Source organism: Triplophysa rosa, linkage group LG18 (genome assembly GCF_024868665.1).
Source record: "Triplophysa rosa linkage group LG18, Trosa_1v2, whole genome shotgun sequence".
Classification (NCBI taxonomy): Eukaryota; Metazoa; Chordata; class Actinopteri; order Cypriniformes; family Nemacheilidae; genus Triplophysa; species Triplophysa rosa.
In genome coordinates, this window is record NC_079907.1 from 22,454,195 (window position 1) to 22,938,100 (window position 483,906).

Genomic DNA, 483,906 nt, shown 5'->3' on the forward strand with positions numbered 1-483,906 from the left:
ACAATGCAGGGCTTTACGCACATGGCAAAATGTACAGTATCTGTCACAACTGTGCTGATGCATATTTGGCATTGATGTGTAGTTTACCCCGATCAGATTTGACTTGTGCACTTACTGTAATGCAAACCACAGACAAGAGGGAAGTCTGCGATGTGATGTTCCAGATTTAGCACGTTGTAAATGAGACCGTTTTCACACATTGTAAAGTGTCTTCCACACAATGTTCAAAATAACATCTTTACAGAGCTCCACGCCGCATGCTGCTGAAGTTTAAATGGTGTACTCAAAGAAATCAGCACTTATATCATTTAAAATTCAGATTTGCACAAAATCAGAATGCCCATCATTCACAAAATTCTACGTATACCTTGGCTTTTGCAAGCTTGCCTCACGTGTTGTATATCTCTCTGCTAGAGTTTTTAAGCATAGCCAGAATTTGCAGACATTTTTATATAATATTTTGCATCTATTTTTTTATTTATTTTAACGAAGAAAAAAGTCACGATGAAGTGAACCCATTGACCTTATTTACATACAGTACTTATTTTAATTTTAAACAATTAATAAACTAATAATTTCAAACAGGAAGTGAATCCTGTTTTTTCCATCTGATCACCTGTTATTATCAGCAGGTGTTTCTAAGAATCCTTGTTAATATCTTCATCTGGTTTCTACCCCAGGCTTGTGCCCAGTGTTATTTTGGGAGTAATATTAGCTCTCCTAATCAACACACACACACGCATCTCAGAGCCAGAGACGTGACCCACCCAAGAGAAACATTTTCGGTATCTTAGCTAACATGTTGGTGCCAAGAAGACAAATAAAGTATGGGTATCATGGATCACACGCAGTCTGAAATCAGAATGGTGTCCAAAAGAAGCCCTGCCCACCTCTCTGTCTACTTCCAAGAATGGAAGCTCTGTAAACCACGCATGAGAAGTCCAGTGGTCAGTCCATCCTTAAAGACATCAAACTAATTTCATTTCATCATTTGTTTATAAAGCACATTTAAAAACAACCCAAGGTTGACCAAAGTGCTGTACAGATCAGGAGGCTCAAATAAAAAACAGAATCTTTAACAATCTATAAGAAAACATAATTGAAAGAAAAGAAAGAAAATAAATAAATAGATAATAGATAAAATAAAAATATATATATAATTAGAATAATACATAAAGACCCGCGCTAAGAAAACAAGTTTTCAGTTTTGATTTAAAAGAGGAGAGTGATGACACCATTCGGATCGATACCGGGAGGCTATTCCAGAGTTTAGGGCCCGCTATCACGAAAGCGCGGTGCCCACGATGTTTGAACCTTGATCTACGAACAGAAAGCACTCTAAGGATTACGACAACGTAAAAGATCAGATAAACAGGTTGGAGCTAGACCGTGTAGTGCTTTAAAAACAAGAACTTAAATTCTCTGTTTGACTGCTAGCCAATGCAGAGAAGTTAAGATGGGAGAAATGTGATCGAATTTGCGACTACCAGTCAGCAGCCTGGCTGCATGACAGTATCAAAGTTCTTTAGAGAAAGAACAGGTTTAACTTTTGCGAGACATCGTAGATGATAAAAACATGACTTGACAACAGAATTGATCTGTTTATCGAACTTGAGAGCTGAATCAAACAACACACCAAGATTTTTCACAAATGCGGCACATAAGAACTTCAGTCGCCAAGGTCGAGATCTCCCAAGTCATAAAAATCACTTGGACCAAACAGTACTGCTTGAGTTTTATTCTCATTTAAGACCTCTTGATGTGCTGAGTTTATTTAAAGTGTTTTTATTTTTTTTTTAAATGCTCAATATGCTGAAACAAAATTTCTTCAGAATTTCTTAAGTACTATATATTTTTTTAAATATGCAATCAAGTGTGTTTTTAAGCACACATCATTTCTTCACAAATGTTTATACTCTGATGCTCACCAAGCACCTATCCATTCACTAACTAACATGCCTGAAAACAAAATCATGTTACATGTCACTGCATTTGCCTAAAGTTGCAAAGTCAGGGCGTTGTACCTTTACAAAATATTTTTGTAGTTTTGTTTAGCATGTGCAAAACTATGTATTTTTTAAGTTATGTCTGTCAAATAAACATGATCTATTATCAGAGCCTCAAGTGTTCTCTGCATGTCAATCATCGTCAGTTCAGGTTAAAACCACAACATACCAGTCAAAAAGTGACTGTAAAAGGGCAGGAGTTGCAAAGTGGACCAGACTTTGCAGGAAAAGAATTTCCAGTCTGTGTGTATATCAAACTTGCTCATTTGTTTCAAGACATGTGGATTTGTATTACATGTATACAGCTTTCCGAGCATTGTGGGAGCATTTTGGCTACTGTCTACTTGAAAATTTGTTTGGTTGCTTAAGGTGAACCTGACTTTGATTACACCCCCGTTTACACACTTGCATCATCACTGTTAGTGCCATTAGGAATACTAGCGGCAGCTGTTTACAATCGTAACTAGGTAACAACTCATTAGGTAAGTCGGCAGTTTCATTGTGTTATGCCAACGTTTGTCCTTTCGGATTTACCAATAAACTTCACAGAGCGGCACCAGCGTCTGTCTACCACAGATGTCCTGCAGAGAATGCAATTTACATTCTGAATGCAATGCAGAGTCATGCGGATGAGAAAGACAATATACTGCCCGTGTGAAGCCATGAGGGAGCGCTGATGCAGGGGCCGTGGTCAGCGGAGGAGCTGAGGTTGTTACACATGGACGCAAATGTCTAAAATCATTGTTGGGCATTCATTCAAGGAGTAATTATTTACCTGTTTGAAAAAGTTGTCGGAGGATTGGTGTGGTGACACTGATATCGAGCTGTTTATAGCATGGTGTTAGCTTTTTACTTCTGCCGATTGTATTTAGGCTTCGAAAATAGCAAATATTGTGTTCATCTGTAAAGATAATGTTGATAGACAAAACGTGTGGACATCATGAACATTTGTTAATCACAGATTTTATTTTTGCGATCTTCCAAAGTCTATGGGAAAAATGCACGGGCTTTCGGTCGAGGGAACCAGTGTGACGCTTGCTTCCGGGTTAGCCTACAAAAATACGTCATCTCTGAGCCACCCCATCCGCGTACAGCAACAACTGTAGCTCCAAAGTGCCTTAAAATACCACATCTCTGTTGGTCATCGAATGAAATCCCACATCATTGTTTGTCTTACCACGTCTTCTCAAGAACAACTTATTTATTCATACATCCGGCTGACAAGTACGTGCCGTTCTGCCTGTCGCTAACCCAACTGGTTTATCTAGAGAGGCTGTACAGGCTAATGACATTAGCCGTTAGCCCGCAGTGATGTTTTGTGCGGTTAGGACCACGGCACAAAGTTCCAGTGTTATCTAATGCAACCACAGCTAGAAAACACAATGAAGAGAGTGTGTTGTATGACATTTCCGCCAGAGGCGTCATTCACAGCGAGAGTAGTTTTTATTTTGTTATTGGGTATTATAATTAAATAGGTAATCCAGAGCTAATTCTTTCCATATTTTGTTGAGCAGCAATGTTTTCTTTATCACACAGCTCTTAAATATGCCATCAATGCAAAATAATGAAACTTACAAAAGAGCTCTCAGATTAAAAGTACTAGAACAATATAGTCTGATCTATGGGTACATGTGAGGATGACATTATAAAAGTATATTACATTTATTTGATCATCAGCTTCGTCACACCTGCATGTCCACCCACATTGACTAGTTCTGGAGCCACCGCCTATGAGACCTTATCATAAAAATGACATTCATTATTATCATGCCTTTCTAGAGAGCTGCATGTAGGACAAAGGCTGTGAAGCAGGACCATGTTGTGCTCCACCCCGTGTTGTGTTTAATTCAGGGGTGAAAGGGGCTGAACGTACAGCAGAGATCTTTATCAGAGCCTGGAGGAGGCTACAGAGCTCAACTAGACTCTTATGAATCAAGCTATAGGAAAACACAGACAGGCTTAAAAATAAGTTTGAGATAACATACCATATACATAGAGTCACGCACACCACCTAATTCCATATCAGTCTCCCATATCTCCCGCCACCCACCTGCGCTGCGGAGAAACCATTATCCGCTTTCAGTTTTCGTTTTTATTTTCCTCCTTCCCATCAACCCTGTGACAGGCGAGTCTTTCGCGGGATCCCGACCATCTGAAAACATGTGGTAAGCCTCGTGGAATGTTTTAAATGGCTCCCAGATGTGAACGTAAGACAGTTTTAACCCTTTACCTTCACGAAGAACCACGCAGAAAGATTTGTCACAACCTCTGCAGGTGACCCAGAATGCAATGGCACACCTGGTTTTCAATCAACCAAAGAGAGCCCACACCCTCCCGGTCTCGCTCCACTGGGTGGCCGCATCAGATCCAAGGGTTTGACACTGGCCTTTGGGACGGTCACTGGAACTGCACCCTCCTTCCTCAAAACACAAGTGTACATTCCCTACTGACATCTACGGTCAGTGAACGAGCGACGCCTGGTTGTTCCTACAAAACGAGGCATGAAATCACTTTCCAAAAGCTAAAATTTACTCTTTATGCTCCTCTTTGGTGGAAGGAGCTCCACCCGAAAACTAGATTTTTTGTTTTACTACTGCTCGAAATTGAGTCTTGCTACTTTGAGCTTAGCATTATGTAGCCTACTATGTTCTTAGTTGGCTGTTACAAAAAAATGCTGAAGATTTGTGTTCATTAGTCACTTTGGATCAAAGCGAATGCTAAATAAATGTTGTACATGTACACTTCCATCTTTCCTTAAAGCATTATTTTAGTTACATGTTTGAAAGCATGGCATTGGCAAGGATAGGTTCAGTTTCCAGAAAACACACACAAATATGAATGCCTTGAATCCATCGCTTTAGAAAAATTGTAAATGTAAACTGTTGATACCAGTGGCCTGCTTGTTTCATTCAGCTCTTGACAGATGCCTTTGGCACGTTCGTGCTACTGAGCAAATGAAGGCAGTAAAGAACTACTCTACATCCCCAGGCACTGATGCTCTGCTGCTAACAACTGGCTTACCCACAATCCCTTTCTACATGAAATGCTTGTCCTTTTTTAATGTGTTTTTTCATAATCCAGCTTTATTTCATGTGTTATTAATTAGCCATCTATGGAGATCTACTGTAAAAATGACAAAGTTGATGTTTTATAATGTAGAAATGTTCAATTTACTTTAGATATTTAGCAGATGCTTTTATCCAAAGCAAGAGTAAAGAAAACAATAAAGCAAATTATTGATCATAGGCAGGCAATAACACGAGAAGTTCTATAACAAGTTACAAGGTTTCAACAATTGTTAGACAATACGTGACATATTTAGTTCAGCAGACTTCATAACATCACCTAAAGTTTGAAAGGCATAAACATACTTCCCAATCGACTAGCTACACTGACCTTGGGTCATCCCTATTGTCGAGCCCTGCTTAGTATTTTCCTCATTTCATAGTTACCAATAGGAGTGTATTCATCTCAGCTCCATTGAATACTTTCATCAGTGTCTGTGTGGGCTGAAAACATGAATGTGCTTTAACTAGCAACAGGTGTATTGTTTTTTGAAGGGAAATACAGATGTTGAGTTCATGGAAAGCATCTGTTTGCTAACTGAGGTTAGGGAAGCTACTTTAAAAGCATAGTTTGTCAAATAGCTAAACTTTAGCCAGCCTACCTCGGATTTTACATGGAAGAGAATTAAATATTACATTTATAAATATAAATTAAAAATAAAATTTATTTATAAATTTACTCAACCTAGAATATTTTAAGGATTCTGTAAATAGTTTTTAACCTAATTTAATTGTTTAATTGTTGTCTCAGCCTGGTCAGTTGACAGTCTAATGTACTGTATGTGCATGTAATTTATTAACAAAACAAAAACAGCAAATATGACAATTTGTAAAAAAGATACTTGGTTCAACTTAAAAAAATAAGTTAAAAAATAACCTGGTTGCCTAGTTTTGAGTTAGTTCAATTTCAAAATATTAGTCAACTCAACGAGACATTCATTGAGTTAACTAATATTTTCAAGTTGAATTAACTCAAAATTTTAAGGCAACCAGGTTAAACAAAAAACAACAAATATTGTTTTCACAGTGCACCAATAATTGCAACAAAAAAAAACATATTTGTCAATTAGTTCCATTGCTCTTGACATGCGTGTTGTCCAGGTGATGGTTGGTCTCTTGTGCAAAGCCTCAGAGCCTCCATATCCTTTCTGTCACTGCTGTGCCACCTTTAGTTTATCTGTCACTTCCCCATTCATGAAAAACTCAAGTTCTAGGCTTAACGATCCTTTGTAAAACAAGTAGCCTATTTGCAAAACAAGAATTTAAAGAGTTGTTGCCATTCACTTTTAGATAAGACATATCTAGACATTATCTTGGTCTCAAGACCAAGAATCTGATGTTAAAAGAAAATGATCTACTGTATTTAAACTTGAGATCACAATATTTATATAGATGGTGTAGTTAGTGTCTCTGAATTTAATTAAAGCACATCGTCTCTGTTCCAAACCATGCGAGCTGGCCAGCTGTCTGCTGTTGAGCAGTTACACTCTACGTCAAATTCTTAAGGCTTGTTTACACCAAAGACAATAACAATAAAACAAAGTTTTAAAAGAAATTCTAAATTTAAGAAAAAACATAATGCACAAGAAAGCTACAAAATAACGATACAGATACAGATATAGTTGAGATCGATTTCAGAGCCATTATTACCAACTGATGGGCAATAAAACATCCAATCCATTTGGCCCACGAATCTAATATGCAAAATACTTTACATATGAGTCTAATTCTTAATACAACGAAAAGTATTTTAAGACAAAGAGAAAATATTCTACTTGATACTTTGCTTGGAATATTTCTTGTGGCAAGGCATTCTGGCATTGTCTCATCAGCAAAAGACAACATACAGTGTTGCTATAGAATTCAACTATTATAGTCTTTATGACTGTATAATTTTGCAACAGCTTTGATATCACAAAAGGTTTTGGTGCATAGCTATTGTTATTGAGCATACTGTATCTCGGGCCACATAAATAGCATTTCTTGTTAGCAGTGAGCTTTGCTGCAAAACCTTAAAATTAATCCCATTATTACAGACTCAACCTGAGTTTTCATTTTCTTTAATAATGTCAAGATTGTAAGAACGTGTTCTTATCAGAAAATTACATGTTGGAGGAAGGGATTTGTCAAATCAGGGCAGAGGGTAATTACCCGCTTCCTCCTTCTGGATTTTCCTTTGCAATATTCTCCAATCTTAAGGGAAACCAGAAGCTTTGGGCAAAGTTCGGAATTTAAGAACTGGCTTCCTATCTGTTCATAGGTTGAAATGTGAATTGAATTGGCCACACCCCACAGGATATTAAAACACAGCACAGTACACAACAGAGGGATTTCCCTAGTCCAACACATGTTTTGTTACAAAATGTAAATAGAACATTGATTCGATTCAATAACTACCAGCCTTATAAATAGGGTCAGTTTTCAGATGCTTTCATGAAAAAATAATTATTCACGTCTTCATCCTGCTTTCTATTTAGTGTTTTCCTTTTCAGTCAGCACAGCAACAGGGCTTAACTCTTTCCAGGAAAGAAAACATAAACGTTTTTTTTCTTTCGGAGGTGCGCTCCAAAGAATTGGGTCAGATGAGAGCTGAGGTTTTCTACTGATGTTTAGTCACAAGATAAAAGGGTTGAGCGCAGAGAAAGAGAGGGAAAGAGCCGGAGAGGTTGAGGAAGGTGACTGTATGGCGTCACAGGCTCGGGGCGGATCGAATGAATCTCACAAGCAACAAACTCGAGTGACCCCGTCTCCTGCTTTCTCTCTCTCTCTCTCTCTCTCTCTCTCTCTCTCTCTCTCGTGTTGGCTCAGTGCGCTGTGAAACAGTCGTCCAACACACTAGCAACCGTGTCAGCCAGTCTGCGCACTAAATTGATGCTTTTTATTGTGAGACACAATCATTTTCTTTCACCAAATCCAGAAAAATAGTTAATATAGACTTTTTTCTTATTCACAGGGTCCTACGCGCTATACTATGCTTAGAAATTCACTAAACTTGACCAAATTCATTCCTGTACAGCATCATCAAACACAGACAACATTGTTGTGCAGATTATAGGTTTTGATTATGACAAAATATACATGTATGACATAATATTTATAAACTTTATAGGCGGCGCTTCTTACATTTTGATGAAGCATTACAGACAAATTTAACTAGCGTTTAGCGAGTCTCATGAAGCCAGACCTTTACTGTATATACTGAAGGTCAGGGAACGTTGGCTGCTTTAATTGGCCAAGCAGGTAAAGCAACCAATCACGTTTCGTTTTGTGCCGTGTCATGTTTAGAGGCGTGGAATTGTCACCACAGTAAAAGACTGGTGTACATGTCGAAAGTTACAATATTTAAGAGTTTATGCTATTAACGCAAGGAATTTAGCGTTTGGTCGATTGTGATGAATTCCTGTCGCAACCGATGTAAACACGACAGTTTACTTCTTCAAGCAAGCGGCTTCGTGTTGTTTCCAGGCAAACCGTTAAAGAACGCGACACGCACGTCTTCCGGAAATCCTGTAGAATTCAAACAATCAGGTGACGACTTCGAACTTGCTAAAGTGTTTCCAAGGAAGTGTGCCTTAAATTTCCGTATGAAGTACCCGCCGGACTGAACAAATACACTCCCTACAATGAGAAATCTCACTTATGATGGTCATTATCTAGGACACTATCGGGCGATTAAAACATAGCCTCATAGATATGCTGCCTGGGGAATGTGCAGTGTCAGAAAGAAATGATGATGATGATGATGATGTGAGAGTGTTTTAGTGTGTGGACGGGTGGATTTGATGGGTGTAACAAGTCAGAGAATGCCAAGAAAGATTAGAACTCTCTCTGTCTCTCTCTCTAAACAACACACACACTCATGCAATTCCCCTTCCACAGATCAATCACAGCACCCTCTGCCAGCCCATAAAGAAGTGCAGTGCTTTATGAGCAGTTGAACAGCTGGTGGTCCTGTAATGCAGTCAGTAGTGTGGTGAAACAGACCCTCTCGCTGGGAGAGACGCTGTCTATTCACATGCTGAAGAGACTGCAGACGGAAAACAGCACAATAGTGAGTGTGGACAAAAGCAGCGGGGCGTTCGGCCAAGAGAAACAAACACCTGTGACCTGTTTCCACTGTTAAAGATTCAGTCCTTTTGTATTAGTCGGTACTAATTGGTTTAGGGCTGAAACAATGAAAAAATCACTATGATTTATGACTATATCAGCAACAGGCTAAACAATATTGAGATATATGTTTGTTAAATCATGCAACACTAGTGTGGAGTTCGTGGATTTCATCTTTCGAATTTGTATTGCACTAAAGTATCTCTGCACTAATGTTAATGATGTGCATCGCAAACAGTTGCTTTGCTTTGACGGACTGTATGTTCAACTCATAATCTATCATTTGGACATAATGAGCTCTTTAATATGTTTTGAAAAGTGCCGTGAGTAGATGTAGGCGCGAGCTGTGAAGATAAAGGATGCCCTGTGGTCCCATCACATTCCTAAATGTGTGATAGCAGCATGTGTGACATCTCATGTACTGTGAAACTGTGAATGGTTTGATCAAAACCGGCGATATCGCCAATACGAGGTGCCGTGTAAGCATTCTGAGACAGCGGGGAAGCGATTAGACGGCCCTCGTGTTGACATTGAAACTTATTGAAACTGTCCTTTCTCCAAAGTGTGAAGAGGCTTGAAAGACCCTTTCCAGAGAGAAAGACCACGTGTCATGAGCACATTACTACTGCACATACTATTCAATAACCTGCTTTTTTTCTGTTTACTGCATAAACATACGGAACTGGAACACCATATATAACAGATTTGGAAATTCTTGAAAGAAATGTGATATTTGTGAGATCTCCTGATGACTTCAGGATTTTTACAGTTTGGAAAATTGGTGGTGAAAATCTGATTAGTTGCTAGAATTTTCCCCCGTTGACTTTCATTCATATGCACGTGAATGCGGCAAACCGGAAACCAATTTCACTTTATTCCAAAGTTTAAGTTTGGTCATCTCTGACCTGCAAATTCGTATCATGCCAGGACGTGACCAGTAGAGGATCAATACTTCTGCCATTTTGGGATTGTTCCAAAAATCATCCATGAGATGCTGTTTTAGATTAAAGATTTACGTAACTCAATAGACAGCATCGCAATCCAGCCTATGAGGCAGCTCACTAGCTAGAGTTTGGTCCCTTTCATTCTTGTTTTTTTTCTCTTCATCGGTCTCAATTGTGTCTTGACAGGTGCGTCCCAAGTCGCGCACTTGTGCACTATTCTACGCCATTTTGTGGTATAAATAGTGCGAGTAGTGCGTTCGCATTTAAAATCCTCAAAAAAGAAGTGCACTTCAAGTACCCGGATGATGCACTTTTTCAACCGAAAATATGAAGTGTGGAACTGTGGACACTTCACGCACTCAACGGTCGCAGTTTCGCTTACGTAGCGGAAGGGGGGCGGGGCTATCTGACGCTGCTCGAGCAAAACTCTCCTGCAGAGTGATAACGCTTCAATCTGATGATGACTGAAGTAATGCTGAGCAAAACACATGAAAACTACATTAATTGTACAATGTGCACGTAGATGTTTATTCACACGCATTGCGATTGACGTCATTTGCGCTCGTCTGGGAAACAGGTATAACGTTACTTCCGGTTAGTATAAAACCGTTTAGTATCCCATTTGGGACGATACTACCCTTCTAAACTTCATAAAATAGCATACATGGTTGAGTGCATAGTGCATAGTTTAAGTGCATAGTATGTCATTTGGGACACAGGGTATGTCTCTCTCTCTCTGGGTTATTTTATAGGAGCACCGCCGCCCTCCACGGGCAGTGTGAATGTGTTTGTGTGTGCCATCAGACAGGCGGGAGAGTTAAGACACATTAATGATGTCTCTGCAGGGGGTACTGAGCAACAGCAGCAAGACCAAATCACTCATCAATCTCAACAAATCTAATTAACTATTAATTAACCTCCAGGGCCCCAGAGGCCTCCAGGGCAGGATGACAGAGAGATGAGTGCATCAGGGAGGGGCAAACACTGGGTGGCACATGAAGAGAGAATTTATTACTGCCATGGTATATTACTGTAGTTTTTTATACAGGGTACATCAGTAACAATTGAGATGGAGATTTGGAGATTTTGGTAACACCATAGTATTATTTACAATAACTTGGAGTACTTTTTAAATACTTCATTGAATGAATTGGAGGAACCATCTGATACCATCTATGCACCATTACACCATCTTAGCAACCACTTACAAGACTTACATAACCATTAAACATTTAAAGCTACTTTTTTTACCTTTAAGACAAGTTTATTTTCAAGAAAGATTCAGATTCCATTTTGCTTGGTAACGGTTTGACTCCACAGTCATGTTGGAGGCATAGTTTCACAGTCAGAGTCTTGTTTTGTGGTTTAAAGTGCTAATTCACTATAAAAACCCTGGCGTAATAACTTACAGTATATGGTGGGAAAACAAAGAGGACTAGGGAACAACATGAAGCCTGGGCCCACAGCCAAACACACAAACACGCACATACCCTGCCTTTGCACATGCATAAATGAGCTACATAAACTGCAATTAAAACCCTGGGCACTAATTTAGAGGAAATGGCCGTCTGTAAAAAGAGAGGAATACGAGAAAGGGGCGAGGCAGAGTAGTGGAGCATAAATGATTGGTTCCTGAAGTAAAAATCCCATTCATGTTCCCTGTGGAGAAATGGATTTTTGTAAATAATGAAGAAAGGTTGAAGACAGACCCATGCAATTCTGTTTGGAGCCACTAGTGGTCTAGAGCAGTGGTTCTCAAACTGGGGGCCGTGGTCCCCTGGGGGGCCCCAAGATGGATCCAGGGGGGCCACAGATTTTGTGGCATTTTATGAAATATAGAAATTTATCATAGATTTTATGCAATCAAACATCAGAAAAATGACACCACCAACCAAAAGAATTGAGGTTCCAGCATTGTATAACTGAATGTTTTTGGTTTAATTAAAATTCTAAGTTTAAGATTATACGTCTTTATATGGGGGGCCGCAAAGCAATGCACTTAACACAAAGGGGGCCTTACAACGAAAACGTTTGAGAACCACTGGTCTAGAGAAAGTGCAACCACTGCAGCTTTAAACAAGTAGCTTTAATGCCCTTTAACCATTTCAAAAACAAAAGCAGCACTGGCACCCATTTACACGAAGTATTGACATGACATGACAGTCTCTAACTTATCTTTTTTATATTAAAATGATGTGCTATTAACTTAAATATCTACAGAAATAGTTGTTTTATATTTTTATAACCAATCGATAGTTTTATATTGTAATTTAATGATTACATGCTATACGGGATGAATATACAGTTGAAAACAATGATATTTTAAGCACACAGCCATGTGCTATTCTTTACTATCAAATATTGTAATGAAAGGATTTTATCATTGAGGAATTTGGTGAAATTCAAAGGCTTACAAATTGAAATATAAATTGAAAAGTTTTGATCATTTTCAAAAATGAGGAGAATGAGAAGAATTTATTTCATTTCATGAGAGATTTTTAATTTTTGGGTGAACTATTCCAATCACATGGCAGGTACATGAGAGGTCCGCATGAGAGGTACAATATCTTGTTTTACTTTCACTGTTTATTGTCCTGTCAGAATCAAAACCATTGATCGAAACTAACCAGCGAATCTCTTGATATGCCTCAGATATCTTTTTTTGATCAACCAATTCAGAATGTGTGGCAGATTTTAAACCTCAGTCAAAAGATCATAAAATCGAGATTGATTCGCGCAGTAGGTGCTGACCTGCATGTCAAATTAGGCGTTAACGTTCCAGAACAGCCTGCAGACCCCAAAAATCCCGACTCAATCCACTCATGAAAGCAGCTTACTCCCTGTCTGATGAAACTCACAGCAAGTGGTGGAAAAAACCCAACAGTCTCTCAAAACGGAGTGTTTCTGAATTCTTGCAGTCATTTTCTTTCTTCATGTGGCATCAGTAAATCGCCAGTTCACAAATGCAACAAAACAAAACTTTTCTTCCATACGATTCAGTCCTTAGAGAAGACATTGCTCAGTGGTCCACTGAGCTTTTTGTAGCTCTTATTTATAAAAGTAAAATGGTTTTGAGTCGTGTGCTTCAATGCACAGCAACTACTGTATGATACTCAAAGCCGAACAAGAATGCTTTTAGTGATGTTACTCACCACACATAAACAGTGAAAGTATGTTCTTTTCAAACACAATGACCTTGTCTGGTGGTTTGGCACTTGAGAGAGCGGATGAGATGACAGATAAAGTAAGCATTGACAAGTGCAGCTGAACTTTCATGTTTGCCGTGAAGGTGTTAGAAAAACAGCAGCGTCGTACGCCTTTGTGGTTTTGGTGTTTTGAATCAAGGGATATATTTTCATATCTGTGTTTCCGGAATGGATATGCCACACCTTGCAATTACAGCAAGGCAAAGAGCTTTTCAACGCAATTTAACTTGAGTCGCGAGATCACAGCCATCTATCGACTTTCAGTTGTGGTGTTGCTGTCTGTAGGCAATATACATGAATACGCACCCCAAAAAATAACTTTAGAATTTACTTAACAAAATCCTCTTAACATTTTGCACAAAATGTTTTTAGGTAAAATATGCTGCTATAATTCAAGTACAACTTACTAACCAGAATAAAGTAAATTCTACTTATTAAATACATTTTGTTTTTTATTAAAATATCGAGTAAACGTTACTTTGTAAAATTACGCTGAACAAAAACATGTGTCTAACTCAAACTTCACGGATCACTTACTTTCATATTGAAATATTCTATTTTTTACAACATAGATGGTCAAGAAAGAAGAGACTGGTGGTCTCTGTACTGCTCAATACGTGAAATTAATTACACACTTCATGACTAATACGGTGCCTCCCTCAGCCGAGGCACAGGCACTGCTCTTCTGAACAACGGTAACAACTTAAACAACCCAAACTTAAAAATAATACTAAAACTCTCCTAAATCTCAAAGATAAATCAACAAAAAACACGAACAAGTCTTTCTTTTTACTGAAAATGAATCTCCTAATGCAGTCAGATACAAAGCGTGCTGGGAACTACAGATCAACCACCTATACAAAATTTCTACAAAAATGATTTATGTAGTCTCAACACAAAATAAAGAAGTAAACTTAATTTGACCAATTTAAATGGGTTTAACATATTAATTGAGTTGGATTTACGTAATAATTTGTTCAATTAAAATTACTCAAACAAAATAACAAACATTTTAACAACCAAAAGGAGTAGATTTTATTCCCAAGATTTTTACGTTATTTTAACAATTGTTTTTTTTGTTAAAAACAGGAACAAAATGATATTAAGTACATTTTAATCATTTCTTTTCATAAAATCTACTAAGGCACATAATCATTGTTTTCAGTGCATATTATAATCCATTTGCATGTTGGGTTACAACTAAACCTGTATGATGTTTATTATAGTGGTCTATATTTGGTGTGGTTTATTAATTTATTTGTTGAAACCTACACAGGACAGCAGCCCTTCAAGACTGGATGCCACTGAAATATGACATGGACATGTTCTTGACAGGTTTAGTGATAATCTGATTGCCCTTCATACATGATATCACAGATCACCTTCTAGTAGAGCTGACAACCGCGCACACTGTCTGGATTAAAGCAAACGCAGGTATGACCCTGGCACTACAACCTGGCGGGCACATGGCCTGGCATGGACGTTGGCATAGATCCGACACAGGCTGAAACAGGAGGATGAAGGAGGTTGGCGCCTCCACGAGTACGGCTGAGGGTGAGATTGAGACACGGGACGGGTGCTGCGTACATGAGCTGGCACTGCGATAGCGGGCAGTGTTCGTTTGCCTGAAGAGATAATCCCTCTATAAAGTCACGTTTCAAGAGCTCAGGAGGCCACCAGACGGCACAGAACGTGCCATATGAATACATGTCTGTCCTTTGTGGCCAAAAATATGGCCTTACCAAAAATTCCAAAAGACAGACTGTAATCCCTGTTAATATAGACTCGTACAAAATATGCATTTAATAATTCAATCCACATATTTTTTCTTTTAAAAGTCATTCATTCCCTTAATTGTCTTCATCTGGTTGAGCTAAAGACATCCATACAATGTCATCTAATACATGCCTTCATTTCTCTAATACGTCAATATTTACAAATGACCTCAACTGATAATGGTCATATCATCCTGACATCAGTATGATGGGATCTGTCCGGCCCTTCCTGAGGTCCCCGGAGCAAATGAGGCATGCTGGGATTGATGTTCAGGGACACAGATCAGAGTTGACAAGTCCTGACCTGTCTAACTGGAATCAAGCCAGGACAGAGGGATGAAAAAGATGAAATGATTGCAGGACAGCAGAAGACATGAAAGTGACTGTTCATGAGTTCATCTCTCTAAATCATCATAGATGGAACAGAGGCAGGATAGGACATTTCTTGTGTTGGATCGGTCTGTGTTGCTGTAACAGTCCACAGATGATGGTGACACGGAACAGATGGTGAGTAAAAAAGGTTTAATAAAAAGGTGCGAACAGGAACAAAACAGGGTAATCCAATAAACAAAACATCCACAGAACAAGAAAACACATAGAGCAAAACACATCCACGGAACAAGTTGTAATCCAAACCACGAACCAAGTAACATTACATTAATAACCAACAATGAACTGAACTCAGGGGAGAACTTAAAAAGAACAGATGGGGATGAACTAGATGATGGGGTGCAGGTGCAAAAGTCAACGAGGGACTCGTGAGGGAGCGTGGGAAAAGGACATCCTTGGGGAAAAACGGGAGTGTCACAGTTGCATTGAAAAGTGAGCTGATTTCCTTCATCCAGTTAAATATCCGTTTTTTAAAGGAGTCATATTGCACGGCTAAAACGAATATTGTGGTTTGTTTTAGATGTAACGCAATGTGTATACACCATTTAAAGTTTAAAAAACGTTGTATTTTCCACATACCGTGCATGTTTTGATTTTTTACAAAGCTCATGGCTCTGAAAAGCGAGGTGCGCTATGATTGGCCAGTTCACCAGTGCGTAGAGATTGGTCAAATACTGCAAGCATTTCACGGAAATGTAACGCCTCTTACCATATTCGGAACATCAGGTTCCAAAGCAATTGTACTGACAGGCGATACAATGAGATTTACAATTACGCCCACCTTAACTAGAACTAGATTTGGGCGGTCTTAGTCAAATCATGTTACGAACGGACGTAGATTCGCCGGGGTGTGGTTACACGAGGCGTTTCAGGCAAGTCTGGTTGAGCATTCGCTTTTAGATAGAATGACTCTTTTGTTCCCACACTTTCATTTGTGCAATTTTTACGTGTCTAATACATGCATGGACAACTTATAACACACCAAAGACACAGAAAAACACGTACTTCCGCCATATGACCCCTTTAAACTGACCGCTGCCCACATTATTGATGACTTGTCTGATGATGCCTAGATATTGAAAATCATGTCACACTTCAATTTGTTTTTACAAACTGAGCATGCTATTTGCTGAGAGTTTTGACTGGCTATTGTTGCTGTACAACTTCCTACTTTTACGATTTTATTTGACATAATTTTTACGTATCTTTGGAACATGGAAAAATGACAATATTTTGCATCAAACATTTCTCTGGCATTTTGAATTTTTGGAAAACCTACTTTTTTAACTCCATCTAGAGCATTTGTCCGATTTGTAGGAAATTTGATATGTAGCAGAGACAGTGATGACAAAAAGTTACTAAAAGACTTTCGATTGGCCAATCGGTTCTTGTATAGCGCATCAACGCATTTGACAGCGATCATGTCAAAATAAATTGGATGCTGTATCTTCTCCAAACTTTCATGTATTGACACGAAACTTGGTATGCGGCATGACCTGAAGTAACATGCACAGTTTTAGCACAGTGCCACCTAGTGGTCCCGATGTGAAAAATGGCTATTTTCACTAATAACTTTGAAAATATTTCTTTGGTCCTAAACCATGCCATTGGTCTCATTTGGTTCCTCGAGTCATGCCGAGTCGATCAATACCCAAAGGCGAATTTTGACGAAGCTTGGTATGGTTCATCAAGGTCAAGTTTTGAGAGGACCTGTAAAGTTTTAGGCCAGCACCCCCTAGTGGTCCAGAGATATAATGACATTTATTCAAATGATTATATAAAAAATCATCATAAAGTTACATTAGTATATTCGTTGGCTCTAGCCAAGCACTTTGATATCCAACTTGTCATATTCCACCATGTCCACCATGTTGAATTATATACAAACATCTTTTTTCGAACTCCTCCTACAAAATTGGTCAGATTTGCCTGAAAGTTGGTATGTAGCATCCAGAGACAGTACTGACAAAAAGTTGTTAAAAGATTTTTGATTAATCAAATGGTTCTCGTATACAGTGTCAACAAATTCTAAGGCAAGCGCGGCAAAGGGTCATGTGGCTCGCAACACTTTTGTGTGTTGACACGAAACTTGGTATGTATCATCACTGACACATCTTGTCTTCCTCATAAAGATCTGGTGGTCAAAAGTTAAAAGCACTTTTGGTTTGTTCTAGGTACTTTTACCTAGGTTTTCACAATCTGGTCATCTGACATGTCCAAAATATTTCCCTTTTGGCCACTGTTGGGGTTGACCCTGTAATTGCTGCTTGCAGCTATATTTATTCTTGTAATGTTATGTGCTTTGCACTGTAATGTTGTCCCAGCGATGAATGAGACATGAGGTCATTTGAAAGCATCTCTTGTGACTCTGCTCTGACTGTGTGCGTTCATATGTTTTGGAGGAGGCGTGGCTTTGGACAAAGCTCTGGGACCTTTTCCTCATTTATGCCCATTTGCTTTTGCTAGCCATTACGAAACAGCGTACCCTAGAATAAATTCACGCCAGCTCTTTTTGACATTCATATGTGGATGTTAGTTAAAAAAGAATTATTTATTGGTATTCCATGAAGAGAAATATACATGACAGTGGACTTGTACAATGAGTATTATGCAAGTCGTCTGACAGCATGAATCTGTAATGAGTGTGTGTACAGATCAAGTTGTCTCTCAGTTCATTGTGTTTCATGACTACAGACAACTGTGTCCCACTTTCACACAGGCTGTGTTACATCATCGCAGCGGGAGGCATTTTAAAGTTTAACATCCCACTCATAGCAGAGCGTGTCACTGCAGAGGAGAAGACACTGAGCCACCCACCCTAACATGGCCCCCTGTTTCTCTTTTATCTAACTGATCACCACCCGTCCCCTCTATCAACAGGTCCCGTTAGCTCACAATCTCTCTCTCTCTCTTCTGAAAAGGTTCGTGCAGTCTGGCTGTTGTCAAATGTAGAAGCTGTCAGGCTGAAAGACATTTGAAGCGGATAAAAAACACCAGGGGAAAAACTAAACAGACAAGAGTACCTGACCGACCGAACCCCCCAGGAGTGTTTTTCTTGTTAATCTACCTGACTAGCATATATACTGAGGGAGTAAAAATAGGGCATTCACATTTCTCTTGTTAAATGAGACTTGCACTTGAGACGAGAGCTGTCTGATAGAAACAGACACACAATCAATTCTCTTCTCTCTCTGCCTGCACTGTTTTCTGTGTACGTGTTAAACATTGCACATTACCAAAGCTAAGATGTTTTTTTCAACAATCTATCAAAATGACAATATGGAATAAAACTGTTCTGTGTGTATGTGTTTACGTTTGTAAGTAGTTTTTGTGTGGCACTGATTTGATAAATTGCAGAGCAAAGAAGATTTTAAGGGCAACAATAAGTGGGTTTTCCTGCGGGTTGGGAAATAAATAAATATATCCAAAATAGCCTGCAATAATTAAATAAATAATACAAAAATAAATAGAACAAAATTGTCGCTTCATGTCACCAAGAAAATACCAGTGCCATCATATGTTTTGTATCATTATATGTAGTTGTTTATATGTCTGTAAACAGAATAAAAATATGCTTCAAGTAAGCATTTTCTTGTTTTTATGCTCTTCACACCTTTGTGTTTCTCCGCCCCACTCCTTATTAACTTCTGTTTATATGCTAAAGAATAGTGTGAACATTCTTCAAACACATCTCCTTGTGTTGATGGTGAATAAATGGTGACCAAATTTCCATTTTCATGTGACTAACTCCTCTGGTATGCTGAATGGTGTGTGTGATGTAAAGTATGGGGTAAAGAGTGAGGATCAGAGTCATATGCTAGAAGAGAAAGGCCGTCTCAGGCCTCAGGCTGAGTTGCCAATCTCTTTCAGGATGAGTCAGGTGTGTTTGACATAGATACTGCGATGGTGGACAATGATGTACTGTGAAGGGAAGAAGAGCTGCAGGGCAAGCATGAATGAATCAATGAATGAATCAATGAAACGTCATGCTGTAAGAAAACACAAATCTGATAAAGAGAGAGAGATGAAACGAATCAACAACACAAAACGCTAGTTTTGATGTTTCATTAACAATGTCTGGCATTCTTGGTCCTGAGCGCAGAAGCAGCAAGCCATTCTACATCCTGTCCTCATGGGATGCTCAAGATGTGGAAACCCACGGAGAAGGTGTCTGCTATGAAAATGGGTCTTTCTGCGAGACAGAGAACATGCTGTGAGTGTCTGTGTGCGCCTGCATTAAGATTTATTTGCTGCTGTCGGAAAACTTTGACCTCAGAGTTGTAAATCTGTCAGGAGGGTCCTAAGGGAAGCGGTGTGTGAGGTAGGGTGCGCAGTCCGCCGGGTCTCCGCTGTTTCAAAGGAGAAACATTTATAGTGCTGCAACTGATCCACCTAAACACACACACACGCACGCACACACTCACACACAAACACACAAGCAGTCACACGCACGCACGCACACACACACACACACACACGCACGCGCACACACACACACACACACACACACACACGCAGACACACGCGCACACACACACACACACACGCAGACACACGCGCACACACACACACACACACACACACACACACGCAGACACACGCGCACACACACACACAGAGCCTGTGGAACTGATGTAAAGCTGAGTCTTGAAAATAAATACAGATGGTGACTTTCCTTAATGTTAAGAAAATGACAATCATCCGATACCAAACATTAACCGCCCATATGTTGGGTCTTTACAATTTTATAGTGTTTTTACTTCCAATATAACTGTAAAGGATTTCATCTTCAAAAAATAACCTGTCACCATCTTCATCAAGTGTTGGCGTTATAGAAAGGTTGCCAGATCTGTGTTATGAATCCAGCTCAATGACCAATCAAAACTCACCCAATGAACCTAGGCCAAATGACAAAACTCAAAATGTGACAAAAACATTTCTAAAATACAATTTACAGTCACTCTTATGCATTCCACGCGGTGTCATCTCTGTATAGTAGTAATCGTAAACACAGTCTGTTTTCATAAATAATGATTGACACACTCTTAAAAATAAAGGAGCTTGAAATGTTCTTCACAGCGATGCCATAGAAGAACCAGTTTTGGTTCCACAAAGACCCTTTTAGTCAAAGGTTCTGTAAAGAACCATCTCTTTCTTACCTTTTTATCATCGGCAGAGCCTTTTTTTGCCACAAAGAACTTCTAGTGAAACAGAAAGGTTCTTTGGATGTTAAAGGTTTTTTATGGAACCATTTAGACAAAAAAGATTCTTCTATGGCATCGAAGAACCTTTTGAGGCACCTCAGAGTTCACTGCAATGCATTTTGGGATTATCTTTGGGACGTTGCTTTATAATCTGGCAAATGGGGTATTTTATAAAGCCTGCTCACCAAAACAGCTTCAGGTAAGAAAGACTTCGAATGCTTCTTGCTAGGTTTTAAAGCAGTCTAATCCATAAACAAGAACGTAATGAAATTTGAATATCTCAAGGTTTCTGTTAAACTTTCAACAAAATTGCACCAGACTGACACAAACATTTAAATTCTTAAAATCATGAATACCTCCCCGCCAACCCAAACCTGCATAAAATACAAATACAAAGAAATATATTTTGAAAAATGTTAGCAACGGACATTTCTGGGACATCATCAAAAATCAAAATGGTGATCAAAGGTGCCCTAGAGCGGTTTGCTTTCCTATATTCTTCAAAATTTCTCATTTTGTGTTCAACAGAATGAAAAAAAAATGATACAGTATTTTTTCTACTATGGTAGTCATTGATGCTAACATTTTTCTAACTATCTTCTTTGTGTTCAACAGAACAAAGAAATGTATACAGGTTTGAAACAACTTAAGGGCGAGTAATTCATGACCAAATATGATATTGTGGCGTTTACATGTTTCTCCTAAGGCACCTGAAAAATGTCTTGGTACTAAGAGAAGTCTGAGATCCTGATCATGAAAAAAACAAAAAAACAAATGTGTAACCACTTCCTGTGCTCTGAATAACATAGACTCTTAGTTAGCTAAAGAGCATGCGCAGGCGCACGTCTGAGTTGACACGACCCTGCTGTGCTCGCAGCGGGTTAAACGGGACACAACACACGAACACTGAATGTCAGAACGCTGTCACACACACACACAAATACCTTTACTGTAGCAAATCTCACGCAGAGCTTCCCCGGGTTTTACAGCTTGTACTTTTGAAAAGATGTTAAGTATGATGAAAACAGCGAGAAAATGATTGTGCACGAATTACTTGAGGAAGGTCACCTAATCCAAAGCAAAATGTTTAGGGCAATTCACAAAAAATATTGCACCCGTTTACAGTGTCATTTATTTGCATGCGCTGTCTGCGTTGATTTAGCACCCGATTAGCTAAAGGAATTATGCAAAGTGACGGCGCTTAACATGGCCACGAAATGAGTCCTGAACACAATTTCCACATGGCAAATGCAGCATTTGCATGAAAATCCACCCAGACAATGGCTGTAACGGACTGAGAACTTGAGGTTCGTACAAACAAGCTGAAAGAAATCCATAAATCTTCACTTAGAGACAATTAGTGCTTCCTCCAGAGAATGTTGCACAATAAAGAAATAACTCCTGCGTTATATTGTAAGTCTTCTGAAGCCATATGATACAATAAAATGTTATTTACGGTTTTGTGCTGAAATACTGTGTAATGAATTTGTTCCCTAGCTTGCGAAAACAATAAAACCTTCATTGGCCACATGGAGAGTCACAGACAAATCCATGCAAGAACATAAACATAGAAAAAAGAATTTGAAAAGTATTTTCATGTTAAAAAGAATTGCCGAAATAACGGCCGTGTGTGAAATAGCCTCCTATACCTTATATAGTGCACTATCTGAGGCAGTCCCCTGGCTTTCCTTAAAACTAGAGAACATAAGACATAAGGTATCACAGACACGCTCCCTGAACCAAAGGCTGTTCTGAAAGATCTGTAACGCAGCCTTATAAGATATTCTGAGACAGCACTGCATCTAGAACTTGAAGAAAGGCAATCCCATGAGGCATTTCAACAAGATTCATTAAAAAGCTTGTGATGGGATAAAGATGTATAAATGAGGATTAGATTATTGCATCATTAGCTACATGCTTTCCATTAGTTCAACAGCAGGGTTTGGGAAGTAAAAAGTGCACGTTCTTCATAGACAAAAATGACATTTTGGGGTTTTAGGAGCTACCACAAGCTTCAACGTTGTTATATGATAGTATATGTATGCTTCTGCAATTTTTCAATGTTTCAATTGTCAAATGACAACTAGCCAGCAGCTGGGGCACCTGTAAAATAACAGTGTTGTCAGGTTTTTCCTGTCATTTTTTTACGCTATTTAAAAAATACAGAAACATTTTGTGAAAACAGTACAATTCTGTAAAATTACAGTTTGTTACATTATATGTGAAAAATCATTAAAAATAACAGTACTATTAATACTAGAGTTTTTTTTACAGTGTCACTACCTTAAAACATTTAAACTGAGTTACGTCTTTTTCAATACACTGTCAACATACCTGTATTTAAGTATTTGTATTATACAATACTTGTAAATATATACATTTTCAATAAGTTTCAGTTCTGTAATTTTATGGGTTATGAAATCAGAGCATTTTTGGGGCTTATTGGTGTTTCATTTTAAAATATATTTTTCAGTAGGCCTGTGTGCATGGAGAAAGTGAAGGGGACAAAATATTTCAAACGCTTTATAGCAGTTGCTCTGAATAAGTGAACTTCTGAAAAGTGACTGAATAAACTGAGCCTTATAGGGACACAGAGCAGTTCAATGCTGTTGTCTTCCTTTGTCTTTCAATTAAAGCAGGAGGCTCAGGGGAGTCTCAGACACTCGAAACGAATTAGGGACCTCAAAACAAATACAAGACTACATGAGAACCTTATTAAATGGATGAAGTTCCTCTAGATCAGTATATATATTTATGTGAGCAATATTGATTTTAATATAAGCCTACCAGAACCGTCACTTGCTGGATGTGCACTAATGAAAAATCGGTAGAGTTAAATAAATGGTTCAGTTTGCACAACATTCTCTCTCTCACACAGTGCACGAGGCCAGTGTGGTTTTATTTCAGGCTGTCAAATGTAAACATCTATTGAGCGTAGCATTGCCAGTTACCCAGAATGCATTGCCTCAGTAAAATGGCACTTTAAGGCTGCCCTGAGAGCTCTTACACCATTTCTAATAGTTTTGTTTGCATCTGTGAAGTCAGTGAGAATAGGTTCAAGTTCAGTGATATTGAGATTAAGACGGAAGACATTTGTATGGTTGGACTGTGGTTGACGTGAGGAGAGAAGTAAACGTTTGATGGCACTTCTGCAAGCAGATCTTTGGTTCTCTTAAGAATTCTTAATTTGTTTCCAAGTAAATATGAATGCCTTTATGAATAAGGTATTAAAGTGATAATCCACCCAAATACTTGACTCGCCCTCATCCTCTTTTACTCATTTCAAACCTGTTTGACTTTCTTTCTTCTGCAGAACACAAGAGAAGATATTTTAAAGAAGCGGTACCCATTCACTTCTATTGTATGGACACGAAACCAAGGCAAGTGAATCGGTACCGCCGTTGTACAGTGACCAACATTCTGATGACAAATGATGACAGAATTTTCATCCCATTAAGGGCAATTGGCTGAAATAAAAAAAATACACAATGATGACAATTTGTTTATGCTTGATGAAGTATTTTAAATATGTTAAAAGGACAACTAATAATACCCCCTATTTCTTTTTAGTGGTCATAGAATGAAATAAAAGATTGTCCCAAAAGAAGTAGGCTTGGTTGACAAATTATGATATTTTGTGTTTTGCTGAGCTATGTGGCACTTTTATTTGCCTCTGACGCATAAGTGATCATTTAAGATTTTATGATCAGGTCACACACTTCCGGTTCTCGGGCAGGATGAAGTCACAGGAAATGTCTTCGGTAAATGTAGACTTTCATTTGTGCATTGTTTCAGCCGGGGTCAAGTAACCTGATGACGCGTGGTGCTTCCTGCATTCTGAGCTGATTTGTCTGGAAATCTACAAAAGATTCCAGTATCTTTACATTTTTAAAGGCTTGTCGGGAGTCAGAAATGGAATGTCTGTTCATCCTATTGAAACTATTCTTGCGTGAATCGAAAAACTATAGCTAGGTGATTCTGGGGAAAAATATAGAACAAACTTGGAAAAGAGCTGATATATTTGAAAAACAGGACAATCGAGTTCAAATCAAGTCACCAGAATGGCCAGAATGAACTGCAATGTGGACTGAAATTCATACGGTCAAAGGCCTGCAATATGACACTAACCACATCTGGAGAAAAATCATTTAACTATAATCAAAGTCATGGGAGTTTAATATTAAAAGCAGAACAGAAAACTGAGGAGAGTAAAAACAGTTCTTAAGAAATGCTTGAAAGTATTTCCAAACTTCCAGGCAGAAATCCTGTTGACTGGACCGAAGTTCTTACAGGCAGAGAATCTGAAAAAAAGGTCATTTTGTTGCACATTAGTTTGAAAAGGATAAAATAATAAATCTAGAAAAGTGTAGGTTTGTCAAACACAGGAGTTGATGTTTAAACTTCCAAGACCATCGCATCTCAAATACAGACCAATACCCCCCCATCTGTTTCTCTGCCATGCGTTCATATACTGTAAATCATCAATCCAGCCAACAGGAAATGAGACGCTGCTTGGAGAGACATCAAGTGTGGGTGGTGGCGAGAAAATACACAGAGAAGTATGAAACGTACACGTACAGATCAAGAATTGATGTTGCACAATTATGTTGTATGCTGTTCCATTGCACAACTGCGAAAAATGCAACAGAGATTGTTTCTTGGTGGTTTGAGTTCTCAGGTATGTTTGAAATATTGAGATGTTTCTTCCATCGTTCACTCACCCTCGTGTCATTCCAAACCTGTAATAGATCACTTTGATAAATGTCCCAGTGGTTTTGTGTCCATACAATGAATAATTGGTCAGCAATGTCCTTCTCAATATCTTTCAAATGTATTTCAGTTTATTTTGTGTTCAGCAGGTTTGCAATAGCAGAATGTTTTTTCTACACTGTAAAAAAAATGTACAGAATTTTTCTGTGATTATTTTTTTACAGATTTTCCACGTAAAATGAAAAAAAACCAGAATTTTGTATGTATTTTTGAAATACGGTCACAACATAAAATTACAGAAAAAGACTGCAAATTTACAAGAAAAACTGGGAAACCATGTAATTTTACAGGGAAAAAATATATTTTACAGTTTATTTCTGGTGGCTGCGCCCAGCTGCCAGAAATTTATATTGTTTAGTTTTTAAATTTTCAGATTTCGATTGAACAGTTTATTTTTGAAATACGGTCAAAAACTGTACAATTACAGAAAAAGACAGGAAATGTATTATATATCCTTATATCAGGACGTTTTTTACAGTGTGGCATTATTCCGGCAAGATTATAGCACAAGCAAGCATGCTGTAATACAAAAAAAAGATTTTTCAGCAAGATTTGTTACGCACCATCCATAATCGTTCACCTGATTCTCTCTTGCTTTAGTTGTCTCATCCTCCTCTTTTTCTATTCTTTCCATGTCACATCACATTTGGCGGCGCTCTGAGGGAAAAGGGCAGCGTGGCTTGAGACGAGTCAAAGCTCCAGGCTGACAGGCAGACCTGCTGTAAAGGTTATCCAGGGAGGGGGCTTCTGGCTGGGCCGTTCACCGGAGAACATGCCGTCACTCCTGTATTCATCACAAACTCACCTGCTCACGCACCTAAAAATTAATACCAGAATGGCTAAACACACACACACACACATACATGCAAAGACACATCAAACATATACACACTATAAGACAACACTGAAAAGGAATAAGAAGAAAAAAAAGAAAAAAGAAAGAAACCTGTTAGTATTTACTCAACGTGTCACAGAAAAATAAGAGTTTTATTTGGATAATTTATTGGCATAATTTATGTATTTTATGCTCATTGAATCAATAAAAGATTAATGGACCGTGAACACGGTATACACATCTCTCTATATCTTTTACACACACTGTGTGTTTTAACACCCACCAACAGTCAACAACCCCATCTAGAGGTCAAGATGCTTCTATTGGTAAACAGTACACACGTCACAAAAACACCTTCACCGTCGTCTTCTGTCCAAACTGTGAATTTACAGGACTATTTTATTGCTCAGATGGTTTTCTTTCATAACTGAGAGAGTCATAATTGAGACGTCTGTTTCATTGAGGGGTCAACTTGGTCTGAGATATTTTTTGCAAATTTCTTCCAGTTGGAGCAACGGGAGAAATCAATCTAAATACAAACTCAGCAATGGCTGGAGTACAGAATGCAGCGAACAGAGTCATAAACTGAAAAGTAATCAACATTGCTCATTTTCCTTCTCATAGGATAACAAAAAAACAAACATTACAAACACAATAAATCATGTAAATCGCACCAAACTGAAACAAACTAACATTAGCTTAGCTTCAGTTTTACACAGCACATCTACACAGAGCCATTACGCTATCATAACATCATGTGTTATTAATGTTTTTGTGAATTCATTTCAAGCTTTTTGATATGCAAATGATGCCAAACATTTCTTTGTTCTGATGAACACAGAGAAAGATATTTGGAAGAATACTTATAACCGGACAGATTTTGCCCCCCATTGACTCCCATAGTAGGAAAAAATACAACGGGAGTCAAAAGTGCCCCAGAACTGTTTGCTGTCCTACATTCTTCAAAATATCTTCTTTTGTGTTCAACAGAACAAAACAATGAAAAAGTATTTTTTCCTACTATGGGAGTCAATGGGGGGCAAGATCTGTGCGGTTACAAGCATTCTTCCAAATATCTTTCTCTGTGTTCATCAGAACAAAGACATTTATACAGATTTGGAACAACTCGATGGTGAGTAAATGATGACAGAATTTTCATTTTTGGGTGAAGTATCCCTGTAAAATAATCTTGAGCTTGTCAAATGTCTTACTTTCATCACTGGTTTTATATTAGTCATTTCCCATTGAAGCAAATCTATGTAGATTGCAGTGTTGTGTGTAATGCCAAGTTAGGTGGCTTATTTGTACAAAAGCATACGATTACTAGCAAAAAAGCCATACTGAAGCAACCCACTGGTCACTGGTGCGAAAGCAACTTCAAATGTATCAATGAGATATTCATAAAAATTCCTATGTTTTTGCCGGGAGATTGTGTTGGTAATGCAGTTGATTTTTCATACCATCCTTGGGTTTCTAGATGACGAAGACAGGTGTACTAATATCAAAGCAATAAACTAACAAACCTTTTTTAACAAAACCGATTTTCCACATGCTGCTTTCTCTTTCTTTTCACTAGCTCACATGACCTAAATAGAGATCTGCACCGCACACACGCCTGCTGGGCTTCAGTGAGGAGAACACAGAGAGAAATAGAGTAGAGTTTGAGACGTTCATCTTCTTTCCTCTTTGGGCAGGAGAACAGTTACGTAACAGCCATCTATAATTCCCTTCATGTGGATGAAAGGAGTACAAGAACCCAATCTGCATATGTGTGGCTACACACCAACGCGTGTGTGTGTGTGTGTGTGTGTGCGTGCGTGCGTGCGTGCGTGTGTGTGTGTGTGTGTGTGCGTGCGTGCGTGTGAGGGATGGAGGATAGCTATTTTCTTTAAAGCAATATAAGAACCCACATCAAACACATTTAGAACATATAGTCCTGTCAAATATGAAAGTAACTATGGCAGTTATGCTGAAAAATTAAGATACAGCTCTCCGGGAATTGCATCAGTTTTATATTGAATGATTGAATGCATGTTTTTACACTTTTACACAATTTTAGGGTGATAATTAATCTTGGGTTAATGTGTTGGTGTAATAAAAGCACTAAGGCACTTTGTCCTTTGTCACAGTCACTCTTATTTCCACTGATATACCTCATTGAATACCTTAGTAGGAAAAAATACAATGGCAGTCAAAAGTCAGGGTATATACAGGAATTATGGAGCTAAATGTAATACTTATTAAGACCTTTTTTAAGACTCTTCCCATACATTTGAAGCCCTCATCACCACTTCAAATTTTAATCGTATACATTGGCGACACTTGAACTCACATTCACTATATATACTGATTGTAAGATAGCGCAACTAAACAGTCTTAGTTTGTGATCACTCCGAATGAATGCAACATAATTCAGAAGGACAAGAGAATGAATTGAGTGACTAACCCAATGCGAAACGAGGCTACGCTAATCGCCTTAACACACACACAACAGAAAGGCCCTCAGCCATGGTTTCAACTCCTTATCCTCCAACCATTTGCATGAAAACTAGCATTACCCCATAAGTCAACGATGTTGTTTAATAACTGGGTGTAAATGGACCTCCCATCCTACGCAATGATTAAATTATATATGATTAAAAAAATTAAAAGGCAAACTTAACATATGACCTCTTTGGACAAATATGAAAAGATGATCAAAAAATTGAATACTTAGAGAAAATGAAGGCCTTTACAAAGTCTTAAATGCCATTTTCCCAAAATTATTTATCAGCTTGTAATACTTTTTAGACCCCGCGGACACCCTGAAAGTGCCCCAGAACTGTTTGCTGTCCTACATTCTTCAAAATGTCGTCTTTTGTGTTCAACAGAACAAAATAAATGATCAAGTATTTTTTCCTACTATGGGAGTCAATAGGGGGCAAAATATGTCTGGTTAAAAGCATTCTTCCAAATATCTTTCTCTGTGTTCATCAGAACAAAGACATTTATACAGATTTGGAACAACTCGAAGGCGAGTAAATGATGACAGAATTTTCATTTTGGGTGAAGTATCCCTTTAAAGGTCTTACACTGCTTATATTTTACACTTGGTGAGTAGGCTACTTTAATTTAGTAATAAATGACTATTACTTTTTTTATTTGATTTGGCAAAATTCAGGGTTAGGTCGTCAAGGATTGACAATTGTACAATGTAAATGTTCAATACTAGATACAAATTTACTGTGTTTACTGATTACTGCTGCTACATTTACACAGTTGAAGTTAAAAACACCTTTTTGAAACTCCCTACGAAGAAACAAAACGAGAGTAAAAACAACGAGACAATTCTGCCATCTTGTGGCAGCAGTGAAGTATTGCGCAAAAAACAAGCAGCAGTGTTTTGATGAAAGATTATTCTGCTCAGCTCAGTCTTGTGTAGAGTGTTATGTAAGATATCCAATAAAACGCTCTTGCCCTGCTTATTATATAATTACATATCAATAAACATTCTCATTTCAAATCAGATGCGTGTCTAAGAAATTATGTGACACAAAACTAAGCCGTGTACTAAAACTTTTGCCTGCTTGAAACCTTGTATATCTAGTTATGTCCCATGCCTAAATGATAATTTTTGTTATCCCTTTAAAGGTCCAATGTGTAATTTTTTGGAGGATCTATTGACAGAAATACGAAATAATATAAATAACTATGTTTACTGTATACTGTGATAGGCTATATGAGACCAGTTCTTTTATTGCTCTTACGCTTTTTGTTGTTCCAATTGTTTCCCTCATCTGTAAGGTGCTTTGGATAAAAGCGTCTGCTAAATGTAAAGGTTTTCAGAGGTGTATAAAGACCTTGCATTATGAATGTTTTTATTACCTTAGAATGAGTTATTTCTATCTACATACACCACGGGACAATTGTTATTTCTACGGTAGCCCTAAATGGACAAACTGCTCTACAGAGCGCGTTTCATAAATGCATGATTTCCATCAGCAAAGCGAAAACGTGACATCTCAGTTCAGTGTCAGCCTCCAAAGTGCTTCGAGCCATTGGTTGCAATTCCCAGCCTCACCACTAGACCACCACACCACATTTCAGTAACTGAGCAAAAACCCAAAACATTACTGATTGTAGATTTATTAATTAGAAACTTTGAAAAAACATAGAAAATATTTACAAGACAAACACCACGTATAAATTGAAACAGTGCAATAAACATCTGCCAATATGCAACTGTTATCAAGTTAAGAAAAAGTCAAGTGGCAAATTCTAGTCAATAGTTTCTTTAAAAAAATTATAAAACAGGCCATGTCCATAAGACAGTGCCTAAACCTGACAGATCAGATTCTACTAAAAATTGTTCTTTTTTGAAAATATGAAACCAACCGCTATTATAACTTTGACTTTTGAGTATCGTGCATACAGAAACGCTTGTGAACAACAACTGAACATGGAGAACATTTAAGAGCTCAAAAGTCCTCATCGGAGTCTGAACTCATTGTGTAGGTCACAGGTTTGGTGGTACGTGCAGCTCGGCTCCGTGGAGCAGCAGATGATGTCACAACCTTCTCGTCCAGTTGAAAGCCGTCATCATCCTCCCAGCTCTTTACTTTCTAAAACAAGGAAATAAGTCGCATGAAGCTTCTCTCCAAAACCTCTATAGCCATGGGACAATGATCAATGACATTTTTTGGTTTTAGTACATTGTTCATGTATAAGTAAGTACCCTATTGATGTTTATTGAAAAATCACAAAATTTAAATCAAGAACGCGTTAGACTACCTTTCCAGCAGTGCTCTTGCCCTTGAGGCGGGCCATGAGATTGCCGCTGTCCGAGTCGCTATCTGATTGGTCGCTGCTCAGAGCGGTCTTCCTCTTCTGAGCAGGTTTCTTCTGAACGACAGCAGTGGGGACACTGTCCGAGTCACTGGAGGTTATTTTTAAAGCCGTAGGCTTCCGTACGGCTTTTGCTTTTTTGGGACTCGCCTTGGAAAGAGGATCCAGGATCGAGGGCTGTTTGGAGTCTAGAAGAATGAAACCACAAATCATTTAGAGAAGAACTGCTGTTCTGGACATCAGTATATAAACATGTCATTATGAACTTCCTACACATATGAGAAAGTTCTATTACCTGCTGCTTTCTTCTTCGGAGCAGCACTTGTCTTCTTTGCGGCAGGTTTCTTGGTGGCTCCTGCTGCTTTCTTCACCTTCTTCTCTACGGCCCTCGGTGGAGGTTTAGTGACCGGCTCGTCGCTGACATCAGATTGAGCTGGTTGAACAGGCAAAGATAAGTTAAACAGCAGAACAAAAACATGCCAGGACAACATTTTATAGATAAAGAAATCATTATAGAGTAGAGAGATGTGCGGCTTACAGCTGGCTTTGCTGAGAGGTTCTGGTTTCTCCGTCTTTGGCTTGCTGGTCTTTACTGATGGTTTTTTCCTGAAAAAGGTATAAGAGTTCCTCAAAAGCCACACAAGCGAGAATTAAAGGAAGTCTCAATTAAAGAACAATTTTTTGTTTATACATTATATTTAGCAGAATGGTCACAGTTTACTTTGTCAATGTATGTTGATTTTGTTTATTTATTCTTAAACAGGAGCAAATGGGTTTGGAAGAGCAAGAGAGAGTAAAAGATCGTTTTGAGGAGGTTGAGGTGGTCTTACGTGGGTGGGCGTGGAGGAGAGTCCATGTCACTGTCCGCTTGAGCGCTGGGCTCTGGATTGAAGGAGTCATCATCATCATCATCATCCTCAATGACAGGCTTCTGTTTACTGCTCTTCATCCGGTCATCAAACTCATCCTCACTGCTCGACAGACTGTACTTCTTTTCAGCCGCAACTGCAAGATTAGCGTTTTACCAGAAAACGTTTAACTATATAAAATAACATCATTCGACTCGGAGTTGTTTAGGATTTGCACAACGCATATGGAATGTAAACTACAGAAAAAGCCTTTGGCGTGCTTAACAGGAGACAGCTGATATTGGGTTTAGAGTTTTTCCTTCAGTTAGTATGTTAAGTACAATAATGTACATTATTGCTAACCTTTTCATGCATTTCACAGAGAAACATAATATTAGTAACTGCGTCTAGAGATTACAGATTTTCCATTACATTTTTTAACAAAGTTACAGATTGCAGTTTTAATTGATGCCAAATCAAAACTGTAAGCTTAGTATAAGGATTTTTAATGTACAATTTTGCTGGAAATGTCTTTGACATCATTTGACTAACTAAACATAAGAACAAAGTAACCTGCAATTTTATCTTTGAAACAGGGATTGCGATAGAGAGGCAAATATTACAGATTACAGCTTTAAAGTGAAATTTAGATTTTTTTCAAAAAGTTTTCAAAAACAACTTTAAAACTATAGCTTGTATAAAATAACGTTAAACATTTAATCAAAGTAAAAACAACCAGTAAAAACAATCCTACAAGAAAAACCCTTTACTACACCGATGTGTAATGTCTTTAAAGGAACAATATGGGGTTTTTAGGAGGATCTATTGACAGAAATGCAATATAATATACATAACTATTTCTTCAGAGGTGTATAAAGACCTTACGTTATGAACCATTATGTTTGTAATACCTTAGAAAAAGCTGTTTATATCTACATACAGAGCGGCCCTACATACATTGAATTCGCCGCCATGTTTTGTACAGCAGCCCTAAACGGACAAACAACGCGCGTTTCCTCTTCCTCTACAGTTTGGAACGCATGTGACCCGCGGACTAACTGAAAGTTTATTCATCTATTCATTATAATGCCCGCAAAATCTCTTCCCTGCGTCAACATGAGAACGACATCTTTTTGTACTGTGGTGGCCACCGTCGTGTTTGGACTGAGCGTTTCGTGGCAAATCTATAATACAACGCTAGTGGGCGCTGTTAATCAAAAACTGTGCCTTTAAGTGAGACCCGCTCACCTCGAAATAGAGGAATGCACTTGATCTTTAAGAAAAACAATGCAGCTTCATTTTAAGTTTCAAAATGTAATTAAAAATGATTGAAAACAAACATGCGGTCATGGTAAACAAACATGTGAAATTCACAAAATACATGAATATATTAAAACCGACCAAAAGAGCTGGACGTCAGTAAATGCATGTGTATATAAAGATCTTCACCTTTACGTTCTCTCTTCTCTCGAGGAGCCACTTCTTCACTGATGACATCCATGTCAGAGTCCGACCCCACATCATCATCATCTGACCAGGGGTTCTTCGTCTGCATCGGTTTAAAGTTGAGGGTGGTCTGCTTGCCCGACTTTGAGCCTGTGACACACAAGATTAAACATTTAGATCAGAGTTTCACGACATGACCCCTGAGAGTCAAAAAGAAAATAATCTGAACAACATAACTGATACAAAAAAAGCTTTTAACTCCATTAAAAAAAGCTCATCACAATTTTGTCTTTATCTTATATAAAAGCAACAGAATATGATCATCTTGTTCAATCGTTTGATGGCTTTGTCTTCTCCGATTTTCATAATTTCTGCTAAAAATCAAAGTCTAACATTGTGACCTTAAAAGTCTTTATTTACGATTAATGGATTAGAACTTTGACAGCAGTTAAACAACTCTACACCTGCTCATGTGTATGTGATCTTACTCTTGTCTTTCACAGGCTCTTTCTTGATTTTCTTGGCGAGTCTTGCGGTCAGTCCCATCTCGGAGCCATCAGCTGCTGCGTCTGCCTCCTCATCAAACTCCATCTTCATCACCACATCCCCCTTCTGAAAATACCCCACCACAAACCTTCAGGACAATGAACTGCATCAGTGTAAACAAAGAAATCATTTCAATCTCAGGCGAAACAAAGTGTGACAACCGACCCCAGACTGATGAATTATTGAAAATGACACACACCTTCGCAGCTTTCCCTCGCTTGGCTCCCTCTTTCTTCACCGCTTGGTCCTTCATGGTGCTGGTGATACGGGGGATGACGCGGCGGCCTTGTGGGGTGGGCATCGTCTCGTTCTTCATCTTCACCACCTTTGATTTGCCTACCTTCCCCTTCACCTGAGTTACCGTGTTCTGAGACTCCATCTCCTTGTGTTCCAAACGCTACACACAAAACAAAGCAATTCAACGCTCGTTTCTGAGCGCCAAACAACACGTGCACCAATCGGTTCAGCCAAATCCATGTTTCATGTACCTCCAGCTCCTCAGTGAAGGCTGCCAGATCCACCCTCCAAAGATCAGCAGGCTCCTTTCTCTTCAGCGTATTCAACTCCGTCAGCTGGAGAACAAGAGAGAGAAGCTTCAACGCCGCCGTCATATCAAACACCACCTCTGTGATTCTATCCTGCGATCACACGTTCAAGTTCACCTTATCATCCCTCTGTTTGCACAGCTCGTCTTTCTTCTCTTTGGTCAGGAACCACATGGGCATGCTGAGCAGATAGTTATAATCAGGACCAGACGTGTCCTCTTTCTCCTCATCGTCCTCCCCGGCATCCTCCTCGGCATCCTGATAAACACACAGCAGAACTTGACTCGTGCACATAGATGGACGTTAGGGGTGTGACGAGATCTCATGGCATTCGCGAGATCACAATATCCTCAAGAAATTGGCATGATGGAGTGCTGGGCTCGACCATTTTAGTCGCACATGCTCCCTACATTTAACCTGTGCGACTTCAAAATATATTTGAAGACGACCTGTTTTCATTTCGGTCCAGAACACGCTAATAACTGCACAAAGTATGTGCGTGCTTGTGAGCTACAGCGATTCCCCAGACATTCATAGACAACGTGATTTTCCATCCCGCAGCACTACTTTCCCACCGTTTTTCTATGTAAACACGCGCTAGACAGACCGGTTTCAAAGTTCGCGCGCATCAACAGTGCCTCGCGCATAAGCACCAGTGTGGCGGTTCGTGCCTTGAGTAGTATAGGCTATATTAGGCCTACTTTTAATTTTATTGTAATCGGCAATAATTCATTAACAGACTTCCATACACAGCCACTAGATGGCGCATCTTAATACGTAATCAAAAATGACACCACTCGCTGTAGAAGCAGTCGCTCTGGATTTATAACAAGAGTGTGCGTGACGTAGAGAGCATAGAAAGCATCCTGTTGGCAGGCTGTATGATGACTTCACGCACATCCCCAAACCCCCACCCCCCTCACGAATGAAAATAAATCACATTTTTGCAATTTACGCGGGTGATCCCAGTGGTTAAAAAAAAAGAAAGAAATCCGTATTTATATGGAAAGATCACATCCCTGAAAAACAGATCATCTGTCTCTTGCATATATGTGCAATGTAAGAATAAAACCATTCTTGTGCAATTACTGCCTGCCGTTTGAGTTTGTGACGAAACGTTTTGCAGTGTTTGCATATTGTTTATTACAGCATAATATAATTCCTTAAAATAGAAGTTTAATTTCTTTCATAAAGTACAAGTTGATTTTATAATGCCTAGATATTTTGCATTTTGTGTTTTTAAGGTGAATAAAAGAAAAAAATTCCCTATATTTTTCATCATTGAGGATGTTCGTCTCGTCTCGTCCTCGTGAACCCAGTCTCGTGGGATAATGTCTCGTCACACCCCTAACGGACGTCACTACAGTTGGCAGCAATTTTCCACGCATTTTATTGGCCGAATGCACATGTATGTAGCATACCTTCTCCTGCGCTTGTTTCCAGGCTTTAACAGGGTCCGAGTCGTAGCCCATCTGCTGCAGCATACGGATGAGCTCCTTCTTGGGTTTATTTTCTGAAATGACACAAAGCTTTATTTAAACGCACCAAAAAACAATAGTGGCATAATAATGTGAAATAAAAACCATTGTAATTGTATATGGCCATAAGCCTCACCAATGACCAGCTTTCCCTGAATCTTCTCCAGAATAAATCGGGCCTGGTTGGAGAGTTTAGCGCTCTCGGCTCCCAGCATTCCCAGCAGCCAGTCCTTCCTGAGGACGTAATACTTCATCCTGAGCTCAAAGAAATCCTTCAGGATGTCCTGAACGGACTCGTACTTCTTCAAACTCCCCACGTGATCAAACAACACCTGATGGAGGATGAGGCCGACAGGAACTTAAGGACAATCTACTGTATTTCAATTCAAAACAACTCAGAATGGGTGATGCGTGGCTTTACCATGGAGTTACAGGTGAGAAGATTCTGGAGCTTAAATACTTTGTGCAGTCCGGAGGCTTCAGCCTCTCTCAGCCGCTCCTCAGTCATCTTGATGACGAAACGCACAGTGGTGTCCGTGTGATACTCTTTATAGTCGGTGATCAGAGCGGGAACCTTCTCCGAGCCGTTCAGCATCACCTCCAGCACGTTCTCTTTATAGGTCTAACACAGATTCAAATCACACGGTTACCATCAAATCTATTCAATCTAAATCTGTACTTTAATGACATCACACACACCTGAGTCCAGGTTTTGACAGGCAGCTCGGTAATCTCAATGGTGGTCGAGTCGATGATGGCCACCTCGCCGTTATTCACGTACTGATTCTTCATCAGTTCTTCAATGGTGCCTTTGAAGCCCTTATAACTGGGCAGCTGGATGTACGGAGCATAACACAATATAATTACTAAACGTTTCACTTTAACCCCTGAGCGACAGGAAAGCTGTTTTAGAGCATGGCGCTAGCAACGCCAAGGTCATGGGTTCGTTCCCAGGGATTGCACATACTCGGAAACAAATGTATAATACAACGCAATGTAAGTCGCTTTGGAGAACTTGGCGAAATGCATGAATGAACGTTAATGTAAAACAATGTTTTATAGCTTCTTGCTCCAAACATGACTCACCATGGGAAGAGGCTCTTCTCCGTTGAGCAGGCGGTGGATATTGTTGATGATCTCACGGAGGTCAAAGTTGGGGAGGCGACTCGCCCATCCTGTGCCGATGCCGTCGGCTCCGTTGGCCAGCACCACAGGGACGATGGGAATGTACCACTCAGGCTCCACTCGCAGATTATCGTCGTAGTTATACTTGAGCAGGTTATCATCCACCGAAGGGAACAGCAGGCGAGCCAGTGAACTGAACGATTCATTGGAAAGGTTTTTTAAAGAACAATTTATGCGACGGGTTATACATGCTATGCTAAATCTGTGCCCAAAAACCTACTCATTTCACTGGCCTTCTTATATTTATTTGTGGCCTGTATGCAGCCAAATCACAACCATTGGCTGTGTGGCTGTACCTGAGCATGGTGAAGATGTATCTGGGGCTGGCCGAGTCTTTGCCTCCGTGCAGACGTGTGCCAAACTGACCCAGAGGTTGAAGCAAGTTCAGATTATTACTCCCCACGAAGTTCTGAGCGAGACCTATGATGGTCATCATCAGAGAGGTCTGCGAGAGATAGAAGCACATTTAATATCATAAACACAGATCATAAGGTTACTGAGTGACGTGACACGAGTGAAGCTCACCTCGCCGTGATGGTACGCCGACATCTCAGCAACTGATCCAGCCAACTGGGCCACCTTCACGTCTCTCTTATCGTTCCTCTTAAAACAGCAGAACATGACCTTCCTCTGACCCGGCTTCAGTCCTGACACACACATCATATATTCATTTGTGTGACAGCAGGTCGGCATTAAAGAATATAAAGGCTGCAGAAGCAGGCGGGTAAGGTTTATGATGGAAATGTGTCTCACCATCCACCAGGCACGGGATGGACCTCTCGTTGTCGGAGTTGGAGAACTGCACAAGTTCCTTATTGATGAAATCGTGGTAGGTGAGTGAGGTGGTCTTCTGTCCATACAGATACTCCTGCACATGGGAGAATAAAAGGACGTTTAGAGGCCCACCTCCGTGCCAAAACAACAACGGTTTACATGGACGGTGTAGACACCTCGGGCAGGTTGTGTTCTCTGCGCTGTCGTCTGTTGATCATAAAGCTGGTCAGCCATTCCTTCCTCTCCTCCACCTTCTTCTTACTAAAGGCCTGCAAGCACACAATGTTTTCAAACAGTGTAGCCCTTTTCTGGAAAACGTTCAATGTTTAAACAAAAGCAAATATCACCAGCAAACCATGATGTGCTTACCAGGGTGATAGCTTCATCGTCGGCAGGCCCGGAGTACTTAAAGGGGATGCGATGTCTCGCCATATCCAAAAAATACTCTTTGGCCTCCTTCGATGTGCTGGTGCCCAAACCTGGAGGTGTGCACACATGAAACTACACATGACAACCTTCACCTCCCACAACGTCACACACATCATCAAATCAAACTTACGTTTGTCAGCTGACTACCACAGGTGTTTGAGACAAACCTTTGTAGTATTTGATCTTCCAGGATTTGATGCTACTCTGTTTCTCCTTCCACTCTGTGAACTCCGGGATACTGTAGAAGGAAAGTTCCTGCTTCTTATTGGACGCCTGTGAAGTGACCGTAGACGATAAGACACCTCCACGAGGGTTGTTCTTGGACTTGACAGCGATGATGCTGGCACGTACCTTAATGATGGGGGTGATGAACTCCTCCAGGAAGTTGTGATGCAGCAGGGAGGGCCAGTTATGATGGATGAAGTTGATCAGAAGACCTTTAATGTGAGATCCGTCCTGATCCTGCGTAAGGCACAAACTCTTAGCATTACAACCCTACACCAGTCATCGGAGCTGTGATGGACACACTGTGATGGAGTCTGACCTGATCTGTCATGATCATCAGTTTGCCATAGCGCAAAGTCTTGAGGGACTCCGGATCGCTGTAGTTCTTCCTGTACTGCAGACCGAGGATTTTTATGATGTTGTTGATCTCAGCATTCTCCATAATCTACAACAGAAACAAGAGAGTGAACAACAAGATCTCTAAAATCTAATTGACATGAACCAAAAGCCTTTCCATCCAAACCAATAAAATGCATTAGTTCAGCAAACCTCAGATTTAAGTTTCATTTGACTACACAGACCTGTTTGTGTGACGCCTCCCGCACGTTGAGCATTTTACCCCTCAGAGGAAAGATCCCGTAGCGGTCTCGTCCCACCACACCCAAACCGGACACGGCCAGAGTTTTGGCCGAGTCTCCTTCCGTAAGGATCAGAGTGCAGCTGGAAGAATTCTTCCCACCTGTAACACGACCAAAGTCAAGTAAACATCCGCGGAAAGATTTACGGCAGAATAAACCCTTGATGCTGTTCTTACCAGCGTCGTTGGCATCATCCAGTTTTGGCACGCCCTTAATCTTCGTGTGCTTGACGGCAGAGCACTTCTTATTGAGCTGAGTCTGAGCTTTAAACTTCACCCAGTTCATAATGCTCTCTACAATTCCACAGTTATTTGCCTGCCAAACACAATGAGATTAATGCACATTTCCTAAAAAAAAACATGCTAGGAGTCTCTAATTATATATGGTTTAGACTTTTGCTTTATAAACGGCATCCTTTCCATCCTCAGCAACCGGCGTTTTTTTAACTGTCGCTGAAAGTTGAAAAATGTTAAAGTCCCAGTGAAATGAAATATTATTTTAAAAAATCATGAAAAATTGCAGTGTTTATTGTAAATAGTTCATCAATGTGAGTCATTCTCTTTTTAAAATTCGGGTGCCCTCAAAATCTTTAGTTAAAATCAGAAAATGCACTTCCTTCCTGTGATGACAATCCATCATAAATGATGCATGTTAGACGTCTTGGGCGGAGCGTCAGTTAACTCCTCCCCTTCAACTGTCAGTCTGCTGCCAGTTCCATTTCGAAATGCAACGGCTGTTTTTATACATCCAATCAAATCTCAGAGAAAGACGAAAGCCACACCTACTATTTTTCACATTCAAAGTCCATTTCAAACTGAAGTTAAAAACGATCGCAACCCCTGGTTCACGGGGACTTTAACTTGGAAGTAAAACGATGCACTCAATGTCACTTTTTACTGTTCAATCACAGCAGAGTTTGAACATCAAAAGGATTTGGTGAACATACAACCTTAACTTTGTATTTTCTTCCATAGCGTTTAAAGAAAGTAAGTCACAGAACACCACCAAAATAAATAATTTGTGAATTTGTGACAATATTCTATTGTGGTTAAACTGTCCCTTTACGTTCACATCCGAGTAGAGGCCTGCAGGTACATCCTGATGTGTGATATCTCACCTGTTTAACAAACTTTTCACTCAGGGAGCAGGCGGAGCCGAAGCTCTTCTGCTGTAGGGTCATGTTCTCTTTGGTTTGAGAGTCAAAGCTGGGATTCTCGATCAGACAGTTCACAAACAACCACATGTGATTCTTCACCTGTAAACACGTTAAAAGAGCACTTAATATAGGGTGACCACACGTGGCATTTTCCCCCGCACACATTCTGGTCAGGATTTCAGGTGCGTCCTCCGGAGGCTGCATTCGTCCACCGCATACGTCATCGAGGTTTATCATTTTAGAAAAGCAACCGTTACATTTCAAGGTAAGAATGATTCTTAAAGGAGCCATTCTTTTGCTGTTTTTGAAGCTTTGATCATGTTTTTTGGGTGTTTAACAATGGATGTTCATGTTTCAAGTTTCAAAAAACACTTTATATTTCAAGACTATTGTTCACCGCTGTCCCTCTTCTAACAAAACGACTGGATTTCTTCCGTCTATATAAATATCCTTCCGAAACTCTGATTGGTACAGCTGACCAGGTCTGTCACTTAGTTTTGCCTTTTTATATTGGACCTAAGTTGGATAATAAAACAAGCAGATTGACTAGGAGACATTTGCAAGCAGGACTTCAAAGGACGTCACACACGCACGCGCACACAATATCAGTGTATTACACAGAACAGCTTTCACAGCCGATGTTAAAGTCATGGAAGCTGTTATTTGACCATTGGTCATCTTAGAATGTGTAGCTGAATTGTAGCTGGGGCAGTACTACAGCACGAGCACACAATCATCACATTGATTCACTATAAGTTTGTGTTGTTAACATTATGCATGTACACGCCGATTGCCAACCAAACACAGACATATGACTTAGTTTGACTTACAGCGTGCGGTTCATGTCCGGCATCTTCTAGAGCTGGGACCGCCCCATCTATCAGTTTCAAACTATATCCAAATCCACCGTTTATATAACATTCATCACCCAAATGCTGTGAGCAAACAAACACAGCTCAACTTCAATCAGCCGAGTGAAGCGGCATTGACGGACGTGCTCTTTCTCTCGTTTTTTGACCATGTTAAGCATGAGAAGCCAGCATGTTTAACAGTGTAAAGAAGTCAGAATGCATGAAATAGCATGTTATCTCCGCTTTAAGAGAAATAAATGTTATATTTTCTAATGTTTTTGGTTCTGAAATTTGAGAACTTCGATGACGTATGCGGTGGACAAATGCGGCCTGTGGAGGATGCACACAAAATACTGGCCAGGACGTAACCGGGAAAAACGGCCCTACTTTATAGCCTGCGAAATAAACATCAAGACGAGAGGAAGTTAAGAAATGATTTGCTGATCATAGACGTACCTGGAAAGGTTTGACTGTCACTCCAGCTTTATTCTTTTTCTTCACCACCTCTATTAGCTTGGACACAATCTGGTCTGCAACATAATCTACGTGTCTGCCACCCTGAAACAAACTCACAGTTAAAACGTTTATTGTCAGAAAGATGTCCGAATTAACCAAAATTGTGAAAATGTTTACCTTGGTCGTGGCGATGCTGTTGACAAAACTGACTTGCTGGAATCCTTTATCACTGAGCGTAAGACACACCTCCCAACGCTCATTCGCATTCTCATGTACTATTGTCAGAGCCGAACCCATCTCATCCACCTTATCCTTCAGATACAGATCCACATAGCTGCGGAAACCAGTCACCTGACACATTGAGAAACACCAGTAAACCCATTACAGAACAGCGACATGAAGATGAGATTACTCCATCAGAACACATTCATGAGACGAAGAAAGACCAGTCATCTACTCACCGGCAGCTTTTTCCCATTAAGAAAGACTTTAACGCCCTTGGAGGAGCCAGCGATGTCATACGCGCGCCGGGTCAACAGCGCCACCGTGTCCTTATCTAAAGCCTGCATTTTAAACTTAGCCAGGTCTGGCTGAAACGTGATGCAGGTGTAGTCTTCTCCATTGAAGGGTTTGATCTTACACTCGCCCGCTCGGCCCATGTTATTAAACCACGACTGTCAGAAAAAAGACAAATTTAAATATTAAAGGAATTGTTAACGAAAAATGAAAATGGTCCCATCAGACAATACTAGACTCCTATAAGCACGCAGTAGTTTTACCTGTTTAAAACAGTTTTTAGACTCTCGACAGGCCGTCTCGACGGTGAACTTGGTGCTGAAGATGTTACAAAGCTTCGCACCGTATCCATTACGACCACCTGATAAAGACAAACCCATTAAACATCCCGCATGAGCCAAACCCCCTTGCCTCATCAAACCATCCACTGCCAGCACAGACTCACCGGTGACCTTCTTCTGTTCATCGTCATAGTTACTGGAGGTCAGGAGTTGGCCAAAGATCAGAGCGGGCACATACACCTTTTCCACTTTGTGCTCGACCACAGGAATACCCTTCCCGTTGTTCCACACGCTGATGGTGTTGTTCTCTCTGTGCACGTGAACACACGTTACGACGACATCGACACCGCTGACCAATCAGAGGTGAGCAATACTTACGGGTCGATGTTGACCTTGATGCAGTTCATGGTCTTGTCTCTCTGTTTGTTATCAGCAGCGTTCACTACGAATCAGAGAATAACAGTTAAATTTGATCTCAGGGGAACTAACATGAAACTTTTAGAGTTAAACCAGAGGAAAACTCACCCAGAATCTCATCAAAGATCTTATAGAGTCCTGGCACAAATGTGACGTCTCTGCAGTTCATCCCAACATCATCATCATCAAACACCCACATTTGCTGGAGTGAGAAACAGAACATTTATATTAATGGTTAGTGTTTTAAAGGTGCCGTTTGTAAAAACCGCCGCTAGAGGGCGCACGATCAAAACAACAACAATGGCGTAGCTTGATGACGCTGTGAAGGAGCGTGGAATGATGAGATCTGTTGTCTTCAACTCCACCGCTGATGGCCATCAATCAGACAGGAACGAGAAATCATGTTAGCGGATGATGTAAAGTTTTATAAACGTTGCGTATAATTGTGGTCCATAGATAAGTGACTGCTCGAAACAAGCTAGTGGCTTGCTAGACGCTAGACAGTAGGAAAAATTACTTCATCTTTTTTTGACATTTTGAAGAATGTAAGACAGCAAACAGTTCTGGGGCACTTTTGACTCCCGTTGTATTTTTCCTACTATGGGAGTCAATGGGGGCAAAATCTGTCTGGTTACAAGCATTCTTCCAAATATCTTTCTCTGTGTTCATCAGAACAAAGACATTTAAACACATTGGGAACAACTCGAAGGTGAGTAAATGATGACAGAATTTTCAATTTTGGGTGAAGTATCCCTTTAAAGGTGCAGTTTGTAACAATTTTGCAGTAAAATGTCGAAAAACCACAAGGCTAATGTTATATATTTTGTGATATAAAAAGGTGAGTAAATGACAGAATTTTCATTTTTGGGTGAAGTATCCCTTTAATACAACCTGTGGGGTAGCATCTTCAATTTATCATTGGATGGCACATAAAAATGAAGATTAAGTGTCACACTGGTTTATTTTGTAACACTGGATTGTTACAATTGACGCAAACATTACAAAACAAACATTCTGAACGAGAGATATGCTAATGTATACTTTCATCATAATTTGAAATTAAGTATTGCAAGTGCATAGTATTTACCATGCTCTACTAAAGTCATTGACAGTATTCGCAAACACAAATGTGAAAAGACTCTTTCCAGTTGTATTCATAAGGTTGTATCAGTATTTATTTATAAGAACCATAATTCCCATACATCTTCATGTATAAGCACAGACAGATCTGTACCTGAGTGACCGGCTCCACAGAGCCGATGTAGGTGTCAGGCCGGAGCAGGATGTGCTCCAGCTGGGTCTTCTTCTGGTAGATCCGCTCCACAGACATACGCTTCTCATCCTTCCTTGGTTTACTGAGAGCCTTGTTCTCAAACAAACTCTGTAAGACAAAAAGAAAAGCATTACACAGATCTAAGGGAAAACTAACCCCATTAGATAGTTTATTATCTAATGACATCTTTCGAAATTTTGACCATAGTTTTAACAAAAGCAAAAATAAAACCAGAACTTAAAAGACCAAATAAAATAGTTTGACGGTTTCACCTTTTTATGCTCTATTGACATTTTCTATATAGTGTTGGGACAGGATTACACTTTCAGCTAATAGATTTGAGTTTATTACACAGCAATGAATCATGGTTAGCGACTTGTTACTGGTGACATATGGTATTTGGGTCCTGGTCGGCACCATTTTGGTCAAGTTTCCATGTGTAAATTTATTATTTAGCATTAGCACATAGATATAGGCATGTGTGGTAACTTTGTAGACCGCGGTTTTTAAACGCGGCTTTTTTACTACAACGGTTTGTAACACAGTGTTAGCACAGTTTTGGTGTAACAATAACATAAATAAAATAAAACACACATTTACCTTGAGGGGTGCCTCAGATCCAGCCATTTTAAATGTTTCTCTCTAGCGAAGTAGAAGTAAAGAAACGTTCTGTGACAAAGAAATAAATACAATGCAAACAGATACGCCTTCGCTGCTAAAACCAATAAACCACTTACTGAAAATACCTTAAATTATTACTGAAATATGAACAATCTAACGCAATAACACACGCGACTGTAACAGCGACCCATCTAACCGCTTTTCAAATTTCAAATCACATAGAGACATCCGCCCGCCAACTTCTCCAGCCAATAGCTGTCAGGAGTGGGCCGATCTTTTAAACTGTGGACCAATAGCGTTTACATATTTTGCGCTTTGACCCGCCTACTTTCGGAGATCCAATCAAACATAAGATGACAAAGCGTAAATCCAATCCGAATTTTGTTCCGGTATTTCACGTTCAAATGGACAAAACGTCGATGTCATTTGCAACATAAACAAACGTGTTTGCAATGTTTTCATTATATTTCTATTAATTTTAACAAAGAATTGATTTTACGTTAGATATTAAAATATTAGGAAATGGATTTGCTCCATTAGATGATAATCGCATCAATACGAATAACAATGACATTGAAGATGTTTTTAAAGTTTTATCTTCTTTTCTATCATGTAAATTATTGCAAGTATTCTAACATAAATTGTAAAATAAAATAAAACTGCAGTTGTTTAATACAGTATTACTGTAAGACCATCATAAATGCATTTTCATGCAACACATATAATACATATCAGTACATTTTATATAAAATACATAAAGTGTAATGGAAGGAGACACATAGACAGATTAGATGTCATGTGTGATGGGGTTGAAAGCTGATTGGCTGTTGGAGTGGTAATAACATTGATTCATTTTGCACATGTGCCTCTACCTCCCTCCCTCTCTCTCTTACCCCCCCTCTCTCTCTCTCTCTCTCTGTTCTTCTCTCTCTCCTAAACCTCCTTCACTTCATCACTGTCCTTGGGCGTGTATAGCAGTGTCTGACATTCTGTTGCTGAGGACTGTGTGTAAGTGTGTGTGTGTGTGTGTGTGTGTGTGTGTGTGTGTGCGCGCGCGCGCGCGCGTGCGTGCGTGCGTGTGTGCGTGTGTGTGTGTGTGCGCGCAGAGCAGCTTTGTGACGTTGTGAAATTTGCGCTCATCCAGGAGCAGGAGCCCTCCAGCATCATCCCGCGAACAGGGCAGAGGAGCAGAATGCCAGCCCACCCCAGCAGCTGAGCTTTGCTGTGGGATACGCAACTATCTAGAGGTGAGTCTGTTTATCTGGCTTTCTATTCCATCATACCCCATCCACTTGCCATAATGAAATATTCATGATTTACAGCTTCCTTTTGTGCTGATTGTCAGCTGCAACTCTCATAGCAGAGGTGAGCTACATTAACCCTTTTTAACAAGTCCACACGTTGTATTGATCAGGTATCAAGTGTACTGCATGTAAGGTTATAGGATGCATACATCCCTACGTAAGTGAGGCGATGTTGATCAGCATGTACCGTTCTTCCTCTTGTTTAGCCCTGCAGTAAAAGTAAGCTTTTATTTGTTGTATATGCATACAGGCCAGATTCGTAACCCTCCCATCTCCATATTGATTTGTTTGCTATTGCCATTCCCTGCCTGTCAGCTACTTAGCAGCCCTGCCCCCCTAATTCTTATAGATAGATAATGTGTGGGGGCCAGTTTCATGGCCATTAGCTTCATATCTTTACCACACTGAGATTGCGAGGCCCTTACGGGCGTATAGACCCTGTCGATACCCTTCAAAGTCGGCGTGCAGTGCTTTCTTAACAAGAACAAGAAGTTTGAATTGTTAGTTTTGTTAGGTGTCCATATTGACATCTGGAATGATTAGCCTATATAATTTTTGCATCAGGAGTTTGAACTTAACCACGGGGCAGGTGAACCCTTCAAACACAACTCCAAAACACAATCAGTCTCTTCTTGCTCATCCATATGGATAAAGATGGATGGATGGGTGGGTGGGTAGATAGATAGATAGATAGATAGATAGATAGATAGATAGATAGATAGATAGATAGATAGATAGATAGATAGATAGATAGATAGATAGATAGATAGATAGATAGATGCCATGAACTCAGGCTGTGTGGGTGGGTGTGAGCATTGCCATTGAAGGTGCTGGGCAGCAGATGGCACAACGTCCTGTTGCCTGGGCACTGTGTGTGTGTGCGTGTGTGTGTGTGTGTGTGGGGGGGGGGGGGCAGCCAAACTGCACCTGACCAAATGGTCAGTGCTGTACATTAGTGTGCGTTATTATGAAACAAGTGGAGTAGCCTACACAAAAACAGAACGAACAAAACAAATGTACGTTACTATAACCCGGTAAAAAGCTCATCGTTCGGACAAGAAGGAACTGTATTTTCAACATACGTGTCTATAGGTCCCTGCCTTATAGAAAATATGTAGTAATTTTCACAGTTTTACTCTTTTAGATTGAAGATGTCCTCCACACCCCTGGCAGAAGCAGAGGAGGATGTGTTTGGTGAGTGACCTCTCCCGTCGGTCCATCCCTCCTTCCCTCCCCCACCATTAATGTCCATATCTTCATTTCCACACTCCCAATACACTGAGTGCATTACAGGCGAGAGCCCGCGTCTAAAAGCACCGGGGGCTGGGCTGCTCTCTGAGCATGTGCAGTGGTGTGCTTCCAGTTCTAAATATTTTATTAAACATTTCTGCGAATTTTTCGATGCCGTATGTAACGGCGGAGCGATAATGGGAGACCTAATGGGCGCATTGAAGCGGCTGGTTTTATCATATTGTGTGTAGCATGTGATTGTACTACACACTTCAGAACGTGCAGTGTGCTGAGTCAGTGTCAACGTCACCACAGGAAAGAATGCTGAGATCCCAAAACAAGTTTGGAGAAGGAAGTGTACGGGTTTGGCTGTGTCATCTACTGAGAGCATTAAAGCACTGTATTTGTAGCTGTTATTAGGGGCCACACACCAAAGATGTGTTTTGTTATTTTGTTATGTGTGTGTATATTATAGGATGTTAAAAAGAGCTGTAAAATTAGCAGTATATCACATTTACAATTGCGTGTGAAACTGATGCTGTGACAGGGCAGATTGGATTCAATAACTCACCATTTCAGCAATACCTTGTGTCCATCCTGCAGTTGGATTTGTATCTTCACACTTTGGTGTATTTGTCTGTGTGTGTTTGTGCATTTCCGGTTTCACTGTCCATTACACACGCCCCGGGGTCTACACGAGGAATGGCCGCTCATCATTTATATAAGTAATCTCGGCTGCTGACAGCTTAATAGAGCTTCAGCCTGCTTTACACTGTCACTGTGCTTTATGGATTGTAACGAGAACGCTAATGCGTGTGTGAGCGGCGCAGCGGTCTTTTAGCACACTTGTGATGTTATTTTCTGTTTCGATATCAAAAGAACTCAAGAAACGAATGTCGGTGTGTTTTCTGCACCATCAGATCTGACCGAGGCGGTTCCTGAGACCGAACGACTTGACAGCAGCCTACAGAAAGCCAAAGCACAACTGTCAATCAAAACCAGAAGGCACCGCCCCTCTCGAACCCGTCTGAGAGACAGCCTGAGCTCGATAGATGGAGAAGACGCCATTGATAGGCTTGTGAGTGTGAATTTTCATTTTACGTCAAATTGCTGTGTGGTAAATTCTGAATTTTGAATTTGAAACAATATAATGCAATATTATACAATTCTCAAATTTAGGCCAAACTGCTCCTTTAAATATAACCACATACATAGACGTTATACTCATTTATGACTTTGTGCGTGTCTGTGGTCAAGAGTTTTGGCGGATCACTGCAGACGTCCTCTTCTCCGCTCCAACCCCCCTTTCGGGGCTCCTCTCCCTCCTCTGACCTCCTCCTCTCCTCCCCTTCCTCACGGAGAGACCGCTCCTTCACCTTTGACCCCAGCACTGCGACTGTAGAAAAGGAGGCGCAAGATGAAAGGAGGAGCTACAAGCACCTTCTGAACATCCCTTCCAAGGAGACGTTGTCCCTCACTTCCTCTAAATCCCCCACCAGACCCTGCATCCATTCAGAGACATCTTCCCCAGCCCATCTTTGCCAGACGGAGCATCTCAAGTCCCGTGAGGGAAGCCAACCTCTTCTACACTATGGAGAGTACTCACAGAGTGAAGGTTTGAACACCACAAGAATGTCTCATTTAAGTGATATTTCAACAAAAAGAACTAATTCTTTCATCATTTACTCACCGACCTGTATGGCTTTTTTATTTTGTTTGCTGCAGAACACAAAAGAAGATATATTGAGAAGAATGTTGGTAACCAAACAGCATTGGTCCCCATTTACTTCCATTATATGGACACAAACCACTGAGACAAATCTCAAAATATCTCGTTTGTGTCATATACTGTACAGGTTTTAAATGACATGAGAATGAATAATTGATGACAGAATGTTTATTTTCAGGGTGACCTGTCCCATTAAATCTCACGTCTCTGTTATGGATTTGATTAAAATTCAGAAACTAATTGTAATTCTGATCCTCAATATAATCTAGACTAGATTCTAATTCTAACACTTTTTCGGATTCTTAATGTGACGATGTTTTCAGACGACAGCCACGACACTGGTCCCGATGAACCGGGCAGTCCAACAGTGCTGCTGGACAAGAAAACCAGGAGGCGATTTCTTGATTTGGGGTCAGTGTTTTAAATTTCCTGAGCTACAAAATGCATTTTTTGGATTACATCGTTTCTGTTTAATTCATTGATTTTATCGTAATGCACTATAATTTCTAACCAACATCAATATGATACCAGGAGTTTTCTAGTTAAATATGTAAACATTTTGGCAAGTGAAGTTTTGTTTCATTATTTTAAAATAAATAAATAATGATTTCCTGAGTGTAAACATTGGGATACTTTAAAATTATTGCCCCATTTGTTTGAGAGATCAACCTGTGGCTCAACCATTAGCAATCATTTGGGGAATAATCTATTTGTCCAACCAATCGAAGACTTGGGTGTGTGGCTAAAGCTGTGCTACTAGCGCAGTGGTTCTCAGACTTTTTTGCTGTAAGGCCCCCTTTGTGTAGGGTGCATCGCTTCGTGACCCCCCAAATAAAGACTTAAAATCTTAAACTTAGAATTTTAATTAAACCAAAAACATCTTTACAATGCTGGAACATCAATTCTTTTGTTTGGTGGTCTTATTTTCTGATGTTTGATTGCATAAAATCTAGGATAAATTTCTATGTTTCATAAAATGCCACAAAACCTGTGGCCTCCCTGGATCCATCTTGGGGCCCCCCAGGGGGCCACGGCCCCCAGTTTGAGAACAACTGCTCTAGCCTACTGTGGAAGCCTCAACATCTTTTGAATGTGGCATTAAAGCAGCTTATTAAAGATGACAAAACAAGCAATATATTTTAGTGTGGTTATAGGTACAGTATATTTTATATTCTCATTATATCATGCTTTGGAATATTTTTTATTATTATTATTTACTTATTTTCTTATTTTCTTAAGTATAAATATAAACTTATTTTCTTAAGTATAAATATAAATCTTGATTAGGGAATGATCAAATATCGTTGTTGACAATGGGGTGGGGGCTTGAAGTGAAAAAGAGATCCTCAGAGCTAAGGTGTGGTAGAAGCATTTGCAAACACATTGGACATGCACAGTATTCTGTTTTTTTGCCACTACTGGCACAAAGAGAACACACAACAGCTAAAGAAGCACGTGCAAAAGCTTGTGTTTTATTTTGTGTTGTACACAGATAACAGCGTACAGTGAATGAGCATCTAGCATGGCTCCAATATTTTCTGCTTGTTTGTTTTGAACAGGGTGACTTTACGCCGCACATATGGAAAGGTCAGGAAAGACAGATCCAATAGACTATCAACAGGAAATCGGTATGTGTCCTGTATTTTCTGCTGTTGTGCAGTACAGTTTTAACTTGTAACCTTCGTATTGTCATTTAAGGAAGTGTTTTTAACACACACTAGTTAAGATCAAGCACTTAAATATAGGCCAATATTACAGTTTATTGAAACAATTGCAAGAAAACAATTGAGAAGCTTAAAGGGACAGTTCACCCAAAAATGAAAATTCTGTCATCATTTACTCATCCAGGTCATTTTAAATCTGTATGACTTTCTTTCTTCTGCAAAACAGAAAAGAAGATATTTTGAAGAAAGTGGGTAACCGAACAGCACTGGACCCCATTCACTTCTATTGTTTGGACACAAAACCAATGCAAGTAAATGGGTGCCAGTTAACAACATTCTTCAAAATATCTTCTTTTCTGTTCTGCAGAAGAAAGAAAGTCATACAGATTTAAAATGACCTGGATGAGTAAATGATGACAGACTTTCATTTTGGGGTGAACTTTCACTTTTTCAGGATGAAAATAACAAGCTAAAGTTGGTGAGGGGGTTGACAGTTTTCTGAGGGTGTCTACGTGATATTCATTTGAATATTTTTACATAATAATCTCATCAAGCATCATAGAATACATAAAATCCAAGTGTATTAATGTTTGCCTTTTTACTTCCACAAAAAAGATTGAGATATATTTGGATATACATTGTTTTAAGCAGTATTTTAGAACATGTGATGTAGGATGATTGTAATTTTAGCATCAGTATGTTTGGATGTGCACATGTGCCTGTATAGAGACAGATGTGTGATGTTATTTGTGTTTGTATGCAGGGATTCAGAGAGAACAGAGAGCCGGTCCTCACGTTCCTCTGGTCCACCGTTCGTGCCTTTCTCCTGGTTCAGTGAAAGGATGAGAGGCTCCGGCTCCCCGAAGAACACACAGTCCCCAACCAAAACTTTCACCCAGGTAACAACATCAAGCCGACTCAATGCTTCGCATTAGTGCAGTGTAATGACATTATTTAGATTGATCTCTCAAAGATGAGAAGAAAACTCAGGAAAACAAGGCAGATTAAAGTACTGCAGTTTTCATAAGATTGTTTTCACAATTCGATTCAGAAGAGATGTAGTTTAGGAGATTGGTGGTGTGTTGCTGCAGCATTCTAACGTTCCGTCCTTTTTCTGCAAGGGCTCTAGTACAGATGAGGACTTGGATTCTTCTGTGGGTTTACTGGAAGACTGCAGACCCTGTAAGACTGAGTCATCACAACCCTATCAGACCCTCCCTGAGCACTCAGATGGGGTGAGATTACTTCTGCGGAACACATTTAAACTGAAGAGAGCGTAACAGTAGTAGTGCTGTGTGTCATTTTTTGGAGGATCTATTGACAGAAATGCAACATAACTATGTCTTCAGAGGTGTATGACGACCTTACATAATGAAGCGTTATGTTTTTATTACCTTAGCATGAACTATTTCTATCTACATACACCGTTGATCCCCTTGCATGGAATTCTCCATGTTGTTTCTACAGCAGCCCTAAACGGACAAACTGCTCTACAGAGCGTGTTTCGTAAATGCGTCGTCTTCTTCGGCAAAGAAGCGAAATACAAATACAAATCGTCACATTGTAATTATAAGGTTATTTCTGTCTTGTCTCCCGTCTTATTTTTTTATTAAAGTGATGTGCTATTAAGAGCCACTTAAGTTCATGGGGACTTTGAAGATGACTTCTGTTAGCAACTTGAAACTTATGTTTAATAATTGACGATTTTTTGATGATAGTCTCTCTCATTCCGTCCTAATGTAAACCTCTTGTAAACTGATTTTCCTGGAACGTGTAAACACTGTGACTCTGCGGCTCTATTAGAATATTGATCTGCTTGAACATCCTGCACAATGCACAGAAATAAAAATATATACCTAAGATACAGTAGGTGTTCCTATTTAATGCTAAGTGCAAAAGGGGTCAGGTCATAGTACAGAGCAATGTGAAATCTTAATATAGAGGTAGAACATTAATTTTGATTTTTTTATACAGTGTAGTTTCAGTCCTTTGAAATACAGAGAGAAACTCTTGGAATCAATGGCATTGACATACAGCGTTTACATAACCATCTTTGACTCGGAAGGACAATCATATAATATTGAAGTTAGACAGTCTGAGTAGTTTGATCTTATTCAAGGTGATTTATGTTGTAAATTCAGTTTGTGTTCAATAATTGAATATTAGGCAGACTCTAAAACTCCAAGTAAAGCATTTTGTACATTAGCTGTTGGTTTGCTTTGTATTCACATACAGCTTATACAGTATATTATATAGCCTTTTGCAATGTTGAAAGATTGTCTTTGCAAACCATTCTGTGACTGTGTTTTTGCAGAATGACTGTGACAATAGTCGTAGCACAGATTTCAGTTTTAAAAAGAAGATGCTTTCTGCGGCTGGCAAAGACAGGACGGAACGACAAAACGGCATCCATGGGAAACGGGACAGTGGGAAAAATGGACACAGTGAAGATGGACAAAAATTACTCACCACTTAAAGTTTCTAAAAGACTGAGTACAGTACGCTGCAGGTGCCATTATTAATGTCAAAGGTTAAGTTGGCTTTCACAATGTATTGCTGATGGATATATTAATAAAGATAACTTGCAAAAACTGTTCGTTAAAATATTTTAGTGAATATCTTTGTAATTCTACATCATTTCAGCCCCGCCACAAGCACAAACCCATCCAAATAGTTCAGCCAATATTGCTGTGCTGGGCTGTTAATAGCAAATTCCATTGTTAAGAAAACAACCTCCCCATGATTTCCTTATAGTTGTCTCTGCATATTGAGCTGGGATAGGAGAAACTATTTGAACATAAATAAAATTACACACATCACCTTTGTTCACTTTGGTTTGTATTTTTGTACAATCATGAGAGCTCCGAAACGTTTTTAAAACAAAAGCGTCACGAAAATAGACCACAAAAGAATATTTCATTTAGACTGAATAAACAAAGGTCATAAGAATGTCAAAGAAATAGTTGATTATGTATTATGAACAACTGGATTTTAGTAGAAAATTATGTTGTGATTCAAAACGAGCATCAGGCAGGCATTGTTAAAATACTTACTTGACCATGCATATTTTATCGTATATTACCTGTATCTTTAATATATTTATACCAAGTCATATTTGGGGACAGCAAATCTATCAGGTAATATATTAATATTTAATAGATAAATTTGGACCATTAGGTTTTCATCTAATTGTGAAACCAAGAAATGTATATGATTTATTGGCTCACAGGGAGAGGATGATTACATCTTGCATCATATTCTGATGCCATTTCAACTAGATCGTTCTTTGTAGAGGGTTCTTTGATATATTTCACTTAATAAATTCCATGTTAGAACACTAAATTAGCCTCCTAACAAGTGCAACAAATTGTAAAGAAAATGATATGCAAATTATACAAACGGGTACAATTATTATTTACTTATTAAATATAAATGTTATTATTTAATTATTATATTGTTAAATTTAAAGTGATTAAATCAAAAATTAAAATTGTTTGGTAAAAGGTGTTCACAAGCTGTGGCTGTGTTCTCGTTGAATTTAAACACTTTGACCTGTGGATGTCGCCAGCGTGCGGAGTTTTTGCAAAAGTAATTTTTTTGACGAAATGGTGGATATATATTGTCATTTGTTACATTTAATTTACATTAACGTGAACGTTTTAATTACCCTATAGTATTCATTTTTAATGTGATTTTAAGTCGTTTTGTCTGTTGATGTTCACTCAGATGTCATTCTCATTGTAAAGTTACTTATTAGATACATAATGCTTATATATGTTTTTAAATATATTTGAAAAAGTAATATAGTCATTTAAAATATTCATTTACGTTTATATTTATTAACCATTTTGAAGTCCCCAAAACAGCTTTTGTTTCGACAATCTCTCGACCAATCAGAGGACGCGAAGTCACACCACCCAATCGGATTGCTCTGTACTACACCGTACAGTAACTCTCGACTAATCAGAGCGTGGAATCTTCCTTCCCAATATGGCGACGCTGTAGAGTTGCGAATTGTAAATGAACAAGACCCTGATGCTTTGACTGCATAAAGTAAACTGTTTTGTGGTAAGCAGCACGCGCAAACATGTATTTTATGCAAGAATTATGCGATACATTTTAAAAGATATCAGCGGCTTCGCTGGATACTTTCATTTCTCATGAACAGAGCGTTTAGTTTAGATGATGGGCTCATATGCCTGTTCAATACAATTGTGTTTAATGTGTAGGTTTATAGACAGACATGATGAAGGTGGTGAATCTGAAGCAGGCGATCCTGCAGGCTTGGAAAGAGCGATGGAGTGATTATCAATGGGCGATTAATATCAAGAAGAACTGCCCTAAAGGAGCTACATGGGACTACCTCAATCTAGCAGGTCATATGTAAACATTGGCATATTCTGACTATTACTGTTCAAACCACATTGCACAAGTCAGAAGTTGAAAGAGTTTACTATTGTGAACATGATTTATTGTAATGTCAAAGATCATACAGACTGGTCTGGATTATTTTGAAAGATTAAAGAAGATCACGTTTTTGCTCTCATACCAAAATGTTATGCCATAATAACAGTAATATCCTTTTCACTTAAGTTATATGACACATTATTTTGGATGTGACACAATGACCGTCATAATTTACACTACCGGTCAAATGTTTTGGACACTCACACACTTATGTGTTCATATTTTTTCCCATATTTTAGAATAATAATGAACTCATCAAAATTATGAAATAAATCAAAGGGAACTATGGGAATTATGTTGTAACTAAAAAAATAAATGAAAAGGTGTTTTATTTAATCATCTTCAGTGTAGTCACCTTTTGACTAGAATTTGAAATGTTTTCTTGTCATTTGATCAAGCAGCTTCTCGAGGTCTCACCCTGAGATGCTTTTTAAACCATATTAAAGGAGTTCCCATCTTTTCTGGGCTCTTATTGGCTGCTCTTTCTTCATTATTCCGTCATAGTCATCCATTTTAAAAACATTTGTTATTACATAAAATGTTAGTTTTGTCATGAAAAAAACATGTTTGTTTGCAATTATATCATATTTTTGTCTACCAAACTTATTTCAGACATTTATGCGTACTGTACACTTTCAGATCGAAATCTTTTTAAAATAATGAGACACATTTCACTCAAGTGTCCTAAAACGTTTGACCGGTAGTGTATATCTTTCGTTAACGCAGAAGCTCTTCTGGAGCAGGCTATGATTGGCCCGTCACCGAACCCTTTGATCCTGTCCTACCTGAAATATGCCATCAGTTCACAGGTGAGAGCTCTGCAGGTCCAGACGATCACACGTTTTAACACGTGAAATGAAATCGCTATGGAATTAACTTCATATCTTTTATACTGTGCTGTATTTCTTTTTAATCTGACCTAAAGAGTAACAAATGTTCTTTGAATACATTTTTAATTTTTTTTGCTTTTTACACAGAATATATAATAACTGTTTCACAACGTATATAAAAATGATGCTGAAAAATACTCTCTTCCACCTGCAGATGGTGTCCTATTCCAGTGTGCTGACTGCCATCAGCAAGGTCTGTCGTTTTAATTTGTTACTTTGTTATTTTCAACGTGTTTAACTGTGTTGTAATTGCTGAGATTGAAGACTTCAACGTTTTTGTTTGTTCGTCCACAGTTTGATGGTTTTTCACAGGAGCTCTGTATCAAAGCATTGCTTGAGATTATGGACATGTTCTCCCATCGGCTCAGGTACTTCCATCCGTCATCCCTCCGTGGATGAGTGAATCCATTCTTCATTCCGACCCACCCAACCATTGTCACAAAGATACAGTCTTTATCATGATTTTTCTCTTTCCACTCTGCAGCTGTCACGGGAAGGCGGAGGAATGTATCGGGCTGTGCCGTGCCATGCTGTGCAGTGTAGTTTGGCTCCTGCAGGGCTGCGCATGGTGCTGTGAACGACTGCGGGATCCCAGCCCTCCGCCTGCAGTGGAGAACAGTCTGAGAGCCTTTCTGGAGCGCATGGCAAATCTACTGCACAGCACCAAAAACAGAGCCCTGGTGCACATCGCCCGCCTGGAGGAACAAGGTGTGTGTGTGTGTGTGTGTGTGTGTGTGTTAATGCGTTGACTAGGGAGCGTGTGAAAGAGCTAGGTAGTAGAATCCAGAACGAATTGAATAGCTTTGTTGCCATCTGGGTGAATCATAATAATAAATTCACATGTCATCTTCTCTTACAAGCGTCCTGGTCCAATGTAGAGCAAGCTTTGCTGAAGCTGTCAGAGAATCTTGGTGCTGTAACAAATCCAACGCTAAAGGAAAAGCTCGAGGAGTGCGTTTTATTGGTTAAGAGGTGAGAATCCAAGAACGCATCATGATTATGTCGCACAGTTTGTGCCAAAACTGCATATTTGTGCCGGCGGTAGAGCATGTCAAAATTCTGCACTGTAAAAAAAATGTATAATAAATGAGAAATGTGTTATGTAAAAATGATGTGATTTGTCTTTCACCGTCAGATGGGTTGGAATGGAAAAAGAACCATCAATTTCTTTATCTACAATATCCTGTATTGCTTTGTTATGTCCTGCCAGTATGTCTTAATGTCTGGGTATCCCCAAAGTGTATGAAACTCTTTTCTTGTATTTTCTCCAACAACTTATTGTTTTTGGCAGTATTCCTCAGATGTTGTCTCTTCAGTGCGATCCACCAGTACACACTTCATTTCCATCTGTCCACGCTTTCATCATGCTGGAGGGAACCATGAACCTCACCGGAGAGACGCAGCCGCTGGTGGAGCAGCTCATGATGATCAAGAGAATGCAGGTGACCTCAGATATGACGGAGAACTGAAGAAAACCTTCTGTGTGGGTGTGCTTGCGCGTGTGCTGACGTGCATCTGTCGTCTCTTTGTAGAGTATACCAGCTCCACTGTTTGTGCTGGAGATCTGGAAGGCCTGTTTCACTGGTCTCATCGAGTCTCCGGAGGGGAATGAGGAGCTCAAATGGACGGCCTTCACTTTCCTCAAGGTCTGCTTCTGTCAGGACAAACCATCAAACTCCATGCTTACTCTTATTGGCCTTTTTAAATGGGAAAAAGTGTCATTTCTGCACCAATGTGAAGTACTTTTCCTGTCTTAGGTCAAATATTCACTTAACTTTAAGTAAGCCATTTTGAAAAGTGCTGTCAAATTTTTGGTTTGTTGAGAAACTCAACATTAACAAATAACTCAAGGATTTTTGGAAATCCTTTTGCTGTTCTGTTTGGTGACGCTAGTGGTGCAGAAATGCCCATTTTTGAATTCAATTTACAGAGTAGAAATATAAAATCTTTGTTCATTTTGTTTCACTTTTGTCTTTCAGATTCCTCAGGTCTTGCTAAGGCTGAAGAAATACCCACAGGGAGAGAAGCCCCAGGTACATGGGCAGGTTTCGCACACATTCATCGTGTTTCTCGCCATTCACGTACACACGTGATCTGACCTGCATTTGCGTGTGTGTGATTGTCAGGATTTCGCGGAGGACGTGAATGTGGCTTTTGAGTATCTCCTGAAGCTTACTCCACTGCTGGACAAAGCAGATCAGAGATGCAAGTATGTCCCTGCCGAATCGCACAATAATGAGTAAGATAAGTGGAAAACTACAATTTCTGTATATATATGGGATTTCTGTTGTCCGAGAACAGTAATTGTGGCTTTGTGGTTCATCCTATAAATCTTTTTGTGTGTTTGTAGCTGTGACTGCTTGAGTCTGTTACTGCAGGAATGTAATAAACTGGGCTTGTTGTCTGAGGCACACGCTGCCAATCTCACGGCAAAACGGTATCGTTGTTTTCTGCTCCATCATGAAAACATGCAGCGAAGCCTGTCGTTAACAGCTTTAGCTGATTGTTGTGTTTTATTTATAGGACTGAAGATAGAGAACATGCGCCCAGGCTGAAGACAGCAGAGAACGCCAATATTCAGCCCAACCCAGGCCTCATACTGAGAGCTGAACCAACGGTCACCAACATCCTGAAGGTCTTCATATTTTTATTATTGAAACCTGTCAAAACATTTCTGGAGTAACCAATCAGACAGATTTTTTTATTGACTTCTTTAAAGCGGGGCTAACATGCTATTTCATGCATTCTGACTTCTTTACACTGTTAAACGTGCTGGCTTCTCATGCTTAAAAAGACGAGTTGTGCGTATGACGTAGTATTTCTGTGCTCAATACACTCCGCCAAGGGTTCGTACAGGTTTTGGAAAGTTTTTTTAGAACATGTATTCTTATTTCGTGACTTAGTCCCTTATTGGACAGTTCTCCAGAAAAGCACGGCCACACGTCGACCAGCGAGAGTGCAAAAGGTAAACAACACAAACGTATAGTGATGTATTGTGTGCTCGTGCTGTAGCTCCGCCCCCCTCTGCACGCCTCCAGGAGCTCGACTGTTTTCAGAAATAATCATACAGCTGTATCTGTCTTTTATAAATGTGATCAAACTAAATCCTCTTCAGAGATATGAAATATGCCATACTACTCTACAGGTACTCACAATTAATATGAGATTGGGCGTGTGTTAACTCCGCTTTAAAGTAAATTAAAACATAATATCACCTACTTAAAAGGAAGAAATAATAAACACGGAAAAAAACTATTTCCTAAGATTGCTCAGTGTGCAGCGCTGTTACAGAGTGTAGGAAATAGGCTTCATTTGTAAGTCGCTTTGGATAAAAGCGTCTGCTAAATGACTAAATGTAAATAGGATATATTTTCTTTATGCACATTGTTTATTTAGACATGTGAATAAATTGCTGACAGTTTGTATCTCCATTTTTTTGGTCTAGACAGTGGATGCAGACCACTCTAAGTCTCCCGAGGGGCTGCTGGGAGTTTTGGGTCACATGCTCTCAGGAAAGAGTCTTGATTTGCTATTGGCTGCTGCTGCAGCCACTGGAAAACTCAAATCTTTTGCTCGCAAGTTTATCAAGTAAGCCATATAAAAGGGATGCATTTAGGGACCATGTCAAGTAAAAGAAGTTGATTTTAATTTAAATCACACAGTGCACCAATTATATTTTCCAGAATATGTAAACAGAGTCGAATGATAAATCTGTTGATCTTTTTCAGACTGAACGAGTTTCCCAAACACATCAGTGGAGAAGGATGTAAGTCATATGCTTTTCTTTGCTTACATGTGTTTTAATATGCCTCTAGTAATGCAATAATAGATCTAAAGCAAAAGCTGCATTCAGACAAAAAAACACCCAATGTATCTGTGAGGATGTGTGAATTTCTGAGAATAGTCAGTTTAATCGCAACTTGCTGGAATCTTCTTTATTTGATTTTTTTTAGCAAAGTCTGCGTCAGTGCGAGCGCTGCTGTTTGATATTTCCTTTCTCATGCTGTGTCACGTCGTGCAGACGTACGGCTCTGAGGTAAAAATCACACATACTGTGCAGGAAACCAGTTTGACCCCAAAATATGATGTTACAAACTGATAATTCACACTTGTATAACATCCTTCCTTTAATAATCATATCCTGCCTGCAGAAGAAAATTGAGAAATGATCCAATACATCAGTGACTACGTTTACATGTGCACCCAATAATGCGATTATTTCCAGTAATCAGAGTAACCGTACGCTCACACCGCCGCCGTCGAGAGCGTCAAAAATCGCTCTGACCGTCCTGCCAACAACGCTGTAGAAAGATTCGTGGACGCTCTGGTGCTGCGTTCTCTGGAATCCTCTCAAGCAGCGGAGTTATTATAGTTTTCAAATATTTTTTTTTAATTAACTTTTATTTTTAGATCTTTAGTTTTTATGTTAATTTTAGTTAAAGTTTTAGCAATTTTGGTATGTGCTTTCGTCATTTTATAATTTATTTGTTTATTTTTTATGTTGCTATATAATATTAATTAATTTCTATTTTAGTTTTATTTCAGTTTGTTTATTATTATAATTTTAGTGCTTTAAACTTCTTTCAATTTATTTTTGAGGCAACATTTAAAATGTTCCTTTAGTTAAGTTTTTCCCCATCATTTTTAGGTCAATATTTTATTTGATTTCAATGAACAGAGACGTTTTCAAAGTTTTAATTTTAGTAAACTAAAATAACCTTGCGGTGGACTTCGACGTTACGATTGGTTGCCGCCGAACCGCGTCATAGCTCATTACCATAAAGTTGACCTGATTTCAACCTTCCTCAACGGCCAAGACGCGCCGCTGCCGGCTCACATTAAAAACGAGCGACTTCCGGCCACTTTGACGCTCTCAACGCATTCTTCACTCCCGTTTACATGCAGTTTTAATGATTCTGATTATTTGCTATCATACACAGTACAAACGATGCTCTCGGGTACAGTAGGCGTGTTACTGGCTGTCGTCTGAATATCGCGTCAAATGCTAAACGCCTTCCTCCGGATGTGTTTCATTGTTATTAGGCGCCGTGATAAATACAGAAATGCAGCGTTTGTGTTCGCTGTCATCGCGTTCGCGCGGTTTCTGTGTTAAGATAAAAAGCAGAGACTGCTGGCAGCGAGTTGTGTTGACAGTAAAACTTTCGACTGTCATGTTTACCAACCAGAAGCGCACGTGCACCTTGGTCAGAGCGGCGTAAATGCGATGAAGGTGTTTACATGCCTTCGTATTGCGATTAAAACATGTTACATAGATTATGCTTACTGCGATTATGAGCTTAATCGCATTATTTAAATCGAATGATTGCGTTTATTATGAGGTGAAGTGTAATCGCAATATTGCCAAAATCCTATTATAGTCGCATTATGAGGGTGCATGTAAACGTAGTCATTGATTCAAGATGTAAATGAAACAAAAGTAATAAAAAAGTTTTGACAAAGTAAAAAAGGTCGAAAAGTAATAAATGAAAAATCTGTGATGTGTTAACCAAATCTTCCACTGCCGAGCAAGTAAAAGTAACAATACTTGTTTTCAATAGAGTTTTAAAAGTGATGTGCAGAGGGGATGGATACAAGTGTACAATAAATGCTTTTTATTTCCTTGTCTGTTCAGGTGATTCTCTCGGAGCCCAGTCCATCCGGTGAGACGCCCTTCTTTGAGACGTGGTTGCAAACGTGCATGCCAGAGGACGGGAAGACCCTGAATCCGGACCACCCGTGCTTCAGACCCGAGTCTGGGAAGGTGGAGAGTCTGGTGGCTCTGCTTAATTCCTCTTCTGAGATGAAGCTTGTGTGAGTGACACGTTGCACATTCAGTTCATTTATTAATACATTTACATAATCTTCACAAAGCAAACAAACATGAAACAATATTGATTTAATTTCTGCTCCTATTGGTTGCTTTTTCATTTTGCAGTCAATGTCATTCATTTTAAAGACATTTTTATTGAATAACATTTTCGTGTGTAACGGGAAAAAGTAATATTTTTGTCTACGAAACTGATTTCAGACATTTAAGCATACACATTCAGATTAAAATAAGTGTTCCAAAACAATTGAACGGTAGTCTACATCAGAGATCATCAAAAGGCTGAAAAATATAGTGATGTTTCTATTACGGGGGTTTATATGACACGAATGATATCTTATTTGACGTCGAAACGGCTTTGTGACACTTTTATTAGGGATAGTTCATGTAAAAGTGAAACTTCTGTCATCATTTACTCACGCACATGTCATTTCATACCTGTATACGTGACTTTGTTCCGATGAACATAGAAAGATATTTGGAAGAATGTTAGCAATTTTCAGTTCCGGGACATCATTGACAACCATAGTAGGAAGAATGAAATGGTAGTCAAAGGTGCCCGAGAATTTGTTTTCCTAAATTCTTCACGATATCTCATGATGTGTTCAACCGAACAAAAAAATACAGTGTTTCTTGTTCCTACTGTGGTAGTGGATGATGTCCCGGAAATGACAATTGCTAACATTCTTCCAAATATCTTTCTCTGGGTTCATTGGAACAAAGACATGCATACAGGTTTGAAACAACCTGAGGGCGAGTACGTGATGAACTCTCCCTTTAAGTAATTCAAATGAGATGAATAACTGTAACCTCAGAAAAGGGATTCATGTGGTTAACAAAGTAGGTTCTTACAAAATCAGCAAATAGAAGTGGGTGATATCACCAAAAATCTGTGTGTGATCAGAGTGATGACATAGATCTTTAATCAATTTGGAAATTCTTGGAAATAAACCAACACTGCTTACTATGGAAGTAGAGATTCTATTAAAAGAGCTGTCTCGATGCTCTCATAAGCACGAGTTACAAGTGAAGGAAAGATTGCAAAACTTTTCCACTTTTATTCTGTGCCAAACGTACTACGAAATCTCTCTCTGCAGTCAGATGAAATGGCATGAGATCTGTCTCAGTACGCCAGCTGCCATACTGGAGGTGTTGAACGCCTGGGAGAACGGAGTGTTATCTGTGGAAGCCGTTCAGGTGAGTGCTTTCGCATCGGATGACGCTCGGTCTGTCCACACTAAAAGCAAAGGACAGATTTATATTAAATACAGTATGCGCACAAGGCCCATGACCCGTAACAGTGGCAAAAGCTAAAAGCATGTCATGCACAACCTCAATGTAATGTGTCATTGAGGTATAAATGACTATAAACTAAAGAACACAAGGAAATGTCTTACCGTTTGCACGAACAGAAGATCACTGACAACATCAAAGGGAAAGTGTGCAGTATGGCCATCTGTGCGGTGGCTTGGCTGGTAGCTCACGTTCGGATGCTGGGATTGGATGAGCGAGAGAAACCTCAGACTATGATTCGCCAGCTGATGACTCCTATGTCTGGAGAAAACAATTTACAGTTCTACCACGAGCGGTAGGCCTCGCGACTCTACACACACCCCCGCATTCACATATTTACATCATGTAATCAAATCTCTCTCGCTCTCTCTCGCCCCAGTGTGGTTATCATGAGCTCTATTCTGGAGCACATGTGTGCAGATGTGTTTCAGCAGACTGGACTGTCCCTGCGGCCGGCGATCGAGGGTCAGGAGCCCATTCCGTACCGGAACCTTCTGCCAGCCCGCCAGCCCATTCGTGAGGCGCTGCAGACTGCGTTCAGAGAAGTTCTGGAGAAGGGCTGGGTGGACTCCCGCGCCTTCCACCTCTTTGAGAATCTGCTGCATATGGGAGGAGTCTTCTGGTTCACCAATAACCTGGTTAAGGTAAATGTGGGTTGGCAGCGCTTAAGATAATGGAGAAGTTCCAGCGGAAATGGTCAAGACCTTTGCGATGGGGTTGTACACTGGCTTTGTGTTTGTATTGTAGGAGCTGCTGAAGGAGACCCGTAAGGAGTGGGCGTCTCGTGTGGTTGAGTTACTGTACAGTATCTTCTGCTTGGACGCCCATCAGATCACCTTGACACTGCTGGGTCACATCCTGCCCCGCCTCCTCACTGACCCCGCCCACTGGCACAGCCTGGCAGACCCGCCCGGGCGAGCCCTTGCCAAGTATTCACTTTTTCTTCTGACATTTTGTATCGAGAACACGTGTACAATACATCCATTTAATAACATACTTTACATCGAAATAAGAACATTCCGTCATTCTATTCATTGTCATTTCAAACCGAAAATGACTTTTAGAATTCTTTTGTATCATTTTCTTCATTTCTATTTATTTTATGGATCCGAATGGAGAAACCACAAACCAGTAAAAAAGCTCACTTATTGAAATTACCACAACAAAATTGGGCCGAAAATATTTTAAAATAGTGCTAAATATATGCCTGATATCATCTATATGACATATCTAGTCAAAAGTGTCCCGTGTTTCACAATTTTCTTTTTAACACCGACGTCTTTCCATAACGTTAACGTCATTGTTGAGTTTAGCGGGAATGCCCACATTATCATGCGTTATTGCTAGTATGGAAAGTATTCTCAAGGTTATGAATTTCCTTCCAAGCTAATGTGTCTTTACCTACATTCAGTTTTCCTTCTATTCCTCTATTTGAATTCATTCGTACGTCAGCACAATGCGGTTCAGCATGCAGCATGAATGAACCTTTCATCCCACTACGTTTCCTCTTTTTTGCTTTCTTTTTTCCGCACACTTCCTCATTATTTTGAACCGGACGTCCGTGCGGAAGAATGTGGAGGCAGCCTTTTTCCTTCTCTGTTTTTTTTCTTTTCAGTTTAACCAAGATGAAGATGTCAAAATGCGATTATGACCTCTGTTATAGTTCACGAACCTGAACTTTTCTGTGTTGTGTTGTGTTTACGGCACAGAATTTAGGACAAGCTAAATCTACATCTGCTTTTGGGGACGTCTTGAAATAAATCCTAAATAAAACAAATGTAAAAGTGCTAAATGCTTTCTTTTAGCGGTTGGATTGGAGTTGTTTGGTTAAGTCTGTGTGTGTTGTAGGTTGTCGGTGTGGTGTGCTCTCAGTTCCTACTCTTCTCATCATAAGGGTCAAGCATCAGCAAGACAGCGCAAGAGGCAACGCGAGGACATAGAGGTCACACACACTCACACCATTGTGACTCTCAAGTTGACCAGAGTGGGAGATAACTTTAAGATAAAGACTTTGAATGATACACAACCGAAATAACAATGTGGGGAGGGACTGTAATGTGGGTCACTTAAATGGTTGTAGTGGTTTAAGAAACAAACTATATTCAGCACTCCATATAAGACTGACAATTGTATTCTGCCACAGTATGTAACGCACACTCTTCTAATTGGCTTTAGGACTACAGCAGCCTGTTCCCATTGGACGATACACAGCCATCTAAGCTGATGCGTCTGCTGAGCTCCAATGAGGATGAGACGGTTGTGCTGTCCAGTCCAGGTCACTTCATGCCTTATTCACAATTCTGCACGAAAACTACAAGTAGGGGTGTGACGAGATCTCGCGGCACGAGATCTCGCAAGATCTGATGTGTCTCGCGAGAACACAATATCCTCACGCAATTGGCATGATGGAGTGCTGGGCTTGAAATTGCAACCATTTTAGTCGCATATGCTCCCTGTATTTAACCTGTGCGACCTCAAAATATATTTGGGAGCATTTGTGCGAGTGCACATTTTGTTGTGGTGCGACCTGTTTTCATTACTGTACAGAACACACTAATAACTGCACGTGCCCGCTTGATCAGCAGTTGATCTGCATAATATAATTCATTAAAATAGAAGCTTAATTTGAAGGTTGATTTTATAATGACAACATTTTTTGCATTTTGTGTTTTTAGGGTGAATAAGAGACTATTTTCCCCTATATATTTCATCATTGAGGATTTCTTTTAAAAAAGTCAACAAATCTTGTCTCGTTCTCGTGAACTCCGTCTCATCACGTCTTGTCAGATTTTTGCAGACGCTTTCTATACTTGTTATAACAACATCTTATCAAATGAGTCATTTTTATCTGTCTGTCATATCTGTATATGTTGCAGTAATTATTTGGCTATATTGCAAGTAAACACCCACAAAAGAGCAACAAGCTTCCTGTGGCAGTATTCTTTAATGTTTCCATTACACAAGCTGTATATAAGACCTTTATAGCATAATTTATGAATAACTAGAAAACATTTCAAACTAGGTTGCACGATATACAAAATGTTTTGAAATATTATGACAATATGCATACCGCAATGGTTTGCGCTGTTTGGAATCATTATTATGAAATTCATTTTTTTGTGTGGTCAAAGTTTTAGGTCGATAGCAGAGAGACTGGCATTCAAATGTTAGTGCTTGTGTGTGTATGCGACGATCAGAAAGAATGTGATACATTACATAATATGTAGTCTTTTTAATATAGTTCACTTTTTTCAGACTTTGCATATTGTATTTAGCAAGTTACCCCATATTTCAGTTTTCTTCAATATTGTGCAGCCCTGATTTCAGTTCATTTCTATTGTGTTTTTCACAATGTGTGTCGTGCAAAGTAGCTGTACTGAACATTTAGTCCAAAATATATCAGATTAAATTCTGTAACAGACAGGAAAAGGAACGATACGCGATACAAAAACTGATAGCAATATATTGTGCATCACACATTTTAACTGAAATTCCTCTTCTGTGCATTAAACTAGTTTTTTATGTGTTCGACCTTGTGTGCGTCTGTTTTGTCAACAATTACAAAACTTATTTTGTTTCTGTTTTCTAGGTGATCGTTCAATGAGCAGTTCACTGTCTGCTTCTCAACTTCACACCGTCAACATGAGAGATCCTCTCAACAGAGTGTTAGGTTTGTGCTTCCAGTTTTAAAGCAGAACCAAAACCATAATATTCTTTGGCCGTTAAAGTATATTTGAGGTACCATCCAGTACATCACTGTACTTTGTAACTCTATTCTTGTATTTCTAGAGAATTGGAACCACGTTGCTTTTATGAAAAGACGGATAGAGTGCTCAAAGTTATGACCTTAGCTTTAAGCTAATGTCACTTTGCCTGCTTTTGTTTTCTAGCAGTGCCAATACCTTGGATTTCAGCACTTTTTTGATGTGGTTATGTTTGAAAAAACCTTTGATCTTCACTGTATTTCCATGTTTTGGCTTTTTTTCTTCCATTTACTTCCTCTTTATTTTAAACCGGACATCCATGCAGTTGGACATGGAGCTGTCAAGCATGTTGTTCTCGGTCGGAAGTTGCTAGGGCATGTTTCTTTGATGTTCTCGTTTCTGGAGAGTACACAAAACAGCATCCGTGGAAAAACTCCATGAGATGTTTTGTCATCATTCCCTAACAATGAGTATAACCAATGCTGGTAGCGAAGCTTGCTAATAATAATTGTTTATTTAATTTTTTTTAGCAAACCTGTTCCTGTTGGTTTCGTCTCTGTTGGGGTCTAAGACAGCAGGTCCTCACACACAGTTTGTTCAGAGCTTCATCGAGGAGTGTGTGGAGTGCTCCGAGCAGGGCAGCCGCGGCAGCATCCTGCAGTTTATGCCCTTTACCATGGTAAGAGAATCTTCTGACGTACAGTATTGGATACTGTCTAGACAGAAAAACAGTTATACTTTAGCATTGTAATAACTCTAACATGAGCCATAAGCCACGAGGCTGTGCATCATACGAGTGAGGGATGTGGTTCACATGCCAGCAACATAGCAATTTGTGTCATACAAAAATAAATGTCTAAGTTTATACTCGTTGACTTTTCCAATCAGGACTAGCTTTATAACCATAAATTTAAAAAGTTCACTTAATGAATTTGTCTCTCTGTCTTCACAGATTTCTGAACTGGTGAAACTTCAAGCGCTGGCAAAACCCAAAACGGTTCTGTCCATCACAGATCTGAGCCTTCCACTGGGACGGAGAGTAGCAGCGAAAGCCATCGCTGCTCTGTAGAGAATTGTGCTTTGCCATCAACAGCAAAACTGTTTTCCTGGTAGAAATCAACGTATTTTCATCACTGCTACTTGCATCATTTAACAAAACTTCTGGTAAGCTCTGGACTTTGATCAGAAGTGGAACAGCTGTCAGATGGGTACTGATGTGGCTTTGACGTCTGTTGTGTGCAGGACAGCTCAGTGTTAGTTCTGATTTCACACACGTGGGCACATCTGTGAAGTGACACAGCTGCTGACTGATGACACTGATGTGCCAAGTATGTCCGAGAAAACATTTGTGATATTGCTTTTTTATACGTTCCATAAGTTCCATTTATTGCAGACTTTCCAGTTTTTTTTTATAATGGGAAAAAGTGAAAAACCCCAGACTGCATTTTTACTAAAATCGCAATAAAATGGTAAATCTGAGTTTGACTAGTCTCTTAAGTGGAACACGCTGCCTACAAAGCAAAACTGTTTGTTCAGCAGAAAGCCCTGGCAGATTTCCAATGAACATTGGGAAACGTTTGGTTTCTGATTTTTGAAAGTAAAAAATGTCATTGAACAAACTGGTAATGTGTGGACATTATGGCACTATTCACACCTTCCTTTTCCGACAAAGTTGCCAAGCCTTTCATGCTCAATTGATTTACCTTTAATCATTACTTGTCCACACATCCAATTCAGTGTTGACTGTGAGACATTTTATAAATGAGACCTCTTTGTTCATTAATAAGATGTTTATTGGCATTCTTATATGGTATCGTATAGTATTCTTTTATTTGCCTGGTGGGCATAATATCCAAAAGATACTTGTAGTGTGACTGTTTTTCATTTAATCGTACACTGGGATTTCCCAATCCCACGCAAAAATACTGGATAAAAATAGGACGGCTGTTGCATCATATCCTGTGTGATGAACATTCTAGAAGACATCAAGGAATTCCCACAGTGTCAGAGGGTGTACCTGGTATTTTCTTTTCTTGACCAATGTGAACAAGTTACAGCGGCTTACAACATAAACAAACGTGTAACAAACGTTTAACAATCTTAACTTCCGGTAGACCTCCACAAAGAATATATAACTGTTGAGTAGTTTTACTTTAATTTATTAAAATAAATATACAATAAAAAAATTATATAAAATAACTTTATTTATTATAATGTATAATTGTTGTGTAATTTCTTTGTTCTGGGGCTCCTTTGACTACCGTTTTCATTTTTCCTTCTATCATGATGTCCCAGAACTGTCAGCTAACATTCAAATCGAAATATATTATTTTGTGTTCAACAGAACGAAGAAATATATACAGGTTTGGAACAACTAGACTTACTAGAGGATGAGTAAATCTTGACAGAATTTGTATTTTTGGGTGAACCATCCCTTTAACTTCGGGACAAGCTCGTGTGTGTCCAAAGAAACAGTCTGTACCATTTTAACGATATTTTTTATTATCATTTAAAGCGGAGAAGTTATTCAGGTCCCTCCATGAGAGTATTTGTATTACAAACTTAAGTACTTCAGTAAGGAAAATTTGAGAATATTAAATAATACCTGTCAAATACAGTAACATAGGAACACATTTTTAGCCTCAAAATTGTTTCGTTTTATCACAGATTGAAGATTAAGAATTCATAGTAATGCACAAACTTTGAAATAGTTTTATTTGTTTTAATAAACCAAATGTGAGGCACCTCAAACATACAAATTAAAAAAAAAATTTTTTTAAATGCTCTTCAATTAAATAAATAAATAGGAAAATAAATTATATAATTTAATCTTACATAAAACCACATGACATCTCATTAATAAGTAAGAAAAAACATGTTACTACATTACATCATGTAAGGAAAAGAGTTCTCACAGAGATTAGGGGATGATACAATGACCAATAACAACTCACGGTCATATGCTCAACAAACAGCACTTCTTTCCTTTACATTTACATTTACCTCAAGCAACTTGCATTGCATTGTACTATTTTTTTTTTTTTTAAGTGCAATCCCTGGGATCGAACCCATGACATTAGCGTTGCTAGCGCCATGCTCACATTTCACATATTTCCTTTTGGAAGAATACCAGTTTCAGGAAGTTCCTAAAGGTTCAAATAAATATACTGATCTTATTGAAATTTTAACCGAAATTGTTCAAATAAATACCTTTATAAATAAATAGATAAAAACTGCCAGCAGTAAACAGCCCTACATACATTTCCAGCGACTAGTAATTTGTTCATCCCAAAAGTGAACACGCCACTGAATGCAACAACATCACGGGCATTGTTCCCAGTCCTCTGAAGTGGACGGGCTGGGGGTCATGTCACGGAAAGAGAGGATACTGCGCAGCACATCACAGCTAAACACCTGAAGCTGTTGTAGGGTCAGGTGTGCGGCCACCTGGGTTATGTATGTAGATTTCAGATTTTTGGCGAGGTCATGCTGGGATGCCTCCACTGAGCGCTCAAATCCAGCTTCAGTCTGCATCTGTGGAAATACACAAACAGGAGTGAAGGTTTAGGTTCACTGTAAAAAATGGGAATTTTCTGTAAACTGGAAAAACAGAAATATACCGTAAAATATTTTTTTTCTGTAAACTTATAGGATACAAGGATATATATTAAATAGTTTTCCCCATTTTTCTTGTAAATGTGTTGTCTTGTTCTGTAATTTTATAGTTTTAGACCGTATTTTAAAAAATACATGAAAAAATGTTTTTAAGATTTACGTGGAAAATCTGTAAAAAAAATAATTTTGATTTCACTTAGAATGATAGAAGACGTCACACGCAAGAGGAATATTATGACAAAGATCTGCATCAAAGCATAAAAGTCTATTCATTAAAAAGGCAATCTTTCATTTCAACTAGTTTATGGTGAACACACTTTGTTTAGATCTAATATTTCTGGAAATATTCCATATGATGAGTGAATGATATGGTATACAAAAATACAACATAACTGAATGAAAAATTAAATGTAGTATTTTAAAGGTACAATCCGTAACCTTTGCATCTGTATTGCCATCTGTGGGTAAAGCCTAAAATGAAGTCAAATGACCTCAAACTTATAAAATTATACACGATAGCTCAAATTATAATAAGCTTATTGTTGCGCATCAGGGTAAGATACTGTAAGGAGACAGTTTTCATCTCTGTTTTTTTGTACTTTAATACTTATTGTGATTTTTGTTCAATGGCAAAAAAGAAACCGAGATTGCAGCATTGCTAAATCAATTAACATTTCAATTCAGTAAATTCAAATTTGAATTCTGCATCCTGTTTAGATTAGATTAAGAAACTAAGTTTATCATTGGTTAATGTACACGGGAGATGCATGAACCAGTCATGTTCCTACACTATGCAAATGGTATTCTTTTGGGGATATAGATTAGATCCTGTAACTGCTAAAAGGGTGAAAAAAACCTCCCAAGCTGACACTGGGGCGGTACCCATTCAAAAAGTACACCTTTGCACCTATACACGTCTGTTCCTACACTGTAAAAAAAATCAGTAAAAAACTTTTCCCGATAATAGTTTTTCCCTGTAAAATTACAGGATATAAGGATATATAATAAATAATTTTCAACCTTTCCATGTAAATTTGCTGTCTTTTTCTGTAATTTTACAGTTTCTGTACTGTATTTAAAAAATAAACTGTAAAAAATAAAATTTTCTGGCAGCTGGGCGCAGCAGTAAGATAACTGTAAAATGTTTTTTCCCCTGTAACATTACATGTTTTTCCAGTTTTTCTTGTAAATTTGCTGTCTTTTTCTGTAATTTTTCCGTTTTTTGGCCATATTTCAACCTGTAAAATACGTGGACATTATGTAAAAAAATAACAGATCGTTTCCACTGAATGGTATGGTATGGTAGGCAACGCAATCGTTTTCATTGTCAGAAGTTCTGAATCGTACCAAAATAGTGAACTGTGCCATAATGGACCCTTCCATTGGGGTACCTAGCACAGTAGTCCAGTACCAAAAGGGTGGAGCTAGACTGACTTTGATTGTTTGACAGAGAATCATCACTTGCGCATGCAACAGGCGCAATTTTGAATGCCGCTGATTGGTACTTTCAGACAAACAACACGCCTCTCAAGTAAGGGTACTGTTAGAAGTGGTAACGCAAGCCGGATCAGGGTTTGCTGTCCCGAACCAAACCGTACCACTCGATGGAAACGAGCCACAAATGATACATAGGACCCTTTAAAAGGGTCCCATCCACGTGACAGCTTAGGACCATTTTTTGAAAATGTCTCAAATAACTGGAGAAAAAAACATTTAAAAGTTCAATGAAACATTGTGAAATAAAAACAGAAGTTGCATCTTCCTCCATTCATTGTGTTAGTGTTTAAACAGGCTCTCGGTCAGCTCTGACAGCCGAAGAAAGCTTGTGCAATATGACACCAACCGCAATTTAAATTTAGCAGAGCGTGAAACTTTTTGGAGTTCATACACCCACAGGCACGCAAAATCCCCAGGGTCGACCAGGGTCAATTTAAGGAACTCAAAAATGGAATACATTTCAATTTCGCCTCCTTAAATCGGTGATATGTGAGACAGGAGTTAAAAGGACAGTCATCAGCAGGTTGACCAAAACTATACCTTGTTAATAAGCGACAGAAGTTCTTCAATGTCAGCTTGAAGTTCGGCCACCTGTTCTGTTTGTTTGAGCTTGGTGCCTTCGCTGATCTCTGTCAGGAGATTGACATGTAGCTTCAGTCCTTTGAATATGCGATCGAGGCAAATCTCCTGTGGCCAAGAGAGATTTTAGATTCCGTGTCTAAATCGTGGCATTAAAAATGAAACGAAGCAATCGGATGGGCTGAACGAACTCACCAGGGTGAAGTTGTCAGAGATGCTCTCAAGAACAGGAGCAGAAGGAATGAGATTTTCCTTCAAGTGCTGCAGCTCTGGATTAACTGAACTTCCCAGCTTTAGGCTCTGGAAAAGACCAGCATTCCACGTGTTTCAACATGTCAGGAAAGAGTATCTGGGTCATGCATCAGTGTGATTTTGCGTGCTAATCCCTCAAACATGCCAGAGCAATAGCAAATTGCATTTACCAGTAGATTTGCATTTAAAAAATGGTCTCTTTCAGGTCATCATCACAGTACAGATCAATAGAACACTTCTATACACAAACAACAGATTTTAACCATTGGACTACACAGCACATGCACATGCACATACAAACATCCAGTACGACTGTATATCAAGAATGTAATATTCAAGATTAGTGGGACGATATGAACAGTGTTCCCAATGTCTGTGTCCGTTATGGCCCTAAAGCACATATTTATACTCACCGGAGAGTTTATCCAGGATGCGTGAGCTGCAGGAATCCCTTTCAGAACTGTGCTGATAAAGCTATGAGCATATCCAATAAAATGACTGTCCATACTATCCCGCTTTTCAGGGAGAGGGGCAGATCCCACAAATCCCAGTAATGCGACTAAGAGAGCAGCTGGGAGAGAGAGAGAGAGAGAGAGAGAGAGACTGACACACACTGCTCACACATAAGGCTGAAACTCTCACATGTGCTTACGCTACGACTGGACATCCTCATTTCACATAAATGCCTATTGACTGGTGCAATAAAAGTTTGCTTCTATAAATCCTCCAAATGAAAATCATATACATAGTACTCAATAGAGTATATTTTACACACATAACACTTTAAAATCATATCATTTAAAATAGTGTTCGCTTTATTTATTTAAACCAAAAATAAAGAAACTTACCCTGGTAGCAGTTCATATTACTACAGCAACTCAAGCGGAAAATGCACCAAGACAACAAACGACAGAAGTAACAAACGCTTCATCACGTATGAGAATTTATATGTCTTCAGGGGAAATTCCTTTTTTTAAACTGACGTCGTCTTGTGGACGCACACATGTGCTTGGTGAAGAAAGACCTTGAGATGATTGAGGTGTGGGATAAGATGGCAGTACTGTACACCTTAAAACATATTTCATTCAAATTCACTAACAAACATGAAATCAAACTTGACAGAGCAAACTTTCATGGACATATAATGAATAAATATGTGAATCCAAGTTTCATTACACTTTTTAACTGTTTATATGAATAAATCTTAAACAATGATTAACCTTATGCCAATACAATAAGGACATAACAATTATCTTATCATTTTTATTTATTCACTACAGCCAGTGGACTTAAATGTAATTGAAGTTTGTCCAAAATTATAACATCACTAACAAACCACAGGACAAAACATGCTATAGTGATGGTAACAGCAGGGAAAATCATTACAATAATATAATCACATGAACAAGCATCTTTCAATAATGTTTTATTTTAATATTAAAGGGCTACTATTATTATTATTGTTTTAATTCAGTCATTTCAGTCAGTATATTATATTACATGATATTACATCACATCACATTATATTATATTCACATATTTTTGAAATACGGTAAAAAATGTGAAATTACAGAAAGAAAACATGAAAAACATGTCATTTTACACCACAAAACTGTTAATTTACTGTTTTCACTGCTTTTTTTAAATGTATATCATATCATATCATATCATATTACACTGTACAAACTGTAATTTTACAGAATTACGGTAAAAGATGTGTATTATATTATATTATATTATATTACATTATATTTTATATGGGAAAGCAGGACACAGTTTTAATATCATTATTGTTCTCACGGATTTCAAAACCGTTTCCTTTTAGCTTCCGCTTCCAGGATGTCAAGATAAAGACATGAATAATGATGATGCAGATCCACTCAGAGACCATATTGCGTCACAGTCTTTAATAATAGGGTTAAATGAAATGACCCCGTGTAGGCATTCCATGTTGCTGTAACCTTGACTCAGATCTCTGTGTTATGTAAGGGCTTGACATCAACTGGAAATGAATCAGTTTCAAAAGTTCAGTTTATTGCTTAACAATAAAATGATTTATTATTAAATTATGTTTTCTGTGTAGAAAAAAAACATAATCTATCTAACCCAGAAAATGTTCATATTTGACCCAACTATGGGTTGAAACTATACAGCATTAAAAGGAACAGTTGACTCAAAATAGCTGTTAATATTAACAATGATAGTTCCCTCCAAAATTCTGTCAACATATAGTCACCCTCAAGTTGTTCCAAACCGGAGTAAATGTAGTTGTTCTGTTGAACACAAAAGAAGATATTTGGAAAATAGCTTGTCACTGAACAGTCCTGGGGCTCTATTGACTAAAAGTCAGTGGTGCCCCATAACTATTTGGTTTAGCACATTCTTCAAAATATCTTCTTTTGTGTTTACAGTAACAGGAGGAAGAAGTTTATACAGGTTTGAAACTATTTAAGGGTGAGTAAAAGACAGAATTTTTATTTTGGGGTGAACTTGAACTATCACTTCAATTTATAACCCAACGGATGAGTTCGTCACAAAGACAGACATACAGATAAATTTACTGTATATAGGATAGATAGATAGATGGATGGATGGATGGATGGATGGATGGATGGATGGATGGATGGATGGATAGATAGATAGATAGATAGATAGATAGATAGATAGATAGATAGATAGATGGATAGATGGATAGATGGATGGATGGATGGATGGATGGATGGATGGATGGATGGATGGATGGATGGATGGATGGATAGATAGATAGATAGATAGATAGATAGATAGATAGATAGATAGATAGATAGATAGATAGATAGATAGATAGATAGATAGATAGAACTGATGGATGGATGGATGGATGGATGGATGGATGGATGGATGGATGGATGGATGGATGGATGGATAGATAGATAGATAGATAGATAGATAGATAGATAGATAGATAGATAGATAGATAGATAGATAGATAGATAGATAGATAGATAGATAAGACAGACAGACAGACAGACAGACAGACAGATAGTATTTCTACAGATCCTACAGGTTTCGGAAAGTTTTTTTCGAACATATAAAACTGTTTCGTAACAATTTTTCTCAGTCCTTTATTGGACAATTCTCCCGAAATAATCGTACAGCTGTATCTATCTTTTATAAATGTGATCAAACTAAATACTCTTCGAAAATACAAAGTATGTACTCAAGATTAATATGAGATTGGCAGAAACCGCGTATGTTAAGGCCGCTTTAAAGATTCTTTAGTTTAAATATACATTAGACCAAACACTGATAACTTGGTCCTGGTTGATAATTCAATGAACTAACTGAACAGTAGCGTACACATAAAAACACGATTTTATGACACCCAAAAATTGTGCTTGACTTGTTTGGTAGCGACGATCCTCAAAATGATGGGACCGATCTACTCACCATAGAGAGAAGAAAGGAATATTTCCTAAATAAAAAAACTAGGGTGTGGTTAAAATCAGTCTCAGCCAAAGGACTATTTTTTGCATAATATTTCATGATTTACAAAGAATATTCAATATATTTCTGAAAATGTATGAAGACAACAATTAAATGCAAACATGATTATTTTTAATATCACAAGTGGAAATAACAATATATAAATCTTATGTTGTTATGTATATATTTTTATATTTTAAGTAATTAAGCAGGTTGCTTATGTATTAATAAAAAATGTGAGAGCTGACGAAGAGAAAAGTGTTTTGACATCTTCCTCCTTCCGTCCTTCTTTAAATTCATGAACAGTTTTTTATTCTTTATGGGTTTATTGTTTGATCATTTCTTGTCTCATGAGGATAAGTGCTCAGCATGAATAAAGGACCTCTGAAGTTCTTTGAAGATTTTAATTGGCTGACTCAAACTGTGTGAATTTCTCTGAGCAGAAAACTGTCCTTCTAATGAGACACCTGAGCATGGTTCACTTCCCCAAGTTTAGCGTGGAAAACACAGCTGTGAAAACCTTCTTCTCCACATCATGTTTGTCAGTCTGCTTGGCTTTGATTTAACACTGCAAAACCATAAAGGTTCATCACCTTGTTTAAAGAGTAAGTAGCATATGATTTTTAAGGTCCTACTTTGGTTTATGGAGTGTCCAACAACAAGTTTATGTACATACAAGGTGTAAAAACACTATTATGTCGTAATAATAGGCAGTTATTCATACCATACTTCTTGTCTGACTCTCAAATGATTCGTTCCGCGATTCATCCATCTAATCCCCTCCTATCCGCTAGCCTAGTGTCATGTGATTGGTCAGATGGTGTAGTCTGTTGTGATTGGTCAAACGCGTTCATCATGTGTCGCAAATGGAACGCCTACCATCATTACTGGATTACGGTTTACAGGTCGTTGGATGTCATATATATTATGTGTAGATAGAGATGGCGGGGATTTTACCTTACCAGTTTGAACCCGAGTCTGACGAAGAAGCATCCGAAGACGCTAATCCACAAGAAACTCCACCACGACTGGAGCAGGATGTTTCTCAGTGGCAAGTGACAACACTTTGTCATCAAAACTTCCAGTGTGACAACATGCATGTTGTGCTTTTGCTCATCAATGAAATAAAATATTATTTTTACTTAAAATACTGTTAATATGTTAGTAATAATTTTGGTGGGGACTATGTGTAGTGACGTAGATACGCGGCGGTTAGAGACTCAGACTAGCTCATGTCTTGTTTGCATGATTCAGAGTCGACTCCCATTTTTACAAGCCAATAACATTGTTATTTATTCACCTTAGGACTTACAACTTGGCAGACAGCTTACTTTCAAACACGGCAACATAACACACGGCATGAAATGTAATTTCCATGATCTCATGCTACTTACTCTTTAAAAAAGACAAGTAGGTTTTTGTTTTATAGGGCTCTTGTGTTATCGACATGGTTCTTTAAAGAAAGTTATTATATTAGAGATATTAGATATATTTCATGGATATTACAAGATATAAATGACAAGCAACTTAGTATACTTGGTTTAACATCGGAACGTTTAGCATACGTGAGATATGCCACTGGTTTTTGAAAGATTGCAACACGCGACATGAGAGCTCTAGTAATGATAAGATGAATCAATAATAGATGAAAGGACCAATCTGTAAAAGCAAAGGTTTATTTTTTTCAATCAAAATTTAAGTTTAGCAAGTGTTTTTCTTTAGATTTTGGTCTTATATTAGCCTATATTGAGGGAAATATATAATCAACATTTTTGATACATTTTCCCAGTTAGAAATATATATATTTGTATTTATGGGGTGGACCGGAGAGTGTTGTAACACACATATGAGTTCTAACAAAATCCTACACAGATTCACAAGTAAAATGTGTCACACATGTTTACCACCATCCTCATGTAACAGCAGCAGTTACAGTACATATCTGTGTAAATTCATTAAAAAAATTCTACATAAAAAAAATCAATGCAAGAGAAGATAATAACTTATATTTTATTGTTTTAATTTACATAAAATGACAAAACTCATCTGAATCAACTGTTGTTTTTCTATATAATTTAATTTTAATTTCAAAGTAGGGGTGGTGATAAAGATGATGCAACAATTACTTTGAACTTTCCATTAACAGAAGAAATGTGTGCATTAAATTGACAACACCCATGTTTTTATTAGTGTTACAGCTATCCCAGTAGTGAGGTAGAACAACACTCTGTTTGGCAGTACAAATGCACACAGTTTTGTAATAAGATTGGGAGTATTTCTTCTTAATTTACATTTTCTTACAATTGCTATGACAATTTTTTCAATTCTCCTAACAATTTCCCTAAACTCTTAACACAGCAACACACCTAAAACACAGAATTGGCAAAACTCTTAATTTCATGCTCAAAATCACACATTGTAAACCATACTCCAACACTGATTTTAAAAATACACTAACACAATACACTGTGTCTATCAAAACACTAACACGTGTTCTCTACTAACAGGAATCTTAATCTATTTGTTCAATCTTATCACAATGTCATAAAAAAACACTAACATCAGATGGAATAACAGAAACTGCATTATTTCATGTGTCAGGTCTGCCCTTATACAATTACCTACCTGTTGGTTTCTCTGGACAATAAATGTCACTGTGTCCCAGATGAGATTTGTCTGTATTCATTCACCAGCTTCTCAGTATGATAACGTGGTTTGACAGGGATTTTCAAACTGGGGTCTGGGGAGCCCCAGGGGCCTATCTGCTTTTTCTGCTACATGCAGAGTTTTCAGGATTATTTATATTTGTATATTTCTAGTGAATATTTCCTTTTTTTTCGCACTCAAAGTGAAAGTTATTACAGTACAAATGGATTTGAATTGAAAAATGTCTTTACAGTATAAATGCTCCAACGAGTGCAGCCAACTATTTGTATGTTTGGAAACAATATGTTGTCTTTAAACACTAATATATCACATTCACTATTTATCTAATAAAATTAAAATGTTTCTTTACACATAGAAAATGATACATGGATACGTATGTATTTTAGGAAGGGGGTTCATCTTACGATAATGTTCTGTCCCTCGCTTTACATGTGTATGACAGCGGGCGTAAATAAATATAGACTATGGCTGTGATTTCTATATTTGCATAACTTCAATTTGCTGTTTCTCATTAGCAATGGAATAAAATACAGGTGATACATTTGTGTTGTAATTCATAATATGAACAGCTGTTCTCTTTGACTTTATAGTCTATAAGTTTATATAATGTTATAGTTTTAGAACGTGATGTTATCTGTTCTGACATACAACGTGAAGGCATTTGTACATTTGGCAGTAAAAATACTTTGTTTTGGTCTTGGTTGAGCTTGAGGATACATCTGACAGAACCGCCCTGCTTGGGGGCGGTTCTGTCATAGGTGTACACCCTACCGGCCGCCGGTCTTGCCTGATACGCTGCAAGACTCGAGCTGATACCGGTTTTACGCGGAGGCTGTAGGACCTCGCGAAGGTGATGGGTGTAGCCCAAGCCGCAGCTCTGCAGATGTCTGCCAGAGAGGCGCCTCGAGCCAGTGCCCACGAGGAGGCTGTACTCTGTGTGGAGAGAGCTCTCACCCAGTGGGCGCGGGCGAGCTTAGGACAGGTACGCCATAGTGACGGCGTCCATGATCCAGTGCGCCAATCTCTGTTTGAGACAGCCCTCCCTGCTGATCTCCAAAACAGACAAAGAGCTGCTCAGAGCTCCTGCGACTCTGCGTGCGGTCCAAGCAGAGGCGTAATGCGCGTACTGGACACAACACGGATGGGGTTGGGTCTTCCTCCCCGGTGGGGAGCGCCTGTAAGTTCACCACCTGGTGTCTGGGGGGAGTGGTGGGAACTTTGGGCATGTAGCCGGGCCGGAGTCTCAGGATAGCGTGAGAATCACCGGGCCCGAGTTCTAGGCAATCTGTGGACACGGAGAATGCTTGTAGGTCCGCTACCCTCTTGAGCGCCATCGGGAGAGCCGTCTTCATCGTGAGGAGAGAAAGAGCGGAATCTCCGCATCAAGGTCGCAAGAGGGTACGGAGCGCGGGTGAGGCGGTAGCCTTCCCGCTAGGGGTGGAGCCGAACCCGAATACGGTATTCGGAAAGGCACAAATAGCGTGTTTTTTACTAATACTTATTTCGAACAAATACTTTAAAAAAAATTGTATTCGGGAACAAGAAAAACTTTATATCAAAAAGCTGCGTTTTCTCATGAGACCGCAGTGCATGCCCGCATGAGTGAGTGAGTGAGTGACATTCAGGAGTCGGGGGGGTGGGGGTAAAAGAGGTGACTGACACAGGCTGCTCCACACAGCAACAGAGAAGGCTCGGCTGAGCAAAAAAAGACTTCACTGCGTGCATCACTATTTTTGTTGAATAGAGTTTTGTACCTTAACTGGGTTCCGGAGGCAGTTTATAACTTTCGGGAAGCGGAGTTTGATCGGGAGATTATTCCATTACGCTGCATTATTGACGTCTGCAGTCGGGTGCTCTCATGTTCGCTCTGTTTACGTACACTATAACGTAAATTAGAAGTGTAACGCAAAAAAACTGGATTTTTACGCCTATTTTGAATTTTACTCGAATACAAATACAAATACAAATACTTTCCCCCCTTAACAAATATAAAAATACTTCCCCCCCTTACTTCCCGCACCCCTTAGGAACCAATTTGTGCTGTCCTAGAGACTTACCAGCAACTGAGTCGTGATGAGCGGCAATAGCGGCTAAATACACGTTCAGTGTGGAAGGGGAGAGATTACTCTCGAGTCTCTGGAAGGACAGCACGTTCCAGATCGAGCAACTCAGCGGGTCTTCTCTTCGAGAAGAGCACCAGGATGAGAAGAGGCACCACTTACAGGCGTATAGCCGCCTAGTGGCCAGGGCCCTAGCCTGAGTGATGGTCTTAACCGCCGCAGGGGGTAGGCCACTCAGGATCTCCTCGTCCCGTCCAGGGGCCAGACATGGAGGTTCCAGAGGTCTGGCCTGAGATGCCATAACGTGCCCTTCCCCTGGGAAAGCAGGTGCTTCGTCAGGGGAATCGGCCAGGGGGAGCTGTCGTCAAGAGCATTAGCTCCGAGAACCAAGTCCGGTTGGGCCAATATGGCGCAACTAGTACCTCCTCTTCCCTGACCTTGCACAGGGTCTGTGCAATGAGGCTCACTGGGGGAAGGCGTACTTCCGCTTGTCCCACGGCCAGCTGTGCGCTAGAGCATCCGTGCCGAGGGGGGCCTCGGACAGGAGTACCCTAGCGGGCAATGGGTGGTGTCCAGGGAGGCGAACAGGTCTACATGAGCCCGCCCGAACTGTACCTAATGAGCTGGACTGCGCGGGGGTGGAGTCGTCACTCTCCGCGAGGCGTCAACTGATGAGAGAGCGCATCGGCTGTCTGGTTCAGGTCGCTTGGGATATGTGTGGCTCGCAGGGATCTACTCACCTGCGGACTCCACAGGAGGAGGCGTCGGGCGAGTCATGTTAGCTGCCGTGAGCGAACGCCACCCTGGCGTTGATATACGCTATGGCAGTTGTGCTGTCCGACCGGACCAGCACGTGCTTGTCCTGCACGAGAGGTTGTAGCCCCTTCAGTGCAAGTAGCACATCCAACAACTCTAGGCAGTTGATATGCCTGCGCAGGCGGGGGCCCGCCCATCGCCCCGACACTGCGTGCCCGTTGCACACGGCACCCCAACCCTGCAGGGACGAATCTGTCGTCACCACGACGCACCTCGTGACCTGCCCGAGAGGGACCCCCGTCCGTAGAAAGGTCATTGAAGACCAAGGGGTTAGGGTGCGTCGGCAGAGAGGCGTAATCACCATCCGCCTGCTGCCGGTGTGCCACGCTCTCCAGGGAACTCGACTCTGTAGCCAGTGTTGGAGCGGTCTCATGTGCATCAACCCGAGGGGTATCACCACCGCCGAGGATGCCATGTGCCCAGGAGCCTCTGAATTTGTTTCAGGGGGAAAGCTGACTGCTTGAAATATTCCAGGCAGTTCAACACTGACTGAGCGCGTTCTGTAGTCAGTAGCGCTGTAATGGAGACAGAGTTGAGTTCCATACCAAGAAAGAGGATGCTCTGCACAGGGGAGAGCTTGCTCTTTTCCCGGTTGACCTGTGGTCCCAATCGATCTAGGTGCCGAAGCACTAGGTCCCTGTGTGTACATAACAGATCTCACGAGTGTGTCAAATGAGCCAGTCGTCGAGATAGTTTAGTACCCGCACACCTCTCTCCCTGAGGGGAGTGAGGGCGGCTTCCACGATCTTCGTGAAGACTCGTGGGGACAGGGACAGACCTAAAGGGAGGACTCTGTACTAATATGCCCGACCCTCGAAAGCGAACCGTAGGAATGGGCGATGACAAGGGAGAATTGAGACATGAAAGTAAGCGTCCTTCAGGTCGATTGCCATGAACCAATCTTGACATCTGATAGATGCCAGGATACGCTTCTGCGTGAACATCCTGAATGGCAGCTTGAGTAGGTGCCTGTTCAGGGTACGCAGATCTAGCAACCCCCTTTTTGGGGACGATGAAGAAAAGCGGCGGGGGAGGATATGCTTGATATCCTCTGTCTGCTTCTTTACTGTCGAGAACTGCGGCTCGACAGTATCACCAAACAGCCCCCCCTTGCGAGATGGGTGAACACGGCACTGGGGGCGAGTGCGGCTTGGAGCCGCTCTCAAACCCGAGGTACCATGTATCCAGCCGCGAGTGTTGGGAGAGGCGGTGCACTGCAACCCAATGCCGGCGGCCCGGGAAAGCATGGCTGACATTTCGACGTCCGCTTCTTCCTGGGCTCGACCCCCCGAGGGAGGGAGTCCGATGCCAGTAAGTCACCCTCCGATGCTGCAATGGATATCTCATCATCAAACACCGTTTCCGAATACGTGTTTGAGGAACAACACGGTGGGACCATCTCATGGGGAAAGGTCAGACGAGCGAGACGAGGTGCGAGCGGTCCGCGAGCCGGTGGCTGATGGATTAGCGCTCACAGTAATCCTCATATCACCCTCGCTGCTCGTCGTAGCGGACGGCAGGGCCGTAGTCCTGCCATCACGGAACGGGAAGCAGACGAGGTGGTGGCTGAGTCCCGTGGGAACACAGCCACCCGTGACGCAACGTCTGAATCGTCAACCGCCCGCAGTGCGGGCAGGACGTATCCACAACATCTGCCCCAGCATACTGGAAGCAGACCTCATGTCCGTCCCCCTCCTCGATGAGTGTGTTGCACCCACGAGAACAGCGGGACATGCCACGCTAAAGAAATTTGCTCTTTTAGAGAAAAAACTCGAACACTTCTGGAACCGCCGAGACGCCCAGGGGAAGTCGCCGCAGGAAGGGACAGTACGCTGCACCATGACGTAGAACCGGCAGTCTGTGTTGCTAAGTAGTAGCGAAGGTCTGCAATTCATGAGCGAAGGCTCCGAAGAACAAAAGGTGAATGAATGAGGCACACCGTCTCCCTTTTATACCCGGATATCCGGGGGCGGAGTCCGGCATGCAAATTTCATTCGCAAATTTCATTGGCCTTTTCTAAGTAGTCGGAAGCGATTGGTTCTCAAGGAAGAACCCCATCTGTCAGCTCGACACAACATCGAGAGACCGACAGAAAGGGAACCATTCACTTCATTTTTCACTGAAAATCATAACACTCTAAATACAATATAGTATACAAACAAAAACATTTGTGGAGACAAAACAAAAGCATAATTACAGTTAAAAAAAAAAAAAACTGCTAAGCCTCATCTCTTCGCCTAGCTGGATCTGGACATAGCACTTCATCCACATCACAGGCGATGTCCTCTCTCGCAAGACAGCGAGGAAAGAATCTTCTTGAATGCCCCAGATGACAATGTATCTCATCTGCTCTGCATCCATTTGTTCTTCTGCTGTGACAATGTTGTGTAGTCTGTCTAAAAATGTGAGAATGTGGGCCGTGTTGTGAGGACCTAACGTGGCATGGCGGTGGAGGACCCCATTCTGTGTGATTGCCGCACACATTGTGATGTTGCCTCCACGTTGGCCTGGGACATTCAAAATAGCTCTATGGCCAATGATGTTTCTTCCTCTTCTTCTTACTTTAGTCAGGTTAAACCCAGCCTCATCTAAGATAAATTCATGTGAGACTGGATCAGCATCAATTAGCAAAACTCTCTGAAAAAAAGACAACATGTAAAAAGGTTCTGTGCGCAGTGCACAGGACTGAAGTGTACATTACAGTTCTTACCTCCACATATTCATGCCATATGTCTTTTACTCTTTCAGAATTTCTTTCAAATGGCACTTGGAAGAGTTGTTTCATCTGTATGTGATGTTTTTTAAGGATTCGTCCCAGTGTTGACAGAGAAGCCTGATGGACATCATTGAAAACTGTGTGGTCATCCAGAATGTTTGTCTGAATTTCTCTGAGACGTATCGCATTATTGGCTAAAACCATGTTTATGATAGCTCTCTCTTGCTCCTCTGTGAATATGGGGCCCCTTCCTCCTATACGTTCTCGACCCTCAATCCTATTTAGATCAGTCAAAATACATTTTATGGTAAATGTCACAGGACAGCAAACAAAACATCGTTGCAAACACAGAACACAGTGAAAGGTACCAAATATTACTGATGGATGTCATATAGTAGGCTATATTGAACTGTAGATTTGTTTTACCTGTGCTATTGTCAAATTGTCAGAATTACTGTAGCAACAGTATATCTGCTGATGTTGGGCTGAACTCTCTGTCCAGCCTCTCTCAGTGTCAACCCACAGTATACAACATGGTCAACCAAGGTCGCTCGAATCGCATCTGATAAATGTGGTCCCCGTATTTGTCCACATCCTCCTCCAGGTCTCCCTCTCTCTACCCCTCTTCCTCCCCCTTTCCTCTCTCTACCCCCCTTCCTCCACTCTTCCTCCCCCCTTCTTCTCTCTACCCCTCTTTCCCCCTTCCTCCCCCCTTCCTCTCTCTACCCCCCTTCCGCCGTGTTTGAACAATTGGTCATATGTGTAGAATTTTGGAAAGCAGTGTCTTAAAATGGCAAAAATGTGACATCATGTTAGATTTCTGTGTCGAATGTAGAGCAGTGTGTTTAGTGTTTTGCAAAACAATGTGTGTAGTGTTTAGCAAAAAGTTTGAGGTTGAGAATGTGGTACAGCACTGTGTTCTTGTCATTTTCATATAATGTATGTGACAGATGGCTTCCAAAGCCCACACGTGTAGCCAAACCTTTACACTACACACACAGGCACTCATGCACCTCAGTGCTCCACCTCCCAAAGTGCAAGGTGAGCTAGTCTGAGAAGTAAATGAACCTGAGGCAACAGGTGTTTGTTTGGTACAGAACTGTAACATTACCTGTTAAAACCCCTCTCCCCTCCACACACACAATTCACTCTTCTATTGAGTTGTCTGTTTCAAATGGCTGTTGGTTACATTTACACAGTGCATGTTTGTGTATAATGAGTAGTCGGTCACATCTTTTATTAGGCCTAACTTACTTGTTTCCACTTTATGTTCTATGATCTTGCTGTATTCGTGTTTTGTACTGTGGAGTGTGTTTGTGTCTTCTGTTTCTGTGTCCTGTGTCCTGTGTGTGTTGTCAGATTTAAGCAAGGGAACGTCTTCTCGTCTATATTTTCAAAGTATTGATCCACCACAGAAGACAGAACATTCTTTTATAATTCACTGCAGGCTTTAATGTTTTATTTTATTTTAAGTGGTTTCTCAATTTACCTGTTTTCTAACAGAATTAGTATAATTCCTGCTAAGATAGGCCCAAATGCGCCCTTTGACCCATCAACAATCCCATCTGTGTGGCCTGTCTGCTATTTAAAACAACACAGTCACAACTGAAGACATATGTTTCCATTAAACTTCTTTTCACTTAAACCACGTGATTCACTCTTCAGTGTGGAAACATGTGAGAGTGTATGGTAAAAGCATGAGGAAGTATGAATAATCTGTCGTTCCATTGCTTTTTGGACAAACAGTTTCTTTAACCATCACAATTATACATTCTGTTCATGTAATCACATTTATTCAGTTAAAATCAGAAAAACACCCACCACCATCTCTTAAATTCATGCATATTTTAATTTGGCAAGGCAATTTCAAAATATTGTCACCTTGGAATTATAAGGTTCTAACTGCATTTTGAGCAGTTTTTAGATACTGCGCTTAAAGGTTTTTGCATGCTACATAAAAAAATGATATAGGGAACAAGTCACTTTCGTACTTAAAAGACAGAGACCATAAATGTATTCTCAATGTACAGTGCATCCGGAAAGTATTCACAGTGCTTCACTTTTTCCACATTTTGTTGTTACATGTGATTTTTTCCTTTTTTGTTTTTAATTTTCAAACAAACTTCTTTCACGTTGTCATTATAGAGTATTGTTTGTAGAATTTTCCATTTTAATGGTTTAATCCATTAATCCATTTGACCAACAGGTCAAATGCAGAACATTCTAATCCTAAAACATAACTTTGTGCTTGGAATTCGAAGGTTCTATTCTTTGACCTTTAAGGCTTAAATTTGAAAACATTTTAAGTATTTAAGACATTTAAAGAATTATTTAAAAAAGAAAAATGTAGAAAAAATAGGGATTGAAGAAACTAAACCTTTTTTATCCTTTTGTGTGCATTCCATGTTCTGATGAACTCACAAATATAGAACCCAGTTAGAGTTTGAGTTGATAGAAGCTTTTATTTTTCTAAAAAAAGTCAATAAGTCAAAGTCAATAAGAATGTGTGAACAACTTAATGACCAATAATGTCAATGATAGAACCTTATAATTCATAGGTGATGAAATATCTGCTCTGCTGTCTATAAAGGGTTTAAAACTGTGACGTCTATGCCTGTTGATCATTTTATCGAAGGCGGCTGTCAGCGGATTTCTGAATTGAAGTAGTGATTGCCTACACCTGCTCATCATTTCCTGTTGTTGTGTTTTTATAGTTTATACTTACTCTCTGCATCACTTTTGTGAAGTCTTGTCTGTAATCACCGCAGTAGTTTCCACAATCATTCCTGTCTGTCGTGGCTCATTTGAGTCATGACTGCATATCTCATAACTGTGTTTTTAGATTGTATGATTTGAATTTTTTCTTTTGAGATTGTCTTGTGATTCAGTATTTTGATTTATTAGCCACCAATTCTGTGTTGCTCATTAAAATGCACATAGATTCCAAACGGAGTGTCTCTGTTAGATATATTACAGAACTACACATAGGCCATCTCACAATATTTTTGTGATTTGTTTAACATTATACAAGGATAGCAATGAGATAACTGGTGTTCAATATGTTTATATCAGGAGGCACAGGTTTTCTTATACATTAATTAAATTGTTAAGGCTCAAAATTATGTTATTTTATCTCTTTGGTGAACCAAAATATAGAATATTACAAAACCAATCATAATCGAAAATGCAGTGTATTGGGGTTGTCATGTCAACACATGATGAAAAAATTGCTTATAGTAAGCTTATGATAAGAACTTTTAATCCTAATACAATGTATTAAGCTTTTGCATACAACTCATTTACACTGGTTTTGCTCAAGAATGATTCTTCAAATCATGTGGCTTGTTGAGGGAAGTTGTACTATCATATGTCATGATCCTGTCCTTCTCGTCTGGTGCTTTCTGGTTTTTTGGACAGGGTCATGACAGTACCATGTCTTCTGTCTTTGTTGCGTTCTGTGTGGAGACATGTGGCCTTTGTTATGAGATTGCGCCACGTGTCCTCCTGTCGCGTGTTTTGGCTTTCAGTCCCGGTCTGGCGGCAGTGCCGGCTTCCAGTTCCTGTCGGGCGGCAGTGCCGGTTCCCAGTTCCTGTCTGGCACTAGCACCAGTGTCCAGTCCCGGTCCATTGGCAACGCCGGCTTCCAGTTCATGTCCGGATGCAGTGCCGGTTTCCGGTCCTGGTCCAGACTTGGCAGCACTCCAGACGGCAGTCCAGTCGGCGGTCCAGCGGGTGATCCAGCTGGCAGTCCAGCCGGTACTCCAGCCGGCTATCCAGCCGGCAGTCCGGTCGGCAGCCCAGCCGGCATTTCCCCTGTTGACATTCCCCTCAGCATCTGTCTCTCTAGGACACTTTCCCCAATCTTCCCCAGCCACCCCTAACCCTGCCCCTACCGCCCCTCCCCGCTTTTCGAAGCGAGCCCCAGTCCCTCCTAAGCCACCTTCTTCATTCCCGCCCATACCTAGTCTCCCCAATTTTGGGCAACCCATTTCCTCTCCCCCCTCCCATTAATATTATTTTTGTTAAATCACCCCAACCCCTTTATAGTTGCCTTCATGTTACCCCTCCTCTGTTGTATTGTTTGTTTGTTTTGTTTGTCTTCATACCTGTCTGTCTTGCCCCGCTAATTTGGGGCAGGGGGTACTGTCATGATCCTGTCCTTCTCGTCTGGTGCTTTCTGTTTTTTTTGGACAGTGTCGTGACAGTGCCGTGCTTGTGTCTTTGTTGCGTTCTGTGTGGAGACACGTGGCCTTTGTTACACACATGGGTTCCTGTCTGAGTTTCACGACAATCACAGATTTGTGTCTGGTGGATGAAATGGGTAAACAAATCCCATGGACCTACATTAAAGGTGGGACCAGATATCATATTTATGGATTGTAGGGTTCATGGAGATTGCACTCATTTGCCAATAAGCAACCATCTAGCAACCAACCGCATACAGTAGCAACACCCTGTAAACTATGTAAAATTCTGAAAGTTATTACCCAATCATATCTTAGGTATAATCTGCTTGGAAAGTTCATATTTACTAGTTATCACCTTTAAAGCAATCACTAACCAGTTATACCAGACTTAACCTTAAGATCCTCATCCTATAACATCCACCCAGAATTCCATTCTCCTAACAGCTCTGAATGAGAGCTCTGATTCCTGTTTAATGGGACTCTATTTCAGGAACTAGAGTAGGTCATGTTTTTCTTCTTCTTCCTTCAGATTTCCAGTCCCATAAGAATTCATTTTTAGGACAGCTCTTACTAGAAGGAGGATTCCTCAAGGTATCCTGGACAACAGTCCAGGATGGGGAAATCTACCCCACAGCAACCCAGGAAGGAAAACACATCTGGGAGAAAGACTGGTTACCTCTGATGCCTTTGGTCCATACAATGTGACATGTCAGAGTGCCCCTCATTGCATTCAATATATATCATATTAATTATACCTTCAAAATGATGTATGGAGAGTAATTGCAGAGGCTGCAATCTCTGGCATATGCCGGGGGTATCATACCCATCTCCTCTCCAGTAACCAAATATCAGTCAAACCGTTGGCATGCCCTGAAGATGAGGTCAAAGAACCGTGATCAGGTTCATGCATGTCCATCTCTCAGCCCAAGTTTAACGTTAAAGGGTCATTCATTCTCATGTGTTATTTCCTGCAGTTGTTTAACTGATCACCTGATTACAATCACATTTACTTTTGGTAGACAAGATATTCAAAGTCCTTTACACAGCACACGTTTATCAGTATATGGTTTCCCTGCGTAACAAATTTTGTGACCTTGGGATAGTTAGGGCTTTACTCTACCATCTGAGCTATAGAAAGAGCCATCTTCATGCTCAGAAACACATTCACTCGCATACATGACGGCCTGCAGATGTGCAGGAAGCTGTGAACTTTTTATTGGATCTCCAGAGTTAATCAGCACTGCTTGTTTAAAAGGCATTAGTATTTGGAAAAGAATACCAGATTTCTGTATATTCACTGTGCCGTATACATTAGATCCTGCATGGATCTTGTAAATTACTCCAAAATAATCATTAATCATTAGTTATGTTTACATGCAACCAAATAATCTGTTTGTATTTGGATTTATGGTTTAGTTGGAATGGAATGTCTTTGGGTAAACATGTCAATCAATGCGACTGAGCTTAATCCCAATTTAAATTGGATTGAAAGGTCCTGAAATAACCTGATCAATAGGAGAAAATTAAGTTTGGAATGTTAGAATCTGAATTTTCTCAATCAAATAAAAAAAATACCTTGCATAGTGCAATGTTTTACACATCTTACACCTTAAATATTGTAAATCACATACAGTACTCACTGTATGTATATACTGTATGTTCATACCATTACCAGAAGCAAAAACAGAATGTTGCACGTCTAAAAACTCCTTAAAGGGATAGTTCACCCCAAATAAAAGTTATTTCATCATTAACTCATTATTCCAAATACCAAACAACAATGACATTACTGAGATGTTTCTCAAAATATATTTGTTTGTTCCTTACATTATGTTGTCCCTTTGTTCCTATATTAACTATATAAACATAATACAAAGATTACGATATATTTAAAATATATAGAATAATACGTTGTTAAAATAGTACAATATTACAATATATTGAATAATACATAAGGAACTGGTTGCATTACATTGTCCAGTATATTCCCATATATTTTGTTTCGTAACGTATATTTTGAGTCGTAAACAGGTTTTAAACCACAGGTTTTAAATAAATGATAAATGATAACGGAATTGTATTTTTGGGGTAAACTATCTCTTTAAGAATAATGCTCTCTCACATCAATCTTAACCTTTAGTCAGAGTTGAATTGAAAGCTGGCCGACAGATGCTGTAAAGTCTTGCATGGAATATACATAAACATGCATATCAATATTTGATTTGGATTGTAATTTTAGGGTACATGAGTACAAAACGCAACTGGATTACACTTATTGACAAAAATGAGTGCATGTAACATAGCTATGGTTACATGCAGGATCACTGCCAGAATTTACAGGACCTGCACAAAATCATAAGGCTTTTGTACAATTCAGTACAATATACAATAGGCCATCCAGATATTCATAAAATCAGCATACTGTGCAGAACATAGCGCTATTCTTTACATCACAAGAAAATAGTTTGGTAGTATGCAATTCCAAATACAACATTTCCAAGTGTGTGTGATGAGAATTTGCTTAAAATGTTATTTTTGCATATTTGTAAATGTGAGATATGCCGCGGATAAATATACATGGAGACAACCATTATAAATAATTGGTTGTGAATTCTGGTGACTGGCTTTCTGCACAGCTGCATGTCATTACGCTTGTGTGTGTGTATTTGTCTAATGGACAGGGATGGTGAACAGTGAACAGTTTGATAAGGTTCAAGGATTTAATTCAGACAAATAAGCAGAATAAAAAAATACATTTGTAAAAAAAATTGTAAAATAAGGATCAGTTTGTCATTCTTTCATAAATTGTCATTGCTGTATATTTTTTGTCCTTTTTTCATTTGGTGAAACCAGGATATGAACCGTTTAAACACATGGGGTATAAAGAAAAATAACCAGACAGAAATGATGCTTACGTCTCAGAGATGGCCTTTTGTTTTCTATAAAGTTTTTGTAAAAACAATATGTGACCCTGGACATCAAACCAGTTTAATGGGTATATTTTTCAAAATTGAGATTTTTACATCATCTGAAAGCTGGATAAATAAGCTTTCCATTGATGTATGGTTTGTTAGGATTCAACAATATTTGGCCAAGATTTAAAACTCTGGAATCTGAGGTTGCAATCGCTTATTACTCCCACAAATAAAAATGTATACCTAATGATTTTTGAAAATGGATAAAAGAAAAAATTGATAATTTTGACCCAAACAATGGGTCTCTTTCACTAATAATTGCGTAGATTTTTCGTATTTATACGCACATTTAAACCTCCCACGAAAACTTTCCACCTAATTCACAACATGTGAGTATGCACATGAATTTGTTCTTAACCTCGTCCTAATGTTAGTGAATTTTGAGTAGGCCTATTCTAAATGAGATATGCTGATATTCCAAAAATGAGATATTCCAAATGAGCGGCCTCTGCACGAGTTTATACATTTGCATAAAACACACCCATATTAGGGCTTTCCGACTAACCTTTCCTTTACCACCTGTCGTCACTTAAGTCAAAGTTACTCCAGGGCTGCGTTCAGCCCCCCACAAAACGTTCCAAAACATTTTTAAACGAAACGGTGGTGCGGTTGAACACCCTGTTGTGATGACGCAAGAGTTGAACTATGGCAGCTGAGAAGGCTTTTTGAAGAATTTTCAGAGCCTGATGAAATCGGAATAAATACGTGTTTAATACTGCAACATACATCTCTTCTAATATCTTCAATTGTTGCGTATACCGGGCTGCAGCGGACACATTTAGACGACTTTACTTGGACCCATTGTGCGAGCTGTCTCTTTAATACCGCGTGGGTTATATACCTGTACATGTTGCTGCTGATTGGGCTGACATTCTTGACACGCCCACCAAACAAGAGAAAACACATCTCAAACCCTGTTGCACACCGTTGTAAACCGTTTCCAGGAAACTTGTCGTTCAAACCGGAAACCGTAGCAAAACGTTGCGCACCGGTTTGAGTTTGAACATGCCCCAGGCAACCCCGTGTGACGCTGTCTACAGACGCGCTCTTGCAAGTAATTCAGAGTGCACAGTTCTCAAAGTCAGTTCATACACAATAAAACACCTTTGATACAGACACGCAGTTTAAAGAGTTCTCGTTAGCCGGCTGTAAAAGCGCTGTTACTCAGAGAAACCTCGCAGCTCCAGCTATAGTCTAACGCAGCTTTTCTTACTCTTTCACTGTATATCATAAATAATTTTAAAAGTAAATATACATCTACGCGTAATTATATATATATATATATATATACACACAATATCTGTACATATAGTATATTATTTAAAGTATGTAACTATTATCCTAAAATGAAACATACATTTTGTCATTTTGTCTTAGAGAGAGAGAGAGAGAGAGAGAGACGTTTTGCGTACATGTGCTTTCAACTGTTCCTATCTTTGCTCTTATATTTAGAATCAATTTTGTGAATCATGATTTGGTCGTGAAAACGTTCGTAAGCAGATTTCACGCACAAATGTGTGCGTAGGCATGCTAAGTGAATGAGACCCAATGTCTTGTTGGCTATTTCCACAAATATTCCCGAGCTACTCAAGACTGGTTTTGTGATGCAGGGTCACATATATCGATGAAATGACTAAAGTCTGCCATCACTAGGAGATGTTGCCATGTTGGCACTCTAAACAGATAACACGTTCAAGCAAACAGAAAAAACCTTCTGGATTCTTTTCAGGACTTCAGGACCGAAGCAGAAGATCCAGCATATGCATGACCAGCAAAGCATTTCTGTCTTTCACTGTTAATATGAACCATTTATGTAATGCAAATAATTTTTGTTGTATTCAAATAAATGCATAAACGCTTCTGAACCATGTGTGTAACTCCTGATGTGAGATGACCACAGCTCTCTTCCAAAACCTAGTGAGCTGTTTACAGTTTACCAATTGAAATTAATTTTATCCTCATATTCCCTGTTCATTCCAATAGGATTTGTTGCTAGCATGCTGTTAAGATAACAACATGACCTTCAACAAACGAACAAAGCACAGTAAAATAAAGCAATCAGTAATAACATTGACTTAAAGGCGGGGTGTCCGATTTCTCTTAGCCGTTGTTGATGTTCAAATCACCAAAACAAACACACCCCTACACCCATCTGTCGCTTTCGTCAGCGCTCGGCTCGACTAATGTCCGTCCTGTGCACTGTGCACCTTACTGCTGATTGGCTACAAGGTTGTTTTGGTACTCGGCCCGACTCAGTTGTCTAAAGCGTAATTCGGATATCGGTTACCCCGCCTTTAACAATGTTTATCAATACTTCATTACCAGACTGATCTTGTAAAAATAACTATTTTATGAGATGCATTGGGAAATCTTAATTTTTGTAAAAAAGCAATATTGAAGAGTGACCCCAAAACCTAACCGTCACTGGCGCAGATAGTACTAAAACATAGCTACTAATGATAGTGTATGAATTTAAACAAATAAGCCACTTCGTATAACGGAAGCCTGTCCACAGATAAATAATTTATAATAAACACTGAAAAATTCTATAAAAAGTAGAATTTTCAGCTTTATGATGACTTTAAAATGATGCCTAGGCAGGTATCTCACTTGGTTTTGGAGTTTCTGTGTAATTTCAAGAAATTGAAAGGGTTAACATGGATATCACTTGTAAGATATTAAATCATAGACAGAACATTTAGATGAGTTTTGACTTTTTAATTTATCTTGGCAGAGTTCTGTATTATTCTTGCTGGCACTCTACATAAGAAACAGCACAATCACACAGTATTTGATGTGACATACTAAGATCACGATTCACTTTAACAGCACAAACCTTTCCTGTGGTGGTCAACATCATCTCATTATTTTTAAACATCAAAAGTCATGAAACATTTCAGCAATAATTGTGAAAGTCAACCGAGTGCCCCTGTGGTATTTTCTCTTGAAACAGCTTTAACAGTGATTTATATTACAGTGATTGGTCACGAAAATAACAAGCCAACCTGCTTATTGCTTCTAGGTCCCGACATCATTGTCGCTGCAGAGCCTCACAAGGAAAACAACTCACTGCTCCCTCAAACCAGGGGATATCGAAGCAAACTAAAATGAGTTTTACTTTTGCAGTCTGTGTACTAAGAGACCTGTAAAATCATTGATGCATGCAAGATCGTGTGGCTCGGTAAAATTTTGAGATCACCTTTAGGGACAACAACAGTACACTTTGTAAATGCCCTGAAGGATGGGTGCTCTACGCTCCGTGCATTGCCTGCCAAATGGGCGTCTGACTAAAAACGAAGCACAACAACTTCTCCTTTTAAAGCGTGCAGAGCAGACAGACCTCTTAGTCAAGATACACTTGAAGCTCGGCCATTTCTGAATCAATTATTTATCTGGATTAGATTAGATGGCCCCTATGATTTTGCTCTGTTTTTCTCCAGCCATCTCTATCTGCAGGTCTCCACAAAAAGACATCTTGTCTGTGGTTGGTCTCTGTCTCAGCATTAAATGTTTCACATGGCCCCATTGTGGATGTTTTCACTTCATTGACCAACAAGCGTCCTGTTACAAATCCATCCTGGTTCTTTGGTCGGGTACTCGCCAGTCCTGAGAAGCGCCTTAAACTACGTGGTTGATGAGCTACAAAGCCTTCTTGGTTTTTCCAGGAGGGAGGGTTAGGAGATTTTAACTTATGCAGCTTTTTTACCCACTATGCCCTTTGCCTTTAGGCAACCTGAGTAGCTTCCTCCACATGAGCACATGGCCTGATGCTATACCACAGTGCTGATGGTGGAAGACTCCTCAGACTTGCCCTGCCTGCTGGGCAGAGACTTGAGATACTCCAGGTGACGCCTGGCATCTTCCTGATTGTGTCTCACATAGTAGACCAGGTAGGAGATGACCATGGTGAACCATCCAAACATGGTCACCAACATGGCCACATCCGTGGTCTTTTTGAGCACCACACACAGGTCCAGGTCTTTGGCCAGCAGGAAGGGCACACCTTGGGCTCCAGAGTCAGCAGGTTCAGAGGTCTGGCAGATGATACCAGTCAAAGACATGGGCTCCAGGTCCAGGTGCGGAAGGGCCGTCTGTAGCCGACAGTCACAGTGCCAGGGGTTTCCAGTGAGGTTGGATCTCGCTTTAACGCCTTCAAAGGCATCCGGGTCCAGTGTTGTGAGCTGGTTGGATGAGAGGTCCAGGAACTGTAGCGAGGCTGCTAGGCCTCGAAAAGCTCCAGGTTCAAGCAGAGCTAATTCATTATGGGAAAGATCCAGTTCCGCCAGCAGTGGAAGATCATGAAAAGCATTGGCGGGGATGCTGGTCAAAAGGTTGTAGTCCAGGTAGAGGTGTCGTGTGTCATTGGGAATGTCCTGAGGGATCTAGGTAAGACCCAGGTTGCTACAACGCATGGTTTTACCACCGTACAAGCCCTCGCTGTCGGAACAGTAACAGCGTTTGGAGCAGGAAGTCGCGGCGTGATGGAAACACAGTGTCATCAGTACCAAGCTGTGGAAGAGCAACCACATAACCACGGAGTGACGAAGCAGCAAACCTGAGGGTAGCGGCATTGTTGGACAGCTGGCATAATCACTTTAGATTGTTGCCTGTGCTGTAAGCATGTAGGGGGCTGTATCCAACATCAAGATCCCCCACAGCCTCTGATTCTGGAAGATTGAAGAACACAGTCAATTAATTGGAAGTATCTAATTGTTTAATGTAAAAGACTTACAATCAGTGCTGGAAATGGCTAAAATTCACTCGGGGGACTCTAGTTGGGGAGATGCAGAAAATGCAACTTTATGTGCGTATGAAATACATTTTGGAGATGTTTGGAGGCTTTTTCACAGATCCCTAGATGGAAATCCCCTACATTTTAAGAGTGAGTTCTGCCTCCCACTCCTTTGACTCCATTAACCGAGTTCCCCCCATTTCCAACCCTGCTTATAATGCCATTGTGCTTAAGGCTTATTTACACCAGGGGTGTCCAATCCTGCTCCTGGAAGACCACTATCCTGAAGACTTTTGCTGGTAGGCGGAAACACCCTTCACACAGGCAATCCTCCGAAGGCTAGACCTTCCCATTTAGGAATTCCATTGAACAGCCTTCAAAGGCTTGGCCTCTGAACACTACAACCTTCAAAAATTCAGCTCTTGAATTGGGGTGCAATCTCCACAGTTTGCTAAGTAAACTTGAATTAGATGGTTCAGGTATGTTTAATTTGGGTTGGAGCTATACTCTGCAGGACAGCGGCCATCCAACAGGATTGGAAACCCCTGATTTACACCATGGAGTATTAAGGCAGGCCAAAAAATTAAATATTTAAATATAAAAAATGTCATTAAAAACAAAACAGTATTGTGTGAATATATCAATGATATAAATGTGCTTTGTGTTTGGCCATTAGGTTCTTAAAGGATTCTGCAAATTGACCCTTCGCCTGGAGTTTGATTGACAGGCGACCGGACCAATCATAGCGCCGATATTGTGCGCCCCCCCCGTTGCTATTCGCCATTTTGTCCGAAAATCAAACCATAGAGTTTAACCGGCCGTGCATTATGCGGTTTTTAAAAGTCCTTCGCGATTGTTGCTGGCCGTCACACTGTGTGAAGATGATTCCAGCTAAAAGTCATGTCACTGTGGAATCTTAGTTGTCATAATGTACAACAAAACAGACTCATACAAGAAGACTTGTCCGGAGTTTTACCTCATAGACTGACTGTCATATGATCCGCGCTGAAGGACTGCACCTCATCAACACTGCCAGAATTGAGTAAAATTTGATCTTTATGGTCATAATCACAGTTTCACCCATTGCCTAAACGTGTCAGAAACCAATGGCGCCATCCAGACGTTATGTTGTTACAGCAAGCAAGTTAGGCTAGAGCTTCGATCTTTATTTTGTTTACTTCATGCCAAGTCACTTTCACATCCTGAACATATACTTTAAATGCATATTACAGACTTTCCTATTGCTTTTGGCTGAAATACACATCATTTTTTCCAGAAATGATTATTTCATGATAAATTCTAGCTGTGTCTCGTTTCGTAAGGCTGCATCCCTGTGTCCTCCAGAGGTATCGTCCTCTAAAGGATGCGGTATATGGAGGATTCTCAACTTAGAATTGAACGAGACGTCCTTCGTAGGACATACTGGCAGAAAAGGAAACAGGAAGTACCACGTTGCTATGACAACATTTTGCACTCGAACACCTGTCAAATTAATTAAAATGATTTCTACATGATTTTAAGAGGTAACACATTGGTTACTTTCTACCCTAAGCAATGCCAAAAAATTTGCCTTACTTTTTTAAAACGTTTAAAAATCACTAAACACTTGTAAACTTATTTACTACAAATGCCTGCTAAGATTCAAAAAACGTGACACAAATTGTAAACTGTTCACATTTAAACTCCACAGATTTGATTGAATGTGCAGCTGCTGCCGTTTATTCAACACACGTTTATTTAACAGACGTTGGCCGAAGCAAAGAATTGTGGGTTATCTCTAGCAACTAAGGATACACCTCATGTGTCCTCCGAATTCTCGTGAAAGAAGGTCGCATTAGAAGGGTGCCTACAGAGTGTCCTACCTGCTTTTATGAAACGAGACAGCCTCGATGACGTAACAAGCTTCAAATGAGACCTCCGGAGGACGCAGCCTTCCCAAACGAGACACAGCCATACTTTAGTGCAGTGGGAGCGCTTGGGCTGGTGTCGGACATAGCAAAAGGGGGCGGGCTTTGCGAAGGGTCAATTGACTTTGACAAAGACTTTGAACATCAAGAACCAAACATATTAATTATATTAATTTCTTCAAAACAGATTAAACAATTAATTTGCATCATCACATATAAATCAAAGAATATACTTTTTCAATTGCTGTTTGGTCAAAGTGCTGTTTAAAAACAAAAAGAAAAGAAAAAAGTTAATATAGAGACATTTAGTAATATTGTCAAAATACTAAATTTACAATATAACTTAATATAATAGTAAGACTATTTCAGAGACTGTTTTTAGATTTTATAATTTACTTTTTATAGGTATGTGTTTAGATAAAATTATCATTTTTGTTTCATTCTGTGAATTACTAACAAAATTTCTACCAAATTTCAAACATAAATATTGTTTCTATTTGCATTTATTTGCAGAAAATGAAAACTGGAGAATCAGATGAAATTAGCAGAAAAGATGCTCTGTATTTTTTAGACCTCAAACACGGCAAAGAAAACAGGTTCATATTCTCTTTTAAGCAATACAACAGTAATATTTCTACATGTATTTAGGAAAAGTAAAAAAATGTATGTGATAACCTCAAATTTTAATCAATTTTAATTTTAAGTCTTTCACGTTGTTGTTGGATGACTTTATACCACTCCTGAGGTTTGCATTTATTGAAAGTCAACAAACAATGGACTGGAATGACCACAATACATCTAGAAAGGCTGATTTGAAATACAAATTTGGAATGGTCTCCTAATTGTTTTCTGCGGCTGTATATTTAATATTTTCACATTTCCCAGTCTTGCTGTATAATATTGTGATTCAATGTTCTTGGTTTTCTTTAAACCTTTTATTGAAGCCAACTAATTGTTTAACCACAAATAAAAGCACTCTTTCACTGATTTTCTTTCTCTTGTAACAAGTTCTCATCAATCTCTAGTGATTTGAAGATCTGTACATAGCCTACTTTGATTGGCCCTAATTAACTTAGAATAAATTACATCCCCTATACCTGCATGTGTCTGAGTATTACACACACGCACACGCAGAACACGCACACACAGCCATTGCACAGAAATGACAATCAGCAGTTAATTGATGCCTGAAAATTATAATGTACTGATGTCAGCGTGCTGTTTCAATTGCACAAAGCAACATTATTGTTTCCCACTATCGTTGTGTTTCTTCTTCTGCAGAGAAAAGATAGTTTCACACAACGAACAAAATCATTCAGTGAACATCCGCTCATTTTGCTAACAGGGGAAACGTTACCTTGAAGTGATTGATTGAAATCCTCAATTCTCAGCACTGCCACAGGCATTAATTGTCCAGCAGTGGCATTAAATGACATGGTGTGGGAACAAAGCTTAGAGAATATCAAAAACATCGAGTTGCCAGAAGTTCTCTTATTCTGAAGTAAATTGTTTCTTGAGAATTTTTCTGTTCTTTGAGGTTCTTCAAATATTGTTATATTCAACAATCCGGACGCAGAAGTCCTGCTAAACCATGTGAAATCTATTTCAGAAGCAGGTAATTCTTTGGCTTTGGCTGGCACTGCGATGACACAACTTACTTGCCCCGTCAGAGTCTGATTGATGTTGGATGATGTAATGAAAAAAGCACTGAGCTGTGATCTGTGGCAGTGGTCTGCCATGGAAATCTTACTTGGGAAATGTTTTCTACTGAGAAACATAAAACCAAGTGGAAAAAAACGATGTACATTGGAATTACCTCAACAGAAACATTAAAACATAGTCACTTTCTTAACAATTGTTTTTTTACTTAAAGTGAGGAACCATTCACTGCTGTAATATTAAATTTACTAAACGAGACATTCATGAAAGGGTTATTAGTTCAGCCGATAATGAAAATTTTCTGCTGACCTACTGATGATGTATTGACGTTGCATGAAGCGAATCGATCAGTCCATGCTGAACATTATTTACAACATTATTACAGACAATCCACAGCCTCAGGAAAACAGTCTGTGTGTGCATTATTAAAGATGGGCTAACACACGCAGTTTCTGCCAATCTTATATTAATCTTGAGTACCTATAGAGTAGTAATGCATACGTCGTAACAAAGAAGAGTATTTAGTTTGATCAAAAATTATAAAAGACAGATACAGCTGTACGATTATTTCTGGAAAAAGATGAGCTGCTGCAGGCGGGCAGGGGGACGGAACTACAGCACGAGCACACAATACATCATCGCATTATCCCTTCTTGTTGTTTATATTATGCACGTACATGCCGATTGCCAACAAAACACACTTACAGCGTGCGGTTCATGTCCGGCATCTTTTAGCGCTGGGACCACTCCATCTATCAGTATCAAACGATCTCTAAATCCAGCGTTATATCCACCGTTTATATAACATCCATCACTGAAATGCCGTGAAAACAAACACACCTCAACTTCTCTTGAAGTAACGAGCTGCAGCTGCAGGCCCACAGCGCAGCCAATCTTGATGCAGCGCAGCCAACCTTGATAAGCGGGTCTTCCTATCGCTCGTCGGTTGGCGGGCTATTTCTTACGCTATTTCTTGTGCTTTTCCCGGGAGAATTGCCCAATAAAAGGAATAGGATCCCTGACTTATAAAAAACTTTCCGAAACAAGTTGGATGCTGGGGGAGTGTATCAAGCACAGAAATACTACGTCATACGTCCAACTCGTTTTTTAAAGGAAAGTTTGTTTTAGATGTAATGCAATGTGTATACACTATTTAAGGTTCAAAAACGCTGTATTTTCCTCTCTGAAACGCAGAGATTTTTAACAAAGCTCATGGCTCTGAAAAGCGAGGTGTGCTATGATTGGCCAGTAGTGATTGGTGGAATACTGCAAGCTTGTAACAGAAATGTTACGCCTCTTACCATATTCGGAACATCATGTTCCCACGCAATTGTGCTGACAGGTGATAACATGTCATCGGTACATTCCTTATATCAATTCGAGCCCGAATCTGATCCGGAAAATGAAGATGATCAAGCCGATACATCAACTTTGCCAGCACGACTTGAGCAGGATGTAAAGAATTGGTAAGGTTTTTAAAAAATATATACTTATAAATAAATATAAATTATGTTAAATAGTTAAAAACTATAGCTAACTGTTTTACCTTTTATATACGACAATATAAAGATTTGCCGTTAGTGATCAACCAGTGTTACGCAATGTCTCGTCGCGCACGTGTCTGTATTTGCAGATCACACAAAGAAACAACATGCGCTACAAACACACGACAAACTCAACTCGAGTTAGTCCGTAACAAAGTCTTTTACAATGAAAAATACTTACAGGCTGCGAATCTGAAGCGCCAGACTGCCCCACTTTTTAACAAAAGCCTTCGTGCACAGCCGGCCTTGATCTCTCCCAGGTTCACGAAGCAATCATCTGTGAAATGTGCCGCACACACTTGAATATTCGGATCGTACTGTTCTGGAACAGTATTGTAAATAAAATGTAACCATTCGTTTTTAGTTGTCTCATCTTTTGGAAGGGCAAACAAAGAGGCTTTCTTTCAAAACGAAACGCACAGCGTCTCCACGACATGGCTGCGGCGGCGACGATACAATGAGATTTACAAGTACGCCCACATCACTTGTGTATACATTTGGGCGGTCTTAGTCCAATCATACCACGAAATGACGTAGATTTGTGGGGGTGTGGCTACACGAGGCGTTTCAGGCAGGTCTGGGTGAGCATCCGCTTTTACATAGAACGCATCTTTTGTTCTGACACTTTCATTTTTGCAATTTTACTTGTCTAATACATGCATGAGCAACTTATAACACACCAAAGACAAAGAAAAACACGTATTCGCGCCATATGACCCCTTTAACAAGTTGACCATGTTAAGCATGAGAAGCCAGCACGTTTAACAGTGTAATGAAGTCAGAATGCATGAAATAGCATGTTACCCCATCTTTAAAATGACAAGAAAGGCTGATTCTAAATGATGTTTTTGCACCTTTGAAAGGCTCTGTGGGAAGGGGACGTCACACGAAGTCTAGTCTCAGATAAAGCAAAAAAAAAATTTCACTCCCTTTGCCAAGTGTCATCCAAACAGCTATATTGTAAAATAGAATTGCCCATCGCCCTTCAGAGTTCCCACTTCAAAGTCTCTGTCCATGTAAATGAATAGGGCACATGGATGCAGATGACAATCACCCAAATTTCATGTGCACTCAAGATAGCTGACAAATGTTATGGATTACCAGTAATAATGTTGTAAATAACATTCAGCTTCTTGCACAGACCGATCGATATGCTTTATAAGACGTCAATATTTCGTCAGAAGCCGTGTTTTGTCTGTATCTCTTTTTTTGGACTTTAAAAGATGTGGCACCTGAGGACTTGCATTCTATGACTACAGTTTCAGCTAAAAAGTTGTATTTACTATTCTACTGAGAAAACAATGTTGCCACATCTTGGATGGCGTGAAAGAGAGTATTAACAGCCATTTTTCATTATACAGCCCACCTTCCCCATGAATAGTTCTTCATAAAAACCCATCAGGGTAAGAGCTCTTTGTTTAAAACTGGTAGAAGCAATCCTGCCAATTGCCGTCAAGTCAAACCACCGAACAGACCTCCTTCCCCATCACATTTAAAGACACGTCCTCTCTCATGACCCACCCTTTGAAGACATGACATCAAACACGTACACACGAAATAATTGACAGGCTGAGAGGCACCTAACACTGGTCACTGTAAAATAAGCGTGATTTCTCCGGATACCATTTAAGTAATGTCAGTCAGGCGGTATTTATTTATACATTCCAAAACATTCCGAAACAGTAGCTTTGAGCAAAGTATAAGTGCATTAACCCCATTATGTTATGTCTCTTTACTACATACTGTAAAAGAAATGAGGTGAGACAGCTTTTCTGGATGTCTGGATTACACACTTTGCATACATACTGCTTCGCCTCAAGAACAATCTGCGTTTCGTAATCCATCATTTTAATGCTTGTACTTAACCTGGCTTTGCCTTAACAAAAATGCAGGTCGTTTAAATATTGTAGATGGAAAAGACAGCAGCTCGAGCTGATGTACAGTACAAGAGAGGCCAAGCAAGAAACACTGCCTGCTATTCGAACTGCGGTGGCCATTTTGGATATTTAATCTCCCCAGCGTCGTGGTCAGTAATCCATAATAATAGTTACACTCAAGACGCAGCTCGTTTTCTTCAAAGTGCAAGTAACGATGAACGACAACTTGTCTTGTAATTCAAACTTTTTTATTTATTTTGTCCAGTAAGCCTCTAAAAATAGCCGTCTTCCCACTTCAGCTCATTAATATATCAACAGCAACATATAAGAAGTGGCTATCCCCTTACAAATCTTCATGCTCCAGAAATAAGCGCCCTTAGTCGGCGAAAGAACTAGTTACTAGTAATCTACGTTTGAATGTTTTCAGACCTTTTAAACAGGACAACGTCATCCACCGATATCAGTAAGAAATCGGATAATAATATTTATTTCAGCTTTCATTTTGAACTTCTTAACTAACTCGTCCAAAAGGAATTCAAGTCAGTGAGATGTAAATGACAAATGGCGGTAAACCTGCCGCTGTCCACTTACGCAGATTAAAAATGAAATCGATCTCTAAGTACCTCTTAGTATCACATAACAAGTGGGAGTCTCCTAAAGGAGGGAGCGTGTGTGGAAGAGAGGGTGGAAATAAGACGTTTTGGAGCGGAATGCCAGGCAAATAGAGCCTAAACAGAAGGTTGAATGAGAGAGAGAGACATTAACCCAGCTTTCATGCTTCGCTAACCAAAGTCTGCTCCTGCCAAAAGACAAACCAGGACCAGTTCTTTAGCCAGTATAAAAGAAACCTAAAATACTGATGGGGATTCTAGCCAGGCTGAAAGCCGCAAAGATTTCTTTCCTGAAGCGGGCAGAGCTGAGCTCAGAGAAAGGCCTGTAAGAGGTGGTGGAGGAGAGGTTAGATAAGAGTCAGGAAAAGCAGTATCGTTCATGAATACACAACAGGGTTCTGTCATGACATTTTCGCAAGTGATAGCGAGGGCCGAACACACGAGGAGAGACAGGCGGACAGGGAGAGATGAGGACAACAAAGTCTTCCAATTGAGACTTGGGGAGACGTTAAACTGAGAGGGCCGACAGAAATCGACGAAAGCTCGATGGCACAAGAGACGGACGGAATCAAAGACGGAAAAAGACGTCCGAGGGAAGCACGTGGGAGGTGAAGAGAAACCACACGGGATGTTTACATGATTCAACAGAGAGAACAAGAGAGGAAACAAGAGAATCTGAGGAGAGAGTCTTACATTACAGAAGAGAAGAAAGAAGAGAAGGATGAAAAATAAGGTTAAAAGGTTCAGGAGGAACATTTGGGGGGAGAGAACCGGTGTGACCCTGCAATGAAAGGCCAATGAACCTGTTCAGAGTGGAGAAGGAAAACATATGAGTGAAATCGGCGATGTTAACAACCATTACTATGGCATAACATGAATGCAAAGTCAACGAAATGAGGTTTAAGCTTGCGAAAACTAGTAAAACTGTGGTAACCACCAAAAACATGGTTATTGAACATTGACTAGAATTGAACCATGGTTCAGTTTCATGAGGGAGGTTGCTGTGTTCCAATACACAGTGGGAAGCTTGTACTGCTCCATGAACTTCCAACATCTGTGAGCAGACTCTCAATCGAGAGTCCTACATAGAGAATATGAGGACGAGAATGAAAAATACATTACACAAGGACCGGGAAAGGGGAATGGTTATCTTGAAGCATAAACCGGTTTGGCAGAGCAGAACTGAACCGAATTGGATTGCATTGAGTGACGTGTCATTGGATAGAACTCGACTGAGATGATGATTGTCCTGATAATGCCACTTTGTCATTTCATTAAACTGTGATTCTTGTTCACTCATGCTGAACGTAAGTATTATGGTACACGGGGTCCGGGAGAGAACGGTGACCCTGGACAGCTCTAACGGTACAGTATGATTATCTGCTGTTACAGCTTGAGAGCATTACAGGCAACTTGTATTTTCGTTTCTTTTTCTTTTATATAAAAGTATCAGCGTTTCATGAATGTTGAACATTTGGACTCTTGATGAAGGCTGGAGCTGCAGTTTAAAAATCACAAGCAAAGGGCTGTAAAAAACCTTTTTAATTCTAAGGTAATAAATATCTTGTCTGGTTTGCACTTTTGTCAGCTTGGCACACGCATTACATCCTTAGCAAATCCCCTGTCTTCTGTTGGGTGAAATTACACTTATTGATAGATTGCTAAGGAAAGTTCATAATCCCAATCATAAACATTCTTTAATTATTTCAGGCAACCTAAACAATGTCCTTTATGTTGAAACATTGAGGTAAACACGAAAAACATTGTGATGCAGTTTTTAGAGTCAGGTCTGAAAGACACTCAAAGATACAGGTAACTGGTGGTCAATCCAACAAGTTTACATATTATGTTGATATATTTCAAATCTGTTTGGAACTACTTTACTGTAAAATAAACGGTGTCAGGTAAACCTCTTCATCATCAGTCTTGAGAAACAGTTCATAGTCCACTGTTGTGTTTCCTCATCTGTAGCCTTCTTCAATAATTCATTTCAAACAATGTCTGAGCGCTCGTGACCGCTGGCAGTGTGTGATAGTTTACGCTGAGCCCTGGGCCAACCCTCTTAATTAGCGCTGTTTTACCAAATCAATAATCTACATGGACAGAAAGTCGACCTAACCATAAAGCAAAGAATATATCACCATGTCACACAGCTCTTTCTCGTATTATCTTCAAGGTCAAAAGGTGAAGAGAAAAATTAAACGATGCATAATTTAAGTGCAGAATTTATGAGCTTCATGTCTTCACAAACATTAGTCAACTGGTAAATAACACGTTGTTATGTAAAAGTAAAGTTATAGTTCAACAAATCGTCGCCTTGGAATTATAAGGTCCTATCTGCGGTCTGAGTAGTTTTGAGATATTGAGCTTTAAAGATTTTGCATTTCATATAGCAAAAGTGATATGAGGAACAGATCTCTTTTATACATGAAAAAGACAGAGAGCCTTAATGTATTCCAAATGTACAATATTAACATTTTCTGAAATTTGTAAATGTTTTTTTTGAAACAGATCAAACGCAGATAGAACCTTCTGATTCTGAAAAATCACTTTCGGTTAAGAATTATAAGGTTCTATCTGCAAAACATTCATTAAAGCAATACATTTTCTGAAAAATACTGTCATTTGAGCTGCTCTCGTTGACATAAAAAGACATAAAAGAATTGATATCTGAGGAAAAGTGTTTAAAAGAAACCAGTCAACCTTTCTTTCTTTCTTTTAAACTTTTTTTGTGTTGCACTGTTTCCTCAGATATTCCCCTGTCACTGAGGAGTCCGGTCACATGACAAAGAAAGCTGATCCTGATTAGTCCTCTTGTGTGCATTCAAAGTGCTGATTGGCTCTTGCAGATAGAACCTTATAGCACCAATTATAATTCGATTTTGTAGATAGAACCTTTTTGTTTTCTTTAAAAAGTCCCAAAATGCACACATTTAAAAAGGCAAACATGGCGTAAATAAATTGTCACAGAATAAGACTGTGTGAATAACTCAATTTTGACAAAAATGTCAGATAGAACCTTAGAGTTCTAAAGCGACGAAATGTGTCGACACATTTACAGCAGAAGCATTGACTTAGACAACTAAAATGTGCACATCTGAATAAAGTTTGAAGTTATAAAATTGAAATCAAGATTTTTTTAATATTCTTTGAATTACCTCATTTTAGGTAGAAGTTTAGGTAGAAATATCTCCTTTGGGTAGCAATGAGGCATTTTCACTTTTTATAGTGTGGCATGTTACTAAAAGTTAAACATTTAAAAATAAGGTGAAGAAAACACTAAAACATTTTGAAAATATAATAAAATATTCAACAATCTCCTAAAATATCATTATAAACAATACAATACATAAAATATGTATCCTTTATGTTTCATAATTCATACTATAAATATATATATAAACATGTAACACCTACATAAAATATCTATATCAATAAATATATCAATAAAATACATAAATATATATTTTCATCTCATAATGGGCCATGAAGTCACATACTCGCGCATTAACTCGGAAAGAGCAATATCTGTATGCATTAAGAAATAAAACTTAAAGTTAGCCATGACAGCTATAATGAGTTATCACCACGCGTACAGTCAGTCTGCATTTATCAGAAAAACTGAAGTATATCAGTATATTATTTACCTGTTTAAACGCGTTGTCATGCGTAAACAGTGCGCTTTCGGTTGCGTTCTCAAACAAACACAAGAGCGACTCACATGCCTGCAGTCCTCTGGGATCTCTTCTGCTCGTCGGCGCATTTGCCTGCATGCGTTTGCTGTAAAGAAGGGAGCTGTTCGCGCAAATATTCCGTCTGGTTTAAGTGCTGGAGATCGGCACGCACGCACGGACGGACGCAGCGCGCCTGGACGCGTGGAGAGAGAGCGAGCGCACTGATCCGTTTCCACGCAACCAGCGGCGCACATACACACAGCATCAGAGCCAACAACCAGTTTATGCTCATGCTCTCCAGTTCACGTTAGTTCAATCATGAGTTCAATGTTCATTTATTTAATTCTAATATATTTAAAAATCCCAACACAATTCCTAAGAATTTATAACTCTTTATTAAACGGATCAGTCTAACAAGTCATAGTCCATAACAGCAATTCTAAGATCATTTATTTTGATCTATACTTAAAAATCAAGCTACCTAAACGTTTTTTTTGTTGGTTAAAGAACCTTTATACCTGTTCTTGTGGTAGTAAATAAATCCACAGATAATAAAGAGGTAAGAAAAAGGGTTCTTATAAAAACCTTTGTCTTTTGTTTTTTGAGGAGACCAAATAATTCCTCTTTGGGATCACTGTGCTGCAATTGTAATAAAAACTATAATAATAAAAAAGCCAATTTATGACACATAGTGGACTATGTGGCTTACATAAACAGTAATGGTCAAGTAACCGATGATCTAAAAGAACTATTATTTAACTGAACCAACCTGAGTTCATAAGGTTAGACCACCGACATTAATCCTCACATAAGCTTTTATACCAAATCATTTTCTCTTTAGTGATAACGTTGAGCCTGTGGTGCCTGTTGTATTTAAAGGTCAATCTGTGCAAGGATCGCTGATGCCACTGTGGATGTAGAAACATGACATGTTTCATATTTCTTACCTTCATATTTCTGTACCTAATGGAACATTGCACAAAGCCCCTCAAATGGCCTTTTCTACCACAGGACAATGTGTGCATTTCACAAGGGTAGTGGCGAGAATAATAGAAATATTTTCTCAATGTGCCAGTAAGCAGCCTACCAAGAAGCCGACAATGCCGGCTGAAATAAACCACTTAGACCTAAGCAACCTCCTGGCAATACAACCACCCAAACATCATATTGATAAGTTACGCATTGGCAAGTATCCCTAACATTTAATAAGTGACAAAAATTGGATCATACATGTTCATGCAGGTAAGAGCCAACGATCAAACGATCTGTTTAAATTCTTCTCTAGAAAACAGCCATGCTCAGTCTGAGAGCAGATCAAAGCAGCCCTTCAAACGGATGTGAAAGTAGATTAAAGTGGAGCATCTTTCTCATCATTCAGATTCAATCTGTTAGGGTAGAAACTCAGGAGTCAGATGCAGGGTTCAAAATGCAAGGTATTTAATTAACAGCTCGAGACAATACAAGAAAACACTAGAGCCCAGACCACAATACCAGGAAAAGGGAGAAAAGTTCATGTTCAACATGTTTGTAATGCAAGAAATTGAATGAGTTACAGTTGCCCGTATCGTTCAAGCTGTTAACGTGCAGCAAACCCCACCTACAGGAATTCAATCTGTAATGTGTATTAAACCAGAACACTAGAATAATATTTACCCATCAAATTTTAAAATCAAATCAATCAATAGATAAATAGAACTTGAACATTTGTTTACTGCTATAAGCTTCATAAAAACGACAGTTTGGTCAATGAGCTCTCTCTTTGCCTCCATCTTTCTCTCATCACTGCTCTGTCCATCCTTTGCTCAATACTCTACCTTCTCCTTCATCACGAAGAACATCAAAGATAGTCTGCCTTTCTGAATTTGGCATTAGGCCAACTTATTTATATTTCTGCCTGCCTCAAGAATTTGTAATCAAAGGGATACAAAAGAACTATGGAGGAGACTTAAGGAAAACAGGAAAGATTTTCTTCACCCAAGGTGACTTTACCGTTCATCTTTTGCCTTCTGCATCTCCACACCGTAAGCTTTAGGTATTTTATGCATTATCTTCTATATTGCAAAATATTTTCATGGTGCATTTTGAAAGACATTCAATAAGATTAGAAACACCAACATTAAAACCTAGAAAATGTAAATATTTGACCCAACCATCTTTTTAATATTAAAGGACATGATAATATATTTGTGGTGACATAAACTGAACTGAAATAAACGAAAAAAAATTAATTTTCTATAAAAACAGTGTATGTGCCAGCCTCAGACAGCAAGCCCATAGACCACAGTCCCTTCATTGGCTTCATATATAGGGGTTCACAAACTTTTCCGTTCGATGACCTACTGTATTTATAGACAGGTATCTGAAGACCCCCAAAATGTAATGGAAATATGGGAAAACCAAACATTCATTGTCTTTTAGTAATCCTTTTTATTTCACATGCATGTCATTGAAGAAATGAAATGGAAATCGCGATATCAAAATACATAACGATGAGATATCAAACAAATTTTCATTACTATTCATGAATTACTCAAAATTGTTTTTTTTTGTGTCATTCAGCACAACATTCGTGTGCCACCTCACGTCATCCCATGTTGAAAAAGTGCACACAAACCTGAAAAGTTTTTCAAATAGCAAGATCTGATCAGATGGCCTGACTGAAACACATCCAAAGAGTACTTTTTTATTTGAGACTTTGAGTGAGTATTTGTGTGTGGATATAAGCTGGTCCATTGGACATACGTTTGATTTAATTAGTTTTATTGGTGATTAGTTTAATAGTCTACTTATTACTTTTGGACATACAAATATGAATCTATAGCCATTATTATATTCGCTATTATTGAGGTATCACCAATTTCAGATTACATGTCCCAGTGCATATGAAGCTATAGATTGGTAACTTTAAAAAGTCTAGTTTGTGCAAACATGAAATCCTCATTATTCATTTATTTAGCTCGTGATAAAGTAAAAACACAGGGGAGTTGAATGTTTTTCTCTGAGCTGAACAATGAGCGCGGTAGCTGATTTAGATGACAGAAACATTGACAGGTGGGTAATTATTTCAGTCATCATCATCTGTCTCTGACAGCTGTCATTCACTTAACCCCGAAAGACCCAAATATATTTAAAAGAAAAAAAATGTTTCACCCTTTAAATGTTGTTGTTGGAGTCCTCTGATGCAGAAATAAAACAGTTTTACATTTTCGACATTTTAGTACGTTTTTATGGACATGTTGTAATATTGCAACGTTGGGCTTTTGGGGAAGCAGAATTTCAATGACGTGACTTACTGTCTGAACAAATGCAGAAAACATGAGATGGGCTTATTCGCAGGGTGTAATGCTTATGTCGACCCAAAACAGTGGCATATATGTCTATACATTAATAATCATTAAATAATGATAATCATAAGTCATAATTGTATAAAAAAAATATTTATTATAAGAATATGCTTACACTGTATATACAAAACTAGATGAACTGTTTACAGGCATCTTCAGTTGTGATAGTCCCAAAAACAGTTCTTATCCTCTGAGAAGCAGAGGCGGACATTGCATTTGCAGCAAAGAGATTCCCGTTCCTACCCACAGCTTGAATCCCCATGGGTTTGGCTTGCCACGCATGTACTGTTTGATGGAGCTGAATTTCCCCTTGAAAGGATTTGTGTTCTTCTGGTACCACCTGCAGGCATTTATCCCTGAATGCATCAAGCCATGGTCTGACTTTCCAAAGTTTGTCATGTTTTTCCATCTCAGGCACAGTAAAATTGTTCACAAAATGTAATGATCTCAACAGATATTGGAACATGTTCCGTGACATCACATCTGCAACAGGGCTGTACCGTGTGTCAGTCTCCCAATACATAAGGACTCCAGCCATTTGAACTATGAAACGATCGTTTCTTCTGAAACCAACTTTCTGAAATATTCCTATTCTAGTCTATAGGAATCTCCAAATTCCTCCTCATTACATCAGAGTCCATCTCAAAGTCACTGTTGCCATTCTGAATAGCATCAATACATCATAAACATTGTATACATGATGGTCTTTCCTGGCTGGTGGCATTCTGAAATAAAAAAACACAATCAATGCAGTTAATACATTCCACAGAATGGACACATTCCACATTATTCACACAATGCTGTCTGGCTATCTTATCGTGCCCTAATTGCCCTGCTAATAGCCCCACATTCCAGAACATTATCACCTGGCCTTCATGCAGCAAGCAGATATTTTGGTCAAACAAGCAAAGGCCAGAAAAATAAGGAAAATAAATCAATAATGATACTGGTAGTTTTTAAAAAATTGCTACACAAATACTTCCAAACTAGTTAATCCCTAATTCAACTTGAAATTATTTAATAATCATTACATTTGAATTGAAACTATAAAAAATAACAAAATTAACTCTCTCCTGCTTTATTTTGCAAATTGCATCATTCATAGCTTTTTATTGATTCTGATAATAAATAAAGCCCACACATTATTAAGAGGGAATATATTTCTTATTTGTTTATTTATTGGTTGATTTTATGTTTTGTTACACACGTCTCTGTAAAGAGATTCTCATTTCTTGTTTCTATCTCTAAGAATGATACAAGATCACAGTTTTTCATATCACGTGTTCCAGACACACTGAGACATGCCTTGGGTAATGATTATATTACATTCTACATCTGTGCTCCCATTGTACGCCCAATCCCTAGGTCTTAAGTGCACAGAGGAGTAAAGACCTGTACCATGCATCCTGTTGACCTTTCTGCATTAGGGTAACACTTTCCCATGATGCTTTCAGTTGGGCATACAACTACAGTTTTTCCTTTTTGCTTACACACAAAATGTTTACTTGTCACACAATTTCTGAAACCTGACACTCAAACACAAGAACCACACACCAAATCGGCAAAACCATACACTAATTTTCTCGACCTTTGACTCAGTTTTCAGTTTCGTAAAACACTTTTTTGTTTCAACGCTCACCAGAGCCGAGATCGGAGGTAACGATTGTTTTGTTGGCTCTCCGGAGCGAAGGGGCCAATTTCCTTTTCTCGACTACTACGTACCTCGGCAACGTGTCAAGCCTGCAACGGGGTGGGGTGTGTGCATGCTGTGTGTGTGAGTATTTGTGTATTGCGACACACAACTGTACAAAAGATCATTTGATCGGTCGTTGGCATTTGTGAATATATTGTTTTGATGTACTAAGTGTTCGGATGGTTTAAACAAGTTAGTAAGAGTTAAAGCAATCAAGTTAAACGTTGTTACTGGAATGTGTACATTTAATACTGAGACTTTTAGGGGCTTATGGGGTTTTGTGTTGGGATAACTCTACCAGGTTAACTGTTAGAGGCAGTCAGACAGGGTTTTCGTTAATAGTACGGTGGAACCCTAAATGGGTTTAAACAGTTTCTGTTAAAGAAAGAAGCTAATACAGAGGATTTACTTTTATTCTTTATTTTCTTTGTGTTTTTTTCCTCTTGCCCTGTAACATACAAGTACATGTAATACGATTTCACTATATTTTCTACCATAAAGTTTCTGTCTACTTCCGCAGTTGAAGACAATATATACAATTGTTTGAACGGACTTTTGTGAGTGGGTGCATTCTTGCAGTGCTAAGAGTAATTTATGGTATAAACACTAATCTATAGTAAGTGTCCAACATTGTAACGTTGTGGAAGTTAAACTGTATTAGAAGACAGGAATAAAAGGATAATTCAGACAAAGAAAAGAACCCAGGTCCTTATCATAAACTCTTGCCTGGTGTAGTTGGTCGGAGGATAGGGGCTACAGTAGTATATTACGTTACAGTTTATGGCACACACTCACGCTGTTCCTAAATCTTCTACAGAGTGGAAAGGCGAAGGTTTCATGGTGGGTGAGGTCACATGTGCACTGAAGAGCAAGCGACGGCTATCGTGAATTTGGTTTTGGCCAATAATGCTATAGAATTTGTGTTATACGCAACCATATCCTTAATGATGCCACAATTTTTGGGAACATAAATGCTGTGAGTCCCTCCAGAAAAAAATAATAACGTTTCGTCCTGTGTACAGTCTTCACAACCACAAATGGCCTCCAGAGACCCCTGCATCAGAAAGGTGCACAGAACCTAAGTGGACAGAACCCTGTAAGCTACTGACTTTCTGCGAAGCGTTGTCAGGGCCTATTGTAAAACACAATGGTGGAAACGGCCAGCAGAAGATGCATTTCCTTAGGCTCCAGTCTCTTCGGAGGCGTGGGTTCAAATCCCACCGCTGCCAGTGGATCTGTGCTGTGCTTGGAGCGTTGTGAGTGCAGTTTCTCATTTACCTCCAGAGCCACATTAGCTGGTTCCAGTGTGCTTGATGAGGGATGAACCTGCACTCACCTGCAGGACTGAACACCCCCGCCTTGAGGGCCTACACCGAGAACTCGGGGCACAACTTCACGAGCCCGGATAGCTCAGTTAGAGCATCAGACTTTTAATCTCAGGGTCCAGGGTTCAAGTCCCTGCTCGGGCGATGGGTGCCCACCTGCAAGTCGCCTTTACCTTATGAGCTGTTCTGACCCCGCCCTTTGTTGAAAAACAAAAAAAGAAAAAGTTTGCTCGCGCGTTGGAGTCGACATATGGGCTTTGAGGAGAGTTTTTATCGAGCTTTGCTTCAGCGCATGCACCAGAAATTCCTTGAGACCTCATCCAAAGCTGCCAATCCCCTCCCTGCAGATGTAGGCCGGAAGTCCTGCTCGCACAACTTCGGCGTAGGGCTGGTGGCTTGCCGTGGTCGTATAGTGGTTAGTACTCTGCGTTGTGGCCGCAGCAACCCCGGTTCGAATCTGGGTCACGGCAAGGGACTGTGTGCTTTTTTGTCCTGCCATTCCCTTTTTGCTGTGCACAGAACGTCGCCCGTCAGTGATGATCCTGAACTTCAAATTGCTAACATTCTCATTGATTTCTCATTTCTCAATCAGATTTCTCATTGGGCCTGGGATGGTACTATTTGAGGGATCCTGAACCCCACGGATGGTTAAAGTGGTCATACATATTCTACATTTATTAAGACCCATTTTATTTTACATTTATTAAGACCCCCCCATACACACAATCTTTGTTGTCTACTACTATTACTACAACAACTACTACTACTATAGCACTTATTATTATACTATGCTAAGGGTACCTTTTTTCTTGGCCGACTTTAAAGCATTTTTTGTTCATTCTTTTGTAATTCTTTTGAAGCTTAAGACAGAATATAATAACAATAACAGGTATATAATAGAAACAATAAATAACAGAAAAAACAGACAGCAACACAAAAAAAACTTCCAGGTGAAATATTTAAATTCAATTCAAGAAAGAGGAAAAAGAAATATCCTCTCAACACATAATCAATTAACCATTATAAAAAAGCATAAATATTATACTTTGAGCACAACGTATATGATTTTATTGCTTTGACATTACTGGAAGAAGAAATAGTTTCCAAATTACATTTCAACTATCTACAAGAAATAATAAATATGGGTTTAACAGACAAAAATTTGCATTTATGTATAAAGAAACTTAGCTAGGAAAATAAATAAATGTATTAGAAAATAATTGTCTTTTTGATTCTTGTTAGAATTATAAAAAACAAATAAGATGTCTTTAAATACCAAAGAAAAACTGTCTAAGATAGATGCACATACAAACAGACCCATTTTTCCAAAGGGTAACTACATGGACACAATCCCAAAAGAGATGACGAACTGACTCATCTTCAGCTCCACAGAAGGAGCAGAAGGGATTCATTTCAGGAACCTTTTTATATGAAGATTGACAGGGTAAACTCATGTGCGTCGATTTACTTTTGACTACCATTGTATTTCTTCCTACTATGGGCGTCTGGTTATAAACATTCTCCAAATATCTTTCTCTGTGTTCATCAGAACAAAGAAATTTATGCAGATTTGGAACAACTCGAAGGTGAGTAAATGATGACAGAATTTTCATTTTAGGGGTTTAGTATCCCTTTAAGAAGGGAAAGCGTTCCTGATGACGTCACGGACCGACGACGACGCATGACGACTTCCTGTTTTGGGGAAGTCCTGAGTTAGTTATCAATCTCTTGGTTTGGAGATTACCACAGGAATATACAACGATTTACCCTTCAAATGTGTATATTTAATCTGGAGTAAAATTTAAAGTGCGGCTATCCTTTTTAATAAATAATGTCGGACAGTCCAGGTGGGTGCGGTTTGTTTACTGAATTGCATGGCTAACTCAGTACAGCCTTAACATGCTAATAGCTAAAGAACACTTCCATATGAACATTTAAACATGTTGTTAGTTCATCTCTGTCAGCAATTGAGCAAGATTTTCATGCCTTGCAGATATATAAATGCTTATTGCAGTCCAGACACTTTTACCCTCGTTTACCTCCTTTTAAGTGTGGTTTTAAATGTTAAAACAAGGTCACCAGAATATTGCACGACATCAACTTAGAACCTTCAACTGCATTTTACAAAGCGTGCAGTCAGTGTTTTAGTGGTGTTTATTAGGTTAAAATAACGCGAGCAATATTTACAGATACTTTTATGTCTGACTATTTTACAGTTAACAGTAACGTTAGTTGTTTCAAATTGAACATATCTTTCTAAAGATTATTTTTAATGAAATATATGGAATATGACACCGTGTTTGTAAATGCCTTTAATGAGAATTCATTCCAGGGCACAGGCATTGCCCAATATTCAAGTCTATTTCTGTCACTGTAGACCAGTGCTTCTAGAAAATTCTTTTCAACCTGCATTTGGTCACCAACAGACCTGCCACCAAGCGATGAACAGAATTTGGAGATACAAGGCTCTGTTACTAACTGCTCAGATGCGGTGACTGAGGGACAAGAAGAAAACATGTTTAATGACCGACAGTACTGTAAGTACATAACGTGACAAATGTTTTGAAATTGACAAAAACCATATCTGTTACATACTATGTCATATGTACACACTCTTTGTTTGATACACCTCGTCATTTTTTTGGCAGATTGTGAGATGTGCCACCAGCACTTCGTAGATCAGTGCGGGGTTCATGGGCCACCGTTATTTACTTATGACTCACCAGCGACTAAGGGGACTCCTCAGAGGGCTCTCTTAACACTCCCTCAAGGTTTGGTGATAGGCAGATCAAGCATTCCCAACGCAGGACTTGGAGTTTTCAACCAAGGCCAGACTGTGCCTTTGGGGATGCATTTTGGACCTTTTGATGGAGAGGTGACCAGTGAGGAAAAGGCATTAGATAGTTCAAATTCTTGGGTAGTAAGTGTCAACCTTCTGTTTTTAGTTTGTTTTGTTACAATTTATTAATAAGCCTCTTTCACATGAGACGGAAACTACGTCACCGCAGGGTAAAGCAACTTCCCCTACAGATTAAATGCCATTGTAATAGAATGCGCTTGTGTCATTTAAATCTTACGTTTATCTGTACTGTCTTTTTTTGCGACTTTAATCTATATTAAACATAAATATTCATATCTGTGCATTTATCTGTTTTGTGCACTCGGACTGCTAATATTGATTTAAGTGTTTTGAGTTTATACACCCTAGCTCGCGTGTTATTTAAACGTGATCGCGTCACTGTATTATAAGAAATGACTTTAAAATGCTGGTACACTGTTAACATAGAGTGTAACTCGTTAATATGTGTTAGTAAATAAGATACCATAAACTGCTAAGGTAAGGTTTCTTTTTTATTGTAACTACCAAATGTAAAATGTTAAAACTTAAATTGTGAAAACGTAATAAATGTAGAACTTAAAAATTAACCAAGCTTAAGAAATGCAAAGTATTACATTGCGCTGTAACCAATATTAATAAATTAGACCGTATTATTAAATGCTTACCATAAACAGCTGTGTTGTCCTTCTCCAGTCTTTTAATGGGTCGCTTTCAATACTGCACATCTAATGTTCCTAAATAATCATGGTCTTACTTTTATTTTAATGTACTGTATACATAAACAATTATTCACTCCCCTATCACAGTAACACAGAGCAGACATAATAAAACATGCATATATAATGCGTGGCAATGATCCAATGCACCCGCGAGTAAAACATCTGATATTATATATTTTACATTATTAGAATATTTTTGATAATGTCAGAAGCACTAGCGAGACCAGACAACAGAAGACATTTTTTAAATTTTCTGAAACAGAAAGTGATGCGAGTCTGACGGGAGGGATTGGGTGATGTCTTTCCAGCACAACGCGCTGCCTTTACTGTAATTACTTTATCGATATAATGCAGGACCAAACCAGACAAACATAAAGAATAAAATGAGACAGAGAACATCGTCACTGGATTTATTATATGCAGTTCAGTAGTTAAAATCAGCAAGTACCATCAGGTTGATATCCCATAAACAGTACAAACCTTATTAAGATCGAAACAGCAGTACTAGAGCCACCTCTTAGCTGAGAGGTGTGTTTAAATTAAGATCTTAACTTTAAGCAGGCGGTAATAAGGTATTAAGCTCGTTTGCATTATTTATATGAAGACATTTAATCCAGACACTCTTGTTAGACTTGGATACTGCTGTAACCGGAACATCGTTTACCCTGCGACAAACAATGCGGAAGTCAAAAACCCGGAAGCGTGAAAAAGGCCTATGCTGTATGATTTGACTAAGCTTAAACATCATTCTTCTCTTATTAACAGATTTGCAGAGGCAATAATCAATGTAGTTACATAGATGTAGAGAGAGATACTCACTCTAACTGGATGAAGTAAGCACTCCTTTTATGCTCCTGAATTTTATTTGAGTTGTGTTTATTTGTTTATTAATTCTTTCTTTTTTGTATTTTGTTTAAGGTATGTGGTGTGCTCAACAAGTGAGATGGAGCAGAATCTTGTTGCATTTCAGCAAAATGGACAGATTCTGTTTCGTTGTTGTCGATCTATTAGCCCAGGGCAGGAGTTACGAGTGTGGTATTCTGATGAATATGCAGAAGGCCTTGGCACAATCTGGGATAAGATCTGGGACAGAAAATGCAACCCTCCTGGTAATTTTGCTTAAAATAACATGATGCGTCCTATGTAGCAAATTGAGCATATCATTTTCTCTCAAGTTTTCGTGGGTGGGAAACAATCGAATGTTCTATCATGATTTTCTAGACATTTTGGTTGATAACAATGTGAAACACAATGAACATTTTTATGAAGAAGGAAATCAAATGCAAATTCATAGTTACTTAAACACTTAAACATCCACCTAAAGCAGCAACATTATGTTTTACAAAAATTTTGAAAGATCACGAGATACCAAATTTTAGGTGTATTGCCCAGGGGTTGTTCTCGCAATAAATATTTTTATATTCATCAAATATTTTTTTAGAACATGAGTTTTGCCATTTAGTTTAAGAGGATTTATAATGCACCTCGCACTCCTCTGTTATTAAAACGGAAACGGAAAACGTATAAAAGCAGCGCATGCAATAGAAATATATCTACTTTTTGTTTAACTTTTAGAAGTCACTTGAGTTCTGAACTCCATTAATGAGAGCATAATATTTAATGTGTGTATGAAAGCGTGAAATGTGTTAGGGTTTACCCGTCAAGTTTGTTTTTATAAATCCCATCTTTTGCGTAGGAAGTGGCGTACGCCTCTTTCAGGGCATGTTTTGTTCGTACGCATCGGTAATAAATGAGGCCTCAGGTCTCCCAGTCCTATAGTGAACTTTGACCGGATAGTTACATACAACAGCTGTAATGTATTGGTTTTACTGTCTATCCCAGTCTATTGATATTTCAGTAATTTGCCCTTTTTCTTACAGGGAAAACCGAAGAACAGTCCTCTCAAGAATGCCCTTGTCCTCATTGCTGTTACTCCTTTCCAACCTCTTTTTATCTGGGTGTTCATGTGAAACGTTCGCACCCAGATCAGTATGCACAATTCTTGCAGACGCAGCCAATTGTGTCCACAGACCACTCACCAGTGATCGACGTAGACCAGTGCCTCCTGGCCTCTGATGCACTTCCTCCAAGCCAGGTGCAGCCAAACACAGGTTACTGTCAGGGTCAAGTTTCAAGCCTAAATGGACAAGCCGTACATGACCTAGAAAAGTCAGACAGCACAGATTTGTCCGATATATGCAAGAAGGGTTCGAACGAGACCACCAACGGGGTAACCGATGTCTCGGGAGAAACAAATAAATGTGGTGAGTGTGACCGCAATTTTCTGAGGTCTTGTCATCTGAAGAGACATCAGCGCACTATCCACTTCAAGGAGAAGCCTTATTGCTGCAGCCAATGTAGGAAGTGCTTCAGTCAGGCAACAGGCCTGAAGAGACACCAACAGACCCACCGGAACGAGGAGAAACAAACGGATGCCACCATACCTTCTGATGTACACCCCTGCACCAAGTGTTCGTTCTCTTTTGTGACCAAAGTCAATTTATTCCAACATCTCAAGCGCCATCATCATGGCGAGTACCTCAGATTAGTGGAGAATGGCTCGCTCACACCACAGAATGAGGCTACAGAGGCTCATTTTGACACGAATGACCCACCCTACGAACCTCCTGTTAGCTCGGGAAAGTCTGCGAAGAGCCGCTTGAGCCGCAGGATTCGTCCTAAAAATGTGCCTAGCGGACGACCCCGTGGCCGACCGCCGAAGAACAAGCATAAAGCCACAGCTGAGGCACAGACGGCTTTAACAGTCTGCACTAAATGTGAACAAAGCTTTTCTGATTCCGAGTTGCTAAAAACTCACCAATGTCCTGGAAAAGCCAACAAAGAACCGGAGGAACCGCAAGAAGCACCGGCTTCCCGTCACGTTTGTGGCGAATGCAAAAGAGTTTTCGGTAATCTTGATCTCCTCAAAGCCCACGAGTGTATTCAGCTGGAAGGTGGGCCACACAGCTGCTTCAGCTGTAACCTTCACTTCAACCGTTTGTGTAACCTTCGCCGCCACGAGCGCACCATCCACTCTAAGGAGAAGCCCTACTGCTGCACGCAGTGCCTTAAGTCTTTCGCCCAATCCTCTGGCTTGAAGCGCCACCAGCAGAGCCACTCGCGCCTGAAAGCCCTCCTTCAGAGCTCGGCGCAGGAGAACGACACCATTTTTCTCTGTACCTACTGCCCTTTCTCCTTCACGGGTGAACACTACCTTCACAAACACATCCGGCGACACCACCCAGAGATGAGCGGCAAATATCTGAGTTTCGATGGTGTTTTCTCAGGTGAAAAGCCGCACAGCTGCACCCAGTGCTCCAAGAGCTTCAGCACAATCAAGGGCTTTAAGAACCACACCTGCTTTAAGCAGGGAGATAAGGTCTACCTGTGCCCCGATTGCGGGAAGGCATTCAGTTGGTTTAACAGCCTCAAGCAACATCAGCGCATCCACACGGGTGAAAAGCCGTACACGTGTCAGCAGTGCGGGAAGAGTTTCGTGCACGCGGGCCAACTGAACGTGCACCTCCGCACGCACACGGGCGAGAAGCCTTTCCTGTGCGCGCAATGCGGGGAGAGTTTCAGGCAGTCGGGAGACCTGAGGCGGCATGAGCAGAAGCATTCGGGAGTTCGGCCATGCCGCTGCCCAGATTGTGGGAAAAGCTTCAGTCGACCGCAGAGTCTCAAGGCTCACCAACAGCTTCACGTCGGCACCAAGCTTTTCCCCTGTGGTCAGTGCGGGAAAAGCTTTACCCGTGGATACCACTTGACCCGACATCTCCAGAAAATGCACTCTGCGCTACAGTAACCATGACGATACGTGGCTAACGAATATACCAATGTCGAAGGAAAGGTTTTGCTACTGTTGTTTGGAGAATATCTGTATTTCCATTGACACAAAATTGTCGATTAAAAAGACCTTTTTGTTGCCGAGACGAGTCTGGACTGGGTACAAGATTATTTTCTTAAAAATAGGATAAGTAGGCACACAAATACTTGATATGTAGTTGGTGCCCAAAACCAGAGAATCGTAGGAGTACAGAGTCAAAACTATATTTTATTAATTCAGTTGTTAGACATTGAAATGTTTCTATGATAGTAAAATAAATGTAAAATTTGCAGAAATGCAGTAGGGTTTCTGTTATGTATTTATAAGGATAAAGCTTTTTTCACATTAAACATCCTCCCATTTTGCCCCCCCTCCCAAATAAATATGCAATTTCCAGTCTTATCGTTCAATAATATCATCAAGGACTTCAGTGGCAAATAAGCCATTAAACCACAGAGGTCATTAAACTTCACTAGATGCATGAACATTTATGCATCTTTTAACACACTGTCCATCTATGCAGCAGAAAGCACAAGTTGATACAGTCTTGTATAAACAGTTTGTTTTAATTTACAAACCTTAAATTTGATGTCACGGTTGAGTTTGTGTACATATATTACAGGGTATCAAGTAATGACGTTTTGATGCTTGTTTTCTGAATCATTTAAAGAAGCTGTAACATGGTAAAAATGTGCATCTGCAGGCCTGTCATTAAATTGGCCTCTCAAAGGAAGGCGTTCTGATGCTCCTTTATGTGTGATAGGATTGCTATAGTCTCTCTCAGGCATAGTAAATGCAATGTTTTTATTACTTTATAATATTCATTATATATATATATATATATACAAACCCAAGCAAAGAATGACCTGCGCAATATATGTGTCAATTCAGAAGTTGACTGTCGTTTTGAACATTTTAGTTTAAAATAACATAGCATGCACACTTAAATTACTTTAAATTTCTTAAAACTTTTTTGACTGTTTAATAAATATGCCACACTTTACACAACAGAGCTGTTTTAATAAAATGATTGCATATGTGATACACATTTTGGTTAATGAAATAACCTTATATTTACCTAATGTAGAATATATTGTATGAGAAACGATGAAAAGGTGCTTGTTCTGCTCCATTTCTAGTTTTTACACATGTAGTTAAACACTGAAGGGTGAGCTGACAGCACAAGGATTAAAATCATCTTCAGTTAGTGTTTTAAGATGCTTTTCAAAAAAGACATTTTTTCATCTTAAATATAACAGCTGATTAAACCATACAGATTAAAGCAAGGCTTGAACAATACATTCAGTCATTCAGTATTTGTGGCGTACGCTTTTTATGTCATAATGTTTAGTAACACAATCAAACTATCCTGAACAACATCCTTGCTTTCTGAAGCCGGATACTCGTGTTTATTAGTAACCGTCTTTACTTTCCAGTCTGGTCGTGATGTGTGTAATGTCAAATATACAAACCAATATTCTACATGCTGCACCTGCTCCTGCTGGCAGGCAATCGCTCCCTCTAGTGGCTGGTAATGCACATGTCCTCTGTCCTGCTGACATTTGTGAAAGTGGTGTGATGTAAAGGGATAATTCACCCAAAAATGAAAATTCTGTCATTAATTACTTAACCTCAAGTTGTTCCAAACCTGTATAAATGTCTTTGTTCTCTTAAACACAAAGAAAGATATTTAGGAAAATGTGAGCAACTGAGATCTCTGAGGCACCATTGGCTACCATAATAGAAAAAAATGGTATTCAAATGTGCCCCAGAACTGTTTGCTTTTCTAAATTCTAAATATCTCATTGTGTAGTCAACAGGACAAACAAATTATACATTATTATATATTATTTCTACTATGGTAGTCAACGATGACCCAGAAATCTCCCTTGTTAACATTCTTCCAAATATCTTTCTTTGTGTTTAACAGAACAACGAACTTTATACAGGTTTGGAACTACGTGAAGGTGAGCACTTCATGACAGAATTTTCATTTTTTCGGTGAACTATACCTTTAAATTATAATTGATCCTATTCATCCCTTCATAGTTTTATATTTACAGTAGTTGAACTTTTATTTTGTACTAGCATGAATCCCTGAGAGTTTCGTCGTTTAATTTAAGAGCTATGAATAAAACACGACAAAATTTGTTACAAATCCACAATTGACTGTTTATTTCATAAAAGCGCATAACAAACCACAAGGTTGTGTGTGCTCCATACAAGGTTTGCACTGAAAAACAAAATCGTTTACATGCCTCATTGATTTATTTCGTCTCTGCTGAAAGGATAATAGTGACATACTACAATCACAATCAACTTGGGTCCTCGTACATTTCACATAAATATGTTCACATGTTGGTTTTCTTTCCTCCAAACTGTTATTGCAGCTAGCGTGAGAATGTTGGGCTTTTTTGGGTTTCATTATACGGAAGAATCATTGAGGCAGGTTCCAGGCAGTAGTATAAAGATCGGTTCCAGGTTTCAAACTATTGTGAGCCTGTCCACACCCTAACTGAATTCAAACATGAACAACACTCATGTAAAAAAAGAAAGTTCAAAATATACACATGTGGGGGCCAATCTCATAGTCCTGGTTTTGTTGATGTTGTTTTAAACACTATATGGTATGGAAGAAATTGTAAGGACCCAAATGAACACTGGGAGTGAGTGAAACACTTAAAGGGATACTTCACCCAAAAATGAAAATTCTGTCATCATTTACTCACCTTCGAGTTGCTCCAAATCTGTATAAATGTCTTTGTTCTGATGAACACAGAGAAAGATATTTGGAAGAATGCTTATAACCAGACAGATTTTGCCCCCCATTGACTCCCATAGTAATGATGACAGAATATTCATTTTTGGCTGAAGTATCCCTAAGTAATACTGAGAAAAAGGCAGCAGTTGGTTTTTAAGGTTCAAGTCACCAAAACCTTGCACGAGAGGTATAGTGTGGACTGCTGGTAGAAGAGAGGCATCTGAAAAGAGGTGTTGAAATAAACGCCCTTAAAATGTGGCTATAAAGTATGGCTAAGCTAAATTATGTTCCGTTTTAAATAACCACACAGTACTTCATCTTCAGCTGCTTCAGACTGTTTATCATTCCCAAAACAATCACAACTTCACCACAAATGTGCTTTCTGTTTACAGTTCATAAAAGAATATTGACAAAGGATGTTTTATCATATAACTTGCTTTCTCGGTGCGATCCTGAAAATACTATATGTAAACAAAAATAAATGAGTAACGAGACGTTTAAGGTAATGCAGAAAGTGGCAGGTCATTACTGGTATTTCTGAATCAGGGGCATTGTTTTTTTCCCACTTATTCTGGACCCTGTGCCCATTTCATCAGCTTCAAGAGCAAAAGTAACAGTTTTATTAACGAAATGTAACACGTTTTGTTACGAAAAACATAATTTGTTTCGATTAGGTTATTACAGCATTGGTAAAACCATCAATGTCATTCGAATTAATATCTATAAGTACATGTAAGGTAAATAAAGGGCTTTCAAAGCAAACACTGCGGGGGGAAATAATTATTCACAATACTAAAAATAAAGAAATGGAAATCTACAGAACCATAAAAATCCTAAAATGGAAGGTGGAGGGTTATAAACCTCCTGTGGGGCTTACTGACAATGACTAAATGGACACCATTATAGATTCTCTAATAACAGATTCTTTCCTCCGTTCCAATACATTTACACTGAAGTAGATATAACATTGATTAACTTTACGACGGATCCAGTGTCTTCAGTTCCTCAACCTGTGACTCAACATCTGTTACCTGTGTAGAGAAACAATAATGGTTTGTATTGTATAACCATTTAAGGCGAGACATGGCAGGCAAAAAAGTCATTTTTGTGCATACTTGTGCAATTTGTGGGTCAGTTTTCAGATTTTATAACATGTCTTCTTTAACAGTGATACTATAAAAATGACAAAGTTCACAATGAAATGTTTATTTTTGGTGTTTTGTTACTCCTATCCATTATCAAAATGAAAAAATGCTACTTGTGTAGCACTCACCTAAGCCATACTTTCCATGTTCATTCTTAGTTATATTCTGAAGGTTATTACAGAAGGATTTATTAACACAATGTTTTGTTAGCTGATTTACATACCATTTTGGGGTAAAAATATGGTGATAATTACATTTTATTTGTGTTCATAAAATTGTTATATTTTTCAATAAAAAAAAGATATATCTGTAGTCTGTTCTGTAAAAATGTGTAATGCTAATATGTTGTTCAAATGAAACAAAGATTACAGGTGTAACTGTTTTCAGTGTCTAGATTTTTGCTTTTTAAATAGATGTGAATATGCGCATATTTAATGAGAGATCGGCTCATTTGCATACCAAAACATGCTTTGTCTGTATTTAATTAATTGGTAAAATTTCAAGTTAATATGTTTAAATTAAAATATACAGTCATATTCACTTGCCTTAATTTGTATATTTGTTAGCTATAGTGTGTATGGTTTATATAGTATTCATTAAGTAAGGCATAATGTACAGGCAGCAGGTTGTTATCACAGAATAATTTACGCTTATTACACGGCTACTTGCCACATGAGAAAAATATTTTAAAAATATTTTATGAGCTCATTTTTACAGAATGCAGACCTTCAGCGAGGAAAAGCCGCTTTCTTTCGGTTTTAAGGTAAGAAACGATGTTCAAATGTCACAAACAGGCAATTTGGTTTAATCATTTGTAAATATAATGTCATATATGTTATTAAAAGACATATTTATATTTAATTTGTCAAAAAAAACTGTCAAAATGATTTGCTGCATCCGCGTTACTGTGTTATTAGTCTCGAGAGGTTATCTGGGAATGACGAACCTGCAAATGTCGCGACTGGCCAATCAGAATCAAGCATTCTAACGAGTGTATTTGACAGATAAAAACACTCTACCTTGTCTTGGAGTTGGTCTGTTTCTTCTTTATGTGAAGCTTCAGTTTCTTCTACAGTTTTCTGCTAACCTGTTTTCTTCTTCAGAAACTCAATCTCCCTACATGCAACAAGACAAACAAAATACACTAATCAGACGTAAACTTGCATTGTTTTTTCTATTTCCGGAACATTTTGGACATCCAAGGGTTCAGAAGGACAGCGACGAATTAATCAATGTTGTTTATTAAATATCAAAGGTGAAATATAGACGGTTTCAAAGCATAAACAAATATCTACACATCCACAAAGAATTGAGTTCCAGCGGATTATTTCTAATAACAAACAAAAGAAACCGAGAAGAACCGTTTCTTGGCTAAACTCGCCTTTCCAATCTTTTGAATTTAGACTGCGATACCAAGTTCAACCGCTAGATGTCAATGCCCCATATACAACGTTGCCCCAACCATTTCACAAATTGTTCCTTCTTATAAAATGAACATACAACAAAATTCAACGAATCGTTTATTTAATACAATTATTATACAATAAAATAATGATATAAATGAATATTAATTCAATAAAATACAAATTGTTATATTATTAGGCCAGATCAATAAACGAACAGAGATCAGACGTTTCCTTCGGGCCAGGTGCATGCATCCGAAGAAACCGTCTATATGAGCATTTAAGCTTTAGAGAAGTGTTGTGGGTTAAAGCTTCAGAAAGCTTGTGTATGTATGCGTTGTGTCTCACTTTAGCTGATATTCTTTAATGAGACGCTTGGCCTTGCTGTATTTGCGCTCCAGAGCCTGATACTGAGCCTGTGTCTCTTTCAGGTGCTCATCCACAGCCTGACACAGACTCTGCGCCTCCATCCAGTATCCCTCCAGCTTCTCCATGCGCTCCCGGTTCTCCTGCATGTTACGCTCCATCAGGGCCTTGTCTGCACGCCAGCGCTGTTTCTCTTGTACTGTATGATTCAGCTTCACATAGATACAAACAGAAAAATATCATTGTCTTTATTTATTTGCCTCCTTTATTTCTTTTCGAAGCTGAGCTTGAGTTAACACTCCAACACACACAACATGCATGCCATTTTTAATACATCTTTAATAATATGTTTGAATAAAAAACAAAAAACGTGGGACATCTACTGTATGTGGGTGAAATTACACAATTTGATTTGGCAAATGGGCGACACGAGGTAATCCTACCTTCCGCTTCAGCTGTTGGATCTCAGCCTGAGTCACAGCGTGTTTAATCTGCAACTGTGCAAAATGTAGTACACAGGTTAGAGAGCACAACAACATGTAATTTTGTGAGGATTATGATGGTTTAACAGTCCAGAAGCAATGTATTGTATATACAAATAGTATGAGTGTGTACAATAAAATACAAAACATGTAAGAAAGGTCTTTCTGGAAAAAAGGCAACTGTTTTTGTCTTACTTCTTTGTATTTGTGGGCGAGCTTCTCAGGGTCCACTTCCACAGGTGACATGTCCTCATTCTCAGCCAAATCAAACACTTCTATGGCACTTGGGTACGTGGGGCTCATCTCATCTTCTTCTTCTTCTTCATCAGTGCCATAATCACCAGCCTAGAAAGAAAGGACAGGATTGAAATCTCTCGACCTTTTGGGGCTGTTTCCAGAATAGTCCCAGAATAACCTGTTAGAGGGGCTTTTGAAAACGTACAGTGAATTCTATCAGTGTGATTGTTTTGTATGGTTTGGAGGGGCAGGCCAAGATTGCAGGCTTGTGAACTAGAAAACGATCCGTTGACACACATCAGCCTGATTCTTTCAATTGCTTCATACATTAAAAATCCACGCTCACGCACCTCTTCCTCATCCCCCATGTAGTTGCTGTAGCGTTGCTCCATCATCTCTCTTTGCCAGCGCTCCTGTTCAAGGGTTTGCTGGATGAGCTGAGCCACCTCACTCTGCTCTCCTGGTTTCTCTCGGCCAATGATAAACCTGCAGACAGCAAGTTTAAGTGTTTAATACGTCATTGCCCAAGTAAAATACAAGGCTTTGAAAAGAATTTCAATTCCATCTTTGAGGGGGAAAATAAAACATTGTTGCCTGAGGTTTAGTTATCATGTTAGTTAAGTTATATCATGTTAGTTCTATAACATGCATAATTTAATTGATCATAATCAGTGTTGGGTGTAACTAGTTACTAAGTAATTAGATACTGTAATTTAATTACTTTTCCCTTGAAAAAGTAAAGAAAGGGATTACTCTTATTTTTTCTGTAATTTAATTACAGTTACTTTTGATGTAATTAAACTAAATACTTTGTGTAATATGTGTGTGTGCAGAAGAGGAATTGACATCAAAAACTTTAAAATCCGTGCTTTAAAGTATAATTCTCACATTTGTAAATAATAATAATACTTTATGTAGTTTTATATAATTTATTTAAATGAATTAAAAGAGCCGTTTCATGTCTATCCTTGAATCACTTAACTCATCAAGGTTGATGTAGGATATAGAAAGTAATTAGTAATAAGTAATTAAATACTTTTCGAAGAGAGTAACTTGTACAGTAATCTAATTACATTATCGAATATGTAATTAGTAACTAGTAATTAATTACTTTTTCAGAGTAACTTACCCAACACTGATCACAATCTCTTTGACCTCTTAGAATCAAATGGTACTTTTTGTAGGAATAGAGATGTCCTGATTATTCATGACTATTACTGCGTATTTAATGACAGTCTCAAGTCTCTAGACAGTGAACATACTTATGCTCTTCGGTGTTCTGTGTCTTTAGGTTCGTCGTTAAAATGCCAGTGCATTTTACTCTAAGCAAACCAGGACTAAATTTATATATTTTTTATAAATAACCAATAGAACAGAACTACAAATAGAACTAAAACTGCTTTTATAAGTTGTCATTTAGTAAAAATCTTATATGGGCAGTTTAAAACAACAACAACAACAACATGACAATATTTGTAATGAGAACACTGTGAAAGGCTACCACAAAATACTGTAGTAAACATAACGCCCCCTGGTGGTGAAAGTAATTGAAAACTAAAAAAGCTTTTGTTAAAGGGATAGTTCACCCAAAAATGAAAATTCTGTCATCATTTACTCACCACCGTGTAATTTCATACCTGTATGAATTACTTTGTTCTGATGAACACAGGGAATAATATTTTTAAGAATGTTTTTCAGGTCTGGGACATCATCAACTACCAAAGTCGGAAAATAAAACGGTACTCAAAGTTGCCCCAGAACTTTTTCTTTTCATAAATTCTTCAAAATATCTAATTTTGTGTTCAACAGAACAAAAAATATATACATATTTCTTTTCTACTATGGTAGTGGATGTTATGCTTTACAGTTTATACAATGCTGCTTTATACAGTGAGTAAATGATGACAGAATTTTCATTTTGGGGTGAACTGTCCCTTTAACACATTTTTTTTCTTTTATTCTTTAATAAATACAAATGTATGATATACGTGCAATTTTAATGAAATTGTATGCATTATTATTTGTTTGCTGTTGGAAGTTCATTACAATACATTACATACAAAAAGTAATACATTCACAAATCAATAACCACAATAAAATATTTTTTTTATAATGATTTTCTATATGGCGTGAGCAGGTGCTAATTTTATTAATGCGGTAATGGATCAACAAATCAACATTTATCATGTTGTTTGCCTTAAATTAGGCTTTTTTCATTTCTCCTTTACATGTTATCCTTCCTCAGCTCCATCCCTCTTGTCTGCTCCTACGCTGTGCGTGTCTGGTTTCCAAATAGCCTCCCCTTGTTCTGCCCTCCCCCATAAACATTCATCTGTCATAATAGGATCTAGTATTCTTCTCCTCTAAATACAAGCTTTGTAACACATCATAATTACATCTGTCACACTGACCCTCATTTTCTAAATGATGAACTCATGAGGGAAAAGACGAGGGAACCCGACCGCTAGGAACAGAACACCAAGTTTCTTTCACTTGTGTGTGCACTTTCTTATGACGGTTTGCATGAATACTTCAACAGATTCGCAATGGTTTTTTACAACTCTCTAAACCTCAAATGTTCCTTTTCATGAAAATGTTTTAGTTTACGTAAAAAGGAGCTGAATATTACAATATGGAGTTTGTGCGAATATTCTTTAAAAATGTCAGGGTAAACTACACCGCTACAATCAAAGTTACAAGTGAAATATGACACAAAAGTAAGTCAGTGTGCAGTCTTAAACGTATTTACACAACATGCAGAGTACAAAGCAACCGAGCTCAAAATAAAGGTGTAAAAATAACGCTATAATTGAGAGAATGAGACTTGTCTCTAATTACAGAAAAGTTCAGAAGTCATAATTACGAGGTGATGTGTGTGTTTAAGTGATTTTGGCTTGGATGGAAATTGCACAATTCTAACAAACACAGGGAAGTATGTTGGGAGTTCATCTTCTATATACAGTATAAGGACACTTTCAGACCGTATGCATTGTTCAGAAACAGGGATTAAATATTACAATGTTGCATTTTCTTGGTTTGGGTCGCCTTCACATCTCAACATTTCTACACCAACCAAAAGTTTTATTTTCACACGTTTGGGACAGCTGCTGTCCGACCATACTTTGCTTCACCCACCATTCATCTGCATAACACTGCTGCTTTTTACCCAACAGACATCATTACGCATTACATACAGCCTGGTATGTTGACTTGTCACATTTATAATTCAGATTTATCACCACTGTATTCATTCACCAGCCTCTCTGTAGGGGGTTTCAAACTGGGGTCCGAGGAGCCACAGTGGGCCTCCAGAAGGTTGCATAAGTGTTTATCTGCTTTTTTTGCTACATGACTAGTGAATATTTCTTTTTTGTGCACTTAAAGTGAAAGTAATAACAGTTCAAATACATGTTGAAAATGTCCCTTCAGGGTTATAAGGCCTATCTCTAATAATATTTGGAAATTTGGAAACAATATGTTGTACTGTAATATCACATTCAATTCGATTTTATTATATAGCGCTTTTCACAATGTGTGTTGTTCCAAAGCAGCTTTACAGGAGCAAATAAGAAAAACTGAAAAACACAAAAAAGGTCAAACACAGCACAGTGCATGCTGTTTATAGAACAAGCCAGATCATTCTAATAAATAATATCTAATAAATGAAGTCTCCGAAGTCTTCTCTTTGGTCCGATAAGTAATATTTCTGTTTTATTAGAATTTAAAAGAAGGGAATTACTAGTCATCCAATGTTTTATATCTTCAATGCACTCTGCCAACCAAGAGCATCCGTTAACTCCTCCCCTTCAACTATCAGTCTGCTGCCAGTTCCATTTCAAAATGCAACGGCTGTTTATATACATCCAATCAAATCACAGAGAAAGACGAAAAGTACGGAAATACGGAAGTAAAAACGATTGCAACTTCCGGTTCACGGGGACTTCAATGCTGCATTTTTGATACAATAAAAGCGAACAGTGACTGTGGATGATTCAACACGTATGATGGGAATGGTTTGAAACTACAGGAGTATGACGTGTATCATTGTGGTTTTCATCCTGTTAGTCTTACCTGACCGTGCCAGATGTGTTCCTTAAAACTGAGGCGGCAAAACATTGAGTTACACCGACCAGACTTGTTCCATCCACCTCCACTATCAAATCATTCACCTGGATCCTGAGAAACACAACAGAAGAAACACTGTGACTGGTCTGGAATGACATTCAGTAAGTCAAGTGTAGAAAATAAGTCTGTGTGTGCATATGTGTTTGCAAGCGTTGTAAGGTTTACCTGCCGTCCCGATGCGCCGCTCCTCCCTCTGTGACAGTCTTGACGAATATGCCAAGCTTCTCCAGTCCCATGTCAGCTCCAGCACCCATCCCAATAATACTGATACCCAACCCCTCATTATCTGTTGAAATACATCACAAGATGTAGAATACAATCTTTAACACATATCGACATGCACCTCTCATCTTTTCTCTCCAGACCTTTTTCCAGTTCAACAGGGAACAGGTCCAGCCTTTCCACACGTTTCTCCAGTTCATACTCAGCAGAAGCAGCCATGGGGTCCACGTCATCATTCCTCCTGTCATAGTCCTCATTGGAATAGGTTGCGAAAACCTGAAATTTGATCGTATACTTTAGAGCACATGTTGAGAACACGAGGACCTTCGTGAACAAACAGTATTGGTTGCAAAATACGTTTAAAGGGGTACTCTACCCAAAAATGAAAATTCTGTCATCACTTAGTCTCATTTTACCCTCATGTTGTTCCAAACCTTTATACATTTCTTTGTTCTGCTGAACACAAAGAAAGATATTTGGAAGAATGTTAGCAACTGACATGGGACATCATTGAGTCCCATAGTAGGAACATTACAATGGTAGTCAAAGGTGCCCCAGAACTGTTTGCTTTCCTAAATTCTTCAAAATATCTCATTTGGTGTCCAACAGAACAAAAAAAGCATTTCTAGTGCCTACATATGGCCAAAGTCTGAACGATTTGTCGACTACATGCTTTGTTTTCACTCAGACAAAAACTATAAGACCTAGAGTACTAAAACTTTATCCGCCCTATAGATATATGAAGATTTCAGATGCAAAAGCCACATCCGTCAAAAATGAATGAAATATACATATATACATTACTCGAATCATTTTGCTTGAAAACCCGCTAAATACCACACTCTGCCCGCTCTGAGATATCTGGTATTACTGAAAGTAAATGTAGGAGCCTGATAAAAAATGCTCATTTAAACTAAACGTGGTCTGATGGATTTAGAGGGTTTGCATATGAACTCTTCATGTTTTCTAATTGTGAAAGATTCATTAGTAAACGCAGCAGATTTTTCTATCTAGTAGATAAACATCTTGCCACCTTTGCAGCCACCACTAGAAATACTGTATATACACGTTTCTCTTTGTTTCTAAGCAAAATAAACCTTTCTTGCAAACAAAAATGCACCAGCTCTTTTTGAAATGTTAGTATCAAACAATAACGCGATTCAAGCAGCCCTCAGGTTACCTGAAGAACTCTCAAATGTATTTCTTTGCTCTTGGTTGTAAATGTGGTCATTTAAGCTCTGATGTACTGAACGTGGAGCTGAAGTGCATCTCTGTTGAAAGGCAAGCTGTGTGGGCAGAGAAGGTGTGCCCACTTTACAGCCGCTCATGTGGCTTCACTGCAAGTTTTATAGCGTATAATCTTTTATAACGTGGGTGCTGCAGAGCGGCCTGTGCCAACATCGCTGTGAGCGGTTATGTCATCTGTCTTGCTGATGCTCTCTTCAAAACCAGACACACACATAAGAGGCACATTGAACGCTTTGGCCCATTGCTGCAATGCATTAAAGCCACCACCATATTGGGAATAGCAAAGTGTCCTGTCAACTACATACATGCACAATAATGTCTACATTACTGAATTGATTTCAATAGTTTATGATCTATGTGGATCAGAAAAAGTTCTCAATCTCAAAACATAAGGAAAATGACTCATTGTCAAGGAATTGTGAACACACTCTACGTTGTGTATCTAGATCAGGGGTTCTCAATCTTTCTGACTCCAAGGCCCCCCATTGTATTCAACAATATTCAAAGGCCCCCCCCCCCCCATTGTATTCAACAATATTCAAAGGCCCCCCCATTGCAAAACTCAAACTTTTTTCCCAATAAAATATTTAAGAGCTTGTCATTAACTGGAAAAATGTTTCTTCATTATAAACATGTCCAAATAATATGAAATTTCTTAGTTTTTAGCTTTTTAAAAATGTATTTCACAATGCTCATTTTGCTCCTTTTTTCTTCAAAAAGTTCATCCATCGATCGAAGAACTGCTCGACACGGCTCTGTGGTCTTAACAAAGGTCTGCTGAAGCGCATCGATGCGTTTGTTTAAGAGAAATATCCATATTGACAACGCTATGAACAGTTCTTTGATCGATAGAAGCACTTTTTGGAGCTTCAAAATTCTACCGCTTGGAAGTAAAATGATACGTTGTCTTATAATTCCGACTGCATTATTCTTCAAGAAGAAAGTCATATTCAGTTAGGGTGCCTTGAGGGGGAGTAAAACACGGGGAAATTTTGATTCATGTCTGACGTATCCCTTTAAGTCCCCTTAGAAGTCAGCTGGGGCCCCCTTATGGGCCACGTCCCTATCTACAGACACCTCGGGTCACCCCGCAAGGAACCCACCACGCCGCCTCCACAGCAGCGCCTCTACAGTGGGAACGGACAAACTGCTCCACAGAGCGCGCCCCACAAACACACTATCTAACCCTAACCCTAACCCTAACCCTAACCGTATTTAAAAAAATACAGGATATATTTGTAAGAAAATCCGTAAAAGTACAGTTTTTGGACATTATACGTGGAAAACTGTAAAAAAAATAACAGAAAAATTATGGGGTTTTTTCAGTGCTGTTTTTAGCCTCAAACAATGCGGTTTACTTTTTTAAAACCACTTAAAACTGGACTATATAATGAAAAGATTATTTGTGAAAACCACTAACTACTGAATATGTTATAAGTGATATAAATAATAAGTTATTTCACAAAAATATTTGACTATTGCATCAGGCCTCATAGTGTTGAGCTAAAGCAGATAGCTTAGAGGATCCTGAACTGTTCAAAACAAGATTGAATCAGAACAGACATTAATAACAGACATTAATAACAGAGCTTGGATCAAATGTTTTAACATTGTAAATTCACAGCAGCTAGGGCACTTCATGGACTGGTGTTCTTTACAGTTTGAGATCCCTGATATGCCTTTTAAAAACAGCTGACAGTGTTTAAGCTGTCCCAAAACAAATATAGTCAAATATTGTGTACTGCCGCTGAAATAGCAATGTATTGTAGAGCTGGGGAGTCATTGCTCAAGATTTCCCAGAATCCTGCTACGCAGGGCCTTTGTTCAATATGGTGTGATGCTGTGTAGTGATTTCATCCTGATGTGCTGGCAGTGAGGAATGAGGCTGTTCAAATACCATTAATATGCATTTTCTATAAATACACACCTCTCTGAGCTAACTGTATATGATGAAAATTGCATACGACTAAAAGCAGTAAGCAGGTTTTTTATGCTCGCATATCTGATTTAGAAGAGCGCAAGTGTAAAAGTAGGACAGAAACACCTTGCTGTGAACACAGCCGACCTTCCCCTCCGGTCTCACAGCAGCTGAGGCGTCTGTCTCGCTCTCAGACAGACCTGAGCTGTCTGTCTGCTCCTGATGTATCTCGCACCTGTCTGCAGAAATAATGAAAGTCTCTGAGCTACATTCTGCCCCCATGTCCTCCAAACTATATTGACAAATACTGACTGACAGACATGGTGAGTGATGGATGAGATACAAGAGACACGTACTTACAAGCCCACTATTATACCAGGGTAAATCTCAAAATGTCATTTCTTCATTTTTCTGTTTTAAATTCTGTATTAAAAAGTCTCACACATCTAGTGATGAAAAAATGGATTATAATAAAGGATCTGGCAACAGATAATTATTGCCTTCATATGTCCAAATATGATATAAGCCATAACAGTGTGTATGTGTGTGAGAAAGAGAGAGAGACAGGAACGCTGGAAGTTTCTACGTTTGGCCTGAACACCGCCTTGCAGGGGAGGACTGTCTGTTACAGTCACAATACTGCTATTTATAAGCACTGCCAAACCACAGAGAGAGACAGGGAGAGAGAAGAAAGAAGAGAGACAGGGAAAGAAAGACAGAGGAAAAGAGGAATGACTTGAAAGTTAATAACGAATGGAAAATCTATAAAAGACAGAAATCAATAAGAAGCCCAGAATTAAATAGAAATGTCAAAAATGAATATAGGTTGATGAAGCGCACCGAGTGGAAGAGCAACTGAAAGAGTTGGTGGTGAGAAAGGAAGAGAAGAAATCGAGAACAAAGCAGTTAGTGTGAGAGAGAGCGAGAGAGACGTTTAATAAAGACCCAACACCCTGACCAACACAACAGGCCTTGTGTTTGACTGAGAGCTGTTCGATTCATTTAGGGAGAAACACTGTCAATTCAATTCAATTTTATTTATGTAGCGTTTTTCACAATCTTCATTGTTGCAAAGCAGCTTTCCATACATCATAATCAAAAAATGATACAAATAATACTAGGGGGGATTTAAGAGAATACGGTATTAAGATACATGATATTATTGCAAGTTTTTCTCTATGCAATGTCAGTGGATTGCCAGAAACCATAAATTATTCAATCGAAGTATTTAGGTATATTATTATTTCAAATATTGCTATCAGGACCGGGAGCCTAAAATGACAATATACCAGAACAATTTGCAATAATACCACAACATGCGGAAAGAATATATTTGTTTAAATGTGTTAACGTGCATGTGTGTTGTTTATATTCATGAATTAAACGAAATCAGCAGTCTCCCAGAGAGTAACGGTGGCAAGGAACCAAAACTCCACTACAGATGTATATGTGTATAAGAGTGGAGAAAAAGAAACCTCGGGAGAGGCCAGACTCTCCTCTGTCCCAAATTCTGTCCACGAATAAGAATGAATGTGAAACAGGGACAGAAGGAGAGAGAGAGAGAGAGAGAGAGAGAGACTATGACACTGCCACTTACTGAGCAACACAACGGCAGCCGTAGCTTGGCAGAGACTGAATGCTGTGTCTGAGCCTCTCTATGATCTCACACACCAGCCAGAAATACACACTTTCATTAGTGCCGTGCTCAAACATCATTTCATGTTCAACAAACACACACAACACAAAACTTTTTACACCAGCTTCACGGGCTTAACTTTAAATTGTAACTACATGTTGTAATAAGCTGCTTGGACAAATCAGCTATGGGGTTGTTGTTCCGGCGACAAACTTTTAGATTTTTGCTCTGAGAACATAAGGAAATGGCCAATCAATATTTCAAAATGATCTGCTACCAGTCAAAAAATGTAAACAATTGGAGGACGCAGTGATGATCGGAGCTGTGTTTTGTTGTCTGTAGTTGGTTTCATATAACAAAGATGGAATGTAGATATATAAGTTGCATATAAAATTAATTTATGGGCTTTTAGGCTTCTTTCCATAGTCTTCTTCTGTGATTGGCTGCAAACATATTAAGGCAGATGTTTTATGCTGGTTAAAATGTATCTGTTCAACTAAAACAAAAGGGGTACTCCACCCAACCCCCCCAATTTGTTCCACATCTGTATACATTTCTTTGCTCTGTTGAACACAAAGAAAGATATTTAGAAAACGGACATGTCTGGGACATCATTGACTACCATAGTAGGAAAAATGAAAATAGTCAAAGGTGCCCTATAACTGTTTGCTTTCCTACATTCTTCAAAATATCTCATTTTGTGTTCAACAGAACAAAAAACGATACAATCATTTTTCCTACTATGGTAGTCAATGATGTCCCAGAAATGTCAGTCGCTAACATTTTTCCAAATATCTTTCTGATAAAGACAACATGGAGAATTCCATGCAACTGTATGTGGATAGAAATAGCTTGTTCTAAGGTAATAAAAACATAACGCTTTATTAGGTCTTTACACACCTCTGAAGACATAGTTACAGTATATACAGTATATTATGTTGCATATCTGTCAATAGATCCTCCAAAAAGAATGATTCTTCGTTGTTAGTTCGTGTAAAATAATGCAGTTATAAGTGTTACCAATACAATCAACAAAATATAGAAATTAAGCTTAAATTCTAAGACATGAAAATATAATGTAGAATAAAAAAATCGGATTAGTATTTGTAAGCAACTCTGTCGTATTGACCATGTTAACTCTTTGTACAGAATGTGAAATTGCCTCCACGGAAGCACACAAGATGCTGTCTGTAACAACATCATTGGGTTTCATCAGGTGCACATTCCCCCTTGTGTGCATTTTCCCAGAACAATAGTGTAATATACCAAAGAAATTCACGAATTTATTGCTGTTTCACTAAAACTCACCGTAATGGGCGCACTACTGAATTGAATCTTCCTGCTCGGGGGTGGATCCTCCTCTACAGGTAATCCAGGAACCTCAGAGCAGCTGGACTCTGGCTCATATACATCCTCTTCATCCTCCTCATCCTCAAGCTGACTACCACCAGAGTCTTCCCCCACTGCGCTGTAGGCACTGATATCCACAGTAGAGTAATCCTCCTTCAGAGTGCTATCATCATCGTCCTTCTTACAGACCCCCACCGATGAACGTACATGTCCTGCCTGGCCGTCCTCTGCCTTTCCAGTGTCAGCGATGCTAGTGTCTCTCTCCGAGGCCCCGTTTTCCAGAGATGTACGGACACCAGCTGTAACAAGAGTACCTTTCGCCTTCGTGGCAGTGACCTCTCCCGATTTATCAAGAGTTTTGGATTCAGTGGCACTCGAGTCTTCTATCTCACCTGTCTGCTTACCTTCTGAGGACTCTTTGTCTACAGCATTAAGACTGTCCTGATCCCCAGAGGCTCCGTTAAAGCTGTTAAGGCTCCTATCTTGGTCCACCAGGTGTCGGTTAACCCCGTCCTCCTTGCTCGCCCCCGCAGGAAACGCGCGCACCCGTTTGGTGATGACTTTGGAGTTGAGCGCACCGACCCGGCCGGTGACCCCGCGCAGAGGTAGCGGGGGCGTGTTGGAGAGCCTGTGCAGGTTGTTTCGCAACTCGGCGGCCCGCTCGAACACGGCGCTGAGCTGGCTGACAGTGGGAGACACGGCCTCGCCGGTCCCCCCAATCGCATCCAGGCTATCCAGCGACTCCGTGCTGCCGTTAAAACGCGCCACCACATCCAAGCGCGACGCATCCGGCAATCCCGCGGCGCGTTCCTTCTTCAGCAACACCCGGTTGGAAGCCGACTGCTTTTCCTGATTCTGCTGCTCGAAGATCTTCCTTGTCTCGTGCAGCTTGGAGAATCGGGGCGACGCGTCCGTTTTGTTATCAAAGCGGTTGACGCGCTCGGAGACGCTGGATCCCAGTTTGAGGAGCGCGCTGTGGTCCACGTTCTCGTTCAGGCTGCCTGCACGCGGGAGGGTGAGGCGCACGGCTTTACCGTCGCCGTTCGCCCTCTGCGGGTCTTCGGCATCAGTGGGCGAGGATGCGCCCATCTGCATGAACATGTTCTTGATGCGGTGCACGTTTGAGCCGTACGCGCGGCCGCGGCTGGTGGGCTTCGGCTTGCCATCTTGAGCTTCGCCGTTATTAAAGACATCGGTCGCCGGCTTCAGCGCTTGAATCCCTGCCGCTTCGTAAGCGTTGCGGTGAGGCGAGGGGCTGCGGAGCGCGGTGGTGCTCGCTGGCTTTGAGGAGGATGAGGATTCGGTCTTCATCATGGTCTGTTAGGCTTTTCCTAGGCGGTGCAATAACAGCATCCCTGTGTCGTTGGTCCCAGAGCCTCCTATTCTATAAACATGCCTTTCTGTGTGAAATAAAGGCACAACGAATAAAAAACGATTAACAATGTGTCCTAAAATGTGATAATAGCGTATTAATGGCCGAGATGAACGCTTGTAGAGTATCCATCAGCATCATGGCAGATGCAGCGCATCATCTGGTATCCTCGCGCGGAGCGGTGTGTGAACACGATTAATCGCGAAAGCATCGAGTATAGACGAGAAACTAGAACAGCGGTGCGCCCTGGATTTTCACGACAGATTGCGCGTCTGTAATCCGCATCATTTTGATCTCTTGCTTTTCTCGGTTGCAGATTTCTGTCGTTCTCACTGATGCTGCAGCAACACGCGCAGCAGAGAAGCAGGGTCATAGAGAGCGTCTCATTTCACACCATCTCCGCACATTGATTTTTATGGGGTCACGCAGTTTATTCGTCATACCAGGGGGCTCTATTAAAGAGACCGAGAAATATTTTAATAAAATTTCCAAGCCATTACAATGCAATAAAAAACATGCACACATAGCCTACTACATTCATATGTCAAACTCTACTGTATGAGTAGTGTCGTGGCAAAATCGATCGCCCAATGTAGAAAGAATTCACGAAGACCAAAACAAGGTTTCAAGAGTTTCAATCTTTATTTGCTCGAGCAAGCAAAGTGAGACACACAAAGTTCATCCGATGATGTCCAAAGAATACATATCTGACTCCATCTTTTATACAGTAACCTCGAGTTGGTTTTCACAGTGTTAACCAATCATGCTTCGCCTGACATCCCCTTCTACCAATCAGGTTTCACATGATATCACCTTTTTTGTTAGTCCGTCCTCTTTCTGAGTCGCCACCGTTATATCTTACTCAGGTCTTAACCTGCCACAGTTATATGTCAGGTTTACTAAGCTAGGACTTAACCGTGGCGAAACCCTTTTGAAGTTCTTAAAAGAAAAGTATACATTTCCTTTTAGCAGGCAAATGTATATCATATTTGTCATTTACTAAACCCTTTCTTGCTTAATGTAGTTTTTATTACAATGAGCTCATGGTTAAATCCATACTGTGCAACCCAAAAAGATTACTGTTCGAACAAGCTAATACTGAACACATCAGTGTTCGTGACTTTGTGCAATAAAGTATAGTAATGCACAGACTACTGTCTACTTTTGTGTTGCGAAACATATACTTGAACTATGCTTGAACTAACTAATGTCAGCAAAGTGTATGTGCTGTATGTGTCTTCAAAGTGTACGTGTATTTGTAATGTTAAGCAGATGCCTAATGGTGCTGCTTGATGCTCAACATGGGCCCATGACCTTTGACCCATGAGACTCATAGCCTTTGCTATATCAGGGAAGTGTATGAAACCTATAACTAACTTAAATGTATTATTTCATATAAGAAACTCAATCCTATAATAGAAAAACCACCATAGTAGTCGACAAATAAACCGTACAGGTGTCCTGTGATGACAGCAAAAAGCAAACTTAATAAAATATAATATTATTAATTAATACATATTAATATATAATATATATATAATATTAAATAATTAATACATATTTATTTATAATATAAAATAACAATGAAGATAAATCTATCTTTTTTTTGCTGTCACAGCTTAGGACACATTTACACATTTATTTTTCAACTAGCCCATATAGCATATACGTATGTCGCCGTTATAAAACTAAAACTTTATACAGTATATTTTTAAAAATCTATAGGCCTACAGCCTAGATAGCTTTACATAATAATGTGCACATTGGTCAGTATTCAATTTAATTTTATGGCACACGAGGAAACATTACAAACAAATGAAACTTTTTTTAACTCTAGTTTCAAACCATTACAATGCAAGTAGCCTACACTGTAATTAAATACTTAAAAAGAGTAATCCCTTCATTTACATTTCTAGGGGCAAAGTAAATTAACTACAGTAATTCGTAATTTAGTAATGAGGCTACGCTAATGAGAGTGGTAAATGTCCATTATCCACACAGCCTTCATTTTGCATGAGGGAAGTGCAGCACACATCCGATGCGCAAGATGGCGGTATAACTGTCATGTAGTCCTCCGCCACCGAAAACAAAACAAAGAGCAAAATCATTCTGCGCTCTAACGCACGTGGAAACTGTGTGATAAATACGTTTAAAGGTAGGAGAATATATTTACTGTTTTGAGCAAATTGATGCAGAGCAGCATGTTTGACCTTTCATGGGGAAAACTTTGTCCTGTGGTGTTACGTCCTGATGGCACACATATGCCATACACTGAAACGCTGTTTTAATAACCCTAAAGAGAAATAATGATTAGTTCGTTTTATTTAACGTCATATGTTATTTATCATCATCGATATATTTATCCTTGTTTTGTTTATATCAGGTTTTTGTGATCTGTCGATAAAACATGATTAAATGTCATTACTCAACAAGTATGGGGTAACCTACTATAGTATTCTGCGGTATTACTATAGCAAGTTAAACGGTGTGCTTTAATATTCAAATCTAGGAAGTCTACGACAGTTTACTGTAGTAAATACTACTATAACATTTTCATATGGGACTCTCATTGCTTTAATAGTAAGAAGGATGTTGACCTGTCATTTACATTGATTCCCAGAAGACATTTATCCAGAGCGAATTACAAATCTCACACAATTCCCCAAATCTTAAGAGCCAACAATGGACATAGTCTGTTGTCGTTCATTTTTTATTTTAAATGATTTTAATATAATGTTTTCTAGATGACATCCTTAGCACATCAGTTGAAGCGACTGGCATTGCCGCAGAATGACCCTAACCTGCTCAGCCGGAGAGAGGTCGCCTCTGTGCTCTTTGACCCTAAAGATGCAGCCAGCATGGACAGAAGCACCTTCCATGCATTGGGTGAGAAGAACAACTGACTAGAGCTTTTCCATTGTCTTATGAACGATATTTCTTTTCAGTTTCACAGATCTTCATTTTTGAATCGTGCCCGTTGATGTGAGGTTACTTCATTCGATAAGATGTATGTTGTGGTCACAGATCTGTAATGCACTGCACAGAAAGCTATGTGCCGAAAAGCCAATATACCCTTCTGAACGTGTATGGTGGTTTGGTGCAGTCATCGTTTCTCTTTAAACTGGTCATTCAGATTTCTTGCGATGTGACCATTGAGAAAGTCACGTTTTGTAAATGTTTACTGTTGCTGGTCATTTGTCACAGGCTGCACAGGACTGGAGGAGATGACTGGAATTGATCCAGCGTTCTGCGAGTTTCACGAAACTCTATTCAGTCAGGCCTCTCTGACTTTAGAGCGCAGCGTCCAGTCCAAAGAGGTCAACAAGAAACTAGACAAGAGCGTCTCGCTCTTTCTCACTCGGCTGTCACCTTACTTTCTGCTCAAGCCTGCTCTGAAGTGCATTGAATGGCTAGTACACAGGTGCTCTTGCTCTTCTTGTATAGATCTCATGTTTTCACACTATTGTTTTAAAGCAATATACTTGTCAATGGCAAAATTGTGCTATATTTTGAAGATTTAATTTAATTGCGGACGTTCCGTTTGACCTCTGAAGGCATGAAAAAATGATCAATAATACAAATGTGTTGATTGCAGATTCCACATTCATCTGTATAACCAGGACAGTCTGATTGCTTGCGTTTTACCGTATCATGAGACTAAAGTGTTTGTACGAGTGATTCAGCTTTTAAAGATAGACGATCCAACCCACAAATGGCATTGGCTGCATGGAATTCAGGTAAACCTTATCGTTCCTAACTTTTTCTTAAATTAGAATTTAAGGAATAGCATGCCAGTTAAAAAGAATTTTCTTCATAAAGCAACACTTTGTAGTTTTTTCAACCTTAAAACAATGTCTTTAAAATAATTTCGGTGGTAGAACAACTCATAACTGGACGAATTCTACTGACGCTAGGGCTTTCCAAAAAGAATCGATTCCAAGGCGTTGAGAATCGAGAGTCAATTCCAAAGGTTGGAAGCGATTCCATTTAAGACTCCTCTTTAAAAGCCTTCATAAGCACAAGCCCCGCCCCTTAGCTGATGTTGTCGGTCACCAACCACATTTACGTTGTCACACTGTTGTCAGATTTGAGTTGATCTTTTATTTGCTTTGTAGAAACCTGGTGTTCCTCTGGCCCGAGGAACTCTGCTCACACACTGTTATAAGGATTTAGGCTTTATGGATTTCATCTGCTCTATGGTCACAAGATCAGTTAAGGTAAGACACCGTTAGCTGGGGTTAAAATCATGATTGGTTGCATTGGTTAATGCTTGATTGAATTTGATTGTAGGCGTACTCTGAATTTTTCCACGATGGGAACTGTCCCCAGCTGAGAGTGATCTTCTCCTTCTATGCCTCTACCATCGTTCCTGCGCTCGACGCTGTAGAAAAGATAACTGATCCTATCATCGCCAAACTGCTTCCACATATACAACTGGTAAGACCGTGATTGTGAATATGGTCATGCTGCACTCAACTCCAACAGTAACATGAACCACGTGAAGCGAGATTAGTTTACACAAATAATAGTAACGTTTCATTATGGTTGACTATGTTATGCAAAATTGACAAAAAAGATGTAAAAATGTACTAGAATTGTTGGTATTTGATATGCTTTTGTACAACTTGATCTAATTCACCACTTGATTAAACTGATTATGGTCTGTCTTAAATGACCAGGGGCTGAAATCGGAGCTTTTGGACTACAGGGCTGCCACTTACATGAACGTGTGTCAGCTGGCCGTGAAGGTGGTGATGGAGGCTCAGTTGGTGGACTCGTTGACTGTGCAGTTGTCCAGGTCTTTGGGTCAAACACCACAACTGGCGAAAGAGGGTCTGAGCTGCATTATCATCCTCCTCCAGAACCAGAAAGAAGGGGTAGTTGGTTTAAAGTAAGTTTTAATGATTTGCTTCTGAATTGGGCGAATCTCACAAAATCTTGGTTTCGAACACGATTTTCTTAAAAACACTTGCGTAAACACGTGTTTCCGTAAACCCGGCGATCCGTGACTCCTCTTCAGGGGAAGCAGTAATGCGAAGCTCGGCAAAACATGTATTTAGCCCGTCATGTGTGTGGCGCATCATGTCAAAGTACGTGCCTGCTGCAGGCGCGTCGAAAGGGTTTTTAATAAAAGAGACGCTCGCGTTTGCTAGATACTCGCTTAGTCTCATGTGTAATCAGAGTTAAGTGTGAACGCGCGCGTCTCTTTTATCATAAACCATTTCGACGCGTCTGCAGCAGGCACGTATTCTGACATGACGCGTGATGCACATAGGTTCACGTGAAGCGCTGAACACGTATTTTGAATTCCTGCTTCCCCTGAAGAGGAGGCACCGATCGCCACTGTTATACATGTAACATTTTTTAAATGAGAAAAACTACCTGTATCAGTAATGAGAATGAAAAAAGTCATGTACACAGCATGACAAGAGAATATGAAGCTTTAAACTAGAAAAATATAAAGTATCTGTTCAAAAAAATTCCTCATTTTTATTATACATGAATATTCTGTCAATGATTGTTTTTGTCATTCAAGGACATCTAGAAGAAGGTCAAATGTCATTTTCAGAATATTTTTAACTTTACTCTGTTTACATTGCAACATATACTGCACTCAGACAAATCGGGACGCGTTACAGAAATGAGAATTTCAGCAGAAAATGAATTAAAATACATAATTAAATAAATATACTACCAGGTTTCGTAAGTATAACCCAATTAATTGATCTACTCATGCTAATGTTTTCTATCATATTACTATTGTAATGAATGTTTTTGTGTGCATTTAAAAACTATGTAACCGTTTTTGTCTTTCTATAAGGCCCTTTGGGTATCTGTGTGCTGTGCCTACCTTGGTGTCCACCCTGCAGAGCATATCTGCAGTCCATGACATCAGTCCCTTACTGCGATACCTGCTGCCCCATCTCATCCAGACTGTCATGACACAAGATGGTTAGTTACTCTTTGTGCTGCTTCTGAACTTAAGTGAAATGAACTTGGTTTTGCTTGTTATTGTAATTGGTAAGAAATGTAACGTGTTAGATAACGTTATCGCATTGCTGGTAAAGTCACTATAACGCATGGCCTCTTGTAGATTATTTCTCGTTGTAGTGTCTCTGTAGGTGAGCAGCAGAATGAAGATTCGTCATACATTGTTGACCACCACGGTCTGTTAGAGTCCGTCGTCCAGAACCTTTACCTGAACAGCCACCTCGAGAACACTGTGGCCAAGTAAGAAGAGCTAAATTCAATTTAAATGAAAAGACTGTATGAAGCGTAAATATTTTCTCTTCTTGTACCTACCTCTTTCAAGGCTTCTTCTGGAGGAATATGTTTCCCGTGGTGACATGCCCTCTGATAAGATTTCAGCTCTGAACCAAAGGATGCAGTCTACTGTACGACTCTTTGAATCCAGGTACCTTTAAAGTCCCCACGAAATCAAAATTGACCCTGTCTACTGTGTTAGCGCTCATTACATCGTCAAGTTAATCCAAGTTTTTTCCTAGTGATTTTTAATCAAAATCTGTAAATAAACTTCCTGAAATGGCGATCCTTCTCAGAGAACGTTCAACTGTTAGTCAACAAGCAAACAGTTACATGTTTAAGATGTCTTCTTAAAAAAATCTGGAGATCCGGAAAACATCTGCTAAACATCTTAGAAAGGGCAGTTTTACATACATTCTAAATCATAAACATCTTACAGACATCTTCTTGATGTCTATATGACATCTGACTGTAGACTTATTGCAGATGAGCAAACAAAAAAAAAATACGTCTTGCACATGTAAATGCAGACATCAAATACAGTTGACATCTTCCAGATGTATATGTGCTTTCTAGATTCAGTCACTTCACAGTTCAATAAAATCGTGCCACAACCTCAATTCTTCTCATTTGATATTCTCTTTTACTTTGGAATATGTCACATAACATCGTCAAGGCTTTAAAAAACTGTGTTGTTTAATTTAACATTGTGATTTAGTTGTAAATATTCTGTTGGTTGTATTTTGTTCTAACATTTGTGTGGTGTAAAAAAACTTAAACAGGAAGTACTTGGGGACCAGTGTTGTTCACATCTTGCTAAATGATCTATAGTAGATTATATTCTGTGTGTTGTTTAAGTTTAACAGCATTAATATTTATAATAATATTTTATTTTGTTTGTTGTTTATCTTGCAGATATCCATGTGAAATGGATGTGGTTTTGGAAAATCAGGTTAAAAGTGTGTCATGTGACCATGAAAAACACCTGCTCCATCAGTTCATCTCTCTTTCTGTGAGCTGTGGGAAATACCAGGTAAGCCACTGTTCTGTGTCCTTTCCATTAGTCGCACTTTGATTTTGGAAACAGTCCATTTTGGCAGCTTTCAAATAAATAATGAATCGGTGAGATATAATAATAATATGCAGTCATTTAGTCCCCCCAATAAATTCAGGAATCGGGAATAAATCAGGATCAGGAGCCTGGCGTGATAGTGATAGTTATTCACCAATGTTGACTAGGCTTGTTGCGAGATTCGGTGTCACCGGTGATCCACGGTGTCCACCCGCCTACCGATTACATCACTTGTCAAATAAAAGTTTTTTGTTTCGTATTCCTTTCTTATTTATTTATTTAGTTATTTAACATAAAAGTTTTTCGTTTCGTATTCCTTTCTTATTTATTTATTTAACATAAACGTTTTTCGTTTCGTATTCCTTTCATATATATTTATTCATCAAAGTTTTTCGTTTCGTATTCCTTTCTTATTTATTTATTTAACATAAACGTTTTTCGTTTCGTATTCCTTTCTTATATATTTATTTATCAAAGTTTTTCGTTTCGTATTCCTTTCTTATTTATTTATTTAACATAAACGTTTTTCGTTTCGTATTCCTTTCTTATATATTTATTTATCAAAGTTTTTCGTTGCGTATTCCTTTCTTATATATTTATTTAACATAAACGTTTTTTGTTTCGTATTCCTTTCTTATATATTTATTTATCAAAGTTTTTCGTTTCGTATTCCTTTCTTATTTATTTATTTATCAAAGTTTTTCGTTTCGTATTCCTTTCTTATTTATTTATTTAACAAAGTTTTTCTTTTCGTATTCCTTTCTTATTTATTTATTTAACATAAACATTTTTCGTTTCGTATTCCCTTCTTATTAGTTTCATATTTATTGATCTATTTGTTGCACAATGTGTGCCGCGATTACTCGTTTTGTTATATAGGCAACTTATCTAACGTAAATGTTTTTTATTTTCGTTTCTTATTTATTTTCTGCTTTATGTGTGCTGTGATTATTCATTTTGTAAGGTCTGTGTTTAATATAAGCAAATGTCATTGTACTTTTTTTAGTTTTGTGTGTTTTAATTAAGAAAGATATTGAACCCACCATAAATTCAAGCAATTGCCGTTTCCGAATTGCCACTATTTTAAAAAGGAAATGTTGACAAATACTCGAAACAGTTTGTGAACTTCATAATATGTAGTTATTATTGTAGCATATTTATTTCAAATCTTCATGCCTAATGTGTTGTGTAAATAATTGTGGCATGTGTATCTGCAGATCCTGGAGGAGTCCGACACGTCTCTTATGCTCAGTCTAAACCATCCGTTACCTTCAGTGAGAAACATGGCTGTCAACTACCTGAAAGAGATCTTCACCTCACAACATGTGTGTATCTGCACCTTCAACGTTCACATCGACACCAAATCAATAGGAGGCCTGTTTATTTTCTTTAGATGCACTACTAGCCACATTGTGAGGGATTCATTAGTGCATTTTACAGAAAATAAACGCTTGCTTGGTTATGTTTCAGCAGAATGTAATAACTTCATGTTCTAATTTAGCCTCAGAAAAGAAACTAGGGAATATTCTAATGCCCGTAATTGCTAATGTAATGAATGTAGTTACAATAATAGCAAATGGTGGTAGATTAAAGATTTTGTCATTAGGCTAGATGAAGATGCTCTGGAGGAAGTGGTTTATGATGGGGTCCTCCTAATACTTCATTACCAAACAATAATTTCCCCATATCTTCCGTTTCATCTAAAAGATGTTAATGAGTGGTCATTCTTATGTTAGGCTGTTTGTTAGTCCGTCTTATGTTTGATATATTTTCTGCTTTAACATGCAGGAGATGCACGTCAATGTAATGAAGTAATAAGATGTTTGTGTCCTGTATGTTGCAGAATGGCTTCGATGAAGTGTTTCTGAAGGATTCGTTGCTGGAGAGAATAAAGGATGACGTGCCGGAGGTTGTGATGTCTGCCATTACAGCACTGGAGGTCAGATAACCAATTGATGCACAAACGTTTGATTTCATTGATTTCTCTTGACGTGGAGATGAAATGCCTGTTGTGGTTTCCAACAGCTTCACTTAGGCTTTGTGGATTCAGAGGAGACGTCCTCAGGTTTGATTGCTCTTCTGCACCGCACCAAACCATCAGCTGATTGGTTAGTTATTCTGGAACAACGCCTTTGTTTCCTTAAAGGAATCGTTTGACTTGACTGGTCTTGTATTCTGCAGGTGTTTGGTGCTGAAGGAGGCTGTGCGTGTTCTCGATGACCCGCGTGTGGTCGAGGGCAGGCCGGATCTGAAGGCGCAGGTTACGTGGGATCTCCTGCCATTCCTGGTGGTGATGGGTGCAGAGCCCGAGTGTTTAGAGCTGCAGCTCGCATCATGTGTCGCTGGAACTACTCTGATCTCCCAGCATCCTCTGACCAAAGGATGGGCCAAAGGTTGCTACCGATGACATTTCAATTCATTTATAGTCCTTAGAATAAATGACATGTTTTCTTCACGTTTAACATCTGACCCAGAATGTTTAGTGAGAGCATTGGGATTTGATTGGGTTTTACATTTTTATGCAAGCACTTGCTTTGTATAAGCATTAGCCAATCAAACCAGGTACATTTCATGTTGTCTTAATTCGTAGTGCTGAAGGAAGTTCAGGCCAAAACCCCTCCATCAGACATGATGGAGATGGCCAACCAAATGCTAACAACAACTCTGATAAAGAACCTGGCCGACATGGATCACACGACCAGACGCAACACTGTAAGACTCGAACCTTAAAAACGGATTCATGTTTTGATATACATATGGAGTATATAAGTCCATGTGTGTGTGTGTTGCAGCTTGAGAATGTGTGTAAGGTCGTGGGCCGTCAGGGCAGCAGCGTGCGGGAGAGAGCAGCGTTTGTCGTCTTGTGCTTCACGCTTCTTCAGAGTCTGGAGTCGATGACTGAGAGTCAACATCTGCACACGGCTCAGAGTGTCTACAAACTCCTGGAGCCTTCCCTGCTTCACATCTCCACGATCCAGGAGGTCGGACCCCCGACAGTTACTGCAAACCCCATCACAGCTTATTACACAGCTACTTGCCACAAGAGTCATTTTTTAGACAAAAATGTAAATGTTTTAGTGGAGCGTTTGTAAAAATGACGTTTTTGCTAGTGGCTTTAAACCAATACACAAAGTCGAAAGAAGACAAACATGCCTTCTCTTATTAGCTAGGCATGTTTATATTATAATAATTATAATAAGTATTAAACTGCACCGCTCAACATGTCCCTTCATGAGCAGTTTTAGGCAGTTGTTATTGATTGTTCATGGTATACATGCGAAACAGTATTACTTCGTAATATTGAATAAAACATTCACAAATACTTCATGCATCCAAATGTATTGCATTTCATTTCTGTCACATTAGGTGTCTGATGTGGGGTCGGGTGTGTGCGTGCCGGTGTGTGTTGGCCTGGGTAAGTTCCTGCAGAAGTCGAACTCTGGTCTCAGTGCAGAGCGAGAACACAGCCTCCTGCTTCTCTCACTCCTGCGGCTGTTCATCACTGCCCTCAAATGCCCCAAATCCACATTTAAAGGTACAGGACTCAATGCGTGTTTTATTAGGGAAAATACTTTTCCGTCTGTCTGTGTAGCACAAGTTCACCAAAAACCCTTAAAAAGCTACCAGAAACCAAAATGACAAGTTACCTGCTAACAAGTACATGCTGTGTATTTCAGGTGAGCCCTGGTGGAACCCTGAGAAGATGGACACTAATACCTGCTGTTACCTGCATCTCCTGTGTCGTCTGTTTGATGTGGTGATATCAGGGGCCAGTCAAGGGCCGCTGACCCCTCGCTTCAGGAGCCTAATGCAGCCCATCCTACAGGTGCTGTTATCTTTTCATTACTGGAAGTATTCAGTGTTTTACTGTCCAAGTTTTAGTACAGTTACCGATACATATTAAAGTCACCATAAAACAGAAGCAGCGATTGTCTTTTCTGTACTGGGACGTATATCTGAGTGAAACGGCTTCTGAAATGAGGAAAAATGTAGGGCGGGACCAGTGTTGGGTGTACTAGTTACGAAGTAATTAGTTACTGTAATTTAATTACTTTTCCCTTGAAAAAGTAAAGTAAGGGATTACTCTTATTTTTTCTGTAATTTAATTACAGTTACTTCTGATGTAATTAAACTAAATACTGTGTGTAATATATGTGTGTGCAATAGTGGAATTGACATCAAAATTCAGAGTCTAACTTTAAAATCTGTTCTTTAATGTATAATTCTCACATTTGATATTTTTTGGTCAGTTAATAAGAGTACTTTATGTAGTTTAATATTATTAATTTGAATGAATTAAAAGAGCCCTTTCATGCCTATCCTTGAATCACTTAACTCATCAAGGTTGATATAGGATATAGAAAGTAATTAGTAATAAGTAATTAAATACTTTTTGGAGAGAGTAATTTGTACAGTAATCTAAATACTCTATTGAATATGTAATTAGTAACTAGTAATTAATTACTTTTTCAGAGTAACTTACCCAACACTGGGCGGGACTAGGGATGGGCGATATGGCCCTAAAACTCGATCACGGTATTTTCTGGTATTTGTTGCGGTAACGGTATAAATGACGATATAACTATAATACCATCCGTCGCTGTTTTTGCTACAGGTGATAGTAGCTGCATGTAGTATACAGCCTCAGAAACACAGACATTCATCAAAAAGTAAAACGTACCCCAAAACGAAACGACTCTCACAGAAACATATACTGTATCTGTCTATGACTCGTGCTACAGAAAGAGAGCAGAAAAAAGAAATCTAATTAAATAATCGACGCTGTCATACGCTCATAAACGTGTTTAAAATAACGTCATACAAACTGGCATTATGTACTGGATGTAAATAGGCAACAGTGTGGTGCGTGCCATGAAAGCACATGTTGGCGCGAGCTGCGCACGGGACGCTCCGTTCATGCATCCTCCTCCATAACAGGCGAGAAATTATATTAAACAACTTGTGCAATGCGCGCGGGCGCAAAACATCTAACAATGTTTATAATAAAGACTTTCAACCAAACTAAATGTTGTTGACTATCAAAAAAATACTTCACAAACGAATGAAATAAAAGGAAAGCGAAACTTAACATTGACTCGGATGCATCTACAGTGCCATCCTTCACGAGAGTTAGAGCTCCTCTTTTAGTGCAAACTCTTTCTCAGCTTCACGTCCGTGATTAAATATTATGAGGGAATACATTTTTTTTTTCAAGTGCACAGGTAAGTCACTACAATATTCCATGAAAACAAAAGATTTTTCAATTTTGATTTCATGCTGTCTTTAATATTACGGGTTGTAACGATACGCTCGGCTCATATTCAATACAATACACAATACTGGGTTCACAATTACAACATCACAAACTCGAATAAAAGATTTATTTCCAAAACATGAACCATTTTCAAGAACTGTGTAACAACCTGTTATAGAATTGACAACATTCCTGGTTTATTTGAACCTTCTATATGAAAATTAATAAAAATTGCAATTTACATTTAATGTAAATTTTAAATTATGGAAACGAACATGAACAATAGAATTAAACACATGTCATACCTAAAACAATATGTATATTATATAATACAAATGAATATTATAAATTAAATATAAAATAAATTGCTACATAATCAGACCTGAAATGAACTTCGGGGCAGGCGTGTGCGTCCAATGAAAACGTCTATTGTTACATACCGTAATTAATGTGGTTTATTTCAATTTCGTTAAAGTTATGCGTTGGATGCCACTTTTACAATTGTAAGGTTTCTGAGAGTGCAGGCAAAGGTGTCTTCATAAAATTTTTCACTGTGTTTCATCAAAAACAACAATGTTGGCTACATGCTCATTTATGTCTGGCTTTTGGTTTTGCAGGTGCACCTGAACGAGCCCTTGACTCTGTTTAAGTTTCTCGCTCTCCTGTGGGGTTACAACAGTAATTTAGGTGACCAGCTGGACTGTCGAGTCAGTGCCATACTGCAAACTCAGGCTCTTTATGTGGGAAAGGCTTTGCTTTGCAAGCAGCCAATGAAAACCCTCAATGTACTGGCATCAGGTGCCTCACCAGGTGCGTCACTCTCTTACATAAATGTGTTCGATATGGTTTTCAAGCAAGAGGACGGATGATAACTGCCGATGGATTTCTTCCTGCAGTGGTGCCGTCTCTGCTGGTGTGTTTGCGATCGGGCGTGTGTGAGGTTCGGAAGGCTTCCATCGCTGTGCTTCACTCTTTCAGGGGGGTCGTATCGTCACCTTACCATCCGCTGGTGGAGCATCTCCTCAAATCATCTGAGGAGATCATCGCTGACCCCTCGTACCTCAGCCAGGTCAGTCACAGCCGCTTTGAGTTGAGTTGATCATTTGGGTTCCATGTGTTTTTGGCGAAGAATGAACACTTCTGCCGCTCCTGCAGGCACTGTCCATGGTTTACGAGGAGGCGATGTTGTTGAAAGGCAAGAGTAAAAAGCTGGCCTCTATCGATCAGCTCCTGCAGTGCGTGCAGTTACCCTGTTGCCCCTTATACACCTCCAAAACTCTGCTGCGGGCCATTCAGGACATCCACGGAGAGGTACGGCAACGACCTTTTCTCATACCTCTTTCAGCGATGGATGCGTATGCGTACGAACGCATCTTTTCCTCTTTACCCAGCATGTTTTGGATGCTCTTCTGCCGGCTGTGGAGCGTCTTCTCGAGCAGTGTGCTCCAGACACATGCACCTTCCTGCCAGATGAGGCTCTCGTCCTGCAGCTGCTGCTGAGCAAATTCAACGAGAAGTCTGCACCTTTACTGGCCAAAGAGCCCCGGTGCCTGGACATCTTCCTCCGGGCTACTGGCACGTCGGCCAAGCCGTACCCCACTATGCCTAGTTTCCAGATCATTGCCCTGGAGCAGGTTGGTGGACAAATAATAACTTTCATTGCAGATATCTTTGACAGACCCTTCTGGCGTTACCTCAAATGAACATTGTTTCATTAAGTAACTTTAGACACCTCGGTTCAGTTTTTCTTTTACATTCGACATTGAACATATATATTAATATTAGGGCTGTCAAGCGATTAATCGCGATTAATCGCATCCAGAATAAAAGTTTGTGTTTACATAATATATGTCTGTGTACTGTGCATAATCATTTTGTAGTTATTAACACATACACATCCATGCATATAATCCAAGAAAAATCTAAATATTAATAAACATTTATATATAATTTCAATTATTGGTAAATATAAATAAATACATGTAAATATTTCCTAAATATGTATACTTGTGTATGTGTTTGTATTTATAAATACAAAATTAATATGCACAGTACACAGATATATATTATGTAAACACAAACTTTTATTCTGGATGCGATTAATCGCGATTAATCGTTTGACAGCCCTAATTAATATCTAAACCAAAAGTAGCATTAAAAAGGTCAAATAACGTAAGGTGATGTTTCCTTAGATCACCAAGCCATTCTTCGCCGCACTTGGAGATGAAAAGATTCAGCAGAGAATTCTTGCCGTTCTTTTTGACTTGCTGGTGGGGAACAAGAACTCTGCCTGTACCCAAGCCGTCAACAGCGTCTTCAAAGTGGTACGGATATTATTCATATTGTTGTGGCTTCACGGATTACATTTACAGTTATCCCTTTAATTCTCTGGCCCACCAATGATAAACATCTGTATTTGTGTCTGTAATGAACGTTTTAAAGCGTCTGTGGTTGTAGATCGCAGTGGATGCAGAGTTAGTGGCCAATGAGCTGATGCCTGCAGAGAAACACCGAGTCGCAGCGAGCGTTCAGCAAGCACGCCGCAGTAAATTGCAGAGGTGAGGGGTGGCCCTTTTTGCGCCAGGCTTCAATACAGGAAGATTAAACTGCGTCCGTTTTCCTGCAGAAAAACACAAGACGCGTCTACGGCAGGACCAGAGGAGGCTGTGGTCTCGTGGCCGAGAGTCACCCTGATTTTAGAGCTGCTGCAGCACAAAAAGAAGCTGAAGAGAGCTCAGTGTCTCGTGCCGGCTCTCTTTCACCTGCTCTCCAGGTGCGTAACGAACATCTGTTCACCGGCTCGACACCTGCGCACACTTTCATTACAAGTCTATTGGAGTGAACTCCTGGTTAGTTTAGGTGGGTTGTGAAAGTTTTGGTTCAGGATCAGGTTTTACAAAATCGTTCCTGTCTGAATATAGATCACACAGACATGTTTCCCAGAAAAAGAACACATTGATTTCATGTACCTTAACTACACTTTAAGTTGCATCGAGTGAAGGCATCTGTCAAATGACGCATGAATGAAAGTTAAGTTGTTGTGAAATGTGTTTTGCAGATGTCTGGAGCGTGCCGCAGCTGAGCAGGAGAATATGGAGTACACCAAACAGCTCATCCTCATCTGCCTGCTCAACATCTGTCACAAACTCTCTCCAGATGGAGGAGCTGTCAGCAAAGGTACGAGAAAGTGCCTCGGCGCGCTTCAAAGACCTCTAAACGTGGTCTGACACACTATGTGACAATTTGCACAGTAATACGAATGCGTGGTTTTACCGCACTCTATGACGTAGGAGCCTTGCAGTACACGTTCTTTTAAAGACCCTCAGATACAACGACCTCTTGAACTGTGCATGCTTTTTGTTTTTAACGGATAGATTTTCTCTGCTGTTGAGGTTTGTTTTTATGTTCTGTGATTAGATGTGCTGGAGGAGGACAAGTTTAACGTGGAGCTGGTGGTGCAGTGTGTCCGAATGTCAGACGTTCCCCAAACTCACCATCACTCCCTGCTGCTGCTCGGAGCTTTAGCTGGAATCTTTCCTGTACGTACATTCACAGAGACATTCACAGACACGGTTTTTGAGAACGGCATTAACCATCTTGTTCGCTCATTTCAGGAGAAAGTTCTTCACAACATCATGCCCATCTTCACTTTCATGGGCGCCAACATCATGCGACTGGACGATGCTTACAGTTTCCAGGTCATCAATAAGACTGTACAGGCGGTCATCCCTGCTCTTATAAAGGTCTGTGACAAATCATCTGAAACCCTTAACCCAGACTAGAGTGATCAACTGAACTTGCCCTGTAGTGCTTGTGCCATGTATGATACGTTTGTACAGAACAACCTACATGCGCTTGATTCTCTCACAGGCCCATAAGGATGGCGGTGTCCAGTCTGACGCCAACATGGAGATGGTGGTGACGCGTATTATGCACGTGTTCGTTGATGCTCTCCCGCATGTGCCCGAGCACAGGCGCTTACCCATCCTCAGTCAGCTGCTGGGCACGCTGGGCCCGTCTCACTTCCTCTGGGTCCTGATGCTGCTCATGTTCAAGCAACACGTCACGCAGACGTCCGTCAACGCCGCCGGGCCTGAAAAGGTTTCATTTGTTGTTTTATGGATATTTCCTGTGTGTTTAGTTATTAGAGGCATGGAGTGCGTTTACATGCACAGTCTTACTCCGATTATGCTTAATAAGCTGATCATTTGTAAGTCATGGAAACGCGGTTTTCTTTTATCGGGGAAAGCTCATAAACGGCGTAAGCAAAACCCGCTCGGCAGGGGTCGTTTTTTGCCCATTCCTCAGATTTCGCGCTGTATGTAAACGCCTTTACCGGCTTTCTCTCAGTTTTGTGCGCATGTCTGACAGCGCTATAGTAAAAGTCCCAAACGGAAGTTATAGTTATATAGGACACGAGAGGAGATCTAAAAATACAGCTTCTGACCGTTTTCCCGCTGCGTTTTTAATGACTAAACAGACTATCGACGACGACGTCACTGCGCGCGAGAAACCCGGCAAGTCTCAAACTTCCATGTAAACGCGTGGTTTATTACCGTGCATGTAAACACGTGAAAACAGGTTTCTTTTGAAGCAGATTTTTGATAGATATCCGTTTATTTCGTGCATGTAAACGCACTCATTGATGGGATGTTGTGTGTTCAGGAGTCTGTTGTGGAGAGAGATCAGGACTTCTGGATCTCAGTGTGCTGCGAGTTTGAAGTGAAGGAGCAGCTCGCCTCCCTCATCCGGGTGCTGCAGTACCTCATGACTCTACCGCAGGACAGCGAGGAAGGTGAGAGAGCAAGTTCAGCAGTATCCTCAACCTCCTTTAGTTTTACATCTGCGGCAAATATACAGAAGATTTTTAATATATTAACGATAATCGGTATGTTTTTAAATCTGTTTTTTTTTGCACTGCATGGTGGGAACAGTCGAACGAAGCTTGTGTCCGATTTCTCTTAGTCGTTGTTGATGTTCAAATCACCAAAACAGACACAGCCCTACCCCCATCTGTCGCTTTCGTTAATGTCCGTCCTGTGCACCTTACTGCTGATTGGCTACAAGGTTGTTTTGGTACTCGGCCCGATTTGTCTAAACAAGCGTAATTCGGAAATCGCTGATCCCGCCTTTAAGTTGAGGTTGTACATTATTAGTAAAGTTCAGTTTGATTGATATTAATTGATTAACATTCAAATGGTTGATCAATTAATCATTAATACAAAAAATGCTTGGGAGAACGCCAAACATCAACTAGCAACTGCAGTTTTGCTCTCTCTTCCGTCAGTTCTCATGGTTACTGAAAGCATTTGTGTTTAAGAGTTTAATAATCATAAGCTTTAATCGGTTAGATTAACGATTAAGCATTTTTTTAATCGCAGTCACAAATATGATTGGTTTAGACATTGATTCATTTAGAGTGAATCAGTTATTTAGAATATTCCACTTGAATGAATTGTATGTTATTGTATATTGTTTTGTTCTGTTGAACACAAAATGAGATATTTTGAAGAATGCACCTTTGACTGCCATTTAATTTTTCCTACTATGGTAGTCAATGATGCCCAAGTACTGAAAAAAGTCGCTGACGTTCTTCTAAATATCTTCCTTTGTGTTCAGCATAACAAAGTCATTTTTTAAACATGTTTGGAAACACTTGAGGGTGAGTAAACAATGACATGTTTTCACTTCTCTTCACAGATTCTGAGAAAAAGCATACTCGAGGAAGAAGTGCAGTGAAGAAGGAAGAGACCGTCTCCGAACTGATTTTCAACGTTCAAGCTCATAGTGGCAAAGAACTCCGTCATTTTAAATTCCTCTCCGTCTCTTTCATGGCTCATCTCCTGGCCTCTGACAAATTTGTTGGAAAGGTAGCTTCATTGATACTGGACCGCAGTTCATTTAAAGGGATATTTCAGCCAAAATTTCCCCATGTTTTACTCTAAATACCCTCAAGGCATCCTATTTGTATATGACTTTGGTGTCCTGGCTCGTCCAAGCTTTAGAATGGGAGTGAATTGTGGATGAGATTTCCAAGGTCCAAAAAGTGCATCCATCGATCAAAAAACTGCTCCACGGGGTTACGAACGAACGCATGGATTCGTGTCAGAAGGCCTTTATTAACCCCATGGAGCAGTTTTTTGATCGATGGATGCACTTTTTGGAGCTTGGAAATCTCATCCACAATTCACTCCCATTCTAAAGCTTGGACGAGCCAGGATACATGGTATCGCAACTCCGACTGCATTATTCTGAAAGAAGAAAGTCGTATGCAAATAGGATGCAATGGGGGCGAGTAAAACATGGGGCTGAAATATCCCTTTAATGTTGATTCATGATGACTTTGGAATAAGAAATGTAATCGTTTGACAGGTCGCGGACTGTGAGGACATTAAAGACGTCGCCTTACAGAATCTTCAGCAGCGGTGAGGATAAGCGTGACAGTGTTTAACTGGTTTGTGGTGAATTGATTTGCTGATTGTGTGTTTTGAGCAGTCTGCTGGAGGAGGTTCTGCGCTATATCCATACAGTTGCACGATGTGTGGAGGATAACTCGGACAAACCCACGGCGAAGTTCTGGAGAGCTCTGCTCAGCAAGTCCTATGACACCCTGGACAAGGTACTGTAGATCTGCATTGAGCCGATGCGTTGAACAACAGCGTTATTGTCGCAGTATCATGTCTAAGCAAGTGACATTTCTTGTTTTACATGGTTTGGGCTAAAACAGATTTGAACGGAAGACATGTTTAGGCTCTTTGTGCTTTTGTCTTAAGGTGGTGCTTACGTGGCCTGTTCTGTGTCTGTCTGTTTTGCTGTGGATATTAAAACGATCAATCAATGAATCATTAATACTAAAGAATTAGGGCTCTCAAACGATTCATCCAGAATAAAAGTTTGTGTTTACATAATATACAGTATGTCTGTGTCCTGTGAATATTAATTTTGTATTTATAACCACATACACTTACATGCCTATATTTAAGGAAAATTTCAATTAAAATACATATCATTTAAATTTGGGCTAAGCGATATTGAGGAAAAATGCGATATGCGATAACATGCTAAATAATGCGATATTTGATATGCAATACGATATTCCTTTTTCTAAAATCGATTTAAATTGTATTAAAGTATATTAAAGAAATTATATAACCAACATATATTTCACATTATTTTAGGAAAAATAACAAATTTAAACAAAAATAAATGAAACAAATTTAGCTTCGCGGCGAGGATTGTTGATTGACTTGCGCCAGAGCATGCGCACACTATCATGCACACGCACGCATATCCCAACTAACATCCGCGTGCCAGATAGATACTATACTATCCGCATCGACCTAAAACTTTCACCATACATAACTTTCCGAAGAATTAAATATGCATATCGCGATGGTTTGCGATAAATGAGCTATTGCGATGTGCAATATTTCGATAGATTGCACAGCCCTAATTTAAATGATTGGTACATACATGTAAATATTTCTAAAATATGTATACCTGTATGTCTTTATAAATACAAAATGAATATGCACAGTGCTCAGACACATAATAGATAACACAAACTTTTATTCTGGATCTCTCTCTGCCATTGGTTTGCATGATACCTGAAATGATCTTAATCAATCACTCGTCAATGATTTATTATCTACTCAAATAAGTAAGCACGTATTCTTGCTTGTATGTACTCTTATTTAAAACATTTAATCACTCTTAGGTGAATGCCCTTCTGCCCATGGACACCTTCATCACAGTCATGAGAGGGCTGATGGGTAATCAGTTGGCTTCGGTGAGGAGGAAGGCCATGGAGTTGCTCAATAACAAACTTCAGCAGAGGACTCAGTGGCAGGATGAGCAGGTACAAAACCTCACACGTACATCATCATTTTCTATTCCTGTCGTTATTCGAATTATTTGCAAGCATTGGCGACCAACTGCACATAATACGTGTCATTAAACATCCCAGTTATCATTTGTTGACATGGTTTGTTTCTGTGCCAGATTACTGTGCTTCTTGAACTCATCGGTGATCTCCTGCATATTGTGGGTCACGGTCAAGTCATGGCACGGGAAGAAGAAGAGCAGGCCATCAATCGACAGACGGCCCTTTACAGCCTCAAGCTTCTGTGCCGCAGTTTTGGCTCAAACCACCAGGAGCTGTTTGTCCCCGTGCTGAACAAAGCGGTGGAGCTGGTGGCTAATAAAGACGAGGAGAAGAACGTCATGGGAAGTGCTCTGCTGTGTGTGGCGGAGGCGGTCGGCACGCTGAAGGCTCACGCTATACCACAGTTACACAGGTACCGGTTGATGATCAATTGAGTTTTATTCTGGATGTAGTTGTCCTATGGACGTTTTTGTACTGATATGGTATGCGTCAGGTTAATGCCTGCTGTGCTGAGCACTCTGAAGAAGAGGAAGGATCTGTTGACCAATGAAGTCTATCTGCTGAGTGCCGTCACGGCCCTACAGCGCGTGTCCGAGACCCTGCCGCACTTCATTAGCCCCTACCTGCAGGACACCATCTCGCAGGTCAGCAGCGGCACACGGCGTGGCGTATGATTTGAAACTCTTTACTGTATATTTTGCCAGTGAGTGACATCATCTCGTTTATTTGTGATGCTGTAGACCACTCGCTTAACTCTGTTAGCGGTGCGACTGACGTCCTGCCCTCAGCTCACCGTGCGTCTCGCGTCTCTCAGCAACACTCTTGCCACAAAAGTGCCATCCAGGGTCCTCATTCCCACCATCACCAAATGCTACTGTGGCATGGTGGATAAGCACCAGGTAAGATTGTGACGTCGCATCGAGTAGTGACCAAAATTAAGGTCTACTTTTGGAAAAGACATATACGCTCTTAATTCAAATATATCATTATTAAAGGGACGGTTCACCCCCAAATAAAGCCGTCATCGTGTAATCACCCTCAAGTTGTTCCAAACCTGTGTAAACTGCTTAGTTCTGCTAAAAACAAAGAAAGGTATTTGGAAGAATGTCATTAACCGAACAGATCTGGGTCACCATTGACTACCATAGTAGGAAAAATTACAATGGGAATCAAAGGCAGAAGAAAGTGTACACATAGTGCAAACATAGATGAAAGAGATGAAATATAACACTAAGATAGAAAATTCAATAATAACAATAATGCTTTATTATAATAAGGCCATGTTTTGTTCATGCTACAGAACTGTCTTAGTCCGCTGATGAACATCTTGAAGGAACACATCGCTCAAATGGACAAGGACCAACTCAACAACCACCAATCAGAGCTCACTTCCTTCTTCCTGTCCGCTCTAGACTTCCGCGCCCAGCATTGCCAGGTACTTAAACAGCCTCGCTTCAATTCTTTATTCATGCGTTTTTCTTCAAACGCAGTGGTTGACAGGATTATCAGTGATTATGTGGTTTTCTAGGGAGATCTGAAGAAGGCCGGTGAGATCGAGGGCAGTGTGATCGACTGTCTGCTGGGGATGGTTATGAAACTTTCAGAAGTCACGTTTAGACCTCTCTTCTTCAAGGTAAACATCAGTAAAACAAAATTTCATTCCATCCCACATTAATGTATTTAATAAAAATATAGGTTAATTGCGTGTTTTCTAATTGCTAAACATAAGCCGAATTCAGAATTTACTTGAATATTAACGGGAGAGGTCACGTGTCATTTTCTCTTGAGTGGTGTGTAGATTTCCCATGAAAGTGTATTCTGATTGGCTCTCTTCTTACTCTTGCAGTTGTTTGATTGGTCAAAGTTAGATGGTGCTTCTAAAGACCGTCTGCTGACCTTCTATAGACTGGCAGACCGGATCGCAGACAAACTCAAAGGACTGTTTGTGCTGTTTGCCGGGCAGCTGGTCAAACCATTTTCTGACCTACTCCGTCAACTCAACACTGCCCACACAGGTACGATATTATAAGAGTGTTTGTGTGAGAACTAAATTGTGTAAACTAAACCATTAAGCCAGCGTTTCTCAAAGTATGGGGGGCGGGGGGCGCACAGGTGGGGCGCACAAACGGGAGGAAATTGGGTCATTTTATTCATTCCTTTATTTATTGACCATGCACTCAAAAAAAGACACTTACATAAAACAACATCAGACTGCGAAGAAAATGTCCCATGGAACTGTAGTAGCTTTCGAAGGAATGTTAATTGAAGCGGCACAAAAACTTGAATGTGGAGAGGCGGTATAAAAGTTACATTTATGCATTTGACAGACGCTTTTATCCAAAGCGACTTGCATTGCATTATAATATACATTTGTTTCCAATTATGTGCAATCCCTGTGAAGGAACCCATGACCTTGGCGTCGTCATGTTTATCGTCATCGTCATGTTTATCAGCCTTGTTTATTACCATTTTATTGGGGCGGTTGGGGACAGGTGGGGCTCGGGACCCACCTCACCAAAAAAAGTTTGAGAAACATTACGATCTGAAAAGCACTGATGTGATTCTACTCGCACCCCTTCTCCCATAGACGAGGCCTTCTTTGATTCCGATGACGAGGATAATGCGACGAAGAGTAGTCTGCTTCTGCAGTATATGTTGGACTGCCTCCATAAGATCTTCCTCTATGATACACAGCGCTTCCTCAGTAAAGAGAGGGCTGATGCACTCTTGAGCCCTCTGGTGGATCAGGTCAGTACAGTATTGACTATGCTTCAAACACTTAAGTATTTCATACCAAGAGGCTTGAAGCTGTGGGTGCACATTCCACCTAATAAGAAAAGTTTTTCATTTTATAAAACAAACAAATCATTGACCATGACCGTCTCAACCTTTGAAATTGTAATGAGTTTGCCTTTTTGCGTTTCTGAAGTTGGAGAATATGCTGGGAGGAGAGGAGGTCTACAAGATCCACATCACCAAACATTTGGTGCCCTGCATCGGCCAGTTTGCCGTTGCCATGGGAGACGACTCGCAGTGGAAAGTTCTCAATTATCAGATTCTCCTCAAGACACGTCACGGCTCACCCAAGGTATGCAGACGCTTCCAGCAGAGGTGGGCCGTATGGTTGGCACACCCAATTTCATTAGAATACTGAGGTGTTCGTGTTTTTCTTCAGGTGCGTTTCTCAGCGCTGGTCATGTTGCTGGAGTTGGCCAGAAAACTAAAGGAGAACTACATGGTTCTTCTGCCGGAGACCATCCCATTCCTGGCTGAACTCATGGAGGGTAAGAACGTCATATCAGTTTTTAATCCAACAGCACAAGCTTATTAAACGACTGTAAGCGGAGGTTTTCATCAGGTCCTGTAGAATTATTTCTCATGCTCCCTCTTCTGTTTTTACAGATGAGTGTGAGGAAGTTGAACACCAGGTGCAGAAGGTCATTCAGGAGATGGAGACTGTTCTCGGTGAACCCCTGCAAAGCTACTTTTAAAATCTCTATTGTTTCAGCCCTGTTAAGATGCTTGAAGTGTTTGTCCAGTGTCTCTTAATGATTTACTTCATGAACTGATTTGCTGACCATGCGTGACTGTGACCGGCAGCTCCAGCAGCACATCTCGTCTTCAGACAGACAGCTCGACTTCTTTTGTGCATGTAAATGCTTTAGATTTTAGCCGCATGTCTTCCCTCAAAACGAATATAATGACATGTGTTGTGTTTAAATGTCTAGTGTTTTTAAAAAGAAACTATTTTATGGCATTGAATGTCATTTTGTAATGCATACCAATGAAAAAGATCTGGAAAACATGCATCTATATTTTGATTTATGAGACATAAATAGGGTATAAAGTAATTATGAAATCTAAATGTGATACAAATTCGTAATCTAAACGTATTCAGTGTTTTCTCTGAAATGACTTGTTTTGGGCCGATGTCACCAATCCCTCAGGCATCCATCGTCCAGCTTCTTTCTGCTATGAAATTCCCATAAATACAATAACACACAAAATAATCTGTGTTGTCTGTTTGTACTCTGCAAAAAAGTTCTTTGAACATCAGTTCATGTTTGTGTTCTTGACTAAATCAATATGCACCCAATAAAACTTTGATATCAAGGACATAATATTAGCCAACACTCCATTTCACCTGCATTGGCCCTTCGGGAGCTCATATTCCTCATGTCTTTTCTTATCACGCAATTTATGAATACTCATATAGAAGTACCTGAGAAAAAAATCATTAATTTTCAGAGATGACGGTTAAGTATAGAAAAGAGAATTTAATCGTTTGTCTTTAGAGTCAACAAGCGTAATCCGTGACAAAATCTTTGAACTTTTTTAACGTTTGTTTTAGGTCACTTTTCGATACACCATTGTTAGGGCACATTTAGCTATTTTGCAGGTCAAAATAATTTACAAAGAAAAATAAAGTATGAAATCATATGTCTATAGTGAACTGTGTATATAAACGAAAATAGAACAATTAACTTTAAGCATACTGTACAATATTGTAGGTGTTCGTAAATTCAAAGATATGCTCAATGAAGCTCTTCATATGCAAAACCGTCAATGTTGTCATCTAAAATTAATTCCTTCCCATAAAACAACAACATCAGCTCAGTCCAGCAGAGACTTTAACACGACACGTGTGTGGACACGCCTCCTGTAATCTGCTTTAATGTCAGAGACGCGCGCGAGTTATTCTGCACTGCCGCGTGAATCATGGCGGTGAATCAGAGTTTCAGCCGATTACGATCCGCTTTTTATATATTCACACGAAATCATCATCATCATCATCACTGTGTGGGAATAATCGGCGCACCTTTCTCTAAAGGACAGGTGAGATATTACGCCTCGTTCGTCGTCTGCTTTACAAAAACCTTCAGGTTTAAAAGAATTGTAATAGTGTATGTAATGATGCTATTATATGCAGTAGTGCTCTGTGTAATGCGCGTGTCATTGACTGCAGAGGAGGGATGGTGTGCAGAGAGGACCAGATCTGATCCGAGCCGCAGGATTGGTGCAGAAGCTTAAAGGGCAAGGTACCGTTACTGCACCACTACACCTCACACTCATTACTACCCTACTGTACATCACTCATCTTAACTAGCTCTCAAATCCATTCAGTGTCCTATGAACATATTGTTTATCCGGGGACAAACCGCAGCAATCTTGAATCTACAATCTCTTACCACATAAAAAATACTGTAGTGTACTAAAGTAGGCTATTTACTGTAATATTGTTCAATTCCACTATAGTGTTATACTATAATAAATATGACAGTATTTACTACAGTTATTAATTCACTATATTACAGAATGCTTCATATACAACAGTGTAGTTACTAAAATATATATTTTATTTTGCATATCATTCGAAACTAATTTAGATGTAATGTATAAGTATTACCAGTGTTGGGTGTAACTAGTTACTTAGTAATTAGTTACTGTAATTTAATTGCTTTCCCTTTAAAAAGTAAAGTAAGGGATTACTCTTGTTTTTTCTGTAATTTAATTAGTTACTTTTGATGTAATTAAACTAAATACTTTGTGTTAATATATGTGTGTGCAATAGTGGAATTGACATCAAAATTCAAAGTCTAACTTTAAAATGCGTGCTTTAATGTATAATTCTCACATTTGTAATACTTTGGTCAGTTAATAAGAGTACTTTATGTAGTTTAATATTATTTATTTGAATGAATTAAAAGAGCCATTTCATGACTATCCTTGAATCACTAAACTAATCAAGGTTGATGTAGGATATAGAAAGTAATAAGTAATAAGTAAATAAATACTTATTGGAGAGAGTAATTTGTACAGTAATCTAATTACACTAATGAATATGTAATTAGTAACTAGTAATTAATTACTTTTTGAGAGTAACTTACCCAACACTGAGTATTACAGAATGTTAACCAGTGGTACACGACACTTTATTTCTAACTATTTTAGACAAAATTAGTTTCATTCTTATCGATAATTATAATTTTTAATTGCTTTAAAGGCTTTATGAGTTTATATTAGTTAAGAAACTACATGGAAGATTTGTTGTTTTACAGTCGTTTGACACACCACATGAATACTCGAACTGGAATTAAACTTGTTATTAAAATATTTGTGAAACATACGCAATACAGACTTATACAGAACTTTGTTGATGCTAAACAGGACTCATTTTATGTACCAACGATCCATTGTTCAGCACTTGCATTAGGATGCTCTGTGGGCCATTCCAGCATTATGGATGTGACATAAACGCTCAGAGAGTGTATTTGTTAACAATATACTGAACCATGTTTATATTTTACTAAACACTTGTTGATAGATTTTAAACATCAGAAGAATATCAGTCTATACGCAAGTTTTCTATTTAAAAAAGGGTGGAAAACGTGTTTTAACATCACAAAAAATGGACATAAGTTCACACTTTCTAGGATTTCTTTGAATTAACATGCACAAACCAAAAGGAATAAAACCCAACAAATGGAGAAGGGATGACTCTTCATAGCACATAAAATAGTTACTTGAATAGTTTAATTTTCATGTGTCCGGACCGTTCATGAGGAATATGTACAGTTATAAATGTCACAATCCTGAAATAGGCTACCTGACTAACTTTGCTTTAAAAACACACAAAAATTGCTTTAAAACCTTTAAGCGAGACCTAAATCTATTGCTTCTTTTGTATCTGTCTGACTGCCAATGTCTTCTTTTATTTATTTACTATTGAAAGCACAATCTAATTGGAGCAACAACACTGACCCAGCCCCACCCCCTCTGTTTGTATTGTACATGAGTAACAGATTTCTGTTACTAAATAAGAGTGAAGCGTGTTTGCATTACAGATGAACAAACCCAGCGATGTTGAATGGTGTTACTACATAACTTCAGTTGATATTGTAAAACAAAAAGAGAACTTGGGTAAATGTCTGAAATGTTCATTGTAAACCTGATCAGGAGTATGTCTTTTAATATTTTATTTTCTGTCTTTAATCTTTGTGTGCAGTGTTCTCTTTCATTTAGTTTCTAAAACTAGGTTATTGTCCTTAACAGTCCCAGTCCACATTCACTTCAATTGTATAAATAAAAAGAGCACCGTCAACATTCCTTAAAGTCCCAGTGAAATAAAAATTTACAATGCTTATTTTTTCATGAAATATTGCAGTGTTTATTGTAAATAGTTCATCAATGTGGGTCATTCTCTTTTTAAAATTCATGTGTCCTCATAATCTTTAGTTAAAATCTGAAAATGCACTTCCTTCCTGTAATGACTATCCATCTTAAATGATGTATGTTAGACTGCTTGGGTGGAGCATCCGTTAACTCCTCCCCTTCAACTGTCAGTCTGCTGCCAGTTCCATTTCGAAATGCAACGGCTGTTTGATACATCCAATCAAATCACAGAAAAAACCACGCCCACTGCTTTTCTAATTCAAAATTCAATTTTACTCGGAAATGCGTCAAAATTCGGAAGTAAAAACAATTGCAACTTCCGGTTCACGGAGACTTTAAAATAGGCTAAAAGGTAATTACATCTTTGTACAATTAACCCTTTCATGTTTTTAGTATGTAGTAGAGATGTAACGGTATTGAAATTTCACGTCACGGTTATAGTGGTTACAATTATCACGGTTATCCGTATTATTGTGATTTTTTTTACAACGTGCTGGAAATATCCAAAAAGTACTGATACCAAGTTTTATATTGATGTGACTTGACATAATCAAATCAAATAAATAACATTGATATTTATTCGGGCACAATGGGGTCATTAGGTAAAGGTTTCTCATGTTCGGGTTGAACACAACCTGAAGTAGGTAAATCAGACATTCATTTAAACGCAACACAAATGCATGTGTCCTGAGTAATGGGTGTACTTTAGGACCCAGGAGACACCTGCAGTCATAAGAGTGAATGCCAAAGAAACAGATGGAGTTGAACGGAGCTTCAAAATCACCATTCTGTCTAAAGAAATATGAAGTAAAAGTGTTTCATTGTACCTAAAGTTCCCCCAATATGCACATTTTGGACTAAAAGCCCTGTGATCGCAATTAAACGGGAGCAGACGAGGATGACTATGTACTGTATGTCTCGTATCAAAACCATTATTTTGCTTGTTTATTTTGCACTCCTGACAAAACCCGCGTTTCATAATGCCTCTGTTACACTGTTGCTAACTTTGGCTGACGCTGGACAGTATTTACCATTAGTAAACCATCGGACGTTTTTATCGTGGTTTATCATAAAACCGGTAATCATTACATCCCTAGTATGTAGTAGATAATTTAGGAAAGCAACACGGCACTAAATGTCCTCTCACAATACAATCGGCTCATACATCTCATCACATAAGTTACAGACTGTCTAAAATAAGTCATGTATTTAGATATTCATTCCAGAGTTTTAGCTGTTTCTTCAGTATATTCTACAGTATTCCTTCATTGGATGACTCATTAAAGGCCATTTGAATCTAGACTTTCACCAGTGGATGTGTTTTTGTCTTTAAAAGTTCACTCATTTCAGGCCCTCCGGCTCTCTCCAGGTTGTATAGTGAAGGATTATGGAAATCTGACATTTGAAGACATTCCCGACGATGAACCTGTCGGCAGGGTGAAGATGCCGAGAGCGGTCGGCCGTGCCAATGAGCTGCTTGCAGGCGCTGTGCATAAAGTCAAGAGTGATGGCAACACATGCGTGATGCTGGGAGGAGATCACAGGTGACACCTCTGTTGTTCCAAACGACTTGAGCTGCCCTCGTCCTTACAAAAACCTCGCGCATATAGTCGCCTTGATGGTTTAGGCTCAAAAAAGACACAAATGAATGATTCAAATATATCCCAGATAGCACAATCCATCTGGTTTACGTCTATTTGAGGTCTGCATTTACATCTGCAAGACATCTACAATACATAGTTTGCTCATCTGCAATATGTCTCGGAGACGTCTGAACGTCTGTAATACGTCTGCTAAAGATCTGGAGATCTGCTGCTTAAAAACATCTGCTAAACATCTTAGAAAGAGCTGTTGTACATCCATTCTAAATCATAAACATCTTACAGACATCTTCTAGATGTCTATATGACGTCTGACAGCAGATATCTCCGAGACGTATTGCAGATGAGCAAACGATGTATTGTAGATGTCTTGCAGATGTAAATGCAGACGTCAAATAGACGTAAACCAGATGTATGTGTGCTATCAGGGATAGTAGTCTAGTCTGTAGGATTCACAGAAAATATAATTCGAGGAACATTTTCATCTGGTTCTTCCAGCTTAGCAATCGGCTCGATCTCTGGTCACGCGGCATGGAGAAATGAGCTGAGTATTTTATGGGTGGACGCACATGCGGACATCAACACACCTTTGACCACACCTACCGGAAACATTCACGGCCAGCCGCTGTCTTACCTCATTCATGAACTGCACTCTAAGGTGACTGAGAATCTTGCGTTATTCAGTGTAATATGTTGTACAGTTGCGGTGAATTTCATCACTGTCAAACTCTTACAGAAGAGCCGTAACGTTCCGACCACAGCTGGTGTTTCAGCATCTGTACTTAACGCAGATGTGATTAAAAACTCATTTCCACCGTTTGTACTCTTTACCGAGGGAAACTGAATTGCGTTTTGAAATGTGTTGCAATATGTGTCAGCACGAGGAGGTGGGCTTTCCCTGATGAGTTTTACTGGCGTCTGTTTAAACCAATTTTTGGAGTTCCATTAACATCTCTGGCTTGCACACTGCAGTAGTCTTTGTAAAGCTTTCTGACTTGTGTAATACATCGAATTAAAAAAAAAAGAAATATTGAAGATGCTTTAGGTTTCAGATTTACTTCCGTATGTTTGAGCATTCTAGAACGAGTAGGCCTATTGACATTGATTAAAATCATACTGTCAAAGTTTTCTTTTAAATTTACCTTTGGAAATCTCTTTAAAAAGGTTTTTGACTATTATTTATTATTATTGTGTCAAACAGTTTTATGCTCACTTTATCTTGTGAAGCACTCCATCATGTATGAAAAGTGCCATACAAATAAATGTCTTATAATTCATTATTATTATAAGTATGTTTGTCTTATGCTTCTCAGATTCCCATACTTCCACATTTCTCATGGATACAGCCCTGTATAGCAGCTAAAGACATTGTGTACATTGGACTTCGGGATGTAGATCCAGAAGAACAGTAAGCATGTGGACTGCATCACTATTAGGATTGTTAAAGGGGTCATATGACACGGCTAAAAGGAATATTATGGTTTGTTTTAGACGTAATGCAATGTGTCTACAGGATTTAAGGTTCATAAACGTTGTATTTTCCACATACCGTGCATGTTTGTATCTCCTCTTTGCTCCGCCTCTCTGAAACGTGCAGGTTTTTTACAAAGATCATGGCTCTGAAAAGCAAAGTGTGCTATGATTGGCCAGTTAACCAGTGCGTAATGATTGGACAGAAATGTAACGCCTCTGACCATATTTGGAACATCAGGTTCCTCTTCAGTTGTACTGACAGGTACGCCCACCTTACTTGCGTATACATTTGGGCGGTCTCAGTCAACTCAGACCACCAACTGACGTAGATTTGTGGGGGTGTGGTTACACGAGGCGTTTCAGACAGGTCTTTTACATAGAATGCATCTTTTGTTCCCACACTTTCATTTGTGTAATTTTACGTGTCTAATACATGCATGGGCAACTTATAACACACCAAAGACACAGAAAAACACGTATTTTCGCCATATGACCCCTTTAAAACAGATGGTTTGATAATGATTGTTAAAAAAGATTATTTCACTGATTCGTAATCTTTTCATCATGTTCATACGCCAGTTATATCCTGCAGTATCTGGGCATCAAAACCTTCTCCATGACAGATGTTGATCGGCTTGGAATAGCGAAAGTCATGGAGCAGACATGCGAGCACATGTTTTCAAAGTAAGACTGCAAAACAGTCAGATTCAAAATATATCCACCAAAAACATGTCAACTCTTTTATGGTTTAGAGTGAAAAAACCCATCCACCTGAGTTTCGACATTGATGCACTGGACCCTTCAGTATCACCTGCAACAGGAACACCTATAGCTGGAGGTCTGACCTATAGAGAGGGGATTTATATCACTGAACACACCTGTCAAACAGGTGAGAATATGTTTTTTAATATTGTGAATATGTTTAGAAAATATTAGGCACTCTTTTCATGTAAGCAACGTCATATTTATAATATATAATACATTGGCCATCAGGTGCTGCATTGCCTGTTGAAAAATCCATATCGTTTATTTTATATTTTTTCGCTCGATCAGCAAGTTTAATTGCAACAATCCTTACTGATAATATTCCATTGCCTTTAGATGGCTGTTCAATACACATCTACCCTTAAAGGGACAGTTCACCCCAAAATGAAAATTCTGTCATTATTTACTCACCCTCATGTCATTTCAAACCAGTATGGCTCTGTTTCTTCTGCAGCACACAAAAGAAGATATTTTGAAGAATGTTGGTAACCAAAAAGCATTGGTCCCCATTGACTTGCATTGGTTTTTTGTCCATACAATAGCAGTCAATACGGACCAATGCTTTTTGGTTACCAACATTCTTCAAAATATCTTCTTTTGTGTTCTCCAGAAGAAACAGAGCCATACTGGTTTGAAATGACATGAGGGCGAGTAAATAATGACAGAATTTTCATTTTGGGGTGAACTGTCCCTTTAAAAATGCCATTTAAAATCTGTCATTTTGCCTCTCTATCGCCCTCTCTTTTGAAAACATAAAATTGCAAGTTACTTTACATCTTTACCTGTGTTAACAAATGATATTCCTGCTAAATCTAACCCAACAGCTCAACTGATAAATCATTATTATAGGCTTGCTGCTGTGAATCAGGTTATGGTAAAGGGAAACAGATTTTTTATTTTATTGCTCGATATCTGCTTTTCTTTTTGACCCAATGTTTCAGATTGCAGCTTTAACTGTAACCGTGTCCTCCGTTCTGTCACTGTTCTCCAGGGCTGCTGTCTGCTGTAGATATGGTGGAGGTGAACCCAAAGCAAGGCAGAACAGAGGATGAGATCAAGTCAACAGTAACGGCTGCTGTCGACCTGCTGCTGGCCTGCTTCGGACGCGTCCGTGAGGGGTCTCATAAACCAGATTACAAAATGCCCAATCCATAAATCAAAAGCTTTGCGTTTTGGTTTATTGTAATTGCTAAAAGCGTTTATACTAAGTGATAAAGTAACATTTTAAATTTTAAGGGCCATACAAAACAAAGGTTCAGCAGAGTAGTCAACATGGCGTCGATTCTTTTTCTGTAGAAAACATTGATTCCAAAGATAAACACAAAATGCAGAAAGCAAAGAGCTGCTTAAAATAATCAGGTTCTTCCTCTGCTATGACACCCGATCGGTTTACAGAAGCATGAAGCTTGTATGGGGTCAGTATCAGGTGGCAATGGTTTATACTTTACGCAATATTTGAGGGCCATGTGATCCTAACATTGACCTTGTGGTGTACTCGGTGGTATATTATTGGATCATTGTCGTGTTTAGATATGGAGGACTCAACAACACATGCTGTACCTTTGGCTTTGAATATCGCTTTATCTGTCCTGACACAAACGTCCCAGTGTAACAGTCCTGTGAGACGGCCAGAACGACAGGACTGAGAGAGAGAGAGGTGAGGTCAGGTGAGGATTTATGGGAAAAAAGCCAAGAGCTCTACGGTCAGCATTCATGCTCTGGTCAGAAGATAATCTCAGCGCTGAGCTGTGGATTTGTCCTGCACACATGCAAATTCACTGTAAACACCCGTCATATCCTGATCGTCTTATATGCCACCTGTGAATCAATACTGTACAGCTGACCGTGACACAAGACAATGCAGGCCATGAGATCTGGGTTTGTATTCAGAAATATTGATTAACATTATCGATCAATTCATCAATAATACCATAAAACGCATATGGAGAACTCCACATGAATATGAATATGACTGTGTACCAGACCACGTGCATTCGTTTTACAGCTCCATACTCCAAATGTATTTTAACAACGGTCTCATTTGTTTCTTCTCTCATTTCATTTTAGCAAAAACATCGAAGACGTATAACTGAAATGAAACATAACTATAAACACCGTCAAATCTCCTGAGCTATCTGTGAGCAATAACGTTTAACCGTAACAACTTCAAAATGTAGTGTCACTTGGCTAAATTGTTGAAATGATTTTATATGCAGTTTTTCCACCGTCTGATGCCAAAAAAATTATAATCAATTATTTATCTTCACTAGATCCGTCTATGCTGGAAACCTCCGATGCTCCTTTTTTGTTTTTGTCAACTACAGCCTTTTGAAATCAAATGAATTTGAAATTGTGTGCATAAATAAGACATTTTATCTATCATATATTTAAATAACTAATGACATTAAAGCCACTGAATTAAATCGCTTTTCAAATCTACTTCATGTGCTACTTTTGTAGGTGTGTAATGTATTAACATTGTCAGTCATTCGATTTATCGGAGTGAAAAGGTTTGTGAGAAAGGATGACGTAAAAAAGTCACTTTGGAAAAATCAGGTTTATTCTGTGAAGCTGTGAACATTCATTCTGTGCGTTTACTTTTCATGTTTCACTTCGGTTTGGCTGTTAGTCGTACTAACAGCTCTTATATGACGGCGTTAATATACAGTGCAACAGCTAAAGAGCTGTTATGGAGTGTTGTCAGGAATAGTGTCATCCTTTGGAGCCCTGCTGCGCTATGACAAAAGGCACTAACAGAGGTAACATAACCCATAGACTGGCACACACATACACATGTACGCTTCTGTAAAAAGAAAAGAAATGTGACGGTCACACGTGGGTTGCTGTGAACAGAAGGGAGGGTGCTGTGTTTTCATAGGCTGTTCATCATGAGGAAGATGGTTATGATTTTTATCTTGTTCCATCAGTCTCTTTCAGGCCACACGGTCTTCTGAATTCCTGCCCTCTCTCGTGGATCCATTTATTAGAAACTAACAGCAATAAAAATATAAGGTCAAGAAGAGTAAATTCCTGTAACATTTTAAAGGTTACTGTACATCACACAAAGAAAGCCAGCGTGTGTAAATGTGCTCATGCTAAATATAGTTTGTAATAGAATTCACAAGCTCTCGATTCCATTCGATTTGAGTCAATGATTATAGATTTAATACAATTCCCATAGATATTTCTAAAAAAGATTAGTAAATATCACATTACAATGGTGAATATAAAATGAAATGAAGAGCCACAAACCTGTATATTAACCTCTAAACACACCGTTTAACTCGTTATCGACTACTAAAGATAGTTTCGCAAAGAGCTAGCCAGATCTGACTCCTTTAATAACCATACCAATAAATACAGAATCGCTCGATGACATGACCAGCAACATGGGCACTATGTTCTCGAACACATTAGAAGCTGTGAAGTCAAAAAAGATGAATGAGAAAAACATAGCACCACTCGAGCCCTTAAAAGAGAAACACGTAAACTGGAGCGCAAATGAAACAAACCCAATTAGAGGTCTTTAAAATTGCGTGGAAAGAGAGTGCAAACTGTTATAAAAAGGCACTAAAAGCAGCAAAGGTTTTTATTTAGTACAGTTGCTAAATTAACAAGTAATCAGACATCACCTGACCTGGTTATTCCGCCGCACCTTGGTAGCAATGAATTCATGACCTTTTTTACAGAGAAAATCGAAACATACGAGACAAAATAGTAAAAACTCAACCTCCAAGTCTGTCCTATGAATTAGTACCAACCATCGCCCCAAAAGAAAAGCACACCCGCTCCGCCATGTTAATTAAGCAAAGAATGAACAATATGCTCCCTGTTGTAACATCCACCCGTTGAAAAAAGAAAAGTGACATCTAGTGGATAGTAGTAGCAATCACATTCACCTTAATGAATATGAAAGAAAATATGAAAGAAAATAAATCGATTCACAGCTTTTGAGAATCTATATTGAATCGACCGCATTTTAAAAAACGATTAATCGATCGAGCCCTAGTTTGTAACCAACGTTATTTCACGTTACTGTTAAAAGTTTAGAAAAGTAATGGTTGATGGTAACAGGGTTGATAGTTGAAGCTGAATTTAGGCCGTCCTGTTTATGACTGGTAAAAACATTAAAAGCAAGAAAATGAAGTCTCATCGATTCAGGACATAAATATAAACGCTGTAATAATCTTCATGACAGAATGCGACTCACCCCATTTATTGCCCACCAGTACTGGGCAAGCTGCGTGTCGTGTACTGTAATCTCCATCTCCGCTGGGAAAGAGATTATACCAGAATACTGCCGTACCCTAAACACAGAAACAAACCAAAATGACTCAAATCTTGAAGCCTCAACTGTCTCATATTCCTATCTAGTAAATGTATAGCAATAATATCTAGATCGTGTTTTCTATAGTAGCAGTTCGATTAGACTTGCTGTATTCCAAGAGCACTGGTTGTACATGTATAACAGCACTTTAGTACGACGTCCCCACAAGGTATAAAACAACCGGAATTCTGTTCTTTGATCCCCACAACCTGGAGTTTCCCAAAACCCACAAACCCACAGCACCTTCATTGGCTTTACTGCGGCTCCAACATCTGAGAAGACGGTGGCGCCCCCTGCTGCTACATCACTCATCTGCAATGAATCCCAGGAGTTTAATATCACGCCAGTTTCATTCATTTATAATACAGTTTTCCAAACATACTCACGTAGAACAGCCAGGTAGCTATTCGATTCCCCGTGCCCAACTCTTTAAAAGCATCTGGTTCATCTTTCTGGAGGACAGAAGCATGTTCAATCCCAACACACTACATCACGCACACTGCTTATCAAGAGGACCATCCAAGAACGTTTCATTTACCCGTCCAAAGTCAAAATGGGGCTCATATTGTCCTCCAACACCGTAATTTGCCACCTAACAAAAAAGAAAAACACAGACCAATGAAAGATAGATGCGCATCATCTTTAATTTTTCTCTTATGTTGGTCTATTGTTCTCTCCCGTGCGTTATTAATTTAACAGAACTCCACACCTGCAGCTCCTCAGCCGTCTTGACATCGAGTCCTGTGATGTCTTCTATGCGTTGATTTATACGATCCACAACCGGATGCTCGTAGGCGGCTAACCAGGCACTGAGAGCACAGACTTCTATTAACCATCACACGGCACTGTATTCATCACTCAAATGTGTTTTCATCACGCTCTTGCTAAAACAAATACAACCTTGGAGGCTGTAAACTGTAAAAGTTGTGAGTTGCTCAGTACAGAAGAATTCATATAGAGCAATGAAATGAAGCGGTAGTTAGTGTGTGATTTTTGTATTATTAGCCGGTAACATGCGCTTCATGAACGAACGAGGACGAAATGGTTCTTCACTACAGCCCTCTGTAGACCCATGTCTATTCCACACATGCAATGTCTTCATCTCTCTGTTAGCTGTGCAGAATGATCTTTCAGACGGGACAGAGAGCTTTCCCTTCAGACTGAAAGACCACGTATCATTTCAGCATCAAACATCATCGCATCACAGCACTGATATGAACCGTAAGCTGCTTTGAAACCACCCGTACTGCACAAAGCACGATATAAATAAAAGTTCCAAATGGAATTTATTGTTCGACTCGATCCAGCCCAACATACTATTTAAAATCAAGATCAATTCCTCAGATAACCCGTTGAGAGGGTATGCGCACTGGGGGGTAATTTTGGGTAATGAGGGGACGAGGAACCGGATGGGTGTGCATGCCTCCTGACCTTTGCTCTTCACCTCTGAGCCCTCACCTCTTGGAGACTCTGTACTGGGCGGTGGTGAGTTTGCCAGTTTGAGGGTCATGCACGGTGGCACGCCTGAGCTAGAGAGCGAGCACAGAGAGAGGAGATAGAACGAGGCAGTTGAAAGGAGGGATCACAGTTTGCTGTTGGCATGTGCAATGTGTGAAATATCATCAAACCCCAGAGACACGGCTTATTCTGAACTACACCAGCAGGTGACCTGAACTGCACGGCTGGCGGGCGGCATGTGCCAGGGCTGAACTGCTGCTGTTAGCTGATAACACCTCTGGACCGACATTTGCAGGCTGAAGTATCTGACCACGGACTTCTGAATAAACCACTCGTACAGGTCACAATGCTACAGTAAGATGTAAACAGCTGTCTGTTTTTAAAGCTGTTATCCGTAACTTTTGCAATCTCTGTTTAAAACATAAAATTGCAGTTTGAACACACGGATTTTATGTCAGGGCTTCTTAAACAGTGGTATAGCCTAGCGCCCCCTGGTGGAATGTGACAGGACATGCTTATACATAAATATGCAAATTCATGCAATTGAAATATTGTTTTACTTTTATGCATGGTGATTAATAATTGAATGATTGTAACTCATGTCTAACAGCAAGTGGGAATAGGCAACTCGCATCATATTCATATCATATCTTAGCTTTAAAGTTGCGATCGTGTTTACTTCTGTATTTTGACGCATTTCCGAGTAAAACGGAATTTCAAAATATTGTGGCCGTGGCTTGTTTTCTCCCTGCGATTTGATTGGACGTATAAAAACAGCTGTTGCATTTTGAAATGGAACTGGCAGCAGACTGACAGTTGAAGGGGAGGAGTTAACAGATGCCCCGCCCAAGCCGTCTAACGCACGTTATTTAAGATAGATAGTCACTACAGGACGGAAGTGCATTTTCTGATTTTAACTGGAGATTATAAGGGCACATGAATTTTAAAAAGAGAAGGACCCACATAGAATAAACGCTGCAATATTTCAAGAAAAATAGGAATTGTCATTTTTTATTTCACTGGGACTTTAAGTCAAGTTTGCGGGGTTAAGTTCGGGTCAGATCTCCAAATTGAGCCCTTCATTAAGGACAGTGAGCTGTTTATAGTGAACTTATGATCGGATCTTCAATGAAGGTAAAAGTCTGGAGATTGTGTTTGTCCGTTCATTTGAATAACAAACCACATTTTGTGACCGATTCCTGTAAATCTGAGGGGTCACAGACGCAACTCTGTTTTGACTGATTCCGTTCCTCTCGTGAAAAAACAAGCGGTGAGAGCAACATTCCCAGGAACGGTAAAACAAACTGGGATATCTCGGATCATCTGCTAAACTTTAAAAGGTCACAAGAGTCAAGCGGTGTATTGCACTGCAACAGCAACATTACGGAAGACTCCGATGTTCAAAAAAGAATTTAGAAATCATTTCCGTCAAGCAACATAGGTCATTCAATGAGAACAATCCGGTTTCGACTGTTATTGTTTGGAGTCATTTGTTGTTAACTCACGTCTTCATGAAGTCAGACTTTAATTCAGTTGCGTCCATATCCCATTTGTCTGCGCTCGTGCTAAAGTTGCTTTCCCAGCATGCAGTAGGGGAAGCTGGTTGGCAGGCATGGCCACAAGCCAATAGGAGCCTTACCTTTTACTGATGCGATACTGGGCGGTCTCTAGAAAGCCGGTAACGGGGTTGGAGATGGTGGCTCGGCGCAGCTGTAGAGCCAACCGGTCAAGAACACACGGTTACAATTAGACTTCCTGTTTACTTTAACATTAATATGAGCTTACAATTGACCTACAAACCCAATGTGAGCCCCTGCTTACACTCGTAGCGAATGTTTATTATCAGGGCAAAAACATACTGTAAATATCAGTTTTCTCAACACAAACGTATGCTTTAAAGTGAGCACATAAATTCAAGAGGAGCGATAACTAGGTTGGTATGTTCACATCGGTGCACGGTACCATTTAACTTGTGTGCACCAGACTTCAAGGTGACGCATACTTGCATGTTTAAAGGTGACCTCACCCTTGGTTTGGCCAGCTCCTTCACCTTCTCCATTTCTTGTTCGGTTATAATGTTGTGGTATCGGACGATGCGCGGACGATCCCATTCATCCTCCTGTTTAACCGGACCGATCACGTAGAGCGGATGTCTGTTATTGTCGTGGTACCGGCAGAACAGGCGCCGTTGTCTGCGAGGGGTCTGTAAAAGCGAGATCGGGAACAGCATTAGCAAACGTTCACAAAGAAAACGATTCCTCCTAATTGGCTGATGGCATGGCTATAAAGCAGTCTGATACTGCTCTTAAAAGATTGAAGCTTTAATAAAGGGGGTCAGATGGTAAAAGAAAATCAACAATACAGACTAAAATAAATGGAACTCTTACAAGAATTACCGGTCTTCTTCACAGATATATTTACCATCCTGAGTCCTTCTCCTCTGCACAGCCGCTCATATTTTCTCTTCTCAGGGAGATACTGCTTCATCCACTCCTTGTCTTGCCCTTTCTCGCTCTCCTCCGCAGAGCTCCGCTGCTCCTCGGTCTTCCTCTGTTTGGCTAACTGGTATGCAAAATATTTCAGGTTCCCAAGGGCTCGCTGGTGCTCAGGGTCTGTGCAGCAGAGATGAATGTGTTATCTAGCAGTTGATTTGGGTGTAAAACTGCATCTCTACTTGGTTAACATGTGACCACCACTCTCAAATGTTATCCCTCCCAAATGTTATTCAATTTAGCATCTACTTTCAATGTTCTTCACAATATAAGGTATCATTTACATCCAAAGTACTAATGCTGTGGGACAGGTTGACTTAGCGTTGGAGCTTTGGTAAACACCTGGAACAGGAGATTTTAGCGAAAGAAACTAACCGATAGTGAGCAGTCTCTCGGTATTATCCAGAGCTCTCTCTAGCTCCCCCTGCTGGTAGACGGAGTAACTGAGATAATCCAGCACAGTCACCACGTCAATGCTGGAATCTTCACCTTCATCCAGCTGCTTGAGCGCCTGAGCCATCCACAACTCCGTATGATAGTAATCTGCTTCGGAGTAGGATATTTTTCCCAGCTCATAACAGTCCTCGACCGACAGCGTGCTCTTATAGGGCAAGTCTGTGGAGACGCCTACAAGAACACACATACACTGAAGAACAAATCTACTTGTTGGCATTTACATTTGCACACTCTTCTGTACGTCACACGCACCAGGCAGATCTCCAGAGGAGATGGTCTGTGTGTCCAGTTGATAAGTGTCCTGCAGTCGGATGAGAGCTCTGCCGGCACCCGTCTGGTCTTCATCGTTAGGAAAATGCTGACGCTGGATGGTCAAGTTTGAAATGAAGCCTAGAAGAGAATTTCTTTCAGAGATGCGTCTTACTAGATATCGGTTCCTAGTTTTTAAAAGAAAGGCGTTTAGAACGGCACTTCAACCGTAAATAATACATCAAATGATTCACAAGGATTAAATAGCAAGTGGTATTGTAATAGAGTCGACTGACCATCAGACATATCCTTGAGCACCAGATCTTCCACTTCACCCCACTCGGTGTTCAGTCTCTTCATCAGTTTAAAGGCATTGACAGGGTGACCCAAAAACCCCTCCGGGTCCTGTGTGGCAGTGGCTGTCAGAGCATCCAGCTTCTCTGCCCACCTGACAACACACACAGAGTACTGCTGAGATCATGAGCGCACACGCATAGTGTCTTCTCTACAGTTATCCTTTCTATATTTGAGCATGTCTGATGGAAGATACTGACGTGTGGTACTCAAGTAATCTTTCATTCAATGCGACTCATTTGCTTCTTTTTCAAATGCGCAACTTTTTAGAGATTTGGGGTTTTGCCCATTCATCTACAATTTGCATGACTTCAAAACAGATTCTCATTTAACATAATGACACACTTCATTTCCTTAGGTCAAATCTAACTAAATATCACTATTTTTGTCCCCTAGGCAAGCATCAAAAAGTGTTCAAATCAAAGAAACTCCACTTTGCAGGTTTTATGCAGAATTCATCTGGTATTCATTTGCATTTCATAGGCATATTTATTATATGCAACATTCATTTTTCGACAACAGTCGAAACCATTACAGAAATTCTATTTATGAACCGTTAGTTTTATGTAGTGTGTTTTGGGCATTATTGCAGTAGGATTTAATGGTTGTATTGGTTCCCACATAACATCCCACCAACAGAATCCATCACATACCAGTAGACACCATTGGATGGTTTCCATTAAAACCATTACAATTCCCATTATAACCATTAAATCCATTACATTTCTTATTGCGTTTTGGGCAGGGTTCCATTGATTTTGTAACTCCAGGTCAACTGACCGCATGCTGACTTCAGTTTCACTTTTCAAGATTTCAGGAAGTCAAAAGTGAAGAACCTCCATGTCATCAGATATCACTCACTGTTTGACCTGCTCCAGTTTGCTCTCCTCTGCTTTAATGTAGTCTTTCAATGACGTCACCAGGTCCTTCTCTGTGAACAGCAGATCTGTCATATGACCTGCAGACACCCAAAAATATCACTTTTTCACACATTTTCATTTGACATTTACGCATTTGGCAGACGCTTTTATCCAAAGCGAATTACATTGCATTATGCTATACATCGTTTCTTAGTATGTGCAATCACTGGGATGGAACCCATGACCTTGGCGTTGTCAGCCCCATTCTTGAACATTTCTAAACATTTATGAATAAGGAACGAGGTCACATACCGATAGAGGTGAAGAAGTCACTGTGAGCGGAGGAAAACTTCAGCAGACAGCTGAGGAGTGAAATACAGCACACACTCCAAACCCCCATCTTCACCAGCATACACCCACTCAAACAGTCTGAAAGACAGAGTAAAGAAGAATCGACACAATTTAACAGCTTCAATAACACATTTCTGGAAAAATACGAACAGTACAGTCTACCTTGCTCTACAGAATTCCATTGTAATTGATTTGTGTTTCATGCTATATTGAATTTGACGGTGTACGTGTTATATATAATGACGTTGTAGATGAAGATGTTGATGATCTGAATAATAAGCCACTAAACATAAATATAGACATTAGGGCTGTCACGATAAACCGACGATAAATATCACGTGATTTACGCACAGCTTTTGAGTAAAGTAAGGGAAAATGATGCTGCATCCGAAAGCCAGAGGGCGCTCTCGTGCGGAAACACCAAATACACACTGCAGAAGAAGACCATGACACCTTCTAGAATCTAGGAAATGCCTATGGACATGTTTTTATCACTGTTACTCAAGCCTCATCAGGTATTTTTATGATAATAAAGTATATTTATAATAATCATGTTTGACGGGTGTTGCTTTTTCAAATGCACGTTATAAGCGACTCAAACTCGCACTGCTTTTAGATCGAGCAGCATTTCCTACTGATCCCAGAGTCGTGCTTCACGGACAAGCTACGCATAAAAAACCCCGACACATTGCATATCGCAGCCAGCTCGATTACAATAGGATTTAGTGGTATCGCGATAAATTACCGTGCAGCCCTAATAGACATATCCAATAACACACAGCAAATACCAAAAAAAGTGTAAATCAGGAACTCAAAAAAGTAACTAAATATTCAGATTACAGCAAGAATGTCACAAAAAGGGAATTTTTAAAGTCAAATTTATGCATCCTACGCATTAATGCAATAGCAGAAAAATGTTAGCTCAGAGGAATATGAGGGGGAGATGTGTCGTTCTGTGCCAGACTGATGTAAACACTGAGAGAGTCCAGTCAAATTAAAGGCCACAGGCTGCGAAAGAGTGTGTCAGCTCGCTGCAGTCAGAAGCATTACATGCGGCGAGACTGTGGTTGCAATTTGTAAACAGAGCAGCACAACTTCAAACCTTCTTCAACAAACTTCTTCCTTCCCATAGTTAGCTACTCATTTTTGTTCATTTTGATAGTTCTGTATCAGGACCGACTTTGTTTGCTGCATCCAAAATTACATTTAATCCTTTAAAGATGGGCCAACAGGCAGTTTCTACCAATATCATAGTAATCTTGAGTACCTATACAGTAGTAATGCATACGTCGTATCTTCGAAGAGTATTTAGTTTGATCAAATGTATAAAAGACAGATACAGCTGTACGATTATTTCCTGAAAACACGAGCTGCTGGAGGCGGGCAGGGGGACGGAACTACAGCACGAGCACACAACACATCATCGCATTATCCCTTATTATGCATGTACGCACAAAACACAGACAGTTGACTTAACGCACATACAGTTCATGTCCGGCATTTTTTAGCGCTGGGACCGCTCCATCTATCAGTTTCAAACGATCTGCAAATCCAGTGTTATATCCACCATTTATATAACATCCATCACTGAAATGAAGTGAACAATCAAACACCTCAACTTCTCTCACTTCTCCCACTGATGTTCAGGGTGTGGGAAAGGTGCCTGACCATAACTGATGGTCTAGGATCTGTTTTCCATAGCTAAATCCAAACTATAGGAAATAAGCAGAAAACTGACTCAGCGACTGGACTTTGAACCACAAAAGACAAAACAGTCACATGGTTTGGCGAACTAAAGAGAGATGCATTGTGGTTACTCAAACAATTACTTCTGTTGGCTTTGAGAAAGTAACTTTGTTGACTCGTTTTACACATATTCAAAAAACAAAGACTAGAAATCAGAAGCTAACATGTAACCCGTGCATAACCAATTGCTTCATTTAAAAGAATGTTAAGGAAGAACTTAACTTTGCTCCTTTTCTTGAACCTCAATGACGAACTGGACAAGACAAATGGCTGTATCTCACCAATATAGCATGTTTCTTTGAAAATACAACAACCAATGCTCAACCCATATTTCACTTAGGCTTTCTAGCGTTCAAGAAGCCAAAATGGGATGTTGCAAATGCAATTCCCAACAGTTTCCAAGACAACAGTTAGCTAACTGTTGATGACAATAACAGCTGCTAAAACAAACACAAATAGCACAGACCACTTTACATTCCTTTTGTTAAAATACATACAAATTTCTGTTAAAAAATAACTGAAACAGGGCTCTTTGTATGTAGTCATCAAGGCTTTTGACCCTTTAAAGCAGGAATGTGAGGAGAACATGATTTGACTAAGGTTCGGAGGAACTAGTATTAACTTGTAGAGACAGCTTGTCTAAAATCCTGCAGTGACAAGCAACAACCTGAGGTTAAGTCATGGAAGGTTACTGGATGTGGTCACTCGATAACAGGCAAAAAATGACCACACCCCTTGTATTGAGGCCTATCCTTACAAGAATGTACCATTGTCCGATATACCAGTAGAAATTCTTGCCACGATAGGAATTAGTCTTCCCGCGATATAAACGATAAATCCTAGTTGATGACGTTTTTCTTTGTGAGACCCATTCACAGCTCATAGGCCTATAGCGGAGGGCGGACGTGAAGCTGAGAAAGAGTTTGCACTAAAAGAGGAGCTCTAAATCTCGTTTAGGTTGGCACTGTAAATGCATCCGAGTTAATGTTTAGTTTCACTTTCGTTTTATTTAATTCGTTTGTTAAGTATTCGTTGATAGTCAACAACATTTAGTTTGGTGAAAGTCTTTATTTAAACATTGGTTAGATGTTATGCACGCGTGCACATTGCACAAATTGTTTAATGCGATTTCTTGCCTGTTATATACAGTATGAACGGAGCGTCCCGTGCGCAGCTCGCGCCCACATGTGCTATCATAGCGACACAGCACGCACCGCACTGCTGCCTGTTTATATACAGTACAAAATGCCAGTTTGTATTACGTTATTTTAAATACGTTTATGAGCGTATGACAGCCTAGATTATTTAATTAGATTTCTTTTATCCGCATTTTTCTGTTCTCTTTCTGTAGCGCGAGTCCTACAGATATGTTTCTGTGAGAAGAGAAGATTCACACGGTTCACCAGTGATTGACAGCGTGATGCGATCGTTTCCACCCAACAATAAGCTATATACTGTTTAGGTATGACATGATGTGTCTATGGAGTTTGAGTTCATTTAATTCTTTCTTTACTACAACCTTTTGAAGTCGAATGTCACCATTATATTTTATATTTACAAAAATATATATATAAGTATATATAAGAGCCTGTTTGATTTGGGGTACGTTTTACTTTTTGATTTTTTACTTAATGTTTGTGTTTCTGAGGCTGTATACTACATGCAGCTACTATCACTTGTAGAAAAAAACAGCAGCGGATGGTATTATAGTTATATCGTAATTTGTATCGTTATCGCAACAAATACCAGAAATTATCGTGATAGAGTTTTAGGGCCATATCGCCTATCCCTAGCATATACATCCATTCACATCAGACAGCTTCTGCATTCAGATAACTGATGTGACAGATATGTTGAAGTTATAACGCTGCGTTCCCACCAGAAGCGAATGAAGCATTAAGCGCGAGTGATTTACATGTTAAGTCAATGTAAAGACGCGATAGACATCCTGCGGCGCGATTCACGCTAATGTGGTGACGCGAATTGAGCGTTTCGGGCGTTTGACGCGCGTAACGCGTGATTCGCGCAAATTGAAAAATTTGACCTTTGGCGAAAATACGCACCGCGTTAACCAATCAGGAGCTTGCTCTAGTAGTGACGTGATTATGATGTGGCGAGCGGAGGCAGAAATCCGAAACAACAATGGAGGACAAAATCATCGTTGCTGTACGTGGATACCCAAAGCTGTACGATGCATCTTACTTTTATCGAAACAGGAATAAAAAGGATCTTGCTTGGAAGAAAGTGAGTGAGGAGGTCAGACAATCTGGTAAGTCTCAATAAATTCCATGTCAGCCATTTCGCAAAAGAGACTGGAGCTGCCTGGAAGAAGCCCTCCCATGGCGCGAATGAAGTGAGTAAACTCAAAATGTTCCAAGCGTCCAACTACGCGCGATTTACCGCGTCTGGTGTGAACGCCCAGTCAGAAAGAGCAGATGCCCCTGGAGACAGGAGGGAACATAACAAGAATGAGGTTTGCGTGACATCACACTGTAAATGAATAGTTGACGAATAAATCGTACATGTGTCCTATGGTGTAACATAGCAAAATTTAGAAAACAAACAGTTAATATTACATTATTTTATATGATTTATTAGTGGTGCTTGCGAAGCAAAGCATCACTATTGATATCCTGCATACTTATTATAATTGTTCAACTTGTATTTATATTTATCACATAAAATAGCATAAAAGAGATTAATCTTCATTGTAAATTTTGTTCTACACTTTTGCTGCCCAAATGCAAATACGGTGACTGACTAGACTGCGTTTTTAGATTATACGATATTCAATCACCACAAACACATTTCAATCACATATGTGACCCTGGATCACAAAACCAGTCTTAAGTAGCACGGGAACATTTTTAGTAAAAGACAAAAATACATTGTGTGGGGCAAAATTATCGATTTTTCTTTTATGCCAAAAATCATTAGGATATTAAGTAAAGATCATGTTCCATGAAGATATTTTGTAAATATCCTACCTTAAATTTATAAAAACTTTATTTTTGTGAGTGGATGGTCTGCCACAGTGCCCGATTAACAATTTCAAAGGCAATTTTCTCAATATTTTGATTTTTTTGCGCTCTCAGATTCCAGAGTTTTAAACGGTTGTATCTCAGCCAGATATTGTCCTATTCTAACAACTCATATATCTATAGAAAGTTTATTTATTCAGCTTTCAGATTATATAAAAATCTCAATTTAGAAAAATTGACCCATAAAACTGGTTTTGTTGTACAGGGTCACATATGCATTTTACCTTGTCCTTTAATAAACACGACATTTAAGACATTACTGTTTGCTCTACTATGTGTTTTTGTAACGCTGCTTTGCAACAATATAAATAGTAAAAAGCGCTATAGAAATAAACTTTTTACGATGAAAAATCAGTGTTCACTAACAAAAATAGCAAAAACCAAAGGTTAGTTGACAAATATAACATACATTTGTCCTATGGTGTGGCAAACATTTAGAAAACAAACGTTTAATAATATATTATCTTATATAATTAACTTTTTATATTTAATATAAAATGGCATAAGAGAGAAATTTTACTTAGTTGTTAGAATTTTCCTAAATTTTTGCCGTCATGCCATTTACACATTTGTCGACCCATATTCCTATTACTATTACGACAGTGTACCATGGCAATACTATTGTCTTTTGGACATGTACCATGGAAAACGTCTCCGCTTACTGTCGTAACCTCGGTTCCCTGAGAGGATGAAACGCAATGTTGAGAGACCTCTCTCGAAAGGGAACCATGGTATTCCTCAAAGTACTATACCTTGAAGTACCATGCAAATTCAACTGTATAAGAACCAGGAAACCTTCATATAACATGAAAATCACTTCTTAATTCACTCATATTTTTTATTTTACTTTTAGTAAAACCATAGTGCCCACAAATCTAGCACTGAGTCACTATAGTAACTACACTTTTACCGTATCTGTACCATACTACAAATAATAATCAATACCGCCAGGTTAGTACACTTTAACTATAATAAAACCATAAAGGATGTTAGAGTACTTTTACACACCGCTCAACTGTAGCTAGTCCACTGTACGAGCGTAACAAATGTATAAACTCAAGTAAACAGTTATGACACAGTTACTGTAGTATTAGTAAAACGCGCTGGATTGAGTGCCACGTCCCTTCCCCTCCCCCAGAGCACACCAACTAACACTCAAACACTTTATTACTACAACTAACTAACCACTTCATTCACACCACACACAACTCTTCACAGCGACAACTGTCTGTTTCTACCCAGTTACATTTTCAGAGGTTAAAAAGTACAACTGTAGCAGGAAAACTCTTGTTATATCGACAATTCAATGAAAACTATATCATCCAATATAGTATTTTAGGACAGCGTGACAGCTTGTAAAGTATGCGTTACTTTATTATTATCATCATCATATATAACACACGTTTAATATAACGTATATAATAAGTAGAAGGATATTATGATCAATCAGCGTCATTCATGAAATCAGGAGGCGAGATCACCAACAAACCGCACTGATGAGATCTTCAAGCATCAACAATAACGCACAAAACATGATTAATTCTGAAAATGTCTCGGCGTTTTGCAACTACACGCAAGCAGCAGGCGATAGCAGCGCACGGGAGGTGAAACTATGGAAATGTTTGGGACATTTCTAGAGGGTCTTACGGCTGCGTGCGTGATATCGCTCGTCTGCAGGCGGGTTCACTGAAAAAGCAGGTCAACTCACCGTAACCTCCTGGGTCTGAGTAACAGCGAAGTAGCTCAATGTTTGGTTATTTCCAATCCTCGTCGAACCTTCGGCAGCTCGTTTGCTTTCACAATGCTGCTAAGATCAGAGCCGCTGAACCGTAGAAAAATCTAAAGGAGACGAATATTTGTGCCGGAGCGCCACCTGCTGGTCACAGCGAGTACACGCGCGGTCAATCCGCATACAGCTTATACAGTTGAATCTACTTATTTGTTGCACTACAATGATTACATTTTGAAATATTTGATTGATGAATTTTACAACTGCGTGACTAAACAAGTTGTTACTGTGTGGGATACAGAAGAATTTTTCAAAAGATGAATACATCCTGACTACAATAAAATGCAAATAATGCAAATTAAACGTATGTTACTGTGTGGGATGAAGAAGGATGTTTCAAAAGTTGAATACATCCTGACTGCAAGAAAAAAATAAAATGCAAAATCACTTATTTTGTGTTCTGCTGGGTTGCACAACACTCGATAAGGGCATCTATAGCGCTAGGAGGCGCTGTTCTTCCACATCCACTCCTCGACCACCACACCGGCAGGAACAACAGAGCTGCTGTTGATCGTTAACGACGGATTTACGTCCAGTTTCTCTCGCATAAAGAAGAATGTGATGCTTTCAAAAAAATACACATCAGTGTTTTATTCTAGCTGCGTGTGTTTAAACGGACAGCTCGCTGGAGTGGAGAAAGACACAATTGCGAAACAGCCTCCATCTTTGAACTCGCCGCATATAGTAACTTTACTGTGTCCTGTTACATAGGCTATTTACAGTATACAGTGGTTCATGTCGTTCTGTGTTTGTTATTCACTGGACCGTGCCTTTACAACAATCAACTGAACATAAACAATCATTAATGAACAAGCTTTGATTGATTGACGAGAAATCAAGTGAGAGTTTGTGTGCACTCACTGTTCATAACAAAGTTTAAGAGACGGCAGACTTACCGGCTGATCGCAGGACTGTTTTGTCAAAAGTTTTCTACTTTTACTTGAATACTGAACATGCGAGGCAGATTCCAGTGGGTTTCTTGGAAAGTGCTGCATTCAATCAAGTCGCCGGAGCTCTCTCGCTCGTGCTCTGGATATGTGTCTCGTGTCAGGTCTGTTATGCTTTTCTGTCGAATACAAACTAGACTATCGTTTCATAATATGCAATGGTAATTCTATGCCTTGTAATAGTAGTCCAAGTGTTGTATAATGGTTTTAAAGGGATAGTTCACCCAAAGATTTTTTCACCCTCATGTTATTCCAAACCATTTATTTAGTTCTTCTGCAGAACACAAAAGAAGATACAGTGAAGAACGTTATTAACCTAACAAGCATTGCACACCTGTCCATTGTATGAACACAAAACCACCGAGACATTTCTCAAAACATCTTTTTTGTGTTCCACAGGAGAAAGAGTCAGAGACAGATTTTGAACCACAATGGTCCCTGTAAACCAGTGGTTCCAAACTGGGGGCCGTGGCCTCCTGGGGGGCCCCAAGATGGTTCCAGGGAGGCCACAGATTTTGTGGCATTTTAGAAATATGGATATTTATCATAAATTTTGTGCAATCAAACATCAGAAAAACAACGCCACCAACCAAAAGAATTGATGATTTAGCAATGTTTAACTGAATATTTTCTTGGTTTAATTAAAATTTTAAGTTTAAGATTATAAGTCTTTATTTGGGGGGCCGCAAAGCAATGCACTCTACACAAAGGGGGCCTTACAACAAAAAAGTTTGAGAACCACTGCTGTAAACATCTAGTTTAAAACACAAGTTTTTTACTGTTAATAATGTCCTCTCGCTTAATATTTCAATATCATATGCATCATATGCTTTTTAATTTTAATCCTAAGGCACATGACACGTAGGTATATATTTGGTTTATCATAATATATATTTTTTGCGGACAAGATATTGTCGTGTTTAATGCCGACAATATAAACACTGACTGAACTACAGTATATATCAAAGTACAATAGTATTACAGTCTCAGAACATCGGAGCATTTAATACTTCTCAAATTATGCACTGAAATGAAAAAAAAAATGTATAGGCTATGGCTCTTTCTTCTGTGGAAAACAAAAAAGATATTCTGAGAAATGTCTCAGTGGTTTTGTGCCCACACAATGGAAGTCATTGGAATGATTCTTCACAATATCTTCCTTTGTGTTCTGCAGAAGAAAGTCATACAGGTTTGGAATGAAGGTGAGTAAATAAATAAGTTTCCTTGTAATAAATAAATGTGTCCTGTTTAGATATTTTTATAGAAAAAAAAATATTTCAAAATATTTTTATTCAGCAATATTCACTCGTTTTGTAAATAATTATATAATCACTAATATTATTTTGTTCATAATTAAATAATATATGTTATTCATGTATTACCTTGTATTAGGTTTTAAATACGTTTGTAGATGCGATTGTGCCCATGCATCTTAAAATATAAGTTCAGCTAAAAATATATTTCAATGTGTAATTTCTGATCTATTAAACATTAACCTTTCATTATACCATGGCGCTGTTGAATGCTTCAATCTGATTGGTTGACAAACGTTCTTTGGGTATGCATTAACTTTCAGTAAATGCACACCTATGAAGGTGTTCCAGGTCTGCCGACCGCATTACAGTTCCATATTCATATCACTTCGCCAAGTTTAAACAACAGAGGTTATAGCGTAGCCTACAGGCCATCACCGCACACTGCACCTGCTCTTGATCTGACCTTTATCAGGTCAAACTTGACTGTTAATGGAAACCTGTGCAGTTTCGTTTCAATAAACAAAGCATTTCAAAAACAATATAGAAATACATATACTGACATCGAATAAATAAAATAACTAAATAGAAAAACAAAATGCATTAATAAACACCGATAGCCTACTGGTTCGTTTTCCTCTTCATGCTGCTTATAACTGATAACAAATATATTTTGATAGACCTACTCTTTCAAACGTTTGCGTGATTTTTTTTACTGCTGTGATAGAAACAATACGAGGAATAAATAATATTATTATAACTGTATTTTCTGTTCAATGTCCTGTGTTGTGGTAACCGTGGTATAAGCGGAATAATTGACTCCGGTCCGTTCAATTATTCGAAAGTTAATGCACACCCGAGGTGTAACTTCAACTCCGCTTCGAGTCGTGGCCGCATTACCACCTCAGGGTGTGCATTAACTTTTGAATAATTGAACGGACCGGAGTCAGTTATTCCTTACATAAAAGCTTTACTCTTCCTGGCCTTGTAAACTAACGGTACTGTTTAACGTATTGACAAAATGTTAAATGCTCTCCTACTTGGAAGTTGCTATGGATAAAAGCATCTGCCAAACGAATAAATGTAACTAGTATGTGGTTGTCATGTTTAGATATCTGATGAGGTTGAAGGAGGATGATGAGGCGTGTCGTGAGGCACTGAAGTCCGGGAGTTTTCTGCTGTATTATAATCTTGCACCACTACTGAAGAGCAACAGCAACGTTTACAAACCAGCTTTTCTGAAAGCTTCAGGTCTGAATACAACAGGATTTGAATGCTTTTATCACACAAACAAAAACCGTCTGAATTTACGTTTGTGCATCTGTCTGTTTCTTTAGATTTGGAGAATATGCTGAAGAAGATTGGTAGGGACAAACACATTGTTAGTGAGTCTGTTCTTCTGGGATGCGATGAAAGTGGAGAAGCACAGTTTTCACTGGAAGTGGGTTAGTACTGTGCTGTACTCGGGAAGACTTTTCTAGTTGGTCATCATAACTCTGGATTTTGAAATGTTTAATGGTGATCAGAACTAGAAAGGTAGACAGAGATCTCTTCGTTTCTCCATCACAGGTGATTTGGACCGCAGTGCTTTGGAGCGGCAGTGTGGGGGTGTGTTTGTGGACCTCACAAAAGCTTTCTTCATGTTATCTGGACCAGAGGCTCCTATTGTGACAAAAGTATACACCTGAAGTTTCCTTCAGATGCTGGCATGACTTGAAGAATCAGTAATGCTAATGCATTCTTCTTACAGCTAGCAAGTGGATTGTTGTACATCAAAATCTAGGCCATTGACACAAACCTGTTTTATGGTACCAATAGTCAACCAAGACTCGCGTCTAAATATATGAATAAAATACATGTCCATATTTCAGGGCCAAGCTCTCATCCGGTGGCACCAGACGAATGGTTTCTGCAGTGCTACAGGGCAGCCCACCGTCAGGAACCAATCCGGAAGTCACCGAATCTGTCACAGCAGTGGGATCACGTACTATCCCAAAGTAAGCAGGAGGTCTTCTGTCAGGCGACAGGACGGCCGTATACCACAGGTCATCTTAAAGGGACAGTAAATGAAGATGCTCTTGTCCGCGTGTGTTGACTTACAGATGTCTCCGGTGGCGATCGTTCTTGTTTCTGATGGGAGCAGATGTCTGCTGGGACGACAGGCCACGTTTCCTCCAGGCCTGTACAGCGCACTCGCCGGCTTCTGCGACATGGGTGAGTCACACTGTTATATAACATCAGCAGCTACTGTCAACAGCATATCGGTCTGTGTGGGTTTCATCAGAAACGTTTGAAAAGCTTTAATGAATCTCCTCCTGTAGGGGAGTCCGTGGATGAAGCCCTACGCAGAGAGGTGGCAGAGGAGGCGGGACTCGAGGTGGAGACCCTACAGTACTCCGGATCGCAGCATTGGCCGTTCCCACAAAGCTCCTTTATGGTAGCCTGCCATGCAACTGTGAACCCGAACAATACGCAGGTGAGACCTAGATGAGCGATTCCCAATCCCGGTCCTGGAGTACCCCCAATACTGCACATTTTCCATATCTCCCTGAACAAACACACCCGTGCTCATCGACTCATCAGCTCATTAGTAAAGAAGATTCCAAGACCTCAGATGAGTGTGTTAGATTATAGTCACATCAAAAAAGTGCAGTGTGAGTACTCCAGAACCAGGACAATAGTAATATTTCTACATGTATTTAGGAAAAGTTCAAATTATTTTTTTGATTTTTAATGTGTATTGTCATGCTGTCAGTCTTTCACAATGCTGTTGCGTGACTCTTTGTCACTCCTGAGGTTTGGTTTTGTTGATGTACAACAGACACAGAACCGGAATTTACGTTTACATTTAGTCATTTATCCAAAGCGACAAAAATGCATAGGTGCAGTAAAAACTGGTCTCGGTCAGCCTATCACAGTATACGAAGCTAAGTATTTTTTTAGGGGGGGGGTAGGAAAGTTGAAAAGAAGTAGACGACTGATCAGTTGTTGACGGAAGAGATATGTTTCTTATGAGGATTCTTATGAGGAATGGCCACAATACATCTAGAAATGCTGATTTGAAATGAGAATTTGTAATGGTCTCTTAATTTTTCCCGCGGCTGTCTTTTGTGTTACCATAATGGTATACTTAGTCTGTTTAGTGATTTTATTGGTATATGTCTGCTAAGGTGAGTGTAGGGCTGTGGCAAGTTACTTGCTCTGGAGGCCAATTATACTCAGATTACAGATCATAATAAACATTTCATTTTCAATTTATTTTTCAAATATTTAGATGTCTTTTAATAAATTGATTTTAAATATACTTAATTTATAAGAAAAATGGTGCAAATATGATGGTACACGGTAGAATTATCAGTAAATGTGTAGGGATAAATAAAGCAGGTAAATGATTATTTACCCCAAAAAATAACAAAAGAAGGATGCATGATGAGGGGAAACTTTATTGCTTAGAGGTTATTCTTTTATAGCTCTGGATGGAGTTAGCTCAAATGCTCCTCTTAAATTTCCTAATTAAGAAATAAATACAGACTATATGTACAATAATCTGGATTTGGGTAAATTTGATGAGAAATGTTTGAGTTCATATTGAAGTCTTAATATTGACTTTTGACTGCGGGCTTGACAAACCTGACCTCAGTTTGTGACACTGTTGAGCTCTCTTCTGAAACTAATGGAGATCATTTTGAGATTTCTGGGTCTTTATCTCAGGACATTGAGGACAAATGTTTTTCATATTTTACCCTAAAGAATAAATTGTGTTGCTTTAAAAACAATGAATCACCGAGATTTTTGTACTTTAATAAAAATCTAAAAAAACTTTAGATATTAAATTAACGCTTTGAATGTTTCAGTATTCATACTGAGTTACATAGAAAAGAATCAAGTTAGATCATGTATAAGAAACACTGAAAAAAGGAGAGATATGTCCAGAGATATGTCAAATTTCAGTATTCAATTACCGTATATCAGAATGTGCTCATTTGAAAATGCAGTCAGAGTAAAGGTACTGCAGATCTGCTACATGTAACCACAATCATTGATGTCTTTAACAGGTGAGCATAGACAAGGCAGAACTTGAGGATGCGCACTGGTTCACTTTTAAGGAAATAACAGAAGCACTACAGATAAAGAAACCGCCACGCATCTCTAAAGGAGAGCCACCCGCGTTCTGGGTGCCGCCTTCTTTTGCCATAGCCAATCAGCTCATTCAGGAATGGGCCAATCAGCAACAACTGACAAGAAAATAACACAAACTCAACCTGGATATTATTTGCACAATATGCAACTACATAATGCATTCAGTTACCACTTTGCCATTTCTTTAGACTTGAAGATGAAATAGACATGAAAACTTGAAGACAAAACTTGGAATTTTAACAGGATTCAATTTTAAATGACGATTTTAGTTAGATTGGATAAAAAGACACTGATTATTGTTGTAATTATGATTCAATAACATTTGTAAAGAGGTGTCACTGCACATCTACCTCATAGTACAAATAAAAGGTTCACTCTAAAATGTTTGAAGAAAATATTTTAGACACTTTCAGAGCAATCAGATATTATTTGAACATATATATTGTAGAACAACATAATTCATGACATGCTACTCTACTGCAGTGCTGAAGGAATAAAGTGGGCGGTTGGTTAGAGTGGGCAGAATGACGAGAAGAATTAATAAACAATAACTACTAAATGATTCATATTTATAAGATGAATTACAGCAGGGTGTATTGTATTTTTCTCATAACTTGAATTAAAAGTACACAAAACAACAAAATGCTGTCATATTTTTCTTGTGATATTTAGAGAATGGTGTCGAAGTCGCCGTGTACTCCAGCTCAGGTGGTGGCGCTGGTGCACTAAAGTTTGTTTACCAGAAGAAGAAGAAAGGTAGTCGACATGGACGCGGAGTTGTTGTTGTTTTTGGTCTCCGAGAACAAGGAATTGTTTGATAAAAACCACAGCGAGTACAAAAACATAAAGCGGAAAGAAATACTCTGGCAAGGAATTGCGGACAAAATTGGAGTTGACGGTAAGTGGTAGTTGCGCAGCGTTACCGGATGTTATGAAGATGATGATAATAGGCGCGCTAAACTCTCTTCAGTGTGTGTCTGCAGTGGAGGATGTGAAAGCTAAATGGAAAAACCTGAGAGACACATACACGAGGAAGAAGCGAATGGAACTGGCCGGCAGTCGCGGTGGACGGGATGCTAAGAAAGCGAAACAGTGGAGATACATGAGGGTGATGGATTTCCTCGATCCGTCTACGGAACACAGAAGGTATAGGAATCTGAGATAATACATGTACCAGACAACGGTGACAACATCGTCATAGCCCGTGATTGGTAGTTTCTTCCGTACATCATATGCGTCCTGAATTGTAATTGGTCGGACTTCGCTGTTCTGCGCCGAGCACACGTACTGATAAAAACGTGTAGGGGTATTCCACAAAGCAGGGTTAACTTACCGTCAGCTAAACCCTGAACTCTGGGTTGGTTAACCCAAACCTTGCTTACTCGGGTTATGCCGGTTTATACTGAAATATTTAAAATATATATACTCATCATGGCTGTCTTTGTTACATAAAGTGTAGATTTGTTGAGATGTTTGTAACTGTTATTCTCACGCGTCTACCATGGTATTTTACCAAAATTGTGTTGTGTATATGTATTTGATCACATTGTTAATTTTGTAGGCAGTATTAAACCTCCTTTTTGTTCCTTCTCTGCATGTTCCTTAAAAAAATACCTTTATTTGGTTTTCTGAAAACTGACTTTGCATTGTATCAGCTTTATTTGCAGCAGTTGCTGATGTAGTCATATTAATGGAGACTCTTTAATTGTAGAAACAGCTACAGTTGTCATAATTTTGTTGTTGTAAACTCATTTAATGCTTTTCAGTACACTACACTATGTATTATAATTAATTTGCAGTAGAGGATGAAGGTCTGCCGTGACAGGGGTAGATGTTTAAAATGTTAGGCCCAGTCACATGTCCAAGATGTTATGTAGCCGAATATAGCCCTTTCAAATACACATACATTTTCTTTTTTTTCTTTTGACTTTGTTTGCTAAAAGGCCATGGCTTTCCAAATGTTAAATGAGGTGTACTAAAGGCCTATCTTGAAAGACCAATAAGTTGTAATTTGGAGAAAGGGCTTTCAAAACCGTAGAGGAGGCTGGGGATCAGAAAACACTTAAAAGTCTTTTGATGTAATTTAATATGTATCTGAATTGAAGTGATAAAGGGAACTTAAAGCTAGGTGATAACCTATAATTAAACTTATCCTGGGAATCAGGCTTGCATGAAATATTAATAAGAGTAATGAGATCCAAATGCGTAATAAAATGTTCTGAAGTTACAAGAATTGTAAGGTGTGCATACTATTCATGCATCTAATTATATGTGGAGATTTAATAATAGGCCTAAACCTAATTAAAAGTATGTACAGTATTCATTGTAAACACATAAAGCCTTAAATTTATTAAGAATTTTATTTAAAGATTATTTTATTTTAAATGGTTACAAATCATAAAATTAGCATAACATCAGTTGTGAATGCTCAATCGCAATGGGTGTGACTGGAAATGTAATCATCGTAATACTGTAAAATTATATTATACGTAATCTGTGCTTCCACGCCCACTTGATGCTCATTAAAAGCGCACACAGACAACCTCTGAAGCGTAGTAACGTTTCCTTAAAATGAACTAACCTTTGACAAAAATATCTTCAGAGAGTGAGTTGCTATGGTAACTTGCATACCCAGAAAGTAACCTGTTTTTGAAACCGAAAGTTGATGTTATCAGCTAACCTACCCTTAAACATACCCGGGTATGTCACATAACCAGCTTTCTGGAATAAACCCCCCCAGTTGTACTTTCATTCCAAAAGCAAGAAAATTTTGCATAAGCAATTAAACATTTATAACAGTAGAAAACTTAATTTCTTCTTTTGTAATATTTGTACACTGACAATACTTTTGTCATTGTGGCTTATCACAGTGCATGGTTGTGATTTGTTTACAGCGTTTCGTTGAACACTGTCCCAAACAAAGTTGAGGAGGATGAGCCAGAAGATGACAGTGAAGCGGAACCAGCCAGCACCAGACCAGGGACGTCCAGTCCAGGAATTCAACCCTGCGCCATGAAGCGAAAGCGGACAGGGACACTAGACATGTTAGAGAGGTATTTGGCTACTAAGGATGCCAGGGAAAAAGAGAAAGACGAACAGCAGCTTGATGAAGTCGATTTATTTCTTCGTAGTTTAGCACCTGCGTTAAGACGCTTGCCTGCTTCAAAACAGTCTTTGGTGAAACTTCAGATCCAAAAAATTATTCACGACGCAGAGTTTGGGCAACCCGGCTTTCCACAGATGGCAGCGGTTTCACAAAGTAATCAGTTGTTACTACAGTGTAGTGTTGTAAAACCCAGTTGAAATGTTTTATATTAAAAATAAAAAAAATTCAAAGTTTTGACTTTTCATTGGTTTGATTGTATTACACACTTGCATGCTGTGTCTTCCTACATGTACATGACCCAGAAAGAAAGCGAGTCTATAAAACATCACAACATACAGATCTCTACAGTTTATTACATTTAAATGATAATGCTTTGTTACCAATAACACATTTAAAGAAATGCTGAAACATGAAAACATACAAAGCGGTCTCTCCCATGGAAAAGTTGCAGTAACACAAAGTACTTCTGTAGTCTGAATAACACACAGCAAAATTCACTGTTTTCTGTTACCTGTTATTAGTCACATGGATCATCAAATGGTGTTTTACAGCTAGAAAATTATCACTATTTTTACAAAAAAGTGCCCTCTTAATAATATTTACAGTTCTGAAATAGCTCAAAGAATGAAATCTATCGTTTGGTGAAAAGAGTCATCGTGGTTCTCCTAAAACATTGTTCACTTTTTCTTGCCCTTCTTTCCTGCCGCTGGCTTCTTGCAGTATTTTGCCTCCAGATCTGAGATGAGGGAGTTAAATCCATTTTCTTTAGACTTCTGTCTTTGCTAAGTGCAACAACATCAAAGAAAAAAATTTATGAGGTTATGAACACTTGATCATCACAAAAACAAATACAAAATGCTATTATGACATTTTCCTAATATGAATAAGCATTGTCGTTTTAAATATTCTAAAGAAACTGTGCATGAAACTGGTCATTTTATTCCATTAAAATAGTAGAGTTGAGATTCCTAGCATTTCTTATTCTAGCACTTCAGGAGTTGTTGCTAATTTTACCTTTATCATAGCGACCAAACTGTCCTCGCTGTTCAAGCCCATCTCCTTCTGCATTTCCTCTGCCTCCTTACATTCTTTCTCCGCCTGCACAAAAACAAGAAAAGTTTTTATTGAACTCAACATTGACTTAAACAAAAACATATGCGATTTTCATTACAAAACACAATACTTTATTGACACGGTACCTTTCTTTTGCGGTTGTTTTTCTTCTTGACACTCTCATGCGTGAAGGCTTTGTAGGCTGGCACCTCTTCAGCATCAATGGCCTTCTGTAGTATGTCTCGAACTCGAGGTTCATCTTCATTGGTACAGCACAAGGCAGACTCCATGATCAGATCCATGTCGCCTTCATGCTGTAGGTACAATCGCTTCAAGTCTTCCACCTCCTCATCGGAGTCTTTATACTGTTTCTCAAAATCCAAGATGTCTTGCAGTGTAATCTATTGCAGAATATTGCAACCGATGATTATTTTAGGGAATAAAAACATGTACAACAGCACACGGTGTAAGATATACCTTGGGAAACAATCGTCTCCAATGTTCCTCCCAATTGCGATCTTGACTGAGCGAGTCTGACTCTTCATCCACGATTCCCTGTTCATCATAGACCGCTCTTTGGTCTTTGTCAGCCAACACCGCATAGACCTTTCCCAGCACCTGCAGAATCAATGGAAAGTTAAAAGAGGATTTGTCACAGACATTTTTCCCTACAAGATACCAGGCAAATTAAGCAGAGATAGTGTGTGAATAAATTCCATATGAAAAGTCCATAAACATTTACACAATCGACAAAATACATGAATGCAAATGTGATGCATGCAAAATTAATGTGCGTTTATTTATGTAAAACAATTATAATTTGATGCCATTTAATTATTACACCTAAACTGGGCTTGGGCTGACGTTACAACCAAAACTGGAGTTTTAAGATCACGTACCTCTAAATGTTACACCAGCACCTGACAGAAGGTGCTTACGGTAAATATTTTATAGATCACAACAGAAAAATCCAGATGTTACCTGAAACTTGGTGGTAGCTAACTCATCATCACGAGCTCTGTCAGGGTGAACCTGCAGAGAAACTTTATAATATCCGCGTCTGATCTCAGCATCTGATGCCTCCTTACAGACACCCAGAACTTTATACAGATCAGAGGTCTTGAAGAGATCCTCGCACTGCTCCAGCAAACCCATCACTCTGCAAACGACATACATATGGGCAACGTTCACATCTTTACTTACCAAACATAAAAAGATGTTACAAACAATACCAGTCCGATTTTAACGGTATAGGGACACAACGGAAGCATGTTTGGCCGGTACAACCGCTTGATGAGTTTGTCAGACGAGTCTACTAACGCAGATAAACACGTCTAACTCATCCAACAAAGCAGCTTCATGGTCACAGTTTATGTACTACTTATTATTCTGGTACTTAAGTGATGTCATGTGTGCACTTACCTCTGAGACAGCTGTTATAAATGACAATAAACAAAACAGCTAAAGCGTCCACACACTTTCAGCGCAGCAGGTCGCGCCAATTTTTTCGGCGCGTTGTGTATACGTCACCGAACGTCATTACGTAGCCTAGGGACGGGAGAAACGAAGCATTTTGAATCTTTGAATCAATTGAACCGATTGCTTCGCAAAATGATTCATTGTTTCGAAGCTTTCGAAACACGGCACGCTGGCTCCACATACTGGTAAAAACGTTGTGACAGCAACGAGATCTCAGATCAAACTCAATGATAGATTTTACAAAAACAATTGCAAATAAGTGGTAGAATGATATGATGACAAGAAGTTAATTAAATAATAATAATAATTATATAGTCATTTAAAAGATGGATCCATTTTTAAGGATTTGCAGCTGTTGTCTTTTCTTTAGCCTATATATAGCGGTGAGTTACATGACTATGTGAATCAGCAGCTTTTTAAATTAAGTTAACATTCAAAAGTGTTTCAAACCGAGCCATAATGGATACATATTGTAATATTTTTGCACATGATGCAAAACTATTTTTGAAACTGCAATTTTTTTACTTTTCCATCTGTGTCGCCATCTCTGTTTGAAATATAAAATTGCAGGTTACTTCATAGGCTGAGATGGATTCGAGTCCATCTGCTTGTAATTTCAGCAAACAATGGCTTGTTTTAGTCCCGGTTTATGTGTTTCTCCTATTCTCCTCAGCCATTTTTCTGGGTGTTTTTCCACCCAGGGGAGCGTGTCCCGACATGTGCACGTGGGAAAGTGACGTCAATGCATACCCTATTGGCTGTTTCAGAGGTCAAGGGCGGCCATTTTGTGTTTAAATCATTGTAGTCCTTATAGTTTCCAACAAAAGTCAGCACTTAAGAATCAGTCTTAAACTTTACTGAAAGATGCTTTTAGCTTCTTTATAAAAGTCTCCTACTTGTCCTGCTTGTAACTAAGACTAAAAGGATATTTCAGAGAAGTTTTATACATACGGGTGCTGGCCAGTTTGACACTCGCTCCGAACCACTGATTCAAAGATTCGTAAAGGTTTCAAAGGTTCATGAAGCATTTTAAAACATTTAAAGAATGTAACATTTTAAATGTGCTTCAGTAGATTCATAAGATGTTGGGCCAGATGCATAAACATAGTCGCTAATAAGACTTTTCGAAGACGTTTCTTAACAACTAGTCTAATTGCAATTAGTTAGGACTAATCAGTATTTTTTAGATTTCAGTTGGACCAATCACCTTTTATGTAACTGATTCAAAGAAGTTATGACCAGCCTTGAAGAAAATAAATAGTTGACTCACTTGTAAGACTAGTTTGGCGGTTTATGCAACTGGCACGTTATCTTTGTGGGATCCGACTGAAACAAGTGTGACTGTGTTTTTTGTTCATATGGATTCTGTTTGCTTAGAACCTGTTTATTTCCCCATTATTGAGAGGACTTTCATTTTCAGAGAAGTGAAAGAAAACGTGTCATTCAGTCAAAGGCACTACAGAAATCCTGTAAACCGCTGGTTTAACTTTCATTTCACAGGAAAGAAAAGTTGACGTTCCTCAATATCGGCGTCTGAAGAATGCTTAAGTATTTACATACTGCAGCTTCTGTCCTGAAAAATGTACTCGCAAGCAGACGTCTGAGCACTGAAAAGATGAATGTGACATGAGACTGCAAGTCCACATAAAGTGTGCCATTTGGGACAGGGCCTGAAGCCCCCTTGGAAGCCCATGACATGTGCACATAAGTTTTTGTCTCAGAATCACTTAAATATTGAACTCTTTTGGAACCCCTGTGAAATTGCTACATATGTTTTGTCATAGTCCCCGTCTGTTTCCTGGTTTGTTTCCACAGTCTCTACTGTGTTTCATTTCCCCGGATCCTCCACGTTCCCGCACCTCTGTCAGTATTCACACATGGCAGCGATCTCTCTCATCATCTCCACTACATTTCATGTTTCTCCTCTCCGGGATATAGTCTCATTTTAGTGAAGTTTCCTAAAAGTTTTGAATCAACTGTTGTTAATATGAATACATTTCTCCATGAATGATGTATGTCCCTCCGAGCCTCCTGGTATATCTGATTATAATAATATAAATGTCTAACATTGACGATAAAGCTCTCTCATGCTATTTGTATAATATAACATTTTTTTCTAAATGTTTGCTGTCACACCATTTCAGAACACATTTCCAGAACAGTTCAGTAAAAACGTGAAAGAATTTATGAAGTTAATTACCCTTTTATGTTTTGTACAAATCATTTTACTGCATATTTGTCAAATATCCACAAATAAAAGGAAATGCATCTCTAAATAATCATCTGCACTCATCAGTTATTTAGTGTGATGAAATATGTTTTACGAGGGATACTGATGTCTGTTTTTCAAACATTAGAATTAGCTTCTAGCAGAATATTGTATATTAATATATAATATATAATTCTCCTATTGTGTCCTAACTTTCATTTTCAGAGAAATGAAATGACCTTTGTGAATATTGCTTGGAATAAACTCTCTTTCCAGTAAATATATTACTATGCTTACATGATTTTCATAGAATTTGCTTAGAACTGTCTTTGATAAATGTATCAACTTGACAAAATGTATTGTTGTCTTAAAGATAAATGGCAATTGATCACACACAAATATGTATTTCTGTTTCTGAGTGTCATCATTTCATAAAAACAAAACTTAATTCAGGTGTAACAGGTTTATGACACAAATGGGTAGGATTCTACAAAATATTTAGCATATAAAAGGTTCAGAGAAACGAGGTTACAACAGTAGCCTATTGTTTGTTGCTTACGAGTACTGGACAACAGCTGACTGTCAGCAGAACGGTAAGACAACTCATGAATTTCACTATAATATAAAAGTGTATTTATGATTCAGCTTCTGACATTGTAGGAATGTGCTTCAAATCAACCCTTTTCACAGCCCGTTGTGACAGCTTTCCTCAGTTATTAACATTGTAAATCTATCAATACATTGCTGATGGGGCAAATGTGAAAGTTTGCAGTCTCCTATTCTCCACTATAGGAGATGGTCCTCACTGCAGAACACGAGGTGTCCAGATCCATCTCCTCCCACTTTGCAGCAAATAGGCGAGTAAGTTGCAACCTGTGGTCGCCAATGTCTGCTTTTATTAATGTAAGTCTATATTTGATTAATAGTCAAGATAGATTCTATCACGAATGGTGTGGAAGGAGCCAAGTGCAGGCAGGCGTGAAGGGGTTAACACAAAAGACTTTTAATAATTAACAAAAACACAAAAGGCAGGGAAGCAATACATGAAACGAGAGGGGCGGGGCCAATGACAAGACACGAGAAAGCACATGAGACGTAAAAAACATAAACAACTCATGGCTTTCTCACATAAAACCTAAGGGCTCCGTCCCGATCGTGCCACACGACTAGAAATTCAGAAACAAGGCAGGACCGTGACAGAGCCCCCCCCCCCTTAATGAACACCCCCAGGTGTTCACCAAGGGGTTGACAAACAAGACATGACAGACTGGGACAAAGACAAAAACCATGACAAGGGGCAGACAGGACAACAAGACCACAGGATTGGGATGAGATAATAAAAATAACAAACAAGGGAGGGGGGGTTGGGAAAAACAAGGGTTCAAAGGGGGCAGTCCAAAGGGGCTGGGGGGAATGGTCCTAGTCCCCGATTGCGCTTGAGGGCGCGGAGTTCTGGGGGACTTAGGGGAGGAAGTCCTGGGGGGACCACCGACTTGAACGTTGGCGGAACAAGGTTGGGTGCCGGCTGGAACGCCGGCTGGAAGGCTGGCCGCACAAGGCTGGGAGCCGGCTGGAAGGCCGGCTGCGCCGGACTGGATGCCGGACTGGACGCCGGCTGCTGCACCGGCTGGGACGCCGGCTGCTTCACCCGCTGGGACGCCGGCTGCTTCACCCGCTGGGATGCCGGCTGCTGCACCGGACTGGATGCTGGCTGCACCGGCTGGGAAGAGGCCCGCGCAGCCCGCCGCTGCCTCTTTTTCTTCAACCGAGCCACCCTCCTGGTGGTCAGCTGAAGAAAGGATGTGACGGGTACGGCTGGCTCCGGCTGGGACTCCTCGGAGGTGGACCCCCAGGACTCTCGTCTTCCCCGCTTGCCCCCAAGGCTAACGGGTGGTGAGGCTGCAGGGGAGGAGGACAGCGGTGGGGCGTTCCCCAAGGTGAGGGTGCCCACAACATAGTCCTCCGGAATGGACAACAGACCGGAACGAGAGGAGTCCTGACGGCAGCTGGGAGAGGAGCCTTGGACCAGTTCCTCTTGAAGCTGCAGCCACTCCACCAACTGGGGAAACAGCTGATAAACCAACTCCTCCCGCTCTGGAAAAGGTGGAGGGTTGTCCATCCCGGCCACCAGGTAGGCACAAACCAGCACCTCTGGGATGGAGGCCCTCCTGGCCTCAACCTCCCGAGCGTGGTCCCGCAGTGGACGATGGCGCTGAGCCGGGAAGGGGCCACCTCCAGCATGCGACTGGGAGGCTATTGACTCCCACCACACCGGGTTGGAGTTGCATGACCACCGGGGAGCTGCGACGTCCATTGCTGCCTACTGGGTTCAGTATTGGCTCTTGCGTTCTGTCACGAATGGTGTGGAAGAACACAAGTGCAGGCAGGCGTGAAGGGGTTAACACAAAAGACTTTTAATAATTAACAAAAACACAAAACAAAAAACCACGAGGGAGTGTCAACACGAGAACAAACTAAAATACAAACTGGAACAAAACACTTCCCTCGGTGGGGCAAAACAAACTAAACAGAACACGACACAACGTCTTAAACAGGGCAAGGTATATAAACTAAGAGACCAGGGAACATGAACATAACACGAGGCACAAAAACCACTGGCATGAAGGACCGAGGTACACGGTACACATACACACACAACGCCAGAGCCCAGGACAATGAAACAAGAGGGCATTAAATAGGGCAAGACAAACGAGGGATAATGACACAGGGCAGGTGGGAAACATTAGACACGGCAGGGAAGCAATACATGAAACGAGAGGGGCGGGGCCAATGACAAGACACGAGAAAGCACATGAGATGTAAAAAACATAAACAACTCATGGCTTTCTCACATAAAACCTAAGGGCTCTGTCCCGATCCTGCCACACGACTAGAAATTCAGAAACAAGGCAGGACCGTGACAGATTCATAATTTAGTGTACGCCTGTTAGTAATGATCACATATATGTTAACCCTCACACAAACCCTAAATCTAATCAAATACGTAATTAAGTCAAATTGGTTTTCAGCAAGTTTGTTTTTCCGTCAAAAGAATAACTTCCTTTTGTTATGACGTAATGGTAGAGCAACAACACAATGACATGTATGACACTCAAAATGAAGTGGGAGGAGACTGGATCTGGATCTAACGTTGCCTGCTGGACCTTGTGTTCTGCAGTGAGGAGCTACTAGCTGATCATCATTCTGTGCATTTATACTTCTGTTTCTTCTGTGCATTGTCAATCGTTTTGTTTTAGCTGGTATGATTTTGTGTTTATTCTTGTTACGCCTGATATGAAACATCTTCTTTCTGTTAAATAAAGACTGCTTGTGATTAGATCCTAAATAAATGCATTTACTTATTGTTATTTATTTGATCAAACGTTATTAATTTCAGGAAGCAAATACTTGCAACGGTGTAGGTTTGGTTCCAAAGTTCATTGGGGAATATTGCAAGGATGCAGGAGACAGATTGTATTATTTAAAGAAAAAAATAAATGTCAAGTGTTTTTTGCTTAACATCTCTGTTAGGTGTCATCTTCATTATTCTTTTATCATTGTTCATTTGTTATATTCTGTTATCTCGTTCTCCCAGGTATATTGATTTCTCCTTGGCACTAGAAAAAAAAGCACAGGAATTATCTTAATTGAACAACAATTTCGAGACCCTTCACACAAACAACTCCACTCTGATAGAAAAACCGACAAACTAAAACAGGACTGAGAATGTACACCGTGCCTTCATCCATAGACAATGAAACTGTCTCAGTTCCAGCCAGTCTTAGAGATACCCTCTCATGCCTTGATGTTGCATGGGCTGACATGTTTGAGACTGAAGACATTAACCCTGACACAGCTAGACAGCATCAGGCTGATTTTCTTAAAGGAGCCCCACCAAAGTGGCAGAATTTTGACACATCAGTGAATCGGCCGACACTAGTACCACTGGTCGAAAGGGACGGCTTTAAGGATTTAATACAGTTAGTTGAGGAAAAAACAAGAAAACGCTCTCTCATCACTGATGTTTCTTTACGATACCAGCCTGGCAGTGGAGGGTCTACTCTTGCCATGCAGGTGCTTTGGCATTTCCGGAAAGATCTCAGATGTGCCAGAGCGATCGATTCAGATCTAAACACTAAGCTGTCAGACCTGTCAGAACATGTGGTGGACCTTTTCCTACTGTCTAATGAAGAACAAGCAAAACAAGATCGGAGAACTGTGATGCTGTTACTGGACACCAAGGAAAAGATGGACAATGATCTGCCAATCAAGAACATTCTCTGTAATAACCTGAATGAAGAAATCCATAAGAGGGGCGTCAAAACGGACTCTCCAGTTGTGATCATTTTAAACTGCATCCCTACAGACTTCACTCTAACCGACACACTGATTCTTCCCCCAAATCTCTCTGAAGAGTCAACAAAACAATTCAAAGAAAAAGTTCTGCAACAGATCCGACTACAGGGGAAAAGCCAAAGGAAAGTTACAACCATCAATCTGCACCACAAAGACAGCGACAGATCAACACTGGCCCTTGGGGTACTGTCAGACTTGAGCGAGGAGTTCACCTGTGAAACCCTGAGAGAACCATTTAATACAGATATCGCAGAAAATAAAAAGGTGTTCACAAGTGAGATTGAAAATATGGCAAACGGATTGCTCAGTACACATAAAACAAATAAAAAAACTGTGCTTCTCCTGTTGGATCATAAAGATGACAAGTCACTACGCTACTTATTAAAGAATCTGCAGTCGAAGCTTAAGCGTGCTGATCGCCCTGCATTCATCATTATCAATGCTGTAAGCAAGAGGGCTGTTCGAGTACCAGGTGACGTGAAACTTAAAATGGAGCTCTTACCAGATGAGAAGAAGAGGTTTGCTCAGAAGTCGCTGGAGGTGAAAAGTGAACACAAGAAAATGTCACAGAAGTTGCATGCCTTTAACATAATGCAGGGAGGTTTCCAGAAAGAGGATGCAGAGAAAGTGATCACAGAAGAAATGGTGAATCATATTGAAAAGAACCCAAAGTCCAAAGAAACAAGACTTCTCAGTTTTCTGGCTTTGATAAATTCATATGTTCCAGGTTCACACTTGTTGAAGCTTTTGTGCAAGCGATTCATTGGCAAATCAGAATGGCCCACTGATGACGGAACACCTTCGCTGGAAATGATACTAAAGCCTTTCAAGGATCTCACAGTCATATTCTCAGAGGGAGAACAGAAAGCCGACTGCATACGTCTGGCACATCCAATGATTGCTGATGCCTGTCTAAAACTGTTCACTGAGCACAATGTGACCAAATCTCTTATTGCTCTTGACTTCTTGAAGAGCATGGTAAAATCCAATGAGATCAGTTATGTACAAATTTGCAAGAGTATGTTAGTCACTAGGCCTAAGGGTCTGATGGATAAAGAAACGTTTTCCAAACTGGTTCTTGACATCTTGGATGAAGGGGAAAATAATACTAAGCAGTGCATTGATTTGTTGAAGTTGGCTTCATTTCTTTTCTCAACAGACCCTGTTTATCCTCAAGCACTTGCACGTTTGTATTACATTAAGGTAAAGGAGGAGAACAAATTTGAAAAGGCAGAACAATGGGCAACTGAGGCAATTAAGAGAGATCAAGAAAAATCTCATATAAAGGACACATTGGGGCAAGTTTGCAAAAACCACCTGCGAAATCATTTTAAGAAAACATTCAGAGACATTAAAGTGTGTTTGGCTATTGCAAAGTCTGCCATTGACGGATTTCATGATGAAGCAAAAGCAGCTGAAGTTGAGTCAGAAAAGGACACCAGATTCAATAATAGGGGCCAGTTTGGTTTTCTCCAGGTTTGCAATATCATTCATGACATGCGTCCTGAACAAGAATACATCAGTAGTCTCAAAGGTCTTATTGAGTCCAGATATAATTTCTTTGAATGGTACCTGGTATACTCAAGACCAAGCATCAAAGAAGAGGAAAAAGACTACATTTGTGAAGATGTTGAAAAGTGCTACAAACACTATTTTAAACAGGGTGAGCAGACTGGTGAAATGACCCTAAATGAGAAGAAAATGAAGTCTTTTGCAGGACTACTTCATTTCTTACAATCTGACATCAATGTGCTTGAACAAAATTGGAATGCAATCGAAAATCCACAGTCCGATAACGAAACCCAAATGGTTCTCTACATTCTTGCCAACATCATCTTGAGTCAGTTTGATAAACCGTGTGAAAATCTTCAGGATCTTCAGGCCTGGTTACAGGAGCTTTGGAAAACAGAAGAAAAACACAGAAGCCCAGAGTTTTACCTCTTGATTCTTTTGCTCTTTTGGCCTGATGAAGCACAGCCAGTAATCGCAGACCTTCCCAACCTTAAAGACTGTGTCCAATATATGAGTCAGTCATATGAGAAAAAGTATCAGAAATACCTTCACGGTCGCTACCTGGTGCCTCTGTTCTTCTTAGGGAAAGGAAGTGGTTTGCAGAGACTGGTTCATGCTTTAAAACCACACAAAAATGATCTGCAGAGAATTGACCTGGAGCTCCTCTCTGAAGAAGATGAAAATGTAGAAGCCAGCTGTCTTCAGCGTATCAACGGGGAGGTGAAAAAACATCAAGTGTTTGCTGTTAGAGATGGGCAACAGATTCAAGTTACCCCTCACAATGAGACTAGTGTGTACAAAGAAGGCCGGGTGTCTTTCTACCTTGGCTTCACGATCAAAGGACCTGTTGCGTGCAACATCAGATATGATGAGAACAATAAGTAAAGTACTTCATATTTCAAACTCATGAAACACTTTCGTCAAACATCTGTCAGTAGTACCCTGTCAACTGTATTTAATTATCAGTGAAACATTCTATTCCATTTTCTCTACAGTTTATATCTGAATTGTGAGATTAAACTGCTTGACTTGGTGACAGCGGGCTGGAATGAATCACTGAACTCAAATGTTCAAAAGAAAGAAAGAAAGAAAGAAAGAAAGAAAGAAAGAAAGAAAGAAAGAAAGAAAGAAAGAAAGAAAGAAAGAAAGAAAGAATTTTAGTAAATGCACAAAGTTCTTTTTGGACGACACACCTCCTGACTTCACACCACCAACGGGCGTTTCAGTCAAGCCCATCTGCCAGTGTCTTTGGGATGACCATGATGAGCAAATTTATCTGTACGCAACTTTATACAGCACATCCTGGAAGATTCCCATCTTCTCTGCCTATGTGTTTCAAAGCCCAAATATTGGGAGATGTGACGCTTGGTACATTGAACCACAGGTAAAAATTCATATTATGGAAATAAGATCAAAGGTGAAGTTTTTGTATATTGAAATATTTGCATATTTCAGTCTGAAAAGTTTGATTATTTTCTTTTTTCCTTTAGCTGGATGGAGATTCTGAGCCATGCATGCGTCCTAAGGGCTATGGTAAAAATATTGGTAAAAATCAGGCTGTAACTAAAGATTACTACAAATCTGGCTATGATAAAGGTCACCTCTATCCAGTACTTCACACCAACAATCATCTGTCAATGCTGGCCACATCCACACTGACCAACGTGGCTCCACAGAATCCAACTTTCAATCAAAATGTTTGGCTGGAACATGAGAAAGCTGTGATTAAAGACCTGAAATCCTGTGAAGTGGCTTATGTGTTGACTGGTGTAGTTCCTGACACAAACATCAAAATGAACAATAAAGTAACTGTGTCAAAGTATTACTGGAGAGCCACCTGCTGCCTAGAGAAGGGTCAGTACATAGGGCAGGGCTACTATGGACCGGACAACAATGGCCTTGTGAAGAAATTAACAATAAAAGATCTTCAGAACCTACTCAAGGGTTTTTACCAAATAATTTTTTTTCCAAACATACCAGCGCAAAATAAAAAACCCACCTATACATGCAACTGAAAAACTGCCACTAATCAACTTTTATTGCAGTTTGCATACCAAAAAAACTATGTTCCTCATCTAATTTTCATGTCTATCTAATCTGATTTTTACAGTATAGGCCTATATTTAAAATCTCTTGTGGGACAACATATAAATATTTGCTTTTTTCAGACAGGTGGCAGAAAGGCTATTTTGTGTGATTCAGATGTTTTTTTTTAATTCAGTAAGCAAAACAGTCAAAGGGGGCATGCAATCTGATTTCACAAACATGAATCTGTGTTCTTTCTGATGATGAATCCAATGTAAATGCTAATAGGTTTTTGTTTGTTTCTCGCATCCTTAGTTTTCTCTGTCAATCACTGAACTAGATATGTGCTAAGTGAATAAAATACTTTCTATTGTACTGTGACTGCTGTGATTCTGCAGAGTTTTTCTTTATGCCAGAAAATAGACGTGTACAAATGTGATATGAATTGTGATTGTAAATATTGAAATAAAATGATCAGGCTACTAACTGACTGTCAGGTTATCAGACCAGAGGCACAGAGGAATATCACAAACTTGATATTTATTTACAGACTTTAAAACATGATAACACCACTGAACACACAAACCAGACCAGACAAACCTTGTAAATGCATTTAAATACATTATATTTTCCTCAACGTTTTCATTTTAAAGCCTAAATCTAATTGACTCAGATTCAGTTGTCCTTGGTCTCGCAGTCTTCATCTGGTGCTACTTTTAAGCTTAAATCAAATGTTCTCAAATGTCACATCCAGGATAACATTTTAAATGTATTCTTAATATTTTTGTTTCTAAGTTCTGAAAGAAAGAAAGAAAGAAAGAAAGAAAGAAAGAAAGAAAGAAAGAAAGAAAGAAAGAAAGAAAGAAAGAAAGAAAGAAAGNGATGGTTTCTGTTTGTTTAGCCAAATAATCCATCAAAATGGATCATTTGGCTAAACAATGAATGAAAGACTTTCGCTTTTACTGTGAATGTTGTGACTCTGGAGAGCTTTTTACTCATGTGAACAAACTGAATGGTCTAGAAAATAGAAATACACAACTCCAATTGTAGATGTTGAATTGAATTAATTAGCTTACTGACTCACTAGAATGTATGAAATATGAGTCACCAATTAGGCAAACTTTAAACCTGTGATTCCTGTCCCTCCCCTAACACTATATAAGGGACAGCATTAACCTCCTCTCTGCAAACTCTCTTCTTGTCCTCAGGTAGACAGCTCATTTTAGAGATTCATCATGAGAAATCTTATTTTCTTTCAGTTACTTTCTTCTGTTTGTTTCTTCACTTTGAGTGAAGTTGTAGATAATCATTTTAGTAAATGCACAAAGTTCTTTTTGGACGACACACCTCCTGACTTCACACCACCAACGGGCGTTTCAGTCAAGCCCATCTGCCAGTGTCTTTGGGATGACCATGATGAGCAAATTTATCTGTACGCAACTTTATACAGCACATCCTGGAAGATTCCCATCTTCTCTGCCTATGTGTTTCAAAGCCCAAATATTGGGAGATGTGACGCTTGGTACATTGAACCACAGGTAAAAATTCATATTATGGAAATAAGATCAAAGGTGAAGTTTTTGTATATTGAAATATTTGCATATTTCAGTCTGAAAAGTCTGATTATTTTCTTTTTTCCTTTAGCTGGATGGAGATTCTGAGCCATGCATGCGTCCTAAGGGCTATGGTAAAAATATTGGTCAAAATCAGGCTGTAACTAAAGATTACTACAACTCTTTCTATGATAAAGGTCACCTCTATCCAGTACTTCACACCAACAATCATCTGTCAATGCTGGCCACATCCACACTGACCAACGTGGCTCCACAGAATCCAACTTTCAATCAAAATGTTTGGCTGGAACATGAGAAAGCTGTGATTAAAGACCTGAAATCCTGTGAAGTGGCTTATGTGTTGACTGGTGTAGTTCCTGACACAAACATCAAAATGAACAATAAAGTAACTGTGTCAAAGTATTACTGGAGAGCCACCTGCTGCCTAGAGAAGGGTCAGTACATAGGGCAGGGCTACTATGGACCGGACAACAATGGCCTTGTGAAGAAATTAACAATAAAAGATCTTCAGAACCTACTCAAGGGTTTTTACCAAATAATTTTTTTTCCAAACATACCAGCGCAAAATAAAAAACCCACCTATACATGCAACTGAAAAACTGCCACTAATCAACTTTTATTGCAGTTTGCATACCAAAAAAACTATGTTCCTCATCTAATTTTCATGTCTATCTAATCTGATTTTTACAGTATAGGCCTATATTTAAAATCTCTTGTGGGACAACATATAAATATTTGCTTTTTTCAGACAGGTGGCAGAAAGGCTATTTTGTGTGATTCAGATGTTTTTTTTTAATTCAGTAAGCAAAACAGTCAAAGGGGGCATGCAATCTGATTTCACAAACATGAATCTGTGTTCTTTCTGATGATGAATCCAATGTAAATGCTAATAGGTTTTTGTTTGTTTCTCGCATCCTTAGTTTTCTCTGTCAATCACTGAACTAGATATGTGCTAAGTGAATAAAATACTTTCTATTGTACTGTGACTGCTGTGATTCTGCAGAGTTTTTCTTTATGCCAGAAAATAGACGTGTACAAATGTGATATGAATTGTGATTGTAAATATTGAAATAAAATGATCAGGCTACTAACTGACTGTCAGGTTATCAGACCAGAGGCACAGAGGAATATCACAAACTTGATATTTATTTACAGACTTTAAAACATGATAACACCACTGAACACACAAACCAGACCAGACAAACCTTGTAAATGCATTTAAATACATTATATTTTCCTCAACGTTTTCATTTTAAAGCCTAAATCTAATTGACTCAGATTCAGTTGTCCTTGGTCTCGCAGTCTTCATCTGGTGCTACTTTTAAGCTTAAATCAAATGTTCTCAAATGTCACATCCAGGATAACATTTTAAATGTATTCTTAATATTTTTGTTTCTAAGTTCTGAAAGAAAGAAAGAAAGAAAGAAAGAAAGAAAGAAAGAAAGAAAGAAAGAAAGAAAGAAAGAAAGAAAGAAAGAAAGAAAGAAAGGCGGGGGGTTGATATAAAAAGTAGAGCTCAGTTACTAGTTTCATGATCATAGATTACATTCTACCAATCACTGAACTCAAATGTTCAAAAGAAAGAAAGAAAGAAAGAAAGAAAGAAAGAAAGAAAGAAAGAAAGAAAGAAAGAAAGAAAGAGAGAAAGAAAGAAAGAAAGAAAGAAAGAAAGAAAGAAAGAAAGAAAGAAAGAAAGAAAGAAAGGCGGGGGGTTGATATAATAAGTAGAGTTCAGTTAGTTTCTTGATCATAGCTTACATTCTACCATTGGTTCTCTTAATTCATTACACCTATCAGCCAGAATGACCCTCTGTGTTTCATGTTAGTCCAGTACATGGGCTTTACAAAATCAGACAGATTATGGACACTTATACTACTAAGCATACAAATTATATAGGGGATTTTGGGGTCATATAAGAAAGAAAGAAAGAAAGAAAGAAAGAAAGAAAGAAAGAAAGAAAGAAAGAAAGAAAGAAAGAAAGAAAGAAAGAAAGGCGGGGGGTTGATATAAAAAGTAGAGCTCAGTTACTAGTTTCATGATCATAGATTACATTCTACCAATCACTGAACTCAAATGTTCAAAAGAAAGAAAGAAAGAAAGAAAGAAAGAAAGAAAGAAAGAAAGAAAGAAAGAAAGAAAGAAAGAGAGAAAGAAAGAAAGAAAGAAAGAAAGAAAGAAAGAAAGAAAGAAAGAAAGAAAGAAAGAAAGGCGGGGGGTTGATATAATAAGTAGAGTTCAGTTAGTTTCTTGATCATAGCTTACATTCTACCATTGGTTCTCTTAATTCATTACACCTATCAGCCAGAATGACCCTCTGTGTTTCATGTTAGTCCAGTACATGGGCTTTACAAAATCAGACAGATTATGGACACTTATACTACTAAGCATACAAATTATATAGGGGATTTTGGGGTCATATGAATACTGTAAAAAGTCTTATATGACAACTGCATGCTATGTTGTATGGTATCAGCAGAAAAAAAAGGAAATGACTTATATTCATGTACAAATCATTTAAAGTTCTTAGATGGAAGCATATGCTAGTCAAATCGAGGTCATATAGGATTTCTTTACATTTTGTGTCAGTTGTGTTTTAAGCAGATTTGATAAGTTTTTAATAGGGAAATGGTGTGCCTACTCTTTAAGCCTTCTATGTTTCTACCTAATCTCTAGTATTTTCTTACAGAATATTATTACTATATCTCTACATAATTATTATAGATGATTTCAGTCAAATGTCCTATATACTGTATCTGCATATAGTTTTCATACTTGATTTCAGTCAATGACTTTGCGATGGAAACACTTTTATTTCAACACAAAGTAACACAATCAAATTATACTGACATGGGAAATATGTAACTGTATTTTGTGAAAAAACACTTTGATAAATATTTTTTGTCTAAGATTGAAAGTCTATGATTATACATGACTCTGACTGACTAGGTATAGGGCTCCTTACAATATTCTTTTGGAACATAAGAATTGCAGGTTTTTAACAAAACTTGTCCATATGGGTATAGCGCTTCTAAAGATAATAAATATTTGTTAACAAATGACAATAACATTATAGTTTTTTTTTTTTAAGTTTCCAAAAATTCTTTCTCATTATGAGGGGGTCAAATAAATTTCTTAAGCACTGTATACTTTTATCGAAACCTGTTTCCAAATCCTGTTCCTGTACATACAGTACAGAAACTTCATTTGAGATGTATTTGTTGATTTGGATGGTTTCTGTTTGTTTAGCCAAATAATCCATCAAAATGGATCATTTGGCTAAACAATGAATGAAAGACTTTCGCTTTTACTGTGAATGTTGTGACTCTGGAGAGCTTTTTACTCATGTGAACAAACTGAATGGTCTAGAAAATAGAAATACACAACTCCAATTGTAGATGTTGAATTGAATTGATTAGCTTACTGACTCACTAGAATGTATGAAATATGAATCACCAATTAGGCAAACTTTAAACCTGTGATTCCTGTCCCTCCCCTAACACTATATAAGGGACAGCATTAACCTCCTCTCTGCAAACTCTCTTCTTGTCCTCAGGTAGACAGCTCATTTTAGAGATTCATCATGAGAAATCTTATTTTCTTTCAGTTACTTTCTTCTGTTTGTTTCTTCACTTTGAGTGAAGTTGTAGATAATCATTTTATGGTAAAAATATTGGTAAAAATCAGGCTGTAACTAAAGATTACTACAAATCTGGCTATGATAAAGGTAACCTCTATCCAGTACTTCACACCAAAAATCATCTGTCAATGCTGGCCATACATACTACAAATCTCTGCCCATAAAACGAGTTTTTGAGGCATCTGTCACACACTATTTTATCTTGTGTTATTTAAGAAATGCCTTTGGTAGATGTACTTTACAGTCTCCCACTCTTTCTATGGGTCCCAAGGTTACTCTGTTTGCTCTGATATTCATGATTCACTGGCTTTTTTATCTAAGCGTTAAAATTCAGCCTTATTGCTTGAGCAGTATACTCTAAGACAGGTGTCAGGGTACGTGGAGGTGAGACACGGACAGAGGACCCAAGTGCAGACAGCGGGTAAGGGGTTACAAGACATTTTAATAACAAAAATACAAAACAAAGACCCACGTGGGGGTAACATACAAAACAGGGGAATCTACAACAGGACAGGACTAAGACTATTAAACCTAACAAGACTAAGATTAACATAAACATGAACTACAAATGACTAGACCAGACAAGACAAGACAAGACAAGACAAGACAAGACAAGACTAGACTAGACTAGACTGACACAGACCAGGCACTCACCATACAAGTGAAGCACACACAATGAACCAGCCTGGGACAGAAAACACAAGGGCATTATAAGGGGGATAAATCAAGAAGTAACAGGTGCGGGGCATTAACTAATAACGAGCACTAAAGAGGGAACAAGAGGGCAGGAACAATGAAGAGACCTGGAGAGAGTATGGCAAGCCAAAAGGGCCAAAACGCCTCTCTCCACAAGAAACAAGAGGTTCTGCCATGGCTCTGCCACAAGATCAAGAAAAGCAAGACAAGATGGGGCAGAACCATGACAGACAGGAATCTCAGTGCAGGAGAGCTGAACATAAATGGGTAAAAGATAATCTGGAAGATTGAGATTTTGAAAGAGTAAAGGAACAAGGCAGCTACAAAACTGCTTTTCCCCCTTGTGAAGATCCAAATCCTGCTTCAATAAAGCTTGCTTAAACCCTTTAGACCCGTTTCTAAATGACCATTTATACTGTATCAGGACTCGGTTTCCTCATTGGTCAACACTGACTACAGAATTGATACCTCCAACAAGGTGAGTTTGCTTTCTGATCATTTCTTATTTATATTAGTTGTGTTTGCAAATGCAAGGGTCACTGTTACTATTGCTCAAACTAGTGTTTTTCTAAACAATAAGATTTAAGAAGTTTTATATGATCATAAGATAACAAGTATCAAACTGCTGCTTGTACTCCTTTTCTAAAGCATCACACCTATGGTTTTGTCAACAAGCTGCAAGATAAGATTGTTGAATAATAGCCTATGAGGGCGATACGTGGTAAACACTCCATCGTTGTTAAAGCAAGTTCACTTCTTTTCAATTTGATTTAAAGTCAGAAAATATCTAAACTCCCAGTATGCATTTTTCAGGTTATTCCGGGGCAGAGAAAACATCACTCCAGCTTCTTAACATGAAAAGGAAATCTTATGCTGACATTATGCGCATTGATCAGAATATCGCAGAGACATTACAGTGTTTCACCCTGTTTACTATGGCTTGTTAGCAACCATTCACAACTCCCAAACAGCTACAAAGAACACCCTAGGAAGTGCTTAACACCCTAGCAGACATAGTGTAATGTTATGTAATTTATTACTCTACGCGTTCTGCACAAGTCTTCCATAAAAAGGTGTTTTGGATTCATTCATTTGTTTCTCAGGATGTGACTCGGGCTCAAACTGCTACAGTAATACCGATACCATACAATGCTGATCTGTGTGCAAAGTCTGAAAAGCTGAAACCTGTTACATGATAAATGCATTCTGGCTCAACCACATAATAGAAGTATGAACGTTACCTGTATGTGCTCTTTAACTCAGCATCTCTTGTAAACTGTTAAGCTTTGGGCTGTAGTTTGGTATTAACAGAGTTGGTTAGAACGTTGGTAACCAAACAACAACTCACACTTCCACTGAACACAAACCCACTGAGGCATTTCTCAAAATATCTTCTAATGTGTTCTACAAAAGAAAGAAAGCCATACAGGTTTTAAATGATATAAAAAAGAATGAATGATGAAAAACAGCATGAATTGCAGCTCGGCTTTGACGATAATAAAAGCTTGGCAAAAAAATTACACAAAGCAAAGCTTTCTGAATCAAGACCCTGAATTGTTGCTGTAAAATCAAAAACAACGGCAGACCAAGGAAATATTAATAACTGACAGTCAACATATTATTTATTTCCTGTGAGCTTTCTGGAATAAAGCCTATTTGCTGATACACTGTTGATCTTTTTGCCAAATAAAATTGTCAAATAAATAAAACATTAACCAAGTAACACCAAGCCAAGTGTGTTATACCATACTTCTCACATGTTGTTCAAAACCTGCATGCATTTCGTTATTATTTTTATCGTTTTAAATATAAATATGTGTTTGGTTTATTTAAATTCATGGCTTTCTTGCTGGTTGTGTTTTTAAATTATTTCAAACGTTTACAAATAAAATTAAACAAATGAATACATGTGGTTAAAAGAAAAATGTATGTATCCTCGAATACACAAAAATACGACTAACAATTTTTTGAACTTTTATTTTGTATTTTGTGACCCCGAATCTAATCGTAGTACGTTTGATGTACTTCCGCTAGCTGCAGTCGCTGTGTCCTAAAGTATCTTTTCTAATGTTTGTTCACTTTTTGGGGTAGCTAATGCTTAACTCTGATTTGTATATAGACAGCAATTAAGCAGAAAGTAAAGGCACGATCCGATAGGCTTTAGGTTTGGCAGAATGTCGAGTTCCGTAGCGTTGCAGACGCACGTCGCTTCTATTATAGAAGCGTTAATTCACGCTGCGATCGCTGAAATGTGCAAACTCATAGGAGAAAAGACGCACGTACTTCCTACTAGTTATGTTGCAAGCGACTTGCGTGAACACGAGGAGATGCATGAAAAAGTAACGACGGAAAAGGAGCACAGAATGGTGAGGTTATAAAGTGATATTGTTTATAGATCTGCGGCCTGTCACATTAAACATGTGACGCGTTCAGAGCGCTGTATGAGCGCGTGTGCAGATAGTATAAAGATCAGCGCGTTGTTTGCGCAGGTCTGAACACCTGTAGATTGATTGACATGCTGTTTTTTATTTATTTACTTGTGTGTGTGTGTGTGTGTGTGTGTGTGTGTGTGTGTGTGTATATATATATATATAAGTCTTTTCAAAAGAACTGTGTTTTGAAACATAATTTGCTTACATTAATATCGTCTTTTGAATACAATACCATAATAATGCTCTGGTAATACTATGATAATCTTTGAAGTTTTGTCGGAGTACCATGCAAATTTCATGGTATATAATAGCAATGATCCAGTGTGATAGTATATTAAGGTAACATCTGATATCACCGTTGTACAATATATTATCTTTAGGTATTTGTACAAAAAATTATACAATAAGTCATATATAATATTTTTATATTACTAGTATTTTCTTAATTGAATCTTTCAGAGGCAGTTTGCATCAGTTATGGAAGTATTGGGCAACGAGGCTCTTGGCAAAATAATCAAACTCGTTGATGAAACCAGATTTCTGTTGGATCTTGAGTGCAAAACATTTTCAGGCAAGCGAGCGAAGCGACCAGGCTGCGTCTTGAACATTCTGTCTGTCGGAGGACTTGGTGAGTGTTCTCAACCTTATTTTAAACAAGTCAAGATCTGCTTTTAATTATTAACTTCATAGCATGCATAACGTCCACTTCCATCCAAACACACAATGTTTGATACAAGATAGATATGTTTTATGACCTATTTTCATATGTACATTATAGAAGAGGAACATTCTTATGATGGAAGTGCAAGAACGCTGAACATGAAAAATGAGGTAGATTGAAAGATATTCTTTTGAAAAATTGTGATGTTGTAAAGAGCTAACAGAAAACTTGAAAACAAAATATGAACTATATTTCAGTTGAGAGCTTTGCAGAGGCTTTTCGCTAAATAAAGTAAACACAGAACGTTCATTTTTTTTGCATCGAATGTCTGGTTTATTACCCTGTGTAATGTTGATTAAAAACAACTTTTGTGCACCCAGTCTGACGAGGCCATGAAAGACGGTTCGGAATCCCCTTTTACACTGGCTGTAACGATCAAAAATGAATTTGGACAAGTTGACTTGCAGTCCATCACTGCAGGTACGCTAGTGGGATTCAACAAATATTTAGCCATTGTTAATATGACTCCATTCATGCTTGTTATTAAAAACGTTTTATCTATTTGATTTCCTTCAAGTTCACTTAAATGCTACTTCAGAAGATGAGGTAACGTCTGCTTTACAAGAAGGAAGTGAATATCCTCAAGACATCATTACTCTCTATGGGAAGACATCGTATATTTGTTCGGAGTGTGGCAAGAGCTTCTCTTCTCAAGGCAACCTCAAATCGCATCAACGCATACACACTGGTGAAAAGCCTTATGGCTGTGTCCTCTGCGGCAAGGCTTTTGCTCACAAACAAAGCCTGACAGACCACCATCGAATCCACTCGGGAGAAAAGCCGTTTGTGTGTGAGGTCTGCGGTAAACGTTTTGGGAAAGCTGCACACCTCAAGACCCACGAAATAATCCACACGGGTGAAAAACCTTTCAGCTGCAATGTCTGCGGAAAAAGATTCAACATTGCGCAAAATCTAGCCAGGCACCAAATGACCCATACTGGAGAAAGAGAGTTTCAGTGTTCAATTTGTCAGAAAAGTTTCACACGGGCCGTAACTCTAAAAACACATCAACTGATCCACACGGGGCATAAACCGTACTCTTGCACGTCATGTGGGAAGGCCTTCCGACACGCCGTCAACCTTAAAAATCACGAGCGCATCCACACGGACCAGCGACCGTTTAGTTGTGATTTGTGCGGCAAGACCTTCCGACAGGCTGTTAATCTGAAGATCCACAAAAGGATCCACACAGGAGAGAAACCGTTTAGCTGTAAGGAGTGCGGGAAGAGCTTCAGTCAGCAGAGTAGTCTCATTTCACAAGGCCGCACACACTCCGGCGAAAAACCCTACGGGTGCAGCTACTGCGATAAGTGGTTTAACAACAACAACAGTCTAAAGCTGCACCAGAGGATCCATACTGGTGAGAAGCCGTACAATTGTGAGTTCTGTGGCAAGTGTTTCAGTCAAGGCAGTCACCTACGTACTCACAAACGGCACGTTCACGGAGGGGGGAAGCAGTACATTTGTGATAAATGTGGAAAAAGATATGCAGATCCCCGCAATCTGAAGCTGCACAAATGCGTTTACGCCTAATCGTCAACATTTTGTGGGCCACATTTATTATTTGGAAACATATCACGGACATTTACTGAAATTTTTACTAATATCCTGATTTCTAAAAGTAATAAGTTGTATTACTTTTAAAAGTACTAGTTATTACTGATAGCAGTATGTTTTTTGTATTTTACCTTAAATTTTAGTTCAAAATCAAATATTACGCTGCGATAGGCTTAGCATTTTATGCCAGTATGCAAGAAAACGACTGTCTAATAATTTGGTTTTGTTGTCCAATGGTATTGTCATATGAACTATTTTCATTCACTAGTTCATCACCCCATACTCCTGTCCTCATTTATTGACCCTCATTTCATTCAAAAACTGTATATGACTTTCTTCTGTGAAACAAAAAAAGATATTTTGAATAATGTCTCAGTGGTTTTGTGTCTATATCATGAAAGTCTATATCATGAGGCGCCAATGTTGTTTGGTTACCAGCGTTCTTCAAAATATCTTTTTTTGTGCTCTGCAGAAGACAGGTTTGTAATGATGTGAGGATGAAAGAAATAAAAAGCATAAGTTATGGATCCTTTCCATAATTGTTCATACATTTTATGTAATTTAGCGTTTCAATAAAATGTTTCTCTTTAGTTGTTATCTGAGTTTTTGTCTTTTAACAATGTAAACTGAAATTCTTAATATCCACTATAAAGTGGGATGTTTAATGTCTATTACTTGACTAAATATTGCATTACACTGCCAAAGATTTGTAAAGTGGTATTCAGTGTTGGGCGTAACTAGTTACTAAGTAATTAGTTACTGTAATTTAATTACTTTTCCCTTGAAAGGGTAAAGTAAGGGATTACTCTTGTTTTTACTGTAATTTAAGTACAGTTACTTCTGATGTAATTAAACTAAATACTGTGTAATATATTCAATAGTGGAAATGACATCAAAATTATAAGACTAAATTTAAAATGTATGCTGTAATGTATTTCACATTTGAATACTTTGGTTGGTTAATAAGAATAATTTATGTCGTTATTTATTTGAATGAATTAAATAAGCCGTTTCAAGTCTATCCTTGAATCAATTCTAATCAAGGTTGATGTAGGATATAGAAAATAAATAGTAATAAGTAATTAAATACTTTTTGGAGAGAGTAATTTGTACAGTAATCTAATTACACTATTGAATATGTAATTAGTAACTAGTAATTAATTCCTTTTTCAGAGTAATTTACCCAACACTGGTGGTATTGTCACTCACACATTTAGATATGCAACGAAAACAGGGACAACAATGTAACAATTGTTTGAAATGACTGATACTGTATTTCAGTAGCCTATGCTATTTCAAGTAGACAATAGTCAAGTTTAAGAGTACTTTTTACATTTACATGTATTCATTTGGCAGACGCTTTCATCCAAAGCGACTTACAAGTAGAAGAGCATGTAAACATTTTGCCAACACGCTAAACAGTACCGTTAGTTTACAAGGCCATGCTACTAGAGGATTAAAGCTGGAGTACGCAAAGGAGAGATTGAACATCAAGAATTCTTTTTTTACAGACAGACAGACAGTTATTGGTTAGTCAAATAAATGTGGAACAGGTATTTTTTAAGCTGTTTTTTGAAACTTATGAAGGATGCTGCAGTTCATTCCACCACAGGGAAACCGAATGCTTGCCATTTTCTTTACCATAATATCAGTCTGTGTGTAATGAATGAATATAATATACAAGTTTCACTTTTTGAATGGAATTAGTGAAATAAATCAACTTTTTTGATGATACTCTAATTATATGAATTATATGTTTTAGCAGGGTATAAAGGAACAATAGTGTTGTTGTTATGCTGTAAATCATATATGTTCTTTGACATTTCAAAGGATTTTCATGGTGGTTGGAAACGACCATCCAGTCGGTGTTTAAAAACCAACTTTTTGCATTATTTTATCAAATCTTTGTCATGTTTCATGACATTCAAAAAATGCTTTAACCCTAATAATTTCACGTCAGCATTTTCTGTAGGTTTATTCGGTGTTTTATTCAAATTGAGCATCTATTTTGTTGTGTGCATGTTTGGCTGAGAGACCGATGCGCATGCGCACTTCATTACACTTCCGGGTTTGTCTAGAAGCGGAATGTAACATCTCGCTAGTGAAGTGAAACTTGTTGCCCGGACAGCGCATAAAGTGCAGCGTTATAAATAAAGTGACACATCGTTTCGAGACAAAGGACACAGTGGTGGCGAACACTGTCGTGTCATGTTAATAAGACTGTCACTTGACTCGCTCTAATGGCCTGATGTCGCTCTGTTGTGCCTTTTGATCTCGATTGACTGACTGACTGCAGCATGACGCGCGTGATGTTTCTGGTGTCCGCGGTGGCTCTTCTCGTGTCGGCTCCGGCGCGCGCCTCTCAGGGGGATAAAGAGCCGGTTTACCGGGACTGCATCAAACTGTGTGTCCGGACGAACTGCACAGGGGCCCGACTGCGCGGGTTCCAGTCCACACAGCCTCCGTACATGGCGCTCACAGGTAACGTTACTAAACTAACATACTGTATTAGTGTTAGGTGTTGGATTATCTGATATGTAATTAAATTACCTTTCCCCTGAAAAACCCCACAGTATTTACAGCTACTTTATGATGTACTTGCATTACTGTATACAATTCTCTATAAAACAAAATTGAATTGTAACATTTTTTGAGAGAAATTGGCATTACAAATTAGTTCATTTTGCTGAAATTCATATCTAAATATATCCATTGAATAGTGCCATGTCATCTTATGTTCAATCTGAGTTGATCTTTTTTCAGAGTGATACTTTTATCAAATTATTACACATGCGTAGTGTTGAAATATGGTTTATTATGTCTTATTGAGTTAGGAGTTGCTTTTGTTTCTTATTGCTATTGCAGTTCACATAATTTGTTTACATTTTTATATAAAGAAGCGTTTAATTTACTAAACACCTTAATTTAACACCTTCATTTACAAAACTGACATGTTTATTTTTATATCCCAGTAATATTGTTAATGTGAATTCTTTTTGCAATGATAATTGCATAGTAAAAATCTGATATTGTGACAGGTAATAGTTGGTTTGACCAGGTTCAGCTTGTCCCCCAGTCTGGTCAAGATTGTGTTTAGCTAGTCGGACAGGTAGCCTACTTCAATACCATGGTGGTTTGTAATTTTTTGTAATTAAACTGTATTAATAATATTAATATTGCAAACATACAGATATTTATATGTATATTATAGTTTAATTAAACTAAGAAAAAAGGTTACAAACCACCATGGCATTGAAGTAGGCAACACGTCCGACCAGCTAAACATTATCTTGACCAGACTGGGGGACAAGCTGAACAAGGTCGATGAATATCAGTGTAACCGCCTAACCACTACATAGACACAACTATTCCACCATGAAATTACACAAATTCAAGCATGGGATTTATGTTAGGGCCCAAAAATATTACACAAATTAAATCTCATCAGGAGTCTAGATTGTCCGAAAGAAAGAACCCTTAAGCTGCGTTCCCACTAAACGCGAATGAAGCATTAAGCGCGAGTGATTTACATGTTAAGTCAACGCAAAGACGCGATAGGACATCCTGCGGAGCGATTCGCAGAAAGTGGGCGTGTCCAGCGACAGAAGTTGAGAAAATTTCAACTTTATGCAAATGATGAGCGACATTCGCGAGCGACTACCAATAGGAGTAAAGCAGTGGAGCTCACGTCATCCGTCTCTCGTCAGTTACTGGAGGGTTTGTTCAAACTTTACTAGGACAAACAGAGCTAGGAACGACTTCAAACGATCTCATAGCAAGAGACAAGCGACACACAGCGACGAAGTCTCTGGCTGTCTGAACGGGGTGTGAGGCGGCGCGAATGACGCGACGCGAATTGAGCGTTTTGGGCGTTTGATGCTCGTAACGCGTGATTCGCGTGAATCGAAAAATATGAACTTTGACGAAAATTCGCGCCGCGTTAACCAATAGGGAGCTTGCTCTAGTAGTGACGTGATTGTGACGTAGCGAGCGGAGGCAGAAATCCGAAACAACAATGGAGGACAAAATCATCGTCGCTGTATGTGAATACCCGGAGCTGTACGATACATTTTCTTACTTTTATCGAAACAGGAATAAAAAGGATCTTGCTTAGAAGAAAGTGAGTGAGCAGGTCGGACAATCTGGTAAATTGTAAAAAACGATCTTTACTCAATTTAAGCTATATATATATATATATATATATATGTATAGCTTAAATTGAGTAAAGATCGTTTTTATATATATATATATATATATATACAGTATATACAGTATATACAAGACTGGAGCCGCCTGGCAGAAGCCCCTCCCATGACGCGAATTCGCGTCTGTTGTGAAGTGAATTTCACGCGCGAATGAAGCGAGTAAACTCAAAATGTTCAAGCGTCCAACTACGCGCGATTTATTCGCGCAAGTCGCGTTTGGTGGGAACGCTCTGTTATGATGAGCTTTAATGAGTTATGTAAATTTAACCGGATTGCTCCCCACTGCCTTGTTTTGATTGTTTACATTCAGTTTGTGATGTTTTTCAGATCGAGATTTGATACCTGTCTGTACGAATAAATGTTGAAGTCTGTTCTGCGCAGTCGCTCATTTGTAGTCTCTGATTTTTCAGGATGGACGTGTCGTGATGACTGCAAGTATCAGTGAATGTGGACCACAGTGGGTCTATACCAAGCCGAGGGTTACAGCATACCACAGTTTCAAGGGAAGGTTAGAGTCTGAATTCTTAAAGCGACAGTTCACACAAAAACAAAAATTCTAATAAAATTATTAAAATATTTGGGTGAACCAGCTCTTTAACTAAACAGGACAGGTTTTCCGGACAAGGATTAGATTAAGCCAGGACTAGTCCTTAGTTAAATTAGGACATTTAAGTAGTTTTTACAAACAAGCATTACAAAAAAACATTACTTGTGTGCATTTTGAAACAAAACAATGGCACTGGAGTGTTTTAAGAAATGTCAGTGCAAGTTGTTTTTAGTTTAGACATCTGTAACATTTAATTTAGTCTAGGACTAGTATTAGGCCTGTCTTGGAAACTGCCCCTAAAAGTTTTAAAATGTTAAATCATGTACATACTGTACTTTTTCCTTCTATCCTCATAGTTATTTCTCAATGTGACTATTTGCAGTGGCCATTTGCCCGATTCCTGTGTTTTGAGGAGCCTGCTTCTGCTCTGGCGTCTCTGCTCAATGGTCTTGCCTGTCTGCTGATGCTGCTGAGATACCGCAGTGCCGTCCCCCGTCAGAGCCCCATGTACCACACCATCACAGCCTTTTCGCTGGTGAGGCAGTACTAGTGTTTGAATAAAGTCATAGCGTTTTAACTGCCAGGCCACTTAACCTGCAAGAATAACAGTGTATTTGGAAATATGAGGAAAATAACATGCTAAAACTTTCCAGAATCTTGCTCCAAATAAATGTGCAGTACATGCCAATGCCATTGCTACTGGAATAAAGGAAAACATTTAAACCGCTTAGTGGAATCGGAATCTCAATTAAACTTTTGATTCCCATATCTAGACCTCTGCAAATGTTGTGACTAGTAAACATGACTAGTCATGTTTGCGTTGTCTTTGTCCGCAGATCTCTCTAAATGCATGGTTCTGGTCTACGGTGTTCCACACGAGAGACACCTATCTAACAGAGGTAAGATACATTTTCAAAATGTTCTTACTCTATATAAATATGCTTTGGATGTGTCCTTGTGTCTGAATTATTCAGTGTCAGTGTCTATTTTTGGACGCTGTTAAAAGAAGTGCAGCTTTTTTAGTCAATTCCATGAACTTGTTCAGTTCGGCATGCTGTTAGTGTTTGGCGAGGACCTCAACAAAACAAAACAAAACACAATCTTAATTTGCGTTCTAAGATAAATGGAGCTCATAGGGTTGACCATCGACTTGAGAGTGAGTAATTCATGACAGAATTTTCATTTTTCGGCAGAGGATCCCTTTAAGTTGACAGCCCTACTATAGCTGCTGTTTTAGAACCATACAAAGTAAATAAATCTTCTTTTGAAGGTCTGGATAATTTAAGTGTGAAGCAAGACACAACACTGATTAAGAAAATGTTTTACTATATTTTTAGTAGGGAAAAAAATGAACAGGTGTCAAGGGTGTTAATAGATTTTCTCTCTATATTTTATAGAAGATGGACTACTTCTGTGCATCAGCTGTCATTCTGTACTCCATCTACTTGTGCTGTGTGAGGTGTGTACTGTGTAAACACGCAGTGCTGTTAAATTGAAGAGCAGAGGCATGGGTTGATAAAGGGATTTGAGGATTATGTTTGTGTTGTAGGACGTTGGGCTTACGGAGGCCTGTGATCTCCAGTATGGTGGGAGTTCTGCTTATTCTGGCCTTCACGTCTCATGTCTCTTATCTGACATTTGTCAGGTTTGACTATGGGTACAACATGGCAGCCAATGCCTCCATAGGTAAGACATGAAGTGGATGCTAAGTTTGTTTACATGCATGATTTTCACAGACTATGCTGATGAAGATGACTAAATGAAAGGCTGTGTGAAATGGGTTTTCATTCAGTTTAAGCAAAGATAATATATGTTAACAAGATGCGCCATTGCCGCTCAATATGGCCGCTCCAGCGAAGAAAGCCCCACCATCCAGTAGAACGATCCAATCGATTCTCTGGGGGGGGCTTATGTGAGGCACTTGCAAGCCTGTCCGCAGTAGCTGAAGGAGGCCCAGCTGCAGGATGAAATGACTGAGGGGGCATGGTAAATTCTTAAGGGGGCATATCTTACCAACAATTATAAAATACACATATTTTTGAAGCGCTGATACACTCCATATGCAAACGGGTAAACGAACTAACAAAATGTAGACATTTTAAAAATAAGTCTTTTAAAAGGATGCCATTGAATCTCTTTATTAATTTGTTATACAAGTCGAAATTTTGCTATAGTTTTGCTAAATAACCAGTTTTTCACAATCTTTGCTAGTATCTAACACTGTGTTATGAATACACATGTTGCATAGGATACACATTTTAATGAAAACGAATTACAAATAACTTAATGGAGCTAGAATCCCTGCACAGCAGCGCACCATGTCATCCTGTTACCTATAAAATACATTGACAATGACAAAAACTATATATTTTTAATTTTAGTTAATTTCTTGTAAACATGCAAGACAGTTATAAATTTGTAAAGCCTCGTTTTTAAAACTGCCTTAAATACTAAAATAAAACTGAGGGGGCACAAATCAGATCCGAGGGTGCACTGCCCCCTTTTGCCCCCTCGTGGTGCGGGGCCTGAGCTGAAGCGACATTGAAAAGGGTGATTTTTAACGCAATTCAAGCTTAGCAAACCAAATTTATGGTACAGTCCATATTAATCATTGATCGGAAATATGCTATTTAATTGTGATTTTTGCTAGTGATTTTAGAAATATCTGCCTTTCACCATTCAAAGAGATAGGACTGTTAACTTGCTATGACGTAAATATCTGCCCAGAGACATTGCATGACTGCCCCCATGACAAACCGATCGCGTATTTACAAACCATACACAATGCTTTCTATAAGGGAAAGTAGCCTACCCAAGAAAGAAGAGTCACATGAAGCGAATGAGAAACTACTGTGTCTTGTCTTTACACCAAACACATTGTTTTCTATAAGCATACCTGTTTCCCCCGCGGCCATTCGCAAAGGCGTTCCAGTCCCCATTGGTCCAGTCACGACCGCTTTCTGGAACCCATGTACCCATGACAAACTCGTGTGTTTACAAACCATGCACACTGTTTTCTGTAAGTAGAAGTGCTCAAGACAAACGTATCACGTTTTCTCTAAGTGAAAGTAACGTTACACAGGACAATCCCGTCGCGTGTTTACAAGCCATACACATTACTTTCTATGAGTGAACGGATAAACGTGTCACAGTGACATTTTATCTACTTTTAAGTTGCCACGGGTGCCTGAGGTCCTGAGTCTGTTACTTACAATGTCTTTGTTTGCAGCTTTGCCTCGTTCAGTCTGGAGGATTTCCATTGAAAACAAAATAAATCCATTGCTCTCTTGTGTCCTGTGAGGCTGGTAACAGTCAGTTAAATTCAATTGTATTATATAGCGCTTTTCACAATGTGCATTGTTCCAAAGCAGCTTTACAGGAGCAAATGAAGAAAACAGAAAAACACAGAAAATGTCAAACACAGCACAGTGCATGGTGTTTATAGAACAAGCAAGATCATTCTAATAAATAATATCTAATAAATAAATAAAAGCAGTCTCCCGGTGAGCAAGCCAACACTGCCCTGCTGTGGCGAGGAACCCAAACTCCAATGAGAAATAAATGGAGAAAAAAAAACCTCGGGAGAAACCAGACTCAGCCGGGAGGGCCAGATCTCCTCTGACGCGTTCACAGCTGCACTCAGTGACTTTGATGAAAAGTTACAGAGTAAATGTTTATGAAGAATAGGGAGAGTTTATTAGATGTAATTTAGGAAATTTCATTTGTGGAAACTGTTTAGGTCTAATTTTGTCTTATTTTATGATCGATATCAGACAACAGAGGAATGTTATAAGCAGGGAAAATAGTAACGGCATAATGTAACTGAGTGCAGCTACAACTTCAAACTGCTGACATGTGACGTAAATTTAGCATTTAATACTAAGGGTGGGTTGCACCAACAAGGATTAGGTTTAAATCTAGATTAAATCAAGGTTTATTTAATAATTCCGTTGCACCAAACTGTAAACCTTGTTCAAAAATAATCAGGTTTATATTTAAGCTATCATTTGATCCAGGTTTTAATTTTGCAGTAAACCTAGATTAACTTTAATTCTGTTGCTCCATTATTTTAAACTCTGATTTATGTCTCAGTTAGGGATTAACTTTAAACCAGCTACTGAGGAGGTTTAAATAAATAAAAAACACATATCTATAATAAAATGTGTGGGAAAATGATCAGAAACAGACACATAAGCGTCATGTCATGCTTCAGTGATGTGTTTATTGTAAATAAGAATGTAAATAAATAAAACACCTCAGCGCGAGTGAGGGCACGGTGGTTTGATAAACTGGGTGGTCGGCTGTGAAGCATCAAGCTCAAGATGCCCTGCTTTCTTATGCAATACATACAAGCACAACGTCTGTGATTAAACGGGAAAAGACCGACATCCTGAGAAGAGTAGTTATATTAGCGGCAACAGGGACACCGGTATTGTGGGCACCCTGTCTAAATCGTGGTCCGGTCCCGAACAGGCGCACCACAAACAGCCCCAGAACACGACCGAGGACGACCCCCAGAAACACAATAGCATACCGGGACCGTTCGCGGCGGAGTCAAAGGCAGAGGTTCACCCGCTCGTAATTCCAATAAAGCGCTCTTCTCTCTTATGTCTGCTCCAGTCGCGAGCTGCAGGATAATGATGCGGCTCAACTGTCATATCCGTACGCTGTCAGGACGCTCAAGACTTGTGAAATGTGTTAATGGATGATCAGACTGATCAACGAATTATCCAGAGAGAGGTTTTAAATAGCAAAATGACATTTCTTTTACATGCACGAGCTGTTTATTTCCTTTTTACATGACAGTGAAACACTGTTGCTGTGTAGTTACACCGGCAAATCCATCATGGCAGACAAAAATGGCGAAAACAAAAATGGTGGCAGCACCATGGGTGGACACGTTCAGAAAAAGGGGTTTGTAATATTATAATAAGAACGGCCACCTATGTCAAAAAGGGAGCGAAATCTGAACGGCTCGTTTTCTCACAGGCTTGCAGAGATAGGCTCACATAAACAAAGTTAATGGTTGTCATTTTTCACGTTTTCTTAGTTGGCAGATGCAACAGAGACCCGATTATAGCACTTCAACATGGAAAAGTCTGATTTTCATGAAATGGCCCCTTTAAAGCAACATTTTAGAACTTCTGCTCACGGGTTCCCCCATCTGGTTGAAAAGCACAATTGTCTGTTACCACCAGTGTTGTAAATAATGTCGCTGTATAAGCTTCTCCGCGGGCCGCACGATACACATGAATTTGTTTACTGATGGAACCGGCGAATGCAGGAACGGTGTTTGGAAACCATATCGCACTCTTCCGCAGGCAGGGGATGGGCGGGGCTGCGTGAACCGACCCGAACACAGAACTTACAGAGTGTGGTGAGGCTGCTCGGGTCGCAGCGGCAGTAGACTTCATCCAGTTAAGAGTTGTTCTACCACTGAAGTCATTTTAGAGACATTATGTGAAGGTCGAAAAACCACAAAGTGTTGCTTTAAGCGATACCATGTCAACACAGCCTTTTTATTGTGACCCTAATGTCACTTTGCTTGTAACCTTTTTTTTCTCCGATTATTGCGTGTTGCGGCGTGCCAGTAGTGACAATAACAGTGATGTCAATGACCATGATTATTGATATTGGAAATAAATCAGCATGAGTATCCAGAGCAAAACAGTGCCTGTTTTACATCCGTTCAGCATTTTGCCTTTAGAGACAAGAAACTCTTCACATTGCATCCCTACACTAGTATTTTAACAGTGATCTATTGGCCAAAAAACACAAAATAAACCAAATTAAAGATTAATTTGAATGATAGCATTATTTGTTTATTTATTTTCCAATATTCTCCAAATTTAATATCCTTATCGTGGTATCTTTTAGAAACGTTCTTTAAACTAGGCATTAAAACAGTTATTTTCCAAATCTCCTGTAAATGCGGACTTGCTTTGTTGGTTTGATTTGCCATGTGGATGTTTTTAACAACAACAAACTGAATTTCGGTATTTAGTATTTCATTGTATGCAAATACACCCAGTGTTATGTAAATATTAGGCAGGTACAAAATGAGATGCTATAACCTTAAAGTTTCTTTAAAATAGTTATTGTCTTATGCACCTACTTACTGTATAACTTTATTAGGTCTGTGAAGTTCTTTGATTTCAATTAAAATTGTGTGAATGTTTGTCAAAAATAGATTAAACCAACAAGGGTACCATTTCTAAGAGCAACGTATGTGTCACTGACCCATATATCCTCATACCACCCAGCACTAGTTTAGAGTGAAAACACTAGCTGTTGTCAACGTGTTCAGTTGTCTTAGAGCTTCTCACCCACCCAACCTCTCCGCTGTGTTCCCCTCTGGTGGCGCTGTGCTTTCTGTCACTTCAGGCATCATAAACCTGTTGTGGTGGCTGTGCTGGTGTTGGCAGAACCGGCGGATCTTGCCATACTGGTGGAAGTGTGGTATGGTGGTGCTTTTACTGCACGCTCTCGCCCTGCTGGAGCTGCTGGATTTCCCTCCACTCTTCTGGGTTCTGGACGCTCATGCTGTCTGGCATCTCAGCACCGTGCCTGTCCATTTTCTCTTCTACAGGTACATGTGCTCACCTGACACTTCTTGAGTAAATACTGTGTGTAGAACGATGTTTTAGCATGATCTTTTGCATTGTTGGCTTTACTGATGTAAAGTCAAACATATGTTTTTTTTTTAAATACATATGATGGAACACTACTTTTTAAAAGAATAAACAAGTTAAAACTTTTTATGGGTTAGATATGCCACATGTGCAAAACCCAAACGACATGCACAATTTTATTAACATTTAAACACATCCTTCTTAGATTTATTGCTAAAAATCTCTAAAAAGCATAAACAGATATCCTGTATTGCTATAGCCCAATTGATATAGCATTGTGTTTAAGTGCAAAGTTCATGTATCGCTTAAATGCACTCTTAAGTCAATAAAAGATGCCAAATGCATCAATGAAAATGTAATCCATTTCATAAAATGACTCCAAGAAACCCTGTTTTTCTTATTCTTCTGTATCTTGATAGTTTTCTCATAGATGACAGCCTTCACCTCCTAAACACAGAGAAGCCTGGAGTGAAACTGGACTAGGAAGAGACAGTCTCGGAACCCCAACCCCTCCTCTGATATCCTCCCCATCAGGACAAGTGGGAGTCGAACTGAGCCAGGTCACAGTGGCTCCCTGCATGTGTCCCAGGACCGAAGTTTTATGGGTTTGGAATTCCTTCGTTTTGTTGTTTACAGTTTTTCACCACGGACCTCTTTACGTTGCATTGTACAGGAAGGTTATCATTTGGTCCAGTTCTAAGGATATGCCACTGTGCTGTTGTTGAAACTTGATTGATGTTTGCATTCACTAAGCTTTGCCTTCTGTAGATTCGATTAATAGAGTAAATTAGCATTTATCAACACATGTCTCTTTAAAAATGGCGCACGAACTAACACCACTTTTGTTGATGAGTATCTTCACTTAAGTTGTTAATGTCCTGCATGTATATCCGTCAGGACCTGAAGTGTGAATATATTTCAGAGATGGAGGCAGATTGGTTTTAGTTTTTAAACATTTGTTCTCCCAAAGCGTGTTGAACATCAGTACTCAGGAGGGGTTGTGATTGAGCAATGTGCGTGCTCCGTTTCTGTGACGTGTGGCTCTGACGTCACTACAGTGCAATAACTGTAGCTACCAGCAGAGAGCGTACTGTTGATACCTTTACAGGTTATGGGAAATAGATTTGCTTTTCTTTTGTGTTCCCAGTGTAGACCTTTAAAGCAATTGGAGGTTTGTTGTTGCCCACAGTACTGCAAGCACTAGATTTTTGTTCTTTTTGGTATTGTTTTACAGTACAATTTGCTAATCATCCCTTTGCTTAAAGTAATAGTTCACCCCAAAATAAAAAAACAAATCTTTAATGTTTGACTTATTCCGTACCTGTATGACTTTCTTTCTTCTGCAGAGCACAAAAGAAGATATTTTGAAGAACGCTGGTAGCCAAACAACATTGACTCATTTTGACTTCCATTGTATGGACATTTCTCCAAATATTTTCCTTTGTATTCCACAGAAGAAACAGTCACAGACTGTACATGTTATGAACAAATGAATAAGCCATGATTTTATTAAATAAGCAATCCCTTTAGAAGCAAAATATTTTTTTTAAGAGTAAATGATGCCAAAACTTTCATTTTTAGTTGAACTATTTCATGAATGGCTTTAGGGTGAATATGTCTACAGTCACTCACAGAGACCGTATTACAGTATCGTGATGACATGCATGATATACAACAAAACGACTTTTGCTTTGACATGTTTGACTGGGAACTTGTTTCCTCTGCTGCTTTTTTCTTATAATTTTCAGACACTTTACATGTTACATCCCATCACTTTGTGCTTTATTTATTGAATTTAATTACATGTTTCAACTTTCTTTCACCAAGAATGCCTTTGCAATGAAAAGATTTCTTGGATCAAAATTAGTTTTACACAGAAGGTCATGAAAAAGGGTTAAAGAAGGATTTAGAAGACGTATCTGTTTGTTGCCGTGCGATTTGATTTAGTAGTTTACAGCTGTATCAATCTGACGGCTAACAGAGATTTTAGCCCCAGCAGCCTCGTGCGTTCTGTCACTTCATGCCTTGCATTTGTTATTTCTAGTTTCGCTCATATAAGGCAGCACTTCATTGCTTGTATGTGTAAGCCGACGCTTCAGATTAATGAGAAATAGAGCTACTTTCATGTCTTTCACCAGTGCCAGACTGTATCTCTGCCATCTCGTGTCATGTTTAAGGAATACTCACCTTTGTGGATTCTACATTTATTGCCACCCGCGCCAATATAATGGTTGGTTGCATGTCTTTGTTGCAGATTGTCACTTGTCCACTTTATGTATGTATGTGTGTGTGTGTTTCAGAGGAAGAGTGCCAGCGTGACAGGCCTGGGGGGTAAATATAGCCATTTAGCAATGCTAAAAGCGGTAGAGGGGGGAGGGGACATCAAGGGTGTCTGGAGCAGTGATGGCAGGGACCGCTGACCCCACTCAACAATGCATCTGTCCTTAGAGAGCCCTATCATACAGTATTTCTACGGCCAACACCAACAGTTTGTTCATTTGCAAGTATCTTCTGGTTTTAATACAGTTCCTTTGTGGCATGCTGTCAATAATCACAGTCGTTTTTACTTGTTATAAAACACACACAAAAACCCAAATGCCTTGACGGTAATCCACACTTAACGGAAATCTTTTGGAAATATGAATTGCATTGTAAACATTGGGACAGGGTGTCAATGGGGCATTATAACTTTTAACACGCATTTGTCTTTACAAGGTTGATAATACTACTTTAAACGAGACAACGGTACATGCAAGATAATATTTAATAAACAGCAGTGATACTGACAGTTGTTTTTTCTACTCTCCCTTGAAACTGTCGTGTTTTGTCTAATGTGAAATGAGCAGAATCCCAGTCTGTTTGGTTGTGCTCCCAGACTGGATTGGGTTGAACTGAAACTTCCTTTCTGTTTGTTGCCAATAGGTGTGCATCAGACATTTAATTATTAATCATTTATTGAATTATGTATCTAAAGCATTTAATTTGTTTTTCTTCTTGAGAATCCATGGAGAAACGTTCCATTTGGTTGATTGTACTGTAAAGTTACCTGCATGCTGAATGTAAACTTTACATTTTCTCACGGTTTTGAAAGAAATGAAGGACATTTGCGAGGCATGTACTTTAGACCAAACGCCCAAGTTGATCTCCCAAAGTTCCTACAAACTCTCTTTTCCATTGGGCAGTTTGACTGCTGCCAATCCAAAACAGTCCTCATCATGCACCGCTTTGTGTATTACTCTTCTTATTCTGTCTATAGCTCTCTTTCTTTATCTTGGCATTGTATTGCACATTTCTCCACCAGTTGTACACGGCTCCAATTGTGTATAAAAAATCTTAAGGAAATGAATAAAATTGTTCTCTATTAATTCTTTTACCTTTTTACCCTCTATTATTGGCCATTAGTGCCTGCATTCAAAATGATTGTTGTCACTCTATGAACAATGTGACAGAGTTATTTTAGTTTACTAAAATTACCATTTTGAAAACGTTTCTGTTCATGAAATTAAAACCATTGACCTAAAAATTATTATAAAAACTAAATTGAAAATTCTAAAAATAAACAAAGACTAAAATAGACCTAAAATAAAAATAATTAATCTTATCTACTGTAGCAACATCAAAAATAAACAAATTATAAAACGTATAAAATGACAAAAGCATACACCAAAATTGCTACAACTTAGACTAAAATGAACATAAAACTGGTTATTTTCTGGGTATTTAAAAAAAATGCATATTGCAAAAAAGCACCAGTAGTCTGCGAACTGTTAAGATGGAGCCTCTTAATTAAAGCTGTTTCTAAAAAACACTTGTGAGGTGACTTTGGATAAGCCCCCTTACATCAGAAAAGCATAGAAATTGTTGCTATTATAGAAATAACCATACAGATGGCATTGCCTAATAAAACACACCTAAATAAATACACATATGGACAGTAAACGTACAGACACATGATAGAGTAAGGTTTACTCACTTGTGGGTTGTATTAAGAGGGGTCTTACAGAAGGTGAGAAGAAGCTGGATAGTTTCAATGAATGAAGTGTATTATTCCTCCTCCTTCCTCTGCCTACTGCTGACAGTCTGGGCCTGGACTACAAACACGCTCACTATCAATGTGACAAAACAAGGGCACTTTTGGTGACACGTGCCATTCTCTGGAATTTCCCCCAAGTCTATTGAGAAAGAGCATGAGCTGCAACTAGATATTCGTACCCCTAAAATCATTTTCAGGCCAGCAATTTAGGAAACAATTGTGTTAAAAAAAAACAGCATTAGACTTTCTGAACAGCTGCACAAAGTTTAAAAAGTAGTAATAAAACTATTAAAGAACAACTATTGGCAATATCTTCAAAACTGATAGATGTTTGTCATTTTAATTAAATTTTAATTTTAAATCTATACCAATAAGCTACTATAATATATTCCAATAGTGAAGCTGAATACGTATTTGGGTATTGAAATGACTTGGAACAAATTATACATTTTTCAGATATTGTTCAGGTAACAGATATTTAACTGATGTTTTAATTAATAGTTTTGCTGTTCATTAGGTACTATTTTTAGCTACTAAACAGTAAGAATGTTTTTTAATAAACAATCCTATTTTTTTACTAACCGTTGTTTTTTCATCATATTAATGGTAAAAATGTGATAGTTTAATTCATAGTTACTTGATAGGTCAATTAAAATGATATTGGTAAGATTTGGATGCTACTCATACGAAAATAATCTGATATCTTAACAATAGTGGCCCATTAAATTAAATTGCAAAATTGCCAGTGGAATACAATGACATCGTTGCTAAGCACTGTTACAATAGAGGTGACTGGGGCTAGAGCACTCAAGCACTGTTTCTAGTGCAAAAGGGTCACACAGCTAGTTCTGTATTAATCTCTCTTAAATTTAAATCATTAAATGACACTAACATTTCAGTACACCTTGTTGGTCAACAAGTAAATAATACACACAAAGAAACAAAGTGGCTTAATTAGTAACATATAATTAGAGAAGATTGTAGATTGTTTAATGTCAGGTCATGGCAGGTAGTCACATTTCTAAAGCGGCAAGTTGTCACATGTTTTTTAAGTGTTATAAATATATAAAATGTACAAATTACAATGTCTGTTGACTTTAACAGTAATTGCATATTTTTCTGTTGCCGTGAAATGTTCACTTGACCTGTGTTTTATTATTGTAACTGTTATATAAACTGTTGCCTTATAAGCTTTTGCCAATAATAATAAACATTATTAAAGAGACTTTTACATACTTTTACTATTTATACACTTTAATGGCAAATGCTTTTTGGTGGCATGTTAAAAGCAAGGGCTGAGTGCGTGTGAGTCGAGCTGCTGGACTCGATCTGTACTGCCACTCCTCCGCGGGAGCGCGCGTATTATAGAACGCACACGCGCACATTCTGTAGAGTTGGGCGCACTCGTTCCTGTCAGGAAGTTGAGGGATTTTGGGAAATAACAAAGAGAAAAAACTCTCGTATTTAACATAGCTCGACTCCACGCGTGGGATCTGTTAAAGTCGAAGCGGATCCATGCAATAACAGCAGGATTATGGACTAATGGACGATTCATCGATGGAGACGCGCAGAAGTTTCGGGCTCGTCCGCGTCCTGCTGCTGTTGGGCATTACAGGCGCTACAGCCAGAGAAGGTGGGTCACATTCCCAAACTCTTCCTCCGTATTACATTATTACACGTATACTACGTGGATTTGAAGTTAGAAAGAAACAACATCAGAAATTCAGTGTTAAAGCTCACATTCCTGTGGAGATTCTGTGACACGCACACACACTGCTATAGTTTCGTCGCGTTCCTAGTGTGAATTTGAGATTTAAGGACAGTTCATACACTAAAGTAAAAGTGCTTTACTCAAATACTGTGTGCTGATTTCATTCATGTGAACTGATTTAATGCGGATGCGTTCAGAAAATTGCCGTCGTTGTTTTCCACACTGTTGACGCATTAGTCGTGCGTGAAGTATGTCACGCAAACTTGATTTGCAACTTCTGCTGGACAATAGCGCGTAAACACGACAACCCGAGAGCATAAATCACTGGTGTTTCATTTTAAAATTAAATAACTGCAGCTTTTCAGATTTAAAATACTGGGATATTACATGTTAAAGGCAAATTCCCTGGGAACCAGCAATGAAACCCATTTTCACTATAGGATCTATACGTTTATAAACACTATTACACACATACAAATGCAGTAATACTTTACTATAGTGAATTGTAGTAAAACTCCCAAACGCCAATGTTTTTTAACCCAATTATTAGAATATACTACAGTACTTGCTTTACTATTTATTTACAGCTTATTAGTTCTACAGTTATACATAGTTGTTTTAAAGTGTAAAAACACTGTTTTACATATTGTGTTAAATTGGTGGTATATAGTGTTTGATACTGTACAGTATATGGTGTTTATAGCACTTTAATATACATAACACGGTATTTAAAGATTTGCATACTCAGACTCAAAGTAAAAATAAATCCATAAATTAAAATAGCCTAACAAATAAGCATGTCCACAACAGTGTGTTAGTACAATGCTTTACTATTTTTGGTTAGTATATTATTGTTTAAATTATTGTAATGAAAAGCCCACAATGTCATGTTTAAGATATAACAGGGCTTTGTAAAACATCAACATGAGACGTGACATATAAGGATTAAACACATCCAATACAAATAGATGGCTCTCTGGAATATGTACATCAATTATGAATTGTGGATTATTATGGTTTGCATAACAAATGTTCACAAGTAACAGAAAACCTATTATGAATTTTACTTTTCAGTGCTCTTTATGAACATAGTGCACTTAAACGTGCAGGTAAAGATCATTTGTTTTCTTAGGAAATCATACACTCCTTCCTGCTTGTTGAATGGAAGTTATTCCAAAGGTCGTCTGTTTAGCACTTCTGTGTAACGGCTGTGATTCAGACATAACAAACAAACATAACTGCATATACCATAGCATGTGCTTTCAGCATTTGTTTATTTGCAAAGATATTTTCAGCATGCAGTCTCTTGTTTTTTCTCAACATCATTGAGGTGCCGAGATTGTCAACAACCTGCAAAAAAACACATTTACTGCTAACAAACACAATCAAATCGGGCAACCAGGACAGATTTGGCATTGGGGGCATGGATCCTTATATAACCTGTGCAGATTTTCATACAAAATACATGCAAAAGCTGTTTCTCTATTGTTGTTTTATCTGATTCTGTGATTTTAGACATATGCAAAGGTTACTGATATCGTGAAGTGTGTCTGTTTTCTTGACATGCTACCAATTATTGTGAGTGTGCAAAGCTGCCTGTGATATGCCTTATCGCTGTTTCTCAGATTCTGCTCTATAAAGGATTCTAATTGGTCTATGAAACGATTGCCTAATGAAAATAGATTTGAATAAAAATATTATTGTATTTTACAAAAAGCGCCAACATCAAATTATTTGAATAAGTAACTATCATAACATTGAATTAACTAATTGTGTTATCATAAATGTTGCAATAAAGTGTTTTCGTGTCTCACTTTTAATACATCCAACAGTTATGCGCTGATTTGCTTAAAGGGATACTTCACCCAAAAATAAAAATTCTGTCATCATTTACTCACCTTTGAGTTTTTCCAAATCTGTATAAATGTCTTTGTTCTGATGAACACAGAGAAAGATATTTGGAAGAATGCTTGTACCCAAACAGTTCTTGGCCACCATTGACTACCATACTAGGAAAAATTACAATGGTGGTGCCCCAGAACTGTTTGCTTTCTTACATTCTTCAAAATATCTTCATAGCAAATTACTGGTGATTGATTGAAGTTCACAGAATTTTGCACAAGGCCCGGCAGATGTCTGCTGAATTGGATCGCTAACATTCACCAAACTCTACGCAACGCATTGCCCTCCACTTTCTGCTTTCAGTTCATAAACATTCTGGTTACGATAAGAGTGCAGTCATTTCAAAGTCATTGACCATCTTTTACCATATTTTCCTGCACAAAAGCAGGAAAAAACTTTACAGACACTATGTATGCCTCATAACACTCAAACGTGCAGGTGTCACACACACCTTTATCAATGGCGTTAAGGCTGTTTTTGTTTTGCTGTATGTTTAGTTACCCGACTGACAGTGCACTGTGTGCAAGGTCATTCATTCTTTAGGAATGCCTGAATGCATTAGTTATGGTTTAGCATATGTATGCACGCGTCCCATCATTATTCTGGTATGCGTGTAGCGGTGTGTCAGAACGGAGTAATACATGCTTCACAAACGCAGAGCCTCACATGGTCTGGTCCCGATCCGGTTCATCCGGTCGGTTGAGTAATTCTTGTTTGTTCTGTGCCTGACTCTGTACGAGAGTAAGAATAGAATGTGTGTGGAAAAAAACGCAGTGAAGTGTTTTTTAAAAGCTGTGTGAAAATGATGGGGTTTTTCTGCACAATAACTGTTATTGGTGAACAGCACTAACACCAACGGTGAATCTTTTGTTTACACCCTGTGTTCAGATATTGAATTAAAAATCATTATGTGTAGTTAACGCTTCTTTTAATTGAATGTTTGGTCACACTTCGGTATAGGGCGTAATTCTCGCTACTAACAAACCATTAACTATGACTTTTCCCCCAATAAACTCTTAATTTGTTGTTTATTAATAGTTAGAAAGGTAGTTGTTAGGTTGAGGTATTGGGTAGGATTAGGGATGTAGAATATGGTCATGCAGAATATGTGCTTTATAAGTACTAATAAACAGCCAATATGCCAATAATAGGCATGCTAATAACAACTAGTTAATAGTGGGAATTGCCCCCTAACTGAAGTGTTACGGAATGTTTTAGTCATTACTGTGTTTTTAAAGTTTTATTGATTTTGATGCATTGGCTTGTTGAGTGTTTAGAATTTAAGGTCAGTGCTCAGGGGACACAACCAAAGTTGAAGCACATTGCAGGGCCTGATGATGAGCGTGGCCAGCTGGCCCGTCTTACATTGCCACTAAATCTCGCCTTCGTTGATGCCTTGCAAAAATAAATATTCATTTTTCTGTGATTTATGAAATCTTGTTGTAATAGATTTAATTGCAACAAGTACATGTAATATGAACATATACAGCAAGTGAGGTATTGTTAAAATTGTGAGAAGGGTTTTGTTATGGTTATGGCTACATGATATTGAGGAAATATGTGATAACTTGCTAAGTAATGCAATTTATAATCAATGCAATAAGATAATGCTTTAAGTTTGCAATATCGATTTAAACTATAAGACAATGTACATAAAACCTAATCTGATAAAGTGATTTTAAACCACTGTGATGCACATTTGCTTTATTTCGATCATTTTGATATATTGTGCAGTGCTATAGTCATCAGTTAGTGTTCAAAATAATAAACAAATCAGTGTTGTTTGGCACAATCTGTCATTTCAAGAACGATGGTGACATGTATAACAATAGTTTTTATCTGTTAAAAGATATAGTATATATTTTCTCTGATAAAAATATTTTTTTATAGTTCATTATTTTTATTATTATTTTTAAATAAAGTTTTATCTGTTAAAATATAACAGTTTTGTCTGTTAAAATATAGAGTATATATTTTCTCTGATAAAAATACATTTCTATTTTTTAATTACTAATTTTATTATTTATGTTGGGGCCAGAAAAACATCCGAACTATTGCCCAGACTGAGCCAACAGAAAGAAAAAAACCATTATTGTTGATCTGGTCTCGCTGTGACGAATGTTGACAGCATGGCGCTGGTAAAAGGTGTGTGACTCGCAGGGTAAAATGGTCAAGTACTTCGTAGTATAACTCAGGTCAGGGTCGGTCAGGCAGCAGATGATCTCTGATGGCTGTGAAAGTTCAGGTTGTACTCTCTTGTTTGTGTTGTTGTTGTCTGAACACTCAGTCTCCGTGACAGCAGCGGTTAACAGAAGTTGGCACATTAGTGAGTACTTCCTGTCTGGCCGCACACCAAGAGAGGTGTGGCAGGTTGCATCACAGCACAGGTAAAGAGCACTCAGTCTGTGCAACCTATTTTTTGAGGGTTTGTTCAAATTGTTCCTTGGTGTCAAATTTTCTTTACAATAAGATTTTTCAAGTGACCACTGACCAATGCAGCTACTGATATCTAGACAGCAGGATGCCTGGTGGCCAATAAACCCAATATAGAGTATATTATACAATTTCAAGGGCATAAACAATAACCTATAAATATAAATAAATATTTTGTTTAATAAACTAAAGTATCTGCTGAAACTTCACCAATAAATATGTAAAGAAAAAAGCAAAACTAAATACAGAGAAACTGTCAGGTGAAACTGGCAAAAACTGATAATGGAGAGACAGGTTGCGAGACAAAGAAGGGGACCACAGATTTCAGAGGGACCATTGCAATTCAGGACTGATAAGATCCAATACAATTTATTTATCTTTATAAAAAAAGAATCAACAAATCATGCTTTGTGTGCGTGACGCCTTGGAGAGAAATAGAGTTCCTCTCCAGAGCCGGAATCGAGTTGTTTTCTATTCAAGGCCACCAGTCGGCTCTCGCCACACACACACACACACACACACACACACACACACACACACACACACACACTCACAAACGAGGGAATGTTATGAGGATGAAAAGAGGAGGAAGGGAACTTGGAAAGGAAGCGTGAACTGGAGAAACACAGTGACTTATTATTCAGTCCCATCAGTTTGTACAATTCTGATTATTGCAATAAAAAACGAACAATGTTTCACACTTTAAAGGGTTAGCTGACCCAAACATTTAAATTCTGTCGTCATTTCATCGAAATCTAAATGATTTTCTCTCTTTCCTGGACAAGGAGATGTTTAGCAGAAGGTTTGCTTTTCCAAACAACAAAAGTATAAAGTTATTAAATTGACATGTTATTTTTTTCTGGAATAAGACAGACCAGTAAGATAGTACATGTGTCTACACACTATTACAATAGAATCTACACACACAAAACACAAGCTTGCCATAAGCCTGAGGCAGAGAGATTAGATGCCAATAAAACTGTCAAGCTCAGCTGTAGTTTGAAGTGCACTGCAATAATGTATTAATAACTACAGACAGTAGTTTGTTCATGCTGTTAAATGCAGAATGTGAGTCTGCGCGATCTCTCTGTCTCTGTATGTTTGTGTCTACTCACTATTTCACCAGGATCAGGATCTGACACTGAAACTTAGCACTGCATTTCTTTTGTTATATGTTTTAAACTCTTTAACTACTGCCAGAAATAGCCATTTGGTTGCATCTATGTTCTCATAACATAACAAAGTCTTTGACATCAGAACATCTTTGGATTTTTTATTGTGTAGGAATTCTGTTTCTTAAGTCCGATATTTACTTCTGCTAAGTGTCGGTTTTCATTTTGTAGCGGTTTTAGCTGCATGTTAAAATAATGATGAGCTTAGCTCACCAAATATGGTTCTCCACCAGAGCATGTGAGCGGTGAGAATTTCCGCTCCACCGCTCAAAGTCGCACCAGACCGCTCCGCTCAATTCCGCTCCGCGCTCACCTACAATTTCATCCCGCTCCGGTGAAATCGCTCAAATTAAAAATTCCTCTGCATGCCTAACACCTGCCGTTTTCAACCGAAGCCTTACCCCTCGTTTACACCGCACGCATCTGCGGCACGTTACGGCTCCGCCGCGGCTACTGGAACTGATCGAGTACATTCTAGTCTATGCTTCAGCTGCGATCGGTGCCTCTTCAGGGGAAGCTGGAATTCCAAATACGTGTTCAGCGCTTCACGTGAACCTATGTGCATCACGCATCATGTCAAAATACGTGCCTGCTGCAGACACGTGGAAAGGGTTTATGATAAAAGAGACGCGCGCGTTCACACTTAACTCTGATTACACATGAGACTAAGCGAGTATCTAGCAAACGCGAGCGTCTCTTTTATTAAAAACCCTTTCGACGCGTCTGCAGCAGGCACGTACTTTGACATGATTCGCCACACACATGACGGGCTAAATACATGTTTTGCCGAGCTTCGCATTACTGCTTCCCCTGAAGAGGAGTCACGGATCGCCACTGCTATGCTTGTGTTTACACCAGACATCGCTCCTTTACAACGAACAGATTTTGAAGTGTAGGCTGACAGTTTTGTTAATTGTTGAAGGCACAGGTGAATTCTGGGTGGATTTGTGCATGCCCTAGACTCCTGGTGTGAGCGGTATCGGAACCGACCGCTCCGGCCTTTGGATAAAAACCCGCTCCGCGCTCCGACTATATTTTGCACGCTCCGCTCACATGCTCTGTTCTCCACCAGATCTATCAAGATCACATCCATGAAATTAGTTATTTAAAACATCAATTTCAGTCAAGGACTTAGTTTAGCTCAAAGGAAAATACGTATAATAATCGTAATAATATTAAATATACATATTTTGCAGTCTCTGATTAGTAATATAAAGTGTAACAATATTTGTATGAATGATATTATACACTTTACATTCTCTCATGGCCATAAGTAACGTGACTTTACCAAACAGGATTTAGTGCAAAGGTAGCTTAAATCAAACACAGTTTAAGGGACCAAGTATATGAGCCGAGCACAGAAAACCCCTCACAGGTGAAAATATATGGTTGTTTATTAAACTCTACTCTACATGGTAAACATAATGACGATCGCATAAACACAAACAATACATGAAACATGAAACACAAACGCGCTAGGGAGCATGGAGAGAGAGTGAGAGAGAGAGAGCATGGGCAGGTAAAACATTTCTGAACACTAATAACAATCATCTTTAACAAAGAGGCACGAATTTAACGCAGCTATTCTATATATAGACTCGGATACTTGCGAGCTCTGTGCTGGACCAATATCCATATGCGCATGGATAGAAATCTTGAATGGTTTTAGAATGCAGTCCTGTTGAAACGCTGAGTTTAGGTGTCTGAAGTTTCAGAATGCAGTCCTGCTGAAAAGTTCCGGACCTCGTGATCGGCCAGTGTTCCTTCTTGACTGAAAAGGCAGTCTCCGAAGAGACGCCACAAACCAGTTTCTGATGAGGGCAGGTATAGAGAAAAAGGCCAAGCTCCATTTTCAGAGCAGGCTCGATATTTAACTTCATGAGAGGGCATGCCCACCTGAGTTTGAATCGACCAATCAGAGTTGAGCAGAGAAGAGGTTCTTTGTCCACTCAACAGCTAATTTGCATCTTTATGACCTCCTAGCAACTTTACAAAATACCAGTCCAAATTATAACATAATGAATATAAAGTGTTCTATGGTCACACAATATATATTAACAAGGAGGTATTGTAGAGACAAACTGTAGCGAGGAAGGTGGGACGAGAGCCGTGGGGCAGGAAGGCGGGGCCGGTGGCGTGAGTGATTATGAGTATCAGCTGTACGCGCACCGGTCCCGCATGCCTCACGGGGAGCTAGGGAGCATAAGAGGACGAGCGACGGGACTGCCGACGAGAGAGGACCGGGCCCGGAAGTTGTTAAGTTTTGTTTATGTTTGTGTTTTAATGCTGTTTATTGTTTATTTATTTTGATTAAATATGTTTAGATGTTTGCCGGTTCCCGCCTCCTTCCTTCCCTACATTGAACTTTGTTACACAAACATTTAGGTATCAATATGCCAGGTTTGAATTGCATCAAGTCATGATTCATTCAGACGTACGAATACAAACAAAAGCTGATTTAAACTTGCCAGTTAGGGTTGTTCCGATTGACGATACTATCGTGTATCGATGATACTCAGACATATCGGCGATAGCTGATTCCTTAGACGATAGTTGGCAGTTTGCCAATATATGTTGCAAATTAATATTACAAACGCGCAGAGCTCATGCTTTTCCTCACACCAGAGAGAGTTTATAATGTGCGGGGTTTGAGTTTTCCGCGCACGAGAGAGCTTGTGATGCGCGCGGCTCGGGCTTTTCCTTGCAGGAATTGCAATGCGCGTGAGGGTTTAAATCCAGCGCACGAGTTGTTCCCGTTTGGCAATCAAGTAAGAACAGCGCACGCGGGCATCAATGACGCATTTGGATGAATGATATTGACTTACAGCAAGTTTACTTTCTCTCATTTAAAAGGTTGCGGTGGGAAGTAACAATGTTGCCAACTGCACTGAACTTACACTCTGATAGAATGCTAATTTCAGTCACACATAAGCATTTTCTATTTAGATTTTTTTGCACCTTCAGATTGCAGATTTTTAAATAGTTGTATCTGCTATCCTAACAAAATTTGCAAGTCAAGTCAATTTTATTTATATAGCGCTTTTTACAATTTTCATTGTTACAAAGCAGCTGTACATAAAACATATTGACTATAAGCAAAACATTTAAAGCGCACATTTAAGATAAAGGAGAGAGAAACACAGGTCAAATATTAAACAGATTATAAATTCCTATATGCAATATTAATTAAGTAAAACTTTAAAATAAAGCAGCCCCCCCCCCGGCTAGGCAAACAGTGCAAAACAGTATGCATATGGTGGCGAGGAACCCAAAACTCCAATGGAGAAAAAAAACCTCAGGAGAACCCAGGCCCAACCTGTCATGGCTCTGCTTCCTTGGTCATGTTTTTCTTGGTCCTGTAGCAGAGCCATGGCAAAGTCTTTGGTTATGTGTGGAGAGAAACATATTATTGTCCGTTTGACAATAATATACGTTCTCTCCAGTGTCTTGTCATTGGCCCCATTCCTCTCGTTTCCTCGTTATCTTTCCCTGAGTGTTTAATGTCCCACACCTGCCCCATGTCGTTATCCCTCGTTTGTCTTCCCTATATATACCCTCTTGTTTCTTTGTCCTGTGCTCTTGTATTGCGTGTACTACGTTGTATGTGCTTGTGGATTTCGTGTTTGGTTTACCCTGATTCCCTTTGTGAGTTTTGTTTTCTACCCTGTCATATAGTATTTGTTTTAAGACGTTTGGTCGTGTCCTTTAGTTTAGTTTATTGTTCTTGTTTTCATTTTGCCCCCTCGTGGGAAGTCTTTTGTTTTATATATATTCCTTAGTTCTGTTTTCCCCCATTGTGGGTGTTTTTTGTTCTGTTTTGGTTGTTTAAATAAATCCCTGTTATCCCCTTACTGCCTGCCTGCGCTTGGGTTCTTCCACCCCACTCTGTTCGTGACACAACCAGGGGATTCCAGTTCCCCTCTGGCAAAAGCTGCTGCCTCTGCACAAGCTCGACAGTGCTTGCACAACAAGGCTAAATAAAAATAAATAAACTTACTAATAAGGTAAATTATAGATTGAAGAGTATCATTAATAATCTAATAGCATTTGAATTTTGTAGTAAAGACGTGTCAAGTAGCCGCGTCCATCTTTATCCAGCTCTATCATCTCAGCTCTTGTCAGGTTGCCGCTTCCCATTCTCCGCTCTACCATCAGGTCTGGCCATGAACTGCATCCTCCTCGCTGTGGTAACCTTGGAACAATGAGACAAGACAAGACTGCACTTTTTGATGCAACAAGTACATCAGTTGTGTTCCTGGTTCCGGTTGATCTAACTAATGCAGCCTAAACCCTCAAAGGATTTATATTATGGAAGTGTAGTGTATTCAAGATTAAAAAGATGCGTCTTTAGTCTAGATTTCAACTGACAGAGTGTGTCTGCCTCCCGGACAGTGCAGGGAAGACTATTCCAAAGTTTAGGCACTAGATAGGAAAAGGATCTACCACCTGCACTTGATTTTGATATTCTAGGTATTACCAACTGACAGGACGCCTGAGAGCGTAATGCACGTGAAGGACTGTAATACAAGAGGAGTTCATTCAAGTACTGAGGAGCTAAACCATGTAAGGCTTTATAGGTAATAAGCAAGATTTTAAAGTTAACGCGATGCTTTATAGGTAACCAGTGCAAGGTTGACAGAACCGGGCTAATATGTTCATACTTTTTTGTACGTGTAAGAACTCGAGCTGCCGCGTTTTGGACCAGTTGGAGTTTTTGTAATAAGCCTGCAGGGCAACCACCTAACAGTGCAGTACAGTAATCTAGTCTCGATGTCATGAATGCATGAATTAACTTCTCTGCATCTGACATTGACAGCATATGACGTAGTTTAGATATATTCTTAAAATGGAAAAACGTAATTTTACAGGTGTTAACGACATGGCTCTCAAATGACAGATTACTATCGAATAGAACGCCAAGATTCTTTGCTGACGACGAGGGTTTTATGGAACATCTGTCAATAGATAAGCAGTATTCTTGGTTGTTACGTATGGCGGTTTTCGGTCCAATAAGTAACACTTCTGTTTTGTCCGAGTTCAGTAATAATACTCATCCAGTTTTTTATATCGCCTATGCATTGCATTATTCGATGGAACTGCTGTTTCATGAGGCTGCGAGGAAATATAAAGTTGAGTATCATCAGCATAACAGTGAAAGCTAACTCCGTGTCACTTTATTATCTCCTAGAGGTAGCATGTATAATGCGAAGAGCATTATACTACATATCAACCCACACACTGGTCTTAGAACAGCTCTCTCTGTTCTATTCTGTGACATGACCCTTGAAAGTGAGTGTCAAATGCATCTATTTACAGTGTCCTGCGTGTGTGATGAAACACAGACAGGAGAGGAGGATTGTAAAGAAACGTTTGACTGCATTATCAGCTATTTTCTCTGGCGTTTTGAGAAGAATTCAGACAAGGCTAATCTTATTTAGGCTATGAAATATCTGTATGTTAAAGCATGACCAGACCCACGGCAAGTATGAGGCTTCACCGAAAACTCCACTGAATGTGTTTTTTTTCTTATCGCAATCCATTCCACAGAAATTGGCAAGTGCAGACCCAAAAACATGACATTCTTTCACCATTTACTCACCCTCAGGTCATTCCAAACCTGTTTGACTTTCTGGTTACATGAGTAGTTGTTGCATGTTCAACCTTTTTTCCAGATTAAAGCTCAAATGCAGGTTCCTAATATCTTATAGATTTGGTTACCTCTGAATTTGTATACGGCCCTGTTGATGCGTTTGTGTGTGTGTTTGTGTTTCTCAGTATGTCTCGGGACAGATATGAAGTTGGCATTACCCTCCAGTCATGAGAATCACTACGAAATGCTCAGACTGCTCTACACTGACTGCCAGGTGGTTCACGGTAACCTGGAGATCACACACCTGCAGGGCACCCCAGACCTCTCCTTCCTGCAGGTATGAGCCTCTGGCTTGCGTCTTTATGTACAGTATGCGTTTGCACAACGCACAAGATGGTAAATTACACTTTCTTGAGAATCATTTTAATGACATCATTTCAATTCACAAAAAAATAATACAGCAATACAATAATCAGTGTTGATATCCTCCGACTGGTGTCAGAATTGAATGCTGACAAAACAAGCACTTATGTTGGGAATGGTTATCGAACAGTGATCAATAAGGATTGTCAATATACCAATCTGAATACACACATCAGATCACTTTTCACAGTCTCAAACTTTAAAAAAACATGCAAAAGAAATGAGACGTGTGTTTTGTTTTGTTGGTGTGTAGGGGATAGTGGAAGTTCAGGGCTATGTGCTGATAGCTCACGTCTCAGTGCGCTCGATCCCTCTGGACAGTCTACGGATCATTCGAGGCAGTCAGCTTTATAACTCCAGCTACGCTCTTGCAGTGCATGACAACTTTCACCGTGGTCAGGCGGGGTCCGGTCTGAGAGAACTCCATCTCAAGCATCTCACAGGTACGACTGCGGTAATTAAAGAGATAGTTCACACACAAATGAAAATGTTTGCATTTTCTATTCACGCTTGTGATGTTCCAAACCTGTATGATTTTCTTGCTTCTGCAGAACACAAAGGAAGATGTTTTGAAGAACGTCTCTGTCGTTTTGTGTCTATACAGTGGAAGTCAATGGGGTCCAATGTTGTTTGGTTATCGACGTTCTTCAAAATATCTTCCTTTGTGTTCTGCAGAAGAAAGAAAGTCAAGTTCAAACGAGACGAACATGCATTTTGGTTTAAACATTAGTAACTAAAATCTCACGTATGACTTTATTTGTAAGGAATTCATTAGTAAGGTCAAGATGACTCGCAATACCCCAATAACCCTGTGGTGTGGGTTTTAGCGGTGGTTATCGGGAAATGAGGTACCCTGGAATGTCGCCACTGGCCAATCAGAATCGATTATTCAACAGATCTATGTAATGTTGTCGTATTGCTGTCTTTCACAGAAATTCTGCTTGGCGGGGTTTATATTTGGGAAAACCCACAACTTTGCTTCCCTCAGAAGATTAACTGGGGAGACACCGTTAATAAAGTCCAGAGCAAACCGTTGCATCTGCAAGATATCCCAAAGAACTGTGAGTTTATTTAGAGCCGAACTGCCGAACTGCATCATAGTTTTGTTATTGGTCTTATTATATTTTCCTTTTTTAGGTCCTCATTGTTCCGCAGCTTGTCCGTCTGGTGGATGCTGGGGGGAAACAGATCAGGACTGCCAAAGTTGTGAGTATGACTGACATGGTTTTTGAGGGGGAGTTGGTAGTAAAAGTATTTCAGGGTCTAACCGCTTTTCATTGCTGTTCAATATGATGCCAAACACTTTTAACCAATATCACTCTCCAGTGACCTCTGTGCACTGTTCATCCGGCTGTTTGCGTTGTAAGGGTCCGAAACCCAATGACTGTTGTCATGTCCAGTGTGCTGCTGGGTGCACAGGGCCGAAAGACTCTGACTGTCTGGTAAAGACACAACCACACATCAGAAACGTCACGTTTCTATCATTGACCTACTTGCTTTGGCCATCTGCTTCCCCTTTAAGGGCATTTTGTTTTTCAATCTGCAGGCCTGTCGTCACTTTAACGACAGTGGGACATGTAGAGACAACTGCCCCCCACCCACCATCTATGACCCAATCACCTTCCAGTCCAAACCAAACAAGGACAAAAAGTTCAGCTTTGGAGCCACCTGTGTGAAACAGTGTCCACGTACGTCTTAACCATTTAACCCTTTAACTAGCATATTCATTCTAGTTGGATGTAATGTAATGGGTTGATGTTTATACAGTATACGTGTTATCTTCTTTTTAGATAACTATTTGGCCATGGAGGTGGCGTGTACCATGGTCTGTCCAAAAGCTAATCAGGAGTATATCACCGTCCAACCAGATGGTCAAGAAACACAGAAATGTGAAAAGTGTGAAGGAGAGTGTCCTAAAGGTCTGTGTGCCTGTATATGTCTCTGAAATTCTTTTCAACGATGTTCGTTTTGTTCTGAAAAGTGTCAGGAATGTGACATTGAGATAACTCTCTTACTCCTGGTGTATTGAGGTTGTTCAGCCTTACGTTTGTACAATGGGAGTGTTGGCCAACTGTAAGCGTCTACATGCTTGCGTGCAGTACGTTTGTGACTTTACAAAGCCGAGTGTTAAGACTGAATTATAAATGTATAAATGATGTGTGTGTGCAGTGTGTTATGGGATTGGCATGGGAAAGCTGCTGGGCGCATCGGTGGTGAACGTCAGCAACATTGCCCTCTTCAATGGCTGTAAGAAGATCTACGGCAGTTTGGCTTTTCTTTCAGATTCCTTTAAAGGGTAAGCATGCCAAGTAATAAGTAACAGCTCCACCAAAAAATGAAAAATTGGGTCATCATTTATTCAGCATCATGGTTTTTTTTTAAGTGCTCTTATGTCCATCTTGTGACTTAGTTGTCGAATTGAATGTTAGGAACATAAGCAAGGCGAGACACTTCACAACATCTTGTAATCCTCTAAGGCAGGGGTCTTCAACTACTTTTCTTTGAGGGTCAGATTCCAAAAGTATAAATAGGATGCGGGCCAGTTTTTAACCATATCATAATTTCTTCTGTTATTTTGTTTTTCTGTTATTTATTGCGTTTTGTTCCTTTTATTCTGTTTTTGTTGCTGTTACTTATAGGTCATATATTAAAACATGCACACAAATATTGCATCCAGTATTTGTGCCTTTTCATTATATTTAATTAAAAGGGATATTGTCTTTTTTATATTTCTTAAAGGGATAGTTCACTCAAAAATAAAAATTCAGTCATCATTTACTCATCCCCAGATTGTTGCAAACCTGTATACATTTCTTTGTTCTGCTAAACACAAAAAACAATCTCATCCCCCATTGACTCCTATAGTACTGTATTTTTATCCCTACTATTGTCAGGAATCGGGGTGAAAATGAACCCACGTGCAGGCAGCTTTGGTGGTGGAAACACAGTGACTTTAATAATAAAACAAAACACCCACAATGGGGAAAACTATAACAAAACAAGAATTCTAACAAAAACTTTCCACGAGGGGGCAAGATAAACAAGGTTCAAGAATAATATCAATAATAAGTCCACAAACTTGACAGATCACAGCAAACAGGAACAAGGCAAGAGACAAGGCGACATTGCAAAACGAACGAGCACAGGACAGCAGACACAAGGGCATTAAATAGGGGAACTAACAAAGGATAATGAACAAGGGACAGGTGTCGGGAATGAAACACTAATGGGAAGCTAAACGAGGAAACGAGAGGGGCAGGGCCAAAGACGAGACCGGAGAGAGTGCATGCTATGTCAGAACCAACACTAACATGCCTCTCTCCACACCAAACATGAGGCTCTGTCATGATCCTGCCACTAGACCAAGAAAAACATGAAATGATGGGGCAGAATCATGACAACTATGGCAGTGAATGGGGGATGAGATCTGTTTGGTTACTGACATTCTTCCAAATATCTTCTTTTGTGTTTAGCAGAACAAAGAAATTTATACAGGTTTAGAACAATCTGAGGGTGAGTAAATGATGACAGAATTTTAATTTTTGGGTGAACTGTCCCTTTAATGCATTAGTTTACCCAAAAATGAAATTGGTGTTAATTTACTCACCCCCGGTACTTCCAAGATGTGGGTGGCATTGTTTATTCAAGAAGATATTTGGTTGAATTAACGATATAAAGTCAAATTAATAAAAGTAAAAAACGCTAATACATTCAGCACAAAAGTAATCCCTGCCCCTTGACGTCAAACTGGCGTCTTATAAAGCGAATCAATTGGTCTGTGCAAGAAACTGAACGCTATTATCATAGATATGGCTAATATCGCATTTTCGGGTGAATTCCAATCGCATTCATGTTCCCCACGCACTTATAAGGGCAGATCCTTTGAAGTGCAAGTTCTGGAGGGAGATGAACAGCTGTTTAAATCATACATAATGAATGCAGTAATAAAAACAACATAGTTTTTCCCTGATGTGAGACAACAGTTCACGTGGTGTAGGAGTCTACCCTCTCTGCAGTTACTTTCAAGGGCACAAGACATGTTTTGGAACCCGACCTATCTCGTGCGCAAACCAACTGCCTGTGGCTGTGGATTGCCGATTGTAACGTTGTAAATAACATTAAGTTTCTTGGACAGACCGATCAAATCTCTTTTTAAGATGTCAATCGTTATGAGCCACGGGAATTACTTTCGTATCGAATGTAGCAGCGCTTTAGACTTTCAAAGATGTGGCGTCTCAGGACGTGCATTTCTTAAAGCACACCGTCCTTCACTTATTTGAAATGTTAAAGCGGGCCTGGTAAAGATGATTGGCGGGCCGCCAGTTGACTAGCCCTGCTCTAAGGCATTCTCTGAGTAAATATATGCACTTATCTGGTGGGTGGGGCTAAAGAGACAATTATGTACTGTAAAAGTAGGCGTTGGTCTTCTGTAGAGGCGGTCTTTCGTTGCATTGTGATGAAACATTTTGGCAACTTTGTTGAAACATGACTCACAGAACGTCTTATTACACGGCTCGTTGGAATGCTTGATTCTGATTGGCCAGTCGCAACACTTGCAGGTTCGTTATTCCCAGATAACAACCTCTCAAAACTAATAACACACAGTAACCCGGATGCAGCAAATCATTTTGACATGTTTTTTTGACAAATTAAATATGAATAGGCCTTTTAATAACATATATGACATTATATTTACAAATGATTAAACCAAATTGCCTGTTTGTGACATTTGAACATCGTTTCTTACATTAGAACCGAAAGTAAAGCTTTTCCTTCGGTAAAAATGAGGTAATTAACTATTTCAAATTCACATTTCATGTCCAGTTTTTTCTCATATGGCAAGTAGCCGTGTAATATGCGGGATAATGTACAAGCAGCCGGCTGTTATCGCAATACAAGACCTGATCACACTGTCGTGGCTTATTTCTGCGATAACAACTGGTTGCCTGTACATTATCCCTTACATATCACACGCGTACCTAAAGCGCTTCTGCTAACGGAGAGAAACAGTTCACAGGCGGCAGAGAGTGCATCCTTTTGGCTTTCTTTATTTTGCAAAAGCACAATGTTTTGTGGTTATCGTTGATCTACGCAAATAAATGTAAACTTTTACAGCTTCGAATGATATCATACGTGTCTGTATGATGACCAGATGATACAGAGTTGAATACGTTTCTGCTGTTAACGTGACATATAACATATACACAAACAAGTTCACATAAGTTCTAGCAAACTCGACCGATAGATAAGGATCGCAGCTTCACTACACAGAGAGGGAGATGATAAGAACAGAAAGAAGACAAGAAAAAAACATGAAAACATTCGATATTGGCATTTTAAAATATCGATTTTACTCCATTATAATGATTAAATCTGTGTGAATTGTCATGTGACGGAGCACGTGAGAAGTGCATTTTCCGGGTTCAGTGGATTACATACTCACAGCTACACCGTGAATTTATGTTTGTCCGAATGTCCGAGTTTTATCACCAAGGAGCCATGCAGATTTATATTTACAGACGTCCTTATGAGAAACAATTACCATCCGAATAGGGCTTTATATGTCAAAATATCATGGAAATTGTGATTTGTTGATTTATGAAACTTTTAAATTTCGCTGCTGTTCTTCTGAAACATCGTATCTCCATATTTTGTGATTTTTATTTTTTGCCATAAATCACTATTATTAGTAACCCTTTATGTTTGTCACTGGGTTTTCATATCTAACCAATAAAAAGTATTAAAAAGTGCTCGTCAACCTTGACATCACAGTATTTAATCATTTAATCAGTACGGTGTTTTTCCTTTTCCTGAAAAACCGAGAATTTGGACATCTGAGGTTTCAGAAGGACAGCGACGATTTGCTTTGTGTCACTCAAGGCTTTGACCGACCCACTTCTTATTTACATTCATTATACAGAGAAAGGGGGCATGGATATTCCCCAAAAATCATCTTGTGTAAAAGAAAGTCATAAAAATTTGGAACGACATGATGACGAGTAAATGATGGCAGAATTTTCATACCGTAGTTGCACGAACTATACTTTTAAAACATTGAATCTACTCTTAAATCATCCATTTTTGATGACATCCATATTTTTGAGACATCTGTTGTCTTTTTAATACAGGGATGCAGCTACCAACTCATCTGGACTACAGCGGAGTGACCTTGAAAGATTGAAGACGATAGAAGAGATTACAGGTTACAATCACAGTTATCATCAGATGAACAAACATCACAGTCCAGGAGTAATGCATTAGAAATGAACATTATATTTGAATTTCAGGTTATCTGTACATTGATGCATGGCCAGATGATTTGCCTGATCTGAGTGTTTTTGAGAACTTGAAGGTGATCAGAGGAAGAATGCTTTACAAGTGAGTATAATCGTGTCTCTATGGCTCAATATCAACCTTTCTGTAATGCTCGACCCTTTTTCGTTTTGCTGTACACATTTCCTATTTCCTCATCGATTCTTGACACACATTTTGTTTGAAAGTCTATTTACCGTCTTTCTGGCAGGTCTGGCTGCTTATCAGACCTGTGGTTTTCTGTTAGTTATAAAGGTTAATGATTATCGTCTACACCTGCTGCGTGATACAAACATTCTTCCCCCTTGCTTTTAAAGGCGGGGTGTCCCATTTCTCTTAGCCGTTGTTGATGTTCAAATCACCAAAACAGACACACCCCTACCTCCATCTTACGCTTTCGTCAGCGCTCGGCTCGACTAATGTCCGTCCTGTGCGCTGTGCACCTTACTGCTGATTGGCTACAAGGTTGTTTTGGTACTCGGCCCGACTTCATCTAAACAAGCGTAATTCGGAAATCGCACCCCCCGCCTTTAACCTTTTAAGTCAGTGCTAACTAATCTGCCTGTGAAAATGATTTGCACATTTATATTTGTGATATAAAGTTACTAATATATGAAAGGTTAGATCATTTTTCACAGTTGAATTGTTAAACTAGAAAATGATAGAACAGGTGAGGTTTGATAGATTAGTTTGTGTTAAACGTCCTACACGTTCAATAGATAAGATATAAATGGTTCCTTTTATATAAGTTTGTTCGTTTTTTTAGCAAAGATGCACAAATCCATTTAACTTGCATTAAACCAGGAAGCTAGGCCAAATCTAGAGACTAGAATTTCAGTTTTGCTGAATCACTGTTTTGCATTAGCAATCCTACCTTTTCAACTACACCTTAGCAACCATCCAGAGCACCCTAGCAACAACCTAGAACACCCTAACAAAACCCTATCAATTAGCAATGCCATAGCAAACAAAACATTACGTTTCATTTCTCTCTCTCTTTCCAGGGGCGTTCTCTCTCTGGGAATTCAATCTTTGCCGATCGAGTCTCTCGGGATGCGTTCCTTGCGCAGTGTCAGCGGAGGTTTAGTTCTCATTCATAATAACTCCAAACTGTGCTACGCCTCCTCCCTGCCCTGGACCTCTCTGCTCCACCCAACACAGGGACCCAACCTCATCAGCAACAACAACCAAGACCCACAAACCTGCGGTAAAACACTAGTTTATCTTTGTGCGTTTGTTTTTGCACGTATCGTTTTGTTGTTAGGAAAGGATCCAACAAGAAATTCTTTTCTCTCTGTCCAGTATCCGAGGGGAAAGTGTGTGACCCCCTGTGTGCAGACGCTGGCTGTTGGGGCCCGGGACCGAGTCAGTGCGTGTCGTGTGTGAACTACAAGCGCGGGATGGAGTGTGTGGAGGAGTGTAATGTCCTACAGGGGTGAGTACAGTAGGAATATGACGCTCTTTCGTTGATTTTGTGCTTTAAGAAAGACTCGTAGATGATTTAAAGGTCATATTTTGCTATCCCTTTTGAAAAAAACAGCGTAGGCTGGTTAGGTAGGTTTTGAAGCATGGTTGTCAGGGGTACAAGGAAGGACCTAAGAACGGATGGTTGCTCACAGTGTTGGGTAAGTTACTCTCAAAAAGTAATTAATTACTAGTTACTAATTACATATTCAATAGTGTAATTAGATTACTGTACAAATTACTAATTTATAAGAGTAATCCCTTACTTTACTTTTTCAAGGGAAAAGTTATTAAATTGCAGTAACTAATTACCTAGTAACTAGTTACACCCAACACTGGTTGCTCAAACAAAAGTATTTATTCAAAAAGGGCAAAAACACGAAAAACCCGCAAGAGGGTCAAAAATAGTTCTTGGGCTGAGGCAGAGGCGAAGTCGGGCAGGCCAGGGAATCCGAGGTGCGTACTTTATCCAGGCGGGCTGAGCAGGTCAAAGTCAGACGGGCAAGGGTCACCAAGGGGCAGATCACATCCGAGTCAAGACGGCCGGTCGGCAGAGAAGGATTTAAGCTTAAACCAGCACACACCAGGCAGCTACCATGCTTCAAAACCTACCTTACCAGCACATGCTGTCTTTTTTCAACAGCGATTATAGATCATAGTTGTGAAAGTTTGTGTGTCATTTCCCACAGGTCGGTGCGGGAGTTTGTGGACGGTACTAACTGTGTCTCTTGCCACCCAGAGTGTCGACCGGTCAATGGCTCTGCCTCCTGTACAGGCCCAGTAAGATATTCATGCAAAACCATATAAACACAATCCATTCACGCTTTAAAGGAATACAAATTTTGTCATCCCATACTTCACAAATCTTCAGCTTTGACGTGTCCAGTTGCAAAAAAATGCTAATACATAATAAGTCCGTTTGTGAATGCCAATAACTACTTGCATTTTCATCTATAGTAATGCCACTTTCATAGCGGTTTTGTCATGAACAGTTTTCTCCAGGAGCACTTCTTGACACTTTTTACATGACTGTAAACTGTATGTGTGTTTTTCCAGGGTGCGCATCAGTGTAGGGAGTGTGTGCATTTTCAGGACGGAGATGTGTGTGTTGAGCGTTGTCCCAGCGGAGTGAAGGAGGACCAGCACACCGTGTGGAAATACTTCAATGACACGGGACACTGTCTTCCCTGCGAAACCAACTGCACCGTCTCGTGAGTCGCTGCCTGAGCTCGTGAAAGAGTCCTACCTCATGTGTTTTCAACAGCTGATGATTTGGTTTCTGTTTCGTGTTTACCGCCAGGTGTCCACTGGATGAACGGGGATGCCCTATCCAACAGAAACCCGGGTAGGTTGATACTTGTTCGTTTCTGACGTGTTTCTTCCACAAACTCTAGTGAGCAGTCATATCTGGTTGTAAGTGCAGACTTTACGACCTTTTTGCTGTAATTGTTATGCAGGCCTGGAACAACAATCGCGATCACCCTCGGCGGAGTGTTTCTCTTTCTCATTCTGCTGGCACTGCTTGTGTTTTACCTGCGTCGACAGAAGCAGCAGAAAAGGAAAGAGACCATGAGGAGAATTCTGCAGGAGCACGAGGTGAGGTGTTTCGCTGTCACATTTAAATCGCATTGTACTATACATTTTGTTTCTGTGTCCAGTCCCCTGGGATCAAACCCATAACCTTGGCGTTGCTAGCGCCATTCTCTAACCACTGAGCCACCGGACATGGGTCATTCCTACTGTTCTGTGCCATTTTAGAGTAGTAACTTTCCATTTTCCTTTTTTATCATTTCAGTTGAATGAGGGCTTATTAAACTGTAAGAAATATATACTGGTCCAGCTCAGGATATAGTCTTTTTTTACCATGTGACACAGGCCAAATGTCCCTCCTGTTACAGGACATTCTCATCTCTTTTTTAATGGTTTAGAATTAATAGTTAATGTAAGTATTACTAAACAAACATGTTATGTTTATGCCACATTGTAATTTTAATGCATTTCATTTAGTATAAAAAAGGGACTTGCAATTTAGTCCCATTTTAAAGTGACCTAATTTTGCCAATTCATTTCTTGCAAGTAACCAGAAAAACATGTGTAATATATGTTGATTTAATCAATATAAAAAACTACAGGGTGGACAGAAGAAAAACAGGGTGGGCACAATGCAACAGGATGGACAATAACAGGAGTAACATGTTATGCTAAACTTAGCCATTTCTACTCATATGGTGAACTAACTCTGCTACATGTACATGATTAACTTCAAATCATATGCTACTTCCTAAGAATTATGTGACTAGAGGAGCAACAAGGGTGGATGGTCGGAGGAATTACAATCAGTAACAGGGAGGACATTCTTCTCAGGCACACAAGTTTATCTTAAAGATTTTAACAATTAAAAATATATTAATATCAAAGCATAACATATGCTGAGGAATAGTATATATCTGGCTATACGTCACCAATGAAAAGTGTAGTATTTGTTTTATTTTCTTAGTTCTATTTTTAACTTAAGTTAAGCATACATGACTGGGGACATGACAATTCAGGCTACCTGCACTAAAACCAGATACGTTTAAGATTTACGAAATTATTATAATCCCAGTTTTAAATAGAATATTCCATATTCCCAATAGTAGGATTGAGCCATACTTGTGCATTGTGGTTTTTAATCATTTAAAAGGGTTTGTATCACAAAAACATTTCTACATAGGCAGCAACTCAACACTCATTTCAGTAGAGTTTGATAATAACATAAAATGCTATAATGTTCGCAAATATTGGGTCAGTTTGTAAATGCAACTATTTTAACCAATCCTTTTTGGCATCTGTTATACCATAATAGATTTTTTCCACTTTTCCACTCATTCTGGGATTGCTACAAAGAATACATGCCGTGCTGCTTTAGAATTTCACCAAAGAAGCTTACTACGAAGGCAACACCATTTGAAAGTCTGTTTGATGTTTGACATCACATGGTGGTTATTGTTGTCTAATGGCGTGTCCATTTTTCCCTGTAGCTGGTGGAGCCACTGACCCCGAGTGGAGCGTTGCCCAATCAGGCTCAAATGCGCATCCTTAAAGAGACAGAGCTGAAAAAACTCCGAGTGTTGGGATCTGGAGCTTTTGGCACGGTCTATAAGGTAATACGCTAAGACAGTACTAATAATTCAACTGAATGATAGCTGCTCCATTATCGCTTCATGTCATGAATGTACACAGCTTGAATGCTGCCATCTGCTAATGGGCGCAAATGTCAACTTTTTAAAGCCAATGAGCTAAGGTGAATATGTCACATAACTGATCACTCTTTAAGCTGCAGAAAAAGGATGTCATTTGGGTCTTTACAGCACATTTGGCAACGCATTCAGGCATTTTATGTGTGTGTGAATTCCCTGGGAACTGAAGCCATGACCTTGGTCTCTATCAGAGAAGCTACAGGAAGCCCGAAACAGAGAATGATTTCCTTTTTTATATGATTTATATTATGACACTGTATGACCACATACGTTCCCTTATTTACAGACACTTTTTATTTGAAAAGTTTTGCAGTTCGTTTATTATTCCCGAGCAAATAATGAATAGAAAATATTTTTTAAACACTTAGCCACAAATGTATTATTTTGAGTTGAACCCCATTCATGTAGAGTCTCTCTTTTTTCAACAGGGTATCTGGGCTCCTGATGGCGAGAATGTGAAGATCCCAGTGGCCATTAAAGTTTTGCGTGAGAACACCTCGCCCAAAGCCAACAAAGAAATCCTGGACGTGAGTGTGCAGGATTTTGCTTTTTAACAATGTCACTGGGAAACGTCAACACTCAAGTATTTTGGTATTTTTGATCGATTAATAACTGAGTTTTGTAAGCTTTGACATCAGCCCTTCTGAAGCGCACCCGGGTTAGTTTAATCGGTTGGATTGGCTTTTCCTGGAGAAATTGACGCTGTCAAGCAGCTTACGTTCCTTCCATCATTTGTAGTTGATACTAGTATCGATAGGTTTAAATCTGTTCTAAGCCTGTGTTAGTGAACCCTAGGTTTATTTATTTGAATTAAGTGCAAAAGTTAGGCATGCGACTCGAGTAGGGCTGTCAAACGATTAATCGCATCCAGAATAAACGTTTGTGTTACATTATACATGTCGGTATTTTTTCATGCCAAACATTTTTTCCAAGCATCCGATATGTATTTTGTACGTGTGCTCACATGTAAGCGGTTTGTGTCCACAGGAAGCGTATGTGATGGCTGGCGTGGCCTCCCCGTACGTGTGCCGTTTGCTGGGTATCTGTCTCACCTCAACGGTTCAGCTGGTCACTCAGCTCATGCCGTACGGATGCTTGTTGGAGTACGTCAGAGAGAACAAGGACCACATCGGCTCTCAGTACCTCCTCAACTGGTGTGTTCAGATCGCTAAGGTAAGACATCTGCGACATGTCACATCACACATCACGATACATAATATCTCAAATAAAGTTCACCCAGTAATGAATATTCTCTCGTCGTTTAGTCCTTCCCATTTGGTAGATTTCAAATCTCACATGTGAACGTTTAATACCTGCCACGTCACGTGTTTGTGTACGTAGGGAATGAGTTACCTTGAAGACGTGAGGCTGGTTCACAGAGACCTTGCAGCTCGAAATGTTCTGGTGAAAAACCCAAACCATGTGAAGATTACGGACTTCGGTTTGGCCAGACTGCTAGACATAGATGAGACAGAATACCACGCTGATGGGGGAAAGGTGTGTGTGTGTGTGTGTGTGTGTGTGTGTGTGTGTGTGTGTGTGTGTGTGTGTGTGTGTGTGTGTGATGTTCTCAGTAAACCTAGTGAGCTGCCTCCCTATCTAGTGTGTACATACTTTCTAAGGCAGAATCCTCATAGAACTCTGACTTCCTACATAAACCAGGCGGTGTCATCCAAAATTGTGCTTCTTTTAGTTTTTTAATATGGTGAGAAATCGTTCACAAATCATAAATCATTTTTAATAACATGGAACTAGTTTTATTAGCATCCTTTAGATTTGGATATAATTCACATTGTATTGTGTATATTTGTGTTTGGTTAAACAGTCAGCAAATCTATCCTGTTTTTATACATGTATTTTGAGATGATGGTTCATGAATAATATACTGTAGGTGCCCATCAAATGGATGGCGCTGGAGTCCATATTACACAGGAAGTTTACCCATCAGAGTGACGTATGGAGCTACGGTCAGTATCCGAATGAGGTCACGGTTTCTCTCCTGCTTTAAACCCTCTGGTTTCAAATAACCTCGCGGCTCTTTTTGTCTCAGGGGTGACCGTATGGGAGCTGATGACCTTTGGCATGAAACCGTATGACCTCATACCGGCACGGGACATTCCAGAACTGCTGGAAGGAGGGCAGAGACTCCCCCAACCCATTATCTGCACCATAGACGTCTACATGATCATGGTCAAATGTGAGTGCTTGTTTCTATGAGGAGAAGAACGTCTAACATAGACCACAATTGTGTTCTTATTTATTTGTTTGTTAAAGAAAAATTGTGTCCATGGAGCTTACCTCAGGGTTCCCACGGGTCATGGAATTTCTGGAATATCATGGATTTTTCAAAGGTCTATTCCAGACATTGAAAGTCATGGAATTCTGTATATAATTTTTGTCGAAGTCATGGAACATCAGGGATTTTTGTTTGTCACTTTAAATTTTAGGTTTCATTTATCAAAATGTAATTTTTCTATACTGTATTTTTCAGCGTGTTTTTTAACACATTTTTGTGTTTCGTTATGGTTATCTTCAGCGCCATTTTATTCCCTTCCTGCTTGTCACCTGCCAATCGCTTAAGTCAAATGCAGTCACCTGTACCTCTTCACTAAGGCAAAATGCCAGGAAAATGTACATTTCAAGAGCTTTGGTTAAAAAACGACCCCTTCAAAGACTGGGTTTCATTCATTAGAGGTCATGGAAATTCAGCTTTTTAGTCAGTGAAAGTCAGGGAATTTGACATTTGGCTAAGAGTGGGAACCCTGTTACCTGTAACTGTGAAGTATTGATTTATGCATTATTTTATTAATTGTTTGATCATCTTCACCAGGTTGGATGATCGATCCAGACAGTCGACCCAGATTCAAGGAGCTTGTGCCCGAATTCACCACTATGGCATGCGATCCTCCACGTTATGTTGTCATTCATGTGGGTTCATTTAGAAATATTCAATTCAATTCATTTATATAGCGCTTTTCACAATGTGCACAGAAAGGTCAAACACAGCACAGTGCATGGTGTTTATAGAACAAGCAAGATCATTCTAATAAATAATATCTAATAAATAAATAAACGCAGTCTCCCGGTGAGCAAGCCAACACTGCCCTGCTGTGGCGAGGAACCCAAACTCCAATGAGAAATAAATGGAGAAAAAAAACCTCGGGAGAAACCAGACTCAGCCGGGAGGGCCAGATCTCCTCTGACGTGTCATAGCTGCACTCAGTGACCCCGACCAAAAGCCACCAAGCAACGTCCACGAAGAACAGGGAGAGCCCACCAGCCGCGACCCAGGAAGCCCCACCCGCCGAAACTGTGCAGGTCCAACCCGGTCCCATTCCGCGATCAACAACAGACAACAGAGGAACAACCAGGGAAAAGTAGTAATGGCATAATTAACTTTATTCCTCTGTTGTCCGACATCGACCACAAAACAAGACCAACCAGACCAGACCCACACAGTCCCAACAAATGAAACGCCCAGAACCACAACCAACAAGCCCCCCCTCCACTCCCTACAACACCCACCCAGCAACCTCCAATCAAAGTCACTGAGTGCAGCTATAACTTCAAACTGCTGTCGTGTGATGTAAGTTTAGCATTAAATACCAAGTATTGTAAATTTAGCATTTATGTGACAGGTAGTCTATCTTTGCTCTCGGCTGGGGATGGAATTGTCTGAGCTGGGCCGGCCAGATGGTCGCCTTTTTCTTGGGTGGTGATGGAATTGCCTTGGATGGAGCTGGGATGGTCAGTCAGTCCGCAGGCTCTCGCAGGAGGATGGCACGGGATTTTCAGATGTAGCTGGCGTAATCTCTAGTTGGGGATGGGCATATGACGGTCATCTGGGCGTGGGCGAGGGCAGAAAGAGAATAATTAGCGTAGCTGCTGTTCATTAGCTATGTATTAGTGAATGCTTGGCTGAAAAGATGTGTCTTTAATCTAGATTTAAATTGGGAGAGTGTGTCTGACCCTCGAATAGTATCGGGGAGGCTATTCCAGAGTTTAGGTGCTACGTATGAGAAAACTCCGCCCCCTTTGGTGGATTGAGTTATTCTAGGTGTTATCAAAAGTCTGGAGTTTTGAGATCTTAGAGAGCGTGATGGGTTGTAGTGTGGTAGAAGCTCTGTTATGTAGGTAGGGGCTAAACCATTTAAGGCTTTATAAGTAATTAAAAGAACTTTAAAGTCAATACGATACTTAATGGGTAACCAGTGAAGGGTTGATAACATTGGGGTTATGTGATCGTATTTTCTGGACCTGGTTAGAACTCTGGCAGCTGCGTTCTGAACTAACTGTAGTTTGTTTATTGATGCTGCAGGACAACCACTAAGCAGTGCATTACAGTAGTCAAGTCTTGAGGTCACACATGCATGAATAAGCTTCTCTGCGTCAGCAACACATAGAATATTTCGCAATTTGGCAACATTTCTAAGGTGGAAGAAGGCTGTTTTTGTGACATTTGAGATGTGATTTCCAAATGACAGGTTGCTGTCTAATATAACGCCGAGGTCTTTAACTGTATTTGTTGGAGTAACAGTGCAGCCTTCAACTTGCAAGTCATAATCCGAAATATTCTGCTCACGTGTCTTTGGTCCGATAAGTAATATTTCTGTTTTATTAGAGTTTAAAAGAAGGGAATTACTAGTCATCTAAAGTTTTATATCTTCAATGCATTCGGTGCACTCGATGCAGAAATATCTCGCGATTGTGTTCTCTCATTGATTTGATACATTGAGATGATACATTTTTGTCAATTTCTTGCAGAACGATGAGCAGATGAGTCTGTCGAGTCCAGTTGACAGCGCGTTCTTCCGCACGTTGATGGAAGAAGAGGGGGGTAACGTGAAGGAGTTACTGGACGCAGAAGAATATCTGGTGCCTCAGACTGGTCTCTTCAACACCCACGGAGAAATCAGGGCGAACGGACCGAGCAGACATCACTCACACCGAGTCAGAGAAGCTTTTATTCTCTTTCTCTCTCTGTTATCATTTACCCACCCTTTTGTTTCTTGCTTTGGGTTTTACATATTACACACAAAAAGGGTCAACCTGTAAACTGAGTTTTCACTTCTCAGTTTTCACATCAGGCATTTTAACATGGCTGTGTTTTTCTCATTCAGAGCACAGATCAGGGCTTGGAGACGGACGGCATGCCGAGCGGCAGAGGTTTTTACTCCTCTGTAAGTACGCTGGGGCAGAGTCAGTACCCAACCCTGCCCAGGGGGGCAACAGCCAATGAGAGTTGGCCAGGAACGCAATACCCCTCCTTAGTACGGAGCATATCATACCGTTCAGCGGATGGCCAATCAGACTCTGTGTTTCTGGATGGGGACGTGGAGGAAAGCGGTCCTCCGTCAAGCCCAGGGCGCTACTCTAAAGACCCAACCATCCCCAATGGCATAGATGGAGAGCTGGAGACCGACGGGCCTCATGGTTTCCTTACACACACGCTTCCACGTGGAGCGCACACACAACCTGGTGAGTGATAAGAGGATTCAACATGAAATTACCCGTTTTAGATGCTGACTCATCTTGCTATATTTTCTTTGATCTTAGAGTACGTGAACCAGGATGTCCCTTCGGGACGTCCAAGCACCCTTCCGCGCAAGGCGGGGGAGAGGCGGTTTATTAACGGTCTGTGTACAGGCCACAGTGTGGAGAACCCAGAGTACTTGGTGCCTATGGGCAACATCACGACTGCTTCGCCCGCCTTCGACAACCCCTACTATCATGATATCGCAGCTAAAGCTAAGGCCGTCGCAGGAGCGCCCATAAATGGCGGTACAACTCACAGGCGGCCCAATGGCTACGTGACCCCCACAGCAGAAAACCCAGAATACCTGGGCTTAGCAGAGACTTGGAGTGGTCAGGTCGAGTACACCTGAGAGGTGTAATACAGAGATGAATGTACTGACGTGTGAATGACGTGTTTCTCAAAGGACGTTCTCGCCAATAGGAAAGATTTCTCACGAAACCCATGTAGCATTCTGTGTTGGATTTTTAAACTTGGACGCACTTCCGGTATTTGCCAAAAAGATGAACTTTGGAAATTTGTCTGAAAATTGATGGTACGAGTTTGTAAGACTACTTGAATGATGAATAACACACTGGATGTTTTTTGGATGTATGTTATAAACTTTTATTAGGATTTCTGTTTGGATTTTAATGTTTGGCATCTCACAAACGCATCACTCCTTTTTCTGGAGGTGCAATTAAATTCGGAGCCAGGACCGTACACACTGTGGTTTCCAGACTGTTGCGTGAGATCTGAGCAGAACAGACGTCCACGCGATGGAAACGGTTCTGTTCATTGTGTAAAGGTCCGGAGTGAGCAGCTAGGCTACAGTGCCGATGAATGAGAGAGACATTATTACCAGCCGAACTGGCGTGTGGTGTTTGACAATGCAACTGGCTATGAAGATTGAACATTTCCCCTCTGTGACATATGCAGGGTTTTACATTTTTAAACTTCTTGTTTGAGTAACGATAATAAATCGTCTTCATGGGCTTGGTAGCAGTTGTACAGCAAAATAAGCCCACATGTATAGCAGGGGTGAACATTTTGTCTTATTTCAACCGAATTCAAAAGAAAGTTTTATTTTGCAAATGAACGAGACAATGAAGTCATTCTTGTGACACCGTTTTTCTACACTTTGAATGGCATTTCATTACAAATTTGAATTCCCGTAATGCATCTAAATTAGGGATGCACTGATGTATCGGCCATTTCTGGATTCATTTAAAACCGCCAGCATATCGGCTATTGCATAAAAAGAACGATACTGTATTACTAACCATTAGTTCATTGATAACTATGTCTGTTGCATAATTCAACGTTTTTTTCTCTGAGTAAGATAATTAAATATCTGACAAAACAAAGTTAAATCTGAACAAAATATAATCTGATATCCTTTGAAAAAAAACATTAGAACATTGCAAGTTGAAACAAGCAGTGGTTTACATGGAATTTAGAACAGCTATAGAGACGTTGATATTTATATATCAGAATTGGCCATAGTTGTTTGTTCAAATCTGTATCGGTGGATCCGTAGTCTTACACTAAACTGGATGTTTTACTTCTAAATTTCTTATGGTTATTTTATTAATGCTGATATCAAGTTCTTAATATTGTACAACAGCTGGTTTTAAGGAGTAAAAATTATTATTATACAATTTTTGTGTCAGAAATGTAATGAAAATTAAAAATAACCCGCTATGGTCCTAAAAATAGACTGCTGCTTATTAGTATTTCTTTTGGTTTGGAGTTGAATCAGGACAGAAATCTGTTTTTTGTATTTCATGAGTAACAGTTTTTATTAGATTCACCTGAGGAGATGCTTATCTTTTGTGTTGTATATTTTCATTATACTTTTCAATGTCAAAACAAGTCTGTCAAGGGAAAATGTATTTTATTTTTTCTTTGCAGTAATGTATACAATGTATTAGTTGATGTAACGGGGTGCTTTCCGAAGGCTGAATCATTTGTAATGTCGCGAAAACGAGAACAGATAATGGGCCTCATTTATAAAACGTGCATACGCACAAATTTGAGTGTAGAATGTTTGTATTCAACAATCGACAGCAACGTTCGTATTTATCAAAACAGTCTTTAATGCGGAAACGTGCTTAGCGCCACGTGGCGTCAGGGTCTGAGCAGACGTGTGCACATTTGCTGCGCACAATTTCAAGATCATTTTCGTTTTATAGATTTCACATCTGTAATCACACGTACTGTATGCACTTTGAGAAATGATCGTAAAATCTCATTTAGGACGGTTTCGGTGCAGCGTTTTATAAATGAGGCCCAATGTTACCTTTAACCCCAGACTTGATCATCCATGTCTATATTGTGTATTCTCATTGAAAAATATACACACATAGTGTGCGTTCCTTTCAGAAGTGATCTTCCCTTCACTCTATCCCCTGTCAACAGGTATGTGGCTTGAAAAGAACACACTTTTTGGTCAAGTGTGTTTGAAACAAACCAGCAACACATCGCCGCCCTGATTGTTGTCCCTTCAGAGTGGCCTGCGAACGCGTCATTTATGCTGTTTGGAAGGCGCTGAGACACTTCTAACACTGAACACAGTGTTGTGGAGTAAATACTTCACAGAATTGAAGAATGTGATCTGATTTCCATATATTAGCAGCTGTGGCCTCTGGGTGGATGAACGGCTCCATTGTTCCAAATGACAAGGTCTGCCCTTTGTTAACTCCAGCGTTCAGTTAATACGTCACTTCTTTAAAGCAAGACGTGTGTATTTATTTGACGTCATTACACATTCAGTGGGGCAATTCATACATTATTCATCATTTTCACTCAACTACGTCAAAACACATCGTAATATCCACAAGTTTTTTATCAATCAGACTTGAATGGTTGATTTTCTTATGGCGTACTTAACTGAATATCATTTTTTCTGTAGGAGTGTGTGAAAAATGAAAGAGTGTAAGAATGATATTATGCGTGCTAATGGTACTTAAGAGTATTTTGATGTTAGCCCAAACAATGACATGATTGTATTTCTGCATAAGGAACGAGGGAAAAATGTCGAATTTCTGCCTGGTCACTATGCATAGCCAACCTTTCAAATGTCAGTGCTGTTAAAATGGACGGAAGATCACGGGTTACCCTTAATACTGTTCTGAATTCAAACTAAATTCAAATCTGCGTGTTTGAATGAAGCTACATGGCAACATTACGGACGGGACGGTGAAAGATGCAAAGCAGTCGTTATTTTAGCAGTTGCGATATATATCCACAATGGGTTTCAGAACCCAGTTTTCATGCCATGAATCAGTGCATCAGTATCCAATGGTGAAAGTCTATGCAATCACATTGAAGGAATTGTTACCATGATTTAACAAATCTGTACACTTTAAATGTTTATATGTACTTTTTATATGCAAATTGTCCAGGCCTTTTTGATTTGTGGTTTTATGGAAATTGTAGACTTGTGATGTAATATTGCTATTCTTCCTGTGAGCCATTAAACTGTAAATGTATGTCATGGACTCGATGCACTCGTACACTGTCTGCTCTATGAATTATACAGTACCAACGTGCATAAAATGGTTTGATATATTTACAGGCTCGTATAAACATTTACTTTTTTGAATACTTTGCTTCTTGAGATCAACGTTTTAGTGTCAAGTGGCTTTGTTTAGACTTTATTACTGAGTTACTTGTGGATATGGGCATGTTGGCACGGTTTGTGATTTGTTTTATCATTACTGTGCTATGAAATCGGGATTAGAATGTGTGAATAAGAGAGATTCGTGGCCTGATGGTGGAAACGTGGCATTTTTGATGCCAAAGGTTGAGACAGACAATCCCTATCCTAATGTATAAATTATCAAATGTATCATGCCAATCTTTACCTTTAAATGTTTATTTTGGACTTTACTCGATAGTGAACATATAGGACAATCATGCAACTAGAGAGTCATTTTATGACACTTCAACTGTGTTTACAAATGCTATAGTAAGACCAGTGAAGTCATGTTATATGCAGCACTGATTTCAATTTCAATTCAGTGCCATAAATCAGGACAGTTAATATTTTATTCTGACACAAGAAAAATTCATAACAGTAGTTGTTTTGTGTTGTTGTGTCACGTTAATCAAAATTAAAACAAGCTACTGGCTCCACTTTTCTAATATGAAAATCGTTTAGGCTTTTCCTGTCCTTCATTTTGCACATTACTTGTCTTATGATGCAACATCCAGCGAGACGTGTGGATTATCGACAAACTTCCTGACACGCAAATCAGTTTTCTTGTCGGCCATATTAGAAAGTATAGCTGTAATTTTGAATGTATCATTGATCATTAAACGTATGCTAATTTGCTAAAGTTACCTCAGATAGCAAAATTATAAAATATCTCTGTTTTTAGATGTGTGTTTTGATAAGGAAGTTCATTCGTTTGACACACCTCTTAATACAGTAAATATTTCTCGGGTTTGTTTATTTTTCCAAGTAAATAAATGAGTATCCTAATACGGAACCTTGGATAGGGAAGACATTTTGAACACATCGATTATTGTAAGTGTAGAAATAAATTGGATTGTTGTAAATACAGTGCATACACCATCTTTATCGCGTACTTGTTGTAGTTTGTGTAATGATACAGGCTCGTGTGCAGAAGTACATGAGTTCATTGAAGTCTTTCGAAAGGTTATTCGTTCTGTGTTTATCTCTCGTTGTTTTCTCTGACTCTCAAGGCGTGACGGAATGATTAGTTGATGACTGAATTTCCAGATCTTAACGTTGAGACGCCTTCCATGCTTTTTGGATTCTGTCCTTTAATGCTTTATATCCAGATGATCTCATGTCAGGCTCCACTATTGCTTCTTTCTGCAGATGACTGTAAATGGTGTGTTGAGGGTTTCAGCTGACCGGTAAGGCAGGGTCAGACGTGTGTTTTTGAATTCCTTTCGGGTGTGAAGTGTCCAGGCTGACAGGCAAAGAAAGAAACCGGAGGGATGCACCGCTTATGTTAGGCTGAAGACTCGGGGCTGCCATGGGTTTGCTTTCTAGTTTGGCAGGTAAACAGTCATCTGATGCAGCTCCCATGTGAATACCACTGGACAGAGAACCCTGAGAGTTTGACCTGAAGATGGAGTCTGGCTGGGCTGGAGTCTGTGAAAACAGTGCATTCAAATGAATTGGGTACCAAGCAAAGAAAATGAATGCATTTATCTTTAAAGGGTCTATAAATCAATCTTTAAAAGGACCATAAAAGAACAATAATAGTCCATAGAACCTCAAAATCTTCTAAAGTCATACAACACTTTTGTCTGAGTGAGTCCGCTGAACCTCTGAAATCCGATTCAGACTAAATAATAGTGTATGACGTGTTTTGTATGACATTTCTTTTTGGGTGAACTGTCCCTTTAAATGTACTTTTCAGAGCTGTTGTCCATTTTGAATCTTGATCTACTGTGATGCTCACCGATGTTTACATCAGAACTATTCCTTCATACCTGGCTCAGTGCTGTAGAAGGTGTTTACCTGTATGGTGGTGGTTCTACAGTCTAGTTGAATGTTTGACATAGGGTACAAAGTGTGAAGTACTGGTGTACTGCTTCCATACAGCGTGGCGGGGTCAGGAGTGTGACTGTACGCTGGACGCACGGAGGGAATTTGTCGCCGAAGGAGCTGGAGGATCACATTGATGTCTGCTGTCATTCTTGTCTCAAGTCTGGAAGAGATGCAACAGAAAGCTGAATTATATTACATGAATAAATACATTTATGAAAACGCTATAAATAAAAATACATTTTGGGGCCTTAAAGGGCCAGTTCTTCACAAAATTATTTTCATCATTTGTTTTTCTTTCTTCTGCGGAACACAAAAGAAGACATTTTGAAGAATGCTGGTAACCCAACAACACTGCCCTTTTGACTTCCATTGTATTAACATGTTTTCTAAATATCTTCTTTTGTGTTCCACAGAGGAATGAGTCATATACAGGTTTTAAATGACGTGAGGGTGAGTAAATGATTTTAGATTTTGGGTGAAGTGTCTCTTCAAGTACCACGTCAAACCTGTTAAGCTGACTCGGAGCTCCAGTCTGGACTCAAGTTCGCTGTGTTGATGATCTGAACAAAGAGGAACACAAGAGATGTGTCGAGACTCTTCAGGATATTGAGCTGACTGATGATCAAGCCAGCAATGATACAACCCGGACGGATGGGCTTGTGTTAGGAAGAAAATCAAACAATAATTCAATTCAAAACAATAATAAGTGCCAGTGTGAGAGATTTTACTTTGATTTGGTGCTACACTCCTAACGGTGGAGTCCCAGCATCTACCAGCAGGGGTCAGCTGACCAGTTTAACCAGTTCGACCATAAGTACATCTAAATATCTAAGCAACTCTATGAGCATCCTCACTGTATATTCTCCTAAATAATTGTTTACCCACCAAAGTGCACCCTGTCCATGCCAGACACTGCGCTGACCCCAGAAGCATCGCATGGTGGTATGAGTCTGACCGCAGGAGAGGGAAAGTCCAGATGTTCGGCTTCAGAGGAGCACAGCTCACTGTTAAGACTGGACCTGGAGCTACCGCAGCTGCACATCTCCTCCCAGTGCGCATGAGTGACTGGTATATGATGATGACCCAGTGTCCAACACATCCCAGAGGGGTCGCTCTGATCCATTCCATCTTAAGAAGCAACATAAACTCATAATATGAGTTAGGGGACAAAAAATATGCACCTTTCTCTGCACGTATCTCTCTGAAAGAACTTGTGACTTGTACGTTTTGTTGTTTTTTTAGCCGCTTCATTCATTTCACCCAAAATTCTTTGCGTATCCAAGGGCCTGTTTGTGTGCTGTATTTCAATTCAATTCACATTTATTTGTATAGTGCTTTTCCCTGTTTACACTATTGCAAAGCAACAATCTAAAACGCACATAAAACACCAACAAATTGGAAAAAGTTCAATTAAAAATGAGGAATCATTTTATAGTCTGGAGCCTGTGTCATCTTTGATGTGTTGGGTCATCTGACGTCTGGGAGGCAGGATCCAGACTGATGAGCCTCCCGAGGTGGAAACAAAGCAAATTTCTGTATTTGGGAGTGCTTTACTCACCTGGCCTGTTGCGCCTGTCCAGCGAGTTTTTGCGGTGTCGTACCCGGTTTGCATGGTAACCGCGAGCTGAGTTTTCACTGGGCAGCATTTGGATCATCTGATCAGCCTGATGACATGACAGTTGAAGACATTCAGTGGCTCAGGTTCACTCATCTGTTCTGTAACCTGTTTTATACTCAAGAATCAAGGGCTGTGTTTGAGGTTTACGCACGTCTCGTAGGTTGAATGTGATTTCTAGGTTCCTCCAGAAGCTCTCGCCAAAGGCTGGATACATGTCCAGCACCTCCAGGAGGTCATCTCTTCGGATACTGTGAAGGTCACAGTAGGTGAGCGCCGTAACATCGGCATTGCAGTGACCAGGGTCCGCCCACAGGTTTATGGGCTCGCCAAATATATCATTCTTTCCTATACAACGAAACATTTGTCTCAATAAATCTTATAAACGTACCTGTGTTTAAGTGTTTCGCGTTTTTCTCACCCAGTATGGCAAGCACTATGTTATGACGTGACACCTGAATGCTTCCACGAGAGATGAAGTGGAGGGCTTTGAGCATATCGCCGTGGTGATAGAGGGTGTCTCCAGGTGGGTAGTGGGTGGTTTTAAAGTGCTTGGCGAGAGCTCTGAGACACGCTTTACTTGCCCCGCGAAACACTCTGCAGTTCTGCAGAAGACTGCGCTTGAGATGCAGGCAAATGTCAGCTTGCAAACATTCTGGAAAACCTCTCAAGACCTGTTAGTACATAAAAACATGTTCGGCTTTCGGGGTACCATACTAATATACTGATATACTGACATTTGAAAAGTGTCTTAAAGCTTACTGCATTCATATCAATGCCGTTTGTGTAGGACCACGCACGCTGGAAATATTCCTCCAGTCTCTGTCTCAGATCTCCAGGTATCCGATGGAAGCGGATGAACTCTTTAACTCGGAGCAACTGCGTATGATAGCGCGCCGTTCCCGAATAAAGCCTCTGAATTATTGCTGAGACATTCCCAAATATGCTGGCATACATGAGGGCTAATGTAAGAAGACAATGAGAGAAATTAAAGAGTGAAACTTTTGTCAGACAATGAGAGAAGTCAGTCTACATGGTTTAGGTAGGGATGGAACGATTCACGGTGCGATGCGGTTCACGGTACTAATCTCACGATACGATTCTTTCCCGGTTTCATTTTACAAAATGAGTTGTGACAAATTAGAAACGAAAAACCATTCTCACGTTAATTTCACTGTTAGTACATCCGACCGTGAGCGTGAAAGCTGGCGTATACGCAAAGTTTTTGTGCGTACGCAGCGTTGATACATGAGGCCCCTGGAATGGTCAAAATGGATGTTTTTGGAGTCTGCTGGCTTTAACCTACTTTGTCGTCATTGGAAGGGTAAGTCAACTGTGTTAGCTAACGTAATCGACCCTAGCTGTCCTTGTTTGTAAGATCACTGATCGTGCAGGTTAAACATGACCAAAAAACTAAATGACCCTCCATTGAAGCCATGGGTGGTGGTCAGACACAATGGGGTTATGTTAGGAGCCCACTGCCATTGCACAGCTGGACTAGGCAAGTGCTGCTCTCATGTGTCTTGTTTAGGTTTTGGCAGCATAACCACAGAGAGGAAGAGATAGCGGGGGGCATGTGTTGGTCAGCACGTTTTATTGCAATTAACCATTTAATCGGGGATCCGGGTTCCTTAGGAATATGATAAAATGATTTGCCCATTGCTTTCCCCCGCCTGTTCTGGCATCCTGGCGCACCGCAGCTGTCCACCATGTTAAAATAGTTCTATTTGTAAGGTCTAAACAGCCTGGTTTTAAATGATTGTTTGACCACTGTGTCAATACCAATGCTACAGCCGCTCTAGCGCTCTCCTGATAGCCTGCCAAAATAGCTCAAGAGTTCAGATTGCTAGACATCAACCTCCGGAGCTCTATGCAAAAGTTTCTTTAAAGAACAAACTAAGACTTTGTCTGTGCTTTTCTTGGACTCTTTTTTACACAGCGGCCCTTGCTATTCAAGACATTTATTGCGATTCAAATAACATCTCAACCGGCTTGAATCGTCTCATATTATAATCGATTTTCCACCGGCTCACGGTGAATCGTTACATCCCTAGTTTTAGAGGTACAATTTTTACACATTGTAGAATCTTTTTAGAATGAAATGCATAGTTTACCCAAAAATGAAAATTCATAATTTACTCATTCTCATGCCATCCCATCCCAGATGTGTGTTAAAAATATATTCAAATGCTGTCATGTTATCTTTTCCTTCTGAAAACTCGTATCTCCATAATCTATTTTGTGTTTGTTTTTTTGCCATAAATCATTATTATTACTGCACCTTTGTTTGTCACTGGGGTTGGTAAATATCTAATCCATATAAAGTACTAAAAAGACAATGTATTTATTTATTCAAAAAGTGTTCCACTTCCATTTCCTGAGAAACAGCGAATTTGGACATACGAGGTTTCAGAATGTTCTCACATCCTCAGGTTATCAAAGTGTCATCCTGTTGGATATTTTTCTGCAAAACATTTTTACGGTCCACAAAAGAAAGTTGTGTGGGATCGGACCAATAAACGGTTTCGGGGAGAACGTTTCCTTTAAGCTACTCTCTTGGTTGTCTTTAGAGTAACTTACAGCCAATGAGCATGACGCAGATAGAGAAAATCTTCTCAGAGTTGGTGTTAGGAGAGAGGTTCCCAAATCCGACACTGGTGAGACTGCTGAAGGTGAAATAGAGCGCGGAGATGTATTTATCCTGAGTGGAGGGTCCGGAGCTGGCATCACTGTCATTATAATGCTTTCCCAGCTGATCGGCCAGATTATCCAACCAACCCGTCTTCATGTAAGGCCTCTCCACGTGGCCAATGGCGTACAAGATACAGGCCAGCCAATGAGCGATAAGCACAAAGGTACACATGAGCAAGAATAAAACTGCAGCTCCATACTCAGAGTATCGATCCAATTTCCGGGCCACACGGACCAATCGCAGCAGCCGGGCTGTCTTCAGCAGGCCAATGATAGTGGCTGTCGTCTGCAGAACGAATGACAAAGGTTTGAATGTCATTCTGACAAACAGATGCCTTTACTCTTTTAGAAAGATAAAAAACATTTAATAATAGATTGTGCCATCTCAAGCTAATATACCTCATCTGACCCAGATCTGAAGATGAGCATGTCAAAAGGAACAGCGGCCACCATGTCGATGAGAAACCAGCCTTTAATATAGTGGACGGCGATGCGTTTGGGATGGGTCACCACTTCATCGTTGCGATTTACGTACGTGGTCCTGAAATTGATCAGGATGTCTATGATGAACAGAACGTCCACTATCACGTCTACTAAATTGAGAGGGTTACAAGCGAAACCACACGGGGGTCTCCTCCCTTCTTCCGGCTCATTGAGGAGGAAGGCGGCTGAGTAGGGTGTGAAGATGGCTGTGTAGAGCACTAGCAGAAGAATGATCCAGTCCCACATGGCTTTGAAGGGACTGTAGTGCAACACGATCCACTTATGAATGTCTGGAGCTTGGAGCTTGTACTCAGGCAAAACATCGGCACCTAGAGACAGTACCTGTGCAAGAATCAAACGCATGAAAATCTGATCAAAACCACCCAAATCAGATGTTAAGTCAATGCTGTATTATTGAAGAGATGTGTCGGAATGGGTTTTATGGATAACATTAATGTTGATATGTTTGCTGTATCTTTACAGTTGTCTTCCATTTTTATGAGGAACCGAGACAAATCTGACACTTATTGGAGTCTTTGAGGTCATTTAAGAGAATTCTCTGAGCAATCATATTTTCCTTCGGTCTTTGCAATGCAGATGTATGGACGGCTCTAGCAAATCTAAGCAGATTTTGATTGGCTGATAAACTTGTCTTATATGTCATTGACACCAGAAGAAAGTGAGAACAAACAGGCCGCCTCAGCGTTTCCCTTAATCCACAAACACAATGATGCTATTTCAACATTTTGGACCAGGGGCCACAGGGGTTATTGATTTTCGCCATGGCAACGGGCCATTTCTCTCGCACTGACGCTTCATTTCGCTCTCCTAATGATCTTTCCACGAACGGGTTTGGCCACATTATTATCCATGTGCCACATTATCCAGACAACAACTAGAAAGTTAAAACAATGATGTAAACATATTGGTGGTCATCTGTAATGTGCCTTTACTCTGATCTTGGCTTTGAAAGCCTCTGTCATCCTACCTGTGTAACTTTTTCTGTGACATTTTGAGTGCATTCTTTGACCTTTGGGGTGACAAGCTCAATGTTGTTGGCCGGTGTGGTGTGGTTGGAGCGTCCAGGACGACGGAGGTTTAGATTGAATGACGGGAAGCGGTTGAAAGCGTTGCACTGTATCTGCTCAGATCTGGAGGTGGAGTTCCACAGACTGGACTTCAAATCTTGACAGAAGGAGATAAGAGATTCATTAGAATGAATTAGAGTAGGTACTAATTATTATTTACAAAATTAAAATAATTTTTTATTATTTTTAAAACGCTTTTACTAAGCGTTTTAAAATGGAATTCTTTATTACACTCTAAAAATGGTTGTGTAAAATCAGTTAAGGTTTCCACTTTCACACAGTGCATTGTTTCTTTAAAGATAATACACCCACACTACACATGGGCAATTGCAGCGTTAGGGATGTGACATAAAAACACTCAGAGAATGTATTTGTCACCAATATACTTAACCATTTCTTTATGTTTTACTAAACCCTTGTTGATAGAGTTTAAACTTAAACATATCAGTCTATGCACAAGTTTTTTTTAAGGGAAATAAACATGCGTTATGGATGTGACAAAAAAGAACACAGTTTTGGGGGGACAACAAACTTTGTGGAATTAAATTGTACAAACCTGAAGCATTTATACCCAACAAAGGGAGAAGGGATGCCTCTTCATAGAACATAAAACAGTTGTTTTATTTAAATAAATTGTTTTATTTAGACATGAATGGCCGTGTGTTGAGTTATTTTGAGGGGACAGCACATTTACACTGTTATACAAGCTGTACACTCACTACTTTACATTGTAGCAAAGTGTCATTTCTTCAGTGTTGTCACATGAAAAGATATAATGAAATATTTACTCAACTGTGTGACCCTGACCCTAATCCTAACCCATATCAAGTAACTATCAGTATTTTGTTGGGTAAGTGCACATAATGTAAAGTACAGCCAAATGGTTTTCTTTGGTAATCAACGGTCTGTATTGCAGGGTTGGGAGTGTTACTTTTAAAATGTATTCCGGTACAGTTACAATAATAAAAATGTTATCAGTTACAGTAATCTAAGTGTCACAATATAAAAGTAATGTAGTCCGATTGCTTTTGGATTACTTTAGGGTCCCATATGTAAAATAAATCATGTGTGATTTAACATATGAAAAAAATGATTTTCTTAGCTTGGTATACTGTGAAAGGCTGACTGAGACCAGTTTTACTGCACCTATGCATTGTTGTTCTTTTGTTGCACATATTGCTTCTATTGTTTCCCCCTACTTTGTAAGTCACTTTGGTCTGCTAAATGACTAAATGTAAATCAGAGAAGGAAAATTATTTAAGTTTTTTCATTTACACAGAAGCAAAGCAGCATCAGAATAGTCGTGAGGTGGCTCAAAGAAGAATATACAGTAAAAAAACAGGAACTTATTAGAGAGGGCTGCAAGAATAAAATGAAATTATTATTGTTGATTATTGACTTTGATATTGTAATCATGACTATTAATGTCGATTAACACAACACATTATAAACGTTATATTATTTATAGGCTATGTAGATTAAACAAATTTAGCAATAGACAGATTTATGCAACAGACAGTGTAATCAGTTACTCCCCAACCCTGCTGTATTGTCTTAAGAGGTAAGAACACAACATGCAAGGTTAAAAAATATATTCTATATATTCTCCAAGCACCATTTGTTGTGACTACATTTTTACATTTTGATTGCATTTGTTCTGGAGCTTGGCTTCCAAATGCAAAATGAAAAGCAATAGTTTATTTGTAACCCAGATAGCGTTACTCTGTCATGCAAAAAAAAGTTGAATAACATATAGACATTCAGGGAATTAGCTTTCATATGAACATCAGAAACATCCAGTCCAGAAAAACCCACTGCTTTGGCTCCAGGCTGGATGTCACTCCAGTGTCCCGAACGGCACACCAGTATATGTTAGATAATTAACCTGCTCTTACCATAGAAGTGCTGCATGGTTCTGTTCTCATGAATTACCCGTGAGGGGAATCTGTTACAAACCCAGCTTCATGCGGTACATGATCCAAATGTCTGCAAATCCAGCTGTCTGCAAACGCACAGAGTTGTCCCCTTGTTACCAAGCCTGGAACATTGACAAACTAACCTCACGTGGCCAAAGCCCTGTGTGACTCTGAAACCAGTCAATAAAAACATCACACCAAACATATTCACAAGTCAAAACAAACTACAGATGAAAATACACTCCTGAATGCAGAGTCCAGTTTTCAGCTTAGAGTTCCGTAAATGAGAAAAGACTCCGTTTTGGTCTCCAAGGAATCAATGTTCACATTAGAAATAATCTGAAGTGAAGGGCCTTGATGGGCTTTACATTGATCCAATGATGATTCATTAGATTTCTATGACAAAAAGAAAAAACAGGAAACGGCCTTGATCATTAAAATTGATCCGACTTCACATAGATGAATGGTCTGTATTAGCCATACAGATGTTCAATCTGACATGTTTAGAGATTGAAGAATTTACAATCTCATACAGTTTATGTTTTTTTTCAGGATTTTACGGTTCTAAGTGTGAGAAATTTACTTTTTTACCCTTTTTTTCTAGCCTCATCAAAACACGATGTATCATTCAATGATGTCAATTAATTCAACTGAATCACTTAAATAAAAATGCAATTGAATTGATAAATCAAAACAATTATGACCGTTAATTATAAATACAAAAGCAGCTGTACATTTTGCGCAAAATTAAAAAAAACTATAAGCTACTGTATAAATTATGTCATTATAAAAACCCATCTAGGGAGGCCTTGATTCAAATATTATAAAAGAATATTAAATGTTAGATAACCTATTCAATCAAATAGATTTAGCCTCCAGAACAAAAGAACATTTCTATCCATTTCTAACATTTCTTTTTTTAATTCTGGTTATGTTTTATAAACTTTATTAACAAGCAGGTTTATTGATTCGACTTTCCTTTGATAACCTGTTATCCACATTTATACAACTTCAAAAAAAAAAATGAATTACAGTGTGGTTGATTTAAAACGTGATTTTATTAAATGTTCACAATCCTGCCTGACATCCACATGCACGAGTAAAACTTCTTTATTCACGCAATGATAAAAGTATATTGTCAGACTGCATTAAGACATCATCCATTCACCATCAAACAATCAAACTGAGCAAGTATATTTCCAATCCATGAAGCATACGGGTCTATCATCAGTCTGTGCATTTTTCTGTACTGTGTGTCAATCACCTCACTTATTGTGAGTGCTAACTCTGTGCCTGAATGTTATCCCACACTCGGACCACATCTGGACAGTCATTGAGAGCCTCCAGCAGAGAAGAGGCCGTCTCCAGCTGAGCCCGATTCAAGAGAGACGGGGTGTGAGAAACAAACTCCAGACCAGCTGAAAGTGTGTGAACCCCCAGAGTGTCTAGAGCGCTCCGCACAGCCTTCATCGACGCCGTATCACAAATAAACTGAAAGGGAGAGGACAATTATTGTCACGTCATTATTATACTCAACATTAGATGGAACAACTCAAAATAACACACACAGAGGTTCTACACCAAGCTTTAATTACTGGCAATAATAATGTCATAAAGCTGGGTTTGATGATGATGTAGGAAACAAGTTAAAGGGAATAATTAAAATTGGACGTATAAAACTGTTTTAAATGTAGTTTTTAAATAATAGCTTTGACTTTGGATGTCTCACCATACACATCAAATTCCGACACATTAACCAAAAGGGAGACGAGGGAATACAATTCTAACATCTGTTTTTCACACCTGTAGTACAGGTCTCTCCTCCTCATCCTCAGTCTCCTGTACATCTTCAGCTCCTGCCTCAATGGCCAGTTCTAGAGCCTTCTCGTCCGTGATTTCATCTCTGGATGCTGCCACAAAGCCTTTCCTGTCAAAGTTACGGCGTGCCCCTTCACACAGAGCCCCACTGTGGACGAGCCGATAAAAGCAGGAGATTGAGTTTGAAACCATGTAGAAGTAACACAGCCTTTGTGTGTACAGATAATACATTTATATAGACCTTTAAGTCAAATGATATATTATGTTTCGTTTCCAGGAGAGGACTCATCAGTACTAACCCATGTTTTGTCATGATCCGTTTTATTTCTTGATGGGATCGTGTGTTATTGTCAGTCAAAACCTCGATAAGTAACGTGCAGCCGCCGGGGCCTGTGGCCTCATAAAGATGCTGCAATCCTGGCTTTGACTTCTGCAAAAGCAAAGGCAGAAAAAGGGGTTATAATACTGGAGAAACTTTTAAAAATTCAAACGCACAACCGTTTATAGTGACCATGGCTCTCAAGCTCCACAAAGTACATAAAACATTATGTAGTAATGTATAATTATGCAACAATGCTGTGTATGAACAAGAACAGGGCATAAAGAATCGCAGTACTTCTCATGCAAAGTGCTGTAAAAAAGGCTTATGGTGACCTGACAGTAAATCATTAGATGCTGAATGTTTTATATTTCATTTCTTATTTATGAAAGGCACAAATCCACGCATGTACATTTGACCGGCAGCAATGTTTAAATAGTAGCAGATGTATTTAACATTTTTCTTACAGCTCCTTTTATTGCTCCGTCTACGGTGGCTTTCGGTAGATTCTTGTTCCGACACTGTTCCAAAAGCTGTGCCAAGGCGACATTAAATTCTGGATTAGATCCTCCCTCTGAAAACATGAAAGCAATCTCATGCACATCATACACACCTTGATGGAGGACTACCAAATTCATATACCACGGTAATAACATGGAACCCTAAGGTACCATGTACAAGTGTATTTCATGCATTGTGTCTAGGTGTATATGCACCTATGTTGTATCGGTGTTCGCATCTACAAAATGGTTTCAATATCGACGTCAGTCTTCTTGATATTTATTGACTGCCGCTTGCATTCACCTCTGACTGCGATCCTGATCATCAGGGTGAATTTGGCAATCATCCGGGCTCGAGCAGCATCTTTAGGTATTTTAATATCCTTTACCTTGGACCATTTGTTGTGTCCTGCCCAGAGCGCAGGGTTCGAGTGCAGCCATCTGCATGTGTGCAGGACTGGACACCGAAAGCGTCGGTGAACCACTAGAGACAATCGCACTGTCTGTGTGACAGCTCTCAGCATCATCTCTCCTAACATTGTCCTTCGCTCACTAAACAGACAACAACACGTGGATGCATATAAGTGACCAACACGGATGACTTTAGTTAAACGTCAAAAAGTCATGCTGTCTTTCCTTTAGCTCCATGCATTCAGTGGTGCGACAAGGTCATTTTAAGGCTTTAAAACAACACTATTTACAACCATAATTTATTATAATCAGTGCGTGTTACTTACGAAATTGTACTATAAGTTAATGTTGAACTTCACCATAATTGTTCGCCGGTTTAGTGGCGGCGATTCACCACCAAAGAGCCTCGCAGTCCGCAACACCACCAGCGTCATTTCCTGTGAACGAACTTATGTCAAAATAAAAGTTCAATGCGCTAGAGCCATTCGATTGTAGCGAGGTTATTTATTTACTTATTTCAGATCAAAATATAAATATAAACAGGGAAAGCATTTGTTCATCATCTTAATTACGATGGAATGTAACATAATAACAATGATACGAAAAAGTCAAACACCAAATTTAAGCGAAGCAAAGCAGAGTTTAACCATTTAAAATCGTAAAATAACAAAAATCTGTTTTTTATTATTATCGTGTACAAAACTAAGGTGCGAAATAATGGAAGACACAAAAATATAACAACAAATAACTATTTTTGTAAATTTTGTAAAAAAGAATACAGTTGTATTAAAAATAATACATATTTAATAGAAAATAATATCTTTGAGAGCTTATGAGTGGAATGAACTTAGATAGCCCAGAAACTTTGAAAAAATGTAGAGACTACATTTCATCCTTCAGTATTGATTTGATGACAGACATTCCGTGGGACCGAACCCATAATAGTTGCGTTGCTATTGCAATGCTCTACCAATTAAAATACTGGAACACACCATGCAGAGAATTTTATTTGGAGAGGAGGTTGATTTTGATTCCATGGTGACTTTAAATGTGACCTTGAATGAACAACTTGTGTGAAAAACGTGTAAAAAAAATAATAATTGCGCTCAAACATAAAGAGAAGCATGCTTGTCTGGCGAACCAGCAGTCGCGATCATCTTTACTTCAGTAATCGGACGTTTTTCCAAGACAGAAGTATGAAACAACAGATGTTAAGTGCTGAAGGAAAAGGTGTTTAGGTGTGGAGATTGTAAGCTAAACCACAGAGCAACAGAGAAAAGCAGCAGTCTGAAAAGTCACTTCATATCTTGTAGTGATGTAACCATCGGGTCGCTCCCTCACTGACCATATGAGCGGTGTGTTGAGGTTGTAATCTGGGCAGCATGGACATCCCTCTTAATACACAGCAAATTTACCAAACAAAGTAGTAGGTTTGCCTGGGAGGCCTGACAAACACAGTATACAGTTTAGCAATCATCACGCTAAATTCCTTTACCTCAACTGACCAATTAAAATATTCGATTTGAGAGAGCCATGCTAGGGATGCTTATGAATGGGATTGGGAGGGGGTTGAAGAATAGACACTGAGGGACAATGAAGGGTTAACCTCTTTAGACCTGAGGGTCTGCCCATCTCACAAGATGAACAGTGGTGACAAGCACATTACTAACCTCGGAGAGCAATCCCGCAGAACACATAGAGAAGACTCTAGCAGATCTCCAGGCGAACTACAAAGTCTCATCTTCAATCACATCTGAGTGTCAACGATGGCAGGAATGGAAGGTTATTGTCTGGGATGGATCTAGTGGTCATCATACCTTTCCAGGGACCATTATTTGTGTCAATCTGTCTATATGGAATCATAAACAAGGTTCTCTATGACCCTAAGCTAAACCGGACCACTGGTGCATACAGCAACACAATATAAGAGCGATGGCTTCACATTTCTCTGCTCTTTGATGAGACCACCGTGTCCTAAGAAGAGCTTTCGAAGGTAAAGCTCTCAGCTGATCTGAAGTTCTGGAGAAGGTCAGAGGTCTTGGGTTAAGCATGGTGTCAGTGGAGGTCTCTGTGGCTTTCATGCTGTGCAGTGTGCTGATGAAAGCCAGGGCTCTGGTGAGTACTTCACAAACATTTTCTTTATTTACACCATATGGCTATTGTGATGACACTTTTCACATATCTGCTTAATCTTTCTAATGCAATTGAAAATCAAGCTGAAGGCAGTATTAGTCTTTTAGAAGTGTTTATTTTGATATGTTTCTGCATCTAATGTCAAACATTATACTATACTCGGTACATTATTGTGCCAAAAAAATAATATATGAATTATTGTGGCAAAGAATATGCAACCATGTGGAGAAGTTTGGTAACGTTTTTGGAAACGCAAACTGTTTTTGGGGAAGATGGCATATTCTGTTGTGTGACAACCAAATAAAAAGAAAAATCAATAGCAAAAGTTGTGATGTGTTCCTGTAGCTAAACTGGTAAAGCATTTTGCCTGCAACACAGAAAATACAGGGTTTTGATACAGGGAACACATACAAAAAGATCAAGAATGTGTAGCTTGAAAGCACTGTCAGTTGCTTTAGAAACGGCAACCGTCTGCCAACTGTAAATGAAAATGAAATAGTCATTACATATCTGTTTTGTTACAGATATCTTTACCAACATTAAAAAAAGGTCAAAACTAGTATTAGTGTGAAAGATGTACACAAATTCATGTGTAAATAAAAGTGACAGAAACATTGATTGAGCTCAAAACAAATGAATGTCTAGATTAATGTGAGTTGAACGTTTTAACAGGAAATGTTAATATCACACAATTCTGTAGGGGTTTTGACAGGTTAAAAACCTCAAGATGACCTGGGAATTGATAAGCTTCAGAACTTTTCTTGTCATTTCAAGCTTGGCTTCGTTTGGTTTAGGTGGTCTGTGAGTAGGACAGTGTATGTGTCCGAGATCGCTAAAATCATCATGTTTACCTTTGAACATTTCTTATTCTTTGTTTGTCACACGTAAGCACGCCCTTCTCTTCAATATCTCACTTTTCTTTTCTGCAAAGTAGCAAACAAACTGGATTTCTCCGGCTTTTCAGATTTCATTTCTGAGAAAGACTAGTTCATGCTAATGTGGAAAGGAAGGCATGCTACGGCTTCTTAATGCTGTCGGACCCACAAGACTTACTGGCCACACACACGCGTGATCACTGAAGCAGAAAATGAGTTTGTCCAACAGGAATGAGCATTTGATGAACAGGCAATAGAGACATAGTTTTAACCCTGAGCGGTCTGGTTGAGTTTCAGGAGCGCAGCAATTTCACTGGAGTAGAAGTTGCCTGGTAAAATGTTTTTTTTACATTTTTATATTAATCTGAAATTTAAAAGGTCACTTCTAGACTGTAAATGCAAATCCCATTGTTTTAAAAATGATTTGGCCTCAAGGATTTTTTTCAAACAATCAACGGCAATAGTGAGTCTGATTGAAATAAAGATGCATGATTCCATACGCGTGCATGTGAATACCACAGATCAAAAGAGGCCGGTAGTCTTTGTCTTATTTTTTATTTGTTTAGGAAGTAAAGGTGATTTTGATTATTTGAACAAATCTGTGAATTTTTAAAGCATTGTAATTTCAGACTGTAATTAAAATATGAATTGAATAGAAGTTGCATTAGAAACATACATCTAACACACATGAGCGCAGCAGCTTTCTTGTACGTGTACCCCACAGCGATTATTTCCACATTTCAAAGTCATTCAGGTCAGGCGTTAAAGACTAGATCGTCAATACAGTAGGTGTGAGTAAGAGTACAGTATTTGTCTGTGTGTCCCTCTCTACATGCTGCATAACTCCCAACATGTTGCGTCCTTTAATCCAGTTCAAAAGAACTGATTTCCCTAATGATTCTGTAGTCTGAAGTTTGATTGGTTAGAAAATTTGGTAAATCTTTGGCATAAAACACGTTATAAAAGTAGTTTTAATGTATTTATCATGCCTTAATGCACCCTATAATGCATTGTAGTGTTTCATAAATATTTGTAACTAATACATTATAACACTTATCGATTCATTGTTACACTCTTAGCAAAGTTCAAGTCTTCAAGTCATTAACCATCAGTTATATTTCGATACGAAGTGTTTAGATGCAAAAGTGAATATACCCTCTCTATGCCATTGAAGTGAAATAACTTACTAAACATAAACATCAGAGCTCGATAAAAATAATCATTTTAGAAGAAAAGTGTCAGACAGCACTTCTGCATCTGAACTCTTTCTGTCTCTCTCACTCTCTCCATATCTTACAGATAGTGGTGTGCTGGTTTTCTTTGGTGGTTGTGAAATGTATTCAGGACACAAACGCTCCTGTGTTTCTGTGAGAAAGCAGCGATCAGGGCTCATAATGTGGGGTGGGTGTAGGGTTCGCAAGGTTGGATGTGCTCTCTGAAGGGTTGAAGAGCTCAACACATACCACAGGACAGTGCAAATATTTCACAACACTAAGAAACGCACATCAGCCTACAACAAGGTGTGGCAGATTTGGTGAAAGATGGATGATTCTTCAGTGAAATAGTGGGAAACAAAAAGAACCCCAACACATACATTACAAACTGAAAGATTTTGTCTACATATAACATAAGAACATAACTTGATTTTAAAACGATCTTTAAAACATTTAGCTATCGGTACTAGAGACATCAAAAGATTTGCTCACACTGGAGGAACTTCAACAGATCACAGCAAAATTCATGACAAAAATTGTTTTATAAAGTCAAGCCCCTTGAAAATAATTTTTTTCAACTTCCCACTAGTGCAAAGCAGGTATACAGAATTATTCACATACATGTAAACACAATTTATTTGTATTTATGTTTGTGTACTGAAGGTCAAAGCATGCTGTTAAGGAGGTATCTACCTAAGACTGTCTAATTTCCAGAAGTGTAATTATATACTTAAAAATATATATATAATGTAAACAGTACATTACACTATTTAAAAATATTAATGAATATTTAACTTATATATGAGTCTTATTCAAAATAATAATTTTGCACATTTCAAAGCAATCTGTTAACTGTATACACAATCTATAATAACAAATAAAATATTTACTTTGTGTTTTGGACATCTACGTTATATTCTATAACGATTAAAGGTATGTTTTGTTTTACAATAATAAGAAAACAACAATTATTTTGCCTTAATAATGCACAATAAAAATTATTATCGTTATTATTATTGTTTGAGTTGGAACTTTCACAATTAAGCCGTTTTCTGTTGCTCTCATAGATTGATTCTGATGACGTCATCACCAGAGACGAACAGATCTTTCTTCTGATTGGTGCACGGGCAAGGTGTGAGAAAAGCGTCCACGCTCAGCAAGATCAGCCAATCGGAGGTAAAGCAAGGGGGCATGATGTGTGTGAGCTTTGGGGGTGATATCAGGCTTATAAAAATAGTTACAAACGAACTTTCTACTCCTACAGATGCAATTTCCTGAAAACAGCAGCATCTGTTGATACAGCAAATTAGACTGCAGGCTCGGTTTATGTCGAGATTTCAGGATAAGGAATATTGATTTGGCCTCAGGTTTCTTTTATATTAATGCTGATGAGTCACTTCATATCAGCACACCGAAATTGGCCATAAACGAAATCCCTTCTTACTCTGTGATGATGAATATAGATGTGTTGCTGTGTCATTTAGGCTTTTTGTCTAGGAGACTGTTTTGTTGGAGAATACGATTGATTGCAATTCATGTATGCCTAATTGAAAATGATCAAACCTATGATGACATTCATCTGTGTGTTGTCAGAGGATTACTGTGTTCCTGAGTGGGACGGGATCATTTGCTGGCCCGAAGGAAAACCCAGTCAGCTTGTTGCAGTTCTGTGTCCCGAGTACATCTACGACTTTAACCACAGAGGTCTGCACAACCCTCCATTCCAGGCACAAAATAGGAATGCCCTTAAATATTCATCTATATACCTTTGCATGTCAAATATAATGTTTTCAACAAAATGGCCTTTTTATGTTGCTACTAATTTAAGCCCGACTGATTTTTATGTCTTGTATACATTCTAGGACATGCGTATCGCCGTTGCGATGCATCAGGCAAATGGGAACAGGTGCCCACTCTAAACCAGACGTGGGCCAACTATACCGAATGTACTACTTACCTTCACACCAACCACAGCGATCAGGAGGTGTGTGTAAACACTCAGCAATAACCCATATAAACATGTTACAGTAATACAAAAACGACCTGCCCACTTTTATGAATCTTCTGTGTTGTTCTGTAGTGCATGGAATGATTCGTGTTGAATACAACTTAAGCCATACGACCTGTATCTATAAATTGCATCTTTGGTAATCGACACATATAACTTTCCTTTAGCACCGCTTATGCTATGTGCTATCCTGTTGTTCTTCAGGTGGTCTTTGAGCGTCTTTACCTGATGTACACTATCGGATATTCCATATCACTGACAGCGTTACTGGTGGCTGTCTTTATTCTCTGCTATTTCAAGTAAGTGCTCGCTCAACATTAACAGAAAGATACGTCTCAAAACAAATCACTCCCTCAGCCGACCTCATCCAGGATGTACGTCAATGTGAGTTGATGTGATTTTCTTTTTGTGCTGTCGTTATTGTGAAAGCTACACGTACAGAAATACGCACAGCAATATTTTATTAAAATGAGCTCTGGTTTGAAGTTGGCCACATAAAATTGAACAAATCTAAGAACAATGTTTACATTTACATTTAGCAGACACTTTTATCCAAAGCGACTTACAAGAGGCGAGGAAACAACGAAGCGCTAGTGATTGTTGGATGAACTGTTTCTTTAATGGAATAGTTCACCTTCGAAATGAAAATGCTGTCATTATTTACACGCCCTGTTGGCATTTCAAACCTGTATGACTTTCTTTCTTCTGCAGAACACAAAATGAGATATTTTGAAGAATGTGGATAACCTGAAACCGTTGGCCCCCATTGACTTGCATTGGTTTTGTGTCCGTGCAATAGAAGTCAACAGGGACCAACGGTTTCTGGTTAACAACATTTTGTCTGTTGCAGAAGAAAGAAAATCACGCAGGTTTAAAATGACAACAGGGTGAGTAAACAATGATCATTTTGAAGGTGAACTGTCCTGTCCTGAATTATTTTCACATGAAACTTTTTACGTTTGCGAAGTATTGAACCTCTATTTTTTTTTAGCAAATATTGATTTCTTCATTTGCATTTGTTAATGGAACTTTTGCTATTATGCTAACAATTTTTCATTGGTGTTTTTCTGCAGGCGTCTCCACTGCACCCGTAACTACATCCACATCCACCTCTTCACCTCATTCATATGCCGAGCAGTCAGTATATTTGTGAAAGATGCTGTTTTGTATACCATAACAGACGATGCCAAACTGGAAGATGGGGCGGTAGGACAACGGCCCTATATGGTGCTTACACACACAAACCGAAATATCGAAAAGAAATTCCTGCCATTCTGCATCTGTTGTTTGTCTTACAACCAGATGTCAATACAATAGAAACATTTTGTACATCACATGCACAATAATGTTCTGATGGCATTGATAGGTTAGTGTTAAAACGATTATTGACAGAAATGTCATCTCATCTCATATCTAATCTCATCATCGCATCTGTTGTGCTATCAGGTGGGCTGCAAGGTTGCCGTGACTTTCTTCCTGTATCTCTTGGCAACCAATCATTATTGGATCCTGGTGGAGGGCCTGTACCTGCACAGCTTAATCTTCATGGCTTTCCTGTCCGATAAGAACTGTCTGTGGGCTTTAACAATCATCGGCTGGGGTGAGTTTACATTCACATCCATTCGTTTAGCAGACTTATATGAGAGAGCGTGTTCCAGCTTGACCCCTCCTTGCCTCCTGACAGGTGGTATAAGCGAATGTAGATGTGACTGATATCAGTGGATAAAGAAGAGTCATCCATTATTCTCTTGGTGGTAGAAAGACGTTCACATGAATTATCTTTTGTTTCTTTGGTAGGGATACCTGCTGTGTTTGTATCCATATGGGTCAGTGCCCGGGCGTCTCTGGCAGACACACAGTAGGTTTATACACGCAAACAGAAAGTACAGATTCATTCGCTGAAACACACCGCCTTCACGAATATTCACCCCACTGCATTCTTCCAGAGAGTTCCCGTTAAATGTTGATGCCTTGGAAAACATTACACATGACCACAAGTGCTACCTGGGTGTTGAACTGTGTTTGACACATTGCGCTTTGCTTGTTGACCGCAGAGCTCAATTTTAGTTCCATCAGACCATAAAAGTTTCTTCCAAAAGGTTTCACGGTTTGTCATGTGCCTTCTAGCAAATTCGAGGCATGACACAGTGAAGTGATGAAGAAATTGCTGATGTCTGAACAATTTCTTCCCTTTCAGCCCTGAAATTGTCAGTTCTCAGTCTGGTCTCTTGGCAAAGGTGCAACTACCCATTTGTGGAGGAAGATGCAACATTGTGTCTTTTGTGTCTGTCAAAGTTCTGCATGGAGAAGCACTTTTTACGATTTAAAACTCAAAAATCAATACTGAATTCATCCAAATGAATGAAATCAACACAGTAAAATAAGAATGCGGTGAATATGTCTGTATTCTTTTGTTACTATCAGGTGCTGGGACATTAGTGCAGGCAACCTGAAGTGGATTTATCAAGTACCAATCCTGGCAGCTATTATAGTAAGATCGTTTTTTTCTTTAGTAAATAAAAATGATGAGCTAAATCTTTATGGCCTGCCTTCATACACAAGACTTAACCTAGTCCCCGACTAAAAAGCATGTCTGGAACTGTAAACAACTTGAGATCTTAAAATATATCAAAGCACTGTTTTGTCTCAAGATGAACATATGTAAATCATTATTCATCAAACTGTGCCTGTGTGTGTGTTTGCCTTGATAATAGTCTTAAAAAATGTGTATTATGGTGTTTTCATCCACTCAACATTTAAATTTCCTTTGTCTTTTTACATTTTATCTGGTGTTTCGAGCATACTATTTGTCACGGAGCATTAAAATGTGTGTTGCGCCTGCTATAAGTCACTTATGTTCCTCAAACTCTTCATCCAGGTAAACTTCTTCCTCTTCCTCAATATCATCAGGGTTTTGGCCTCTAAATTGTGGGAAACAAACACAGGAAAACTGGACCCTCGACAGCAATACAGGTTATAAATAATTACACATACACACGCATACACTCTAAAAATAATTCAGTGGCTTAGTAAATATCACAAAAATAAACAGCTATTAACTTAATAAAATCTTTCAAAAGTGATTTTTGTCAATGAGTATTAAAAACCCAACAGTTCATTTATCTCAAATGTACATATAGTATTTTATTTATTCTGTGAGGTTTATTTAATTAAAATAAATTTTATTGAATTAACAATTTATATTTTTAACACACTTTATATTTTGGGTGAGTCATAATAGAAATATTTGAGTTACTCATATTTACTTTTTTTTACTTGCATTTACAGTAAATTTCATTGATTTCACAGCTTTAATATTCACTCGTGTAAATTGTTTAACCAAAGAATGGAGTAAATCTCTGTTAAACTTAGAGTGAATGCTTGTTTTATAGTGATTTATTTGATGTTAACTGTAGGAAGCTCCTGAAGTCAACCCTGGTGCTGATGCCACTGTTTGGAGTTCATTACATGTTGTTTATGGCTCTTCCATACACTGACGTCACAGGTCTTCTGTGGAAGATTCAGATGCATTACGAGATGCTGTTCAACTCTTCACAGGTAAAGCAACTCCAGTTGTATGACAAAACTACACGCTTGCAAATACGAAGAGATACAAGACTTAGAAATGTATCCCTGAATTCCTTTCAATTTTGTTGTAGTTGTACTAATACTTTGATTTAGCTTTTATTTTCATATTTTTAGTTTTATGTTTATTTAGTTTAAGGGGATAGTTCACCCAAAAATGAAAATTCTGTCATTAATACTCACCCTCAAATTGTTCCAAACCTGTATAAATGTATTTGTTCTGCTAAACACAAAGACAGATATTTGTAAGAACGTCAGATCTCATACCCCATTGACTCCCATGTTTTATTTTCCTTACTATGGCAGTAAATGGGGGATGAGATCTGTTTGGTTACTGACATTCTTCCAAATATCTTCCTTTGTATCCTGCAGAACAATGAAATGTATACAGCTTAGGAGCAACCTGAGGGTAAGTCAATGATTACCGAATTTTCATTTTTGGGTGAACTGTCCGTTTAATTTTGATCAATTGTGTTATGGTCCTTTGTCATTTTATTATTTATTTGTTTATTTTATCGTGCTATACGAGCTATATTTTTTTCAAAGTTATTTATTTAGGCCATTTTCTGGTCCAGAACTGATGAAACAAATATGTTCTGTGACTGTGGTTTCTGGCTACAGTTTATTTATCGTGCCTTGTTTGTGTTGGAAACATGGTAACACGTTCTGTCCTAAAAATTGTCCAACCTTAGGAAGAATGCCATTTTTTACAGGGTTTCTTCGTAGCCTTTATTTACTGCTTCTGCAATGGAGAGGTGAGTGTTCAACTTTTTTATATTGATATGAGTCTGTATTTATTTTCCTGACATGTAGCACTGGTTGGCGTGTCCCATTATGGAAGCGCCACACAGCCACAGTATTTACACTTGTCAAAGAAATGAATCTCACTTACAATTGTCTTTCAAATTTGGCTTGGATAGGAGAAAGTATTATAATACATTTGCGTGTACATCAGTCTAAATAAATGTCATTTCTCTCTCCCTGGACTTCTGTCTACACAAAGGTGCAGGCTGAGGTTAAGAAGGCGTGGCTGAGGCGCAGTCTCACATCCGATCTGAAGCAGAAGGCTCGTGTCACCAGCAGCGCGGGGGGTGGGAGCGGCTACTATGGAGGCATGATGTCACACACCACAACACAAAGTGTTTGCCTTAGTGTCAGCGGTACTAAAAGTCTGCCCCAGGGGACCATGGGGTGTAAAGGACAATCCCGTCCGCACACTTCAGGAAACTTACCCGGCTATGTGCTCAGTGACACTCAGCAGAACGAGCTGCTCCTGAGGCAGGAGGATAGAAATGTGACGTGCGGTCAGACATACAGGAACGTAAGGGAAACTGACAATGATCTTGAGCCATCTTTTGTAGCAGATGAGGAATTTTCTGGGTCTTTATCTTGGAAAGAGGTGGAAACCATGCTTTGACTCTTGGACTTCTGTGTAAATAAGAAAACTGCCTGCTCGGATGCAGAGAAGCTCACCTCAATGTCTGTCCAATTTCTTTAAATACTGTACTGTAGATACAGACATGAAAAATAAAAAGCATGGAAAGAATTTCCCTTTAAGTTGTGTGAAGGTTCTTTAAAATATCTACTTTCGTGTTCTATAAATAAATGTCATATATGTTTATTACATTGTTTTTTTAATGTAATATAGCATAATGTTTTTTTTTTGGTCATTTGTAAAGTCTTAACTATTTCATTTTAACCAAGCTTATAAATGTAGTGTATAAATTCTTTGGAATTGTATGTCTTTGCTGGTTTTCATACTTCACTGCTCTAAGCAGAATTGATCTGATTATTTAATATGCAATTTTCACATTTGAAAAGAAATTGCCCTTTTAAAACTGCAATGATGCCAGTTCATTTTGTGCTTGCTTTTTATAAGTATTGACTAAAATCTGGATTTACTTTTTAACCTATTCTGTACAGTGATGGACATCGTGAACAATTTTGCCAAGACACCACAACCATGAAACGCAAGTGATGCATCACTGAGATCATAGAGAGATGCTTTATCTAAAATGTGAGTCAGTCATTTACAGAGGGATTGATTTGCCTAAAATGAGACGTTATTTTTTTATATACCGCCTAATATACACTTTGTTATAAAAATAGAAACTGAACTGGTTGAGCGTGATAAATGTCTCCTTTGTCTTTGACTATCTGCCCGATGTCCAACCAGCTGATGGATGACAGTCTGCCCTCATCTTATGAAATTTCTTTTTTCTTTTAACACTCTGCCCAGATTCCCTCTCATTGCAGTTAGGAATTTCACAGCAGAGTTTCAAGTGCAAACCCAGACCAATAAATACACACTCTCAGTCTGCCTTACACAAATGTAAAAACACACACAAGCTTAAACTTAGCCATGGCCTGATATGATTTTGGCAACATAATCCAGTGAATACTTTAATTGACAATTGCAATTTACAATACGACAGAAAAGCTGTAATGTATCCGTGCATTACTGTCTCTGTAAAAATCCACCCATGGGGGAATAAATCCCTAGTTAGGCTAACAACTGCAGGAAGTTCGTGGTGCTGTCAAGACAACGCACATTACATTTTTAAAAAAAATATTGTTTCCTTTTTATGTATGTTGTGTGTCCCCTCCTGTAGGTCTATATGTTAATATGTTAAATAAAAAAGCATTGAAAACAATGCACATTAAAGAAACATAGGCCTTTGGCTTCACCCCCCATTTCCATGTGAGTATGTGTCAGTTAACACCATGTGATTTATTAAGTTTATGCTAAGCAACAGCCCAAGAAAAAGTTCACAAATATCTGCCATATCATAAAAGCATTCAGGGAGGTTTCCGGAAACGCGCGCGCAGTAGTCCAAATAGCTAACTAATAATCACAATACATGTTCTTGTTAAGACAGGTTATGTTGTGTGTTCCTGAAACTATTTAAATTAATAGTAGTTTAATGCCATCACATACATCTTTAAAAATTGTTATTTGATGCGACGGTGATTGGTCCGTGATGACAATCGCTTAGCAAAGTAACACGTATCACCTGACCATGCTCTTCTTCGACATTCGTAATAATCATTTATGGATGTAATACAAAAGAACGATTAATTTACCAAATTAACCAAAACGCAAAGTCAGCATTTAAAGTTAGGATTTTAAATCAACCAATTACTTTGTACATCCACCTCCTGCTTATACGCTTTCTAAGTAGATCACAACGAATGCGCCCTCCAGTGGCCAACAGCGGTGTAGACGTCTGTGCGTCCTTGATGAACCTCCGATGAATGACCGTCTTGGAATAACGTTTTCAGCTGACAAATCGTATCAATTTAGCTTCGAGTCTATCGTCGTCCTAAAACCAATAAGTTACGTTTTAAAATGATTTTGCTGATCTGGTAAATGCTGAGATCATGATGAGGTCAGTATAGAGGAGGGGCGCAGACGAGCTCGCCATCGTATCTCTTTAACAGCGATCGAAAGAGAAAGCTCCTAAATAAGTGCAGAATGACATTTTCAGGTCGCATGTTTTTGATGCATCATCTCTGAATGCGGTTGTGTGTGCATTTATGGCGTGAAGGGAGGGGTCCTGTGGGATGGAGCAGAGTTGCATGCAGTCCGCTATGGCTATGGGTGCACAGTCCAAGAAAGGCTTGTCCAGGAGCGTCGCCGTGGAAAGAAAAAACCTAATCACGGTTTGCAGGTGAGTGAAGCTTGTCCTGTTTGTGCTGTAGCAATATTATTTTGATATTAGTTGAACAACGACTTGTAGTCTTTTAGAGTCCATGTATTTCCGGTTCTTTATGTGTCGATATCGTAGAGGTAAAATGTGAATAAGATCATCTAATAGAGGGCCCTGGGTAAATAAAACAGTATATGTTCTAAATATAATTCAAGTTAAGATTTTTTTAAATCAAGAATTAAGTTAGGATGATGTGTCAGTGTGTCAGATACAGCTACCCGAGTGTACACACAAAGCGTTCGATGACAAAGTTCAGTCGACGTCAAATTACGAGTGTACCTGCTTATTCTTATTGAATATGATCAATGTTATAACGAGCAGAGGCATTTATAACAGGACATCTGTTCCCGGATGATGTCGTTGCTATGACGACAACCTTCCTCCAGCAAGGGCAGCAGGGGTGGCGGTACCTCTGGGAATCTGTTGACGATGATCATGGGAGATTTTCAGTTGCAATGATCTAAATTATGACGAAACTCAGCAGGCTGTTAGCAGGCCGTTGCTCTATTGTGCTGTTGTGGAGGGGTGTGTTGGCTTGGCCTGCTGAAAGAGCCCGTTGTTGAATGAACAATTGATGCTGAAGTCACTGCTTTCTTGGGCATTCATGTCATCTGAAGCATTAAAAGAACTGGTCACAAATCAATTTGGTTTTGTGTATTTTGTGAACTTTTCCCTTTTAACCATCGTAGGTTGTCGTGTTCCATGTTTAGCACTGTTCATACTTTACACTTTGGAACTGAAATGCAGTGCTAATCCTGCTCTGGAACGAGGCTTCATAACCCAGGGTTAAAAGCGGTGACATTATTCTAGGTCTTGTGTAGCTGGACTTTTTGACTGTGACTAAAAATTCACAGTCAGTTCTCACTGACATGTGCTCACAGAAGTAGTGAAAAGTCAGTGTGTCAAATCTCACGCAGCCAGACCTTTAGACCGATGACAGAAGAAACCCCTTAGGGTAAGAAAACCCTTAGTAACAATACTGTTACAATTAGAATGAAGGGTTTTCTTACCCTAAGGGGTTTCTTGCAACCAGGCCCTGGTCTCCGTGGCGGCTTTCATTAGTCATGGACCAACCGAGAGGCCATCTGACTGACAGAGCTACCAATCACATTTCAGCTTTCTACATACTGTATGTCTGCAATACTGCCCAGTCGCGGCTACATTAAAGAAATATACGATTTCAAGATTTTATTTCGTTTAACAGTTTTGGTCAATTTGTAATTATGATTGCGCAATGAATAAAAATAACTACATACAGTCAGACCAAAAACTATTCAACCACCTTCAACATTTCTCCCGTTAGTACAGTTTATTTGCTATAGTTTCGAAAATGATAATAACATATGACAAGAACTCAGAGTTGAACTGTGTCAGAACAAATTCATCTTGATAATGCCAGATAACTTTGATAGAAAGGTGTGTTATGGATTAGGTTGAATAGCTGTCAGCTGTAAAATTTAAGTACACAATTGGATAATACCAATTTAGGTCAACCAATTGCAAGCAATGCTTAATTTCGTTCAGTCTGTGGTGTAAAAAGGTCGCATTAGCAGTTAAAGAAAAAAAAATGGTTAGGTTAAAATAATGTCTTAATAATTTTGGTCCGAAATTATGATACATTTTACTGGTAGTCCACTGTATGAAGGATTTTTGGGGTATTAGTGCCCTCCACTATTATTGGCACCCTTGGTAAATATGAGCAAAGAAGGCTGTAAAAATAAATTGTTTCTCATTTTGATCTTTTATTTAAAAAATCTACAAAATTCCAACATTTCATTGAAGGAAAACAATTTGAAGAAGGGGGAATTTCACATTGTACATTTTTTTTCCTCCATACATAATTGTGGCCACAATTATTGGCACCCTTGCATTTAATTCACTCCGCAACCGTAATTTATAAGAAAATCAGCTCAGAGTGTTTTCTTTTCAGTCTGATGAGGTTTGAGAATACATTGCGAGTCACCTGAGTCCATTCATCCATAAAACATTTTTTTTCCAGATTCTTCAAATGTTGGTGCTCCCTCTTCTTCAGGTCATCCCACTCATTTTCTATAGGGTTCAGCTTAGGGAACATGGATGGCTATGGCAGGATGTTGATGTTGTGTTCAGTGACCCATTTTTGTTGATTTGGATGTTTTGAACCAATGTCCTGATGGAAGATCTAACCACGGCCCATTATAATATTTAAGGCTTTGATTTTTATATCTGTTAGTATTTGATATAAAACATGATGCCATGTATCTGAACAAGATGTCCAGAACCTCTGGTATAACAGTAGGTCCACAGCAATGAAGATCTGGTGACATATTTAACTGTGGACATGAGGCACTTTTTTATCCCTGTGTGCACCAAAACTTGCTTGTGTTGTTGCTGCCAAAAAAACTCTTGTTTCATTCCATATGGCCATAGACCCCAGTCCTGGTTGAAGTTCCAGTATGGCAGATTAATATGGTGCAGTTTATTTTTGCATGAGAGCAGAAGATTTGTTTCTTGAACAGTGTCCCAAACAACTTGTGGTGATGGAGGTGCAGTTTTCCCTTATTTTTATTTTATTTTGTTTTTTCTGACACTAAAATTCAATTTATTTCTGCAATTCTCCATCAGTGATGTTTGAAAAGTCTTTTGCTACTCAAAATATTCTCTTTGCTGTGCATAAAGACAATATAGACACACATTCTCTTTCAGGCAGATTTGCAACATCTCCAGTCCATTAAAACTTCTTAATTATTGCCCTGATGTTGGAAATGGGGATTTTTATTGTTTCAACCATTTCCTTTTAAATCCACTTTCTATTTTGTGTAGCTCAACAGTCTTTTCTGCACATCAGAACTATATTCTTTGGTTTTACCCATTGGGATGAATGATTAAGGGGGTTTGGGCTTTGTGTTACTAATATTATTCTCCTGTGCAACAAGAAGTCATGACTGGACAACATCCTTTTTCTAGTCACCTTGGTGTGCTCAGAAGATGTAAATATTAATGGGAATATACTAGGGAGATATTTAACTCATATGAATTTCTAGGGGTGCCAATAATTGTGTGGCCGGGGTGTATTAGAGACAAAGAAAATTCACAATGTAATATTCCCCCCACTTCAAATTGTTTTATTTGAATGAAATGTTGGAATTTTGTAGATTTTTTAAATAAATGATCAAAACGAGAAACAATGCAGATTTATATTTACAGCCTTCTTTGCTCATATTTACCAAGGGGCCAATAATAGTGGAGGGCGCTGTATGCCTGTCACAGTCACCAGCTGCAGTGCCCTCTCAAAGCCACAAGAGGGCACTCTCCACATCACCCAGACTTTCAGTGCACTACAATTCCCATAAGCCTTTGGACTCATTAGTCGGTATTGCATTCACCTCTGCCTATTTAAACCCATGTCATTGTAGTCCCTCATTGCTAGTCTTGTTTGTGTCACACTGCATTTCTGAGCGGGTCTCTGTTGGATTTGTTGATCGGTTTTGAACCTCTGCTGCCTGCCCTGACCGGTGCCTGTTGTATGGTATATGCCTGTTTTCTGCCTGCATCGTTTGTGGAGTAAAGCTGCATTTGGCTCTTCAACCCCTGAGTCTCGGAGCAGTTCACGCCAATGTCACGGTGTACTTGCTGTTGCTATCCCACTTGTAAAAAAATATCAGAAGTTATATCTGGTGTCTGAATCATTTTTGGTTTGACTGTGTGTTATTTTATAGATATGGTGGCTTTACAGTGCATGTCATGTACTTAAATTGAATACAGTTTAAGAGCATGCCATTAGATGATCTTGTGAGACCCTCAGATGATGTGTTTGCGTGGCAGGTTTTCTGTGAAGACACTGCTGGAGAAATACACAGCAGAGCCCATCGATGACTCGTCTGAGGAGTTCATTAACTTTGCTGCCATTCTGGAGCACATCCTCAGTCATCGCTTTAAAGGTAAAGAAAGCACATTCAAATGTTCTTTATAGCCATGTCAAGAATGTTTAGGACATACTTAAGGAGATTAATCTCTCGCAACACATCTGCATCTTGGCAGGTTCTGGCAGCTGGTTTGATGGCCAGCGCAGTTTCTGGGACTTTATTCGTCTCGCCTGCAGTAAAGTTCCCAACAGCTGCATAAGCAGCATTGAGAACATGGAGAACATCAACTCTTCACGGGCAAAAGTGAGAATATGAATCCTTTAAACTCATGATAGGATATTTTATACATGTTTACATACTGTACAGTCGTGGACAAAAGTTTTGAGAATGACACAAATTTTAATTTTCACCAAGTCTACTGCTTCAGTGATTTTTATGTTTTTGTCAGATGTTACTATGGTATACTGAAGTATAATTACAAGCATTTCATAAGTGTCAGAGGCTTTTATTGACATTTACATTAAGTTTACGCAAAGACTCAATATTTGCAGTGTTGGCCCTTCTTTTTCAAGACCTCTGCAGTTTGCCCGGGCATGCCGTCAATCAACTTCTGGGCCACATCCTCACTGATGGCAGCCCATTCTTGCATAATCAATGCTTGGAGTTGGCCAGAATTTGTAGGTTTTTGTTTTGCTTGAGGATTGAGCACAAGTTCTCAATGGGATTAAGGTCTGGGGAGTTTCCTGGCCATGGACCCAAGATGTTGATGTTTTGGTCCCCGAGCCACTTGGTTATTACTTTTGCCTTATGGCAAGGTGCTCCATCATGCTGGAAAAGGCATTGTTCATCAACAAACTGTTCTTGGATGGTTGGGAGAAGTTGCTCTCCGGGGATGTTTTTGTACCATTCTTTGTTCATGGCTGTTCTTAGGCAGAATTGTGAGTGAGCCCACTCCCTTGGCTGAGAAGCAACCCCACACATGAGCGGTCTCAGGATGCTTTACTGTTGGCATGACACAGGACTGATTGTAGCGCTCACCTTTTCTTCTGCGGACAATCTCTTTTCCGGATGCCCCAAACAATGGGAAAGGGGATTCATCAGAGAAAATGACTACCTCAGTCCTCAGCAGTCCAATCCCTGTACCTTTTGCCACAATATTAGTCTGTCCCAGTTGTTTTTCCAAGAGAGAAGTGGCTTCTTTGCTGCCCTTCTTGACACCAGGCCATCCTCAAAGAGTCTTGGCCTCACTGTGCGTGCAGATGCGCTCACACCTGCCTTCTGCCATTCCTGAGCGAGCTCTGCACTGGTGGTGCCCGATCTCACATCTGAATCAACTGTAGAAGACCATCCTGGTGCTTGCTGGACTTTCTTGGGTGCCCTGAAGCCTTCACAACAACTGAACCTCTCTCCTTGAAGTTTCTGATGATCCCATAAATGGTTGACGTAGGTGCAGTCTGACTAGCTGCAATAGCCTTGCCTGTGAATCCCTTTTTGTGCAAAGCAATGATGACTGCACGTGTTTCCTTGCGGTTAACAGAGGAAGAAGAATGATTCCTCCTTTTAAAGCTTCAGTCTGTTATTCTAATTCAATCAGCATCACAGAGTGATCCCCAGCCTTGTCCTCGTCCACTCTCACCTGTGTTAACCAGAGAATCACTCACATGATGTCAGCTGGTCTTTTTTGTGGCAATGTTGAAATGGCATGTACATTTTTTTTGGACAAAGTTCATTTTCATGGCAAAGACGGACTTCACAATAAAATTCAATTCATCTGATTACTCTTCATAACATTCTGGAGTATATGCAATTCGCCATCATAAAACCTGAGGCAGCAGACTTTGTGAAAATTAGTATTCGTGTCATTCTCAAAACGTTTGGCCACGACTGTATATTTGATTGCATGAATTTCTTTATGTCTGTAGGGCAGAGCATGGCTACGGGTTGCACTTATGGAGAAACGTCTATCTGAATACATCGCCACAGCTTTACGAGACAGCCGCACCACCAGGTCAGATGAAAAGAATTACAACTCGATACCAAACAGCTCAATAAATATCATCTCACCACCAATATGCTTTTGCATTTATAAAGTCCTGCCCATGAGTCTGTCATTACCTTGGCATTTCCATTTGAAATGTACCATTTTCAGAACACAAGGGCAGATCTATAAATGGATGTGTGTGCTGTCTGCAGGAGGTTCTATGATGAAGGTGCCATCATGCTGCGAGAGGAGGCCACTGTATTGACTGGGATGCTCATTGGACTGGGAGCCATTGACTTCAGGTAATAGGACAGATAACGGAAAGGATCATCAGTGTTGTTTGTGAATAGACTTATTGACTAGATGGACAAATAGTGTGGACAAATGTGGGGTGAATTTCTTTTTCTCAACTTGTACTGAATGAAATTGTGTGTATATTTATGTATGTATATATTGTTGTTTGTGTATTCGTTGTCAGTTTTTGTTTAAAAGGGGAAGCCCTGGATGGGAAGTCTGAAGCTGTTATTGACTACACTCCTTATCTGAAATTCACACAAAGGTAAAAAATATATGTTCTATAACCCACTTTCACAAATGACATCATATTACTGTTCATGCAGTACGGTATGATATTGTTTTGAGAACATCAATATTCTCTGATTTTGAAACGGATGTACTTAAAATTGTCAAAGCATGTTTGAAACCAAAAAATGTTCAGTGTTTGTTGTACTTTACCGGCAGTTTAGCATCATGGCTCAATAGCACAGCACACAAGCATGCACAGTTTTTTGTTGATCATTCTGGCTGATTGACGAGTCTGATTTGGATTTGGATTCTGTGACTTGCTGCAGCTCTGCTGATATTGTGTTGTGTTATATGTGCTTTAGTTATGATTATCTCAGTGATGATGAGGATTGTCAGAGTGTGGACAGCAGTAACAGTGACGACAGCATTGAGCATCCGTACATCCCCCTGGTCACCGATGAGGAGAGCTGGAGAAACAAGTGCCGCAGGATGGAGCAGAGGTTCAAGATCGTGAATGCGCAAAAGGTAGCCTTTATTAGACGCCGATGTTGAAACTACTTTGAAACTGTCATTTGTCAAGCTATTACAAACCACTGGTAATCAAACATCTCATTTTAGGAAGAGCATTACTGGAAACAGTGAATCTCTGGCCACTGTCTGAGTCACAAATCTTATTTATACAAAACCAGATACCTGTTTATTTTTTCAGATCATGACATTTTGATTTGATGTGCTCTAACAGTTAAATATGTACATTCTTAATGCCAGTAGTCTATAGGGGAGCCTGTGAGGTTCCCAATGGCATTACTAGTCATCCAATGTTTTATATCTTCGATGCACTCTGCTAATTTGGATAGCTGGAAGGAATCATCTGGTCTTGATGAGATATATAGCTGAGTATCATCTGCATAACAGTGGAAGCTAATTCCATGTTTTCTAATAATGTTGCCAAGGGGCAGCATGTATATGGAGAATAGCAAGGGTCCTAAAACTGATCCCTGAGGTAATCCATAATTTACTTGCATTAGATTTGATGATTCCCCATTTAAATAGACAAATTGATGTCTGATAAGTAAGTTCTGAACCATTGTAGTGCCTGTTCCTGAATACTGGTATACTCAGCTCAGCTCAACTTTATTTATATAGCGCTTTTTACAATTTTCATTGTAACAAAGCAGCTGTTCATGAGACATATTGACTAGAAGCAAAACAATTAAAGTTATACCTGTAAAAACAAGAAAAAGGTGAAAACACAGAAGACAGACATACCCACATACAAAACACTCCACACACACAAGATGTACACGTACCAACACACATAGACAACAAACACACGTACGCAGGCACAGTGAAAGCACACATTTAAGATAAATGAGAGAGAAACACAGGTCAAATATTAAACAGACTATAAATTCCTATATGCTATATTAAGTAAAACTTTAAAATTCTAATTCTAAAGCAGCCCCCCTGGCCAGGCGAGGAACCCAAAACTCCAATGGAGAAAAAAAACCTCAGGTGAACCCAGGCCCAACCAGGGGATTTCAGTTCCCCTCTGGCAAAAGCTGCTGCCTCTGCACAAGCTCGACAGTGCTTGCACAACAAGGCTAAATAAAAATAAATAAACTTACTTAACAAAAAGTGCTTTATTAGAGAGAGATCTAATATTTAGCAATCCGAGTTGTAACAGTTGATTATCTGTATTTGTTCATGTTTAATTTGTTTAACGTTTATTAAATTACTTTCAAGAGGTTTACGCATTATTTTATGTTTGCTAATCCGGGAGACAGACACGGTCTCTTATTTTATGATGTTTGGGAGAAGGGATTATTACATGTTGTACATTTTGTGTATTATGCGACGTGAGACGGCACGCAGACAGTTGTTTAAGCCATTCTGTCTGCTCCCTGACCTGGGCCCCAGTGAGTCGAGCTTTAGCATTATTAAGACTTTGTGCCATATTTCTAGACAGGAGGGAAGCCCTAGCCCAGGGGGGATGGAGACCATCTCGTTTCAACAGGTCAGGTCTGCCCTCAAAACTCTTCCAGTTATTTATAAAAACTATATCATTCTGCAGGCACCACTCAGACAACCAGCCATTTAGTGATGATAATCTGCTATAAATCTCATCACCATGATAAGCAGTGATAAGTGGTATAATTGTAAGCGATCTAGAAGTATTTTATGGTCTACAGTATCGAACGCAGCACTAAGGTCGAGCAGGACTAGGAGTGAGATGTTACCTTTATCTGATGCTATAAGCAGGTTGTTTGTAATTTTAACGAGCGCAGTTTCAGTGCTATGATGCGGTCTAAAGCCTGACTGAAATTTTCCGTGTATGTCATTATTTTGTAAGAAAGAGCACAACTGAGTGGACACTACTTTTTCTAGTATTTTAGACAGGTAAGGGAGATTTGAAATCGATCTATAGTTTCCTAGTTCATTGGGGTCTAAGTTTGGTTTCTTGATAAGAGGCTTAATGACAGCCAGTTTAAAGGGTCCTGGGACATGGCCTAGATTCATTGACGAGTTGATAATGTTATAAATTGGCTCAATTGCAACAGGTAGTAACTTTTAATAATTTAGTTGGTATGGAGAAAGGGAGTCAAGGTTGAAGTTAATATCACCGATCTCCATGGGACCAAAAAGTATAATCTCAGGTAATTTTTTAATCTTAATGAAAATAAAACTGTCAACCATAGTTTTAGCTCATCTAAGCACCCCAACCGTGGTTGTAGGAAATATTTGTCATTATGCAGAAATGGGAGGTATATTTGCGTGTCATCGGCATATCAGTGAAAGGATACTCCATATTTCTCAAAGATGGAGGCAATAGGAAGCATATAGAAGGAAAACCGCAGTGGGCCGAGAATTGATCCTTGAGGAACACCACTGCCAAGAGACATGTTGGAAGAGCTGCAATGTCCTAAGCTAACATTAAACCACCTATTAGACAGATAAGATCGAAACCATTGTAAAACTGTGCCACGAAAACCCACACACAGCTCCAGACGAGATAATAGAACTTCATGATCAACCAAATCAAAAGCAGCACTAAGAGCTAAGAGGGCAAGGGGCACATATTTCCCTGAATTGGTTGCATGGAAAATATAGTTGGAAACTCTTAAACCGCTGAGTCGTGGTAGTGGATGTAGGGATGATGGGGAGAAGCCATCGCTGCTGAAGCTTGTAAATACGCCGACCAAGGCAAAGTCCATGGGCCCTTGCTTCTCCCCGCGAATTCGCATCACACTCTTGCAACAGAGCACGATAAAGACGCATGGCTGATATAATATAATACATATATAATATCACACTGTAAACACACCGCTTTCTGACCACTACAGTCTTTAATTCAGACATAAAACCCGCACTGCGATCACCAATAGTCAAACGTTATCCGCCAGAAACTGTCTGACAGTGTTTTATCGTTCATCTGCTAGAAAAAAATAATTCTGAAAGTGATCCCAATGATATCATTCTCTGTATCTTTATCATTATAGATATGGTGTGAACCCCCGCTATTCTCCTGAATTAAAAATAGTTATCGTTATAATGTGAACAGCCCATTATGCTAGTAAAAAATACAATCACATCATCACTACGTTTTGTTAAATATTCCCCCAAATTTCTACACATTCTTATAACAACAGAAGATGGGCAATTCAATGAATGTTTCATGTGTGGGGTAAAATGTATTGGTTCCGTGTTCAAGGGGTATCTTGAGGAGCTGGTGAGGTTGCGGGAATCTCAGCTCAAGAACATGGAGACAGAGAATAAAAGACTAACAGCCGGACTAGAAGAACTTCAGCTACAGAGCCAGAAAGAGAAGAGAGAGCTGGAGAGCATTGTGCTGGAACTGCAAGAACAACTGTGAGACAAACATGCATCGCACTGATTCTTGAGAATTGAGACAAAACAAGTGAAACATTTCACTGGCTTTGTTTTGTATTGCTCGGTTTTAGTTTTTCAATCGCATCACTCTTCTTTGTTTCATATTTCCAAACAAATTATTTTTAGAAAATTTCGAGAAACTGTGACGCGCACACACATGTTGGATTATTGATTCACAAAGTCCGTAATATGTTTGTACTTTTAACTCTATCACAGGACAAGTTTGATTCCAGGTGAACCACATCCACTATCCAAGGATTTGTCAATCCCTCTTGTTAACCAATGGCCATCACTCCAAAACTACAACAACCAGGAGGACAGGAAACTGTACCAAAGGTGATGCATACAATTTATACAAAAACATACAAAAATTGTAACAAACTATGTGTTGCTTAAGATGCCATATTGTGTTGTTCTTTTGTGGCCTTTAGGGGCAGTTTTCCCAGTCCAGAGCCACATATCAGTCTAACTTCAGATTCTCAGATTGAGGGGGTAGAAGGTAATCAGAATGGACGAGCCTGGTGTACGGCAGGTACACATTTAAAAAGAAAATTAAAAGATTTATGTCACCAAGGTTTAAATGTAGTTCATAACCATGCAGGAAAATACAGCTACGAAGAGTTAGTTCACCTAAAGTTTTCATACACATTTTGTTATCATACACTCATGTACAAAATCTGACTTTCTTCTTGGACACAACATTTATGCATTTGGCAGACGCTTTCATCCAAAGCGACTTACATTGCGTTATACTATACATTTGTTTCTGAGTATGTGCAATCCCTGGGATCGAACCCATGACCTTGGCGTTGCTCTAACCACTGAATGCAAAAGGTGAAATTCGTAAGAACATCTGAGAGAATATACTCTTGTGATCAGTGGCTCTTCATCTCCAAAAAGGAATGAACTCCATACAAAAAGAATTCCCTGTACTGTAGACAAATCTTTTTATATACGTGCATGCACTGGATTGATTTCTTGATTTTCTTTCCCGTTATTTTCCTTTCAGAAAAAGACTACACACCCTCCATGTTAGGTCTGTGCGGTTCACTGGCATCTTTACCCAGCTGCAAGTCTCTGCCCAGCCTGAGGTCTACGGAGTGCCTGGTGAACATCAGCACTGAGCCCAGTCCTGCTCTAACCCCCAGCTAGGGCTGACCGGATGACACCAACATCACAAGCAGAGAGCTCGTAGGCCAAGACATTCAGAGATCATTTTAGCCTGTGCACCATCTTAATATTTTATATTTTAGCATCTTGTACCGCTCTGTACCTAGATACAAGAAACCGTTGTGGCTAAACATTGATGCTTTCCCACAGGTCACCCTTAGCTATTAATTATCCCCCTCTTTCTAAAGAAACACTACAGCATCGTCACGGTTGGGTTTTCAATCTATCTTTGCTGTTCAGTGAAGTCTCCGGTCCATGACGATTCTACCAGTGAAGGCACTGTGGACTATGCACTGACTGACCTGAGGTCTGCTTAAGTTAACATTATGACTGTATGTTCATGTCTCAAAGCCCAACAACGCTTCATTTGTTATGTTACCCTTTAAAATCTCCTATGGGAATGCACATTTAAAACAAACAACAGAATCATAAACGGTAAAAAAAAAACATGAACAATGTGTGAAAGAAAGCAACAATATCAAAGTTACACAATAGATTTTAACATCGTCATCAGCATATTATTGTTATTTTGAGTAGTTCATGACAGAATTTTCATTTTGGGGTGGAGTATCCCTTAAAAATGCATATTCTCTGCCAATAAAACATACAAGAACATTTTATGACCTTAACAGTTTACTGCACAGTTACAGTTGTCATTAAACGACTAGAACAGCTGCTTTATTTCTTGTTTTTGCCTCTTAAATTCTCTTTAGGAATGGGATTGCTCTGCACATGACTGCAGTATACTATTGCTAAAATAAAGACAGTGGCTAGTGTTGCCAGCTCCACACTATATCATCTTTATGACACCGTGTAAAAGGTTATAATCTAATGGGTCAGAATACATGTATATAACTTCTTCCATAAGGTTGTATTGTACTGACATTTATTTAACATTTGTTACGTCACTACCATATATTCAATATCTTGAGCACTGCCATCATGGTCATGTCTGCAGCTTAAACGCCACTGAGTTTTATTGTATCTTTATTACATAAAACATATCCATTGTCAATGTAACTGAATGGCCTTTTGTTTGGGAATGTGTGTGTGTTGTTAGATTTTAATTAGGATTTAGATTTAACTTGTAGCACATTATTTAATTTAAAAGCTACTGGAATATATGTTGTTCGTGACCTAAAATCGCAATAAAACTGCCCTTTTGTCCTAATTTTTTGTTAAGAGTCATAATTCTTTGGGTTTTTGTCATGTCCATAATTTTCACCCCAGTCACATTAGACAGGGACCCTCTAAACGTATGTTCTTATGTTAAAAAAAGCTACTTAATTATAGGGCCTACTTGTATATAAGGTGGTCACAGAGCAACCACAGAAATCTTTAAAGTTCCTAATTAAAATCACAACTGGAAACAGTGGGATTCAAACCTATGCCCCCAAAGAGAATGGACACTAAATTCAACACGTTATATGGGATGAATTTCATCTCAAAATGATTAACAAATGCATGCACAGTCATCCGTGAACGTGATATAAATTACACTTGTATTTTAGTATTCACAAAGAAATGCCGTATGATTTGAATCTGTGAAATTTAGATTGTAATAAACATGAGGCGATTTGTACAAATAGAGACAGATTTGTGAATAGAATGTTTTATTTTGTGTTCATGTATAATCATTTTGCGCATACCAATGAGTTGTGCAGTTGTGTATCCTGCAGCGCGCGTCCATTCATCCTGTTCTGTGCATTCGGATTTTGAGACGTTCTTCACGCGGTTTTGCATTGGACAATCCACACACAAACAACCTCAGATCCACGCACAACCGTGCATAAACTACGGCCTACCACTAGATGGCAGTCTGACGGAGCGACGCAGAGGTTGCGCTAGACTTTTTCATTGTCCGTCATTTTGAACAACGTTATCGTTGTGTTAATATAAAAAGTGTAAAAATATTTTCAGTTCAGACGGCATAGTCTAATGACTTGTTATTTTACTTATTTGCTGCTCTGATTGACGTGCGAATACACTGCATGCTACTCTCGCTCAAATCTGAGGTAAATCATCAAGGCTGTGATCTTTAACGTGGTTTTTTTTAAAGTAAAAAACATTGCAATCGACTTAAACACAAGATTACTGTGGCTTGCATCTTTGTTATTTAGAGCAAACCAACAATATTAATAAAAATCCACAGGTATCTTTGGTACATTTTTTAAACACAACCAACGAAGTTGAAAATAATGCATTCAAGAATTTCGTTTGTTTAATAGAATTAAAAATTCAACAAAACGTTGTCTTTGGCTGGATTCGAACCCTCGTCGTGGTGAGTGCCTGCAATAGAAAACAATGTAATTTAAATGTGCGCTTTTTATTACTTCAAAAACTAGCAAATGCATCAACACTCGAACATTAGGGAAGAGAATCAGTTTATCTCTTAACTTGATATTTCACCCTTTCTTTCACTCTCTTTTTCTTTCTTCTCCACCTTTAGTGGCCTATTGGCACCAATGCCGCGTCTAGGTATTTATTATGTCTATGGAGTCGACGCCCTGAAAATGATGTGATGTAAATTTCACATGGGCCCGCCTCTCTCAGCTCCTATTGGTTAACACGCATGCGATCTTACGCTCGATTGGTAGCTTTGCTGCTTTTCAAACACAATACGGAAGAATGCAAGGAAGTAAAATAGTGCATCGTTACGTTGAAGCGTAGAGATGTTTTAAGAGAACAGCAAAGAAATTATACCGCTTCCATTAATTACCAGGTAATAACTACCATTTGTGGTATTTGTTCTGAAATGTAAATAAAGAAACGAGAAAGTATTAAAACGTTAAAGCCGTTATGGGTTAGTGGGTTCTCACGCCTCTACAATAAAAAGCGTTGTGTGTACGTGTATGTGTGTATATATATATATATACGGCAGCTATGACCACTAATATGTTGTTTCCTTGTTACCAGTCCAATGTAATCACAGCTATTATCGTCTTGATTTAGATCATGGATCGACTTTTAGGTCCCGCATCTAGTCCTATTTTTTTCTATGAGTATAACAGTACAATAAATGAATAGGTTATTCTTAACTAATGTCATTAGTGTTGTGACTATTATTTGCTGTTCTGTTACTTTTCTAAATGAAGGATTACTTCGAGTTCAGTATTTAAACGCTATTAGGAACGTCATGTTGTGGGTTACATTTTGAACAAATTAAAACATTGTAAGTTAATAAGACATTTTACAATTTTAATATTCTTTTACACACAAGAATAACAAACCTAGTGTTCAAATAATGTACAGGGCCAGGTTTGAAAGCCCCTTGCATTTAAATTAAATTGTACAGAGAAAAAAAACTTTTTTTTGTTTACATTTACATTTAGGCATTTAGCAGACACTTTTTCAACACAACCTACACAAGTGGGAGGTGCATAAGAAGAAGTGAAGTGATTCATCCCAGGGTTTTGGATGGGATGTAAATGTGTAAGAGAGAGTAAATGTGTGAGAAATGTTTTGTTTCAGAATGTCATCCAGTGAGAGCGAGGAGACCAATGAAGCAGGGCCTCCCCAAAAAGAAACCGAGACAAATGGCAGAAGAGAACGCAGTTCTAACAAGAATCATCACAATGGCATCACAGAAGGTCCCCCTGAGCCCAGTGACAACACCACAGCTAATAACCTCGCTCTGCTTAAAGCCCACTCCATGGATGTGAAGTTTGAAGTTGGGGACGAGTATGACATTATTGAGACCATAGGCACAGGTGCTTATGGTGTGGTTTCTTCTGCCCGGAGACGAGACAATGGTGAGAAACGTGTTGACATTAGTTTTAGATCAACCATGTGTCCAAAATTGCATACTTTGACAGTGCAGACTGTAATACCGAAAAAAGCATACCTGCCAGATCATGCGGACAGCCATGCCAATGAGCGGGGTGCATGATTCGGCACAACACCTGCATATTTGCTAATCTAACATACTAATAACAGTCGCAGGATATATAACAGATACACAGGATAAAATATGGATACGTTTGTGTTCACTTGATGAATAAATCTTTTTTAGTGCAAGATATTGCTTTCAGTACAAAAAGTTCTGTTAAAATAAAAGATTAATCTTTCATACAATAATATTTAACTTTATTTTAAATGACAAAAGCATTTTAATGAAAATATACATCATTAGACGCAAAAAGTCTGGCTGTGCTTAATGGGTAGTACCCTTTAAGTACACCCCTGTTTTTAGTAAAAATTCTTGTTTATTTTAAACAACATTTTAAAGAAATAGTTGAAATGTTTTATTTGAAGGTACAGAGTCACAAAAAACGAACCACTGAAATAATTAATTTGAATACTAATGTTACATTAGGATGTAGAGAACAGTAAATCACAAAGAATGACTTTAGTTGCGGTTTCACAGGCAGTATCACAATTATGTGATACTCTTATTAAATGGATGTGAACGTATTTACATCTTACGGGAACTTTTTTATATTTTCTTGGACAGACTTGCTTCCTCTTTGAACAGATGTCATGCCTCTTTCATCTTTGGGCATGAACTAGTTCCATCTCGATTTTGTCATCTTAATGCTGTGAAAACCATTTATTAATCATTTTATAAAGATGAACTGAGACAACCATCATTGAATATTTAAAGTCTGTATATGAAGTATTTACACATTTCAATGTGGATGAGCTTAAAGGGAGCACACACTGAGCTTAATGGGAGCAGCAAAAAATAATTATTATCTCACCTTACCTTTAATTTAAAGGACAAGATTTTACAAAATAAATAATCTAGGATATGTATAACGTTTTTACATATTTTAATATCAACAACTCATATTAACAATATCTATGAAATTATACTTTTTCATGTTGACGTCACACTGAAGATCTGTGATTTTCATAGATAAAATAATATTAAATCTTGAAAAATGACAGCAGTGTAAAACCACAGACCGTCAATAAACAGTAAATGTATAAGATTCTGGATTGTAATGTACAATCCAGTTACACCTGTGAAGTAATATATTAGTGTAGCACACAATCTTATACAGCTAGTGAGCTGTGTTCTGTCTGCTCTGTTTTGAAAACAAAACAAAACAATCTTTTGATTTAATTGTAATTATTTCCCACATCCATGTTCCAGGTGACAACATGCAAAAGTTTAAACATTAATTTCGCATTAAGCAGTGATTCTTACCCTAATAGAGGTCTTAATGTCTATAAAATGAGCTACTCTTTCAGTCAAAGTTTTCAGACAGCTTTTAGAACGGGCACCAGACAGTGTGAACACAAGGACACTCATATCTCAGTGTGTAAAGGTCGGATTGTTTTCAAACTTGAGAAGGTATATAATAACGTAATAACGAAAGGTATATAATTATAATTTAAGATGGTATTGTGCTTAATAGAGACATTTACCGTATAGGTGCATGCTTAATTTAAATGATATTTATTGTATTATTCTGTTCTGACAACTCCCAAATTCCAAATAAAAACATTTTTTTGTATTTGCATTTATGCATTTCTCTTGAATACCACAAATACGTTTTTATTCATTAAAAAACACACAGTAGTAATGTTTTTAACATGTATTTTAGGATGATTTAAAAAATGAATATTGGAGTGAGCCTGACAACTTTCATTTGTCTTTGCCTTCTTCAGTCTTTCGCATTGCTGTTGGGTGATTTTGTCATTCCTGTTTGTTTTTGCTGAAATTCAATAGACAGTGGACTGAAATGACCGCAATACTTGCAGAGATGCTGATTAAAGGCAAAACTGGAGTGGTTCTTTTTTTTCTGGTTTAGAGCAGTCAAAATACTGCGATTTCAACGGGCACGTGTCTTATTCTTTTACTGCCAGCTCTGCACAGCCAATCACTCTTGATTTGATTTCCGGCTGCAAAGTGACAATGTCGTCATATTCTTCTGATTGTATTGTACAGCTGTTCAGTTCTGGTTCAACATAGTATGATAGGATATCTTTTGTATCTTATGTTTCTCTTCTGTTCAGGCCAGCAGGTAGCAATAAAGAAGATCCCTAATGCCTTTGAGGTTGTGACAAATGCCAAACGCACACTTAGAGAGTTGAAGATTTTGAAGCACTTCAAACATGACAACATCATTGCTATTAAAGATATTCTACAGCCTGTGATCCCTCACTCTGCTTTCAAATCAGTGTAAGAATGATGAGCGGAATAGATAATAATCTCGCTTATTTGACTAGCGTCTCTGAAGTGTCTCTTTGTGTCTTTCCCCGTCTTTAGTTATGTGGTTCTGGATCTCATGGAGAGTGACCTGCATCAGATTATTCACTCCCGCCAACCCTTGACCCCAGAACACACGCGCTACTTCCTTTATCAGCTGTTAAGGGGACTGAAATACATTCATTCAGCTAATGTAATTCACCGTGATCTCAAGCCATCTAACCTACTGGTCAATGAAAACTGCGAGCTGAAGATTGGTGACTTCGGCATGGCTCGTGGATTAAGTGCAGCCCACTCAGACGAGTCGCGCTCCTTTATGACAGAGTATGTGGCCACCCGCTGGTACCGTGCCCCTGAACTCATGCTGTCGCTCCACCACTACAGTCTGGCCATCGACCTTTGGTCTGTAGGCTGCATTTTTGGCGAGATGCTTGGCAGAAGGCAGATGTTTCCAGGGAAAAACTATGTTCATCAACTGCAATTGATTCTTTCTGTTTTGGGAACACCGCCAGAGAGTATAATAGGGACGATAAGATCTGAGCGGGTACGCTCATACGTGCGGAACCTCCCTTCGAAAGCACCAGAACCCTTTTCTGTGTTGTACCCGCAAACTGAGCCTGCTGCATTAGACTTGTTGGGTGCCATGCTTCGCTTTGACCCTCGTGAGAGGATCAGCACGCGTCAGGCCCTAGAGCACCCCTACCTTACCAAGTACCATGACCCTGATGATGAGCCAGTGTGTGTGCCTGCTTTCGATTTTGAGTTTGACCGACAGACTATGGGCAAAGAACAAATTAAAGAGGCTATACTTGCAGAAATCCAGGACTTTCACAAAAAAAAGCAAGTAGTCAGGAAGACCATCCAATTTAAGCCATTGCAAAATTCTGCTCCTGCAGTGGGTGGCATTTCCAATAACAATAAAGAGTCACAGCATCTGACAGATACAGCACACACTCAACTCAACTCCATTCCCAACTACAAGCCAAAGGACACTACACAAATTCTAATTAATGCAGTTCCTTCATTTTGTAACCAGTTTGACTCCCAAGCGCCACACCATGTTGCTCGGATGGTGCCATCCTTGACCCAGTCCATGAGCTGTTCAGATGTGGACATGCTAAGTGCAAACTCTGATGGACAACCAGAAACCATTGATCTGACAACACCCACCTCTAACCAGGGCACACCTTTTACTGAACCAGACTGCGCAACGAAAGAGCTCGTTTCTTCAAACAATATTTCTCCCAAACACATGTCCCACCTCATCTCTAAGGCTCAGTCTGGTTGTTCGCTCTCTCTAACACAGTCCCAAGCTCAGTCACTCTCTCAAACTCTCTCTCGCTCGCTTGAAAAAGGAGGAAAAGCGACAACTGAAGTTACAAAAAAGGAGGGGACAATTTCAGAAGACACAAAGGCAGCTCTCAAAGCTGTCTTGCTCAAATCAGCTCTTAGGCAAAAGGCACGAGGTAAGAAAGTTTCCATATCGCAGACATGTATGTACTGTATGTACTTTCAACAGGGCAAATTTGAGCCATTAACATTTTTACTTTCTGTTATTATGCAAGCCATTAGAGAACATTTCAACACAAAACTTGTTTTTCTCTGATCTACAAATAATCAGAATCAGAATCAGAAGAGCTTTATTGCCAAGTGTGCTTGCACACACAAGGAATTTTCTTTGGTGTTGGAAGCTTCTAGTACAGACATTCAACACAATGACAATACAATATAATAAGATTTACAGTCTAAAAAATTCTAAATTGTGCATATATAAAATAAAGACTATTTTACAGAAAATGGGGGATAATAACATATAAGAGACATTGTACAGGGTAGTATATAGTAGAATAAACATAATGTATGTACACTTGTGCAAATGGATAATTTAGTAAGTAGAGGTAGTGTTATATGCATGTATACATATATAAGCCACATATATACTTTAGTTAAAGGTGCCGTTCCACGTGATCCCATTTTTCAAACTTTAGTTAGTGTGTAATGTTGCTGTTAGAGCATAAATAATACCTGCAAAATTAGAAAGCTCAGAGTTCAATGCCAAGCGAGATATTGTCTTGAACTGAATTCGCTTTTTAAAGTCCCCGTGAACTGGAACTTGCGATCATTTTTACTTCCGTATTCGGACACATTTCCGAGTATAAAGGAATTTCGAAGGAGAAAAATAGTGGGCGTGGCTTGCGTTTTTACCTGCGAATTGATTGGATGTGTAAAAACAGCGGTTGCATTTTGAAATGAAACTGGCAGCAGACTGACAGTTGAAGGGGAGGAGTTAACGGATGCTCCGCCCAAGCCGTCTAGTTTATGTCATTTGAGATGGATCGTCATTTCAGGGCGGAAGCGCATTTTCAGATTTTAACTGAAGATTATGAGGGTACATGAATTTGAAAAAGAAATGACCCACATTGATAAGCTGTTTACTATAAACGCTGCAATATTTCATGAAAAAATAAGAATTGTCATTTTTTATTTCACTGGGACTACAGAGGACGGCTGGAATCGGACTACAGCCCTCTACATCCCGGGTACATGATGTCACTATTCCGAGTTTTTGAATAACCTTCGCCCACATGAATGTAAATTGTCAGTATTTAATTCTAATAAAATATAATAAAACAATACATTCGTATTTACAGTACCATTTACAAAAATCTTGCCGTGCAGACTGTCAATAAAAGCCAAATGCAATGACTTGCAAACTATTCAAATCCCATCCATCCATACATACAGACGTGCTCAAATGTGTTGGTACCCCTCCACAAAAAATGAAGAATGCACAATTTTCTATGAAATAACTTGAAACTGACAAAAGTAATTGGCATCCACCATTGTTTATTCTATATTTAATAGAAATCAGACTTTGCTTTTGATTTTTTATTCAACATAATATTGTAAATAATAAAACAAATGAAAATGTCATGGACAAAAATGATGGGACCCCTAACCTAATATTCTGTTGCACAACCTTTAGAGGCCATCACTGCAAGCAAACATTTTCTGTACGATTCGTTCAATTAAAAGATTCGTTCAAAAAGAACGGTTCGTTCACAACGCCGATCAAAGTCGGACAAATTGTCTAACCAGAATGCATTGCTGTTGGCAGGCGACTGCAAATTCTTGCGGTTCAAGCTCTGCCCACGCGACTTGATTGACACTCCTCATTAACATTTGATTTGTCCTTTACGGTTTCCGTTTGAGCATTTGATTTGTAATTTGATTTTTTTTATTTCATTTTTGATACTTTCATGCTTCCCCGAATGAGGAAATGAAATTGCATTTGAGCATTCAGTCATTTTGAGAGTTTGATTTATTATTTGATAATTTGAGCATTTGATTTATCATTTGAATAGTGGTTTTGAAAGTTTGATTTATAATTAGATCTTTTTAAGCATTTTAATTTTCATTTGAATTTTGTTAGGAAAAAACTTCCATAGGTCGACTCTCTCTCGCGGTGCTGCCGACCGCTCTAAATGACGTCGTATGACGGGTATGTTTGAGTCAGAAATGTGCAGAAGCTGCGCAATATGCTGTATTAAATTTGATTTGATTAACATTTCCTCATTACTTTGTATGGAGTACGCACCCAAGACTTTCACTCACCACACGTGGAGATTGACAATAAAAGTGAGTTGAGTTGAGTTGACATGAACCTTCCCTGCAAAGTGAGTGAACATAATTCATGAACACAAGAAACCATTCAATTTGGCAATTAATTTGACTGCAATAACCGACTGTTGATTTTTATCTGCGTTTGGTGGGTGTTAATGTCTGACCCTGAATGCAAGGTAATAACTCAAAACATTTTAAAAGGGTTCTGCGGACCCCCTGCAATTACGCCATGGACCACTAAGATACCCCCGGTTGAGAAACACTGAGCAGACGATTATATCCAAAGCGACTGACAAATGAGGCAAACAATGGAAGCAATTGGAACAATTAATGAGAGCTTTTGTGATAGCTGTTGAAGAGTTTCTGGTTTGAATAAATTGTCCAGTGGTCTTCTGAGAAATCCTTTCTGAGAAATCTTTGTTTTTCAGCATCTTCTACATATTTGATCTCTGTCCAGTAGTGACTTTATAATGTTGAGATTCATCTATTCACACTGAGGAGAATTGAGAGACTCATGCGCAACTATAACTGAAGATACAAACATTCCCTGACGCTCAAGAAGTCAACACAATATATTAAAGGACAGGTGGGTGTAAATCTCTGAAAATGATCATTTGTGTCAAACGTCTTTTTGTCAAATGAATTTTGTCCTTCTGGAAACATGTATATATTTGTGTAGCTTTTGGAGGGTGTTACTAAATAAAAAAATCCATATAATAATAATATTAAATAATAAAGGTAGAACAATTGAAACTGGTCACCCAATCCAAAGGTTTACATGCACCTGACTTTAAAATGTATAGTGTTGACTTCTTGAGCATCAGGGAATGTTTGTATCTTTTGTAACAGTTGTGTATGAGTCTCTCAATTCTCCTTAGCATAAAAAGATGAATCTCAACATCATACAGTCACTGATGAGCAAGGGTCAATAATACAGAAGATGCTGACAAAGCAAAGATTGTGAAGGATTTACACCATTAAACTATCCACAGGTCTTCAGAAAAATCCTTCAGACAACAGTTTGTTCAACAACTATTACAAAACATAAAATATGTCACTGATTGTTCAGGTTACGTCGTACAGTATTAGGAATCAGTCATGCACGTATGTTAAGTCTTGGCTTGTCTGACTTATTTTCTTATAAATGTAGATAATTCTGTGTTAAAAACTTTATCTAAACGTCTGTTTAAATAAATTAAATAAAAGTAAATAACTTGTTCAGGGCAGTAATAATTCACAAACAAACTTACTTTTACTTTTCTTAAAGCGGCCAATCTCGTATTAATCTTGAGTACCTATAGAGTAGTACTGCATACTTTGTATCTTCGAAGAGTATTTAGTTTGATCACATTTATTAAAGATAGATACAGCTGTAGGATTATTTCCGAAAGCATACGGCGCGTGCGGGGGGGAGGGGTAGACTGAACTAAAGCACGTGCGCACCCATTGCCAACAAAACATAGAGATCAGTTTCACTCACTGCATGCGGTTCATGTCCGGCATCTTTTAGCGCTGGGACGGCTCCATATATCAGTTTCAAACCATCTCCAAATCCAGCGTTACATCCAGCGTTTCTATAACATTCATCATCCAAATGCAGTGAACAAACACACACCTGAACTTCTCTCTCTCTCCTGCACACAAGAGAAAGTGACGTCTGCGCATGCTCCTTCTCCTGCTCTCCTCTCCTGGCAGCAAAAACAGTTTTATATGTTCGAAAAAAACTTTCCGAAACCTGTAGGATCGCTGGGGGAGTGTATCAAGCACAGGAATGCTACATAATACACCTGTTTTTTTGACAAGTTGACCATGTTAAGCATGAGAAGACAGCACGTTTAACAGTGTAAAGAAGTCAGAATGCATGACACACCGTTGCACCACCCCTTTAAATTTTCTAAATTTTCAGATTCTGCAAGGCGTATGTAAACTTTTGACCACAACTCTACGGTATATAGGATTTTAAACTGCAGCAACATAAGAAAAAATATGGATTTATGTTTCACAAAAGGTTCTTTGTTGCGAAAAAAAGTTCTTTAGATTATAAAAAAGTAAGAAAGAGATGGTTCTTCAATGAACCTTTGGCTGAATGGTTCTTTGTGGAACCAAACATAGTTATTCTAAGACATCGCTGTGAAAAACCATTTAAGCACCTTTATTTTTAAGAGTGTACGTGACTAAAAATAAAGAAATCGTTTAAATAAGGGCAATTCTTCATCTTCTGCATGTAAACACAGAGTTGCGCTTCCGCGTTGTGAGTCAGAGCGCCGGCATCCAATAGGGGCAAGCCCCATGCGGCGTTCGGCGCACAAACCTGTCTACTTTTGAAGTGCTCTCGTCCAAGAAGACGAAGAAGAAGGCGCGCCATACACTGACAAGACAGAGGAGAATATGTAGATTAAAGTCGGTATTTTGGTTTGTTTTTCGCACATAACGCATTCTCGTCGCTTCACAAAACTTCAACTGAGCCACTATGCGCGGATGGACCAATTTAACCATGTCTTTAGTACTTTTCTGGACCTTGACAACAACTGACACTGTGGTTTCAATGAGGACGCCTGGAAATCTCTCGGATGTCACCTAAATATCTCTATTTGTGCTCCGAAGACGCCGGAAGTTCTCTAAACATGTTTAACGTCATGTGGGTGAGTAAAAAACCACACAAAGTAGATTTTTGGATGAACTATCCCTTTAACATCCCTAGGACCTCCGTTTTTCCCCAGAACGCAAATTAGACTCCTCCATAGATTGCAACGCAACCAAACTTCAAAGCGCTGAAAGTGCGTAAGACATCGTAAAATCATCCTCGCGACTCCGGTGGTTCAGTATAAATTAATATAATTTGACGAGGATCGTTTTTGTGTGCAAACAAACAAAACTAACGACTGATTTGAGTGTTAGTTTCCAGCGCGCGTTCCCGAGAGCCACACGACCGGTGTCAGCATCGCTCTATGCATGTGTGTTCTGACGTAGAGCCTGTGTGGTCAGAACGATGCTGACACCGTCGTGTGGCTCGTGTGTTTGGTTGCGTTGCAATCTATGGAGGAGTCAGAAAACTTCCAAAACTTCCTTTGCGTTCTGGGGAAAAACGGAGGTCCAAGGGATGTTAAACTACTTGAGGGTGAGTAATTAATGGGCGGAGTTCCCCTTTAATGATGCAATGCATGGCCCCTCCCCTAACACTAGAGTGCTTTATCATCATATATCATGAGCTCAGGGTTGCCAGCTTTCGAACACACGCTTTCTGCAAAACTAAACCAATCTCAGGCCAAATAACAAGTGAACGGTAACGTGAATGGACGGAGGGGAATATTGCAGACGGTGAACAGGAGGAGGATCACTGGGCGGGATCGTGACACGCTTCAGTGATTCTCTATTGATGAATATTGTCCTGTAAAACTCTTCACACATACTGGCGACAGGTTGAGAGACGCGAGGGGGCGTGGCTTTAGCGCCGACAGCGGACACCCCCCAGCGTTTTTTCACGATTTTGATCACTTATTTCATTTACTTGCCAGGTTTTTTATCATTTATATTTTGTTGATTTGGTTAATAACACATTTTTTAATGGTGTGACACACATATTTAATATTGGTGTACACTGACTGCGCTATTATTTCACTTCAGATTACATTTATTAACAACCCATTTGGATTACTGTTATGTAAGTACTGTATGTGATTTTTGTATATTCAAGTCCTGTACACAGACAGTTATAGATGAAATCGTTTTGTGCTCAGCTGAAGATAGGATGTTGTGGTGTATCTGGGAGTAAAAAAACAAGATCTGTCTGGATAAGTAAATACCGGTTCTTTCGTCCCTAGATGGAGTCTCTGCAGTGGTCGGTGTAGATCTAGTCAGAGGATCTGTTGGGGTTTTTTTCCCTTCCTCCAGCACCTCTGGTCCAGAGCAGAGAAAGCCAATCACTGCCCAGGAGAGACAAAGAGAGCGGGAGGAAAAGCGAAGAAAGAGGCAGGAGCGCGCAGTGGAGCGAAAGAGGAAGCAAAAGGACAAGGAGAAAAAGGGAGGAAAACAAGCAGAATCTTTGGGTGGGGTTGTGCTCAGTGATAATGACAAGAAGCTATTAGAACGCTGGGGACGAATGATGGACAGCCGAGTAGACAAATCACAGATTCCTGAAAGCGGTGGTGGCAAAATCAGTCAGAAAAAGACAGCCTCCTGTGAAATCCAGCCAGCAACAGAGAAAACCCTTCACAAGCGGAGCTCAGACAAGGGAGAGTCAGTAACACAGACACAACCCAATGAGGTGCAGGATTTCAAGCAACCCCAAATACTGCCTCAGGTGGGGGGGCAGTGTGTAAAGGCTAGCGCGTTCCATCCACCTACTGCCAGCAATACAGTCTCTTTAGGCCCAACTCCGAATGGAGATGTGAGAATAGTTGGAGGAGGTGTTGGTGTGGTCGGGGGTGAAGTAGGTGTAGTCGATGAAGGGGTGGTAACCACACCATGTGCCTTTCCCAAAAACCACATGCTAAAATCCCACACACCGTTTCTAAGTATTGGAACAATGTTTGCTGGACTAGAGTACTGGATAGGAACGCAGCCAAATGTGGGGACAGTTCAGCACCAGCAACAAATACCACATCAAGCCCAGAAAAATCTCCAACCTCTAGCTGAGCTCAATAACCACACTCACACAGGCTTCCCTCAGCAGACTCAAGCTGTCACACACACCCAGTCCCAGTCGGGTCCACACCTTCAGTTGTTACAGATGGAAAACTTCATCACTAAGCATTTAAACCACAGCGTGACTGCCAAATCACTTCCTAATCCAGACACTGTCAATAGAACGCAAGCCTTTGACAAACTTCCCAGTATAGGAGAACAACAAAATGGCGCTCATTTACAGAGCCCTTCAAAACGGCCTCAAGGGGTTACAGCTCAACCCTGCCTTAGCCTCACGGACACTGGCCAGCCAGCAAACAGCGTCCCTGATATTCATACTGTTACACAGCAGCTCTCGAAATCACAGGTAAAGTGTTTTAGAGAAGTGAAGCATTTAAAAAAGAAAGTCGGCCTGAAACTCCCAATATTTGCAAAGGTCTTCTAAATGTTTGCTAGGCCATTTGTAGCAAGAAGCTACCCAAAATTGCATAGTGTTATTTTCATTTGAAATATATTTAGAAGCAAAACTTCTTTAATAACTTTTTTATGTTCAGCATATAGTTCGTATAAAGTGAAATAGTTTACAGGATCCAGTCCACGTTTCATTCTCTTTGTTCATGCGATGCAAGTTATAAAAAGAAGAAAGGCTATCAAGCTTTATCTGTTGCTTCAGTTGTTATGAAGACGTATGAGGGCTAAGCACAGAAGAGAACGACTGCCACTTGGATTTAGTGGTGTTTTGTCTCTCCCACAACGAATGCTCAGATCAGGATTTAGTTTTTTAAGCCATTTTTAAAAATCTGTCAGTGTAAAGTATAGTGTTATTGTTTTGTCTCAAGATGCACATCAGGGCTTTTTCTACGTTTTTACTAAATGTCCTAATTTAACTACGACCTTAATCAATCTAAACAGTAACAAAAGAAAGTCGTCTGTGCTTTTAAACAGGTATAAATTGCCTGATTTTTGCCAATGAGATTTTACCTGATGGAATATCTTTAGTTCACATTTACGCCCATTTCTGTCCAAAAGTCCCTAGCCTACAATGGCCATGCATTATATTTCTGTTTCACATTAGTTCACACATTGTGTTTGGGTCCCTGTGCTATCATAAATCATTTTAGTGACACAGCAATAACACACCTTCCAATAAATCACCAATAATCATTTGAAATCAGCTGGACTCTCCTTTTTGACTCACTTTCCGGTTTCTTACCTTGTCTTTAATGACCAATTTGCCTTTTTGCCTGACAGGTTGAGGACATTCTGCCCCCAGTTTTTTCAGTCACTCCCAAAGGCAGTGGAGCAGGATATGGTGTAGGCTTTGACCTGGATGAACTTCTCAATCAGTCTTTTACTGAGCTGCAGCCCTCTGATCTCAGAGAAAGGTCTGTCAAAAATCTCACTACTAATAATAATACATTTATTTTATATAGCGCCATTAAAAGTTGCATTCTCAAAGCGCTTCACAGCAGACATCACATCAGGTAAAACAACACAACAAAACAAATGATCCAATCAAGTAAAAGCAATCCTAAAATAAAACGTTTTAAGTCGCTAGTGAATTTGCCTCCCTGATGTCAGCCGGGAGAGAGTTTCAGGCCTTGGGAGCATATGAGGAGAATGGAGCGAAGCCGTGTCACGGGAACAACTAAAAGACCACACTGAGAAGTACGCAGATTTCCACATGCCGTGTAAGGCAATAACAGATCAGACAGGTGCTGAGGAGCCAGGTCACGCAAAGCCTTAAATGTTAACGTAAGGATTTTCAAATCAATACGGTACCTGACAGGGAGCCCGTGTAAAGACTCCAAAATAGGAGAAATATGATCACCATTTTGTTAATGGAGGTTTTAGATACTCCAGCAAGAAGACTGTTACAATAGTCAATACGTGAAAAAACAGAAGAATTGATCAACCTCTCAGCAACTGAATAGGACAACAAAGGACGTAAGCGAGCTATATTTCTCAGATGGAAAAAGGATGACTTTGTCATGAACCGTATTCTGAATAAAAGGCTCAAATGACAGCGAAGCATCAAAAATGACTCCAAGATTTTTTAGTTTGCTTCGAAACTCCAAGGCAGCTCCATCGATAGATAGAATAGAATACAATAGAATGCCTATATAGAGTTATAGAGCCTGCATTTCACAGCAGATGGGCAGTGCCAATGAGTATAACTTCACTTTTGGAGCCATTTAGAGACAGAAAACGATCAGACATCCAGTTCTTGATCACAGCGACACGTCCACATTTAGACCTGGTCTTGAATGAATATAAATCTGTGTGTCATCAGCATAAAAATGATCATTAAGGTTAAGAGATCTTAGTAGTTCACCGAGTGGATATATACAGGTATTTTCACATTACTAGCTGCATACTACAAATGCTCATTCCAGCGTATGTCCTGCAGCTCAACTGGCTGGACACGGCTCTTGAAATTTCAATGGCATGGGTTTGTAATCCCACAAAACACATAAAATAAAATCTATGGTATATTCTGTGTATACAGAATACACTATATATTATATACACTGTTATATACACTGAACAGGTATACACTGTTCAATACAATTTTATTTATTTAGCACTTAGCAAAGTTTTAAATACCTTTATGCAATAGTTACTGTAGTAAACAGATATAATTATGAAAGAGAAGAATACAAGGTATTATAATACAGTACATGGTATTATTGCGATTTTTCTCAAGGCGATGTACACTGAAGTTCGTAATCAGACATTTCTGTTTAAAGTACAAGCGCTGTATACACTCACCTAAAGGATTATTAGGAACACCTGTTCAATTTCTCATTAATGCAATTATCTAATCAACCAATCACATGGCAGTTGCTTCAATGCATTTAGGGGTGTGGTCCTGGTCAAGACAATCTCCTGAACTCCAAACTGAATGTCAGAATGGGAAAGAAAGGTGATTTAAGCAATTTTGAGCGTGGCATGGTTGTTGGTGCCAGACGGGCCGGTCTGAGTATTTCACAATCTGCTCAGTTACTGGGATTTTCACGCACAACCATTTCTAGGGTTTACAAAGAATGGTGTGAAAAGGGAAAAACATCCAGTATGCGGCAGTCCTGTGGGCGAAAATGCCTTGTTGATGCTAGAGGTCAGAGGAGAATGGGCCGACTGATTCAAGCTGATAGAAGAGCAACTTTGACTGAAATAACCACTCGTTACAACCGAGGTATGCAGCAAAGCATTTGTGAAGCCACAACACGCACAACCTTGAGGCAGATGGGCTACAACAGCAGAAGACCCCACCGGGTACCACTCATCTCCACTACAAATAGGAAAAAGAGGCTACAATTTGCACGAGCTCACCAAAATTGGACAGTTGAAGACTGGAAAAATGTTGCCTGGTCTGATGAGTCTCGATTTCTGTTGAGACATTCAAATGGTAGAGTCAGAATTTGGCGTAAACAGAATGAGAACATGGATCCATCATGCCTTGTTACCACTGTGCAGGCTGGTGGTGGTGGTGTAATGGTGTGGGGGATGTTTTCTTGGCACACTTTAGGCCCCTTAGTGCCAATTGGGCATCGTTTAAATGCCACGGCCTACCTGAGCATTGTTTCTGACCATGTCCATCCCTTTATGACCACCATGTACCCATCCTCTAATGGCTACTTCCAGCAGGATAATGCACCATGTCACAAAGCTCGAATCATTTCAAATTGGTTTCTTGAACATGACAATGAGTTCACTGTACTAGAATGGCCCCCACAGTCACCAGATCTCAACCCGATAGAACATCTTTGGGATGTGGTGGAACGGGAGCTTCGTGCCCTGGATGTGCATCCCACAAATCTCCATCAACTGCAAGATGCTATCCTATCAATATGGGCCAACATTTCTAAAGAATGCTTTCAGCACCTTGTTGAATCAATGCCACGTAGAATTAAGGCAGTTCTGAAGGCGAAAGGGGGTCAAACACCGTATTAGTATGGTGTTCCTAATAATCCTTTAGGTGAGTGTATATCAAATTGTGTTACTGGTCCATTTTTTTATTTTTTAAATACTATGTTGAGTTGTCAACCAGCTGTCAAATTGTTTATTTGCAGTATCACAATATACATAGTATTAACACAGCATTAGTAATCATCCTTAATATTATGATCACTTTCACGGAGTTATTGATATTATAATGTGTGTATTATTTACATGATATAAGTAATTACAGTTAATAATATGGCAGATAGTGATGCTGGGTTATTTATGATATTATAATTTGTGAAGTATCAACACAATATTACATCATCACAGTCAATATCAAGGTCACCAGAAACGAATACAGAGTAAATCTTTATTAATGTCACTTCCATGCAATATTCAACAGACAATTTATAGTGTTTCTGCAATCCTGTCTGCTTACTGTTGTGTACCAATTTATTTTGTGTGTTTTGTAGTCACAATGACATGGCCCCCCTCTCTGCATCCCTGCTTTCTGATTGGCTGGAGGTACACAGCATGACGCCTGCTGACATGGAGTCACTTCAACAAGAACTGCAGCTTGGATCACCAATGATCCTTTCTGACAACTCGACACTTACTGATACTTGATTCTTCGTTTGACTTTTTGTGCTTTCCCTATAAAACCTATGTTGGCAAGAACAGAAAGGTGTAATATCAGTTTACTGGTACTGACGCAAAGTGACTCCAAATTAATGCATTTGCCTCTTTAATGGGGTGACAACTACTTGTGCCAATAAAGTATGGAGCACAATGCAGTCCTTGAAGGAAGTCATAATCGATTAGAAATAAACCAAGGAGTTCAGTGTAGTTGTACTGCTGTCCTAGTGTAATCATTACTGACACTGAAGTTTTGATTTTACAGGAATGTTGTAGTTGACTACATTGAAGTACCAACTGTTTTGCATAGATCCCAAAATAGTCTTTATAAAGTGACAAAGTAGTCAACACCAGGCCAGCAGTATTGGGCACAAAATACAACAATGGCAGCATAGCACATTATTGAAAATGTTTTCACATTAGCAATAAAATAGAGAGATGGCAATGTTTGTATTTTTGTGACCTTCTGATTGACAATATACAAGGAGAGGACAAAATGTGATAACCAGGAATGTAGGCGATATCTCCCTGTTTTTAAGGTGTTGAACCGTTTGCCTTTAATACAGCCTCTACAACCTTCTCGCAATAGTTACGTAAACTTGAAAATTGTGGTATTTGTCTATCAGAACATCCTCATATTTCAGAGATTGCAGCATGGAAATGGTTTCTTACCATTCTCATAATTGTGAAGACTGTTGGTCAAAAACGCAACATTTGTTTTTTAACACTAGACTACACAAACAACACTAACCCTATAACAAGGTGTTCATATTATTTGTTCATACTGTATAACTATTGTATATAGGCCACTCAGTCGGTGTTTCCATCTTAAAACGTGCATTCACAATATGAAATACCAAAATAGTTTTTAGGAAAAGGAAAGTTTTATTTACATAAAAAGTGACCAAGAGCTTAAAAAATACAGCTGATTGAAATATAAATGTATTCTAGTAAAAACATTTTAAAAATGTAAAGGTTTGACATGTCCCAAAACAGAGGTATGCCGTTTTTGTAAGTTTTCCAAAAACGGTGTCTGTGTAGTATTTTAGTATGCATTATTATTAAATTCATTACAGGCTTTCGTAGAATTCAGAGAATTAGTGCATTATCATAAGAATCACTTAGAAAACATCAATTTTGTAAACACTGAATGATTAAAAATATTTGTGATTGTTGGTACAAACCAATTATGAAACTACATAAAGTTTAATAAAATGAATAAAAGCTTCAGGCAATCTCTAAATATTTCCAGGTTGTACATTTCAATATTTTTGGGTTGACCTTTTGTTTTAACAAAGGTGTGTCTATCTTGGCAATTGTACCAATACCATCGGAATAACAGTCCAGATAAGCACCATGACTTGGTCAACCCAATTGTGACTCGATGCGCTCTTGAGCTGGACATCACCAACGTGGGACTGGATGTAGTTAGTTAAACTGGACACTTTGGCATAGACTCCTGGTCGATTTGCTTTAGCACAGCCAAGACCGAAGCTCACAATTCCAGCTTGTACCCAGCTACCGTCACTAACCTGGCACACCAGGGGACCACCAGAATCACCCTAAAAAGAACAGATATGTGAGATGTTGGAAATTGAAAGACTTTACATACATTAGTAATAGGGTGAAGTTATCTAAAACGGGCCACTTTTTGGTTAATCATCTGAAAAACTAGATGAGCACAAGATCCAAATAGTGTTTTGTTACATTTGGTCTGCTGCATCACTCTTTACATGTAACATTTTATTTGTTAGTTTGTTTTCTTCATTCTTAACGCCATTCCGGAGTAAACCCATGCTAACACAGGGAGACCATGCAAACTCCACACAGAAAGGCTTTCCCGCCCTAGCCGGGGCTCTAACCGGGGATATTGTTTTTGTCCCATGGCAGTTCATTTGTCAAAAGTTCCCCTTGAAGACAACCATACCATAATCAGGTAAATTGAGCCGGACAAAAATCAACTGAAAAAAAAAATGTCCAGAGCCGATCGTAAAGATTGGGATCGGGGGCCAATCAAGGCATTTTTAACCTGATCGGGATCGGCTATATTTTGCCCGATCACGTGTGCAGTCACTCAAGTTTCATAAACACAGTGTTGGGGACAGTGAAAAGTAACTAAGTAACAATTACTTTATGGAGTCACTCAATATTGTAACTTAGTTACATTTTCAGTTACCTTTTGTGGTACTTTTGCTTTACTTTTACGTAACTTTATCTCACCTAACTGATGATCACACTTTTCCAGACTGTTTTTTAGTGTTTATCAACAATATAGCCTATAGCCTATAACATACCGTACACCTTCATTTTCTTTTTAAAAGACACATTCCTGACCAATAGCTGTGTATGCCATGCAAAAGATTGTCGTTTTTTTAAGCAAAATTATCAGCACAACTAAACACATTTAATAAAGTTATATTTGAGGGAATAGGGCAAAATAAGGTTTTGTAAAAAATTCATAAAGCCTATATCCCTGCAGGAATGTATTCATAGGATTGACCTAAATGGGTGGCACAGATAATATCAATAAACTTGTACAAACAAACAAGGCACTTATCTATCCTATCCCTCTTTTTTATTAAATAGAATGCACATTTATAAAATTGACATTTATCAAATTATTAAAAACTCAACTCGCCCTTCCAAATTCCTTTATGAAGAAGCCACAGAATTTATTACATCCAGTGTATTAGCAACAAAGCATTAGCACTACCCAGAAGTCTAATTTTAAATATAATTATTTTGAAGGCAGGTACTTTATATAACAACACCTAATGTTAAGGGAAAAACATTTTTAAAATTTCTTCTGGCTATTGTATGTAGGCAACCAGGGCACCACACAGACTTTATCAAAGAATTTGGTGACTTTCCATCAGAACTAGTACTGGCTGCAGATAGAGTCCTTGTCGTTGGTAACTTTGAAAGCCATTCCTAAAACATCTGTATCGTTATCTACATGGATGTTAAAGACACTCTCGACTCCATATAGGCGTTAGACAACATGTGTCAGGAGCCACTCGCCTTCGTAATCATCCTTCAGATTTAATACTGTTTACGGTATAAATGTAGACGTTAAAATTCTTCAGCAGAGCGAAGACAGTTCGGATCATTACTGTATCTAGTTTCGTGTGTGCTTCATCTGCCTATGGCTGCAAATCAAACTCCTTGTTACAAATACAGACCTGGACAAAATTGTTGGTACCCTTGGTAAATATGGGCAAAGGCTGTAAAAATAAATCTGCATTGTTTCTCGTTTTGAAATTCTCACATTTCATTCAATTAAAACAATTGGAATTGGGGGGAATATCACATTGTGGAAAAAAAAGGTTTTCTCTAATATACCCTGGCCGCAATTATTGGCACCCCAAAAAATTATTATATCTCCCAAGTATATTCCCATTAATATTTACATCTTCTGAGCACACCAAGGTGACTAGAAAAAGGATGTTGTACAGTCATGACTTCTTGTTGCACAGGAGAATAATATTAGTAACACAAAGCCCAAACCCCCTTAATCATTCATCCCAATGGGTAACACCAAAGAATATAGTTCTGATGTGCAGAAAAGACTGTTGAGCTACACAAAATAGAAAGTGGATTTAAAAGGAAATGGTTGAAACAATAAAAATTCCCATTTCCAACATCAGGGCAATAATTAAGAAGTTTTAATGGACTGGAGATTTACATTTACGCATTTGGCAGACGCTTTTCTCCAAAGCGACTTACATTGCATTGCACTATACATGTTGCAATGTACTGGAGGTGTTGCAAATTTGCCCGAATAAGAATATGTCTATATTGTCTTGATGCACAGCAAAGAGAGTAATTGGAAGGGCCAAAGACTCTTCAAATATCACAGATGGAAAACTGCACAAATCAGTTGAATATTAGCGTCAGAAAAAAACAAAAAAAAAACAAAGGAAAACTGCACCTCCATCACCACAAGTTGTTGGGACACTGTTAAAGAAGACATATTCTGCTCTCGTGCAAAAACAAACTCCACCAAATTAATCTGCAATACTGGAACTTCAACCAGGACTGGGTTCTATGGCCATATGAAATTAAAGGGTTTTTTTGGCAGCAATAATACAAGATTTTACCAGAGGTTCTGGACATCTTGTTCAGATACATGGTATCATGGATTATATCAAATACCAACAGATATAAAAATCAAAACCTGACTTGCTCTGCTAGAAATCTTGTGATGGATTGTGGTTAGATCTTCCATCAGCACATTGGTTCAAAACAAACATCAAAATCAACACAAAAATGACTCGCCGAGCACAAAATCAAGGTCCTGACATAGCCATCCCAGTTCCCTGACCTAAACCCTATAGAAAAAGTGTGGGATGAACTGAAGAAGAGGAAGCACCAACATTTGAAGGATCTGGAGAAATTCGGTGTGGAGGAATGGACTCGGATGACTTTCCATATTCTCAAACCTCATCAGACATTAAAAGACTAAGTGCTGTGTTTCATGGAAATGGAGGTTGCAGAAAGTTCAGAATACAATGGTACCAATAATTGTGGCCAATGTGTATTAGAGACAAACACATTTTTTTTCATAGTGTGATATTCCCCCACTCCCAATAGCTTTATTTTAATGAAATGTTGGAATATTGTAGATTAAAAAAAAATCAAATGAAGAAACAATGCAGATATATTTTCACAGCCTTCTTTGCTCATATTTACCAAGGGTACCAACAATTTTGTCCATGTCTATATGTTAGAACAATAACTTCTACTACCAAAGAATCTCTTCTTGATAATCTGCCTGAATTGTCTCAATTCCCTTGCATGCCTCGAAACGTAAAAGATCTTGACATTTTCACCAAAATATTGACTCCGCCTTCTCCGAAAACGCTTTTGCTCACAGACATATAGCAGTCCAACACCGTGATATAATGAACACACTCATGCTCTAAAGAGTGCAACTCAGGAAATGGAATGCCAAATTACAGGTATTTCACAAAGCATGGAAGGACATTATTCAAACATACAGGAAAGCCCTAAAAACGTCTAGATCGGCCTACTCTTCCTCACTAATAGAAGGAAACTAGCACAACCCTTTTTATTTAACACAGTGGCTAAATTAACAAAAAAACGAAATCGTCTGCGACTTCAAATGTTGGATATCAGCATAGCAGTGATGAATTTATGAACTATTTCACAAATAACATTGATGATATTAGAGAAAAATTACAACTATGAAACCAGAGGCTACATTAGCTGATCAAACAACTAACTACAGCTCCCCTAAGGAGCAATTGCAATGATTTTCTACTGTAGATCATGATGAGCTGTCTAAAAATCATTAAACCATCTAAACCAACAACATGCATGTTAGACCCTATACCTACAAATCTATTGAAAGAGATGCTCCCAGAAATTATAGATCCTCTTCTTAGCATTATTAACTCGTATACCTGGCACATATCCTAGTGTCAGAGATAAGGTGGCTGTTAATAGGCCCCTTGTCAAAAAAACACACTCGACTCTAGGGAATTAGTTACCTACAGACCTATATCGAATCTACATTTAATTTTTAAGGTAGTTTCAACTGAATTATGTTCCTTCCTCCAAAGGAACAACATTAATGAAGAATGTCAATCAGGATTTAGAGCACATCTCAGTACAGAGACTGCTCTGATCAGAGTTACAAATGATCACCTTTTGGCGTCTGATCGTGGCTGCATCTCGTTCCTATGCTGTTAGATCTTAGTGCGGCATTCGACACCATTGACCACAGCACACTCTTACATAGACTTGAAAATTATGTCGGCATTAGTGGAATCATTTTGAAATGGTTTACATCTTACTTATCTGGGTTGCATTTCCTAAAAGTATTGTAACCTTAAGTTGATCTTAGAACCATTGTCACCAATGGAGCTACTATCAACGTAGGCTTATGATGCTTTTTGGGAAATGCAGCCCAGATCATTATTGTAGCAATAAACAATGAGGTGTCATGCAAATAACAAGTCCAGTACGGAGTACCACAGGGCTCAGTGTTAGGGCCTCTGCTCTTCGCAATATACATGCTACCTCTAGGAGATATACAGTAATTAAGAGACACGAGTTCGCTTTCACTGCTATGCTGATGATACTCAACTATATATTTCCTTGAAGCCTCACGAAACACAGCTTTGAGTAACAACTTTTATTGCTGAACTTGGACAAAACATTAAGTGCTACTCATTGGACTGAAAAACGCCATACGTAACAACCAAGAATACTGCTTAACTATTTACGGCTGTTCCTGTTCTGTTACAGTAATTGTCAAGAGTAAATGTTTAGCGGGTAGTTTGTCTCCCCCTACTGGTTGTTTTTGAGAATGCATCACAGTGTTGTCATTATCATGTGACTGATCAGATGACTAATAAGGAAATAAGCACATTCATGTGGCTGTTTCATTCCTGAGCCATGAAGCAGTTAATCAGTACCCATCTGCATTCATCCTTAGCTCTTGGTAGCTTCGTCTGTATGATTTATTGTTATTGTTCATATTACCTATAGCTGTGTTTGAGTATTTGTATTATTTGAATGCATCATAGCTGTATTTCGTCACGGGATCATGTGAGAGTTATGCATATACTCAGTAGTTGCATTTGCTTGACAAATCATTTCATTTGATTTGATTAATACAACACTTAAAGCTATTGTAGGACTATTGTAAATGTACCGATTGTACATACACATTGTGAAAGTGAATTCTCATTTTTCCTTTCCTTTTATTTCATAGTTTTACTCTATCTTGATTAAAGTATGGTAAAGGACAGTTTAGCTTCCTGACTGTTGAAAGTATACATAGGACGTATACGCAGAACACTATAGTTCCATAAATGCCTAATAATCGATCATTTGAGAGCCACGTCACCCTACACCTGTAAAACCGTGTTTTTCCATCTTACGAATACTGTATATCTAAACTACATCATATGCTGTCACCATCAGATGCAGAAAAGCTAATTCATGCATTCATGACATCAAGACTAGATTATTGTAACACACTATTAGGTGGTTGCCCTGTAAGCTTATTACAAAAACTCTAGCTAGTTCAAAACGCAGCAGTTTTTACTAGTTTTTTGTTCAAGTTCTTACTCGATAAAAAAAGTATGAGCATATTAGCCCGGTTCTATCAACATTGCACTGGTTATCTACTAAGCAACGCATTGACTTTAAAATCTTGCTTATTACCTATAAAGCCCTACAGAGTTTAACTCCTCATATCTGAGTGAGCTTCTACAGCATTACAGTCCTTCACGTTCACTATACTCTCAGGGCTCCGGTCAGTTAGTAATACGTAGAATTTAGAAATCAAGTGCAGTTGGGAGATCCTTTCCCTATCTAGCTCCTAAACTTTGGAACAGTCTTCCGAATGGTGTGCAGGAGGCAGACATACATTGTCAGTTTAAATCTAGATTAAAGATGCGTCTCTTCAACCTTGCATACACAACACTACTACGATACAAATCCTCTAAGGGATTGTTGGGCTGCATTAATTAGACCTACGAGATCCAGGAACACTTCCCATAACAACTTATGCACTTGTTGCATCAAAGAGTGTAGACTGGTATTCTGCTCTCAGCTGTCTTTTCTCATTGTCCTGAGGTTACCCTAGCGAGCAGGATGCAGTCTGTAACCAGACTAGATGGTAGAACTGAAAGAGGGAAGTAGCAACCCTACAACCCTTTCTCCGAGCAGTCAGACTCTTAAACTCTTGACTCCCACAATCTACTCATCAGCACTGCACTTTGTCCCCCACTAGCATGCACAACTTTATACACTGTCTGTCTTACTGACTTTATACACTGTCTTACTGTAATACCACAATACGTACCAATCACTGTACACTACGCACATTTGCTGCTGTGTATTTACATGTAAATTATGTGTAATTCGTTGTATTATGGTCTAACACTTGTACAGAAATGTTTACTGTAAAGTATTGTAATTCTTTGTTACTTGTAATCTGTCATACTGCTGTGTTGGTCGGAATTGTCACAAGGTTCAGATTTGCAAAGTCTGCAATCAATTCAAAATCAAGACGTCAACATGAAACCAAAAACTTTCGATGAAATTGCCCAAAATACAGTTTTATAATACAACCTATATTAATTTAACTTATGTATTTTAACAATTGTCATCTTTTACATTTTTATTTCTTTTATAAGCAATTTTAAGGGAAATGTCTGAAACTAAGCTAATATTTAAAGTTTGTTTTTCTGTCAAAAGAATGTTTAAATCATATATAAACACACAGAATAATCAGATCATCGGAGCTATAAAAGAGTCATTTCTGATCAAAAATAAAAAATCTGATTTAAAAACACCTTGTGCACATGCGCTGTGCAGTGCTGCGTATGTCTTAAACATCTTGGGGCAGTTTCCCGGACAAGGATTAGCGTAAACCAGGTACATGCCTTAGTTAAAGTAGGACATTTAAGTAGTTTTTACAAACATGCCTTACAAAACATATCACTGGTGTACGTCTTGAGAGAAAACAACGCATGTCAAGATGTCTCAATGCAAGCTGTTTTCAGTTAAGACAGCTCAAATATGCATTTTCTGGGATGAAGCTGAAGTCCTGTCCTGGAATCTGTCCCCTTATGTGTACGTCAAGTTTTGAAAACCACACGAAACTCACCACAAGAACCTGTTTTATCCACAGTGCATTATTAAGGGAATGGGTACACGCGCTGTACATTGTGCAGGGCTCTTGTGTTCTTTTATAACAAATGTCAATCAATTAATTGCATCCAGAATAAAAGTTTGTGTTTACATAATACATGTCTGTGTACTGTGCATATTCATTTTGCATATATAAACAAACACATACATGTTTACATGTATTTATTTATATTTACCAATAATTGAAATTTTATTTATTTTTCTTAAATATATGCATGTCCATGTTTTCATAATTACAAAATGAATATGCACAGTACACAGGCATGGATTATGTAAGCACAGTCCACAGACATATACAGCCGCGGGAATAATTATGAGACCATTTCAGAGACAGTTTTTCTGATTTTAAAATGTACTGTTTATAGGTACGCATTTAGCTAAAATGATCATTTTTGTTTCATTCTGTGAACTACTAACAACATTTCTCCCAAATTTCGAATAGAAAGATTCTTTCTTTTGGCATTTATTGGCAGAAAATGAACCTTGGAGAAACCGGTCAAAATAACAAAAGATGCTCTGTAATTTTTTCAGACCTCCGTACTAAAAAGAAAACAAGTTCATATTCACTTTTAAACAATACAACAGTAATATTTCTACACGTATTTAGGAAAAGTTCAAAAACTTTTTTTTTTGTGATGTCCTGGATGAAAACTACACACAGCACCATTTCACCCGATGGCCCACTTTAGCTTATATCCAATTAAGATGGTAATTCAAAATGCATGACTGTGAAAAGTATTCAATAGATGCGGTATTTCAATGCACAACATACAAACTAACATGCAACGTTGCCCTCACCTGGCAAGAGTCCTTGCCCCCTTCTTGGAAGCCAGCACACATCATGTCATGGCGAATGTCAATGTTCTCAGTGGGGTTTATTAAGAACATATCCTGGCACATGCGTGAGTCAATGATTGGCACCTGCACTTCCTGCAAAGGGCCAGCCCCCGCTAAAGCAACTGAACAAGAGATCAAGATTTAGATAAAAAAAAAAACGTTATGTTTGTGCGTTTAAAATGGCCATCACTGATGTACTACATTTCGAAAATGAAAAGAAAAACTTTATCAGTCAACTTAAAGAGATTGTCATTTACTTATTACCCTTTTGTCATTTCAAACCTGTATTACTTTCTTTCTTTTGCAGAACACAAGGGATAGATATTTTGAGGAATGTTGTAACAGAGGACCGATGGTTTCCATTGAATTGAATTGGTATTGTGTACATACAATATAAGTCAAAGGGTACCATCGGTTTGGTTACCAACATTTTCTGTGATCTTCAGAAAAAGAAAGTCTTACAGGTTTGAAATGAAAAAAGATGCTGATAGAATTTTGAGTTTTGGGTGAACTATCCCTTTAACTTGATCAAGTTAATCATGTTTAACTAAAGCACATGGGTTACATGACAAATATGTAGTGTCATGCTGTACTGTCACAGTGCATGATTTTGTATGCAAAATGTTTTTTTTACAGGGCTGTAGTTAAGATCTGTTTATTTGGTCTTAGTGTTTAATTCTCGTTAACACAAACTATTATTATTTTAAAATACGTGCATCGTATATGCACCATTTGGATTCAGTTTAAAACAAAAAGCTTTTTAAAAACATGAAACCCAGACAGAGCCAAATTATGTAATACGCGTATTCATAAAAAATATTAGGGAATATGACATGCGTTAAAAGGTAAACAGGGTTTTGATGAATTGATTTGAAAGAAGTGGCAAAATGTCGCAAAGTTTTACCTTAGGTTATAACCCTTGCTCTCACCTCCATCTCTGATGTCGCCCCATCCAGTAATCATACACTTCATGTCACTACTGAACTCAGCATTGGCCTTAGGCAAGCAGACAGGCTGAATGCGGTCGGCCCACACAACAGGTGTTGCTAGCTCCACAAGGGCAATATCCTGGCCCAGCTGAGGGTCTGTGTAACCTAACGGAACCACTACACGAAGAATCCTGTGGCTGGTCATGTCCGGGTTCCAACCCTGCATCTGCTGCCGACCCGCATAAATCAAGTACGAGGAGATGTCATTAGGGCTGGACAGAGAGGAGAAATGGATGAATAATGTATCGTTCTTAAACATATTACTGTTTTAAAGGTGTTGAAGATGTAGGTATTCCAGCTCACTTGGGGAAGCAATGTGCAGCAGACAGAACCCAGTTCCCTGTAATGATTGTTCCTCCACAAACATGTCCTTGACTGTCCGTCTAAAACATTAGTCAGCAATTAGGTAAAGATCATTTGGGACCCTGGACCACAAAACCAGTCATAAGTAGCACAGGTATATTTATAGCAATAGCCAACAATACATTGCATGGGTCAAAAATGATCATATTTGTATGTCAACAATCATTAGGATATTAAGTAAAGATCAGGTTCCATGAAGATATTTAGTCCATTTCCTACCATAAATATATCAAAACTTGGCCGGAGTTTTTGGGAATCTCCTAGATGGTTTGCCAAACTTACTTGCCGACGACCCCTGCTCTAGATGCTGCATACCCAATTTGCACGAAATTTGGCAAACCATCTAGGAGTTCGAAAGAGAAGGTGTTTCGAAAACTTCTAAATGGCGGGAACATTTTCATGACGGAAAATGACGTCATGTAGTGCATTCGAGTCGGCATGAGACAAGGGTTCAGAAGAAAAATGAACGTTGTTTCTAGGATGTAGGGTTCAAACGTTATAGGCAACAACGTATGTGGACGTTTGGACTGTTGGTGGCGCTATGGAGTTTGGGTTAGAGACTCAATATTTGCCATGGTAACAGTTCAGACTGTCCTCTATAGACTTCCATGGCAGAAGCAGCAGCAGAATAATACAAACACAACAAACGGAAGCAATAGGTGTCTATGACCCTTAATAATAGATCATTCACATTTAGTCAGATATATTAAGGTGTAACCCATACGCTTCTACACCTACTGTGTTTCAAAATTCCATTTTCACAAAGTTTCTTCATCCCACCTGTATATCCACCTGCCAAGGCCAAGCACCTTCCGATGAATCAGAACCACCAACTATCCGGTTGAGCATTGGTGTCCGACCACATTCTGAAACAAATCAAATGCGAACGTTATCACTTGCTTATGTTATGTTTCTTGTCCTCTAACAAAACAATACGACACATAAAGTAGTCTTTTACGTTTTTTTGCTTTATCGCAAAAAAAAGTAGGCCTATATTAATATATATATGAACGTATTAAGTAATTAAAGTAAAATTAAGTAATTATTCCTGTTTAACAGCAAAATCTATAACACGCGTACAAAAACGGTGTTTACCTCGAGCCTCGCCCATCCATACTCCTGAAAACACACAAAACGAGGTTACAATACAATATTAATGACTACCTTATTACTTAAAAGCAGTTTATTTTAAATAAATCAATAACGAAGGAAACAAAGCTGAGAACATACCGATCAACACCAGGAAGACAATCCGATTTGAAATGTACAACATCGTAAAAACGGCGTTCTTCCGGTGTCTTCAGAAAAGTTTAAATGTATCGATCTAATAAAACAACAACAAAGGAGGCTCAGGCAATGATCTCCGAAATGATTATGTTGGCGGGAAATCTTTACTGCCTAGCTCGACGCAATCCTGAAAGACTGTCTAGCATTTTCGTTCCTGAAAAAACATCGCCCGAGATATTGTTGGAAGTACCTGTCTACCTACAGCCAATCAGGAGCGTCCGTTGCATTCCCCTCATCCGTGTTCAAAGCAAAGACCCTGCCCGGCTGCTCACGTGAGGCAGTTTAGTTTCGCTCTTCGGTTTCGGGAATGTGTTGAAGTATGTGGTAGGGCAAGCTGTTTTGGTTAACAAATTAAAAACATTAAAATAAAACTAATAATATTTAGGCCTACTAATGATTTACTAGAGTTTTAATGTGTTTTAAATCAAGTGACTCCTAGCGCTATGTGTTGAAGGGACAACCTTTAACCCACAGAGAGTTTAATGACAGGTGTTAACAATTAAACGTCTTTCAATGAGAATTCAGATCTCAGAGAACAGGTTTAGCTGGTTTAGAATAGGCTTGTTCGAGGTGACCCATACTAGCCTGCCACTGACTGGCGAGATCAGGCGGGGGAGGAGTAAAAACACGGCCATCAGGTCGGACACTTCGTGCTTTCCGTAGGGAACTGAACCTACAGCAGACCACAGGATTTTCATTTCTTTATCACGGATTAAGTGAATATGATAGGAATACCTATTTTTTGCATTCAAATCAGTACAATAAACATAAAGTGTGCTACAAAAATGTAATTTGTGAGTATAATCGTAACCGAGTGTGTCAGAATAAACACGCAACACATACAAGTGAACATTCTGGCCAACGAGAATAAAGTGTGTCGTCATCAAGGCTTTCGCAGCCGATTTTGGCCCTGACCCAAATGGCGCACTCCGGTCTTGTGGACCTCCTCCGAGTCCACACTTGGTGACGTCAGGAAGTGCAGACCTATAGGGCACTAGGCACGAGTCCACAAGGGTACATGGGAGCGCATTTTGGGACAGATTTGAGGACATCACGCCGGAAAGAGCAAGCGGTACTTTGTTGTCATTCGCTGATCAGTCTGCGCAGCGCCGCGTGAAAACGACCACACTTGTTGTCCCATTGTTGTTATTTGGGACAGGAACTGCCGGTTTTTATAGTTCTGTATTTCATATGTTGATGTGCCACACGAGCATTATGCAATAGATACTTACGTTTGTAATGCAACTTAAACTTGCATAAACTTAATGTGCATGTGTTCTTAATATGCATATATGTTGTTATTTAATATTTCTCTATAATACAGAAGCTGTGTTGTTCAGCTTTACAGAGCCCAGAGACAACTACATATAAATCTACAACAAAACTTTGCTTATTACCTTCTGTAAGAATCAGAAACAGAAACCGGGTGTTAGGGCCGCTTTAATGGATAAATCTCACATCCATAAATGTAAATATTCAGGAAATAAACAATGTTTTATAGTATTTGAAAATGAAGTAAAACATTATCTTAAATCTATATTTCCCCCTAACGAAACGAAATTTGGACGAGCCTGTACACTTTTTAAAGTATTATTGCTTATAGCGTCATCTATTGTATTTTGTTTGTACTGCATCAAATTCCTAATTCAACCGCAAATATATTGAATAGAAAACTGCCTTGTGGGCCGAATGCAGGCCCGGATTAAGAAACTCCAAGGTCCCTAGGCACAACAAGTGTGTTTGGGATGGCACTACAAGACGTTGTTTGCTAGCAGAGCACAAGGATCTGGAGGGTAGATTAAACAATTAAGTATAAAATTAAATAAAAAAATTTGATTGACCTAATGCGTGGCTCTGGAACCATCTAGCTGTTAAAAATAGATATTACACGCAAACACTGTTTTACTAGCAAATGAGCGATTTACTAACAAAAATAAAGCATGAAAAATACAGTTTTCTCAAAAAAGCTAAGCATACGAGAACACATAATAATTCTCTAAATGTGATGGCACAAACAAAAAATGACATATTAGGGCCTATCATGGGCAAACTAGATATAGTGGACGAATACTGAATTTATAAATCTGTACAGGAGAATTGTTTTGAAACTAATTCATTGCATAGTTTGGCAAAACTAAACAAGACTTTGAAATAGTACAAAATCACATGCATGCATGTCTTCGTTTTTTTTTTGTTTTTTTGCTTTGCGTTGTTGCCATTTTTCTCTCCCAGACGGATAGCTCCGTTTTAAAGCCATGGTCATATATGTGAAGACGCATATCAGCAAGTCATGTACATGTCATTACCTGCCACCCAATGCATGATATCCGAGTATGTAACAGTAATTCAATACAATAATAACTGTAGCGGTTTTAGCTGTTATTAAAATAGTGATGAGCTTAGCTCACCAAATATGATTCTCCACCAGATCTTTTAAGATCATATCCATGAAATGAGTTATTTAAAACACCAATTTCAGTCAGGGAATTATTTTAGCTCAAAGGAAAATACGAATAATAATAGTCATTACCTATACATACTTTACAGTTTTTGATTAGCAGTATAGTGATAAAATCCCTGTAGGTATTCGACGAGGGTAATTCCCAAAGAGCTCAGCGAGTGAAGTTTGTAGGCATGTTTCCAGCCCTTGTTGTTAGCAATTTTGCTGCATCCTCAAAAAAATAAGTTTTTACATATTTACGGTAGGAAATGTACAAAATATCTTCATGGAAAATGATCCTTACTTAATATTGGCATAAAAGAAAAATCGATAATTTTGACACATACTGTATATTGCCACAAATATTTCCGTGCTACTTGACTGGTTTTGTGGTCCAGGGTCACAAATGTTTTCGTGCTACTTCAGACACATATATTGAAGGCAGCAAGGCAAAATAAAAGACAACAAGGAACAGAAGAAAATAAGTAATATAAAGAGACCTCAAATCATAAAAGATCATACTAAAAACTTGAATATTTAAAATCCAAGTTTGCAATTACAATGTTTATGAAATGAAATTTAAAAAAGTAAATTATGAAAATGTTAGCGTAAAATGTAATGATAAATAAACACAACATTCAAATGTAAATATGTACATAAGTGTATAACAATCTCTTTTTTTCTCAAACATGGAACAAAATCTATGTTTTAATGACCTAGGATTAGGCTTATTGCATATACAGTATATACTACTAACATTATTCCATGGACAATTTTAGAATCCCATCGCTGTAGGTCCATACAATGCAAATGACCCAGAAAGTTGGTGCTCCAAAATATGTATTTCACCTTAAATGAAATCATGTAAAAGCTCGCCCATTAACCATGATGACCAATACCCAAATCAAATATGGCAGCATGTTAATAACATCAAATCTCATTGGTTCTTGTTTGTCACATGCTTCATGACGTTTGGTCAAAAGACATACTGAAACTAAGGAGATTTAGGAACAAAACATGAACCAATTGTAAAAAGACAGATTCCCAATGTCAACCCAAATGTAATGCACTTTTTGGCTAAAAAGAGACTCAATGTGTTGCTACTGGCTGTCTTTAGATTCACAAGCATAAGAAAAACATCAGCCTTTGGAAGCACAAAATGTTCCATATTGTACGGCTGAATAAGTGCATCGTCCAGGTACTTGGGAGGCACATATTCTTTTTGGAACTTACAGTGTAAACAAAACATGATCACTTTTCTTGCATTGTGTCTGGTGTAGATACTACAACATGTCATAGAAAAGTGAAGAATTGCACAAACTACTATTAATGAATAGATTTCCCAAAATACATTTAAAATACATTTACTGTAAATAAAAAAAAGATGGCTTCATATATGTGCTTTTTGAAACCCATCCCTTGCATTAAGCCTTTTTTCTAAACATTTTAATTTGTGTTCAGCCTATAAAAAGAAGTCATTTACATCCCTGGCCTTCTGCCATTTCTAAACATTGCTGCTGTATATTTTTTGGAAGCCTTAAATCAAAATAAAGGAAAATTAAGTGTTTTTAACCATTTTGTAAGCATAACACAGAAATTCTCTCCAAACTATAAAAAGAGTTCTACAGCTAACTATGTACTTGATTTATCATTGAATGTTACATGGCATGCTTGACCATATACAATGCAAGTTCGTGAACCGTGAAAAGATGACTTATTTAAAAACGGAAAGCAGAATAATACAAGCATACAAGTCATCAGTCAGTGGTTTTGTTGATTTATGTGTCCGAATCCAGGAAATCAAAATTCGGTTCATTTCTCAAGAGGGGCTGAAACAATGGCTGCATGGAGACACAAAAGATAAATTACAACTGCATCAACTCACATTGAAACGCAATCTTACTGTCAGTGAAATGTCTAGGTAGATTCACTACAGTGCCTGTGTTAAAGTGCTTAAGCCATGCTTCATAGGATTGCCTTGTTGCTCTGAAATAATAAATAACCTATAGTTGCTAAACTACCTGCATGTGATGCATAACACATAATAAGCAGGTGTACCTTTGCGAGTAGGGTGGACTTTGCCGGTCTTTACCAAATTGCTTTGAGACAGAGCTTCCATAATCCATTGAAGAGAAGATGTACAAAACTCCATCTGCGTATTGGGAGATGAGATCTGAGCACCAGATTATTGAGTGTTATGTACATTCATACTGTATGACAACGTGCCCTTACCTCTGTTTCTAGTGCTCTTAATCTACGATCAACATCTCTGATCTCTGTAACCTGTTTAAGAACACCATCCACTCTGCAACAAGCACAAAGAAAACACCAATGTAGTCATGCATTTCTATTATTTTAATGAAACAATTAGGTTTACAATTATTTTTACATGTAGTGTATATTTGTTAAAAGTGTGTCCTGTCCTTTTCCTAACGTACTAGTGCTTATTCAGGTATGGCTTTTTTACAGCAATACTGTCGTAATTTTTTATATTGGATTTCATTGTCCACCTCCTAGTTCACCTTCAAAATGAAAAGTCTGTCATCATTTACCTGCCCTCTTGTCCTTTCAAACCTGTATGACTTTCTTCTGCAGAACACAAAATAATATATTTTGAAAAATGCTGACGACTTTAAAATTCTTCAACAGAGTGAAGACATTTCGGATCATTATCTGGTATTATATTTGCTTCACTGGCCTATGGCTGCAAATAAAACTCCCACGTCTAGATCCCCCTAATTTTCATCATTAATAGAAGAAAACCAGCACAACCCTTGTTTTTTATTTAACACAGTGGCTAAATTAACCAAAGATAAATCGTCAACTACAGATTCTGGATATCAGCATAACAGTGATGAATTTATGAACTACTTTACAAATAAAATCCAAGATATTAGAAAAAATATTATAACATGCAACCAGAAGTGAAACCCGCTGAACAAACAACTAACTACAGTGCCCCTAAGGAGAAATTGCAATTATTTTCTATCGTAGATCACGATGAACTGTCTAAAATCATTAGATCATCTAAATCAACAACATGCATGTTAGACCCTATACCTACAAATCTACTAGATCCTCTTCTTAGCATTATTAACTCATCTCTGACATATGTGCCTAAAGCATATAAGGTGGCTGTTATAAGGCCCATTTGGCATGTGAATTCTTATCTTATCATGACAAACTATATATCGTTGGAAAGGTCTCTATAAAAACATTTTCTTCACTGTTTTATAAAATAAATGATGTAGGAGGAGTAATCTATTTATAAATGACAAGAGTGCGCTTCAAAAAATGTATGTCCTGCTAAATGACATTGTTCCGCCAGCGGAACGCTTATATTTTCTTCAATATTTGGCATGTGAATTCTTATCTTATCATAACAAACTATGTATCGTTGGAAAGGTCTAAGTTTCTAGAATTCATATTTCATCACTGTTTTATAAAATAAATTATGTAGGAGGAGAAATTGAGTCATAAATGACGAGAGTGTGCATAAAAAAACTATCATAATAATAAAAAAAGTGCAGACATAAGATGTTACATTTTATGTTTTTTCATTATGTTTTTCACAGTCCTGTCTATATTTTCATTGTCTCTTCGTGTGAAGAATTACAAAAAACTGAAAAAGAAGAATCTCAATGTCTGTTGTGGTGTTCAATGTCAGACCAAAAAAAGGTGGCCCCTATTGGATTCTTGTGGTACTGCGGCTAAAACACTCACAGAAGACATAATTTGGTCTATCAAGCTCAAACTTCATAAAAATATTGGTGGTACTTGGGACTTTTGACATTTTTTAGGCCGAAACACATAGATTTGATATGTTTTTTTTAATAAAATCTAAACATAATTTATTCATAGTTTGTTAAAGCAATAAACATAAACTACAATAATTTAAAAAAAAATGTTTTCAACCGTAGGTCTGTACTCCAAAGCATTCATGAGTTACAACCATTTTAGTTCCAACAGTGCATTTTCATGTGTAGGCTAAAAAAGGGCTGTGGCAGGTAACAGGTTAAACTGTCAATTCATGTTTAAGGGGATCCTGATGTGATCTATTTATATTTAAGTACAGCACAATTCATACACAAATGAGATTCAGTGCTGTATTATAAATAAATATAACAAGTTATCTGTTTAATACTGTTTAAATATACACCAGTAATTCGCAGTGAGTGCTATGTGTACAGCTGTAGAGTATTATTTGAAAAACAATATGTAATATATAGTGTGGAGGGGCCCAACACATTGCCTTTGCACAGGGCCGGAGATTGTGTGCTACGCCCCTGCTTTTAGATATTTTAATACAACAGCCTTACATATTGTGCCTTAAAGATAGCTTTGGTAATGTACTCACTTAGTATTCAAGCGCTTCAGTCTTTCAGTGTCGGTCCCTCTTAGTTTTTTACTCTCAGCAGACAGGAAGTTCTCCTTCTGCATAGTCTCCCATTTTACCAACTTGTTAGCAGCTTTACCCGTTATGTCCAGAGCTGTTAAAAAGGAAAATAAAAGCACAAACTTTCCATCAGTGTAAACATTTCTTATTATATAATGGAACTACAAAAATAGATTTAAAGATATATGGAGTTATAACCACATCACAATTCGCTATTTCCACAAGATGGCGCCGGTGAGCTTTTGGGATGCCAGAGTCGGCAGACTTATTTCCCGTCCTGCAACACTGAATGGGAAAAGGAGGATTTTGGCCGGCAAATATGGGTTTTTTTAGATAAAAAAGTAGAAAGTAGTATATCAGCGATATGACAGATCCTCTTTACATTGCTAAGCCAAAACAACTCGACGACCGGAAATTAGTTTGCCGAACCTGGCATCGCAAAAGCTCACCGGTGCCATCTTGTGCAACTAGCCCATATGACCAGTTGTAAGTTTGTGCCAAGTGTCTTTCTGTCACAACCTATACTGTCTTTTACCCAAGAAGCATGTGATACAATTTGCTCAACATTAACATCTGGTCAAAGAGATGTCTGCCCTACACCTACAAATTACACCTTTCAGCTCTTGGCCTTCATCAGGGCTCAGGACTGCATAGAGGGAATGGCACAGGTCAAAAATGCTGCTGACATCAATTACCGAGAATCTTTCTTCTTTCTCCATAACATATCTGCTGCCAATCTTACATAAAAAAATCCTCTAAAATTGTCCTATCCAACCATCCCAACACCTGTTCACATACTTCTAACCAGGATGCAAATATCATCTGACTTTTTAAACTTTACCAAAATGGTGGATTTTGATAGAAGGCACTTTGCGGAGGTGTCTCTTGATGAAGAGATTGATGTGGGACAGGATGATAAAGGGTGGAGCGAGAGTTGGACGAGAATGATACTCCACTATAAGATTATAACGCTGAAACTTCCAGTATATGTCACTGCGCTCCTGAACCTTAGAGAAGGTATAGCTGCAGAGACAGATACAAAGGAGAGAAAGACATTACATACTTACAGGCAGACGGACAGAATGAATAGGTCAAAGACTATGGCAAGCCCTTTTAGCATTTAATCATTTAAGTTTACAGGTATCTATTTTTAGTCTACTAGTTCAACTGTTCCATTATATACTAATACCTAAAAATGTGATACTAGGGGATGACTAGTAATTATTTCAGTGTTACTAGTGACAAATGTAATACTTTTGCTATTGACTTCTATGGAATTCTGACATTTAGATAGTCACTAGTACTAATTTATAGGCTATACTAGTAGTTATTCATACGGTACACTGTAACAGATTTTTGTAATTTGAACAGTATTTTACTGTAATATATGTTATAATATGTTAAGTGTGCAAACAGTGTTATAATTTAAATAGCAAAGGATTATGGGAAAACAAATGCTCACTACTGTAATTTCTTTTACTGTAAATCAATTTACAGTAGTGCAAATGCCTGTGAAAACTGACCAATGACAAGGGAGATTTCTTCTCAAGTTTTTTTATCATTTGGTGGGAATGGCAGACAGGGGAGGAAAGACTGAACAAACAAGTTAGTATTAGTTCTTTAATTATTTTATTGTATAAAATTGAGACATTTTCAAGTTTGTTCAAGTATGACACCTGGAAATGGCAAAAATTGCACACAATTTATAACTATATTCCTGTTGGGTTTAGAGCTTCAATCCAATAGACTTTTTTGTAGGTATTGGAGTGATTCACCAACTTCGTGCAAATTTCGTGCATGTATGTCAAACGAAGCGTTAGAAACACTTCATTGAATATTTGTAGGTGGCACTATTGAGCCATTTTGTCACGCCTAATTTTGAAACCCTATTAGACTTCAATTTTCGCCACATCTGATGTGTGTATCTGATGTGTGATGAGTTTTTGAGCATGTTTAGGCCCTCAAAATAGTGATTAAAGAGGAAGAAGAAGAAGAATAAACAGAGCAAAAACAATAGGGCTCCGCACCTACGGCTAATGGCCTGCACCTCGGTGCTCGGGCCCTTATAAATAAAAATTGGTCCAACTTGCATCAGGAGTAGACTTTGAACTTGCAGCCAGCAATACAGGATGTATGTGTCGGGTGTGTCATACCTGTGAGCTGTCCTAGACAGCCAGACTGTCCTAGACTGGTGTGCGACCCCCTTAAAACTATTTGCGGGGCTTTTGAGCAGTGTCCAGAGTTGTAGTGGAGCCCCGACGCCAGACGCTGCATGGCGTAACCGCTGTGTGTACTGTCATAAAAAATATGTTCGAACTGTAGAAATATGACACGATGCGCAACGCAGTGTACGACCCCCTTAAGTGACCATATTGAAATGTTTTTCAACAAGGCTGCATTTTCTCTGAATTCGTTCTAGAACCTCTGACATTCTGCACATTTTTCAGCCTTCTCTTTACACTCTCCTGTTCCATCTCCATTATATATTACATTGTCTCATTAGGGCCCAAGTCAATGGGGCGCAGGGCCTATTGTTCTCCTAAGGATTATTAGGGCCCAAGCCACGAAGGGCCAAAGATCCCATTGTATCCATTAGTTTTCTTTTTCTGCCATTTAAGTCTAGATGGCCATGGCAGCCCATAGAATCGTACATGGAAAAGTTGTGAAATTTGGCACGCAGATAGAGGACAGTCTGAACAGTTACCCATAGGCCCTTATTTAAATCATCTGTGTACTGTTGTTGCCGTTTCTGTGTACTGGATGCTCCTGTCACCAAAACAAATTCCTTGTATGTGCAAAAATACTTTGCAATAAGGCTCTTTCTGATTCTAAATATCAGTTTTAATTTGTACTTACTGTATCAAAAATCACGCACGCACGCAAAAATAACAAAACAATCTGCACATCAGATTCCCAGTAGCAAAAAAGTACTATTGTGAAATTGTATTTATTGTTCAGTTTACATTTACAATTTTGCCTTTTGGTGGATACTTTTATTCAAAATGACTTGTAGTGAACATGGTATACTGCAGTGTATGGGACCCATGACCTTCAACTGAATCACATGAATGTTGTTGAATGCAGTTTTTTGTGTGTGTGTATATATGTGTACGTATGTATAGCCTATATACAGAAGTGTTTCTGCAGCTCAGTTAGTAAAGCATTAGCAGTGCAAAGCTCATTGTTTTACATACAGTATGTGTTTCCTGGCTTTTGAACCAATGTATACGTAGATACAGTAAAAAGTAATGAATAGCTTAAATGCATTTACCCTTTGGAAAAAACTTGCCTCAAATGTAATAAATGTGAATATTTTCCTAAATATTTAATACATTTGTGTTGTGCAAAACGCTGTTTTTCTAGGTAAATGAAACAAGTTAAATGTAGGAAAAAATGTATATAAAAATTCAGAAGTTATGAAAAAGTTATGTTTTGTCTTAATATTTCAAGTAAAATATTAGGTAGGTTTATAACATAATAAAAATAACAAAACATAAAACTTTTAAAAAAAAGCATTTTTTTAAATATTTAAATGTTTGAGGTCAAAACATTTAAAGTGTTGCTAAAAATTGAACATAATAGGAGGGTTAAATCCTAACCCTTAAAACAAACAGATCTCATCCCCCATTGACTCCCGTAGTATTCATTTTCCCTACTATGGCAGTAAATGGGGGATGAGAACTGTTTGGTTACTGATATTCTTCCAAATATATTCCTTTGAACAAAGAAATTTATACAGGTTTGGAACAAAATTATTACAGAATTTTCATTTTTGGGTGAACTATCCCTTTAAAACTAGACTGCCATAGGGTTACTATAAATGCATGTGCCCCTGTGCACTGTTTTCCTGATGCTATCGGGATGGTGGTTACGCCGATGGCTTTGGACAGTCATCGCTGCTTGGAGCTATGTTTAATATTTAACATTTTATTCGCATACTGAGCGTGAACCTAAATTCAAAACGTACTAGTGTCTATTATGTTAAAAAAAAAACACTAGTATCTAAAAATAAGTCTTAGTTATCTTTTTTTAACAAGTATAATGAATTACTAGCATCTCATTAATAAGCACTAGTATCAAATTTTAGGTACTAGTATCTAATGGAATAGTTAATAGTAACTAAAAAAACAAGTACTTGTAGCATAAAAATAGATACCAGTAAACTTACATTTTTAAATGCTAAAATCACTTGCCAATGACTAAAAAGTGATGAAGAATTGCGTACCTAAATGTGGCGATGAGTAGATTGACAAGTAGGATGTTGGTAACGAGTAGAAAGACAACCAGTAAAATAACCACAAGCCAGTTGTGGCTGGTATCTCGACATGGCTCTTCCCCCCCATTGATCAATGTCTGGTTATCAGTGCAGACTCTGTTCCAAGACTTTCCAGCTTAACAAACACAAACAAATATACAATTAAGTCAGCGCATGCCAACAAAAAATACAGAATATTATTTGGTCAGAATATTCATGTGTCATAAGTAAACATACTGTCTATCTCCTCCACAGGAATCTGTCCAAATATATGCAAATATGGTCTGTACAATACTCGTCGGAATACCCTATGAGGGTTTGGGTCAAATGAATAGAGTAGAGCTTGATTGGCCACTCCATATGCAATCAGCCACACTCCCAGAAAGAATAAGAAGAAGAATGCATCCTTTATCTGTGGTTTGTGAAATTGTATCCAAAACAAAGAGCACAAAAATATCAAAACAATGGCTTTAACTACTTTTTGAAATAGGTTGTTTTATTTTGAAAACAAAAAAATAGTCAAGTTTGGGTCAACTAGAAAATAACAATTTAAGTAACTCTTTGGGAGAAAGAAATTGAGTCAACACAACACATTTTTGGTAGTTACTAAAGAGTAATTAGTTGGATCAATATTCAAAATTTCATCAGTGTAGAAAGTAGATAGGTAACACTATTATGGTATGATTAAACAAAAACAACATACCTGAGGTAAAATGGTTCTGAGATAAAATGTTTAGCGCAGATCCACGTTTCAGTAATCCATTGTAAACTACAGTGATGCATTTACTTGGCAACCTATATAAAGAAATCTCTAATTTTGAGCTCTAACTGTTTGTACAATCAATGGAACAACAACTTTTTCCCGTTTTAAATAGAGTACAGATAGCGGTAAACACTGCTGCATTCAGTCTTTTTGCCACTCAGTGGGCCTAACTCACTTGGCTTTCATGTGCAGTGACGTCACGTGCATACCCTCCTCTATAGAGAAACTGTATACGGCTCAGAAATGGTCTTACTCAAACAGCTATCTCTGTAGAACTCGGCTAAAAATGGAAAAATCTTGCTGGAAGACACAGCTTCAGACTCCATCTATAACAAACTGGCTATGTTTTCTCTTTTCAGCTTTTCTGAGCTGGCAGACACATAGAAAAAAATGTAAATGTCCCCTTTAACCATGATCCCAAATCAACTGGTTACCAACTACAGAGCTGAACATGTAATGTAACTCAGAACATTTACATTGTAGTTTAAGACTGACAACACTTTCTCTCACCATTTTGCCCAGTATGATGATTTTAGGGCCGAGCTGTCTGTGAATGGTGAAAATGTGAATGAGTCTGAGCGTGAACACCATGTAGTCCACACACAATATGCCACGTCCCATGTTAATTGACCAATTAGACATCCTGAGAGAGAAAAATGTCACGCACACACAAATAAAACATTTAGTAACATTTTTAACTACTAATTTACTTATGGATGCTAATATTTATTATGGATGCTAAAAAGACTATGCCCCGGTTTATAACTTGCTCTGACATATCTTTAAAATTTGTCAGTGCCATTGTTTTGTCTCAAGATGCACACTAGTAATGTTTTCCTAAAGCATTTTTATAAAGCGACTTAACTATCCTAATTTAACCAAGGCATGGTCCTGGCTTAAGACAAGCCCTGTCTGTGAAACCGGGCCTATGTGTCGGGCAATGCACGATTAATCTCACCCCTTGTAAAACATAAGCTTACTACTCTAGAGGCAGAAATGACTGTGAAGTGATATTACCTGCAGCACAAACCAGCAATAAAGAGGGAGATGGCAAGGACATCAAACTTATTCCACACATCCTGAGCATACAGCATCAGCCTCTGGCCAATTGTCTTGCTTCCAACAATGAGCGTCTAGCAGTGAAGGACAAGAGGAATTAAAATAATAGGTTATGAAATTAAACCTGAATTTATCACAATTTGTATTATTTTAAGAGATGTACACTCATGTACTCTATTACACTTATTATGCATATTTTAATATTTAAGTAGCCTTGTGTTGATCACTTTAGTTATTGTCTAAAGAAAATTAATAGGAAATTCAAAGTTTTAATGAAAGTTTGTGAAAACACAAAGTATGATTTTACCTCTCGAATCTCCTCGCACACGATAGTGAACACCCAGAAATACAGCACATACTCTGACACCGCAGGGCCATCAGGGGGAGGAGGCTTGAAGTCAACCAATAACACATAGGCGTACAGGAACAGAAAGAGGAAGTACATCAGAACATTGCCGACAAAGGAGGTGACAGGGGCGTACCAGAACTGCTTCCAGCGCGTAATCACAAAGGGTTGCTTCTTCCTGTTCCTAGTGACAACAGGTGTACCTGATTACAGATAGGAACAAACAGGAAAACTCTTCATTTCTTGCATCCTGCTCAAGAAAAAAATATTAACCTGTTCTCCAACCCATACGGCAAGAAAGGTTTTTTCTTTCCTCAAATACAATGCATTGGATCGTACGCTGAACCAGCAGCAGGAGAAGCTTTTATCTACTGTCATTATGAAAATGGATTTTGCGCTATAATTCTGCAACGATAACAAAGATTGGAGTGTGATTTTCAGTTTAAACTGCGTTTGATTGCGGCAAAGACCCCTATTGTGTCTGTATCGATTATAATTTCTCCTATGTTCTATGGGTGCTTATATAGATTGGGGCTGACATCACAGAGTGGTTAGAAATACACCAATATAATATGTTAAATATAATACTAAAGTGGTTTATAAATTAATTTAAAGAGAAACTTATGTATTTAAGACGATCGTGGCGAGGAGGCGTGGCTCAGCGAAGTCTGCAACGAGAGAGGGAGGCAGGAGAAGAGCGGTGCCTACCTACGTAGGTCAAGTGCTTAAGATAAACACCCGTGGTGTCTCGTTCCAGTAATTGGTGGGGAGAGGGATAAAGCCACCACAACCGGAGGAATGGTCGAGAGAGAGTCTGGCTGGGAACTCGTGCGAAACGTCGAGAAGCTGTTCGATACAACGACCGTACTGTATATTGTGACTTGTTTGTCATTTTTGATTTGTGAGTGGGATGCGCTGTGAGCGTCCCTATATTTTGAAGTTTAAAATAAAAGCTACGAGTTCCCGCCACGCCGACCCTGTCTCCTTCCTTCACTTCATTGAACCTCGTTACAACGATTTAAGATTTTGTCCCCAGAATGTTCATGGTTAAAATCCGGGTAAAGAGAATTCTGAGAATTGTTTCTAAACACATTATAGATCTTAGAACTGTATTGCTGAAACGCATTACAAAGACTCAGAAGTACGTAGTACTGAATTGTGGAGTTAAATCCTTAAACAGTTTTTCACCAATTCTTTGTTCAGGATTTTTTGACGGGGCTAAAACGGGGGCCCGATGACGCAATGGAGCATCCGAGCATGCATGGCCCCGCCCCTATCACTAGAGCGCCTGGCATCAGGCGTCTGCTCAATCATGAGCTCAGGGTTGTAAGCTCTCACGCACACGCTTACACTGCCCAACTAAACAAATCTCACACCAAATAACAAGCAAACGGTAACGCAGATGGGGAATAACGAATAATGCGAACAGGAGGAGGATCACTGCAGGTGATTGCGACGTGCTTCAGTGATTATCTATTGATGAATATTGCGTGTTTGAATTCAAATCCTCACATAAAAATCTTCACATATAGCCTGGGGACTCAGGTTGAGCGCTGCGAGTGGGCGTGGCTTCAGCGCCAACAGCAGACACACCCCCAGCGTTTGAGAGCAGAGAGTCTTGCTTATTTTTCCAAGTTTTTGATAACTTATTTGATTTACTTGGATGTGTTTTTCTCCATTCAAATTTGTCTGGGTGGTTAACAACACACTTTCTGTTGTGTGACAAATTCAGAACACATATTTTAGCGTCACTTTACCCAGACTTTAAAACTAGAAGGTAAATGCATATTGTAAATATAGCTTTTGAAGAACGATGATATAAACAATCAAAATCAATGTCGAAAACATAATAAAATCTAACCTTTTGTTGGATGTCTGATATTATTTGAGTCCTCTTGCTCAGCATCACTGCAAAATACAGTAAAAGGGTAACACATAAAGGCATGTTTATTTACAAAAACCTTATTTTATATTACATATCAAATGAAAGGTAATGTACTGGTGTTTTATGTCGGAGAAAGAAAAGACAGTCTCTCCATAGTGACAGTCTGCTTCAGAAGTTGGATGTGCCACCAGTGATGGTTTCATCTCTTCTACATTCTCCACTTTCCTGTGGGACATACACGTACAGTTCAATATATATTTCGCAGATGCTTTTATGCAAAGTGACTTTGAGAGCATATAGGAACTTTTAGTAAATGCATACATGGAAAACGCTGACCTGAATTTGATGAAGTTTGTGCAGCAAAGCGGAGGAAAGATCATAGTCAGGGTGACTTTCCATGCCTCAGTGCCTCTTTCCATGTCACCCCACCAGATCTGAGATAGCAGGGACTAAAGACAACACAATTAAAAAATATATACTGACCTTGTACCAAATAGATAAACAAAACAGACCTGCACTCCATCATGGCTGAAGAAAAGTCGGGCATCAGCCACCATGGCCATCTTCAGACAGGTGGCATTACCCCACAGCAGAGACTTCCGGATCAAAAGCTTAAAGGAATTGCTTGCTTTGGTTTGATAGCATATGCTAAACACATCTGTCAATAATGAAAGAACAGAAGAGAGATTCAAACCATTACATGGTTAAATACCTTTAGGCATGTAAGGGTAGTTGACAAACATACTTATCTATATATTTTTATATTATAAAAAAACAATGAAGATAAATCTCTCTAATGCTATTTTTTCTATTTTTGCAGTCACACCATAGGACACATTCACATACTTATTTGTCAAGTATCGGTAAAAATAGATGCACTCAGTGACTTTGATTGGAGGTTGTTGGGTGGGTGTTTGTGGGGGGGGCTTGTTGGTTGTGGTTTGGGGGCATTTCATTTGTTGGGGCTGTGTGGGTCTGGCTTGGTCTTATTTTGTGGTCGATGTCGGACAACAGAGGAATAAAGTTACTATTTTCCCCTGGTTGTTCCTCTGTTGTTCCGCCATTGACGAGTTATCTCATCATTTAAAAATCAACCATTCCCTGCCAAAGATGAGTTATTATGGTAATTGGTGTTTGTACTGTTGTACAGCAGGTGGCGTTGTTATTGTTGGCTAGTGTTACATATACACTCACCTAAAGGATTATTAGGAACACCATACTAATACGGTGTTTGACCCCCTTTCGCCTTCAGAACTGCCTTAATTCTACGTGGCATTGATTCAACAAGGTGCTGAAAGCATTCTTTAGAAATGTTGGCCCATATTGATAGGATAGCATCTTGCAGTTGATGGAGATTTGTGGGATGCACATCCAGGGCACGAAGCTCCCGTTCCACCACATCCCAAAGATGTTCTATCGGGTTGAGATCTGGTGACTGTGGGGGCCATTCTAGTACAGTGAACTCATTGTCATGTTCAAGAAACCAATTTGAAATGATTCGAGCTTTGTGACATGGTGCATTATCCTGCTGGAAGTAGCCATTAGAGGATGGGTACATGGTGGTCATAAAGGGATGGACATGGTCAGAAACAATGCTCAGGTAGGCCGTGGCATTTAAACGATGCCCAATTGGCACTAAGGGGCCTAAAGTGTGCCAAGAAAACATCCCCCACACCATTACACCACCACCACCAGCCTGCACAGTGGTAACAAGGCATGATGGATCCATGTTCTCATTCTGTTTACGCCAAATTCTGACTCTACCATTTGAATGTCTCAACAGAAATCGAGACTCATCAGACCAGGCAACATTTTTCCAGTCTTCAACTGTCCAATTTTGGTGAGCTCGTGCAAATTGTAGCCTCTTTTTCCTATTTGTAGTGGAGATGAGTGGTACCCGGTGGGGTCTTCTGCTGTTGTAGCCCATCTGCCTCAAGGTTGTGCGTGTTGTGGCTTCACAAATGCTTTGCTGCATACCTCGGTTGTAACGAGTGGTTATTTCAGTCAAAGTTGCTCTTCTATCAGCTTGAATCAGTCGGCCCATTCTCCTCTGACCTCTAGCATCAACAAGGCATTTTCGCCCACAGGACTGCCGCATACTGGATGTTTTTCCCTTTTCACACCATTCTTTGTAAACCCTAGAAATGGTTGTGCGTGAAAATCCCAGTAACTGAGCAGATTGTGAAATACTCAGACCGGCCCGTCTGGCACCAACAACCATGCCACGCTCAAAATTGCTTAAATCACCTTTCTTTCCCATTCTGACATTCAGTTTGGAGTTCAGGAGATTGTCTTGACGAGGACCACACCCCTAAATGCATTGAAGCAACTGCCATGTGATTGGTTGATTAGATAATTGCATTAATGAGAAATTGAACAGGTGTTCCTAATAATCCTTTAGGTGAGTGTATACCCGTGCTACTTATGACTGGTTTTGTGGTCCAGGGTCACAAAATATCCTGATATCCATGATATCAGTAAGCAACATAATACACACATGACGACAGGGAGGTGACATAAATCGAGTTACCCCTCCCACCTCTGGTAGTTTTCCTGAGTTTTTTTGTCCCATTCAAACTGGCCATTAATCCACCTGCCCATGTAAAACTAATCCCGTCCGAATAGGGTTTATGACATAATCCATAATGACAGTATTTTGTAGTAACTTTGTATGAGGAACAAACCCAAACTTGAAGTTGTTATTCACAGGTAATGTTTAAATCAGTGTTGAATTAGGTGTTGTCTAGTTTGTTTTAAAATTGGCAGAGTTTGTATTCCTTGTTTTGCATTGACACAATGACAACATGTATGTATAAATCAACAATAATGATCAAATTTTCACTTTAGGGTCAACCATTGTTTTAATTATAGGTTCCATAAAATGTGTCAAAATATTTCTTACCATGAGCCATATACTCAAACTTCAGTGCCAAATCCTTAATGGAAAGCTTGGCTTCTGTCTCGATCTCCAATTTAGACAGCTCTCTCAAGAGTTTGCAACCTCCCAGTGCAGTCAGAACTGACTCTCCACACTAACAGAAGGAGAGAATGTAGATTGTATTGTACTGACAAGCCATGTAATACATTGGTTTAATGACAAATCTTTAGTAGATCACATTACCATTTCCCAGAAAAAGATAGCCATCTCAATGCGGTTTTGCAGCACTGCCCAAATAAACAAACATAACCAGGGGTGCCTGCACTGCCTCGATCGATAAATGCAAGACCCCCGCAAGAACTTGCATGCTTTCTAAATGGTAGTAGTTAAAAACAAGAGGGTACACAATTAAGATAAATGTATAAATGGCATTTGCATGTGGCGAGCTAGAGTGAACATATGAAAGCGTGTGAAAGTATCTATAAACTACAAGTGAGGTCTGGTACCTTGAAAGATTTACTTTTGGAAGATTCTGTGTCCAGATCAAGTACTGATGTATAGAAGGGCAAGCAAACCTCCCCTAACAGATTCTCCAGCAGCTGAGACACCTGGGGAAAGGATTCAGATACAGCAGATTTGTGTTTAAAGGCCTCAGTTTTATTTTCTTATATGTAATTCTTAATTTATTATTATTTTCAACTCCTTTCTTTCGATGTTTTATTGTTATTTGCGTGTGGATTACTGTGGCTTAATATATCCCTATACATAGTGGGGTGGGTGGCCAAAATATACAGTAAGTAGTCATCAGTGAGAGAGACAAAAAAACTTACTGAAGGAGACCCATAGTGTAGGAGAGACGAAAAGCTTTTGTTCTTGTTTTTTATGCTGCACTATTTTTATTTTGCTGTGTTTTCATGATCCATAACCAGATAGCAAACAGCCGTTGAATCAATGTAGAATCAACATCTCTCACGATATCAAAACGATGTTGATCTCTGACATCGATCCGGCATCGTTTTTCTCATCGGGTTAATGTTGAATCAACGTCAGTCACGCCATTCAAAACTAACCGAAAATCGACGCAATTGGTTCACTTATCTAACATTGAATCGATGTTGGTTTCAGTTGGGTGAAACGACGTTAGTGATCAACACGTATTCAACACGAAATCGACGCAAATGGTTTGCTTGCATACCACTGAATCGATGTTGATTTCAGCTCGGTGAAATTACTTAACAATTAACATAATAAAATTCCAGCTGGGTTGGTATACCCGCCGAGATTCTGACCGACCAGGGGACCCCGTTTATGTCCCAGCTAATGGCTGACCTCTGCAAGCTCCTGAAGGTAAAGCAGTTGAGGACCTCCGTATACCAGACCCATGGCATCGTCGAGCGCTTTAACCAGACCCTGAAACAGATTCTACAACGGGTCGCGGCCGTGGACATGCGCGACTGGGACCTCATGCTCCCCTACGTCCTCTTTGGGATAAGAGAGGTCCCTCAAGCGTCAACTGGCTTCACCCCCTTTGAGCTCCTCTTCGGACGGCAACCCCGCGGACTACTGGATCTGGCGAGGGAAGCCTGGGAGCAACAGCCCGTGCCCCACTGCTCCGTAATAGAGCACGTCTGCGAGATAAGGAACGCATCGACAGGGTCATGCCATTAGTCCGGGAACATCTAACCAAGACGCAGCAGACATTGAGAAAGTTGCAGCGATGGGTGAACGACGCTAGTGTACCTTCCAGCTGTGGCATCACTGCATAGCCATTCTCTTTGTAAACCAAGACAGACGATAAACTAGAGATTGAGTTAATTGATATTCTGTATGACAACGGCTTATTCCATGACCTAGCCATCTCAATGTGCAGGACAGATAAAACGAAAGCCCCAATGCTGAGGTTACACCCAGTTCTGCAGGAAGCGCTCATCCAGCTTACTCTTAGAGCATGCTTCCTGCTTTTCATCTAGCCAGTCAGTGTTAAGCCATAGTGACGGGTAAAAATAGATTATGACGGATTTTTTATGAGCCTGTTCGTCAAAATGACTGACAATGAAAAAGTCTAGCGCAACCTCTGCCGCAAACCTCTGCATCGCTCCGTGAGATAGGCCGTAGTTTATGCACGGTTGTGCGTGGATCTGAGGTTGTTTGTGTGTGGATTGTCCAATGCAAAACCGCATAAAAGAACATTGCAAAATCCGAATGCACAGAACAGGATGAATGGACGCGCGCTGCAGGATACACAAATGCACAACTTCTCATTGGTATGCGCAAAATTATTATACATGAACACAAAATAAAACATTGTATTCACAAATCTGTCTCTATTTGTACAAATCGCCTCATGTTTATTACGATCTAAATTTCACAGATTCAAACCATACGGCATTTGTTTGTGAATAGTAAAATACAAGTATAACTTGTATCACGTTCACAGATGACTGTGCATGCATTTGTTAATCATTCTGAGATGAAATTCATCCCATAAATTAATACTAATATACTAACTATACTAACAAAATAAGAAAGTAATTTAAGTACAAACACTAAAACGCATAATACAGATAACCGCGTGCTGATCACTCTCTGAGCTGCTGCACTGGCTTTACTATCGACTTCCTGGGGCCAAGCCAAGATGGCGACCTGACCGCATGTGTTTTACTGAGCGTTTGCACCAATATTTTAATATTTAGGGACTGACTTCAATAATTTTCTGAGCAGAAACAGGACGCTATCAGTAAAAATTCCTGCCCATTCTCAGGTCTTCACGGCAGAAAAAGAGAGTGATGAAGGCTGCTAAACAGGCTGTTGCAACAGGTTCGACAAATCCCCTCATGGCTGGTTGTCATAAGTACGCAAATCCTGCAGGCCCGTTATCTTTAATTGCTTCTGACGATGATTACCCCTCCTATCTTGCTTCACCTTGCAAGACTCTAGCTAAAAAGGTTCTCCTGAACGATGCTTCTGCAGATTATCTATTTAACTCGGACATTGTTGATGCACTCTCGAAATTTATCAACGCCAGATCGGATGCCGTTGAGAAAATGGTAGGTGAAAATACCATGAAAATAGAGGGCCTAAAGTTAACAATCGATTTTGCTTGTAGAGAGATAAAAAAAGAATCGAGTTGATAAGGTGGAGAAAGGAATGAAGAAAGAGGAGAAGGAGGTTGTTCAACTTAAAGTCAGAATCACAGAGTTGGAGAATTATTTGAGAAGATGGAATCTGAAATTGCATAGACTATCGGGAGTCGGCTGTGGATGTTAGAACGAAGACCATTCAGATCTGTCAAGCCATACTTCCCCAAGAACAGAACAAACTCGCGGAGGCCATTGACATTGTTTATCGTCTAGGAAAAAGGAATACAGGTGTATCAAAACCAAGAAGGGTCATATCACGCTTCTCATCAAGAACGTACCGGGATGCAGTCTGGGCCGCAGCGAAAAACTATTCCTTTTTGCGTGAGAAGGGCCTCAGATTCAACAAAGACCTTTCGCCCGCTGTTAAGGAGATCTGAGCTAAATTATGGCCTGCAGTCCAAAAGGCACGTAGCGGGACACCACATTACCGGCCTGCGCCTCCCTGGCTTCCAGACCTCTTGTGTCATTTAAGGGTGTCTGGAATCCGCCCTTAGAAGGGGGGTTCTGTCATGGTTATGTGTGGGTCTGTCATGTCTTTTATTTTGAAATGTTAGTTGTAGTCATTGTCCGTGGTCTTTGTAGTCTTTTGAGTAGCCCTGCCCTTATTGTTTCATTGTCATCAGGTGTGCCTTGTTAGTCTTTAGTCCTTGTGTGTATATACAGTATACCATGGTGTTTCATGTGTCTAGGGTTGGTTATTGAATGTACGTAATGTGTTGTCTAGTCATGTTGTCCAGTTATTGTTTCATGTCATTGATTATTGTTCACGTTTACTTTATTAAATACTTTGGCTGAACTTAGATCTTGCTCTCAGTTTCATGTTTTGGGACAACAACATTACACTTGAGGAGTGTGAACAAAATTTGTCTTGTTTTTTTCGCTTAGAAAATCAACATGCTAATTATAATACTATTCATCAACTTAATATTAATGGAACTGTTACCTCTGATTTGAAGACAATTTCTAAATTCTGCTTGTAGTTCTATAGTAAGTTTTACACCTCAAGTCATATGCTATCACTATCAGATGCAGAAAAGCTAATTCATACAATCATGGCGTCAAGATCAGATTACTGTGACGCACTATTAGGTGGTTGCCCTGTAAGCTTATTACAAAAACTCAAGCTAGTTCAAAACGCAGCAGCTCGAGTTCTTACACAAACAAAAAAGCATGAGCATCTTAGCCCGGTCCTATCAAAATTGCACTGGTTACGTATTAAGCAATGCATCAACTTTAAAATCTTACAGATTTCCTATAAAGCCCTACATTATGTTTCATGTACAGCTGGTTTGTAACAATGAAAATTGTAAAAAGCGCTATATAAATAAACTTGAGTTGATGTCTTGATGAGTTGAGAACTTTCAATTTTTGTATATTTCCCACCTGTTAGACACTCTTTTTTTGTAAAATTTTTCAAAGCCTAATAAAAATAATCTTGTAGATACATCAGTAGTAGTGATATCAGTGATGCAGGTTTTCATTCATACAATGATGGCATTAAAGATTGCACCCTCAACGATCCCTCCTGCACAACTGCGCCATGATAAGTTGTCACGTAGTCCTGTGTAGAGTAAAGTACACAGGCAGTCGTCCGGGAAGGAGGTCTGGTATGCAGACTCAGGAATTCATTCATGTTATCCTCGAGGGAGCAATCTTCCTGCTCAAGATTGCAAAAAATAAAACAACATGGATTGGGAAAGAAAAAAGTAAAATAAATCTAAATGTTTGCCCTTTACTGCACTATTTTAAGGTCAGAACTTTTGATACGAGGACAAAGGAGAAGTGATAACGTCTTCTACAATGAGACAGTATAGTCATTGGACTTTTTTGTAAGGACAGGTAACACCATTGTACATGCCAATAAGAGGAGTATTTCAAGGATGACCAAGAAATCCAAATCTTTTGATTGCATAGTGTACACTATTTGTGTTTTTTATTCGTTTCTGTTGTGGCCCTTCAGGTAGCACTGAAGTGTTGTACTGCCTTCGGACTAAAAAGTGGTCAGAATTGGAAGATTTGCTGTAGAAAATGGGTTTTGGCAAGGAAAATAGTCTACAAAGCCTACTCTTCATTCTTAAATCCTTACCTCATAAAGACTAATTTTGCATTGTTGATTGGGGTTGGCCTCGTTCAGACGGAATCCTAGGAGATGCTGAAGCAGTGAGTTGGCCAGACAGTTTTCAGAGATGGAGTTGTAAAGGTCCTCCAATCTGCCGTAAGTTAGGTATTCCAAAATATTCAGACCATTATCAATAAAGAGACGTAGAAACTGTGGTTTATTGTTTTTCAGTGCATCAGTTATGGAGTCCTCTAGGTCTTCATACTGTGTAGAAAATTAAAAGTACCCAGTTAACCATAGTTTTACACTGTATAATAACTTTCATTAATAAGTCATTAAAAACAATAATTTATCAATCACTCATGTAGATTATAATGCATCAGTGTACAAATAGTTTTTAAATGTTTCAATGTATGACTAATTATTTTCTGTCACAATCCTTTACCTTCCACAGGATGTTTCCTTTGAAGAGTTCACTCTTGGCAATATCCACTCTGTTCCAAGTTACAGCCAGCTTCAACTCATCAGCATAAGGATTAGTAGTCCCTGAGACACGATGTTTACTTGCTAGCATAAATACACAAAGCAAAAATGACATATCAAAGACGAAATGTCCACCAAACACCAAGGTCTTAGATTGAAGAGGCACAGGGGCGGCAGAGTGACTTGGTGGTTAGCACTGTTGCATCACAGCAAGAAGGTCCCTGGTTCAAGCCCTGGCTAGGATGGGAGGCCTTTCTGTGTGGAGTTAGCATGTTCTCCCTGTGTCAGCATGGGTTTACTGTGGGCAATGGAGGAAACCGGAGTACCCAAAGACATGCAGGATAGGTTGGTTGAGGATTCCAAATTGTCCCTCCCCTGACTTGACCTGACTTGGATCGACTTGTGTATAGAACAGACTTGTGTATAGATTGACTAGTTCTCGCCATGAATATAGCCTTAGATACTGGAATGATGTTAAGAATGAAACGATAAATAAGTAAATATTCAGAGGCACTATTGGTATTTTATACAACTACTGGTGTTTTCAGAGATAATATTAAGAGGCAACAATTGGACATAAATTGTAATTTACTAATCCCACTCGCTTCTGTGGGATTCTGCGGAGCCCTTCTTTTTTTCTCCATTTATTCGGGCCCGAGCCTTCTTGTTTTTGCTCCGTTTATTAGGGCCCAAGCCATAAGGGGCAAATGGCCCTATTGATCGCCCTATTGATTTATTCTTATTATTAGGGCCCAAGCCACTAGTTAACAGTGACAGCTCCATGCTAAAGCAAAAGTTAATATCGACAGGGATTTTGAGAGTTAACTCCAGCATCTAAAAGGAAGCCAGTGATGGCTTTATCCTCTAAACAGGTAGGACGTCAATGTCGTGATTTATTTTTTTGAATCTTTGTTTTCATTTAGTCTAAACCAAAAGAGGAAGATATATTACTTTATCAGGTGACATTTTTCAGATATATGACTTGTAGGATGAAAGGTAGGTGATCTTTTCCTCCAGGCGTGACGCGATAACTAACAAGCTACAATCAAATCTATGTTAGTAATGTTTTTCTAAACGTCTTGCGTCTGGTAAAGACACAGTCATATTTTACTGCCACACTGATGTACCCATGCGCTCTTATGCGGTGAACACAAAGCTCGGATAAATCCATGCAGAGCAGCAGTGCCAAAGCACAACCCTAAAAAGAACTATCATTTTTCTTTGCATATAACTCTGCATATAAGTGCAGTTTTATGTTTCAAACTGAGATGGCGACAAAGAGGCCAAACTTCCAGACTGCCGCTTTCATTTTTCTTTTTCAATGTTGCTGAATCTTCTGGCTCAACTGGTAAACAGTCTCCAACTGACAGCTAATCTCACTCTACCTCTGTGTGTCTGTGTTTCACACACTTAATAACGTAATAGTGTAACCCTTTCATTGTTATAACCCTTAAAACTAGACTGCCAGAGGGTTACTGTAAATGCATGTGCCCCCTGTGCACTGTTTTACTGATGCCACTATGGTGGCGGTTGCTCTGATGGCTTGGGCCCGTCGTCGCAGCTATATTTACTTTGTCAATTAGGGGCATTTTGGGGGCCATAACATGCTCAAAAACTCTTGAACATTGGCACACGCATCAGAGTCGTCAGCCATGAGGCCCGGGCAAAGGTTGGCACACAACCGTGGCAGAAGGACTCTGTTACGCCCACTGGAATGCAAAAAAAATCTTGGTGCACAGATCAAACATACATGTTTGCACATGTTCGAAACTTCACTCTCCTCAACCTGAACAACTTTCGCACTGACACCAATTAGCTTCACCCAACAGGAAGTCGGCCATTTTGGACTTTGCATGCTGTGAACTTTTAAATACTCATTCATGCGATTGCCATCAAACTTCAGCCGCATGTTTAGTCATGATGTCTGATCAAATTGATGTGACTATGGCGTCTCTTAGTCATAGCCCCACCAACTGGCAACAGAAAGTGTGTTACTCACAAAAGTGGATTTTTTGACCATTGTATGTGGAGAATTTTTAAATACGTCTCCTAGATGATTCATGTGATTGAAAAACTTGGTCAACATGATGGCCAAGACATTGAAGATGCTAAATTGCGAATGGATTTGTTTCTGCATATCTCATACATACTTGCTCATATACATATGAATTTCAATACACATATAGATCTCATTGAGCTAGACAACTTTCGGTTTTGCGATACTCTTTCTAGGGTTTTAATGTGATTGCCACCAAAATACTGCAGTTTTTACGGTGTATGAGGCTTTACATTCAGAAAATTTTCACATTTCACGTTAATACGAACCCTTCGTGTGACTATTGGTACAATGGCAACTTTTATGAATGGGCTTTTGTCCACGAACTACCTAACTTCCCTTGCATAGAAACATACATGGGAAAGTTGTGAAATTCTGCACACAAATAGAGGCCACTCTCATATGTTACCATGTCAAATATGACATGTCAAAGTCTCTAACTTAAACCCTCTAGCACCATCAACAGACCAAAGATTCACATACACTTTGGCTCGTAACTTTGCTCATGATGACTCGAATGCACCTATGACATCAATTTCCGTCATGAACATTTTTCCACCATTTAGAATTTTTCGTCAAATGTACTTTTCAAACTCCTCCTAGAGCGTTCGTCTGATTTGCATGAAATTTAGTATGTAGTAGAGGTCTTTAGGGAGGACCCGCGACCCGACCCGGGACCCGCACGGGTTCGGGTCTATATTTTATATGGGCAGCAGGGTCCGGGTGGATTTGATGCTGTATCTTCACCAAACTTTTGCATATTGACACAAAACTCTCTATGTTTCATCACTGTCATATCTTGTTCACCTCACAAAGCTGGGTGACAGCACCACCTAGTGGTCAAGAGTTATAAGCACTTATATTATAAAAGTGCCTTTACTTGTTTTTAGATCGGATTTTCAAAAACTCATTAGCAGAAATGTCCACATATATGTCATTTTGTGCCTTGTTTAGCTTGACCCCATATTTGCTACTTGCAGCTATATTTATTGTTACTGTGGATGAGTGACTTTACCTTGAACAAGAGTTTTTAGTAAAACAGTGTCAAAATCATCTGCTCCCTCCTGCTCTGCATGATAAATGGAGATAAGATCCTTGCTCTGGTAGATGCTAAACAGCTATCAAGAACAAAAAGAAAACAGAAAAAGACATCTATCAGTGCCCAATAAAAAATGTAGCAACTGGCATATTCCAAAAACATGGTTGATTTTTGTATCTCATGAATTTTGCAAAAGGTAAAGTGTTTCTCATTATTATAAGTAGGTTACAAAATATGTTAGATAAACTCTTACATGAAAAACTTGAAAAAAGTTGGGATTACTCGTGACTTTTTCAACTGCATCCAATAATTAAAACTGAAATAATGACTAAATGTCTGCATTTATGTCAAGAAGTATTAACGTCAAGTTAAAAGAGAGGTCAGTAATAATCTGTGGGAACATAGATGTATTATGGACCGGGTCAACAGGGCCAGTGCCCAGGGGCCCTAGACTACCAGGAGCCTTTAGTCTTTAGGCTTCTTTACACACCAAAGGCAGCACAGAAACCAAATCTAAGATGGCATAACCATGAAAACATGTATTTACACAGATAGTTTAATGCTGCTCTGAAGTGGCTGGATGACATAGGCTTTCGCTGATTTTCACTGATGCTGAACTAAAATACTCCATTGTCGAGATGGGAGCACTGTCATGTGTCTGGGCAGCAGAGAAATGGCGTACGTGGCTGTGGGGATGAAAATTCCTATTACACACTGACCATTAAGCTCTTACAGCTCCTCTGACGAGTAGTAAGGGAATAGTCGAGCTGGACTACAAGTTGCCTGATGGTCTGCACGCTTAATATTTGATTACAATGTTCAATACAGACCTGTTACATTGAACAGTGTTGCTGACTGCTTATCAAGACTGCCTCTTACAATTTCATTTACATTTAGCAGACGCTTTTATCCAAAGCGCCTTACAAATGAGGTAAACAATAGCAGCAATTGAAACAACATAAGGACAACAAAAAGCATAAGTGCAGTAAAAACTAGTCTCATATAGCCTACCACATTATACAAAGAATCCGTTTTGAAATGAATCGAACAAACGCTCAATGTTATATCCACGTGAGCTGGAGCGTCTTTAAAAATAAACTTCAACCACGCATTACTAATGTCGGAATCCGAAGGAAGGTTATGCAGCGACTGTGTTCTTCCACAACCAGGCACTGACTGCACAATATTTTACAATCTTTAACGGCATGTTTATCGCTTGCTCGCTCTATCTGGTTCCGCTCGACTTGTGTTACTTCAGAATTGTCATGCGCGAACCAGTGGGCGGGGCTAGAGAAGTAGTCATTGATATTCTTCTGTGGAGGCGGTGTTCAACCTATCAATGATGAAAGGTGCATTCTAAGATCTGCCATTCTCTGGGCCTGGTGTCAATAACAGTTGTTATTTCAGTAACAAGGGCGTTTTCAGTTCTGACACTTACAGGATGTTCGCTTGAATACAATTCCCTCTTATATAACAAAATCTCGGGTTAAAATTGTGGTTTTAATTCATGGGTCCTTTAAAACATTAGGGGTAAAATAAAAATATAGCCTACCTTTATATATATATATATATAAGTGTAAAGGTACTTTACTTAGCTTAAAACGAACATTATTGTTTTTATTTGGTGTAATACAATGTGTTAACGCGGTGTACTGTTCAAAAAAACACATTATCTTTTACATACTGTACATTAGTGTTGCTCTTCTCTGCCACGCCTTTCTAAAACGCCTCGATTTTTACAAAACTCATTCTAAAAAGCACGGTGTGCGGTGATTCACCAGCTGCCCAGTGCGTTGTGATTGGCCAAATACCTCAAGAATGTGGTGGAATTATTACGGCCCTTACCATATTCTGAACATCAGCTTCCAAAGCATATTGACAGGTGGTAATGTCATCGGTACCGTGTGAGTTTGAGCCCAAATATGATGCAGATGACCAAGCTGATCAATCAACTTTGCCAGCATGAAACATTTTGTGTCAGATAAGTTTTACGATAGAACCATACCCCATTTCATATATTGCATTGACTACTGTGACTGTTGTGTAACTGTAAAGTTTTTATAAGTATTTATTAAAATGTATCTATTTGTCATGAACGGTGAGGTGCAAGGACAGAGGACCCAGGTGCAGACAGCGGGTAAGGGGTTAACAGACTTTTAATAATAAAACTACAAAACAAAGACCCACGTGGGGGTAAAATAACAAACAAGGGTATAACGAGACAGGTAACAGGAACACGGACTAACTAAACCTAACAAGACTAAAGATAACATATGACATAACTACAAAAGACTAGACTACACTGACAAGACCTGAACTCACCACAAGCAACGAGTGACACACACATGCACTTAATGAACCAGCACGGGACAGAAAACACAAGGGCATTATAAAGGGGATAAATCAAGAGGTAACAGGTGCGGGGCAATAACTAATAATGAGCAACGAGGATTGCCGGCCGACACATGGACTGGGTTGCCGGCTGACACACGGGCTGGGAGGCCGTCTATCACCGGCTGGGCAGGCCTGGATGTCGACGAGACGGGGCGGGAAGTTGGTGGCTGGGCAGTGCTCTCTGGCGGCTGGGCAGCATTCTCCGACAGCTGGGCAGCGCTCTCTGGCAGCTGGGCAGCAAACAAGGACACCGGCTGGATCACCGGTGGAACAGGAACAACACAAAGACAAGGTGTTGACTCGACCGGCCTGGGTACCAGCTGGGAAGCCGGCAGGGATCTGTGGCAGGACAGGACACTGACGGCCTCTACCCTGGAGGGGAATCCGATGGCCTCGACCCTGGAAGGGAGCCCGGCGGCCTCGACCCTGGATGGGAACCCGGCGGCCTCGACCCTGGAAGGGAGCTCGGCGGTCTCGACCTTGGAAGGGAGCCCGGTGGTCTCGACCCTGGAAGGGAGCCCGGCGGCCCCGACAGGGAGTCCGACGGCCTCAACCCTAGAGGGAAGTCCGTGGCCTCAACCCTGGAGGGGAACCCGGTGGCATCAACCACCCCGCACGATCCCTCTTGTCTGCTGGGTCCTGGATTGGCTGGTTCATTCTGTCATGAAACAGGTGGGGAAGAACCCAATTGCAGGCAGCGGGGATGAAGGGGTTAACACAAGACTTTATTTAAATGATAAAACACGAAACAAGAACCCACGTGGGGGTAAAACAGTAACAACGGATAAACAGAGACAAAGACTAACTAAACACTAGACTAACCAACAATAGACATGAACTAAACTCAACACTTACTAAGACGGGACCGGGGAATCCACAACAGGAACACAAGCATGAGGAGACAGTAAGCACAACATGAATACAAGGATACATCCTAAAGGCACAGCATCAATACACACAGCTAACACAATGACCGAACACAGGACAATGAAACATGAGGGCTATATAAAGGAGAAAATCAAGAAGGGACAGGTGCGGGGCATGAACTAATTAACAATGTAACTAAGGAGACGAAAGGGCGGGAACAGAGACGCGACACCGGAGAGAGAGAGGCTATGGAAGGCCAACAGAGCCAAAATGCCTCTCTCCACATAAAACAAGGGATCCTGCCACAAGATCAAGAAAGACATGACAAGATGAGGCAGAATCACGACATCTATTAAGTCAGCTCTGTTCAGGTGTGTGTGGATTGCAAGTTATTTACTATAAGCTTTCCTGAAGAGTATACAAGCTTTATTAATGACATGCTGAACAAAAATTAAGCAGTCAGCACATATTTGACTACAAGGCCCAGATTTGACAAACCCTCTCATTGGGGTGCTTACTCGTTTGAGGCCAGAGACAGTGGCCATTATGGCAGATGTCGAGATGAGGTATTATCAAGAATTCCAGAAAATGACACAGACTTGTTGCACTTCCTGTGGTGGCGAGACGGAGATGTAAACCAGGAGTTAGCGGAGTACAAAATGGTTGTCCTCCTCTTCGGGGCAAAGTCACCTCCGAGTGTTGCTAATTTTGCACTCCGAAGAACAGCAGAAAAAAACAGTAAGTCATCTGTTGAAGCAGATGTGATTTATGTAGATGACTGTTTAAAGTCTGTGCCAAGCCATGCTCAAGCAATTGCCTTGTACCATGATCTCACAGAGCTTTGTAATAGTGGAGGATTTCATTTTTATGTTATATTATGAGCTTCCAGCAAAGAGAGCATTGGGAGTGTTGTGGTGTGAACATTAACATTACATTTACATTTAGTCATTTAGCAGATGCTTTTATCCAAAGCTACTTACAAAGAGTTCAGGGAGCAATAAGCGATATGTCATACAGGAGCAATAATACAATAGGTGCTAATACAAAGTTACTAGTTTCAACAAAAGCTAGACCACTACCTGTTGAGTGCTAGGTTTATTTATTTTATTTATTTTTTCATTTGTCTGTCAAGTATTCACAGAAGAGATGGGTTTTAAGTAGTTTTTGAATGTTGTGAGAGATGTGGTTGACCGGACTGAGTTAGGAAGAATGTTCCACCAGGAAGGAGTTGTGAAGGAGAATGAGCGGGAAAGCGATTTACTGTTCTTATGAGAAAGCAATACAAGACGCCGCTCGTTTGCTGAACGCAGGGTTCTTGATGGGGTGTAGGAGGGTGTGAAAGTATGCCGGTGCAGATCCAGTGATAGTCCTGTAGTCAAGCATTAGTGACTTGAATCTGATATGGGCTTCAACCGGTAGCCAGTGGAGAGAAATGAAGAGGGGCGTCACATGAGCCCTTTTGGGCTGTTGGAAGACGAGGCGTGCTGCTGCGTTCTGAACCAGCTGGAGTGGTTTGATAGCCTTTGAAGGAAGACCAGCAAGGAGAGCATTGCTGTAGTCCAACTTTGAGATTACCAGGGCCTGGACAAGGAGTTGTGCCGCATGCTCAGTGAGATAGGGTGTAACTTCCAATGTTGAGTAAGGCATATCGGCATGACCGCGTTGTCTTTGCAATGTGATCATTGAAGGACAGCTGTTCATCAAATATGACTCCGAGGCTCCTGGCTGTTTTGGAAGGAGTGATTGTGGTATTGCTAAGTTGGATGGTGAGATCGTGTTGCACCATGGGGTGTGCCGAAAACACGAGTAGTTCTGTCTTGGCCGGGTTCAGCTGGAGGTTATGTTCTTTCATCCAAGCTGAGATGTCTTCTAGGCAGGCTGTAATGCGAGCTGCTACAGTGGTATCGTCTGGGTGAAATGAGATGTAGATCTGGGTGTCGTCAGCGTAACAGTGATACGAGAAGCCATGTGCCCATGTGTATGATGGGTCCCAAGGATGTCGTGTCGATGGAAAAAAGCAACGGTCCAAGCACCGATCCCCGAGGGACCCCAGTGATCATGTGGTGAGCAGTGGACAGCGAGCCCCTCCATGACACCCTGAAGGATCTGCCAGAGAGGTAGGATTTGAACCAGCGGAGAGGAGAGCCTGAGATTCCTAGAGATGACAGGGTTGCTAGCAGTATCTGGTGATTGACAGTGTCAAACGCTGCAGATAGGTCTAGCAGAATCAGGACCGAGGATTTAGATTCCGCCTTGGCTAGCCGCAGTGCTTCTGTGACCGATAGCAGTGCGGTCTCAGTGGAGTGGTTTGTTTTGAAGTCAGACTGCTTGTCATCCAGTAGTTTATTCTGGGAAAGGTAGGAAGACACCTAGTTGAAAGCTGCCCTTTCAAGTGTTTTTGCAATAAATGGGAGAGAGACAGGTCTGTAACTGTCGGTAGTAGTAGAGGGGTCCAATGTGTGTTTCTTAAGTAGGGGCATGACCTGGGCCCGTTTGAACATTAAAAAAGACCTTCAACCAGACACGGAATCCTGTCAGTCACTAGTGCCATCTACTACCCTTTGAATTTTCTCGCCCCTGTTATACTGCCAGCAAAAACTCTGATGCAGCAGGACTGCAGGGCTGGAACAATTAGCTGACTTCAGTGTGACAAGATACGTTAAGCCAGTGGATTTTGGAGTTACAGCAACAGCGCAACTTCATCATTTCTCAGAAGCAAGTGAACTGGGCTATGGAGTTGTTTCTTACCTCAGATTAGTAAACACTGATGGGCTCGCAAGTTGTGCCTTTATGATGGGGAAGTCTCGTGTAACACCATTAAAGCAGACCACCATTCCACGTATGGAGTGGACTGCAGCTGTTGTGGCTGTAAACATTGACAAATGTGGACAAAAAGAGGAACTGGAACTCAAATTGCTTGAATCCATATTTTGGACTGACAGTACAACTGTTTTGAGATACATTAAAAATGAAAGACTTTGTTTCAAAACATTTGTTGCCAACAAGACTGGCATCATAAGAGACACTCTAATGCAAAGAGGAATACAGTGGATATTCAACCCACCTGCTGGAACGCACTTTGGTGGCATTTGGGAGAGGCAGATAAGATCAGTCAAAAAATCCTAAGGGCTATCTTAAAAGAACACACACTTAATGATGAGTGCTTGCATACTTTCTTATGTGAGGTGAAGCAATAATAAATGACAGACCACTTACCATTGCTTCAAATGATCCCACAGATCTGGGACCATTGATCCCTAATCACTTGTGGTTACTAAAAATGCAACTAGCATTACCTCCTGGACTTTTCAAGAAAGGCTACATGTATGCACGCTGCAAATAAAAGCAAATTTAGTACCTTGCTGACCTATTCTGGAAGCGATGGGTGCGTGAATATTTACCTTTACTCCAGGAGTGTCAAACATGGACACAAGTAAGAAAAAAAACTTTAAGTGATAGTTGTTGTTCTAATAATAGACGACTCCTCACCAAGAAATGTATGGCTCTTAGGACGAATGAAGGTGTGTCATGGTCCTGCCTTCTTGGTTCTGTATTTCTAGTCGTGTGGCAGGATCGGGACGGAGCCCTTAGGTTTTATGTGAGAAAGCCATGAGTTGTTTATGTTTTGACATCTCATGTGCTTTCTCGTGTCTTGTCACTGGCCCCGCCCCTCTCGTTTCATGTATTGCTTCCCTGCCGTGTCTAATGTTTCCCACCTGCCCTGTGTCATTATCCCTCGTTTGTCTTGCCTTTAAAATGCCCTCATGTTTCTTTGTCCTATGCTCGTGGATTGTGTATGTACTTGCGTTCTATGTCTTTGTATCCCGTGCTTACCTGTTTCTTGCCTTGTCCGTGGACTGTGAGTTTTGTGTTTTACCCTGCCGTGTTCTGTGTAAGACGTTTGGTCGTGTTCTTTAGTTTAGTTTTTGCTGTTCTTGATTTTCGTTTTGCCCCCACGTGGGAAGTATTTTGGTTTCTGTTTTTTAGTATTAGTCCTGTCTTCGTTACCCCCTCGTGGGTGTTTTGTTTCTGTTTAGTGTTTAAATAAAATCTCTGTTAACCCCTTCATCCCGCTGCCTGCATCTGGGTTCTCTCCCTCACGATCCTGACAAGGTGTTTCCTGATAAACAAGGACTTGAACGACACGTGATGGTTAAAACCAAAACCAATATCTTGGAAAAGCCTGTTGACAAGTCATGTCGTATCTGTGAAATGGACTGCTTTATATGCCTCAAACAATTAAGACTACTTTTTCTAATATAAAATGGTCATGGACATTTCAAAAGCTAAGTAACGGACACTTTAACAAGATTGAAATAAAATGTGAAATGTGTTTAAAAGGATGTATAATGTGAAAAGCAAGATTACTGTCAATTAGTTCTTTAAATATTTGAATTTGTGTTTTGTATGTCTTCCTACTTATTTGTTACTCTGCGCATGAGCAGTGAAAAAAAGTTTGTTCTCTAAAAATTCCCACAATGCACCAAAAATTCCCATCGATGCTCCCTATGTTCCCTTACTGGAAATCACGTGACAAGATTTGAAGACGTTTAACCGAAATCACAGGAGCCAACTCAATGAACTTCATGAAACGCGACAGAACTTTTGAAAAGACAAACGCTTATTTTATGTATATACAAACGTTGCTAGACAGGCAGGCAACAAAATCTACTTAACAGTTAAATTCAATAATCGATCAAATTGGTGCAGTGATAAGAAATATTTGAAGCCAAATCCTCTTTCTGCTGTCTGCAGTAGTTAGACTTACAAAGAAACAAACATACACATAATGTGATGATGCATTTTACATATGGCTTCAAAAAATAGAATAAGTCAACATGTATTGTACTGGTAATATAGATAATAATAATAATAAACTTGATGTTATAGTGTAACCCTTTCATTGCTGTAACCCTTAAAACTAGTTTGCCAGAGGGTTACTGTAAATGCATGTGCCAGCTGGGCACCGCTTTCCTGATGCCACTGGGGTGGCGGTTGCGCTGATGGCTTGTGTTCGTCATCGCTGCTTAGCAGATATATTTTAACTTTGTTAGGGATACAATATTTATAAGCTAAGAGCTTGCTTTTTTCCAGTTATTATTTTTACTAGTAAGTATTATTTTCAAGATTTATCAAGATTTCGTTTTCTTGATATAAACACTTCTTATCATTTTAATACTACACTTTTGGGTTGTAAATACTCTTCATCCTAAAAATTCCTCAATCTCTGCAAATGACATCCCATTAAATGAACTAGACCATTCGACATAGCTTTCAATAATTTCCACAATTCTTAACCCAATTTAGCTTGAAAGTATTGATGTAAAAAATCAAGCATATCAAAATCTTCATCAGCTTTTTTACCACATAAAACCAGTTTTTTTAGATGTTGCTGTTTGTTTTTCCTAAAGATTAAACGGCAGGTATTACCATGGACAAATAATGTAAAGGATGGACATATAAGATGAGACTTTCAGGTTTTTAAAAAATAAATCTCTTTGAAAACCAACTCAAGTGATTATTTACTTTTTATTTCCTCTGTAATAATAATCACTCCCCACTAGTTTTAACAAACGTTGTGTTGATGGCCATTTAAGTTTAATCATTTAACTGTTACAGAAGTTTTTGACAAATCAACTAGTTTACTAACTGTTTTAGCACGTTTAGGTGTTTGATACCATAGCTGGTGAAATAAAAACTAAAAACTGTACCTTGTCTACAAGTTTGTCTGTATCATGTTCTGAAGGAAAATGCTTCTTCACTTTCTCTGCCATTCGCTCTTTAAGTTCCATGTTAGGAGTCACATCCTCCTCTGCTTCCCCAGGTGGAGGCATCGGAGCAGATTGCACATTCTCCACAATGTCGCTCACAAGGTTGGCAAGACCCCCCGAACCAGCCAAGACCAACCATGGCATTGCATTCTTCAGCGAAATATCTAATGCCTGATAGGAAGACACATGGTAAAGGCATTTTAACAAGGAAATCAAAGGAAACAAGGAAATCATAATTTAATAAGGCTACATGGTGGAGAGAAAGTTGTTTTGTGAAACTATATTCTGCTTACCTCCATCATAGCCGCTTCCCCAGATATCAGCATACACAGAACAGGAATATCAATGCTTGCACTGCCTGCACATCAGATTGTTTAAGAAACAGGCATATCACTCAGAATGCATTAAAAAAACAAACATCTTTACAGACCATAACTGTGAACCATACAAAATGAAAATGCCTTTTAATTTCCATTTCAATTTTCACATATGAAATAAATTAGGGTAGGCGAAATTACTACACAGTTTGCACCTTTCAGTAAGGTAATAACACCTTAACTTGAAGTGACATTTTGATTTATTAATAAAAAACAGCTTCCATATACAGTACATTGTTATTGACACTAAACTGTTATAGGCAGAGTAAGGATCAATTCCATGGCTGTAAATAATTCCATTTAATAATTCAATAATAAGATAAAGTGTTTACGGTTATATAATGACTATGTGGAATAAATAATTATTTCATCTTAGCTATACAGTATACAGTGTTATAAAATGTAATTGCCACATCTTGATTTCTTTTTAACCTGCTCAATTTTTTTTTAAAGGCACACTTGAATCACTTACTGTGTCGATAAACTAAATATTCAAGTTAAAACTCTTCACTTATATACTTTGCAAAATCTAGTGAACACAAAATAATGTGACAATGGTCAATGAAAGGCAAAATCATCAACATTTAGGGCAGGAATCAGAGTAAAATCACAGCAAAAAAATGGAAATCCAGACTGATTCAACTTGTTTGAATTTCATCACAGCAACACAAAATGTTAGTCAGTAATGTGCATGGCCCCACATGCCTGTATGCACTCCCGACAATGTCTGGGTATAGCCCTGATGAGATGACAGACGGTGTACCTGGGGGACCTCCTCCTAGACTTGGATCAGAGCATAAGTGAGCTCTTGGACAGTCCATGGTGCTACTTGATGGCTTTGGATACGCAAGATCCCAGAGGTTCTCTTTGGATTTAGGTGTGGCGAATGTGAGGGCCAGTCATTGGCATTGAGCCTTCATCATTCAGAAACTGCCTACAGACTCTGGCCACACGAGACTGGGCATTATCATGCACAAGGAGGACCCTGTGCACCAGCATAAGGTCTGACGATATTTCTGTAATATTTCATCCCGGTATAGCATGTGGAGGTCTGCGCAACCCTCTGAGGATATTCATCCCCAGACCACCCTTGCTGCTGCCTCTTTAGTGTACTTGTAGTCACTTTTATTTGCACGAAGAGCAAGTGAAAATGATTGACAATCACTTATGCTTCCTTACTGAGTTGATTGATATGCCTGAAGGTTAACTGACTTGGTGTTATACTGTGATGATTAAGTGTTCCATTAATGTTTTTGAGCAGTGTATAAAATTTCATGTTACTTTATGTACTTAGCTTCCTGTGGGTTGAAGTCAACTGATGTTAAACTGTACCTGCCCACTAACTGTATTTTACCCAATAAGTTATGGATAGCAGCTTTAAAATAAATGCAAATACAAAAATAATAAAATAAATAGAAAAAAATACAATATTTGTATTTTTTGTCTTAATTCAATCACAAATACATGATGTCATGCTGTGTCGAGGGATGAAGTCAAGGGTATACATCATTGTAGTCCTTAGTTTATAACACTTAAGTCAGCACTTAAGAATCAGTCTTAGGCTTTGCTAAATGTTGCTCTATATAAAAGTCTTTACTGTTGAGTCATATGTAGTTAGTTCATGTTCCTGGTTACTCGTTTTGTTTTACCTCATTGTGGGTTTTTATTTGGCTTTATTAAAGTTGTGTGTTACCCCTTTATCCGCTGTCTGCGTCTGGGTCCGTCCTCGTGTGCATATCGTGACATACCTTTTCCCCCCATGCACACGAACAGGTGCGGGGCATGAAATCATTAACAGTCAATAATGAGGAAACGAGGGGGCGGGGACATAGACGAGACCAGAGAGAGCGCATGTTACGTCATAACCAACAATAACATGTCTCTCTCCACACAAAACATGAGGCTCTGTCATGATCCTGCCACTAGATCAAGAAAGACATGACATGATGAGGCGGAATAGCCCAGTTTTTACAGTTAACAAGAAGTCACTTAACTTCCGTACATGGGCACAAAAGGGTACCAAACAACTTCAGCACATCTTCCAAAATAATAACTTGGGTCCCATTTTCTTATTTCGTCCAGAACACGGCATCAGGAGTAATTGTTTTTTGGAATATTTATAATTAAAATCATCTATAGAGTCGAAAATGAATACACAAACAATTAATCTAAATCTTTCACAGTCCATCTTAGAATTAATTAGTATATCATCTTCAAAAGACTACTCACCAACATATACAAAGTAATATCAAAATCTGACAACACATTGAGCATACCATATGCTAGGTGGGATTCAGAAAAATCTATTGCTCCAGATGCAGTTTTCTGGATGGAAATATGCACAAATATTTACTCAATGGCAAAAAATGCCAACCTGCAAACTCATAAAGTATAAAGTACTTCACAGATTTCACTTAACTGGGCAGAAACGGTTTAAAATGGGATTCACCTCAGAAACTTGCACATATTGCCCAGTTTCCATACTTGGCGACTTATCCACGATCAATTCTAACCATATAAACACCCAGCTACTCTAACCCAGGCACTAACTGTCGCCAAGAAAACTATCTTCATAAACTGGAAATCAAGGAATACCATACACATAGCATCTTGAAAAGACTTACAAATAAACTACATCTCTATGGAAAACATTTCCGCTTCCTCTCACAACAATACACCAGAGACGCACCCCTCCTGGTCATCTCTCCTTACCCTTTAACAACCCTCTCTTTGCTCGAGAGCAGCCACAATGAAGCACTTCCACACACACTTCCAAATTATTTGGGGGGTACTAGGAAGACTATTTTTCCATCAATACAATTATTAAACATGTTATTTTTAATATTTAAAAAGATATAAAATCAATGCATTCTCATTACTATTATTATTATTATAAATATAATTATTTTGGGTCACACTTCAGTATAGGGGGCAATTCTCGCTATTAACAAACCATTAACTATGACTTTCCCCCAATTAACTCTTAATTTGTTGCTTATTAATAGTAGGATTAGGGATGTAGAGTATGGTCATGCAGAATATGTGCTTTATAAGTACTAATAAACAGCCAATATGCCAATAACACTAGTTAATAGTTAGAATTGCCCCCTAACTGAAGTGTTACCTTATTTTGTTCTCTCATTTATGCCTCCGGTCCCCCGTTGGCCGATCCCTGATGTGAAGTAGCTGGGTGGTTGCGGTTGGGCTTGAGGTCTCTGCCACCTTACTGTCTCCCCCACAATCTTCCCTGAGACTTCCTGCCTCAGGCCGGTTCTACTTTACATGCCTCGCTTTTTTAATGCGCCACATTTTAGCTAACACACATATGTAAAAAAATAATATATATATTTATATTAGGGTTGTCAACGTTAACGGCTGTCCAACCAGAAATTGCTGCCTGTTTATTTATTTATGTTTGCTTTTTTGTTTCTTATTCCAAGAGAACTGTGCTCTTGTACCACACTGTTCTAAGAATTGATTTGTTGAACCCAGGCGCCTAATTGGTGCCTGAATGGGTTTGAGAGTGCTCAAGGTTTAAGTGTTTGTTTTTCATCTTTTTTTTTTAATTTTGGTTTCTTTAAAAAACATTATATCTTAATTGATTTGATATTTTCCCTATTTCCCCCCTTAATTGATTTTGTTATTTGTTTAATTTGTTTTGTTTTTCCTTGCAATTGCCTTGATTGCGGTTTTGTTTAATTTGGCTGTAGTTGTCTTTTTCTGTTTCTACTTGTTGTTTTCAGGAGAAGGGGGAGTCCAGAGTGGGCAGGCTAGCCATTCCCTGGCACTGGAGTTTCTCCCACAGATTACAGTTTTCATTTTGCTTTGTAGTGTATTTCACTAGTGTGTTGCGGTTCCTTTTTGTGTGATCACGTGTGGATATTATTGTAGGCCATTTGGAGGCCTGGTGTCTAGACTGCTTTACTGCTGGTGAGCCCCAGTTCTTTAGCTTAGCGCATTTCTTTTTGGGCAAAGTTTGTTTGTCTGCGTTCATGCCACTGTAATTGTTGCTGCCCGCTACTGATTGCTGTGAGCTTTCACTGGTTCATTGACCATCTCTCTAATTATTTATAGTCATTTAATAAAAAGTTGCAGTATTACTAATAAAATCAATTTTCCATATCCACTGTGCCTTGTGCCTTGTATTGGTACAGTATATCCCTGGTAGTCAACCTGGGTGGCGTAGTCGCTGTAATACAGTAGGATTTTATTCTTCCTTTGTGATTGTTAAAGTCCTCCTTGCCACATATGTATGCGCATACAACTGTTAACATTTGCATGTGCATACCCACCATGCCTGAACATGCGCTTTCGATGAGTCGTGTAGCGTGGTATCCTAAGTGTAATGTATATGAACAGAAATTCTGTGTCTTTAGTTTAAATTCAAAGAGTTTTAAACTGTGGTACATCAACAGAATCACATTTTATATTTCTAAAACAGTACTGAAAGCTTTGTCTAACCCTAAGTGTGATGTACCTGAACGCTGACAGGAAATGTAGTATTCCAGACTGGCTCTAAAGCTGACCTCGCCACCTTTACGACCCACGCTGCCGTCATCCACCAGGAGAAAGGCCTTGTAGTTATTATTCAAAAAGCACGAGTCACGAGATGTGTTTGAGACAAAATACTTTGCGGGGAAACTTCCCTAAAGGAGCCAGATAAAGAAAGAAAAACAACTGAAAACGGATGTATGGATCATTATAATTTGTTATAGTGCACAATGCTGCTTTATCTTCCAATTACAGATTCTGAATTGTTTTGGGACAGGCTGTAGCTAACAACCCATGTTGAAAGTGACCTATTAGTCAGATATGGTGACCCATACCCGAAATGTGACCTCTGCATTTAACCCATCCAGAGAGTAGTGAACACACGCACAGCAAGTAGTGAACACACGTACCCCCGGAGCAGTGGGCAGCTATCACTGCAGCGCCCGGGGAGCAAGTAGGGGTCAGGTGCCTTGCTCAAGGGCACCTCAGTCGTTACCCGCCGGCCCTGGGAATCGAAGCGGCAACCTTCTGGTCACGAGTCCGACTCTCTAACCATTAGGCCACGACTGCCCCCAATAGCTATTGCAAAACATTACACTAAGATTCTGCATTATTGTTGCTGTAGAATATGTGCACATTTCTGTATGCACACAGCATATCGAGATATTACTATCTTTTGTATAATGTACAAGCACATTTCAACCCACATAAGTAAGGTTAATTAGCATTAAATCAGTGGTCTCAAATTCAGTTCCTGTAGGCCACAACTCTCCACAGCTTTATTCCAACCCCAATCAAACACACCTAATCAAGGTCATCCGGATTACTAGAAAGTCCCAAGCAGGTGTGGGTTGGGGCTGGTTGGAGCTGTGGCCCTGCAGTAATTGAGTTGAGACAGCTGCATTAAAAGGATACTTCACCCAAAAATGAAAATTCTGTCACCATTTACTCACCCTCAAGTTGAGCACAAAGAAAGACATTTGGAAGAATGTGAGAAATTTTCAGTTCTGGGACATCATTGACTACCATGATGTGTCTTTGTGATTTGATGTATAATGAACATTAAAAACAGATATGTTTATTATGCTGCTGCCCCTTTAAGAGATGCATTGATCTAATATACCGTAACACAAATTTTGGTGTTGCTGCTAGACGAAGTAGGGACAGACAATGGAAGAAATCTAGGATAAACATCGGTGTAGCTATTCCCAGATGGAAGGCGCTGATGAAAGACAAACATTTTCAAAGCGACACCCCGAAGTTTTCTACTGGACCCTAGGCTAATCCAACTCTAGCAATGTAAGTGAAAACTGTGTAGAAAAAACTTAACTGCATTGTAATTTCATGTGAAGTAACATGACTGTGTGCCTATCTTTTACAGAGTACATAGTGACAGAAACGTTCAGATCCACGTTCGGGAAAAGGCCATACCCAAACTTCACCTTACTTCTGGTGCATGCGTTGGCTGCGACGGCACGATCGGTGCGTTGTTTTAGGCTGAAACACTATGGCATATTGGAGGAATTGGATTTGGATTATTCTTACGATCACGTGGATTATTAGTGACTGTGGTGTTTGGAGTAATCAATTACATGATGTCGGAGCGGGGTATGGACTCACCTACTCCCGTGATGGACTTTTACTTCTTCGTGATTCCATTTATTGTCAACTGAATCCATCTATCCTCATTCTGCCTGACATAGCAGTAACATCTGGCTTAAAGAGGAAAAGAGGTAGGCGAGGAGGTGTGCGCTGCAGACTCGGAAGCCGTCCCTTTAAACCTCCACTACCTTCAGTTATTCTCTGAAATGTTCATTCATTCCTAAACAAAATGGACTTGCATCATTCATGGATGCATCGTTCAGGGAAGCATGTGTTTTAGCCTTGACTGAGTCTTGGTTGGTTGAGTCTGTCATGGACTCGGAGGTTGTGCCGGACGGCTCTTTCGGGCAGACAGAACCAGTGACTCAGGGAAAGCGCGGAGAGGTGGGATGTGTATATACATCAACTCGCATTGGTGTACCAACATCAAAGTGCACGAAAGGATTTGTAATCCGGACTTGGAGCTGCTCACCCTGTCTGCCCATACTTTTTATGTCCCGAGAGAGTTCTTGACTGTTGTGTTTAGCTGTGTGTATTTTCCACAAAGCACCAACGTCAAGGCAGCATCCGAGCAGATAGAGCATAACACACAGGCTATGCTCAGCACGTATCCGGATGCTCCAATATTACTTTTTGGCGACTTTAACAGCTGTCGGCTCGACTACCTTCTGCCTCCTTTCAATCAATATGTGGATGTACTAACAAGATTTAATATATTAACTATTGACTAGTATTACAGCAATATCCCAGAAGCTTATAAAGCCAGAGCTCTTCCACCGTTGGGACTGGAGGATCATAACGTGATCAATTTGCTTCCTGTTTATAAATGATGGTTGAAACAACATTACATTTACATTTAGTCATTTAGCAGACACTTTTATCCAAAGCAACGTACAAAGTAGGGGAGAAACAGTAGAAGCAATTTGTGCAACAAAAGTACAATGCATAGGTGCAGTACAACTGGTCTCAGTCAGCCTATCACGGTATACCAAGCTAAGATTTTTTTTGGGGGGGTAGGAAAATAGAAGATAAGTAGAAGACTGTACTAATGGGTCAGATGTTGACGGAAGAGATGTGTTTTTAGCCGATTCATAAAGACAGGTACATAAATCTGAATTAGCGAGTGAAGATATGGGGGTGCCTAACCAGTGGTGGTCTTGTAGGCCAAGAGCAGAGATTTGAATTGGATGCGAGTGACTATAGGGAGCCAGTGCAATCTAACGAAGAGAGGAGTGACGTGCAAAAAGTAGTCGGCTCGTTGAAGACCACTCTTGCCGCTGAATTCTGGATCATCTGAAGAGGTCTGGTTGTACAAGCTGGAAGACCAGCCAGTAGAGCATTGCAATAGTCCAGTCTGGACAAGAACTTGCGTAGCATGCTCAGACAGGAAAAGTCTAATTCTCCTAATATTGTAGAGGATGAACCTACAGGACCGGGTGGTGCTGGCAACATGATCAGCGAAGTTCAGCTGATCATCAATTACCACTCACAGGGTTTTGGCCGTTCTGAAAGGAGTAATGGTTGATGAACCTAGCTGGATGGAAAGGTCGTGCTGAGTTTTCTGGTCGGCTGGGATCATGAGCAGTTCAGTTTTTACACCATAAGCCGGTAATACATAGTTTCTTCCAATGGTCAGAAGATGCTATTACACACCTCCAAGGTTGCGTTGCGTGCACAGCCTGGGATGTTTTTGAGGAGACCTCGATGAGAAGACACTAGTTATTAGTGACTATATTACATTTTGTGTGGATACATTGATACCGGTAAAGACCATAAAAACATATCCAAATTCTAAACCATGGATCAATTCACAGATAAAATATATTTTCCACAAGAAACAACTTGCATTTAGGCAGAGGGATTTTGCTATTTGCTTTTAGAGCATTTTCACACTTGGGTCCTCTTTAAAAGAACCGAACTCAGACCGCTTTAATTGGACCAAGAGGTGGACCAAATGAAAAAGGACTGAGTTCTTTTTATGTTCACACTGTCTCTGTCCCTGAAAGAGGACTCGGATCCTTTTTGGTCCGCTTAAGCAGTAATGGGTACTTGGACCTCTTTATGTTCATACTGTTTTTTGGGTATTGATCCGTAGGAACATTTACCATGGTTTTATTATAGTAAAGTTAGCAGTTAGTAAGAGTTTGTGCACTGTAAAAAGGGACTGAATAGCGAATTAACTAAAACTACAATGCTATATTGAAGATCATGTGTATTAAAAACAGACAAATATGTGCAATGAATAAACATAGAGCCCTGCATTCCTGCCTGAGCCCGACAATGGACATGGTCCCCACTCCCCCGCATGGCAGTATCACTTTATTTTCCACACCAGAGCATGCATACATTGTTATGATGCGAGTGTTTGGAGTTAAACAGTGTGTAAAGCGCACAATCGACAGAGTAATGTTAAGTTTGTGATTTATTATGTTTTCAACTTTATGTGCTTAAAGTAACACGAGAGCGATAACGAAAGGCGCTTTCTCCCGCACTGCACACCAATAAGTCTGTGCAACAACAAAAAAACTAAAATAAACAGACAAAAAAATTAGTCCGACAAACCGAATATTTTGACCAGTTTGGGACATGGTGACACAGAGTACGTAATCATGTCGCGCGTTACCTGTATAAAGTTTTTTTCTCACGGTGACAGCCGAAGCTAAAGGAGGAATTTAAGCAGACTCATGCCCATCATGCATTCAAATTTGAACTCTGGCGGTTGGCAATCAAACTGCGTTCTGTGCCTGAGAAACAAACAAAAATACTCAAAACATTTTTCTAAACTAACGTAATAAAGAAACGAAACATAATTAACCATTATAAACTAAACTAAACTATTTTAATGGCTGCAACAGTTTTAACAGTCTCATTCACATCATTAATTTAAATCTGCGCTCCAGCGCAGTTGGCAATCAAACGATGCGTTCAGCACCTGAACCACAAACAAAAAATACTTCACACATTTTTCTAGATTAACGTAATAAAGAAACTAAACGAAATATGAATAATTGCCATTAAAAACAAACACTAAACTATTTTAATGGCTGCAACAGCCTGAATGTGGAGGTACAAAAAAACCCCGGGCTGTTGCAGCCAGTCGGACTAGTCTCGGGATGAGAATTCTGATAAGCTGTCGGACAACGGCCGGGCTAGAGCCTAAATTTGAGGCCCGTGCAGGGTTCTACACTTGTATATGACAGACAGATCTCTAGTGATCAGATTTAACATGTGAGATGCTGTAAGGATTTACGCAGCTCTCTTTCAGTTGTATTATGCGCTCCTCCGACACGCTTAATTGTTTTATAAGCATCATTTACACATTGAATTTGCTTCTTTACATCTTTAACATTTTTAAGAGCTTTAATGAGCTGCCCAAGTTGAGAAATATGTGACAATGCGCTTTATTTACACGCAGATCCCTTTACGCGTGCACTGTACTTATCAGGAGAGAGAGAATCGAACAGGAACAGCAAGGGAACCCAACCCTAAAAATGATACAATATTGTTTTTCTACTATGGTAGTCAATGATGCCCCAGAATTGTCAGTTGTTAACATTCTTTCAAATAGCTTTCTTTGTATTCAACCGAACAAAGAAATGGTAACACTTTACAATAAGGTGTTATTTGTTAACAATTAGTTAACATTAACAAGGATTAATAAATGCTGAAAAACTCAATTGTTCATTGTTAGCTAATGTTAGCTAATGCATTTACTACTGTTAAAAAAAAGAACCCTATTTTAAATTGTTACTAAAGAAATGTATACATTATTCTGTCGCAATACCTCAGCGTTGACAAGCTGTTGCCGATTTTGTACCAGGCCCCATGGAGCAACGCCTATAGGAACCACTTTATTCAGAGACACAGAGGAAATTGCAGTGGCATGATCCTTCACAGCCTCTCCAACAATTCTGCCAATGCCTTCCCTCAATCCACTGGTTATGATCCACGCCCCTGTGTTTTAAAAGAAAGGAAATACAGTGTATACACCACAAAATTATTGATCAATGTTTTAATTATTCATTATAATAGAACAATAATTACTAGTATGTATAACTGCCAACAATTAGTTTTTATTTTCTATACCACATTTTTGTTCAAATATGGCACTTGACAGTAGTCAACAGACATGGGGTTGACCATATACACCAAACCGGAGGGAGTTGAGATATAACAACATAATACAGTATAGTTAAAAAAATAGTCCATTCTGCTTAGGAAATTGGGTCTCAACTAGTTAGTACAGCAATTAGTTAATTATGCATATACTGTAACTACTACATACAGTAATTACTAATGTCAGTTTTAGTATTGTCGCAATACTAGACACAGCTATGGCTTAGAAGTCACTGTGATCAAGCATCATTTTTATGCATTCACTATTGTCATGAGACATTTCACATTTTACACAACATCAACACCTTTTATTATATACAATATAAAGAAAATTTAGACTGTTGATTGTTCCAAACCTAGTGGGCTGCCCTGCTCCCTACTGCCTACAGAGGCAGCTGCAATCTTTCATGTATTAAACTGTCATGGATATTGTTTTTTATACTCCACCTTTCTGTAAGATATCCCCAAATATTGTGAGTTAGTCACAATATACACTGTGATTGCTGTGTACAGTACATCAAGTAAAGATTAACTGTAAGCAAATGGGTTAAAAAGCACTATAATTAAAGAAATAAAATCTTTTGTAACAGCTTTCTTGAATAAAACATATAGTATATTATTTTATAGAATATTGTCTCCATAGGCAGATTACTAGGTTAGGAACCAAACATTATATATACACAAGGAAGCAGAGGACACCTGTACTCTGTGCAGCTTTAACCAGCCCCTGCCTGAGCACCTCTCGTACCCAGCCCCTGACCTTTGACCTCCCTTCACCACCAACCACTGATACCACAAAGTTGGGCTGTGTCAGTTTCCAGTGTACCGTCATCATTTCATAGACTCTAGAAGGATGTGTGCTGTTGGAAAGACGCAAAAACTATAGGAAAGGAGGGACAATAAAAACAGAATTTGAAGTTATAAATTACAACAACAAACGTAAATACATTTTCAATCAAAATTCATCAATTAGCTGACATTGTGACATATTCAAGCTCAAAATAATGTGTATTGCCTACATAATCTAACCCCTGCCTAACCATTACCCTAAGTCAATCTAAAGTAGTGGCCAAAAGGATGTCCTCTGTCACGAGGCATAAACCAGGCAGGCAAAAGGCAGCGGATCCAAGTGCAGTTAAGAGGTTTTAATCTACGAATTCACATAATTAACATAACAAAGGAAGCGACCAGAAGACAAGGATAACTTAAGAAATGTAACATGTAACAAACAACGACTCACAAAAGACAAAGGAAACACAGACTAACGAAGGTAAACTAGACAAATATACCTCTCCAGGATACCTTAAAGGATCTGCCTATGAGATATGAACTAGTTGAACCAGTTGAGTGCAGTTCCAGAGATGCCCAGGTTGGAGAGAGTGGATAGCAGCATCTGATGATTCACGTGTCAAATTCAGCAGAGAGATAAAGCAGAACATGAACAGATGACAAGGACATAGCTCTCGCCTGCTGTTGGTTTTTACAACAGATAAGTGTGCAGTCTCTGTAGAATGTCCTTTCTTGAAGCCGGACTGTTGACTGTCCAAGGTAGGTTGTTCTGTGAAAGCATATAACTGGTTAAATATCACCCTTTCTAGGGGTTTTGAGAGGAAGGGCAGGAGTGAAATTGGTCTGTAGTTGCTGAGGGTTCTTGAGCAAAGGTGTTACCAGCTTGTTTGAATGAGGTGGGAACGATACCAGTGGTGATGGAGGTGTTTATAATGTGTGTGAGTTGAGGAAGAAGTGCTGGAGAATCAGCCAGTAGGAGGGAATCGGGTTGAGGGGACACGTGGTAGGCCAGGTGGAGAGGAGAATTTTGGAGACATAAGCCTCTGTGAAAGGAGAGAAAGACACGAGTTGAGGGTAGCATGGAGTAGGTGAGCTATTTGGGATGTGTTGTGCAGATAACCGACTGCTGATGGTCTCCACCTTATCGGTGAAGAAGCTGGCAGTCATCCGCAGTCAGCAAGGTGTTGGTGAGGTGGAGGGGGACAGAGGAGAGAGGCCGGTGGCACGAATGATAATGAGTGTCAGCTGTGCGTTACACCGGTCTCGCATCTCTCATGGAGGAGACTCCAGGCCTGGTCCTCTCTCGTCGTGCCTTCCTGTCGCTCCTCCTCTTATGCTTCCGGAGCTTCGTTTTCTCACGGCTCTCAACCCGCCTCCCTCGTCACACAAGTGTTGGCATTCATTTATTAATTTTATTAGATATAATAATTTACATTATTACATATCATTGTATATTGCAGTGGTTCTCAACTCTGGCCCACGAGATCCATTTTCCTGCCGCGTTTAGCCCAAACTCAGATAAAACACACCTGAACAAAATAATCAACGTCTTCAGGAATAGACACATTCAACTTAATGCAGCGTAGGGATGCACTGATCCACTACTCTGGATCAGGATCGGGGTCGATACGGACCGAGCTCGGAACGGCCCAAACCCAGAGCGCACCCCCCCGGGGTATTGCGGGAGTAAACGGGCTCGAGGAGAGGAGCGGGGGTGGTGGAGGGATGTTAAAGACTTTTCAATGCTGCTGGTACAACACCAGTACGCAAGGAATCATTAACAATGCTGAGAACAGCAGGTCACAATGAATCCAAACAAGATTTAAACAAGCTTGTGGGGAGGGGATCAAGCAAGCAAGTGGTGACTTTCATACGTGATACCTCCCTAGTGAGCAGCTCAGAGTCAATTTGAGAAAAGGCAGAAAAGAATGTGCCAGAGAAACTAGACAAACATAAGTAGAAGAGGAAACAGGTGCAGCATAAATAAGTTTGTAAACATTGTCAATCATAGTGCTAAAGAAATGCAGAAAATCATTACACAACTGATTCGAGACAGGTAGAGGTGCCAACATTCACTTTGAGAAGTCTATTTATAGTGTTAAAGAGATGTCTAGGATTATACTTTGATTGGAATCTATAATCTGAGAAAAATAAGCAGATCTTGTAGACTCAATTGCAGCTCTATAATCCCCCAAATGGTCTTTCCAAGACCGATAAAAAACATTCAGGCCTGAGTCACACCACTTGCACTCCAATTTACGGTAAGCTGCTTTCTTAGAATGCAGGTCATCATTATACCAGGGGGCAGAATGAGCAAAAGTGAAAACCACAATAATTCCCCCACCTCGACCAGTAAGTCGCGGTAGATCAAACAGTCCGTACCCCTCAGGAGTAAACAGGTTAAAGAGTCATTTTGTTTATGCCATGTTTCAGTTAAAAACAATAAGTCCAGTTTTCGGTCTACACTAATGTCTTAGTATATAATTATAATAATGATTTTGTGAACGGGGAATATGTTTGGCAACCATGATAAATTGATCGCAAACTGAGATCCAGATGAGACGTCTTAAAAGGGGTGTCAGGGCGGGTGAATGAGAGCGGCCTTTATTGATACACTGTACTGTTGCTTCGTTGTCGCAATGAACTAAAATGCAGTTAGAAATCCACTGGTAACTGACTGGTAACAGTTAAAATTACTGTACTTTGCTGGAGCTGGGTACTAGCTGATGAGTGTCATTATTTATCGCATTGGAAGCGGTCTAAATATTGTGCATCATTCACACACAATAACCTTTTTTAAACTGATGTGTTAAACAAAGTACATACTGTATCTATTCTCTTTGTTATGAACATGCGGAGCGGATGACCAAGCGGATGCATTAAAAAACAACATTAATTTATGAAATGTAGTGGATTAATAAGTATGATATATGTTTAATAATGTAGTGAAGTAAACCATTTCAAAAGTAAAAACACTACTAAAGTGCAGATATTTGAAATGTACTTGAAAGTAAAAATACTTCGGTACTATCCACTTCTGGCAATAAAAGATATATAATTCTACATTGATCAGGAAAAAAGCAGTGCTAGTATCGGTTCGGGATCAGTATCGGACAATACCCAGAATTCAGGTATCGGATAGGGAAAGGAAAGTGGTATCGGAGCATCCCTAGTTACCTGTTCTATAACCTGATTTTTTTCTATTTGTTCTACATGATAATGTTTTAATGTCTCACCATTGAAACTTAAAGACGTAAAACCATAACAATTATTTGAACAGACCAGTACAGTTTACATCTTTAGAGGAACTCACAGAGCTGTGTCTCTTGCCAGCTCCTGCAAACTCCAGCTCTCCAAATGCGTCTGTGGCCTGCTCTGAGGAGTGTTGTGCACTGTCCCACAGACTGACAATGGCTGTGCTAAAGTAATCACCCAGAGCCACTGACTGGTGGGCATCCCGCGCATCCCCACACTGACATAGACCGCCATTGCTGCAAAAGAAAAGAAGACCTCCAAATTCTGCCTTAATCCATTATGGCCTTTATTGCTTTATGAAAAGTTTTTGTGACATTTCTTTTTTCATTTCTAGTGACATTTAATGCCTGAAGCTAATTTAACTGGTAAATTATTTAAAGTCCGGGTAAAGAAAATATTGAGAATTGTTTCTAAACACATTAGAAATGTTAGAAATGTATTAGACACTGAAACACATTAGAAAGACTCTGATTTGTGGAGTCGAACCGTTAAAGAGTTTTTCACCAATTCTGTGTTTAGGATTTTTTGGGCGGGACTAAAACGGTGCCTGATGATGTAATGGAGCGTCAGAGCATGCATGGCCTCTCCCCTGACACTAGAGTGACTTAGCATGAGTGGTCTGCTCAATCACGAGCTCAGGGTTGCCAACTCTCCTGCACACGCATTCAGGCTCTCTCACACTCTTACTCTGCTCAGCTAAACAAATCTCAGGCCAAATAACAAGCGAACGGTAATTCAGAAGCGAATGGACAGAAGGAAATAATGCGAACAGTGCACGAAGGAGGGCGATCACTGCATGATCGCGACACGCTTCAGTGATTCTCTATTGATGAATATTGCGCGTGTTTGAATTCAAATCATCCCGTAAAACTCTTTGCATATACAAGGGACTCAGGTTGAGAGAGGCAAGTGGGCGTGGCTTCAGCGCAGACAGCAGACACACCCCTAACGTTTGAGAGCAGAGAGTACTGCTATTTTTTTTTTAATTTGGTGTTATCATAATTTTTAATGGAGTGACACACTCATAAAACATATTTAATATTGGTTTACCCGGACTTTAATCCTACTATTATATATCACACGCAACAATCTATACCTCTACGAACACTGCCACATAAATCACTCACCTGAAAGAGTCCTCCACAAACGTTGTGCACGCTCTCTTTTTAAAAATGTCTGGAATCCAGCTCTAAAATCAATAACAAGTTTAAATACAATGTAAATATACAAGCTCTAAAGGTTCAAATGACAAATGTATTCTGTGATATTAGAAATGTCCACTTTAAACTCAAGATTAAATCTAAATACACTAACACCGTATCTACACATGGCTTGGGTTAATGGGATTGTCGCGCCACGCCACATCCAATGTGGACAAATGTAAAATTATAATGGGTTCTAATGCGTTCTATTGTCTTTTGTAGCATCACATTTCGCCGCATATTGCATATAGTGCATCAGTAGTACACATTATGTTTTAAATAAAACAAGTTTTTGTAATCTTTTATTGAAACATAATTGCTTGCTCCACCTTCCTTTTCTATCAATGTCAAAAATCCATGACCTATTATTATTATTAGGGGCCAAGCCCCATAGGGCAGTAATAAAGCGCACGCGTCTCTCTCTCTCTCTCTCTCTCTCTCTCTCTCTGCGCTGGTTGCTGCTTATCTGCTATCACGAGTCATGTTCGGTAAAATTTATTCGGCCATTTCACATATTCGGCCGAACACCGAACTTCCGTTTTTTGCTATTTTCGGCCGAACATTCGGTAGGTGCATCCCTACTAGAGGCTGCTACATGTAACACTGAATGTTGTAGTTAATGAGATAATGAAGTGATAACAAGCAGAATCACTGATGGACACAGAAACAACAAGAACAAAAATAAAACAAACACAAGAACTACAACTGACTTCAGCCACAATTCCACAAACACCATTAACATCTTTACTTATTTATATTATTGAGAATAAACGGAGTTTTTTCTGTTAATGTTTTACTGAAAATAACTGGTTTGATGATCAGTGTTTGTTTTAGCTGGGAAGTTTGACTCTTGAGTTGTTCATGTTTGTTTCTCTCTGAGGGCTGTAGCTCATATTGTTATGGGCATCATCCAGGTGACAGCCCACATCAAACCCATCTGGGCCCCATGTGTCTTTGCTGGCTGGGGTGGTTCTCCAATGCTCACTCGAAAACACCCTTTATTTCCTGCTCATTGCCCACAAAATATGTCGTAAGAAGCAGATGGTTTTGCATTTTTAAGTAAGCCTATTACACTGGAGTACGTTTTTGTAACAACACTAACGCGTTCATCAAACGAAAGTGCAATAAACGTAGTTTGAATAGCCCTACCAGGTCTGTTTTCGACATTGCGCCTACTCCACCTTCTTCGATGTCATTTTCATTCATCTCCATAGTGTTCTTGGCTTAAAAATACCTTAGGTTTGTGTAAAGTTTCACTTTAAAGCGCTCTGCAACAGAGCGTCACGTCCATTCATCTCGGCTCGACGCATGAACTAGGAAATCCGGTATTCCGAGAGTCTTTCAGGTTACCTGAGCCGCCGCCTGTAGGGTGTGGTTAGAGAGAAGAGCTTGAAGTGGCTTGTCCTCGTTGTTGTGGGTGTCGGCTCTTATACCAAAATTAGCTTATTTTATCTAGAGAGCTACACTGAAATGCGAGACAGACCTGGCATAACAAAAGACATTCTGTGAAATACAGTCCTGCTGCACACAAAATGAAGTACTTTTTAAAAGCATGCCATAATTACACACAAACTAGGCTACCACAAAGACGTAGATTAAAAACTATATATCATAAAACATAATACTATGTGGGGACAAACAAGAAATAATTATATAAAATCTGAATATAAAGTTATAAATCCTGAATATGTAAATCCGAATATATTGTTATAAGTGTGAATATGGTTATAAGTCCGAATATATAAGTCTGAATATATAAATGTAAAACCTGAATAATAGTGTCTAGACAGTAACAGAGTAGTAACAGACACTATTAAATTAAAAAGTTATGTATTATTGGAACAAACTGCTACTTTACTAAAGGCTGTCCATAGTGCCAGACGGTGCCAGAAGGTCCCCAACAGCCCTTAACATGGCTGTGTAGTTTTCGGCAGAATTGATCATAGCTGAGAGGGTTAGGAAGATTGTTAACAATCTGCTGATGAACAGTGATTTTATTGACACTTTAGCAGCAGCATGTGATAGACAAGAGACACGGGGACAATCACAGGGTCCATCTGTCCATCAAACTGCAGAGTCAGAGGTGTGCTGGTATGGAAGGTAAATCCTGCCAAATTTAAATGAATAAATGAAAAGATAAATGACGCTCTCACATGCAGCAGAGCCAACCCAAAAAGACGAGAATAATGTAAGTGATCGCTTCCATTGGTGGGAAAAACTTTGATCATAGTCCTTATGTGATTATGACATGAATACACAAATGATGAGTTTAAAAACACAGTTTGAGTAACTGTGTGTGCTGAGTGATCCCGCTTATGACAGCTAGAACATGAAGCAGGTAAGCTAAATGAGCACACAGATTGAAGTGATGCTTTTAGTTATTCGTCATTGTCTCTGTGTTGCCAGGTTTTTTGCTTTGTACCAGAAACTTAAGCACCACTTCAGCTAAGTTATGTAAGTAAAAAGTTGTCAAGTAATTATTAAAGGGCAGTAAACAGTCAGTAATGAAAAAAGAACAAATTGCAAATAGAACAGGTAACGTACAAATTATGTAAACAGTGTGTTTTTTTTGTAGGTGCAAAAGCGTTATTTCAGCATTGATTAATTCAGTAAACTAGTGAAATAAAACAAGAAGAGCGGTCACTGTTGTGCTTAATACATTTAAGACAGTGTTGTTCAACTCTTAGGATTTCTGACTGTGATTAGACGTAAAAGCCTGTGATTGTTATCATTTCCTCAGATTGTGTTCGGAGGAAACCTGGAGGCAGTGTTTACAAGGCCAATGATGAGGCACGGAGGGCTATCTCCGCCACTGAAGCCATTCTTATCAGGGTGTTCTGGCACAGAGAAGCCTCGTCCAACACAGGAGCAGAGACCCAGAGCTGGAACCCTGGCCAACAGCATCCCACAGCACATAAGGTGAGATGCCTTGCTGATGCTTAATATGAATGTATTTATACCTGGAGTAAAGCGAATGCAGCACTGACTGACAACAACGCTGTCATTGTGTTGTGTCTCTGCAGACTGTGCATAAAAGTTCCAAAAGTGAATCTGGCAAAAGCAGTAAGTGGTTTGCGCGGAGGACGAAAGACACTTTTTGTGTGTCCATAGAATAGAAGTCAATGGGCACCAACGGTGCTGTGTTACAAACATTCTTCAAAATATATATTTTTTGTGTTTTGCAAAAGAAAGAAAGGCATACAGGTTTAAAATGACAAGAGGATGAGTAAATGATAACCAAATCTTCATTTTTGGGTGAACTGTCCCTTTAAAGTCAAACTGAGCACCTGCGACAGTGGAAATTGTAGCTGTAAAGTCACACATGTGTATCAGTAAATTGAAGTTTGTGTTATGAGCTGCAGTTTTCTTTACGTACTTGTTACAACACAACAGTTTATTGGAGGTACAAAAATCATGTCGTTTCTGTTTTACTACACACGTGTGCCTGCAGCCTCGTGCCACTGGCCTAATCCCAGCCATGCTGATATAATGCCATATATTGCATTAATGTGTGATTATGCCGATTTTTTATGTTTTTTAATCCATGCAGCAGATGTTGTTTTAGAAAAACTTGACAAATTATTTTTAACAATTTAACTGTTAATCTGTGAAAATTCTTACTGTCAGTTAATGGGCCAATGTTAGCATCCTTACCTATAAACACCTGCTATGACTGTCTTACCTGTGTTAACAAAGTTACATCTATTTACAATCTACAATCTATCTATTTACTTTACAGATGGAGCATGAAGAGACGGGCCATGGACCACAGCTCTAGTTTTTCCGCACCCACACACACCCACACATTAGAGTTCCTACTCATTAAATGTTCATATGAAGGTTTGTTACGTTTTGGTGGTCAAGTTATAATTCATTGTCATAAATATAAAACTAAATGAAAATTTGTTTCTTTATTGTGCATTCCAATTAATATCAATCAAACTGCAGCTGGTTTCTTTTTATTTAAGCCATAATAACTAAAAAAATACAGCTAACTAACACAATAAAACAGAATAAACAAAATTAAAAATGGAGTTATCTCATTTTGGAACCAAACTCTTCAAATATTAATCTTTTACATTTTATAACATCTTACCAAACTGTTAATGGTTATTTTTTTAAGCTTTTATAATTCAAATACCTGTTTATATCACATGCAACTGTTGTATACTTTTTTCGTACCTGGAATGATGTTAATAAACATGACGTTGAAAGAGAATGTTGCAGGAGAAGTTGCACTGCTCATCCTAAAATAACATTTTAATAACCTAATCTAAATTTTTTTTGTTCCAAATAAACGTTCTCAGAACATTGTAGTTTTAGTCAAATGTAAGTGCAAAGAATGTTTTAGGAACATTATGCTAACCATAAATTAACGTTCCAGCAACGTTAAGCAAACTGGACTTTTCAACGTTCTTCTAATGTTCCAAATAAACGTTCTCAGAACGTTGGATTTTCAATAAATGTTTGGTAGCAAGAACGTTACAGGAACATTATGCTAATCATAAAATACCGTTCCAAAGCAAACTGGACATTTTTGGAACATTTTAAATCACGTTCCCACAACCAAAACAGAACGTTTGGGAAACGTTCTTAGAACATAAATTTGCTAGCTGGGACAGGAAACAAGATAAGATGCATTGCCTGTCTGACTGTATAATCTTGCACACACACGCGCAAACACACACGCACGCACCCGTTTTCTGTTATTTTAGTCAGTTTTTATCATGTTGATGTATGTCCAAGTGTTCGTTTTTTATTAAGTTATAAGATGTTATAAAAAAGGGGTGTGGTAACATGAGTTCTTTGTTTACGATTGAGTCATCAGGGAATATGGGCAGGACCTTGATACCGCGCTCCACTTCGTGCTCACTGCGCAGACTCTGGCGCCACTGACTATTCCATCTGTGCACGCTCAGGCTCCAAACCGACGTTTTTGCGTAACATGTCAGTGCCCATCGACGTTTTACGCTTTACGCTTAATTATCAATGGAAGGAGGTGTCACGCTTCCATGTTTTTTACAGTCTATGACACACACACACATTACATAAATATATACATATACACAGGATTTCTGAAAATAAAGGTAGATTTTTTTATTTAGTCCTACCCTGAACAACTTATTATTAAACATGAAATGTTAACATATAGTTCACACTAAAGAATAATAACAGAATTTCTAAAAATAACTCTGGTCAAAAGTTAACATCCCCCTGATTATTAATACTGTATTATGTTCCAATCAATTACAGTTTTTGTTTGGTCATTGTTTTTAAAAAGTTTCTTGTTTGTCCCGAGTCATTAAACTGTCGACTGATCTTCAGAAAAATCAACCAGGTCCTCCAGAATCTTTGCTTTTTCAGTATTTCTGTATATTTGACTCATGTCTAGCAGTAATGATGTTCAGATTCATCTGTTTACATAGAGGACAATAAAGAGACTCATACACAACTATTACAGATAAACTCATGTACTCGAACTTGTAAAAATGCACCGATACCAAAGACCGATAATTTGTGACATAACTGACTGAAATTTGCTTTGAAAGTTTGTGACAAGTAAAATTAGTAACATAAAATGATCCATTTTTTCATGTGTTTAAGGTGGAGTTGTAATTATAAAGCTATTCTATTTTTATTAGTCTCACTGTGTTGTGAAAAGGTACAGGCATCGGTACAGGAATCGGTATCAGCGGGTACCAGAAAAAAAATCAGTACTCGTACTCGGTCTTTAAAAAAGTGCTACCACAAATTCAGTGAAGCCCATGAAGGCAACACGATTAATTTAAAGTCAGGTGGGTTTAAATTGTTTGTTTTTTTGTTTATACATTAATTTTTTTCATTTAGTAATGTCTTTCAGAAATGAAATGTAAACAATTTACACCAAAAAACATTTTCAGAGGCATATACATATACACTTACATTTCCACTGCTTGTGCTAAAATGTATTTTCTGTTAAACTTATTTCTTTACTTTGTCTGTTTTTATGTCTCTGTTAAGGGCTAACTTGTTTTTTCTCTAAAGCTGCTTTGCAACAATGCAAAAAAAGTCAAAGGATCTTGTAACAATGTTATTTAATGCGCACAAATAGATTAAATGTGGCATGTGTTACAACATGACCCCGGGAGACTGAGGGTAGGTGCGCACACAAACAGTTCATTCCACACACAGGGAGAACAGGTGAGTAATCCACAGGGAAACAGCTCTAACTAACAAACCAAAATTGCCTGGTTTATTTAGTACTCTTGTTTTATGAAATAGCCTTCAGGGTACACCCCTACATGACAATGGGATGGCTTGGTGGTAGTGGCTTCTTTCAACAGGATAATCCACGCATGCTACCATACTGCACACATTGCGCAGGAATGCTTGAAGAACGAGATGAAGATTTCAAAGTTCAGTGTTTTGGTTCATCTGTTTTTAACGGATTCAAGCTAGAGAGCTACACACACAGGCTGTGTTCCAACAACAAGAAGCAAGTAACTGAATTTTGTGTTACTTTTAACTGAACATGTGTTGTCCCGTTCATTTGTTTAACACAAAATCAACATAAAATAAATCAAAATGCATATTTACAGTGTGCTAATAATTAAGGCCCAATCCCAATTCTATTTTCTACCCCTTCGCCTACCCCTCGCCCCTTGAAACAAAGTGGCAAGGGGAAGGGTTACCAATTTTCCGCTAAGAAATGGGACACCACCACTACACTGGTATACGTCATCATATTCATCATTTGCTAGCTCCTAACGTTACGTCAGAGGACATGTGCCAATGCACCGGGTATATGACATAAAAATATATTTTCTAATATCGTGCAATCAGTGCTGTCCGCTAGCAAACTTTAGCAATTTTTTTGCAAACGTTAAAAGAACATCACCGTAAATACAAACTCAAGATTGAATGTAACATACATAAAATGGAAAATTGTCCTAAACATCCTTATTAATGGCAAAAATAACTTACATTAGGGTCTGCTTGCTCGAGTGAGCAGCCATGTTGGAAATTTCTCTTAGCCCTTAGTTTGAAGTGAGGTCCCGAAAAATCTTCGTTTGAAGGGCTATCTGGCCCTTCCCCTTACCCCTTCAACCAAAAGAGAATTGAGACACCCCTACCCCTTCACGTGCCAAACAGAGGGGTAGGGGAAAGTGTAGGGGTAAGGGGTAGAATTGGGCCTAACACATCCTTTTTAAAAGTGTACACAGAAATATAATCAGGTCATTTAGACAACAAACAGGATGCATCATGATTATAAATATTACCTTAGTACAGTTGTATTAACTCAAGTCAACAGTTTAAGAAAATAGTTTCGATTCAAGAGGCCCAGTTGTTTCCATTACTAAAGTGAGCCTTCTAACACAACTCCATCATTTGCTCCAAAGAGACTTGAAGCTCCATTGACTGCAGTGAGGAAGCACCACGTGCAACAGCCATCATCTTCAAATCCTCCAGAGAAGTCAGAACAACCTGATCAAGAGGGAGAGTGATTGGGTTAGACAAATATTCCTCAAAAGAACAGGTGGGTGACTAAAACGAAGTGTGCTTATTAACGATCAAGCCACAAAGTGGCGTAGATACCTATTGCTTTCACACACGTTTTTGCCTATAACCTTTGAACCGTACATCCTAGAAACAAAATTCATTTTTTGTCTCTGAACGAATGTGATTTGATGCTGTATCATCGCCAAACTTTGTGTATCGACACGAAACTTGGAACAGGTCATTGGAGTCATGACCTGAGGTAACATACACAGTTTCATACACAGCGCCACCTACTGGTCCAGAGATATAAAAAATGGCTGTTTTTGCTTATAACTTTTGAAAACTTTTGTGGTTCTTGTGGCAGAATCATGGCAGAGCCTCATGTTTTGTGTGGGGAGAGGCATGTTAGTGTTGGTTCTAACATAACATGCACTCTCTCCGGTCTCGTCTTTGGCCCTGCCCCTCTCGTTTCCTTGTTTAGCTTTCCATTAGTGTTTCATTCCCGACACCTGTCCCTTGTTAATTTCCTTTGTTAGTTCCCCTATTTAATGCCCTTGTGTTTTCTGTCCTGTGCTGATTCGTTTTGTTCTACTTGCGTATTTGCTCTGTTTGCCTTGTCTACCATGTACTTTACCATTTGGATTACCTTTAGTTCTTTTCAGTGTGAGTTTAGTTATTCTGTTTCCCTTATTTTTTGCCCCCTCGTGGGAAGTCTTTTGTTTTTGTTCTTGTTTTGTTTATCGTGATTTCCCCATTGTGGGTTTTTGTTTTGTTAATAAAGTTTTGTTAACCCTTTCACTGCCTGCTCCTGGGTTCTGCCTCACCAATCCTGACAAGTAACCAGCTGGAGTGCCCTTCATGCTCCTCTAGAGGGCACTCTTCACATCACCCAGACTGCCATTATATTACTATTACCCATAACCCTTTGCCGGATTATTGTTTCATCAATTACACCTGTGTCTTGATGTCTGGTTGTGTCCATTTAATGCTAGGGCCTCACCAAAAGAAATCTTATAAGAGTTTCAAACTGTGAGAGATCACAAACATGAAGACAAAAAATCTTTTTTTTTTGTTTTGCTCCTATAATGTGTGGTGTGCCGTGATGTGACGAAGAAAGCATACCACACACAAACAGATTTTCAAACAGAGTCCCACTGTGACCACAGGAAATCTTGCAAATTCTCTCGAGATTTCAGAACAAGTTTTATTATTATTTCACTGTATTTTTATCATATATGTATTCAATATAAACAAATGTGTACATAAAACCTTTTTTTGTATATCTGGAACCGCTTTAATATTGTACTCGTCCAGATACTGGAGAGAGAGAGCGCGTTGGCACTAAAACTGGAGAGAGCGAGCGAGAGCGCGTTTTACTCTTTTACTCAATGATGAATAAATTTACAGTTAATCCGCGGGTCACATGTGTTCCAATCCCGCGTTTTTATTGATCTTATGTAATATTCTAATTTTCTGAGACACTGAATTTTGGGTTTTCATTATCTGTAAGCCATAATCATCAAAATTTCAAGAAATAAAGGCTTGACATATTTCACTCTATATGTAATGAATCTATATAATATATTGGTTTTACTTTCTGAAATGAGTGACAAAAAATATTGACCATTTTCATGATATTCAAATTTTTTGAGATGTACCTGATACCAAAAATATTTAATCTAAACTACACAAACACAAGTCATGTCTTTTAAAGGCAAGTTAATGTATTACTTTTTGAATAACAATAAATTCTGGTCATGGAGCAATGCTTTACGCTAACCTCTATCATGATGAGTTTCTTCTCCCATGGTTTCATTTTAGGGTCTGGCCATTTTTCTCCCAAAAAGAAGTACAGGGTGTAAGATGGTGACGGTCCACTGTTATTTTTTATAAACTCCATCAAACCTAATAGAAGGACATAATCATTCATGCAGCACGTTTTCCTGGTCGCCAATCTTGAGAAATAACCCGAACATTCACAAAAAAACAAATATATACTTGTAATGCACAATTGTACTATTTATGATTTTGATTATGTGACGTTAATTCACCTGATATATAGTCCTTAAATAAGTATATGACTTCAGGCGTGTTTTTAGAGAGTTCTCTGGCTCTTTGGCTCTTTTCATGTTTGCAAAGACCCCAGAAGACCTTGCTTTTTCCCCAACGGTGGCTCAAAACCACTCCATCTGATCTACGCAGCTCCAAACCCCCCAGATTCTCCAGGATTTCTTTAGTAAGCGTTGCCTGCATCTGATCGTGAATATTATCTGGACTAGGTAGATTCACCACTGGCACAGTGCTCTCCATTGCACTGGAGTCCCTGCAGGGGTACAACATTTATCTATATAAAACATGATCCTTGGCAGTAGTTTTAAGATTAGTAAATGAAGTACAAGAAAAAAACTAACATGCTTCCCTGATACACCAGTCGGAAACCAGCATCATTCTCCAACAAATGATCTAACATCATCTTCCCTTTGTAATAAACCTTAATCTGAAAAAACGTTTCTGTAAAGTAAATTAGTGACAACATAAAAATACAATAAAAAGCTATTCAAGTAATCAAACATCAGAAAGTAATGTATCCTACCTAATGTACCAGTCGCACAATAATTAGCAGCCTGATTACCCACATGTTCCCCATCTGGGTAGTATTGTGCCGTCTCATCGGTTCTTTCAGCTGCTTCAAATTGTCCCATTTCTGTCTGCTCTAACCCACTAATAGCAGCTGAAGTTCTGTAACATTCCTGTACTGAATGCACCATTTCTGTAGAACTCCTTTTAGTAAACTGCGGTGTAGCAAAAGGACTGGTTTCTTGGTACAGTTCTTCTTCAACCTGTCCAACAAAACCTAAAAACCAAAAAAAAAGAGTTTACTCATTTTGAAAAAGTGAGCTTAATGGGATCGTTTTCACAGAAATAAAAATTGTTTTATCATTTATTCACCTTCGTGCCAATCCAGACCTCTATGACTTTCTTCTGCAGAACACAAAAGAAGGTCTTTTAAAGAACATTAATAACCAAACAACCATCGTATAGACACAAACCACTGACACATTTCTTAAAATATATTTTTTGTGTTCCACAGGTTTTTAACGACAGAAGGGTAAATAAATATATTTTTAATTCATTTTGAGAAAATTTATTTTTGGTTGATATGTTCTTTTAAGAACAATTATCTTCAGAAATTTTGGGATGAACTTTAAAGCTGACAAAAATCATAAAACATTTTGGAGTACACTGGATTAACTAATAAGGATTTAACATAGCGGTGGCAAAATTGATGCCAAAAAAATTGTTGAGTTATAATCTTAAAAACATATTCAAAAGAATAAGAGAAGACAGAGAAAGATGGGAATTTACAGTACCTTGTGTGGAACTATCCTGGAGGTTAAGGTCAAGAAAACAGCTGTCCAAATCATGGGATGGGAGAGCTATTATGCATACAGAGTAGACACAAGAGATAAACAAATCATACTGTAATAACTGTACATAATGTATAATGTAACATGATTAATTTAATAACAAATTGTAGATTAAGAGACATTTATTACATTATAAACTCACAAAAACAAATAGTCATAATGCTATCATTTTAATAGCTTATTTAAAGAAGAGACACTGTATTGTGCTGTATACCTTTAGATTTTTATAATTTAATTTAGAATAAATAAAATCTTTAGCTACCTATAAAATGCACCAGATTTTGCATTAGCTTGATCAAACCAAGTATGACAAAGTATTAAAAGTATGTCAAGTGTTTTCACAAAATTCAAAGAATAACTGTAAATAATCATATTATCTGCCTTAGGTTAAAGGGATAGTTCACCCAAAAATCAACCTTTTTATCATTTTTACTCACCCATGTCATGTTCTACACATTTTAAGACCTCCCTGCCTCTTTGGAACACAAATAAAGATATTTTTGATGACATCCGAGAGCTTTCCAGGCCTTCTCAAAGATATCATGGTAATTCTCTCTGTCAAGGTCCGGAAAAGTACTAAAGACATCATTAAATTGGTCCATCTGATCATAGTGGTTCAATTGCATTTTTATGAAGCGATGAGAGTACTTTATGTGCGCAAAAGAAAACAAAATAACGACTTTAATTAACATATTCTTCTCTTCAGTCTACGACAAGTGTTCATGAGAGTAACACCACACTTGCGCATTAGGGTCGTGCCGAGCGGGCATGCATGCGCCACGATAGCACCATGACACATGCGCATCTGGGTTGCGCGCTCAAACGTTGCATGATGTATGCATTGGGGCACAACCTGGATGCGCATGTGTCGGGGTGGTCTTGTGAACTCATGTCGGAGACTCACAGGGAAGATGGGAGGTCTTAAAACGTGTAGAATGTCATGTGGGTGAGTAAAAAAATGACAAAATTCTGATTTTTGGGTGAACTATCCCTTTAAACAGCAGCACAGTGCACAAGCAAAGATAAAATATAGTTGCAAAATATAGCTGCAAGCCCAGATGACAGGCCCAGGTGCCACTATATTGTGGCTCTCAGAAAACAATGTTCAAGATATCAATATGTTCACAATTTAGCATCTTCAATGTCTTGGCATCACGTTTGGTGACAATTGGATGAAACCTCTAGGAGGAGTATTTAAAAGTTCACCACAAGCAATTGTCAAAAAAAATCCTTAAATTCAAAATGGCCGACTTGAGTGGAGCTAATGACTGTAATTTTTCAAGTTGTTTGGTTTGGTGAGAACAATAAATGCCTCCATGGTTTACCATCTGGGTCTGCTCTACATGCGACTTCTCCGGTATTGGCTAAATGCCTGTGGACTGCAGACTATGTCAGATATTACCTTCCACAGATGTTTTGATTACACACGGGGCACTGTGCCTTCTGTCCTTAAGCCTTAGGTGGCTGCTATCACTGCTTTCAACCAACAGATGGATGGGTGCTCATTAGGCAGGTATGACGTGGTGGTCATATTTCTGAGGAGCGCTCTCCTACTTTGCCTTCATGGGACCTCACATTGGTACTCAAAGAACGATCACCTGCTGCTGCTGTTGAGTAGGTTAGAAGAACTCTCTTAAAAGAGCTCTTTTACTTGCCCTTGCTTTAGTCAAGCACATAAGGAATGTGCACGTGTTCTCTGTGGACTCTGATTGTTTACAGTTTGAGCCAATGACTGTAATGTCATGTTTAAACTAAAGAGGGGTTAGGTAGTCACTCCTAACACTGTTTGGAGCACAGGTTGTAGCCGAAGCAGATTTCTCACTTGAGCTTTCAACCAAGTAAAGGTTCAGCAAGCATTGCATCTGCTTCATTCTTTGCGCGTTTACATTAAGCACTCTGTCTTGTTTCTGTAATCGGTTTAGAAACAACAGCTTCCTTGGCTTGTGGATGTGATAGCTTCAGCTCATAATAGACTGCCTTACTAGGCTGCATACCAACTCTACAAGAACCTGGAGTGATCTGGCTGGTCTTCGCTTTGTAGTGCTCACTACTGTTTACTGTGTAGTGCTCATGTACTCTTGGTACTAGTGTTGTCACGATACCAAATTTCGGTACCAGTCGGTACTAAATGTGACGATACTTGCATTTCCCGCTATCGTTTTGAGCGCTGTTGAGCAAATTATGAAAGACCTCTGATTGGCTATTGTGTTTCTAAGGTCATCGGATATGTCTTTGAAAGGCTCCTTACTGAGCGCTTGCGCAACCAAACCCGGAAGCGCGTGAAATGATCATTGCATTGCACTCTCTACCGAGCGCTTACACAGATACACACAAAAGTGTTTGATTTTTACTTTGATAGACTTTCAAACACTTCTGTGTGTATCTGTGTAAGCGCTCGGTAGAGAGTGCAATGCAATGATCATTTCACGCGCTTCCGGGTTTGGTTGCGCAAGCGCTCAGTAAGGAGCCTTTCAAAGACATATCCGATGACCTTAGAAACACAATAGCCAATCAGAGGTCTTTCATAATTTGCTCAACAGCGCTCAAAACGATAGCGGGAAATGCAAGTATCGTCACATTTAGTACCGACTGGTACCGAAATTTGGTATCGTGACAACACTACTTGGTACCCTGAAATAAAAATGCTCAGAGCCACTGTGCTACCCTCATTGGACCCCTTCAGGGTGACAAAAAGAGATTTTACTAATACAGACGGAAATTAAACCTATTCAGTGTAACGTATTTGCCATCTGTCTGTTCATTCTTATTTTATCCTTATGTGCTCGTGCAATTGTTTGTTTTCAATCGGTTCATGGCTTATAAATGCAGTACATGGCTCAGCTTCAGCAGAGTTGATCTTCACTTTTCAAATGTCGTGAATATACTGAATTCCCCAGTGTCAGCTACTGATGCAATGTCAAGTTAACCATACTCAATAGGGAACATCTCCCAGAGGTGCGTTCCACTTCACTTTTAAACAGGCCCTCACAAACTTCCCCAAGCACTTCCTCTCGGGGGAATCTCCACTGCAAATTTGAAGTGTGTTCCACTTTGTGAAGTGGACAAGGGAAATTTACAGAAACAGACCCTCGTTCCCTAGATTTTGACCAAGGGAGCGAGTCTACTTCATATGTACAAAACAACCAGCTCTAATGTATATCCCACAATTCAACTTGATTGTGACGTCACAGCAGATTACGCTTAAAGCCACAATATGTATATCTGGACCGCTAGATGGCGCACTTTCGAAACAACAACAAAAGGCGAAGCTACATGACGTTATGTAGGAGAGTGTAATTATGGGACATTTGGGATAATGTAAGTACACAACTGCATGAAATATATCACACTGTGCAAGTGATTTTGGGATATTTCATAACAAAATTATTCCATATTGTGGCTTTAACTGTAGTGTATTGTATATTAATTTTTTTGAATAAATCGCATAATAGTGTATATTACCTTAATTATGTTATGATTTAATTGGATAATACTTGTAGCTAGCTTAGCCTATGTTTGGGCTACAGTCAAAGTCTACTATTTACTATTGATGTTTTGCTTGTGTAGGATTTTTTATATTTTCTGCAACAACTTATATGCATATAGAATAAAACAAATTCATAAGTGAATAGGGGTCTATATAAAAAATCAGCTTCATAGTGAGTACAAAGTGATCAAGTGCGTTCCATTTAAACCTTTTTCACGAGTTCCGCCAGTAGTGGTCACTCGTGCAATGTAAGCAATGACGCACATCAGAGTCAACAAGACTAGGGGAAGTTTGTAAGGTAAGGGCATAAACATTTGGAGTGGAACGCAGCCCCAGTACTAACTGTAACCAAAAAAAATGCAAAAAATATACATAAAAACGCTGTCTTACTGGTGAAGACTTCTTCATCCCCTAAATACAGTTCTTGTGAGTCCTAAACACGAAAATTTGATAACAAAGGTTGTTTAATAGTGTCCAAAAGACAATGGATAAAAGCAAGTCATGCACATTATGAAAGATGTAGTGATACAATGCACAAAAATACACGTTTTAAATTGGTATTTGTTTTAAATAACTACACATTCCACTAATGTAATTAAACTAATAATCAATTATTCAAAATACTGTTTGAGTAAAATAACAACTGTATTTATAGCAGTCAACTTATAACATTTTCTTTTCTGTTTGTGATTGCAACATGAATCCATTCCTACATGATCTATAAAACCTAATAAGGGATGAAACAGATACTCACATCATTTTCTTGAGACCTCTCAGAGCCTTGAGGTATAAAGACAGAGCAGAAATACTACATTTATAAAAGTTTAGTATTCAGATTTATGCTGATTATTTGATATCCACAATTTTACTAATGACCTCAATAACAAGTATGATGTATCCTACCTGCAGAATTTGATTCAGTTGGAAATATATATACTTTATGGGGGTTAGCGGCATCATTCTTGTTGTCCAATATCATCCTAAAGCCTTTGGCTCGAAGAGCACTTCGGAAATTTCTCTTCCAAACACAGTGGTCTTCATTTATCTTGCCATCTCTGGATGTAGTTTGAGCCCATGCCTGACTCAGGAGTTAAGACAGAAAATAAGTACTGCTGCCAAAATGTGATATGGCGGTTTTATAATATATTAGCAATACGGTATGTGTAACCATTTTATTTACTTATTGTAATGTACTAACTGTCAGGACTCTGTCCTTCCTGATTTCGAGTTCTTTAACTCTATGGACAGGGTCGTGACAGAACCATGTCCTGCGGGTGTTTTGTGTGGAGATGCGTGGCTTTTGTTTACTTTTTGCCACGTGTCCTCCGGTCTTGTCTCATAGCCCCGCTCTCTAGTTTCCCTGATTCTTTCCTTGATTGTTTTATCCTCGTCACCTGTCCCTCGTCTCTGTAATTATCCTCTGTGAGTTTTTCCCTATTTAATGTTCCCCTCAGTCTCTAGTTTTTGTCGGTTCATTGTTCTATGTTTCCTGCACGATGGTCGTTTGTGAAGTTCTCGTTCTTTCTGCCTTGTCTTGCCCGTTTTGTGAGTTTGGTCTTGTGTATAATTTATAGTTCTCGTTTTTGCCCCCTTGTGGGAAGTTTTGTTTATCTTTTGAAAAGTCTCTTATGTTTTTGTTACCCCCACCGTGGGTTGTTTGTTTTGTTTTTGTTTAAATAAATCATTTTTTAAGTTAACCCCTTCATCGCCTGCCTGCATTTGGGTTCTGCCTGACCACAGATCATAACACTAACTGGTAATAAAGTGTTTTCCCTTGTCCTGCACATTACAAAAACAAACTTGGCTATGCCAATCAACAGGCCCAACATTCAACACAACCTTTTACCACCACTTCGCACTCAAAATGGCTGCCAGGAGTTCTTTTTAGACATGGCCCCACCCACTATGGACTAGTGTTGTAGTCGAGACCACCAAAACCGAGACCAAGACAAGACCGAGACCAGAGGGTGTCGAGACCAAGACAAGGCCGAGACCAAGACCAGCACTGCCAAAATTCATTCAAAAGATCCACAAAACACTAAAAAGTCATAACAAAATAATAATAGAAGTAACTTGGGTGATTTATTGTGCAGAAATGTATGTGTAGGATGTTTTATGTTCCATGTTTTATCACCCACTACTGTAACATATTAAAATTTTTGTGCAGGTAAAAATTTCAACAGCTAAACATTACAAAAAAAAGGTAAATACCCAAGATAAATTTGTCTGTGACCTTCAACAAAACAAAACATTCAGTGACTTAATAAGTTTCATTGCTTTTTTATCTAATCAATAGCAAAATACTGTAGCTGTCTGTTGCTCAGAAATGCACAAAAGTTCAGATTTGTTCTAGATTTGTTTGGGACTAGCCAAAATAGAACAAAAACTTGTGTTTAATTGTGTCTAAAACTTAAGTCACTTATCAAGTCAAGGTCAAGATCTCATCTCATACAAGTACCTTTTTTCCAATCACATCTCGGATATTGTGGGCCTTTGTGTGTATTCATTTTGTTGACAGATTTCTTAAAGACAATCCCCCAGAGACCAAAGACAGTCGAGACCGAGACAAGACCATCAAAAAATACTACAAAACTACTATGGACATACCATTTTTAAATGCTAGGGGTACATGAGTACTCTAACCAGGCAAAATTAACAACAATAACAAAATAACAACTGTACAATTGTACCAATAAACAAACAAATGAATCATTAAATGAATGAAAAGACAGAAATAAAACAGAAATAATTAAAAAAAAATAATGTTCTCACTCGCCATGAGTGCTCTAGTTATGCGAATGAGACGTCATGGTGTATAGGACACCTGTAGGGCGTCAGACTCTCGTGCAGAATTACACTGATCGTCACTTAGAACCCTGCTCTGAGCAGATGTCAGTTGGAATGGCTGCACGTCAAAATGACCTGTTTATTTTATCGCTTCATTTCTGCATGTATGTCTATATTTATTCATTTCTTTATTCATGCACTTTATTTATACACTTTATTAAGTCATTTCTCATCGTCCATAGAAAATAATGCTCTGATGTAATAAGCGTACGGTGGCTGATGTTATTGATGTAAGGATGGATGAGATATATTTTGATAAATCTAATTCACTGTAAAGAAGAACGGTACAGTTTTAATAAAAACGCACAGGGAAATGACAAAATTCCATTTGGGTACTAAATTGCTCTCCTGAAACCAAAGTACATACCAATGAATGAATGCAGCCTCTTCATGAGTCCTCTATAAAGGCACATATGACATAAGTCACTGAGACGGTCTATGTGTGATCAAAATGTGTGCCATGAATGACTGTATTAATGAATGAAGGAATGAGATACACCATTGCACTTTAAAAGGGGGAGGAGATGGAAAAAAAATTGAAACTCTTCAAATTAAAATAAACTGTTCAAAGTAACATGTGGTGTGTCTTTCTTTAAACAAGAAACATGCATACATTTAGACAAGTAACAATAATTATACAAACAAAATAACAAAACAACACAAAGGTACATAGCCTTTTGAAAGAGATGGTTCTCGCCGGCCTTTAGATTGTGTAAATGTGTAAAATAGTTCTAGTCACAGTTAGTCTGTGACATTTCCCCCTTCCTCTCCAGACACCTCTTGAGGTGTCCTTCAGAGAAAGTCAGCTGTACAGTTTTCAGTCCCAGCTCTGTAAGGCCCTTCAAAATCTAAGGGCTGGATGGCTAGAAACCACCTTGTGATTCGGGCAACTGTATCTTTCATTCGGCCCAAACAGGCCAAAGCCCGGTGACCAGTCTCTAAGCAAAACTTGCGTCCCAGTAAATAATACTGCAGACAGTCCAATGCCCACTTAACATCAAAAAAACTCCTTCTGTACTGATGAATACTTCCTGGCACACAGATTTTAAAGGCCATATGCAAAGGTTCTCCTCCCTCAATAACACGCTGGTTGAGACGCCTGTCACAAGTGCCCTGGTTATCAATGATTCTATTTTATGAACGTTGAAATAGAGGCACCAGCAGGCACCATAGTCGAATGTATACCAGGAGCCAGAGCGCCTGACATTAGATCAAAGCTAAATGCACCTCCTAATGGTAAACGTAAATACTCTAAGGCCCGGTTTCATAGACAAGGCTTAGCCTAAGCCAGGACTATGCCTTAGTTAATTTAGGCTATTTAAGTCGCTTTTATTAAAATGCCGTAGAAAAAAACATTACTGATGTCCATCTTGAAACAAAACAATGGCACTGACATATTTTAAGATACGTCAGGGCCAGTTATTTTCAGTTAAGACATCTCAAAATTAATTTTAGTCTGGGACTAATCTTAAGCCTTGTCTGTGAAACCGGGGCTAAGAAAGTTATGCACGTCGGCACTAATGATGTTCGACTTCATCAGTCAGAGATCGTAAAAGATCATGTTAAAGAGGTGTGCGAGCTCGCAAAAACACTGTCAGACACTGTAATATGCTCTGGTTTTATAGAATATTTGACTAATTTTGGAGGAGACCAGGGCCCATATTTATCAAGCTTCTCAAAGTGCCATTTTAGTCTTAAGTGCTGAGAACTCATGAAATGTCCTCCTTCTTCCAAACTTAAGTATAAAAGCAAGTTATCAAAATTGAAAGCTTAGAATCACTCTTACTCTCTCAATTATTTAAGACAGCTCGAGAGGTCTCAAGTGCTTAGGAGTTGCCACTAGGGGCTTGTGATGGCGCTGAGGAGACCATGTGGTGGATGGAGGGGTTGGCCAATGCTACCTTATCATTCCACATTATACACGCATAAATACGGTACTCCCCTGCATAGGCGCAATTACGGATGTCACTTTTTTAAAGTATGAATTTGCGAAAGGCATTTATTAATAAAACAACATCTACACATCAGGGTGCCACAGACTGCAGACAAGAGGTAGATTCCAAAACCTTTTTAGTAGATCCAACAACAAATGGGAAATCCAACGGGTTAACATACAACGTAACACTTCAATACCAGACACAGAACAAAGGAACAGATTGAGTATATACAGTATAGTCCATGGGTGATGAGGCTGATGACGGTCAGGTGTGGGGATTGCAGACGAGACACAGGTGCGGGAGCGTAAAGGATCGTGGGAAGTGACGTTTTGGGGGAAAACACGGGGAGAAACAGAAGGGAACCGCTACAGAACTCCCCCTCCCGGAAGGCGTGTCCTCGTGCCTATGATGTAACAACTCGGGAGGGGGGGTGTGCGACCTGGAGGCTGACGGGGAACATGGATACAATGGACAGGACGGGAAGCCTCCAGGACGGTGCTACCGGCACCAAGGTTCAAGGGGGTCCATGGAGGTGCCGGTAGCTCGGGCGGCCACGGAGGTGCAGACATGTCGGGGGTGCCACGCGCTCAGGGGGCCAGGGAGGATCCGGCATGTCGGGTGGCGAGGAGACGAGGAACCGTGGCGAGAAGACGAGATTTGGACTTATAAATAAATGTTTTTATTACACAGAGTAAAGTTCTGTTTGGTACCGGCACCGAATTCCACAGCGTTCACGCGCATTTTAGTTGCATTTTTCAAAATGACTGTAGCTGTTTCGTGACACTTTTAAAAAGCGATTTCTACTAAAGAGAATATCTCCCTTTGCAGTGGACTTTGAATGCTGTAACATTGTAGACGTTTCTTTATACTCAGACGGCAACATTATACACTAACTCTGTTTGAAAAAAGGGATTCACATACTATGATACCTTTAATTGGTACACTTACCCTATTGCATCATGTGAAAACCGTTATTACATTATGAGCACAGGATTATATTACGTTAATAATTGTACTTATTACATAATGTGCAGTTATTACGAGTTAATACAGTATATGCCTATTCATATATTACCATGTATCTATGTAGAATAGTATTGACCCTATCGACTACAAGGTACTTCAAACAGTAATACAGGGTAATACCATACCTTTAGTACTTTAGAGTGAATAGTGTAACTATTTGTAAGGATGAAGAGTACCAAATAAAATTAACATGAATAATAATTTGAACAGTCTCATACAACATGTTTTGATGGTCTGGACATGATTTATTCACAGAGTGGTATGTGGGTAAATATTACAAATGTTTGTGAAAAAGAAAGGCCCTAGCGAAGTGTAACTGAATAGAGAGATAACAGAGAGAGGAATGTACTAATAAAACAGCACGACGACAAATATTGATAAGACTTGCCTTGAATATGAGTCCATCATCATTGTTAGAGTCCTGCCTCAAAGCATGCTTCCAGGGAATGCTGAACGTCGTCCTTTCTTTATTCTTCCAACACACTCCAGGGTACTTTCCACTTTGGATCTGTTCGTACAACCAAGGTACGAAGAGTGGTTTAGTTTGGGCCATGGTACAGACTACAGCTACACAACCCACAACAATGAAGAGTTAGACAGACACCTGCACAAACAAGACAGTCTGTTGCAGATCATGCTGAAGTAGTCTCGTCTTGAAGGAGTATAATAGTATAAAAAAGTATAAAGGTGAATAAAATAGAAAAATAACGACAAAAACTCTCTTAGCATTTAACCGAGAACTTACCTCCGATCAATAAGTATAGACGACAATATTGTAGGGATTTTGCTTTTTCAAGTAAAAGTTTTCAATCCATCAAGTGTCACACGACGATAAGCGAGAACGGAGTTTTGATACGGATCTTAATTCAGTACTTTACGCCTTAAAACCTAACATTCCCCGGAAAATACATGTTAGTTTCGATTTCCCATTTTCACGTCACTGCTCACGTTGCTCCAAAGAGCAGTGCTGCGTCCCAATCCGCATACTATCCGTCCTCAATAGTATTCGAAAGTAGAATACATGTGTACAAAATCGTAGTATGTTGAAAGTAGTATTCCAAAGACTCCTGGATCGTCTACTAATTCCGGTAGAAAAGTCCAGACGATGGACACTCTAGATGCGTTCCAATTGATAGGGTTCCTACGCAGTGTTCACTGCTGCCTACTCCCCGAGCACGGGATATCCGTTGAAGTGGATTTCGCCGACACAAACAAAACGCTCAGTTGGAATGCCCTGCAACGTCATCAAAGAAAGGCAGCAGCACGGTTGCGCAGATTATAACATAAATGAATATTTTAAAAATTAAAATTTAAGAGAAATATACATAACACGCATTATGTATCTAATCAATATAATCTTAACGTTTGTTTATGTTTGTATTTATTATTTGACTGATGCAGCTTTGATCATTTGAAACTCTACTGTTATGCAATATAAAAATAAATTTTAATTTGGTCAGCTATGTGAAGATGAGTTCTTAATCCACAGTCTCTCAGTTTTTTCCCCTATGTGGTGCAGCCGTAAACATTCCTGAGGTAAATAACATAACATTATAAAAAAAACTGCTGCTTACTTATAATAGCAAAATGGATGAATCCTTACATGCATATGAAAACTACTTTTTATTTGCACAAAATATAAATACGAATAAATACATTCATCATCTCAAGTGTGTAGCCTACATAATAATAATGCTACAAAGAGTAAAATAACATATTTATGTGAAGCAAACCTGTCAAGGCTCGTGGTGGGAAGAAGCCAATTGCAGGCAGGCGTGAAGGGGTTAACAAAACACTTTTATTATAAACAAAGAACAAAACAAAAACCCACGAGGGGGTAACAAGGACAGACTAATATATATATATAACTGAAACCAAAAACTTTCCACGAGGGGAACACAAAAACAGCAGGACAAGGATAAACTAAAACTCACACGACACAACTTCTCACAGACAGGCAAGGTAATCCAAGGGAGCTCACATCAAACACGATACAGGACCACAGTACATACAACGTAATCCAAGAGCACAAGACAAAGAAACATGAGGGCATTGTAAAGGAGAGACAAACGAAGGATAATTCACGAGGGCAGGTGGGGAACATTAGACACGGCAGGAAAGCAACACATGAGACGAGAGGGGCGGGGCTAATGACGAGACACTGGAGAGAACGCATATTATTGTCAAGAGGACAATAATATGTTTCTCTCCACACATAACCAAAGGCTTTGTCATGGCTTTGCCACAGGACCAAGAGAAACATGACTAATAGAGGCAGAGCCATGACAAAACCACAGTATTCAATATAATTAACAATAATTAAAGCCCCATTGAAATAAAAAATTACAATGCCTATTTTGTCATGAAATATTGCAGTGTTTATTGTTAATAGTTTATCAATGTGGGTCATTCTCTTTTTTAAAGGGGTGGTGCAAAGGTGTGTCATGCATTCTGACTTCTTTACACTGTTAAACGTGCTGTCTTCTCATGCTTAACGTTGTCAACTTGTCAAAAAACCAGTTGGGCGTATTACGTAGTATTTCTGTGCTCGATACACTCCCCCAGCGATCGTACAGGTTTCGGAAAGTTTTTTTCGAACATATAAAACTGTTTTGGCAATAATCGCTTATTTGGAATGCCCTGCAACGTCATCAAAGAAAGGCAACAGCAGGGTTGCACAGATTATAATACAAATAAATGTTGTAACTTTACTTTTAAATGTAAGATAAATATAATATAGGTATACATATAGGTAACACGCATTATGTAATCAATATAATCATAGCTTTTGTTTATAATTATTAGGGCCTCTATTGTTCTTGTCAGCATTATTATTATTCTTCCGTTTAACCAGTGGTAGTCTATGGTAGCCCTATGAACCGTACGTAGGAAAATGGTGAAAATTTACACACTCGTTGAGGTGGTACTCATTAGTCACTTGACCAAGTATGGGGTCTCTAGCACTCACTCTATAGCGCCACCTACAGTTCAAAAATGCACTTTTCAAACGGCTGTAACTTTTGAACCCATTGATGTACAAAAATTGTACTCGGCACATGTTATGCACTCGTCACACTCATCGTATTCCATGCCTTACACTAAGACATTACAGTAGCAGCCATTTCGAAAAGTACAGTATTCCCTTTTTCTCTACTAGTCCTAGAATTTGTGACCGATTGTCATGAAAATTGGCTCAGACAATCTTTGGACTGAGCCGCACAGAAGTGCTGCTCCGGAATTGTGATTTTCGCCATTACTCAAAAGTTACAATGCCGCAAACTTTTCAAAGTTGACTCAAAAATGGATCCTCGGCCGTATCTCAAACATTTATCGATCTATCGGTAAGAAACTTGGTACGCTTCATCGACACCTCAGACTGAGGGTCATCGCCAAAATTGGGAACAGCGCCACCTAAAGGTCGCGAGAATTGAAAAGTGGCTATTTTTGCTCGTAATTTTTAAAATGTTTGTCAGAAAACCGAGATCTCGGTGTCTACGGATTCCTGGTGTCATGCTGGATCATACGATTACAATTCTGTCATGATTGGATGATCGGCCTGTCCGACATGTTGAAATTTGTCATCAATCGAGATATCTTTTGAACCGTATGATATATCGGCACCAAATTTGACACACATCACCAAATTACAGTCCCAAACGTACCCTTTAATTCTTAAGACAGTGCCACCTAGTGTTCATGAGATATTACTCTTTTATAGAATTTTTGACTACCACTGAACGCTGCTGAGTCAAGCATGAGTGGTACACCTGATAAATTGCAAGTCTCAGGTGCATAATAATAAATAAATGATAAATTGCAAGTCTCAGCAAGAGGTCGCTGGTTCGAACCTCGTGTAAAGCATTTTTACATTTCAATTTGCAAGTATGTGCACAAATAGTGCATGTAAACAAACTAAATGTAATGTCATTTTAGTAATGAAATAAAATAAAATAAAGTGCGATGTATGTAGTGCAACTTAAAGTGGTTTATAATACATGTAAATATATACAAACAGAAACAAGGTAAATAAAAAATGACATTCTTTCTTTCATTGTCACTTCTGACATCTGTTCCTCCTGTACATTGAATTTCTGCTACTTTTGCTCTACTGTCTCATTTCAGCCGCGTCAGGGATGGCAGGCAGAGTACACTATGTCAGTTGAGTGGCTCATCAAATAAAACACACTGACGTGGAAGAGACAAAAAAATGTTGAATTAAGTTGTTAGTTTTGTTTTATTACACAATGAGTATTCCTGTCACTTCTTAAAATTAAGGTTGAACCACTGTAGTCACATTGATTTTTTAATTATGTCTACTAACTTTTGCACTTTAAGTATGTTGCGTTAAAGTTTATTGGGAGTCAGAAAACTCTCAGATCTCACCAAAACTTAATTTGTGTTCCGAAGATGAACAAAGGTTTTACGGTTGTGGAACGACATGAGGGTAAGTAATAATGACAGATTTGAATTCTTTGGTGATCTATCGAGAGGGGTATGTCTGCATCCCGGAGTGCTCCAGATGGGGGGGCGGGAACTCCAAAATAAGGTGGAAGATCCAAAATAGGGTGTTTATTTCTCCTATTGACAGAGACAATACACACATGGCATATTTAGCAGTGCAAGTAAGGCAGTAAGCAGTCTATCAAGCGATATGATAGTAGGCTACATATTATAGTTTCTGATGGTTTAAATAAAATCATGTAAGTGTAGTGTTGTGTTTAGGGTGAAAAGTTGACATTTACAATTACAATTATTCATTTGGCAGACACTTTTATCCAAAGCAACTTACAAGTAGGAGAGCATGTAAACATTTTGTCAACACGCTAAACAGTAACGTTAGTTTACAAGGCCATGCTACGAGGATTAAAGCTAGGGTAAGCAAAGGAGAGAACGAACAACAACATTTTTTCTTTGACAGACAGACAGTTATTGTTTAGTCAAATAAATGAGGAACAGGTATGTTTTGAGCTGTTTGAGTTAAGTTTTGTTAAGTTGTGAATGATGCTGCAGTTCATGTGGAGGCTTTTAATGTAAAGGATTTATTTTACACTATCAATTAATCAGCAACATAATTTATGCAGTTTGTACCATGTTTTTACACTCTTTAAAACTTAAGAAATGTACAGTATGTATTGTATGTTGCTAGTAGTGTGGTAAATTAGTCTAATATGTCTTTTTTGACTTTTGCAACCTTGACCCACCCTACCCACTAACCTTAATCTGTTAATGTTTACTGTATCTATCTGCAAAAACCTAACAACTCTGGGGAAAAACTCATAACAAACGATGGCCGCGTGCTTCCAAGTAACATTCCATCCCAGATAGCACAGGTATATGTAAGATGTCTGCTATAAAGGTCTGGAGATCTGGAAAACATCTGCAGTGTAAAAACATCTGATAAACATCTTAGAAAGAGCAGTTTTACATACATTCTAAATCCCAAACACGTCTGCCAGATATATGTGTGCTTGTCTACATAAGACATGACATAGCAAGATATTGGCAAAAATATATTTAGTCAGTTTACCCACTAGGCATTTACTTTGGCACCGTAAACATTGATTTTGAATGAATTATTGGACTTCGTTTTGTACTGTGAGATAAATTTGCAGATGACCCCTAGGCGAATGTGTAGTGAATATCCGCCATCCGAAAGGCACCAAGGGGACACAAGACAAAATGCTGAGATAAAGAGAAAATTACGTTGTTTTGGCATGATCACTACCCTAACTCTACACTGATGGATATTGATGAGAAAATGGTTAGTGTTGACGTTATCAGTAGATGGCAGCAACGCACTGTTAAGTGTGATTCCCCCTCAAAAGAAAACCAAGAAGAATAGTATTTTAAATAGGAAAGTTACTAATGCAATAATTTTATTATACACCATTTTAATAATACAATAACTTAATGAAGCCATTATATTACACGCTCCAATATAGTAGGTGGCGGTATGCACCTTAACGTATGACTGTAAACGCCATAAAACTAAAAGAGGAAGAAAAATTGTATTTTCCATAGATATAAATAACTAGATGCCGNTGGAACAGGTATGTTTTGAGCTGTTTGAGTTAAGTTTTGTTAAGTTGTGAATGATGCTGCAGTTCATGTGGAGGCTTTTAATGTAAAGGATTTATTTTACACTATCAATTAATCAGCAACATAATTTATGCAGTTTGTACCATGTTTTTACACTCTTTAAAACTTAAGAAATGTACAGTATGTATTGTATGTTGCTAGTAGTGTGGTAAATTAGTCTAATATGTCTTTTTTGACTTTTGCAACCTTGACCCACCCTACCCACTAACCTTAATCTGTTAATGTTTACTGTATCTATCTGCAAAAACCTAACAACTCTGGGGAAAAACTCATAACAAACGATGGCCGCGTGCTTCCAAGTAACATTCCATCCCAGATAGCACAGGTATATGTAAGATGTCTGCTAAAGATCTGGAGATCTGGAAAACATCTGCAGTGTAAAAACATCTGATAAACATCTTAGAAAGAGCAGTTTTACATACATTCTAAATCCCAAACACATCTGCCAAATATATGTGTGCTTGTCTACATAAGACATGACATAGCAAGATATTGGCAAAAATATATTTAGTCAGTTTACCCACTAGGCATTTACTTTGGCACCGTAAACATTGATTTTGAATGAATTATTGGACTTCGTTTTGTACTGTGAGATAAATTTGCAGATGACCCCTAGGCGAATGTGTAGTGAATATCCGCCATCCGAAAGGCACCAAGGGGACACAAGACAAAATGCTGAGATAAAGAGAAAATTACGTTGTTTTGGCATGATCACTACCCTAACTCTACACTGATGGATATTGATGAGAAAATGGTTAGTGTTGACGTTATCAGTAGATGGCAGCAACGCACTGTTAAGTGTGATTCCCCCTCAAAAGAAAACCAAGAAGAATAGTATTTTAAATAGGAAAGTTACTAATGCAATAATTTTATTATACACCATTTTAATAATACAATAACATAATGAAGCCATTATATTACACGCTCCAATATAGTAGGTGGCGGTATGCACCTTAACGTATGACTGTAAACGCCATAAAACTAAAAGAGGAAGAAAAATTGTATTTTCCATAGATATAAATAACTAGATGCCGCATTAGCATCTGTTTCTAGTCTATTCGTCCACCACATTGGAACGGTGCGAGCCTGTCTGTGTTGCCATGTCTGCTGTTTTCCAGTGTAATTGGCTTACTTTGTAACTGTTGCTCTGGTTTGTTTTAACCACAGGTTAGGAGTGGAAGGATTTTGTTATATAGCTGTCAATCTTAAGATTATTTTATTTATGAATGTTAAGTTCTATTATTTGGACTAGGGACGTTAGGCTCGTGATGAAGGATTTTATTTCACAGATCTGGCAACCCTGCCGAGCCGGTCCGTTAACACTCGGGTGCAAGCTTACTGTGTATGATTATGAGAACATATTTGTTGTTGTGTAAACTCAAACATTATATTTCGTACACTAACACATGACAACAACGAAAGAGTAGCCAATTTTTCTGGAATTAAAATGGACAGCCATGCTGCGCAGTGTTGTGGCCTTCTGGCAAACTGTGAGTGACGTCAGTGACCTTTCCAAGATGGCGGACGCGTCTAGATGCATGGAAAGCTTGAATGAGGCATCTAGTCATTGATATCTAAGGCATTTTCGTCATACGTCACTTCCTGTTAGAAGAGAAAACTGGAAATCAGCTGATTTTGTTAGGGGGTCGGTTGCTAAAAGGTATGCTGGTACTACCACAATTATCTTGATAATAGTTATGACATTACGGTTTATTTTTTTTTGCGTAATGTTTGTGTTAGTTAGAGTCTTAGCCACACAACTTTAACGGCATTCATTTCTTGTGCTTGGTTGTGACAATGCAGAAGATAAGTGTTTGTTATATTAAAATAAAAGCATCGCCTTGCTTGCTGCGAGCGACGTGACGAGAGAAAACAAAATACTTTTTTTAAAACGAGCGAATTAATGACAACGTTAATATTTTCAATCGGAAACAATGGTCTCAAAATAAACGTTACCTATTTATTTGAGTCGTATCGTTTCAGGTCCCACGCACAAACAAGATCTGGTCTTGAGTGGTTAATAATGCAAAATCTAATAAAAATGTGATACAGATAGGTTGTTCAAGTCAGTCTGTCATGTCTCTAAATTTAACCCCAGTTTATCGTTTTACAAGTTATCACAATACTGGATATTTACATTTTTAGAATGTAGCTACGTCAAAAAAATACCATAATACTACCACAGTCCATTTTTAGAACCATGGTTTTACCGTAGTAAGATGTCAATAAACACTTCACTTTTAACTGTCGTTTTGTATTATGTTTCCTACAGCATAATGGAGGGTTTGAAGTCCTCTAGCACCACCATGCAGGTGAGTTTTGTATGTCAGCGCTGCAGTCAGCCCCTGAAGCTTGACACATCCTTTAACGTTTTAGACAGAGTGACCATCCACGAGCTCACGGGTATGACTATAACCACATAAATCACACACATCTCTCTTACCAGACCCCGTGTCTCAATCAGCTCCCTAGGCCGTGAATCAGGGCATACTCGCATTGTACTGGACCGTACCCTATCATGCCCGAGACTGGGCCTGAATTTCGTTTTTCATACTGGGAGAGAATTTCCCATTACATGAGTAGCATTGGGGGGATTTAAAGATTTTTGTGGGAATAAATTTCAACACATCCGTTTTAATTTAAACAACACATTTTTTGTATAATTGAATTAATATTAAACCTTTGGACAGAACGTATTTTAAAACTATACATTATACTCTACAATTATTATATGCATAACAGAAGTCAAGTTACAAACCAAGCAGCGCTTAAAAGTCATACACAATATTTTTAATGAAAACAACAGACAAAACCGTGGCGGTGGTCTGTACTCTGTACATGCCGGCTTAAATTGTGCTTCAGGACATGGGCTAGAGAAAACTACATCATCAGATACTGACAGTGACTTGCTGACTTCAAAAAGTAGAAAGATTTAAATCAGTTGTCATGCTTAAAATCTGATGATTAGTATTCACCGGCATGATAACATTGTTACCAATAATAATGGGCAACTTGAATCTTGATCCTTGAGCGTCTTCTTTGTTGACCTTTGACCTTGTAAGTACTTGCACATTTTTATTCTTTCAAAATAATAGTTTGTGTCACCAGTAACACCAATGACACAAAATCAAAGGACAGATATAATTTCTTAATTATTTGTATAAATAAATAATGATTTTGGTTTGCATTTATATGCATTTATCAGAATCAGAGAATCAGAAGAGCTTTATTGCATTTATTAGGCCCTCTACTTGTGTTTAATTGGTTAACTTAATTCAAAAAATAAATGAAATGTTTATACACCACACAAAAGAGTTAAACATAGGGAGGGGGACATGTGTTTTTTCAAGTACAAATGAAATTCTAATTAATTTAGGAAAAAATGTACAAAATTATAAAGACTTAAATAACAATCAGCATTATAAAAAAATTAGTTAATAAAATGCTGAGTTGCCTTTAATGCAGATAATGCAGAGTGCTGCTTTTACATGTCTATTAAGCTTTATAAGCTATCCTACTGCTTGCTATCCGAAAAAAAACATGAATTAGCACTATTGTTGTACTGAAACTGACAGGTAATTATTTATAATGAACTGATGTGTCAGTAAAAAAGACCATTTAAATATTAAGCCAAGAATATTATGTTACATATGTATTTGACTATGTATGTTAAAGGGGTGGTGCAAGGGTGTGTCATGCATTCTGACATGCAACCTTGAGAAGGCTTTTTTATGGTGACAACTTTAGTTGAGGGAGAAATGTAAACATTCGCATAAATCACGTCATGCCGCCAGTTCCGCTCACACTATGCGTCTAGCCCCTAAACCCAAACACCTGAGACCCCCTCTGCAAGCGGACCAGGGCACGGTTAAGAGCTAGTGCTGGCACTATTCTAAGGACCCAGACCATAGGTGTTACATAATCTGGTATGGTTCCATTCGCATAGTGTAAGTGCGCTGTCAGTCTGTTGTGCACATGGGTTTGGGCACTGGTAAGGACCCTGGATCATTACACATTGGGACACTGATGACTTATTTAGCGGTGATGTAATCACTAAGGTGTTGTGAAGCGTCAGGCAGAACCCAGTATTCTGCCAAAATTCGATTGCGTTTCATGATGTTTATTGAGTTTGCTTATGCGTTTTCGGTTAGACAACTTCAAAGGGGGGTGTGCGGTCTCTATATTTTCTTTGCGGCAGATGTCCGGACAATACTTTTTTAAAATAAATATTTAATCAATTGAGCACAGTCGAATATGTATTTAAAAAGTTAAAATCAAATGTTTTATCAGGCCATTTATTTTATATTCTGATACCCACAGGGGGCGCTTAAAAACACAAATATGTTTATTCTGCTTTTCAGGTGGTTGACCTGATATTTTCCGACAAGCGCCTTCTGTCCGCTGGTGGGAGTGTGCTTACCTGTAGATGTGCACAATTTTTGAAATAAAATTTACTTGACCTTCAAGGGGGGGCGGGGTTGCCTAATGGTAGGGAAAACACTGATTTCTAGGCAGGGAACATAGGGAGCATCAAAGCTCCCTGGTTTTTGTGTTGCATTGTGGGAATTTTAAGGGAATTAACGTTTCACTGGCAGAATTCTTTAAATGAGAAGCCTTTAAAACGAAAGACTGGTCAGTGCCCTGACTACTGAACAAGAGAGCTGATTGAGAGACACTCGGAGAGATCTTAAGTTAATTCATTAGGAAGTAGGTTGAGTTTGACTTGTCTTTTTTTTCACATGCAGCTCCATTAGTACCTGTAGCTGCCAGTAAACAGTCCGGCAGCTATGAAGGCAGCAGTGTGCCGGAGGTGAGTATACCATTGATGCACTTCAGCCAAGGGGCGGCATTTGCACATGGCAGGCGCCATACCCTGGCATTCAGACAAAACATGGAAATAAAGAGCTCATTTTATTGCTAATTACAGTCAGATTATTCAAATATTTTTAGAAGACCTGATCTAAACAAAGGTAGACAGTGCCGGTCCTAGAAGTCTTGGGGCCCTAAGCAAACCTTGGCGAGGGAACCGTGTCATAATATTTAGAAGTAGAAAAAACATAACTATAAGAAATTAAAATAAATAAATAAACCAATTAACACACTTAAACGAATGAAGAATGAAAGACAAAAAAATCATACTAACAGTAAGAACAATAAATCCAAATTTTGATGTGTGATTTACTGAGAAAAATAAAGCATGATAAATATAGTTTACTCAAGAAAGCTTAAGCATACAAAAACATCTCTAAATGTGATTGCTAATGGGTATTTTTTTGCAATAACAGGAGTTAAATGCCAGCTTGCACAAGTCATCGTAACTAAACAGGAATGACATAAACAAAAAATTACATATTACCATGGGCGAAACGAAACACAAAGTGGGCCATTATTGATTTCAGAAATTTGTACTGGAGTATTGTTTTGTAACTAATACATTGCATAGTTACATAGCAGACGGACACCGACACAAATGCGCAGAATTATTTTAAGTTCAAATTGTTAATGCTACTATGTAAAGGAAATACTGTTATAAAAAAGCACATTATTTGTTTAGTGTTTGCAAAAAAAGCACAAAGGAGGTGTACACTGAAACTTTATTTCAAATGATTTATTTGTAATATCTTACAAGCGTTTTCTTGTCGCTGAACGTGCTCTTATAAGCTTTTTGCACTGCTAAACCTCGTCTTTCATGAAGCGAAGTCTAAAAGACATAAACAAACAACCACCTCAGTTACTTTTCTCTGTGTTATGTTCGTTTTATAATGAGGCGATCCATCTTCTCTCCTGTCTGACAAAACTTTTCTTTTTCCCACATGAGTAGGCGGGTTTGGGCAGTAGCTAAAGTTTTCACCACATACATTTAAATTAGCAGCCAGCTAACAACAGCTTATGATTTGTTCTGGTTTCACCTCTCTCCTGTCTAAACTAAATTATTTTATTGGTAATTTACTACACATTGTCATATAAATAAACTGAAAATACTGTCAATTATTTAGACTAAATCTTACTAACCACTCTTGCTAAATGGCCTAAGAACACCTGCGTTCTGAGGTGTTTTGAGTAACTGATTTGATGGATTCAGACTGTTAAGACATCGCAAAAGATTGAAGTTAACATGGAAAACACCAGTTAACATAGAAAGCACCTCATCGCTGGATAGGATTTGTTTTGTTCGTTTATGTCAATTGTACGATTGGAACCCTTGTCAGAGAAGAGGAGACCTGTTATTGATCACAATTCATCCGGGGTTAATTCAGGTCAAATATTCACCGGATGCTCCACGTGAAACACAGATCGGTCTTGTGACTTTTTGTCATCGTGTAAGTTGCTTTTGATTGATGTGCGCGCGAGAGGGGCAATTCAGAAACCAGCTTCATTCGCCGCTGCACAGACCTATATCGGCATATGATATCAAACTTACGCTAGAGTGTTTTAAAGCATACAATGCTTCCGCAGCTACTCGCATCATATGCCTTACGGTCTGAGCAACACAGAATGTAGTCGAACACGAGTGCACGGGCTCTCCATTCGCTCTTTACTGCAGTCATCAAAGGCGCGGCTGTCGTCCACATTGCTCTTAAATCACATTATAAAAAATAAAGTATGAAGTTTTTCAAATGCTTTGAAAATTTGGAAAATGTCAAATAAGACATCAATGACCATGAGAAAAGAAATTTCAGAAAAGCATTCAAAAGTTCCAAGCGCTTTTGTAAAAATCGTTATAACTTCTGAACGCTAGTTGAAACTTCACAAGTACGTTCAGGACACTAATTCAATAATGTTTACCAAATTTTGTGTGGATGTCATATTGTGCTGTTCTCGTTGCGTACTCTTGTGCATTTTCAATTGAACAGCCAGCTAAACTCCATCCACAAAGTAGAGATGAGTCGGGAGTCATCATAGTTACTCTTGTTTAGCAAGATGCCGGGTACATTATGAATGAGTAAAACTGTAAAAACAGCAAAAAAAACAATTATAAAAAAAAGACTAAACAATATTCATGTTTGTAGTTCTGAAACTTGTATGCGAAAATGCTCCGAATGAAGTTAATGAAATCAAATAACTCAAACTGTTAAATGACAATTAATAGCTTGCAGATGTTGGTTTAACATATTTATTCTTTCAGGACACTTTTTTGGAGAGCAAACAGGATGCCGTTGCCCGGAAATATATTGCATCTACAAGGTAGGATCCCCTGCATGCGCAAAGTTATTAAACTGTGTAACGTACATCATTTTAGTTGTATCCGTATTAATACGAAATCACTGCCATGACCCTTGTAATGACAAACAAATATTGTAAAATATACAATATCTCACAGAAGTGAGTACACCCCTCACATGTAAATATTTTATTATATCTTTTCATGTGACAACACTGAAGAAATGACACTTTGCTACAATGTAAAGTAGTGATTGTACAGCTTGTTTAACGGAGTAAATTTGCTGTCCCCTCAAAATAACTCAAAACACAGCCATTGAACCGCTGGCAACAAAAGTGAGTACACCCCTAAGTGAAAATGTCCAAATTGAGTAATATCTCATGAACGTATTGATGACAGATATCAGAAGTGACAATCAAAGAATGTAATTTTGTACTCACCTTGTTTCTGTTTGTATATATTTACATGGTTTATAAAACACTTCAGGTTGCACTACATACATCGCACTTTATTTTATTTTATTTCATTACTAAAATGACATTACATTTCGTTTGTTGACATACTTGCACTTTTTGTGCACATACTTGCAAATTGAAATGTATAAATGCGCAACACGAGGTTCGAACCAGCGACCAATTGCACCCGAGACTTGCGAATTTATCAGGTGCGCCACTCAGCTTCACCCAGCAGCGTTCAAGGGTAATAAAAAATATAAAAGAGTAATATCTCACGAATGCTAGATGGCACTGTCTTGAAACTTCAAGGGTACGTTTGGGACTACAAGTTGGTGACGCGTGTCAAATTTTGTGGTGATATATCACACGGTTCAAAATATATCGCGATTTATGCCAAATTTCAGAATGGCGGACAAGCCGATCGTTCAATCGACATAATCGTACTCACCCGATCCGGCACGATTCGAGAAATCCGTAGACACCGAGATCACGATTTTCTGACAAACATTTCAAAAGTTAGAGGCACATTATACATTTTTCAAATCTCGCGACCCATAGGTGGCGCTGTTCCCCATTTTGGCAATGACCCCCATTCCGAGGTGTAGTTAACACGTACCAAGTGTCGTATCGATGAATCGAACATTGGCCGAGTTACAGCCTCCAATACATTTTTGGGTCAACTTTGAAAAGTTTGCAGCGTCGTAACTTTTGAGCAATTGCGAAAATCTCAATTACTGTGCATCTCTTCTATTCGTCTCAGTCCAAAGATCGTCTCAGCCGATTTTCGTGACAATCTGTCACAATTTCTAGGACTAGTAGCGAAAAAATGCAATACTGTACTTTTCAAGATGGCCGCTACTGTAATGGGCGGAGTTTTAGTGTAAGGCATGGAATGTGATGAGCGTGACGAGTGCATAACATGTGCCGAGTACAATTTTTGTACATCAATGGGTTCAAAAGTTACAGCCGTTTGAAAAGTGCATTTTTGATCTGTTGGTGGTGCTATAGAGTGAGTGCTAGAGACCCCATACTTGGTCACGTGACTAATGAGTACCACCTCTACGAGTACATTTTCCTACGTACGGTTCATAGGGCTACCATAGACTACCAATGGTTAAACGGAAGAATAATAATAATACTGACAAGAACAATAGAGGTTAGGGTTGTTGCCCTTTGGGGCTTGGCCCCTAATTAAGGAAATCATAAATGCAGCTCATAGACACCAAACATGATCTACATATCATCTTGGTTAAATTAGTTACTACAAATCTAATAATTCTAGTAGTTATACACACATTCATTCAAACTACTTTGGATTAATGTTTAAGACAGACATAACAACAAGAACATCAATACATGGAAAGGTTATAAATGAATATACAGTATGTACATTTCCATATAGATGTATTTAGGATTGTATATCTGTCCCCAAAGTGAGTAAAGAGAGTTCATCTCCCTACATTCCATTCGGTCGTAAAATAACTCTTATCTTGATGGTTTGGGTGGGTTGCTATCGTCACCAGAGATCTGGTCCTGCGCCTGGGTGTTAGTTGCAGATTGGGGGTAGACCCCCTGGCGACTAGCTTGCTGGTTGGGTGAGGGGTGTTGTTGTTATATTTAAGAATTATAACTAGTTATTGCGTGTCTGATCGGTCTCGGGCACTACAACTGCCTTAACCCTCTTGGGCATGGAGTTCACCAGAGCTTCACAGGTTGCCACTGGAGTCCTCTTCCACTCCTCCATGACGACACCACAGAGCTGGTTTATTTTAGAGACCTTGCGCTTCTCCACCTTCTGTTAGGTCTGGAGACATGCTTGGCCAGTCCATCACCTTTACCCTCAGCTTCTTTTGGGGTCGTTATCATGTTGGAATACTGCGCTGCGGCCCAGTCTCTGAAGGGAGGGGATCGTGCTCTGCTTCAGTATGTCACAGTACATGTTGGCATTCATGGTTCCCTCAATGAACTGTAGCTCCCCAGTGCCGTCAGCACTCATGCAGCCCCAGACCATGACACTCCCACCACCATGTTTGACTGTAGGCAAGACACACTTGTCTTTGTATTCTTCACCTGGTTGCCGCCACACAGGCTTGACACCATCTGAACCAAATGAGTTTATCTGGATCTCATCAGACCACAGGACATGGTTCAGTAATCCATGTCCTTAGTCTGCTTGTCTTCAGCAAACTGTTTGCGGGCTTTCTTGTGCATCATCTTTAGAAGAGGCTTCCTTCTGGGACGACAGCCATGCAGATCAATTTGATGGAGTGTGCGGCGTATGGTCTGAGCACTGACAGGCTGACCCCCCACCCCTTCAACCTCTGCAGCAATGCTGGCAGCACTCATATGTCTATTTCCCAAAGACAACCTCTGGATACGACGCTGAGCACGTGCACTCAACCTCTTAGGTCGACCATGGCGAGGCCTGTTCTGAGGGGAACCTGTCCTGTTAAACCGCTGTATGGTCTTGGCCACCGTGCTGCAGCTCAGTTTCAGGGTCTTGGCAATCTTCTTATAGCCTAGGCCATCTTTATGTAGAGCAACAATTCTTTTTTTCAGATCCTCAGAGTTCTTTGCCATGAGGTGCCATGATGAACATCCACTGACCAGTATGAGAGAGTGAGAGCGATAACACCAAATTTAACACAACTGCTCCCCATTCACACCTGAGACCTTTTAACACTAACGAATCACATGACACCGGGGAGGGAAAATGGCTAATTGGGCCCAATTTGGACATTCTCACTTAGGGGTGTACTCACTTTTGTTGCCAGCGGTTTAGACATTAATGGCATTAATGTGTTGAGTTATTTTGAAGGGACAGCAAATTTACACTGTTATACAAGCTGTACACTCAATACTTTACATTGTAGCAAAGTGTCATTTCTTCAGTGTTGTCAAATAAAAATATAAAATATTACAAAAATGTGAGCGGTGTACTCACTTCTGTGGGATACTGTATGCTCAAAGTTATTCATACCCTAGGTAGATATGACCAAAGTTGGCTGCGAAAATAAATCTGCATCATTAAGCCTTTTGATCTTTTATTTAAAAAATATACAAAAATCTAACCTTTCATTAAATAATAAGAATTTTAAATGGGTGGAATCTCATTATAAAAACATAGCTGCAAGCAGTGACTACGGGGTCAAGCCCTACAAGGGCACAAATGGAAGTATATGTGAACATTTCTGATGAAGAGTTTTAAAAAAATAAACAGATTTACAAACATAGGTAAAAGCATTTTGAACACAGTATAATTACTAGGTGGCACTGTCACTAAACTTATATAAGTTGAACAAGATATGTCACGGATGATACACATAGATATAAATAACTAGATGCCGCATTAGCATTTGTTTCTATGTGCCACTATACATATTAGAACGGTGCGAGCCGGTCTCTTTTGCCAAGTCTATGGCTTTTTGACTGTTGCTGCGGGTTTGGAGTGGAAGGTTGGGTTATTTTGCTGTCAGCGATGAGTTGATAATGCTAAAAAGAGGATCTTTAATTTCTGGTAATAGATTTGTAGGTATAGGTTCTAGCATGCATTTTGTTGATTTAGATGATATAACGATTTTAGACAGTTCATCGTGATCTACAGTAGAAAATGGGTGCAATTGCTCCTCCTCTGGTTGCACAGTTGTATTGTTAAAAAAAACTAGGTTTGTGCTGGTTTTCTTCCATTTGTGAGGAAACGTAGGTGGATGTAGACGGCTTTTCTTTTTAGGGCTTTCCTGTATGTTATAATACTGTCCTTCCACGCTATGCAAAACATCTCCAATTTAGTTCTCTTAAAGGGATACTTCACCCAAAACATGTTTGAAGGCATACGCACACACCACATACTAAGATACTGTGTGTGAAAATGGTATTTTGAAAAACTAAGGCTAAGCCTATTTTACAGACATTTCTCATGAGACAAAATTTCATTATCCATCACGTCTGGATCGACACCCACAGCATATTCCGCTTCGATGTCTGAATATGCAGACTCCGGGTCAGTTTCATGGTCAAAAATCATCCCAATCACCTCTAATGTTGTGTATTTCCTCTTCGTCATGTTTTGTTTGTCTATTTTATTACTTTACTTGCTCAAAAACTCTCTGATCTGTCGCACTCCGTAACTCCCTGTTCATATCTGCCCTCTTCCGCTCTCCACGAAAACTGCAGCAAATGGCTGATGAAACGCAAGTGATTACCGTAATGCGTACATACACATGCATACATGTTCAAAAAGCTCAATTTGTATGCTTTTAGGAGCAATTCGAATTTTCTTGATAGCACAAATTGTTGAAGTGTTACGGTAAAATGAATACCGTTTGCTGAAATGCGGTTTTGAAAGGGTTAATGATGCACTAATAGAAAAAAGATCACATGATTTTCACAGCCTTCTCTGGTCATATCATATTTAACTAGAGTATGAATAATTTTGAGCACAATTGTATAAAGTGATGATTCAGTTGTAATATAGTACAATTTATATGCAGTTTTTTTGTGCTGTAGGTTGATGTCGACTGAAAGCACAAACAGTTTCACTCTAATTGGAGAAGCTTCAGATGGAGGAACTATGGAGAACTTGAGCCGAAGACTAAAAGTACAACTTCACATTGTAACCATTGTATCCCTGTCCATTAAGTGTTCTTTCCTATTGTTAAGGGTTAAGCCGTATGGTAAAAAGTTCTGCAATTTGGCACACAGATAGAGGACTGATGTGCAGGGCTGTGCGCAGCCATTTTGAGGGGCAGTGGCCGAAACAAGGGTCGGGGTCAGGAGAAGACAGCGCACGCTCTTATCTACTCATCACACTGTAGCACTCAGTAAATGTGTAAATCTATATTTTATGTTGCATGTTAAGGTACAACTTATTTAAAACATTTATAGTAACCAATACAGCATTTTCACAATAATGGTGATTTGTTGAAATTTCAAACATTTTTCAACATTATTTGCGGGTGCAAAAGTGATATTTACATTAATGCATTTGGCAGACACTTTTATCCAACGTGACTTGCATTGCATTATACTATACATTTGTCTCTGAGCATGTGCAATCCCTTGGATCAAATCTATGACCTTGCACGGCCCTTCGGATATGTTGCCATAGCACCACCCCCAGTTCAAAGTTTCACTTACATGTTTTCTCATAACGTTTAAAATGTGATCAGTCTATCTTGTTTTCGCTATTACATTTTTCTGCCATTTAAATGTTTTTGTAAGACCTGCTTTTTTCAAACTAGACCATTTGTCCAATTTGCACAAAAGTTGCAGGTTTCCACACAACTGGTATGTTGCATTTCTTCACACTCCTGATAAAAAGTTATTTAAAGGTTTCTGTTATGCCATTGTGTTCTCGTATAGCGCGTCAAGGAATGTAGTGGCCAGCACACCAAAATCGATTTAAGGCTGTATCTTCTGCTAATTTTTGTGCATTGATACAAAACTTGGTGTATGTCATAAGTTTTTATCATGCACAGTTTTGTCACAATACTATCCAGTTGGTCCAAAGATTTACTGTAGATATGGCTATTTTTCTTAAAACTTCTAAAATAATAACTTATATCGTGGAATTTTTCTGAGGAATGACGTCATGTCTTGTCTTTGAAGTTTTTTTATTAATACTTGCCATCAGGATCAACTCAAAACAGAATGACAGTTATCAGTCTGAAGCGAGTGGAGAGCCTCTCTTTGTTCCCTTACTGTAACTCTCAACGTCCAATCACTCATCATCATTTCATGGCTTTTTCTTTGTCTTCCCAATACGTTGATCTTGTCTACAGATACCTAAAATCTCTTTTTCTAGAGGTGCTACTCCACTGTCTGGCAGGAAACTATATTGACACATTTCTAAAAATATTTGTTAGCCTTTAAGTCGCAGGCACATTTCAGCCATGAATCACTTCCTTGGAAAAAGGATATTATTGTCAAAGTTAAAAGACACTTATCTATGTATATGCATGTAACTAGCTTTGCTAAAAGATAATTGAATAAGAATAACAATTTCCACTTCAATTCCCCACTTTTTGTCATTTGACAACCTTAAAGACACATACATGATCATAAATCAGGACATTGAAAGTTGCCTAGGTTTTTTTTTTTGCTAAGCTAGTTGTCATTCCTACTCTACGGTTACACAACATTTCCCCGTCATGATAGCAGCCATAGGAACAGCTTGGAGGATAACGTAGCTTTCCTGTTTATAATCATGAAAAACAACAGAATAAAACAAACGCGTATAAACTGCAAACTTCTGGGAGTGGTAACCTCATTTAAATGCGGGAGTGAATGCCCTGATAGTTCCATGTGTCCACATTTGTGATGATTGACACAGTAGTAACCATAGCAACGTTCTGGCGTCTCGCAGCTGTAAGAATGTAAACCGTTTGGTATCTGTTATTTTTTGTAACTTTAGGTTTACTTCAGGTGTTTTTTTTGTTTGTTTTTTAGGTGTAAAAATGGTCAGTTGCGGATATAAGTGATTTTAGGGTCTTATAAAATATGAATTATTTGTATTTTTATGGTTTATTTAGGGCTTGTCTTTGTTTGGGGATTTTTTCTATGAAGATCTGGCAACACTGTCGCTGGCGAGAGCGACTAACGATAGCCCAGTGTCAAATCTGCGAAAGTAAAGACTTCTTTCACTGCTGTTTCTAGCACCTCACATATACAGACGAAAACACATCTCTGATGGGCGTTTAGATACGTCATAAACACAGTTATTGATTTCCGTTCCGTACACACTATTCTGTTATCATGAAACCCACAATAACTTTTAAAATATCAGTTAGCTTAAAGGTGCAGTTTGTAACAATTTTGCAGTAAAATATCCCAAAACCACTAAGCTAGTGTTATATATTTTGTTCAGCTGAGTACTAACAATATCTCAAATGTGTCCAACTACTTGTATATCGTGAGAAAATGGCCATTCTAAACAGTGACACGGGGCTGTGCAGTCGCCTAGTCAATATCGCCATATCCGCCTTCCCCTGTGTGACGTAGAAACCGCATGACAACAGTGTCGTGGACAAATGCGGAAGTAGTGTCTAGCAAGCCACTAGCTTGTTTCGAGCAGTCACTTATCTATGGACCACAATTATACGCAACATTTATAAAACTTTACCTCATCCGCTAACATGATTTCCCGTCTGATTGATGGCCATCAGCGGTGGAGTTGAAGACAACAGATCTCATCATTCCACGCTCCTTCACAGCGTCATCAAGCTACGCCATTGTTGTTGTTTTGATCGTGCAGCGATTTTACAAACTGCACCTTTAATATATAAAAGGCATCATTTATTGGGTAATTTTAATAGAGGCTGTGCACTGATGTTGCTTAACACACACCCCGCAATCGGACTGAGTGGCAAAACATCTGGTTTATGTCAGCTTCATGTGTCAGCTGCATGTGTTTGAGCACAATTCACACCCACTGGTAATGCTGGGAAAAATATCTGAATATTGTTCTTCCGAACTTTTGTTTTATATGCTTTTGATTAATATGTGCAAGGGAGGAAAAAAAGACCGATCGGCATATGTCATCAAAGTTCAGCGAGAGCACACATAAGTTTTGAGAGAAAAAGAAAGTGTAATCACAAGCTCGACTGTCGTCTACATCACTCAGAAAATCATTTTCGATCGTCAAATAAAGTTTTGGCGGGGCTAAAATTCACTTTGGTGCCTGCCAAAAAATTCCATGCAGGAAAAACCCAGATTTCATTTCTATTTTAAATGTGCATTGTCATTCAATATTCCATAAAAATGTTTTATTTTATTTTATAGTGACTCTGATCAGAATGAATGATCTGTGTGTTTGTCCTTAGGTGACGAGTGACCTGTTTGACATCATGTCCGGTCAGACGGATGTTGATCACCCTCTGTGTGAGGAGTGTACAGACACACTCTTGGACCATTTGGACACACAACTCAACATTACAGAGAACGAATGCCAAAATTACAAGTATGACTCAAAATGTTCAACAACTATCGTTTTTCTTTCATGTTCTGTGAGTGGGATATGTTATTTGCCAGTTGTACTGTAGAGTCGCATATTATATTTACATTGACACTGACATCTGAACTCTTCCCTTCCCTCTGTAACTTTTTGCGAATTGGTGTATTAGACTTCATTCAGCACTGTGTGGGGCGATCTGCGTATGTACCACAAGAACACTCCTATTGCTAGAAAGTTAAAGACAAGAAATTGTAAAACCTACATGCTTCTTCTGATAGGGACTTGGCACCGTTTCATGCACTGTGTTTATTCATGTCAGTGACACCCAAACAATCACATCGTTTTTCACCACTACTGGGAACATGTACTGTAAATGATCATCAGTGATCACCAACCCTGTGTCGTCTCTGGTGAACAGAATAAGGAACTTTACGTCAGTGGCAAGTAATTCAAATCTAATGAAGCACGACACATCGTCACATGCCGCCACAAAATTAGTAGCTGAGACCTTGTCCATACGTTTCTAACTGTGAGTATTTAAATATTTCGCCTCCTAAAATGCAATGTAAAGTATGCACGAACTAACATTCCGCTATCATACTGGCAGTCGAAACATTAAGAGCACTTGTTATTAAACTGTTTACTTTGTACGAAACTACGAAAAAAAGTACAGTATGTCTAGCAGTTGTGAAGTTGGGACACGTCTTTAGAACCATCATTTATTTTTAGACTTATTTGTTGACCAGTTGTGGTCTGTGCAATAAAGAGTAAAAGTTCTGGCCTATTCTATTGTGTTTTATTGTTCAGTATAGTAATGATAATCTTGATCATGTTTCATGTATGTCTTTGTTTTATGCGATAGCTATATGTTGACCATGTAGAGTTAGTTTCAATAAATAACCATGTATTCTAGGGTCGTAACGGTACGTGTATTCGTACCGAACCGTCACAGGTAAAATTCCAAATGAAGTCATCATTCCTATGCCCTACTCCCTTCGAAGGGCAGAGCCCTTGGAGTTTAGACTTTGGAGTGAGCAGGGCATGTGCGTGCCATTATGTAGACGTTTGGAATGCACTCGGCAAAGGGAGCGACGTAACGACATCAGCAGAAGTCGCTGTTTTAATGGCATAACTTAAGCATAAAACCCTTAAAAAGGACATTGCACGTTTGTTTATTGTTTTAGTTTTTCTTTAATTTCGTGTGATTTGTGTAAATATTGTGAAGTTTGAAACTGGATGACTATTTATATGCTCTCCTTAAAATATTTCTTACTAAATCTAAAGGCTAGATTTTTTTGTGTTGAGGCAAGAAGAGTTTGTGTTGAGTTAACTGATTTGTTTAATGCAGTAGGTTACCCTCTATAAAGAATGATGTAACTGATTTTTGAGTTTAATGAAACCATAAGCGGTTATAGCATTTGTCGTCCCCATATTTCTCACGTAAAAACGAGCTCTATTGCAGCTCTATTGCAGTTGCCCATGATTCATCTGAATTGGTGGATTTGTATCCACATAATTCCCATGTTTCGAATTTCTCTAGTTTTACTGTTGTTAATTGTGATTCGATATCAAAACTTGTGTCAGCAATAAATCCGACTACTTGCGTACTTGATCCATTTCCCACTATTGTGCTGAAGAAATGCTTGCCATGACATCAGCAATTAAACATGTCCTTAAAAAACCGGGGAGTGATAACGACAAGATGTCGAACTATAGGCCTATTTCAAACTTGCCATTTTTAGCTAAAGTTCTGGAGCGTTTGGTAGTAAGCCAACTACAAAGTCATCTTTCTTTAAACAAATTGCTAGAAACATTTCAATCTGGTTTCAGATCTGGACATAGCACTCTACTGAAGGTGATGAATGATCTTCTTGTGCAGGCTGACTCTGGGGCTTGTGGCATTTTGGTTTTGTTCGACTTAAGTGCTGCATTTGATACCATATATCGCACTACTCTGCTGGATAGACTACATTGGTGGATTGGGCTCTCTGGTACATGTCTTAAGTGGTATCAGTCATATCTTTTAGAACGTACTCAATTTGTTTATTCTGGTTCAAATAGGTTTCAGACTGTTCCTCTAAGACAGTGTGTCCCTCAGGGATCAGTACTGGGTTCTATTCTTTTTAGTATTAATATGCTGCCTCTTGGACAAATTATTAGGAACTATGGTCTGGGTTTTCACTGCTATGCAGATGACACCCATATTTATATTAGTACTCAACCTGATGTTGCACTTTCACTTGAAACTCTATCTGCTTGTTTATTGGAACTTAAGGCCTGGATGAGACAGAACTTTCTTAAATTAAACCGTTCCAAAACTGAGGTTTTACTGATGGGCGCTCCAGCCGCTGTAAATAAATGTCATACAGTTAAAGTGACAGTGGATGACAGCTTGATCTCCCCTTCTGAGCAGGTGTGGAATGTTGGTGTTATTTATGATAACCAGTTGAGTTTTAATACTCATTTTAAACATATTACAAAAGTAGCTTTTTATCATCTGTGGAATATTGCACGCATGCGGCCCTTTCTATCTATGCCTGATGCCGAAAGACTTATTCACGCCTTTATAACATCTAGGCTTGATTACTGCTACTCACTTTTTGAAGGTTTACCAGCAAATTCGATTAAGATTAAGAAACACAAAATGGCAGTCACAGTGGCACACACGACACTCATGATCACTTTACTACAGTAAATCTTGCCACGTGTATGTAAAGCTTCTTTGTGACAATGCAAAACTTTGTAAAGTGCCATATAAATAAGTTGATTCTACATAAGTAGCCGTTATATTATGAGAAATAGGTTGTGACTTTGTCTGTAAATTGTCAGGAACTGTTTAGACTTGCTGACTCAGCTGCCAGAAGAGGAGCAAACCAGTCTACTTACTGAGCTCCAGCAGCTAAAACATGAGGAAGAATCCATGATCCAGGAGCTGGAGCGCATTGAAATCCAACGTGAAGCCGTGGCCAAAGAGCTAGCTGAGAGACGCAGCCACAGTCAACAGCTGGACACAGAAGAAATTCGGTGCGTATGATTTTTTGTATATAATTGTAATTGTATCAAATTCTTGTCATTGCTTTTGTTGTTGCCAAGCAGTCTGTGTTTGTTTTCTGGCTTATGAGCTGGCATAACTTTCTAAACCCTTTTAGCCGTTATGTATTTACTAATTTTAGGTCAAGCCCCTAAGGGGTACTTTTTAGAACACCTTTTGTCCGATTTGCATGCAATTTGGTATGTAGCATCCAGTGTTGGGCAAGTTACTCTGGAAATGTAATTAAATTACTGATTACTCCTTTTAAATTTTCTAAGCATTCTAAGAGAATTTTATGGTACTAATTCATATTTATGCTATAATTATTATCCATTTTTCTCCCCATTGAAAATATAATTTTTCAATTAATGCATTATTTCAGGTTAAAACAGATAACAGGCCATTAAACTCCAATCTTTGAAAAGCAGATTAGTGCCTTCTGGTTGTGAAAAAGTAAAAACGTGTAATGTTATGGTGTAACTTCTAGGTTCCTGTGTGACGTGTACGTGTGTGTGTGTGTGTGTGTGTGTGTGCGCGCGCGCGCATGCATGTGTGTGTGTGTAAGAGAGAGAGAGAGAATCTTTTGTATTTTTATTTCATTTATTGAACATATTCTCAAAATTTGCTCTATTGCTGCCTTACCAGTTAATTTTTTGAGTGTGTGTCTGTGTGCGTGGGTGACTATTTTACACTATTGATCATTTAGATTGTCACCCTTTGATTGCTGTGCTTTTTTTCTGCACAGTGGCTGATTTGTAGTTTGTACCACCAAAAGATTCTCTTGAGTTTTTTTTATATTTCCCATTCATTTCCTATGTCATTTTTGACTGAGGAGGAGCCAAGTATGACTATTGTTTTGTGACCCTTTAACATATACAAATCGTGTCCATAATTTGTTTGTGTGTTCGCAGAGCTAATATGACAAAAGTTTTCAATTGTCATCTCATTCCGATGAAGCTACGATTTTTAACATTTCAAAATGTAAGTTTTTTCGGTCAAAAATGACCGACGTGTCTCAGGAGGTTACATTTTAAGAAAGGCGCTTGCAGGATTTGTCTCCAGCAAAATGCTGTGGGGAAAAACACATTCTTTATGGCCACATCTGTATATTACCACATCAAGCTCGTCTTTTGCAAAAAAGAAATTTGATTTTACAACATGTCTTCATGATACCTTTCTTTTTTTCTTCTGTCTTAGCTATCAAAAGGAATACTGTGAGTTTAAGCGGCAGCAGCTGGAGTTGGATGATGATATTAAGAGTGTGGATAATCAGATGCGTTACTGTCAAATTCAACTGGATAGACTCAAGAAGACTAATGTTTTTAATGCCACCTTTCATATCTGGTTAGTATATTTTGAGTCGACACTAATTTAAGAATGATTGTAGCAAATACATGTTAAAGAAAGAACAAATATTTATCAAGAAGGCTTTATAAGCAAAACGGTAAACTGAAAAAAAAATGCATTAGGATTTCTGTGGATTTACCATAAAAATGCAAACAGACATACACACATTGATTTTTTCTGTTTTTTTTTCAGGCACAGTGGGCAGTTTGGAACAATAAATAACTTCAGACTAGGGCGATTACCCAGTGTTCCAGTGGAGTGGAATGAAATTAATGCTGCCTGGGGTCAAACTGTACTTCTGCTGCATGCCCTCGCAAGCAAGATGGGGCTTCACTTTCAGAGGTGTTGGATAGGAAAAACTATATCATTTGATTATATTAATTAATATAACAGATAATCATTTAAAATATTTGTTCATTTTAATTCCAGTCATAGTTAAATAATAGTTGATTATTCAATTAATAAAATAATTATCTATTAATTGTTGTTATTATTAGTGTTATTATTTTCGTTTTGTAACAGATTTATACGAGTACATCAGAAACATGACAAATCTTTACGATTGTAAATGAAAACGAAACCTCTCGTATGGTTCAATGCTTTCTTTTGCAGATATCGACTAGTTCCTTATGGAAATCATTCCTATCTGGAGTCTCTTACGGATAAGTCCAAGGTAGATGCACTTAATTAATCCACCTTATAGTACTCAGAGGTCGATTGCAAAGAAGGTCTTAAATTTGAAATGATTTATTATATTTTAAATATATTATAAATGTGAATTTCAGGAGTTCCATGAATCAGAATCAATCAGACTGGCAGGTTCAATTGTATATTTGGTGTGTCAGGTGTATCTGACATCGGAGTACAGCAAGAGCCATTCGACTGTGGACTGCTCCGTATGCTTTCAAATGGTTCTCAGACGGCTTGATGTCATACATTGATTGCCCTGTGCAGCACAGCATGAAGTTGAACACACCTTTTATTAACTGTAGATTGACTTTTGGCTTTAATAGTAAACAAATGCACAAAGCAGGAAAGGGGCGATTAGATTTCCCTGTGGAACCATAAGCAGAACATGGCCACACACCACTTACTGTGCTTTAATACTCTTGTCAGAGACTTAGGGCCATTACAAAAAGCAACAGCCTATTCACTTTATTTTCGTAAACACTTCCTTTTTGTGCTGAGACTTCCGTTTTATTAGCCGGTGCTGTAAACGTTTTTCAAGCAAAGACCAGGAGACGTGGATTTCCTTGAGCAGTAGTCTTATTGCAGAGAAGGCTTCAAGCCAGAGCGTGCCGCTCGTGTGCAGCAGTCATCAAGTCTGACTTACATTAGAAGATACGTTTAATTTATAGCCTTTTGAGGGGTCCATTTAATCCAATCAACATGACTGTAGCTGCGTTTACATGGACCAGTGTAATCCGATTAAAAGTCCAATCCGAATGAAAACGCTCCATATAAACACGTCAATCAGGTTAAAAATGCCCAAGCCGATTGAAATTTCAGTGGGATTGTAAGGGGGGTTTATGCCGTTTGTAATCCACTTGATAGGACATGTAAACACTTGATCAGATTAAAAACCCAAGTAGAAAGACGACGCTGGCTCGTACAGACGTAAGGGCGCATGACGCACGGAACGGAGCAGCTGCTGCTAAAGAAACCACAAACCATAAATCTGACAGCGGTGCACATTTCCATATGCTTGTCATCTCTAAATGAACATATTAATTAATTTGAAGCTCGTCATGTAAACACGCACATCAATCAGATCACTTAATTGACCTTTCATGTAAACACTACATTCAGATTGCAAAATCTGATTCAATTCAATCCCTTGTGTCCATGTAAACGCAGCTTGTCTCACACAAACCATTTCATGATCATAGGAATAAAGAAGAGTTCGCACCTTCGGCCTGGCATTCACTCCTGACTCGAACCTTTGACAATGGAGCAAAACACAGAGCCATCACATGCAATGTTGCGTGTTCCTCCTAAATACCAAATGCAATGCATTTCACATTAATAGTTGTTGTTCAGATATATAGGGGAGAGTAAGAGAATCAGCTGATCTTAGAATAATCCTCAATTTTACATTTCCACACGGGCTGGGGGAAAACAATGTCGTGTGAGCACACTCAAAACACGATAAAAAACAGTTATGGGAAATATCTTTCCATCTAAATATTTTCCGTCTATTTGACGTCTGCATTTATATCTAGAAGACATCTGCAATACATAGTTTGCGCATCTACAATGCGTCTCAGAGACGTCTGCTGTCAGATGCCATATAGACATCTATAAGACCTCTGAGGGGAGACCGGGAACAGCCCTAGCAACCCCTGGACCCCCCGAATGCGAACAAGTCTCCTAGATTTTGGTCCCCAAATGTTGACAGGTATCTGCGCAGTGGGAAGGTCGCTTGAGTGTTTGTACATGAACTAGACCACAAATTTGTGTTTTTAACACAAGTGGAGCAAATATTCACTCTGCCTGTGTCCTTACAACTAATAACAGGAGAATCGAGACGGCTGGTTGCTCTTGCATTTTACATTCAGCTCTGGTACGTGGATTATGGTCAAAAACAACTGTTTGTAGACATTTTTGGCGCTTGTACCAGCTATTATGGCAGCATCTAACTGCACACATTAGCTTTGTACCTTCGGGTTCCATGATAAATATGAACTAGCCAGTCAAAACTGCACTCTTGACTGCCCTTAGCTGTGGCGTCTTAACACAAACTGCGCCCACATTTATGCCAAAAATAAGGTGAATAATAGCTCATTTATGTTATTTTCTTGTAGGAGTTGCCATTATATTGTTCAGGAGGTTTGCGCTTTTTCTGGGATAATAAATTCGATCATGCTATGGTGGCCTTCCTCGACTGTGTCCAGCAGTTTAAAGAAGAGGTGGAAAAGGGTGACACAGGCTTCTGTCTGCCATATAGGTGAGAATGTCCACAATACATCATTTCTTTTAAAATGTGATTTATTTCATTTCAGTCCTTATTATCATTAAGCATTATTTTGAAAAGTATCAAACGGCAACTTTTTGGGGCAAAACTTCTTGAAGTGTGGGTCACGGCAGATACTTGTGCTTCAACATTTGTAGTTGATGCAAATTAAATCTGTAAATTAGCTGAGCAGGCATGATTACTGGCTGATTTAGATCATTTCAAAGAAGACCAACAATGATAAGGATCCCTTTCAAGCAGTTTTAACATGTTTAAAATGATTTAGAAAACAGGGCCCTTTAATAATATAACTGCTGAATTTTGTGGGGCCCCTGTGATTGTCACCACCTTTCACCCCATTAGCCACGGCCCTATTGATTGAGTAAATATATGAGTAATTTGCGCATAAAACTGACCTTCTCGAAAACCCTCCTCCAGATTCACAAATACTTTGTAAACATCAGATCTGATCGTTAAATAAAGTTGTGCATGTTAATGAATGCCAATAATTCGTAAACAGGGTGCGCATGCACTCTCATTTGCAATTAGCATAATCCCCATCTATGAAATACAGCTACAGAAGTTACATGTCTAGGAATGCTTCAGCAAATCCAACATTGAATCAGTAATTCGCTTTACTATATTATACTCTTAAATGCAAGCAATCTTAAACTTAAAGAGTACATAACACGAGATCATGAAAATGACATTTCATGCAGAGTGTAAATGTTTGAGAGTTAGCAGTCTGCCAAGATGTAAATCCGAAGGTGAATGAATAACACAGTTATTGGCTTGGAAAATCTGAATCACGCAAGCGAGTCGTCCCTAGTCCGATTCGTGAACCGACACAGATTTACATCACTACATATAGTCCCCGCCTACGTTTTGCTAGGACTGCGAAAACTTCACTCTTCTCCCCCAAACACTGTAGCTCGTGGACCAATCACAGCAGACTAGACCATCTGACCAATCACATCAGACTAGGCTAGCGGAAAGGAGGGGATTAGACGGATGAATCGAAGAACGAATCATTTGAGAGTCAGTCAAGAAGTAAGGTAAAAATAACTAGCTATTATTACGAAATAATAGTGTTTTTACACCTTTTATGTACACATACTTGTTGTTGGACACTCCATAAACAAAAGTAGGACCTTAAAAATCCCAAGTTATGTACTCTTTAATAACTAAGCCTCTTCGAGATACTTGTTTTACTGTTGATCTTGTTTTAGTAGCTTTGATTTGTCCGTGCTGTTCCCCGACCACTCTCGGTCTCTCACGTGCTTGTGTTATGCTGCTTGAGGGCCAACATAGCCTAATATTTTTTATTACAAAACAAAAAGATTATTTTGAAAATGTTTTTGAAATGCAAGCCCAAATAATGAGGGGGAAAGCAGCCAAAAAGATGTCAAAATAGATATGAACTCCTTCAATGCCGTTTAAAAAACATCTCAGGGTGAGACCTCAACAAGCTTCTTGATGAAACATTTTCTGCAATTTCTACACAAAAACGAACTACATGATCAAATATTTCATATATTTAGGATTTTTTACTAACAACATGACTCCCATAATTATGTTATTAACATTATATAATTTAGTTATAGATGTTTATAAAAAGAATATGGCATGCGATGATTCACAGAAAGTTCAAAACATTTCAAAGCGTCAATGTAAAATCTATGAATCGATAATAATAATCAAAATTACAATATTAAGGTGAATAATCGACAGTGATGATTTTAGTCATAATCGTGCAGCCCTGATGAAACGTATAGTGCATCAAAATGCAGTGCCATCAGTTTGCCAGGTGGAGCTGGGGAAGGAGGAGGGTTCTGAAAACGCGCTGCACTGCTGCAACAATCACTAGCCGAGATTTAAACGTAGAGCAGCAAGCTCATTGGCTGATGATACAGAAGGAACCAATCACTTCACCATGTAGTAGTTATTATGTCGGATAGGTTTAGACTTTAAGACTGCGCCGTCTAGAGTTTCATGGCAGAACTATTCATTTATCCAGCAGCGCATCTCTTGGCAGCAACAGTTAATCATAGAAGTGGGAGGTTACACCGGACATAGGCGAAAAATGCCTTGACCGCACATTGGCCACTTTGGTCTGTTGCTGCAATACACAACTCCCTTCTATTTTAGATTGATCAAAGATTTGGCACCCTTGTATTTAATTCACTCCGCAACCTCAATTTATAAGAAAAACAGCTCTGAGTGTTTTCTTTTCAGTCTGGTTTGAGAGTCATCCGAGTCCATTCCTCCATAAAGAATTTATCCAGATGCTTCAAATGTTGGTGCTCCCTCTTCTTCAGTTCAACCCACTCATTTTCTATAGGATTCAGCTTAGGGAACGTGGATGGCTATGGCAGGATGTTGATGTTGTGTTCAGTGACCCATTTTTGTTGATTTTGATGTTTGTTTTGAACCAATGTGCTGACGGAAGATCTAACCAAGACCCATTATAATATTTCTATAAGAGCAAGTCAGGTTCCCCTTCCGTCGGTCTCTTGACGTTGTGTTGAGAGACAGACTGGGGTTTGATCTCGACAACCTATCATCTCCGAGAGGAATTTTAAAACGCCAATGGGCTTGGCGAATGGCACACGGACGCCAGTCCCCGCCCCGTGCATACGGGTATAAAAGGGAAATGGTGGCGGCCATTCACTCATCCTTTGTTCTTCGGAACCTGCGTGACATATATGTCAAGCGCTTTATCTCTTCGAGATCTTCTAGACTCTTCCAGACTGCTGGAGCACAGACTTCTCCCTCTCGATAGCGGACTTCCCCTAAGTGTCTCGGCATCGAGCTACAGACCTAAAAGAGCAAATTTCTCACAGTTGCGAGCATGTCTCATGGGGCTCAAGCATGCAGAGGCAGGATTTGTCAATCCGGCATGTTCTGTGTGTGAGAACATGGCGATTAAGGTGATGCGGTCACGGCTGGCTACGTTCTTTGTGAGTTTTTTGGGGGAAAAAGTCGAAGTACATGGTTTATTAATAGCGAGAATTGACCCCTATCCTGAAGTGTGACCAAAAAAACTCCTACAAACTTGTCAGATTTGCACAAAAATTTGTATACAGCATCTACAGACACTCTTGACAAAAAGTTATTAAAAGGTTTTTGATTGATCAAACAGTCCACGTATACCTCGTATACCTCTTCACGTATACCTCTTCAATGAATCTGAAGGTGAGCATGCCAAAGAGTTATATAGCTGTATCTTCGCAATACTTTGGAATATTGACACAAAACTTTGTATACAACATCAGTAGCACATCTTGTTTACCTCATATTAATTTTACGACAACGTCGCCTAGTGGTCAAAAGATAAAAGCAATTTCCTTGTGTTTTAAGTGCTTTTACCTATGATTTTAAGTCTGATTTTCAAAACTCATGATCAGACACGACCACATGTATTGCCTTTTGTGCCCTTATAGGGCTTGACCCCATAATTGCTGCTTGCAGCTATATTTAATGATTATTATTCATTTGTACTACTTTTATTATTATTGTAATAATGTGTGTATGTATGAATGCATGTGTTTTTATATGAGTATATACATATGGGTATAGGTAATAATTTTCCCCCAGGTATCCTTTTGTTCTGATCGGAAATTGTTGTGTTAGGGTTGGGTATGATGGTCATACTGTATGTCATGAGTAAGGTGTTATAAAAAAAAGTTATTTTTGTTTTAAATGTGGAGTAAGGCACGAGAAGAAACAAGCATTGATAGAGACAGAGCCATTCATGAAGCCTTACACTCGCGCTCCAGGGACTAACGTCCACTAGCTGCATTTTAGTTCTTCTTTTAGTAATATTGCTTGCATTTTAATGTTAGCTTTCCCTTCTGAAAATTGTTTGTTTTCATAATTTGATATGGGTTCAAGATTTGGGTCCCAAACCACTGCAAGGTAATTCACATCTGCATTGATGTTATTTAAGGGTATAGCTTTTAATTTACCGCTGCTGTCAACTTTAGTCATATAAAGATTGATTTTCAAAAAACAAAATTTTGTGCAGTGAAAATGCTCAGTGACTAGTCATTTTTGAAAGCCATTAGCAGTGGCTGGTGAGCAAACAAGTTAATGTCAAGCCCTGTATACACTGTATACAGAACGCTCTTACCAGCACTTACATTGTGTTTGTCTTTTGTGTTCAGAATGGATGTGGACAAAGGCAAGATTGAGGACACAGGTGGCAGTGGAGGCTCTTACTCTATTAAGACACAGTTTAACTCGGAGGAGCAGTGGACCAAAGCCCTCAAATTCATGCTTACTAATCTCAAATGGGGTCTGGCCTGGGTGTCCTCTCAGTTCTACAACCGCTAGATCTGATTCTGGACTGAAACCTGATACACAACAGGAAATCATTACTGATAATGCAGTGTAAGAACAAGAATGGAAAAAATACTTTTGTGAACTAATAACTATAAATAAAATTATCTTTATTATCTGCTAAATATGATAACTTGGAAGGGTTAATCTACTTGTAATTGTTGTAAATGTAGTTGAATTCAAGATTACTGTCCTAAATGATTTTTCTCATTTCCATGTATTTTACCTAAAATAAATACACAAACTGAGTCGTACAAAAATGCATGTTCTTTTTCATTATCTCGTGTTCGTGATTCACCTATGGGAAGGGATCTGCACCTGACCTCTGAGGAAGCATCCATTTGCACCAAGTCTGGCTTTGACAGACAGGAGCGCATGCCCTATGCCAGGTGAGGGTACGCCCCTCACCTAATGCATAAAAGCACCTGCGCACACTACCTTTCCTCAGTTGACATTTGCTTCTAGCGACTTCTGGATATTTAATTCACAGCTCATTGGTTCGGAATTCATTATTTTAAATATATGCTAGATGTGCGGTAAGTGCACTCAAATAGAGAGTGACGCCATTGAGATAAAAATATTTCAAACTTTTCGGAATTCTGCAAGCGCACCAAAGGTCATGCGACCAGAACCAACAACTCGGCTTCACCCTTTACGTATTAACTTTGTATCATGTAAATACTGGACCATTCTATATCAACTCAGCTGATCATAGAAGTACCCAGAGCTGTGTAATCAGTCAGGCTAATATTTTGACACAAATAGAATAAACAATGCATAAACCTGGGGCCCGTTCTTCGTACGTCGCTTACTACAGCCAGGATCAAATTAAATCTCCAAGATGATCTAATCCCGCAAATCATGTTCTGGATAATACGGTTCTTTGAATGCACCTGTTGTGTACGATTAGTATATCTGGATTAAATTGTCTGGGATCATTGCACACGCACTGTTTGGAAAGGCAGCATATATCGATAGAAGAACTAGTGATCAGCAGCGCTGCTATTGGCTGGTTGTTACGTCAAAAGACGTAGTTACGTCCATAGATAAAGATGGCCTAGGCTATAAGAAGATTGCCAAGACCCTGAAGCTGAGCTGCAGCACGGTGGCCAAGACCAAACAGCGGTTTAACAGGACAGGTTCCCCTCAGAACAGGCCTCCCCGTGGTCGACCGAAGAGGTTGAGTGCACATGCTCAGCGTCATATCCAGAGGTTGTCTTTGGGAAATAGACGTATGAGTGCTGCCAGCATTGCTGCAGAGGTTGAAGGGGTGGGGGGTCAGCCTGTCAGTGCTCAGACCATACGCCGCACACTGCATCAAATTGGTCTGCATGGCTGTCGTCCCAGAAGGAAGCCTCTTCTAAAGATGATGCACAAGAAAGCCCGCAAACAGTTTGCTGAAGACAAGCAGACTAAGGACATGGATTACTGAACCATGTCCTGTGGTCTGATGAGATCCAGATAAACTCATTTGGTTCAGATGGTGTCAAGCCTGTGTGGCGGCAACCAGGTGAAGAATACAAAGACAAGTGTGTCTTGCCTACAGTCAAACATGGTGGTGGGAGTGTCATGGTCTGGGGCTGCATGAGTGCTGCCGGCACTGGGGAGCTACAGTTCATTGAGGGAACCATGAATGCCAACATGTACTGAGACATACTGAAGCAGAGCAAGATCCCCTCCCTTCAGAGACTGGGCCGCAGGGCAGTATTCCAACATGATAACGACCCCAAAAGAAGCTGAGGGTAAAGATGATGGACTGGCCAAACATGTCTCCAGACCTAAACCCTATTGAGCATCTGTGGGGCATCCTCAAACGGAAGGTGGAGGAGCGCAAGGTCTCTAACATCCACCAGCTCCGTGATGTCGTCATGGAGGAGTGGAAGAGGACTCCAGTGGCAACCTGTGAAGCTCTGGTGAACTCCATGCCCAAGAGGGCCTCTGCCGAGGCGATGTTGGCATCCACGCTTTAGGTGGAAGCGCGGGCCTTTGCGGAGGCTGTCGCTGTGGCGATGCTGGCTTCTGCGTTTGAGATGGGAGCATGGGCCTCTGTGGAGGCGGTCGTTGCGGCGCTGCTGTTTCTACATTTGAGATGGAAACACGGGCCTCTATTGAGGCGTTCGCTGCGGCAATGCTGGCTTCAACGCTTGAGATGGAAGCACGGGCCTCTGCGGAAGCGGTCACTGTGGCGATGCTGGCCTCTGCTGTGAAGTCTGCTGCGGCCAAGAGCAAGATGTGAGCACTGGCCCCTGCGGAGGTGGTCTGGAGCTACGGGTCTTGAGATGAAAGCGCTGGTGCTTGCTGAGGCGAAGGAGGAGTTTGATTTGGGAAATGAGGGTTCGATGGGCTTCCCTGATGAGGGAGCGATCAGACCGGATGTAGCTCTTGAAAGCTTCCGATGACCAGCGGCCGAGTACTTGGATTTGAGACTGAGAGAGGCCTTTTTGAGCGGCTGTGGTTGCTGCACCTATGCGGAAGGAGTGACCGGAAAAGTGGTCTGCTGGGATGCCGTATTGGAGCAGAACGGCTTTAAGGTGCTTTTGGAACCAGAAGCGTGTGGCCAGGCGGTTAGAGTAGTCGACGAAGAGAGGATCTGATGCGGATTTGGTCTGAGGTTTCCTGAAGTGAAGGTAGGCTATAAGATCATGTTTAACACAGTTTTTTTTCTGGGACCCGTTGAGATGTTACTGGAGTAATAAAACAAAGGTCACAAAATTCACAAGAATGTGTAAATTGAATGAGGCTATTAATTACAACAACACATTTCAACACAATATGTGTCACACTTAGTGAGGACACACCCCCAATGCAGACAGTTTGTAAAATAATAAATAACTTTATAGGTAAAACAACACAAAACAGACCAAACTACAGCCAAAATAGCAGACCAAAAGAAAAAAACAGAAGAAAAACACAAAACACTAGACTCAACCTGACTAAACACAGAAACACTAACTGGACTTGCCTTTACCACAGCAGACAAGAGGTGCTGCGTCGTGTCACGTCTGTAGAAACAGAAATCACTTTGACAGTCTGTACTGAGAGACTACCTACTTACTATAGTGTTCAAACAGCACTTTCTATGTGTGTGTTAGTGTAGTGCGAATACATGCTGGATATACAGCATTGTGTCTCAAATGACGCACTATACACTTAAACTATGCACTATATGTACTCAACCGTCTAGTGTATGAATTTGAGAAGGGTAGTATCATCTCACTTTCAATGTAATTGTTACCTGTTTTGCCCAACATGACCTCAATCACTATCATATTGAAGCCAAATCGAACTTTGCTCGTGCAGCAACATGTCCAGTGGCATTCAAAAACTTCAAGTATATATCTTCTTTTTTAGGAAATTTCAATGTGAACAAACTACTCGCATTTATACTAGAAAATTGTGTCTGATAGTACATGTGTGATTTGGGACACAGCCCATCTGTTCACGAGACCTGTATGCACACTGTCATTCATTGGTGATGAAACGGGGTTAGGTCTAATGGTTCCTCAGTCAGGTGTGTTCTTTCATTGGAAATGAGGCCCTGCTCATATTTAAACCGAAATGTATGTATGTGTTCTATAAAATAAAAACCAGCAAACAAAACCTTGAATATTAAGTATAGATTTTTATTAATGAAAGTTTGCCAAATATACACCCAAAACCATCCAGGTAAATATTACGCTTATATATATATATATATTTTTTTTTTCAATAGTAGTAAATCATTGGAGTATGATCAGGGTCAAACACAGGTCAGCGAGCATTAGATCTGTTGATTTTTATGAAAAAAAACTCTTAATATTCCTCTTTCAGAGGCAGACCAATTCTTCTGCCCGGAAACCACTGGCTGACATTTAGAATGTATTTGTAATGTTTATTTATTATGTTGAACCATCTGAATGTAATGGCGCTTGAATTCTAGTTTCTGAATTTTGTCGTTTGGTGTGAAACTGTAACAAAGACAGTGTTTTAAAACAGGCCGTACATTGAGACATCACTGACCCAGGCTCATACATCTCGGCGTATTAAACAGCAAAGCATACAGACACTAAAGAGACACATCCTTCCACATGAGAAAAAACTCCTGCCATTCTACAAACCAAGAGATCTGGTCAAGATGAACAAAGCATCATGAATGTGCAGACTTCATTGATTCAATGGGGGAAACTCCAGTCGTGACACAGGTTCACAAGAGTGCTTTACACACTAACACACAGTAGTTACCCATCAGTATTACAAAAATAAACCGATTAATACAATAAGAGAAAATAACAAACATAGAAATGTACACATCTGATAGTATTTCCACTTCTTTTCAGTGCATAAATAAATTAGAAATTACATTATTATTGAGTTATAACTAATAACTAACTAACATATATATATATATATATACTGTATATATATATATACCGTCTCAATATCTCAATACGTGTCTCTTTCCAGGCAACCGTACAGGCAGAATGTAAACGAGATGCATCCGTTTATTGACTGTGGCTTTAAACAAAAACTACTGTAGTACCCCAGAGTCTGTTTACAGCTTGTGCATTTGGGTGACGTTGACAGGATTCTCGATTTACAATAAAACATTGTTGTGAATGGCAGAAACACTCAAGACTACTCTCTCACAGGCACAAAGGCATATTTTCGTTTCACTTTGGAGCAATGCTTACATGCAAATCTGTCTTCATGGGTACAAACAGAAGCACATCTTCACAGTTTTGTGCTTTTCAACAGAAGATTGTTACTTGTCGTGCTGCGATCGGGGGTCTTACAACATCCATCACAACTGGGGTAAGAAAACAGATTACGCAGACGACAAATAAACGATCAAAAGGAACACTATGTTTACTGACGATGAGACATCAGTACCGAGATGTAAATGAATGATCGCTATACATGTATTTCATTTATACGAGACCATTAGACCATTTGTGTTCAAATATTAAATGCATAATTCACACACAACGTCTACATGTTTTCCAGTCTTTACTCAGTACTGGAAAATATCACAGAGAATAAACTCGCATAGAGGAATTTATAGCTGATTTAATATGTGTATAACTAGAACACGTTACATTTATCATTAAAGATTTTGTTTCGTAAGTTTGTCAGGCATAAAAAAAGGTAAAAGTCCTTGAAAAAGTGTTTCATGAGCATTGAAACCCTGAACAGATGAAACATACCTTGGTTAAATAAAAGAAATCTACTAATAAACATATAAATTAAAAATACAAATATTTAAACGGTTACTGACAAATCAAACAATAAACAGATTAAAATGATCAAAAATCAAATCAAAATGTGTTCATTTCAAGAGTGATTCTAATTTAGTTTCCATCTCTCACATTCTACGGCTTTTTTATCGTTTAATTCAACTCGAATTTGTGCACGCTGCTCTTGTCATTCATATGTCCTGTAATATCTGGACTCAAATCGAACACAGATGTTCAAGAATAGGACTGTATTAATAACACACATCTATAGAAACGGTTGAGCCAAACCCAGATTACCATGAAAGAATTCAGCAGTTTTCTAAATTCAGCAGACTAATCGTTCATGTCAACTATTGTCGTGTATAAAGAGCTACACGAGATCATTTCTTTTAGCTTTTACAGAAAAACCAAAAACACTTTGGATGCTTGAGATAGTAAATAAATAAATGAAGCATTCTTTTAAAAGTCAATATCTATGGAAACTTTGGCAATGTAAACTTACCATGAGGGTCACACAGTCTGAAATATTCACAGGCAGCAATTTCATTTCACTCATATTGCATCAGTAATCACAAAACATCAACATACTTACAAAGATGTAATTCTTCTGGAAACACACGTAAAAAAAATCTGAGATCAAATTCAACAGGTCTGAGAACAGGCGGGTCATTTTGGCAGCATCTAGAATAAAGAAACCTCAGATCTTTAGTCCTCGTTACATTAGATTCCTATTTTCAATCACATTGGTTAAAAAGCGTTAATAAAACTGGACGGCTCTGGATATCTGAGGCTTCGTACGCTCGACTTTGACAGTTTGTGAAGCTGAAATTACAAGAGCATTACAGATTCATTTACCTGAGTAAGATCTACTATACAAAGCCTTTATAAGACTAAAGCACATACAGTATATTAGACAAACACGTTACTGGATTGATAGTGTAGGTAGTGCAGATTAGAGGAAGGGGCTACAAAATTCATACCTTCAACCACCCTAAAAGAGCCCCATCACTCCTCTAGAATCTGACGCAAGACCTTCAGGAGGTTCTTCAGGCCGTAGATGTAACCCTGGTCGTGGCCGTCACTAGGGAAGACGTGTGCAAAGTCAATCATCTTAACCTCCACGTCACCGCCCGTGTCCTGTCCCGCATCCCTCTTTAGCTCCTCCCCTTCCTCTCGTCGACCGCGGTTGCCGTTCGGCAGCTGTGTGGTCGTCCACACGCCGTTATCCTGTTTGGCTTGATAGTGGGTCCGGACGCAACCTTTCTTGTGCAGGGAGAACATGGCGGAGAGGCTCTGAGCGATGTTATTGTTCTGCTCGCAGGCCTTGGGCGTGAGGCGGCCGTCGGAGCGCACGACACCCGGCGAACACGCCCCCTCGTACACGAAGAGCAAAGAGCTGGCGTAAAAGCTGAGCTGACTCTGACCCTCGAACCACTCCAGGATCTTCTGGACTTTGAGGATGCTGCCGGTGACGGCGTCTTTGCGGAGAACGTCGCTGTTGTAGAAGAACTTGGACAAACCTGCGGCACAGAGGCGACGCTGAGTCAAACCAATCGTTCAACAGAAAATGAGAATATGTGAAATGTTTGACATCTCACCTTCTCTGACCGTTTCCTTTCCCAGACCTCTTCCGTAATGCTGGTCATATGTGTCGAAGCTGTCCGAGCCCGTTTTATACACCTTCCAGACAAAACACAAACAAACATTCTTGAGGAGTCTCTTCAGAGGTCTTGCTCTCCCTCTAGAGGACACGTGAGGACATTACAATCAATACAACAAGAAGAAATCAACTTCAAAAGTTAGACTTCTCCAGCATTTGATGGGACAGAACCGCCAGTATCAGACTGTAATGTGTGTCTATTTTGAGAAGGCTATTAAGATTCTTTCTGTATCGCTCAAATCGGCAGAATCATTCTGAGTAATGCTCGTGTTTGTTTCATTCATCTACAGAGATCTGCACGCCTGGGAAAGACAGAGACTCAGAATTTAAACATTGTCTGTCCCCCCTCAATACTTCACAAACTAGACCGCATTGCCTTTCTGTGGCCAACTGATGTCCTAAAGCCTTCAAAATCAATATCCTTTAACACAGCAAAAGGTCAGCCGTTCGTTTTGTGTTTAAACTAAAAGGGAACGTGGGGTAAACAACAGTTGTACACACTTTTGCATTTTCTTACAAATGTTTACAAACAGTAAAGAAACCAGCCAGAAAGAACGACTAATATATGTTAATGCAGAAAAGCAATTCCTCATTTCCCAACCATTTGGCCACCAGTTGACGACGTGATGTACATGATGCTCAGTTTGACAGATTACGCGGTGGCACAAGTGAAGAACGCTCAGACAGCACATATCTCCGTCTCGTATCTCTGACTGCACCATTTCCTCTACGATAATGAAACTGAGTGTTCATGCGAACCTCATCCATCATGAGCTGATGATAAAGACATCAGAGGTCCACCCATGATTCTCAGGAGAGCTGGAAACACTCTACAGCAGGGGTTCCCAAAGTGGGGGTCGGGACTCCCGGGGGGGTCGCAAGATGATTTCCAGAAATCTTTTTTAATAGGAATATTTAATCAATAAGTGTAACAAAATATAAAAAAATATTAGTTAAGTTAAAAATAAAACCCTGCAAATAAAAAGCCATCAGCCTTTGGAATGTCCTCCCTCTGGATCGTGACCCCTGAGGTGATTACGTCAAGCAACCGCATTAGGTTAGGTGCAGCAAGTCCATTTACAGCACCATGTTAAACAGTCCCATGTGCACGCAGATTATTTTTCAGGCTTTAAGTTTAGGATATTCTTATTTGTCGAAATGAAACGTTGGTTAATATCGACCAAAGACAACACAGGGAGGCCAGCGGAGAAGCGCCGCAGTCGAAAAGAGGCACATCCATCCATCAGCACTCCAATCAGTTTGATTAAATTTGACCATCTGTAGCAATAGTTTGGATAGACCTAATAAGTGCAGTCGCGCGCAATATTTGGATACTTTACCCACCTCCGAGGATGGTGGGGGTCTCGAGTCACCTGCACTGTTATTTGGGGGTCGCGGGCTGAAAAGTTTGGGAACCCCTGCTCTAGAGGATGTTTGTGTGTTTGATGGGACAGGACACACTGTGTGATCAACTCATCCTGTCTGAGGACACACACGAGTGAAGACACTTTATAGTGGTTACAGATCTGAAAACAAAAAGGGTTTAAACCCTGCGAGCAGTGTTTGGGTTTTTGAACAGGGTGGAAAGATGATTCAGAAGAGCTGTTAAAGAACGGAACAACCACCTCCAGCCTGACACCACCTGATGACTGCTTCAAATGAAAACACATCACTCCAACAACCAAGGAAATTCTCTTACGTGATTCAACCCCTACACAAGTTTCACGTCACCCTGGCAGATATGAAGAAAGGGTGTAGATGTGCACCTTCATCTCTTCAAGCAGTGTTACTGTTATTATACACAATGTGTTGTGAAATAAACCTAATAGACAATACATGCACATGTCCGTGTGTAAAACTGTGCTGCGTTTCCTCAAAAACTTCCATACATGCGAAAACTTTTGAAGCCGTGCTCATTTGAATTCAATATTTAAACTTAGAGAAGAAACTTTGTTTCATGTCATTTCATGCCGTAAAAACCTTTCTAAGCTCATCACACTGAAAGCATTTTGGCCGTGACATCAAACCTCCCATCTGCATGAGGTCAAGGCTTATCAACGTCTCTTCGAGTAACCTCCAAGTAGGTGGTTGGAAAACTCTATAATATAAAATGTTTCTAAAATCTATTATAGGCACAGATGCTCATATCACATTACCGGCCAGCGTAACCACGTCCCATGCTTCCTATTTATCTGCACCCGTTACACCTGTGAACACGCTTTTCAACAGCACACGCTTTTTCTGGCTTCGACCTCCGACAGCAACACTTCCCATTCATTATCAGTGAAGGTCTTTTTTTGACATACTTCTCTATACGTCTGTGCTGTGTTTTGGCAAGCTGAACGTGGTCGCTCGTAATTCATCAACATTAGAGTGAGGTTAAGAGCAAATTCTCTTGCGTATTTAAATGTGCATATAAATACCAATAATGTACGCCAGGGATGCCCGATCCTGCTCTCGGACACCTGTAAAGTTCAGCTCCTTCCCTAATCAATCACCCTTAATGTCTGCCTTATGAGTGAATGAGACCTGCTGTTCAGACTAGCCCACGTCTGCAGAAACACCTACCCTCATCCCCAGCAGCAGAAAGCCCATCTCCTCCATCAGCGGGTACTTCTTGATCTGCTGATCTCGTTTCTCCTGTGAAGCGAAAGGATCGTAGCTCTTCTGTCCGATCTTCACGTCCATGATACACGGCTTCTGAAACCTGCGCGTCACGTCCTCCAGCTTCAGGTACGAGTCTGTGGTGGACAGCAGACAAGCTTACTAAATCCAAGCCAGATCTCGTTCGTCTTGGGAACACACTCCAGCAGTTCCATCTTTTAGTGTCCCGTTTTATTACCCAGACTTCTAGAAACGCCTGCCAAGCTCACATTTCAAGACCATATATGAACATGCAACATGAATGTACCCTCAAATATCAATGTAATATATAGGTAGTGAAAAAAGAAAACGTTGTATTTTAGGTCAAGTTAATGTGAAATGTACAGCACTAGTTTTTTTTACGGCTGTTTCTCTTGTAATGGTCACTTTTTTTCTCCCAGCTCTCTCACTGTACCTGTGGGAGTGTCAGGTGAGGTCCACGTGCCGTAATATGTTGGCAGGTGCTGTCGGAGGTCTGTGAGACACTGGTCACAGCAGTCTTCTGCATACACCTGGAAGGAAATAGAAAGATGCGTATGTATAAAAACATCATTCAACTGATAAACCAACCTATAAAAACAGAGGTAACCTGTATTGCTAAACACATACCATGCTGTAAAACTGCATCTCTCGCGGTCCTCTCGGTGGAGGCTGCAGCTGTTTTAAGACCGTACCATCAGGATGTTGCAAAATACCTGTGGAAACAAACATCCCATAACCTGCATGGTGATCTACGATGAATTCATCGACATTCAAACAAGATTGAGAACAAATTCATGCGTTACAAATTAGGCAGAACCTTTTTCTAAGAAATTAAAATGTGACAATATGGAATTATTACTGAATCAGACCCGATGTATTTTCTAAATCTACAGATGATTTTACACGACCCAATGAATGAACGCACTGTTCCGTGAAGTTTTCTTTGTTTAAAGCTCACAGAAAAAGCGATCGGGTAGATCACATCTCGGGTTGGCCTATATGACGGTGAGAAGTGGGCTGACGGGATTTAGAGATTACAGTCAGACGGTGACCGTGAAGCTCGAGATTTAGGTCAGACTTCCCCCATCCCTTTAAAACGAGCTGTTTAGAAACTATACAGAAGAGCAGTAAACAAGAGATATTTATGACAAGTGTGAAAGTGTGCGGGAAGAAATTGCTTCCTGGCCATTTATTTAAAAAAGGAAATTATAAAAAGCTTAAATGTATGCATTCATCTTAAGTTTTTAGCCAGTAACGGTGCCTTCAGTATTACCCCAAAATCTAAACGAAAGAACAGAAATTAGATTATGTATTAGGTAGGGCTGTCAAACGATTAATCGTGATTAATCGCATCCAGAATAAAAGTTTGTGTTTATATAATTTATGTCCGTGTACTGAGCATATTCATTTTGTATTTATAAACACATACACATACATAAATATATATATTTAGGAAATATTTAGATGTATTTATTTATATTTACAAATAATTTAAATAATATATAAATGTCTATTCATTTTTATATTTCTCTTAAATATATGCATGTATGTGTTTATAAATACAAAATTAATATGCAAAGTACACAGACACTTTTAATCTGGATGCCATTCATCGTGATTAATCGTTTGACAGCCCTATAGTATTAGGAAAATGAAACTTATTTTGGAACTATTAAAGCCAAAACCAAATGTTAAAATAATGGGAAATTTTATTCTCACAGATGCTGAAGACGTTCATGAATACAATAATGAAATAATTCGTCTAGACAAGAAGTGTAGGGTACGGCAACTACTTTCAAGATGTAGAGATTAAAATCAGGTCCATTGCATTATGCAAAAAGTGACTGCATAAATTCAACACAACATACACATCATTTAAATAACGGAGTTGCTGTCGCTCAAGCAAAAGTCACGGGGTCAATCCAGAGAACACACACATACTGGTTAAATCATGTATAGCTGGAATGCCTTGTAAATCCGTTTGGATAAAAGTGTTTGGTCTGCCATGCATGTGTGTGTGTGTAAATGTGACAGTGGTGTCGGACTCAACTCAACAGCACTATACTGGTGTACAGTGAAGCGATTCATGACGTTCGTGGGCACAGAAAGATCCCATCATATGAAAAGTCAGTAATAAGGGAGTGTGGGTCCAGTTGTCACAAGCGCTCAGTAACAATAAACAGGGTTTCTGTTAATAAATCTCACACCCAACACTCCCAGATCAATTTCTTTCTGGCATACGAAGCAATAGCTTCAAAAATGTTTGTATTTCAATGCGCATTAGAGTTAGCGTTACATGGCCGTAGGAAAGTTAAGACCTGGTTAAAATGATTTAAGACCTAGAACACAATACTTCAGTGAATGTAAGACTTTTTAAAGCCTAAAGTTTTGATTTTGGAATTGAAGACTTTTGTAGACATTTTAAGACCCCGCGGAAACCCTGAATAAGCCTTCGAGTCGATTGCACTAACGCTGGTGGTCTATCACAGTGGTTCCGTGCATTTGTTTTAAAGACTTTAAATACAAAACTACATTAAATTACGAAACTCAACTGTATAACAATTCCTACCCTCTTTTGCAATGCTCTGCTGCTACTTTAATGAATGCTTTCCAAGTTGCTGTAGTTACTGGTTTACATGTTTTTGAAAGTTCATAACTGGTAACGTTAGCTTAATGGGCAGGTTGCCATTGTGACAACTTACTCCATATACTAGTCTGTGACATTTGCTGTCAGTAAAGGCCAATCTACACTTTCTGATGTATGGACAATGACAGTGGAGATGTTATTCGACGGCATTTTACAGACAACAACACTTCAAGTGTGTCGTTATTAGAAACCGACCGTGAGAAATACTGACAGGAGTAAACAGACGACACAAATGACATCTAAACGTGTACTGACCCACTTTATCCACGCCGTATTTGTGTCCGGCCACCTGATGAGAGAGCGGCACGCAGCCGTTCAGGTGCGCGCTCTGCTCGCGCTCCGGTGAACACGCGCCGCGGGTCGGTACCGGACGCGCGACCTCCAGCCTCCCGAGCGCCACGGGTGAGTCCATTATCTGACGGGACGGCTCTTCACTTCAATCGACCACTAGACATTCACATATTGATCGCACACCCTCGACCTCGCGTGCCATCAGTCACGGCGCCCACGCGTGTGAACATATAACCAGAGAGAGAAGCGCATCCCACTTCCTCGCCTCAGAAATGTTTACACTCCACCCTCTGTAATCGGCGCGAGATAGCAGATACACAACGAGGAGGGGACGAAGATCGACGCGATATTCTGGTGGAGTTAGTCATATCCACTCTCGGAGGTCGCACGGGAACACGCAATTCTGCGAACGCTGCGCTGTTTGTTTCCGCCCCGCAAACACTGACGCGCGTCCCCGAGAGGCACGCTGTGTATGACGTCACGACGCACGAATAGCGGAAGGGTCTCGCTTTTCTCGTATTTTAATTCAACTTTTAAATAAGTTGTCAGTTCGGGAAAATGAAAGCTTTATTTATTTATTAGAAAAAATAGGTGTTAGTTGTTTTTTTGCTGTAACTGGCGTGTGTGAGGCGCAATAATTTTACCAACTTCCGGGTTGACAGACGTACAGGCTCTCACTATTTTCTGTAAAATAGCCTTTATTTTATATATGCATATTTTAGACTGTAAATCGTATTATATTGTATTGTCATTGTGTTGAATGTCTGTACTAGAACCTTCCAACACCAAAGAAAATTCCTTGTGTGTGCAAGCACATGGCAATAAAGCTCTTCTGATTCTGAATCCTTGGTGTTTCAAGTCTGACGTCATCACGCAACCTTGTTTTTAGGCCATTTTTTACAATTATGGGTAATTTAGACAGTTAGGGTTGGGGTGTGGGTTAGGGTAAAGGTTTCGTAAGACTTGAAACACCAAGGATTTAGTCAAAACCAACAAGCCACGCCCACGGATCTGACTCGAAACACCAAGGAATCATCATCAATCGTGAAATCTGTTTATAGCGCTGAACGTTCGGTTATTGTGCGATAACACTAAGTGTACTGAACATAAACATCGAGAAAGATAATTTACATAATGATGTAATTTCTACGGAGTCATTTAGAAAAATCCCCGCGGTAACTTATCCTTTAGGGGAATGTCGTGGTAATTATGGCTATATCGGGATCTGTTCACAAGCACGCACACGGAAACGTTGTGTAAATACAAGCGAGAAAACGGAAATTGGCGTCTGGTTCACCAAACAAAATCTGTGACGCTTTTAAAATGCACACACACACACACACACGTTACAATTTAAAAAAGGGCTTTTTTCAGTAGTCATCAGAATAAATAAAAAATCTGGTTCAAATTCATTTATAACAACAGATACATCCAAAACGCAGGAAGCTTTCAAACAGCTCTAAGTTTAAATACATAAATGAAGTTCATCATAAATGCTAAACTTAATTCTGAAACACTGAATCTAAAGGTGAAAGAACTAATAAACCAATGGGTATTTATACACAACTCTAATTCATAAATCTGTCATGTGCTTAAAATAATGGTGAATATAAATATCTGAAACAAGTGCACACTTTTAAACAAATTTTAATGCAAAATAAAAAAACAACAACAAAATAGATCCAGTATAGTTGCTCTTAACTATACAATAAAAATATCTAAAAGAAAATGTAATCAGTTAGATGAGAGATACAATAAAACGGTTTTCAGTTTCTTAATTGCCCTCTTGTGGGGCTAACCGCAGCTGTATAACATCATGCCAATCTTAAATAGGATTTATGAAACAAGAAAACAAAGTGCCCAACACCACTGCGGGGGTGACCAGAATGCACAAAAATCAATAAAACGCTTAATGTCTTTTGTGCAGCGCACAGTCCCCTTCAAAACACTAGGTAAGCTATTATTATTGGTCATTTCAGATGGTAAATGTTAACAGTACAATGTGTTTAATAATATAACCTAATCTTACGGTTTAGATGCTAGAATTTACAGTGATTTTTGACTTTTAAAAAAAATGTCCATTAAGTCTTCACATTGCATACTTCTGGGTCCATTCTCTTGCTAGTCTGTTGTACCTGTGGGAAAAACAAGCAAGGTCATGAGATTAACATGCTCAAGACTTTTCCCTAGTGTAACTACCAGCAATCCTTTAAAATCTGTTGTAAGTGGTCTTTGAGTTAGCAGCGAGTTGCTGTGACTGTTAATGCTAAAGAGAGATTCTGCACTATTCCACATATCAAGGAAGACTTTTTCTCAATGCATGTACTTACTTTTCTTTGTCTGATTTGTAGATGTGTGCTATGTCTGGGACTAAGGGGTCGTCAGGGTTTGGATCACAAAGCAAAGAACATATGGACAAAAGAACTGAGAAAGAGAGGAAAACAAGGATTACAAACACTACATCTCATTTTCTGAAAATGACAAGAAAGAGAATCTAAATGAACACTAAACAGTAGCAAAACTATCATTTCTGATCGCTGTACCTTTTGAAACCGTTAGTGCTGGAGACCACTGTGACCTCAGGATGTCCAGGCAAATACTTCCATTACTGTTAATGTTAGGATGGTAGATTTTTGTTGTAAACGCTACCTGTTAAAAAGAGGGTGTTCTCAAAATGCAATTTAATGACAACACTGCAGGCAAAATGGAAGTGACCCTTAATACCTTTGGTGGCTTGAAGGGATAGTCTGTTGGAAAGTGAATCGTGAGAAAGAAGACCCCTCCTTGGTATGGGCTGTCACTCTATAAATAGAAAAAAATGATAATTTTGCGCTGTTCAACACTGTTCAGTTTTCGTCTAAGCATTTTTAACTTCAGGGGTCCTAGGAAGTCACCAGACAATGCTCATGGTGCTCAATGACATTGTCTTAAACGAAAAGCAGGCATTCACCAGCCACCAGTGTTTACTCCCCAAACAAGTTACTTGTTTTTTAAATGACTCCTAAAAGTTTATTGCAAACATCACCTTTCAAAAGTATTATTAGTCAAAACAAACTTCTGAGAGGCAATGAGGAAAATACTTACAGGTCCCATTATTGTTGCCTGCCAGTGAAACACTAAAAAGAAAGGAAAGAGGAGGTTTATTGAGAATCTAATGAGTCAGATATTATCTGTTGTCATGTAAAACAGACTGACGGTTAACCTACAGTCATCTCCGACAGGTCCAGCAGAGCACTGAGCGGGAGGATCCCTCTGCAGGTCCTGTAGTTCCTAAAATAAATAAATATAGTCACCTTATGTTTAGAAAATTAGGTTTCCAAATGTCTGTATATTCAGTGGCACATAAAAAATATGTGTACATTTATTTATATCATACATAAATGTGCTAGACACATAAGTAACATATATAAATAAATCACATAAAAAAGTATTGTAAGTATATAAAAGAACAATGAAAACAGCACCAGCAAACAAATAAAGCCACAGCAACTGCACTTTGTTTTATTCAAATATTTGTATTATTTTTAAACACCTCCTCCTGAGGTCATTTTAGTATATATTATACATGATCTTTTTTAAGATAATTGGCAACCAGAAAGTTTTTAAATACTTTATTTTAAACTGCTTGTGCATTGTTTTACCAACTAAGCCTAACTTTTTAAAGGTTTGCCTTGAAGAAAAATAAACAGGTCTAAGTATGCAAAGTGACCTCAAATGTCTCCATATCAAAATTAGTTACCTTTGGTAGCATAATTTAGTTTACTACGCTGTTAATAAAGTAATATAATTGAGGCAATTTAAGTAATTCATCAATCCTCTAAACATGGGCTCGTTTTAAAAGAGGTACAAGGTTTGATTACATGTCCTCTGGCAAGGTAAAGGATGTTTGCGATGCGCATCACAGTGTTGCGAAACAGAAACTGCCAAACTGATGGCGTCATTCTGGAGCTTCTGAGAATCCGGTTTTATTGCTTGCTTTGTGTCCAATACAACAGAAACGACACCGCCAATTGGCCATATTCAGAATAAACTAGACCAAATCAACTCTAGCCAAAAGTCACTTGAAACATCAACTGTGAGGTTTTAACAAAGGACACAAAAGTGGTTTGTTGAAGTGAATGAAATGATTTGCTGTGGCTGCTGCTGAAGCTCATGAACAGACTCAGTGTCTTTGTTCAACTCGAGGCCTTCTCGAACCACGAACACACATAATAAAACACCCTACAGCGGGTGTAATATTCTAAATGACTACTTTCAGTACATGCTCTCGGATAAACGTTGAATGTACGAGTTTTGATAGAATAAAATGACTCGTGTATATGATAGTTAGTCCTACAGAAGTACCAGTGTCTGATTGCTAGGCTAGCACACAAACACAACATTGCGGTTAACAATATACAAGCGACTGACGTTGTGATTAAGTCAATGTTACTGGTTGTAAAGGGAACTAAATACAGAATCTTAATTTAAATAGTTACCAGTAAACACCAAAGCGGTTACGGTTAAAAGGAGAAATACTGCTAGTTAGCCCGTTATGCTACATTCCACTCATATCGTCGTCGACATAATAAATCTAAACATTATTTCGATACACTCTAACAAAATGTACAGTAATAAACAAAAAAGTAAACGAATATCATTCTACTAGCTAGAAATATAGATGTCGATTTATACCGTGAAAATCGAAATAAACAGCGTTAGCAGGTTATCAAAAACTTGGCTACCGTTGTCATGCTAAAGGAAATCCTTTGGCAATTTTGAAACAAAGCTTTTACCTTCTGTATTCTCTTTAATGCCATGCTTCCTTACTGTGTGTGGCGCCCCAGATTTACGTGATAATAGTATCTCTGCGATATTATTGCTACGAAAACCTCAGCAATAGTGTGTTTCCCTGAGTTTAAAATCGAGTGTGGGACTGAAAGAGAGACAGCTGTAGCTCAGCGACCTCTCACTTCCGGTACGGAGCTGAGAAAGACAAAACAAAAGTCCTTTTGTAGGGGAAAACAAAATATAATTTTAGCTATTGAGTGGCGTTCTGATAGTAAAGGATACTTGACATTTGAACAAAAAAGTTGTCTGTTTTGTAACAACAATATATAATATTTTGACTTGTCTCAGTCCCTGTAGAATGAAATAAAGTAAATTCAAAAATACAGCTTCGTTGTTATTTAAAAAGGGTGAGTTCGGTTATGTGAAATGTTAAAGATATATTTGAATATTTAATCATGAAATCTTCTAATATGTAATAATTCATATTTTAACATTACTGTAAATTATATTTATATGGGTATAACTAGGGTTATACTATGATGGCTTGTAGTGTTATATTAAAGGTATCAAAGTACTGTCTCGAAAACTCTTTCGTGTGAAATACGTATGCACGGAATCTTAACGTAAATATACATACAAATGGTTTCATAAAAAAAAAAAAACACTTTGTAATAAATACAGTTATGCAGTTTGTCCAAACAATCGTTTGGTGAAAGTACCTCTCTGAATTTTTGAGGGAAATATTTCCCATGATGCCTCGCGCTTAGCTCTGTCTGCAGCGCTGAATGGCGCCTTTAATGTAGGAGACAAGAAAATTCCTCAAGACAACAGTTTATTTCATTAAACTCTCATTCTGTTTTATACAGTAATCACTTGATCGATATTGTTGGGATAGTGACAGCTGGTGCATGATGGCTCCATTCAGTTTAATGTCAGTCGGTGCTAATGTTTTGTTGAAGTCAGTGGGACTGTTCTCGAGCGCGTCTGTTGTGAGGTGAGCAAACTTTAGCTCTAACATTACTCACACGTGTCTTTTCAGAAAAAAAACTTCACATAATTTTGTATAATAAAACTTCACAAGTAACTTCCTGCATTGTCCAAAACTCATGCATGCCTTTATGTAACGTTACATCGTTTACAATGATAATACCATGTTTTTATTCACGTGCTATGTAAAACAGCTTATCTTCACCTTTTAACCAGTGACTTTGTCAGGAGAAGGTTTGTTAAAATCATTTTATAGACATTGTACTTAAACAGGGCATTTTCATGGATACACAACATTGCAGCATTAAGCATAATTATTCTCATTTTTACTGCATATGGGTAATGAATGCAAGGCATTGGCAGTGCAGCTCTGGCCCTAGAGTAATACCAGCAGTACAGTATATTTCATTGTTTTGTAATTGTAGGTGTTCACGTGTCCTTCCGGTGATAAAGAGTTTTAGCACCTCAGCCAGGGATCCGCCCAAGAGACCCCTCACAGCATATATGAAATATGTGCAGGACATGCAGCCCACCTTCATCATTCAAAACCCAGGTATTCCGATCACTGAAGCTGCTGGCGTTTGCAATGTTACCTTGCATTTCTGTTTATAAAAAGAAAAATACTTTTTAACCTCGATAATGAACTTTTTTAAATTCAGGAATAAAAAATGTGGATATTGTCCGAAAGATAGCACAGCAGTGGAGAGGCCTCACTCCTGAACAGAAGCAGGTACGTGTGAGTTTGATGAGTTTGTGTATGAACAGACGTGTGTCATTAATTCGGTGTACCTGCAGCCGTTTCAGGAAGTGTCTTTGGCAGCTAGAGAGCAGTACAAGCTTGTTCTGCAGGAATACAAAGCCCAGCTCACCCCTGCACAGTCTGCTGCTATCGCAGAGGAGAGAAAACAGAAGCTCGCCAAACGAAAAGCCATCAGGAAAAAGAAGGCGAGTGTCACTCACATTCAGTCACGTACTAGTGTGCGAGAACACTACCGTTTTTTTCTTAAACACATGAATAATTCTATAGGAACCGCTGCTTTATGGTGAAGGAATATTGTTTTAACTCTAGGAGCTGAATACTCTTGGCAAGCCCAAACGGCCTCGGAGTGGATTCAACATCTTTATGGCGGAGCACTTTGAGGAAGCCGGAGGAGCTACTATGCAGGTGAAGAAATAAGAGATCATTTTTGCCATTTCATTTAGTGAAGCAATGTCACAGAAAAATCAAGCCACGTTCTTTAAAATTCCCAGGGTAATGGCTAACCTGGAAATATCATTAAAAAGTCATAGAAGTATGACTAGCATGAATAATCTCAATAATTTCAAGATATGCTCTCAAGCTCTTTGTAATTTTCACACAATATGATTTGGTTGCAACAAGTGTGTTGAATGTCATTTCTCCTCGCAGGGAAAGATGAAATCACTGACAGATGACTGGAAAAGGCTCAACATGACACAGAAACAAGTGAGTTTCACCTGAACAGCCTTGATCTTCCCTTTCAGATGAGCATCAGTATGCTGTATCTCACCCCACTGCTTCTTTCTCAGATTTACACACAGCTGGCAGAAGATGACAAAGTCCGTTACAAAAACGAAATGAAATCGTGGGAGGAGCACATGACGGAGATCGGAAGAGAAGATCTTGTTCGCAGAAAGGAGAGGAGATCCCTGAAAGCCACAGCCACCAAGGACAGAAAGAAACCCAGTGTCACAGTGTTGAAGGCAAAAGCCATGAAAAAGAAAACCTCTGTGAAGAAGACTGATGCAGGAACAGCTGCCAAAAAGACTGTGAAGAGCACCAAGAAGTGAGGTGTGTGTTTGTGTGTGTTGTATAAAGGCCAGTTCCGTCCTGAATAAAGACGCTCTTCTTTCCATTAAAGCACTTCTAGTGTTTCAAGCTTGAAGGTTTTAGGAGGTCCCCGTAATTTCAATAAACCGTTTTCTCGCAGCTTTAAAGTACAGTATTATGTTCAGGATATTTTAGATCCCGAGTAACTGTGACTGCTTATGTAGTGTCATGCTGCTTTCTGAAGTCTGTTTCTTAACATGCATCAGTTTTGCTTTTTGTCTCCCACAGTGAGTTGTGTACCATGCTTTCCAAATAGAAAACAGCAGCTTTTGTATGATGTCTTTACTTGCAAAATAAACATTTACATTTTCTATAAACACAACAGGAAGTATTTACAACAGCTTTTTTTCTCCACAATGGTTACATTTCTTGAAGACCACATGAAATTGTTTAAGGAGAGTAGATTTTTTTCCCTTTCTTTTAAACGGGACGTTTTGTTTGGACTTGAACTGAAGCCTATAGGCTCATTTTTAAATAAAAGCAACAAACCATGAGTTGCTACTTGCGAGCTCAGTAAACAAAAGCTCATATAAAAAACATGACATTATTTACAATATTATGCGAAATATTATTTGGGGAATAAATTCAGGACTTTGTGTGCGAACTGGGTTTGACCTCTTGCAGTAAGGTTTCAAAATCAGGTGAGCACACCAGCTTGTGCGTGACGTTTCCCAGCACGGTCATGTCTCCAGTGCGCCCCTCAGACAGCCGCACACACACCAGTTGCTGCAGATGCAAACGTCATCAGCTTTTTTTATTGTAAACGACATTTATGCTATTCATTAAAAAACATCCGGTTTATGACCTGCTGACTCACCTGTAGGAAAGTGAAGGCGGCTCCCTCAGAGACATCTAATGTTACATTTCCCATGAGCAGCTGAACTTTACCGGACCTTCTTATTTGTAGTTTTCCAATCAGACCCTCGGAGAAGTCAGACAAAACATGCACATTGGTCTTTTCAGTCTGATCCTGAGAAATGAAGACGTCACAGCATTAAAAACAGTCACGAGAACACTGATACTGATAGTAAACTGTAAATGTAGTTTGCTTCCAAGTAACAGGTACATCTGTGAAATCTCAGTACGCAGTATTAACATATCCTACTTTAACATGCGGCGAGCGTTTGTCTGCGGGCTTGACGACTTCGTTTCTCTTCTTTTCTGGGCTGCTGCTGTTTTTCGGCTGACCTGGTATGACATCAGGAAGCTGAATGAACAGCAGCTCTTCCCTCTCTGAAACACAAAGCTGCTCAAATAGTTCTCGAACCGTTGGCTGCTGTGGGGACACAGACGCACCTCTCGCTGTTCTGGACGGTTTCAGGACGTCGGGTGTTGTCTCTTCTTTAACTGCAAAAACCACAATGTCTTGGATTCAGTGCTTCGATTAGAATAAATGGCATACGAACTAACCTCCTAAACCCACTGCAAACACAGTCACTTACACGTATTAGCTGCGTCTGTGGACAAAAAGTTGCACGCCTGATGGAGTGGAAGCCTTATTGGTCTCTGCGTTGGGTCGCTTTTTAACCCGGGATCATCCAAAAACTTCATTAAACCGAGAAAAAAAGCAGTTTAAATGCAAATTCCCATGATAAAAGCAGTTTTCTTTTTTATTTCCAATTGAAACACATGCAATGGCTCAGCCCTTATTTTAATGTCTGTTTATACTTTTAATTTGTCACTCATGCTAAGATTTTCTACCTGCCATTTCTAAATCAGCTGGAATCAAAAGAACGAGTCTTCAATATTTATTTTCCTGTGTTTCTCTCTGGAGGAGTTCTACAATAATATCCACTTTTACAGGGTCAATTTGTTATTGTGACTTACATCATCTCGTTGGAGTTTTTGTAAAATTTCATCATCATCATCTTTAGTATTGACCTTCTCCTTATTAAAGCACTTGGTGACTAGTGCAGGATCACAGTTGCTCGGGTTCGAGCCCCCCCAATTACCTGCAGGTGAGGAACCAGAGGCGAGTCAGATGTAATTCTTTCTGATTGTTTCTCTTTCTTGAGTCAGTGATGTGTAAACGTACCCGGTTTTCTGTAGGTGTCTGCAGGACCCTGTTCAAATATAGAGTGAGACTGAATCGTCTGGGGTTTTTCCCGTCTTCGTCTTTCTCTCTGTCTGTCCTCTCTGTCTCTTCTCTCCTTCTTCGGTGCAGTGTGGGTCTCCTCCTGTAACCTCCAGAAAGACAAGAGTTACAGGTGAGTTTGCTGGCATTAATCCAAATCATTTCAACGCACTTTTTATGTGCTCAGTGAGTTTTCTAAAGACATTAGATCAGTCTCCCAACCAACCTGAAAACACAAGAGATACAAATAAAATGTGCTTCTAGAATACTTACTCGTCTTTAGTTTTGCGCACAGAGTTAACGTTTGGTACGAAGGTTTTCTGTAGAGGGAAAAGAATTGGTGAGTCAATTACAGGTCCATTGAAATGACATATGATATATAAACTGACCATGAGCTGTATAATTCAACCTTCTTATATCCACCCAGGGTGAGATCTCTGGAGCGCAGGGAGGTCAATCTGCCCGGTGGAGGGGGATTCAGTGATATCCGGCCCGGAAGTCCTCTACCCAGAGCAAACGATGATCTGAAACTCAGTTCTGGATCCCCATCACCATGATCAGACATCCTGACAAAAAACAAATCCACATGTTAAAAAAAGACACTAGTCTTTAAACATCACAGCTGTAATGAACAAAAGAATATTGTCAGAAATTCTACTTATTTTAATGTAAACTATAAGCGTCTCTGTTGGTGTGATGTTATTTGGTGCGTAAGAACCGTTAGAACACCATTAAATCCTGACCCAAACACACACCATAAAGGAATTTTGTACTGGTTTTATTGGTAACCATCTGATGTTTCATAATGCCATTTGTCAGGAAAATTGTTGTATTTTTTCAGCAGACATCACAGGCAGCGCACTAATCTGATGGTTAATTATGTGACTACAATACGTTTTCAAACTGAACGGACGCTGCGCGCGCCTCCCTGTTTGTCAACACAGCTAATAAAACTAAGCATTTAACACGACTCGATGCTGCTTACAATGGTTTGGATATTAATACAAAAATGACGCAATACTGTTTGCTGTAGGTATAAAGGAATAGAAAGAATACGTACTTGAAGTTTGTGTAAACGCCTTAAGACGCATCTGTAAGATTAGCCGAGCTAACGGCTACGTGCTCCTGAAGCGTCCGTCACGGGTCACGTGACCGCGCCTCACCGTAAACACCGGTAACATGACAGACTCACGAACCTTTTCGTAAAACACACACCACACGCGCTTTACTGTTATGTGTTTACTGTATGAGAAAGTTAAATTAATATTAAATATATACATTTTACTTTTCATGTGATGTTTTTGGGGTCTCGTTTGTGTATTTAGATGTGCGTATGGGAAATTACCAAGGAAAATTCTTTGTGTGTACATGCACACAAAATTCTTTCTCATGCTACACGACGTCCGACGATACAGTCGAGAACATGTACATTTATAACAATAAATACACATTTGTAACCTATAATAAAAGAATAAAACTGTAACGAAACACACGGTTATGTCTCAAAAGTTAGTATTCTGTCCTATTAAGTTACATACTCGTGCATAGGTTGAGAATGTTGTCTAGGCAGACAGCTCACTAGACAGCTGGGAATGTTGTCTAGTTAGACGACTCAATAGGTTTTGTGACTTACTCGATCATCTTTTGGCTGATGCTGGACTGAGGGCGGCGCTGGTCTCAGTTTCTCCTCCGCTCCGCTCCGGTCAGTTTGAGTAACGGAGAGCCCGCGGTCAGGATGATCTGAGAGCTGCGGAGAATCAGCGGTGCTCTGCGACAGTCATGGCCGCTCAGCGTGAAGCCTTCAGCGGATACTCACAGCAGTCTGACCCGGGCTCGAACAGCGAGCGCAGCGCCGACTCTCCTCTGCCCGGGTCTGAGGATGACTCCACCGGACCCGCCGCGCCGCCGGATCCCGAGTGGACCGAGGAGAGGTTTCGAGTGGACCGCAAAAAGCTGGAGATCATGCTATTAGGTAAAACTCTTATTTTTCAAGAACATTTAACACTTTATCAAGTTTAGGAAACAAAGGAAACACGCAGTTTACTACACAACGAGCACACTTAACAAGTGAATAATTGTCTTGTTGAGTTAAACACAGTTTTAAACAAACTCCAGTTTGTTGTGTTTCTCTTTGTTCTGTGTCCTTCACTTTATTTTTACATGTAGGCTGCAATTCTTTGTTTTCAAAATCCTTTTGCTGTGCGATAGCTGTTTAGACAGATCGTGGTGTGAAAAGATCGAAGTTTAAAAACACTGTAGGATAAAAGAATCTCTATCAGTCCAGGATCAGGCTCCATCACTCAATAACACACGAATGTATCAGAGATGCAGAGAAAACCTCACAGTGCTCGATAAAAGCACAGTTCACAATTTAAAGTCATTCATAGATCACTTTCATTTATGTAAAGATAATTTCAAACAAAACATACAGATTAATGAGTTATTATTAATGGGAGTTATTTGTTTGGTTTCTAACATTTACTGAGATTTATCTTTTGCATGGAAAATATTTGTGATTTAGCCTATAGGGTGCATTTTTACTCTTCTTGTTGAGAAGTGTTGTACATATTTATCCATGTTTTGTCTGTACATGAGTACTACAGTAAGAGTCATGATGGGATGTGTGTGTGTCTTCTGAATGACAACAGGGGGCAGTGTTAAAACAGCTCTGCTTTTGACATTAGCCTGAATTCATTGTGTTTTTCTTCATTACTTAAAGTCTTACACTATCATTTCAGTACAGTAAGCTTGCTGGCCATGCGGCCAAACGTTTCAGCAAAGGTTGAGGATAAAATCGAAGTTAATCCGGAAAATTAATAAATGTCCATATATATAAATGTAAGCTTTAGACTATAACATAACATCAGGACATTTATTTCTTTAATGATCTTTATCTTTTTCTCCTGCACATGTACCGCAAATAGTTTTTGGATGTGCACACGGTCATTCATAAGTCTTTCATCATTTTTTCACCCTTGTGTTATTCTAAACTTACACTGAGGCATTTCTCAAAATATCTTCTCTTGTGTTCCACTGAAGAAAGAGTCACATTCAGGTTACCAACAACATGAGGAGAAATAAATGATGACAGATGTTTTGTTTTTGGCTAAACCATCCCTTTAACCTTCATGTGTGTTGTGTGTTTGCGTATGCATACCAAACATGTGAAGAAACAGTAAAAGCAAAAAAATGTGTTGAGTGGATTTCTTGAAGAGAAAGAGTTATGGACAGGAGCTGCACATCCTCAATGGCTCGGTTGGGATATTCAATGTTTTGATGCTCTTGCATTCCATGTTATTTCCTCATGGGTTTCAGTTTGGAAGTTTGAGTCTGGAGAGGGACGTCGGCGACACACACAGACAAAGTCACCAGGTTCAGTCAACCACAACAATCCTTCCTGCTGAGGTCATTCAGCATCTCTTCATGGGATGTTTTTTGGACAGTGTTTGACCGTTCCGCTTGCAGCGTGAATGATATTAGCATTCTGTGGGAAGATGTACAGACGAGTTTATGTGGAATGTAACATCAACTTACATGGTATGGACTCGGGATAACTCAGGAGCAGAGATAAAGAACATAAAGTGACCTTGTGAGCTGCATATTTAAAACAATTACACTAAGATCCATCAAAGTAGAAAGCTTTGACATTCCAGCATTTTAGATCAGTTTGTCAGCTTATTGTCAGCAGTAGTGATAAACTGTTATCACATATGGTGTCATTTTGTTAAAGAAGAACTTGAAGGCTGAGAGAGAGTGGATTACATTGTTTCTTTCTTGTCGTATATTATGAGTTTAATCTTGATATTTCACAGCGACGATTGGAGAGAATTGGCTCATGTCTCAGAAATGTTCACATCACAGGTGTGTGTTTCAAACGCACTCTGTCTTTCAGATATAATGAGAAAAGTTAAGTAACATTGGTCTTGGATGGGAACATGTCATTTTATATCTGTTTTATCTGGCTCATAAGGAAGAAGTACACCGCCATTCTGGAATTTTCTAGAATCGATAATGAATCACATAAAGTGTGCTTGCTTGTATCTTTTTAAATTTGTGTAGAGTAGTGATGTGTTTGTTTGTTTGCATGTCTGAACGTCTATACCAGAAGAACAGCCCTCAAAAAACATAAGTAGGCTTTGTTTCTAAACTTAGTGAGCCACCTACACAGGCAGTATTCTGTATGGCATTGTTTTCATTTTGGCCTCATTCTAACTTTAACTTTAAATGTCAACTTAGTTATATACTTATAATTCATGTAATACATTATGTTAGCGGCAGTCTTATATGATGATATTATGAAGTATTCTGTGATGAAGAGATGATCACGTAGTGGTCGGCTGATAGGGTTTTTTAATGGCCGATATTAAGAAAGCACTGTGGCCGATTCGCCGATAAGAGGCGGATATAACACAAATGCAATTAAATGCATTGTGACATACAGAAAATTGGTGAATCTAAACGAACAATTATTGTGTATTACGTGACTAGTAATTAACAGACTGGAATGCACGAAGAGGTCCATACGTTACGTTATATTAATTGTGGGCAGCTAAACATGGCTTAAAATGAATCAAATATAGCAATTTATATAACATATTATTCATACTTGAACAATTTAAAATACAGTTGAACAATTTTTGTATCTCATCCACCTTACATGACCCATTTTATTGTGGTCATATTACATTACTAAGTGGCAAATGCCTGCTTTACATCTTAGTGGCATTTTTATGAATAAAATGCTAATGCGCTATAGGGCGGCCAAACAGAAAAAAATATTGACCATTTGTAAAAAGATATCGGCCGATAATTAAAACCTTCCAAATATCGGCCGATATATCGTCCACGGCAATACATCAGTCTATCACTATTATCAAGAGATTGTGCCCTTGGAAATATTGTCTAGCAGTCAACAAGTCTTTACAGTTCATGTGATCGAGTGAACATCTTCAATCTCAGGGAGTCACACTGGGACAAAAACTGCAGTCCATCAGTGGTCTGTTAAAGACGTCCAAACAGGGAGGAATCATACGGATTGTTTAACTCTCTCACTGATGGATTTCATCATTTCTGCAGAGTTCCAAATCTGTCACTATAGGCCAATTATTTCTTAAAACACTTTGCTTTTTATGGCATGTGTAACATCAGATGAATATTTGTGTACTTTTAAAAGTTATTTATTGTGTTTAAAGATTGCTTTACAAAGATTTGTTAAGAACTTATTTTTAAATAGCTCATTGGCATTACTGTGCAGATGGCGTATTTGTTTTGGGTGAGATATATCGAAGGGTTGTTGGGAGTTGCACATCACATCACAACCTTGAACCATGATATTCTTATTTTATAGAGAATCTGAATCCACAAAATCAGTGCAAAAACACGTTAAAATGTTAAAGGTCCAATGTATGAAATTTAGCAGCATCTAGTGGTGCGGTTGCGAATTGCAACCAACGGCTCACTCCACCGCTCCCCCCTCCCTTTCGAAAGACTACGGTGGCTGTCACAGAACTAGATGTCATCATGTTTTCACTTCTTTGCTGAAGGAGATCACGTATTTATGAAACGTGTTCTGTAGAGCAGTTTGTCCGTTTAGGGCTACTGTAGAAACAACATGGAGAATTCCATGTAAGGGGACCCGTGGTGTATGAAATAGCTCATTCTAAGGTAATAAAAACATAACGCTTCATTATGTAAGATCTTTATACACATCTAAACAAATTGTTATGTATATTATATTGCATTTCCGTCAATAGATTCTCTAAAACATTACACACTGGGCCTTCAATAAAAATAAAAATATCAGCCACAAGTTTTGAAAAGAACACATGCATCATAACAATAATCCAAATGATTACTAACTAAATGTATTAAACAATACATTGGTAAGAGAAAACCATTTATGTTTTGAGCTTATTTCACAAAATTTAAGCCATAAAACACTAAATTCAAATGTGGTGATGGGTTGATGACTTGAAATCTCATTGGGTCTCGCGTATCTCGTGACTAGTTGTTTATGATATTTTTTCCTCACTAGGAACCAATAAGATCAAAGTAATCGACTCATATTTGAATTTAGCCTTTGAATATACTTGTTTCGGTTTCAGTTTTGTTAAATAGGCTGAACAAATTATTTTCACGATAAAATGATTCATATTAACAATAGATATTTTTTATTTCTTACACACATTTTAGAGTGAACTATTTCTTTAAATATGTCTGCTAAAACTCCACATTTCGGCATATGCTCACAAATAGATGAAGCTAACACCATGTCAAAACCAGACACACAGGGACACGTGATAAAAAGTATATTTCCATGTTCAGAGTTTTTGTCCTTACCATTCATGATGCTATACGCAGCAAGCGACTGTGGATTCAATTTCAGGAAGTTTCTAAAATATGCGGTGTCACATCATGTTTGGTTAGTACACAGTGTTACACGCCCACACCACAAAACTATATTTTTTCATTTGGAGGTCATTGGTTCTAAGATACAGTATACTGGTCTTCTATTTATGGGTATATACAGTAAAGAGATCATTCTATAATGGTTTGTGTGGTAAGTGTACTTTGGCAAAATGTGTGTGTGCGTGCGTGGCTGGTTAAAAACTTCATCTTTTTGTAGTCTGTGGGTTGAAAGTGTAGGGACAGAAGTGAGTCTGGTGAAGAATGTGCTCCGGGATATCTGTCCTCTGGATTGAGGCCTAGGGAAACACTTTCCTCTGTTGAGGGTAAACGTGGCATTCTCCCCGAGAACTACTGCAGAGACCAGTCGCCTCGGCCTTCAGTTCATAGAAAAACAAGGCGTGATTTTGCCGTGGGTTTTCAGCGTATCGGCCGATCCTTCAGGAAAAGATCTCCGTTGCTGCATAGAAAACTATAGAAAAGTGTGGCGCGTTGGCCAAAGCACATCGAAGAGAATGGAAATAAATCTGTGAAAGGTGGTCGAATGTCTTGGGAGCGTTCAGGAAGCCTGGCTTGTGTTGTTGGGGTATGAAGGACCCTCGAGAGGTGGTGGGCGGAAGAGTCCCAGAGCTCGCAGCACATAATTCACTGCAGCTGTTGAGAGTCTCTGTTTTAAAAATGCTGGCTCGGACCCGAGACTTTGTTATGACAAGGAAAAGAACGAGCCGTTGCACTGCAGCTACCACCTCGACTATCATGAGTCACAAACAAAATGGTTGTTTCTCGTGCAATCCAACCATACTTGTTCCTTTCATGTCGAAGAGAGAAATAACCTTCCATTTTTCATTTAATGGATTGGCATTTTTCACAGAAAGAAATCCATCATGACGTTTTTCTTTTAGATGTTTTGTTAAGTTTGAGATGGTCCTCGCGATTCATTTCAAGCAGTCGTGTAGAATAAGCACAAGGTTTTCCCAGCATTGGCAGTGTTGTTTTCTGTTTTTTTTTAACAAACATCCCAATGCGATAGTCACACTGAAAGATTAGAAACGCAGAGAAAAAATAAAAAATATGTAACTTCCTGGGGATAATCTCTTGTTACGATTTCTTTAGAAATTATGCTAAGACATGCGAGCAAGATGTTTGCATCAGACCAAGGATCATGCTAAGACAAACTCAAATATGCTTTATGAAGAAACACATTAGCATTATTGGAATATGTGGTCTTTCTGAAACCTCATATCTCCATATTTTGCCACAAAACATTATTATTACTCACCGCTATGTTTGTCACTGGTTTTTGCAAATATCTAACCCATAAAACATTTTGCCAACTTTGACGACACGGTGTGTAATCATTGAAAAAGTTCTGTGTTTTTTCCATTTCCTGAAAAAACGCGAATTTGGACATACAAGGTTTCAGAAGGACAGCAACAATATGTTGGAAAATGTTTTGTTCTTGTTTCTCTAGCAAACGGCAGCAAAGTAAATTTGGAAAAGCTTTTCTTCACCAACGTAAAGTAACGTAATTGTGATGTGATTGACGTGCAGGAAGCCATTTTGTTGTCATGTGACTAATAAGCCATAAAGCAGGAAATGACATCACAGAGAAAGCATCATGAATTTGTGATTGACGCCAAAGCAACTCCAATGAGCGCTGGTGTTGAAGGATGTGAATCCCAGCATGCCGGACACGCAGCTGTTGATACTGGTTTGGTTGCTCAACACACAGCTGCGGCTGGAGACCGATGTGGATGTGGATGGTATAGATGTACCTCATCTACAAAACGCTCACATTCAGACCGACTCACACTCAGCTGGGACGTGTGAAATCTAAAGACACACTTCAAACTTGAATGGTTGGAATGATTTCTCTCTATGAGGGTCAATAATACATGAGGTCATTCTCTTTTAAAAATCTGGTTTGTAGCTTTCACACAGTTGTGTAACTAAATTTGACGATCTCGAATAACTATGACATTTCATACAAACATCAGGTATATTTAATAAACTTACTGATCATAGGGAACACACAGTCATTCAGGTCCCTAGAGGTCTTATCTGTGATGTCATTTCCTGTTATATTCATCACATGATAACAAAATGGCTCCATGCATGACATTAACGGCACACTGACCGGGCAAACAAACAAATATTGACTTGCAGAATAGTTTTAGTGTTCAGTCATGAATGACCACGTTTTCATGGACGTCAGTAATCGAATGATTTGCCTTATTCTTTTGTTATAGATTAAGGTGTTTACATGAGTTGCTTTAAGAATATACCTATCACGTTCCCGTTTTACATGTTACACTACATGGTTGGATTAATGGCATACGTCATTACGTCCCTAAGCGACGCAGTTCGACGTTCCCTCCATAATTTCATGTATCAACAAACAGTTGGTCTTCGCCATGGTACCACATACAGTTTTTGGTGTTTCATTTATTTTCTAGAATTGTTGGCATCTTTCTTGTTTCCCGTTCGGACCAAAAATGTGCTTACTTGCTTGAAGCCATGTTGTTTGCTGTCCACTGCCGTGCGTGTGTGTAACCTGTCGCAAAGTGCCGCGAAAGTTCCTACGCGCCGGTAATAGTGCGATTAAGGCGTGTACGTGTCTATACCGCACTTCCATAATGCCACTAAAACAGGAGTACTCCACCCGTCTTAATTCATTTGTGTTTACTACCATTATGAGTTTAGATGGATTAAGCGAATCAAAAAGCTCTGTTGACATGCTCCATTCTTAATCAGAGTATTGTCTTAATCCTGTTAATATCGGATTATTGTTGTCCGTGTAAACGTGGTCATTGCGTGATTATGAAATGACTGCACTGCATGTGTTAAACGTCACAAACCTCATGAGCTCATGCTCCCTGATGCTGTGTAACACAAACTCTAGAGGCTTTAAAGTGTTCGTCGTCTGTAAAGAATTTATCATGCCACCGTTTGCGCATTAGACCGCGTCTTCTGCCGTATGCATTACGCAACATCTCCATGACATCAAGCAGAAAGTTCATGATTACGCAGCCAACAATGATGAGGCCACAGATCTAGCTGAACGCTTGGATCGACATCATTACACATCTGTGCGATTGTTTGGTGGTTTCCAGGCGACGCCGGGCTGTTGTTAGCGTTAACTTATGTGTTTAATAGACACATTTTTTATCATGAGCAATTTCAAGTGCACAAATAAAAGATACAATCCCACTGGAGAAACCCAGAGTTAAGAGCCAGGATGGAAAGAGATGGCATTAAATCTACAGCTCGTATGAAACTACAAGCTCATGACCATTACAATTCCACTTTCCTTCAGTAATAATAATAATATATCATTATAATCATCATGTAGAATTCATAAACCTTGGGATCACTCATATCAGAAGTGCAAACTTCATTATTTAACTACAAGCACGTTGATCTAACTGACAACATTTGTATTCATCAGAATGTGCACACAGACTCAGAAGGATGCTGATAAGACCATTTATTTCAGCCAATCAACAAGATTATTTCTCCTGTAAATGTCAAATGTCTATAGTCCCTCTCCTACATTCTTGAAAATCAATGATTCTAAAAAAAGTTCTTGGTCAGGCTTTATAGGTCCACAAAGAATGAAACAAAATGTTCTTCGTACAGGTTTTAAGACTATAGAATTGCTTAAACTAAAAGGTCTTTGGGAACCAGAAAAATAGTTCATTTACTCTATAGCATTGTCGCTGAAATAAACTACACTTTTTTGTCTAAATGGTTCCATAAAGAACCCTTAACATCCAAAGAACCTTTTTGTTTCACAAAAGGTTCTTTGTGGTAAAAAAGGCTCTTTAGATTATGAAAAGGTAAGAAAGAGCAATGGTTCTTTGTGGAACCAAACATGGTTCTTCTATGGCATCGCTGTGAAGAACCTTTTAATCATCTTTATTATTATTATGAGTGTAATGTATAACAAACTGACATGGACACTATAGATGTCCACACAGCGGTGTACAATATTACAGTCAGAAAGTAGAAATGCATTTTTTGGTAATTTCACCCTCTTTCGAGCTGGAGCTGGATCTTATGTGCGGGTGAGAATCCTTGTTCATGACATATTTATGTTTCTAGCTCAAATATATATATTTGCAAAGTTCTGTCTGTCTATAGTTGGCCTTGGGTGTGTTGAAGCTGTGTAGAGCCCCTCTTACACCGGTGTAGCCTAACCCCAGATTCAGTAACCTGGAGGCTTTCTTTGCTTACAGTGTGGTTAACCACGACCTTGCCTGAGAGGATATTGGCAGCCCTGTTATTCTTCAGCTTTGCATTTCACTCAGAACAGAAGAAATCTAGTCACAAAGAAGACTTTTGGGTCACTAATGTGTTTCTGGAAACCATTCTCTGAATACAGCCTGTCTTGGATAAGAGTGAATGTAACCTGTGCCAGTAATTCAGTGATATTGTTTTAAATGCCTGTTTGTGAAGAGTGATGTTTGTCTTTGGTGTTGAGTAGATTGATTTATTCTGCTGTTGTGGAGAGACGTGGACGATGTTGGCGGGCTGCACTGAGACCCGGCGGAGCTTTCTGTCTTTAAAGGGTTTATATTCAAGCACAATCGTTGCTTTCTTTGTCCTGCCGTGTGGAGTCAAATCAGCTGAATCTACCTTCTACCGAGTGTTGTGTTAAAATCACAGTAACCTCGAGTGGGCAACGATAGAAATATGTCACGAGATTTCTCCTTTCTTTCATTTTAAGTGGATGTAGTGTTAATGTTAGTTAGTTGATGAAGTTAGGGTGGGGCAGTTTGGGTAGCTCCTCCCCCTTTTAAAATAACCAATAGTATTTAGTTTACCTCACAGCCTGCAGTTTGATGAGAAGATGAAGTGCAGAGTGATGTCATAAAAATCATTGATCTGTATTGGCTGCAGCGCGAGAGTGTAAATTTAAAATGCTTTTAACTTCTTAATGTGAGTTTTGTCAATGGTTTGAAGCACAGTAGTTCATGGATATCTGTATTTATACTCTGTAATTTTTTTGTCTTTAAATATTTTAAGTGCACTAGACAGGTTATGTTCCAATTAATTTTTTTCTGGAATAAAACACTTACAGATCGCGTATCACAGGCAGTTTCTGCCAATCTCATATTAATCTTGAGTACAGTAGTAATGCGTACGTCGTATCTTCGAAGAGTATTTAGTTAGATAAAATTAATAAAAGAGAGATACAGCTGTACGATAATTTCTGGAAAAAGAGAGGTGGGACTAGTGGGGAGAGTGGGATGGAACTACAGCACGAGCACACAACACATCATCACATCATCCCTTCGTGTTTTCTACATTATGCACATACAAAACACAGACGTATGACCAGTGTTGGGTAAGTTACTCTCAAAAAGTAATTAATTACTAGTTACTAATTACATATTCAATAGTGTAATTAGATTACTGTACAAATTACTCTCTCCAACAAGTATTTAGTTACTTATTACTAATTACTTTATATGTCCTACATCAACCTTGATTAGTTAAGTGATTCAAGGATAGACATGAAACGGCTTATTTAATTCATTCAAATAAATAATATTAAACTACATAAAGTACTCTTATTAACTGACCAAAGTATTACAAATGTGAGAATTCTACATTAAAGCACGGATTCTATAGTTAGACTTTGAATTTTGATGTCAATTCCACTATTGCACACACATACAGTATATTACACAAAGTATTTATTTTAATTACATCAGAAGTAACTGTCATTAAATTACAGAAAAAATAAGAGTAATGCCTTACTTTACTTTTTCAAGGGGAAAGTAATTAAATTACAGTAACTAATTACTTAGTAACTAGTTACACCCAACACTGGGTATGACTTAGTTTGACTTACCGAGTGCAGTTCATGTCCGGCATATTTTAGCACTGGGACCGCTCCATCTATCAGTTTCAAACCATCTACAAATCCAGCGTTATATACAGCGTTTATATAACATCCATCACTGAAATGCCATGGCGTGAACAAACAGACACAGCTAAACTTCACTATCGCAAGAGTAACGAGCTGCAGCCCAGCCCATCTTGACGCAGATAACCTTGATGGTAAGCGGGTCTCTCTCGTCAGTTGGCTTGTGGGCGGACTCTTTCGCCTTCACCTTGCCGTCTTTTGGCAAATGAAAGGAATAGGACGACACAGGGATCCAGAATTAGAAAAAACTTTCCGAAACAATTTGGAGTGCTGGGGAGTGTATCAAGTACAGAAATACAACGTCATACGTCCAACTCGTTTTTGAACAAGTTGACCATGTTAAGCATGAGAAGTCAGAATGCATGACATAGCATGATAGCTCCGCTTTAAAGTCCCAGTGAAATTAAAAATAACAATGCCTATTTTGTGATGAAAAATTGCAGCATTTATTGTAAATAGTTTATCAATGTGGGCCATTCTCTTTTTAAAATTCATGTGCCCTAATAATCTTCAGTTAAAATCTGAAGTCCTGTAATGACCATCCATCTTAAATGATGTATGTTAGACAGCTTGGGCGGAGCATCCGTTAACTCTGTAACTCTCGGAACTGCTGCCAGTTCCATTTCAAAATGCAACAGCTGTTTTTATACATCCAATCAAATTGCAGAGAAAGACGAAAGCCACGCCCACTATTTTTCTAGGAAATGCGTCAAAACTTCCGGTTCATGGGGACTTTATGCCATTTCAGAAAGAAATACTTCAATATCAAGATATGCATTAAATGTCATCAGAAGGCTGTAAAATATCGAGATGGCTGTAAAAAAACATTGATGTATTTTAGCTTTATCAGCTTTGTGAAGAACATGAATCTGTTCAGCTTTATTCAGCATTATGTTCAGAGAAGAGTGTGCTGTTTATGAAAAGTTTCCCGAAAGCTTTCCACGCTCTCATAAATCCATTAGATCCTGTTTGGCTTTGTTTCTTGGCCAATTACAGAGAAATGAGTAACAGTTTTTTTTCTCACAGAATAAAACTGTGTAAAGTTTGTCAGAGATACTTGTGTCTGATTCAGTCTGTGGTAATGTTCAGTCAATCTGCTCTGAGAACTTCCCTGTAATTCACTGGATATAAATAAACACGTCACATTTGTCTGAATTTCTGTACACCCTAATTGTAAAGCTTGTGTCTATATATGTAGGTCACGCTCTAGTTCAATATTTGAACGGTGGTATTTTTACATTCTGTAAAGTTGTCTGTTGGTGGTTGTTTTGGTTAATGTTTGATTTTGCGGTCTGGAAACAACACGCAAGTTGGCTCTGATGCAAATGATTCATTTATAAGAAGTGATGAACACATCATGTCGTCTGTGAGGTTTCTTTAATCTAAATCAAATGTTCTCAAACATCTCAAAACTAAACAGTAGGCTATGTCTGGAGTGTTTCCTCATCTCATGTGGCTTAGAAGGAAAGATACACTTCATTGAAACACTGTAAATGTGGTTGTATGGATCACAGAGTTTCTTACCAAAGGTTCTGAAAGTAGTGAAGCAGCGATGTGTCTAGAGATGTGGATGGGTGGGAAAACAAGCTTAAATTGCATTGACATCTTTTCTTCCCAAGGCCATGTGGGAAAATTTGTTGATATGAATTTCTGATTATGCCAACGTAAGTGAACGCTGATGTTATATTTCTTCTGACATGTCTCGTTCTTCTCTGCAGCTGCCACTGAGGGCCGGGTCAACGGAGGTGAGGACTTCTTTCAGAAGGTAAGACAATAATATCTGCAAAAACACAAAATGATCAAAAGGGCCGGTCATCTACATTGTCTTCATGTTTAGTTCTTGGTTACTGTGCTAGACTGACAGTCGGCCTTCAGGAAGTATCACCAGAATCTTGAGGATTTTTAGGTGGTGTGCTATGGTATGGATCACAATATAGTTACTGGATTTTACTGGAAATTGAATAAGGAACGGTTAAAATTTTATTTCTGATAAATGTACCACAAATTAAATGCGTCTTATACTTCAAAAATACCCCATACTGTCTGATTCTATTATCTTCATTTAATATATTTTGATTTTATAACTTGATGAATGCTAGTAAAAAGACAACATTTTTTTATAACAAATGATTTTTTTTAAATATTTGAAACAGTAAAACTAATATTACTCAATTTTATAGTTTAACTTTGAATTGTGATTAAATGAGCCTCATTTGAAGCCTTTATAAACTAGCTGATATACACAAACATCTGTGATCAGATGTGATTGATCACATTGAGAAATGATTTTATATTCGTTTAAAGATGAGGTAACAGACGCAGTTTCTGCCAATCTCATATTAATCTTGAGTACCTATAGAGTAGTATTGCATACATCGTATCTTCGAAGAGTCTTTAGTTTGATCACATTTATAAAAGACAGATACAGCTGTACGATTATTTCCGAAAACAGACGGCGTGCAGGGGGGCAGGACTACAGCACGAGCACACAATACATCATCGCATTATCCCTTCATAACTGTTGATTCACTATAAGTTTGTGTTGTCCAATAAGGGACTGAGAAAAGTTGTTACGTAAGGGAATTTCTTGTTCGAATTACAGAAATACTACGTCATACGTCCAACTGGTTTTTTGACAAGTTGACCATGTCAAGCATGAGAAGCCAGCACGTTTAACAGTGTAAAGAACTTTAATGATGCTCAGCAATGTTAAAGCTATTTGAGTCACTTTCCTCAATAACAAGCTCTTGAATGGTTTGGGACACTTATTTTTAATTGCTCACATGTTTAACAAGAGTATAAATCTACATTAAAATGTCCAGTGGATCACACGTTTACAATGAGCATAGCGTATATCCTCAAACTTTTGTTCGTCCGGCTGGCAAAAAATCCCATAGACTTAACGTGCAATGAATTTACCACATTTGCACACTTTTGCAAGGCTCTGTAAGAACATGCTTCACGATGGGGTGTAAGTTGTACCCCTAAGGGTGTAGGGAGTGCATGAAATTACTCCATAGACAAACTATGGTGAAGGAAAAGATTCAAGAGACAGGAATTCAGGGAACCACACAGCCGATCTCAAACCACCTTCAGAGACATGCCCTAGGAAAAAATATACAAAAAAAAAAAAAGTACGTTCATTGATAACCGGAGACATCTGTACAGAACTGTGAAGTGCGAGTCACTCTTGAAAGACTCGTCACGGGACATCTGTTGCTTGAGGACACTTAGAACTAATACTGTAGAAGTGTTCGTTTTTTGGCCAACACACAATGTATAAATTCAGCGGGGCGACAACGCTTGTAGTGTTTCAGGGTGAGCACTTGCGTCTGCAAATAAATACAGACGGGATATGAATAGTCAGACAGCTCGAGGAGAGACTCGGCACCTGACCGCAGTGCATGCTGGGAACTCAGTTCCTGTTTGAAAATCTGCAGAGTGCTCAGGCCAAACAGAGCATCGCCTTCAAAATAAACACTCTCGTGCACGTCACATGTCGATATTGAGAAGAAATTCAGCCACGTCCAAGCTGTTCCATTTGTTTCAACCTGAAAGGTGTGAGAAAATAATCAGAGAGAGCTTGGAACCATCAGCTTCTGGCAGCGGCGCACCTGACGGCATGCCCGTCTCCGCTCCTCAAATAAACATCATCTAGCCTGCCACGAACATTGTGTTACATGTCAGCTAAAGTGAAGGGGAATGTTGAAGGTTAAGGATATGAAAGATATTTGGCTGTCACATTTATGAGATTTGAATGAGGATAATTGTCTAGCAACCTGTCTACGCCGCATGCGAGTGACGTGATGTTTGATGAACATTGAGAACAATACAGTTGCATCGTGCCGCCGTTATTGATTCTTTGCGGAGATCTACCGGAAGTGAAGTTTAGACGACATAACATTTGTTTATGTTGTTGCCGCTGAACCCGTCTGTAAAATAATCCACTATAAACTGTCCTAATAGTTCATTGAATAAGATTGAGAATGTCATGAACAGTGTGTTGACAGTACGTCAGATGAATTAGTGACTGTTGAAAATGAATGATTTATCAGTATAGTCATGCTAGTCTCTGTAAATATGATCCAGCTAAGATAAAACTAAAGTGATATTTTGCTGCTCACGTCAACATCATGTCATGTCATACATGTATGGAAATAAATACTTTATGTGAACATACTATGATGGAAGGTATACTATGCACCTGAAGATCATGTCTTTCACACCAGTCGACTGACATGACAAGGTTTCCAATATATTAACCAACAATCACATCAAATTAAAATCTTACACAACACAACACCACAAACACAATAATGATAAAAAAGGGTTGGGGGGTCTAAGTGGGGAGCTTGCAACTGGTGTTTGAAGTAAATCTACGCTGTAAAATAAAATCCGAAAAAAAAGAAATTTTCTGTAAACTGGAAAATCAGAAATATACAGTAAAATATATATTTTTTTCTGTAACATTATAAGATATAAGGATATATATTAAATTGTTTTCCCCATTTTTCTTGTAAATGTGTTGTTTTGTTCTGTAATTTTATAGTTTTTGACCGTATTTCAAAAATAAACTGTAAAAAAATGAAAATTTTCTGGCAGCTGGCCGCATCTGGGGCGCCAGAAATAAACTGTAAAATAACAGGCTTTCCCTGTAAAATCACAGATTTTTTTACATTTTATGTGGAAAATCTGTTAAAAATAACAGAATTCTGTAAAATTGCAGGGTTTTATTTTACAAAGATATTCAAAATATGAAAGGAAAGGTCTCCAGACTTTAAATAAATCTGTTGACAAAGCCTAGCAAGGAATAGCTCAGTTTCTCTATTTGCTATGTGTTTGTGGTTTGTTTGAATCCAGGCAGGAGTATAACCTGTCCAGCCAACATAGAAGAGAAAGCCAGTGCATCTGATTGACCTGGTGGTGGTGTGAGAGGTGACTGATTCTAATCATCATTAAAGCACTTCTTCTCTGCCCTCTGACATGTTACAGTTGTTTGTTGAGTGAGGATGAGTTATAAACTGTTGTAAAGTTATTTGTCAACACACTGATGGGCTGTTTTGGAAGGGAAATGAAAAGCAGGTTAAGTTTGCAGGACAAACTTTTTCAGCAAGATTATGAAACGCCAGAACATGAAGGGTGGAAATAAACATGGCATTACAGAGAACTGGATTGTGCTGTGCGTTTGTGTCATATTTTAATCTATTACAGATTTTAAACCGCTCTCAGACCACTTAGGGTTTTCTTCCATTAAGATGTCATCACTAACAAAAAAACAAAAACATGATTCGTCAGTGGTTAAAGATGCAATAACATCTGAAGCTGCGTGTTGATGGAAACTGAACTGGCCTGTTTTCAAAGCCTCCACCCACAATCCTTTTCACCGTGCCACAACGTGATCAAACTCTCTCCAGCTCTCGGCAGGTGATCACGGCTGCGGATGAGACAGACATCATATGGACTTACTGGGAGAGTTTGTCTCATCTCTCTCTCTCTCTCTCTCTCTCTCTCTCTCTCTCTCTCTCTCTCTCCCTC

General features: G+C 39.1%; 32 protein-coding genes across 54 annotated transcripts in view; 18 read left to right on the top strand and 14 right to left on the bottom strand.

Moving 5' to 3' along the window:
* Positions 1–30,418: 30,418 nt before the first annotated feature.
* top2a (DNA topoisomerase II alpha) lies at positions 30,419–45,010 on the bottom strand. The gene is made up of 35 exons (XM_057358293.1): positions 44,791–45,010; positions 44,152–44,298; positions 43,026–43,119; positions 42,879–42,942; positions 42,665–42,810; positions 42,483–42,580; positions 42,165–42,377; positions 41,881–42,054; positions 41,704–41,805; positions 40,358–40,495; positions 39,417–39,555; positions 39,184–39,341; positions 38,922–39,047; positions 38,729–38,839; positions 38,545–38,650; positions 38,318–38,427; positions 38,125–38,217; positions 37,928–38,042; positions 37,700–37,821; positions 37,471–37,619; positions 37,076–37,307; positions 36,689–36,823; positions 36,411–36,611; positions 36,126–36,321; positions 35,933–36,024; positions 34,629–34,769; positions 34,455–34,538; positions 34,166–34,363; positions 33,909–34,032; positions 33,424–33,570; positions 31,957–32,131; positions 31,665–31,732; positions 31,422–31,559; positions 31,073–31,314; positions 30,419–30,903 (listed from the first exon to the last, which is right to left on the bottom strand). The coding sequence occupies exons 1-35, from the start codon at positions 44,815–44,817 to the stop codon at positions 30,760–30,762; spliced, it is 4,749 nt and encodes a 1,582-aa protein (XP_057214276.1). The 5' UTR covers positions 44,818–45,010; the 3' UTR covers positions 30,419–30,759.
* Positions 45,011–45,693: 683 nt separating this feature from the next.
* Positions 45,694–53,575, top strand: samd14 (sterile alpha motif domain containing 14). 4 transcript variants are annotated; one of them, XM_057357713.1, is made up of 11 exons: positions 45,694–45,819; positions 45,956–46,058; positions 46,134–46,176; positions 47,260–47,309; positions 48,266–48,423; positions 48,603–48,960; positions 49,398–49,485; positions 50,634–50,702; positions 51,502–51,637; positions 51,860–51,973; positions 53,053–53,575. In XM_057357713.1, exons 4-11 carry the CDS (start codon positions 47,267–47,269, stop codon positions 53,212–53,214), a joined length of 1,128 nt encoding a protein of 375 aa, XP_057213696.1. In that variant the 5' UTR covers positions 45,694–45,819; positions 45,956–46,058; positions 46,134–46,176; positions 47,260–47,266; the 3' UTR covers positions 53,215–53,575. The 4 variants fall into 4 exon arrangements, with proteins under 4 accessions (XP_057213696.1, XP_057213698.1, XP_057213695.1 ...); XM_057357715.1 differs by lacking the exon at positions 46,134–46,176; XM_057357712.1 differs by having other exon boundaries at positions 45,754–46,058.
* A 1,133-nt stretch (positions 53,576–54,708) lies between these two features.
* Positions 54,709–68,398, top strand: med24 (mediator complex subunit 24). Of its 2 annotated transcripts, none has more exons than XM_057358712.1 (26): positions 54,709–54,806; positions 54,968–55,114; positions 55,932–56,014; positions 56,250–56,288; positions 56,390–56,463; positions 56,580–56,803; positions 56,956–57,067; positions 57,387–57,537; positions 57,628–57,741; positions 58,075–58,128; positions 58,222–58,334; positions 58,446–58,532; positions 58,619–58,730; positions 59,541–59,683; positions 59,824–59,861; positions 60,049–60,131; positions 61,728–61,906; positions 63,020–63,119; positions 63,335–63,510; positions 63,595–63,859; positions 63,963–64,144; positions 65,064–65,157; positions 65,391–65,490; positions 66,805–66,885; positions 67,450–67,598; positions 67,872–68,398. In XM_057358712.1, exons 2-26 carry the CDS (start codon positions 54,982–54,984, stop codon positions 67,986–67,988), a joined length of 3,003 nt encoding a protein of 1,000 aa, XP_057214695.1. In that variant the 5' UTR covers positions 54,709–54,806; positions 54,968–54,981; the 3' UTR covers positions 67,989–68,398. The 2 variants fall into 2 exon arrangements, with proteins under 2 accessions (XP_057214695.1, XP_057214696.1); XM_057358713.1 differs by having other exon boundaries at positions 58,222–58,304.
* Positions 68,399–68,524: 126 nt separating this feature from the next.
* On the bottom strand, positions 68,525–73,849 carry csf3a (colony stimulating factor 3 (granulocyte) a). Its single transcript, XM_057358714.1, has 5 exons — positions 73,711–73,849; positions 73,276–73,433; positions 72,806–72,910; positions 72,572–72,718; positions 68,525–70,453 (listed from the first exon to the last, which is right to left on the bottom strand). Exons 1-5 carry the CDS (start codon positions 73,724–73,726, stop codon positions 70,241–70,243), a joined length of 639 nt encoding a protein of 212 aa, XP_057214697.1. The 5' UTR covers positions 73,727–73,849; the 3' UTR covers positions 68,525–70,240.
* Positions 73,850–94,444: 20,595 nt separating this feature from the next.
* On the bottom strand, positions 94,445–107,911 carry lrrc3ca (leucine rich repeat containing 3Ca). The gene is given in 2 exon segments (XM_057358948.1): positions 94,445–96,415; positions 107,800–107,911. A coding segment is annotated over 1 exon segment (801 nt). The 5' UTR covers positions 96,320–96,415; positions 107,800–107,911; the 3' UTR covers positions 94,445–95,518.
* A 7,877-nt stretch (positions 107,912–115,788) lies between these two features.
* Positions 115,789–123,517, top strand: prdm9 (PR domain containing 9). 2 transcript variants are annotated; one of them, XM_057358490.1, is made up of 6 exons: positions 115,789–115,961; positions 116,492–116,651; positions 116,763–117,034; positions 118,438–118,505; positions 118,591–118,781; positions 119,553–123,517. In XM_057358490.1, exons 2-6 carry the CDS (start codon positions 116,630–116,632, stop codon positions 121,475–121,477), a joined length of 2,478 nt encoding a protein of 825 aa, XP_057214473.1. In that variant the 5' UTR covers positions 115,789–115,961; positions 116,492–116,629; the 3' UTR covers positions 121,478–123,517. The 2 variants fall into 2 exon arrangements, with proteins under 2 accessions (XP_057214473.1, XP_057214472.1); XM_057358489.1 differs by having other exon boundaries at positions 116,541–116,651.
* A 145-nt stretch (positions 123,518–123,662) lies between these two features.
* ppp1r9bb (protein phosphatase 1, regulatory subunit 9Bb) lies at positions 123,663–140,180 on the bottom strand. The gene is made up of 10 exons (XM_057358491.1): positions 138,350–140,180; positions 132,383–132,515; positions 132,183–132,303; positions 131,964–132,068; positions 128,243–128,378; positions 127,851–128,000; positions 127,617–127,670; positions 127,156–127,385; positions 126,424–126,520; positions 123,663–125,290 (listed from the first exon to the last, which is right to left on the bottom strand). Exons 1-9 carry the CDS (start codon positions 139,703–139,705, stop codon positions 126,487–126,489), a joined length of 2,319 nt encoding a protein of 772 aa, XP_057214474.1. The 5' UTR covers positions 139,706–140,180; the 3' UTR covers positions 123,663–125,290; positions 126,424–126,486.
* A 1,574-nt stretch (positions 140,181–141,754) lies between these two features.
* On the top strand, positions 141,755–164,347 carry heatr1 (HEAT repeat containing 1). Its single transcript, XM_057358487.1, has 45 exons — positions 141,755–141,918; positions 142,508–142,649; positions 142,968–143,184; positions 143,359–143,500; positions 143,879–143,980; positions 144,054–144,200; positions 144,443–144,654; positions 145,585–145,715; positions 145,886–145,994; positions 146,077–146,178; positions 146,943–147,060; positions 148,317–148,424; positions 148,943–149,038; positions 149,125–149,207; positions 149,281–149,492; positions 149,690–149,811; positions 149,892–150,080; positions 150,466–150,634; positions 150,777–150,925; positions 152,971–153,163; positions 153,250–153,422; positions 153,509–153,664; positions 153,745–153,987; positions 154,546–154,677; positions 154,811–154,911; positions 154,980–155,126; positions 155,412–155,530; positions 155,771–155,892; positions 155,968–156,096; positions 156,224–156,454; positions 157,019–157,148; positions 158,054–158,223; positions 158,726–158,778; positions 158,849–158,972; positions 160,071–160,211; positions 160,355–160,650; positions 160,732–160,882; positions 160,979–161,137; positions 161,539–161,673; positions 161,767–161,871; positions 162,085–162,253; positions 162,826–162,986; positions 163,168–163,326; positions 163,414–163,522; positions 163,641–164,347. The coding sequence occupies exons 2-45, from the start codon at positions 142,508–142,510 to the stop codon at positions 163,727–163,729; spliced, it is 6,447 nt and encodes a 2,148-aa protein (XP_057214470.1). The 5' UTR covers positions 141,755–141,918; the 3' UTR covers positions 163,730–164,347.
* Positions 164,348–164,895: 548 nt separating this feature from the next.
* On the top strand, positions 164,896–174,067 carry arg1 (arginase 1). 2 transcript variants are annotated; one of them, XM_057358496.1, is made up of 8 exons: positions 164,896–165,074; positions 165,205–165,277; positions 168,781–168,955; positions 169,511–169,670; positions 170,326–170,420; positions 171,065–171,169; positions 171,238–171,374; positions 172,242–174,067. In XM_057358496.1, exons 1-8 carry the CDS (start codon positions 164,958–164,960, stop codon positions 172,403–172,405), a joined length of 1,026 nt encoding a protein of 341 aa, XP_057214479.1. In that variant the 5' UTR covers positions 164,896–164,957; the 3' UTR covers positions 172,406–174,067. The 2 variants fall into 2 exon arrangements, with proteins under 2 accessions (XP_057214479.1, XP_057214480.1); XM_057358497.1 differs by lacking the exon at positions 171,065–171,169.
* p4ha1a (prolyl 4-hydroxylase, alpha polypeptide I a) lies at positions 173,792–189,384 on the bottom strand. 2 transcript variants are annotated; one of them, XM_057358493.1, is made up of 15 exons: positions 189,270–189,384; positions 181,759–181,875; positions 181,448–181,544; positions 180,529–180,680; positions 180,236–180,373; positions 179,903–180,154; positions 179,457–179,647; positions 179,062–179,238; positions 178,675–178,745; positions 176,287–176,386; positions 176,116–176,169; positions 175,964–176,029; positions 175,821–175,889; positions 175,461–175,557; positions 173,792–174,240 (listed from the first exon to the last, which is right to left on the bottom strand). In XM_057358493.1, the coding sequence occupies exons 2-15, from the start codon at positions 181,856–181,858 to the stop codon at positions 174,161–174,163; spliced, it is 1,644 nt and encodes a 547-aa protein (XP_057214476.1). In that variant the 5' UTR covers positions 181,859–181,875; positions 189,270–189,384; the 3' UTR covers positions 173,792–174,160. The 2 variants fall into 2 exon arrangements, with proteins under 2 accessions (XP_057214476.1, XP_057214475.1); XM_057358492.1 differs by lacking the exon at positions 189,270–189,384 and adding an exon at positions 188,293–188,443.
* Positions 189,308–195,789, top strand: nudt13 (nudix (nucleoside diphosphate linked moiety X)-type motif 13). 2 transcript variants are annotated; one of them, XR_008964785.1, is made up of 9 exons: positions 189,308–189,424; positions 191,685–191,824; positions 191,911–192,018; positions 192,143–192,249; positions 192,445–192,570; positions 192,676–192,787; positions 192,895–193,049; positions 195,386–195,611; positions 195,684–195,789. XR_008964785.1 is itself a non-coding variant. In XM_057358495.1 (8 exons), the coding sequence occupies exons 1-8, from the start codon at positions 189,327–189,329 to the stop codon at positions 194,821–194,823; spliced, it is 1,041 nt and encodes a 346-aa protein (XP_057214478.1). In that variant the 5' UTR covers positions 189,308–189,326; the 3' UTR covers positions 194,824–195,367. The 2 variants fall into 2 exon arrangements, 1 of the variants encoding a protein (XP_057214478.1); XM_057358495.1 differs by lacking the exons at positions 195,386–195,611; positions 195,684–195,789 and adding an exon at positions 194,629–195,367.
* Positions 195,790–198,148: 2,359 nt separating this feature from the next.
* dnajc9 (DnaJ (Hsp40) homolog, subfamily C, member 9) lies at positions 198,149–200,418 on the bottom strand. Its single transcript, XM_057358500.1, has 6 exons — positions 200,295–200,418; positions 199,854–200,031; positions 199,350–199,490; positions 199,019–199,273; positions 198,834–198,917; positions 198,149–198,601 (listed from the first exon to the last, which is right to left on the bottom strand). The coding sequence occupies exons 2-6, from the start codon at positions 200,025–200,027 to the stop codon at positions 198,497–198,499; spliced, it is 759 nt and encodes a 252-aa protein (XP_057214483.1). The 5' UTR covers positions 200,028–200,031; positions 200,295–200,418; the 3' UTR covers positions 198,149–198,496.
* A 2,665-nt stretch (positions 200,419–203,083) lies between these two features.
* LOC130569097 (sterile alpha motif domain-containing protein 9-like) lies at positions 203,084–209,577 on the top strand. The gene is made up of 2 exons (XM_057358488.1): positions 203,084–203,153; positions 206,156–209,577. Exon 2 carries the CDS (start codon positions 206,287–206,289, stop codon positions 209,311–209,313), a length of 3,027 nt encoding a protein of 1,008 aa, XP_057214471.1. The 5' UTR covers positions 203,084–203,153; positions 206,156–206,286; the 3' UTR covers positions 209,314–209,577.
* A 7-nt stretch (positions 209,578–209,584) lies between these two features.
* LOC130569108 (endonuclease domain-containing 1 protein-like) lies at positions 209,585–210,834 on the top strand (the record flags this gene model as incomplete). Its single annotated transcript, XM_057358501.1, has 2 exons — positions 209,585–209,812; positions 209,919–210,834. Coding segments are annotated over 2 exons (753 nt in total), but the record flags the coding sequence as incomplete, so codon positions are not given.
* Positions 210,835–211,456: 622 nt separating this feature from the next.
* LOC130569106 (endonuclease domain-containing 1 protein-like) lies at positions 211,457–213,013 on the top strand. The gene is made up of 2 exons (XM_057358498.1): positions 211,457–211,991; positions 212,098–213,013. The coding sequence occupies exons 1-2, from the start codon at positions 211,689–211,691 to the stop codon at positions 212,620–212,622; spliced, it is 828 nt and encodes a 275-aa protein (XP_057214481.1). The 5' UTR covers positions 211,457–211,688; the 3' UTR covers positions 212,623–213,013.
* Positions 213,014–218,387: 5,374 nt separating this feature from the next.
* si:ch211-207i20.2 (uncharacterized protein LOC568537 homolog) lies at positions 218,388–221,661 on the top strand. Its single transcript, XM_057358494.1, has 5 exons — positions 218,388–218,727; positions 219,253–219,421; positions 219,572–219,624; positions 219,835–219,934; positions 220,032–221,661. The coding sequence occupies exons 1-5, from the start codon at positions 218,536–218,538 to the stop codon at positions 221,045–221,047; spliced, it is 1,530 nt and encodes a 509-aa protein (XP_057214477.1). The 5' UTR covers positions 218,388–218,535; the 3' UTR covers positions 221,048–221,661.
* Positions 221,662–223,133: 1,472 nt separating this feature from the next.
* On the top strand, positions 223,134–235,829 carry pgap3 (post-GPI attachment to proteins phospholipase 3). The gene is given in 8 exon segments (XM_057358904.1): positions 223,134–223,552; positions 225,687–225,784; positions 226,206–226,358; positions 226,660–226,722; positions 227,221–227,282; positions 227,373–227,509; positions 232,208–232,412; positions 232,875–235,829. Coding segments are annotated over 8 exon segments (966 nt in total). The 5' UTR covers positions 223,134–223,368; the 3' UTR covers positions 232,939–235,829.
* A 2,031-nt stretch (positions 235,830–237,860) lies between these two features.
* On the top strand, positions 237,861–269,754 carry erbb2 (erb-b2 receptor tyrosine kinase 2). The gene is made up of 27 exons (XM_057358067.1): positions 237,861–238,121; positions 249,482–249,633; positions 249,973–250,162; positions 250,652–250,780; positions 250,857–250,925; positions 251,046–251,161; positions 251,266–251,407; positions 251,510–251,638; positions 251,889–252,015; positions 255,848–255,921; positions 256,007–256,097; positions 257,036–257,238; positions 257,334–257,466; positions 258,185–258,275; positions 258,552–258,706; positions 258,796–258,840; positions 258,953–259,091; positions 260,516–260,638; positions 261,163–261,261; positions 261,722–261,907; positions 262,076–262,231; positions 262,626–262,701; positions 262,785–262,931; positions 263,565–263,662; positions 265,499–265,684; positions 265,855–266,212; positions 266,291–269,754. Exons 1-27 carry the CDS (start codon positions 238,031–238,033, stop codon positions 266,617–266,619), a joined length of 3,834 nt encoding a protein of 1,277 aa, XP_057214050.1. The 5' UTR covers positions 237,861–238,030; the 3' UTR covers positions 266,620–269,754.
* Positions 269,755–270,833: 1,079 nt separating this feature from the next.
* Positions 270,834–279,639, bottom strand: kcnh6b (potassium voltage-gated channel, subfamily H (eag-related), member 6b). The gene is given in 13 exon segments (XM_057358068.1): positions 270,834–271,377; positions 271,750–271,939; positions 272,286–272,301; positions 272,304–272,435; positions 272,665–272,907; positions 273,338–273,434; positions 273,549–273,742; positions 273,816–274,068; positions 274,157–274,356; positions 275,975–276,371; positions 276,485–276,910; positions 277,557–277,753; positions 279,552–279,639. Coding segments are annotated over 13 exon segments (2,613 nt in total). The 5' UTR covers positions 279,568–279,639; the 3' UTR covers positions 270,834–271,125.
* Positions 279,640–280,618: 979 nt separating this feature from the next.
* On the bottom strand, positions 280,619–283,061 carry LOC130569261 (translational activator of cytochrome c oxidase 1). Of its 2 annotated transcripts, none has more exons than XM_057358792.1 (6): positions 282,980–283,061; positions 282,514–282,761; positions 282,177–282,283; positions 281,690–281,820; positions 281,376–281,538; positions 280,619–281,063 (listed from the first exon to the last, which is right to left on the bottom strand). In XM_057358792.1, the coding sequence occupies exons 2-6, from the start codon at positions 282,746–282,748 to the stop codon at positions 280,854–280,856; spliced, it is 846 nt and encodes a 281-aa protein (XP_057214775.1). In that variant the 5' UTR covers positions 282,749–282,761; positions 282,980–283,061; the 3' UTR covers positions 280,619–280,853. The 2 variants fall into 2 exon arrangements, with proteins under 2 accessions (XP_057214775.1, XP_057214774.1); XM_057358791.1 differs by having other exon boundaries at positions 282,947–283,055.
* A 1,589-nt stretch (positions 283,062–284,650) lies between these two features.
* pth3r (parathyroid hormone 3 receptor) lies at positions 284,651–293,852 on the top strand. The gene is made up of 13 exons (XM_057358947.1): positions 284,651–284,735; positions 287,910–288,018; positions 288,436–288,546; positions 288,705–288,826; positions 289,055–289,149; positions 289,924–290,077; positions 290,297–290,450; positions 290,648–290,708; positions 291,275–291,341; positions 291,729–291,823; positions 292,267–292,408; positions 293,149–293,190; positions 293,439–293,852. The coding sequence occupies exons 1-13, from the start codon at positions 284,670–284,672 to the stop codon at positions 293,850–293,852; spliced, it is 1,632 nt and encodes a 543-aa protein (XP_057214930.1). The 5' UTR covers positions 284,651–284,669.
* Positions 293,853–295,642: 1,790 nt separating this feature from the next.
* rundc3ab (RUN domain containing 3Ab) lies at positions 295,643–308,743 on the top strand. 2 transcript variants are annotated; one of them, XM_057359396.1, is made up of 12 exons: positions 295,643–295,824; positions 295,924–296,106; positions 299,950–300,065; positions 300,166–300,293; positions 301,913–301,998; positions 302,184–302,273; positions 302,450–302,530; positions 302,859–303,021; positions 306,209–306,366; positions 306,604–306,723; positions 306,819–306,919; positions 307,397–308,743. In XM_057359396.1, the coding sequence occupies exons 2-12, from the start codon at positions 296,000–296,002 to the stop codon at positions 307,537–307,539; spliced, it is 1,293 nt and encodes a 430-aa protein (XP_057215379.1). In that variant the 5' UTR covers positions 295,643–295,824; positions 295,924–295,999; the 3' UTR covers positions 307,540–308,743. The 2 variants fall into 2 exon arrangements, with proteins under 2 accessions (XP_057215379.1, XP_057215378.1); XM_057359395.1 differs by having other exon boundaries at positions 295,984–296,106.
* A 1,430-nt stretch (positions 308,744–310,173) lies between these two features.
* On the top strand, positions 310,174–326,542 carry mapk7 (mitogen-activated protein kinase 7). 2 transcript variants are annotated; one of them, XM_057359384.1, is made up of 7 exons: positions 310,174–310,279; positions 311,029–311,309; positions 313,522–313,687; positions 313,775–315,180; positions 321,160–322,328; positions 323,213–323,346; positions 326,380–326,542. In XM_057359384.1, exons 2-7 carry the CDS (start codon positions 311,030–311,032, stop codon positions 326,531–326,533), a joined length of 3,309 nt encoding a protein of 1,102 aa, XP_057215367.1. In that variant the 5' UTR covers positions 310,174–310,279; position 311,029; the 3' UTR covers positions 326,534–326,542. The 2 variants fall into 2 exon arrangements, with proteins under 2 accessions (XP_057215367.1, XP_057215368.1); XM_057359385.1 differs by lacking the exons at positions 310,174–310,279; positions 313,522–313,687 and having other exon boundaries at positions 311,194–311,309.
* A 1,288-nt stretch (positions 326,543–327,830) lies between these two features.
* zgc:92313 (uncharacterized protein LOC436869 homolog) lies at positions 327,831–338,981 on the bottom strand. Its single transcript, XM_057359405.1, has 7 exons — positions 338,653–338,981; positions 338,518–338,541; positions 338,203–338,288; positions 337,363–337,442; positions 337,000–337,271; positions 336,032–336,192; positions 327,831–328,104 (listed from the first exon to the last, which is right to left on the bottom strand). The coding sequence occupies exons 1-7, from the start codon at positions 338,693–338,695 to the stop codon at positions 327,847–327,849; spliced, it is 924 nt and encodes a 307-aa protein (XP_057215388.1). The 5' UTR covers positions 338,696–338,981; the 3' UTR covers positions 327,831–327,846.
* Positions 338,982–340,131: 1,150 nt separating this feature from the next.
* Positions 340,132–391,704, bottom strand: LOC130569626 (transient receptor potential cation channel subfamily M member 4-like). 6 transcript variants are annotated; one of them, XM_057359377.1, is made up of 28 exons: positions 391,522–391,703; positions 390,298–390,359; positions 389,229–389,406; positions 385,826–386,006; positions 384,795–384,964; positions 379,395–379,563; positions 374,834–374,898; positions 374,481–374,711; positions 365,485–365,587; positions 362,376–362,497; positions 361,958–362,194; positions 357,238–357,339; positions 356,975–357,103; positions 356,756–356,885; positions 354,366–354,511; positions 354,190–354,302; positions 353,968–354,078; positions 353,830–353,876; positions 351,930–352,171; positions 351,581–351,696; positions 351,074–351,206; positions 350,038–350,212; positions 349,771–349,936; positions 346,387–346,568; positions 345,507–345,639; positions 343,382–343,454; positions 343,208–343,301; positions 340,132–342,990 (listed from the first exon to the last, which is right to left on the bottom strand). In XM_057359377.1, exons 1-28 carry the CDS (start codon positions 391,582–391,584, stop codon positions 342,962–342,964), a joined length of 3,702 nt encoding a protein of 1,233 aa, XP_057215360.1. In that variant the 5' UTR covers positions 391,585–391,703; the 3' UTR covers positions 340,132–342,961. The 6 variants fall into 6 exon arrangements, with proteins under 6 accessions (XP_057215360.1, XP_057215362.1, XP_057215361.1 ...); XM_057359379.1 differs by having other exon boundaries at positions 385,826–385,986; positions 391,607–391,688; XM_057359378.1 differs by having other exon boundaries at positions 385,826–385,986; positions 391,522–391,576.
* Positions 391,705–396,429: 4,725 nt separating this feature from the next.
* On the bottom strand, positions 396,430–411,764 carry irf3 (interferon regulatory factor 3). 2 transcript variants are annotated; one of them, XM_057359390.1, is made up of 12 exons: positions 411,322–411,764; positions 410,965–411,143; positions 405,670–405,844; positions 405,521–405,546; positions 405,157–405,199; positions 401,223–401,288; positions 400,801–400,833; positions 400,445–400,705; positions 400,263–400,362; positions 399,903–400,174; positions 399,632–399,756; positions 396,430–397,836 (listed from the first exon to the last, which is right to left on the bottom strand). In XM_057359390.1, the coding sequence occupies exons 2-12, from the start codon at positions 411,127–411,129 to the stop codon at positions 397,723–397,725; spliced, it is 1,380 nt and encodes a 459-aa protein (XP_057215373.1). In that variant the 5' UTR covers positions 411,130–411,143; positions 411,322–411,764; the 3' UTR covers positions 396,430–397,722. The 2 variants fall into 2 exon arrangements, with proteins under 2 accessions (XP_057215373.1, XP_057215372.1); XM_057359389.1 differs by having other exon boundaries at positions 410,965–411,180.
* A 6,473-nt stretch (positions 411,765–418,237) lies between these two features.
* On the top strand, positions 418,238–444,164 carry becn1 (beclin 1, autophagy related). Of its 2 annotated transcripts, none has more exons than XM_057359393.1 (12): positions 418,238–418,335; positions 418,948–419,078; positions 421,421–421,485; positions 423,802–423,860; positions 428,799–428,889; positions 432,113–432,249; positions 435,073–435,267; positions 436,472–436,618; positions 436,814–436,963; positions 437,234–437,294; positions 439,426–439,568; positions 443,741–444,164. In XM_057359393.1, the coding sequence occupies exons 2-12, from the start codon at positions 418,952–418,954 to the stop codon at positions 443,907–443,909; spliced, it is 1,344 nt and encodes a 447-aa protein (XP_057215376.1). In that variant the 5' UTR covers positions 418,238–418,335; positions 418,948–418,951; the 3' UTR covers positions 443,910–444,164. The 2 variants fall into 2 exon arrangements, with proteins under 2 accessions (XP_057215376.1, XP_057215377.1); XM_057359394.1 differs by having other exon boundaries at positions 418,264–418,335; positions 418,948–418,987.
* A 3,351-nt stretch (positions 444,165–447,515) lies between these two features.
* On the bottom strand, positions 447,516–456,802 carry ipmkb (inositol polyphosphate multikinase b). 2 transcript variants are annotated; one of them, XM_057359403.1, is made up of 7 exons: positions 456,316–456,802; positions 454,041–454,126; positions 453,847–453,943; positions 453,357–453,529; positions 450,727–450,808; positions 450,109–450,648; positions 447,516–449,809 (listed from the first exon to the last, which is right to left on the bottom strand). In XM_057359403.1, the coding sequence occupies exons 1-6, from the start codon at positions 456,470–456,472 to the stop codon at positions 450,134–450,136; spliced, it is 1,110 nt and encodes a 369-aa protein (XP_057215386.1). In that variant the 5' UTR covers positions 456,473–456,802; the 3' UTR covers positions 447,516–449,809; positions 450,109–450,133. The 2 variants fall into 2 exon arrangements, with proteins under 2 accessions (XP_057215386.1, XP_057215385.1); XM_057359402.1 differs by having other exon boundaries at positions 447,517–450,648.
* Positions 456,803–457,982: 1,180 nt separating this feature from the next.
* ube2d1b (ubiquitin-conjugating enzyme E2D 1b) lies at positions 457,983–461,321 on the bottom strand. Its single transcript, XM_057359407.1, has 7 exons — positions 461,127–461,321; positions 459,558–459,621; positions 459,436–459,467; positions 459,076–459,153; positions 458,895–459,000; positions 458,682–458,775; positions 457,983–458,486 (listed from the first exon to the last, which is right to left on the bottom strand). Exons 1-7 carry the CDS (start codon positions 461,148–461,150, stop codon positions 458,441–458,443), a joined length of 444 nt encoding a protein of 147 aa, XP_057215390.1. The 5' UTR covers positions 461,151–461,321; the 3' UTR covers positions 457,983–458,440.
* A 558-nt stretch (positions 461,322–461,879) lies between these two features.
* On the top strand, positions 461,880–464,282 carry tfam (transcription factor A, mitochondrial). Its single transcript, XM_057359406.1, has 7 exons — positions 461,880–462,115; positions 462,534–462,661; positions 462,768–462,838; positions 462,904–463,053; positions 463,178–463,273; positions 463,517–463,573; positions 463,657–464,282. The coding sequence occupies exons 1-7, from the start codon at positions 462,030–462,032 to the stop codon at positions 463,915–463,917; spliced, it is 849 nt and encodes a 282-aa protein (XP_057215389.1). The 5' UTR covers positions 461,880–462,029; the 3' UTR covers positions 463,918–464,282.
* Positions 464,283–464,445: 163 nt separating this feature from the next.
* zgc:171971 (uncharacterized protein LOC569690 homolog) lies at positions 464,446–467,189 on the bottom strand. Of its 2 annotated transcripts, XM_057359400.1 has the most exons (9): positions 467,092–467,189; positions 466,441–466,597; positions 466,305–466,351; positions 465,993–466,141; positions 465,785–465,909; positions 465,400–465,502; positions 465,063–465,304; positions 464,775–464,927; positions 464,446–464,683 (listed from the first exon to the last, which is right to left on the bottom strand). In XM_057359400.1, the coding sequence occupies exons 2-9, from the start codon at positions 466,594–466,596 to the stop codon at positions 464,543–464,545; spliced, it is 1,116 nt and encodes a 371-aa protein (XP_057215383.1). In that variant the 5' UTR covers position 466,597; positions 467,092–467,189; the 3' UTR covers positions 464,446–464,542. The 2 variants fall into 2 exon arrangements, with proteins under 2 accessions (XP_057215383.1, XP_057215384.1); XM_057359401.1 differs by lacking the exon at positions 467,092–467,189 and having other exon boundaries at positions 466,421–466,535.
* A 550-nt stretch (positions 467,190–467,739) lies between these two features.
* bicc1b (BicC family RNA binding protein 1b) overlaps positions 467,740–483,906 on the top strand; it is a 59,063-nt gene continuing 42,896 nt past the window's right edge. For all 3 annotated transcript variants that reach the window (XM_057359386.1, XM_057359388.1, XM_057359387.1), the window contains exons 1-2: positions 467,740–468,003; positions 480,090–480,136. In XM_057359386.1, coding sequence (XP_057215369.1) covers positions 467,811–468,003; positions 480,090–480,136 — 240 coding nt within the window. In that variant the 5' untranslated portion in view covers positions 467,740–467,810. The remainder of the gene's footprint in view (positions 468,004–480,089; positions 480,137–483,906) is intronic.

Bases quoted from the DNA above. Each gene is read 5' to 3' on its own strand.
- samd14 (XM_057357713.1), top strand. From the start codon at position 47,267: ATGTCCTCCACACCCCTGGCAGAAGCAGAGGAGGATGTGTTTG. The intron at 49,486-50,633 runs GTCAGTGTTTTA...TGTTTTGAACAG, and splicing joins AGGCGATTTCTTGATTTGGG to GGTGACTTTACGCCGCACAT. The intron at 50,703-51,501 runs GTATGTGTCCTG...GTTTGTATGCAG, and splicing joins AGACTATCAACAGGAAATCG to GGATTCAGAGAGAACAGAGA.
- med24 (XM_057358712.1), top strand. From the start codon at position 54,982: ATGATGAAGGTGGTGAATCTGAAGCAGGCGATCCTGCAGGCTTGGAAA. The intron at 57,538-57,627 runs GTGACCTCAGAT...GTCTCTTTGTAG, and splicing joins TGATGATCAAGAGAATGCAG to AGTATACCAGCTCCACTGTT. The intron at 63,860-63,962 runs GTAAATGTGGGT...TTTGTATTGTAG, and splicing joins TCACCAATAACCTGGTTAAG to GAGCTGCTGAAGGAGACCCG.
- becn1 (XM_057359393.1), top strand. From the start codon at position 418,952: ATGGAGGGTTTGAAGTCCTCTAGCACCACCATGCAGGTGAGTTTTGTA. The intron at 432,250-435,072 runs GTATGACTCAAA...GTAAATTGTCAG, and splicing joins AACGAATGCCAAAATTACAA to GAACTGTTTAGACTTGCTGA. The intron at 439,569-443,740 runs GTGAGAATGTCC...TTTTGTGTTCAG, and splicing joins GGCTTCTGTCTGCCATATAG to AATGGATGTGGACAAAGGCA.
- pth3r (XM_057358947.1), top strand. From the start codon at position 284,670: ATGGTGTCAGTGGAGGTCTCTGTGGCTTTCATGCTGTGCAGTGTGCTG. The intron at 288,827-289,054 runs GTGTGTGTAAAC...GTTGTTCTTCAG, and splicing joins CCAACCACAGCGATCAGGAG to GTGGTCTTTGAGCGTCTTTA. The intron at 293,191-293,438 runs GTGAGTGTTCAA...GTCTACACAAAG, and splicing joins ACTGCTTCTGCAATGGAGAG to GTGCAGGCTGAGGTTAAGAA.
- LOC130569261 (XM_057358792.1), bottom strand. From the start codon at position 282,748: ATGTTAGGAGAGATGATGCTGAGAGCTGTCACACAGACAGTGCGATTG. The intron at 282,284-282,513 runs GTGAATGCAAGC...TCATGTTTTCAG, and splicing joins GATCAGGATCGCAGTCAGAG to AGGGAGGATCTAATCCAGAA. The intron at 281,064-281,375 runs GTGTGAAAAACA...TCTCCCTTTCAG, and splicing joins AGGAGAGACCTGTACTACAG to TTTATTTGTGATACGGCGTC.
- ube2d1b (XM_057359407.1), bottom strand. From the start codon at position 461,150: ATGGCATTAAAGAGAATACAGAAG. The intron at 459,622-461,126 runs GTAAAAGCTTTG...TATTTATTTTAG, and splicing joins CATTAAAGAGAATACAGAAG to GAACTACAGGACCTGCAGAG. The intron at 459,154-459,435 runs GTAAGTATTTTC...TTCTATTTATAG, and splicing joins AGGCAACAATAATGGGACCT to AGTGACAGCCCATACCAAGG.
- mapk7 (XM_057359384.1), top strand. From the start codon at position 311,030: ATGTCATCCAGTGAGAGCGAGGAGACCAATGAAGCAGGGCCTCCCCAA. The intron at 311,310-313,521 runs GTGAGAAACGTG...TCTTCTGTTCAG, and splicing joins TGCCCGGAGACGAGACAATG to GCCAGCAGGTAGCAATAAAG. The intron at 322,329-323,212 runs GTAAAGTGTTTT...TTTGCCTGACAG, and splicing joins AGCAGCTCTCGAAATCACAG to GTTGAGGACATTCTGCCCCC.
- heatr1 (XM_057358487.1), top strand. From the start codon at position 142,508: ATGACATCCTTAGCACATCAGTTGAAGCGACTGGCATTGCCGCAGAAT. The intron at 145,995-146,076 runs GTAAGAAGAGCT...ACCTCTTTCAAG, and splicing joins CTCGAGAACACTGTGGCCAA to GCTTCTTCTGGAGGAATATG. The intron at 148,425-148,942 runs GTGTGTATCTGC...TGTATGTTGCAG, and splicing joins AGATCTTCACCTCACAACAT to AATGGCTTCGATGAAGTGTT.
- zgc:171971 (XM_057359400.1), bottom strand. From the start codon at position 466,596: ATGTCTGATCATGGTGATGGGGATCCAGAACTGAGTTTCAGATCATCG. The intron at 465,910-465,992 runs GTACGTTTACAC...CCTCACCTGCAG, and splicing joins AGACACCTACAGAAAACCGG to GTAATTGGGGGGGCTCGAAC. The intron at 465,305-465,399 runs GTAAGTGACTGT...TGGTTTTTGCAG, and splicing joins CACAGACGCAGCTAATACGT to TTAAAGAAGAGACAACACCC.
- tfam (XM_057359406.1), top strand. From the start codon at position 462,030: ATGATGGCTCCATTCAGTTTAATGTCAGTCGGTGCTAATGTTTTGTTG. The intron at 463,054-463,177 runs GCGAGTGTCACT...TTTTAACTCTAG, and splicing joins AAGCCATCAGGAAAAAGAAG to GAGCTGAATACTCTTGGCAA. The intron at 463,574-463,656 runs GTGAGTTTCACC...CTTCTTTCTCAG, and splicing joins TCAACATGACACAGAAACAA to ATTTACACACAGCTGGCAGA.
- dnajc9 (XM_057358500.1), bottom strand. From the start codon at position 200,027: ATGGGTTTGCTGGAGCAGTGCGAGGATCTCTTCAAGACCTCTGATCTG. The intron at 199,491-199,853 runs GTAACATCTGGA...TTGATTCTGCAG, and splicing joins TAGCTACCACCAAGTTTCAG to GTGCTGGGAAAGGTCTATGC. The intron at 198,602-198,833 runs GTAAAATTAGCA...TGTTGCACTTAG, and splicing joins GTTTGGTCGCTATGATAAAG to CAAAGACAGAAGTCTAAAGA.
- irf3 (XM_057359390.1), bottom strand. From the start codon at position 411,129: ATGGCCCAAACTAAACCACTCTTCGTACCTTGGTTGTACGAACAGATC. The intron at 405,845-410,964 runs GCAAGTCTTATC...CTCCTGAGTCAG, and splicing joins ATGATGGACTCATATTCAAG to GCATGGGCTCAAACTACATC. The intron at 400,363-400,444 runs GTAGGATACATT...TTTACTTTACAG, and splicing joins TTGTGCGACTGGTACATTAG to AAACGTTTTTTCAGATTAAG.
- zgc:92313 (XM_057359405.1), bottom strand. From the start codon at position 338,695: ATGTTGTACATTTCAAATCGGATTGTCTTCCTGGTGTTGATCG. The intron at 337,272-337,362 runs GTGAGCTGGAAT...CTCTCTGTCCAG, and splicing joins GCTGCACATTGCTTCCCCAA to CCCTAATGACATCTCCTCGT. The intron at 328,105-336,031 runs GTGAGGGCAACG...TGTTCTTTTTAG, and splicing joins GGGGCAAGGACTCTTGCCAG to GGTGATTCTGGTGGTCCCCT.
- LOC130569106 (XM_057358498.1), top strand. From the start codon at position 211,689: ATGAGAAATCTTATTTTCTTTCAGTTACTTTCTTCTGTTTGTTTCTTC. The intron at 211,992-212,097 runs GTAAAAATTCAT...TTTTTCCTTTAG, and splicing joins CTTGGTACATTGAACCACAG to CTGGATGGAGATTCTGAGCC.
- nudt13 (XM_057358495.1), top strand. From the start codon at position 189,327: ATGCGAGGCAGATTCCAGTGGGTTTCTTGGAAAGTGCTGCATTCAATC. The intron at 192,788-192,894 runs GTGAGTCACACT...CTCCTCCTGTAG, and splicing joins CGCCGGCTTCTGCGACATGG to GGGAGTCCGTGGATGAAGCC. The intron at 193,050-194,628 runs GTGAGACCTAGA...TGTCTTTAACAG, and splicing joins TGAACCCGAACAATACGCAG to GTGAGCATAGACAAGGCAGA.
- prdm9 (XM_057358489.1), top strand. The intron at 117,035-118,437 runs GTAAGTGTCAAC...TCTTATTAACAG, and splicing joins ATAGTTCAAATTCTTGGGTA to ATTTGCAGAGGCAATAATCA. The intron at 118,782-119,552 runs GTAATTTTGCTT...TTTTTCTTACAG, and splicing joins CAGAAAATGCAACCCTCCTG to GGAAAACCGAAGAACAGTCC.
- rundc3ab (XM_057359395.1), top strand. The intron at 296,107-299,949 runs GTGAGTGAAGCT...TTTGCGTGGCAG, and splicing joins AACCTAATCACGGTTTGCAG to GTTTTCTGTGAAGACACTGC. The intron at 302,274-302,449 runs GTAATAGGACAG...ATTCGTTGTCAG, and splicing joins CTGGGAGCCATTGACTTCAG to TTTTTGTTTAAAAGGGGAAG.
- arg1 (XM_057358496.1), top strand. From the start codon at position 164,958: ATGGCGGTGAATCAGAGTTTCAGCCGATTACGATCCGCTTTTTATATA. The intron at 171,170-171,237 runs GTAAGACTGCAA...TTTATGGTTTAG, and splicing joins TGCGAGCACATGTTTTCAAA to AGTGAAAAAACCCATCCACC. The intron at 171,375-172,241 runs GTGAGAATATGT...ACTGTTCTCCAG, and splicing joins TGAACACACCTGTCAAACAG to GGCTGCTGTCTGCTGTAGAT.
- csf3a (XM_057358714.1), bottom strand. The intron at 72,911-73,275 runs GTGAGTATAAAT...GGTCTTTTCCAG, and splicing joins CATCCTGGATAAACTCTCCG to AGCCTAAAGCTGGGAAGTTC. The intron at 72,719-72,805 runs GTGAGTTCGTTC...TCTTGGCCACAG, and splicing joins TCTCTGACAACTTCACCCTG to GAGATTTGCCTCGATCGCAT.
- ipmkb (XM_057359403.1), bottom strand. From the start codon at position 456,472: ATGGACTCACCCGTGGCGCTCGGGAGGCTGGAGGTCGCGCGTCCGGTA. The intron at 454,127-456,315 runs GTCAGTACACGT...TTGTTTCCACAG, and splicing joins ATACGGCGTGGATAAAGTGG to GTATTTTGCAACATCCTGAT. The intron at 450,649-450,726 runs GTGAGATGTCAA...TCTGTGCCGCAG, and splicing joins AAAGGAAACGGTCAGAGAAG to GTTTGTCCAAGTTCTTCTAC.
- LOC130569626 (XM_057359377.1), bottom strand. From the start codon at position 391,584: ATGGAGATGAATGAAAATGACATCGAAGAAGGTGGAGTAGGCGCAATG. The intron at 357,340-361,957 runs GTAAGGATTTAA...TCCTTTCCCCAG, and splicing joins GCAAAATTAGTCTTTATGAG to GTGTCTCAGCTGCTGGAGAA. The intron at 346,569-349,770 runs GTACGCAATTCT...CTGTCTCTGCAG, and splicing joins CTACTCATCGCCACATTTAG to CTATACCTTCTCTAAGGTTC.
- LOC130569097 (XM_057358488.1), top strand. From the start codon at position 206,287: ATGTACACCGTGCCTTCATCCATAGACAATGAAACTGTCTCAGTTCCA.
- ppp1r9bb (XM_057358491.1), bottom strand. From the start codon at position 139,705: ATGATGAAGACCGAATCCTCATCCTCCTCAAAGCCAGCGAGCACCACC. The intron at 132,304-132,382 runs GTCTGGAGAGAA...GTATTTCAACAG, and splicing joins CCCTGTTGAACTGGAAAAAG to ATAATGAGGGGTTGGGTATC. The intron at 128,379-131,963 runs GTAAGACTAACA...TGCTGTCTGCAG, and splicing joins AACACATCTGGCACGGTCAG to GTTTATCATTGGCCGAGAGA.
- erbb2 (XM_057358067.1), top strand. From the start codon at position 238,031: ATGGACGATTCATCGATGGAGACGCGCAGAAGTTTCGGGCTCGTCCGC. The intron at 250,163-250,651 runs GTACGACTGCGG...TGTCTTTCACAG, and splicing joins CCATCTCAAGCATCTCACAG to AAATTCTGCTTGGCGGGGTT. The intron at 257,467-258,184 runs GTGAGTACAGTA...CATTTCCCACAG, and splicing joins GAGTGTAATGTCCTACAGGG to GTCGGTGCGGGAGTTTGTGG.
- si:ch211-207i20.2 (XM_057358494.1), top strand. From the start codon at position 218,536: ATGTCGAGTTCCGTAGCGTTGCAGACGCACGTCGCTTCTATTATAGAA. The intron at 218,728-219,252 runs GTGAGGTTATAA...TGAATCTTTCAG, and splicing joins CGGAAAAGGAGCACAGAATG to AGGCAGTTTGCATCAGTTAT. The intron at 219,422-219,571 runs GTGAGTGTTCTC...TGTACATTATAG, and splicing joins TCTGTCTGTCGGAGGACTTG to AAGAGGAACATTCTTATGAT.
- top2a (XM_057358293.1), bottom strand. From the start codon at position 44,817: ATGGCTGGATCTGAGGCACCCCTCAAG. The intron at 38,840-38,921 runs GTCAGACTCCAT...TGCCTTACGCAG, and splicing joins TGATGATCATGACAGATCAG to GATCAGGACGGATCTCACAT. The intron at 37,822-37,927 runs GTGAGACACATT...TGTGTGTGTCAG, and splicing joins CATCCCGTGCCTGGTGGATG to GACTGAAGCCGGGTCAGAGG.
- p4ha1a (XM_057358493.1), bottom strand. From the start codon at position 181,858: ATGCTGGTGAAGATGGGGGTTTGGAGTGTGTGCTGTATTTCACTCCTC. The intron at 180,374-180,528 runs GTCAGTCGACTC...ATTCTCTTCTAG, and splicing joins GCTCAAGGATATGTCTGATG to GCTTCATTTCAAACTTGACC. The intron at 180,155-180,235 runs GTGCGTGTGACG...GTGTTCTTGTAG, and splicing joins CTCCTCTGGAGATCTGCCTG to GCGTCTCCACAGACTTGCCC.